At 36.5% G+C, this 576716-nt stretch overlaps 1 protein-coding gene, 1 long non-coding RNA gene, 1 other non-coding gene and 1 pseudogene across 3 annotated transcripts; 3 read left to right on the top strand and 1 right to left on the bottom strand.

Moving 5' to 3' along the window:
• Positions 1-234167: 234167 nt before the first annotated feature.
• GBE1 (1,4-alpha-glucan branching enzyme 1) lies at positions 234168-508822 on the top strand. Its single transcript, XM_010356067.2, is given in 17 exon segments — positions 234168-234221; positions 234223-234311; positions 291157-291326; positions 326117-326232; positions 347748-347873; positions 348679-348814; positions 351199-351289; positions 354711-354920; positions 403651-403766; positions 406842-406969; positions 411784-411882; positions 416670-416780; positions 420182-420353; positions 464987-465171; positions 466757-466887; positions 499010-499127; positions 508050-508822. Coding segments are annotated over 17 exon segments (2109 nt in total). The 3' UTR covers positions 508107-508822.
• On the top strand, positions 375210-386823 carry LOC104656454 (annotated as a pseudogene).
• Positions 466975-486113, top strand: LOC115900041. Its single transcript, XR_004059730.1, has 4 exons — positions 466975-467225; positions 467626-467766; positions 477645-477747; positions 486033-486113. It is a non-coding gene; the product is annotated as an uncharacterized LOC115900041 (long non-coding RNA).
• LOC115892290 lies at positions 488879-489060 on the bottom strand. Its single transcript, XR_004052186.1, has one exon. It is a non-coding gene; the product is annotated as a U2 spliceosomal RNA (small nuclear RNA).
• Positions 508823-576716: the final 67894 nt, after the last annotated feature.

Raw genomic sequence — 576716 nt, 5'->3', positions numbered from 1 at the left:
TTGCTTTGCTCAATAGCAATATTCAAAGGTTGTTCATAGGTGTACCAAAACTATTGAAATAATCTTTAATTTCCTCCTCCATTAAAATAATTTCAAGTGCTTTTCCTAATGAAAAATAGGAATGACATGAAAAAATAAAATTTGCCCTAAATACAGTTTTCCTATTACAGCATTCAAAGGACACTTATTTTATAACTCTATACCCATTCAAAAAGGGCACAATTCAAAACGAATTACAGTGTATAGACTTTGTCCCTGCCTTCTGCATTATTTTCAAAAACAAGAGGCTATAATTATGGTTATGATACTGCAACACATTCTGGAAATTTAATCTTATAATTTCATTAGCCATAAATTTTTTCACCCCTTTAGGTCTGTATTATAATATTTCATTTATCTAAATCTAAGGGAGGTGGCAAGGGTTATTTGGCATTTCTTAGCAAATCTTTTAAATTCTCGTTTGGATTGCAAGTGTCTGAAGGGCTGTATGCAATACACCTCGTGTACAGGAAAACAAAGTTGCTAAAAGTGAATGAACAAGCCAGTGCCAGGATTAAAAGTAGAATCTAAAGTTTCCTATATGCATTCATATACAGCACATTGTTCCTTATATTCAGTGTCTGTATCTCTTCTTCATGTCTTAACACAGATTTCTCTTATTTGTGGAAGGAAACACACGTTTGAACATCATTCATGGCTGTTGTAGCATGAAGGACACGGTGCTGAATTTACATGATTGTAAGTTAATTCCTTTGTCTTCTTTTACTTATTTTCTTGTCTTTTTTGGCATCATGCATAAAGAATGGCGTATATATAATAAGTAGTTAAAAACAAGAATAAGTCAGCATCTGTGTATCCCCCAGCTTAAGAAACAGAACTGTATTGATTCTTCTGGGCGTCTTTTTCCAAATCCTTCTCTCTCCATTCCAGAGGATTTGCTAAGATCTATCATTCTTTTGGTTTTCTTTATATTTTTACCAAATATATGTGTTCCTAAATAATATGTTGTCTCCCTTTGCATATTTTGAAGTCCATATTAGCAGAATCATAGTCTTCTGTTAGAAGTTTTTATTCAACATCATAGTTTTAGGGGTTTGTTTCTTTTTAATTTTATACTAATTTATTTTTACTTGACAGTAACTACATTTATGGAGTACAATATGAGGTTTTGATCTATGTATACATTGTAGGAAGATTCAATCAAGCTAATTAACATAGGAAAAGCAAGTTAAAACTACAGTGAGATTTCATCTCACAGCTATTAGAATGGCTATCCTCAAAAAGATGAAAATGGAACAGTGTTGGTTAGGATGTGGAGAAAAAGGAACTTACTGTTGGGTGAAAATGCAAATCGGTACAGCCATTTTGAAAAATAGGGCGGAGTTTCTTCAAAAAAATAAAAATAGAACTACCATATGATCCAGCAGTCACACTCCTGGGTATATATCCGACAGAAATGAAACCAGTATTTCAAAGAGATATCTCCTCTTCGTCAGTCATTTCAACATTACTCACAACAGCAAAGATATGGGCTATTCACATTTTTTATGGTTATCTCTATTGACATGTATGGCTGTATTTTATTTATATTGATGTTTTATAGCATTCCATTAGATATACATGCCACAATTTACCTGCCTATTCTCCTTACACTTGGGTACTTTCCAAAAATTTTTCCTCCGTTAAAAACAATGTAATTATCTGCATTCATGTTCATATCTCCTTGTACACAAGTTCAGTACAGTTTTTTCATCTCTCAATTGAGAATAAAAATAGCTACATTCCAGGGCTCTTAATGATGCCAACATTCACATTCTTAATCCACAAGACAGTCATTATTTTTAACATTAAATGAGCATGTGTACAATAAGTACACAGAGCAGAACAAGGGTTGGTTTATATGACATGTTCCGTAAGTCTTTCTTCACTCTCTGGTAAGGATGAAGAGATGACTTTATTCCTTCATAGAAGGAGTTGCTTTATGCACTTTGCTATGTGACTTAGAGATACAGAAACTTCTGACTCAATATTCAAGGCTGCTATTTGGCCTCTAGTAAGTGCAGATCTGTGTGCTTTAATTATTACTACATGTCAAAGGGACTAAAGCAGTGATACCATATGCTGCACGATGAGAGAGAAGCTGTGGCTTCTCGCTTTCCCAGGATTTGTCAGATTATCTTCCTGGATAGAGCCCAGCTGGCTCAAGTTGTATGAAGCAAAAACAAAGTGCATTCTTTTGACCCAGATACAGCCTCTAGATATGGAAAATGCAGCACTGTCCTTTGTGGATCGCCTCAAATTCATGTCCTGGCTATCTGATCCAGTTGTCTGCCAGAAACGCTGCCACTCTTGATGATCATAGAAAATACTATATGTTAGCCATCAATATTACTTTGATGCTGCACATCTTTAGATTCTTGCTATGAGCAAGAAGCAAAACAGATACGCCAGGGAAAATGGTGATAGCATATCTTCTCAAGGGAAAATGGTGATAGCATATCTTCTCAAGGGAAAATGGTGATAGCATATCTTCTCAATAGTTTGAAAAAAAAAAAAGTCATGGCACATAGTTTTTCTGTGTGTGTTTTTGTTTGTTTGTTTTTCAACCAGTCTTCTTCATTACAATTTTCTTTGGGGTAAAACTTCAGTCACAATTTCACTTTCTACCCATCTTCTTCCCTTATTCACATCTCTTAAGGACTTTTCTCAAAAACAGTATCTAGAATCTTATAAATTTATGTCTGATTCCCAGCCTAATCAACTTCGGAGAAAGGGAAAGAAGAAAATCTTCCATAGATGAAACAAACTAAAAAAAAAAAAAAAAAAAAAAAAAAAAAACCATTTGAAACTCTGAATTTGTATTTTCTGTTACTAAAATAAGACTTTTCCTTCCTCTTCTTCTCTCCCCCTTTTTAATGCTACCTCCTATTTGGTTAATATTCAATTATACATGACAGTTGGTGTGAAAATTGAACTCTACTAAGTGTGGCTAATAAAAGAAAAGAGAGAGAGAGAGGACTGTGGAAGAGCCAACATATTCAGAAATCCTCTTTGAAAATCTCCTGAGCATTGCATTCAGTTAGATTGCAATTCACTTTGGTTATTTACTTTCCTAATTTTTCCAAAGAGGTGGTGGGTAAGCATTTAAAAAGAGGATGCAACAACAAATATTGCTCTTCTGAGGCTGCTCCCATGTGTTCCAGACACGAGAAGTCAACGGCAAAAGTGCATAAACATTTGATGTAGACAACACTGTGAAGCTGATGCTTTGGGGGAAAATTTCTTGAGATGTACAAAATATTATTATTCATGTAGCTAGTTTGGGGGAAGAAACCAGAAAAAGCAAACCACTTCATCTCTGAACACTGTGGCCAGTACCAAACTTCAGTATTGTGTGGGGGAGGACTCTGCTTCAATGACAATACTGTAGGCATAACAATAGAAGTAGAAAGGAATGATAGAACAGAAGAGCCAAGTAGCCTCAGGGTTGGCTTGCCCCAGGAAGAGAAATCAGATTTTGTAAAGCAACACAGAGAATGCCAATCAAGGCACACATATTGCTTCTGAGCCATTTTCTCAGCACTAATTGCAGACTTTATTACACAGTGTAGTATCATAAGTTAATGATGACTGGTGGAATACTGTGAGGAAAGGAGGCACTAGGGAACCAGACCAGAACAGATCAAGGCCACCCCTTACTTAAAACTAATAGGCTTAATGTAAAAGCCACACAGCAACACTAGTGGGAAGAAATTTTGCCAACTCAGAGGCAGAGAATAAAAACTCAAGTGAGAATGAGGCTGACATTGACACTGTTCAGTCTCATCAAGTGGCTGATGAGGATAAGGTCGCTACATCATTCCCTGAGGATAGAAATGAGCCAAATAATGACAACATGTGGGAGAGAGACAATTTAAATAATTCGGAAAGCATGACAATTAGATCTCAGTGTCTGATGAGGGGAACAGTGCAAATGAACCACTTAACATAGCTAAGTCAATATACACCCAAAATATATTAGGTACAAATGATGTAAAATAGATGCCTAGTAGGCAGAGCATGGGACCAGGGAAATCTTCCATGACCATACATAGAGAAAGCATTTCTATAGCAAGCCATGAACTAAGAATAGAAGGGGCTACAAAGCCAAAAGTCTTTGTCTTTAAGGTGATTGACAGACATCTAAAGTCAGCACCATATCATCAGGCTACAGCCAGCAAATGGAAACAATGCTAGTCAGTTCGAAAGAGAGGGTCTAATGTAAGAAATGTTTTAAAAGTTACTGGAGCTGTGTGCCGTGGCTCACGCCTATAATCCCAGCACTTTGGAGGAGGAGGCTGACGAGGGCAGATCACCTGAGGTCGGGAGTTCAAGACCAGCCTGACCAACATGGTGAAACCCTGTCTCTACTAAAACTACAAAAAATGAGCTGAGTGTGGTGGTGCATGCCTGTAGCCCCAGCTACTTTGGAGGCTGCGGCACAAGAATTGCTTGAACCAGGGAGATGGAGTTTTCAGGGAGCTGAGATTGTGCCACTGCATGCCAGCCTGGATGACAGAGTGAGACTCCGTCTCAAAAAAAAAAGTATTGGAAGACTCAACAATAGAAAAGGGAACATTGGACTAACACAGTGATAGTAATCTTAGCATGTAAGGAACAAGCAAAGAAGTTGAATTATCAGAACTCTAGAAGAGAGGCCTTGAGAAGCTGTGATTCAGATATCTTAGGGACAAGAACCTCTGACTACTCTGCGGGTATCTCAAAAGCTCAAAAGATGTACCCTGCTGAACTGAAGGAAAGTGTGCTACCAGACTGTTACTAGTTTCTCCAAAGAAATGTAATGAGGCTGGTTCTCAGAATGTGGAAGAATGCAAGAAACCGGAACCAATAGCTACTTCAGGATTAAGAGTGACTGCTGAGACTAGGCTGGCAGGAGCAGTAGACACCTGGAAGAAGCAAGTGCCTTCTCACTCCAACTACCTTTTATCCTCCTCTAGTGGCCTCTATTGGCAGAACTAACAGGGAAATGGCTGGCAAAGGAGAAATATAGTTTGCAGAGCCCCGAGCATCACAGAACTGCAATACAATATAGTTAATAATTGTCACCGCAGGGAATGTAAATTACTACAGCCATTATGGAAAACATTATGGAGGTTCCTCAAAAAAGTAAAAATAGAACTACTAAAAGATCCAGCCATCCCATTTCTGGGCATATATCCAAAGGAAATGAAACCAGTAACTAGAAGAGGTATCTGCACTCCCTTATTCATTTTAGCATTATTCAGAATAGCCAAGATATGAAATCAATCTAAGTTTTCATCAACAGATGAATGGATAGAGAAAACGTGGTATATGGTAGTCCCTCTTAGTCAAGAGAGACATGTTTCATGACCCCCAGTGAATGCCTGAACTCTTGGATTGTACTAAACAGCAGCAACTAAGCAGGAAAATGTGAGATTTCATCACACTGCTCAGAAATGACACGCAAATTAAAACTCAAATTGTTTATTTCTGGAATTCTCCATTTAATATGTTTGGACTATGGTTGGTTGCAGGTAAGTGAAACCAAGGAAAGCAAAATCATGGAGGAGGGGTACTACTGTATACATAATGGAATTCTATTTAGGAAAAAAGAAGGAAATTGTGCTCATTTATGACAACATGTATGAACCCAGAAAACTTTAAGTGAGATAAGTCAGACACAGAAAGATAATTCATGATCTCACTGATATGCAGAATCTAAAAATGCTAAACATACAAAAACAGAAAATAGAATGGTGGCACCAGGGACTGGGGTAAGGGAGAGTCAAATAAATAGGAAAATCTAACAAGTAGTATTACAAACTATATCCTTCAACCTGAGGGCCACAGAAAATCAGAAGTATTTATTAGAGGCTAATAGTGCTAAAATTTCAGTTTGTAGTCTTAGAAAAAGATGACATAGTTGATGCCCTGTTTATATGCTTATACAGCAAAAAAATAATAATAATTAAAGCTTTTCTCAGTCTAAGTTTACCTATAACATGAAATAAACTCAACAGTTTGTCTTAGTAAGGTAAGGGGTAAGATAGTGAGTGTATCCTGAGTCTAGTTAATTCAAAAGTTTTATCATTACTAAAAGTATCAATTAGTTCTTTCACCATACCTTTTACCAGAGATGTTAATGAGAAGCAAAATGGATCATTAATGGACTGAGAAATATTCAAATGTATGGAGAAGTGAGAAAATAAAAACAATGTGAATAGCCTAGAACTGGATAATTGGCCTCTGAATAATTAAGTCAATTCTATGAAAGTATCCTCCCTAGGAATCCCTATTTTTACAGCAATACACTGAGATGACAATTAATTTACGTAAGGGATGAAGCACAAAACAGATATAATTGCTACAATGATTGTAAGAAGCCAAATGAAAAGAATTATTTAAGAAGCGAATAAGAAGAAAAAGAACAGAAAAAAAAGACTTAAGATGAATTTTCCTTATTCCAATTCATTTGTTTGTATTCATGCAAAAGGTGTTATAATATCTTTGCTAACATATCATGAGTTAGAACATAAATGCATACATACAAGTCACATTAAGAAAAAGGACGCAGACAAACCTAGATACAATTACAGTGCAGATATTGGAAAGCACATTAAAAGTGCTTGCCTTGGTCTGAGGTATCCTACACGGTTATACATCTTGTGAACTGTGTATAACTGTTGCTCAGGGCGTTTCACAAAATACAGTTAGCTTTTGTTGCGCTTAACTATTGTCACAAAATACTGCAAAACAAACAAACACAAACCTCAGGGGATGGAAACAAATGGACTGTTCTTATGAATTGGCAGGTTGGCTGTTTTAGTTAATTGAGGGCAGGCTCGCTGTTGAGGGCACTGGTGGTTCTGCTTCTCCCTGCAGATGTTGGGGTTCATCTACTTCACACTGCAGTTCACTTGGTCAGCTGGAATGATTCTCTTCTATATCTTCTATCCTTTTATCAGCTAGCTTACCAAGCCAGTGTTTCTGAATGGCAATGGTGAGGTGTAAAAGTGAAAATGCATGAGGTATTTTTTCCAGATTTATTGAGATATAATTGACAAATAAAAATTACATATGCTTAAGGTATAGGCATTATATTTTTATATACATATACATTGTGAAATGGTTACCAATCTCAAGCTAATTAACATGTCCATCACCTCGTATAGTTAACATGCTTTTTGTTTGGTGTGGTGAGAACATTTAAGATCTACTCTCTCCAAATACTTCAAGTACTTAGTTGTGTATTATTGACTAAGTCACCACGGTATACGTTAAATCTTCAGAACTTACTCATCCTGTATAACTGAAACTCTGTACTCTTTGGCCAACATCTCTCCATTTCTCCCACTCCTCAACCCCTGAAAACCACCATTTTACTCTCTGTCTTGATTAATAAACTTTTTCAGATTCCACATACAAGTGAGATCATGTATTATCTGACTTTCTGTGCCTGGCTTATCTCACTTAAGATAATGCCCTCTCACAAATAACAGGATTTCCTTCTTTTTTACAGCTGAATAATTTCCACTATGTACCACAATTTCTTTATCCATTTATCCATACATGGACACTCTGACTGATTCCATATCTTTGCTATTGTGTATAACACTGCAACGAACACACAAATATAGATAGCATTTTTGAAATACTGAGTTCATTTCCTCATATGTTCCTAGTAGTGAGATTGGTGATTATATATGGTAGTTCTGTTTTTAATTTTTTGAGGAAACTCCACACTGTTTTCCCTAATGGTTGTACCAATTTACCCTCCCACCAACAGTGTACAAAAGTTCCTTCTTTTTTGACACACTCAAAAACACTTATCTTTTGTCTTTTTCATAACAGCAATCTCAACAGATGTGAGGTAACATATCATTGTGGTTTTAATTTGCATTTCCCTGATGATTAGTGATACTGGGTGCCTTTGTAGATGTCCATTGGCCATTTTTGTGTATTCTTTGGAGAAATGTCTATTCAGGTTATTTACCTATTTCCTAAGTGAGTTACTTGCTTTTTTGCTTTTGAGTTCTTTGTATACTTTGGATTTTAACCCCTTATAAAGTATATTTGCTAACATTTCCTCTCATTCTGTAGGTTGCCTGTTCACTCTGTTGACTGGGTTTTTTTGGTGTGTGTGTGTGTTTCTTTTTTGTTTCTAAGCAGAAGCTTTTCATTTAAGGCAATCGCACTTATCTATTTTTTATTTTGTTTCTTGTTCTTTTAGTGCCCTATCCAAAAAAAAATTATTGCCCAGACCAATGCCAAAACCAATGTCCCTTATGCTTTTCTCTAGTACTTTTAGTTTCAAGTCTTACCTTTAAGACTTTAATCCATTTTGAGTTGATTTTGTACATGGTGTGAGATAAGGCTCCAGTTTCATTCTTCTGCATGTGGATGTCCAGTTTTCCCAACATAACTTATTGAAGAGACTATCCTTTCCCCATTGTGTTTCATTGCCATCTTTGTTAATGATTCATTGACTCTAAATGCTTGGATTTATTTCTGGGCTCTCTGTTCTGTTCCATTAGTTTATATGTCTGTTTTTATGGCAATGTCATACTGTTTTGTTTACTATAGCACTGTAGCATATTTTGAAATTAGGTATTGTGATGTCCCAGCTTTATTCTTCATGCTCAAGATTTCTTTGGCTATTCTGGGTTGTCTGTGGTTACATATGAATTTTAGAATTTTTTTTCTATTTCTGTGAAAAATTACATTAGAATTTTGATAGAGATTTTATTGAATCTATGAATTGCTTTGGATAGTATAGACATTTTGACAATATTAAATCTTCTAATCCATGAATTAGAATTTTTTTGAGACAGTGCTTCTCTCCCATTGTTGCAAGACTGTTCCTTAGGTCAGCTAAAAATAGGGTTTTTGTCGATCCTTTGGCCATGAAAATTTAGGCTCACAGATGGTTTGAAGGGTGAGTAAAGCAAGGTTTTATTGGGTGAAAATGAAGAAAAAAGGTAAACAGGGACTCTTGCTAGGCCAGAGTCCCTGACAGAGTGCTTCCAGCTGGCCATTCAAATCCCAGGCTCCACACAGGAAGAAAAGGGGCCAGGCTCCTACCCCCTGCAAATGGAGTGAACTTCCTGAAGTTCCACCCCAGAGGGCAGGCTGGTTTTCTGGGGACCCCCTCCCACCTGGCTGTCTCATTCTCCACTCTAAAGAGGTACATCTAACTGCCATTAGATTAAGGACAAGAACGAAAACCGATCTTAACTGATTCCTGCTGATAGTGTCGCTCTTTTGCAGAAATGGCAGTCAGAGCTCCCTCAGAGGCCTACCTAAGGCTTCCCAGCAGAAAGGGCCATTGTCAGAGGCTCCAGTTGCATTAATGGAGTTTGATGGTCCTGACGGCAAGAACCGACAAACCAGGTTATTAGAAAGCAAGCATCAAAAAAAGGGCAGAGCTAAAAAATTCCGAGGCCTTTTATCAGTTTGCACAGGGAGAGGGAGTCCTAAAGCCTGACTGGAAAAAAAAAAAAAAAAATTTCACCCTTTTGCCAGCATGTTGGACTTCTGAGTTCTGATTTCCCTTTCCCTGAACCCAATCCTAAGCCAACCAGTTTAAGGTTTGGGAAATTCACTCTTTCCAGTTTGGAGGATGCATCTGAGGGGCATGTCCCATAGTACAGAGACACAATGACATATCAGTGAAGAGAGAACAGAGGGGGAGAGAGGAAAAAGAAGGTGCCTTTTACAGGAGACCCATGGGCTCAGGATGCATTCAAAAGGGGTACAGACTGAAGATAAATGGCCACCCATCGAGAAAGAGGGGAGCAGGCATCACTGGTTCCCTTCTCTTTCTAGCATATACTCTTGGCAAGTGAGGACAGAGAGAAGAGCATCCTCTTCCCGTCTTCCATCCTTGTATCCCTGAGCTCTGGCAACCCTGGCAGGTGCCACCATGAGTACCAAAGTGGCTTGTACCCATGAAGCAAGATGGCCCAGAGAAGAGGAATTATCCATTCTAATCTATGTCTCTTTCTCACGTACTGTCAGTGGCCTTGGAGTTCTCTAGACCTCATTTATGCCATGAATACTGATGTGGAACAGGAAGCTTGGGCTTGGCTTAGTCAGCAGGAATCACCCGCACTGTGCCTTTTAACTTCCATTATCATCTGCCTCTGGATCCCACAGATCCAATTTTCTTTCCTAGTGCTTTTGACCCGAAGCTTGGAATTGAATCTGGGACAAAAATATGTCTCGGGGGATGAACTCCTTATAAGCCGAATGCTAAGGTGAAACCGTGGAACTGAGTCCTCTTCCAACAAGGGAGAGGAAAGGATGTCTTGTGATATTGAAAGAGATCAAATGAAAAAAACTAAAAGGCAGAAATGAAGTCCACAGGCAAACAGCCCGGGCGGCGCCCTGACAGCCCGGGCGGCGCCCTGAGCCTAGTTAAAGATGGACCCCGGACCTAACCGATTAGGTTATCTATAGACTCCAGACATTGTAAGGACAAACATTGTGAAAGTCTCTGTCCTGCTCTAATTACCGGTGTCTGCCACATATCTTAGTCCTGGGCCCAGTACAAACACAATCCTCTATTTTGTCCCAACTTCCTGAGCCCAACACAAACACATCCCCCCCCTCACACATCTCAGAAACACCACCTAGAGAGCCCCTGATAAGGTCACAACCGTTTGTAGTTTTACTAAATGCGCGGGAACAAATAGAAAACTGTTAATTGTATTAACCAATTACCAGTTGTAATGCTGCAACCAAAAGAATTCCTTTGTACCTCTGTAACCTTACATATCCTGTATGCATCGGGCTATAAAAAGCGGGCACATGCATCATTCGGGGCCCTCTTGTATGTTGTAGAACGGAGGGACCAAGTTCGAACTTGCATTAAAGATCCTTGCCGCTTGGCTTTGACTCTGGACTCTGGTGGTCTTCTTCGGGGAACAAACGGTCTGGGCATAACAATATGCCCAGATAACTGGTGGCTCCAGTTATGCTTGCTGGGATTTGGGTGCATGGCGCTCGGCTTTGGTTAGCTCCCTTGGTCTTACCTTCCCAAAAAGGAAACCTCTGGGTGAGGAGCATCCTATTTATTCCCATCACCTGGCAGTATTTGCAGGACAATTGCTCAGAACTGGAATATTCATACAGATTTTTACATTACTCATCACTTTTGTTCTTTCTGAGCTGCAGTCAGAGATTGTGGGTTGGTTCATAGGAACAAGCAGGATTAGTCTAAAATATAGGCGAACGCTTAAAAACGGCTAAGTTTAGAAATTAATAACAAATGTATGATGAGGTTTGAAACATAATTTCTCTCTCTAGTTCTCATTTTTGTTAAGAAAACAAATCATCATACGACTGAGTTGTTTGCAAAATAGACTTTAGTTTTATACTTGGACTGACTATTTGCATAAAGTGCAACAAGAATAATTATTTCTACATAGGACTCTTGGATTGGCCTATGTAATTTGATGGACGTTTTTTCCACAAAGAATCTCAGAAAAGATCTTTTAAAGCCAAATCCAGCCATGGGTTTATCCTCAAATACCTGTGAGTTGGGTGATCCTCTCCTCTTAAGGTTCCAAGATAAACTTGAAGCTCCTGGACCTGTTAGAAAGTGACATTCTTTACTGACCACAGGTCAGGAACCCTGTACAGCGACTGCATTGGCAAGAGTATGAGACCAGTTTCCCCAGTGGGCTTTTATCGGTTCTGCAAGTCAAGACTGACTCCTTAAAAGGAAGCATACCCTTCCAGTCAAAGCCTTGTGTAAAACAACCACTTTCTCCAATTGTGTCCTGTTGCAAAAGAAAAGTGGATTCTTATTGCACTGATGCAAACAACCATATTGCCGTAAGTTAAGAATACTCAGTTTCCAAATTCTAGAGGAATCAGGCAGAGAGAAACAAACATGCTCCAAATTTTGATCCCAGAAGTATACCTTACTTAAATATTAAAGGCCATAAACAGTTTAAAATAAGCTACCTTGACTCTGAAAAACAAAACAAGGAGCAGCAACATTCCAAGCAAAACTTAAAAGGATTGCTTCATCTTCCTGCCTTCAGTCCATTTAGTTAACACGTTTTGTTTGATATAAACAAACATTTCAGCTCTTCACGGGTCCCGTACATTTTTCTTTATTCCAATGTTACAACAGCTAAAGTTATTAGAAGCCTGATTGTCTCAAATATAATCAGAAATTGTATTTAAGAGCAACTGTCAGAGTCCTACAGCTTCTTATAAACTATCTTTTGAAAAGGTTTTAAAATAAGACAAGGATTGTCTGTGAATACCAAAATCTCCGGGGTAGTTACAGTTAGAAACACAATTACAAATTTGGTTCTCTCTCTGATTTACAATAGCTTAATGTAAAAACCTTAATTATGGTTGAGAGCATATATTCAGACATTAGCATTATTCACCAAGATACAGCCTAAAGAAGATTGAGCATCATTCTGGCAGTCCCATGTACCTAAACACGTCAAATAATCCTGTTTAGCTCTCTTTTCTGGACACTTCAGAGGCCCTCTGAAGTACCTAAAAAGCCAGGTGCCCAGGAAGACAATTTTGAGACTGAAGTTTGACTTGGGAAGGCTGTTAAATGTTCGAGGTTTAAAACAATTGATATTGTGAAATAGAATTCCAGATTACTATAAGTTACTTATTTTGCCAAAACAAAGACTCAGAAATTTTAAAAAAGCAAAAACCTTTTACAACCCTTTAGAAATTTTGCCAAGGAGCAGATTAGCACCTTAGGAACCCTTGTTACGCTTTTATTTCAATGCTCAATTTACAGAAAAATCATATAATACCCTTTTTTGAATTTAGTCAATATGTTCACATAGAGAACCTCTTCCGCAAGATTAATTTCTACAGTTCTTCCACCCCTTCTTTGAACCTTCGGCTTGTTTCTAATTTAACTCAAAACAATCCTTTAACCCTAGGTAAAACTTTACATTTCCATGCCTTCTTATAACCTTTTGTGAAAAAAAAAACAAACACATTTTACTGTTCTTACACACCTTGCAGGTAAATCTATTTCTAGTAGTTTCAATGAAGTCCTAGCAATTTTTAACTTTAAGGTACAACTTGGTAAGTTGTTTTAATTGTGTGTTAAGTGTAGTCAAGGTTTGCCTTCTTAATTAAGGGCACGGTTAGTTTCCTACATCCCCAGGCCTTACCAATTGTGAAGCCAGTAAGTCAAACAGTTCTCAAAACCCAAAAAGCAGTTTGCAACTTCAAAACACTTAACAAACTTTGCATCTGACCTACATAGTTTAGTTCCCATATTTACATGATAATGACAGCTGCATTTTACCAATAATCTTTAAGGCTGTTTTTATTTCTCAAAGATTAAAGTCACACGAACTGAAAGGTACCACAGCTTTTAACTTGTCTTAAAAAAAAATACTTGGTCTAAATGCTTGTCTTTCTTTTTTTTTTTTTTTTTGAGACGGTGTCTCACACTGTTGCCCAGGTTGGAGTGCATGCGCAGTGGCATGATCTCCGCTCACTGCACCCTTTACCTCCCAGGTTCAAACGATTCTCCTGCCTCAGCCTCCCGAGTAGCTGGGATTACAGGTGCCCGCCACCACACTAGGCTAATCTTTTTTTAGTAGTGACGGGATTTCACTATGTTGGCCAGGCTAGTCTAGAACTCCTGTCCTCCTGATCCACCCACCTGTCTTTCTTTAGGAAAATTAATTAGAACTCGTTTTACAGACATCACACACAGTACACACAGGCAGAAGAAAACCCAGTCGCTGGGTGGGGTTCTTTAAGAGGCAGGGCTAGAAAAATGTGCAGCTATCAAACCACAAAAAAACTTACCCCCAAGGCAGGGTTGCCAAAGGAAACCTTGCCACAGGAGTTACAAGCCATGCCCTCAGGATGTAAAGAAAGATGGAAGCTTGATTTCGGCCAAAACTTTGCTGAGAATACACACAGTGATATTTGGGGGTGTGGTGGCGGGCGGGCGGGGTTGGGGGGGACTGGCCTAGTAAAATGTCTTCTACAAAAAAAAAAAAAAAATACTTTAAAAACGAACTGCCCACAGCGTGAAGAGCAAAGAAAAGAAACAGTTAAAAATGCCTGTTTGGCTGGGCGCAGTGGCTCAGGCCTGTAATCCCAGCACTTTGGGAAGCCGAGACGGGCGGATCAGGAGGTCAGGAGATCGACATCACCTTGGCTTCCACGGGGAAACCCCGTCTCTAGTAAAAATACAAAAAATTAGCCAGGCGAGGTGGCTGGTCCCAGCAGTCCCAGCTCCTCGGGAGGCTGAGGCAGGAGAATGGCGGGGACCCGGGGGGCGGAGCTTGCAGGGAGCCGAGATCGGGCCACTCACTCCAGCCTGGGGACAGAACCAGACTCCGTCTCAAAAAAAAAAAAAAAAGCCTGTGAAAGAACCTCTTATTCTTATGCAACTGGTTCCTTCACCGGGGAGAAAAGTTTAAGCTTAATTACAGCCCCATGAAGTAAAACCCTTTGGCTGGGGAAGGCTGCAGCGGCTTGTGGCTGCGAACCTGTCAGCCAGCTGTGTGGGGCCCCTGGGTCACGTGTCCCGGTGATGGCAGGCAGGGGAGGGGAGGGGGAGCGAGGAGCCCCGACTTGCCTGTTCGTTCTGAAAAAGGAAGGAAAGGGCCTTCCCCTGGCCCCCGGGAGCAACCGGCTTTGGGGGCATGTTACCCCCACCCTCTGAACTCCAAGGATAAAAGTGCTCAGGAGCAACAGTGAGAGGTTTTGGGTCCCCATTTCACTTACCACTTCTCCAGCCCCACCTTGTGCGCCACAAATGTTGCAGGACTTTTCTTCAGTTTAGATAAAGCCAGGGTCTTTGGCTGTCCCATGGCCATAAAAATTTAGGCTCACGGGGAAACAGAGACTTTCACTAGGCCAGAGTCCCTGCTCCAGTACTTCCTGCCCGCCCTTCAAATCCCAAGTTCCACACAGTGAGAGGAGGGGCTGGGCTCCTTCCGGCTACAAATGGCAGGAACTTCCTGAGTCTCCACCCCAGGAGGCAGGCTGGCGGCAGGTTTTCCGGTGGCCCTCTCCCACCCCACTGTCTCACCATCACCCAGGCTAGAGTGCGGGGGCCTGATCTTGGCTCACTGCAGTCTCAACTTCTCCGGCTCAAGTGATTCTCTCGAGAATTCTTCTAATGATTATCTTTCCATTTATTTGTGATTTCTTCCATTTTCTTCATCATTGGTTTATAATTTTCAGTGTACAGATCTTTCACCTCCTTGGCTAAATTTATTCCTAAGTATTTTATTGTTTTTGATGCCATTGTAAATGGGACTTAAAAAAAATTTTTTTTAGATAGTTCGTTGTTTAGTGTATAAAAATGCAACCGATTTTTGTATGTTGATTTTATATCCTGCAACTTTATTGAATGTATTAATTAATTCTGACAGTTTCTTGGTGAAATCTTTGAAGTTTTCTGCAAATAGGATCATGTCATCTGCAAATAGAGATAATTTTACTTCTTTTTCGAATTCGATGTCTTTTATTGTTCCTTCTTGCCTAATTATTCTAGCTAGGACTTCAAGTGCTATATTGACTTGAGGAGAGGGTACCCTTATCTTGTTCGTGATTTTATATGAAAAGCTTTTAGCTTTTCACACTGAAATATGATGTTAGCTATAGGTTTGTCCTAGAAGGCCTTTATTATATTGAAGTATTCTCTTTCTATACCTAATTTGGGAAGAGTTTTTATCATAAAAGAATGTTGAATTTTGTTAAGTGCTTTTTCAGCATGTATTGAGATCATCATACGATTTTGATCGTTCATTCCATCTTTTAAAAATACAACGTCACTTTTGACAATGTGTTGTTGACTAAAAGCAAGCCATATTCTAAGCCCCAACTCAAAGGGCAGAAAAAAACTTCTGCCCATGAAGAAACATAGTGAAAATGTGGTTGCTGGGAGAGGTAAAGAATTGAAGCCAATTATTCAGTCTACAGCAAAATTCATCTCTATTTCAGAAAAAGAATGTATTGTATCCAATATGCCGGGGAAGTCCGCACTCTCTGAGTCATTTAGTATGGCAGAATTTTACAGTGAGGGGTAAATAAAATGTTTCTCTCCTAAAAACTGAAATAAGACTTTACGTAAAAACTAATTGGCCAGGCATGGTGGTTCATGCCTGTAATCCCTGCACTTTGGGAGGCCGAGGTGGGCAGATCACCTCAGTCAGGAGTTCGAGATCTCGGTCAGGAGGAGTTTGAGACCAGCCTGGCCAACATGGCGAAACCCCGTCTCTACTGAAAATACAAAAATGAGCCGGGCATGGTGGCAGACACCTGTAATCCCAGCTACTCAGGAGGCTGAGGCAGGAGAATCGCTTGAACCCGGGAGGCAGAGCTTGCAGTGAGCCAAGTTCATGCCATTGCACTCCAGCCTGGGTGACAAGAGCGAGACTCCATTTCAAAAAATAATAGTAATCTGCAAATTGCTGTAATAGAAAAAAAAATGCTCAATTTATGGCAAATCATCAGTGTCAAATGCTTGAATAAGAAAAATTCTTTCTCGACAGAACATCAGTCCAAAAATGATGATTATAGCAAACGATGAGTAAATGCAAAGGCTATAGCTGGTCTACATTGGGCTTCTATGTTAATTAGGAAAAGACTTTCTCTCTGGACAAAGACAAATGACATCAGGACTCAGGATTTGACAAGTGGATTGTGAACTGGATTTCAGTTACCATCTGTTCTCAATCAAGTCTTATTTTTAGGGAAAATATAATCCTCATGGAAGAGAAGAAAGCAAAGAGTTACCTCCGGATTCTTACTAATTGTGTTGATTTGCTTCATTATGTTGCTATATCTTATAGATCATGTTAATTTACCTTAATGTTTCTTGAAAATGGTAGCCATTACTTTCTTCTTTCCTACTTTTCCTCTAACAAACATGTACTGAATTTCTACTATGTGTCAGGCATGTTCCAGAAACATCAGATATAGCAGGAACAAAATAGATAAAGTCCCTGCCCTCATATGGTTTATAGTGCAGTAGGAGAGACAGACAACAACCAGTAAACATAACAAATTAGTAAATTATAAAAAATGGCAGAGGATGGTAAGAGCTGTTCACGAAAGAACAGAAAAAAAGAACAGAAAAGGAAAAAGAAGGCTAGGTTGTTTCAAGAGAAAATAAGCAGGACAAACGCTTTTAGAAACAATAGGTTTTTGGTTGTGGTGGTGGGGAAAGGGGGGTGTGGTGGTTCCATAGAAAACTTTGTTATTATTATACATAGTTCAGCACAGTTTTCCCACTGAGTATCCATAAATGACATTATGTAGGGAGAAATGAACCCTTCCTATGTACTCCCACCTCAGTTCTGATTGAGTGCATGAGTCTATCCTTACTAGTACTCTGAGACCAAGCCTAAAAGAAAATTGGCTCAGAAGAAAAATCTGATAAAACATGAAATAAATTCATGCCTTTATATTTCGATAATCTAGGTTCACCTTTTTATATAATAACAAATGTAACTAAAGCAAGTGAAACGTCAGCAAAATTTTATAGGAGTTGGTTAAAATAAATGTATCTGTAATATAATCCATGCTATAGTTATACAGCGGATATAACATTTTTGTCAATTTAAAAATTGACTGTGTTGTGCCCATTGAGTTGAACTTAAGATAAATTTACTTATAACACTTTGTTTGTGCCATAGTGCTTAATAAATAGTTTAAAGTCTCGAAAACCTTTACTTTCCCTCGGCTATGAATGAATCTATATAGCATTCAAAATGGTTGAATGTGCAAGTTGGGAAACGAGCACATTTGTTACAGTAACAACCTTCCAATGAATTATGTGCTTAAGTTGTTCTTGCAAGTTGTTTATTTTAAAATAGTCCCCAACAGTGGTCCAGTTTTCTGCTTGAAAATGATTACTTTAGAAATAAAAAACCAAAACTTAAAAAAAACAAAGCCTAAAATGCAGGTAATTGCTTAACCTTTGTGCTTGTACCAAACCAGGAAAAACACATTGAAGAGGGGGAATCATAATCATCCCGCTTCAACAGTGAATTCTTAGTTTTTGAACTCTGCACCCTCTAAATTTTTGTTAGCGGTTCAGAGGCACTCTCACTTCCTACTTATGAAATATATAGTGTTATGTCCATGAAAAAAATTTTTAAACGATTTGGGATCTGCATATTTTTAGAACCATAGAATTATAATCTTGTTATCCTTTCCGTTGATTTGGTACATTGCATAACATTGCATACAGTAAAAGAAGTTTCCTCTCCTAATCCTCTTTGATTGCTGTAACTTGGTTGATAAATGAATTCTGAGAAGAGTAATACATATGTCTCACTTTAAATACCTTAGGTTGGCTTATGTGCAAATGCAAAGGCCAGCTTCCCACATGTAATTGAAATGGAATAAAATGGAATTGAATCTCTCTCTAGTGAGTTAAAACTTCTCCACTTTGTGGGCTGAATTGTTGGCAACTTTCTAGGTTGCTGAGAAACATACCAATAAAAAGTTTGGAGATGAGAAACTTTTGATAGAATAGTCTTAATTTCAAATTTTAATCTCTATTTGTGCAGGCAATAAATACTCTGCTTGGCATCTAATGTACATTCAAGAAATGTTAGTTATATGACTTCCTATGTATTACATACATAAACCTTTATAGTTTTTATTATAATTAATGAGGAGAGAATTTCTGCTTGCATTGTATAAAATAAGGGTCAAAACGTATTTTTTGAAAAAATCCAAATAGTATTTTAGGCTTGCAGTCCATACAGCTTCCATCACACGTAATCACCTCTGCTGTTGTAGCACAAAAGCAGTACATAAACACAACCAATACATAAATAAATGAGGTGCTCTGTTCTTCTGAAGTTTTATATATGTAAACTGGTGGGAAGCAGGATTTAGCCAATAAGGTCTAGTTTACCCCAACCTAGACTACTTAAAATTGCACATGCAAGTTGAACTACAGAATGTCCACAAAATATGGAGTAAAACCAAAGGAATTTTGCTGTATGTAATTCAAAATGTTAATATATAAAGTTTTTGGACATTTCTGAGTTATTTCTGACTCATTGAAAAACAAACTATACAAATGTGACGTATTACATAATACTTATATTTAACTATCGTGTAGTGTTTAAAATAGCATTAAATTTGTTAAAAGAAAGAATCTTGTATTTCATTGGCCCTGTGATCCAAACATGTGAATACAATTAGGTGTGGAAATTTCCTGCTGACAACTGGGAAGTAACTCCACAACTGGAACTAATTTAAAGCTAAATCCTCGTCTCAATCTGTGACTGACTTATCATTTTTATTGTTATTAATGGTATTAATTAGTAAAATTGTAAAGATGTAAGCTTTAGTTCATCAACCTCTAAAAGGGAAACGGGGAGAATGCTATCATGAAAACCTCCAGGGAAGAAAGGGAAAATTTTAAAAATATATCAGTTAGAGCTCTCAGCTGAGAGGTCACATGTAATTTCGTTAGTGTGATCTTTCAGAGTACTTTGATGCCTCTGTCTTAAAGGCAAGTTGATGTCAGCAAGACCCTCCAATATATTAAAGCAAAAATATTCAACCTAAATGTCTGAGAGAACAATATCACAAAATTGACATTGCTGGTGAAAGCCTACCAAATCAAATTTATAAAAAAAGATTATAAAATGTTTTATAAGCAAAGGTCTTTCTACATGCTTAATAATATTTCTGCTAATGGCTTTCCTCTCCTAGAATTCCCCCTTTGTCATTTGATTTCTTTCATGTATCGCTCATGCATCTTAGTTCTTCCTAGTTTCTCTCAGATGTTACTCAGTGAATTAGAACCATTTGGCAGGCAGCCGTATACTACCTGTAATGAAGAGTTGTGATTTTACTTAAGTTCTCTCTCTTAAAGATAGAATTGTTATCTCTGTGTTAGACGAGGTGGATGTGCAAAGCTTACCAGGGTAACTCTCTTAATGGATATGTTTATTTTCCATAACATGAATTGTGGTGACAACTAAATCAATGAACACAACTGCTGACCACTTCTAATAATGCCATGTCCTAAATAGGTATGCTATCGAGCTTACACGCAACGAATCTTTGAATCACTAATTTATGACTCATCGATTCCACCTCCATGTTTTATTGCCACTAGTTAAAGCAGCACGCTTCTTTTTTCAGATGATGAAACTGAAAAATAGATTTTCAAGAGCAAGGTACACTTGGGAGTGCAAACCAAAGTCAGATCATGGAAGAATCTCTTTGATCCTAATTCCCTGAATCACATACAGGTGTCGGACCTTCTTAGACTCCGCTGATATTAACTAGGTGAGACAAGAGGTGACTTGTAGGACCAGACTCTGCTGTTCCAGTGTCTTTCCTACAGCAGTACTTCGCCCTGTCACAGTGTATAAAAGGCCCTCAGAGAACAATAGCACGAGCATTCCTTGTGCTTTATGCACAGCAGAGACAAGAAGAAATGATTAGTTTATTTTGTAAATGTAATTTAGAAGGTTTGTACACTATGTGCACATATCCTTTCCTGAAAGTCACAGTAAAGTATTACGTTTCTTTCAAGCCCAACTAAATACAGTTTTTGCTGACATTCAGTTGAGAAGTGTAGATGCATAAGAATCAAACATGTTAGAGGGAAGGCCCACACTTAGTTAATTTATGGGGGTAGTTTAGACTTGCAGGGTTACATGAGTGAATAAAAACTTATCCAGATGCTGAAGTCTACCTTTAACCCTATTTTCCCCTGCTCACAAATAATATACCAGGATGTAAATAATACAATCGTGTGTACTATAGGGCAGGTGTGGGGCTCACTCCTGTGATCCCAACACTTTGGGAGGCTGAGGCGGGTGGATCGCTTGAGGCATGAAGTTCAAGACCAGCCTGGCCAACGTGGCAAAACCCCGTCTCTTCTAAAAATACAAAAATTAGCTGGGTGTGATTACAGGCACATGCCTGTAATCCTAACTATTTGGGAGGCTGAGGCACAAGAATTGCTTGAATCCGGGAGACGGAGGTTGCGGTGAGCTGAGATCATGCCACTGTACTCCAGCCTAGGTAACAGAGCGAGATTCTGTCTCAAAAAAAAGTGTACTGTAATATAACATAATGAATACTTTAATATATTGTTATAATGTAATATAACATAATTAAGACCATTAGATTTAGAACTAAAAAACTGGATTTAAATCCTTATTTCCTCCCTTAGAAACTTTATGTCTTTAATAAATTAACTATAAGCTTCAATTTCCACATTCGTAAAATGTGGATAATAAATGTACCTACCTCATAGAATTGTTGTGGGGATTAGAGAAATTATTTATACCACTGCTAATCCAGAGCCTTGTGCATATTAGGACTGATTTCTAAAAGCTCCTTGAATTAGGTCAGACGGAAATACATTTATTTAAAAAAAAATCCCAAACTACTCATATGACCCAATCAAATTGATATGTCAACAATACCAAACATTTGTTAGAAAATGAAAGAAGAGATATCTGTGCATTTTAAACAAAGCGAGCTATTTATCCACATCTCTCAAGGCTGTCAAAACCAAATTATTTCTGGTTTCTCACTGTCATATTTTCACCTAAGACCTAATGAGAAAAGAAGAGAAATGAGGGGAGGATGAGGAAGGATAGTCACTATTGGGTCATTTGCTTTATATTACTTTTGATAACAATGTGTAGTATTAAAACATGACAATAGTTGACCCTTGAACAATATGGGTTTCAACTGCATCAGTCCATGTATGTGCAAATTTTTTCAATATATTTATTGAAAAAAAAACTCAGAGATTTACAAAGATTTGAAAAAACTCAGACAAACCATGTAGCCTAGGAATATTTTAAAATTAACAAAAAAGGATGTCATGAATGCATAGACTATAAGTAGTTACTAGTCTATTTTATCATTTAGTACCATAAAATATATAAAAATCTATTATAAAGTTAAAATGTATCGAAACTTACATGAACGCTTATAGACCATACAGTTGTCATTGTGAAAAATGTAAACAAATGTAAAGATGCAGTATAACATGGAATACTATGCAGCCATAAAAAAGAATGACAGCATGTACTTTGTAGCACCCTGGCTGTGGCTGGAAGCCATTATTCTAAGTGAATTAATATAGAAACAGAAAACCAAATACAACATGTTCTCACTTATAAATGGGAGCTAAACATTGGGTACTCATGGATATGAGAAGGGCAGTAATGGACACTGGGGACTACTAGATGGGAAAGAGAAAAAAGTTGAAAAACTAACTATTGGGTACCATGCTCACTACCTAAACGAAGGGATTATTCATATTCCAAACCTCAGCATCATGTAATATATCAATGTAACAAACTTACACATGTTAATCCCTGAATCTAAAATAAAAGTTGAAATTATTTTTTAAAAATATAGTATTCAATGGCAACTGCATAAAGTTAACTGTAGTTTATACTGTTCTATTATAATAACTTTGTAGCCTCCTCTGGTTGCTATTGTGATGAGCTTAATGTTAGGAGTATCTGCTTAAAACACTGTGATGCTAATCATCTCCACATGAGCAGATCCTTGTGTTTTCAATAAATTATGTTATTGCAGTAAATGACAATCTTGCAGTTCTCACGTATTTTTATGGTGTTAGTGCAATATTGTAAACCTTGAATAACTCGATGGTACCCATACAAAGTTGGGTACACTAGTGATGCTGGAAGTGCTCCTCAAAAGCAGAGAAAAGTCGTAACATTACAAAAAAAAGTTCAACTTCTTGATATGTATGATAGACTGAGGTCTACAGTCACAGTTGCCTGCCATTTCAAGACAAATAAGTAAGTGTAAGGACCATTGTAAAATATATATTTATATAAAGCTGTCACTGCAGTTACACCAGCAGGCATGAACCTTGCACTTACTGTGATATACGTTTTTATCTTGTATTGAAAATGCAGTTTTTATGTGAGCACAGGATTGCTATAAGAAAGGCATACGTATTAACTCTAATATGATTCAAGAAAAATATAAAGTCATTATATGACAATTTAAAGCAAAAGGAAGGTGAAGGATCTAAAGCTGGAGAATTTAATGCCAGCAAAGGATGGTTTGATAATTTTAGATAAAGGTTTGGCTTTAAAAAAAATCAAGGTAAAGTGAGAAGCGCTTCTGCTGACTAAGATACAGCAGATATTTTCAGACATCATTAAGAAAATCAGTGAGGAGGAAGAATAATTATGTGAATACATTTTTAATGCAGACAAAACTGCTCTATTCGGGGTAAGGGGAGCCTCAAAGGACATTTAATTAGGAAGGAAGAGAAGTGGGCACCAGAGTTTAGGCAGGAAAGTGTAGGCTAACTCTACTGTTCTGTGAAAGCACAGGCTTCTGACGAGGACTGCCCTTATCCATAAAACAGCTAATCCCCTAAACCCCAAGCCTTGAGGAAAAAGATAAATATCATCTGCCATCTTTTGCTTATACAACAAGAAGGCCTCAAGAGGAGAACCTTTTTCTGGATTGGTTCTATTGATTCTTTGTCCCTGAAGTCAGGAAATATCTTGCCAGTAAGAGACGGCCTTTTAAAGTTCTTTTGATATTGGACATGGCCCCTGACCACCCAGAACTCTATGAGTTCAACAATGAAGGCAAAGAAGTGGTCTACTTGCCTCTGAACACAACATCTGTAATTCAGCCTCTAGATCAGGAATCATAAAGACCTTTAAGGCTCATTATACACAGTACTCTATGGAAAAAAAATTCTCAGTCTATTATAGTGAACCCCAAAAGAGAAAGCACCATGAAAATCTGGAAGGATAACACCATTGAAGATGCTGTTGTTGTTATAGAAAAATCCATAAAAGCCATCAAGACTCAAACAATAAATTCCTGCTGGGAGAAAAAACCCACAAAACTGTGTCTAGATGCTATGCATGATCTCATAGGATTTAGAACAGAACCAATCAAGGAAATAATGAAAGAGACTGTGGATATGGCAAAATTAAAAAGTAGGGGATGGAAGCTTTCAAAATATACATCTTAGAGAAATTCAAAAGCTAATAGACACCAAACCACACCAGAGGAATTCACAGAAGATGACCTGATGGAGATGAGTGTTTACAATCCAGCGCCAGATGATGAAGAAAAAGATGAGAGGAAACAGTGCCAGAAAATAAACTTACATTAGGCAATCTGTCAGAAGAATTCCAATTATTGAAGACTGCTTTTGACTTCTTTTATGACTTGGATCTTTCTATGATATGGACACTGAAACTAAAGCAAATGGTGGAAGAAGATTTGGTACCATGTAGAAATATTTTTAGAGAACTGAAAAAGCAAAATGATAGACAGGAATTATGATATGTTTCTGTAAAGTTACACCAAGTGTGCCTGCCTCTCCTGCCTCCTCTGTCAACTGTTACACCTTTTCCATCTCTGTCACCCCTGAGATATCAAGACCAACCCCTCTTCTTTCTCCTCCTTCTTAGCCTACTCAATGGGGAAACCACAAGGATGAAGACTTTTTATGATTCACTTCCACTCCATAAACAGTAAATATATTTTCTATTTTTTATAATTTTCTTAATAACATTTTCTTTTCTCTAGCTTGTTTTAAGAACACAATATATAATACATATAACACACAAAATATGCATTAGTCCAATATTTATGTTATTGGTAAGGCTTCTGGTCAACAGTAGGTCATGAGTAAAGTTTGGTGGGAGTCAAAAGTTACATGTGAATTTTTGACTGCACAGGAGTCAGTATCCTTAACCCCCACGTTGTTCAAAGATCAGCTGCAGTTCTATTTAAGCAGGAAAAAAATTCTCAAAATTCTAAACCAAAACATAGAGGATACATTTTACTTCTTGGCAAAACAAGATACCCATTTTTAAAAATCTAAAAAGTATTTCCCATGCTTAAACTGATGCCTGATCTCCCTTTAAGAAAACCACCTTTGCAGTGCTTAATAGATATTAAGTATTATAAAATATTCACAGTAGTATTTGCCTACCCCTGTAACTTTTACCATAAAATATAATATTTTGAAATTCAACTAGCCTCATATGTAAAGGCATTTAATTTTGGTTTGAATGACTTATTTCATACAAACAATAGCATGGATCGAACATGCATCTGCCTTCCATTGAGTTGCATGAATTAATTACAGAACTACTGCCTACCACTATTGAAGTCTCTAAAATATGCTACATGAATCATTAGTAATTTCTTTCAAGTATTTGTGATTTTAGAATTACTTCTATCTCATTTCTTCCTATTCTTTAGCTCTGTAATTTTCTCACTCCTTGATATAAGTGAACACTATTGTTACTCCTGAAGAGACCTAAAAGAGGAGAAAACAACAGAAACAATGACAAAAACTCTAAGAAGCTACTATGCTGGCTCTATAAAAATAATCTTATTTTACTCAAATATTTTAGAGTTACATTTGTAACATTACCATTCCACGTATGTAGATTTCTTCCTTGAACTTCTATTTACTGAAGGCCTAGCAGGCAGAACACTGAGATGGACGGGCAGGTAGAGACAGTACGGTGACTCACTTAGGCCCATGCTTGGCACCTACATTTTAGCTAACTTCAGTTAACACCCCCTCTCCCAACCTAATTCTAGTTTGAATTCAAGACTTAACTTACATTTTACCTTTTCCTTGAAAGCATCGCTCACCCTTCTCTACTCCCCTATACTATTCTTTACAAAACGGTAGCATGCCACTTAAGACAGTTTCATCATCAACTGTTCCTGGACTAGTATCCCAGAAAATAAAAGCTCCGGGAGAACAGAGTAAGATATGCGTCTTTTAATTCTTGGTCCCAAGCACAGTGCCTGGCACACAGCTCAAGTTTATGAACAGACAAATTAATGAATGAGTTAGGAAGCTTCAGTAACTAATAAGATTAGCATGGTATACATATATATAACAGAAACAGACATTCATGGACATTGCTACTTTCTTTTAGTAACGTTTCATCTTTTCACAATTTTATTTTAAAAGGTTTTCCTAGGGCAGAAACTTTAGCATTTATCAACTTCATGATAACTGTAAAATCAACAACCAATATTTTCAGAACACTCATAAAAATGAGATTAACAAAAAAGAAAAAAAAAAATAAGGATGGCCGGTCAGAAAAGAGAAACTGAAAGAAAATGAGTTCTGTTCTACCTCAGTTAATGGTAATATATGTCTTCAATGAATTCCCTTCCCTCTAAGCCAAGGCTCTCCCTTTGTCATTGTGATTACTAAACGCATGCTAGTCTGCTGGTTAACTGATGATTCTGACACAGCACACACACAAGCACTGTTAATCCTTTACTCCTACAGCCTTTACCAGTGTACACAGTGAACACTGAGGTTTTGTCATCTGGGAATGTTTTTAGTTTCTTCTATTTCATATTTGTATTCAATGTTAGAAGGATTTACTCCTATTGGGCATCACCGACATGTTTCTAGATTGTCACCAAGTCCATTAGAAATACTACTAACTATGAGAAACATTAAGCTTGAGATTCTATAGTTTTATCATTCTTAATTGAAATGAATTTCCCCAAAATTAATCTAATAGGTCATTCCTAAAGAATTCCTTATGCACCTATGTAAAGACGACTTTCTGAGTGTTTGAAAAGAAAGTAGAAAGCATGCTTTGTTACCTCAAGGAGTTTATATTCTTATTTTACAGTGTTTCTGTGAGTTGTAAAATTGTAAATTGACTGCTTTTCTGAGATCAATCCAGATTTACTCTCAATTAATATTATATCCTAGATGAGAACTAATGAAATATAGATTTTATTTTCATGGAGTAGCCACTTATTTTTCCCTTTGTTTTACTCTCCTGTCTAATGATTCTCAACCTACCTTGCGATTTATGTGACAATGCTCGCTGTTTGACCTCAGCATCTGCTTTCCAAATGCTTCACCACGTGCCCTGATTCTGCGCAAGACAGTGAAAAATTCTTTCTGAGATGTAAGGGATGATCGACAATTTAAAAATATATATTTTCCTGTGTCCTCACTTTCTTCTGAGAAGTTTTTCATTCTACTTCTGAGTGAGTTGATTGATTTCGAACTAGTTTAAACTCAAGGTCTAGAGCAACAAGCTGAGAAAAAATGATAGAGAGATATTTTTAAAGTGCATTGGTTTTATCTTCTGATTCATTCAATAGAAAAGCTCTTTTATGGATAAAAGTTCCTTTTTGTAAGCTGTAGTACTCTCAGTTACTACTGGAGTGAAGCGTTACAAAAAAGAAGAAACTGGCGAAATGCTGACAGTTTAATACACATTAAATGTAAAAGATGCAGTGAATGTTGAACAGGAGTGATTTGGGCTTTATTTGCGGCATTATTTCTTCCTCTTCCTATGTGTGTATGTGCATGTATGTGTGTTTCCTAATTAGTTCAATAAGTGAAGCAGTAAGCTTTACCTGTGAGTAGTGATCGTATAACAGATAAATATAGACACGTTTAAAAAGAAAACCTGACCTTCAATAAAGTTAACAAAAAGGTGAAGTTTTCTTTCCATTCCTGCAATTAGAATACCTCTGCACTACTCTTAAGTAAAATTACGAGCTGGTAAAATGTTAAGAAACTCCTCAAAAGATCTCCTTCACCTCCCTGATGTCTTGAAGTCTCATCAAAAACTTTCCACCTTTCCTTTAAGGCTTTGTTTCTCATACAAATAAAGATATCCCCTGAGAGGGATAGAATATTAAGTTGTAAGGCATTTCCCGTTCAATATTCATGTTTCTGAGGAGGTCAACTCATAGAATGCTTGGAGAAGCTTTCATACAGTAATGGGGACTCTAGTGGAAAAACAAAGATGTTCAATCCGTCAAATATTCTCGATGTAGAAACACATTACATTTGTTAGAGAGCATGCGATGAGAAATTACATTCGTCTTTGGGCTCTTTGTATACTGTAGATGGTATACGAACATGATGGAGAATATGCTTTTTCCCAAAGTACATTTTTCTGCAATAAAGAGCTAATTCTTTGAGATCCATTTATTCCTTATCTTATTTAGTACTGCCCAGGACAATTTAAAAAGCCTTGATTTATGTACTTGAAACATTTTCTATGTACAGGCATACCTCAAGGATATTGTGGTTCTGGCTCCAGACCACTGCAATAAAGTAAATGTTGCAATAAAGGAAATTACACAATTTTTTGACTTCCTGTACATATAAAAGTTATGTTCACACTATACTGTAGTCTGTAAGTGTATAATAACATTATGTCTAACAAATGTGCATGCCTTAATTTAAAAATACATTATTGCTAAAAAATGCCAATGATCATCGGAGCCTTCAGCCAGTTGTAATCTTTTTGCTCGTGAAGAGTCTCGCCTTCATGTTGATGGCTGCTGAATAATCAAGGTGGTGGTTGCTGAAGGCTGGACTGGCTGTGGTAATTTTTTAAAAACTATGGCAACAATAAAGTTTTCTGAATTGATTAACTCTTCCTTTCATGAAGGATTCTCTGTTGCATGATACGCTGTTGATAGCATTTTACCCACTTAGTAGAACATCTTTCGAAATTGGAGTCAGTCCTCTCAAATCCTGCCACTGCCTAATCAAGTAAGTCTATGTTATATTCTAAATCTGTTGTTGCCCTTTCAATAATGTTTATAGCATCTTCACCAGGACAATATTCCATCTCAAGAAGCTACTTTCTTTGCTCATCAATTAGTTTTATAATGAGATGACAGTAATCCAGTCATTTAGCATGTTTTTTTTCTGAAGTACATTTTTTAGCAATAAAGAGCTAACTCTTTGAGACCTACTTTGAGGCTTACTTCTAATCCTAATTATCTTGCTATTTCCACCCCATCTGCAGTTACTTCCCCCACTAAAGTCTTGAGCCCCTCAAAGCCATTCATGAAGGTTGGAATCAACTTCTTCCAAACTCTTCTTCCAAAAGGCTGATGTAGATATTTTGACCTCCTCCCATGAATTACAAATGCTCTTAATACTACCTAGGATAGTGAATAATTTCCAGAGATTTTCAATTTACTTTGTCCAGATCCATCTGAGGAATCACTGTGTATGGCAGAAATGGCCTTACAAAATGTATTTCTTAAATAAGAGTTGAAACTCTAAATTACATCTTGATCCATGGGCTGCAGAAAGAATATTGTGTTAGTAAACACAAAAACAACATTAATTTCCTTGTACATCTCCATCAGAGCTCTTGAGTGTCCAGGTCATTATCAATGAAGAGTAATATTTTAAAGAATCTTTTCTTTTCTGAGCAGTAGGTCTCAAGAGTAGGCTTAAAAGATTCAGCAAACCATGCTGTGAACAGATGTGCTGTCATCCAGGCTTTGTTTTTCCATTTATACAGCAGAGGTAGAGTGCATTTAGCATAATTCTTAAGGGATCCAGGATTTTCCAAACGGGAAATGAGAACTGGCTTCAACTTAAAATCAAAAGCTACATTAGCTAGAGTCAGCCTGTCCTTTGAAGATTTGGAGCCAGGCACTGACTTCTCTCTAGCTATGAAAGTCCTAGTTGGCATCTTCTTCCAATAGAAGGCTCTTTCCTCTGCATTGAAAATTTGCTGTTAGCCTAGCCACCTTCATCAATATTGTAGCCAGATCTTCTGCATAACTTGCTGAAGCTTCTCCATCACCTTTTACCTTGCACTTTTATGTTACGGAGACAGGTTATTTCCTTAAACCCCATGAACCAGCTTCTGCTAGCTTCAAACTTTTCTGCAGCTTCCTCACCTATTTCAGCCTTCAAAAAATTAAAGAGATTTAGGGCTTTGCTTGGATTAAGCTTTGCCTTAAGAGAATGTTGTGGCTGGCTTGATCTTCTATCTTCCAGACCACTAAAACTTTCCCATATTAGCAATAAAGCTGTTTTTCTTATCGTTTATGTGTTCACTGGAGTAGCACTTTTCACTTCCTTCAAGAACTTTTCCTTTGCATTCACCATGTGTATAACTGACACAAGGAGCTCAGCTTTTGGTCCGTCTCAGTTTTGGGCATGCCTTCCTCACTAAGCTTAATCATTTCTACCTTTTTATTTAAAGTGAGAAATGTGTGACACTTTCTTTCACTTGAACACTTTTCAGGGGCTATTGTAAGACTGTTAATTATTCTAATTTCAAAACTGTCGTGTCTCAGAGAATATGGAGGCCTGAGAAGAGGATGGGAGATGGGGGAACAGCCAGTCAGTGGAGCAGTCAGAACACATAACACAATTATTGATTAAGTCCACCATCTTACACAGGTATGGTCCATGATGCCCTAAAATTATTTTAAAAGTCACATCAAAGATCACTGACCACAGATCATCATAACAGGTATCATAATAAGGAAAAGTTTGAAGCATTATAAGAATTACCAACATGTGACACACGGACAAAAAAGTGACCACATACTATTGGGAAAATTGTGCTAGTAGACTTTCTTGATTCAGGATCACCGCAAACCATCAATTTCTAAAAAATGCAGTATCTGTGAAGTGCCATCCATTGAACCACAATAAAATGATGTACGCCTGTATCAATATTTTTCTATTCTTTATGATCACACATACAGATATCAGATCTCATGGAATTCAAGTGCTTGCAGCGAAATGACTATCACTGTTACTTAGGTCACATTGTCCCTGAACATGGACATAAAAGCTTAATTTACACTTTTTTCATTAGTGACCCCCTGTGCTTGAGAGGGCTTCCTATCAAAGATGTTGCCTTACAGAGCATCCACCACCATCACCACTATCCTCTTCCCCTGAATTTGAAATTCTTACCTCTTAATCAAAGCCCATCGGAGGCCTTTTAAGACAATAATTCTTATAGAATATAGAGGAAATAGTGTTGACTTCCTTAAATTCAACAAAGACTTTTTTCTTTTCCTACTATTTTTATATTAGAATTACCAAGGCATTTGTTGTTGTTGTTGTTGTTTTGTTTTTTTTGAACAGAGTCTCACTCTTCTCACCCAGGCTGGAGTGCAGCGGCACGTTTTCAGCTCACTGTAACCTCTGCCTCCCATGTTCAAATGATTCTCCTGCCTCAGCCACCTGAGTAGATTACAGGCACGCAACACCATGCCCAGCTAATTTTTGTATTTTTAGTAGAAACGGGGTTTCACCATGTTGGCCAGGCTGGTCTCGAATTCCTGACCTCAGGTGATCTGCCTGCCTCAGCCTCCCAAAGTGCTGGGATAACAGGCATGAGCCACCGTGCCCCACCCAGGCTCTTTTTAAGAAATGTTACCTATTGAAGGTTCTGATACTATGCATTCTTTCTGTGTAAACTAGACCGTCTCTCCAATCAATCTCTATTCCTTTACCCTGTTTTACTTTTTCTGTGTAGTATTTATTACCACTTGAAATTATATCACACGGCTGGGTGTGGTGGCTTACACCTGTAATCCCAGCACTTTGGAAGGCTGAGGCAGGCAGATTGCTTGAGTTCAGGAGTTCGAGAGCAGCCTGGCCAACATGGTGAAGCTCATCTACACTAAAAATACAAAAATTAGTTGGGCGTGTTGGCCATGCCCATAATCCCAACTACTGGGAAAGCTGAGGCACGAGAATCACTTGAACCCAGGAGGCAGAGCTTACAGTAAGCCGAGATCATGCCATTGTACTCCAGCCTGGACAAGAGTGAGATTCTGTCTCAAAAAAAGAAAGAGAAAGAAAGAAAGAAAGAAAGAAAGAAAGAAAGAAAGAAAGAAAGAAAGAAAGAAAGAAAGAAAGAAAGAAAGAAAGAAAGAAAGAAAGAAAGAAAGAAAGAAAGAAAGAAAGAGTATCTCACATTTATTTTTGTATTGTCCATCTTCCTGCACTAGAATATAAGCTCCATGAGGGGTGGAGACCTTGTTTCATTTACTGATTTTTCCTCAGCACCTAGAGCCATTCCTAACCTGGGCCATCATAAACACTCAATAAATATGTGTTAAATGATAAGCTCAAGCGATTTAGTAATTAGTCTCAGTTTCAAATACTACCTAGTTCTTCATCACATCATACAGGGAGCCTGCATTACAAATGGGACCATATCATAGGCCACAGGCCTATTGGGACTGAATGAAGGTTTAGAAGCAATGACTGAGGCCTGCTGTCATTGAATAATATGTATTTAGATTTTTCTTGGTAATCACTAAGCTCCTTTGCATTTTAGAGTTACAATTATTTTATCGATAATAAATAATCCATTGGTCTTAATTTAGACTAGATTTTAGCTAATGACTTAAAGGTGAAAATGTTCATTGCCTATTATCGAGTACCTTAGCATATTTACATCTTTATGTGTTGACATCTGAAAAAAATGGGGTCTCATTATAAAGGACATTTCATAAGGCTGCAGGGTTTTGAAGTGAGCACCATTAAAAATATAAAGCCACAGAGAGGGTTTATCATTTACGGTAAAAAAGTGTGAGCATATGAATTCCTCACGAATCTGTGACTGCAGGGATGTGCCAACAATGATTGTGGCAGCAATGACTGAAATGCTTTACAGCATTCTTAGAACACCTCACAGCCCTGCTCTCTGCAACGGTCCATAGTGTACAACAAGAAAACAGGGACCACAACAGCCAGAGGGAAGGGGATGTTTTCAAGAAAAATGAGACATTTTATGCATGGAAGGTGTTATCTGCATAATTGGGTAGAAAGTAGCAAATGTTTTAAACAGTTCATTTTGATCATTATTGTCAATTTTGTTTTGTGTATTCAGAGAGAAGACACAAACTAGAGATTTAAAGCAAAAGATGTTTTTGTTTAAAACTGACTCTAAATCTTAGAAATGTGCTTGGAAAATTGTTTCTAAAAACATGAAGGCGCAAAGGGACTACCATAACATGTATACTAATCCTAGTCGACTGAATACACTTACTGAGCTGGACGGGCATTAGAAGCCTCTTCTACATTTCCATGTCACTTACTTCCTGCCAAAACCAGGTACCATGGGATGAGGAAAAGGGAAGTGCTAAAGACAATGGTTTAAAAAGGAACACAGTTCTAAATTAGAGGTTGCATCAAATGGTCTTCTTAAAAGATATGATGAGTAGCTAATTTCTAAGACATGAAAACTTTTCTATACTATTATAATAACAAAACTTTTAGTGTGGTTCATACAAATGAACAGGAATATGTCAGTTCTATTATTTGTAATTCAATGAAGCAGCAACACCTAGCAGATAGAAAGCACTGTAGTGGGCGTTGAATAGCTGAATTCTAACAACATATGACTTTTCTTTCAATCATTTCACATGTTCGTGTTTTAGCATCTCTTTTTTAAAGGTAAAGAAGATAAACCTGTTCTAAGAATAATCTGGGAATACACTAAAATGACAAAGGTTGCACCTCTGATATTTTAAGTATTGTTGATCTTGATTACATAGCAATAGCCAATATAATGTAACCTGGATACGTCATGCAAGAGACTAATGAAACATCTAATAATTAAAGAAATCAATCTTTGATTTTTCAACTCCATCAAATATAAAAGCTATAACTATAATGTAAACTCTCTTAATAGGTAGCCTAAGTTTATGTGTATTCTATATGTTATATAATGATAGAGAAACGCATATTGCTTCTTTCATTCTTTTACTATCCTTTCTACTTTCTTGCCAAAGTGGAAAGTCTGGTGTTAATTTGTAGCATGAATCAGAAGTGTTAGAGAAGAAAGAAAACTAACTTTTGGTGAGTGCCAGTCACTGCTGGTGTATGATTTATTTAAGTTAAATTACTTGATCTTCATAGTAATCTTATGAGTCAAGAGATTTTACTGTTGAGAAAATAAAGGTCACACTCTGTTTTTGCCCAGTGTCATACAGCTGGTAAGCATCAGGACCAGCATTTTAAACCTTTATTTGAACCTTATTTGCCTGTCTCTAAAGCTTCGACTCCTTCTATCACCTTCAATCTTTTTCTAAGGAATTCATAAACTCATTCACATTTTCCCAGCAAGGTTATTCCTGGAAAAAGGAACAATCTTTTCTCTTCTCATGTCGCTCTTCTGCTTCCATGATTTTCAGGTGGTTAATTTGTTGGTTTCTAATAAAGGAATTTATGCTAAATTATTTATAAAATGACAGCTTAGTTAAATACTACTGCCAGGGTCTTCACATTTTAAAGAGAAACTCTGGAGAGTCTTTCATTCACTCATACTTCGAACAGACACTGGGTACTTGCTACTTGCAAACATTAGCTATAGGAAGTTGAAAACTGAATACAACACATACATACTCTCTCTGCCCTCAAAGAGACTACAGTCTATCTCAGTGGAAGAGATGGTGATTCTAAGTAAATTAAATACTACTGTAGCACAGTGCAAAGTTCTCAAATGTAGACTCCAGACCAGCAGCATCAGCATTATCTAGGAACGTATTAAAATGCAAATTTCTGGCCCTACTTTATAGGTATTGAATCAAGAACTTTGGGACTGGGACCCAGTAACCTGTATTTTAACAAGCTTTGAGTAATTCTGATGCAAACCAAAGTTTGAGAACCATTGATGTGGTGTGGAAGATATAGGTGCCAGATTCAGATTCCTTGGCTTCAGCTCTTGCTCTACCAATCTTCTGATTGTAGGGCTCTAGGCAAGTTACTTGAATTCCAGGTGTCTGTTTTCTTTTCTGTAAATTGAGGATGATGATAATGATAGCGCCTACCTGATAGGATCATCATAAGGATTAAATTAGTTAATAGATGCTAATCACTAGAACAGTGCCTGACATATTGTAAACACTCAATAAATGTGCTTTGGTTTTGTTATGAGGCATCAATAATTGTTGAGAATACCATGTTTTGTTTAAGACCCAAATAACTCTTGAAACTATTCAAATACTCTGAAAAACCTAAAATGTAGTTATTTAATAATTAGAAGACATTTAAATGAATGGTGCAATTTCTTAACTAAAGACATGAGTGTTTAAGGTACAAATGTGCAGTATTTATACCTTGCTTGTCAAAAAATCAATATTTTTTTTTTTAGTAAAGATCTGTTGGCAGCTTATTAGCTATAATGTGTCAGTAGGTACTTATTGTATTATTACTTCTTCGGACTCAAATTGACCAGCAGCAATTAACTGTATCTCTAAGTATGATGTTACTTATTTAGTACTTGCTTAATAATATTGCAATATTTTTTAATTGTAAGAATGATGATTTCTTGGGAGAGACATCTGGTCCTTCAAGGACAATTACTTGGTTTGAGATTCTCCACAAGTTGAGAATGTAAATTGTTCTGCTCTGTCTTGAATTTTCTGTTTTACCAGAAAACGTATAAAGCCTCCTTTAAGAATCAAGAAAATAACATCACAACCAGAAAACAGATTTCTTCGCTTCGGCTTAGTGTCACTTTCTGCTTTCCATGAATTGGGGTAACAAGAGCATCCCTCTGTGCTCCCTGCTCCTCCAAGTCTGCCAAGCAATTAGCATCTCTTAACATTTCCAGGCAGCTGCCTAATGAAATGCTTGTTTCTCCAGAAAGTCATTTTGCATGTAAAACTGTCTGATCCTCTGAAAGTAACAAAGGTATTTTCCGTCCAAAAGACACCCTGACATTTGCCAAAACAAATGTTCAGGTATTTTAAAATTGCATCCAAAATTTACATTAGGCCTGTCCATAGAGTATCAGTTAAGGCGGGTGACCATTAAAAAATTAAGTAGCATCTACAAAAATTTTTCCTCACTTTCAAAACATCTTCATTCTGTAGTTCTTTCAGCATATTATGAATTCCCAGGTACATTTCTTCATTTGCTTTCTGAAATGGTTCCTTAGAGGAAAATCAGAACCATGAAGGAGATGTAAACGAGAAAAAAAAAAAATGTGCCATTTAAGCCTTTTCCAGCTGTTCTTATCTCCGTCTTTTTAGTTAGTAGACCTGTGCCTTGTTCCTTGGGTTTGTGAAGATGAACAGATTTCTGCCCACTCTTAAGGAAGATTCTTTTCTAAGTGTTTAGAGTTCCATTTTCAGGACACAAGTTCAATTCCCTTATCTTCTTATTTATGCATACCAGCCTAGAAAGGTTTAGGGCTTAACTACAAGAAAATACAAGTCACTGCAGCAGGAAGATGCAGCATTCTGACTCTTCTACCTTGACTGCATGCATAATTAAGCTAAAAGCTTTGGGCTTAACCTCTTTTCATTAGCTTCATGTGTACTTGCAAATTTTTGCAAAATGTGGCCAAGATGAGAATTTGTTCGAGGTTAGGACACAGAATCATTCAGTATAGTGATTGCCAGGATGTATTAAGGTTGTAGAGAGCATGTCTTGACAACTGATAACGCTGGAGTTACAGTCAAGGCCCAGAACCAGGAATAATCTGATCTTTGGAGAAGGTTAAAAAGACAGAACTATTCCTGGTGTCAGTACAAAAGCAATAGGATGGTCCTAGGATCAGAGTAAAGAGATCTGTCTCATAGTCTCTGCTGTAATCAGACTATGCCACATTCAGAGTCAGATGGAACATTTTTCCAATTCCCTACCTGCTCACAGATACCAATCATGTCACAAACACAGGGCCAAGTAAAGTGAATTACGCTGTAACTTCTAACACAGAGGTTTTTTGAGCTGTTATGCTCCAAAGGTAAAGAGACCTCAAGAAAAACCAAAAATCTTAAAAGAAAGCAAGAGAGAGAGAGAGAGAGAGAGAGAAACTAATCATGAAATGGATCAAGATTGAATATGAATCCCAGTATCTTCAATTCTATGACAAATGATATTTGTGCTTGAACCAGATTGGATTGTGTTTTAAGTGACAGAAGACAATAAATAGGAATTGTAGGGTTTTAATGTAAAAAAGAAAAAGAAAAAAAAACTTCATACTAACCACTGTTCTCTTGATTTAATGCATTCAGAAGAAGAAATTGATTTTTTGATTTTTATCCTGCTATAGAAAAAAATCTAAAGACCAAATGTCTCTACACAGCAATATACGAGTACATTATACACCACACACACACACACACACACACACACACACACATACACATACACATACACAAGACTGTCTTGATTTTGTCCTTTTCAAATGAACTAAAAGATTCAGATCTTATCAAAAGGTCTTGGGACTTTTGCTACTACACAAAAAACTTGACATACAATTTGCTCAAAATGTCTCAGTTGGAAATTTACTTGGACTCTATCGATTTGTATTGAATAGAATATTCCCAAGTGGTTGTAATCTTTGCAATGGCTCAATCTGGAATCTTAGGAAGTAAATTCCAAGAGCAGAGAAAGCTTAGTAGGATGATAGTAAGAGGAATAAAGGTACTGTCTGCTTTATCTGAAAGTCATTATTTACTAGGAGTTAACCATGTTGGTACTCTCTTACAACATCACTACTGTCTTAGCCTTCTTAAAATTTAGAAAGAGAAAGGCAACAACTGGTAACTAAATCACCATGTTACATAAAATATTGTGTTACATGTAAGCAAATCCCTCCCCCAACTCCAAAGTAGCACATTATGTGAGAGCCTCATATAGACTGTTAGAAATCTCTCACATGTTTCAAATATTCTTCCTATCCATGCAGGTTATTCCAGTAGATATTTTATATAACAGTAGAAAAAAGATTGAAAATTTCTAGATCTTTTTGAAGCATGTTTAAAACTGAGGAGTTTTTTTTTTCTCTATGTATTTAAGTTTATAATTACTAAGTCATACAGGAGGAATAATTATAAGACCTAACTTATTTTTTCTTACCATAGTTCAAAACTACATCACATATATCATATTTTTAGCAACTTAAATATGTCTGCAGGTGCCAAAACTGCCAGTGGATTTGTCTAAACCATTAAATAATCAGTCCCTCAAGTCAAATAGTAAGTCACACAGGTCAATATTGATTAGTCAATTTAGTCAAAAATAGTCCATCTGGAACATAAAAACACAACCCAAAAATAAAGGCAGAGGAGGAAAAAGAGGAAGAAAATATTATCCTGCATGACTCTGGCATTGTGTACTTCCAAATATTTTATTTTTGATTAGTATTTTAATTTGGTTTTAGAGAAAATGGACATACAGCAAGCAAAAGATTCCTAACAAGAAATCCATTTGTGCAAAAAAGATTTAAGGATGAACTGATACAAGGTCTGGGATTTGTTTCAGAATAATCCAGTGTCAGTGTGTATGGAGCTAGACAGGGGGCAGAGGTTAGTTAGGTATGCTGAGAGGGTGACCATGTAATTCAATATCCAAAAATAGAACACATTTGAAAAATAAATGGAGGGTTAAGATCATTAACAGTCATGGCTTGGTTTAAACCAGGAAGTGTGGTAAGCATAAGCGTACTGGAAATAAGGCAAGAATTGAAAATTGTAGAGCCTTTCCCATATTACCAATCTAGTAGGTCCATAGGGAACTCATTATACTATTCTCTTAAATTTGCATGTGTTTGTAAATTTTTCGCAATAAAAATTCTGTAGCATAAAGAACATTGAATATTTGTCATTAATGGCTATATAACGTCAATCCAATCTCTTTTTTGTATTGATTTGATTGGCTCCATAGGATGGCAAAGGTCTCTTCACTTTCTAAAATTCTGAAATTCAACAATAAGGAAATTCAAGTCCAACTTTGATTAGAAATAAATATGGAAAAAAAGATGGGAGGGCTTATTCAATAATGTCATCTTATGCAGAATTTAAGGGCATTCTGAAAAAAAAAGAGATACGTAGTAGTTAAATTAGTGTTCTGTAGAATGACATCATTAATGTGAATCATAGAGAGAAGAAAAGAAGTACAAGTTTGCCATGCTAAGATTTCTGTCTTCCTGAGTAAACAATAGTGCTGTGAATCTAGTACCAACGGAACAAGCAGCAATGATAGAATACAATGCAGAATCAGTTACACTGCATTTACGAATCAACTGATAAAAACCAACAAGAGCAATGCAGGCACAGATCTCAAGGGCTGCCTCTGCCGGGTGTCATCATCAATATGGATCTCTACTGCTCTTTCCATCCTAGGGTGATCCACATTGATTGTAGAGGCCAGCAGAATCCAAATCCATAGGCTCCATCTATTGTGCTGCGGCCCATTTTTCTCCAGCTATGATCATGAGTATCACTAATCAACTTTGGTGTTTTATTATTTCTTGTATTGTAGATCATCTTTGTATCAATGGCTCATTCATATATACAATTACATGAAATCATTCAGTCATCCTGAAGGGGCTATTAGCAGAAAGAATACTATTCGGGAAAGCAAGTTTGTATAAAGTTTTACTTCAAGTTCTGGTGCCTCCACAATGTGGAAATAGGCCATATACTCAAAACCATTTACAATCATTCAGGTAAATGGATGATCATTTCTAGGTTATCATTTAATCTACATAAAAATGATATAAGACTCTAGATATAAGGTAGTACTCTTATTATCGTCTCCAATTCACTGATGAAAAATTTAGGCACAGAGGGTTTAACAGATTGTCACTAACAAGTTGCTAATAGTCATCTAGCTTCCCAAGACATCGTGACTCCTATACTCAACACCTTTTTTGCAAGGAAGCATTTACAAATGAGTAGTTATGGCAAGATGTACCAAAAGAGACCCAAAATTAGAAAGGCTGCATGCTATACTTACACTGACCATATGTTGCCTCCCCCAAAATATTAAACTTCTTCCTTTCTTTAAAAATAAAGTGAAAAATTAGTTCTACACTTCCAAGAAGATGAGGTCAGTTGCCAACTTTAGATAGTACATTTGTATTAATCTAAAGCAGGGGCTGACAAACTCTGGCCCTCAAGTCAAATACAGCCACTGCTTGTTCTTGTAAAAAAGAAAAACTTACAGAGATACAGCCATATCCATTTATTATAGTCTGTGAATGTATGTATGCTACAATAAGTAGTTGCAGTATGAAGTGTCTGCCACACAAAGCCTGAACTATCACCTTTTGGTTCTTTACAGAGAAAGTTTCCCAGACTCTAGTATAAGCCAATCATAGTGATTCCACTTACTCTGATTGGTTTAAATAAAGGCAGGCAATATTTTCCATGCCAATGAGACATCTGGGAAAGTCTATTGTGTCTGTTGGGGCTGGGGACCTGGGGGGAAAGGAAAATAAGGAAATGTTTACTCTTTCAGCCTTTGAACGTTGCTGTATGAGGATATGATACAAGCGCTTTGTCATGGGTTAAACTGTGTTATCCTAAAAAAAAAAGTTGAAACATTAACTCTCATACCTCAGAATATAACTTTATTTGGAAACAGGATCATTGCACATGTAATTAGTTAAGATGAGGCCATATTGGAGTAAGATTGGCCCCTGATCCAATATGACTAGTGACCTTATAAGAAGATGGTCATGTAAAGACAGACACAAGGAGAACGTCATAGGAGGGTGAAGGCAGAAATTGAAATGATGCATCTACAAGCCATGGAATGCCAACAAACCAGGAGAAGCTAGGAGGGAAACATGAAACAGATTCTTCACATATCTCACAGAAGGAGCCAACTCAGCCCACACCTTGACTTCAGACTTCCCGTCTCCAGAACTGTGAAACAACAAGTTTCTCTTGTCTTAGTTACCCAGTTTGTGGTACTTTGTTAGCAGACCTAGTAAATTAATACAAGGTTGTTGCAGCAAACCTATGTTTCTAAGGGGTATAACCTGAGGACATGGGACAATACACTGAGGATGACAGGACACACATGGAGAGATGGTACAAACCTAAGTCATTGAGGATAATGTTGACCCACTGAGTTAACAAATCCTAAAATGACATCTCTGGATTCTTATCTGGGATAATAAATTATCTTATCACTTAAGAAATTTTGCACATTGTTCTCTGTTGCTTGCAACCAAAGCATCATAAATTATATACCACAGATCCTGTATTTTCCTGAGCAATGTTGATACTCTATTTCACTGTCCACATAAGCACACTCATACTTATTAGGGATTACAGCATTTTCTTTGATTCAAAAAAGAAGGTGATTGAAGCCATACTGGTACTTGGAAGCAGGTAGAAAAGAAGGGGTGAAAGCTTTAGTGACAGAAGTCAGCGCAAATGCACAGAGCCACAGAGAGTAAGGTAGTTAGGTTGGTAAGCTGTTAAGACAGATATTAAGTATGACAGTCCAGTGTTCAATTATGAGATGTGATGAAGCAGAGTGGTAAATTTTGAAAAGAGAGTGGATTTGTTACTAAAACAAATTGACTGTCCACAGTGAATGGCAACAATGTTTATGTAAAGGCCAAAGATTTTTAAATTTAGCCTTTAATAAAACACAGGCACTTTCACTGAACGACCTAAACTAGCAAAATGTTAAATGCAAATGTTAAGAGAAGGCCACTTGCTATCTGTACACATTTTACTGCACGTATTTGCATGTAGGTTGAGAGACAGAAAGCGTTATGCAGTGACACGAAAGGTCTCTAGAGGGGAAATATCAGTAACAACAAAGTTTTATATAAAGAAATGCCTTCTACCCCAACTCTCCACTTCCAAAACTTCATAAGTCATTTTTTTCATGACTGGTTTTAGAGGGAAAGTCAGGATTCCAAATTAATACCTGTAGAGCTTTCAGAAACAATACAGTTATCACCCCATTCACCATCCACCCCCAGACTTACAGAATCACATCTGTAGTCAGCCCAGTATTAATAGTGGTTTATCATATCCCTCTGGTCTAGAGAGCAGAATGACAGAGAAACATTAAGCACCATCTTTAGCTGAAAGACGAGGTGTCTCTCAAACTTAGTGCAAACTACTCTCAGAAAAGAAATGACTCAATGCCCAAGGTGTGAACAATTATCTGATTTATAAGTTAATACCATTTGATGATGATTCAGAGTGTATGGCACATGGAAAGAAATAACAAGAAACATTCCTTTTTAATTAAGATGCTTCCCAAAAGTTGACATTTCCTCTAACCCCACTTAATTCAGCAAGCATTTCCACACATCATCGCCCTGCTAAAAATGGTAGCAATGTCTCTCATTGGCTTGACTTCATAAGACTACCCTGACAAGCCACTAAAATACCAAACTTATCTGAAAAAGATAAAAGTAATTTATACACAGAATTAAAATTTAATAGAGAACTTACCACCCCTTATCCATTTCTGTAGTCGGCTCTCAAGATCAGGCCCTTATCCCTTTAATGCTTGAGTTACTCAGCTGATTTTAGATCTTTGCCCCATATTTCTACAAACAGTTAACAAACCGGTCCTCTTTAAATGCCATTTCTAAGGCATCTATCCATTTCTAAGGCATCCAAATAGGAAAAGAGGGAGTCAAATGACCTAATGTCTCTTGCTGACATTGCTAATTCTATACCTATAAAACCCTAAAAATTCTGTTAAAAGACTCCTAGACCTTATAAATGACTTCAGCAAAGTCTCAGCATACAAAATCAACCTACAAAAATCACTAGCATTTCTAAACATCAATAACGTGCAGGCTGAGAACCAAATCAAGAACACAATCCTATTTAAGATAGACACACACACACACACACACACACACACACCTATGAATACATTTAACCAAGGAGGTAAAAAAATCTCTAAAAGGGGAACTACAAAGTACTGCTTAAAGAAATGAGAGATGACACAAACGAATCAAAAAGCATTCCATGCTCATAGATTGGAAGAATCCATATCATTGAAATGTCCCCACTGCCCAAAGCAATCTACAGATTTAATGCTATTATTATAAAATTACCAGCATCATTTTTCACATAATTATAAAAAACTGTTCTCAAATTCATATGGAACTGAAAAAGAACCTGAATAGCCAGGGCAATCGGAAGCAAAAGGAATAAAGCTGGGGATATCATGTCACCCAACTTCATATTATACTACAAGGTGACACTAACCAGAACAGTATGGTACTGATATGAAAATAGACACATAGACTAATGGAACAGAATAAAGACCTCTGAAATAAAGCCACACACCTACAACCAACTGACCTTTGACAAAGTTAACAAAACCAAACAATGAAGAAAAGACTCCTTAATAAATGGGAAAACTGGCTAGCCACATGCAGAAAAATATGACTGGACCTCTACCTCTCACCATATACAAAATTTAACTCATGATGGATTAAATACTCACATGTAAGACTTCAAATTATAAAAATCCTAGAAGAAAACCTAGGAAATACTCTTATAGACATCAGTGTAAGTAAAGAATTTAAGACTAAGTCCTCTAAAGCAAATACGACAAAAACAAAAATTGATTAGGCCCTAAATAAACTAAAGTGCTTCTGCACAGACAAACAAAACAAAACAAAACAAAACAAAAACTATCAGCAGAGTAAACAGACAACCTACCAAATGAGAGAAAACATTTGCAAACTATGCATCTGATGAAGGACTAATTCCCAGAATCTACAAATAACTTGAACAAATCGATAGGAAAAAAAAAAAAAAAAACATTAAAAAGTGGGCAACGGACAAGAACAGATATTCCTCAAAAGGAGACATACGAGCAGTCAACAAATGTAAACAGTCTTCAACATCACTAACCATCAGGGAAATGCAAATCAAAACCATAATGAGGGCTGGCTGGGAGCAATGGCTCACGCCTGTAATCCCAGCACTTTGGGAGGCTGAGGCGGGAATATCACTAGGTCAGGAGATCGAGACCATCCTGGCTAACACGGTGAAACCCCCTCTCTATTAAAAATACAAAAAATTATCTGGGCGTGGTGGACATGCGCCTGTAGTCCCAGCTACTCGGGAGGCTGAGGCAGGAGAATCGCTTGAACACAGGAGGCAGAGGTTGCAGTGAGCCGAGATCATGCCACTGTACTCCAGCCTGGGCAACAGAGTGAGACTCTGTCTCAAAAAAAATAAATAAATAAAAATAAAATAATGAGATACCACCTCCTACCAGTCAGAGAAGTTATTATTAAAAAGTCAAAAAACAGTAGATGTTGGCAAGGTTGCAGAGAAAAGGGAAGACTTATACACTACTGGTGGGAATGCAAATTAGTTCAGCCCCTATGGAAAGCCGTGTGGAGATTTCTCAAGGAACCAAAAACCGAATTACCATTTGACCTAGCAATCCCATTACTGGGTATATACTCAAAGGAAAATAAATCCTTCTACCGAAAAGGCACGTGCACTTGTATGTTTATTGCAGCACTATTCATAATAGCAAAGACATGGAATCACCCCAGGTGCCCATCAAGGGTGGACTGGATAAAGAAAATGTGGGACATATACACCATGGAATACTACACAGCCATAAAAAAAAAAAACAACAAAATCATGTCCTTTGCAGCAACATAGATGGAGCTAGGGGCCATTATCCTAAGTGAGTTAATGCAGAAACAGAAAACCAAATACATGTTCTCACTTATAAGTGAAAGCTAAGCACTGGGTACACATAAAGATGGGAACACTATATACTGGGTGTTCCAAAAGGGAAGAGGGGTAGGGGAGCAAGGGTTGAAAAACTTCCTGTTGGGCACTATGTTCACTACTTGGGCGACAGGATCGTCAGAAGCCCAAATCACACCATCGCGTAATACACTCATTTAACAAACCTGCGTATGTACCCCCTGAATCTAAAATAAAATAAATCTTCTTTTAAAAATACTATTCTCATGCCTTCTATTATCTCTAGTGGTTCTCTATTGTCTGTATATCTCAAATCCAAGTACCTAATTTTTTATTCATTTTCTAATGTCATACCTCAAGCCTTTATATATCTTTTACAATCCAACCAAAACAATTATGTAGATGCTTTAAATGGTATTTGTGAAGTTCTTTTTTCCTATTAAAAAGAAAATATACTATCAATAAAGTCTTTTGCATTGAAATGTAAATAATTTCCTTTAAGACTTAGTGAACTGCTTCTGGAGCCCTTCTCCAACACGCCAGCCCAATTTTGACTTCTCTCTCTCTCTCTCTCTCTCTCTGTCTCTCTCTCTCGCTCTCATTTCTTCAGCTCTTGGGTATGCATAGCACAGGTACTAGGATGCTTTGTACCTTCAAATTCTTGCCAAGTGTGCAAGTTTTGTTTTATCTCCACGTTGGATTGGAAACCCCTCAAGGGCAGGAGTCTTGCCTTCTCTTCTTTTGTGTTGTCCTCAAACTCTCTCAGCCTCACACAGAAGCACATTCCAATATGTGCTGACTGTCTAACTTAAGCCTCCTTTCTTTCCTTTGAGTGTGTAAAGCTCATCAGCAGCTGGCTGAGCGTGCTGATTTGAAAAGCTGCTCCGATGTATACAATAAGTGATACATTTCATGTTTGGTGAATAACTGCTCCCACTTTAAAATTCTAAAATGCAGCATAAAAATAGCATATGACAAGGCTGTCCATCTGGAAGTAGCGTTCTATGCATTATAAAGTGAGAAGGCACTAAATCCTGAAGAGGGCTGAAATTGGAGAGACCAGTGAAGTGTTTTGCCAACAGGAAAGGAAGATGATTGCTTTTCTCAAACTGTGCCGTTTTTGCCAAGTATAGGAATCCAGCTGTTGTGCGAGATTTATATCCATTTTACTTAACTATAAATGCATCATGCACCATTTTTCTTTAATTACTCAGATTAGCTGGGTAGGTGTAGGTGATGCACTGAGGTCTGAGCGTAATCAAAATGAGCTGCTGCGATAAAGTGAAAGGAAAATATTTTTGTAGTCAATGGGAGTAGGGGGAAGGATGTTTATGTGAAAAAATAAGATCTTGTCACTGCAACAATCTAATTAGCATTAAAATCTCCTTAGTTAGCCAGGACTGAGAATCTTCCAATTATAGAGAAAGTGATTTTGCAGCAGAAATCTATATCACTTTTTTTACATTCTTAATTACTTTTTATTTTGTGCCCTCATATTCAGAGCATTCCGGCGGCCAGCTTTATCCTCTGTAAGCATGCCTGCATGCCTCTGTCCTCAAATCTCTGAAAAGCCTTTAATTTCCTGAATTTTGATATCAGAATTCCTGGCCAGATTTCCAAATCCCCTATCAACTTGTTCCACCCTCCCTAACTCAGTTCTTATACGTGTTTCCCATCCAATTTTTTCTGTTGAATACTTTTAAGATTTTTCTCAGAATGTTCCATGTTCTCACAGTAGCCTATGTTCCATTCATCATATTTGAAAACAATTTTTATCTCCTACTGTAAATCTTTACTGCCTTTTAAAACTCATTCCGTATCTCAATAGTATCTGCTTCACCAGTATGTCTGCTTGTGTGCGAGTATTTTCATTAGCTATATTTAACATCTGTCCATATACACATATTTTATTCATGGATCAATGGACTACAGCTTTGTTACTACGATTCAATTTATTAGATTACAATTCTATTGGAAATAGGACTATATTATGTAATCCTGGTTTTGTGTAACTCCTCTTAGCACTGAGAATAATGTTGTTATTAATAGGTTATTAATTATCATTGTGCTCGATCTAAAGTATATACTTCCATTGTTATTTTCCTCCTATTTTTCTTACAACATTTATTACCTCCTACAAGAACATGGTTGCTGTTGAAATCCCAGATTTTGATTCCCTTCACATGGCCCAGGAATAATTATTATATCAGTCACGATTATGTAGCACATTGCAGAAGTACAGTATCACACAACCACTTACGATTTTCATTAATCATTATAATTACCACATTGCAATGAAATGCCTCAGCTGCTTGCCATGGATAATACTGCAGTCAGCTCTATCTGTCCTCCACCCTACTTTGATTCTTGTGAACTCTCAAGTTTCTTAAACTTACAGCCTTCACTTCACAGCATAACCTGTGCTGTCTTGTAAATGTAATCACTTGCATAGTCTTAAATTAACTTAAATTTCTTACGCATCTGCTTTGAGTCCCAATGTAGTGCTTTTCTTGGCCAAGTCAGTACACTATTCTTGGCTTTGTGAATAATGTGGCTTTTTAAGAAAAAGAATGAGACAGCAAGGTAAATACATGTGTAACAGGATCTGTGGAATTATGGTTACTTTAGGTGATTATTTTATCTTTTTAACGACTGATCTGCAAGAGAGAAAAGTGTTTTAAAATTTTTTGAAATTGGACTAGTTTTTAGTAATTCATTGTTTGAAGAGATACTAACCTGCATGACATCAAATATGAAGGGGTAATTTAGCTAGTTCAGCATTCAGTGAGGACTCAACTGGGTCAGAGCAGTATCTTTTCTCATGGAGGAAAGTACTTCAAATTTTGTAACAAGTGAGGATAGGAATATGGTCTAGTAAATTTATACTTTCTTCATTCACTATTTCTCTAAATGAAAGAACAGATAAGTCTTTTACATTCCCTGTGCTTTTACTGAAGGTGTAAATCCCTCACTCTCTTTCTCTGTGTATGTGTGTGCCCGTGAGTGTGTGTGTGCATGTGCTTATGTAATACCAAACATTCTAGCCGGGTGTGGTGGTTCACACCTGTAATCCCAGAACTTTGGGAGGCCAAGGCAGGTGGATCACTTGAGGTCAGGAGTTTGAGACCAGCCTGGTCAACATGGTGAAACTCCATCTCTATCAAAACTACAAAAATCAGCTGGATGTGGTGGCAGGTGCTTGTAATCCCAGGTACTCAGGAGGCTGGGGCAGGAGAATCAAGGAAACCCAGGAGGCAGAGGATGTAGTGAGCTGAGATCACGCCATTGCACTCCAGCCTGGGTGATAAGAGCGAAACTCAGTCTCAAAAAAAAAAAAAGTCCATTTTTTCAACTCAGGAAGTAATAGTAATGAGACATTTCTGAATGTCCCTGCACTGAACACAAATTTTATGATAAAAAAATGTAACACAGTCATAGGACACAATATTTCCCCCATTTTACAGGACGATATGTGTATCTCTTCTCTCTCTTTTTAAATACGTTTTTATCTGTAAGTTATCCAAAACATTAAAGTACTACTAAAGAATTTTAACCCTCTTTTAATACAAGAATTTGGCAACACAATGGTCCCATATATAAGAATGACTTTTTAAACACGAACGTTTGAAGCTTTTAAAATAGAATTCTGGACTGTGATGTTTCATAAGGATCACATAAAATCCTACAGAGAGCGATATGACTTTGAGTAGGGAAAGAGGGATGTACCACATACGGCTTACAAATTGCTTCATCGGATTCTTCACGTTTGCAAAACTCCACAACAGCAATTCCGATTGGCTCAACAAGTTTAGGCAATTACCTTACAGACGCAGCGACGGCACGGAAAGTTCAGCTCAATTTCTGCAAGCGCTAGTCCAAATAAGAATTGCAAGCAAAGCAATGAGTAGCGATTTCTTCCCCCAAGTTCTTAATGCCCTAGGCAAGAGATTCAGTCCAAAGGGCTGTGCTCTTGAGAAAAGGGACAAATACCGAGCAATGGCTAGTGATTTCAGTGCAGGGTGCTGCAGGCACTGGTAGAGAGGAAATAACACTTATCAGAAGCAAAAATAAAAGGTGACTGGGAATAATAAAAGTAAGACTCTTGGTGAAAAATAATATTTTTGTAAAATGATAAATGCAGAGAACAATATGTTCTCTTGAGACATAAAAACTTTTATAAAGAAGTCATCGAATCTTTAGAGGGCTAGAAGTGTTAATAATGTACTTGGGGATGTTTAAGTTATTGTTACTGGTCTGCTGATAATGCTGTTTTTAGCTTCAAAATGGCTTTTGGGTAAGTAACAATCTTCCATTTAAAATCTGTCTGCCCTGCTGACACTCTCTGATCATATTGCTTACTCAGACCAGGTGTTTCATGAAACCAGCTTTAAGTGCCAATAATGAAGCACCTTAGAGGGTCTATGTCTCAGCACAGATGTATGTAGTTTTGAAGTCTGAAATCTCTGGTGTCCTCAAATTTGGAAATTTAAAGCAAAGAGCAAATAGTTTTCTTGTGTAATGTTAATGTCTTTCCCTTCTTTAGAAAATATGTGGGCTTCATGTGTTAGAAATGGATGTTATTTTCCCTGCATTATGGCACTGTACGAAAAGATCTGTGAGGCAGAGAAGCTTTTATTCTCATTATACAGTATATGTGGAAGCACTAAGAAATATGAAATCCTTCACTGGTGCCGACTAAAAGATTTTCATTTCATCTGGAGAGGAAATGTGCCAAAGTGGCTGAAAATAATTCCAGTAATTGGCAAAGAGCTGTACTCTAAGGAGCCTTTTGGTGTAATTTGATTTTGTGCCTTTTAGGGGAGCAAGTGAGATATGATTCTATCCGCGCCCGAGGACCAAGAGATTTTTAAACATTACAGGATCCTTAAAGTAGATGATGATGAATCACAGTGTCAAAAGACAATCTAGAATTGTGATATCCTTAAGAAATAATAATAATAAGGATAATGCTCAACGGGGTTAGAGAATGTCCCTTACGGTGTGTAGTTTGTGCTCTGCCAAAACACTGAGAAAACAATCTTACTTAAAAGCTAGATGCTCCTCTGCCTACAAATTTAGCATCGGACATTTAGCATAGGATTATTGTTAAATGCCATGAACGCTGCCAATAATAAAGGATGAAAATAACCAACGGGGTCAGAATGAGTTTTGTATTGACGGGCACCCACAGCATCACCATAGAAGACCCTACTTACTGCAAGTCAGAGAAACTTGCAAAGCAGCCAAGTTTGTTTTGGCCAACTCCCACTTAAGTCCCTATCAGCTTCCACTCTCATTATGGCCTCTTTGCAGATCTTGGATCCTCTTCAAACAGAGGCTTAGATCTCTATTCATTTTCAATTTATTCCTCTCATAGTGCAAAGAAAAAGGCAGCTTTATGTGTTACTTTATTCTGGAAGATGCCAATTCCTTCAAAGTAATTTCAGTAGTGAAACTTTAAGCATAATTCCAAAATATAATATTTTCAGTAGTGGACTTTTAAGCATTTTTTTTGCACAAGGTGGGTCCTTAAACATTCTTCTTTTTCTGCACCTTAAATGGTAGGCAGGCTCAGACTATATTAATTCTCATATGGAGTAAGTAGAAGATTTGAGTTGTTCATTCTCTCCAAGACTTTGCAGATAACTTGTAACTTCAGTGCTGTGTATGGTTACTTTCTTTTCTCTGGTTTATTCACAAAGTTAAAGAAGAGAAAGAAAGCGCTGCATGAGATACCTCCAGGACAAGGTCACACAAGTGTAGCACAGTATATGAATACCTGGGCTGTAGGACACTCTCCTATCAGCAGGACCATACTAAACTGCAGGGTTCCCCACCCCCGACCAACCCCGTTTTCCCATAGCTCAGTGGTTCTCAAACTTTAGCCCACATCTAAATTATCTGAGGGCTTGTTTAAGAACAGATTGCTGGGTTCCAGCCCCCAGAGTTCTTTAATCAGTAGGTTTTAGTGGCGGGTGGATATTGGCATTTCTAGCACATTTCCTGTCGATGTTAATGCTGCGTATCCAGGGGTCGCCCCATAGCTCGAAACGAGCATCCATATAACTATTGTATTGCCCAACCCCACAATACAGGATCATCTAGAAATGATGCTTTCTGTGTGAGGTTCAGAAGTAGCAGCACGCATCCATGAACCAATTCTGTGTTCATGTTTTTACACAATTCTTTGAATATAATATCTTGATTTCTTTATTGGGTTCAGTGAGAAACAGAGCACTTGAAAGTCAGTTCAGGACTTCCAGTTCCAAATGAGATATAGTAAGTGCACTTCTCTCTCTTGTTCTTATTAAGAAATATTAAACCCTGAACATTATGTATTGTGAAAGGAAAATTTTAGGGCCCCAAAATTGCTAGCTAAAGGGAAAAGTCAAGCTGAGAACTGCTCAGGGCAAACTGCCTCCCATTCTCTTGGAAGCCATCCCTCTGCTCACTGAGATAGAGGCATAGTTTGATTGCCTCCTTTGGAAAGGCTCATCAGAAAGTCAAAAGACTGTGACCATTTGTCTCTCACCTACCTGTGACCTAGAAGGCTCCTCCCTGCTTCGAGTTGTCCCCGCCTTTCTGGAAGGAACGAATGCACCTCTTACATATGTTGATTGATGTCTGGTGTCTCCCTAACATGTAAAAGCAAACTGTGTCCTGAACAGCTTGGGCACGTGTCATCAGGACTTGTTGAGGCCGTGTCATGGGTGTGTGTCCTCAAGCTTGGCACGATAAACTTTCTAAATTAACTGAGACCTGTCTCAGATTTTCAGAGTTCACAGTATTAAAAAAAAAAAAAACACTTTGGGAGGCTGAGGCAGGCAGATCATGAGGTCAGGAGTTTGATACCAGTCTAAACAACATGGTGAAACCCCATCTCTACTAAAAATACAAAAATTGACTAGGCATGGTGAGGTATGCCTGTAATCCCAGCTACTCAGGAGGTTGAGGCAGGAGAACTGCTTGAACCCAGGAGGTGGAGGTTGCAGTGAGCCAAGATTGCACCACTGCACTCCAGCCTGGGCAACAAAGTAAGACTCTGTCTCAAACAAAACAAAACAAAACAAAACAAAACAAAACAAAACATATAATACTTTGAGGAAGGAGAGAAAAAGGCAGATCAGCTGGGGATCGCAGGACATGAGGAATGACATGTCAGGCCTCATATATCTCAGGCTGGATGCTAGAAAAGCAGTCATCCAGAAATATCAATGGATGCATACCTAAAAACATACAGCAAAACCAACAAAAGCCTGTCTTATCCAGACAATGCACTAGATAAGGGAAACATAACAAGACAAAACTTTTAGACATTAACTGACTCCAGCCAACCCCTATGGAAAAAAAAAAAAAAAAACGCAGCCCCATACCCACTCAGACCAGCAAAGGCCAGATGGAGAGCCGAAACTTAGATCCTCAGTCAGCTGCAATGGAGCACCCATCCCGGCCAGGCTGGTGTCAGAGCTGGGACCTACATCTCCGCCTGGACGTTAAACATCCTCTTCACTTCATATTGTCAATGGAGAGCATACAGGAATATGGACTCTTACCTCCAGTCTGAGGTAGTGAGGGGCCTTCTCCTCCTCTCCCTAAAGCGGTATCAGAGGACTCTGAGTGCAAAGCCCAGACTTACACCACTTTCTAGCAGTAACAAGTCTCTCCCTCCACCTTAATGTCAGTGCAGCCTACATGGGGAATCATAACATGGAGATCCTTCCCTTATCAGCCTCAGTGGTGTCAGCATAGGCTACTGAGCAGCCTGTACTTATCCCCATCCTGTAGTAACAAGTCACTATCCCCAAGAGTACAACAGAAAAGAATCTGGACTTCTTTCCCCACCTGGCAGTAATGAGGTGGTGTGGTGCCCCACTTGGCACACCAGCGTGGTATCACAGGAAGCCTGCTCAAACATAAGATTTAAGTAAGACCCAAAATATTATATCTAGGACACAATAAATGATTTTTTTAAAAATTGTTAATTGGTTCAACACTTGGTCACTGGAAAACTTGAGACAAATGTTCTGGTAAAAGTTTCAACAAGAAATTTTCTAACCTTGTGGTCCAAATCTTCCAGTGATTGGTTTCTCAAACACAGTGTAAGCCTGCCCATCTTGAGACAACTTACTGAGGTCAGTGGATGGTTGATATAATGTTGCAAATCAAAAGGTCTGAAATGATTTGGATAATTTTGTTTGCTTCTCATAGGGAGTGTAGGATATACTGGGAAGGTTTTAGAGTTAGTCAGATCCATTTTTAAATCTGTGTTCCTCCACTTACCAGAAATACGATCTTCATTAAATTTGTTAACCTGTCTAAGCCATTAGTTTCTTTGCTTATAAAATATAGTAGTAGTAGTAGGTGTTACAGTAACAATAGCAATAGAATGATCGTAGTATTGTAGAGGAAGCAAAATTCTACCTGTACTCGCTTACCTGGGACTGAGGATTAAACTAACACAAGACAGATTAACAGGAGAAAAAACATGTATAGTTATTTATTATACATTTTCCATGACACAGGAACTCTCTTAAAGAGATGGAGGTCCACTTGGAGTAGAACAGTTGTATACTGAGTTGAACAAAGAGTACAAAATTGTGAAAACATGACAATGCAAGGGGACTTGGATTAGGATAGTTAATCATGTAGACGTGACTAGAAAAATAAGGGTTTGTTTAACAGGGTTTGCTTGTACGGACTTATCTTGGCTTCAATTTGTCATCTCTGTTAAGAAGAATGCCTTTCTCCTTTCTGCCTCCAGTTGCAGGGAGGCCGTCTTCCACTAGGAATCTCGTCTCCTGCTTTAAGTTAGGTCAGAGAGTCCTTTGCTGCATCTGTTGTTGGTTTTCAGTGTTTTTAACTCAAAAATAATCAAGATGCCAGAGCACCATATTTTGGGGTTGTATGTTCTGAACTCCTTCTGTATAGTATTGTTAGTGGAAGTAGTAGTATGTAGTAATCACTTTTCCCATATTATCTCATGTAATACCTTCAACAGCCCCTTGCAAGATAGGTATTGTAATCTTCCCTGTAAAAGTAAGGAAACTGGGGAGCATTGAATTTGAAGGGTTAAGTAATTTTTTCAAGATCACACAGCTCATAGTTGACAGTGCTAGGACTCAGAACCATAGCTGTTAACATCAAAGCCCATATTTCATCAAGTACACCGTGAAGCTTCCCTAAATGCAACAGTGTTTGTAAGACTATTTAGTGCAAACATAGTAAACATTCAATTACTGTTAGCCCCCTCACTGCTATTTTAGGTGATATTTACATTTATGTATAAACATATAGATATGTGCCGAGAAATAAAAATAAAATTGTAAGCATCCCCCACCAACTGAAGGAACCCTTGATTGGTCAAGGGGACTCCAGAGAAATCTTGGAAGCTGAATTCCCAGCCATGATAGGGTGAGAGGTTGGCCATGCCTCGTTATACCCCCTCCGTCACTAACCATCATTAGACTTTCCTCCCTAAAGGCTAAACAGAGACCAGCCCTTTTGAAAGACTCCACCACTGATATCAACCAACTAACTGCCTGACACTGCCCCTCCCTTATGTCATTTTGACAAAGCAACTGACCGGCATTTCTTCCTGATGAGAGATCACCAAGCATAGGGTGGTCCTGGCTAGTCAATGGAGAATGTGCATTGAGTGTTTTTGTGTCCTCTGCTTTACCTTTTGATGTCAGAGAGCAGAAAACTCCACCCTCAGATTATGCTAGCATCATTTTCCATTTTTTGTTTTTTTTTTTGAGACAGAGTCTCACTCTGTTGCCCAGGCTGAAGTGCGGTGGTACGACCACGGCTCACTGCAATCTCTGCCTCCTGGGTTCAAGCCATTTTCGTGCCTCAGCCTCCCAAGTAGCTGGGAATATAGGTGTGCACCACCACACCTGGTCAGCTTTTGTATTTTTATTAGAGGTGGTGTTTCACCAGATTGGCTGGGCTGGTTTTAAACTCCTGGCCTCAAGTGATCCATCCACTTTGGCCTCCCAAAGTGTTAGGATTACAGGCATGAGCCACTGTACCGGGCCTAATACCACCATTTTTTTAGCATGGGTCCCATGGAGAGGAATGAAGCTCAATTGCACATACACACATTTATTCTCTTATAAATATTCTTGACTCCTCCTATAACTTATAGAATATGTATATTTGGCCACCCTGTTCAGCATAAATCCCTGTCATATTGTTCCAACGCTCCAAGTGTCTGTTTCTGTCTTCTGGCTGTAGGCTATACTTCCCAGCCTATCATCATAGCCACTCTGCAGGCTATAGCCCTTTATGAGAAATAAAGCTCTCCTTTCCAGATTTATGAAATTTATCATTCTTCAGTTGACAGTAAACACACATTTTTTTTCATGTAAATTTCCCCTAAAAGGGCAGATCTCATATTACGTGTTCTTACCACAGTAAAATATAATAAAACAAATTTAATAATTTAAATGCCTTTGAATGCCAATTTGAAGTTAAACTTATATTTGGTTCTTATAGTTCCTAAATAATACTCTTCACTGCAGAGTCAAGGAACATACTAAGTTTCCATTCTTGATTTTTTTTTTTTCTAGAGTCCAACATTTTTTATTTTTTATTTTTTGAGATGGAGTCTTGCTGTGTTACCCACACTGGAGTGCAGTGGCACAATCTTGGCTCACTGCAACCTCCATCTCCCGGGTTCAAGCCATTCTCTTGCCTCAGCCCCCAGATTATCTGGGACTACAGGCATGCACCACCACGCCCGGCTAAATTTTTTTGTATTTTTAGTAGAGACAGGGTTTCACCATGTTGGCCAGTCTGGTCTCGAACTGCTACCCTCAGGTGATTTGCCCACCTCAGGCTCCCCAAGTGCTGGGATTACGGGCATGAGCCACCACGCCCGGCCTAGAGTCCAGTATTTTCTTATTGTTCTCATTTGTCTAGTTTTCCGTATACCAGTTTTTCCCAGACCCTCCAACAGCCTCTCAGTACAGTTTTCTACTTGATCATATATATCAGATTATTTTTCCATTACATTTTTCTCCCAAACCAATGCACCTTCCCCAACGCCAGAACAGCTTCTTAATGTTCCAGTGTAACTTCTAGTTGTCCTAGCCTACTATGCAACTTTGAATCTGGAAACTGTACTCTCCTCGCTCCTATGCCAGATCTTGACTTCTTGATGCCATGTTTTCCTCTTTATGTGTTGCCTTTGCATATGCAAATGATGCCTTTGAAAATTTAGTATATTCAAATTGAGATATGATGATATTAGAATAATGGAGGGGAAACAGAAGAAGCTATATGAGAGCCAAATTCTTATCTGCCACAATAAGAAGCAAACAGATAAGGTCTAAACCATATAAATCAATAGTAACATTAATAACATGATAGAACAGGAGTTCCCTGGCTCTATTCTCACTCACAGAAATGCCAATTAGCAACTATCCACAAACAAAAACACCTTTGAGAAAATCCCAGAAACCAGAGGTGAGGCTGAAGCACCCCCTGAGAAAACAAAACAACAACAACAACAAAATAACTAACCAAAGCTGCATTACAAAGGTAATAGAAGCAATTTCTGGAGGATTCTGAGGGTATTAGCAGGACTGGATCACCTAGGATCAGCTAAGGACAAAGAAGGGAGTAGAGTTCATAGTGACCAGTGCATGCACCTTGGTGGTGGCACCACATCCCTGTCACTGGTTGTGTCTAGCTGGAGTGCCTAGGCAGTGGATCTACCCATTCACAGAGCTTAACTGGTAGCCTTGTATGACCAGGGACCACAGATAGCAGTTCTACTGAATTGGAATTCCCAGCCAGTCAGGGAGCATAGCCAGCAATACTGCCCAATTTTCAGGCATAGGCTGAGGGCTTTTCTGGGCAGGAAGCTCAGCGAAAGACCCTGCCCAAGTGCAGAGCCCAGTCTGAGGCCCAGTCTAACTACAGACACAGCCAGAAGCACTGGGCCACCAGAAACTCCAGCCAGCAGACCCACCCAACCATGGAGCTTACCCAGTGGCCCTACCCAACTGCAGAGCATGAGTAGTGTTCTTGTCCAATCAAAGATACAGGCAAAGATAACTGCCTAAGGATGATACCAATTGGCTTGTTCGGAACTCCAGGATGGGTTGACTGGTGAAGTTCTTTTACTACAGAGGCAAGCCTGTAAAGACTGGAGAAGGTGACTGTTTTCCCAATGCATAGATATAATTTCAAGGATACAAGGATTATGAAGGATCAGAGAAACATGACATCACATGACAAATAAACATGACAAAGTAAACTAATAAAGCTACAATAATTTACCCTAAAGAAATAGAGATCCATGAACTAACTGGCAGGGAATTCAGAATAGTCATCTTCAAGAAATTCAGTGAACTATAAGAAAACAGATCATTAAGTGATATCAGGAAAACAATACATGACCAAAATGAGAAGTTCAACTGGGCAAAGTGGCTCATGCCTGAAATTCCAGCACTTTGGGAGGCCAAGGCAAAAGGATCACTTGAGCTCATGAGTTTTAGACCAGTCTGGGCAACAAAGGGAGACCCTGTCTCCACAAAACAAACAAACAAACAAACAAACAAACAAACAAAAAAACTAAAAATTAGGTGGTCATGGTGATATGTGTATATAGTCCCAGCTACTTAGGAGGCTGATGAAAGAGGCTAAGAGTTTCTTCAGATGACAGTACACACACATATATTTTTGTCATGTAAATTTCCCCTAAAAGGCAGATCTCATATTAAGTGTTCTTACCGCAGTAAAATACAATAAAACAAATTTAATAATTTAAATGCCTTTGAGCCTAAGAGTTTAATGTTGCAGCAAGCTACAATCATGTCACTGTACTTCAGCCTGTGTGACAGAGCAAAACTCTGTCAAAGAGAGAGAGAGAGAAAAGTTCAAAGAAATACAAACAGTATTAAAAAAATACAGAATCTTAGAGCTGAATAATATAATTACTGAACTAAAATATTAAATAGAAAGCATCAACAGCAGACTCCATTAAGCAAAATAAATCATAAACGAACTTGAAGATAGTTCCTTTTTAATTATTCAGTCAAAGGAGCAAAAAGAATAAAAAATAGTAAAGAAAACCTACAGGACTCATGAAATATCGTTAAATGAAACAATGAACACATTATGGGAGTTCTAGAAGAAAAATAAAAAGAAAAATGGGCAGAAGCCCTACTAAAATAATGATGACTCAAAACTTCCCAAACTGGAAGAAAGAAATGGATATCCAGATTCATGAGAACTACATACCTCCAACAGGATGAACTTGAAAAGGTTTACACCAAAATAAATTATAATTAAATTGTCCAAAGTCTAGACAAAGAAAATTTTGAAAACAACAAGAGAAAAGAAATTTGTCACATACTGGAGAGCCTCCGTAATACTGTAAATAAATTCTTCAGCAGAAACCTTGTAAGTCAGAAGACAGTGGGATGATATATTCAAAATAGAAAAAGAAAAAGAAATAAAACAAAACTGCTAACCAATAATACTATACTCAGCAAAGCTGCCCTTCAGAAATCAAGGAAAAATAAAGACTTTCCCAAACAAACAAAAGCTGCGGGAGATCATTAATATTAGACCTGCCTTACAAGGTACAGTAAAGTTCTTCAAGCTGAAAGGATGCTAATTTACATTATAATTCCGTATTAATGTATAAAATTCACTGATAATGTTAAATACCGAGTCAAATTCAAAATTCTTTAACACTGTAATAATGGTACATAAACACTTTCAACTCTAGTATAAAAGTTAAAAGACAAAAGAATTAAGAAACCTACAATTATAATAATATGATAATGAATACACAATACAAAAAAAAGATGTAAATTGTAACGTCGATAACCTAAAATGTAAGAAGTAAAGTATGGAGTTTTAAAAATTAAAGTTGTTATCAGCCTAAAACAGTTACAAGGTTTTTTTATATAAGTCTCATGGTGACAAAAAGAAAAAAACCCAAAGTAGATACAAAAAGAATGAAAGAAAGGGATAAAAGCGTATCACCAAAAAAAGACATCAAATTTCAATGGAGGGCCAGGCACAGTGGCTCATGCCGTAATCTCAACACTTCGGGAGGCCGAAGCCAGCAGATCATAAGGTCAGAAGATTGATACCATCCTGGCCAACATGGTGAAACTCCACCTCTACTAAAATAAAAAAAATTAGCCAGGCGTGGTGGTGTGCACCTGTAGCCCCAGCTACTTGGGAGGCAGGGGAATTGCTTGAACCCAGGAGCAGTGAGCTGAGATAGTGCCATTGCACTCCAGCCTGGCAATAGGGTAAGACTCTGTCTCAAAAAACAAAAAACAAAAAAATTTCAGTGGGGACAGCAAAAGAGAGAAGAGGAACAGAGGAACTACAAAACTATCAGAAAACAATAAAATGGCAATAGCAAGTCCTTATCTGTCAAAAATACTTTAAACATAGATGGATTAAATTCACTAATTAAAAGACACTGAGTGACTGAATAGATTGAAGAAAAAATTTCCAATTATATACTTTGTACAAGAGACTCCCGTTGGCTTTAAGGACAACACAGGCTAAAATTGAAGGATATAGAAAGATATTTTATGCAAGTGGTAACCAAAAGACAGCATGGGGTGGCTATATTTATATTAGACAAAATAAACTTTAAGTCAAATATGGTCACAAAAACCAAAGCAAGTCATTACATAATAATAAAAGGTCAAATATCAAGTAATCAAATAATAAATCAAATAAAAGGTTTCATATCAAGAAGATATAAGAATTATAAATGTTTACATACCCAACATTGGAGCAACTAAATATATACAGCAAACATTAACAAAACTGACAGAAGAAATAAATAGCAATAAAATAATAGTAAGGAACTTCAATATTTCACTCAACAGAAATTAAATAAGGAAGCAGTGGATTTGAGTGACACTACAGACTAAAAGGACCTAACACATATATAGAGCATCCCATCCAACAGCAGCAGACTACACCTTCTTCTCAAACACTCAGTGAACATTCTCCATGATATATCATACTCAATGATGAAAAGCTGAAAACTTTCCCTCTAAGATCAGAAACAAGACAAGGATGTCCATTCTCACCACTTCTATTCAACAAAGTACTGGAAACCCTAACCAGAGCAATTAGGCAAGGAAAAGAAATAAAAGGCATCCAAATCAGAAAAAAAGGAAATAAAATTGTCTCTGTTTATAGGTACATGATTGTATATTTAGAAAACCTTAAGTGCTCCACCAAAAAAAATTGTTAAAAATAATTCATTAAAGTTTTAGCATACAAAAACAACATGCAAATGCAGTTGTTTCTGTATAATGTCAATGAACTGTTTGAAAAAGAATACAATAAAATGTCTTTTAAAATATTATAAAAACAATAAAATATTTAGGAATAAATTTAGCAAATGAGATGAAAGATCTGTATTCTGAAAACTATACGATGATGAAATAAATTGAAGTCACAAGTAAATGGAAAGATATCCCATGTTTATGGATCAAAAGAATTAATGCAATTAAAATGCCCATACTACCCAAAGCAATCTATAGATTCAATGCAATTCCTATCAAAATTTCAGTGACATTTTTACAGAAATAGAAAAAACAATTCTAAGATTTGTATGAAACCACAAAAGACCCTGAATAGCCAAAGCAATCTTAAGATAGAAGAACAAATCTGGAGACACTATGCTTCCTAGTTTCAAACTTTATTTCAAAGCTATAGTAATCAAAGCAGTATGGTACTGGCATAAAAACAAACATATAGACCAACGCAACAGGATAGAGAGCCCAGAAATAATGCCAACTAATCTCCAACAAAGGTGCCAAGAATACACAATACAGAAAGAATAGTCTTTTTAATAGATGACATATAGAAGACTATATTTTCTCGCAAAAGTATGAACTTGAACCCCTATCTTACACCTAAGTCCCAAAAAATAAACTTGAAATGAATTAAAGACTTAAATATAGGACCTGAAATTGGAAACCTACTAGAAGAAACTGTAGGGGGAAAGTCCCTTGATATTGGCCTTGGCAATGATGTTTTAGATATGACACTAAAAGCCCAGGCAACAAAACCAAAAATGAACAAATGGAACTATGACAGACATAAAAGGAAAGAAGGCAATAAAAATGAGGCAAGCTACAAAATGGGAGAAAATATTTGCAAGCTATTTATCTGATAAGGAGGTAATATCCAAAATATATAAGAAAGTCTTACAACTTAATAGCAAACAATAATAACAGTAACAGCCCAATTAAAACATGGAAAAAGAACCTGAATAGATATTTTTCCAAAGAAGACATATAAATGGCCATGTAAATTGGTACACCCATTATGGAAAACAGTATGGAGTTTCCCCCAAATATTAAAAACAGAACTACAGTATGGTCCAGCCACCATCCCACTTCCAGGTCTATATCCAAAGAAAATGAAATCCGTATTTCAAACAGTTATCTTTCCTCCCATATTCACTGCAGCATTATTTATAATAGTTAAAACATAGATACAACCTGTGTCCATTGATGAATGAATAGATAAAGAAAATGTGTTATGTATGTCTGTGTGTGCCCACACACACATATGTATTTTATGGCCGAATTATAGATAAAATAACATTCAGTCGTAAAGAAGAAGGAAATCTTGTTGACAACAAGGATGAACCTGAAGTGCATGATATTAAGTGAAATAAGCCAGACAGAGAAAGACAAATACGATATCATCTCACTTATATGTGGAATCTACAAACCCCAACTAATAGAAACAAAGTATGATACTGGTTTCCAGGGGCTGAGGGATGGGGTAAACGAGGAGTTGTTGGTCAAATTTATAACTTCTCATTATAGGATGAATAAGTTCTGGGGAATCATTATCCTATCACCTGAAGCATGGTGACTGTAGTGAACAAGACTGCATCATATACTTGAAATTTGCTGAGAGAGTAGATCTTAAGTGAACTTACCACATACACGAGGGTGATAACTGTGAGGTTGTGAATGTGTTAACTGACTTGATTGTGTTAATCACCTTACGAGGTATATGTCTATGAAATCATGATGAATGCAATATACAGACAAAAAAATTGAAAAGATTTGAAAGTGATGGAACTAGGGAGCACAGCAGAAAGTAAGAAGGAGCAGGGCAGGAATAGAACATTCTAATTTTGAGATTTAATACCTTTTTGGAAATACGATTTCAATATAGTTTTTTTGTTTATTAACTGTGACTGCTTACTTTGATTTAAATGTCTTAAAAAAGAAGCTACAAAATAGTATACAGTACATTAATTTGACTTATGCAAACTTCAGAAAATTTAACACAATATATTATAGCTTTATATATGCCTTAAGATATTTAGATGTGTTGATACAGATCAGCATAATACAACACACCAGGTGAGAAACGGAATGTGGTCAAATTTCATAATCTTCCAGTTCTCCAGGGAAATGTTATTAGCTTTGTGAAACTAAATACTCTTCTGAATATAAACCTTTCTCTGCAAATTTCTGGAGTAACGTGGTCAGAGGTATAACAAGCTGCAAGTCTGAGGAGAATCAAGTTGCATTTTGGTTTTAAATCTTCTTTGCTTTATTTCCCATTTGCTTTCTTTTCTCTTCTTTCTTTTTGGATTTTGGGTTTTCTTTTTAAAAATCTCACTACATCACTTGGGCTATCTACATCAATATAGAATTCCGCTCTGTTTTGTTTTTAGACCATGCTATATCTCTCCACTAGAGAAATCTATACTTGAAACAGTATATGAGAAAAGACATCAGGGAGAAAATGTATAAAGGTAGGAGAAGAGCGATCAAGGAACAGAGTTCAGAGGTGGAAATGGAGAGAGAGAGCAGCAATCACTTTACATTGGGCTTCAGTCAGTAACCAGCAGAGTAATAGAAGACAGAATGTATGGGGGCTACAGATTTATCGTGAATGCAACTGCTCAGGGAAACCAGAGACGAAAGTTATACATTTTTTCTGTCTCTTTAAAAATCTCATTTAACTAAAAAAAAAAAATCTGCTGACAAGATATATTTTTAAATCCTTTTCTTTCTGATCCCCAATAATTTTCAGCAATCCTAGATTGGCAAAAACACACCAAGATTTCAAAAACAGAGCTTCCTCACTCAAAAAAAAAAAAAAAAAAAAGCCTGGTAGGGAAGTAAATTTCAGCCTTTAGTTATGGCTACTGTAGCTTTTCCAGGCTTATTTCTTCTTCGGACAAATTCCATTCCCCCAGAAGCTACTCTATCAAGAGCTTCTCAACCATGCTATTAATGTGAAAATGAAAAATTTGCTTTATAGAGGTGGCACTCATGGGAAGAAGCCTGCTGGCTCCGTGAGCTCCTGAGACTCTTGATTACCTGGAATTCCCGAAGCTTTTGCAGTTGTTAACGTAACTCTTGCAAAATAATGAAATTTCAACCTTTTCCAAACATAGTAGCTTTGATTCTCTTTAGACAAACTCTTGCATACATTTTGCATTTCTAACTCCAATTTCCTCTGGCCTTCTTCCCAGCAATCCCTTCTTGCATTCTCCCTGTCATTTGCTTTTAATCTAGAAACCAAAACAACAATAATTATTCCATCAGATAACAGGTGATGTTTCCAAATATAGAGAAGAGGGATGTTTTCCTTTACTACTCTGAGTGGAAATAATATGTTGGTTACTAAGAAATTACATAATTTAACTTTTAAAATTATCAAATAATTATTATAAGAAATGTGTGGTTTAGGAGGATCCTTAGTTTATGGTAGCTAAAGTTTGCTAAAGTAGCTTATCTTGATTTCAGAAATGAGAAAGTTTTTGCTGTCTTCTAATGTTTGTAGATTTCCTGTCATACCACCCTAGGCTTAGCTTTTCTTTACTGAAAAAAATTATCCCAATAGACAAAAAAACTTAAAGTCTGAAGTATCTTTGTCAAGGCATAGAATTTTCCTTGAACTTTTATTTTTGAGGCTTCTTAAAATTTTCAAATTTCTCCCCTTGATTTATCAGAATGTTTGATGTTTCTCTAGCCGTTATCATGAATCCCAGAGCATGTACCCTTATATACACAAAACTCATTTCACCTTGAGCATGTAGCTAAAAGAAGTCCAGATTCTAGTTCTGTAACATTCATAATTGCTTAGGATATGAAAGGACAATCCAAAACAGTGGGTTTTTTTCTCTCTACTGGACGCTGTCTTGACTCCAATTTCTTCATTCTCCCACTGCTGATTTTCAGTGTGCTACTTACAGTTAAAATATGGACTGATTCTAGAATGAGAAATAGATTAAGCTGTAGTAACATGTACCACAGGAGGTCTTTTTCTGGATTAAATATAAAATGTACCTTAGGAGGTCTTTTTTGGATTAAATATAGAAAATGAACATAGGGTAGCAGCAAAAATCATCAAACTTCATTCGATAGCCTTAAAAATAGTGGGAAAAACAGTAGGCCCGTACTAATGTCTGAGCCGGAAAAAGATCTTACTCTTTTCTTACTGGTTTTGGTAGAATCTGGTATCTCTAAATATGAACATGTAACAGTCATAAAATACACATGATAGTCATATTAAAATCTTTATAATGTTAAAACTTATACCTCTTATTCTACTCTTGGATGAGTAACTAAATTTAACTTACATTTTGTACATGAAATGATGCTCTAGCTTTCTACCATAGTGACAGAATAGTGTTCCACCTGTTAATTTTCCAGATAACTGAAGCTTATAGTACCATAACATAGTTAAGATATTTTCCTAGAGCTGTTATAAATTTCACAGTTACAAAACTCAGCTATGTAGAGGTGGGCCTTCCATTATTCTTCCATGAGTAAACTTAATTTAAATGTTTCTTATTTGGGAAGATAAAGGAAATTTCAGTCTTGCCAATTCAAGATTAAACACAATTACTTCCAATTTAAATGTCAGTCTCTGAGTTCACTATGCAATCACAATCATATTTCAGTATTTTCTCCCTCCCTCTTGGTCTTCCCTTCTCCCTGGATGGCTCTGGCTCCAGGGAAGTTGGACATAGCTTCATGACATGGACCAAGAGCTAGGCAGGCAGAAGAAATGGAAGAGTGGGGCAGGTTGTGGTCATCTCCATCTATTATGGCCTCTGCTGATTATGGTTGATCCCTATTCATCCACTGAGGGTGCCTGAGGTCCTGTCATGGCCTCTGCTTTTCAGGTATGCTTACCCTCTATCCTCTTCATTCCAAACACATCCACTTCATCTTAGTTACTTTCCCTGCACAATGCTGAGACATGCAGTACCAATACCACATGACATTTCTCTCAGGCTCTCAGGAAGTGCTGCTCTACTTCTCAGGCACCATGTGGGATGTGGGGCTTCTCTGCGACGCTTCCTGCTTGTCTACACACAGAAACCAAGCAAATCTAACTCTAATTCCATGCTTTTCAGTTTCCGTCTCACTCTTGCTGGTCAGACTCTTATCTCCTCGGGAACTCTGAGGTCATACTGGAGTTCTCCTTGCTCTGATTTATGCTGTATCTGACCCAAGTCTTCTAGGCTCTGTGGCTCTTGATAAAGTCAAACTCTTGGAAATAAAAATGACTGCTTTTTTATCAAATATCTCACCATAACAATTAAAAATTGGGGAGTTTTCAAGCTTATAGTCTGTGCTGAAAATTTTATAAATTAATCTTCAAATTTTTTTAAAAAATGACTTTGTTTTGTCCTGGACTATATATTTTGTCCACCTTAGGCAATGAATCTCTATAGTTCCAGTGCAGATTTATAGTATAATTATCCAAATAATAATAATATAAAAGAAATAAAAGCATTGGCTAAAAATCTCCAAATATTATCTCATGGAAACAACCAGCTGTGCATAACAAACTCTTTTAGCATGTCACTTTCCTGCTTCTTAAGCTAAAATCAATTAGTCTTCTATTTATGACTACAGGTCAGTTTTAGTAATCTCTCAAATTATGTGTTCTGTGATTATAATGTCCTAATGTAATCCCTTACTCTGCCATGCTTTTGCTTAGGCAAGTGACTTAGGCTCACGTGGAAACTGGAGATAACAGCAATATATATCACATAAGATTGTTGTTAGGGATTAGTAAAATAAATAACTATCTGCCACAGAACCTAAATATAGTGTTCAATAAATGTTAGCTATTGTTGTTTTAAAATTATCAACTACACAGAGGGCTTCTTTGAGGCATACTGAATGTAGGCTCCTCTTCTGAATAAAGCCAGATGGATCTGCTGTTTGAATTCCTCTCTTTTAATCAGGATTGGTTACTACTCCCTACATTTTTCAGAGGAGGGGGTAAGGTAGGAGGAGGAGAAACTAACCAAGTAAGAAAGAAGGCCTTGGATTCAAGGCTGTTAGTATAAAAATACAGTCTCCAAAGGGCAGTTTGGATACAGAGCCAGGAGTAGATAATGCCTTTATTTTAGTCATCATACATTTTTGGCATTAATTGTTTTAAATATTGCATCAAAGTTGTATTTATCTTAATTTTTAAATTTAATACCCAACGTTAAATCATCTCACTCTAACCCCCACACCGTTGGATACTATGTGAGAACCATGAGTAGAACCAGAGTAAATAGCAAAAAGAGCCTTTCTTTACAGGACTTGTTAGAGCAAGAGTTGCAAACTCAAATATCTTCATGGGCTAAGAAGTTGACGTAGATGAACAAAGCAAGTTTGGAGTAAGATAGCAGTGTGTGATGGAGCCTACGATTGAAGCAAACATTTGAAATTCTAACAGCATTCAAATTCAGATTTTTAAAGACACTGGTCAGAAAATAAAATAAGACTACCTGGTCGGGTTCGCTGGCTCACACCTGTAATCCCAGGACTTTGGGAAGCTGAGGCAGGTGGATCATTTGAGGCCAGGAGTTCTGGACCAGCCTGGGCAACATGGCTAAACCCTGTTTCTACTGAAAATATAAAAATTAGATGGACATGGTGGCATTCACCTGTAATACCAGCTATTAGAGAGGCTGAGGCACAAGAATCGCTTGAACACGAGAGGCAGAGGTTGCAGGAAGCCGAGATCATGCCACTGCACTCCAGCCTGGGTGACAGAGTGAGACCTTGTCTAAAAAAGAAAAAGAAAAGGAAAAAATAATCTAAGGCTAAAAATTTTGTGACACTGGCTTCAAAGATTGGTCTCGCATTTGCCTAAAATCAGATGGATCTAGGTTTAGATTTTTTACTGTTTGGTTTCTGCAGTTGGATTTTGCCAGTGTTGGTAAAAGTACTAAATTCTCCAAAGTGCTGGAGGAGGTAATAAAAACTTTCATTATGACCATTGCCTGTGTGTCTTCTATGTGATCTTGAGAGAAGAGAAGTTGCCAGATCTGTATTTAGCATCAATGCCATCCCTCTATCCATTTTCTATTCAGTATCTCATAATGCAGACTAAAGAAACCAGATAAGCTAGCAGTAAGATTTATTTTTAAATGAAAGAAGTGGCTGTAAGTACAGAGCCCCCAAATTCTTTTATGGGTGAAACTACACATGTTTAAAATCAAGACTCTTTTTACCATCTACTTTGAGAGATAGGGTGCCACTTGGAAAGAATAGGAATAGCTTTGGAATGAGTGGTATCTAAGTTTAAACCTCAGTTCTTCTGTTAACTAATTATGTAAGTTCAAACAGGTAACTTTAACTCATTTTTTTATATTCCTCATCTGGAAAATGGGAAAATTTATATTCCACATCTGGAAAATGGGACTAAAATTTTCCATCTAATTGGGTTATTGGAAAAAAATCAAACAACATATAAAGTGGTTTAAATATGACAGTAGTCAACATAAGCACATAGTATAATTATTTAGAGATATATCTAACCTTCTCACCTCTATTGCAAATTGATGAATTTGATAAATAATGACTATTGTAAAGCTAATGGGCTACTACGTACATAAAAATTATTAATGACCTCCTATATATGATTCTGCATGTAAGGAGACAATCATAGGGAATTCTATTTTTGATATCCTCGAATGTGACTTTAAACAAATCACATAGGCAGAATAATACATGTTTTAAGTACATGATTACTTCTTAACTTTTATACTTTGTCAAGATTATTCTTCTGGTCTTTCCTTTGAGAGTAAATAAAATCTTTGTTTAATAATGTAGTTTCTCAAAGGAATCACATATTATAAGTTAAATATTGCAGTCAGCCCAGAAAGGTGGTAGTGAGCCCTTTAAATCATAGAAAGATTCATAAACAAATATTCAGTAAAAGAATGTAGAGTTCAAAGTACATCCAATTAGAATTCAGAAAAGAGATGAGTTTTTAAATGCAATTTTAAACTTGTAAAGAGAATCTATCAGGAGGTAATTGATTCCACCAAAGAGAAGTAATGATTGAAAATGTTCTGTCACTAGAGGATCCTCTGGAATATAAAAATGCATGGAAAAAGCGAGTAGGTTACACATTTGAAAAATAAAGCTTTGTAGTGTATTCATTAGCAAACATCAGGAATCCCTAAAACAGTATGTGATTATTCAAACACTTGTTTCTTAAGCAATATGCCAAGGAGAATAGTGGTGTGGCAAATAAATGTATAATCAATTAGAAATGTCTTCAACTACATGACTGCACATTATTGCATGTCTTGTTATACCAATGACATTCCAGCCCCATGCAAGCACGGTAGCTGATTTTACAAGATAAATGGCGAAATGTTACTCTGTATGAGTGAACAAGATGGAGTGCTGGGGGCAGAGGGGTGACAGGGGACTAAAACTTGCTTGTACAATAGTAGATCTTCATGGTACAAGTCTAGTCAAATTTGGGGAAAGGAGAGTGACATGACTGAAGCATATTTGTCTCTGGTCTTTTTCCCTTAGATTTCCAAGGTCAAAGCAGATGATGGTATTTGAAAATATTATGGTGATCAGAAGTAGTATTCGCACACACATACACACACACACACACACACACAAACAACAGAGAAAGAACATTCAGTTTTGAAAAGTTTAAATTGTGGGCTTATAGATTCTGAAAAACTGAAATCCCTTTGACAATGTGAGATTTCAAGGGTTATTTTGTGAGGGTGCTTTCAAATGTCTTTTTTCATTAACTAACCTTTTAACGATCTTCCTATTTATGGTGTTTCTCTTTGCTAGACTGCAGCTTTGCCCTTGCTCTAATCAACCCTAATGTAAGCACTCCAGTTAAAATGTTTTAAAAATTCTATAAATTAAAGTATAAAATGGCTTCTTCCTGTCTTAACCTACAGTTCTTCCCCACACCTATCTTCTGGCCAAACCAATCCTCTTGCCTCATCTCCTTTGGCCTCCAAAGTTACTGTTCCCAATTCAAAAGACTTCATTAAATGTGATTTGGAATGCTGTACCAATGTCTTCTTTAAGGGAAAATATACTAAAGAGGTAGATATAAATAGATGTATAAAATCGTATTGGAGAAGCTCAGAAGTGCTGCACTCAAGAAAAGCACGGCGATTGACAAGCAATTTAAGCTGGAGTGTGAAAGGATGCAGAAATAACAAGATTTGCATGAAAAATATTGAGATCATGAGAACATCAAATTTAAACGAAAAACTCATGTGCCTCATGATTTAATCATAAGGGCTGACATTACTGTTACAACGTTCAATATCCGTGGCTTTTGAAAATAGTTCTATAATGAGGGTGGAGCGTATCTATCTATAAGAAAACTACTGTTACTTTATCCAGTCAGCTCATTACTATGAGAAACAGAGTTATGAGAATCGTAAGTCTTAATGTATATGTTGGGGAACTCAATCATTAACTATGGCTGAGCCCTTATTTTTAGGCAGGAACTCAAAGCAAAAGAGGAAAATGAAGCCAGGTTAAGAAGCAATCCATTTTTTAATCAATTATGATTAACCAACCCACCAAAAAGCAGAAAGAAGTTCACACTGATGTTAACATCTTTCCATTTATCTTATGAAAATTTTAATGACTGGCCCAGAGCAAGGATCAATATTCTGTCCATATTAGGAGTCATTTAAAGGGCTCCATACTGACCTGGTGTGTTTCATTCGTATGAACCAGGCAGCTGACATAGAGTAGGTCTTATTTTTCTTTCTCTTTTATTTTTCACGGCATAATAGGTGGTCTGAAAATCTAGTTTCACTTGTTATCTCAGAGGAGAAACGCACTTCCGACTTCTGTTTATACTTTCATATCATACTGTATTGCTGTGAACTTAGATGGCACTTCCAGTGGGACGCCATGTTTAGCCCATGAATGAGAAGACTGTCACAATCAAAAGTGCTTCAGGCACAAACAGATTTGAAACAATCTTCCTACTGACAGGAAGAGAAGAGGCTGGTTCTGAAGATCATTAAAGGTTCTATTGATGTGGTTTTGGGGGCACACATTTAGATTTTCAAATGTGTTTTACATTTGGAACCGTTTTACTCGCATTAAAGCTCAGCTGCTTTCCCTGAGAACTCTCCTTCTTGTCATCATTTGCAGAAGCTTTCATAGAGAACTTACTGTTCCAACTGGGAAGGAGGTGGGAGAGGTGGGGAACGCAAAGCAGGCGATTGAACTAGCTCTCTTGACTCAGAGATGCCAGAATCGTCTGCTTCACAACATTCTGCAGGATATGAAGCCACAGAGATAAAAGGGGCCACTGGCAGTGTCCCCCAACCCCGCAAAAAAAAAAAAAAAAAAAAAAAAAAACAAAAAACAAAAAACCTTTCAGCATTTAAATATACTAACTCTCTGATTTTAAAAGTAAAAAGACTTTCTATCAATATAAATTATATTGAAAATAGGTAGGTAGCAAAGCTGCCATGTCATTTCTCGGTGTGTGTGTGTGTGTGTGTGTGTGTGTGTGTGTGTGTTCATTTGTGTTCGTTTGTCCTGGTGACATTCTGTTGACCATTTCATCATAAGGAGATCTTGTTATGCAACGCTTTATTGTAGGGACATTTCTCCATAGAGCATCTTATCACTGACATATTATCATCAGCGTTGTCAGGAGCATTTAATCATGCAGTACTCCACCACTGACATTTCATCAAAACGGCAGGCCATGGTAGGAATAGCTCATTGCTGACAGTTAGTATACTAAACTCCTTAATTACATGATTACACATGAAATTAAGTTTTCCAGGTCCTGATGTAAAACCATCCTGGCGAAAGGAAAGAAGATACCTCTTACATCTCCCTGCTCAGAAACAATCATGTGAGTTGCACTTAACAAAATTGTTATATATAAAATTGCACATCCTCAAAATATCTTCCGAGCCCATTTGAAAAAAATCTTCTATAGCAAGGGTAGGAAACTACTGTCCATAGACCAGATCTACTCTGATAGCTCTTTTTTTTTTTAAGTTTTATTGGAATACAGCCATGCCCATTTTATGTTATCTATAGCTGCTTTTGTGCTACAGCTACAGAGTTGAGGAGCTGAAAGAGTCCTTCTGACACACAAAGCCTAAAATATCTATTATCTGGTCCTATACAGAAAAAATTTGCCAATGCCTGCCCTAAAGGACATTTATTTAAAATGTAGATCTGTGGGGCCCAACCACATGTTACAGAAAAAGAGTATCTGGGCAAGGCGCAGTGGCTCTCGCCTGTAATGCCAGCACTTTGGGAGGCCCATATGGGCGGATCACGAGGTCAGGAGATCGAGACCATCCTGGCTAACACGGTGAAACCCCGTCTCTAGTAAAAATACAAAAAATTAGCCGGGCGTGGTGGCGGCGCCTGTGGTCTCAGCTACTGGCGAGGCTGAGGCAGGAGAATGGCGGGAACCCGGGGGGCGGAGCTTGCAGTGAGCCAAGATGGCGCCGCTCACTCCAGCCTGGGCCACAGAGCGATACTCCGTCTCAAAAAAAGTCTGTATCTATATCTATATCTCTATATATCTATATCTATATAGATATATATAGAGAGATCTATATAGATATATATAGTATCTGTAAATAGATGCTGGTTAGCTGCATTTCAACAAGTGCTGCATGAATTTTTTTTTTTTTGAGACAGAGTCTCGCTCTGTGGCCCAGGCTGGAGTGAGTGGCGCGATCTCCGCTCACTGCAAGCTCCGCCCCCCGGGTTCCCGCCATTCTCCTGCCTCAGCCTCCCGAGAAGCTGGGACCACAGGCGCTGCCACCACGCCCGGCTAGTTTTTTTGTATTTTTAGTAGAGATGAGGGTTTCACCATGTTAGCCAGGATGGTCTCGATCTCCTGACCTCATGATCCGCCCACCTGGCCTCCCAAAGTGCTGGGATTACAGGCGTGAGCCACCCCGCCCGGCCGCTGCATGAAATTTTTGACAGAGAACTTCAAGTTGTCACTGGAAAGGAGGCAAGACAAGTGGAGAATGCAAAACCTCAAATGTTCTACCCTGTCTTCACAAAAAAAAAAATAACAATTTGAAGAAAATGTATGGCCTATCTGATTTATTCTCATGCTCAACTGTCTTTAATCTCTTTTACAAAAGAAAGTCAGGGTAGGGGACATTCATTACCTGACCAATTAATTATTCCTATAGCCTTGGCAAAGTTATTGACTAAACAATATGCAAATGCGAGTTTAGTCCATTTTTAGCTTTGAAAAATCTTTATTAATTTTTAAATTTAAAAATTATGACTTATTCCTATAAAAATCCAAACAAAAACTGATGAAAGGAATTATGGAAAACTCTCCTTTCCTCAAATCTCCCATTTCAGTTTCCTAATGGATACAACAATTAGTTCTACAATGTGCATCCTTGCAGAATCCTATTTCTTTTAATTTCCAATAATTTCCTATGAGTATTTGACTTCATAAGGTCTTCCTACACTTTCCATATTTACACTTTCCCCAAACAGTAGATGAATTGCGTATCAAAACTCATTAAGCAGCAATGTTGGTTCTGAGCCAGCTTTTGCTGACCCGTAACTTGTGCCCAGGGAGAAATGATTATGGCTGAACTGGGAATCAAGAACATTGTGATGTAAGTATGTTATCCACAATTTCTGACTTTGTTGCTTCCTTTTTTATAATCTTTTACCCATCTAGAAATTACTTGCTTAAAACCTAAAGATTTTCTGCATCCGCAGGCATATTTTCCTTCTTCTCTTCCCCTTTCCATTTATCTCCATTCTCTTTCTTTTGATTTAATTGTTTTTCAACTATGGATGATTCATGCATTTCCCCCTCGAGCATTGCCATCTCTTCCAAAAGTCTTTTTTCCATGATTCTTTCAGCAAATAGACAGTGCTGTGCCACGTCTTCTGGAAACATTTTTTGAAAAGGTGTTTTACTTCTGCCACAGGCAGTTACAGTAGTTTTAGTAGCTTCTTATTGCAGAGCAAGACACCCGCCATCATTTTTTGCCTACTTTTCATTTTATTCACCCTCTTGAAATAAAAGATATTAACATAGTCATCGTTCCCATCTATTCAAGTCTAATAAACCATAGACTACTCGTCACAATTTATTGCTTTTAACTCTACATTTTTCTTTAGGAACTTTTCCCTTTCTTTTCTATGTTACCTTTTCCTTCCCCATTTTTTGAATAAGTACTTCTATCCTTTCACACTAGGTAATGAAACTTTTAAACGCAGTCATTATATGGCTCTGCTCAACCACCTTTTAAATACAAAAATATTTGCTTATGGAATAAATCTGCATTGGTGAAACCTAGTTCTTCTTTATCAACTGGCAAATATTAGCTTTCTATTGTCAATTCACCTTCAGCATGCAGAAATTTTACAAAACAGATGTAAAAGGAAATATGCATCAGAAACTGCCTAAATCGTTCTTGCTCTGCTATCAAAAGCTTCTCTGTTCAGCTTTTCTTTCTTTGTCTTCCCTCCTATAATGTGCATTACAAATTGTCACCAGCATACTTTGTTATAGCACACTATTTCTTGCTCTTTTTTCCCCCAGTTCCTATAATTTGTAATTCTGGAGTGTTTCGAAAATGGAAAGGACAGAAGGATAGGAAGACTAGCAGTGAAACTGTCAGTAAAGGGTAAGAGGGGAAAATAAGAATAAAATAAGGAGCAAGAGGGGAGAGTTTAAGAGTAATAATGTGTAAAACTACCAACCTAGGTCATGAGAGTATTATTAGCTCTTTTGGTAAGACCTGGGATGGAAGAGAAACATGTGGATAAACTGAATGAATGGTATAAAGTTGCCGGAAAACACTATATATGATTGCTATAGTCAATCATAAGTTGAAAGCCTGATCATTGTTATGTTTATTTTCTGAATAAAATTGCACTATGATTAATAGAGCACCATTAGAAATCTTCATAGCTCTCTCTGGCATATATTCTGTGGATGAAAATGCTAACAAGAAGGTTTGGGTCCTTTAATTACATGTGTAAGTGAAGAACAAGGACAAGAGATCTCTTTCTTTTGCCTGTCATTTGCCTTCCCTTATTTCCTCGATTTGAGCAGAAGTGGTCCACTGTGCCTCAGCTGTACTTGGTACAGTCGTCAAGTATATAACTTTTCTCACTACATAGCAGCTGTTTTTGTACTTGTCTGTCAGCCTTACTAGACTGAAAGATAGATTAGGAATTGATGCTAATTTATCGTTTCATCCCCCAGGCACCTAGCTTCATTTTCTCAGGGAATGTTTGAAATATGAATAAAGGAAGGGATGAATGAGAGAATGAGAATAGATAACAAAAGGATTATTCTCTTGTTTTTTATTATGCTAAGAAATAATCACAATATAATTAATATTTCAAGTTCCACTATCTTTGTGCTCTTTATTCCAGATTTTTATGTGACAGCAAACCAAAGAAAATACTCAAAAGAAGCATGAGAGAATGAATCTTCTTAAGAGAATAATTGCAAAGAGTAGGACTCTGATTCACTAAAATAATAATAGCAATCTAATAGCCGCTACAGTCCAAATGTTTAAGTCCCTTCCAAATTCATATGTTGAAGTCTAAACCCACCAAGTGAAGGTATTAGTTCACAGGGCTTTGGGGCGGTAATTAAATTATAAGAGTGGTGCCCTCGTGAATGGGATTAGGGCTCTTATAAAAGAGACCTGAGAGAATCTCCTGGTTTCTTTTTTTTTTTTTTTTTTTTTTATTTTTACTTTTTATTTGAAATTAAAAAGTTACAAATATGGCACAGAGGGTGTCCGTACACCTCCTGGTTTCTTCTACTACGTGAGGACACAGCAATAAGGTGTTTTCCATGAACCATGAAAGTGGGCCCTCGCCAGACACCAAATCTGCCACCATTTTGATCGTGGACTTCCCAGTCTCTAGTACTATGAGAATTAAATTTCTGTTGTTTATGAACTACCCGGTAGATGATATTTTTTGTGTAGCAGCCTCAATGAACTAAAACAATAGCTAAAAACACATTGAATGTTTAGCATATGCTAGATATGATTTTAACACCCTATGAAGTAGATCATCTTATTTATCCCATTTTGCCAAAGAGGAAACTGAAGCAACGTGTGGTAAATTGTCGAAGAACAAAACTAGCTAATGAAGTTACTGAATAGTCTGCCAGCTACAAGTCAACAGTTGGCTGTTACTGAATAGTTAGCCAGTCAATCATTATCAGATAAGGTCAGAAGATTCTCATGACTCTATGTCCCTTGACACTTATAACACTTTCTAATTGTACATTTGATTTTAAAACATGAAACTAATGTGTACCTCCCATGGAATACTATGCAGTCATAAAAAAGGATGAGTTCATGTCCTTTGCAGGTACATGGATGAAGCTGGAAACTATCATTCTCAGCAAACTATCACAAGGACAAAAAAAAACCAAACACCACATTTTCTCACTCATAGGTGGGAATTGAACAATGAGAACATTTGGACACAGGGTGGGGAACATTACACACCAGGGCCTGTTGTCGGGTGGGGGTAGGGGGAAGGGATAACATTAGGAGATATACCTAATATAAATGATGAGTTAATGGGTGCAGCACACCAACATGGCACATATATACACACACATATGTGTGTGTGTGTGTGTGTGTGTGTGTGTGTATCAAACCTGCACATCGTGCACATGTACCCTAGAACTTAAAGTATAATAAAAAAGAAAGAAAGAAATTAATGTGTGCCTCTACTACTAGTCTGCACTTCCTCAAAGTACGGGCATATCTGATTTTACTTACCTAACAGAATCTAACAAGTGATAGATACTCACTGGTTCTTGAATAAATAAGAAGGCTGTCTGCTGCTCAGAAACCAGCACACCGTCAACATGGTGTAAGATAAGAGTCAATCGTCCTGGAATTCTAACCTTCTAAACACTCATTGAGCATGAAGAATCCACAGAGCAGAATGGCGATGAGTTTTGAGGCTTGGAAGACATACACCACACTTCCAATCTACATGTTATCAGCAGCATGGAAAGCCTCAAACATGAGCACCCTTGCTGGGGCACATTATTTTCCTCTCAAATCGTGTAGAAGGACACCTCAGTTTCCCCAGCATTTTGTTTTTCTTCTACCATTTAAAAGACATCATCTCTTTACTACTAGTCCATTTCCTCCTGAAGCCCTGCTTAATCTCATCGCGTTCTCTTCTTCAGAAGGAAACCTCCTTTACCATATTTGGAAATTGAAAATGTCTCAGCACTAGCTTCCACTTAAAATAAGCATCTTCCCTACATAGCTAACAAGCTTCTTTGTACAGAAAAAGTAGTTAAGTCCTCTTGTCCCATGACGGAAGTTTTGCTTGTCCTCTTTCACCTCCGGTGGATCCTAGGGTCATGCCCTGGGTATTTCCTAAACAAGTTGGGACATGCCTCTGCTCATCTCACTTTCCCTCATTTCCACATAGGCTGTTGCATTCCTGAAACCCCTCGTGCCAAATATTGACAGCATTTTACTTCCTCCAGGATCACTAACATCACACAGCACTTGTCAGTCAAGTCATTTAGCTTCCACTTATAAGTGAGAACATGTGGTATATGGTTCTCTATTTCTGCATTAGTTTACTAAGGATAATGGCCTCCAGCTCCATCTACATTCCCACGAAAGCTATGATCTCACTCTTTTTTATGACTGCATAGTATTCCATGAAGCTCTCTTATTTTATAATTATTAAAACAAACACACAGGAAATTAGCAAGAACCAGGACTGGAAACACTAGTACTGTTTTCTGTTCTAGTAATCTTTCCATTCGCCATTCCTATCTCTAATAACCTAGCAGTCAACTTCTTAGGAGAAATTCATTGGCAGCCAATATGAGCAAAAACTAGCCACAAAATAAAGGATCTGGGAAAAGAGAAATGCCTACAGATGGAGGTACCTGAACGTGGACAAAGGGAAATTAGAAAAATTTAACTCTATTCAATTAATCTGTTTTGGACATTTCAGGACCTGCTTATCAAAAAGTGTGCATCACAACTTTGTCAACTAATGGTTACTGCTAGAAAGTATTTTTTCTTTAAATCTGACTCTGACTTCAAGCAATGTGAATCTATTTGTCTGATAATATGGAGAATATTTATTTACTCTCCTCCCTAATTTCTCCTTTCAAATATATTATTAATTCCTTATAAATCATGTTCTTATTATTCTTCTTCCTGATGGTATTGTGATAATTTGTTTATCCTTGCCTTATAAGATACAGAGTTTTGTTTGCTTTCTCTATTTCCTCCATTATTTTCCAACTTGTTTCATCAAGTGGAGAGACCAGGCTAGAAGATGTTGTTGTAATAGGGTCTCATGTATACTGAGAAGAGCTGGTTTACCTCCTTATTTGTCTTTGTCTTACTAAGAGTCATGCAACATGCCAGAAAATGTTTCTTACTAGCGTGTTATTCATTTATCGCTAATTTTTGTCCAGTGGGTCTTTTTTTCCCTTTTGTCGTATTTATGCATTGGTAATAACACCTTGTTTTCTCTCACTTTTGTTGTCCTTCATCTTTTGGCTTATCCCTTAGTTTCACCTTTGCAATTTTAATTCCTACATATGTTACAGTGAAAACAATTTTTTTGACGCTAAATCTGAGTCCTATGCCCACTACCACCAGCCCCACCAACCTTCACACCTTCCAGACACAGGTTGGGCACAGATTGGACTAGAATGGAATTTTTTGTACTTCTCTCTCTCTTTTTTTTTTTTTTTTTTTTTTTGAGACAGAGTCTCTATCACCCAAACGGGAGTGCAGTACATGATCTCGTCTCACTACAACCTCTGCCTCCTAGGTTCAGGCGATTATCCTGCCTCAGCCTCCCGAGTAGCTGGGATTACAGGTACCTACCACCATGCCCGGCTAATGTTTAGTATTTTTTGTAGAGGCGGGGTTTCATCATGTTGGCCAGGCTGGTCTCGAACTCCTGACTTCAGGTAACCTGCCCGCCTCAGCCTCCCAAAGTGCTTCGATTACAGGCATGAGTCACCGTGCCCAGCCTGTGCCTCTCTCTTTAATAGGAAAATAAAGGCAGGGGGAAGAGGAGTATATGCATTAAAAAATGAAATCTTCCATATACTCATAATAAAAATCCTCAAGTGGTCAAGATAATATTAGAGTTTATGTGGAACTGCTTAACTTTCATTGGAACCAGGCTGAGAGAGCTACAGTTCATGTTTTCCTCTCTATTTCTATTCCCGCCTTAGATGATCTCAAGCCACATGACATAATCATGATCTTTCCCCTGATACCTCCCAAATTTCTACCTCCATCCTTTACGTCTCCCCCTAATTCCCAACTATACGCTTAATTGTCTACTTATCATATCTGTTTAGATGTCTCATAGGAATAAAAACTAATCTTAATTTTTCCCTTGGCTTTGTAAATCTGTGAATTTCCTCATCTCTCTGAGATACTATTTTCTTATTTACAAATTGGGGAGGGGACTACCTACTTCAAAGAGTTGATATTGCTGTGAAATGAGGTCACAATTGTAAAACATCAAGTACTATGTAGGCATTGATACAGAACAGATAGATACTCAATGACCCTTAATTTCTTTTCTTCCTTCTTATTCTCTCCCATGGCTTTCATTCATTGCCAGGTCATTCTGTATCCCTATCCCTATCTTACGGAGCTGTCTTATTTCCTGGTTCCCTCTTCCCTCATCCCTCACCGACAACCATGTCAGTGCCCGAATAATAATAATACCACCTGTCTTCCTCCCACTTCCTCACCCATGAAAACCCACCAGCAGCTGTGTGCAAAGCAAACAAAAAAAGTAGATAGATAGCAATTGTTTTTTAAAGCATTTTTTGGTTATGTTTATCATTGCTTTCGTATTCTTTTGACTAAAAATACATTTTGCTGTATCTATACCACTGATGGTTATAACTATACTTGAAATTTCAGCACTTTCCAGTTATAGCTGAACAAAACTGCAGAATGCTAGTTTCTACTTGAATGATGAATATGTTAATTACTAAATAACATATTTTGCATATTCTAATACATTACTTGGCTAATCTGTGACTGGGCTTTTCTACCTTAGTCTGGGAAATTGAGAATTGGTTATTCTTAAATAAATGTCAAAACTATATTGGACTAAAATGAAATTGTTTACCCCAATGGAAGCAACATTCTTGACAAATATGCAGATAATGAGGACTAATGATAAACTCCAGCATTTTTGCAAAACAGCTTAAACCTCATTTAGGGTTTCTTTCAAAAAGAAAGAAAATCCTCACTAAAAATTGAGGGAAGTTATATCAACAAAGAAACTCTTTGGACAAGTGGAAATGTTGTCTGCAGCTACGCTTGCCAAGTGAAGAAGAGCTAATGCCCAAGACATTCATTTCCAAGCTTGTTGGGTAAAGAATAGATCTCAGATGTGTTTCCAAAAACATTCATTACAAAACAGTCAGCTTTACATTTTTGAATTGTTAGTTACTAAGTCATATAAAAAGTTCATATACTAAAGATTTTTCATCTTGCTGTGAGCAAAATACTGTGTGTCAATTCACATTTGACACACTAAAATACTTTTAAAAATATTCTGAATCGGCCTTTTAAAAACAATTCAAGCATTCAACTTTATGTATTCACCTCTATTCCTACTTAAATATGAACATGTGGAAAAGAAGTTCACCAGGGGATAGGTAATATGCAGCAATTTGAAGCAAGGAAACATGACTTGACATCTTGTCTGGTTGACAGAAACCCAAATAATAGACAGCACACAATAGCAAAAACTGATGCTAGAACTATTTCAGAGGATTATGTCCTGAAAGCATAAGTAACTCTTTGAATCAATTTCTGAGACTAGATGCAGCAACTGAAGCTTGTGCTTCACGTCTAATAGAGCCTATAGGGAAAAAAATAATAATCATTTTTATACCCTTTCACGAGCCATAATCCCCATAATGGATATATGGGAGTAGGACTTTAAGAGATAAAATGTCTTCCAGACTTGCTTTAAGCATTCTGAGCTTATACTCTCTTTAGCCCCAAGGCTAATCTTACCAAGAGTGTGGCATCTGCAATGCTCTTTCCTGAGTAGTCAGCATGCATTTATTCCCTCACTTGGTTGGAGGCTTTATCCTATATATCCACATAGGGCAATGTAACCAGACAGTGGAGGTGGGAATCTCACAATTAGTATGCATATATTCTGATTGTACAGAAATTTAGATTGTAATGATATTTGAGCTTACGCTTAAATAAATGAATAGAATCCATTCATTCATTACATAGATATTATCAAGGAACTTTTATACATTGGATTCCTAGTCTTCAAAAATCAATGAGATTCACACTCTTCCTACAGCAAAGGTTTATCCAGTGGAGTGTTTATCTCAAAAGATGACACAGCACATCCCTTGTTAGAGGGTATAACTCTCAGGAAGTATTTGTTTATCATCTAGCAAAAACCTTCCTTCCCATTATTTTTATCTATCCTAATATTACCCTTTAGTGAAGACTATAAGAAGGTTGCTTCCTATATTTGAAATCATTTCAAGGATTTGAGAATTATAAGTTTTTTTAAAAAAAATTTTATTCCTTTTATGTTTTCATTGTTTAATGCTTAACTTTCCCAATTTGCAGTAATTGTTTTCATTTTGAAATGCTATTCAAGCCCCTCACCAACCCTGATCACACCTCTGGATTCTTTCTGATTGTTCAGTATCCTTTTGGCAGATTATCCAAATGTGAAAGCAGCATTCCAAGTATATCCTAGTGCCAAAGTAGCACCACTATCTTAAATTTGGTTGCCACCATTGCATTTCTTCTATGTGAAATAAAGCATTAGCTTTTGAATAGTTTTGTGATATTTGGGCTCACACTGTGTCTTTCAATACTAAAAATTCTTGCAAACAAGAATACGGCAGTATATGCCCAACCCAAAATTTTAAAATGTTTCGCACAGAGTAGTTATGAAATAATGATGAAGGGTAGCTTAAACAAATTAGTGAGCTTTTTTCTCACAGAAACAAAAGTTCAGAGATAGTAGTCCAATGCCCATGCAGTGGTCATTGAGGAATGAGCAGAGCCTTCCAGTCCATCATGTTCAGGTTGTATGTTTAGATTATCTGTCCACCCTTTTGATGATCACCTCATAGTATAACTGCTGCACCTTCAGTATCATGTCCACATCATAGGCAAGAAGGAGGGGCTCAGGGACATGCCAACGTAGTCTATCCGTTTTTATCAGGAAAACAAAAACTAACCTGACAGAATTCCACCTACTTCTCATTGATCGGAATTGTGTCACATGACCAATCCAATCCTAGGTGGAGGGTAGTCAGGGAGGGAGTCTTCTGTGTCCACCCTAACTACATATGCAATAGTAAAATTCTGCCAACCACTATGGCCTACCCTGAAGCTCATTTATAAAAAGCATTAAGGAAAATTTTCTTGGTACTGTGGAATAAGAAAAATAGCAGCTGATATCATCTGGCTCTTCCTAGATTGTATTTTACATTTTATTCTATTTTCTAGGTATTTCTGCCCAGTCATTCTTACAACTATTGGCTGAGTTCATGAAAAGTATGAACTACTTAGTAAAGCTAAGATTATGTGCTAGGCTTGAAAGAGCGTATAGTTTTATAGGGGGTAGAAGAAGCAAGTCTTTTACTTTATATCTCATATTTATGCTTACTTGTAATTGTACTGTTGTATTTATATACAAAGTATTTCCAGAGTAGTCTTCTCAGTTGTGTGCAATAAATAACTTCCCTCTCTCTTCTTTGAATAAGCTGTCTTCATTGTATTAAACTGCTCTAATAATATCTATCTCTCCTCAAGATAGCTAATAATATTATTTGGGAGTTCCCCAGCATTTTTTTAAAATTTTTTCTGGGCTTCAGAAAGTCGTCTGTGCATATCCACAGCCCTCCTCCACATGGTTAGGAATTGTGCCAGGCTCTCTGTCATATATTCAGTCACATCTGCTACTTCTACACATTTAGGATACCAGGAACACAGATGTTCTTGGCTTCTAGCCATTTCCAGCATTGTTTCCTCTGCAAGTAAATTTTTCATTATACATTTATCAAAGCATGTTACTTCCTGTTGGTCCTCTCCTCAGCACTAGATCAGCCATATTGTGGCGATTGCCCTTTCATTCTGGTTGTCCTCTCCTCTCTTCTAGGCTGTCAGGAGTAATCAAAGACCCTCGAATTTCATCTCAAAGAAGAATATAACTGAGCAGAGGCACCTTTAGTTCTGTAATGAAAGACTCTAAGAGAAATTACAAAGGTAGTTGTGAAACCTAAAATATGAGAAGGAAAAATAGAAATCACAAGTGCTGATATTCACCTGAGAACATCAGCTAGTGTACCTGTCATTCACTTTTCAAATTATTGAATGTAATTCAATATTTCCCGAACTAAAGTCACCTGGGGATATTTTTTAAAATACAAGATTTTCCTGGGATATTCTTAAATACTGACTCCAAGCCCCACACTGGATTTACTAATCCCAAATTTCAAAGACGACACTGGAAATCTATATTTTCAAGTAATTTTTGTGATTAGAATTTTGAGAAACATAGTGATATTTTAATGTTCATTGGCAGCACCGAAAAGAGCAAAAAACCCTCAAACTTTTATTCTCAGAAATAGAGTTGAGATGGCTATCCCATGCTGCACAGATTAAATACAGGTCATGTACACAAAGACGAGTAGCTACTGTATGGAGAGAGTTCTTTCCTTGGAGCTGTCTTAGGATTCTTTTTCCTTTATTTTTTTTTCATATCATATCAAATGAAAGATTGATTGGAAGCACAATAAGAGGGGCAAAAGAATTCTTTATAAGGATTTTCTCAGGAAGGAAAAGAAAACCCAAGGGAAAGAATCAGACTGTCCCTACACTTGAGTGAGCAAACCCTGCTGGTCAATAAACCTGTTCCACAGAAGACTAAACCTTCCTTCCACAGGATGCCACACTGCAGGGGCAGGTACACGGAGCCATACACAAAGGGTGGGGCTTCTACGAAAGGACTAGAGGTGGGATACATGGGGAGTCAAACCTGGAGGAGGAAAATCTGCTCCTTTAATCCATTTCAAATTACTTTTCAGTTGAAAGAGAACCAAAATCACAATATTCTGATTCTCTCTTTCACAAAATTAATATTATTATTTATTATAACCAATGTGAGAACATCAGTCAGCACCTTAAATTACTTAAATGAAACTATTCCACTTGATTTAGTACTAATGCTCAAATGGTTTCAAGAGGTAATAATAGCTATTGGGGGGATTTTAAATGCAGAGTTAGAAAATCTCTGCTGGTTCTGTGCTTTCTATTAAACAGAGGTACAGGTGCCTGCTGTCCCCATCATAACTACAACTCGCCATGAGGCCCAGAGCCAGGAAAATCAGCTCTGCTCCCTGTGGAAATCTGCAGAAAGAAAACAATTCAAATATTTTTTATATAACTTTCCTTAATAGATGTATATGGATATTTCAGGACTCACAGACACAGTTTAGGTAGGTGAAAATGATAGAAGATAGATAGATAGATAGATAGATAGATAGATAGATAGATAGATAGATATAGATAGATACATAGATAGATACATAGATAGAAACATAGATAGAATACATGTTAGTTGTTATTTTGACATTTGACAGCTCCTGGTAAAGGATGCCTCTTATCTGTAAACTCTCCAAATCTACTCTCAGCATCTCACAAGGAACAATAATTGTTTATTGATCTGAGTGTTAACAATGTATCAATGAGTTCTCGAAATAAGACTCAAGGGCAATAACTGTTCAGGATGATCTTAAGGTCCTTTTCTATTATTCATAATACTAAGCTTATATGTATATGTGTATACTTTTAAAATCTCATATGATTTTTGTTATAAATAGCTATTTTTAACTATGGTATAAACAAGTCACCTTATAACTTCATGACTTTTATTTTTAGCAGAATAAATACATTTATTGGAGAATTCTTAAGAAAACAGATATGAAACCACCATGAAAATGTAAACTCTTCTTATTACTTGTTATGATGAAAAGTAAATGAAAGCACCATGAAAATGCAAAGTGTTCTTGTTGCTTGTTATGATAAAAAGTAAATAGTAGCACCTGGAGTCATTTTCCATCTACAAAAGGTGTTCAGTAAATGTTGTCTATATTTGAGTAAAGATGAGAATAAGTAGCAGTTCAATTTTCCCATGTCTATGCCACAGAATATAGCCACCAAATACATTAGAGACAAAAAGTCAGATAATCATATATGCATTGTATGAAAACATTCCCTTTTTTTTTTTTTGACATAGAGTCTCACTCTGTTGCTCAGGCTGGAGTGCAGTGGTGTGATCTGGACTCACTGTAACCTACACATCCTGGGTTCAAGCGATTCTCAACCTCTCGGGTAGCTGGGAATACAGGTGTGCACCACCAGGGCTTGCTAATTTTTATATTTTTAGTGGAAACAGGTTTCACCACGTTGGCCAGACTAGTCTCAAACTCCTGAGCTCAAGTGATCTGCCCACCTCAGCCTCCCAAGGTGCTGGAATTACAGGTGTAGGCCACTGCGTCCTGCCTGTGAAAAGATTTTTAAAGTAAAAAAAAAAAAAAAAAAAAAAAAATCAAATGTGCCCCTCAGGTATGTGATTGGTTGGTTATGCTCGTACCACTCAGGCTGGAAGTAGCAGACCAGTCTCGCTTTGCTGAGCTCCCATTCCCCATCTTTATCATAGGACAATCAATCGCAGGTGTAGACCATCATCTGTGAGTAGAGAGGAGCACCTGATCCAGGCTCTCACCCCCCCCCCCCCCATCTAATACGACTGAGCCAAGGGGTGGCCATGGAACCCTTTCTGGTCCAGTTTGAGTACTTCCCTATAAGAGGCAATTGGAATCCTGGAGTAGAGGGTCTCTTGATTTTGCACTGGAGCTGCCAGCAGCTATCTTTCCCGTTATATAAACAGAGCCAGCCATTAGAAGAAGAGAATAAAGGCAACACCCAGAAAGCCCACAGGCAAGAAGAGGTGAATGAAAGAGGAAGGTCTGGGCAAAAGAGAACAAGAGAGAATGAGCAAACTGCTTGAGGTCCTGAATCCAGCCATACACAGAGATGCTCTGGCTTAAGCTGGTTTGAGATCAACACCTTTCACTTATAAAGGAGGAAGTTTTGACTGACACTCAACAGTCTATATACATAGATCTGTAGACAAATGTGGATAAATGTATTGGAAAGCGTAAGTTCTAACTCTCCATAGGTTATTTCTTTGAGACTCGTTTTTCTTATTTCTCTGTTCTTCCAAAGAAGATCTCTAGGTGGGTTTTTGTCTCACAGGGCTCCATTTGATAATATACAAATCAGATTTGAAAATATTCTGAAATACAGGACAATAGACTTTCTCAGAGGCTGGATCCTTCAGTTTTACGTATGTGCCACGAGGCTCAAACTAAAGAAATGCACACATCATCTCCTTGGAAATAAAACAAAAGAAAAAAAAGGATAGCGTTGAGAAAGAGACAGCTGTCAGCCAAGAAAGCAATTCAGTGAAGATGTCCCTTAATTTCTTTTTTTTTTGCTTAATCACTTTTTGACGGGTCAGGGGACAGAAAGGACCAAATTAGTCCAACAAAAATACAAATAAAAGAAGTGAAGCTATCAGGATAATTAAGTTCCTGAAGTCCTACAGCACTTCCATGATTTTGTGAAAATTAAAGTAAAAGTCACACAAAACACCCTTCAGATCTATGTCATAATCCCATTCGGGTGCCTGACAAACCCTGAGAAGCCAGAGTGACAATTACTGATTTACCTTTCTGTGCTGAAAATGGAAGTTGAAAGTTAAGTGGCAACATAAAGCTAAGCACCTCTGAGACTGAGTTTCAAGTCTAGACTAGACAGAAATGACAGAAAATCATTAAGAACAGAAGGCATTAAAAGGTCAGAAATAAATTGTTATCAAGCCCTGTTTGACCATTTTATCAGTCAGAATTTTTTCTTGGCTCTCAAGGATGAGGTAGCATTTTCTTATCTTTGGAGATGAGTATGATATTTTCAGGGTTGTATGAACACACTGATATTCAGATTCTGAGAATGCTTTGTGTAAAAACCACTGTTTGAAAAAAAAAAAAGAGATTCTCAAATAGTTTTTAAAAAATATAATTGTCTTGCCCTCTCCATCTGTCTAGAATGTTACTTAGTGTAAAGATGTTATGAAGTTTATTCTTGGAAGAGAAAACCAGGTAATCTCTTCAGGTTTAGGCTTCAGTGCAGTTCTTTGTTGTTGCTGCTGTTTTGTTTTGTTTTTCAGATGGAGTTTCCCTCTTGTTGCCCAGGCAGAAGTGCAATGATGTGATCTCAGTTCACTGCAACCTCCGCCTCCTAGGTTCAAGGGATTTTCCTGCCTCAGCCTCTCAAGTAGCTGGGATTATAGGCATGTGCTACCATGCCTGGCTAATTTTGTATCTCCATGTTGGTCAGGCTGGCCTTGAACTTCTGACCTCAGGTGATCTGCCTGCCTCAGCCTCCCAAAGTGCTGGGATTACAAGCGTGAGCCACCACACCTGCTGTGCAGTTCTTGATGAGATAGTTTAGCTCCAAGTCTGAACCCCAGGCAGGGAAAGTTATTCTCTCTCTCTCTCTCTCTCTCTCTCTCTCTCTCTCTCTCTCTCTCTCTCTCTCTCTCTCTCTTTCTCTCTCTCTCTCTCTCTATCCATTCTCTCTCTTCCTCTATCCATTTGGCCAAGAATGGTGGTTTGCAATCCCAGTTGCAAAAGGTCAAGAAAACCCATACGAGTCTTTCAGAAACAAAACTGATCTTCAGCTAAATGAGCATGTTAGTAAACCAAAATTTGGATAATCTATGTTTAAATTGTGAAAGTGGAAAATGATGGGTTAAGGGATTGAGTATAGGAGAGAAAAGAGCCTTAATCATTTTAGCAATTAGTACGTAATATCCTAAAATGATTCACTAATCACTCTGCAGCTGGTATGCTGAAAAAATACAGGGTACAAAAGCATTCCTCAAATGTCATAGTCCATTGGAATCCACACTTTGAAGAGAATGTAGAGCTGTTGACTTGCCCTCTGAAATTACATAACAGAAACCCTGACTAAACCTATGATTTAGTTCCTTCTGGATGACGTTATTATATTTTAATGAAAGCTACTCAGAGTTTGGTCATCTATCAACAGGATAGTACATTTGCCAAGTGGAAAGCTGATACCAAACCTTCAAGGCCTTTTCAGAAGCTGTTTCGTTCACAGTCACAGAGGTCAGTGCAATATTACTTATCCGGATCTACTAAATCGAAATCTGTAAATGCTACTTAAATAAACAATCCCATCTGCAAGTCTTTCATAATCACAGGTCTTAATACTCAAGCTATCATAGCCACTTGCCATAAATAGAAATAAAAGAGAGAGGAAGGGAGAAAGAAATGAACCACCGGAAAATAACATTCAAGGATTACGCTGGAGGTTTTGATTTATGTATCACAAAACATAATGTGCTACTCAAAAAGTAAGAGCTTTTCTTTCAGTAGAAGCTAGTTATTTAACCCAACCACAGGTAGTTGATAATAGTAGTGACTTAAAGAGTTATATACCTCAAATTACCCCGTTTTACCCTGCAAATGCCCACATGAGGATACTTATTTTGTTACATATTTGTATGCAAAGCTCACCACTAACTTCAATGCATTTGTAAACCTACCTGTCTCTCTGCCTTACCGCAGTGTAATCAAAAAGAAAAATGTTGCTTGGGCAGTAGTTATTTGGCTCTGATGTTGCCTTCCTTTAAATTTAGTAAGAAGGTCTTGGACCATTTCATTCTGCTTCATTATCAGAATTGGTATCCATTTACCTATGATTTGTTCTTGACAGCAATAAAAGTCAGATATTGCACTGGGTGTGTGGTAGGCTGACAGTTGTCAAGGCTGCTCCTACGGCTGTCAGAGGCTCCTTTTACACTACCCAACTGTGGACTGTAAAACTAATTCAAATTATCCAGAAGCCCTAAGGTTATAATGATGTTCATTTATAGAGAGCCTTTGTTCAACAATTCAAAGTGCTGTGCAGGAAGTCATTGTGATAAAAGCTTTCTTACCAAATTATGAAGTGTTGTGTATGTGTACAGTTAAATTCAGAGAGAAAACATGCAAGTAATTAATCCATGTGAAGAAATACAGCGCTATGTTGATTATACCCTGATTTTTAACCCATTGCAGACTACTAATGTTTTCCTTAAATCAGGTTTTTTTCTAATGATTAACACATGTGCTTATCCATACTTTTTTTTGAGGGGGGGGTTCATGCATTTCTAAGTAATTCATGGATTAACATATTGCTATAGTTCAATTAACCTACAACTCATGCACAAGAGTTAATAGGCTCCTATAAATCTTAAACTAATTTATTCTTCCTGTCATCTGAATAAATATCATGAGTCATTTCTGGAGAAAGGCAGTGTTTTCTCTTTCCTTTCTTTTTCTATTTTGCCTGAGGTTGTGCTGCAGTGCCCGTGTGCCCCGTCACTAGAAGGAAAGAGACATTCGGTCTCTTATAAATAAGAGCACAGAGTCTTTCTCTGTATATTAGATTTTTTTTTTTTAACTAAATTGATTATTTTAGCCAGGCCAAGTTTAGTAAGGACTAAAATAGCACTAAGTTCATTGATCTTTAGTTCTTTAAAGAAGGAAGGAAGAGAATTCAGAAATGAAGCAAGCAATTCTTCATTCTATGCATAGAGATTGTAGGAATTGGAGGTGAAGAGGACGCAGCTGCATTTCTTAACTTTTGAATGAAAAGCAATTATGCCAAGAGCCTTCATTTTAGATTGTCAGCATGGGCCTATGTCAGACCCATCCTGACGCTCCCAAACTGAAGATTTTAAAGGCCTCCTGCCTTTGTCATTGAGACACCTGTCACCAACTACACTGAATCAGCATCTCTAGATGCTGGGAAATACATATTCAACATGAATCTATGTAAGACGCAACAGTAGGGAAGCTGGAATTCTTCAGAATCCTTAAAGAAAAAAAAATGAAAGGAAAGTTTAAGCCTGAAAAAGAGCTGAAGTTGTAAAGAAATTTTTCACCCTGTAAAATATACTTCTGATTTCATGTTCACTTGTTTGTAATTGAAATCACTAAGCTCCAGTGTCAAGATAACAATGTAAATTTTTGAAAATATTTTTAAAAATATATTGACTAAATATTATTGGAAGAAACTATTGAGGAAAAATAAGGGTTTATCCATGGGAAATGTAGCCTATTTGGGCACATTATTACAGCAGGAAATATTTCTAAAGACTTTCTGTTTTATTTCAAGATAGAATAATAATTAGAACATAATAATCTATCAGTCATATAGTCTATTCTTTAGGAAACATGGTAAAATAAAAAGAAATTGATTCTTTAAAGTACTAGAAAAATTTTAATACTCTAAATGTTAAATCTCATTTTCAAACACATTTAATATTCATTCTTACCTTCTTCATCCTTGTCTTCCTGCTTAGGGTCATATCTACGAGTCAATTGCAAAAGCAGTGCTCATTTCCCGCTTACTCAACTCTATCAAGATACTCAATTTATGATTTCTGAATTCAAAAGACAGACAACCCCCAGAACTCCCAGTGACACTCAGACGAACTCAGAATTTTATAGTTCACCAGTTTAGATATCTTTCCAAAGAAAGGCTAATGATTTCTTTATACCTTATTAGCTATTTGATGGCACAGTTACACAAATGTATTCAAAGTTAAAAAATTAATAATTGTATATAACTGATGGAGTAACAAAACCAAAATGTATTATATAAGATGAAACTTTACATGAAGCACTCAATCAAAACTCCTAATACTTAATACATATGATTTTATGCATTATTAAAATTAGAAATGTAGTAGTACATATAGTTTCTAAACTAATCATAGCCCATTTTATCTTGACAAATTATGACCAACCAAAATATTAAAAAATAAGTTTCTAGATTAAAAGGATACATAAGGATGCCATCCAAAGCGTGCATACTGTATTTTCAAACAAATTTTAATAACTCTTGACATCAAATGACATGATACAATTACAGTATTAGATCAGGACTTCAGACTTTAGATACATTCTAATGGAATACAGAGGAAATGGAATCCATTTATTTATACAGGCAAAACCAAGAGGGGAAAAATTAGATGTAAAAGAATTTTTGACAGCAAGTACTTGACAATCTATCTTAAGGTTAAAACTAATAATATTTTATCATGTACAATTCAATTTTCATCCATTTTGTCCTGGATATAAAAACAATCTATTTATTAAGTGACTAAAACACCATCTTGGCTCTCATTCATTCTACTTTTTCAGTAGAATCTATGTAATTGAACATATTAACATGATTAATGTTCAGTCACTAACCTGTGAGATCATGGACCTGATACTCTCTGATATTAAACACTCAGCTTTGCATTTCTTTCTGATCAAGGCTTTGAAACTACAACTTTCCAGCAAGCAATGAAATTAGTCAAATGGAATATTGTTTTTCACTGGCCTATCTTATCCTCATAAATAAGAGATAGTATGCACAGAACATTCATGCATCCTTCCTCTCAGGGCCACATGAAGGCCTCCCAAATGCCAGTATGGATGTCACTTACTGACCAACTCAAGTACTCATCAGAAAATATATTGACTGAGAATCAATGGTTAAAACTTTAGTTCTCCCTTAATATTAATGAAGAATTACCATGCTAGGTGTCAATGCAAAAAACAGCATAAGACTTTCCAAAGAATCTTATGAGGCAGGCATTACAGCTCGTTGTCTCAGAAAATATACACAGTAAATACACAGCACTGAGATTATTAAAATCCTGGACAACTGGAAATCCAGTTTTTCCACAACACAGATCATCATATTTGCTCAATTTTTAATTTCATCATTTTGATATTGAAATAATAATCTGCTCTTACATCTTGGAAAATTATCATAATATAAAATTACTCTTTAAAATACTTTGAAATTTTATTTTTAATACATGACAAGCAAAATAATGACCTTCTTCCCTACCCTCCATCAAAGATGTCCAAGCTCTAATCTTTGAAACCTGTGAATATGCTGCCTTACATGGCAAAAGAAACGTTGCCTCCGCAGAAGTAATTTAAGTTAGGAATCTTGAGGGCAGAAGATGATCCAATCAGGCCAAAGGCAGTCATAAGGGTCCCTACAAGAAGGAGGCAGAGATGTCAGAGTAGGAGACAGATTTGAAAACACTATACTCCTGGCTTTAGAAATGGAGGAACCATATCATTAGCCAAGGAGTGTGGGAAGACTCTAAAATCTGGAAAAGGCAAGGAAACAGATTCTTTCCTAAAGCCTCCAGACACTGACACATCCAGCTCTACTGACACTTTGATTTTAGCCCAGGAAGATCCTTTGGGGACTTCCAGAACTGTAGCATAATAAATCTGTGTTGTTTTAAATCACTACATTTTTGGCAATTTTTTTTTTTTTTTTTTTTTTTTTTTTTTTTTTTTTTTTTTTTTTTACAGCAGCAACAGAAAATACATGTGGTATAGGGCTATTGACTGACTCTGCTTTCCTATGGTCTTGACAGTAATGAAGCCACCATAAGCTTGTAAGCATCGTAATTGGCATCTACACTAACCCTGAGGATATGGGGAGAATCTGAGTTATTAGTTTGACTCTCTATGCAGCAATTGCTTGACTCTGCACTCCACTTTAAACCATGGAGGCCATTTTGAGCTTTATTATAATAATACCATTCCCAGAACATATTATGAATTGGAATGAACTGCGTGTCAGTTATATAACAAAAGCTTCAGCTCTCTCTCTGTATCCGCTTAGATGCAATTAATGAGCCAAAAGAGACCAATCATATTAGTTTTAACTGCTTGGCCTTAAGCTTACAGCAACTTCTTGCCTTCTTGCTTTGGAAAGGTCATCATAATTCTATTTTAAAATCCTAAAGATTACAAAACATTTAAAACACTTCCCTGAACATTTTGTGAGCTCCCAAAACCCAGTCAGGTCAATAAAGAATTATCATTTAACATTTGTTAAGCATCCACAGCCTGGAAAGTATCATACCAGACAAAGAAAAACAGACAAACACACTAAAGAAATTATGAGAACTTCTTTTGAAAAAAAATAGCCCTCACCTATAGGTCCTGGGAGGTGATAATTCTGATTGACCAGAAGCTATGACTGAAACTTGATTACAAGCAACAAGCCATGATACAAAAGCCACACTAATTTTTGTTCCTGGTTAAAATGTCAAGGTCTGTGATTGGACTAGAGGAGTCAAAGATCTGAACTATTCTCTGATCATTTTGAGAGAAAAGTCAGTGTATGATGATATGTACTCTAGTAATAGGCCTGCACATTTTGTGAAAATGATTTTTTCATCCTCTGTTCTTGTGGCTAATCTCTGAATTATTTTGGATACTGATGACGAACAAGGTTTTGTGCTCCATGTTGCAGGAGAGACAATAATTAATAAGGTCCTCACTTCGAGGATGTCGCCACCTAGTGGAAGAGAGAAAAATACATCCGTATGCACGTGCTTCCCCGACGGTGGGAATATCACGTATTTCCCTCCTCGTGCTTAGCAGAAATTGTCTCATTAAAGATCCTTAATATGTGACTAATTATGTAATTACAAGGCAAGGTAGAATGCGGTAAAGATTCAGTTAGAGGTACAAACAAAATGCTGTATATTAAATGCTTCCCAATATTTGGAGAACAGCTAGCTTATATAATTGCCAGTTGCTAAATAATAAAACTACGTTTGGAGTAATATAAATGGCCTAAGGTCAAAAACCTCTTGTGTTGAAATAAAAGCAATATTTTTTAAAGTGAAATGAGCTTTTGGCTTGACTTTAAAGGAACTCCCATATAGATGTGGTGACAGGAATTCACAATCCCTTTCCTTCGCATCAGAGGAAAATCTGAATCCCAGGAATTAATTTAAGACTCATGTCATTCCCCATTCAACAGAGAAAGCAACCATTAAAAGCTACTAAGGTCTTTGGGCTGATGCCAGACCCCAAGGGCTCCAATGTACAATGCTGTCGACCCACTGGCAGCACTCAGCTTTACTAATGGACAAAATGTTCTTTCCTCAATTTAGATTTAAATGACGCTATCTGTAAAACAGAAAAAACAGTATAGATATGTAGGATGAACAAGTCTACAGATCTAATATACAACTTGAGGGCTATTGTTAATAACATTATACTGTGTTTGCTATTCTTGCTAAATGAATAGATTTTAGCTGCTCTTGACACAAAAACAAAAAAATTGGGTAACTATATGAGAAAATGGATATGTTAAATTCCATCACTATAGTAGCCATTTTACTATCTATGGTATATGGATTCCATAACATCATATTGTATTCCTTAAATATACACAATTACATTTATTATTTTAAAAAGTTTGTATTTCTAAGACGAGCTTTCTTAAGAGTTTGTGTAACAGTGAAAACACCAGTGGGAGGTGGGGGTGGGGGAAGGATCATAAAATTGAAGGATTCACTTTAACTCTCCTTCAGGGAACTGGATTCTGGGAGTCTGCAAATTTGCAAACATATAGGATAACTTATCCAATGCTGGGAGCACCATTGAGACTGTGGGACTCAGGAAAGATACAGACTTTTTGTTTTGTTTTGCTTTCTTGTTTTGTTTTGTTTTGAGATGGAGTCTCACTCTGTTGCTCAGGCTGGAGTGCAGTGGCACGATCTTGGCTCACTGCAACCTCTGCCTCCTGGGTTCAAGGGATACTCATGCCTCAGCCTCCCAAGTAGCTGGGACTACAGGCACACACCACCATGTCTGGCTAATTTTTTGTATTTTAGTAGAGATGGGGTTTCACCATATTGGCCAGGCTGGTCTTGAACTCCTGACCTCAGGTGATCTGCCTGCCTTGGCCTCCCAAAGTGCTGGGATTACAGGTGTGAGCCACTGTGCCCAGCCAGGTGCATTTAATAGCACAACATGTCAGGAAGGTCAGCATCTTTCAAGAGGCAGATAGGGCCAATTTCAGACAGGCAAACTTGAAGGGGTAGACAAAGTCTATAAACAACAAAACTGAGATCAGGAAAGGAGGAGGTAACCATGGGAGTGCCCCTCTTATTAAGACGCATCTGTAAAGACCTCAGAGAGCCAGTTCAAAAGAAAGTTCAAATTGTCTGGAGCTTTCTTTCCATTCTTTGTTGTAATATCCTTATGAAACTTCTCCCACTATACACACTTGCAGTTTCGTGTGTTAGCCTTTCAGAGGCTGCATGACGAGGTGCAAAAATGGAGGAGCTCTGCTCCATCCATGTACTCCAAAATGCCATGAAAGAAAAGCCACTGAGTCTATGATGACTTGCAAATACAAATGTTAATCAACAGCACCAAAAAGTCCCAAAGAGCATCAGTGGAGAAACCCATACCCCAGAGGAACATTTGTGGAGGATAAATGAAGAGACATTGACGTTTACACTGCTAACTACCTAGCGTATTATGAGAGTCCGCTTCCACCCAAGAAGAGAAGGAATGACCCATCCAACCTCAGATTTACATAAACTAAGTGTCCACAGCGGGCTAACTGTTTGAAATAGCAACCCAAAGGTGTTTTTAGTGTTTTGTTTGTTTGGTTTGTCCTTCCATAGTTAAAATTAGACCTTAACGCTGAGAATTATTAACTTCAAGGAGAGATAAACTAGGAACAGTTGTACACTGGCCGGGCACAGTGGCTCACACATGTAATCCCAGCGCTTCGGGAGGCCGAGGTGGGAGGATCACTTTAGGTCAGAAGTTCAAGACTAGCCTTGCCATGGTGAAATGCCGTCTCTACTAAAAATATAAAAAGTATCTGGGCATGGTGGTGCATGCTTGTAATCCCAGCTACTTGGGAGTCTGAGGCGGGAGGACTACTCGAATCCGTGAGGTGGAGATTGCAGTGAGCTGAGATGGCTCCACTGCACTCCGGCCTGGACAACAGAGCATCTCATAAAAAAAAAAAAAAGAAAAGAAAAGAAAAGAAAAAAAAGGGAAGTATCATATTCTAGATCTTGACTGACAAATGGATTCTTAAAACCAAAATAGAGATAATAGTTTTCAAAGCCCCCAAATTTGATTGAGGAACCAGTTTTCTTACTGAAATAATTTTTTGAGCCCTGTATGCCTCAAAATTTTAAATTTATACTATTAATGGAGAAAAGTGAATATTAATACGACTTGGATTTCCCATTCGAAAGAACATAAGGTTCAAACAGATTGGAGGAGAAGAAATGTTGGATTAAGAGGCTTGGCTTTATAGCTCTTGAGACATCTCACCACTAAACAAAGCCAGTAAAGCATGGGGGTTGATTATGGTGTGCTTTCAGCAATCTCATTATTTTTATCATATTGTTAAAATATACTTTCAGCTTCAGTTTACAATTTTTTATTTCTGTAGTAATAGCCTGTTTTTTGGCGGTGCTTTCTTTCAAGTTTTGATCAGTGTATTAGTCCATGTTCACACTGCTGATAAAGACATATCCGAGACTGGGAAGAAAAATAGTTTTAATGGACTCACAGTTCTACCTGGCCGGGGAGGCCTCACAATCATGGTGGAAGGTGAAAGGTACTCTTTACATCGTGGTGGCAAGAGAGGATGAGAGAGAAGCGAAAGCAGAAACCCCTTATAAAACCATCAGATCTCATGAGACTTATTCAGTACCATGAGAACAGTATGGGGAAACCACCTGCATGATTCAATTTCCTACAAGGTCCCTCCTATAACACGTGGGAATTTTGGGAGTACAGTCCAAGACGATATTTCGGCAGAGACACAAAGCCAAACCGTATCAATCAGTTTTCTGGATAGGTTACACCGTGGTCAAACAAAAGTAATTCATTACTTGGAAATTCATTAATGGGAAGTAATTCATTAATGGGAAAACAGTTTCAATGCTGTAAAATAATTCCTGTATTAACATATGAACACGAATTTCTGATGCTCTTTCTTCACACAATATTGAGGCTATGGTGAAAACATTACAAGTGAATTGAAGTCATAAAGTTATCAAGTTTCTTCATTTCTTTCCTGCTCTGGTTTCTTTCAAGAGCAAAATGTTTTTATCTCTCAGGTTGTTGGACACACTAAAATAAACAGAGTTATTTACTCTTTCCTCTAATTCGCTGTACCTTTTAGGAGGTAATCAAGTGGAACCAATGGAAAGCACAGCTGAAATCTGTTTAATAAAAAGAGATCCGTTGGTTTTCTTGCTTGGAAGGTACAAAAGTATGGTGTGCCTCAGAGGTGACTTAATTCCACAGCAGGATAATAGGATGATCTTATCAAGAATCCATTTTCTTTCTGTTGTGGATTCGCCTCCCAGAATTTCTGCCTCATTGAGGTTGATTTATCCAACACAAGATGACTACAATCAACTGCCAGGACTACCTGATTCTGAATCTAACCCCAATGCAACAAAATAGTCACTCTTGGAAATTATCTCAGAAGTATAGTCAATTTGTCTACCCAAAGTTCTCAGGAAAACCTCTTCTCATGTCTCATTAACCCAAATGGAATCAAATAACTACTCCCAAATCTGTGCTTTTCTAATGATAGGTTTCTGTTGATGGCCTTAGATTTCAGCCAACTAGACCCAACCCCAGTTCCAAAGATAAAGCCAATTTCCTCCAAAACACTTCTTAGAAGTTGTATGGGGAGTTACTAAGAAATAAAATAATAGATCTGGGGGAAAAAACACAATGTCAATCACATGTATTCTACTTTGGCTTGCATCATGCATATGCTTGTGTTTTAAAAGCCTTAATATCCTATTCTACTCCTCTCCATTACAGTCAGGGTAAAAGTAAAAAGGCATAATTATGTAATAAAAGGACAAGGTAAGCACATAATGTTTTTAACATGTAAGAGATTTTTAATGGTATAAATAACCTAAAGTGTGACTGTTATAATAAATAATAAATGAGAGCTAACTTATTTATGAAAGGATTTCAAGTCTCAAACCTGGGTCCAGGGAGTTTGGGATTTTTGCTTATAGTCTGTGTTTGCTTTACCCACTAAAGAAGAAATAAGTTATGGGAATATGTGGAAAATAAAAAGTTAAAATAAAAGTCATCCTAAAGAGCATGAAATAGCCATATTTTTATATCAGGGAAATGAGTTGTATAGAATTTTTTATTTATAAAAATGATTACTTGTCTACTAATATGAGCAGAAATACCATGACATAACCTGGCTAAAGATAGCCTATAATATCTGGGCTAAGGTATTAGCATTTAAGATAGAGATTATGTGGACAAGTTATGAATAAACTTTGGAATACAAATTACTGGACTCAACTGATGGATTAGACATAGGAGGAAGGAGAAAGAAAAAAATTTGGACTAATTCCTAAGATTTAATCTGGGCTGCTTGTGGTCTCATTCACTTGATCTGAGGAATAAAGAGGAAATTGTCCAAGAACTCTGTCTTGAACAAAAGGTTTAAGATAATCAAGAGTAGAAGTATGGAGAACACCATTAGCTATACAAATTTAGAGGGATCAGGGCTAGAAACGTACTGCTGAAAATCACCTATATAGAGATCAAATGTTAAGCTATAGGACTGGATCACCTAATAAAAGAGTATACAGAAGGAAAGTAGAGGGCTCAGAAATGAGCCCTGAATCACTGTATAATTTGAAGATTTGGAAAAGGAGACGTCCCCAAAGCAGTTCAAAATGGACTACTACTGAAGTAAGAAGAAAAACAAGAGTATATATGTTTCAGAGAACAAATAAAGAAATAGATTCAGAAAGGAAGGCCAACTTCCCTGAGTTCTGCTGAAGTCAAGATGAAAACATGGAGGTAACCACTGGATTTGGCCACTAGTAACCATGACAAAGCAATGTGAGTGGGGAAGAGGGGAGATATCTTGGAAGGCTGAACATAAAATGAAGGGTAAGTTTGACAATGTGCACAAACAATTATTTTGAGAAGTTCTGAAATGAAAAGGGGCAGAGAAATAGTGCAGTAGTTAACACAAAAAGTGGAATCACCTTTTCAGTAAGGTAAGATATAATGTATTTTATAGTATTTGCATAAGCTGAGGAGAATTGGCCAGTAGAGAGGAAATAATGGACAATGTGGGAGATAAAATATACATTCATAGAATGAAAGTTATTGAGAAGGCAATAGTCTTGGAGTGTCAGGCTCTTTGTCCCGGAAACCATACTTCTTACAATGTGGCTACTTGAAAATAATTGGGTTACATTAAATATATAGTGAATCATGACTCCTGAAACATCTGACTTTGTACAATTAAATGTCTATATTTAAGTTGATGTTGAATATGTTTTTTTCCTCTTACTTGATAAATGATATGAAAAGTTGAAAGCTAAGAACAGAAGGGCATCAAACATCTAATATTCTAAACTAAAGCAGACAGACACCTTGATTGTGGCCAAACCCACTTTGTTCACACACACCAACCATCCCTACCACCCTATCCTCTCCCCCAAAATAAACAGGTTTATGCCTACAGCCACATTTTATTCTCAAAAGTGACCTGGTTTGGACATTGAAACATATGATCACCCTAACCCAATAGGCAAGTGAGGGGCAATCTTTTCCAGAAGGAAAGATTGGCATCTTGTTTTCTGGATGAAAGTTGGTTTATGTCACGAACCCATTAATCTTCTTTAAGGCCTATTTTAGCAGACAGAAAAGAGAATTACCTAGAAAAGACAGAGTAAAGAGACAAGAACAATGGTGCAGCCTGAATTTCCACAGTTTAATGTGGTGAGAATTCAGCAGATTTTAATAAGTCAAGCAGATAGTACAAAGAGTACCCAGATTTGAGCCATCTTACTGGTTCCCTTTCAAGAAAGGATGGCCACCGGGAGAACAGACGTTGTAAGAATAGAAGTGGAGCCTTAGGGGATGGAGGAGGAGGAAAGGCAGGAAAGGAGGTTAGAGGAAATAGAGCCAGTGAATCTCCAGCCTCTGGGATTATGAGATGGAAAGAAAGACCTCATGGCCCCCAAATAATTACACTTGTGTTCTGGAAAAGCAACCTTTGATACCTGCCAGAGGACATCCATAGCTGGCCATTGTTATGTACAGCAATATTTACAGCAGTGAAATGCACCAGTAGAGTATTGGCTGTTTCTGCAATGCCTCCTCCTACATTTGCAATGGAGTGGTCTGATCCAATAAGGAGCAAAGTAGCAGAAATGCAGTGCTCCTTGGTCAGCACTGGGAGGAGAAAGGGTGATGAAATTGAAGTTTTAAATTGGACAAGACTAGGCTGCACTTTTTAATAACTGAAAGTGATGGGAAAGCTACGGGATCTCCCAGGATGTCATTAAGGATCAGGAAAAGAACAATCAATGAAGCGTGGTTGAAGGCAATGATGGAGGAAAATACCACTATCTCAGGGTTTGTATACCACCAGTTGAGATTGCCCAGTAAATGTATTTGATTAACAACCTTAGCTGCTGCCCTTTCACCCCACTAATTTTAATCATTTCATTATTGCAAGCTGCATTTTGGGTTTTGGGGATTTGATGTAGGTACAATGTGTTACATAACACTTTTTTAAGGGTGGTTTATTTGACTCACAAGATTTAAAGGGTGCTTGGGAATGAACTCTGAACTCTAAATATATACATTCCCTTTCTAGGATATAATTTCTTCAAACACCAAAAGCAGTAATATCTAACCCAGAAGGTGGAAGCGTAGAAGGCTGATACATTAGGAACCTGCATTTCCATCTTGCCCTGCAGTGCACTAAATAAATGCAGAGGTTTCAACAGTTATCCATTTTAATTCTCAGATACAGAAGGGCAAGTCAAGAGGGTAACTAGCTTCTCCAGATCTCTCCAAGAAAAACTGAAATGATCAACTTCAGGCAGCTAATCTAGCACTGGATTAAAACCCCTCAGGGAAATATTTGTGTTTTACTAGTTTACTCAGAGAAACAGCTCTAGGGATCTGCAGAAATCCTCTGTGATTTTGACTGAAGGAAACACTGATGCCAGAGCTGAAGCTTGTGATTTAATCATAGAAGCAATTCAGCCTTTAGCAATCCTATCTCCTAAGTAATCAATAGCTACACTTTCAGTTCTATTAAAGGACTTTTTTAACTTCTCCACCTCACCAAGATATTAATTTGTATATGTTCTATTGCCTGCCTTTCTAGTTGATACCTTGAAATGCTGAAAGACTAATTCAATGATTCAATTTGAAATACTTTCCCCATAGGATTTCCTGTGTCATCATCATCATTATTTTAATTATTTATTGATTCACAGACTGCTTTTCAAATGCTGGAGCGCTTTAAAAAATTATTCACAACATCCAATAATAACATTACACACCAGCCTCCCAAACACAGAGTCTTCCATTTTGTTTGTGGTGGCACAAAATAGCCTTCATAGTCAAGGATTCCCATTAGATTTGAAAACAACAACAACAACAAATGAACAAACCAGCAAAAATTCGATTGAAAGAGGCAGATAAATTGGGATAACTAAAATTCACACCCTCAAGAAAGTCTGCCCTATGGTAATGCCAAGGGCTTGTGAAATGTGGAATCATCTACACTGACGTTCTGAAAATTTCTACATGACCGCGTGCTTCACGATATATGCATCATACAGAGGCCGTGGTTTTCTATCAATTACGAAAAACACGGCCTCTTGCCCCAATTTGCTTGTATTATTGTTACTTACATTAAGACATTTCTTTCTCCATTACATTCATGGCCAAATTAGTTTAACAGTTTGTGTGAATGTGGATTTCATTAAATTATGGGGTACTCTCACAGTAGGGGTGCACTGAAATGGGTGCTAAATGGGGAGCCAGGAGTTATGAATTCTCTTCTGGAGACTAACCACCTGAGAGTCCTTGCTTGCTCAAACACTCTACATTTTATTTCCTTGTTTAAAACTGTAAGGTCCTGGAAATAATGACTCTTTAAACTCTAAAAAGTTCAACTCTAAAATGTTAAGATTGTTGGATACCCATAAATTTTACACATTGCTGTTACCGCTAAGCATTCTTTTTGCAATGGAAACTCTGCAAACAGCTCAATAAATACTTGATTTCTCTCTCGTTGACAATATTTATTATTACATCTTCTAGAAAATATGTTTTATTATGTTACAATCAAAGTCCAAACTGATCTATTAGAGGAAACAGAGTGGGCAATGATAATACCAATTTGGTCTCTGGACTTAAGGGATAGAGACAAACACTGGCTTACTTACAGGGCCTTGTAATTAGTTTATCTTTATTAAATGCTAGATTGAAAACAGAATGAAGATATTTCCAATTTTATCGGAAAGCATGCTACTGAAGCTGATTAGAGCATACGTATTAGAGGTTTTCTAGTTGTGCAGGTATCACGAGTTACAAAGTAAGAACCATGTCTTCTGTTTCTATGCATGACCTACCTTGGTGGAATAGAAATATACATCTGTCCACAAATATTTATCAAGTTCCTACTGTGTGTCAGTCACATATATTTAGTGAAAAAAAAAAATACATCCCCCCCCGCCAAAAAAAATCTTTGTCTAAACAAGGATTTTTGAGAGAGAGGCAGAGAGAAAGAGAGAGAGAGAGAGAGAGAGAAAAAAAAAAAAAACATGCAAGAGTTGCATGTGCTTAAATTAGAAGCATCATTAGAACAATTTCCATCTCTTTGGTCAACTTTGTTCTCAGAATACCTAAGAGTGAAAAGGAACACATACATTTAAAATTCAAAGTTGTGAAAACAAATATGCAAGTAGAATTAACTTGTGTCTGTATGTACTGAATTCTTTGTACAATATACTTTTAAGGTTACTTGGTCATTAGTTCTATGTAAAAATTGATAATTGATATCCTAGACACTCTGACATCACTGTGCTTGCTTATTTGCTAAAGTTCAAGTAAGATCAATCTAGAAATACATTCTCATTTTCCAAATGCTTAGTCTTTCCCCATTTTTTCCTAAATAATAGTTTATTTAAGTGCAAGTTTCCAAAATATTTGTCACAAGACTTATTCCTCAAAATGTTAAATTTTACAGTGTCATCAATCTACAACTTAAACCTCAGTTCTTAGCTGTTTTTACTCTTAATTTAGTTCCCAATGGAAAGTAACAATAAATCATGAAGACTGTATATAGCTGAAAAAAGAAGCATTTCCTGTGCTCAAGATATTCACTGTGCCCCTTCTCATTTCTAACTCTAAAACAAATTTCTTTACTTTTATTACATACATTTTTGAACTATGACTGCTTGTGTCTGCACTGAGCTCATTGCTGTGTATATGATGGCTGAGATATGCCCCTTGTCCTTGTCAAGATCACATTTAACATTGAGAAACAAAAGACATAAGCAAAAAGGTAAGATGCAAACCGATTAATTAAGCTGTGCTCCAAGTAATAGAGAATCATTATGATATGGTTTGGTTCTGTGTTCCCACTCAAATCTCATCTTGTAGCTCTCATAATTTGCACATGTTGTGGGGGGGACCTGGTGGAAGATAACTGAATCATGAAGGCAGGTCTTTCCTATGCTGTTCTCATGACAGTGAGTAAGTCTCACGAGATATGATGGTTTTTAAAACAGGAGTCTCCCTGCACAAGCTCTTTCTCGGCCTGCTGCCATCCATGTAAGATGTGACTTGCTCCTCCTTGCCTTCTACCATGATTGTGAGGCCTCCCGAGCCATATGGAAATGTAAGTCCAATAAACCTCTTTCTTTTTTTTTTTTGTAAATTGTCTAGTCTGGGGTATGTCTTTATTAGCAGCATGAAAACAGACTAATACACATAGTGAGGAAACTGTTTCTGAATAAAGAGGTTCCAAAACCTTCAAAAAGAAGATATTTCATTACCCCTTAAAGAATGAGTAGAGGCTCATCAAGTAGGAAAGAAGCAGAGGTTAATATAAGCCAAGTTTTAAAGATTTTATAATGTATAGGTAATTGTGAATAACCCAGAATGGTTAGAGATCAAGCTTTAATTGAACACTAAATGTAATGATTCTCACAAGCAAATTTCTTAATATATAGAAGACAAGTTACTCATGATTGACTGGTAAATGTAGTACAATATATCTCATCTTTTTGAGACCTGAGTCTTGTACAAAGATCTTGATTATATGGAAAACCTTTAGGAAATACCTAAACTCTATTATGTTATCAGCACAACTAATCATGATCTACTGATACCACTTTGTTTTCTTTTCATTGTTACTCCCCTCTCCATAATGCTGTCTTCTACCTAAAAAATTATCTCTATGGCTACTACTGAGGAAGCAAAAAAAAAAAAAAAAAAAAAAAAAAAGCCCCTGTGTCAAGGTTAACAATCTGTTTTCTGTGAAAATCTTGATTATATTCCAAATTTAGAGGAAGAGTCATTTGGGCCAAGACATTTATGATTTGGGGCATAAAACATTTACAATTAGCTTTACTGACTTAATTCATTTTTGTTTTCTGTTATCCAACAACAAAAGAAACCCTTGTATTAGTTTATTTTCTTCAAAAAAATATTTTCTGCCACCTACATAGGGGAAGTAAAAAGAAAGGAGAAAGTAACATGAGAAAGAAAATTGAAAAAGGGGTCTTATGATAGAAAAGTTTTCATTTCTATGTTTAATAGATCTCTAAAGCTTCCAAAAAGTTCTCACAATTTATCTCCTCAGACAGATCAAGGAAGCATTATGAGAAACCTACAGCAGAAAGAAAATGTCAAGGAAACATCACAGATATAAAATAGATTTTTTTATGAGCAAATCGTTTCTAGGACATATTTTCTATAAATGTCCAGCACTTGCCTTGTGCAGGTGTTCTTGACAAATAATTCAGGCACAGAAATTCTAGAATGTTAAAAATCTGAGTTTTGATGTATCTTTTCCATACAAGTCTATTGTAAATTCAAGTTAAAATGCTGATAAAGTGTATGTCCTTAATTTTAGCTTCTGTCATTTGAAAATGGAGAATTTAAATGTCAATACAAATGATTTTATAAATATGCAATGCTTTGGAAATCACAAATTCTAAAGTTTTTGAATGCAAAGAGATGTCAGCACTCTTAAAGGTTTTAAAATACGTCATTTGCTCTTATTTCTGTTACATGGTTTTATGATAACCATTTTAAGTAGCTAGAGACCGTTACTCTAAATTGAGTTTCTCAGAAAGAGATTTTTTTTTTTAAAACCATAATAACAACAAAGTTATTACTAAAGAGAAAGGATTTATTCCCCAAGTTGCTTTGCAAAAGTCAATCATGCCTGCAGAGGAACTTGATTAATGGTGCATAATCTACAGATGTTATGGAAGCATTGTAAGTGAGAATGTTAATTATCTAACTTTTTAGCAGAAAGATAAGAGTTTAACCTTTAGAAAAAGAAAGACAGGACTAAATAACTCATGGGAATTAGTAATGGGATAGTGAGCTTTTTATATTCACAATGGCAACTGAAATCCATCCCAGATGACAACTGACAGAAACACATGAACATCAGTTTTTACCAAGGCTGACACATGAAGAATCAGCAGTCTCTTCAGCTTCATCCTATATAAGAGCCTTCATCTCTAAAGTCTTCGAGCATAAATGCCAGAGGAAATTCATAACTATGGGTTTACTTGAAGGCAACTGAAACTCTAATAAAGACTCAAGAATTATCAAACTATTAGACTTCTGAATTTTCAGGATTCTCTCTAATACAGATGTTTATGAGGAATCATAGCTTTCCCATAATCTAATACACATTATTTGAAGACTGTTTTTGGTGTTTGTTCCTTGTTTGAGGGAGACAGACACTGATTTTTTTTTAATAGAAGTTCATGAAATTGTTTATATATAGCAATGCTCACATTTTCCTTGCTGCCTGAGTTGAAGTTAATATTAAACAAGTAATTCCAGAAGTCATTTAGCTTAATTGTATGAATGAAAGAAGGCAGAAAAGACATTTTATTTTAGCAATACATAGTATTTCTTATAATACCTAGACACATAGGTGCTAGCTCTTTCTAATTGAAATGGGCAAAGGCAACAACATAAGACCTTTAGACATAGGCCTTCTGAAAAAAGTAATGCTTCCTTGGTATTCTTTAAGGAATCCTCTTCCTCCACCTTTTTGAATTTTGGTGTTCTTTAGGCATTTGACCCTCAACTTTGTTCTCTCTTGCTCCACATGTTACCAAGGTAATCTGATTCTTGTACATTGTTGACTTCCAAGTCAATACCTCCAGATGAACTTAATCATTTGAAACTCAGAAGAGCATATTCAAACACCCATTGTATACAGCAAGTATGAATCCCAGGTCACAAAATCACATGCCCCAAAAATAAGCTTTCTTTACTTTTCAATAATTGAATTTATTTCCATTAAGAACCTATTTCACCTGATAAATAAAGGTTAATTTTAATAAGTTGAAGGAACAATTCGCGTTCTCCCCAGACTTGCTTTTAAATTCTGGGATCATGGGAGAGTTGGACAGTAATCTGTTTACATACTCACTCTGTCATTCGCTGAGATGTCCCTGTTCCTTGTTGGTACTCTGTTCATCAGTCCAAAAAACCAGTGCTGCAGACTCTTTGCTGACTACATGAAGTTCAGCCCTCTTTCATCCACGTAGGAGACATCCTAAGGTATATGGAAAATCCTTTTTTGATCCCAAACCACTAATGGCTGTGGGAAAATCTGTGAAGCCCACTGTGGCCAGTCTACCTAGACATAGCAAAAGATGACTTGTTCCTGTTCTTGCCCTTGCTTGTTGTACAAGAACACCGTAATTTGCCAAATCTCCAGACTCAAGATAAATGAGAGAGGTCCCTTTCTTTCCTCTCTGAAATCCATAAATCTTTTCTCTAGTCTAAGGAGGAGAAGAGAGTTACAGAAAAGGAATATTTTATGTTTTTTCATGATGCATTTCTAAAAAAATCTTTCTCTACATCAGGGCTTACACTTAATGGAAACAAACTTGAGAATTAACTCTTTTTATCTGCTCTGTGTTGGTCATCTTTTCTCTTGCGGCAGTGAGGATGAAATATCCCAGCTGCTTGGACTAGGAGATCTACTGATTCCAGGAGAAAATATTAAAATATCATTTACATCTCAAAATGTTACCCTACTTCATCATTCTCTTCATATATATGTCCCATAGATAATATGCACTCAATAGATCTAAAAATCATCATCTTCCACCCAAACCTATCAGCTTTATGTGTGAATATCTCAGTGAATAATGTGATTGTTCATCTCATAAGCCCAAACAAAAACATCTAAGTGATCGAGTCCTCTGTAGCCCCAATGTGCAGGTAATAACACTGTCCTATTCATTCAAATTTTATACAAGATCTCTGATATGGTTGGGCTGTGTCCCACCTGAATCTCATCTTGAATTGTAATAATCAGCATGTGTCAAGGGCAGGGCCAGGTGGAGATAATTGAATCATAGGGCAGTTTCCCCCATACTGTTCTCATGGTAGTGAATAAGTCTCACAGGATCTGATGCTTTTATAAATGGCAGTTTCCCTGCAAACTCTCTCTTGCCAGCTGCCATATAAGACATGACTTTGCTCCTCCTTTGCCTTCCACCATGATTGTGAGGCCTCCCCAGCCATATGGAACTGTGAGTCCACCAAACCTCTTTCTTTCATAAATTATCCAGTCTCAGGTATCTCTTTATTAGCAGCGTGAGAACAGACTAATACAATCTCTAATCAGTTTCTTGTGTTCTTTCTCCTGCAAAACAGAGTATTAGTTTCTCCCCTCATCCTTCCCTGTTTAGACTATTACAATAGCTCCAAACTGATCTAACTCCTCCCAGACTTGCCCTCCCTCTATTCATCCTTGACAACACTAAACAATGTTTTCTCTAACATAATATACTAAACAACTCTGTAAATATTTACTCTTAGTTTGAAACTCCACTCTCCTAATCTCCTTTAGTTGCTACCAGTTTCATGAGAATTAACAAGCCTCACAACTCTGAGAAGCTTTCCCTGATTCATCATCACCCCCACAACACTTCTTCAAATACATTGTGATATAACTTTTGGTTATTTGTCTCTCTGTCAACACTATAACGTTACAGGCGAGCCATGAATCATATATAAAAATGAGTATGCTTGTGTTCTAAGTGCCTTATGCAGAATATAATAAATTAATTGAACAAAAGTGACACCAACCCCGTCAATCGATATAACTTGCCTGGTGGTTCTAATTCTGGACACTTTTGCTGATACCAACATTCAGTTTTTTCTTAAAGTTTTTCCTTTATCTTGTGAATGTGGGTGTTCTTATCCCACTGAACAGCCACATGACTCACCATTTTATTCCACTGAGTGCATGTATTTGTGTGTATATATACTTAATCAATATTTTAAAAAGAAAAATATATTAATACAATGGAAAACAAACACATTTTTAAGAAAAATCATTAACTAACCTAAATGGCTTAGTAGTAAGTGGCATTTATACCGTCATAATAATGTAAATAACATATATTAAACATCCAAAATGACAGTAAAACTAGCAGGGATAGAAAAAGGTATGAGGAAGGAAATAGCTGGGACTTCGAAGATAATATCTGAAAGAGAAAAGTGAGAAAGGAGAATATAAGTATATTATTTGGGAATATGGAAAGATATACAAGGACTTTGGAAGACATCAAGCAATCTAGAGGCTACCTAAGCAGCCTAATGCTATTTAAACAGACATTTAACAATCCTGCTTTACCACCTTCACCTCCACCACAGGTGTCTTGTGTTACCCAACTTCTGAGCCTTTTAGTAAGTCTCTAATTAAATCAAATAGATTGTTGGCCTTCCCAAACGGTACGATTGAGCCTTCTTGCCTCTGCTTTGTCAGTTACCAGTAGCCCTGCTGGCGTACAGGCTTGGAAACTTTGGCTGCTGGATCTCCTATTGCCTCCTCTCCTATTGTCCTTGTCCCAAAGGGTTTACATCTTTAAAAATATTTATGTATAGCTGAACTAGTTTACAATCCCACCAACAGTGTAAAAGTGTTTCTATTTCTCCACATCCTCTCCAACACCTGTTGTTTCCTGACTTCTTAATGATTGCCATTCTAACTGGTGTGAGATGGTGTCTCATTGTGGTTTTGATTTGCATTTCTCTGATGGCGAGTGATGATGAGCATTTTTTCATGTGTCTGTTGGCTGTATGAATGTCTTCTTTTGAGAAATGTCTGTTCATATCCTTTGCCCACTTTTTGATGGGGTTGTTTTTTTCTTGTATATTTGTTTGAGTTCTTTGTAGATTCTGGATATTAGCCCTTTGTCAGATGAGTAGGTTGCAAAAATTTTCTCCCATTCTGTAGGTTGCCTATTCACTCTGATGGTAGTTTCTTTTGCTGTGCAAAAGCTCTTTAGTTTAATTAGATCCCATTTGTCAATTATTGCTTTTGCTGCCGTTGCTTTTGGTGTTTTAGACATGAAGTCCTTGCCCATGCCTATGTCCTGAATGGTACTACCTAGATTTTCTTCTAGGGTTTTTATGGTATTAGGTCTAACATTTAAGTCTCTAATCCATCTTGAATTAATCTTCGTATAAGGGGTAAGGAAAGGATCCAGTTTCAGCTTTCTACTTATGGCTAGCCAATTTTCCCAGCACCATTTATTAAGTAGGGAATCCTTTCCCCATTTCTTGTTTCTCTCAGGTTTGTCAAAGATCAGATGGCTGTAGATGTGTGGTATTATTTCTGAGGACTCTGTTCTGTTCCATTGGTCTATATCTCTGTTTTGGTACCAGTACCATGCTGTTTTGGTTACTGTAGCCTTGTAGTATAGTTTTTTTTTTTTTTTTTTTTTTTAATTTTTTTAAATTAAATTTTTATTTTTTAGTTTTTTTTTTTTTTTTTTTTTTTTTTTTTTTTTTTTTTTTTTTTTTTTTATTATACTTTAAGTTCTAGGGTACATGTGCATAACGTGCAGGTTTGTTACATATGTATACTTATGCCATGTTGGTGTGCTGCACCCATCAACTCGTCAGCACCCATCTATTCATCATTTATATCATGTATAACTCCCCAATGCAATCCCTCCCTCCTCCCCCCTCCCCCCTCCCCATGATAGGCCCCAGTGTGTGATGTTCCCCTTCCCGAGTCCAAGTGATCTCATTGTTCAGTTCCCACCTATGAGTGAGAACATGCGGTGTTTGGTTTTCTCTTCTTGTGATAGTTTGCTAAGAATGATGGTTTCCAGCTGCATCCATGTCCCTACAAAGGACGCAAACTCATCCTTTTTTATGGCTGCATAGTATTCCATGGTGTATATGTGCCACATTTTCTTAATCCAGTCTGTCACAGATGGACATTTGGGTTGATTCCAAGTCTTTGCTATTGTGAATAGTGCCGCAATAAACATACGTGTGCATGTGTCTTTGTAGTAGAATAATTCATAATCCTTTGGGTATATACCCAGTAGTGGGATGGCTGGGTCATATGGTACATCTAGTTCTAGATCCTTGAGGAATTGCCATACTGTTTTCCATAATGGTTGAACTTCATATGGAACCAAAAAAGAGCCCGCATTGCCAAGACAATCCTAAGTCAAAAGGACAAAGCTGGAGGCGTCACGCTACCTGACTTCAAACTATACTACAAGGTAGAACTAGATGTACCATATGACCCAGCCATCCCACTACTGGGTATATACCCAAAGGATTATAAATTAGTCTACTACAAAGACACATGTACACGTATGTTTATTGCGGCACTATTCACAATAGCAAAGACTTGGAATCAACCCAAATGTCCATCTGTGACAGACTGGATTAAGAAAATGTGGCACATATACACCATGGAATACTATGCAGCCATAAAAAAGGATGAGTTTGCGTCCTTTGTAGGGACATGGATGCAGCTGGAAACCATCATTCTTAGCAAACTATCACAAGAAGAGAAAACCAAACACCGCATGTTCTCACTCATAGGTGGGAACTGAACAATGAGATCACTTGGACTCGGGAAGGGGAACATCACACACTGGGGCCTATCATGGGGAGGGGGGAGGAGGGAGGGATTGCATTGGGGAGTTATACATGATATAAATGATGAATAGATGGGTGCTGACGAGTTGATGGGTGCAGCACACCAACATGGCATAAGTATACATATGTAACAAACCTGCACATTATGCACATGTACCCTAGAACTTAAAGTATAATAAAAAAAAAAAAATTCATGTATAGAACTTTTAGTAGGCACTTCATATAGCGAAAAGGCAATGGTTTATATTCAAACTGCCTTTTTTCTCTCTCTCTCTATGATTTCTCTCATCATTCAAATGTTCTCCTGTCACTCTTATTCACAAAACATTTTCACTCAGGTAATTAAGTTGTCCAGTACAGGTAACAGCAAAACTGAGAAATTCCTGTGAATTTTCAGTTGTCCTCTCTCTCAGCTTTGGCACTAGACCTCATGGTGGGTGAGGCTTTATCTCTATTTCCCCACCATGTGCTTCTTTTCTTCTTCCTGTCATTCATAACTCAGGTCCTGCAGGGACTGGGAAGAGGGAGTGAGAAAGACGGTAGAGAGCAGGAAAGGTCTTACTTTACTGGGTTATTGGTATGTCAGCCATCTGGGGTTGGTGCTCTCTAAACTTGAGCATTCAAAAGTGAATCTTTCCCTTGTGGACTTCCTTTACACATATTTGGAAGACATCACCCCCATGTCTTAGCCACACACCCTGGGACCATCCAAATGTAGCTCAGCTGACACAGTGAAGACTCTCCTCTGTGGCGTTGCCTACATCTCACTCTTCAACCTCTGGCAATCCACCCTGCTCAGACTCTCTGGATCCTACAGTACGTCCAGCCAAACTTTCTAGCACAAAGTAATCTCTCAAGCCCACTGCAGTCTGTAGATCCTTTGGCTTGATAAACACTTAGAGTACAAGTGGCTTCCAGGGCAGCCTTATCTCTTCACTGTCCCATCAGTGCAACTGCCCAGTCTTAGCCTTTGCCTTTAGGATTTTCTAGAAATGGACCTGACACCATCTTATGTGCCTAAATAGGCAGTCAACGCAAGTCATGCTCTTAAGGTGTTCCCTTAACGAGCCTCAGATCAGCATAAGGTGAGAGAAAAGCACGTTATTACTTTCCCCGTGGGTGGTGAGGATACTATGAGAATGCAACAAATTTCTTCAAAGAAATATTTTTCTTAGTCCCTTCAATCTCAATGCTTTATTTACTCAAGTAGGCGTTGGGCTAAAAATTATAAAACCTGTTTGGGGCATCTCCTCAACAAGTTAGGAGTAAGTGGTCTAGAACCTCATTCTGGAAGGATTTGTTCTCTCTTCTTTCTTTCTCTTCATCTTGAAGCCTCATGCAAACATGAACTACAAATAGCCATATTTTTTTCAGCCTCTTACACTCTAACTAGCCATGTTTAACAAATCATTTAACCTCCATAAAATGAAAAGATTGACCATAACAAGCTATGGAAGTCTTATCTACAAAAAAGCAAGAGTTTCATACATAGAAACTGTGGAAATGTTTATATTTGCTTGCATAATACATAAATAGTATCACCACAAGTGTACCTTATAACTTACTTCAATATATTTTGTAGATTTTATCTGCATATAAATCTTTAATACTCACTTAATAAAACCAAGTACAGGCTAAAATTTGGAATAAACGAGACACTGGTTTACGGCTGTTGGGATTGTAAATTGGTACAATTACTTGGAGAAATAATTTGGCATTTTCATGTAAACCTGAATATCTATGTGGTCTACAACCCTGAAGCTCTATATTCGTAGACCTATATCCCAGAGAAACTCTTGCACATATGTACCAGGAGACACATCTTGAAGTGTTCATGGTAGCATATTCATAAAAGTGAAAACCGGAAACAGACAAAAGTCCATCAACAGTAGAATGCATAAATAAATTGTGATATTTTATACAGTGGACTACTACATAGCAGTGACAATGAATGAACCACCACCTATTTCAATATGCATGAATTTCAAAAACATATTGTTGCAAGAAGAAAGCAAGTCACAGAAGAGAAACCAGTGTGTGATTCTGTTTATATAAAATGCAAAACTGGCAACAGTGAATACAGTGTATAAGGATACATATATTGTAAAACCCAATAAAGAAAATCAAAAGAATGCTAAGACTAAAAATGGTTGCTTCTGGGGTTGAGTAAGAGGTGTAATCAAGGAGGAGCACACAAGGGCTTCTAAGGTTTGTTAGTTAGGATCTAAACATGAAAGAAAGAAGCATCTTTCAAGTATTTGCATCACAGACAATTGAATCAGGAATCACTGACTTAAGTGATGGAAGAGCTAGGGAACCAAATAGAAGAGGAATGCAGTTATTAACAAAAGCAGAAATTCACTATAATCTCTGGGTCAAAGAGAAAAAAGGAGGAGGTTGTATTGACAGGTTCTATTAACTAGAACCACATGGGCCTGTCTGGAGATTTGGAGAAAACACAGTCAGGGAAGCTACTCAAGATGGGTGGGGAAAGGACATCGTGGTTTCTCACTTCCTCCTTGACTTCCAGTTTCCTGCCATGAATCACACTGACCTAACACAGGTACAAGTGAACTGGGCTAATGTAACCTGCAAGAGCCATCCCTCTTGTGATAGAGAACAAGGGAGCTGAGTGCCAACAGGCCCAGGACAAGCACAGTAGGAAGGTAAATTCTTTTCCTTATGCAAGCGGTGAGTACCTAAGTGTCTGTTTTACTATTTATTCTTTACAGTAAATATATACGTTGTATATGCTCCCTTTTATGTGTGATATACATATATTTGCCCTTTTTTAGCATGAGGAAAAATGTTTGGCTTAGTGAATGATATCAGTAATTTTGGTGCACCACAGAGATACACGAGTTTTCCAGACTAAATTTTTTTTATGTGAAATCTTTTAAAATTCCAATCAGTTTTCACATTAGTAAAATGGACAGAACCATACCTACTTTGCAGAGTTACATTAAATTCTAAGGGAGATAGCATGCATAAGAGGCCTAATGTTGTGACTGGCACAAGGTGGAACCTCAGCAAAAAAAAAAATCATAAATATTCTAAAGAAGGTAATTAGCATGCTTCTTTGTATTTTTAGTATTATATTCATGCTTTGCTCCTGGCATATTCAAAAGCAGGAGCCAACACTAGGAATTACCTCAAAAAGATACCACTATTACAGTATCCATTGTTGGGAGGGGTTCAAGGAGAAAATATGCTAAGTACATGAGGAAGATAGGCCATACCTCCCACAAGAAAAGATTTTAAAGGAAACAAGAGAGACTTAAAATCGCTCCCCATAAACAAAGGCAGGAATGTGTAGTTTATCGAGAGCTGCAATAATCCCACAGCAGTGCAGTAAATTTTCATTGATATATAAGTGGTTGCCTATTATTTGCAACAATGAAGAGGACTAATTTAACACAAGAATGTAGCTGAGAGGCAATGCTGGCTTCATAATAGGTTCATTCTCTGCAGGAATTCCTATGAGTGAGTAAGGGAAATAAGGATTGTTGCGAGGTAGGGAAAGGAAGGCAGAACGACATGACTGCGAACCGCATGGCCTCTTTGCTTAGAAGTCTATTACACGAATGTGCCAAGGAGCTGTTTCAGTGCCCTACTGTGTGAGTCAAGAAAGTGATTCCAACTTGACAAAGTACAAAAGGTAAAGACTGGGTAAAGCTGACAGACCTCAGGGATCTCTGTTACTGACTGTTACCTTTAGAGTGTGGTTGGCAGAAGATGAAAGTAGCCCCTGACACACAGAGCTGCAGGTGTACAACCCTAACTGGGGTGCAGAGCAGCAGGGGAAGGAAAGGTATGCCATTCACTGGAATCCAATTTGTTAAAGGAAACTGTACATTCTGTGAAACTATTTACCCTGATTTGGAAATTAGTGGTTGCCTTAGCAACACTCGAATCCCATGAGGCTCACACACACAGTGCTAATTTCAATTCATGGACACCTTCACGGGTGAAGAATGCAAACAGTAACTTGAGCCTTCCATTTGCCATGCCTCTCACAGGAAATGAGACTTTCCTCAGCCTCTAAAAATGTCCTGATAACGGCTCCCATTTATTGATACCTTGTATGGATATGATGCCAACTACACATTTGATTTTATTTGACGGTCACATGCAAGCCTGCGAGGCTGGTAATGTGACTCCACTTAACAGATGAGAAATGAGCTGTGGATATAATTTTCCCAAGCTTACCCAGTGGTGATTTGAAGATTTTATCTTAGATCTGGTTACTCCACAATTCCATGCTTTTTCAGCATTTCTAGCATAGTTAAGAATAATATAAGCTTCTAAAGATGCAAAGTACCTTGAAGGTTATCCTGCATAGTGCCCTCAGTTAAAGCATGAGGAAATCAAGACACAAGAAGATCAAGAGATTTGCTTGAGATTGTGTGTCCAATACTGGCAGAGGTGAGAAGAGAATTCTGGTTTCAGGATCCTATGGCAGGATTGATTTGTTGAAGGCCACGTCTGAACTATCCAAACTGTGATGTTCTCATTGTTGGACTACGTCTCATTTATTTTGCTATAAAGGATGTGCAATGAGTGGTTGTTGAATAAATGAAGAATAAATGGCACCTTCCAATACCTTCCTCATGCACTTCCCACACAAATGCTGTAGTGTAGGAATAGCAGGCTGGACCTGGGAGGAGGCAAGTAAGGTGGCCAGGGTGCAGGGTTGAGAAGCCACCACTCTCAGGGCCATGAAGCCACTCACTGAGGAGTTCTGGCTCTGAGGAATGATGACTCTCACCTGTAACAAATAAAGAAACTGTTTTGGTATCACGTCAAAAATAACCAGAAAAGACCAAAACCCTGATCTAATTCCAGTTTATATTTGCTCCAACTTCAGTTCCTTTACGGATCAACAGATTTTATTTTTGGAAGAAAACATAAAGGTCTCTTACCCTAACCTTAACTCTCTTGTACTTGTAGCCTCCTAAAAGCCTGATCTGAGTTTTCATACAGAGATAGGTGTTTTTAAAAAGGAAATCAGTTGCTTGGGGTTTTTTCAAGGTGAGAAAAAAAAAAAAAAAAGTCAGTGCTCTAGAAGTGTGCTTCTCAGAAATGTGATGTGCATAGAAATCTCTTGAGGATTGTTTCCAATGCAGATTCCTGTCCAGTAGGTCAGGGGTGAGACTCAAAACTGTATTTAGAAGAAGCTCCTAAGTGATGCCAACAGTGCTGCCCTATAGACTACATATTGAGAAACAAGGTGTGTGTTTTTTTTAAGGAATATAATATAAGAGACAATTGTATCATTGAGCAATTCCTCTTACTTGAAGTTCATTTTCCTGTAAGTTGCTATTGTCCTCCATACTTCTATCTACTAGTAATACATTTAGCAATACTTCATATTTCAATGTTACACATAAACTTTAGCAGCGTCTACCCCTTTTCATCAGAAAGATCCTGACTTCCCTAACTATATGAAGCTCTAAAATATTCAAATATGCATGAACAAACCAGGCATAATGGCACTCTCCTGTAATTCCAGCTACTTGAGAGGCTGAGGCAGAAGAATAGCTTGAACCCAGCAGTTTGAGTCCGGCAACATAGCGACAGTCTCTCTCTCTCTCGCTCTCTCTCTTCATATATATATATATATAATATATTATATATACACACACATATGCATATATGTAACAAGTGTTCATCATACATTTATCAATGTAGAGAGAGCAGTAAGTTGATAACATAATTGTCACTGGAACTGTGCACTACCAGAAAAAAAAACAAAACTGAAACTTGAATCTAGAAACCAGAGCCCTGGACCAGCTTAGCTTACTATGATCTGGCTGAGTAACTTCAGGCAAATCATGTAACGTCTCCTTGCCTCCATGTTCTCATTTATAAAATGAGGTCATTGAATGAGGGGTTCATCAGTCCTCTTCTAGCTCTGACCATCTACGTTTCTCTCCATGGTATGGATATTGCATAATCACACGGACTGTAATTCAAGTAAAACCAAAGGAGAAATAAAAACCAGGGGGATTTCTGTGTTGTGTTGCGATAGCATAGTACGAGTTTAACACTTTAGATCCAAGGCATTAAAGGTCACTCATTTTCACAGATCCTTCCAAAGGTTTGCATGCTCAGCCGCTCATGTCATAAAGTATGCTCAGACCCTTCTTCTTTCCGTAATACAAGGAATCGTGTTTATGAGGTATTCCATCTGTGTCTGCAGCAGTCAGCCTGCGGTCCACAGGAATATGACAGTCAAACAGCAGATTCGCTTTGCCTTTGGGTGTTCACAGGACTAAACTCTTTTCTGTGCCACTGCCCTTCTTTCATGAGCTGACCCTCCCTTCTCCAAATCACCAGAATCTCAGAGCCACCGTACTGTCACTCTCACCATATTGTCATCTAGCTATCCAAAGTCCCCTGCTTCAAAATCCCATTAAGACCTGGCCTCCTCCACAGTACCCTTGTGCTCCAAAATTACCTCGAATTCTTCCTTTTCCTAGCCTTATCAAAACTTTCATTTCATTAATGCTCTCAGCAAGCTGTTGAAAAGTAGTATTTCTGGTTAATTCTAAAACAAAATATTGGAGGCAGTCTTTATTTAAAATTCCTGATGCATCATACAGTAAGTGTTTTGTTTTCCTGATCCGCTCTCCTCCTACGAAGTACTCCCTTTGTGGCTTCCCATATGTGTAAGATTACCTTGATTTTTTTTGTAAATGCTTTAACCCAGTGCTGGTTTTAGGATTCCAGGACCTTATTAAGTAGTCAACTGAGATATAAGAACCACAGCCCTGTTCCTGGTGCAGAAATGTATCCAACGGTAGACAACTCAGGAAGCATGCCTTGAACTGAAAGACACTGGCTGTTTTTCACAGTCGTGGAATTGGTCAAGACTTAGTGATGTATTCATTCATCAAACACTTACAGCACTCTTATCATGTGCCAAACACTGGACTAAGGTACAGAAAACTTAAAAGCAAAAAATGAATAAGGAATAATATTAACCTTCAAGAAATGTATAATTTAGGCAGAGAGATAATAAATAGCTTATTACCATTCTTTGTAATAAATGTTTTGATGAGATGAGAGGCCAATTTGGCAAAAAGATGTGCTTAGATACAGATCTATCTGAACTTGAACATTGTCTCCACCACTGACTTTTGAATTTTAAAAATTCTGAAATTATAAGTACACTTTGCAGAGTTTTTTAGAGAAAACACAAATAAAAAAAATCATCCTGTTATTAGGGTAATTGGCATTGAAGACATTATGTATCTGGCAACTATTGTCATTTTATTTCTACAGTGATAAAGAAAGCGCAGATTGCATTACACATAGAAACATAAATGATTCCGATTTCATGAATCCAGGGAGAGTTCCAAAACTTGGCAATGGCTTAAAAGAACATGTATAATTTTGTGAATGAATGAGGAGGAGAGAGCGAGGGTTGTAATGGTTATCAGGCAAAGAGGGCGACGCATACAAAGGCACAGAAAAATTTGATAGTTCAGGGGCAGTTGTTGGGTCTGTATGGCTGCAGCAGAGGACCAGGAAACTGACTGGTGAGGTTGGAGAACAGACCACAGAAGGACTTTGTATTAATGTTTCTGTTTGCCTGGGATAAGCCAGAGTTATGCCTGCTGTCCAAAGTAATTAAAAGTGCAAATTCTAACTCTTAACCTTCCAGGATAAATCATGGTCACCCTACTGACATTTCAAGTTGAGAAGTTTTGATCTAATCTGAAAGCTATGAAGAGTTCCCAAAAAAAGTGAGGCTAGGGAAATGACATGATTAATTCTAGTTTTAGGGAACATTCTGGCAATCATGTGAGCAATGGTGGAGGATGGGTTAGAGAGGACAACCTGGAGGCAGGTAGAATGTGGAAGTGAAGTCAGTATAAACTGCACTTTCAGCTATATGGTCTGAATTGCAATCAGAGTTAGTATATATCATCCACTTGTTTCTCACTTATTCCATGGCCAATGGGGTTCTAAATGTTTATCTGTATTATCTCATTTAAACCTCGTCACATCATTCCAAGATGGGTGTTATTATTATTATGTCTCTTTTTATGTGAGGATACTGAGACAGAGAGAAGGTAAATTTTTTGCTGAAGATCCCAGGAGGATCCAGATTCAAGCTCATGGGCTGAATCGACCCCCAGATCCCATGTTTGTGGCCACTAATTTCCATTGCAACTACATAGGACTTAACCAGTGGTGACTGATGTCAGGATCCCAGTCTTTGCCTAGGTAAATATAAAGTCCAGTTTTACTTCAACTCCTCTCTTTCTTTACTTTGCCCTAGAATTTTCTAGGTATTATGATTCATTGTTTATTGGAGGGCATTGGGCAGCTTACTCACCCATCAAACTGGAACTCAGATAAGTCCCCTTGGCCTGTAGTAGACCAGAAATGTTCTAGATTCAGGCTGCATAGGGACTTAGCAATCTCTCTTCTGCTGTTTCTGTCATGTCAAGAAAACCAAAAAAAAAAAAAAAAAAAAAAAAAAAAAAAAAAAAAAGCAAAAGTTTAAGGTTTCCATTCCTGATATAGGCATGTCAGTGAAATAATAAGTTTAGTTTTTTAAAGAGCATTTAAACAACTTTTCCACATATAAAAATGAGACTCAATTGTCCATCACCTCCACTCCTATGCAAGAGGAAAAATTTCTTTCCAAAATTTGCTCTAATCCCTACTTATACTGTTTCACAATTATTCTTCCAAGAATGACTAAAAGTGGTAATATTTATCCTTTTGTGAAAAATGTGTCCTTACTATCATAAAAGAGAATGACATTGATATATTTTCCAACGTTTAGGTTGAACAGTGCTATTCATGGTTATTTGAATACATCGCAAAAAATACTGCTGTTGGCTTTGGAAACAGGATGACTGATCTGTGACATTTAGGAAGTAGAATTAGAAGACTAAGAACTGATTGCATGTGAGACATGAGTAAAAGGAAAAAGTCAAGGATGTTTCTCAAGTTTTTGTCTTGAGTGAGTAGATGGTGATTCATGTAATTAGTTAGGGATCATAGTTGGAGGGACTTCTTTAAGTGTTGAACAGGAGATCGTGAGTTCAGTAAATAGTTGTTGGTATGAATAGATGAATGAATGAATATAACCATTAAAAATAACATTACTGAAATGAAAAGATAATAGAGAAGTTCATTTAAAATGGAACCAGTTCAACCAATTATTTCAAGGTTACCTGACAAATTTGAAGCAAAATGATTTGGATGTCTTCCATTAGCTGGGTGATGAGGAGAATAAATGGAAGCATTGACATAGGTGCATATGATAGCAGAAACTTACACATCCTGCTGAAGATATTTGGAAACTGATTAGTGAACATTAGGCAGGGGTGTCCAATCTTTGGCATCCCTGATCCACATTGGAAGAAGAATTGTCTTCAGCCATACAGCTAGAAAATGTTAGATCTGAAATAAAATACACTAACGAGAGCCGATGAGCTTAAAAAAAATGCAAAAAAATCTCATAATGTTTTCACAAAGTTTACACATTCATGTCGGGTCACATTCAAAGCCATCTGGGGCTGCAGGTTAGACAAGCTTGATTTAGACTACTTGCATAATTCTGTTTCTTGTAATCTGTTCATATAATTTCAATTTATCAAAAATATTGGCTATTAGTTTGTTTTTAATACCTTGCATAATGTTACGTTAGAAATCTGTTCTAGTCCTCCATAAGCTTGATCTCTCCTCATGGCTCAATTGCTCAAGGTATGATAATGAACTCTGAAAGATTAGGAAGTCTTGGCTAAAATTGTCATTAATTTTTTTCTGATTAATTGGATTTTTCCTGTGTTAGAGAAGATTAATAGATCCTTGATTTAAATGGTAGAGATAACTTATAAAATTGCTTCTAAAATACCTCAAAATTTTTATTTCCAAGGACATCCTTTCTCAGCCAATGATAGCATTCTTGCTGACACACTCATATTGTCTATCTCTGTCCTAAAGGTGAGGAGGATTTCTGACAGAGACACTTCAGCAACCATGCCAAGTGACTGCCAACTTGGACATATGTACAGAGCAGAGAGCATGCTAAAATTCCTTATGCAGAGAGCCAAGAGCCCACTGACATTCACCAATAACTGAAGAACGTGTCAACATCGCTACAGCATAGTCTAAGTTTGGAGTGAGCCATGTGAAAGGTTCTGGAAAGGAGAAGATGACCACCTGGGTGGGGCACCACTCTGCTATGTATATGTGCCTCATTTGGCATCCACTTTGCATGTCTACTGCTGGGCTTCCATCTGTCGAATCTCAACATAATGTCAGAGATATAAACTGGAGAGTCCATGGCTACAAAAGGCATTTTTCTGCTGGCTGCCTGATGGCTGTCTGGGGACATAAAATTTAGAAAGCAATCCTTGCTGACTGACCCTCTTTTATGGTATGTACATTTTAATTTTAACTCTGCAGTATGTTTGTTTAACCTAATCAACATATAACTTCAAAAAAATCTTTACAAATGTAAAAATACAAGTAAGATAATACACTCCATATTAATATAAACTCAGATAATATATAAGTTTGAGTTAAATTTTGAGATGTTTTCCCTTTTATCTATTAACCGTATACCTAGAGAAATATAGTATTAATGGAAATGCAATTTACCTGGTAGTATATGTCTAAATTACAACTGAATCACAATGTCTAAACTTTTTCAGAATAAATAGATCTAGGACTTGGAAAATATTTTTCCAATTATGTTTAATTAAAATTTCCAAATTTTATCTATAATGTTAGTATTTTAGCCCTTTATTAACTATATTTAGTTGTATATCTCATTGAAAGAACTAGTTAATCAAAAATACATCAATAATTTTGGTCAGTTTTATTTTTCCTTCTTTTGATTCTTATAATTCAAACATATTCTTAGTTTTTTCTATATAATGCTAAACATTTCATTCTTATTTCACATGTAGACTAGAGGTGTTTAAATATATCTTTTTTGTGTATATAAAAGATGGTAATACATTTAATCACAGCTTGGGAAATATTGAAAAACTAAAGAGCCTTTTAAAGAATGGCAATGGAAATCCTAGAGTATCTTGGCTTGGTCTGTAGTGGTTAATCTTCCTCAGGTCAATATAACAATATAACCCTGTCTTTAGGACTTGATTATGATGGAGTTGCAGGCTTTGCTATGCTATGATGATTTTCTCATTGAACAGCTGATCTGCTTCTTGTGTGTGTGTGTGTGTGTGTGTGTGTGTGTGTGTGTGTGTGTGTGTGTATGTTCCTGCGCATGGGCACGTGTGAATGCTGATGGTACTTTTTTTTTTATTATTATACTTTAAGTTCTAGGGTACATGTGCACAACGTGCAGGTTTGCTACATATGTATACATGTGCCATGTTGGTGTGCTGCACCCATTAACTCGTCATTTACATTAGGTGTATCTCCTAATGCTATCCCTCCCCCCTACCTGCTCCCCACAATAGGACCTGGTATGTGATGTTCCCCTTCCTGTGTCCAAGTGATCCCATTGTTCAATTCCCACCTATGAGTGAGAACATGCAGTGTTTGGTTTTCTGATGGTACTTTTTTGTTACAAAACAAACAAACAAACAAAACAGCATCTTTTATCAGCCCACCCTAGAGTGACTCCTAATGAGTTACATCCTTGTGTAGTCAATCTCTCTTTGAGTGTGCATAAAATCTGTGAATGTATCTCACCATTAAAATATGGCAAAGGTGATGAGATGCTACCAGTATTACCTTACATTACATAAGGCTCCACTGGAGGCTTACACTTAGTAGAATGGAGTAAGAGAACCCTGAAAAAGTGAACAGCTAATGTTGTGAACTGGCTGTGAAGCGGGTACCAAGTAAGGAACAGCAGATAGCCTCTAGGAGCAGAGACTAGTCCCCAGGCAACAATTAGGGGAAAAACTGGGAACCTGTCATGCAATCACAAGGAAAAGAATTCTGCCAACAACCTGAATGGCCTTGGAAGTAGATTCTTCCCTATTCCAAGCCTTCAAACAAGAATGCAGCCTGGCTACTACTTTGATAGCAGCCTTGTGAGAAACTGAACAGAGAATCCAGCTAACCTGTGCCTGGGCTCTTGACCTATGGAAACTGTCAGATAATAAATGTGTGTTCTTATAAGCTACTTAATCATGGTAACTTATTTCATAGCAATAACTGTGAAGCCGAATACAATTTTATACACTGTTCCCCAGAATTCATATTCTAATTAATTATCTGGTGATAGTTCATTAAGGGTACTGCCACACAGTACCACCAACTGCTGGTTTAAACAACAGCATTTTATTGTCTCACACTTCTGGAGGATAGAAGTTCAAGATAAGATTTCAGCACCGTTGATTCCTTCTCAGAGCTGTGAGAGAGAATCCATTCTAGGCCTCTCTCCTGGCTTCTGGTGTTTTGCTGGCGACCACTGACATTCCTTGGCCTTTAGATGCATCGCCCTGATCTCCAACTTCATGGTCACATGGTATTCTCTCTTTGTGCATGTCTGTGTCTACATTTCCCCTTTTTATGAAATCATAAGAATGCTAGTCTTCGGCCGGGCGCGGTGGCTCAAGCCTGTAATCCCAGCACTTTGCGAGGCCCAGACAGGCAGATCATGAGGTCAGGAGATCGAGACCATCCTGGCTAACACGGTGAAACCCCGTCTCTACTAAAAATACAGAAATGACCCGGGCGTGATGGCGGCGCCTGTGGTCCCAGCTCCTCGGGAGGCTGAGGCAGGAGAATGGCGGGAACCCGGGGGGGCGGAGCTTGCAGGGAGCCAAGATGGCGCCGGTCACTCCAGCCTGGGCCACAAGCGAGACTCCGTCTCAAAACAAACAAACAAAAATAAAAACTCTAGTCTTATTGGATTAGCTACCCACTGTACTCCAATGTGACCTTATATTAACTAATTACATCTGCAACAACCATACTTGTAAGTAAGTTCACATACTGAGATGCTGAGAGTTAGGACTTCATCATATGAATTTGAAGAGGACAAAATTCAGCCTACAATAGGTGTTTAACTCTTCCTGTAAGAGGAAATCCTAAGAAAGAAAGAAAACACTGCCATTTTAACTTAAGGTATTATCTCTTTGAAATAATAAGCTCTACTTTCACCCGTTGTTTTGTTTGTCATTGCAAGAAGAGAGTGGAGACCAAAAGCATTCGTATATCCATTAATTTTTTAATGCATTTCTTTGAACACTTGGCTTTTACAGAGACAGGAGCCATGAAAATACGTCATTACTTTAAAAAGTTATAGTATCAGCTTCACTCATTAAAATGCAGCATTCAGTCTTTGGAGACTATTGCAAATGACTTTGTGAACTACCAATATTTCCTTGATATTAACTTATTTTACATCATATTTTTCAAACAGAAAATATGAAATGCATTTGATAGCTCCCAAGTTTAAATAATAGTATTCATTTCCAATATATGAAGCTTTTAAATAGTGAAGAGCATCTTGTGGCCATAGAAACAGCTATTAACAAGTAAGCATCTTCTACATGTCAGTATGCCAGTAAACGGTTCACATATATGATTTCATTTTCTCTTTACAGCAACCATATGAAGTGTTTGTCATATGAACCATATAAATGGACATGTAACATCTCCATTTTATAAATGAAGAAAGTGAGGAAAAGAGAGTAAGTGAGGTGTCCAAAGTCATACAGCTAGAAAATGTTAGATCTGAAATTTTAGTCAAGTTCACCTTCATTTCAAAGAGATACACTGTCTTGCTGCCTCACAGTAATGCAAGACTTATATATTTTGCAAAATCTGGATTCAAAAATTCTCAGAGGCCAGGATTACCAACCATCACTTCATTATACAGATAAAGACATTATTAACAAATACATCCATCACTCCATTTAGCAATTTCTTTAGATAGCACCATCGATGCAAGGAAAATCAAGTAGGAGCTGACAGAAAGGCAGTGCTGATCTTGGCTGTCTTCCCATGTCTTTCCTCAGCTGGCATTCCAGGCTCTCAAATTACCACCCTGAGGTAGACTCTATGAGTTGAATGACTATTAGGTACACTGATTCTACTGGACACAAATAAAAGGTTTTAAGGGGTTAACATGACAATAAAATGAAAACTGGAAGCCTATAATTGCATTTATAGATCTCTGGCTCATAATACCTCAAGGGTTACTACTCTGATATTCTGTTTATCAGTTTCATACTGTTAGCTCCCTTTCCCTGACTGTTTTCTGTGAATCATGAATTATTGCTTGATCTCATATTTGAACAGTTTTTGTTGTGTCTGGGTTGCTCACCTTAAAACATACTACGAGTTTTAAGAGCGATTCGACTCCTACTTCCAAGCCATAGAAATACTCACACACATTCCCAGAAGTTAGTTACTTGGGAAAGGTTTCCACAATGCTGTTATCTATAGCCCAGTAACCAAATTATCAGATCTGTTTCCTCCATCATCACAGCATGATCTGATGAATAGCAATCATTCCCTCTCTCTTGCCCAGCTTAGGCTGTGATTAATTTGATTGGTTTCAAAACCTGTTGTGTTTTTCCTCTGTGCCCTGCCTGAATATTGGCACAATATTATTGCAGTAGGTTGCGTTACTTCCGTTTCATCTTACATTTTCAGGCCACTTAATCCCAACATGTACATTTTTGTAATATTAAATGCAAGTGAACATTTTAAGCCAAGTGCCCTAGCATTTTTTTAGTAAGACTATGTCACTGCTCCTAAATTACCATGAGGCATGTTAACACAAAGATATTACAAATAACAACATAAAATGACAGGAAATTGAAAGGATACCTGGGAATACAAAATTCATGCACTTAGGTCCACCATATGTTATATCACTCTTATCGTAATATCAATTCTCATCTCCAATCAGTAAAGCTAAAAATGAGGTGACTTTCTGTGATTACATTTACAGATTAAAATGTTACATGATCATTTAAAAAATACGTATTTAGTAACCATCATATGCAGCTGTTCCTGGAAGAGCAGGTGGGGAAATAAAAATAATAGTCATAAACCTTACTGTTGAAGAATATATAATCTATCTAGAAGAAAATGACTGATTTTTCTCTAATTGCTTTGCCCCAAATTTTTCAGTATGTCTGGATGCCTTGTTTAGTTCTTAAGATTACTACTTATTCTATGTATCTTTTTGCCAATAAAATTATTGATATTTTTCATAATTTTTAGTCAATGAAAATAATCTAGGTCAGGTTTGCACTAGGCTTAACATATAACTGCTGTGTTCTCACAGCTTTAAAAATCAGCTACTGAACATCAATCTTTAGAAAAAAGACACTACTGGCCGGGCGCGGTGGCTCAAGCCTGTAATCCCAGCACTTTGGGAGGCCGAGACGGGCGGATCACGAGGTCAGGAGATCGAGACCATCTGGCAATATACGGTGAAACCCGTCTCTACTAAAAAATACAAAAAACTAGCCGGGCGACGAGGCGGGCGCCTGTAGTCCCAGCTACTGGGGAGGCGGAGGCAGGAGAATGGCGTGAACCCGGGAGGTGGAGCTTGCAGTGAGCTGAGAGCCGGCCACTGCACTCCAGCCTGGGAGGCAGAAGACTCCGTAAAGACACTACTTTACGAATAGAATGCTTAAAATTTTAACCCCAGTAGTGAAAAATTCATAGTTCAGTATTTTCTCCAGCAAATGAAAGAAAATAATTATTTCATTCCTATTCCATTAGCCATTTGTGATTTTAATGCAACAGCACTTTGGAAAAAATCTTCTTCTGAAGGCTGGTTACTGGATTCACTTCTAGGTTTAACACTTTGAAATAAGTCTTGATGATGGCGGATACAGATTTGGAGGTATAGCTATCTTGTCACCTTGTTGTTCTGCCTGCCCTACCACTGTGAATTTTTTACTCCGCGTTTTAGCATTTTGTGTGTGTGGGGTGTGTGTGTGTGTGTGTGTGTAGTATAATTAAAATTCTATAAAGTATGCATTATATAAATTACATAGTTTTGTCTTTATAGTAAGTACTATTTTAATGCCCTTTGTTCTACTTCTTAAACTGAATCTTTTTTTATAACTTTTTATGTTTTTGCAAATTTTAAAATATGTGATGATTATTTTCTATTTGTTTTCTCTGTAATTTAACATTTAAATGTAATTGGCAACATAGAACAATCATAATGATGGAGAATTTATGATTTTTAAGATAAATGTTACCTAATGATTTACTTTAAAAAATACATTTTTCAAATAGATGAATTTACATATAATGAGATGAACACATTCCGGTTTTCATAACTTTTGACATCTTGTACTTAAATTTTATACTTTCTGGAAGTAAGATATTTCTGTTTTGAATGTTTATTTTTTGTGACCTTTTATACATAGCTCTGAAATTGTCATTTGAGTCTATTGCAACCAGCTGTAGTAAACAGAAACAATACAGTAACATTAAATGCAGATGCTAAAATTTTACAAAACAAGTGAATGATAATTGATGATGAAACAGTGAACATGATTAACTTAGTACAGAAATCAAAATACAAAGAATAATGATGTAATTCTTCTATGTCACTCAAAACTGCACAATATATTGACTTAGATCATTCCGTTATTAGCCATATCTGCATTACAGTGTTTTTCCTACAGAATACACAATGTGATGTAATCATCTCTTATATTCTTAGAAACAATAGCCATAGAGTCCCCATATTATGTTTTCTGTTGGCAAAGAGCTATTCTTGTTTGTATCTTGAAAGTTAAAATGTTTTCTTTCTTCATCAGATGTTTTTAAACTGCAAAAAATAAAAAACCAGATGAAGAATACAGTGGCATGTATCAAAATAATTTACTTCTAGCACTAAATATTGACGAAGAGATTCTCCTTTACTTTTTGCAGTGTCATTTAAATTCAGTGATTACATTACTGATGTTATAAATAAAATTAACCATTTGAAAACATTATTCATATCTCAACAACAAGATAATTATTTAATACTTTCTGCTGGGAATATTGAAGTGTTTCATTTATTTTTATTTAGAAAAGGTAAAGAATTAAAGTTTAAGCCTTCTTTTTTAGAATGGATACCAGCATGCTTATGAGAATCATAACTACAAGCTCTCTATTTTAAATTATTTACTTTTTTTTACTAAGAACATGGACCTTTTTAAGACAAAGTCTGAAGAAATAGTTCTGAAGCCCACCAGAAAGTAATGTGTGACTTCCCCCTGCTGGCTTAGTGGAATAATAAAAATAAGAAAACCCTTTGTGATAATTTTTCATATTCTAAAACACTAATGTCTTATTAATTTAGAGAACTAGGACGCATATCTTTCGGAAGTTGCAAAGCATCTACCAGTAGCTGCAATATCCATTTATGTACTAAATACACAGACCCGTCAACATGCATGTACATTTCCCCCTGTCCACAATCACACCCAATTAGATCCAAACGACATTAACCTTTTAACCTAAAACAATATTTAAAAAGGAAACAGACACACACGCACACACACACATGCGTGCACACACACGTGTAAAAATCCCTCTCTTGCCTAGTGCTAGTTCGAGTTTATTTGCTATCCTCTCCCTGGAACTCTAAAATCTTCCCTAGTTGTCACCAATATGGGCTGGTTTCCAGGTCCCATTCTCAGCCTATTGCCTGTGGGATCTTGTAGCCGATCCTGTACCCGAAGCTTCGTACTGCAACCTGGCAATCATTGCTACTGGAAAACTAGTTCAGTATTAAATTATATATTTTAAATCACTTAATTATTGTTGCATCTTATTAAAATTAAAAATAACTCAATCTGATGAACCAAAAATAATAGATGCATATTTTGTATTACTTTGAATAAAATTTGCATGTTAATCAACTAGTTTCTAAATGCCAAGAAATAACTTTTCTGCTGCCTCCTCTCCCCATGCCTTGCAGTAGGTGCCAAATAAAGATGACCCAAATTAAAAATGTGAGACTTTGAGTTACACATAAGAATTAACAACCCTGAATACAACACAGTTCCTTGGGCCTAATTCTGAAATTGCTGCAAATAAATTTATCCTTTTAAGAACTGCTGAAGTTGTATCCATATAGTAAACTAGTTCATACATTTGCTGACAGAGTCACAGAGTCTACTATCAGTACGTAAAATTCTCTAAGTAGTTATCCGGTCTGGATGTCAAGACAATTCAAATAATCAGACCAAGTACTTTTCATTCTGTGAATGTCATCCAGTTAAGTAAAATGACTAAGCAATGAACTAGTTAGCAACTTAGTGACTAACCTGCCCCTGGTTAAGATTGTTTATCAATCCAGTCCTGAAGGCAGAATGCACTAGATGGTTACTGTTGCAGGCTGCCTTGTGTCCCCTAAAAGATGTCTTGAAGTCCTAAACTCTGATACCTGTAAATGTAACCTAATTTGGAAATAGGGTATTTGGGGACATGGTTAAGATAAGGTCATAGGGTGGACCTAATCCAACAGAACTGGTGTCCTTATGAGAAGAGAAGAGACAGACAAAGACACAGGGGAGAACATTAAGTGAAGATCGAGTCAGAGATTGATTCAAGTGATGTGATGACTGCAAACCAAGGGATACCAAAGATTGCCAGGAATCGCAAGGATGCTAGCAGAAAAGCATAGAACAGATCCTCCCTGAAAGCCTCCAGCGGGAACCAACTCTAACACCTTGTTTTCAAATACCTAGCCTCCAGAACTGGAGAAAATAAATGTCTGTTGTTTTAAGCTTCCCAGTTTGTGGTATTTTGTTATGGCAGTCGTAGGAAACTAAATACAGCTAATTGACACAATATTTATTTGAAACCTACTATAAATGAAGGCACTAAATGGGTCTTTAATCCCACAGCACCAAGACCAAGCCATAATACCTTGGCCTTTTCCTTCAGGACACCTGAGCAAGTGAATGTCAGACAAGTGAACCAACCATTACAATTAGGCATGAAACTATCTTCAAGAGATATTATACAAGCATGTATAAAAAGTCTTAACGTAGCAATATTACCTGAGAATATGATATCTCAGATAAGATGTACAGAATAAATAAGACTAAACCATGAAATATTAGGGGCATGGTATGGATGAAGGTGTGCAGAAGTGATGAAATCATTCCAAATAGAGGCACCAGCATGAAAATGAGCCATAGGAAGAGTGTGTTATATTTCCAGAATCTCAATTCCGCTCATTCCTTGCAAAAATCATATATATATTATTTGTAGCAGAACTTATTAGGAAGTAAGCAAGATTTGCATTTCTTTACATGATCTGAGTTAGTAAGAGAGTCTCCCAATAACAAGATGTAATCTCCCTAAAGAAGAATTTCTCAGAATAACATACGCATCAAACGACTGATCCTTTTTACTTCAAGACATTTCTGAAAATTGAAGTCCACAGTTACTTAAACAAATATTCCACCACCACCCCTTTGCTATTCCCAAAGTCTTTTGAAAGTGCTTTTAAATTATTTCCGCCTTTAAAATTTCCCAAACATCGAAGGCACTTGGACTATATTATGAACAAATTGTCTAAAAATACCCAGGCTTTGCATAATCAGTAAAGAAAGCACTTCCCTTTATAGTACAAAGTTCAATAGAGCATTGGAAATCAGTGTAGCTGATAGAAGAGTTCAGATGAAAAACTATTCTGAATCTCAGAGGTTACATAAGCCGAGTATTAAAGACATACTAGTTACTATGGTAACCTCATTTTTTATGGATTAGTAGAGTAAATAGTCTTACAAATCTTCAATAATCATTGACAAGTTAAGGTTAACCAGGGTAAAATTAAACTATAAAGCTTTCTTTTTAACAAATATAAAACACAAAATTAGCGACCGATTTTGTTTTTCAGAAGAAAGACACAGCACTTATACGAAGGTGTAATTGCCTCATTTAGTACTGATCTAGAATTCATGGTATTATAAATTCTGCAGTAATGTATTACAGAAAACTGCTTGAATGCATAAACTGAGATTCTCTCCCTTTTTGATGATCGAAATGTATATCTACTTATATTATTTTTTTATTTCAATAATAGAAATTTTTATGAAATGAATGCCAGAATCACAATTCAAAATTTGCTATACTATAGTATATCTTTTGATTCACTGTTTTTCTTTTCACATAAGTGACATGATCATATTCTAAACTCCATGAATAAAAATTTTACATCCTAGGCCGGGCACAGTGGCTCAAGCCTGTAATCCCAGCACTTTGGGAGGCCGAGACGGGCGGATCTCGAGGTCAGGAGATCGAGTCCATCCTGTCTAACACGGTGAAACCCCGTCTCTACTAAAAAATACAAAAAACTAGCCGGGTGAGGTGGTGGGTGCCTGTAGTCCCAGCTACTCGGGAGGCTGAGGCAGGAGAATGGCATGAACCCGGGAGGCGGAGCTTGTAGTGAGCTGAGATCCAGCCACTGCACTCCAGCCTGGGTGACAGAGCGAGACTCCGTCTCAAAAAAAAAAAAAAAAAAAAAAAAAAAAAAAAAAAATTTACATCCTGACAGAATCCTGTTAAAGTTGTATTTAAACATAAACCAATTAGTAAGGTCAATTATTTTATCCTAAATTCATGAGAAATATTAAACCAAAAACTGAACTTTTAGATTAATGGGAAAAGTATTATTGGCATTTTCTCTCCAACACTGTGACATGCTTTTGAGGACTCTCTTCATGTGTATGTGCCGGTGTATTATGCAATATCCCCTGCACTCACATTTTTCAGCAAATGTTTTCAAATCAATACTTCCATCTTGCCCAATAATTTATCTTTCTATCTACCTATCTCCAAGTTTAAATTCTGATTGTTTTTCAAAACTTTTCAAGCACCTCCAGGATTTTATCTAACCTACTTAAGCATCTTCTGAAGCAAAGGGATCAAGCCTGAGTTCAATTCTCTTGTACAACACCTCACACTCCTCAAATTTAAGACAATTTCAGTGGTAACAGTAAATCCAATTGCAAACACCCTAAAAGACTGTAAGACCATTTACTGGCATTACTATTTTATGATGTATACACACACACCCCCAGATAGATAGACAGACAGATAGATGATTGATTGAGATAGATAGATGATAGATAGATAGATAGATAGATAGATAGATAGATAGATAGATAGATATAACATGCAGTCATTCTACGTAACTTAAAACAGATAATAATATTTGGTAACCTTGTATGGATATCTTAAAGATGCACACATGTACACATAAATACATACACATGCAAAGTCCTTTGTCACTAAACCAAAAAAGAAAAATTCCAGAATAAACAGGTGAATCTAATTTAAAATCTCAGGACTCCTTTCCTTCTCTCAACACATGCCTTCCTCCTGTTGGCCACATACAAATGCTTTTGGACTCCGGATCTCTAAGGGAGAATGGGAGGGAGTGAGCCCTGGCTCAAAAAGGCAGTTTACTTAACTGGAAAGTTCAAATCTAACCCATTTGCCATCAGCACTTTGCATGACCAAACCTCTTATCTAAACATCCAAAGAGTATTTCAACAGATGATGCTAAAAGCAAGTCAGCAATATCTTTATCTAACAAAAAGAAACAGTAGGAAATGTTAGTAAAACTATTACTTATATAACTATTGTATGTTCAACAGTGTGCCTGAGGTAGTTCCAATTCTGTTGAGGAAAGCAACTCTTTAAGTATTCCGTGGGCTGGACATTTTTGCCCATTTTTCAGTATTAGCTGTTGAGTGTCTTCTAAAGCATAATATACTCATACAATTCTTAGGTTACCGACTTCATATTCCCATAACTGTCTTCCCCAGATCTTCAAAAACAGGCTTATTTATAGATTCAGTTTCTAACTCATTACTCTTTCCAAAATACCCCTTAGTATTAGTTACTATGTGTTGAACAATTGGTACAGGCCAAGTGATTTACATGAACTCTCTCATTACTTTTCGGAGCAGTAAATAACATTACCTTTGTTCATATCTAGGTAAATTGAGGCTTAGAGGTGTTGAATTACTTGATTTAGTGTTGAAAGTCCATTTAAAACCTAGATCTTTTTCAACCCAAAGTCAAGGCCCTTAATCTCTAGGTTAAGGGTTCTCAAACTTGGCTATACATTAGATGGCTTGTTAAAATGTAGATTGTTAAACCCTAAGCCTTGAGTCTCTAATTCAGCGTTTTTGCATTTGTAACAAGTCCTCAGAGAAGACTGATGCTGTTGATCTTGGACCTGTGAAAGGAAAATCAATCTTGGGACCCCAAAATTACTAAGCCAAAGGGAAAAGTCAAGCTGAGAACTGCTCAGGGCAAACCTGCTTCTCATTTTATTCTTTAAATAAATGGCCAAGCGTGGTGGTTCACACCTGTAATCCCAGAACTTTGGGAGGCCAAGGCAGGTGGATCATGAGGTCAGGAGGTTGAGACCAGCCTGGCCAACATAGTGAAACAATATTCTTTACTAAAAATACAGAAAATTAGCCGGGCGTGGTGGCAGGCACCTATATAATTCTAGCTACTCAGGAGGCTGAGGCAGGAGAATCACTTAAACCCAGGAGGCAGAGGTTGCAGTGAGCTGAGATCGCGCCATTGCACTCCAGCCTGGGCGACAAGAGTGAGACTCTGTCTCAGAAAAAAAATTAAAAAAAAGACAGATACTAAATTTAAAAAGCTACATGGAATTTCCTTGTGGACAAAGGACAGACAGAATTCAAAGTCATCCCTGTGCTCACTGAGATAAATGCATGTCTGACTGCTGCCTTTGGAAAGGCTTATCAGAAACTCAAAAGAATGCAACCGTCTCTTACCAATCTATGACCTGAAAGCCCCCTGAATGGAACCAATGTACATTTTACATATATTGATTGATGTCTCGTATCTCCCTAAAATGTATAAAACCAAGCTGTGCCCCTACTACTTTGGGCACATGTCGCCAGGACCTCCTGAGGCTGTGTCACGGGTGCACATACTTAACTTTGGCAAAATAAACTCCCTAAATTGACTGAGACCTGTCTCAGATATTCGGGGTTCACAGACCACACTTTTAAAGCATTACATTATGATACACTTCAACGCCCGCACCCACCTTCAACATGATATAGCAGTGGTTCGCAATCCCAACTATACCTTTGAACCACCTACAGATTATCAAAATAAGAAAAATACCCCTGCCTAGGCTCCACACCGGACAAATTACATCAGGGTTTGTGAGGTGATTTGATGCCTGGACGTTAGTTGTTTTTAAAGTTTCCCAGGAGATTCTAATGTACAGCCAGGTTTGAAAACCACCTAGAAAAGGTGAAAGGAACATGAACTTTGTCATTAGATGCTCAGGCTTCAAATTTTAGTCCAAATGAGAGATTACATTGGCTTGGACAATAGTAATAGCAGTGGGGGAAAGTGGTCAGTTTCTGAATATATATTGAAGCAGGAGGCAATAGGATTGTTCTAGTAAATTCGTTATGTGGGGTAGCAGAAAAAGGAGTGAAGGACATTCCAAATTTGGGGTCCTGAGTCCTTGGAAGGGTGGACTTGCCATTTACAAAGAAGGAAAAGATTTGCAGAGAAACTGGCTTGAGGGAGAAAGATCAGGATTTGCTGTTGGCCAGATACAATTGAGATCCCAGGTATGTGAGCAAGTGAAAGCTACTGGCAGGATGATACAGCCGTTTCCTGGGGAGCTCTTGGGGTTTCAAAATAAATGTGGATGCCACATTCAAAGATTTGGACAGTGGACAGTGGATCAGGTGGACAGTGTTGATGAAGAACGGATCCTAGACCTGAGCCCTGAGGCACTCCAGTGGTTGAGGAAGGGAGGAAAACAAAGAATCATGTTGTCCCAGAAGGAAAGCAAAGCTAACCATGCCCAATGCTGACGACAGGTACAGTATCAGCCACTGAAGGCCATGGAAGTCACTGGCAAACATAATTTTATCATAGGGAAAGGGACAAAAGCCCAAGTTGGACTGAGTTTATACGTTTTAAGGAAGGTTGATAAAGTATCCCCAATTTTGTTTTAAATTCAGCATTGTCTAAGTAGGTCAGAAATGGTTTGACACTGATATTACAAAGATAAACAAGATCTGGCTGGGTGTGGTGGCTCATGCTTATAATCCCAGCACTTTGGGAGGCTGAGGTAAGCTCCCTGAGCCCAGGAGTTTGTGACCAGCATGGCCAACATAGCAAAATCTCAGCTCTACTAAAGATACAGAAATTAGCCGGGCATGGTAGCATGTGCCTGTAATCCCAGCTACTCGGGGTCTGAGGCATGAGAATCACTTGAACTCAGGAGGCAGAGGTTGTAGTGAGATCATGCCACTGCAATACAAGCCTGGGTGACAATGAGACAGACAAGGAAGGAAGAAGGGAAGGGGAGGGGAGGGGAAAAAAAAGATAAAGAAAGAAAGAGAGAGAGAGAGAGAAAGAAAGAAGGAAGGACGGAGGGAGGGAGGGAAGGAAGGAAGGAAGGAAGGAAGGAAGGAAGGAAGGAAGGAAGGAAGGAAGGAAGGAAGGAAGGAAGGAAGGAAGGAAGGAAAATACAAGATCCTTCAAGGAGTTCATAATCTAAAAGAAAACATTTATAAGCAGTGTTAAAACTATTCACTAAATACAAAAATAGAGGGACAGAGAGTGTTTTCATTGGAGCAATGAAAAGAGAACACCCAGCTGTTTGTTTTCTATTTTCAATTTTCAGGTAAGGATTTTTTTAAAATATGCTACTTCTGTAAGTCACGTAAGGACAGCCTAACCTACCAAGGAGAAGCCGTCGGTGTGGCACATACTGTCTGAATTCCAGAAAGGCATTTGATTCTAACACAAACATAACATCCTCTTTTTATCAGCAAATTAAGATTATACAGCTCAGACAGTGTTTGTATATTGCATCTCACCAGTGGTGAGCTCAAAATAAAACAATTGTCTTGGTTATATCTATTGCCAAACCCGAACTTACTGACAGAAAACAGACCTGACTCTGGGCAGATTTTCCTTAGCCAACTCCTGCGGTATCTTGAATGTTTGTTTTTCTCCCAGCAAACAAAGCTCTCCCTCTCAGCCCTTAAAAGGTTCTAAACTTAAGTGGAATCGGTGGCTGGGATTTTCTTTCAAGTGAGTATTGCCTTCAGCAAGGGCGTCCCGCAAAATGGATCAGATCCTCCCACTGCAGGAATTCCTGCCTCTTCAACTCTCTCGCTGTCTTTCCTCATAGGGGGCCAGGGGAAGGTTAATTGGTAATTTCTCTTTGAATATGAAGCCTATTTAGCTAATTACTTGGGTTTTTGATGTTATTTTTAGAAGACTGGTTTAGAGATTTGTTTTAGAGGTTCTTTTCCTTCCCTTCACATTCAGATGTATTTTTAAACTTAAAGGCAAATACAATAAGTCTAATTCGATTCCAAATAATTTAATTAAGTGGATGAGCCCATTGTAATTCTGTAGAAATTAGATCCTCATTTTATAGAGGGAAATGAAATAACTCCCTTTATAAATGTTACGTGAGGTTTGAGGTTGAGAAACAGGAAACTAGTGGTAAAATATCAGATGTGAAAATTCAAACCTTGTATCCAACAGAAGTTGAAGTGAATTCAACTAAATGTCACTTTCTCAATAACCTTCCCTGCTCACACGTTCTACATTATGTCACCTCCTGTTATTCTGTAGCAAGCACCCCTTCTCTTTCCCACAGAACTCTTATTATAGCAGAAAGTTATTTTTGGCTTACTAGTTTATTATTTATCTCCTCCATTAGAATGTAGGCACCATGAAATCAGGAATTGTTTTTCTTATTTTCTTTGTAACGCAAACATTTTCCCCAGTACTTGAAAAACATTAAGGATTTTAATAAATATTTGTTGAATAAATGAAATAAGAAGTGACTCAACCAACCAAGCACATAACACTCAGGTTGAAATTATCCAACTACCTAAAATAGTGGCTATTAATTTTTTGGACCATAACACACAGGAAGATATGTGGTTTTTTATTTGTTTTTTATTGTTGTTGTTTTCTTTTTAAGATGGAGTCTCCGTCTTTTGTCAGGCTGGAGTGCAGTGGCACCATCTCGGCTCACTGCAACCTCCACCTCCCGAGTTCAAGTGATTCTCCTGCCTCAGCCTCCCAAGTAGCTGAGACTACAGGTGCACACCACCACGCCCAGCTAATTTTTGTATTTTTAAAAGAGACAGGGTTTTACCATGTTGACCAGGATGGTCTCCATCTCTTGACCTCATGATCTGCCCTCCTTGGCCTCCCAAAGTGTTGGGAGTACAGGCATGACCCACCACACCTGGCTAGATATATCTTTTTTACTGGCATAATTTATTACTTTGTTCAATTATTTTTATAAGCTGTATTTAACCGGAATTTTTGTTTTTGTTTTTATTTAGCTGATTGTCCATTTTCCTTTCAATAGAAGTGAGAAAAGGAAAATAGCGCAGAGTGTTCTGAGCTATGTGAGTTATTCAAAATGTATCAGGTCCAGAGAGACGGGAGTAGGGACTTCAGACACATTCTCCCCATATCCTGGGGTAATTGTTTAAAGGAATTTTGTTCCTGAGCAGCTGCCTCACCCATTATCTTCATGTTCCTGAAATCTGTGATACAAAGAACAATGTATAACCAATAATAGCTTATGTTATTTTAATATACATTTTTGGTAAACCACTTTGGAACTGTCTCCTCTTTTCCTTTGGAAACCTTCTTATAGCTGTGGTTAATCAGGGGTATATATTCAGGGCACCTTGAACCAATGGTCCCAGGCTGCCGTCCTCAAACTTGGCCCAAATAAACTCTTGACTTATATTAATTTTGCCCTGGTTCTTTTCTTTAGGTTGACAGAAGAATTACCTTAAACATTTTTTATAAAGATTTAAACAATTTATTTTACTTTTTAAATCTTATTTTATGTTCATCATTTATCATACATTGTTACCTATTTCTTAGTGTGTTTGGTTTCATCAAACTGCTATGTATTCCTCTTTTTCCTCTTAGAAATGTAGACATCCTAGTATACATTTTTCCTCCTTTAATGGGTACCTTCATTCTTCACTAATATTCAAACCAGTAAAACTTTTTCTTACACCAAGATGCACTGTTTTCTCTACCAAGACACCCTAGTTCCACAGTACTCTCACAGAGAGCTTCAAAATACCATACTTCTCCCATTTTCTCCCTAACTCCCAGAGGATACACCTGGAATAATCCCCAGCCTTCCACTACCCTACTCACAACTCTTAGCTTTCATTCAGATATTCTAAAACTAGAAGCACCAAGCTACTGTGAGAATTTCCTTTGTTCTGTTTCTTCTGTCTTAAGTATGCTTAGTTGGAAGTTCATCCCACACACTCTGAGTCTAGGTTCATCCATTTGAGATCTGTGAAACAGCAGCTACCCCATAGCATTTTCTACCAGTTCTATTAAATTTCATTTATTTTTAAGTGCTGGTCACAACATCCTAAATTGATTGTGTTACTCACAAAAGGATGTGACCTTTGCTTCAATCCCAGCCACTACAGAATCCTGCCTCATTCTGGAAAAAAAAAAAAAAAAAAAACATGCTCTCTGGTTGGACACATCTACTCACATCAGAAAATCTAATAAAAATGCTCGGATCAGCATCCCACCTCAGTTGTTGGGTTGTTGAGAAAACCTAAAAAGATATCTCTTCACCTTAGTCCCATCACTGAAATAACAGACTGATTTCACAACGTAAGTCTTTACACTGACATTCCCTGCACAGAATGACAGGGAAACTTGCTCACATCCTCTAACCCACCACAGTGCCTGACTTGGACTTTAGAATCAGTACCTCACACCAACTTTCCCATTTGTCCTTCCCCATCCTAGAGCCTTTCTACTGTATAGCACAGCTTTCAGCCCTCTCTTTTATGTTGACCCTGCTGTGTACTCTGTGATCTGCCATTGACTCTCCTCAAGTAAAGGGATCATGAAGTATAAAGTTTTAAGAAATCATAAAAAAACAAAAATGTCTAGCCTGATAAATGGAGTCATCTAGTTTGAATAAAATTAGAAAAGTTAGTAAATCTACAGACCAGAATGAAGTTAACCTCTAAATTCTGCCTGTTTTCAGTGGTTAAGATGATATTGCAATGTCCAAATTGATTTTAAGAATTATTCAGGGCCGGGCGCGGTGGCTCAAGCCTGTAATCCCAGCACTTTGGGAGGCCGAGACGGGCGGATCACGAGGTCAGGAGATCGAGACCATCCTGGCTAACACGGTGAAACCCCGTCTCTACTAAAAATACAAAAAAAAAAAAAACTAGCCGGGCGAAGTGGCGGGCGCCTGTAGTCCCAGCTACTCGGGAGGCTGAGGCAGGAGAATGGCGTAAACCCGGGAGGCGGAGCTTGCAGTGAGCTGAGATCCGGCCACTGCACTCCAGCCCCAGCGACAGAGTGAGACTCTGCCTCAAAAAAAAAAAAAAAAAAAAAAAAAAAAAAAAAAAAAAAAGAATTATTCAGTAAGATAACAATTATCTTCACTATTTGAAAATAATCCAGTAGCCTTCTTATTTTTAAACAAAACAGTGTCAAATTAATGGGCCTTATATGCATATTTACCACTAGATTTTTCAGCCATTTCTGCCCCTTAAAAAAAAAATCAAGATAGACCCTAAGGAAATATAGATTGTTGGGATCTTAGACAATGGTTCTCAACTTTAGTTGCATGATAAAATCACCCCAGACTAATTAAATAATAATCTCTGGGAGTGTAACTGCATGTGAGTAGTTTTGAAAGCTTCCCAGATGATGTGCAGCCAAGTTTGAGAATGACTACTACATGCCATGAAATTAAAGAGACTAAAAATAAATAAGTAAATGAAGCCTGCACCAGCCTTGAGGAGGAAGGAAGAAAGGTAGTTGGAAAACAAAACAAAATACAAATCACCTTGAGGTAGAAAGCAACTGATCATTCAAAGCCTCCTCGTCTAACCTCTAGGAAATTTTATCAAAATTCACAGGCAAAAAAACACAAAAAACAAACAAACAAAAAACTACATGAAGAACCCTTTGGTGGTCATTGCCTGATAACATTTAGCATTTACGCTGAAGGGGTAAAAGACTGTAATCCTTTGAAAAGTGTCTTCTCGTGCTTTTAAAGAGTTGTGTTGGATGCTTTGGTACACAGCTCTTTATAAAGCATGAGAAGACGTGCATGGTAGAGAAATGAGAACGAAGGGAGCTTAACGGATTCTCCTTACAGTCAGGGTCAGATAAACCTTGCACCAGCCCGTGTGGTGCTAGGAATTGCTGGGGTTTGGAAAGTTCCACACGAGGAGGAAAGTCAGCTTGTAATCATGAAGCATTTTTATGTAAGCACTTCCAACAAATAGCCTAAAAAGATCTGAGAAGAAAGGGATGTGATTTATTTTAATTTGTTCTCTCATTCTACATGAAATTCCACTTTCATACCTAATTTTGTATTTGTAATTTTGCATGCTTTTCCTCAAAGAGGTCCTCCATATTGATTAAGCTTCAGGCCCCACAAAACCTGGATTCAGCCTTGCCTGGAGTTGACGCCTGCTAAAACATAAATTATACGAGAAAGCACAAATCTTAATTCAGGTTTCTTTCTTCTTACATGTGCTTTATAAAAAGAAAACGAGAACATGTAAAATCAGTCAAAGAACAAATCAACAGCATTGAACGTTTCTTATAGAAATCTAAGAAGAAAGACAGGTTTTTAAATTTTGTAGTCAACTCTTACATTTGGGGAAGTACATAGGAAATCATTGACATTTTGTTAAATTTGAGTCATCGAAACTGTACCTAGGATTTCAAAAGTTTTTTTGTTCACCATAAGTGTTTATGTTTCAGAGAAACTATTAGACATCTTGGAATATGTATTAGGAGCTCCAAATTTTGCAGCACTCGTTTGCAAATACCCCCTAATATCTAAATAATGTGTCTCCACTTACGAGCCAGCATTACACATCATCTGATGTGAGAGCCTATGAGGCAAGCATCTCAAACATTTTTTTTTTCCAGACCCTGTATTCTCCTACAGGCTGATGAAGAAAGTGAACCTCAAAAGAACATTAAAGAAATTGTCTACAGTTGCTCATAAGGGTGCAGTATGAATTTAAAGCGGAGAACTTTGACCTTAATTCCAGTGTTCCTTCCACAGAACCATACATTTTCTCATTCTCTTCCATTTTCCTGTTATCCTCCACTGCCTTCTTCACATCTACCTGTATGTACCTTATACCTGTAACAATTACTCACAAAGGACATGCTCAATAAACCTCCATATAGGGAAAGTTTTGATTCATGAAGGTGCTAACCAAAAAGCAAACAACCAAAAATGAGTTGAGGCAAGCCAATGAACATAAAATAGAAAACCTCATAGGTGCTAGAAATATTTTTCTATTAAAATGCCAGATTCATTTCTTCTATTCAACTCTCCGCTAAAGAGCTTTCCATTCTTTACTCCTTAATGAGAAGCCAAACTATATATGTTACATGCTTAAATAATTATTTCAGAAGTCATAAGATGTCCATGTAATCAGAATAAATTTTTTTATGAACTTGGAACCTAAACATGGCCCTATTCATCCTTAATCCATAAGGCTTCTCTGCCCCAAAGGCCTTTCACTTTCTCTAATTTGTTTTTATTTCATAACACTACCTTTCATTTTGTCCCACTGAAGACTGCTTCTTGCCCAGCAATGATAAGCAAAAGATTCAGAGATGAAACAGCTGGTTCTAATATGTCATTGCCCATTTCATGTTGGAATACAACAACATTTTTTATGTAAAAAGAAGAGAAAATAAAGAAAGGAAAAAAATTAACATATAACAAACCTTGTAGAATTACAACAATGTCAATGTAACACCAGAAAAGCAATATAATTTTGTGTTTTCCCTTTTCCTTTTTAATTTTCAAAACCATGTTATCCTTAGCTATTTCATTTTTAACAGTAATTGTATAGAATAAAATTGACATTTCTTTTAGAGTTTATATTCATTTTCCCATTCTGAAAAGTCTCTTGAACTTTAAAGGTGACCTCAGATTTCTGCAATACGTGCTTGCTTTCTAACATAAAAATGCAATTAAAATTTTGAGCCATTTAATAACAAATATGATATATGGCAGGCTGTGTTGCAGTTTTTTTAGCTTAAAAACACAAAATGTACTCACCTAGAGAGAAATGCTAAAAAATGTTATCGGAATGAAACAGAAAGGCTTTAATTATTACAAGAGTATTAAATGTTTTCAAAAAATCACCTGTTTGGCAAAGACTTGCTCAGTAATAAAAACAGAGTATTTTCTCTAGGTGTACTAGTTTTTAATGAGAATAATTATATACATTATCTTGAAGAAATGTCCCATTTGAGAAAAGTAAAAAGAATATAGTAAAATATAAAGGAATAGGAACATAATGAGCACTGTACTTATAAATCATAGCTGACAAGAGTTTAACTATCATCTGCAGGAGAGGACAACAATTAGAAAATTTAAAACTTATTATATTATATGTGTTTTCATTCTGAAAGTGAATTGCTTATTATGAAGTTATGCCTTGATTATTGGCCATTATCACTAGCAATAAATGAAACTATTCCTAGGTTTCTGAATATACTAGTATATCATGTCTTACAGTATATGGGAGGAGCCAAAAATCAACCATTACTTTAATACACTAACCTCATGATTAAAGCATAAGGTATTGCTTAAACAAAATTAGACTGTGGAAGTCAATTATAAACAAAAAGATGAGTCATTCATTTACTAAGTGGTCCTCCCTATTTCTGGCATGGGAACACTGTCCTTTAGGCATAGTTTATACCTTTATCAAACAAGATAAGAATTACCATGATTAGAATTTGGAGAGATTGGGCCCAGCCCTGAGCTATCTTATATAATGGAACTAAAAACAGGCTTCACAAATGAGGTTTAAATATTTGAACACAGAAAAATAAAAATCAAAAGCCATACAATCACATGTCTATAACAAATGCAATAGCATTAACATGAAGTAAAGTACAGAGAACAAAGTGTTAACGTAATTGGTCACGAGGCCAAACACTTTAAAGTAAAGTCTTTTGGCCGGGCGCGGTGGCTCAAGCCTGTAATCCCAGCACTCTGGGAGGCCGAGACGGGCGGATCACGAGGTCAGGAGATCGAGACCATCCTGGCTAACATGGTGAAACCTCGTCTCTACTAAAAAATACAAAAAACGAGCCGGGCGAGGTGGCGGCGCCTGTGGTCCCAGCTACTCGGGAGGCTGAGGCAGGAGAATGGCGGGAACCCGGGGGGCGGAGCTTGCAGGGAGCCAAGATGGCGCCGCTCACTCCAGCCTGGGCCACAGAGCCAGACTCCGTCTCAAAAAAAAAAAAAAAAAAAAAAAAAGTAAAGTCTTTTGTGTAATGTAAGGAAGTCTATATTGGAAGTAAATTGACAAAAAAATCATGACTTCAGAATAATCGTGAAATTTTACAGTAACTATACTTTTCAAAATAATGCCCTAAACTTTAAAAAATGACTAACAACTATTGTGACTTGATTAAAAAAGAAGGAATGATAATAATTCATATTCACCTTTATGATTCCTTATGGCTGGAGTTAGAGAAACATTCAAATAGGGCAGAGATCACATATTTAAATATAGGCTAGTTATTTTTCACCCATCAAAAACAAACACACAAAAACAACTATAATCTGTTTCCAGTAATTATGCCCAAGACTTATTATCTTTTTGTGAATGACGAATCATACCGCTAGTATCATCAAACAACACAGTCATGAAGGATGCAGTCTCTGAATCCACATTGGTTAGTGTGGAGTGCCTGCTCGGATGCTTTCTGGCTGTATGACCTTGATTATGGTCAGAGACTTTTCTGTTCCACAGATTCCTCATCTGTAAAATAGGAATAATAATAGCAAGGACTTCATACGGCTATAGTTGGCAGGATTGAGAGAACTCCATTTTTGACATGGAAATTCAAAATAAATATGACCTATAGTATTACCACTATTACTACTACCACTGTCGCTATCACTATTACTCCTTCTGCAACCAAGAGAAGTCTATTAAACTGCAAATATCCTTGAGAGTGGACGAGTGACGCCTTTCTATATAGCCCACTAACGAAAACATTTCTTTATACAGCAAAAATATCAACAATTCCTTTTCTTTCAGGCCATTTCTAAGTAAGAAATCCAATCAATGATTTGCTATCTATTCTCTTTTTAAGGGATTGGCTATTCAAAGAGTTAAAAACTAACAGGCAAAGCAACTGCCATAGCAGTGGATATTATCATTGATGAAAGTGTGATTTGGAATTGTGTCTTTTCTTCTGCAACTTGAGATTTTAAACGCCTAAGTAAAGAAACCTACCTGATTTTTGGAAGTGTTTAATTAAAGGTACCCTCTTACCTTGGAGTCAATAATAATCCATCAGACTCCTGAGGTCAGTGAGTTGGGGAAGGGAAAAAAGGACAGGATGTTCCCCTCACACCCACTTCCTCCCATCAGTTCCTGCATTTTCTTGTAGGGTAGCAGGTCTATGGAAACGTTTCCTCTAGTTCAAATGCACACCTCATTATCAAAAATAACATTCAAACTCTTAGCTTGGCAATTCAAGCCCCAACCTGCCTTTTCAGCTTCATTTCCACTTACATTATTTTCCAGGTTTTACTGTTCATTTCCAAAACAGCTTTGGTGCTGCTCCACTCTCTCATTTCCGTGTTTTTCCCTCATATTTTTCTCTCTGCTAGAAATGACATCATTTTCCCCCATCTCTTACTTCAAAAGACTCATCCACTCTTTAAGGCCCCACTCAAATTTCCATAACGCCTGCCCTGACCTACTCTTCCTCTTGCCACCACAATGTGAAGCATTTCTTCCACTGCTGAGGTGCCATCCCCTAAATTTCCAATGTGTTTATTTACTACTCTCTGGCATGTATGTAACGCACTGTATTAGTCTGTTCTCATGCTGCTATAAGGACATACTCAAGATAGGGTGATTTTTATTTATTTATTTATTTTGAGATGGAATTTCTCTCCTATTGCCCAGGCTGGAATGCAATGGCGTGATCTTGGCTCACTGCAACATCCATCTCCTGGGTTCAAGCGATTCTCCTGTCTCAGCCTCCCAACTGGCTACGATTACAGCTGCCCACCACCACACACAGCTAATTTTTGTATTTTTCTTAGAGACAGGGTTTTACTATGTTGGCCAGGCTGGTCTTGAACTCCTGACCTCAGGGGATCCACCCACCTAGGCCTCCCAAAGTGCTGGAATTACAAGTGTGAGCCACTGCACCCGGCCAAGACTGGGTAATTTATAAACAGGCTTAATTGACTCACAGTTCAGGATGGCTCGGGAGGCCTCAAGAATCTAACAATCATGGTAGAAGGAGAAGCAAACATGTCCTTTTTACAGGTGGTAGAAAAAAGAATGAGAACAGAGCAAAGGGGAAAGTCCTTTATAAAACCATCAGATCTCGTGAGAACTGACTCACATCATGAGAACAGCATGGGGGAAACCATCCCCATGATTCAATTACCTCCCACCGGCTCCCTCCCAGGACATGTGGGGATTATGGGAACTACAATTCAAGATGAGATTTGGGTGGGGACACAGCCAAACCATATCAGTCACCATGTGCATGGGTTATTTACTAAGTCCTGCTCACCAAATCGAGTATGTGTGATACCTTTAGGTGTAGTAGATCAGCATGATGTTCTAAGAAATGGCAGACTAAGCAAAATCCCGTTAGTTTATGACAGAAAACATGACAAGTTAGAATTTAGACAGAGGAGGTGCTATGTATAATCTGAATGTTTCTATGTTCCCAGATTCCTATGTTGAAATCCTAGCCCCCAAGGTGATGATATTAGGAGGTGGGGCCTTTTGAAAGGTGATCAGGTCATGAAGACAGAGACTTTATGAGATTCATGTCCTTACAAAAGAGGCCGGCTGGGCACGGTGGCTCACGCCTGTAATCCCAGCACTTTGGCAGGCCGAGGTGGGTGGATCACGAGGTCAGGAGTTTAAGACCAGCCTGGCAAGATGGTGAAACCCCGTCTTTACTAAAAATACAAAAAAATTAGCCGGGCGTGGTGGCATGAGCCTGTAATCCCAGCTACTCCAGAGACTGAGGCAGAGAATTGCTTAAGCCTGGAGGGGCGGAGGTTGTAGTGAGCCAAGATCACGCCACTGCACTCCAGCCTGGGCGACACAGCGAGACTCCATCTCAACAACAACAACAACAACAACAACAACAAAAGGCCAAAGATAGTGAGGCATGGTGGCACACTCCTGTAGTCCCATCCACTTGGGAGACTGAGGTGGGAGGATCATAAATTTAAGCCCACTCAGGGCAAAGTAGTGTGAGCCCATCTCCAAAAAATAAAAAGGGACCTAAGGGAGCTTTTCCTCCTCTTCCACCATATGAGTCTGTAGCAAAAAATATGTCAACTATGCAACAAGCAACAGGCTCTCACCAGACTTTGAACACACTAGTGTCTTGATCTTGGACTTCCCAGTATGCAGAACTGTAAGAAATAAGTTTCTGTTGTTTATAGGCTATCCACTTTCTGGTATATTGTTATAGCAGCCCAAATGGACTGAGACAGTAGGAGTACTGCTAACTCTGCCAAATGAATTCAAAACACTTTTGGTAGTCTTTAAGCATAGAAAAGAAAACATTCACTAACTCAGTAGTTGCACACCAGTTACCAGATGCTGCACTGATTTGTTCCAATAAAGAGAACAGGTCTAGAATAGTAACAGAAATTGGAATTGCTAGTGGTTATGTTTATGATAACCCATTGTCATTCTCCAAAATTCATTTGACTTCTCTGCCAAATAGGCAAGTTAACAGTTATGTATCTTATAAGTCTTTGTTGGAGGCATAAATACATGCAATCTTACTTAGAATGGTATATTCATTTTGATTTGCTATTTGGGGAGGGAGAGGAAGTTCTAGATTCCAGTGGCTTTTTTTTTCTTTTTTAGCACTCATCTTACCATTATAGCCGTGATGCCATTTTTCAGGGAATAAAAATAGTTATTTTGCCAGCATATGGCAACTGATTAAGGTTTAATATTGGGAGTTGACTTTCAGCACAGTCAGAATACAGAAGCAACACCAGATCTGGTGGTTTTTAGTTACTTTTGTGTGTCTCACCCTGAGACGTACTCTGGTATTAATTTCCTAGACCATCCCTCATCCCCTTTTCCATATAACTTTCAAAATCTATCTCTTACACACATCAAAACACATTATTTAGTTTTTAATTAGATGAAGAGTTGTATGAATCTATCAGTCCTTACTCATTCTGTGCATATATTTTTTCGTTTGGTTCGATTTGGCTTGGTTTTACTTTTCTCAAAAACAGCATAGCAATCCAGCACATATAATAATGCTGATAATGAAGTAACACTTTTGACTAATTACTGTAAAACAAGTATTCTGTTAAACACTTCATGTATGATACATTATCTTACTTATTCTTCTATATAGTGCTACTACTAATAATAGCTAACACTCATATAGTCTTTCCATGTGCCAGACACTATTATGTTTATTTACTTATTTAATTCTAACAATAAATCTTTAATACACTATTGTTATCAGTAGTTTACAAATAAAGAAGTAACACATAATAAATATCTGTTAGTAAGTTCAAGAAATTTGCCCAAAATCACTCAACAACTAATTGGCTAAGTTGTAATTTAAATGGATGTAATAGAGAAACAATATTCAAAACTAATACATTGTCTCTGAATCTTACATCTAGCTTTTAAAAATGTATTCCTGTTCAATTTATATTCCCCTTAATTTGTTTGCCATGAACTTTCCTGTACAGTAGCTGTGCTAAAGATGCTCTGTATTCTGTTAATAAGTTCTTTGAGAACATGGCATGTAATATTTATATTCTTGCAATTAACACAATACTATTGTCATATTTAAGGTACTCAATAATTATAGTTATTAAATTGATTAGCCAATTGTGCTTATCTTAAAAAATGCTGCAGAGCGAGGGCTGGTGTTGGAATGGATGTTCTTGACAGAAAGGATCATATTATGGGGATCTACCAGCTCTGAAAGTTAACAGAGGTCGTTAAAGATCGAGCAGTAAGTCCCAACTTACCAACCGGAGACTCCCAAAGAGTTTTATAGATTAATAAATTAGATAATGTAACAGTGTCAGTACTTAAACCAGAAAACAACAATTTTGTTATTTTTGCTACTGTAACCAATCAGGCGATTTGGGAATCCAGGTAAGTATTTGATGATTATATAATAATTTCTGAAAAGGAGAACTGTCTTAGAGCTGCAGAACCCAAAGTTCCTATATAGTAAAGAAGCAATGGTTGAATAAATATAGATGAGATAGAGGCTTTGAGTAAAAGTTTCAAAGAGTAAGATTTAAAATTTTTTAAATATGTACATTTTGTAGTATGTTTAACCCCCAAATTTCAAATATGTAAATCTTTCTCCACCATTTTAGCTATAATCGTTATTTCTAATCTGATTCATTATTTAACCTTATTACACACATTTATTTCCAGAAATATTATCTATAAATGCTTGATCATATTCATCACTTGCTCCAAAGAACTGAATTAAAGAATGGCTGCAGTATGACAACCATCTTTTATAAATATGATCTTTTATAAAAACTGATACAAGGATGAAAAATATAAGCACTTAAAAGCTAACATTTGCATTACCCAATTGAGATCTTATGTAATAATTCTTAACTTATAAACCATACTGCTTTTAAAAGTTCAAACTAAATAACATATTCTTAGCATTGACATTAGCAATTTTTAAGAGATCCAGAGGAACTAGACAGATTTCTATTTTAAGATAGATTTAAAAGTATGTTAGAAGTGTGTGCTGAATGAACCTCCTACATGCAGAATCTTTTTTTTTAATATCATCTCAAAACAGCAATAATGCTTTCTATCGTTTGAAGCACAGAAATTTAACTCACAGCTTCTCTAGACACTAATAGGTTGTCATAACCAATATGATCTTTTGATCAAAATGAAAGAAGGGCTGTAGTTTGGGCTCAGCCACTGGCTGCAGAATGAATTAGACAAAATCCTGAAGGGGTAAGAGCTTTATTTTCTCTGACTGTAGATACAATTAGCAAGGCATGCTGAGAACCTTGGGTAAAAGGAACAAATAGGTGTTATTATTCTTATTGCCTGTGTTAGTGCATTTACTAGTGGAGTAAAATGGAAGGGCATTGATCTGGAAGTCAGTAAACCTGTGCCCTAGTTCTGACTTTCCACCCAAACTTGCCTTAATAACAAACTCTCAAAGCATCACTTTCTTAACAGATGAAAATAAACTTATTAGTCTTTGATCTGACTATCTTGCTTATTACTATCAGAATTTTTAAAACTTCAGTAATTCAGATAAAATATTGCTTATTTATGCAATGTCTTCCTTGTATTAAAATAGTAATGATAAACATATATTGTAGATATATGTACACATACACGCATCTACATATACCTACATATATGTGTGTATACATATGTATTCATATATATGTATTAAATATATGTCATGTATTTTGTAAATGTATAAACTATAAATTGTCAAATGCTTCATATTTATTTCATTTACTTTACTAAATATTTATTGGATGCCTTATATAAGCCTGATTTTGTGTTAGGACTTAGCTAAACAGAGAATAAAGACACTGGCTTTAGGGTGCAAGTCTAGATAAGTTAGAACATACAAAGAAATAAATAATACAGACTAAAATGTTTCAACATCTATGACAGAATTATGTACAGGCTAAAGAAAGGCACAAGAAAAAGAACTAAATTCATCGTTTGAGGGGTCACTGCTGGGTACCTTCCAAGAACTTGGTCAACTGTAGTTATGAAAAGGACCCTGTAATAAGACTGTCTTATCTGCACAGCAAACAAAGAGCAGATTTCAGAAAGCAGAGGCTCCAGTTGACTAGAACTTGCGTATCATGAATTGTCCACTCACGCTTGTTCCTTCTTCATTGCCCCTGAAAACTAACTTCATCTTAAGTATCTGTAATATATATTTGTTCACATACTTGTTTTTCTCAATTGGTCAGTAAGTTCCTAGAATATAGGGACTGTCTTCTTTATCCTCAGTACCTAGCAGAATATATAAATGAGTAAATTATATTTATGAACGTAGAAATGAAAGATGCAACAGGAAAAGCAGGCATTTTTATTATGTAATTTTTCACATAGTATTGATCAACCGAGAGAAATCTCTGGTGCCAAACTTGTTCCCCGAACCTGAAAGAAAATTAAACCTGTGTGTGTGTGTGTGTGTGTGTGTCTGTGTACATACATATACATGTATGCATAAGTGGTCAGGTAAACTTTAATACAGTGAAGTGGAAAGAATATGGGTTTGGAATTCAAATAGACTAGAACTGGTGTCCAAATGAAATAAGATCTAGGGTTAGCGCTCTCAGAACTTTAGTTTCCCTTGTAATTTAGTAAAACTAAAATTGCAAATCAGAGGCCTTTGTTCTTATCTCACTTACAAGGCTTAGCCATGACAGTGCAAGACTATTGAAATATTGTACATTATCATGGATATAATTTATTTTCATTTATTTTTGTAAATAGTGGCCTTTACCACTATTTTTCTTCAACTTCTGGCCTTTGAACTTCTCTACTTGCCAAAGCAAAAGTAGCAGTAAATTTGTTACAGTACTTCCATGATTCTAATTTGAGTGTTTTTCAATATGAAACTACATTACAAAATGTGCATGATTTCTTATTAAGAAGTATGGTTGTGCAATAGAAAAAAAAAGAGGAGTCTAGTTCTCAAAGTAATATTAGTGATACATTCAAATACATGTAAACCTGTGCCTGGGGAAGCCTTTTCTCACAGGAACAGTGAGCTCAAACTGTCTCTTTCCCTAAGGTACAAGTGCAAGCATAGTCTCTCTGTAAAGTCATCTTTAAAAAACTCTACTTACTCTATATACTAACATTATAGAAAATATCATTTAATACAAAAGACCTAAATGAGTGAAATATATATAATATATATAATTAAATTATATAATTAAATTAAAAATATATAATTGAATATAATTAATTATATATAATTAAATATACATTATATATATTTCACTCATTTAGATCTTTTGTATTAAATATTAATATATTATATATATATATTTCACTTATTTAGGTCTTTTGTAAATGAGTCTTGGGTATGTGGCTTGTCTCTGTAAAAGGACTTTGAAGGCAAGTGTCACAAAACATATGCCATACCTAGGAGAGTGTTTGCATCTGAATATTTGTTGATAATGGTTTTGTCACTTTGAAAAAATAGCTAATAAATTTTCCTCTCAAAATTAGTTTCCTCTAAACTAAGTCTGCCTTAGTATCCTCAAAGGACTGTGCTATATATTCAGGAGACAAAGAGATAGAATACATATTTCCTCCTCTAAAAAACCATAAATTAGCTAGGAAGACAGAAAACTTCATCAAAAAGTATACTCAAGGTGACACATAATTGTCAAATGAGGGCTTAGGAAGAAAATTAAACCTAGAAAGAAAAAACCTATATTAAAAAGATATATGTGGAATTTAAGAATGTGAGATTTTCTTTATCATAACTTAGACATTTGTGCACAAGATATTCTAGTTTTACTGAATCCATGGCTAAGAAAAGTGCTCTGCTATAAAAATGGATGGGAAATTTTACACATTCAGTTTAGAACAGAATTTTCAAAGATAAATTATCTTAGAGACAGTAATTCATCAATTCTCTGCTCTGATGAATTGCTCTACCTGCAGATATAGTAATTAATCTTATTTTTATAAATCTCATAGGTGTAGAATTCTTTATATTTTTATTTAAAATACATAAGGTAATCAAATCTAATATTAATAACTGAAATCTACTTATTTGATTGTAACTTTCTGCCCCTCTAAAAGTTCACATGGTAGTAAAATATGTACATGACTATGAAATTTAAATTATAAACCTATAATCTCCTGAGTTACTAACAAGTTCAGTGACTTAACTATATCACAGATCCATATTTTAAATTATATTATTTTATCAAAGTAATAAACTGAAAGAGTGTCAATAATGTAACAAAGCCTAGTTAAGATAGTCCAGAGAATGTATGAGAAGATTCATGGATCCAAACTAGCCTTAGGTGAACTGTGGAGTCCAGAGGTCTGTTGTTCTCTGGCTTCTCACATCTCTACGTGTTCTCCTCTCCTAAGAAATTCTCCCCTCCTGCATAATTTGTATTCTTTCCCGTCAGAGGCAAATATAATTGAAGAAGGAGCAAAAAATGAGTTAGGCTAGTACTATGGATATCAAATTTAGTAGTTTGGGTTTATCTCGTAGTCCAATGTGTTTTTAACTGTAGTATCTTGATACACGATTATGTCAATAATTTGTTAATAATAGCAGTAAGTACAAATTTGTTTACCGTTTCTAATAAATCAGTTCTAGTCTTACATCCCTTTCAGTTTCTTGCATTTCAATATGATTTTTTGAGTGAATAGGAAGAAAAAAGTGGAGTAAATAGCTAATGACACTAAAGCTATGTATGTCCACGCTGTTTGTCCTTTGTATGAATACCAGCTATCTTGCATGTTAAGGCAGAAAAAAATTGTAGAGAAACACTCCTTTAGGAAATGGGAGTCTAACAATTTATTTTAAACAACAACAAATGTTAACTGATTTGCATTTAAAAATAATCTGTCAGTATAATGAAGGGTTCATTAGAGGAGAGCAACACTGAAGTAAGGGAAGTTAGGAAAAAGGAAGGTATTGTCAAAACCCAGCTGAAAGATGAAGCTTTGATCTAGACAGTGTGAATAGAAACCGAGATTCAAAACTGATTCATCTGTCGGTCATTTTTCTAAGTGCTGGATCAGTCCTGCAAATAACTTCACAAAAGAGAAAATAAAACAAGTTTCACAAACAGCTATTTGCACAGATTTTATTTACTAACTGAAGGTTGCTCAGAATCACTTTTTTGAAACTGTTCTTTGTAGCTCAGACGTTATCTTCACTACCACTACAGTAATGTCCTGTTTTGTCCTAGTCTTTGCTTTCTAAAATGGAGGACAGAAACTCAGCTTTCTAATGGGCCAAGGCAGCTAACCAGTAGAATTGAAGCGTAATTGCCCAAATTGATTTCAGAAAACAAAATCTACTCAAGTTATTACAAAAATCTACTTTTGACAAATCATGGCAAAGAGATTTCACCTAACTCCAGTTTACAGCCCAAACAGCATGGCTGAACTAATAAATATATAGATTTACATGAATAGATATTTCCTTTTTATTAATGTCTCCAATGAAGACTCAGACAAGGAAATAGAAACACTGAGAGCCAGCCGGGCGCGGTGGCTCAAGCCTGTAATCCCAGCACTTTGGGAGGCCGAGACGGGCGGATCACGAGGTCAGGAGATCGAGACCATCCTGGCTAACACGGTGAAACCCCGTCTCTACTAAAAAAATACAAAAAACTAGCCGGGCGAGGTGGCGGGCGCCTGTAGTCCCAGCTACTCGGGAGGCGGAGCCAGGAGAATGGCATAAACCCGGGAGGCCGAGCTTGCAGTGAGCTGAGATCTGGCCACTGAACTCCAGCCCGGGCGACAGAGCAAGACTCCGTCTCAAAAAAAGAAACACTGAGAGCCTTTTTATAAGTGACACATCTAATCAACCTTTCAAGTAATGATTGTACGTCTACTTGAACCATTAGAATATATCTGCCAAGTTTTCACTTCTGATGAAAAACTTTTGTCTAACATTCTTAATAAATTGCACAAATCGTAGTTAATATTTATCCATGCTTTGATTTATCTTTAAATTATTGGTATGACATTAAATAACAGTTTGGCCTTATAGGTACAATTATAAATAGACTAATTCTTGCTTTAACATCTTTGAAGATATGGCTGAGGGTCTTGGTGAATATTTTATTCAACTATGATCGCTTTGAGTTTGAATTTTGTATTTTTACTTATAATAATAATGTTTGTGTTTAATGGTGATTACTTTGATTACCTAGAAAAATGGTGGATATGTTCCATTTTAACCAACTGCTTCTTAGCTGCAGTTTCTTTGAAAAAACAGTTGGTTTCAGGCTTATTATTGCTCTTTAATAAGCACAATTCAAAGGGTAAGCTGAAGACAAAACTTTATTTTTTTGAACCCACTTCGTCTTACTGTTTCTATTGCAGGTCGTTTTCCAATACTGTATGAAACATTTGAAGGTTTCATGATCTTTTACTGGTTTTAGGGGAAGTTTCCTCAATCCGTTCACGTCACAAGTACAGTCTTATTTCAGAAATGACACTGTTCGGTCCACAGTAATCAAAACTACAACCTTGAACTTTCCCCTCTTCAGTCAGAGCCTGACTGTAGACTAGCCATTGCAGTGGTAGAGGATGGAGGGAATGGGTCATTCTAACTCATCCCCTCCTCTACTCACCTGTTCATGGAAATTAAAAGGAATGGAGGCCAAAGGTAGACAGGGAGTTTTTACCTGGGCAGGTACTATCACAAGATGGTATTATAGGAACTTGGCCTGGCAGATGTTCAAAGCTTTTGCAGACTTTGGAAGCTAACCTTCCCTGGCTACAACATCTGTGACTGCTTGTTCAGTACCTTTCCTTCAGATGTCTACTTCTCCGTTAGTTTTAATTCCCCCAATGTCCTCTTAAACACAGACTCTAGCAGTTAGAGTGCTATTTCCTTATCCTGGAAGTCCCGCCAAGCATGATTGCAAATGGCTCTAGAATGCACTCCCACTCTTGTCATCTACATCTGGTGTACAGGAAATGCAAATGGGTTTTTGCTGTGTTACTAGTGGGAATGCAGTTATTATACAAACAAACTCTTCTTTCTTTTGAACATGCTACCTCAGAAGTCATGACCTTCCCCTGAAGAATGCTGGGATATTTGTCAGTTAGTAGGCCAGAGTTCCCTAAATTATGGAACCATTTCTCAAGCTTTCCAAAGACTCCCAATGAAGCTCCTCTTTCTAAGTTTCAGGTTGAGGAGGATGGACTCCTACTCCTCACCCTTGGGAGGGGTGGTGAGATTTAGAGCCCAGCACCAGCTCCCTTCAAGGAAATCTCTTGCAAATGTATATTTTACTTTACTTTCTTACTCAGTCCTTTTATTATGGGAATTAGAGCCTTCTAGCCAGTTATTTTTCTCAGAGGATTTGTTTGTCGACCTGGCATCTCACTTCAGGACTTTATATCTGTGGAAATATGGTGCTTCACTCTAAACTTCCAATTTCACATGCTGTTACAATAACATTGGTCATTTTAATAATAAATCATGCTGGTTAAGTTTCTAAGTAACAAATGAAAATAAAGATCCTCTCATTACACACATAAAAACTGTTTGCGTCCAAATTTTACATGTACTATAAGTCCTTTTGCAGAAAAATGAGTGCACATTTACAAGCATGCTTGCTGCAGTTTTACTCTGACTTAAGAAAGATATGTCTTTTACTCTCTGCTTCCTCTTCTTCCAAACCAGCTAGGAATCAATATGCAGATGCGAGATTTACAGACTCTCTTAGGATGACAGATCAATAAGGAACCCGATTGAAAAATGCTTGCCTGGAGGAGGAGAATATAAACTTTTTCCTTAATCTCGGCAAGGCTTTGCTCCCAGGACCAGGCACTTCTTGTTCAGTGTTAATAGTACTGAGTTTTCTTACTGCTTTCTCATGTGAAAGGCACTCTTCAAATATGTACTTAATTAAGCCTCTCTTTTAACAGAGGTGGCCCGGTTCTCATCCCCCAGCCTCTTATTCCTATCTCCTGTGTGGAGGGTTCTCTTTGAAGTCATGCAGGAGAGATGTGTAGGCATGAAGGAGATGAGAACAGAGCCAAGGGCGCTTGTAACAAACTTTTGATGGAAAAGAAGTTTAGATTAATTCAGCTATTCTAGCTACCCTCTATTTAGAATTCTTATAAGAGGAAATACTAAATTACAGAAAGATAATGAGTCCGATTTTATGTCAGCTCTGAAAGTCCTGCCCTCCAAATGCATTTGCAAACATCCTGTGGATTCCTAAAGATTTAGAACCCTGCAAATTTCCAATTTTATAGGACTTATTTATTTTGTATTATGCCGGGACTCTTTATGTTTATTTCTTATAATTGCCTTGAAGTTCACAGCTGGAACTTGACTTGTTAAAAGGCACCTATTTGTCTGAATTCCTCTCCTTGAATTGATTCTTGGAAGGAAGTCCATGATCATTTGTAACTATGCATATTATCCATAACTGCAATTTTGGAAATAGATGTTGATCATTTGAGAAAGTGTTTTCTAACTGCTCACAATACAGAGACAATTTCAATAGTAGAATTGAATCTGATGTTACTATACAGTGGCTGCCAAATAATTCCTTTTAATTTCTTATCTCTGGTTATCTCAGTCATTTCCCAGAAAATTATTTTCTTAGATTGCTTATTTAAAGGTTTACAAAAAAGAGGCAGCAAATATATACAACGTAAGTAACTTAATGGTCATAAGTTTCATAATTAGAGTAACTTTTTCTTCATTGTATTCTTGTTCAGACATGCTGAATCTTTTTTTGGGACATTAAATTTCATAGATTGGCTCATGTTGTGTTATTGCAAATATCATTTTGATATTTTCATGCACTGCAGACAGGATATAGAGGTAACGTAAGTGCCATATTGCATACTTGATTTCCAATTTACCTGAACCTATTAAAAGAACTATTGAGAGTCATTTTTTGTAATCCTTATATTGTTTTCCAGGTCACAGATACTCTACTCATCAGTGAAATTGTCCTTACTAGTTTCCACAAGATACTGATTACATTTCTTGTGATATTTTAATAGGTTTATCCTCAGAAGAGCTAAAGTTCAGGTTTTTGGAAATTTTTACGGAGAAACAGTTTATGTATTTCCAGCATGTTTTCAGTGATTCCTAATAAGCATTGCTCAGGAGGGACTTCCGATTTTCCTCCTTTTGCTAAGTTACTGTCTGTATTATTTAATTACGTTTGTGTCTATTAGATTATGCGTCAAAGCATCAGACCTCTTCAGCTTTTTATTATTCAATCATTCCAGCCTCTTTCTTAGACTCAATCAAAAGTAAAGTCACAACAATTCATGAGATTTTACTAGTCAAAGCCGATTACTTCCTAATGGTACCTGCCAAACACAACCTTGTATTATTTACACAAATACAAGTAAAATAAACTATTATGGTACATAAGATCCCTTGTTTGAATCCACATTAGGTGATAACCCTTTGCCAGCAGTTAGGAAACTGGCATACCTGATTCACATCGCATCTAATACTAAACCGAGTGAAGACAGAGGTCTGAATATTTCAGTCCTTGCTCTCTACAGAAATATCGATTTCCTGGATTCTTATTTCATATCACTAGCATGTTATTTATTATTAGATGATTGGGTAAATAGCATATATGTGGAATCTAAAAATGAATGTAAAGATTTCTAAGGACTTGAGTAACTTAGCAGAGGTCTCTCTGCCTAAAACACTCTTCCCTTAGCTTTCCAATGTCTGTCATCTCTTTGTTATTCAGGACACGGCTCCATATGACTTTCTCAGAGAGGAATTTGGGGGCACCCGTCCTAAGATTGTTTATCTCCATTGAGTCACTCTCTAATTTATCATCCTGCTTTTATTTTCTTCATGTTATTTATCAATACCTAAGTATTTCTTATTCATTGACTTGTTTGTTTACTTGTATGTGCTTTTCTCTACACCAACTGAAATACAAGTTCTACCAGGGAAGAAAACTTGTCTCTTTGATTCATTGCTGAATCTCTGGTTAACGGAATAATGCCTAACTCATGATAAACTCAATAAGTAAATACCTGTTCATTCATTCCTCAATCACACATCTGTTGAATGAATGCATACATTATTAACTGAACTTCATACCTGTCTGCTTAAAGTCAGGCAGATGATAACTCATACAACTGCCCAGAGCAAAATAGAATTGATAGATAGCGTCAGTGTTGAGAAGACCATCAATCATCTGGAGCTTCTAGGACAAATGAAGTAAAGACCATGAAAAGGACCAACTCTTTTTTTGGCTTTTACCTTTTAGTATCACTGTTGGAGAGCTGCACTCACTTGGAGATCGGCACTGTGTAATGGTGGAACTCTCAGTATCTTACAAGATGGAATCTGTTTATACACACCTGATCATTGTTAAATAACCTAACTATTTTCACCTCAACATAGGCTGAAATTCCATTCAATAGTCACTACAAACTAAATATTGTTTTCATGTGGCCACTGCTTAAATGAACATATCACCTTTAATATGATGCACTAATCAATAGATAAAAGTAAATCTGTTGATTTTTATTTCGGAAGGAAAAGTGCCAGCATGTAAAATAATGAGTTTGATTGCATCCTGAACTAAGATGAGTTAAAACTTTTGCGGGTCCAACTGATTAGTTAGGATGAAGACTAAGTCACTATAATGTCCAAAGGATAGAGGTTAAAAAATATAACTCTAATTCTTTCTTGTGTCACAGGTAAGTAGACAGCTCTGCCCCATGAGGTCATTTGGAGATTCATGTTCCTTACATTGTGATTCTGCCATCGACAAGGCTGTTGTTCTCATCTGTATGGCCATAGCTAAATCCCAGAAATGGCCATGTTGCAGCTCACAGGAAAGGGAACATATAAAAACATTTGCTTGACTAATATTTTTAAGACCTATAGCTGGAAGTGTCATTTTCACTTTTAGTTGCATTCCATTAGTGAAAATGTAGCCAAAGGACCACATCTAACTGGAAGAGAGTCTAAGAAATGTTGTCTCTAGCTGGGCAGTTACAGGCCCAATAACAAATTTACTATGAAAGAATAGGAGAAAATATTTTGTTGGACATCTTTCTATTTCTACCCTCAGGCAACAAGAGCATGAAGATGTTGGTTGCATTGAACTGAATGTTTGTATCCCCCCAGAATTCACCCTAATCCCACATGATGGTATCTGGAGGTGGAGCCTTAGGGAGGTAATTAAGTTTTGAGGATGGAGCCCTCACGAATGCGATTAGTTCCCTTATGAAAGAGACCCTAGAGAGCTCTCTTCACTCTTTACACCATGTGAGACTACAACAAGCAGTCATCAGTGTGCCATCGAGAGGAGAGCACTCACCAGAACCTGACCATGATGGGACCATGATATTGAGCTATCACCTCCAGAACTGTCAGAAATAAATTTCTGTTGTTTATAAACCACCCAGTCTATAATATTTTACTATAGCAGCCTGAACTGATTAAGACAGTGGTCCGTGAAAATAGTATTAGGTGAGTGCTAGGGGTATGATCAAAGAAGAAAAAAAAATCAAGAATAAGATTTTAGAAACAATACACTGTGGATACCAATTTCATATTTAGTTTTTATGAATATCGAAACGGTAACTTATGCAGTAGAAAACCTTTCTTATAAATAGATCAGAGAATCGAATTGAGAATCCCTGCCACAATGTCATATACAAAAGCACTTTTGTTTGTTCTATATAAAAGAGGTATAAGGCAAGCCATACTAGAGCAAAAAGCCAACTCCCATATGTGAAGTGTGTTCAATAATAAATATCATGTCATGAACTGTCATATTTTAAGTCTATTTCTAAATATAACTTCCTGTTACTCTATGAGTTCAGTGACTCTTGATCTTGTCAAAAATGTAGTTGCCTAGTATTTTCTGATTTTTTGTGATCCTCTCTCTCTTTTCATATGAGTGGAATATACATGAATTTTTGTAAAATAAAACTTTTAGTGAGTTTAATTTCTAGTTGGTGTGCATTTTAAATTTGATGCCATTAGTTGAAACCATTAGGAAGTACTATGTTACTATTCATGTATTTCTTCTAAAACTATTTGCTAGCTTATCATTTGTACCCAGCACTGTGCTGGGTACAGAGAATTTACAAATAAATGACAGGAAACCTGCTTTCAGGAAAATCAAAATCATGGTCTTTGATAATGGGGAAAAGTTTAGTGAGGCCAGAAACATAGTCTTTTTCTATTGGGGAAGCAATGTTTACAAGTACCTATATGGCAACTGAAGGAAAGAGAAATTTACTAAAAAAAATTTCAGCTAACTTTCTTTTTTAAATTAAGTAGATTTATAGATTCAATGCCATCCCCATCAAGCTACCAATGAGTTTCTTCACAGAATTGGAAAAAAAAGCTTTAAAGTTCATATGGAACCAAAAAAGGGCCCGCATTGCCAAGACAATCCTAAGTCAAAAGGACAAAGCTGGAGGCGTCACGCTACCTGACTTCAAACTATACTACAAGGCTACAGTCACCAAAACAGCATGGTACTGGTACCAAAACAGAGATATAGATCAATGGAACAGAACAGAGTCCTCAGAAATAATACCACACATCTACAGCCATCTGATCTTTGACAAACCTGAGAGAAACAAGAAATGGGGAAAGGATTCCCTATTTAATAAATGGTGCTGGGAAAATTGGCTAGCCATAAGTAGAAAGCTGAAACCGGATCCTTTCCTTACCCCTTATACGAAGATTAATTCAAGATGGATTAGAGACTTAAATGTTAGACCTAATACCATAAAAACCCTAGAAGAAAATCTAGGTAGTACCATTCAGGACATAGGCATGGGCAAGGACTTCATGTCTAAAACACCAAAAGCAACGGCAGCAAAAGCAAAAATTGACAAATGGGATCTCATTAAACTAAAGAGCTTTTGCACAGCAAAAGAAACTACCATCAGAGTGAACAGGCAACCTACAGAATGGGAGAAAATTTTTGCAACCTACTCATCTGACAAAGGGCTAATATCCAGAATCTACAAAGAACTCAAACAAATATACGAGAAAAAAACAAACAACCCCATCAAAAAGTGGGGAAAGGATATGAACAGACATTTCTCAAAAGAAGATATTCATACAGCCAACAGACACATGAAAAAATGCTCATCATCACTCGCCATCAGAGAAATGCAAATCAAAACCACAATGAGATACCATCTCACACCAGTTAGAATGGCAATCATTAAGAAGTCAGGAAACAACAGGTGTTGGAGAGGATGTGGAGAAATAGGAACACTTTTACACTGTTGGTGGGATTGTAAACTAGTTCAACCATTATGGAAAACAGTATGGCAATTCCTCAAGGATCTAGAACTAGATGTACCTTATGACCCAGCCATCCCACTACTGTGTATATACCCAAAGGATTATAAATTATTCTACTACAAAGACACATGTACACGTATGTTTATTGCGGCACTATTCACAATAGCAAAGACTTGGAATCAACCCAAATGTCCATCTGTGACAGACTGGATTAAGAAAATGTGGCACATATACACCATGGAATACTATGCAGCCATAAAAAAGGATGAGTTTGCGTCCTTTGTAGGGACATGGATGCAGCTGGAAACCATCATTCTTAGCAAACTATCACAAGAACAGAAAACCAAACACCGCATGTTCTCACTCATAGGTGGGAACTGAACAATGAGATCACTTGGACTCGGGAAGGGGAACATCACGCACTGGGGCCTATCATGGGGAGGGGGGAGGGGGGAGGAGGGAGGGTTTGCATTGGGGAGTTATACAAGATATAAATGATGAATTGATGGGTGCTGACGAGTTGATGGGTGCAGCACACCAACATGGCATAAGTATACATATGTAACAAACCTGCACGTTATGCACATGTACCCTAGAACTTAAAGTATAATAAAAAAAAAAAAAAAAAAAAAAATTTCAGCTAACTTTCTTTTTTAAATTAAGTAGATAATCTCTATATAGTAATCCCAAATATATCTTATTTAAAGATCCTAAAATTAGATTTTGTGTCATCAATCATTTTTATTATTTATTAGATAAGAATATATTTTAAAACATATATATCATTTCAATTTCTATATGATAAATAATAAGTGTAAAACTGTACCTGGTAAGCATGTAAGCTGTTATCAGTACACTAACTAGAATGTTCCTATATGGCAGATGGATGAAGCGTAAAGCAGAGAGTGAAAGCACACTAAAAGTTTATGATTTCATTGTGAAAACTTACAATTCTCCATACTGGGGAATATAGTCAGTCATAGCAGGGAAGTTCATTTTGAAGTTTAAAAAGTCAATCCTCTTATCTTCCTAACTTGAAAATAATTCTTGTGGCAATTAAACTCTTAACAAAAAGAAAAAATAAAGAAGAATCAATTTCTAGGAGTACCATAAACACCATCATCTTTAACCTCTGAACTTCAGATAGGAGTCCATTTTAAACATTTATAGCATATTTTGGTGACCACTGTATTTTTAAATATCTGGAGAGATACTCCTACAGACCTTCATTTAAGGATTTTCTGGCTTAAAACCTTCCATATTTCTACGGATATATTTGTATCTATCTTCCCACTCAGTGTCTTAATTCTAGATACTCCTGATAGGATAGTTTTAGATTAAGTCCCAAAACATCACACCCAAATGCACTATGACATCATAGGTTAATTCAGGAACACATAACTAATATTCTTACCAGTGTCAAAATTGTCTTCAAAGAAGGATAAGAGCATGAGCTTGCCCCATTTTCTTCCAAGTGTTTGTTGAGGGTAAAAATAATTTTTAGTCATATATTGCTGAAATTGCAAAAGAACCCGGAGTGATGTGGAGAATAAAGATTATTTCTTGGTTCTCCAGGAACTCTGCCCTTAACTCCAAATACATAGGGTTTCCCAACCAGATTGAGCACTTAGCTTCCCCTAAATGCCTACATCATCTTTTTTTTGACTGTCAACTTAACAACACATTAAAGATGCTATAGTTAGAGGGACAAACTTGGTTGTCCTGGGTAAACTGGTGGAAGAACAGCCTAATGAGATTTTTGTTAACAGAGTAGGGATGAAGGCTTCAAGATTCCCCTTGAGCTTTTTATATGAGAAGTGACTACCTCAGTATAAAACCACATGTAACAGGATACTTATACTAAGGGGGAAAAGTTCCAGCTGACTCAGCCATATAAATGTATAGGAATCCTGACTATCAACGTAAACAACTGGTAGTTTACAGACTATGTAATCTATTTCCACTTGGGAAAAATTCCCCTGGCTATTTTTAGATGCCATCTTACATAAGGTACTAAAATGTACCCTATTAAATAAGTTAACACACCTACCAAAATGCTTTTTTATTTCCGTAGAGGAAATTAAATCTCTTGCAGTTTGTGACTAAGAGTCTCATGCTTCATAAAGTATCATTATCTTTTCCTACTTCTAAGTATTTTTTTCTTACCCCCACTTCTTCCCCTCCCCCATGAGTTAAGGCTAGAAACTTAAAGCACTATTTTTATTCTGCCCTTCATCTTAGAAGACAGTTTCTTTGCTCTAAGCTGATACTTAAAAGTTTTCAAATATTTTCTGGTTGGTGTACTGGGTGATTAGTCCATTGAAATGTGTTTCCACAGCCCTCGTTTGTAGTTCTCTATTGCTACGCATCTTTTTTAATGTTTGTCTGAATTGAACTATATTTGCCATCTGCTGTTTCAGGCTCTCAAATGATCTGAAACCTTTGAATTTTGTTAAGTCATTCCTCATTATTGCTTTTTTAGTAGTATCTATAAAGTCTATCTCTTCCTTTCCTCACTATTTCCTTATGTCTATCATTTACATGCTCCAGAGTCACTGAGGTACTAAGACGCCAAACAACCAGTTTCAAATGTAAAATCCTCAGCTAGAGTATAGCTGATCTTCTATTTTGAAGTAAACTTTCTTTATCACTTTGCTTCTATTCTATGCTTTTTAAAAAGTTTATTCATTCAGCTCTGACATGAAAACCATCGATGATATTTTGGTAGTTTTACTGTATTGGTTGCTTTGAATTTGTTTTAGCTATTGTTTAAGAAGTCTTTTTCTCCCACAGTATAAAAGTTATACTTCCCACGTCTTTTCTTTTAAGGCTTTAGGTTTCCCTACCTTATTTTTTTTAATTACTTCAATATTTTTTAGAAATGAAGGGTTCAAAAAATAATAATGGGCATGATATTGCTCTGAAAAGAAGTAATTAAAAGAAAAGAAAAGCATCTGGATCTAAACCTTTGGGGGGTAAGTCAACAACACTCTTTTTCTCTCTCTTACTTTTCTCTCCACACACACAAAGGTGCAGAATTTTTCCAAAGCACCTTGGTGTCTATAGGCAATCACAGGTATAAAGCCTCACAGAACATACTAGCTGGGGAGGAAAAGGTAACACAACCAGTAATAAGATCTGCCTCCATTTATAGAGATGTTTCTTCCAATCATTTACCCTTTCATTCTTTCATTTATTTATTCACAAGTCTTTCAATTATCAATTGCTACATAATAAATTATCCCCAGATTAGTGGCTGATATGCTTTGGCTCTGTGTCCCCACCCAAATCTCATCTTGAATTGTTATCCTCACGTGTCAAGGGAGAGACTTCTTGGGAGGTGATTGGATCATGAGTGCTGTTTCCCCCATGCTATTCTCATGATAGTGAAGTTCTCACAAGAGCTGATGGTTTTAAAATGTGGTAATTCCCCCCTCATTCTCACTCTCAATCTCTCCTGTGACCCTGTGAAGAAGGTGCTTGTTTCTCCTTTGCCTTCTGCCATAATTGTAAGTTTCCTGAGGCCTCTTAAACCATGCAGACCTGTGAGTCAATCAAACCTCTTTTCTTTATAAATTACCCAGTCTCAGCTAGTTATTTACCATAGTGTAAAAGTGGACTAATACAGGAAAGTGGTACTAAGAGAAGTGGGGCATTGCTATAAGGATACCTGAAAATGTAGACAAAACTTTGGAACTGGGAAACAGGCAGAGGTTGGAACAGTTTGGAAGGCTCAGAAGAAGACAGGAAGATATGGAAAAGTTTGGAACTTCCTAGAGACTTGTTGAATGGTCTTCACAAAAATACTCATAGTGGTATGGACAATGAAGTCCCGGCTAAGGTGGTCTCAGAAGGAGATGAGGAACTTGTTGGGAACTGGAACAAAGGTCATTCTTGCTATGTTTTAGCAAAGAGACTGGTGGAATTTTGCCCTTGCCCTAGAGATCTGTGGAACTTTGAACTTGTGAGGGATGATTTAGGGTGTCTGGCAGAAGAAATTTCTAAGCAGCAAAGCATTCAAGATGTGACCTGGCTTTTTCTGAAAGCATATAGTCATACGCATTCACAAAGAGATGGTCCAAAGTTAGAACTTACGTTTAAAAAGAGAAACAGAGTAAAAGTTTGGAAAATTTGCAGCCTGACCATGTGGTAAAAAAGAAAAACCCATTTTCTGGGGAGAAATTCAAACCAACGCTGCAGAAATTTGCATAAACAATTAGGAACCAAATGTTAATAGCCAAAACAATGGGGAAAACGTCTCCAGAGCATGTCAGAGATCTTCACGGCAGCCCTTTTCTTCATAGCCCAGAGACCTTGGAAGAATAAAAGATTTCATGGGCTGGGTCAAGGGCCCAGCTGCTGTTCTGTGCAGCCTTGGGACTTGGCACCATGTGTCCCCGCTTCTCCAGTTTCAGCCCTGGCTAAAAGGGGCCAAGGTACAGCTAGGGCCCGTTGCTTCAGAGGGGGCAAGCCCCAAGCCTTGGTGGCCTCCATGTGGTGTTAGGGCTGTGGGTGTGTAGAGGTCAGAAGTTGAGACTTGGCAGCCTCCACTTACATTCCAGAAGTTGTATGCAAATGCCTGGATGTCCAGACAGAAGTGTGTGGCAGGGGCAGGGCCCTCATGGAGAACCTCTGCTAGGGCAATGCAGAGGGGAAATGTGGGGTTGGAGCCCCCACATAAAGTCCTCACTGGGGTACTGCCTAGTAGAGCTGTGAGAAGAGGGCCACTGTCTTCCAGCTCCAGAATGATACCTCCACCAACAGCTTGCACTGTGCACCTGGAAAAGCTGTAGGCACTCAACGCCAGCCCATGAAAGCAGCCACAGGGACTGTACCCTACAGAGCCACAGGGGAAGAGCTGCCCACAGCCTTGGGAGCCCACTTCTTGCCTCAGCGTGCCCTGGATTTGAGACATGGAGTCAAAGGAGATTATTTTGGATCTATAAGGTTTAATTGCTGCTCTAGTGGGTTTTGGAATTGGATGGGGCCTGTGGCCCTTTTATTTTGGCCAATTTCTCCCATTTGGAATGGGAGCATTTGCCCAATGCCTGTACCCCCATTGTATCTTGGACGTAACTAACTTGCTTTTGATTTTACAGGCTTATAGGCAGAAGGGACTTGCCTTGTCTCAGATGAGACTTTGGACTTGGACTTTTGGGTTAACACTGGAATGAGTTAAGTCTTTGGGGGACTGTTGGGAAGGCATAATTGTGTTGTGAAAGGCGAGAAGAACAGGAAATTTGGGAGAGGCCAGGAATAGAATGGTATGGTTTGGCTCTGTGACCCCACTCAAATCTCATCTCCAATTGTAACCCTCACGTTGTCAAGGGAGAGTCCTGGTGGGAGGTGATTAAATCAGTTTCCCCCGTGCTGTTCTCATGATAATCAGTGAGTTCCCACAAGAGCTGGTGGTTTGAAAGTGTTGTACTTCCCCCCTCGCTCTCACTCTCCCTCTCTCCTGCTGCCTGTGAAGAAGATGTTTGCTTTTTTTCTTTTTGCCTGCTGCCATAATTTTAAATTTTCTGAGGCCTCCCCAGGTACGTAAAACTGTGAGTCAATTAAAACTCTTTTCTTTATAAATTACCCAGTCTTGGGTAATTCTTTATAGCGTGTGAAAATGGACGAATACAGCGTTTTAAACAGTAATTATTATTTCTTATCATTCTGTGGGTTGCCTGGGGTCAACCGGACTGTTTTTCTGCTCCAGGTAGCATTGGCTGGGGTCACTTATGAAGTTGCATTCCACCAGGGGATTTGCTGGAACTGGAATCCCCAAAGTTTCTGTGGCACAAGCCCACTAAGAGGCAAAAGTGGAAGAGTTCAACTGGTATACGACCTTCCTCTAGGAACACTGGGCCGGTAAGGGGAAAACACCTCAAGTGAGCATTTGTACGACTTCAGTAAACACGCTGTGCAGGGCCCCTCCCAAGCGCTCCTAGGCCACTGCACTGGGAGACAGCCCACCCCAAGGAAAGAATCGGGGGAGGAGTAACACAGATCCCAGAAGAATGCCAACACATAAAACCCCAATTCAAAAGTCAAACCACACACTTACGATTGTTTAGTCGCTCACTCAGCCCTCTTCCAAGTGTACTTTACTTCCTTTTGTTCCTGCTCTAAAGCTTTTTAATACGCGTTCACTCCTGCTCTAAAACTTGCCTCGGTCTCTCACTCTGCCTTATGCCCCTCAGTCTAATTCTTTCTTCTGAAGAGGCAAGAATTAAAGTTGCTCCAGACCCATGTGGATTCACTGCTGCTTACAAGGGCTCCGAGAAAGCAAACATGAAAGCTTTCAGGCTTAATAAGGACTAGGTTCAAAAGTGGCACTGCATCATTTCTCCTGCATTCTATTGATTTACAAAGGTCATAAAGCCAGCCTGGATTCAAGAAGGGGAGATAGACCACCGCCTCTTCGTGAGAGAAATGGCATGCACGCCTGGGCTTGGAGGAAACTGTTTCCTGGCCAAAATTCACATTCCTCCCCTATGCAAAATCTATTAATCTCCAAATAAGATCCCTAAAGTTTTATCTAATCACATTATTATCGTTTGACTCTGACTCAAAATGCAAGATCTTATGATTTAAGCTAGGCACAGAGATGGATGAGGCTCATCAGATGGAACTCCTTTTAGCCTAAAGAACTTTGAACTTAAAAATGTAAGTCATGTGACCTTTAAATAAGCAACATTGAATAGCAAGACAGGAACATAGCAATTGCAGGAGATACTTCTGTGCAAAGAGAAAGGGAAATAGGAATCACAGTCATGAGTTCACAGCAATTTCAGAACCACAGGTGGGCAAACAAAAGGAGAACAAAAAAGAGAAAAGGACAAAGAAAATAAAACCATAAAACAAAATGCAGCTGGGAACATGTTTTGGGTTCCCCAGATCCATCAGAAACAAAAACTGTTTCTTGATGAGGCGCTAATTCTGCTTTCTAGGAGTCACTCCTTAATCCATTGTTCTCAGCTCTGGAGTCTTAGCACCTCCCTCTGAGAGATCTTTCCTTTTCCCTAAAAAAGGGCCCATCTTTTCATGCGAGAAACTATCTTAACCTGCTTCCTGCTTATGTAAAGTTGGGGCCCAAAACCTTCTTCTTAATTTGAACTGTTTCTGTCATTTGGGGTTCAACTACATGGTATGTTTTGTAGTCGAGTTCCCTTTAAAACTTTGTGAGTTTTCTATAAATATTATGGATGCTCACTCCTTGTTCCAAAGTCTCATGGTTTAGTTTCTGTTATGGTAGCATCCAGTTTCAGGTACTGATTTATTATCACTCAGTATTCAATAAGAGAAGCGAAACCGTTATAGAGGTGGGATAAGGGAGTTATCATGGGAATTAGGCTTACACAATTGTGAGAAAAGCGAAGGTAGTGGAGATCCAAAAGGGAAAGCTGGATAATCAGAAGAATTGTAATCACCTAAGGGGTTCATCGTGCCTTCTGCCCAGACAGAGCCGATTCATCAGGATAGCGGAATTGCAATAGAGAAAGAGTAATTCACGCAGAGCAGGCTGTGTGGGAGACTAGAGTTTTATTATTACTCATCTTGGATAGGAATCAGTACTGGCAGTGGCATGTTAATACAGAGATACCAGCCTCAGACATATGATGACACTGACACTGGTCCCAAAATGATATTCATCATCATCCTCACTAGCAACAAGAAATAAGATTTCAAGTATTTTTTAATGTGCAACAGACCATTTAAAAGCAAAGAGAGACTTATGATGTAGTGAAATGTGTGTCTAGCCAAGAACAGAATCCACTGTGCTGAGCTGTATTTGTCTTTATAGAAAGAGAACACTATTATTCTCTGAAACATCTGCCCAGGTGTTTGATTATTAGAGACTTTAAACAGCAACCCGCTGACACTATTACAAGCATAGTCAGAACAGATTGAAGGCGATTCTATGTGAAATGAGAGGCAGTGCTTCCATAACTGTTCAACATGAAGAAAGATGAAGGATTAAAATATTTTGACTACTTTGAGAGGTATCTCTACCCTTTGCTCACACTTATTATTTGTAATGTGTTGAGAAGTAGTGTTATTCAAATACAAGGGAGTTTTTTGCTATGAATCTCATAGGGCTATCCTGAGAAAATCTCAGGCAGAATACATATTTAAGCAATTTTTAAAACTAGTATGTTTACATTTTAGAAATGACTCATCATATTCTATTGTGTAAATACATATTTAGACTAGTAAAACTCTTTATAAAGCTATGAATTAAAGCCAAATGTAAGTATTGGAGATAATCTTTTCTGCCTGCTTTAAGTGCCATTTTGAATGAGTGAGGTGAAATTGGACATTGTATGTGTATAATGATGAAAAATGGTGGGCTACAATGAGGAATAATTATTTTGATTTCTGAAGCATAATGGCCTATGAATTATGTTTAAAATTAATGAAAGAGAAGATAGAGAATAATTTGAATCTCATCAGTAGCTATTTTTCTCTCTTTCTGAGACAGCAATGAGCCATTTTCTAAGGGATTTGAACCTTTGTGAGCAAGTTCCTCTAAGCTTCTAAAAGGTCTTAATTTGAAGCTGAACCTTTTTAATGATGATTTGTTTCACTTGAAAGAACAAACAAATAAGTAGTTGGACTTCCTGAGGGGTTTTCATTGTATGAAGACAATTTCTTTGCAAGTCAAAGTAAGTTTTTAACATTTGGGAGGACATGTACATTCCAGCATATCTTCTTGCCATGAAAGATTCTTCTTCTTTCAACTTTACAAACAGCCATGAAAGGAGAGGTTATTTTCCCATGGAAAGCAAATTATATTTCAAATGAAAAAAAAAAAAATTGTGATTTGGAAAAATTTCTTTATTTGTAATTGCATTCTTTGACATTACATAAAGAAAACCAATTTCATGCAATGTAATTAAATTAAATTTTGAACTACTGCTTTACACTATAGATTGATTTGTTTAGTCTTCTACTGGAACAGCTTTTATTTTTTTTGTTCAGTGAAAGACGCATTGCAAGAAGACAAATTTCCCAGTGGTGGTGGGAAATTATTATTATGAGTTGTGTCAGACATACCACTATATGAAATGCAAAATTTTTACAACATGCTTGAAAAGAAAAGTTCCATCTCTCAGAGGTTCTGATGCAAATGTTCAAACTCCATGCTTCAGCATCAGCAGGCCCTCAGTTCTTGTTTCTCAAAGGTACCTCCCCCATTCTTGGTCCTACAGTTCACTTCAAGAGCAAACCAGCTCCCAAATAATTTAATTTTTAAATAAATAACTTCACTCCATTAAGTATTCACTATATATCAAGAGTGGCTTCTCCTAGTCTTGAATTTCCCAAAATGTAGTACATGAACCACTGATTGTATAGAAGTCAATTTTCAGTGACATATTATAATCTCTAATTTGTTATTAGTACTTTTCTATGTATTTTATAGTTATCTCCTATTTATGATTTTTCTACTTATAATAGTAATACATAGGTTAAGTAAATCCAAAGAAAAGAATCAAGTCAAAATATTAATTAAAATATGGCAATATTTATGAAGAAGTATATAGAGAATACTGCTCAAATAAAACATATATGCTATTTGGCTTCTGATTCTTGACATTTGACATTGTAATGCCTCTTTTAAGTATTTTCTTTTACCTTCTTCCTAAGATTATGATCATTATACTTAATATTTTCTCTATACTTATTCCCTTGGTGATTTTATTGGTTTTTATGCTTATGTCTTATAACTTTAGCGACCATCTTTATGTAGATTGCTAAATCTGAACTGTTTCAACTTTCACTGGCACTCCTAAAAACTGCCATATGATTTGGTCTGGCTATTACACTGTAATTACTCTGCAACCTGACCTTCAGCCCCCAATATTGCCAGTGTGATCTGGTAAAACAATTGTCTCAGATTATTCAATTGCTAAAAACAAATAAACAAAAAATTTGAGTGGCTCGTCCTGCTAACAAAGTCTGTTGCCTATTCCTTCATAGCATTTACATCTTTGTGGCCTCATCTCCCAACTCTCAGTACCTTTTGCCCTGTCTTCTTCATTTCATTTCTGCCAAAGAGCTCATGCCCCTATCTTTCTGTAGTATATATTACTATGAGCTGTTTTGTATATTACACAGTCTCTTCTGTGGATTTTTTAAATCATAATTATTCCTGATTGTATTCATTAACTATAATAGCACTAGAAAGAATATGTTTTGATGTTTCTTATTCTGCTACAAAAGGACTAGGTGTCCATATTTGTAAAAGATTTGGGGTTTTTCACAATGTGATACCATCTCACACCAGTTAGAATTGCAATCAATAAAAAGTCAGGAAACAACAGGTGCTGGAGAGGATTTGGAGAAATAGGAACACTTTTACACTGTTGGTGGGACTGCAAACTAGTTCAACCATCGTGGAAGACAGTGTGGCAATTCCTCAAGGATCTGAACTAGAAATACCATTTGACCCAGCCATCTCATTACTGGGTGTATACTCAAAGGATTATAAATCATGCTGCTATAAAGACACATGCACACGGATGTTTATTGCGGCACTATTCACAATAGCAAAGACTTGAAACCAACCCAAATGTCCATCAATGACAGACCGGATTAAGAAAATGTGGCACATATACACCATGGAATACTATGCAGCCATAAAAAAGGATGAGTTCATGTCCTTTGTAGGTACAAGGATGAAACTGGAAACCATCATTCTGTGCAAACTATTGCAAGGACAGAAAACCAAACACCGCATGTTCTCACTCATAGGTGGGAATTGAACAATGAGATCACTTGCACACAGGGTGGGGAACATCACACACCGGGACCTGTCGTGGGGTGGGGAGATGGGGGAGGGAAAGCATTAGGAGATATACCTAATGTAAATGACGAGTTAATGGGTGCAGCACACCAACATGGCACATGTATACATATGTAACAAACCTGCACGTTGCGCACATGTACCCTAGAACTTAAAGTATAAAAATAAAAAATGGGGGATTTTCTCTTTTCCCTGAAAATATAGAAGATTATTTTTAAAATGTGAAGGTGGAAACTGAAACTAATTTTAATAAAGGTTTACTTAGCTAAATTTTAAAAAATGTTAGAAAGTAGGTTTATTACAGAACCCACTCTCAGATATTCATGTGTATATTACCTAATTATGAAATAATATTTAATAATGTTAGTGACTCACCAGATAATGTAAACAAATGTTAGTATTAATTAACTAAAACATAGAAAGTTAAGCCTGTGATGGAATAACAGAATCAAAACGAGGCACCTTGCCATTCTGGACATGCTTCTGAAGACATCCCCTCACTTACCCATGTTGTTATGAAAACAAGGCACCAAGATTGAGAACAATATTTGACATTTGTTCTGATTATTGAAACACATAGTGGAAATATTATTTTCTGTGATCTGGACACAGTTTCTATAATAATAATAATAAATTCTAATAATCATGTATATTTATGTAACATTATGGTTTTCATGGTACTTTTTTATGCGTGTCACTAAAGTCCCTCAAAGATCTTGGTGGTAGGTGTAGAAACCTATATTTTTAGACTTTTATGTATGTATAACACCTACATACTATTTAAAAACAGTAACTGTTTCCTTAGGTCTTGTAAAAAATCATAATGTCCTAATCATCAGCAGGAATTCTTCTACTGGATGTTCAGAATTTTGTCTTAGGTTCTAGGTACTAAGAGAAACTGACAGACCTCTGGAGGAGGATTTGTTGGAGAGTGGAGCTGCTAATAAAATCACAAGAGAGATGAATTTTGAGAGATTATCGGTAAATACAAGAAACTGCATAAGATTTTTAGGCTAGATAAGAGATTGGAAAGTAGTGTGCTGAGAAATGTTCAACAGCTGGCTCTCCAAAACAAAAAGAGAGAGAGAGAGAGAAAAAGTACTAATTTTTAGGATTTGTTAATTTCCATGGTATAAATACTCCAACCATAGCCAATTTCCGACCATCAGGATGACATCACTGATCACAGTGTCTTAGTCCTTCCAGACTGCTATAACAAAGTACCATAGACTGGGTGGCTTATAAACAAAAGATATTTATTTTTAGGCCCAGCACTCTGGCAGGTCTAGGTGGGTAGATCACTTGAGCTCAGAAGTTTGAGACCAGCCTGGGCAACAAAACAAAAACCCTTCTCTACAAAAATTACAAAAAATTAGCTGGGCATGGTGGTGGGTGCCTGTAGTCCCAGGTACTCAGGAGGCTGACACAGGAGGATTGCTTGAGCCTGGGAGGCAGAGGTTGCAGTGAGCCAAGATTGTGCCACTGCACTCTAGCCTGGGTGACAGAGCAAGACTCCATCTCAAGCAAGCAAGCAAGCGAGACAGAGAGGGAAAGAGAGAAAGGGAGAAGGAAGGAGGGAAGGAGGGAAGGAGGGAAGGAGGGAAGGAGGGAAGGAAGGAAGGAAGGAAGGAAGGAAGGAAGGAAGGAAGGAAGGAAGGCAGGCAGGCAGGAGAAAAAGGAAGGAAAGAAAAGAAAAAAAGGAAAGAAAGAAAGGAAAGAAAGAAAAAATAAAGAAAGGAAAGAAAGAAAGAAGAAAAGAAAGAAAGAAAGCCCACCCAAGATAAAGGCACTGGCAGATACAGTGTCGGGTGAGAGCCCACTTTCTGGTTCATAGGTGGCCATCTTCTTGTTGTTTCCTCACATAGTGAAGGAGCAAAGGAACTATCTGGGGTCTATTTTATTTTATTTTATTATTTTTTGAGACAAAGTTTTACTCTGTCACCCAGGCTAGAGTGCAGTGACACAATCTTGGCTCACTATAACCTCCACTTCCTGGTTTCAAGCGATTCTCCAGCCACAGCTTCCCAAGTAGCTAGAATTACAGACACACAACACCACACCCAGCTAATTTTTGTACTCTTAGTAGAGATGGGGGTTTCATTATGTTGGCCGGGCTGGTCTCGAACTCCTGACCTCTGGTGATCTGCCTGCCTCAGCCTCCTAAAGTGCTGGGATTACAGGCGTGAGCCACTGTGCCCAGTCTGCGGTCTTATTCATAAGGGCACCAACTCCATTCATGTGGACTCTGCCCTCAAGGCCTAATCAGCTCTCAAAGACCCCACCTCCTAATGTCATCACTTTGGAGATTAGGTTTTAAACTTATACATTTGGGAAGGACGTAAGTATTCAGTCTATAGCATGTAGCAATCAATATATAATGTTTCTATTAATACCATGCAGATATAGGTATAAATAACCTTAGTCATAGATAGTGGTAAAATAGCCGTATAATGAGCTGTATTTATGATCTTTGTTTTTAATATAATTTATTTAACAGGAAATTCACATAATTTATTTTTTAATAATGACCAGTTTAACAACCAGCTTGCAAGTTTCTGGAAAATTTAAAAATTGGCTCTTGTAACCTGGTATAAGCCAGTTCCAACAAATGACTGGATTAATGGAAGATAGGATTCCTTCAAATATTTAAAGATACATCACGGGGGAGAATAAGACTTTAGTGTTTTATTCCAGAGGGCATCACCAGGACCGGTAGATATAAACATACAATGGAAAATTTAGAATCAGATTTAAGCCCAGACTTTTTAACAGTGAAATTGGCTAATGTGGCAGCTATTTGGGGCAATGAGTTTTCACTGAAATATCCAAATAGACAGTTTTTCCATAAAAATGTTCCAAAAGAGGTGGAATGACCTTAGATATGGGTTTTGTAAAAGGAAATCGGAACTGCTGAGAAGGGTTGACCTGTACATTGCCTTCCAACTCTAAGGTTTGAATAATAGTCACTTTCATAGTATTTTTTTACTTTTCTCAGACCTTGAACAAGCACTTACAGGTTTTTGATTCATGATTTCAAGTCAAGTATTCCAAAATTCATACTTGAAGTTATTTTTATTGAGCCCATGATTGCAGGGCTGCTGAAATATGAACTAGGTGGAACAGTAAACATCTCTGTACTTTCATTTACTGTCAAAAGCTTAGAAATACCAAAACTACAATAGATTCATCTATCTGATGTCCCCCACAGGAATAAAAAGAAAGCCAGAAGGTAAATAAACATTTATTTCTCAGTGGTCTTCTAAAGCAAAGACAAAGAAGAAACAGGAGAAGTGAGAAAAATAATGTGCCTGCTCTCCCCTCCGATCTGGTGCTGGCCTTGGCTGTGGGCTTAAATGTTAGATACTCTCGGTGGGAAAAGGTGTGAGGTTAACAAGGTGGAGTCATATTGATAGATTTCTCTATTTGCAGAGATCTCTAAAATAAATGTCAGAAAGGGAAAAAGATCACCTGAATTCGTGCCTTTGTCGATGTATGTTCAGATAGAAACTTGAGAGACATCCAGAAATGAAAATTAGCTAAAAATAAAGCTGTCATTTGAGTAATTGTAATATGCTTGCACTTTATCTCCAACTTCTTTGTGAGTTTCAGAATATTTTAGTAACATGTAGAGACTCAGCTTTCACAGCCTTGAGATGATAACTTGGAGGCTCACACATGAAAAAAGAGTGATAGGTTACAATCAGTGTGGAGAAGAAAAGCTGAGATGCTAGGTTGGTAACGTACTACACGTAGTGCAATCTAATAAAGGTGCTAAGGACAATTTTGCACGCTTGAAATACTTTGGCAATTAAATTTCAAACAGATGTTAGTATTTAATCTATCAAAACAAATATCCAATAAATATATAGTAATGAGGCTAGTTTATGGCTTGATTTTATCAAATATCTAAAAGATCAGCTTTTAATAAGCTAGTCTCAAAGCAAATTTTTTTTATTGATTAGCTAGATAAATTAACCACTAGCATTAAAAACTATTGTTACTCAAACTGTGATAATAATCTGTGTAATGAAGTCAGCATTTTAGATCATACATTTTCACCTACAGATGAGCTCTATGACCATCTCCAACAAACGATAGCAGAGGAGAGGTAACAAGTGCCCCTGGAGCATCATTAGAGAAAATCAGTCCAAATTAGCCCCAAATTATTTTGAAATCTAATGTTTTATTTTTTAAATTAATGCAAAATTTGTGGGTTTTACTCTACAATGCAACTATATGTTATAATAGAAAGAAAATTAAATACGAATATTTTTCTCTCATTATTTTATGGTTATCAACATGGTAGGAAGATGGATCATGTGTGTTCTAGAACTTCAAATGTTCCCTGGCATAACATTCTGTACCTCTGTGGTTATGCGTGTCCTAGTCTGAAAAGCACAGATTTCCAGGATCAATAAGCCATTTCCTCACCTGGTTTCTATATTCCATTTCCAATTCCATATTGTGCATGCAGTTTCCTGTGTATTCTGTCATTTTCTCACACACTTCACTTACTGGGGATGACTAAGCTTAGCTGCCCACAGGTCATAATATTAAATGGAAGTTTGGTAGGGTACTTTGTCTTGTCTCTGACCTTCAAGGACAACCACATTTAAATTATGACAGACATATAAGAACAAAGATGACTCCATGGTCTCTGCAGAAGAGGAATTCCATAAACTGTTTTGGAAATTCACCCTAGTCTAATATTATGAAGATCTGTTTTCAATATAGGCAATATGTATTTTAACTTTAAATGTCCTGAGAGACCTATAAGGAATAAATTCAGAAATTTTATCTAAAACTTGTACTTGTACTAAAAGCCACTTGTACTAAGGCCCACCAGTTATATCTCACATGATGGCAACAATCCTATGAGAATATCTAGAACATGCATGGTATTATTGACAGTGAAATTAAAACATCAGATTAATTTTCGGTTGTATTTGAAGCTTCATATTTCATCTTATATATTCTTTTTTTAGTGGTTGCCAAGTTAAAATGAAGATTTTTACTGTACAAACAGTAAGCAATGTTTTAAACATAAATAAACATATGCTATGCTAATAAGTTAAATTAGCAGAAAGGTAAAGACAGATTCACTCTTCTTGTGGAAGAATAAAGAAAACCTGTTCTTTATTTGCACACTGAAGTATAATTCTGCTGCTGGCCAGACTGTGTCTATATTTCTTCATAATCTAACATGCAAGAGGGACTGAGCAAGTATTTGATGAATGTATGAATGAATGAGCAATGCATATTCAACTACACAAAGGAATTTCTTCTGTTGAGGGATTAAATCAACCAAAAGTTTAGAAATAAATTTCTTTGGTGACTGTAGTCAAATATGCTTTAAGGAGAGTAAAAAGAAAGTTTCCATTGTAACAATGTATGGTTTTTAAAGGACAATATAATAGAAAGGAAATAATTTTAAGGTTTTCCAGCTCAAGATGGATGACTAGCACAAGACTTTACCTCTCCCGCTCCCCATAAAAATTCCCACTGGAAAGAAATAACAAGCAATTAGAAAATTAGAAAAATTCATAGCAGTACCAACCAGAAAGTAAAAGAATTTCTGAATATACCAAAGAGCTGGAAACCAATGGGAAAATTTAACAGATCTAAGTAACCATTGGTGCCATACAGGAAAAAGAGAGATTTGCTATGAAGTGAGTATTGCCATCAGAGCTCCAGAAAAATCTAGTCTAATAGGCAGAAAAATGAGGGAAATAGGTGGTTTAAATTCATTAAGGGGCAAAGGAACAGCCATACCAACCCCTTACTCTCAAATCTGGCAGCCATCACTGCTGGAGAAACCAGAGGTGGTGCTGTCATATTCTAGCTGACCTCCACTTACTAATAAACAAACACATGACCGCTGAGAACAACCTCCCCTCACATCTTAAAACACGACAGTTAGTTATAAATCTCCCCCCGAGCTCAGTGCTTGCCCCTATAATCTGTACCAATGCTCACAGTGATTTTCAAATGTGCCAACGATCACTGTACTGATGAAGCAGACACTGAAACTGGAAGAAAGTATCAATTCAAGATGCAGACAATAATTTTAAAATAAGAATAATTAATAGAGCCATTATTATTCCTGACACCATCAGAAACATAAAATTAAAAGAGGCAATAGGATAGACTAGGATTTAATAAAAATGCTTTGGTATACATTTAACCAGAAAGTGAAAGACCTCTACAGCGAAAACTATAAAACACTGACGAAAGAAATTCCACGAAATGGAAAGATATCCTATGCTCACGGATTGGAAGAACTAATTTTGTTAAAATTAGTATCTGGGTAGATACTACCCCGAAGTGATCTACAAATTCAATGCAATCAAAATACTAAGGACATTCTTCATAGAAATAGAAAAAACTGTCCTAAATTTATGTGGAACCACAAAATATTCCAAATAGCTAAAGCAATCCTGAGCAAAAAGAACAAAGCCGGAAGCATCACAGTACCTAAACTTCAAAGTATGCAACAAAGTTATAGTATTCAAAACAACAGTGGTCTATGTATGTGCCTAAAAACACACACATAGATGAACGCGACAGAATAGAGAACCCAGAAATAAATCCACGCACTTACAGCCAACTGATCCTTGACGAAAGTGTGGAGAACATATATTGGGGAAAGAACAGTGTCTTTAACAAATAAATGGTGCCGGAAAAATGTATTTCCACATGCAAAAGAATGAAACTAGAGCCCTATGCAGTACCGTATACAGAAGTCATCTCAGAATGGATAAAAAACCTAAATGGAAGACCTGACACTGTGAAACTACTAGAAGAAACAAGACGTTGTTTTGGGCAAAGATGTTTTGAGTAAGACCTTGAAAGCATAGGCTTCAAAGGGAAAAACAGACAAATGAAATTAGGTCAAGCTAAAAAGCTTCTGCATGGCAAAATAAACAATCAATAGAGTAAAGAGACAACCTGCAGGATGAGAGAAAATATTTGCAAACTATCCATCCAACAAGAGATTAATAACCATAATACAAAAGGAGCTCAAACAACTCCATAACAAAAAATAATCATTAAAAAATGGGCAAAAGACCAAAATTGACATTTCTCAAAAACAAAACATAAAAATTAAATGGCCAACAGGTATATGAGAAAAATGTTCATTATCACTGATCATCAGAGATTTGCATATTAAAATCACGATGAAACACAATCGCACCTCGGTTAAAATGACAATAATCAAGAAGACAAAAAATAATTGGTTCTGGCAAAGTTGCAGAGAAAGGGCCACTGTTGGTGAGAATGCAAATTAGCACAGCCACTATGGAAACACAAAACAACTAAAAATATAACTACAATGTTGTATTAGTCCATTTTCACACTGCTGTAAAAATACTAGCTGAGACTGGGTAATTTATAAACAAAAAAAGTTTCATTGACTTTTGTTAATTGATAAACAAAAAAGGTCTGCATGGCTGAGGAGGCCTTAGGAAACTTAAAATCATGGCAGAAGGCAAAAGAGAAACAAGCACCATCTTCACAATGCGGCAGGAAAGACAGAGAGGGAGGAAATGTCACACATTAAAACCATCAGCTCTTATGAGGACTCATAAACTATCACGAGAATGGCATGGGAGAAACCACCCCATGATCCAGTCACCTCCCACCAGGTCCCTCCCTCAACACATGGGGATTACAACTCAAGATGAGGTTTGGGTAGGGACAGAGAACCAAACCATATCACACGAGATCTGGCAATCCCACTGCTGAGTATACATCCAAAATAAAAGAAATCTGTACATCAAAAAGATCCTGTACTCCAGTTTTTATTGCAGCACTATTCACAATACCCAAGATATGAAATCAACCATCAGCGAGTAAATGGATAAAGCAACTATAGTGTATATACACAGTGGAATATTATTCAGTAATAAAAAAAGAATAAAATCCTGTCATTTGAAGCAACATGGTTGGAACAGGAGGTCATTATGTTAAGCAAGGCACAGAAAGGCAATTTTCACATATTCATACTCACATGTGGAAGTTAAAAAAGTGCATTTCATGGAGGTAGAGAGTAGAATTATAGTTAACAGAGGCTGGGGAGGGTAGAGAGGAAAGGGGGGAGAAAGATAAGTTGGTAAGTGGATACAACATTCCAGTTAAAAAAAAAAGAAACGGGTTATAGAATTCAAAAGTGCGGTAGAGAGATTGTAGTTAACAGTAATTTACTGTATGTTTTAAAATAAGTAGAAGGGAAGAATTGGAATGTTTCCAACACAAAGAAAAGGTAAATGTTTGAGACAATGAATATTCCAATTACCCTGATTAGATTATTACACATTTTACATGGATACATGTAAAATATCACATGTATCCCCAAAATACGTACAACTATTATATATCGATTTTAAAAAAAAACTAAGATAGTTTAGAATTTTTAAAGGAGGGGTACCAAAATTCAAATCCTATTATGTGAGCTAAGTAACAACGAACATGTCAAAGGGCACAGAGAGAAATATGAAAGATTAAAAGAAATATTTCCATAGACACAGATATGCAGCATAGATTAGCTATTTTGCATTGTGCTTTGAAATATAAATTGAAATTCACTGCATTGTCAGAGTTGCTTTAATAAAAATATATTTGTTTCTAATTTTTAAAAACTTGGCATTTGTGGTCATTCCCTAATTCAGAAATGTATGTATACTATCAGCAATGGATGTTCTCAGCATTTTTTTCCTAATTCAGAAAATGACCAAAAGTCATTTTTATTTCAGTAGGTACACATGTTACTTTCTATTCTATTATCCCTCAAGAGTAACAAATGCATGTCAGTAAGTGTCATCTAAAAATTTCCTTACTTGTGCTTCACAACTATTCTAGAAGGTAGATATCACTATAACCATTTAATATATGAGAAAACTGAGGCTGAGTAAATTGTAGCAATCATAGAGAGAGTAAGTGACCTTTAGAATTGGAATACAACATTTTTACCCAGTACTTGAGCTGTTTTTCAAATATTCTAATATTTTGAATGCATTACCAAGAGGAATGCAAAATAACATTAAAATTTATACAGAGTTTCAGCTTACATTTTGATAAAATTGTAGAGTAGACATTCCATGAAGGCAAAATAATACCTGGTTACATTTTAAGCACAAAACGGAGAATTACAGCTAGTGTTCTCTGAACTGCAGACACAAATACATTTTGTTTTGCTTTCCTTTTCATGTGTTTATTTTTAAGTATTTGATGTACTACATAGCACAACTGCTAACAAATTTATTTTAAAATATTATATATAATGGGTTTATTTTGATAATCAGGTAGGAATTATTTTTTTTAACCCTGGGTTCACAGATATGGACAAAAAACAAAGTTTCATAGTTAGAAAAAGGAAGTTAAACTTACCTATGGCAGCTCAAGAAAAAAAGGAATCATTTTTTTTTTTCTTTTTTTTTTTTTTTTTATTATACTTTAAGTTCTAGGGTACATGTGCATAACGTGCAGGTTTGTTACATATGTATACTTATGCCATGTTGGTGTGCTGCACCCATCAACTCGTCAGCACCCATCAATTCATCATTTATATCTTGTATAACTCCCCAGTGCAAGCCCTCCCTCCTCCCCCCTCCCCCCTCCCCATGATAGGCCCCAGTGCGTGATGTTCCCCTTCCCGAGTCCAAGTGATCTCATTGTTCAGTTCCCACCTATGAGTGAGAACATGCGGTGTTTGGTTTTCTGTTCTTGTGATAGTTTGCTAAGAATGATGGTTTCCAGCTGCATCCATGTCCCTACAAAGGACGCAAACTCATCCTTTTTTATGGCTGCATAGTATTCCATGGTGTATATGTGCCACATTTTTATTTCCAAACACAAATAAGTAAAACGTAGGCTGCAGGTGTGTACTGTTAACATCTAAATTTTTACCAGCTTACATTTGAACAGCACTTTTGAGATTAGGATAGCATTTCCCAAAGTGTGTTCCATAGAATATTGCTGGCTGGGAGCCAAATATGTTTAGAAAACACGTCACCTATGTCTTTTCTAAAAGTCACAAAACATAAGAGCATTGTAAAGACTGAGCAGTATTTCACTGAAAAAACTTAATTCCTCATTTAACTTAATGTTTCTCAAATGATTACAACCACGGATACTTTTTTTCTGGAAACATCTATTAACATTCATCAGAACAGTGTCGGGAAATATTATTTTATTTAGTTCATAAACAAATCATATGAAAAGAATGACCTAATCCCTACTTTTGTGTCATCTACCCAGGTCACAGGGTAATGAGTTGAGTGAAGATTTCCACTCAGGTCTTCAGACAGATCAGAGGTCTTTTCTCTTTCTAGTTGCCTACAGTTCCTTTTTTTTTTTTTTTTTTTTTTTTTTTTTAACCTACCAGCACAGTCATGCTCCATTTATTTTTAACCCATGAGGAAATTGCTTGTGCTGCCACTTCATGCAGCACTTCAGAATTTTTTTCCAATTTTGAGAGAGAATTCTTGATAACAGATTTGCTGTGTTAAGTATTTGTTTAAAGCTAAAGCAGAAAATCACTCATGAGTAACACAGGCAGTTAAATGGTACCATCTGGAGCAAGAGGCAACTCTAAGTATCCTTGTTTAAGAACCAGTTTACAAATAATAACAGACCCCTGGAATTAAGCAGTTAGCTCCTTTGTTATGGATAACAGCATTCAAGGGAAATAGCTTGCTTCATTGATTTTGAATCATCACAAACAGAAATACCAGGATATTTTGGCTGTTTCATTAGAAACACCAAGAGGAGGATCTTTCAAATCAATAATATTGAGAGTAACAGATAATCCAGTTGGTGTACTCTAGTTTATAGATGCAAACAACGAACAACATTTCATACTTAGGAGAAGAGCAAGGAGATTAAACTGACCTACAGAAAGAATGGATGCAGTTTTGGAAAAAGAAAAAGACTTATTTCATAGCATACAGAACTACTGTATAAATTAAACAAAGTTTCTAGTCATTACTTGTCACAATCACACACACTGTTTTTATTTTATGCTTTGCTTATCTGCACAGTATTCATCAAAATCATATTTTATTTGTACTGTGCCTGGTGTATTGTATATGCTCAAGAAATACTTGTGGAATAGACATAGATAAAAATAGAGATAGAGGTAGATACAACAGGGTATAATCAAAGACTATCTCCATAAAATAAAGAAATACAAAGGAACTCTAAGCCTGGAAAATCAGGCTTCCTTAGAGCAACGTTTTCCTATCTTAAAATGGTAATATTTGTATTGCACTCTGAGGTAAACAGACACTGCTCAACACCAAAGTAGACCTGCTAGGGCCTTTGGCCACTCAAGGGCCAGCAAGGTCATACCCAGGCCTGTGGTGATCAATGTCTGCCCAAGAGACTGAAGTATTCTTTTCATTTGTCCTCTGTCACATGTATAGACATCACTGAAAGCAGATTTTTTGGTGTGACCTCCCCTGCAGCTCTTTGGGAGGTTGAGGCAGGAGGATGGCTTGAGCCCGGAAGTTTGAGACCAACCTGGGCAACATAGTGAGACCCGACCTTTACAAAAAAATATAAATAAAAATTAAAATCTGAGTTTGGTGGCTTGCACCTGTAGTCCCAACTACTTGGCAGGCTAAGGAAGGAGGATCCCTTGAGCGGAGAAGGTCAAGGCTGCCGTGAGCCATGGTAACACCACCGCCCCAGTCTGAGCAACGGAATGAGACCCTGTCTCAAAAACAAAGTGGACCTCATCAGTGTCTCTGAGAGATAAAGAAGGCAAATTATGTGGATTAAAGCTGCTGTGAGAACTCCAAGAGAATATGTGAGAAAGGGTCTTGTACAGCAAATGGTCAAATCACCCAGGAGGGTAAGCTTTGTTTTTATATGCATACACATCATAAAAATGATATTGAATATTAGATTGTTCATCATTCTTCTTTTTTTCTCTTACTAGTTAATTTACAACACTTACACATACAAATATTATAATAAATAGTTATTTAGGTAGATATGCAGTTTCATTTTAATAGTAGCTGTCTGCTAACACAAGTGTTTTTTCAGAGTTTCTGTTGTGTGTATGTAGGTGTGTTTGACAAGATGTTTGCCCTATGAACACACCTTCAGTTGGACAACACTTTAGAATAAAAAGCACATCCACGTCCATTTTCTTCTCAAATTCTTGGGGGAAAGAATGTCCCTTCTTCCTCTCCTTTCTGATTGCTTGTCCCCTTGAAAAACTCCATTTCTATTCCCAAATAGTATAAAGGCCTTTTCAAGCCCTTCTTTTTCTGTTTAATTCTCTATTTACTGAAGACAGTGGTTAAGACTAGATAAAGAGATAGAGAAATATCTTAGCTGTTTAAATGCCACATCTTTTCAGGTTCTGTTCCATCGCTGAGATTGTGCGCTGTCCAATGAAAATACAATCTATAGAATGAAGAGAATACAAGAGGAAGACCTAACACTCCAAGTCAGCTGCTGTTCAAAATATAGTGACAAATGGTCTGGAATTTCTAAGCAACTGCAGCTTTGCCCCATTTCCTCTGCTCTGTTTATGATGATTTTTTTCCATCATAAAGAGATGACTCTGAAGTGCCAACAGTTACTTTTGGAGCAAGGAAAGGGTAGGATTGGGAAAATGTTTTTCAAAGCCTAGTTTTATGAAACCACACTTTGTGTTTGTGTTCAGTAGCTGTGCTTCGGTGACTAGGTGTCCCTGGGCGACTTTTCCATGATATTTATATAGTGTGCCTTTAACTTTTTCAGAGGGCTTTTGCTTCTTTTATTCCATAGTTCCACGTATCTTTGGGCACCTGCAGTGACTACACTCTACATTGTACGGCTCACACAAAAACTTTCTATTTTGGTAACATTTAAGATGTCCTTTGTATATTGTGGAAACATTTTGGCAATTTGGGCAAAGAAAAAGAAACCATTCACTAATATAATGTATTTGCAAATAGGTACAATATACTAGCTTTGCATAATGCTCCTAGGAATCAAAGGTTTAATTTACAGAATGAATGACTACATAATGCAGTCTTTAAATATGGAGAAAAAGACCTCTAAAACTGAAAAGTAACTTGCGCATCATTTTTTTTTCTTTTTTGCATAAATTCCTTTGGAGCTTTCATAAACTAATCTTTTTCCTCAAGGTAATTGTGTTTAAAAGAAACCCGCAAAAGACAAAATAATCGATCTGTATAAGTTTAAATGGAAACAACTTATACCTGTTCAACATGGTGGGGGAAGATTGTAAATGCATGAATACGACTGAAGCATGTATTATGATTGGAAGGATGATGTTAACGGGGAGATTTCCTGATGTTCATGTGATTTACTTTTGAAGACCAATATATACATTAAATTATTCAATGGTTGATTGTAAGGGTTGATTTTGATTTGACATTTTTAGTTCACCAACTCAAAGTTTAGTATTAAATTTTAGCTATCACTAACTCAAATTTTAGAATTAAGTTGTAAAATAGACTTCTAAAATTATATGAAAATAAACGTTTTTTAGTATAAAAATAATGTAATAATCAGTGTCTGATTCCTCCTGAAACCATATTATTTCCACAGGAGCTGATATGGTTTGGATGTTTTTTTCCCCTTGAAATGTGACCTCCAAAGTTGGAGGTGGGTCTCCTCGGAGGAGTCTGGGTCGTGGGGATGTATCAGTCATGAATAGTTTGATGCTGTCCTCATGGCAATCAGTGAGTTTTCGCTCTATAAGTTCATATGAGATCTGCTTGTTTAAAAGAGCCTGACACCTCCTCCCTTTCTCTCTTGCTTCATCTCTTGCCGTATGATACATCAGCTCCCTCTTCACGTTCCACCATGGCTGAAACTCCCAGAGGCCTTCACCAGAAGCAGATATCAGCACCATGCTTCCTGTATAGACTGCAGAACCATGGGTCAAAATAAATGTCTTTTCTTCATAAATAACCCAGTCGTAGGTATTTCTTTATAGTAACACAAAATGGACAAACATAGAAAATTGGTACTGACTGAGAAGTGAAGCACTGCTATAAAGATATCTGAAGATGTGGAAGTACTTTGGAACAGGGTAACAGGAAGACGCTAGAAGAGTTTGGAGGGCTCAGAAGATGACGGAAAGATGAGGGAAATTTTGGAACTTCTTAGGGACTGGTTAAATGGTTATAACAAAAATGCTAATAGAAATATGGACAGTGAAGACCAAGCTGAAGAGGTCTCAGATTGAAATGATGAATTTATTTGGAATGAAAGCAAAAGTCATCCTCTTCACTCCGTAGCAAAGAACTTGGGTGCATTGTGTCCCTGCCTAACGTATCTGTGGAATCATTTAGGATACCTAGCAGAAGAAATCTCTAAGCAGCAAAGTGTTAAAGAAGTACCCTGGCTGCTTCTAACAGTCAATGATAAGATATGGGAGCAAAGAAATGACTTAAAGTTGGAGCTTATGATTAAAAAGGAAGCAGAACATAAGTTATCTTGCAGTAATGACTGAGGTATCACTCTATGAGCTCACATGAGATTTGGTTGTTTAAAAGAGCCTAGCACCTCCTCCCTCCCTCTCTTGATTCGCCTCTTGCCATGTAATATATTGTGTCGGCTTCCCTTCTCCCTTGTGTTGTGATTGTAAGCTCCCTGAGCCCCCCCAAGAAGCAGATGCCAACACATGCTTCCTGGATACCCTGCCAAACTATAAGCCAAAATAAACCTCTTTTCTTCATAAAGTACCCAGTTTCAGGTATTCCTTTATAGCAATGCAAACAGATTAACACAGAAACCATGGCATGTATAAATACATACACACTTGCAGGCACCCCATTACACTGGCATATACATACTGTACACATATACACATAAACTTGCTTTAGAAATCATTATCTAATTGTGCAAGAGGGAAAGAGTTTATATGATAACATTTAGTGTCTTAATTATGTCTGGCTTAAGCTAAAACTAAAATTTACATGAAGAGGCTGAATATCTTTAGTTTATAGGAAGAAGAGACATTTTTCTAATTTATACGAAGAAGATAAATTTACAATAATTAATAGCAATCAATTGTATCACATGTATTATGTGCCAGGCTCTGAACTAAGCATTTTAGATGTATACACTCATTTAATTATTTCAAGAACTGATGATATATGTTCTATCATCATCCCATTTAATAGATGAGGAAATTAAAGCACAGACTTTAAAGGATTCAAACTGTGTTAAGCTTATCAAGCAATCCCCAACCTGAACTTCAGCCTCTCTCTATCCCATGAATTTTTATTTTTATAACACTTATACTTTAAAAATTTTGTTTATGTATTTATGTGCATGTTTATTGCCTGTCTTCTTCTACAAAATATAATCCAAACATGTTTAATGAATTAATGAATTTAACAAGAATCAATCATTTACCAAACACTACATTAAGTACTGAGATAACATGTTGAATAAGATATATCTGTCTTCCGGGAGATCATTTTATAATAGAGGAGAAGCATAAGTAAAGAAGTAATAAAATCACAATATAATAAATGCTCAGAAAAAGTTCTACTGTAGAGGATGGAAAATTAACATCATTGAAGAGAAGAATATATTGATCAGGAAAGCATCTGGGAAGAGGATACACCATTTACAAAGCTATAGGAGCAATAACCAGTAAGAACGGTCAGTAATTGTATCCTTTGAAACATGGAGTAAATCTGGAGGGAATTTTGAAGAAGTGATACTGGAGAGAGAGGCTGGGAAAAGGTCTCAAAGGAGTTTATGTGCCATGCTAACAACATGATCAGAAACATCATTCCGGCTAGATTGTAGAAGACAAGTTAGTGAACAGTAGTCTTAGTAGGAGAAACATCAATGACCGGGACGCCTTAGCTAGAGTAATGTTAAATGCTGTACAGATAACCCCAGACTTCATTGTTTCATCACAATAGAAGTTTCTTTTTTTCTCACAGAAAGTCCAAAATAGCTCTTTCTTATTGATGGGTGGATCTACGTAAGTCAGGAACTCAGATCTAGCCTACGTTTCCCAGTCTTTCTTGTTTCGGCCTTTCTTGTTTTGGTTTGTTGTTCTTTTACTTAAATTTGGTCATCCTTTCTTTCATTTTGAATAAGGATCTTTTTGTAGACTACTAAGTTCCATAGAGTGGCATAATACAGTAGTGTGTCTTAATCAACACTTATTTTTAATTCCTAGCATGCCGAGATTAGAAGAATAAGAAAAAACAATAACACTTCCCAGATTCCCTTGCAGCTAAGGTTAAAGATATGACTAGGTTTTGCACACTGCCATAAGTATCTAATTTAGAACTTAGTCACATGAAAAGGCAGGCAATATAAAATCCATCTTACTGATACACCATGTTACTGATATAGCTACTGGCAGAAGTACCTATTCTAGAGTACCTAGTTACAAGAACAGCTCCCTGGTTCAGCAAATTATTGATCACAGCAGAGGCAGCAGCTCCCTGGGTACTCCATTTCTGTGAAATGGTTTGGGGAGTTGTTTCAGCATTCAGCCTCAAACTTATTTTCAACTTTCCCAGTGATTTATGAGCTACCATTATCTTTTAATACATCACTTTCTGCTTTCATTAACTAGAGTGGATTCTGTTGTCTGTAACTAAAAACTTGGACCATTATGAATTGCATCAGCTATATCAGTCAGAATAATACCCAAGGCAGTTTTAAGTGAGCTAGCTGTGTGTATGTGTGTGTGTGTGCAGTGTGTATGTGTGTGTGTGTGCAGGCAGTGAGCTAGCACCACACAAGCTAGCTCATCTTATACATAAAAGGCTGTAAGGCAACAGCTATATCTCTGAAGAGTAGTGCCTACAGAAACTCTCACCCGCTTCACTGTCCTCTGTTGTGGCGTTTAGATTTCTTTTTCAATTTTCTTTTCTTTTCCACTCAACTAATCCTTCCTGTGACTATCTCTTAACCCCAATTTTCTCTTACATTTACCCAATAATAGCTGAGTAGACAGCATCAAGATTATGATGAACAACTATGTTCATTCCACATAGCCCAGTCCCCTAGTTCTAGAGTATGGTTCTTATCAGGGAAGGAGTGGCATTCTAGAGTCAGACACTTGTTCTATCTCCCCATTCTTACCTTTTCATAAACAAGATGTTTGACTCTGATGTAATCAAATTCCCCGGTAAGTCTCAGTCAAGTTTCATTCTAAAATATAAATTCATCTAACTTCAATACTCAAAAGCCATCATTAACATTTATTTGTGTGTTCACAGATGATCTAAATAGAAAATAATGGATCTAAAATTTAGGCGTTCATGCATTTTTGGAGAGAGGGGTGAGTAAGGAGTATAAATAACATAGCAGGACCATTTTTACCCAACTTCCGTATCCTACTTGTACTTATTAGCCACTAAAGGCCCTGGAAAAATATCTCAAAAGTCTCATGTGCTTGTGTAACCCACATGATATCAGACTGTGTGAAAGAGGTAAACAGTAACACTTGGTCCACTGCCTCCCAGAATGACTGTTTAACGTGCCAAAAAGAAAGGTCATGACCTCCTTGTTTCTGCCCAGTCTAGTAGCTGTTTTTAGTTTGGGTTTTTTCCACCAAAGAGACCTTAAAACACTGCTCCCATAGCCACAACATGCATAAAGAACACACACAAAGATTTCGGGGATAGAATGACAGAGAATTAATTGTAGCATCACACAGCTCCAGCCAGCATTTGGCAGAGCATAATGGAGAAGAGTAAAACCTCCCATAGAATTCAGTTGATAAAGACTCGGTACTTAAAGACCGCTTTGAGGCTGTGTATAATAAAATACCAGTGTAACAGGGAGCCTGCAATGCCTGGTGAGGCAGGACGTTAAACTGTTTTACTGAGCAGAGTACCAGCTGCTCCTCTGTTTAGGCAGAGGTTAAAAAAAAAGAAAAGAAAGAAAGCTGTCTTGGAGCCGATCTTCTCTACTCTGTGCAGTTACATAGTTATGCAAATGTAAGGCATAAAGTCACTCCTAAGTGAACAAATCTTCCCCTAGATTTAGCAGGTTTCGCCTAACTCTTGGTAATCAGATCCCCCAAAATGGGTGCACCAGTTTGCATAAGAAACTCTTGGCAAATAAAGAAAGCAAAATTTCAACCACTTTCCTGAGACTGGAAATTAGGAAAAGCCATTTAAATTAGGAAAAACCCAGGGGAAGATAGCCCTGACTAAATTCTGCCGACACATAAGATCCCTAAGGAGAATTCGCTGTCTAGAGAAGAGAGAGAGTAAATATGATTGACTTGGGCTCAGTGGAATTTCCTAAGGAGAGAAATTCCTTATTGTTCTAATTTATAACTGCAGAAACAGTGACAGAAAGCTATGATTTGGGGCTCAAATACGGAGTGCCAGCATAATTTGCCCAAGGGTCTGAACCATTTAATGTATTATCACTAGAGAACCAATAATTTTCAATAATAACCCTACAGTAGCAAAGATGCAATGAACTGCTTATACCCATCTGGTATACTTCTTCCACTTGGCTTTCAGAAGCAGGGCTGACATGTAGTAGCCCCAGCCCAAGCCTTGAAGATCCAATGTCTTCTTCACCTTATTTGTACTTGTGTACAGACTTCTTAGTATTACATCGCTGAAATGTGATGGTACAAGATACTGTTAATGACAAAGTAAAAATTGTAATACAGAACCTGGATCTGGTAGAAATGATAAAGGCAACTTTTGCAGTTATACCAGGTAATTATTTCAGAGATGTAGAGTGTGGTTAGGATTTAATAAACTTGGTGTGATGAACAGAACTTAAGGAAAACTCCAATGATTTGCACCTCCTGGTGTCTCTTTGTGTCCATGCCTTTATGTAACCTCCCCATCTTGAGTATATGTGGGACCTACGACTTGCTTCTGATCAATAGGATAAGGGAAAGGTGATAGAATGCCATTCTCATGATTATGTTATGTTACATAACACCCAGTGTTAGCAGGCTAGAGAAAGGGATTCTCCTTGCTGGCTTAGCAAGTAAGCAGCCATGGGTGAGGAAGCCTACACAGCAAGAAACTGGAACTTCAAGTGTCCTCTAGAACCTAAGGGTGATCTCCAGATGACACTCAGCAAAACCTGCATCAGTCATACAGCTTCAAGAAGATGAATTCTGCCAACAAGCTGAAAGAGCTTCCAAACAGATTCTTCCCCAGTCAAGCCTTCAAATGGGAACACAACCCTTTGAACACCTTGATTGCAATTTTATAAAACCCTGAACACAGGACCTAGTTAAACCATGGTCAGACTCCTGACCCACAGATGTGAGACAAGAAATATGTGTTGTTTAAAGCCACTTAATTTGAAGTAATTTGTTACCTAACAATAGAAAATGTTTACAATATTACTCTTGATGAACCCCCACCAAGAATGGCCCTGACCTGGGAGGCTCCACCTCAGACAGGCAGATGACCCTTGCTGGGATCCAAATACATTTCCTGTGAAGAAACTAGGATCCTGGAGAAGGAACTTTCATCAGCATAATATTTTCTCAGATGTTTGTCTGAGAAAATACTTTAAGCTTACTGCATAAAATGTAATTCTATAAGACATAAGGTGTCTGAGTGCTCTTTTTCATCAGCCCTCAAATCTCCAAGGAGCTCATTCTTGTCCCTTCCTTTAGAGGCAGCGGACACATAGCTACTGCAATTATAGAGGTTAGAAATGAAAGTTTAAGTAAAAGAAAACATGTTGAAAGAGCAAAGGAGAAAACATTCACCTAATCCACATTGCTATTTCTTATAGTTATTTTCAGTTAAAAAATCTCTAGCAGCAACCCTCATAATACTGGGTTGTGTATGAAGGAGACTTTAAGTGTGATGTGCTAGAAATCCTCCACATATTTATAAGGGCTCAGGAATTCACTGGAAATATCATAGAAGTTTTTAGGGACATACTGGATACATAGCCTTTAGATATAATTTACATTTGATCAACTATGTATAGTTTTATCATTTTAATAATTTTTGTTGTTTATCACAAGAATTCATTTTTTTCTCCAGATACCCCAATGTTTACTTCATCACAGATCTTTTCACATCTCAAGGGCTCTGAGTGGGCAACGGCCTCAGATCTCTGTCCGTCAACAAAAGGCACCCCACATCCTCATTGACTCCCTAAGCTTCTGAGGAAACTCAGAAAAGCCCTTCTCCCCAGTTTGTCTACCTTCCCCCTCCACAAGTTTAGGCTTTAAAGATAAAACAGTCCAACAAAGAGTAGACACAGTTTTCTTTTGGGACTCTGACCAGGTTAGCATTTGTTCCTGCCACAAAAAGGGGTCAAGACCTTCACAAGGCAAGGAGTTCAGAACACAGCACAAAATCTGATAACCTTCTCGAGTGTTTGGAATAAGTGATGAGCAAGACTTCTCATATCTTCCAGATTCATGTGGTGAGAACATAGGACAAATTAATATCAGCAAAATATCTTGCCACTGCATACTGGGTTAAATAACCTTTATATATAGATACCTTAAGTGGTGGCCGATACTGCACCATCAACATCAAGGATCTGGTATTCAGACTGACAAAACCAGGTAAGCAGTGACACCAACACAATACTGTTAGTTCTGCCTAAAAGTGTCATAAGTCAGGAATACTTCTGGGAAAAGAGAGTAAGACGATTGGTTTATTAGAAACCATCAGAAACAGGCAGGTAAACTCTTGGCACTGAGGAGTAATGGGAAAATAAAACATTTAGCGCTCACCTCCCCACCCCTTTACCAAGCTTCTACCTTTCTCCTGTATTACTGTCCAGCCTTTGACCTCTTACGCTGACTCCCAGGTATAACCATTGCCTTTGGGACTTGGCTTAATAACTGTACCTACTGCCCAATCCTTGAGGGGTGAGAAGTCCTCGAGTTTATTGTTATTAGCATGATGACTTTCTGTTTCTCCAAGATGGATCTTTGAATTTTTTTCTCGATTAATTTTTGCTCCAAAGGAAACATTATTTTACAAGGTGATTCAATTCTACTAGACTGTACAGATTTTATGGCATTACTGGATTAAATAGGCCTTATGGGCTTACCTTGGGAACCCAGACACCAACATTTCTGTGGGGAAAATTCATTTCAAGTTCTAAACTACCAGCTCCACAAAAAGCTCATGAGTAAACCAGTTACACACTTCTTAATTTTTAATATTTTTTTTGCCTTGCATTTGCCCGTGAGAGAAGCAGCCATACTGGAACAAGCTGCATTCTTTTAACTAACTTCTTTTATCAGTCAGAATGCTTTTGTCTGTAAGTAACAGAAGACCCTGCTAAATGCAGCTTAAACAATAAGAGTGTTTATTATGACATTCAGCCAGAAGTCCAGAGAGAAGTAGATCAAAGAATTGGCTCAGCAGCCTAACAATGCCTTAAAGTACCTAAGCTCTTTCTAACCTCCCTGCTTTGCAAGGCTCTGCATGTCTTCAATCTTCCTCATTCCCAACCCCTACACAGTAGGAACTCTATGCATCACATCCTCATAACAGGATCCAAAGGCAGGAAATGAAAGAGATGGAGGTGTTTTCTCCTCATGCATATTTCTTTTATTATGAAGACACCTTTCCCAGGAGTCCTGCAATCAACTTTCTCTCAGCTCCTATTGGCCAGACCTCAGTCAAAGGCCAACCCCAAATGAATCCCTGATGAAAGCAGAATGAGGTTGTGACATATACCCTTCATGTTTCGTACCCTGTGCTGGGAGTAGGGCACATCTTTGCTTAGCACATTTTCCCCAAACTTGAACAAAATTAAGTTTCAGTTAGGAAATAAGAAGAGGAGGCTTGTTGTTGGTAGGTAACAAATAGCATACGTCATAGTGTAATTTTACCCCTTTATATTTCCTTTTGCTTAAGAGGTTTACTCTAGACTGCTAACATATGGCACTGGGCTGCAAAGATGAGGCTTTAATGGGATACAAAACACATTAACAACATGCACGCTATATTACAATGCTATGGTTGTGCTGCAAACGTAATGTTGTGAAATTCTATTCCTGATTAGAAAGTATAAATTGTGCAATGCTATTTGGATGTTAGAGTGATTCATTGAGCTTAAAGATATAAAGCATAGAAAGCTCCCTAGTACTAGCAATACTCACTTTTCATTGACCTATGTCCAATGAACCAAAAGATAATCCATGTGGAATTCTCAAATAAATGAGAATGTTGGTTAATATGCCACTTACTATACATTGAAATCATGGCAGGTTTTCAATGATTAGTGACACAGAAAATATTTGTCCAGGGACTGTTAGCAGTAGTTTTTTCCAAAGCAATATCCCCTGAATTAGAGCCAAGTACAACCAACAACACAATCACCAAGGATCCTCTTCTCCCGTAATAAGCCCAGAGGTTCTGTTTAATAAAAATTATTACTCCTTTTGTAAAAATTCTACTCCCTATCACAAGCTTATGTAAAAATAATTCACGGCTTAGAAAACATACCTTAAGTCAATTCCTTTGTCTCAACAAGATTTTGCAACTCCATAGACCCTATAGAAGAGAGCTGTGTTCCAATACCAACCCAATTCCAGTGCAGTAGTCAGACAGAGGCAAGGTTATAGCCAAACTCAATTATATATGTCTGCAACAAAGTTGCAACATTTCAATACATAGAACGCCGAAGTCAAAGGTCTACTAAAACGTTTCCTAGGAATACAATGGTGCATGGAAGAGAGGGTGGCCCTTCTAAAACCATACTGCTATTTAGAACTTTATGACAAGATCTTGGTCTGAGAGAGGTCATGTCCTCTCTCCCCTGGGCTGCAAAGGTGAAACTTTAATGGATACAGAACACATTAACAAAATGCATGCTAAATGTTCTCTCTCCTCTAACTTTGAAATGTCATGGAGTAACGCTAACCGCATGTCATTAGGATTTTCTTTGACTTACCGCTCTTCCTAGATGGGGCCAAGAGGAATGAAGGCTGGAATCCTCAAAACTCTGTGTTGAATTTCAATAGTGTCTTTCTTCCTAAACTTTAGTTGGAGAGTGAGGATCAAAGGATTGTCCAAAAAGGCAGAGTCTTCTCACTACACAGGGTTTAAATGTATGTCTGAAAGTGAAGAAAGCAATTCTTAAAGAGCCTATAAGGTTGTTTTTTTCTTTTTGCACAAAACCAAAGGAAAAAAAGACAATAAAGAGAAATACTCAGAACACACTTAAAAAGAAAAGAAATACTTTTAATTGCAGTGAAAATTGTCTTCAATGGAAAGTAAAGCAAACTTAAAATTAGAAATTAAATAAACAATATTGAGGTGGCCTAAACCTATCCATATCATGTCAATTTGAACCCCGATGTATTGTTTGCAATGAACATTCTAACACTGCATTGCCCTAGCAAACTTGAATTATGATCCTAATCAATTAATCAATATTTATGTATTGAATGTTCAGCACTAGACTTCTTTGTTAAGAGTTAGAGAGACTATAAAATGCAAAGCCTCTTTCAAGGAGTTTACACTATTGTTGAGAAGATGACTATTAAAACAGTAGGGCACAAATGCAGGTGCCATATAAATTAAACGTTAAAATTGCATGCAGTCTAAAATATACACACTTTTATACATTTGTAGAATTTTGTTTTCATCTACCTTCCTCTTTTGACTCTCAGTACATGCAATTCCTTCCCATGACCTTAACAATTCATCTTTTTAATGTGAGTAAATTGCCAAGCCTAATGTGCTGCAGACTTTGTCTAAAGCTGGAGCTAGTGACGTTCTCTGACTGCCTTCGTAAAGTCCAAAATAAAACTAAGCCAAAGTACTCCCAAACTTTTTATACTGTGAATACTTTCTGTTTGCTTTAGAATTGTTTGGAATTACTCCTAAGGAAAAAGAAAAAAACAAAACAAAACCAGACTTTAGTGAAGCTGAAGAATTAATTGGGCTTTCTGCAGTTCTGTCAATACATAAGAAAGCTTCTGTCTATCCAGATCCTGTCAGAAAATAACAAAAGGTTTTCACTGATGTGCAAAGCAAGAGTTCATTTAATTTTTTGGAATTCTATTTTTCAACTCTGTATTCATTAGTTGAGTTTGTCTTCTTTGTCCTTAATAATGTTGTCTTATGTGCTGCAAGCTTTATATTTTAAAAACATATATAATTAATTACAAAATTAAATAAATATTTGTGCTTAATTGGAGGACGGAGAGAAGTGGCTTGTTATGATACTGCAAAAAGAAAAACAAATAACTATGATCTTCAAATATCCAGGAAAACAATACATGTTTAAAAAGCAAAGTATCTAGCTATAATTATTTTCTTTTCCATCCAAGAATTAACCAGCTAACTAAATATAGCTTTTACTAAATCAATTCTACATCATACATAAACTTTAATGTGAAAATCTTACCAAACAAAAATCTTCTACTGAGAACCTGTTCAAAATATTGTCAAAAGATTTTCTTTCTGAAACTGAGAAATTTGAATTACAGATGCTATGTAACAATGAAATGTTAATGAGTCTATTTTGCCATTGATAGACAAATACGTAGAAAATGGTTTTAATCTCATAGAAAGAAAATGGTCTTTGTATCTCTTATTTCTTCCCATCTTATTGTGAAATAATATTTTATGAGACTAATTGTTCAACAATTGCTATCTTATCTATGAAAGGAAATTGCTTTTTTTTTTTTAAAAAAAAGTAGGCCAAATAAAATAGGCCAACTTGTTTATGAAGCAAAGTATTTTAATCCACTTACTCATAGTTCTTGGCTTTTGACAAGAAGTCTCTGACATCTGAAATGGAAATATTCACTGTATAATTACACAACTTTTAACATGTATATATATATATATTCATGCTAAAAATTTTAGATGAGCTTATTTGAATAGTGTAGGCCATCCATTAAAATTGAGAAACTTACTCAATTGGATTTGTTATTCCTAAACATATCCTCATATGACATCGGAACTGTTTCCTGCCAAGCATTGGTATATAGTTTTAAAGTTACAAAATGTTTTCTTCTGCCCACTAATTCTAAACAAGTCTCCAGTAGAACAAAGGTAACTTATACACTGCATCATGTTCACTAAAAACTCAATTATAAAGAGATTACAGTGTACGGTTGATAAATGATGTAATTTTATGAGCAATTTTTAATGCTACGCTTTAAGATAAAGAAAAATTTTTAAAATGTTAGTTTGAGGAGTAGGAATTTTCAGATGAATTGAAGTTTTTCGATATAAAAATTACGTAACCCAGTGTTTTCATTTTGAACTTTCTTGTAGGCCTCAAAAGACTAAAAATTTAGCCAAAATTTATGCCAGTTTATATTAAGAGTTTAGGTTAAATATACATTTAACAATTAATTGGATTCTTAACATATGAGTGCATTTAAATTACATCTCCCAGAACAAACCAAATGAATATGGCAACATCATTTGAAAAATTATTTAATGACGATGACACTGTTTGAATAATGTACCTTTTCCTCTTGATGATTGGAAATCACATTTTTGGTAGCATACTTTAGGGCAAAGAGCAGGCAGTCATGGAAATCTAACATTTTTCTTACATGTAAACAAAAAATATTTTCTAATATGATTTATATGATGTTCTACCATAAAATTGTGTTATGCAGTAGATCTAATTTCAGTAGAAACTCAAGTACGCTGGAGTGTAAAGTGTATGACTATTTCAGCACATCACCAAGCGCAGCACTTCTCTGAGCACCCACCTCCAGGGCTAACTGAGAACTATAAATAATCCATTTGATTCTTGACACTACTGCCCAGAGCGGTGAGAAATGAAAAGACTGTTACACCGTTTTTTATTCTGATTTTGTCTTTGTTTTTGGTGCCTGTTTTTAGTACATGAATTTTTAAACGTTGAAATGTGTTATTTAAGAATCACCCTAAGTCATATTAAAGTATAATGGCTAAAAGAAAAACCAAAGATCTTTTGTAGTACTTCTCTACTTAAAAATCTTCAATGTTCCCAAGTTACCTACAGAAAGTACTTTTCAGCCATTTAGCTTTCTAACTTTATCAACCCTATTCTCCTATCCTCCAGCCAAATTAGGCCATTCCCTGTTGCTAAAACTTGTCCAAGGCTATCCCACCATTTTAATTTTTTTCTGGCTGTTCCCTCTAAAAGAAACTTCCTTGCCTATTATCCACAGCCTTGCTGACCTCCAAACATTTGCTCCTATCAAGAACTCAGATACGACTTTCCTCACAAACTTTTTCTGATAACCCCAAGACTGTGAGTTCCCATTGCCTCACCCCATCCCTACTTCTGGTGGTACTTAAAAGAGTCTACCTTCTGTGTAATTTCTCAATAGTCATTTATGGAGTACCTGCCACGTGTCAGGAGCCTGTTCCTGCTCTTTATAAGCTCTGTCTATTTTGCATGTTTGCTCTATTGTAACAAAGCATAAGCTCCCTGGGATCAAAGACTGTCTTATTCATTTTCTCTTCTCTATGAGGGGCTAACATATTCACTTACACACAGTAGGAGCTCAATAAATATTTACATGAAGAAATAGTAATAGAAAAGGCTCAGTAAATTGTATTTGTTTGGTCGATGACTTCTCACAAAATGATTTAAAATGTGACTTTAGACTTCAGCAAAAACACTTGGATCATAGACATTCAATAAACTGTTGCAGGGTCATTAGAGGTAATTGGATCTATTTGAGCCAGAAAAAGACTGTGTTGTTTGCCTCGAGGCATTTAAAATTAAAGCTAGAACCTTATTTTTATGAAATAGTTTGAGTGTGGGTCTGCATAACAGTTGCAACTTCTCAAGACTATTATAGCTCTATAGTAAGAATTTACATTATTCAAACAGTAAACAATAAACTGAAAAAAATGATATACTCTAACCTTTAACACTTTATTTATATAATTAGACATCTCCAAATTAATTAACTAATTTTACTTGTATAAAATAATAAAGCTGCTAAAATTTTGTATTTTTAATGTTTTTCTCCTCTTTGATCTTTTTGCTATCTTCCTTAAGTACAATTTTATATGCCACTAATTGCTCAAAAACATAAAGTAGTCCATTATTTCTTTATAGGCATGAGAATTTAAAGCTAGCATAGACTGGAAATCATTGAGTTTTATCTGCTAATTTTACTCAGCATCAACTGAGACCCATAAAAGTCATTAGTGAAGCCTCAGAACCTATCAGAAGTTAAACTGTGACTGGAACCCAGGTCTCCTGACATAACATTCTTTCTGCTTCACCATCCTATACATTTTTAAACTCTCGTTTTTCAAGATCTCTACGATGATACTTCATTATTAACATTACTTAAACTTTTTCCTAACTCTCCTTCCAAAACAAATCTTCACTCAGGATGACTACCTTCTATCATACTTACTTTTGTCATGAAGAGTCTTTCCTTAAATTCCCTTCTGCCCAAACTCAAAGACTGTCTGCCTTTGTGAAACAGACTCTGTTTTGCCAACTCACAATGGTATTCCCAGTTTTTTAAAAAAGGAATCTGTATTACATGTACAAGACTCTGACAGCTAAGGTGCTAGATGGAAAGACTGTTCTCAAGAAGTTTAACATATAGTTGGGGAGATTAAGCACGTTCACATAAATTGGGCAAAAGATTGAGTGTTGTAAGAGGGACACAATAGGCAATAGAATCACAAAAAAGAGAAAGATTTAGTTAAGGACATCAAATAAGGCTTAATATATCAGTGGTATCTGCATTTAAAGATGATAAAAATTCTAGAAAGAAGAAAAGACGATCGAAGACAAAAACATTGCACAGAGACATGAGTGGGAAACTGCAGATGGAAAGCAGCAAGTATCAAAATTGGCAACGCAATAGAGTTTGTGAAGCGATGTAGTAGACTTGGTCATAAAAAGTATTAATTTCCAAGAAAAGATGCTCGGGCTTCATTTTCTAAGCAATGTGAACTTATTGAGAGTATTTGAGCAAGGCAATTTTCTGATCCGAGTTCTGCTTCGGAAGAATAAGCCAGATGGAGTCTATAGAACGAATGAAAAAGGACATAGCTCATGCCAAATAGACTAGTTGGGAAAGGAATGCTATAGTGGAAGGAAGAGTTCATGAGGGCCTGGAGTAGAGTTGGAAGTGGAAAAGAAAATATGGGGTCAAACGTGCACCAACACTGGAATAGAGTCAGTAGGAATGGATACCTGTGGATATGGGGAACAGAGAGTGGAGAAACAGTGAAGAGGGGTGGCTATAAAAAGAGGAAGAAGAAACAGAAGGACAAGGAAGTATTTAAGGGAAAATTCTTACAATCTTTTTGAAGCATACTGAGTTCTAAATTGAATTCACAGCATGTGTACTATAATATGTACCACAAATCAACATGCATATGTATTTATTTATTTATTTTTAAGATAAGGTTTCACTCTGTCACCCAAGCTGAAGTCCAGTGGCATGGTCATGGCTCACTGCAGCCTTGACTTTCCGGGCTCAAGTGATCCTCCAGCCTCAGCCTCTTGAGTAGCTAGATCTACAGGCACATGCCACCATGCATGGCTATTTTTTAATTTTTTTAATTTTTAATTTTTGAGACAGGGTCTCACTCTGTTGCCCAGGTTGGAGTACAGAGGTACGATCTTGGCTCACTGAAACCTCCACCTCCCAGGTTCAAGTGATTCTCATGCCTCAACCTCCCAAGTAGCTGGGATTACAGGCATATACCACCATGCCTGGCTAATTTTTATATTTTTAGGAGAGACAGGGTTTCACCATGTTGGCCAGGCTGGTGTTGAACTGCTGACCTCAAGTGATCCACCTGCCTCATTCTCTGAAAGTGCTGGGATTACTGGCATGAACAACCGCACCTGGCCATTTTTAATTTTTTGTAGAGACAGGGTCTTGTGATGTTGCCCAGGCTGGACTCAAACTCCTAGCCTCAAGCAATTCCCCTGCCTTAGCCTCCCCAACTGCTGGAATCACAGGCATGAGCCACTGGACCTGGCCCCAACATGTATATTTAGATATAGTAGCAATTTACTGCTTACTTACATGCTGACGTACATTAAGTCAACTATTTCCATCCTGATGCTTCAATGATACCAGATACTCTTGAGGGAGGGAAAAAAAAGGAGTAGGGGAAGGAGTTGGGATGTAGAAAACACCTATTATAGTCCACATTCAGGCACTACAATTGCTACTATTTCCATTTTACAGATAAGGAAGCTAAAACCTAAAAATATTACATTGCTGGAGATAATAACAGTGTGTCCCCAGTCTTACTGACTTCTGAATTTATGAACTTTTTTTTACCTTCTATCAATGGGTAGAGAATTTTTTTTACCTTCTATCAATTTGTACAGGCTCAGAGAAGCAGATTTTAGCTAAATATAAGGGAAAAAATAGCTTTCAACCATTTCAGCTGTGAAATTCAGGAAAAGAACTGAAACAGGGAAGTTTTAATGTGCTTAAGAAGGTATGCAATCTGTAAGCAAAGAAAATCACAAAAGTCTTCATCCTGAATTATCTCAAGATAACAACTGATAATATGACAATGATATGTAGAAGCAAACATAAATATTATAGCTTTTTCTTCTTCTTTGTGCTGGTGTACAGTTTTTAAACAGTTGCTTTTTGCTTTTTTCAGACTCAACTAGATTTTTTTTACAATTTTGTTTGAATTTCATGTATGTATGTGGGAGCATCTGTTGTAGTTAAAACTATATGTTTTTCTTAAATGTAAAAGCAATGATCAATTCAGGAATTAACTTCTAATGAAGATTTCAGAAAATAATTTGTCAAAGATTTCTACCTGTTTCTCCATGAATCTCTAATTTCTTTCTTTCTTTTTTTTTTGAGATGGAGATATCTTAATTTCACAGATTATTAGTGGAATGAATAAATGAAAACATGTTCTATCAAGACATGTGAGAAGTGAAAGTTTTTTTTTGACATTAGGAATCCAAGCTTCATTGCACTTGCATGCACCAATTCTCTCTGAGCTAGTTACGAAATATAATGTAAACTAACATTTCAACTTTAAAGCTGAAGTATTAATTCAGGTCTCATCTTTTTGCATAACTACATCCCATTTGTGAAGAATACTCTCTCACAAATAGGCAGACCAACCTGAGTACAAACGATCCAATGAATGGTCCTGCTAAAATCTGGACAAAATAAATAAAGGAAAACAACAAAATCGAAAAAGAAATTCTACTACTGCCTTCTCGTTAAAGTTGTTTGCTTGATTTGCCTTTCGTAAATGAAAGGGTGGGTGGGGTTTTGTAAAAGAATTAATGTTCATTTAATTTTATTATTATGTATGGAAAAACATGCAAAGTGAGTGTGATTTCCACATGGTGTTCATTAACTGTATGTAGATCAGGTCCCAATTGTGATAGCTTGAAATATAGAAACAACTTAGTCCAAGATACAAAGGGTATCTGGTGCAAAATGAAGTATTTTGGTCAATAATCAAGTGCATTTCAATAGCTAATGTCCTTGCAAAAACCCACAACAAGGTGGGAGGAGGTAGCAAGATTTGAAGGATTGAGAAATAAATTAGAGGGCCGGGCGCAGTGGCTCACATTCTAAATCCCAACACTTTGCGAGGTCAAGGTGGGCGGATCACCTGAGATCAGGAGTTCAAGACCAGCCTGGCCAACATGGTGAAACCACGTCTCTACTAAAAACATACAAAAATTAAGTGGGCATGGTGTTGGGCACCTGTAGTCCCAGCTACTCGGGAGGCTGAGCTATCAGAATCGTTTGAACCTGGGAGGGGGAAGTTGCAGTGAGCCGAGACCACCACTGCACTCCAGCCTGGGTAATAGAATGAGACTCCGTCAAAAAAAAAAAAAAAAAAAAAAAAAAAAAAAGAAATGGAAATAAAAAGAAAAGAAAAAAAGAAATTAGAGATTCATGGAGAAACAGGTAGAAATCTTTGGCCAACATTTAGTCCAAGAATAGATCTTAAACACCGTAAGAGTTCACCAGATTGTTTTTTGAGGAAACCTATGTTTAAAGTAAGACTTATTCACTTGGTTCCTGAAGTTTATCACCACAACAGCTCAGGCTGGGCAGATTGGTGATTGGTGATTGGAAATTCTGGATCTTACATCTTCATAGATTTCTCTTACCTTGTAGCAGAGTTCATAGCACATAGGATCAAGTCCAAAGACCTTGAAGGACTGGATCTAATGTAGCCAGCTGGCTCTGGAGGACATCTAGAGGAAAGACAGAAACTTATGCCATAATCAGTAAGTGTCATGGTCTGCATCAGGAAAGACTGATATGCCTACATGTGAGATAAATGCTGTCCAACAGAATATCCCTATTTTTCAATGGGAGAAACTGAGGCTGATAGAGTCTAAGAAATCTTCCCAATGCAATCTTGCATTCAGACTCCAGAGTTCATAAACTTTTCACTGTATCAAGAAGTTGTGATATTCCCCAGGCAGGTCGAAGACTTTTTTTTTTTTTTAAAGTTTTCATAATAGGATTCATCTTTAAATTTCTAATTTGGTCTACTCTTAGGGTGACTATATGTATCATAATATTAGCCTCTGATTTTCTGCTATCTCTTAAACTTTATTTTAGTTCCTCTTGATACCTCTGCCTAAAAGTAGGCAAAATAGTTTTAACAACAACACAAGCTTTTCCCTGACTACTTTTTTCTCATAAAATCTCAGCAATCATTTAATTTGTATAAATTCTAATTCTCCTTGACCAAGTCTTCAAGAGAAAAAAATCAATTTGGCAAACTATTTACATTTTGAAATTGACAACAATACAAAAACACAAAGTCAGACACACACACAAAGACAAACAGGAAAGACACCTCAGACATTAGGCAACTGCAGAATAAAGAGATTTAAATAATAAGCAATTATTTAAAATATTTTCAAAAGACCATGATACTAGGTTAAATATTGCTACACAAATGAAAGACAGGTCTGATGAGACACTTTGAACTTGGATAGCTTTCTTCTGACCATTTCTAAATACACATATCAAAATTAGGAAGGGTCCATTTGGTGTGAAACAATCTGATCAATTGCGATTAGAGCATACTGTTTAGAAAAATGTCCTGCTTTGCCTTTAAGTTGTTAACATGAACACACACACACACACACAGAAATACATACACAAATGTCAAATATGAATCACCTTTTTAATATGAAAACAATTACTCAAAATCTTTTGTGCATGTGATTCTATACATTTGTGTAACTGAGAGAATGCTGTACTAGGTATCTGCAGCCATCGATTCAAAGCTCAAATTTACTACTTATTAAGAGGATGACTGGAGAACTTAGTGATACTCCTGTGCCTCAGTTTTCTTATCTATCAAATAAAGGAGTTGGCCTGGATGGCTTCTGCAGTCATTTCCAGCTGTATAATTACACATGATTCTGCAACAACTGGGAGGAGAAAATCTGCGTGGCTGTATTGAATTGCCTTTGTCCTTGGTCCTGAACAGCTTCGGCCTTTCGGACTGATTCATTATGGCCAGGAAGAAACACTTCCATTTCAGTTTCTAAGATAATCATGGCCAAGGTTAACCCTTTCAGATTAAATGTAAATTTTCTTATTTTTCTTAGGCCTCTATATTTGTTAGCCCAGGACTTTCTTGTAATTAGATGTTCTTCTTTTGATTAATTCTGTATTTGCTTGAGGAAAGTACCTATTCTTAGCCCTAGATTATTTCTAACATGTGCACTTCCTGCCCTATCTATGCTTTTCCTTGAGTTTTTATGTCCTTTCCTTGCACCTAAGTAGTACCTCACTTTAGCTGATAATTTTCCTTAATTTTCTTTGTCTGGTCTTACACTTGAAAATTCACCAATTGTCTCCCAATAATAACAGAGTGATGCACTTGTAGTTCTATTTCTGATTCAAGCTAGAAACATTTTGTGTCAAATATAGCCAATCTTCTTGTTATTGCATATTCTTGTTTCTAAATATCTATAATTTTCCCCAAAATAATGTGAATTAGAATTTCCCTTATGAAATATGTTCCAAAGTTTTAATTATCAAGATGAACAAGAATAGACAGGCTCCACTTATATAACTTAAAGATATGTCATCTGCCATAACTCAGAATTAGAAAAGTATAGTCAGATAACTGCTGCAGATGTACAAGTCCTGTAGGTAAAAGGTAAATTCAGGTATAAAGTGACTAAATTCAAAGGTTCAGATGGCTGAACCAGGTGGTCATTAATGAATGTGTTTTTTGCACTTAAAAAAAATATTGGTATCTTAAATGTTTTAATCGGTAAAAGGAATATAAAAATGAGAAAAATACTTTATATATTTTTTCTCTTTTTTGGTATATCATCTAGAGGTTTTCTCCAGCCCTGAAAGAAAAGGGGTGGCTGGAAGAGTAAGTCCTTAGAGTATAAGTTTTAAATAGGAACTAATTATCATAACTAAAAGTCTCTGGTATCTCCACTGATTCATTCTAAATAACTCTACATTTAATTTATTTCATAATGTCTAAAATAGAGCTCCAAGCTGCTGACACTAAACAAGGACCTAGCAAGAGAATAGAGGATAAGAAACTGGCTCTTTCAGGGAATGCTTACATTAACAAAACCATACAATGAGCACAGAGGCACCAATCATTGCCACAATATGATTGTGCCATTGTGTTTCTACTTTCCACACACACTTCAGAAGAAGTAGTTTTAGTTCTTTCCTAAGGTCTTTTACCCTTCAAGGCTTTTCTTCAGGAGTCTAGAGGTACAAAAAAAAAGGAACATTAACATCCTCAAGAAAGATTTCTCCAGTCTCCCAAATGAATACATCATGAAGGCCTAAATACATCAATAGTTAAGTCTATAAAAGTTGTCCCAAATGTTAGTGCTTGTATAGAATCTAGTGGATATCTAAATATTTCTACTTCCTATATGAGAAAGTGAAGGCAGATAAACTTTCTTGGACAGCTTTTGAAAGCGATATAAACAGTCAAAATGATTTCCAGTGGGGCACGGTGGCTCAGCCTGTAATCCCAGCACTTCTGGAGGCCAAGGTGGGCGGATCAACTGAGGTCAGGTGGTCTAGACCAGCCTGACCAACATGGTGAAACCCCGTCTCTACTAAAAATACAAAATTAACCAGGCATGGTGGCACATACCTGTAATCCCAGCTACTTGGGAGGCTGAGGCAGGAGAATCGCTTGAACCCGGGAGGCGGAGGTTGCAGTGAGCCGAGATTACACCATTGCACTCCAGCCTGGGCGACAAGAATGAAACTCCATCTCAAAAAAAAAAAAAAAAAAAAAAAAAAAAAAAAAAAAATTATTCCCCCCACAAGTAATCTTTAAAAAAACTACTGATTTTGTAATTTACGTTTGCATTGTATAATTCATGGTTATTTTGATTAGCTAATAGTTTGCAATGTATTAAATTTAAAATATGAAGTTGTGATTCTTTACTATGTACATGTAGCTTATTGCATATTGAGTTCTTTCTAATAATTACTGTGATTAATAAGTATATCTATACCCATACTGTACCCTTCAGCATAAAATTGCAGTATCACACATTTTTCTAGAGTTTTATGGCTGTTAGAGGTGAATTTTTTATTTACTAAAAAATATTTACTCAGAGTCTGGTATATGCTGGTGCCGGTGATAAAGCAATGAACAAATCCTGGTTTTAACGCTTATTACTGAGAAATAATATCCATACTTCATTGGAAATGGTTATTTTTTTCTTTAATATGGTATGTAAAAATGTTCTGCAGTGAAACATAGTGACTTTTTGTAGTTTAATTATGGTAAGGCAATTTCAAAAATAGACAATCCATTACTAATGCTAAACATTCTCATGACCAATTACCTTCATATCATCTTGTCAGTTAGTTGCATTGAAAATCCAGTTTCCTCATTACTAATAATGCTTTAATTTTATTGCTCTAATTGTATGCATGATGACAATGGAAAAATTTACATAAATTGTTGAATCTTACAGTTCCACAAGATGGTTCATCTTTCTATTCTACTGTGGCTGGATTGTTCGTTTAGCTCATCTCCTTCTACTGTAGTCTCTTGTCCCCCTGACATTTGCTATTACTTTTTTCCACCCTCTCCCCTATAACAAACTTTCCTGCCAAACCCAATTCCAGAGTCCCTTTGTGCCATCCTGAAAAAAAACCCACACACTTTGTGAAATATACTTTAACAGCATGCCCTTGCTGCTTACATAAAGACACTCTGTATGTAGAATAATGCTGCATTTTTCTGTGATATATTGCCATATTGTAACATCATTGACAAGGGTCTACACTCTGTTATAGTGTTCCATCTTTTTCACATAAAGCATCTAATATTAAATTTCTCTGTGAGAACATCAACTAGAAAAATGTTCATTATTACAAACTGGGGATTTTCCTATTATTAGCACTGAGAGTTCGACTATCAACTACGTTTTTTCTTGACAGGCCAGAAACCAATCTTACCTTAATGAAACCTCAAGTCTTTACAATTTGGGGAGCTGTGTTTGAGAAAATAAAACTTCAAAATTATGAATACAAAATTAGGTATAAGGCTGTGAAAGAGCCTCATCAAAGTTCAGGGCTCTGAAGCTTAAGCTTTATTAGCTACATGGTGTATTCACTTCTGCTTAGAACTAAGTTTTATGCTACTATTTTCCCCCCTCACCACTTCTCAGTACACTGGTTACCCTCTTGTTCTTACACAGTTGGGATCTTATTGGTTGGTTGACTGCAATTTTTGAAAAACATGGAAATTATAAAATATTACATACACACAAATAAGAATAGCCTTTAAACTTAAAACATAAATGTACATTTATTTGTCAATCTTTTGGTTGATATTCAAGTCTTTTTTCTTCAGATACGAAATTAATTGGAAGTTATTTCATAGATATTTTTCTGCTTAATTTCCCCTTCTTGATCTTTTGCAATTTGATTTTTCTTTCTTAATTTTGGACTAATGGTCTTGCATTCCCTCCCTATGCCTTTATTACAAGCCACCTCAAAATTATTTAAAATACATGGGTTAATGACTACCTTATGACTATTTACACATAGATTCTCTATTTTGAAGATTACTGAGGAAAATGTTGGAATGCATGGCTGATTATCTTGGACCTTTCTGAACTGCTTCATTTTGTCATATTTGGCATATGCTATATAAATAAAATTTAACTTCACCCTACTTAAAACATATGACAAGGTTTTTATTTTAAATACGTGTGGACTGTCTACATTGCTTCAACTTTCTAAAATCCTAAATAGGTGATAACTGAATATGTCTAAGGTATCATTTCTTATACACATGGATTATTTTAGTATACTAAAAAATAATAAAGGTGATAGATGTCTAGGTTTTTAAAAATAATCAGGTAAAAGCAGAAATGAGTCAATATTTCAACATAACATTTGTGTTGTAGTTAGCATATGCTTTTAAATTTGCATAGGAACAAACTGTGGAAATATTAATAGCCACTGCCAGTCTGTTTTTTCACACAACAATGAACAGAATATAGAAACTGGTACTTTCATATGACCTTGTGGTACGGAGGTTTAAGAACCAACATTAGTGCACAGATGTGTACTATTCTTTGAAATCTGTATCTGATCTTCTAGGCTCAGTTTTAGCATCAAGTACAACAAAAATAGTTGTTACTTTCATCTGTGCAGCATAACAGAAGATTTTAATCAAAGTAAGACACATATTCTGAAAGAAATCACTGTTTACCCTTCCACGAAAAAACTAAATTTTGATACCTTACTTTCAAATTTCAGGATTTTTTTGTGTGTTTGCTTTTTGTTTTTTGTTTTGACACAGTCTGTTGCCCAGACTGGAGTGAGCGGCGCCATCTTGGCTCACCGCAAGCTCCGCCCCCCGGGTTCCCGGCATTCTCCTGCCTCAGCCTCCCGAGGAGCTGGGACCACAGGCGCCGCCACCTCGCCCGGCTCATTTTTGTAGTTTTAGTAGAGACGGGGTTTCACCACGTTGGCCAGGATGGTCTCCTACTCCTGACCTCAGATGATCCACCCACCTCAGCCTCTCAAAGTGTTGGGATTACAGGCGTGAGCCACTGCGCCCGGTTTCAGTTGTTAAATAAATTAATTTCACACGACTTATGTTGAGTCATCCAAGATGAAGTCACTTCATTTCTATTTTTTCTTTTCTTTTTTTGAAGACAGAGTCTCGGTGGTGCGATCTTGGCTTACGGAAACCTCCGCCTCCCGGATTCCAGCGAATTCTCCTGCCTCAACCTCCCCAGTAGCTGGGATTACAGGCGCACACTGCCATGCCCAGCTAATTTTTTTTTTTTTTTTTTTTTTGGATTTTTTTTCAGTAGAGACAGGGTTTCACTGTGTTGCCCAGGCTGGTCTCGAACTTCTGAGGTCAGGCAATCTGCCCACCCCGGCCTCCCAAAGTGCTGCCATTACAGGCGTGAGCCACTGCGCCCAGCCGCAGTTGTTAAATAAGTTAATTTCACACAACTTAAGTTGAGTCATCCAAGGTGAAGTCACTTTATTTCTTTTCTTTTCTTTTCTTTTCTTTTTTTTTTTTTGAAGAGGGAGTCTCAGTCGTGAGATCTTGGCTTACAGAAACCTCGGCCTCCTGGGTTCCAGCGAATTCTCCTGCCTCAACCTCCCCAGTAGCTGGGATTACAGGCACACACTGCCATGCCCAGCTAATTTTTTTTTGTATTTTTTTAGTAGAGACAGGGTTTCACCATGTTGTCCAGGCTGGTCTGGAACTCCTGAGGTCAGGCAATCTGCCCGCCCCCGCCTACCAAAGTGCTGCAATTACAGGCATGAGTGACTGCACCCAGCACATTTCTTAACAACCAGAAGATTTTTTCTTCATAGTGTGTACCTTACTATGGGTTATAGTAATTTGCAAAATCCATTAATACATTTTATGTTATGCCACTTTGCACACACACAAAAAAATCATGTATTCATGTATTACATGCATGAGAGAGAAAAATTAAATATTTAAAAAATATTTTCTGAGGGCAAGTATTAGTAAAGGTCATTAGGAAAATACTGCCTAAATCAATAGGACTTATAAAACTATAAAATTAATGGTTATGAATTATTTTAGAATTAACAATCATAGGTTCTTTCCTGTACATAACATAATTGTGCATCATTATGAGCTACAGATTTTGAAACTTGGTCATTGTTTACTTTTTGAATGTTTTACTGAAAATGATGCAGGATTGGAAGTGAACGCCTTATGTTATACTACCTCCCCCCAATCCCCAGCAAATGTACGTGTTGAAGCTGTAATCCCCATTGTCATGGCATTAAGAGGTGAGGCTTTGGGAGGTCATTAGATCAAGAGGGTGGACTCCTCATAATGGGATTGGTGTCATTATAAAAAAAATGGAGGCAAGATAGATGATCCCTTTCTCTCCGCCATGTGGCAATACAGCAAGGAAAAGGGCTCTCACCAGGAACTGAATCCGCCTACATCTTGATCTTGAACTTCTCAGTCTCCAGAACTGTGAGAAATAAATGTTTGCTGTTCAAGCCACCCAGCCTATAGTATTGGTTATAGCAGCTCAAAATGACTATGGCATCACAATTGAATGGCTATGAATATTTGTGCCCTTAGGTGTGGAAAGTAGAAAATAAACGGGAAGTAGTTTGAAATACATTAAAATGTGGCAAGTAGTAATAGGGTCTAATTCTACAAGTGGGTCTTCTCCACTTGTAGAATTAGATGACAAGTAGAAAATAATACTAAGAAACATTTTTAAGTACTGCTTTTCATAGTAAAGTTTCAAACATAGGTAACTCATCATCCTTAGGAGGTACCACATAGTAAAAATACAAAACAATTCATGCAATATTTAGATATGTGATGAATGATAGTACACAATTGGATTATTGCACAAAATGGAGAAGTTTGAAGGAAGTACATTTCTGATCAAAGCAAGGAGAGCAACCATAACTTGGTGTCCCTGTCAGAGACAGAATTTTGCACAGATGAAGAGTAATTTTTCACTGTTGTTTCTTTTAAAATTATGACAATATAATAGTTTTCACAAGATGAAAATGAATAATCTAAAGAAATACTAATTTCAGTGCAATGTTATAATTGATTTACATAACCATTCTAGTTCTTCACTCTCAGAAATTTAGTTATAATCACATGTATATTTAAAATGAAGTTAAACATGTTTTAAAAATAAAGTTTAAGATATTGCATTCATTGTGAGTGCTTGCTTCATAGTGACTACTCAAGTATTGACTTCATAAATCATGGATCCAATTTTAGCATCTAAATTTCTGTGAAACAAAATTGATAGCCTATTGCCGACAAGGATAGGTATGCCATTCAAGACTATAAAAGTAATTTTTTAAGTGTTAGTTTACCTTTTCCATTTGAATTATCACAATTTTTTCATTTGTAATTCTTGTTGTGTGCATCATCCAGGATAGGACTGGTTATGCTGTGATAACAAACAACCCTGAAAGTCTCAGTGGATAGCACAAATGTTTGTTGTTTTGTTCACTCTGTATTTCCAGTGCAGGTCGCTTGAGGGTCTTGCTGTTCAGTGCTTTTGAGAAACCAGGGTAATGGATAGTATACGCACAATCTAGAGTACTGTCAATCACTGTGGAAGCCGGAAAGACAGTGCATGAGGGATCTTACTCTGACAGTTAAATGCTCTGACCCAGGAGTGACCCATGTTACTTTTGTTCGTGACTCCATGAGTCAGAACTAGTCCTATGGACTCAACTACATAAACCAAACAAACAAAAGTAAGTACGCCAGGAAAGAAAATTCTAGTAGGTAGCCAAAGACTAGAAATATTTGCTGAACAGCACTGAGGATTTCTACTCTGTACCATCAACCTTACTATTTTAAAGACAACTAGTGTTGATTGAATAATTCATTTAGTGTTGACCTCTTTGAAACACAACCATCACTGAGAAGTAATATTAACAGATCACTTTTCCTGACTTAACAGAGTAAAAGAAACCACCTCCTGCTGGAGTGTCTTACTAACATTTCGGTGCACTTCCAAAGCCTTCTACTAATGGTAAGGTTGGATTAAAAGTGGTATTTTAAGTGACTGAGTGATGCCAGTTACAAAAACACTTCAGCAAGAGTAGTCAGCTATTGGCAAGCGGTCAGCTCTACTGGGAAACAAAAGTCTGGAGAAGGGAATAACAAGTATTATACATTGTTATCATTGTTTTAAATTGAGAATGATCTCAGCCTTAAAAGATGTTTTATCAAGATGTCGTTGAAAACTTGGCCGTTTTAATGTCAGCTATTCTGCTAGAATGCCTTTTTGTCTGGCAGCTACTAGATAATGTATAACTAACAAATAGACTGAAGTCTTTAATATTGAAACAATTTCCCCTTAAGGTTATGAAAGAAATGGATTTTAGGGATAACTTTAAAAATGCAGCATTGTGTTAACTTCAAGCATATTATCTGCGTGGAAGGAACTAACAGCAGAGTTCCATAGGAAGCCTTAAGTTAATTTCCCCTTTTCTCTAGAATGAGAATAAATTTTGAAAATGAAAGTGTTTTGAGGATAAAATGGCAAAGCTTTTAGTGGATGTTGCTTTTGATATGTCTTATCTATGACATGTTGATTTTACACAACAGGCCATAGATCCCAAGAAATATTAAATTAAATAATATTTGCAGAAATATTCCAAACTTTGCTAATTGAAAGTAGCAAATACTACTACTTTAAAGTAGTATTTGGAAGTTAGAATGACATAAAATATTTTTATATTTTTTTTAGTGCTACATGATTATAAAATAAGGATGTAAAGACAATATCACTATCTTTTGAAATGCAATAGCCTAATAATTATTTTTGTCATTAAACAAAAATACTAATAGCCAATGTTTCTTGGATGTTTACCATGTGCCAGACACTAGCATTATAAAAAATTTAAGTGTATTCCAGAATTATATTTTGACAACAATCTATTGGTGTTGGTATTATTGTTATCAGCATTTCACAAATGAGGGCATTCAGACACAATCTGTTTCCAAAATGTTTGTACTGACATTCTTTTGAGGATATGGGCTTTGGAGACAAAGGAACTGATATTCACATCTTGCTCTGCCATTTAGTAAAAGTGTCAGTCACTTTCAACAAGTTACTGAACCTCTGTAAACATGAATTTCTTTATTTGCAAAACTCACCAGCTTTTGGTGAGAGAAAGTATAACTAGGAATGGAAATCACTTCACATATTGTCTTTCTCCAGTGTCCAAAACATATCAGCAAATATTATTATTCTTATATTGTTACTGTTATTATTATTAGATCCAAAGAAAAACATTTGGCAGAATCTCAGGAATATAGTAGAGGCTTAATAAATATTAGTTTTTAAAAATATATCTTCAAAAGTCATAATAGTCTGAATAGATAAAAGACAACCCATAAGTGAAATGAAATCTGATTGTGATAGAATCCACAGGGCTCTGAGAATGTGTCTGTGAATGACCTCGAAATGAAAACCATGGCACTATTTTTAACCCTGTTTCTAAATTTAACTGTGTCATAGTCTCATATCAGTCCCCTTATTGCCAAGGAGTTTGGTGTTCATTTAATATACACTGAGAACATTTCTCAGTGCATCAGCTTTCAAATCTTGGCAGTGAAACAGTTTCAATGACTATTCATATTTCCTATGTAGTAGAATTTAATAACAGATCTGTGGATTGGAGAAGGGAAGTGGGTAGGGTATCAGGGTATGAAAGATTTGACAGCTCTGATAAATCCCTTTCCTCCTTTCAAAAGCAAAAATCGCAAAGCCCTTTTAAATTACTGAGAACATTACAACTGAATGCTCGCACTCTTTAAATCCAAGCATCATCAATGACTATTAAAATGAATGTAGTGCTAAAGTATATTTGAGATTCAGTGCTCTAAGAAAAAGTTCACTGGGAACCAAAAGATGCTCTTGCACTGTCTGATTAAGGATATCTGTATGAAGAACTGAATGATGCATCAACTTTGCAAGCTCAAATCAATTTAATTGATTTGTGTGTATTATTATCCTATTTGTTATGTTTATGTTTTCAATTGTCAAAAGCAGGGTTTGCCAACTAAGGGCTGTATTACATATACGGTAGTTAGAGGGTGCTGAGTCTAATGCTTAATCTATATCATATGGTGCTGGCCAAGAACATTAGTTTTCAGAAATGGAAAAGTAACAGTTTACAGAGTAGGTCTGCTGAGACACTAGCTCAGCAAATCCTGGAGGCTAATATAGAGGTGATGTTACAATAAAAGGGCTAGGTTAGTTTCCAGAGTTTTCAAGTAAAATTCCAAAATTTGACTGAAGGTAAGCTGCCCCTATTATGTTAGCCTATCAAGTTGAAAGTGATGTCACAACAATTTCATCTGAATTAACTATGATTTACGGCTAATTGCCATTAAAATTAATTTTTCTAAAAAGGTATATGTCATCCTTCTTACTTCTAATAAAAAGTAGCCACACATATTAAATTGTTTTTTTCTTTAACATTTGTACTAAGCATCTTGTTGGAGTAAAACACTTAAATTATGACATTTAATGATGGTATTTTTTCCTTTATTGATGCTAACACATCTGAAATTTAAAATTTGCATCTATATAAGGGATTTTAAGACTTTTTTTGGTGTTATATCTTTGATAAACATGAGAAAAAGAGAACATATATACCAAACTATTATGGATAAGAAGCATTTTGATTTAACAAAAAAACAAAGTAACAACCTTGTATGGGTTGACAAAGGCTGATTACAAAGAATATTTTATTTGCTAATGTTCCTAAACTTTGTTTCACTGGGCAAGATAAATCAATTGAAACAACAAATAAAATTAAGGGCTTCACTTCTAACAAATGTTATTAGAATACTTAACATACTTATATAAGTATACTTAGTACTTATATAATACTTAGTGAATAAGCCAATGAGAAATAATCCTCCCATCTTCCCTAGGCTGGAGTGTAGAGATACAATCATGATTCACTGCAACCTTGACCTCGCAGGCTCAGGTGATCCTCTCAACTCAACCTCCCAAGTAGGTGGGACTATGGGTGTGCACCACTGCACCTGGCTAACTTTTGGTGTATTTTATAGAGACAGGGTCTCACCATGTTGCCCAGGCTGGTCTTGAACTCCTGGGCTCAAGCAATCCTCTCAACTCAGCCACCCAAAGTCCTGGGATTATAGGCATGAGTCACCGCACCTGACCCCTCATTTCCTACCTAAAACATTCTGGGAGATGAATATGTGAAGAGAAGCCCATTCTTCCAGTGAGAAAAATTAGGGTTACAAGTATATATAAAAATGGAATCCTGCTCTCCTGGTCAGGAAGTGATATCCATACAGGGTGATCTTGCTATTTTGAAAAACTGAAAAAATTAATGAACTACAAGCAAGCAGCTGATCCATGGTCCAACAGGAGTTATGGCCAGCAAAGCAATCACCAGCCACATACACAGTGAGGCAAAGACCATGCCTCATGCATTGGAGTATCACGCATTGCAACCAAAGGGAGGACATTAGGGATAATAAACAGCAGGTACCACCATTCTCTTTTTGGTGTTCTGCATCCCAAACAGAGTCTTTATTTTTTTTAAGGCTTATAATCAGTGTTTAATCTAATCTGATTGGAAAAAAGCAAATTTTTTTCCCCTGGGCTTAATTCCTCTGCCTTATTCTGGAACTTTCTGCAATATGTGAAACAAATATTTTAAGAATCTTGCCATTGTTTTTCAGAAAAAATATATACAAATAACCAAGAATCTACTAGGGTAAGCCATTTGTCAGCTATAGTACAATCTACTAGGGTAAGCCATTTGTCAGCTATAGTACAATCTACTAGGGTAAGCCATTTGTCAGCTATAGTACACCTTACTGAAAGCGACTTTTGATCAATAGTAACTTGTAAAGTAACGTTATACTGCACTGTAAGGAACATTTGTGATAATGCAACATAGAGGGGTTTTTCTGGTGAACAGTTCTTGTTTTGTGTTCATCAAAAGATTAGCTTTTTTTCAAAACGTATTTTTTTAAACAAAAAGCTCTTCTTCCTTCCTCTGAAATTCTTAAGCACCATTGGACATATTTTGATTATTTTTGGTGCCACCAGTTTGATAGTTTTTTCTTTAGGCACAATTCACTGACATACACGGCTTGAGAAGAAAAAGGAATCTGCAAGAATTTCCCAAGACGTTCATATATAGCATGTCTTAGGATTTTCATTTTCATTTGGCATTTTCCCACTCAACTAATTACATTATCACTCAATGTAAACTTTAAAAAAGAAAGTCCTCAGTTAAAAAAAAAGTCTTGAATTTCTTCTGCCTAACGACATAGATATTCCTATCATCTTTAAATAGAAGAAAAGTATATTTGTGCTTTTACATATCTGCAAATCATGTTTTTTTCTCTCTTCTTCACTGGCTTTCTCTTTCACTCTTTGTATGTCTCTCCCCACCCACCTTTCTTCCTTCCACCCCAACCCCATATCTCAACCTCCATCTGTCTCTGTTTCTATCTCTGTGTCTTCGGTGACTTGTTTCTCTAGCATACAGGGTCTTTACTAACCTATGCAATGATAATTGATGCTGCAGAGTTTATTATCCTTTTCTAGGTTGTTGCTATCTGTGGAGGTTTTGGCATGTTGTAATTCTCCATCAGACATACCTATTATATAAGTTTCTCATGTCTTTCTCAGGCTATAACTTATGCAGAAAGTCTGCCAAATACACAAAAGTGGCCAATTGTAACATGATTTGAAAATATGGTAATGAGCCCATGCTATCAGTATATATTTATAAGCAAATCCTGTATTTCCTCAATCTAAGATGTCATTGATTAAAAGACACACCATTATGTGTACTACTAAGAAAGAAAACATGTTTCTAATTAAATTGGACAAAATATGAATTGTAACATGCTTTCCAATTTCACGGGTGAAAAATGTGGAGAAGGCGAGCAAAGCAGAACTGATAAAATGTGGTTAGCTTATATATATGTATGTGCCTTTTCCCCTTCTATTACTTTTAGTGTAACTATCAAGAATATTATATTTACTTTACTGCCTTTTTTTCCTCTCTACCTTTTTTCAAATCAAATGTATGCGCAAGTAATTCTGCTAATTCTGCCTTGATTTTAGGATGTAGCTTAAGGGCTGTGTTTGGGTTCCCTCCAAACTATGTCATAGAACTTGGCACCATTTACTCCTGTGGAGTTAATCTCATTCATTCTGCATTTAGTTGGCCAGTGATACGGAACAACAGATATCAGCGAAGCTAGCATATGGGTTCAATATCTTGGAACCACTCTGTTTTTCCAGGTTAAAAGGATTATCCCAAAAACACCTATCAATTTTCAACACATTTGGACTACTTCCACAAAATTGTGAAGGAGGAAAAGTCTTCAGTGTCATCTCTCTTTCTGATGAACAATTTTCTTCATATTCCAAAGCAGCAAAGATTAGAGGGTGCCTTATTATTCTAGGTGAAGACCACAGCCCTTACTAATAGCTGTGTGTTCTTTCTCTCATCTTCTCAGGGATAGTAGTTTAGCAATTAGCAAATCTGATCATATAATCCTTCCAATTGGCTGAAGAAAGGGAATTAGGACTCTGCCCCCAGGAAAAAAAAATGGCATGCACTTAACACTGGTGTTTTGGAAGGCAATTAATATTTGTATCCTTTAATTATGGAACCCAGGTGAATGTGGGTAGAGGCAGGGGAGTATTAGAACAAACAGCAAGAAAAAGAAGCTATGACAGGTTACCAGGTAAGATACTTGGGGAAAGGTGGGCCTTATATCTATCCACAGTATACAATTGTAACTCTAATCCAGTAATGCCAAGAACCAGCCCAGATTTGGGGAAAGCATTTGCTTAATCTCAAAATGTGTATACTAGTCATCTAGTAGATGATGGGGAAAAAGTCATTTATTGTTTATTCATTCATTTAATAGTTTTTAGCTTTAATATCAACCTGGCCTGTGATCAATGTTAGGAATATAGAAATAAAATAGACTTGATTTCTGCCCTCATGGAGTTTATAATATAGCAGAGAATACAGACATTAAGTAGATACTTATGTGTTACAGGTATTATAAAGGGTATGCACAAGATGCTATAGAACCTCGTGTAGTGTTTGGCAGGGGTCAAGGAGATGACCTCTTATTTGAGACCTGAAAGGTGGGTGCATATTAGCTAGGGAAAAGTAGGGAATGGTTTGTAGTTTCCAAGCTCAGGAGAGAATCAGTCCATTGGAGGTCCCATACTACTACTATTAGCTCTCTGGCCTATGGGCTAAAGCTGAAAAAGAGTAAACATGAATAAAACACAGAGAGGGAAATGCATAAGGGGTACAGTTGAAGATACAGGTGGGGACTGTCCACATTGTGGGAAATCATTTCTTCCTAAGGCATTTAAGAAATGTGGACTTAATTCTAAGAGAAATGGAAAGTTATTAATGTGATTAAACACATGTTTTCCTTTTAGAACAGTCTAGCTGAAGAGTATAGAATTGATTAGAAAAGAGATCAGTTGTATACAGTAGGCTACTAGAAGGCCATTGTAGTAGTCCAGGTGAGAAAATGACACTGAGAATCAGAGTAGGGTGGCTGGCAGTAGAGCTGGGAAAAGTGGATAAGCCTGAGAGTGATTTGGAAGTAGGCTTAAGATTTACGTGGGCAATGAAAAAAAGCAGTCATGTATGCCTTTTCTCTTTTGAGCAACTGAGTACATGGTTGATATGATTTGGTGTAATTGTATTGAAGTATTTTGTGTATTTGAAAAGTATTTTCAATACTTTGTGTATTTTCAAGGATGTTTATTTTTTATCTCTGTTCTTATCTCTATTGCTGCAGTAGGAGACTGAAAAGCAAAGAAAGATTGAGGGGCAAAAAATAGTATAATCAAAACAATAAATGTATTCTTTTATAAATATATTTCTCTTATGAATATATTTTAATAAATGTAGTAATAAAGAATATATTCCGTTCCTAGACTGATTATTGAAAATGATATATGTTAATGGGAATGTTTATATTCAAAACTAAGCTCTGACTAGCACAGCCTCCTCATGCCCTTCATTCTGCATGCCCTTATCTTGGCGGTTAGCAGTTACGAGAATCATGGGCACCTGTGTGTAGGGTTGGGAACAGCAGGACAGCAACTTGGTGAGGCACCTGGGCAACAGAGAAATTTCTCCTCCTGATTCAGAAGTCAGGGACAGAAAAGCAGGAGTCTGGTGAAGTACTAATCTCAATTGTAAAAAATTCTAATTAGGGTGTGATATCTGTTACTATAACATCATAAGTCCTTAAATTTCTCCATAACTGTGTGACCCAGAAAAAAGGAGAAATATTTCTATTTTTCTCCTGCCTTTCAGGGCCAAATTTCTTAAGCGGATGTATGGATTTTAATAATAGCTTATATCTATTCAACTCTTACAATGTGATAAGCTTTTACTTTGTCTTTACAAGAACTCATGATATAGTTATTATTATACCATCCCCATTGTATTAGGACAGAAAGATTTAAAAATTTGCCCACAGTTGCCAGGGTTTTAAAAGATGAAATCAGTTTTCAAATCTGGACAATCTGATTTCAGAACCCATTCTTTTCTTTTTTTTTTTAAGATAGAGTCTCTCTCTGTCACCCAGGCTGAAGTACAGTAGTGCTATCTCAGTTTACTGCAACCTCTGCCTCCCAGATTCAAGTGATTCTCCTGCCTCAGCTTCTCGAGTAGCAGAGACTACAGGTGCACGCTATTGCACCCAGCTAATTTTTGTATTTTTAGTAGAGACTGGGTTTAACCATGTTGGCCAGGCTAGTCTTGAACTCCTGACCTTGTGATCCACCTGCCTCAGCCTCCCAAAGTGCTGGGATTACAGGCATGAGCCACCTGCGCCTGGCCAGAACCCATGCTCTTAAAAACTATTCCTTTTGAATAGCGTTAGTATAGCATCATTTTTGTATCTTTATATTTAAAGTGAATTCATTTTAAGTAGCATTGAGCTGAGTGTTCCTGTTTCATCCAATCTGACAAACATTGCTTTCAATGGACTGTTTAGACCTATTATACTGAAGACGGTTATTAACAGAGTTAGGTCTAAATCTCTCACTTTCTATTTGTTTTCTACATGTCTTATCTGTTCTTGTTCTGTATTTCTTTTTTATAAACTGCCTTCCTTTGGATTAAGTATTTTTTAACAATTGCATGTAACATTTTATGTAAACAATCATTATTTTTTTTGTTTTTTGAGACAGAGGAGTCTTGCTCTGTCACCCAGACTAGAGTGCAGTTGCACTATTTTGGCTCACTGCAACCTCTGCCTCCTGGGTTCAAGCGATTTCCTGCCTCAGCCTCCCGAGTAGCTAGGATTATAGGTGCCTGCTGCTGCCCAGCTAATTTTTGTATTTTTAGTAGAGACAAGGTTTCGCCATGTTGGCCAGGCTGGTCTTGAACTCCTGACCTCAGGTGATCCGCCCGCCTTGGCCTCTCAAGTACTGAGATTACAGGCGTGAGCCACCATGCCCAGCCTCAATTATCTTTAGAAGAAATTTAAACTACAAGAAACAAAATCGTCTTATTATTTTTTTACCCATGTAGTTACCTTTCCTTGTTCTCTTCACTGCTTTCAATGCATATTTTAGCTGGTGTTACTTTTCATGCATCTGGTAGATTTCTTTGAAAACTTCTGGTAGTGCAGGTCTTCTCAAAATAAATGTTTTAGGTTGTTGTAAGTCTGAGTTATCTTTATTTTACGTTCAGTTTTGAACAATATGTTGATGAACATTAGATTCTATATTGTCAATATTTTCTGTCACAAGTTTAAAGATGTTGGTCCGCTGTCTTCTTGCTTAAGTTTTCTTGATGAGAAATCTGTCTTCCCAATCATTGTCTCTTCATAATATATCTTTTTTTCCCCTTGGCTGCGTTTACAATTTTCACTTTATAATTGGTTTTGAGTAATTTTATGATAAAGTGCCTTGGTGTAGTTTACATCATGATGTTTGTGTTTAGGCTCATTTACCTTCCTTGAATGTGTGTGTTCAATTTCCATAAAATTTAGAAAATTGTGGCCATTATTTCTTCAGTTATTTTTTTGTGTGCTCTCTCTTTCCCCTCCTTCAAAGATCCAATTACGTGTGTGTGTGTGTATTTGTGTGTACATGTGTGTATATATATATGTCTTTATATATATAAAGGCTTATACACATGTCTTTATATATATAAAGGGATATATATGCCTGTTTTATTGCATGTCTGCATATATATATATGTTTATATATTCAGAAATATTGAAGATGTGAAAATAGTCAAACTTCTAGAGATGAATGCTTCAATATCTGAAATGAAAATTCAGGATAGTGAATAGCAGTAGAAATTATCCAAAATTTAAAATATAAAAATAATAATAAACGAATTCAAAGAACTTGAAGGGGTGTGAAACAACTTTAAGCAACCATATATATATCACCTTACATATCACCTTGTATACATGAGTGAAAGTTGTTTTACACTCACTCATGTTCTTTGTGTTCCTTTTTATTATTATTTTTATGTTTTATATTTGGGATAATTTCTAATGGTATTTGTTCGCTACCCTGAATTTTCATTTCAGATATTATAGCATTCATCTCTAAAAGTTTGACCTTTTTCCTGTCTTCAATGTTTCTACTTAACTTTTTAAACATATGGAAACCAGGTATAATAATTACGTCTTTGGGTCTGCTAATTCTTACACCTCTGTCATTTTTAATTAACCTCCTCAATATGAGTTATATCTTCCTGTCTAATTGTAGGTCTGTAAATCTTTGATTGAATGTCATGCCTTGTGGATTTTACTTGTTGAGTAGATATTTTATATTTCTATAAATATTCTTAAACTTTGTAACTTTTATGCAATTAAGTTACATGGAAGCAGATCCTTTAGGGACTTCCTGTAAGATTTGTTTAGTGGGTTCAGAATATCACCCAGTCTGGAGCAAATTACTTTCAGCTACTGAGACAGGACCTTTTTGAGTACTCTATCCAATCCCCCAGTCTGGCTGTAGGGAACAGGTACGTTGTCTGGCCTTGTGTGAATGTTAAGCACTGTTCTCTGTAATTCTTTTGGATGGTTCTTTCACAGCTTCTGGCAGTTTCCTCAAATGAATACAGTGATCAGTACTATGTTGAATACTCAGTGGGTACCTTCCGCATGACTCTCAGGTTATTTCTCTGTGAAGTTTTCTCCTTTCTGATAGTCTGTCCTATGAACTATAGTCAGCTTGTTCTCTCTGAACTCTTAGCTTCATCAGGCCAGGCTCTCCCTATGTTCCTCTTCCCTGAGTGGTAGCTTGAAATTCTCTCACTGTAGTAAGCTAAGACATTTACATGACTCACCTCATTTGTCTTCCATCCTCAGAAATCACAGTCTTTGGTTGTCTGATGCCCAGTATCTTGATTTGATATTTTTGTTGTTGTTTTTTTTATGCAGTAGGACAAATCACGTCCTTGTTACTCCATCTTGGCAGAAAGCTGAAGTCTCAGCTGATCTTAATAATGGAAATGAGCTCTAGGCGGATCAAGACACTCTATATATAGTTCTTCTGTAGAAAATCCAGCTTATGGTAAAATCGTGAATCAAAGTTTCTTCTACATACACTTCTACATACACAAAACACACATATATATGTGTGTGTGTATTTTTTAAATTTAAACTACAATCCCATACTCTGGTGAAGTATCAATTTTAATGAGCAAGAAATTTAATTGTGTTAACTAAAGAAAGAAAGAACAAACAAACAGATACTATAAGAGTATCTGTCATTTAATAAGTAGTGAGAACTTCACAGAAATGTGTACCTCAAATCCAGCCTCTACAATCCTTTTATATGAGAGCTATTCTTAGATCTTACAGAATTTTCTGACTTCATCCTACTGAGAAAAAGTTTCAATCTTCCTCTGTCAAACTCTTTTTCTCTCAAAAGTACAGTGTAACTAATAGAATATTGAGTCAGGTAAAATGATAAGCCCTCTCCTGAAATATTATCTTACCAATAAGAGTTAATTTGGTAGGTGTTTTTAAATGTAGGGTATGCAGGAATATCTGCAAAATTAGTTATCTCTGACAAAGTTCTTGAAAGAAGTTTTGATATAGGTAAATTTATACCTAGATTGTTAGTTTTATGTAAGAACAGAATCTTTGGGGAAAAAAAACCCTTTAATATTCAATATCAAGCCCAATATTCTAGTTTTCACTGCATTCTCTTTGAGCACAGTTAATATTTTCAAGTTTAAAAGGCATTATTACAACTGCTAATGATAAAAAAATCTTAAAAAGTGAGAAATGTTTCTAGAAAAGATGAAAACATTTTAAAGAAATAGGTGGAAGCAAACAGTGGAATAATTAATTCAGACTGGAAAGTAATGTCAAATCGTTCAATGACTTAAGTGATTCAATGTTATGAACATTTTGTGTCAACTATTAAAATGAAATAACTGTTTAAAAAGATAGAATGAGTTCTTATTCAAAGTGTCTTAAGAATCAAATAGCCTAAGAATACAATTTCAACCTGTGAAAAATACATTCTTAAAATTTAGGTCATTTACCTGTGATTTGCTATATTTCCTGCAGCTCAGCACCTTAAACATTTTGATATATCACCTAGAGACAGTGGCTTTCCTTCACTGAAGATCAAGTTATCGGCAAAGTACAAAATGGTAATTAAAAATTTCTAGTTCAGTGCCAGGCACACATTGTTCTTTTAATGAATCAGATTATCTCAACTTTGTAAGGATTAATTAGGTACTTGTAGCAGTTCCTTTAAATTTCTCAGAACACTATGCCACCAGATAACTAAGTGGCAGCCTTGTAAATGCAAAGAGTTAATAGAAACTCAGAAAATCCATTACACTTAATTCCACTAGAAGAGAGAAATTTTTGATTAACTATGACATTACTAAAATATTTACATATTTTCATTTAAATATTAACTAAGGTTTATGTAAGGACAAACTATCATTGGAAAAGGGGAAAATTAATATTGTAATATCTTTTGTTTTAAAAAAACATAGAATAATATGTGAAATAATATTTTTCTAAACCTGCATGTATTTTCTCCAAAACTGATAAATATTAAGATTTTATCACAGTTAATATTATAGGTTAAAATATATTTTGGAATAATTTTATATTTACAGAAAAGTTGGCAAGATAGCACAGAGTTCCCATATGCCCTTCACACAACTTTTTTTCTGCTAGCACCTTAAACATTTGTCAAAATGAAGAAATTGACATCGGAACAATACTATCAAGTAAACTACGGACTTTATTCATATTTCACCACTAACCCATTCTTCTCTTCCAGCATCCATTTCAGGACACTGCTTCACATTTACTCATCATGCATCCTTAGTCTCCATCAATCAGTGACATTTTCTGTCTTTTGTGTTTTTCATACATGAATTTGACCTTTGTTTTAAAATTTTTTTTATTTACTATTATTATTTTTTCTTTGAGATGGGATCCTGCTCTGTCGCCAGGCTGGAGTGCAGTGGCGCGATCTCAGCTCCCTGCAAGCTCTGCCTCCCGGTTCAAGTGATTCTCCTGCCTCAGCCTCCCAAGTAGCTGGGACTACAGGTGCACACCACAACGCTGAGCTAATTTTTGTATCTTTATAAGGGACGGGGTTTCACCATGTTGGGCAAGATGGTCTTGACCTCTTGACCTCCTGATCCGACCTCCCAAAGTGCTGGGATTACAGGCGAGAGCAACCGTACCTGGCCGAACTTGACTATTTTTAGGAGTACTAGTTATGTGTTTTGAATAATCTCCCTCAGTTTGGTATTGTCTGATATTTTCTCATGCGAATCACGAGGTCAGGAGATCGAGACCAGCCTGGCTTACATGGTGAAACCCCGTCTCTACTAAAAAATACAAAATATTAGCCGAGTGTGGTGGCACGTGCCTGTAGTTCCAGCTACTTAGAAGGATGAGGCAGGAGAATCGCTTGAACCTGGGAGGTGGAGGTTGCAGTGAGCCGAGATCGCGCCATTGCACTCCAGCCTCGGCAACAGAGGGAGACCGTGTCTCAAAAAAAAAAAAAAAAAAAAAAAAAAAGTATCAATGAACGTCAAGGGAGAATATCTCAGGGGTGATATGTGTTTCTCATCACATCAAAGGTTATGTCATATCATGTCTTATCACTGGTGCTGTTAATGGTGACATTTGGTTAAGGTGAGTCTGACAAGTTTCTCCCCTATAAATTTACGTTTTTCTCTTTCCATTATCTATTATTTGGAAGCACATAACTAAGTCCAGTCCACAGTCAAGTGAGAGCAGAATTAAGCTCCATCTCCTGAACAGGGAGGCTCTATATAAATTTGGAATTTTTCTGTAATTTTTTTTCTTTCTCCCCCATTTAGTTATGTGTTTAATCTATTATTTTTATTAGAATATATTCATACATATTTACTTTACTCTTTGGGCTATAATCTAATACTACTGTTATTTATTTTGTTGCTCAAATGATTTCTGCTTAGGCCACGGGGACTCTTTTGGGTTGACTCTTGTGTTCATGCCCCATGTGTGCATGTGGAATATATACATAAATATGTATAAACACCTTTTACTTTTACTTTCTGTCCCTATAAAACCCAAACTCATCTCTCACTTTCCTTACCTAGCCCTAGAGTTAGCCATTTCCTCTAATAGAGTATGGTGTAAAGACCTGGGTGCTGGGTACACTTGTTTTCACAGTTTTGTCACTGCTTCTATACTGTCTCAGTAGACAGAGTTAAGAAATATTCCTATCATACAAACCGGTGTACACACAGCCACACCCACCCACCCACCCACCCACCTACGTGCACAAACATATTCTGTATTTACCTATTTGTGTGTATGCGAGTTAATACAGCTATGTGATTCTAATGTAGCACCACAGGGTTTATACTATTTTTCTCCTATTGCTTATTTGTCATGTCCATCTTACTTGTTCAACTGTAGTATACTTGAAGAGTAGCTTCTGAATTCCTAGCCCATAGCCCTGTGAAAACTAAATTTGCCAGTTAGAATACAGTGTTTATGTACATTTCTTCTTGCTTTTGGCTTTCCAGTGTCCAGTCAAAACACTGTTTTCCAAAGTTTACTTGGGTCAGCTTTTTTTTGTTTCTCCACTCCAGTGCTAATATAGTTTTAAAGAGAATTCTCTTGAGCAAACCACTACTATAAGCTATGTGGAATTTAGAAATGGAATGTTCGAAAGTTGATTCTGAAGATGATTATGATTCATTTTTCACAGAAGCAGTATTCTAACACACTTTAATCTATCATAATTATAATTCATCTCAATATTATCAGAGCTGTTTGTCCTTTTAGCAGGTCAATTAGAGCACTGCATAGAATCCTCCTATTGGGGTAAAGCAAGAGACGAAGAAGATTACTTGCTATGACTTTTATTAGATATATTAATAGCTCCAATCGGGCAACTCTGCTTTTCCCTCCTACATTCATTGAGTTGCCTTGAGCTGGTACACTTCTACTGATTGTCTTACAATCACTGAGAACTATTTTAAAAAGACTAAACACATGTGTTAAGTTTGCTGAGGCTGCCGAACAAACTACATAAACATATTTTCTCACACTTCTGGAGGCCAAAAGTCAGAGATCAAAGTGCTATCAGTGCCACACTTCCTCTGGAAACTCTAGTGGAGAATCTGTTCTTTGCCTCTTCTTGCTTCAGGTTCCTATTGGCATTTCTTGACTTGTGTCTGCATTCCTTCAATCTTTGATTGTCTCCTAGTCCTCTTTGTATCTGTCTCCTCTGCATGTCTCTTCTGTTGTGATTGGATTTAGACCACCCCTGATAATCCGAAATGATTTCCTCATCTCCAGATCTTTAACTTAATTACATCTTTATACCAAATAAGGTAAGAATTTGACTCCATGGAGGCTTAACCAAACAAATAAGGTAACATTCACAGGTCCTAGAAATTAGAATGTGGATATATTTTTGGGGGACCATCATTCCAGCTACTACAGTAAGTGACAATAGTTGGAAGCATTTTCTGATTAGTACATTGAATGGAGATTTAATTCATGGGCTTCATGATTTAAATTTTATGTGATACTTTGCACCCCCCCCCCCCCACACAACACACACACACACACACACACACACACACACTATCACCACCACATTTCTTGGATCTTTGCTTTATTCCGGATTGGCTGAGTTTGTCAGGGACCTGGGCTTCACTCAGGTAAAGTTAATAGATTCATAGTCTTTTAAATTTTGCTTGTCTGACTTTTGTCTTAAATATTTAGCAAACATGCTATTATCTTTCATATTCACCTTTCTGAGAGGCAGTATAAAACAATTCTTAAGAGCATGCACTGTGCAAAAGATCTGCCTGGGTTCAAATCCTGACTCCTGCTAGGTGCACCACTTTATGCAATTTTCTTTGACTCTGTACCTTTCTCATAGGATTTTACACATACCTACACACACGCGCGCACACACACACACCCTTTTATGTTAAAATACACACAAATATAACTTTATATTAAAATACACAAAAACATACTTAACTTTATATTAAAACACATACACAGTTGAACAGTGCTCAGACTGTAGAAGACACTGTGTATTATTAGCTATTATTCTAAAGAGTCACTCTAGTCTTCTTTCAAAATAACTTCATCTTGATAAGCTCAGTTATCAAATCCATTTTTACATAATTTCATGCCTAAAATGTTTGCAAATATTTCAAAGAAGGAACAACCAAGGAGTACTTAAAATCTCAGATATAAAATAATCACTGGAGATAACATAGAGGCATAAAGGAAGCCTGTAACTTTGAGTTAAAAAAAATTGCCAGTTTTTTTCAGGTAGGTTTGAGGTTCAGGGAAATTGTTTCTGTTCTAAGGGAGAGGACCAGATGCTCAGAGGATCTGTCATCACAGTCAGACCCTTCCACCTTGAGGTTATTGGTTCTCATTCAATGTAAGACAAAAGTAATTGAAAATCATTATCATTTATAAACTATTCAGTACCATCTCAGGAAAAGGCTGTTTGCTTTACTCTGGCTTTCAGGTGGCAAAAATTCCCATCACCCTGAACACTGGTCACTTGGCTAAGTAGAGATGTTAGAGGGTGAAGAGATCTCAAGATAGAATGACAGTCTCTTTCTCCAGGGTTCTCTTGAGAAGCTGAGCAGGTGTTAGAGGGGAAGGTTCGACGGGAAGTGTAGGTGGTCACAACCTCTGCTGAATTAAGAAAATAAGTGGCTGTTTGTAGATGGGGAAGCAACACTTACTAGGCATTAAATCTACTTTCCAATGGAGATTCTGAGATACAGCTTTATGGATAAATTTTTAAAATAGCTTTATGAGGTATAATTTACATATATAAAATTCACCTGTTTTACATGTCTAATTGAAGGATTTTTGGTAAATTTATAGATTGTGTAACTATTGCCTCATCCAGTGTTAGACCTTTTGTGGAGGAATGTAAAGGAATAAATACTCAAATTATTTAATTTCAAAGAAGATAATACATTTGGGAAAGAGGGGGGAAGCAAAAGAGCAAGAGAGAGAGATAAACAATGGGATTAAAAATATGATTAAACCTTAAATACAATTTTAATACAACTGTATAGTATTTGGAGCTGTCATTGTAGACATTTTATTTACAAAATGTCTAATATTGTGAATACCTTAGTGGATCATATCACAGGTCTTTATATCATCATAATGCTTTAACATTATGCCATACACATGGTAGGCACTTAAATATTTCATTTAGTATTTAATACTTCATATTAAATAATACTTCATATTAAATAAAGTTATCCATCCTCATAATTCCTCCATGTTTAAGTATTTCATATCCAGAATCACTGAATAAATTTAAACACTATTATAGGAAAATCTGAGTGTCTGTTATATATGCAGTGCTGAAAAAGCTACATTTGCTTTTAAAGTAGTTCATAGTCCATTAATAATAATAATAGCTGACATATAGTATCGACGATATGCTAGGCACTATCCTAAGAACTTATTAAATTATTAAATATTCTTATTTAATCCTTACCACATTTTGCAGTTAAGAAAGCAAAACCACAGGGAGGTAAAGTAACTTGACAAGGTTGCGAATGATGAAGCGCTAATCAGAATTTAGGCAGTCTGGATCCAGAGTCTTCGCTGACATCTAAGAACAACTTTCATTTTACCAACCAGTTTTCTCATCCTTGCTAAATCAATGTCCAGTGCTAACAAAGATTTCCGCCAATTCCTTTACTGTTTTAACCATCCTTACTAGCTGAATTCCATGACTAAGCATTTGTATGGCATGTTCACAAGTGTCAGAAGTTTCTCAGCCCTACTGACCTTCTGCTGTACTCATCCTGTGCATTTCTAACCCTAGTTTCATTCAAATATTTATACTTTCAGTTGACATACTCAATCTATTAAGCAACGGCGAACAAAATCGAGTGATTCAGCCACACAGCACTATTTGAGGTGATTGATGTCCAGTCTCAGCTGGGCTCTCCCCATTGTTCAGGAATCTTCTGTTTTGTTTTCTTTATCCTGTCTCACAGTGGCCATGCATAGCCACAGCCCAGACAGCCCGCAGTGCACTAAAAACTGAAATAGGGTAATATCTCACATGGCTGGCAATGAAGAAAGAAGAGTGTTATCATTAAGGGGCAAAGGGCAGAGGGGCAAGAGAGGAAACAGGAAGAGAGAGAGAGAGGGAGGAAAGGAGGGAGAGAGGGGGACAGAGAGAAAGAGAAAGGAAGAGAAGGACAAGGGTACTATCACCTACACTGCGCCATTGTGTAGATTAGAAAAAGGTGCTTTCTCTTGGTTAACACATTTTTTTTTTTTTTGAGATGAAGTCTTGCTCTATTGCCCAGGCTGGTGTGCAGTGGTGCGTTCTTAGCTCACTGCAACCTCTGCCTCCTGGGTTCAAGCGATTCTCCTGCCTCGGCCTCCAAAGTAACTGGGACTACAGGTGCGTGCCACCATGCCTGTTTTTTTTTGTATTTTGTTTTTTGAGTAGAGACAGGGGCTTCACCATGTTGGCCAGGCTGGTCTCGATCTCCTAACCTCGTGATCCACCCACCTCGGCCTCCCAAACTGCTGGGATTACAGGCATGAAGTACCACATCCGGCAGGTTCATACACTTCTAAGGAATTCATAGCTTGAGAAGCAGGATGCACTTTTGTGGTGTGGCGGGGGTAGAGTGAATGCTTGCAATTGCTGGGCATACCTCATGTAGTATATGGCCTGTAAAACTGTAGGGGCCTTGTGTGAGGAAAGGATTTTTAAACCTAAGGTACATTTTTAACGAAATTAGTTCTTACAATTATAGTGTGTGTGTCTGTGTGACATTCATAGCACTCTGGATGCAAGAATGGAGAAGGCAAACTGATTAGTCCCAGACGGGGGTTTTGTCATGTGACTATGGCAAAATCACAAGGGGACAAATTAGTTAATAGCGCTGGCAAGTTGCATGGGTAGTGGAATCTATAATTAATGGAAAAGGAAAATGTGGCACACATGTTGATTAGTCATCCTTTTTTCCCATGGGAACAGAACCACCACTTTATTCATATGTTGGACAGTAATGGAAGGCTGTCCCAACTCAAGCAGTGAATCACAATTAGTTTAAGCTACTCAAAGAAGTTACATTACTCTATGCCACTGGTTTCAGGGCAGGCATGTGACCTAGTTCTGGCCAAAGAGATACAAGAAAGTTTGATAGTGACATCTGGGAAAAGTTTTCCTCTTGGCAAAGACAAAGAAGAAATGCATTTTTCTTTACTTTTTCTGTGGCCTTATGTGGGACTGATGCGTAGAGCTGTGGCAGCCATTTTACGACCAGAAGGAGACAAACTTGAGGTCAAAAGCATATACGATGAGAAAATGAAACAACCAGAACCTGGGTCCTCTATTACATTTTAAAAGATAGTAGGGTTATCACTGATCACTCTTTTTTTTTCTGAAAGTTCTCCTTTTTCTTGTTAGAAGCCACATTCTCCTTTATCACCACTACCTTGTTCTTAAAAGTTACTTCTTTGGCTGGGCATGGTGGCTCATGCCTGTAATCCCAGCACTCTAAGAGGCTGAGGCCAGCAGATCACTAGGTCAGGGGTTCGAGACTAGTCTGGCCAACATAGTGAAACCCCGTCATTACTAAAAATACAAAAAATTAGCAGGGTGTGGTGGTGTGTGCATGTAACCCCAGCTGCTCAGGAGGTTGAGGCAGGAGAATCACGTGAACCCAGGAGGCAGAGGTTGCAGTGAGCCGAGATCGTGCCATTGCACTCCAGCCCGGGTGACACACAGGGCTAGACCCCGTCTCAAAAAAAATAAAAAAAAAAAAAAGTTACTTCTTTTTTCTTTCAGCTCCCTGATTTTCTTTTTCATCACTAATGATTTTCAATGAGGGGGATATGTAATTTTAAAAGGTATATTTATATAGTCTAGTTTATCTTTAGTTGGTATAAATCGTTTGCCTTTTAAAAAGCATATTTACTATTATTTTATCCTTGATTCTTTTTAAAAACAGCTTTGAGATGTAATTCACATACAATTCACCCATTTAAACTGTACAATTAAATCATTTTAATATATCCACAGAGCCATGAAACCATAACCACAACCAATTTTAGAAAATGTGCATTATCCCAAGAAGAAATCCCACATCCACTTGCATTCACTCTTCATTTCCCCTGCCCTCCAGCCCTAGGAAGCTAAAAATCTTTCTTTCTCTGTAGATTTGTATATCCTGAACATTCCATATACATGGAATCATATAATATGTGGTCGTTTGTGAGTGGTTTCTTTCACTTGCTATGTTTTTAAGGTTCAACTGTGTTGTAGCACATTATCAGTAACTCTTTGGCTTTATAATGCAAACTACTGAAAAGCAAACATGTGACATGAGACTCAAATATCAAGAAAAAGAGGTTTCAAAATATTTATTGAGCATCTCCTATTTGCCACTGTTAGCTAGTAACCACACATGGGTCATTCTCTAATTGCTATCTTCATTCCTGAATGATCTATTAGGCACCAGAATTACATTTCCAGCTGCCTTATTGACTTGGGTATCCAGGAGCTGACTGCCTTGAACTCAGTTCTCCCTCTTTCAAAGACTTCTTTATTTTTGCTAGACAGAATTCCCCCAGGCTCAGAAGCTCAATCTATAATTCCCTTTTCACTTTCATATCCAATCAGTTGCCAAATCTTACAAATTCTATTTCTCAAATATTTTGTTTTGGTGTGTCAAAAATGTTTTGGGTGGAACTGTATTTCTCCACAAAAAGATACATTGAAGCCTTAACCTAACAGTACCTCAGAATATGACCTTATTTGGAAATATAATAATTGCAGATATAATTAGTTAAGATGAGGTCATACTGAAATAGGGTGTGTCCCTCATTCAGTAAGGCTGGTGACCTTATAAAAAGAACACTATGTGAAGAGACAGAGACACAGGAAAATGCCATGTCACGATGGAGGCAGCGATCCAAATGATGCATCTATAAGCCAAGAAATGCCAAAGAGTGCTGGCCATCACCAGAAGCTAGGACAGAGGCATGGAACAATTCTCCTTCCCAGCCCCCAGAAAGAACCAAGCCTGTGGACACTTTGATTTTCAGCCCATAGAACTAGGGTAAGGTGACAAAGTTTTGTTGCTTAAAGTAGCTAGTGCGTGGTACTTAATCGCTACAGCCCTAGGTAACTAATACAGACACTAAATGACTTCATAATAGTTTAGGCATTCATTATATCATGCATCCCAAATCTTTATTTCATCATTTTCTCTGCTACCCCAGACCAAGCCATCATCATTTCTTACCTAGGCAATGTTAATCACCTCCTAATTGTCTTCCTTGTCTGCCACAAGGGCACCCCTATTGCCATCCTTGTATCGTTATAATTCATTTGCCACACAGAATATTTTAATAATGAAACCACATCACATCAGTGTTCTGCTGAAAACTCTCCAATAGCATCCCTTAAATGGACATTAAAGGGGCTGTATGATCAAACACCTGCCTAGCTCTCGCACCACAATTCCTGCTACTCCTCGTTACACACCAGGTATGCTAGCCTTTTTTTTTTTTTTTTTTTTGTTTTAAACCAACTCAATTCCTCCATTGCACGAACTCTGCCATTCTGGAATGCTCTTCCTCTCATGGCTCATTTCTTCTTGTCATCACAGTTCAGCTTAAATGTCAGTTCTGAACGGCCTTTCTTGACTACCATAACCAACACAGATTTAATTCTCGACAATGCACTTACCACTATCTGACACTGTTTTGTATTATTTTATGTATTTCACTGGTAATTGTGTCTCCTCTCCCTCCTACTCCCAGTTGAGTATGACAACTGGGACTTGTCTTATCATTTATCTAGAGTATGTGGGAAAATGGTCGGCACATGGGACTTCAATAAATATGTGCTCAATGGTGAACCAGCTAGGTAGGCAGATATGTAGACTAGGATCTTGCTCTTGGAGAGCTTAGGTTCTAAAGGGAAAGGTCAATACATAAGAGAAAAACAAACACCTAGATTCTGTTAACTGTTGCACAGAAGAGATTGAAGTTACATAGAAGACACTGAGGAGTCTATAATCAGAAGTTTCTCAGGTATGAGCTGACATTTATGCTGAGGCTGGAATGAAGGCTGGGAAAAAATTAAGCAAGTAGAGCTCAGCTTCCTGAGAATTTCCAACAGAACAGCAAGCAAATAATCTTAGAGGCTATTCTACAACAAATTCACTGAGTTCCAGGAAAGTCAGTGTGACTAGAGCATAGTAAAACTGGAAAATGATGAGAAAAGTGGCTGGGAAGGTAGTCAGGGTCCAGATTATACAAGCCTTGTTAGAGAATGGCTAGCTGTTTCTATTTTCCCCTAAGTGACATAGTATGCCATGCAAGTTGCTAAATGACATCATCCGATTTACTCAGTGTAGAGTCTAACCAAACTGTGCCCCCGGTCACCAGCATCAGAATCACTTGTGAGCTTGTTAAAAATGCAATCTGAAGCACCATTCCAGAACCATATTAAGATCCCTAGGTGATTCATATGCACATCAAAGTGCGAGAAGCACTGGTACAGAGAACTGTGTAGAGGTGAGAAATGGCAGAAGAGGGGAAGTCAATTGGAGAGCTACGTTATGGTCCAAGTGAAGGATGACAGTGGCCTGCATACGAGTGACAGCAGGAAGGATGAGAAGACGGATTGTAGGTTATGTTTTGCAGACAGTTGGTTTAGGTCTCCTAGCCAGCTAAATGGAGATCTCAGTAGACAGGCAGTGATACAAGCCTGGGTTTCTGAAAAAAGTTTAGGCTTGGAGATATAGATCTGTGGGTCTGTTATTAATAGTTGTTCTGCTTCGGGTTTTTTTTTTTTTTTAATTTTCTTCCTTTTTTAGTGCTTTATATTTTACAAATATCTGCATGCTTTTTGTCATCTTTATGGAAAAGAAGGCACACCTTAAAGTCGCTCAAGTCCTTCACTTTCTCACATTGAGGTCTGTCTACATATCCACTTATCTTTCAAGTCTATTAAACCCCTTAGAAAAACTTTCCTTTGAAATATTTTAAAATTCAAGGCCCAAAGCTGATTAATACTGTTTCTCCTCCATATCCCCTAGGATCCTCCAGTCCAAGGTTTTACAGAGAAAAATACACTCAATCCTCTCTGGTTTCTAGGTGTAAAGCAGCTTGGACCCTCCCGGGTTGGTGGGTCCATCTCTCTTGGTGTCCGATTCTGTATTCTTAAAAACCACTATTGAAATAGAAGCCAGTCAGTTAATGGCAATAGAAGAAGGGAACTCCAAGTGGGAGCTCCCCAAGCCAGGAGGAAGAGCGGTTTCTTGCCTTATCACTCTAAGTGGCAGAATGGAGTTCCAATTCAATCATATCATTTGTGTTATCAAAGATAGTTTAATCGTTGAAAACCTTGTAACGATTACAAACACAGGCAAATGCCTTTTCCTTTTCGGCCTTACAGAGAATGAGAAAAGTTCTTCCCATGGTTATAATCTTAGCTGTTGGTAATGCAGAAAATAGTACCAGAACAGCAGAATTACAATGGTATTCCAGCATTGTGTGTCTTAATTTTAAATTCACGTGACCTGGCAAGCTTAGGAGAGCCCTGGTTGTGATTAACATTTTCCGCAGTAGTACTCTAGCTACACTTGACTGTTCACCTCTCTGTGAGTTTATATATGTTTGAAATGCTGCCCCTCAAAAGTCTCAGAACTTTGAGAAATAAGGTCGCTTCCAAAAAACACCCCGTATGTCCAATTTGAAGGGGGCGCTGTCAGTGGGTGTTTAAGTGGGTACTTAAGAGCGGAATCTATTCCGGAGCCAAGAACAGGTCAGGGTGAGGAACGTCAAGGCTGAGCGAGGTCAGCTCGGGACCCACCTCCTAGAATGACCTCCGCCGGCAGGGAAAAAACCGTTAACGGGAGGAAAGGGCAGGTCCCTGCGGCCTCCAGGTGCCAGCAGCGTGAGTGGGCGGAGAGGCCTCGGTGCCTCCTACCCGCTCGGGACGTGCGTCCAGGCATCACCCCGGGATCCGCTCCTCCCCGCTGGCGGGGGGAGAAAGGGCAGGCGGCCTTCCGCCCCGGCTATAAAGGGCCTCGGACGGCCGCTGCTCGCCTCGGTTCGCCTCGACACGCCTAGGCGCCCTCCGGCTCCGCCCTAGCCGCCACGTCCCAGCTCGAGCTCCAGTGCCCGCTCAGGCCCCACTCGACCCTCTCGGGCCTCGGCTACTTGGACTGCGGTGGAAAATGGCGGCTCCGGTGACTCCCGCGGCTCGGGCCGAGGACTCCGAGGCGGCGCTCAAGTGCCGCCCTGGCTGACGTGCCCGAACTGGCCAGACTCCTGGAGGTCGACCCGTACTTGAAGCCCTACGCCGTGGACTTCCAGCGCAGGTACCGCCGGACTCCCACCACCCCCACTTAGACGGGCAGCCCGCCTCCCAGGGGCCGGTTCGGTTCCCGGGCCGCCCCTCGGCCCTAGAGCGCCGACCCCGCCCCAGGCGGGGAGGAACCTGAATGGGCGGGGCTCGGGGTGACGCGGGTAACCGGGTTCTGTGGCTTCCGTAGTGGCAGGTTGACAGCTCCGGTCCCCGGAGCGGGCGTTGAAGAAACTTCTTTCCTCATCCCCTTTCCCTTCTGTTCTAATCAGCGGTCTTGCGCCATAGGGTACGTGCTTTGGCTCCAACACTTAATTCCCCTAGTGCTAGCTGGGGAGTGACTCAACGCCACTGCAGGTTTTCTGACTTAGGCACGCACTAGCGTGGGCCCGTGGAGTAAAGTGGGCATAACTCCTGGCACGTGTAACTACGCATTTAAAACTTTCTAGTTTATTTCATAGCAAATATTGTGATTTTGTATCTAACAGGATTCCTTCAGGCAGACACTATATCCTTGCACTAATTCTTTCCTTGCTAATATTCCTCATTTAGGGGAAGATTACACCTACATTGATCAATTTTTTCTCCCCTTGGACTAACATTGATAACTTCAATGCACATCAACATTTGTTCCTGTTTGACTTTGCCATCTTGAAGAGGGAGAAAGGTCAGGAAAGTAAAACTTTTACAGGCCAATGTCGTTTTAGCTTGTCTTCTACCATTGTGTACCACACCAGTTTAGTTACTGGGCTAATGATTCTGTTAATAAGTTCCAGTAAAAAGGTACAGGTCTTTGTTGTTGTTGTTGTTTTAAGTAAAAGAGCTATTTTACAAGTTGTAATAGTTATACTTGTGAGGTTACCCCATTTTGATTTAATAGTTTCTCCCCTTTTAGGAGAGACACTGCAGAATGGAAACTATCCTGGCAATAGAATATACATGGCCAATTTTTCAAGTGATGGAGAACATCCATCTAGTTAACTGGCATGAAGGAGCGTTGAGAGTAATGAAAATGGGTTTATTTGGAGTTTTAAAAAAGCCCAGCAATTTGTTTGTGTCCTAGGATTTTCAGGTATTAAATGCATTCAAATCAGCAAGTGTTTATTGAGGAAGTGCTATAAATAAAACACTGCCCTAGGGATTGTAAGGGATATGAAGTTGCATTCTTGAGCTTGTATATAGTAATGAATGAACCTTTGTGAAATAATCACCTTGAGCTGTCCGTCACTTAATCAGATGATTGTGCTGTTATATAAACCATTTGGGGAGCAGTCTTATGCAATTGTTTTCAGAATTTACAGTATATGCTTTCAAAGAAACTTAGTACATAATCGTCATAGGTTTAAGGTTGGATTTGATTTAGAAATAGAAAAACTTTAGAAAAAAGGATAGTGATTAAAGGTAGTGGTCAGATTTTTTTTTTTTGATGTCCTTGTAAACATGACATTAATTTACTTGTGTGCTTTGTAAAATGACACTTAAGATATTTATTAAAGAAGAGTTGTGGAAATGTTTTATCTACACCTCCCGCCTTCTTTTTAAAATGACACACACAGATAAACATTCTTTATTAAGTGTTTCTTTCATGTACTTTATTTCCAACTCCACTGGGATTGAAGCATTTATAATCTTCTTTCATGGTTTGCCAAAACTAATGAAGGGGACAAAGGCCAAGATAAAGAAGGGAAGAGAATCCAGTGTGCTTGGTGAAAAGTCTTGTCCAGTGGGCCCTCATGCCTCACTCTGATCTGGATTTTACTTTTGTCCTTGGTTCTGAGTAATGGCCATTTGCTAGCACACGTGTTCCATTTAGGCATATCAAACAATAATTTGGCATTACTATTTGGTAACTTCTATTTACTATTTGGTATCTAGTTACTATTTGGTAACTTCTGTTGTTAACACTCGAAGAATAAAACATTTTTCCTTCATACAATCTGGTCTTAGTTCCTTGTCCAGTTTTCCATTTATTTCTGATAATCCATTTGGACTGTGTGTCTTTGGTCTAACACAAATACATAACCAGTCAAACACTTCGGTGCAAAGTATGCTTACTAAGGAGTGAAAGAAAATTTGAGGTACAAACAACAATATTGATGAAGAAGGAAATTTCTCTTTGATGGACTGTCTCATCCTTCCCCAGCAGATGTCTTTTCATTTGAATTTTTTTGGATATTCCCTTAGGATGTTTTAGATGTTCCTTCCCTTCTTTATCTTGGCCTTTTCTCCTTCTGTATTCGTCTGTTTTCATGCTCCTGATAAAAACATACCTGAAACTGCGCAATTTACAAAAGGAAGAGGTTTATAGGACTTACAGTTCCAAGTGGCTGAGGAGGCCTCACAATCAGTGGCAGAAGGTGAAAGTCACGTCTCACATGGCGGCAGACAAGAGAAGAGAGCTTGTGCAGGGAAACTCCCTCTTTTAAAACCATCAGGTCTGGTGAGACGTACTCACTATCACGAGACAGCACGGGAAAGACCCGCCCCCACGATTCAGTTACCTCCCATCAGGGCCCTCCCACAACACGTGGGAATTCAAGATGAGATCTGAGTGGGGACACGGCCAAACCATATCACCTTCATTAGTTGTTCTTTCACCTTCTGTACCTGTGAGAATTTTGAATCAAGTATAGAAGATTAATGAGTTACTCTGCTATAAAATAAAAATTAGTACATTATTAGCATGACTGACCAACTACCTCCATGTTGTCTCATTGATGACCTTCCCAAATAGCATTTTCCACTTGATTTTTCTACCTTTTATTTAGTTATTTACTTCTCGTTACACTATAATTAGTTGTTATAATTCCAAAATCTTAGTGCTTTAAAACATTTAATTGTCCCCATATTACATGTCAGCATGAGTCAGCCAGAGGGCTGTCCTCATGGCAGTCACTCAAAAGTCTAGGCTTATGAAGGGTTTGTTTTGAAACCTGCTTTTGTAGAAGTAGTGGCAGGGCAAAGAGAAGCATGTTGAACTATGCACTATTTCTTACAGCTTTTGCCTAGCAGTGAGTCCATCCTGCTGATAATGTTACACTGGCCAGTGCACATCAGCTTGCCGTGTGGGTGAAACAGAGGATTGGCATTTGTGAACACTGTCAGAACAACACAATGTTAATGATGCTACTTTATACCCTCTGTTTAATGTTTTTACAGCGCTTTCAGATATGGTATTTAATGTAATCCTCATAACAAAACCATGAGGTAGACAGGGTGGGCATTTTTCCTGTTTTACAGGTGAAGAAACTAAGTGATGGGCTTGAGCATACATGGCATAAGTAAGTGCTGCACCTGTGATTAATCTTTCTTTGCTAAAACTATTCTCAGCCAGTTCACAGATAACTTCATGATAATGTAGGGATGCCTCTTTACTCTTCTTCGTCTCTAGCATTGTACATGTTGGACTATTTCTTGGCTCTTTGAAGCCATGATCTTGCTTTTCTTTCATTTTCTCAGCCTCTTTTTGACCATTTAATGTAAGAGATTTTTAGGGCACATTCCTGGGATCCTTTATGTATTTCTATTGTATATTTTCTCCCTAGGCATTCTCATCCATCCCATGGATTCCATCTATCTACTGAGGCCGCCCACATCTGTCTCCACTCTAGATCATTCTCCTTATCTTGGACTTATTTATATCTTCATTTTGATGTTTTATAAATACAAATCTCAACAAGTATAAAACTGAACTTAACAGATTTTCATTCCAAACAGGTTTGTCCCTGTCAACTGAATCACAGTGTCTGGGATCTTCCTCTACCAGCTGCTCAAACCTAAAACGCAATGAGGGATTTCTAATTTACTCCCTTCTCCTCCTTTCCTTATACCTCTGAGTCTAGTCAATTGTAGCCCCTAACTCTTTTAAGTATGTACCATGCTGCCTTCCTACTGCTGCTATCCTAGTTCAGGTTGCCAGTATCTCTAGTATGGTTTACAGAGACTGCTTCATAGCGGTTGTTCTTTTTCCAAATCTTCACTCCATTCTAATTTCTCCACTCCTCTTCATTCAAAAACAGAGCAAGTAGAATGGATTTTGAAATAAACAAATCTGATCATGGTACTACTCTGCTTAATTAAACCCTTTCAACCATTCCTCATTTCTCTTGAGTTCTGTACAGCCTCCTTCCCATAACTTACGAGATTCTGCATTATCTGGTCCCTGTTGGCCTTTTCAGCCTCCCTCTCGGTACCATCTAACCAGAAGGCTGTAAAGGGCGAGGGGCAGCTTGGAACTCTGGGGACCATTCTTTAAAGGTACTAGAATACCAGTAAAATAAATTAGAAACATGATATCCGTTTTCCACATGCATTCCTTTTTTCTTGAATATTGAAGATTTTCATTTCATATTTTGTCCACACACAAGAAATTGGGGTGTCTGGAAAAAATCACTGAATAAAAGATAAGAAAGATGAAGAATTAGAAAACTTTTCTGATCTTTATCCAGAAGAGTGATAGTTCTAGCTTAGTAGGAGTGGGTAAAATAAGTGAATCTTTTCCTGTATTTAATATTTTCTTAATATAAAATAATTTCTCTACCCCATGAAAGAGAAACATTTCACAAATGTTTGAGTATCAGCTGGAAAGTGTGAGATCATATTCTGCTGTCTTAGATGCCACATATTTTGGTTTAACTCTCGGTGAAGCTGTGCTTTTGTACCTGCTATTGCTTCTGCCTAAGCATTGTTTGCTTCTACCTTGGGATAGTTCCTGTACATGTTTTGGGACACAGCTTAGAGACATATTGTATGCTTCCTCTGACTTCACCCGATCTCGAAGCTGCTTCTGGGCTGGTTGAAGGGTCCCTCTTCTTTTCAGCCAGCTTGGACCACTAGTCCTATGGATGCTCATCCACTGTGATAGAGTTGTCTTTCTACTCTTTGTATTCTCCACTAGATTGTTTGCTCTCATGAATGGGTACTATGTGTATATTATGTATTCACCGTTGTAGTCCTCAGTCTGTAGAACTGGACCTGCCCTCATGGTAAATACTTAGCATAATATTTGAATGAGCCAGTGGCTGACTGAATGTCTTCTGACTTTATTTTTCCTTTGTGGCATACCAGTGAGTCTAAGGTCAATTCACCTGGAGCTAAAAATATCTGGATTACTCAGGTAGATGAACAGAGAACAGGAGTAGTTACTAGAGATTTCATGTGACAATCTGGGGAAGGGGAATATATGCTCAATTAAAGAGCTAAAGATGACCAGAATAAATCAAGAAAATAGTTTCTTAATCAGATGCTTTCATACTCATCAGAGACTAAAAGTTTAATCTCTGAAGGAATAGTCAGTTTGAGAGAATCTGATGTCAAGCTATAGCTGTGTGTGCAAGAATGGGAGAAGGGTTTTTATGAGCCCATGTTAAGTATTACAATTACAGTGAAGAGCTCTACTTGGTTGAAATAAAATAATTTTCACATTGGTATCTAATTGGAATTAGAAAGCAATTTGGATTTGGTATGTTAGCAACCACCCCAAGAAATTAAAAAAAAAAGTATTGAGGTAAAATGTACATATATAATTCACCATTTTTATCATTTTAAACCACAGTTCAGTGGTAATAAACAAATTTTATGTATATTTTCCTCCTTTGTCTCCCTTCCCCAATCTCCTTCCTAGCCTCTGGTAACCTCCAATCTACATTCTGTCTTCCTGAGAAACACCTTTTTCGCTTCTGCATATGAATGAGAGCATGTGATACTTGCCTTTCTGTACTTGGCTTATCTCACTTAACATAATGGTCTCCAGTTCCATCCATGTTGCTGTAATGATAGGATTTCATTACTTTTTATGGTTGAATAATATTCCATTATATATATATATATACACTGTATTTTCTTTATCCATTCATCCATTGATAAGCACTTAGGTTAATCCCATATTTTGGCTATTGTGAATAGGGCTGCAATAAACATGGGAGCAGCAGATGCCTTTTCACATTAGCGATTTGATTTCTTTTGGCTGTATACCCAGTAGTAGCTTTGGTGGATCATATCATAGTTCTATATTTACTTATTTGAGGGACCTCTATACGGTTGTTTTTTTTTTCTATAGTGGCTATGGTAATTTACATTCCCACTAATAGCGTATGAGTGTTCCCTTTTCTGCACATCCTAACCAGCATCTATTATTTCCTATCTTTTTGATACAAGCCATTTTGACTGTGGTGAGATGATACTGCATTGTGGTTTTGATTTGCATTTCTGTGATGATTAGTGATATTGAGCATTTTTTCATATACCTGTTGACCATTTTTATGTTTTCCTTTGAGAAATGTCTGTTCAGATCTTTTGCCTATTTTAAAATCAGATTTTTTTTTCTTTTGCTATCTGATTGTTTGAGTTCTTCATACATTCTGGTTATTAATCTCTTATCTGATAGTTTGCAAATATTTTCTCCTATTCTGTGGGTTGTCTGTTTACTTTGTTGATTGTTTCCTTTGGTGCAGAAGCTTTTTAGCTTGATTTATACTCTCATGTCTATTTTTGCTTTGACAGCCCATGTTAAGGTCTTACACAAGAAATCTTTTTGTGAGAGACCAATGCCCTAGAGCATTTCCCCAATGTTTTCTGCTACTATTTTCATAGTTTCAGGTCTTAGATTAAAGTCTTTATTTAATCCATTTTGATTTGACTTTTGTGTATGATGAGATATTAAGGGTCTAGTTTCATTCTTCTTTATATAGTTATGCAGTTTTCCCAGCACCATTTATTGAATAGACTGTCTTTTCCCCATTTTAAGTTCTTGGCACCTTTGTTGAAGATGAGTTGGTTGCAAACGTGTGTGTTTAGAACTGAATTCTCCATTCTGTTCCATTAGTCTATGTATCTGTTTTTATCCCAGTACCATGCTGTTTCAGTTACTATAGCTTTATAATAAATTTTGAAGCCAGGTAGTGTGATGCCCCCAGCTTTGTTTGTACCTTGACAAAAGGTAGGGCTCTACGTTGTAAAATATGTTATGCATCTTACATTCATTAATTTATTATGTAGAGTTGTAAAATATGTTATACATCTTGCATTCATTATTATGCAATTCCATTGTAGCTTATTTGACATGATTTAAGTTATGGTAACTAACTTATAAAACTTGATGTGTAAATGATGATAATAATTTAGACTAAATTTAGTTTCTTCGTATGTAGAAATATCTCCCTCTGTGTGTGTGTGTGTGTGTGTGTGTCTGTATACACAACATATTGCTGAATGACCCATGTTCTAAAGTAAAAGCAAGATGAGGCTTAAATATTAGCTCTCATAACTATTAAATAGCTTTGAGTCCTAGGGAAAGTTAATCAACTGCTCTGAACTTGTTTCTTCATCTATAAAAGATGGATGGAATCCACTTTGTAGGGTGTCCTTGAGGACGAGGAATATATGTAAAGATGCTCAGTAAATAAATAATAGTTTGATGATAATATTAGCAAACTAATATATCAAGTTAAATACTTACTAGAGTATTATTTTCAGAAGATTGTATTGTTTGCTTCTTTAACACTATATTCTGAAATGAATTATCAGATAAATACCGTGACCAGAAATTCCCTACAACTCTTTGTTTTGCTAGTTAACTGTGCCTTACTTTAGGGGGGCTCCTTCTTTTTTCTTGGTAAGAGTGATTGGGTGAATGAGGTGAGGCAGGTGGTAATTTTAATCATAATCTAATAGAGATGGAGAAGAATATGTCTAAACTTTGATCCTTAATTTAGAGAGGAAATGATAAAGCAATTGCCCGTTTGCTATAAGCTGAAGGCAAGATGAGTCCTGGGATATAATGAGCACAAAGCTCCTTTTATTGAGAGAGGTAAATGTTAGCCTGCAGAAATTCAAAATCACTCTTCTCTTGATCTTCCTTTTCCGTCTTTTTCTCTTCTTTCATCTGACTGCTAAGTGTTCATATTCTTGGGCATCAAACAGCTGCAGGGATTTTCTTCCTCCTGAACTGTGGATGGTTACAGGAATGGTCATACTGAGTTTACTAATAGCAGGAGTAACTTTGAAAATAAGGCTAATGTAGAAGAAGAAAAAATATATAATAGCATAAAAGTATGAAAATGAAAGAATTATTCTAGTGGTATCTGAACATATCATATGTGCATATTAATTAGAAAAAATTTTAAATCCAATGTTCTGCCTTCTCTTTTTTTTCTCCCTTGCTTTTTGATATTTGATGACTGCAGTTATTTTCAATATGTTTGATTTTGCCATAAGATGCATAAAACAAATAAATATTCATATGTATTTTAGTAGATCCATTGAATGATTAATTTTAATGAGACACAATCTCTGGGTTTATACACTAGTTCTACAACTCAAAATATGATAATCAGAAACCAAATATACCAGTGTACTTCTTGCATGAAGTGAGGTTTTCCAAATACCCAGGAAAAAGAATTAACTGTTTGTTTTACCAGTGATATCACGTGATACTCAACGTCATCAATCTGTTTTTGTTTTCATAGATAATGCCTAGCCACAGGTTATGTTTAATTATGAATAACTACACAATACAGATATACACACTGTTACAGAGATATCACATGATACTCAATGTCATCAATCTGTTTTTGTTTTCATAAATAACACTTAGCCACAGGTTATATTTAATTATGAATAACTACACAATACAGATATACACACTGTTCCAGAAACATGATAAAATTAGTTATGCATTTAGGTTCATGTCATAGAAAACCCAGTACACTTTCAATTAACAGAATATCCCACAAGCAGTGAATTGTAGAAGTAGAGGCTTGTGAAGAAAAGTGAAGGTCAGTGGTTTGGGCTTTAGCATAGATGCATCCTTCTTTATCTTTCTGCTATATTATCCTTAGCATATCCTTAGCATATTACCCTTAGCATATGGTCTCCTTTCTTATGCTTGGAAGATGATTGGACACAGCTTGGCACCACATCCATGTTTCTGGTTGGAACACGTGCTAGCTTACTGTGTCTACTTTAGTGAAGCATATGTTAGCTTTCTTGTAAACTTCAACTAGTTCTTCCCATTTCCAGGTTATTGATCAGAAATGTCCCATCGTCATCCTTAGTTGAAAGTGAGCCTGGATCATCAAGGCTTTCATGTGCACGCACATCTTCCTGATATGTATCCTTTTGTCTCATCCATCACAACTTCCCAGGGCTCTTTTCCTTTCTCCAGAGAGGAAACTACATCTGGCAGAAGATGAAAAGCCCCAGTCAGATCATGTTGTAGTCCTCTAAAATCACATCTATGTGGAAATCATTCTGTGCTGGATCCAGGCATTCCTACCCTCCCCGAGAGGAGTCTATAGTAACACCCCTCAGTATTACCAACCTCTGGTTATGCATTTTACTTTGCTAGACCTGATCTTTGTTTTTCTGGGTTCTTCTTTTTGGCGGGGTGGGGGTGGGGTGCGGGGAGAATACAGAGACTTTTCACTGCTCTGTCTTAAGCTGATTCAGTCCCTTCAGCTACTTGGCCCTAGCTCCACTATCTTCTTTTTTCACTTTCATGAATATTCTTAGAAAGTATAAGAATGTGGCCAGGCGCAGTGGCTGACGCCTGTAATCCCAGCACTTTGAGAGGCTGAGGTGGGTGGATCACGAGGTCAGGAGTTTGAGATCAGCCTGGCCAATGTGGTGAAACCTGTCTCTACTGAAAATACAAAAATTAGCCAGGCATGGTGGCATGCGCCTCTAGTCCCAGCTACTTAGGAGACTGAGGAAGAAGAATCTCTTGAACTGGGGAGGTGGAGCTTGCAATGAGCCAAGATCGTGCCACTGCATTCCAGCCTGGGCGACAGAGCGAGACTCCATCTCGGAAAAAAAAATATAAGAATGTTTTGAGATGAAATTGGTTTGTTAATTACTAATACTTTTTTCATCTTGGGCTCTTGAAAAAATGATCAGTTTTCAGTTATTTGGAAAATAGAAAATTTGTGTGATTAAAAAGGAAAGGAGAACAAAATTAAAAATGTCCATTAATTTATGCTGAGTCTTTAAAGTAAAGCATGAATTATTTTTTACCTAACTACACACAAGCTTATGAGGCTTTAACATTATACCTTTCTGTGCTTTTCTTTTTAAAGCGTAATGTGTGTAACTATCAGTCTTCGTGGTTGTCATTTCTGTGCTTTGTATTATTATTTTGTCTTAGCTTTTCTCTTTCTGCATTAAAATACTCTGACACTTTTGTTTGCCTGTTTGTTTTTTGCTTACGCCTTGGAGTCTTCCATCCTCTTGACCATTTTGATTGGCAGTGTTATTTTTGTGGTTTAAGTTGTGCTTACTAGTGATAGGAGTGTAGTGAAACTAACAGATCTCTTTTTGCTTTACTTCTCCAAAGTGCCTTTAATTAAAAACGATATGGTACTCATGCAGTATTAGGCAAACCTCTACTCACAAATGCAACATAAACAGGAAGTACATAGATATAAGAGTACTATCAAACCTAAGGGTTGGTTTTAGCAGGTTCCAAGTACCTATAAAGTCAGAGGACATTTGAAAATATAGGGGAGATTGTTTAGACAATTGTAAATCGTGTTAGACGGTATTAAAAAAAATCATTCTGAAATAATTACAGACTCGCAGAAAGTTGCAAAAAGAGTTTAGAGGAGGCTCCTGTACCCTTCACTAAGTTTGCCCCACTGGTAATATCTTGCATAACTGCAGTGGTTGTATCAAAGCCAGGAAATTGACATTGGTACAAACTACAGACCTTATTTGTATTTCTCCAGTTTTTACATGTACTTGTGTGTGTGTCTACACTTCTAGAAATTTTATCACATGTATATAGTAATGTAGCTGACGCTGCATTGGAGATACAGAACTGTTCCATCACGACAAAGGAATGCTGTCCTGCTATTCCTTTATACTCGCAACTGCCCCTCCCCCATCCATCCCTAACTTTTGGCAACCAGTGAGTGATGTGGTTTGCATATCTGTAATTTTTTTCATTTGGGGAGTGTTCTATGAGTGAAATCATATATAAGTTTTTGACAGTGGCTTTTTTTCTTCATTCAGCATAATTCCCTTGAGATCTCTCCATGTTGCGTATATCAGTAGTTTGCTCCTTTTTGTCACTGAGTAGTATTCCATTGTGTGGGTGTACCATCCATCCAGTTTGTTTATTTATTAACCCGTTGAAGGACATTTGGAATGTTCCCAGTTTTTGGCTATTACAAATATTACAATAAACCTAATATATGAATATGTGTAGGTTTTATTTCTCTGAGATAAATGCACAGGAATGCTGTGATAGCTGGGTCACATGGCAAGCATTTGTTAGTTTTATAAGGAATTTCCAGATATTTTCTTTTTCTTTTTTTTCTTTTTTCTTTTTTTGAGACAGAGTCTTGCTCTGTCACCAGGCTGGAGTGCAGTTATGTGATCTCGGTTCACTGCAACCTCTGCCTCCCTTGTTCAAGCAATTCTCCTGTCTCAGCCTCCCGAGTAGCTGGCACTACAGGCACGCACCACCATGCCCAGCTAATTTTTGTATTTTTAGTAGAGACAGGGTTTCACCATGTTGGCCAAGATGGTCTCGATCTCTTGACCTCATGATCCACCCACCTCGGCCCCCCGAAGTGTTGGAATTACAGGCGTGAGCCACCGCACTCGGCCTCCAGATATTTTCTACAGTATCTGTACAAGTTTTCATTTCACTGGATGCAGTTGATCTGCATCCTTGCCAGTATTTGGTATTGTCACTATTTTTTTTTTTTTTTTTTTTGAGACGGAGTCTCGCTCTGTCCCCCAGTCTGATGTGCAGTGGTGCGATCTCTGCTCACTACAAGCTCCACTTCCCGGGTTCCCGCCATTCTCCTGCCTCAGCCTCCCGAGTAGCTGGGACCACAGGCGCCCGCCACTGCGCCCGGCTAATTTTTTATATTTTTAGTAGAGATGGGGTTTCACCATGTTAGCCAGAGTGGTCTCGATCTCTTGACCTCATGATCCGCCCTCCTCAGCCTCCTAAAGTGCTGGGATTACAGGCGTGAGCCACCGTGCCCGGCTGTCACTAGTTTTTATGTTAACTACTCAGATAGGTATGTAGTGCTATGTCATTGTGTTTTTAATTTGCATTTTTCTAATACCTCATTACACTGAAAAATCTTTTAAAGCATTATTTTCTATTTGTACGTTCTCTTTGGTGAAATGTTTATTCATGTCTTTTGCCTATTTTCTAATCGACTTGATTTTTCTTTTTTTACTTTTTGGTTTTTGTTTTTTGAGATGGAGTCTTGCCCTCTTGCCCAGGCTGGGAGTGCAGTGGTGTGATCTCAGCTCAGTGCAACCTCCGCCTCCCCATTTGAAGTGATTCTCCTGCCTCAGCCTCTCTAGTAGCTGGGCTTACAGGTGTGCGCCACCACGCCCCAGCTAATTTTTGTATTTTTAGTAGAGATGGGGTTTCACCACGTTGGCTAGTGTGGTCCCCAACTCCTGACCTCAAATGACCAGCCTGCCTCGGACTCCCAAAATGCTGGGATTACGGGTGTGAGCCACTGAGCCCGGCCTATTTTTGTGTTTTGAGAATTCATTATATGTTCTACACATAAATCCTTTGTTAGATGTGTGGTTTACAAATATTTTCTTTCTGTCTGTGGCCTGTCTTTCTATCTTCTAAACAGAGTCTTTCACAGAGCAAAATTTTTAAATTTTAGTGAAGTTAAAAAGTTCAATTTATTCATTAATTTATTTTAATGAATCATGTGTTTGTTGCCATGTCTAAGAGCTCTTTGCCTAGCTCTAGGACCTGAACATTTTCTCTGTTTTTTTTTTCTAAAAGTTTTATTGTTTTACATATTACATTTAAGTGTGTGTTCCATTGTGCATTAATTTTTTCTGTAATGTTTTAGGTTTAAGTCCAGGTTTATTTTATTGCTTATGTGTGTTTGCTTCCTTTTAATGATCATAAACTGACAAACTTGTACTGAGAAGTGACCTGACCAAAATTACACTCATCTTTAATCAGGCGTCACTGAAATGTACAAGCAGTGATAATTTTTACACATATTATAGGTTGTTGAAAGCATGGAAACAAACTGTCAGTTTTCTTATTTATGAGATCTCATTTTAAGCTTTGACAAACCCAAAACTTTAGGAAGCCGGGCAAAAATTTGTGATATATACAGTAATTTATTCTCAAGTAGGTGTCTCGTGTTAAGGTTTTTTTCTTTTCAGTTTTTAACTTTCATTTTTTTTCTATCATGTCACAACATTGTGGATTTATATTCCAAACGTTTCTTCATATGAATCTGTGTGAATATATACAAAGTGGTTATCGTTTTAATTTGATTTTTATTTATAAAAACTTCATTTCTTGGCCAGATGTGGTAGCTTATGTTTGTAATCCCAATACTTTGGGAGGCTGAGGTGGTTGGACTGCATGAGCCCAGGAGTTTTGAGACTAGCCTGGGCAATATAGTGAGATCCCATCTCTCCAAAAATAAATAAAAATTAGCCAGGTGTAGTTGGCAAGCACCTGTAGTCCTAGCTACTTGGGAGGCTGAGGTGGGAGGATGGCTTGAGGCCGGGAAGTCCATGCTGCAGTGAGCTCAGATTCTATCACTGCACTCTGCCTGGGTGACAGAGGAAGACCCTGTCTCAGAAAAAAAAAAAAAAAAAAGAGAAAAACCAAAAAAATTTTATGTTTTATTCTTAGAACCCTCTCATTTCACAGTATCAGTCTTCACTTCTACATTATGAAAACGATTGCCTTTTTTTATATCCACTGGAGTACAGAGGAAAAACAAACACCTATTACATTTAAAAATAAGTTTCATTCATTTTGTCTGTTTACGTGACTTAAATGACAAGTAAATCTAATATTTTGTGTTATGATTTTATTTGTAAGAATGAATTGGTTAAATCTTAACTAATGTCAGTATTTTACAAAATTAGTTTATTTTATCTAAATGAAATTGGCCTTCAGTTTATTCCAATATTAATATTTTCTTTGATGTTTATCAGGGTTCATTATCCTATAAATATATCAGAAATGATAGCATGCCACTTTCCAAATAGAAATTGATTAGTTGTTGAGAGATGGAGGTTGTTGTAGTTTATTTGGCAAAATTTAGAAAATTTATGAATAATAGAGCTAAAAATTTATCCACCTTTAAACAGAAAGGTAAAGTGGAGTAATTTTTCCACTATCCAACCTAATGTATTCAAAGTATCATTTCAACATGTAAGTTAAAAGATTACTGATGAGATATTTTACCTGTCGTTTGTGCTAAGTTTTTGAGGAAATATTTATTCTACAATTGTAACTCATTATAATGAATTTGAAGCACTGAACATCCAAAAGTGATCTCTACCAATTGTACTGATAATAATTATTATCATCATCACCATCATTACAATAATTATTATTATTACAATTTATGTATACATCATTTTGTGTGCCTAAGGGTCCGAGTCTGCCTTTCTAAGAAGCTTCCAGGTGATGCTGATGCTGCCGTTTCCCAGAGGATACTTTCAGTAGCAGGTGGTCCCATACCTCTCTTCAAAATGGAGTTAGCAAAGGGCTAAAGTTTATTCTGTAAATATGTAAGCTATAAGTAAGTATTTCAAATTTTTAAAAATAAGTAATACATGTATATACTGATGCGGTTAACCAAGTTACTTAATGTTTTGGTGGTCACAGTAAGTTTTCTAACTCTTATTATAAGTAAAAAGGGTTTTATTGTTAGTATGATCAAAGTTGCTTTTTCTTACATCTGTACCATGGGTTTTACTGTTGCAGATTTGTAAGAAATTTATTCCTAACACCCTCTTTGGCACAGACACTTTTCTATATGACAGCAGAACAAATGTGAGTAAGATAGCCTTCCTGCCTAACAGGAGCTCAGTTAGGCAAATCAACACCGAGTAGATATTTCGTCACAAAATTCAGTGTAGTACAGATGAAAGCATATCTTCTTCTGTTAAGGAAGGGGAGAATACGTATATGACAAAGAAGTTCTTTTGAATTGCTTTAAGTTCTCAAAATTATTTCTCTATTAAAATTAGAATGAGTCTTTAAGAATGTGGAAGTCTGTGAGTTTTGTAATAGCTAAGACGTTAATCTTCATTAAAACATTTAATGAAGGTATCATTTGAACTTTTATACAGCTTTGGTTACTTGAAAGTTTACTTGCAAAATTGGTTCAGTTGCAAAATGTGCTTGTGTAAGAATTGCCACATTGTGTGAGCACTGAAGCCTCTAAAATAGCTGTCAATCATATCTGAAAACACAGCAACATGTTTCTTTATAACAGATAAACCCATTTTGGAAGGGATAGTGGACTGTTTTTAATGGGAATGAGGAATTCCTGAGTAAGCTAAGTGGCTGCATTCCTGAATGAGTCAGGGGGACATTATGAGTGTTGTCTGGAGAGGAGGTTTCCAGAAAAGCGAGTGAGTACTGAAGGCTCATGTTCCTCCTGATCCCATGTTAAGTGTCCTGCCCAGACCAATGTTATCCAATAGAAATATAATGTAAATCACACAGGTAATTGAAGCTTTTCTAGTAGCCCCATTAAAAAAGGTAGAAATAAACTAATTTTTACACTATTCAACTTAATGTACTCAAAGTATCATTTCGACATGTAACTTAAAAGATTACTGATGAGGTATTTTACCTGTCGTTTGTACTAAGTCTTTGATGTGTATTTTGCAATTATAGCACATCTCAATTACGACTAGCCATATTTCAAGTGCTTAATAACAATGTTTGGCTGGTGGCTACCATATTAGACAGTGCAGGTGGGTATCTGAAATAAAAACTTTTGGAAGAAGAGTTGGTATCACTCCACAAAGAGATTCAAGGGGAAGATTAAGGAGGGAGAATGGTTCTGTCAGCCCTGTGTTCATAACAGAGGTAATTAGACCCAAAGAGATTCTGACTTAGCCTAAGATAGGGACTCAGCAATGATTGACTGGTGGCTTTTTTATGTTTGAAGGTAAATGAATAGATGATATGTTAAGTGTAAACATGGAGATGTGCTGCATACTTAACTGTGGCTAAGTAGGTAGTCATGTTTGCCCCAAGTTATTTGGCATGGCTAGTCCACATTGACCTTTTCTTTGAGGTAATTCTTATTTATATCATTTTCTAATGCTAAATGCATCATGTCCATCCTTTAAGGCAAAAACACAAACAACACAAAACAAAAACATGGGCCAAAGTAAATCTGGTCTTTCTTGATAAAAGGACTGAGGTCAGGTGACTGCTGTCTGCTTTAATAGCCCTAGACCTTTCTGGATGTTCCAACTTCACTTGGATTCAGCCCAAATTAACAGCAGTTCCTAACTTCGTTGTCCCAAGAATCTGGCTAAAGTGAGGTGACTCATTGTGACTTGCATTATTTTTGAGTTGGACTTTGCCTGTAAGAGAGGGAGGCTGGAAAGACTGATTCTCTGTTAAACTGAAAACTAGTGATAATATTGTGGGGGGCGTGTGTGTGTTCATGATTATGTGTGTGCCTTGTGTCTTTTTATATTCTTTTCTTCATGATGTGCTTTTCTTGTTTTCACTAGATGGTAGTTTCTTCAGTGTTTATACTTTTTAATTATATTTGCTTATCTCATTTTAAATACTTAATAGTTCACCTCGTACTCATAGTAAAAACATTGCCGTTTGTAAAAGTATCTGCCTTCATGAGCAATCAGTCACGTTCTTCCAGTGGAATGTTGTTTTTCTGCTCTCATCCGTGTTGTGTTTTCCACACGACGCTGTTTAGTACGTGCTGACTCACTGAGCATCTCTGGGACGCTGGCTGTGTGTTTTGAATTTAAGAAGAGAAGAATGTACTTAGGGAACACATTATTGTCTTTTGGTGTTTTCTATAGAATTTAGAATAGAGGTTTGTACTCAGGGGTGTTTTGCAAATGTGTATTGACTAGGGGTCTGGTCTAGCTTGTTCTGTAATATTAGGAATCTGGAAATATTTATTACTGTAGTTGTTAGAGGGTCCCTAGAAACGGTTGGGAGTAATTCTTTTATCATTTAGTGGCCTGTGGTGGGCAAAACCTCTCTCACATACAGCTTAACCTTTCTCATGTCTAATACTACTCGTGAAGAAGATTGTAATTTGTGCATTGTGCTTTTATCAGGTTGCTGTTCCCAATGCAGTTAGTGTAATTTTTCATTTCCTAACAGTCCTCGGGCAATTCTGTTTAACATGCTTTCTATTTCAGAACATTCTCCTGTTGAAAAAACTTCTTTTGCCTCAGGCCCAACATGCTTTTCCAGCCAGGCCAGTAGTAATTTCTATCCTTCCTGGCTTCATTCACCTTCACTGTTAAAATTCGATGTGAATTTCCTAAGAAGGTTTCCTTTTTGTGTTTATGGCATAGCAAATGATGAGGTGCCTGTGCCTTCTTTGTTATTATTTGGTTCACAAAAATATTTCATTTTTATTACTAAGGGGAAGACATGCCCAGTTTTCATATTTATTTCAAATCTGTTTCAATTTTTTATGTCCTAAACCATCCTTTTTTTAGTGAATAGAATTTTAATTGTCCACCTGAACTTTTAAAATTGTTCATAGCATTTTCCTGAACAACAGAATTCACACTAGAATAAGAGACAGATTTGCTGATTTTTTTAAAAAAATTCCAGTTCATTTAACAAGTAGCAAATTCTCTTTTGAAAATCATATTTTAAAAGTGAATGAAATAGGTTGTCTGCCTTTCCATCCCAAATGGATATGAATTAGCTATGATTTTTGGGTTGAGAGGAGACAGCATTCTAAGTAGAGGCTCTTGAAGCTACTCTTTGGGTCTGAAGTTGATTTTAATGACATCATCTAGAAGGATTTAGGTTCTTAATGGGGGGAAGTCTGGCAAACAAAAACATACAAGAGAAAACCTTTGCTGTCTTATTTTTAAGGCACTACTGGTTTATATTGAGGTATGTTTTGAAATATCTTTTTATAATATCAAGATTTTCAAGAGATTCTAGGGAATATAGATGGGAAGATGGAGGGCTAAACTAAAATTAGAACTCTGGTTATAATATATATTATATATTATATAAAATACTCTATATTATATGGAATATTATGCATTTGTATATCTCATACATGTTATGTGTGTATATTTGTGTTGTGTATATGCCACATACACATATAACTTGTGTGATGTATACATGGCTTTTATATTATGCCTTGTAGTATTTGGAATGTTTTCCCATTAACCGTGCCGATTTCTATGTACAAACATGGGAGAAAATGGGGCTTTTCCTCTCTTTGGGGATACTCATCATAACATGAAGGAGAATGGAAGAGTACTGCTTTTTTAGGTTATAGTTTGCATTTTACATTTCATTGCTGTTCCTCTCGACTTCCATCTGTGTTGACATTTGGGAATTTTGTGGTTGCTCTTTCTCAAGTGGAGTGGAAATGCTTAAAACAGAATTGACACTTTTAAATGCAACCAAGGCTGTATCACATTGTGATTCAATCCAGGTCTGAATACTTTTTCTTTGGCTTAAAAAAAAAGTCAAACGGTTTGTTGAACTAAGTATTTCTTAAGCTTGCAACCTTACTGATTATTATACATTATTAACAACCATTTTTGTATTAATGGAAAGATCTGGCTGAAAATACAATGATAAATGTTAAAGTTTTAGACACTTAATATTTTATGGCATCAAAGATGTTTTTATATAGATGTTATTGTTAGTTGTTATTTGTTAATGACATTGTGGTTTAATTTTATTTTGATTTTTAGTTAAGGTTCAGTTGTAATCCAGGAAATACTATAAATTTGAATAAGCCATATATAGCCAGATTTGGTGCTGTATCACTTATGTTGGCTCTGTGCTCTCTTTTTTCTTAACCTTTTAAATCCCTGTCAGTTGGCATTTTGTATATGGGTGTGTGTGCGAGAGAGATTTTGGGGCTGAATAATTAGTGGTCTGGACCTCAGTTCAGTTACTGAAAAGGTGAATTCCCTAAGACTCCTTTTAGCTTTTAATGTTTGTGATGGATTCTTTTAGACAAAATTTGATTTTAAACAAACTGTGTGTGTGTGCGCGTGCATGGGTGCGTGTGCGCGCTTTCCAACATCCTTAGGCAATACAGTAGGAGCTTGTTGTAATTTCCAGATTCAGCCACCAGACAGGTGATACGGAGGCACTATTCTTAGCAGTTTGTGCAGCTGGAGAAAGACAGCAAAATCTCATAATGGCTTTAACTATCTTATACTCCTCATTTTCAATTGACTGTCCTTTGCTGGTTACTGTTGCCATTTCCCTCAGTTTTAGTTCTCTTCTCCCTAGTGCATTTATGAGAAAAATAGTAATTAGAAGTTAAGTGGTCTCCAACATGTGACCATGTAGTTCATGATTGTTTTTTGTTTTGTTTTGTTTTGGCTTTTGTTAAAGGCCAGCTTTACATATGGGTAGATATCAGCTTTTTTTTTTTTTTTTTAAAAAAGGAAATCCTCTATGTATAGCTGAAAATCTTATTTTCTTGGAGCTAAGACAAAATTCAGGTGTGAGTTAGACAAAAGTGGAAAAGAACAGATTAAATAATAAATAACCAATACAATGTAATGTGTATTGGTGATCCGGCGGAGCAAGATGGCCGAATAGGAACAACTCCAGTCTCCAACTCCCAGCGCGAGCGACACAGAAGACCGGTGATTTCTGCATTTTCAACTGAGGTACTGGGGTCATCTCACTAGGGAGTGCCGGACAATCGGTGCTGGTCAGCTGCTGCAGCCTGACCAGCGAGAGCTGAAGCAGGGCGAGGCATCGCCTCACCTGGAAGCGCAAGGGGGAAGGGGATCCGTTTTCCTAGCCAGGGGAACTGAGACACACAACACCTGGAAAATCGGGTAACTCCCACCCCAATACTGCGCTGTAAGCATACAGGCACACCAGAATATATCCCACACCTGGCCGGGAGGGTCCCACGCCCACGAAGCCTCCCTCACTGCTAACACAGCAGTCTGCCGCGATCTATCCGCAAGGCAGCAGCGAGGCTGGGGGAGGGGCGCCCGCCATTGCTGAGGCTTAAGTAGGTAAACAAAGCCGCTGGGAAGCTCGAACTGGGTGGAGCTCACAGCAGCTCAAGGAAGCCTGCCTGTCTCTGTAGTCTCCACCTCTGGGGACAGCGCACAGCTGAAGACCAACAGGGGAAGTAGCGGGAGCCGGTGCAGACGCGAACGACTCTGTCTGACAGCTTTGGGGAGAGCCGCGGATCTCCCAACGCGGAGGTTGAGATCTGAGAACGGACAGACTGCCTGCTCAGGTGTGTCCCTGACCCCTGAGTAGCCTAGCTGGGAGAAATCCCCCACTAGGGGCAGTCTGACACCCCACACCTCACAGGGTGGAGTACACCCCTGAGAGGACACTTCCAAAGGAAGAATCAGACAGGTACACTCGCTGTTCAGCAATATTCTATCTTCGGCAACCTCTGCTGCTGATACCCAGGCAAACAGGGTCTGGAGTGGACCTCAAGCAATCTCCAACAGACCAACAGAGAGTCCTTCTGACTGTCAGAAGGAAAACTATCAAACAGGAAGGACACCTATACCAAAACCCCATCAGTTCGTCACCACCATCAAAGACCAGAGACAGATAAAACCACAAAGATGGGGAAGAAGCAGGGCAGAAAAGCTGGAAATTCAAAAAATAAGAGCGCATCTCCCCCTGCAAAGGAGCGCAGCCCATCACCAGCAACGGATCAAAGCTGGTCAGAGAATGACTTGGACGAGAGGAGAGAAGAAGGCTTCAGTCCATCAAACTTATCAGAGCTAAAGGAGGAATTACGTACCCAGCGCAAAGAAACTAAAAATCTTGAAAAAAGAGTGGAAGAATTGACAGCTAGACTCATTAATGCAGAGAAGATCATAAACGAAATGACAGAGATGAAAACCATGACACGAGAAATACGTGACAAATGCACAAGCTTCAGTAACCGACTCGATCAACTGGAAGAAAGAGTATCAGCGATTGAAGATCAAGTGAATGAAATGAAGCGAGAAGAGAAACCAAAAGAAAAAAGAAGAAAAAGAAATGAGCAAAGCCTGCAAGAAGTATGGGATTACGTAAAAAGACCAAATCTACGTCTGATTGGGGTGCCTGAAAGTGAGGGGGAAAATGGAACCAAGTTGGAAAACACTCTTCAGGATATCATCCAGGAGAACTTCCCCAACCTAGTAGGGCAGGCCAACATTCAAATTCAGGAAATACAGAGAACGCCACAAAGATACTCCTCCAGAAGAGCAACTCCAAGACACATAATTGCCAGATTCACCAAAGTTGAAATGAAGGAAAAAATCTTAAGGGCAGCCAGAGAGAAAGGTCGGGTCACCCACAAAGGGAAGCCCATCAGACTAACAGCAGATCTCTCGGCAGAAACTCTACAAGCCAGAAGAGAGTGGGGGCCAATATTCAACGTTCTTAAAGAAAAGAATTTTAAACCCAGAATTTCATATCCAGCCAAACTAAGTTTCATAAGTGAAGGAGAAATAAAATCCTTTACAGATAAGCAAATGCTTAGAGATTTTGTCACCACCAGGCCTGCCTTACAAGAGACCCTGAAGGAAGCCCTAAACATGGAAAGGAACAACCGGTACCAGCCATCGCAAAAACTTGGCAAAATGTAAAGACCATCGAGGCTAGGAAGAAACTGCATCAACTAACGAGCAAAATAACCAGTTAATATCATAATGGCAGGATCAAGTTCACACATAACAATATTAACCTTAAATGTTAATGGACTAAATGCTCCAATTAAAAGACACAGACTGGCAAACTGGATAAAGAGTCAAGACCCATCAGTCTGCTGTATTCAGGAGACCCATCTCACATGCAGAGACATACATAGGCTCAAAATAAAGGGATGGAGGAAGATCTACCAAGCAAATGGAGAACAAAAAAAAGCAGGGGTTGCAATCCTAGTCTCTGATAAAACAGACTTTAAACCATCAAAGATCAAAAGAGACAAAGAAGGCCATTACATAATGGTAAAGGGATCAATTCAACAGGAAGAGCTAACTCTCCTAAATATATATGCACCCAATACAGGAGCACCCAGATTCATAAAGCAAGTCCTTAGAGACTTACAAAGAGACTTAGACTCCCATACAATAATAATGGGAGACTTCAACACTCCGCTGTCAACATTAGACAGATCAACGAGACAGAAAGTTAACAAGGATATCCAGGAATTGAACTCATCTCTGCACCAAGCGGACCTAATAGACATCTATAGAACTCTCCACCCCAAATCAACAGAATATACATTCTTCTCAGCACCACATCGCACTTATTCCAAAATTGACCACATAATTGGAAGTAAAGTACTCCTCAGCAAATGTACAAGAACAGAAATTATAACAAACTGTCTCTCAGACCACAGTGCAATCAAACTAGAACTCAGGACTAAGAAACTCAATCAAAACCGCTCAACTACATGGAAACTGAACAACCTGCTCCTGAATGACTACTGGGTACATAACGAAATGAAAGCGGAAATAAAGATGTTCTTTGAAACCAATGAGAACAAAGATACAACATACCAGAATCTCTGGGACACATTTAAAGCAGTGTGTAGAGGGAAATTTATAGCACTAAATGCCCACAAGAGAAAGCAGGAAAGATCTAAAATTGACACTCTAACATCACAATTAAAAGAACTAGAGAGGCAAGAGCAATCACATTCAAAAGCTAGCAGAAGGCAAGAAATAACTAAGATCAGAGCAGAACTGAAGGAGATAGAGACACAAAAAACCCTCCAAAAAATCAATGAATCCAGGAGTTGGTTTTTTGAAAAGATCAACAAAATTGACAGACCGCTAGCAAGGCTAATAAAGAAAAAAAGAGAGAGGAATCAAATAGATGCAATAAAAAATGATAAAGGGGATATCACCACTGACCCCACAGAAATACAAACTACCATCAGAGAATACTATAAACGCCTCTACGCAAATCAACTAGAAAATCTAGAAGAAATGGATAATTTCCTGGACACTTACACTCTCCCAAGGCTAAACCAGGAAGAAGTTGAATCCCTGAATAGACCAATAGCAGGCTCTGAAATTGAGGCAACAATTAATAGCCTACCCACCAAAAAAAGTCCAGGACCAGATGGATTCACAGCTGAATTCTACCAGAGGTACAAGGAGGAGCTGGTACCATTCCTTCTGAAACTATTCCAATCAATAGAAAAAGAGGGAATCCTCCCTAACTCATTTTATGAGGCCAACATCATCCTGATACCAAAGCCTGGCAGAGACACAACAAAAAAAGAGAATTTTAGACCAATATCCCTGATGAACATTGATGCAAAAATCCTCAATAAAATACTGGCAAACCGGATTCAGCAGCACATCAAAAAGCTTATCCACCATGATCAAGTGGGCTTCATCCCTGGGATGCAAGGCTGGTTCAACATTCGCAAATCAATAAACGTAATCCAGCATATAAACAGAACCAAAGACAAGAACCACATGATTGTCTCAATAGATGCAGAAAAGGCTTTTGACAAAATTCAACAGCCCTTCATGCTAAAAACGCTCAATAAATTCGGTATTGATGGAACATACCTCAAAATAATAAGAGCTATTTATGACAAACCCACAGCTAATATCATACTGAATGGGCAAAAACTGGAAAAATTCCCTTTGAAAACTGGCACAAGACAGGGATGCCCTCTCTCACCACTCCTATTCAACATAGTGTTGGAAGTTCTGGCTAGGGCAATCAGGCAAGAGAAAGAAATCAAGGGTATCCAGTTAGGAAAAGAAGAAGTCAAATTGTCCCTGTTTGCAGATGACATGATTGTATATTTAGAAAACCCCATCGTCTCAGCCCAAAATCTCCTTAAGCTGATAAGCAACTTCAGCAAAGTCTCAGGATACAAAATTAATGTGCAAAAATCACAAGCATTCTTATACACCAGTAACAGACAAGCAGAGAGCCAAATCAGGAATGAACTTCCATTCACAATTGCTTCAAAGAGAATAAAATACCTAGGAATCCAGCTTACAAGGGATGTAAAGGACCTCTTCAAGGAGAACTACAAACCACTGCTCAGTGAAATCAAAGAGGACACAAACAAATGGAAGAACATACCATGCTCATGGATAGGAAGAATCAATATCGTGAAAATGGCCATACTCCCCAAGGTTATTTATAGATTCAATGCCATCCCCATCAAGCTACCAATGACTTTCTTCACAGAATTGGAAAAAACTGCTTTAAAGTTCATATGGAACCAAAAAAGAGCCCGCATTGCCAAGACAATCCTAAGTCAAAAGGACAAAGCTGGAGGCGTCACGCTACCTGACTTCAAACTATACTACAAGGCTACAGTAACCAAAACAGCATGGTACTGGTACCAAAACAGAGATATAGACCAATGGAACAGAACAGAGTCCTCAGAAATAATACCGCACATCTACAGCCATCTGATCTTTGACAAACCTGAGAGAAACAAGAAATGGGGAAATGATTCCCTATTTAATAAATGGTGCTGGGAAAATTGGCTAGCCATAAGTAGAAAGCTGAAACTGGATCCTTTCCTTACCCCTTATACGAAGATTAATTCAAGATGGATTAGAGACTTAAATGTTAGACCTAATACCATAAAAACCCTAGAAGAAAATCTAGGTAGTACCATTCAGGACATAGGCATGGGCAAGGACTTCATGTCTAAAACACCAAAAGCAACGGCAGCAAAAGCCAAAATTGACAAATGGGATCTAATTAAACTAAAGAGCTTTTGCACAGCAAAAGAAACTACCATCAGAGTGAACAGGCAACCTACAGAATGGGAGAAAATTTTTGCAACCTACTCATCTGACAAAGGGCTAATATCCAGAATCTACAAAGAACTCAAACAAATATACGAGAAAAAAACAAACAACCCCATCAAAAAGTGGGGAAAGGATATGAACAGACATTTCTCAAAAGAAGATATTCATACAGCCAACAGACACATGAAAAAATGCTCATCATCACTGGCCATCAGAGAAATGCAAATCAAAACCACAATGAGATACCATCTCACACCAGTTAGAATGGCAATCATTAAGAAGTCAGGAAACAACAGGTGTTGGAGAGGATGTGGAGAAATAGGAACACTTTTACACTGTTGGTGGGATTGTAAACTAGTTCAACCATTATGGAAAACAGTATGGCAATTCCTCAAGGATCTAGAACTAGATGTACCATATGACCCAGCCATCCCACTACTGGGTATATACCCAAAGGATTATAAATTAGTCTACTACAAAGACACATGTACACGTATGTTTATTGCGGCACTATTCACAATAGCAAAGACTTGGAATCAACCCAAATGTCCATCTGTGACAGACTGGATTAAGAAAATGTGGCACATATACACCATGGAATACTATGCAGCCATAAAAAAGGATGAGTTTGCGTCCTTTGTAGGGACATGGATGCAGCTGGAAACCATCATTCTTAGCAAACTATCACAAGAAGAGAAAACCAAACACCACATGTTCTCACTCATAGGTGGGAACTGAACAATGAGATCACTTGGACTCGGGAAGGGGAACATCACACACTGGGGTCTATCATGGGGAGGGGGGAGGGGGGAGGAGGGAGGGATTGCATTGGGGAGTTATACATGATATAAATGATGAATTGATGGGTGCTGACGAGTTGATGGGTGCAGCACACCAACATGGCATAAGTATACATATGTAACAAACCTGCACGTTATGCACATGTACCCTAGAACTTAAAGTATAAAAAAAAAAAAAAATGTGTATTGGTTAATGTATTATTTTATTATTATTATTATTTTTCTTTTTGAGAAAGGATTTCATTCAGTTGCCCAGGCTGGTGTGCAGAGGCAAGATCATAGCTCATTGCAGCCGTGAACTCCTAGGCTCAATCAGTCCTCCTGCCTCAGCCTCCTGAGTAGCATTTGCCACCTCCCCAGGCTGAGTTTTAAATTTTTGTAGAGATGGGGTCTTGCTAGGCTGCTCAGGCTGGTCTTGAACTCCTGGGCTCAAGTGATCCTGCTGCCTCGGCCTTCCAAAGTGCTGGGATTACAGGTGTGATCATCACACCTGGCTCAATTTTTATTTTTAATTGTTTATTATGGGCTTTGGAAAGGAATTGTAGAAACTTAATCAAAAGCCATGCGTAATTTATATAATGTTTGGATATGTGTTTTTGGTTAAAAATAAATGTAAGAAAATCAGCAGAAATGCTTTCTGAAGGAATAGAATATATGTCAGTGATAAGTCAAGGTAAAAACTTAACCAGTGTTGGAAGCCTCATGAAAACCTCAAGTCAATAATGAAACCTCTCAATAAAAAAAGGTAACTGGAGAACCCGTGACCGTATTATTGTGTTACCGAAGCTGATGGACAGGGTAAGCCATTTTATTTTTCTATTAAGAAAAGATAAATTCTTAGGTCCCAATGTTCTTGAGACAGGCATGGACTCACTCAGTATTTGCCAGGCAATATGTTATGTTCTAGAAAGTGCACTCCTGTCTTTTGTTCTTGAGTAATTTACTGGCTAGTTGGAGGTAATAGGAATAATCCAGTGATAAATGATAGTATATAAAATTTACTTGATAACTAAGATGTTATACACTCAAAATAAATTTCTGGGTCTCGACGTCGCATACTTGGAAGTTTTGACGAGTCTTACCTGAAATATTTTGCTTTACACAGATCAGATCACTGATAGTGGGGCTGACAGTGTAGGCTGCAGTGATTAAAAGCTGAGACTTGGGTCAGCTGGCCTGAGTTCAAATCCCAGCTCCCAAACTATTCACTATGTGCTGTGGTCTGAATGTTTGTATGCCCTTTGCCCAAATTTGTAGATTGAAATCCTAACCCCCAAGATGATAGTATTAAGAGACAGGGCCTTTGGGCGGTGTTTAGATCCTGAGGGTTTGACCCTCATTAATGGGATTAGTACCTTCATAACAGAGGCATGAAGAAGCTCATTTACCTTTTCCACCACGTGAAGAAGCAACGACAGAGCACCAGCTATGAAATCATGAGAGATTCCTCACCAGGCATGGAACCTGCTGGCACCTTGAGCTTGGACTAACCAGCTTCCAGAACTATGAACAATAAATTTCTACCAGTCTAAGGTATTTTGTTATAGCAGCCTGAATGGACTGACACTATGGGTAATTTAACTTTCCCAACCCTTAATTTTATAATCTATAACATGAGGATAATAATACCAGCTTTATTTACATTTTATGAGGATTAAATGGAATAATCCATGTAAAGACTGGCTGGCAAGAAGTATGTGCTCTATAAGTATTATTAGTTGTGATAAGGAGATATGGACAGTAAAATGACCCAAGGAATTACATTCCAGGGTATGGAATTTTTTAAGAATTTTTCTTTAGATTTCTCTCTGCAAGTAATTACATTCATTACAATAGCTTTAAGTCAGTGCCTTCCAACTTGTGGTGAAGAGTCTTTTTTTTAAAAAAAAAAAAAGTTTTTAATCTACAAGAGACTGATACTTATATAAAATTCGACAAAAATGAGTTACTAGAAAAATTAACTTAAAAAAGAAGACATATAAAAGTACCCGTTTTTAAATTAGATTCAACAGATATAAAAATTCTCTGTAAAACTGCTATAAAAGTTTCTAAATGCTTACTCTCAATTTCAGTACTTATGTTGCCATGGACCAGTGACAAACAGTTGGCGACTCAGCAGTGGTCTGTGGTACACATTTGAGTAGTATTGCTTTAAATATCAATATGAAATATATATATTCATGTACTTCAAAATTTATATCTATACCCCAGACCATTTCTCTGGCCTTTCGATTTACATGTGGAGATGACCATCTCTCTTTTAGCTAACGGCATTATTTCTACTCAGTAGAAATCTGTTATTATTATCTCTTTTTCCTCCTCACCTGTCCATCCAATCCATTATTTATGTCCTATTGAATTTTGTCATTCTGTCCATCTTCACTGCTAGCTTCTTAGTCCAAAGCTACCATCGTCTGATATAAGTTAATACCAGCCTTCCTGCTTCCACTACTCCATCCTCTTTCTTCCATTCTGCATAGAGTTACAAGAATGAGTTTTCTAAAAATGTAAATCTGTTTATAACCTTTTATTGGCTTCATGTTTTAATTACAGTTTCCTTGGGTGAATGGTATGTAACAATTACATTTTCAAGTCGTTAAGAGGCAGTACTCCAGATGGGTGGTCTAATAGCTTAGTTGGGGTGGTGGTTGTGTAAATGTTAAAAATTCTGATTTGAGAGATTGCCAGATATTAAGATTAAGAAGGAATAAATCAGCGGCTGGAGATTATTTAGGAAGCTCTGTAGCCAAAGGGATACTATTCCCTTAGTGCTCTAACTGTACGTTTACCTCTCTTTTCCTTCTGGTTTAAAACTGAACCAGATCCCAGTCTTTCATGGGGATGATTGGCATATCGGGTAGCAGGCTAATTTGTGTTAGCAGCAATCTAGAAATAATGTGTGGGGTTGGATTCTAAGTAGACTAAGGAGGATGCAACGTACAAATATGTGTGTACTTAATTCGTATGGAGCCAAATTTATGTATAGGAGTGTTCTTAACAGGAGTCTGGATTTAATGTGTTAACTTCAGCACCTAGATATGGCTCCAGCAATTTGCCTGGTTATTTGATTCAAACTTGGGTTCAGCAATGGCTGACATTTCTCTGTGGTTGAGATCCCTTAACATCTCTAGCTGTGCAGGTAGGAGGAAGGCACAGGAAAGTGAAGTGGCAGAATACATTTACTATATGCAGTCCTCTCCTATACCTCCTCACTCCAACCCTTGTTAGATTCCAGAGGACATACCCATGATTAAGAATTGAGAAATGTATTGGTGAGGAGAGCAGACCTGTATGGTATCTCTCAGCTGGGAAATCTCATTGGGATGTGCCGCCATTGAGCTAGCATTGATTTCAGTGGGGATCATGGGGCTCTGGAGTGGCAAAGGGCTTTTTTGGCAGTGCTTTAGCTTCACGGATAAGGTAGCTATCATTTTCATAATAGGCTTAGATGTGGAGTGGCAGTCAGTGTTTTGAAATGCAGCCTTTGGTGGTTGTGGGTAATTGGTTATAATGTCCTTAAGCATACAATAAATTGGCCTTTACCAAATTTTTACTTGATCTCTGTAACTGGGGAAATCCTAGCTGTGTCGAGGAGAAACTTGACATTTGTTACTGATATAGGAGCCCTTTGGAGCCCCTTGAGTTAAGGTGAGACTAATTCCCCTTGAGAAAAGACATGAAATACTACCACTAATATAAACTTTAAATCTCCCAAGGCTTTCTTAAAGGGACTTGCTGTTTACTGGGAAATAGCCCAGACTTTTGAAAATGAATAAAAATGGGTCCTGGATTAATCCTTGGGGGACTGCAGTGCCACTGTGGCATATCAGTTCGAGTCAAGGCTTGTGGAAGTCAACTGGTAAATTGACTTTGAGCTGCATCTGCATCGCTGTGGGTCCAATGGCTTGGCTGACTAATCTGTGATTTTCCTCCCTCCTGAGTGCTTGATTTCATCAAGCCTGGAAATTGGCAGTTTTCACATTGACCCCTTGTGGAGTGAGGACTATTTAGGAAGACTACGTGGAGGCCCCTGAAACTGTCCTTCACTAACAGAAGACAAAACCCTAAGCAGTACTACATCCCTACAGACTGCACAGAGTAGGGCTGCCTTCAAAGACTTCACTCTCAGTGGAGAGTATAACATTTGTTTTTGATTTGCTGATTGGATGACTGGATCTTGGATGAATGGATCTTGGAGATCAACTATGGAGTAACGTAATCCTAATCAGAGAGTGATTCTTAGTTGCTTTACTTTCCAAAAGTTACCTCCTGTCCATGGAGGGTATGTTCCAAGGCCCCCAGGTGGATGCCTGAAACTGCAGATAGTATTGAACCCTGTATATACTGTTTATTTGATCTGATAACTGAGGTAGCTACTTACTGACTAATTGGCAGGTGGAATAGACAGTGTAGATACATCAGATAAAGGGGTGATTCAGATCCCAGGTGAGATGGAGCTGGGACAGTGTGAGATTTCATCACACTATTCTCAATGACACACAATTTAAAACTTATTAATGTTTACTTCTGGAATTTTCCATTTAATATTTTTGTACCACATTGACCTCCGGTAACTGAAACTGCAGAAAGTGGGTGACTCCTGTAGTCCTTTGCACCTGGAATGCCACAGCTGATATGGCATCTTTTTTTTTCTTGCTGTGTCAGTTAGATTAGAGGCGCATTGTCTTGAGCTAGCGGGGAGAACTGAGCACCTTCATTGTTTTAGGGCAGGGTGATAAAAGTCTTCTGATCTCTGTCATCATATGGCTCATGGAGACCTTGATCATCTGGATACGTAGAAAATATCATCTCAAACTAGTACCCTAAAGCAAACATGCTTTTGAATCTGATGATCAGGAAGCAGCAAGTAGCCTGGGTGGTTTAGTAGGACTCACACGTGCCAGATGTTGGGTGATAAACTCTATGCTTTAAAGTTGGTAATCTTGCAAAACTTAATACTGTGTTCAAATATCGGCTCAACACTATTGAGTCTATAGGTTCTTTCCCCAAAATGACGAGTGTTTAATTAAATAAAGAAAAACAAAGAACTTGATAGTAATTTGAAAAGAGGATTCTTGCTTTGAACAACTTGCACAGTATCAAACCTCTAAAATACAAATTTCTCTGTAGCGTTTTCACTGGAGCTTTATTTTTGAATGGTGATTTTTTTAATTGAAGTTTTTCAACTGGAAAATACATTTAGGAAATTTAGTGTATTTATTTTACACACATACATTCATATGTAAAAGTTAATATAAATTTAAAAATACAGCTCTGCAGTTTAATGCTTTGTATATAAAAGTAAGAACAAAAGTTATTTTGGAAAACTTTAGAGATAAACCAGAGTTTCTGCCTTCAAGTTGTTTGTGATTGATTATACCCAATGCTCTTAATCAAATAAAGTCTTGTTTATATTTAGCAAAATAACAGATGGCTTCAGAAAATAAGTACTTTAAGATAGGAGAGGCAAATTTGTACAACTCTCACCTTTTGTTCAAGTGAAGAAACAGAATTCATGCCAGCAATTTATTGAGTATCTACTATGTGCCAGGTACTGTTATAGATACTTGGAATATAGGTGTGAACGAGGAGACTATAAAGCTCATACACTTGAGGAGCTTACTTTCCAGCAGCAGGAGACAGGTGATACTCAATAAACATCACAAATATTGGATGATGAATGTTATGGCAAAAAGTAAACATAGAATATAATAAAAGTGGGAATTGAGTGTGGAGGGGCAGTTTTAAATAGGCATATTTCAGGTTAGGAACTGTTGAGAAGCTGACATTTGTGGAAAGACCTGCAGGGGAATTAGTCAGGCACTGTCTGGTAGAAGAGTGTACCAGACCTAAGAAATGGCCAGTGCAAAAGCTTCTACACAGGGGTTTGCCAAGAGCAGGGGTCCCCACACTTTTTGGCACCAGGGAGTGGTTTTGTGGAAGACAGTTTTTCCATAAATGGGGAGCAGGGGGATTGTTTTGGGATGATTCAAGTGCATTACTTTTTTTTTGTGCACTTTATTTCTATTTTATTACATTGTAATATGTAATTAAATAATTATACAACTCACCATAATGTAGAATTGGTGGGAGCCCTGAGCTTGTTTTCCTGCAACCAGATGATCCTGTCTGGGGGTGATGGGAGACGGTGACAGATCATCAGGCATTAGATTCTCATGGGAGCGCGCAACTTAGATCCCTTGCATGTGCAGTTCACAATAGGGTTCTATGCGAACCCCATTAGATTCTCCTATGAGAATCTAATGCCACCGCTGATCTGACAGGAGGTAGAGTTCAGGCAGTAATGTGAGCGGTGGGGAGTGGCTATAAATACAGATGAAGCTTCTTTGTGTTTACTTTTGCTACTCACCTCCTGCTGTGCGGCGCAGTTCCTAACGGGCACCGGTGGGGACCCCTGGCCTAGAGTATTCAAGAAACAGCAAACAGGAGAGTTTGTATGGGACAGAATGAGCTAGGGACAGAATGGTAAGAAAGGACATTAAGAAAGATAAGGGAGGAAGGATCTGATGACACAAGTACTTGTAGATTGCTGTAAAGACTTTGGTTAGCTTTTACTATGAGTGACATGGGGAGCCACTGAAGTGTTTTGAGAAGACAAACGACATGAACTTATCACATAAAATGATTACTCTGGGTGACTGTATTGAGAATAGAGTATAGGAGGCAAGGATGTAAACAGGACAGCTAGTTATGGCCATTATGTGATCCAAATGAGAGATGATGGTGGCTTGAATCAGTATCTTAGGAGCGATGGTAATAAATACAATTGAATGCCTTCTGGATCTATTATGAAAGCTGAGTCAAAAGCACTTCCTGATGGATTAGATGTGAGAGAAGCAGAAGAATCAAGAATAACTTCAAAGTTTTTGGAATGAGCAATAGGAAAAAATTTAAGTGACCTGGGCTGGGTTATCGTTTAGTTAGTTATAGGAACAGTACTATAACTTGGATCTCAATATTTATAGCTTGCAGATTTAAATGTATAAATCTCATAGATTGTAGGGACAAAGACCACACTTATTTGTAATATTTTTAATGTATTTGAATCTGGGATTTTAGTTGGATGTGGACGTGCTGCATATGTTTGCCTAATACAAAATATTATAGTATTATAGTCTAATATATCACATTTTTGAGGGACAGTCATCTTGATTAATAGCAGGCTTTCTATTTCATTTTATTTTTTGACGTGGCTTAATGTAATTCTGATAGTGTTATGTCTATTCATTGTTGTAAGAACTATATTTTAATGCTTAGTATATGTCAGATATTGTGTTAGGTGCTGGGCTATAGGAATAAATAAAGCAGACAATTGTCTTCATGGGGCTGTAATCATTGTCTGAAGTTTTTGTTTGTTATTGTTTTGATTTTTTCCCATTATGGTAGTTTTGTATAATAATTAGAAACAAAAATTAGTGTTTTTTGGGGGGATTAAGAAGAGATTTTAGACTTATATATGTAGGGCTTTGTATTAGTATGTTCTCACACTGCTATAAAGAAATACCTGAAACTGAGTAACTTATAAATCAAAGAGGTTTAATTGGCTCATGGTTCTGCAGGCTGTACAGGAAGCATGACTGGGGAAGCCTCAGGAAAGTTACAATCATGGCAGAAGGTGAAGAGGAAGGAGGCACGTGTTACATGGCTGGAGCAGAAGGAAGAGGGTGAAAGGGGAAATACTACACACTTTTAAAACAACCAGATCTCATGAGAACTCACTATCATGAGACCAAGAAGGGGGAATCTGCCCCTGTGATCCAGTCACCTCCCACCAGGCCCCTCCTCCAACCTTCGGTATTACAATTTGGCATGAGATTTGGGTGGGTACACAAATCCAAACCATATCAGGCTTCAACAGGAGGCAAAAGACAATCCAAATAGTGTCATCTAAGGAGTATTAATTTATAAAGTGAGTATTTGTAAAGATATGGTAATAGAGAAACCATGGTGGATAGTGCCAGTGGCTTAGCTTTTGAGTTGCTGATACCTGTAGGCCTGAAGGAATAAAAGAAGGAGCCATCCATCTAATGTGAAACAAGAAAATCATGTACAGTCACTGGTTTTGAGAGTAGCAGTGATCTTAGTTCAGAGGACATAGTCAACTCAATTGCAGGGAGGGACCTGGAGAATAAGTGTCCTGATCTGCTCCACTTCTCCATGATCTCTTCCTGGACCTTTCAAATGGCCAAACCCTGCTCAGGCTGGAGGTCTGTGATATAGACTGTACAGGTTGTGTTCCCAGGGCAGAAAATGGTATAGGATGATGGAAAATGGGCCTGAAGGGGTAAATTAAAGATGTCTGGTACAGCCTTTCTCTGTTGCCTCTCAGCCTATATTACCCTTTTTCAGGGTTAACAATTTGGGATCCTGACTCAGGTAATCCACAAAGTCCCGTCAGCTACCCTATTATCAAGTGATGTAAAACCAGTTATACCTTACCTGAAACGACATATTGACTACCACTAGTACTCTTCATATAAGGTAGAACAGCAGCAAAGAAAAAATAACCGACTTAAGTAATATAAACGTATTTGCCACAGACTCCATGTCTGTAGATGGTCACAAGGCTCAGTTTGTAATCACAGCTGCCTCCGTATTGGCTGCCCAGGGTTCTTTATGAAGTTAACCTTTAAGAGGTTCATTCCTACAGGATCTCAGTCTTCAGCTGTGTTTTTATTAGGTTGCTACAGTTTTCCTTTACTGAAACTAAAAGGCTTCCTGGTATATTTTCTGATTCTCAGTGGTCCTCCTGGCTTCTATTGTGAAACTGCCACCCAAGTTGCTTTTTTCTTTCCATGCTTCAGTGACATGAAGAGCACAAAATGGCCACAGAGTAGTGTTAGCTTTCAATTAATTGAAAATATGACCGTGTTCCTTGGCGGAAGAATTCTCTCCTTGAACGTGAGGACTTCCAAATTCACCAAGCCTAAAACTGGGGAGTGAAGCAAAATTCTTCCAGTAGCTTATCAGTTATAACAGTGAAAAGGGCTAGTCCCACCTCTTGTTTCATTCCTGGACCCACATTCTTCCTATGGGGAGATAACACCATATATTTGCTGCTAGTTTGAAGCATATACTGTATCTTACTCGTTCGAACCTCAACCCCTCAAGCTGTTTCCTTCCCAATATCATTATAATTGAAACTTCAGCAGACTCTTCTACCATTTTATAAAGCCAACTGTTTCTGGGTGATGGAGCACATAGCAATACCAGTGAATTACTTGAGTATAAGCTCATCATGTATGCCCTCTGGTCACAGGCACTGTTGTGTCGTGTAACACAGCAGTTAACAAAGGATAAGTGAAGTCTGTTGATGGTGTTGGAAACACTGTAGGGAACAAAGACAAATCTACACCCAGAGTAAGTATTTGTTCTTGTGAGGACACAAATATTCCCCTTCCCTTCATATGGGGTATCCAGTGGTATCAGCTTGCTCCCAGGTAGTTGACTGATAAATCCATAGAATGGTAGCATTCTGAGGGTTTATAGGGTCATCCTGCTCTTTCTTGGCTGCATACTTAGCATATATGGTAGTCAGATATGGTGAGGGGAAGACCATGAACCTGTGTATAGCATCCATTCTTGCCACCCTAGTAACTTTGTACATAAGCAAAGCATGTGTTGACTGGGGAAACTGGCTGACTGACATCCACTGAACTGACCATCAGTGTTCATCTGATGTCTAAGAGGCCACTCCTGCCTGTGTGTTCTATGATGGATAATTATATGGGCATGAATGTCATCCTACTCTGTACTTCTTCCTAGAGGTCAATATCTGTCACTGATTTTTAAATTACTTTCTTCCCAAGATTATGCTGTTTGCCAGAACTTGCACTTTCTAGCTCATAAGTCAATGCAGAACTGTACTTCTAGTTTACTTTTTATTCCAAAGTGGAAAACCACATGTACAACCTAGTTCTGCTCACTGGAGGGGCTGCCACTGAGTGGGCTTCCAATTCACTGTTAGCTTATGCGGGCAGGACCTGCCCATGACACCAAACCTGGGGGTTTAAGGGAGAGGCGGAAGCATAGTAGGAACAAATGACTTGGGAGTCCGAGTCACTTGTTTGGGTAGTTTAGCTTACTTGTGCCTTCTAAACATGCTTTGGTCTGGTCTTGTATATACTATTTCCATTTTATAGTGGAATTTCATTTTGCAAGTTCATTTTGAGGGTTTGTTTGATAGAACAGGTAATGCTGAGTTCCAAACAGGCAGTTTAAATAGTCACTTAATATTTAATGGGCAGGTAGTTAATCTCTACTAGTACCTAGTAAGCTAAAAACTGCCTTTGAGAGAGAGTACCTGTCTACAGAGAAAAGCGTGGGTACTCTAATGCAGTCCCCACATACCAGCTTCTTGAGTCAGAGAGTGGTGTGCGGAAAAAAAAAAAAGAGGGGTGAATTTGGAGGGGCCAACGGATGATACTTGATAGACTTTGAACACTGAAGCATTTTAATAAGAAGCATTTAATTAGCTTTTCTGTTATTATACATCTTTTTGTATAAGAAGGCAGCAGTAGTGATTTGATTTGGGAGTAGAATTTGATTTAATTTTATTGTGTTGATCTTTCACATTGTACTCTTTTTGGTCAGGGATATTTATTTCTTTTTCCTTTTCTTCTTGTCTTTTTTTTCCACTCTCTCTTCTCTCCTCTCTCCTCTTCCTCTCTTTCCAGTAGTAATTAGAATATATTTTTGTTGTATAATCCATTGCAATATATGGCTAAACTAAAGGTCTCAGCTCTAGACTAGACTGGTTATCCAATGCTAGCGCATTTACTGTGTCCAGTTTCTTTTCTGTTATTACCTGCCTCTCTTGCTCTTAGAGGAAAAATCGGATGATGTGATTTTGCATTATTTTTGTTATCTGTCTCTGTTAGGATAGATCTGTGGTCAGAATAACTAGAAAGTATATGACTATAATTTGATTATATCATTTTTTACATTATTAAAGTTCCTCCTCATGCCTTTCTGTAGGAGTCCTACTTCAGAAATTACTAAGTTTTTTTGTATTTTCTTTTACAGAGTTTAAATTACTTTCAATACATTTACTTATCTTTAGGATGACAGACGTTTTTGACTCTATGATATGTATATGAGGCAGATTCTTGCTCGAGACATTTTAAATTCAGGAAGTTTGACATCGTTCTTTTTTCCCCTCAGTATTATTATGTCTTTTGGTTCATTTGTCATGTTTTATAATGTTAATGATTTAACAGCAATCTGTATACAAATAAAATAGGTACTGCCAGGCAACCAATTTTTATTGCTAACTTTTTGGTAATTGGGAGGGTTAATTGATAATTCTATGTAATTATATAATTTGATTCTAAATAATATTATAGGAACAGCTTTAAAAATAATCTTTTGCCTTGATAATTCTGGCTAGGTGTCAGTTTTAGAGAAAGAAGGCTACATTTAAGAATCTGTTACTTTGGAGGCCATCAGGACAGGCTGGAATTATGAGAAACCAAATGTCACTTCAATTTATTCAGCATGAATTTATTTTCCAAAAGAAGCTTAAAAATACACTGCCTACTTTTTCTCCTATTTTTACTTGGAGTCTCATTTTATATTGACATTCATATTCTCTTTTGTACTTTAGCTTGAAATTTGTTGAAGTTTCTCCTAATTTGAAGAATTCCACTGGAGACATTTGGCTTTACATTATGCAATGAATGCTAATTGACAGCTGATTCAGAATTACTTAATTGTAAACGCTTAACTACAGAAATCTGATCGGTGCACTAAAAGCCCAGACTTCACTACTGTGCAATATGCGCATGTAAGAATCTGTACTTGTGCCTCCAAAATCTATAAAAATTCAAATAAAAAAAAGTATAGAAATTTAACAAGTCTGGATTGATAACCCTTCTTAAAAAGTAGCTGTTCTAGGAATGCTTTGGTCAAATTCCCATCTGTTGGATTAAAGATCTTCTGCTGTCATATAATTAATGATTTTTTTCCCCCTTTCTCATGGTAGGTCAGTAATTTGTGTCTCTCGTTTATTCTTCAACAGTGGTAAGATCCATGGATCTCTTTTAGGAAGTTTTACAAATATCACATCGAGTGAAGAAAATGTATAACATTTGCATGATCAAAGGACTTGTGAAGAGAATTTTGCCCAGGAATTAAGCATGTTTGCCTTTTCTTATTTTTATGAAGGAATATCAAGTATCCTGGACATTGAACTCTCTCAGTTTGGAAATTAGGTTGACTGGATGTTGCTATGGCTATCATTTCTGCCTTAGGGAAGAGAACAAAAGGAAACAGGACCCCTTACCCTCCTCCACCCCTCACTAACTTTGAATAAGTCACTATGACATAGACACATAGTCACAATGTCAGCCCCACCCAAGAACTGACACATATCCTTGGTATTAAATGAAAGTAATTTTTAAAAAGAAGTCTGCAATATCAGCCGGGCACTGTGGCTCATTCCTGTAATCCTAGCACTTTGGGAGGCTGAGGCGGGCAGATCACAAGGTCAGGAGTTCGAGAAAAAAGTCTGCAATATCAAAGATGCCATATTTAAATAAAAACTACCAAAGAAAGAAAGTACAATAAGATACACCATTTATTTTTTTCACCTTAGATTTTTTTCTTAAAAAACCAGTGAAATACATCTTAAATTACTTCACTGCCTGTTGCACAGAGAGTCCCAGTGATAGGTCTATTTTTTATTGTTTGTTTCAATAACCATTTCCTGTGTTCCCCTTACTTCCAGCAACATTCTCAAAACCACGCTCACAAACAATAAATACTAAAAGCAGTGGCACTGAAGCATGACATACTCATCTTCATTCTCTTCTAAGACTGGTTACTACCAAAGCACAGAAGTCCAGCTCTGCACCCTCTAGAGCAACATCCTGAAGGGGGATGTATTATTAGAGATTATAATCCTGAGAGGAGAAATATAGTCTTATGAAAAATAAATATATTTGAATTTTACCAAACTTGGGACACCAAGTAAAACTGAGTTATTAATGTGGTTCATATTCCTCTAAAAAACTAAAAAAAAGCCTATTGATTATCAGTTCAGGTAACCTTCATTAAGAAGCAATATGGGAGCATTTTGGGCATTACTTTGTTGGGTGCTCAAAGCCAAGAGAGCATCATCAACTCTAGGGAATGACTGCTTGGAACATTTGGAAGAATCTCTGTGTTGGTACAAGCTTGAAACACCGCTCATGTCATGCCCCAGTATTGCTTAGAATCTTCTATATGCAGTTATGACCTAGTGAAGATTTGTTAGTCAGTGATGGACCACATCTTCAGTGGTGGTTCCATAAGATTGTAATGGAGCTGAAAACATATTTATCACATAGTGACGTCACGATCATAATGCCATAGTGCAGTGCGCTAATGTGTTTTTGGAGATGCTGATGAAAACAAACTTACTGTGCTCCCAGTCATATAAAAGTAGAGCATATACAATTATATACAGTATATACTGCTTAATAATGATAATAAATGTTACCAGTTATGTATTTATTATAGTATACTTTAAATTGTTATTTTAGAGTGTACTACTACTATGTATATTAAAAAATTAGTTAACTGTAAAGCATCCTCAGGCAGGCTCTTCAGGAGGGATTCCAGAAGAAGGCATTGTTATCATAGGAGATGACAGTTCCATGTGTGTTATTGCTCCTGAAGGCCTTCCAGTGGGACAAGATATGGAGGTGGAAGACAGTGATATTGATAATCTTGACCCTGGGTAGGCCAAAAGATGTAAGGAAAGACAATAAAGATATAAAGAAAGAAAATATATTTGTATAGCTTTACAATGTGCTTGTGTTGTAAACTACATATTATTACAAAAGAGTCCAAAAGTTAAGAAAAAATTAAAAAGTTTATGAAATAGAAAAGTTATTGTAAGCTAAGGCTAATTTATTACTGAGGAATAAAAAATGTTTAAATATGAATTTAGTGTAGCCTAAGTGACAGTGTTTATAAAGTCTTTAGTAGGATACAGAAGCAACACGTCTACCAGCAGACATTTAAAGGAATTTAGTGTACATACTAATGATATGAAAAGGTTTTTGTTTATATGCCTATTTTTAGGCCTTATGTCCAGAAATTGAGTGTAGTAACAGGCATTTTGGCAAGCATCTCAGAAATCTTGATTTTGACAAATAGCTCAGTTGAGTGAGATGCAGATGGACAACACAGAAACACACTTTTTGAGAGTAATATGTAAGTTTAAATGCAGTTGTTAGCTTTACAGACTGTATGTGATTAGCATTTTATTTTAGAGTGTTTAGGTATGAAGACATCTTTTACTTTTTTCAAATTTTAGATTTGCATTTTTAGTAAAACTAATTTTTGCTTTTGGTGAATGAAATTTTTTTTCTTTCAATGAAAGACATCACATTTTCATGTATAAGAATGAAATCATTAAATCACTGTTTGTTAACCTAAGATGCGACTATTAAAGGGGTTTAGAATGATGTAAAGGAGCTGTGGAAACTGGAAACAGAAATTTTGGAATACTCTGTAGTAAGTTAGAGCTTTTATTTATTTATTTTTCTGCAGAAAAGATTTTTTCCTTCCTGAAAAATCTGTGATTCTTTTTATTGACTAGAAAGATCTTGGAGCAGGGGTGAATTTGATTAGAGATCATAATTTTAATACACATGTTGGTACTATAGAACTGTAGGAAATAATTAGTGAACAGTATCTTAGTGCACTTATTATCATATTGGGAAGCATTTCCATCTTTTAAATTTAGAATGTTAATAAGATAATACTTGTAAATACGATCTTTAATGTGAATTTGGAAACAAATCTAGTTCCACTTACAATGAGTTATAGAAAATATTTTAAAGATATACATATATATTTCCTATGGAATGAATCTTTTGTTGCATTTGGGCTTTTTTCAGTTATAGCCATGTTCACTGAACCAGTACAGGGACTGAGAATGGAGTCTTGTGGAGAAAAATGTCAAGTATACTTTTCTCAGCAGTTGTGGCTTAGGTGTTGATGCTAGTAGCAAGTTAAAGGGAGGGAATTTGAAACCTTGTGTTTTCCAAGGATTAGAAATAAAAACAAAGAAAGCAAAACAAGCAAACACAGGACCAAAGCTCAAGCTTTGATTTTGAAGTTGATTTTTGAGGCCGCATGACTAATGCTTTTCATAGTACTGCATACTGGCCGTGAGCAGGAAGCAAAGCAGATAGAGTGGCTGCAGATACATAATTACATGGCTGCCTCTGTCTTCTCTGGGAGTTTTTAAATAGAAATAATGTTGCTCTTGAGGGTGCAGAGCTGGACTTCTGTGCTTTGGTGGTAACCAGTCTTAGCAGAGAATGAGTATGTCATGCTTCAGTGCCACTGCTTTTAGTATTTATTGTTTGTGAGCGTGGTTTTGAGAATGTTGCTGGAAGTAAGAAGAAAGAAGGAAAATAGGTATTGAAACAAACAATAATAAAATAGATCTATCACTGGGACTCTCTGTGCAACAGGCAGTGAAGTAATTTCAGATGTATTTCACTGTTTTTTTTTTTTTTTTTTAAGAAAAAAATCTAAGGTGAAAAAATTAAATGGTTTATCTTACTATCCTTTCTGTGGTAGTTTTTATTTAAATATGGCATCTTTGATATTGCAGACTTCTTTTTAAAAATTACTTTCATTTAATACCAAGGATATATGTCAGTTTCTGGTATAGGGTGGGGTTGACATTTTGAAAATGAATGAGGAAGTATCAGAAAGCTTTAGATATGTTATATCCTTGAGGATATGATACTGTGAGCAAATAACACTAGAGAAGCCTTACCAACCTGTAATTTCTTGAAGACAGGCACCACATTTTATTCATTTTTATTTTGTTCCAGTGATATTTTATTCAGGAGTGCCTACTATTGCTAGATATCTGATTAGGTATTAGAGATTTGAATAGATTATATGTATGCAAGTATGGGATTACATATTTATATATGTACATATACATATTTACTTGTATATATGTAAACATATATTTACTTGTACCTATGTACATGTACATATATATATATATTTACTTGTACCTATGTACATGTACATATATATACACACACACATGTGTGTGTGCCCATGCACATACCCTAGAGCCTAAACATTTTTGGAATGAGTTAATAAGTGGGTTAAAGGAGGTGGGAAAACTGAATATAGACAGAATCATCAAAGCCTTAAGGGGTCTCATACATTCCATTTCAGCAGAATGGTCAGGTTTAGCTGTCCATATTTCGGATTAGGACAGTTATGACTACCATTATAGTGATTTGAACAGTAGAATTGCTAATGAGATATAAGTTTTCATTGTTTGGCTGTCTTCATCTCTTCCTCATCTACTTTTCAATAAACTTTCAAACTTTTGTTAAAGTAGACAATTTGATTAAACATGCTCTACCTTAAAACTTTTAAATTATTTTTAAACAATAAATTTTAAATTAATATTATAGATCCTTTCATAATTTACTTAATATTTTGTCTTTGCATGTTTACAGTAGGAAAAAATAGAGAAATATAGATAAAAGCAAAGAAAAATAATTGTTAACCCCATTATCAAGAGACCATAGTTACATTCTGATATACAATGTATCAGATAAATTTTCTATATATTAGTGTACATCCATAATTAAATGGGCAACAGAAAACTCTTTAAACTTGATTATTTTTTTCACTTAGTGTATTATGAACGTCTTTTTATGTCACTAAATGTAGATCCAACACTTCAATATTAAATGTATGAATGTCACATAGTCAATAATATTATATCCGTGATATGCATGGACAGTGCTTAATAATTTGAAGATATTATACATGAGTATTCTGACAGCTAAGTTTTCCCACAAGAATTTTGAGAATTCTTAAAAGGGATTTGAAATTGTGTTGAATTAGCCACTGTTACAAGTTATTACGATGATGATGATGACTGTTTTTAAGGTACTTTAAAATAAAAAGATCTTTTAAAATTCTGGTTCTGCTAATAACTTGCTGAGTGCCCTTAGTAAAGTAACTTAACTTTTCTGATTCTTGGGTTCCTCATTTGTGCAACAAGTACAGAATTCTTAACATACAGAATAGAAAGAATTAGCTATTGTTTGGGGGGCACTTAGCACGATGCTAGGTACATAGTCAATGCAATCATCGGTATCAGTTATTGAAATCACCCCAGATTGTTAAGAAATTTTCTACTCTTACAAGCATCTCATGATGAAACATGCTGAGAGAAACATTTTTTCAATCTCTGTTTCTTAATGGTTGCTGTACTAGATGCTGAGGACATAAAATTAAACAAAACATGATCCTTGGCTTTATGGCACCTATAATCTGGTAGGGAAAATATGTCAGCAGAGAAATTTATAATACTGTATAATTATACCATTGGGGCAGTTTGGCCAAAGCTCTCCGTGAACTCAGTCTTGGGAAAGGTTGACCCATAAGTAATGAGGTGCCTGTGTGAGTTCACTGTTTCACTTGGTTTAATTATGAATAGGCCAAAACAGTAATTATCTGTATCAGTATGTCTGGTCAGAGTATGTTGGGATCACAGAATTGAAAAACTGTTCCTCATAAGCAATACAAGGCTTAGGTGAATTTAAAGTTTCCATTTTACTGATGTTGAATAGGCTCCTAAATTAAGTATCAGTATGACATTATTAGCACACAGATATAGTTGTACTTACATGAAATTTAACTTTGGGTTTTCTTTTAAATATGCTTGTAGCATTATGCTCTTGGTTTTAGTAGTTTCATTTGGTGAGGAACTTGATAATATGGCAAGTGAAATTTATAAATGTTATTTTACATGCCTACATTACATCATTACAAGACGTACAGAGTAGAGTTGCTCAGTAACATTTAAATACCTTATCTCAATTTCAATTTGGGTAAATAGTTAAAAGAGTAAAATATGCAATGGAGAAGATGTAATAAATTGAGACATGCACACAATGCAGAGGACCACTGTACTTGCCAAACTGTACCTGTGCTTCCAGACCTGTTCTGTTTCATCGGTGTTAGTTATTGGCTGTAAAATCTATGGGTTTGTGTATATAAGATATATATCTCTCTATATAGATATATATACAGTGTGTGTGTATGTGTGTGTATGCATATGTTATACAATGTGATATATGTGTAGATAGATATAGATATGTCTTGAATTTTTATAAATTAAAAGAGATCTTGCCGATATGTAGGCAGTCACTGTGAAAGCTCTTATGATCTTTGTAGTTTTGTGCCTGACAGAATTTTGAAACCTTTGTCTCTCTCAGTAAAGGCAAAGAACTGTCAGACTGTTTGATAGATCTTTGGTATTTCACCACTATTTAGTCCAAAAGATGTGGATTTTTTTTGTTGGAAATCCATCTATCTCCTGAGAGTCTTTAATATATATTAATATAGTGTGTCCTATGCCCTTGTCAAAGTGATAACTTGATTCATTTATCCTGTTCCTAATATAAAAACATTCACAAGGCTAACATCCATGGCTATCTGGCTATATTTAATAAATTCATAAGTGTGATTGGGTTTGTTGATTTGCAAAGTGTCTATTTATGTAAGTTTTCTGATCTTTGATTATTGTTTTAGGTAAAAAAATTAGTGTTAGTTTTTACTTTACAGTTGATATAACCATCTTGTTTGAAACTATTATCATAAAGATATATAAATATATATCTTTATATATCATATAGAGATATATATAGAGATATAAATCTCTATATATCATAAAGATATATCTCTGTATATCATAAATATGTATCTTTATATATCATATGGAGATATATATAGAGATATAAATAAATATATAAATTCTTATATCTCTGTTATAGTTTCAAACTACCTATCAAAACAATACTTCAAACTATGTTTTGAACTATATATTGAAAAAGTATTTGTTTCCAGATCTTGCTTCAGGTCGGTTAATTCAAGTTCATTGTGACAGGAACACTCCCCAAATAAAAATTACCTGGGCAATTAAAATCATATGTGTCTCTTTCTCTTTGTTGATTTTAAAAAATAAAATAAAGCCGGGCACAGTGGCTTATGTCTATAATCCCAGCACGTTGGGAGGCCGAGGCAGGCGAATTACTTGAGGTCAGGAGTTTGAGAACAGCCTGGCCAACATGGCAAAACCCCGTCTCTACTGAAAATACAAAAATGAGCTGGGCATGGTGGCACACACCTGTAATCCCAACTACTCGGGAGAGGGTGGGAGGATCACTTGAGCCAGGGAGGAGGAGCTCGCAGTGAGCCAGGATCACACCACTGCACTCCAGCCTGCAAGACAGAATAAAACTTTGTCTCAAAAAAAAAAAAAAAAAAAAATCCCAAAAATAAAATAAGAAAAGTTAAAATAGTTGTGAATTTGTTCATGTACTGTAAATGATGTATTTTAATGTTTTTCAAGCGAGTTTTCTGCCAGCTTTATTTTTGACCAATTGTATCACACTTACCTATAGCAGAATTTTGTTTTCTTCAATGGTTCAACTTATTAAAATTATTTAAGACATGCTGAGTAACAAGTAATTTAAATTTAGTATAGAAGATTAAGTCAGCTGGGAAACTGTAAACTGCAAAACTTATTGGGGTGGGCCAGGCACGGTGGCTCATGCCTGTAATCCCAGCACTTTGGGAGGTTGAGGTGGGCAGATCACCTGAGGTTGGGAGTTCGAGACTAGCCTGACCAACATGGAGAAACCCCATCTCTACTAAAAATACAAAATTAGTTGGGTGTGGTGGTGCATGCCTGTAATCCCAGGTATTGGGGGGGCAGAGGCAGGAAAATCACTTGAACCCAGAAGGCAGAGGTTGCGGTGAGCCAAGATTTTGCCATTTCACTGCAGCCTGGGCAACAAGAGTGAAACTCCATCTCAAAAAACAAAACAATACAAAACAAAACAAAACAAACAAAAAAACATTGGGGTGATATTAAGAATGGTGAAGGACCAATGCTTTGGAGGTGAAATCTTGGATTTGTATTTCAGCTTCACACACATACTAGCTGTGTGACCTTGAGCAAGATTGTGTAATGTCTTCAGTTTTCTCATCTGTGCAATAGGAGTAATACTACTTCCTCCGATGTTGGATTATTGTGAGAGTTTAAGCTTTCATTTGTAAGTTAGAACAATGCCTGGAACATAGTAAGTACTCCATAAGGTACTGATCATTGTAATTTACAATTTGTAATATTTATAAATTATTATTATTTTTTCTGTCCATATTATATCCCTTTTTAAAATTCTCTGTGTGGGCCAGGCACAGTGGCTCACGCCTGTAATCCCACCACTTAGGAAGGCCGAGGCGGGTGGATCACCTGAGATCAGGAGTTTGAGACCAGCCTGGCCAACATGGTCACACCCCACCTCTACTAAAAAATACAAAATTAGCCAGTCGTGGTGGTGCATGCCTGTAGTCCCAGCTACATGGGAGGTTGAGTCAGGAGAGTCGCTTGAAGCCAGGAGGTGGAGGTTGCAGTGAACAGAAATTGTGCCACTGCACTCCACCCTGGGTTGGAGAGTGAGATTTCGTCTCAAAAATAAATAAATAAATAAATAAATAAATAAATAAATAAAATAAAAAATAAATAAAATTTCCTGTGTCGATTATATTTCATATGTGGTTTATACCCTGCATTTTATTTTAAGAAAAAATATAAATGTAACATTATGTTTCTTGTACATGGTAAAATATAAACCTTTTGGTTTATGTGGGAAATGTGCAAAGTAACCTTTGTGTTGGAGTGCTTTTTTTTTTCTTCCTGGGTTGGGAAAATTTAGTACCCAACTAAGAATCAAAGAAGTTTAGAGTGTGGATTATAGGATGGAACCTTTCAATTCAACTTCTTCATTTTATAGAAGAAGAACCTGAAACTTTGAATGTTTATCTTTCCACAGGTCACATCGCTAGTACCTTAATTGGGTCTAGAATGTGTATCTTTCGATTCTTTAACCTCCCTGTCTATTTTGTTTTTCCCATGGTGAGTATACAGTTTTTGACAATGTTCGAGTAACTGTAACATTCATATTGAAAGATAGAAAAGACATAAGCATCATCACTTTAAAACTATTCATGGTTACAATGAAAGTCACATTTGGAACAATATCCTAGTGATGACTTAAAAGATTGGAATTGCTTCTCAGCAAGTTAGTTGACCATACATTCTCAGGAGCATACTACTGTGCAGATGTAGTCCACTCTGCAGAGGACCTAAAGCTTCTATCTCTCTAGCCCACACCTTTGGTCTTTGCCACATAATTTTTCCGAAAAGAGAAACCTGAATACAGAAGAGCAGAGTATTATTTGAGCCAGGAGCTGTTGAAACATTAAGTCAGAATTCTTCCTAGAAATCAGTAGACTAAGACTGTGTTAGCTCATGTTTCATATTACACAAGAGAAAATAAACTGAAAGGTCAGTTGAACAGTTACAGCATTGCCCTTTTCCAAGGTAATCAGCAGAGCATGTAGCAAAGACCTGAACAGGAGCGTGACTGGAAAGCGAGTGGCTGATAAAGAGGCTGGCAGCTTAAAGTGCTTGGGACAATACTTGACACTTCCAGGCCTGACCAGATGGGCCATCTCACAGGGCTTACCTTCAGTAACTCTAATTTATTGTATTCAGATGTGTGTGTGTATATGTGTCTGTTAGGCAGTCAGGTTTTCACTTTGCCAGAAGACTCTAGAAATTTTAATATTGACCATTAATCATACCTCAGTAAACTGTAAGGGCAATATATTATTAATTTATTTGTAACCAAGAGACAAGGCACAGTGATTAAAATTAATTTCTAGTTATATTTTGTTAAATTTATTCCAATTTGTTAAGTCAAAATATGTTTATATTAATGGCCTTATAGTAGGTTCTTTAAGTTGTGTCGTTAAACGTGATAGTATTTCCATGATTCTGAATGTAGAATAATGAAGTATAAATAAATACTTTATTATTAAAATAAATGGAGAGTTTTAAGGATTTCTAAATGACATCACTAAATGGACTTTGTCCAGTTTTTTGTTAATTGAATAAGAACATTTCTTTTTCTTTTCTTGATTTTATACGATTTAGACCTAGAAAGATCTTAGCAATGATCTCCCTTGACCCCCTCACATCTATGGCCCAGTGCCAGAAATTAAGAAAGAATATTTAACAAATAATAGCCACTACTTACTTTTGGGATGCTATTTTAAATGGTAGCAACTTTTAAAATATAATAGTTTTGAATTTACCTCATACTTCCCCCCCAATACTTAATGATCTCTTTATAACCATAATTTCTCTTTATATTTTATTAATTTGAGACTGAAAGTAGCGAATTTTCATTGCACTTAACTTTAAACTAAGTAAGAACAAAACTATGACTTAATTAGCTTTTATTGCTTCACATCAGAAAATAAGAGACTAAATTTTTTCTTAAATGTGGACTGAGGATGTGTTTATTAGATTGGTCACAATGCATTTGATTGTGTTTTAGAGATGGTACAATGTGAATAAAATTTAAAAAGATTAAAATTAATCACAATGTATGCTTGTAATGGGATTAATGTTTAAATTTTATTTTTGTATGAAAATTAGCATAGCAGAACAATTCCAAATTTTTCAAGGTTTTAAGTTTTCTACTTAGAAATTGAAGACTAATGATTTGCTGAAAGTAGTTAATAATTTACAACTAAATGAGATCTTCATTTCTTATTTTTTTAAAAAGGAAATATGTAACATTTCATAAAATAATCTATTTTTTGTGAGCTAGTTATATATAAGCATAGCCACCTTGACATCAATGATATTATTCCATTTTATAAATGAGGAAGCAGAAATTCTGAGATTATTAAGTGAAAATTTAAGGTCAGTTGCTAAGGGGACTAGAAATATAACTCAGTCTTTTATTTCTGAATCTATTCTTTCTTGTGTAGTACCATGCCTGGCACGTAGTAGGTGGTATATACCATTTAGTCCTAGACATATGAAACAACTCATTTGATAGCTAGTTTCAAATCTCATGAACCTAGGCATTGATAAAGATTATAATAGTGAGAAAAGTTGCTTGAGTGAAAAACCAAAGACCGGCAGTTTGAGCAGAAGTGAAAGGGTGGAAATTAACTGTCTGAATCTCACTTTTAATCAGGAGTTGTTTGCACAGAGTAGTTTGCCGTCATTTTAAAGAACAGTGAGAGGTTTGTGTTTTCGCTTCTGGAAGCAGGTGGTCTCCATTGGGTCATCATATCCCCAGTTTATTATTCACCTGTGCAGATCTGTATACATTTGATCTTGATGTACACCCAAGCTGATGAATTGAATTCTCAAGTGAGAGAATACTATCTCCTTTTATAGCTGGTCATTTGGTCACAGGATGTTAAAGAGGAAGAGTGAGGAATTTATCTAAGGACTTCTTCCCATTTTCTGTCTCTCGTTAGTCAAAATTTGTCCTTTGAAGCCTTTATTTGTGTACACATTCATTTTATTTTGCTATGAACTAAATGTTTATATCCACTCAGAACATAAATGTTGAAACTCTGATACATAATGTGATGATATTTGGAGATGGTACCTGTGGGAGGTGATTCATTAGATCACAAGAGTAGCCCTCTCCTGACGTGATTAGTGGCTGTATAAGAAGAGATTGGGGAATGTTTAGCTTGTTTCCTCCCTTTCCTGTCTACCATGTCAGGATACAATGAGAATGTGGCCCTCGGAAAACAAGGAAGAGTGCCCTCACCAAACGCTGGATCTGCTGGTTCTCAGTCTTGGACTTCACAGCCTCTAGAAATGTAAGAAATTAATGCTTGCTGTTTAAACCACTCAGGCTATGATAATTTGTTGTAACAGTTCAAACTGATCAAGACATGCAGTATCTGGCCTCTTCAGATAGCTGCTTGCAAGCTACAACCTCTATGTACAAGGAGAGCCAGTGGGACTGAGTAAATCAGGAAGCCACCTATATTATGTCTAATATAGTTACAGGAATTATATCTTTTTTATATTCTAATAGTCTATTAATTTTTCTCTTTATCTCATTTCCATCAGTGTTATTGAATACGTTGTGTATCCATTATTTCACATGAAAGATATTATGATAAAAAGATTAGAAACATTATTACATTTGATTTTCAAAGCAGACTTATAAAGTAAGTTCCATTATTCTTATTTCAGATTAGAAAATTTAGTTACAGTTGGGGAGCAGTAGGATTAGGATTCAAATTCAAACATAGTAATTATAATCTTAAACCTAACTCTAACCATTTTATCACCATTCCCTAGAAAGAATCAGACAGATAATTGGTGCTCACTAAATATTTGTTCATTGAATACTTAACTATGTGCCAATATTTTACGTACTAGGAAGATATTAGGGTTCAAACTAGGTAATTTTCCCACTCTGTGTAATTTCAAAGCAAAGAATTCCATTTAGTTTAGTTAAAAGGAAAGAATTACTTCAGAATTACATTCTGTTTTCTGATTGTCTTTATCAATAACTTATGTAACACTTTCCTACTCCTTGCTTTCTCTTCTACGGTCTCCCATACGTAACAGAGAATATCTTCAAGTCATAGACTTTGTAATATCTTTTATCTCTATATTCTCAGTGACTAGCATAGTACTGGATGTACAGTACACTCTCTGTAATGCTTGTATAATAAATAGATGGATTTCACTATTCCTTGTCACCTTTGCTGAAACAGTTTCATTTCTAGTGTTTTCTGATAGATGAAGTGAACATTGTATGCCAAGTTGAATACAGATTGGAAATGCCACTGAAAATTTATGTAGGATTTTGAAAGTAGATGCATTTGGTTATTTGATAACATTTACATTTTAAAAATAAGAAATAGTTTTCAAAAATAAGAAACCATGTGTACCATGATGTCCTTTAAAAAAATTCTTTTCATTGCTCACTCTTGTATAACAGGAGGATCTGCCAGTATCTGTGCTTAATAGTCTACTTAATAAATACTTTATTAACTTATGGACTCTGCCTAGTAAAATTCATCCAAAATTCATCCTTCAAACTGCTCCCTGTGAAACATGTCTCTGATCACATCAGTTATCTCCTCTGTAAAGTTTTTAAGGATTTTGTTTTTTATTCCACATATTATCTGATTGCAGACACTCTTTTTCATCCCAATTGGCCACTGGAATACTCCACTTTCTCCTGCTCTGACAACACACAGCCAGTCGTCATGTCATCAAGAAGCATCCAGTTTTTACACATGTAATGCCCTTCTCTGTCTTTTCTCAAGCTGTCAAAAGATATTACTCATCCTTCAAGATACAGCACAAATGCCAGCTACTCCCTAAAGCCTTCTCCCAATCTCTTCTTCCAGTCAAAATCACTCGTTCTTTCCTGGTCTTGCTCATTCTTCTGTGAGCACTTACTTATCTCAGGCCTGTCCTGTCGTGAGTTGGACAGTGTTTCCCACTGCACAGATGAACGTCTTACAAGAAGGATCTTGTTTTATGTAACAATTATTAGCACACAATAAATATGTTTATCCTGCAATAAGTATGTTAGGGTATTTTTGTTGAATAATTGCCCTGATTGAGGAATATAAAATACTCACTTTAAAGTCTCTAATGCTTAACCCTCATTTGACAGCCTTAATGTATGAATAATTTTATAGATTTTGGTTATTTTTCACTTAAGAAAATTTCCGTGAGACACCTGCAGTATTTTCAAAGATTGAGTTGAAGACCTTTTTCATCCTTCCAAAGATTCTCAACTCTCCACTCCTTTAACCCTATTTCCCCCCCTTTGAGCTATTAAAAATTTCTCTTGAACTCTTACTTCTGTGCTTTTTCTTGCTTCTAATCCAAGTCTCCCATAGGAAGCAAATGACAAAATAAAATCTTAAAAATAAGCTATTAAGAAAGGATTTTCTTCATGGGTTTCTTGGGTTTCTGGCCCGCTCAGAAGCACTTGAGAATGGATTCTATACCCAGTACATATCCAGGGAAGGGATGATCCATCTCCACTGACATATCTCCTGTGTTCACAGTCCTGTCTGAAATTAGAGCTTCAGTACTGATCTAGGACGAACCAACTGCCTTCCAGGAGAGCAAAGATTTTAGCTTGTTTCCTTTTTTTTTCATAACTATCTAAACTGCCCCCCGCCCCTCCTCCCCACCCTGGGTAGTCTAGTCAACTTCATTTTCTTCCAAACTTTCCATAACTCATATGTTCAAATGAATTTGGAGTGTGTGATATGTATTATGTGTTGGTATATTTGTGTTTTTCTATTCCAGGAAAAAAATGGAAAGCATTCTTAAACAGTTTTGGAACTTGAGGGGAAAAATCGTAACATAGCTAATAGCTGATATGTGTTTTAAAATCTAAGCAAGTGTAATAAGTAAAAGAAAATTGATAAAGTAAAAAGTACACTATAGTGTTACCACTTCAAGGTAGAGAAAAGTTCCAGCTACCGTTTATTGAACACTGTGGGGAATGCTCCTACTGTGTTTCATTGATTCCTTACAATCCGTGAGGTTCCCTCGAGCCCCCAGTTGATGTGTTAAGAAAATCAGGAAAAAGGAGATGAAGGGACTTGTTCAGAGTCACATATGGTGTATGTGAGTCAGGACTTGAAAGTAGACTATTTCTGGAAATAAAGCTAATATCAGCTATCCCTGATTCTCTTAATTATAAGATTAAATTAATTAAACATAATTATAAGATTAAATATAATTATAAGATAAATTACCTTAAGAGTAAAACATAAATAACTTTCTTTAAAAGTGAAATATGACTTTTAATTTGAGATTTAACTTGAAATCTACCTTTTGTGATTAATGATGTGATGTCCTTATTACTTATTACCTTCTTGATCTTGGACAATTTATTTATTTATGTTTACCTCTGTCTCTTCCTATGTAACAGAGGATTTAAAACATTGATATAGAGGTCACATCTGATAATTTTTATAACAGTTCTTTATATCTATACAAAATGTTAGTTCCTATACTAATTTCATTTTATCTTCTTGGTTACCAAAAATTTGACCTAGTTTTTAAATATCCTCTAAATTCATTGCAAAATATTAAGAGAGATGACTATAGTAGGAGAGGCCACAGGCATGATGAGCTTGCTGTATCCTCAGGCATTTTCCTTTTTGAGCCACAGTGATTTCAAAGTGCAGTGTGTATTTCTGTATCAGAAGCTGTAGGGCTGACCTTGAGGGAAGTCAAGATACTTGAAGTAATATAATGCTCTAATCGTGTTTCCATTGAAATTTTACTAAATGGGACGTTTGAAAATACTTTAAGAAACTTTCTTAGAAAATGATTGTTTTTTAAACTTAAACTTTACATAAATCTAAAAGTTTATCGTAAGGTATTATACCAACATTGAAAGTAAAATGATTACATTTGTTTACCCTCCCAACGTTATACCTTTTTGGGAAATCAGTCGTTTTCCTTTTATTATGAGGGTGTATGTGTGTGTTTATCTTTTACCCTGAGTTCAATTTTTGTTTTGTTGATTGTTCCACAATGTTTGATCATTTTATTGCCTGTTATTACTTATATAATTTAATATGGATTAGCATTTCCATATTCCAAGAAGTATAGCTGACTGATATCTGGAAGAGGTTAAAAAAAAACCGCACACACACAGAACATTTTCTCGTATAATTTAAAGAGTTTGCATATGGTGTTCCATCAGGCCTGCATATCTACTTTGCTTGTCTAGGTAAGTATTTTAAGTGTTTTGAAACAGTTGCCACTGTTTACATTAGGAAGAGTTCATAGAAAAATCTGTATTTTTTAATGTTCTCGAGTAATCACATGACTGGACAAAATGTGCTACGTAACAATGAGCTGTAACTATTAAATAGAGGCTGTGCTTTTAGATGAGGCTTGTACCTTCCATCTCAACAGTTTCTGCTTTGTTTTCCTTATTTTATCATCAACTTTGCAATTTTGTGTTTCCTGTGTGTTGTCAGCTCCTCATATTTGTTACACCGGCCTGGCTGCTTTGGGTGGTTCAGTTTATGTCCCCTTGAATAAAAACTATCTTGTGAGACTGGGATTATTTCGGGCAGGATTCCGTATCAGCATATTTTGCCCTACTTCATTTTTTTAATGGTTGTCATATAATTTATCATTTGGATATTCCACAGTTCATTCACCTAATTTCCCATTGTTGCCAAGGTAGCTTATTTTCCGTGGTTTTGTATTATAAATAATGCCATAAAGAATAAATAGTATTGTATACATAGATGTCTTTGCATCTTTGTGTGACGTATATCCAAAGGACAGATTTCTAAAAATAGAGTTACTTACTTGAAGAGTGTGATTTTGAAATTTTCACAGCTGTTGTCAAATTGTTTTCTAATTGATACTTCAACCAAGAGCATTTGAAAATGTCTTTTCTCCTGAACCATATCCCATCCGTATAGACTATCATATGTTTCTGGGTCTTTTAGGTGGAAAATTGCATTTTGAAGTTTAGGTTTGCACTTCTTTAGTTATATATGAATTTGATCATTGTTTGTAATGTTTATTGGCTACCTGTGCTTCATTTTTCATGAACACTTGGACTTATTTTTAAAATATTAAAGTTTACAAGTTTGATCTCTCTGTAAGTTCTTTGGTTTTAGTGATCTACTTTTTATGACAGACTCATAGATTTCAATGTTTTATTGAATAAGCTATCCTTTTCTGACTGTTTTGAAATGCCCTTTCATCACGTATTGAAGTTTTACTTTGGCTTAATACTATTTCAGAAACTCGGTTTTGCTCCGTAGATCTATTTCAGATGATTTAAGTTCCTCAAATTTTATAAACCTAGTTTTACATACTCGGTAAAATTCCCTGTAACTATTATATAAAATTATGTTGCTGTTTTAATTATGTGAAAAATTATAGTTTTAGGAAAACTGTACTTCATTTTTCTTTAAATGGTAGTTATTTGTTATACATAAGTAGAACAGTGCAATGGAGAAAGTAAAAAGAAACGTCACCAAAATAATCCTAACTGATATTAAGGGTATATAATTCTTGATATTTTTATATGCCTATCTTTAGATGGAAGGTTAGAGAAAATGCTTGATAGAAATACTATAATGAGACGTGAGAAAATAAATGTCTGTTAACTTTAATTTAAACAATGAAATTAAAGTGAAGTGAAAAGAAATTATTGGAATTCATATACAACTTTCTTTACTGTAAAGTTTTATTTCAGTGCTCGTCTAAGATTAATAAAGACATGAAAGAGTATAATGATGACAACCTTAAATTTTACTCTGTGTTGAGTGATTCTCTGCTATAAAATTTCATCCTCCTTTCACTCATCTCTTTTTTTAAATATAATGTTTTTACTTTGTCAGCTGAGATCCCTTTTCATGATCACATTCACACAGTTCCACGATTGTCTAGCCAAGGTTCTATATTTAAGGAGTCAGTTCTTAGACACACTCCTACAATAACTGTTCGTTCTTGTGTTTGTTTTTAATTTTTAATTGCCATTTAGAAAAATGGAAAGTAGCTGATTTTTCTTCAAGAATGGTTCATTAGTGTCATTGACTAAAACTCAATTTTAAATTTGACAATATTTAAAAAAATTCCTTAGATATGAATAGAAACTTGTCTTCTAGGATATTCCTAGATTACTACTTTTCCTTCTTAGAATTGTGTGGAGTTGGTTTTATCTTTTGGTTTTTAATTGATGTTGCCTTTTTCTGCCTGGTTGTCTATAGACTCATTTCTTTTATCTTTTGAATTTCAGTTGCTTAAATTGGAATATATTTTGTGTGTGTTTGTTTCCCAAACTTTTCTTAAAAAATTGTATGCTCTTTTTAATATGCGGATTTATTTCCTTAGGAAAATCGTCCAGTTTTATATCATCTATGTTGATTTTATTTAGTTTTATTTTTCAGTCAGCAGCTATCCATATTTGGATCATATTTTTTTTTGTCTATGTTAGGTGTCTCTTAGGTTCTCTTTAATATATTCAAATTCATTGTTTTTCTTTAATTATTTCAATTCTCAATATTTATTCATTTAATAATTTGCTATTTTTGCTATACTATGTACTTTTTTTTTGCTGAGTCTAAACTTATTCATCATTATCTATTGATATACTTTATTCCTCCATTTATTTCGTTAAGTCTACAGTCTTTTACTTTTCATTCTCTTGTCATATAATCTTTCAGCTCTTATTCTTTTGAGTTTATTTTTAATTAAGTTGTATAATGTGAAACATTTGTAAAAAGGTTTCTATGTAGCTAAGTTGAGATATTGTTCATTATTCTGCATCTCAAATTTTGTATGTTCCCTGGATATCCTAGATATCCTACCTAGATTCCTGCCATCTTTCAGGGAAAGATTGCTTACCCCTGAGGGTATGGGGAGGTATAGAGAAGCCTATTGGCTTGTATAGTATTGTATACAATATTGTATACAATTTTGTATAGTTCTGGAACCTTCACTTCTGACATAGAGCACCTGCCACATGGTTTACTTCTCCAGTTTTACCAAGTTTTTCCTGGTTTGTTTCTTACTGGATATAGGGGATACTAATGAAAATAGGGTAGTAATTTTGGTGTACCAGTACCTGATCCAGGGGAACTGGGAGAGGGTCAGGAGCAGGCATGTGCTGTTCTTGGTCCTGCTTAGGAATCTGTGATTTCTTCTTGTGGCCACTGGCTTTTGTACTTTGATATGATGTATGTTCTTGCCATGCTTAGTTGCTTCAGGGAAGGAAAAGGCTGCAGGCCAAATCTGGCCCACCACCTGTTTTTGGAAATAAAGTGTTACTGGAACACAGCCACACCCACTCATTAACTTTTTGTCCATGGCCCCTTTCATACTTCAGAGACATCCTTGAGTAGCTGTGACAGAGACCATATGGCTGACAAAGCCTAAAATATTTGCCGTCTGCCCCTTAACAGGAAAAGTTTGCCAAACCCTGCAGTAGGCTAATTTTCTTTTTCTTGCTGAATTTTGACTGTGTTATTTCATTTCCTTAGGAATCAGAGGAGAGAGATGTAGAGATTCTGTTTCATTACACTGTCTTGACATGGAAGTTGCTATAATGCTAGTTTTTAAAAAATTCATGAAATAGTATAGCCATCATATTTCCTCTCTCATACCAGTGCTTGAAGTTACCAAAAATGCTACTTAGATTAGCTCAGTTTATTTTAAATAAGACTGATTTTATCCTACCAGGTAACCTATACTAATAAATGAAATTATTTATATTATTCCTCTTTAATAATGTCCTTTTTTTCCCTAAATAAGACTAAAGCAGTTACTTAATTACAGTAGCTTTTCTAGAAGACTATTTGATTTTCTAACTTATTTTCTTTCACACTTCTTCAAAGGTATAAACAGTTTAGCCAAATTTTGAACAGCATTGGAGAAAACGAAGGTGGTATTGATAAGTTTTCCAGAGGCTATGAATCATTTGGCGTCCACAGATGTGCTGATGGTGGTTTATACTGCAAAGAATGGGCCCCAGGAGCAGAAGGAGTTTTTCTTACTGGAGATTTTAGTAAGTACTTGAAAGCATTGAACTAAATCGTGATGTCTTATTAACTATTTAATACATATGTTTCTTATATTTCATGTATTTAACCATACGGACATTAATGATTACAAATAAATATCAGACTTTTCAGATAGAACCTTGTAATTTATTAAGCTCTTTGTGTGGTGCAGCTGTTTCTGTTATAATGTGATACGTGTATTCTTGACTTTCTGTTCTGTAAAATCATGTACTAGAAATAACAAGGATTTTGAGAAAAATGCTATTAGGAAGACAGCTCCAAATTTACTCAACTTTGTTAGCAAGCTATGACAAAACAAGTAGCAATCCAGGTAAAAATACTGGCATAGTTAAAGCTCCACTAGCATTCACACCTGGCTGGCTGGAATCATAGTTCTTGGATCCTCTGTATAGCCTTATACTCTTTTCGGAGACTTCAATAAAAGTAGATACCTAATCTGGAGAGTAACGTCCATCACTCATTTCTTTTTTTCCTTTACCTTGTTTTAGAACACAATGGGAAATCTCTTCTCAGCCTTGTCATTTGCAATGTTAGCTGCACTACACAGAGTTAATGCTATGGAAAGCAAAGTCAGATTTCTAGCTTAGAGTCTGGTGGGAGGAAGGACTGTAATGTAAATAACTGTAATACAATCTACTACGTTTTATTCTTGAAGGGTAAATACATTACTAGAATGATGACAAGGAAGAAAGTTCAGTTTTGAAAGTGGAATAACTGGAAAAAATAGGCCTTGGTAAATGTTCTTGATACAAGGAAAAGGAATATCAAAATGATTATAATCCTTTAATATCATAGAATGGTATAATATTTAAAATTTGATTTCACTGGGCTCAAAAGTCTATATGCTGTATTTTCAACTTTTATGGCATTTTAGAAACAGCAAAACTGTAGGGACAGAAAACAGATCATTGTTTTCAGGGGTTGGGGTGGTGGGTAAAGGTTGATTACAAAGGGACATGAGGGAACTTTTGGGGATGGTGAAAATGTTTCATATCATGATTGTGGTGCTGGTTACCTGACTGTATGAATTAATCAAAATTTATAGAACTGTACATGTATATAGAACAAATTTTGATGCAATGTAAATTATTCTTAAAGGAACTTGACTTAACAAAACTTTGGGTTTTACATTAATATGCATTGTCTAAGACAGCACTGTCCCACAGAAATAAAATGCAAGCAACTTATGTAATTCAGAAATTTTAGTAACAATATTAAAAAAGTGAAAGGAGAACAGTATAATAAAATTTAACAATAATAAATTATATTTACCTAGGATATAAAAATATTATCATTTTAACATTTAATCAATGTAAATTTTATTGATGAGATTTTTATTCTTTTATTATACCACATCTTTGAAATCTGGGTACAGCAAGTCTTAATTCAGATGGTAAGTTTTCATTGCAAATACAGTAATCTTTCAGTATCAATGGGGGACTTGTTCTACAACTTCTCGTGGATACCAAAATCCAAGGATGCTTAAATCTCTTGTATAAAATGATGTAGTATTTGCATATAACCTAGATGCATGTTCTCTTATACTTTCAATTATGTCTAGATTATTTACAGTACCTAATACGATGTAAATGCTGTATAAATACTTGTTATACTATATTGTTTATGGAATAATAACAAGAAAAAAAGGCGGTTTCAGTATTCAGTGCAGATGCAACCATCCGTTTTTCTTTTTCAAATTTTCAATCTAAGATTGGTTGAATCAGTAGATGTGCAACCTGAGGGCGGACTGCACTTAATTTAAATTTAAGTTTAATAAAATTTTCAGTTTAAAAGTATGTTCATATACCCAGTTTTTTTCCAAAAAAAATTAAGAGGTTTCCAGTAACTGACTTGAATAACACTTTTAAAATTTAAATTTAATAAATTAATTAAGATGAAATAAAATATAAAATTCAGTTTCTAAGTTGCACTAGCCTCATTTCAAGTGCTCTATCACCTCTTGTAGCTACTGGCTTCTTTACTGGAAAGTACAGGATCTAAGGACTGAAAATAGTTCATGGTGTAGTCCCAAAAATTAGAAGTGTCTGGGAAGTTGTTGTAAAATTTCATGGACACTTTTGTAAAAGACCATGAGATCTAATAATTCAGATTAGCTTGGTCTGGTGGTGATTATTCAACGTATTTTGAGGATAAGAGACTACTCACTTAAATAATGTTTGTTATTAATAATTTTTCTTTTACATAAACACAGGTATTTCCCCATCTTCTCTACGTCACTGCCTTGACTTTTTGTTACTAGACCACTTAGAAATCTGCCTATAATCAAGGCATTCTATTTTGCTAGTTTTCTTTTTTAAAATTCCAGGTAGAGGTTGAGGATATTGAGAATGTTTAAGTTAAATTTTTATGTAAAGATACCCAACTACTATAAGAACCACCATTAATATCTGATAGTTGCATTTGGTCTCCCTACCCCCACATTTATAATGAAACCCACTTAATAGTTTCTATAAATATAAAAATATAGAAAAGGGACTATATGAAAACTAGATTTGTGAACTGTCATAATGACTGTTGCTCATTATTAGAAGTTGTGCTGTATGTGTTTGTAGAATTGCATTTAAAAATTGTATGTTCTTGGACTTAATGCTTAAATGTTAAAAGTACAGTAATTTAAAAAATATTGTGTAAATAGAAAACTAAAATTACCCGGCCCATATTTTTATTGCAAAAATGTCCTCTGTTAACTTTTTTTCCCAATTTACATTGATTTTTAAAATTCCACTCTTTATAAAGATGTATTGCATCATTTAAAATTTCTCCATATCCTTGTGATAACATTCATTTAATGATTCTCAGTCAACAAATATTTAGTAACAAGCAGCAGATGTAATCAGTGGGCCTTTATTTTTATTGAAGAGATAAGCAAAGACTACAGTAAATGAAATTGTGATAGAAAATAGTTAAGGACAGGCAGTATGTTGGGAAAACTTAAATGTCTAATTTATTTTCTTTTTTAGATGAAAGGATGTCTCTTTTTATGCCCAAAGTCATAGGATCTCAAAGTCTCTTTGGGAATGGGATCTCAACTTTTTTTCACTAATGGGCTTTGACTTTCAAAAACAAACAAATCAACAAACAAGCAAACAATTTGAAAATTGTGAGTGGAGTCTGAATTCTGAGCCAGTGATGCATTTAGAAGGTTTCTTTGTAAAAAAAGATATACACATGGGTCAGTGTGACTTTAGCGAACACAGAATTTTTATTGTGATGACAACCTACATGAAAATATACTCTTAGACAACTGAATTAACCATGCCTTACACACACACACACACACACACACACACACACACACACACTCTTCAGGGATTCGTATTTCATTTTTCCCTTATTAACATAAAATCCATTTTTTCCTAATAATAGTTGAGCAAAAAGAAAGATTTTTTTCCTTTTTTTTTTTTTTGTACCTACTGACCTGAGACTATTTTAGTTACAGGTACGTAGAATAATCAAATACAAATGCTACTTAAGAAATAAATTGCTGGCTGGCCTTAGTGGCTAACATGTGTAATCTGTAATCCTAGCACTTTGGGATGCTGAGGTGGGAGGATCACTCAGGTGTTTGAGACCGTCTTGGGCAACAGAGACCCTTTACCAGAAAATAAATAAATAAATACAAATTAAAAAAATAAAGAAATCTTCATGAATTGGTGTGTAAAATAAAACATCATGGGATTTAGAGTTCGAAAACACAGTTGAGTTCTCTAAACAATGGTTCTTCCTCTGGCTCATTGGGGTTTAATGTGATGATGTTTGTTTTAACTGTCTAACTAGTTTGCTCCTAACTAGATTGTGAATGTGAGAAATTTTGTACCTTAATCAGTGCTACAGAAATGTTAATTGGCAAGATTAAAAAAAAAAAAAAACTCTTACTTGCAAAGGTCTTTTTATTTATTTCAGAAAATTACTATTAATTTCAAAAGGCAGTTGAGCCTTGCAAAAGTAAAATAGTGTGTTTTGCTAAAACTCAGGCAGATTTACCATCCACATTTTAAAACACTACTTGGAAAACAGCTTCACTTTAAATATAGTACATATATTTTTCTTTATTTGAGAGAAAATACAACAATCATTTCTTTTTCTTCCAGTCATTTTTAAACAACTACTTTTTTTTAACTAACAGCTGCCACAGCAACCTAGAAGGATGGTGTACATATATTGACATTCATCAGGATTGGACTTTTACCACTGAAAAAGTATTTCTGGTTAAACTAGAAACTTCTTTAAAGGGCTGAGATGAATTTCTAAAACTTTGAATCATCTGCAATACAGGAAAGACCCATTCTTTAGAAAATTAGATGTGCTTTAAAATATACTTGGAGTTTTGGTTCTAAATCATGTTTATTGCAGGTTGCTAAATAATTGAAAATAACTAGCTGCTTTCCAGTATCTAGATGATAATAAGAGAGAAAGGCAGTAAATTACATATGTCAATATAAAATAATTGGGTTCCTATTTGCTATAACGGAAAGCATTTCATTTAAAATTACTGAGTATGGGAGCTAGGCACCTTTCAAATAACCTAAATGTCTATCACTGATAGACTGAAAGAAAGGAAAAAAGAAACAAACCCTGATTTTTATGCCTATAGAAAAAGGAACCACTGATATTTTTGCAGAGTGGGAAAGATAGCAAGAAATTTTTACCTGTGTTTTTGGGCCAATTTTGTCTGTAATTTTTTTTTTCAGTTATATAAGTTTTCAGTGTCATAAAAGCCTTCATATTTCTTAATCCTTCTTGCTCTGAAACCGTGCTACTCAACATGTGCTCTGCGGACCAGTGGGTTCTACGAACTGTGATGTGTTTTCAGTGATATTATCAGAAATTGGGAATAAGCATTTAGGAATGTTGATAGCAAATTTGGCAGGTTCATTTTATTTCTGTAGAATCTAATAATTATAATACAAAAATTTGGGCTTGAATTTTAAGACTTTTTTCTTTCAGTTTTTGAATAATTAATTTTATTTACATAATTATTAGTGTATGGTAAAATTAAAGTGTTTTAAGAAAGTTAATTGGTACATAATCATGGTCTGAGAAACACTGATATGAAAATTAGTGATCATTATTTATTGGTTTAAAGCCATTTCTGGTTCAAGGGTGTAATTCTGATACCAGCTTCTTTTGGATTTTCTTTCTTCATCTAATCTTTTGTGTCTCTGTTAGTCAGCTTTCACTGTGGCATGACATTTTACAAACAACTCCAATGTTTTGATGGCTTACAACAACAAAGGCCTCTTTCTTGTTCATGTTGGTTGTAGTTGTCAGCTGTGCCTCTCCCACAACTCTCAAATTCACTGCAGAATACAGGTTAATGGAGTAATCCCAATATGGGGATACACTGATAACATCAGAGAGAGAGAAAGAGCAATGAAGAAACTCTGGGATGGCTCTAAAAACATCAGCTTAGAAGTAACGTATGTGATTTGCACTTACATTTCATTAGCCAAATAACATGGCCAAGCCTTATGTCAATGAGGCATGGAAGCCAAATCTTCTTTTATGGGGAGGCTTGTGATGGTTAATACTGAGTGTCAACTTGATTGGACTGAGGGATACAAAGTTTTAATCCTGGGTGTGTCTGTGTGGGTGTTGCCAAAAGAGATGAACATTTGAGTCAGTGGACTGGGTAAGGCAGATCCACCCTTAATCTAGTGGGCACAATATAATCGGCTTCCAGTGAATATAAAGCAGGCAGAAAAATGTGAAAAAGAGATGAACCTAGCCTCCCAGCCTACACATCCTTCTACCCTGCGGGATGCTTCCAGCCTTTGAACATCAGACTTCAAGTTCTTCAGTTTTGGGACTCGGACTAGCTCTCCTTTCTCCTCAGCTTGCAGATGGCCTATTGTGGGACCCTGTCATTGCGTAAGTTAATAATAAACTCCCCTTTATGTATCTACCCTATTAGTTCTGTCCCTCTAAGAGAACCCTGACTAATATAAGGCTCATGAAAAATTGGGAATAATAATGTATGACCCATCTTTGTAATATACAGTGTCAACTTCCCAGATTTTTTGATATTCTAAATATCTTACAGTCTTTGTGGGAAGAGAGTTGTTTTGGCAGGGTAGCGATCCAGACGGATTGTTGAGAAGATTTCTTGACTTGTGAACTCAGATGGATCTTCAAGGAGTGTTTTGTTGGATAGACATTTTCAACTCCCCATGGGTTCTCTGTTAATGCATTTTGGTCGTGTGGCTTCCCTTCAATTAGGTTTACTGGAAATTTTTCCTAGAAAGAAAGTTTTTGGAGGCAGTCTTGGGATTCTAGATATTGTTTCTTTTGGCAAAGTGGTAGCAAACTACAAGGTGCAAAAAGAAGGCTTTAGGTTTGTTAACCAAACCAGTACCTATGCTGAGAAGTGACCTCATTGACGTGTATGAACCTAAAGCAAGTATTCAGCAAATATTGTTTTGTAGAAGGTTTTTCAGTACTTCCTTTGGCTTTCCAGCCTGATGTTGTTGCTCTCACCACCTTAATCTGTTTTACCTAATGGATTGTTCACTTTCAATGGAGTATATGTACAACAGAGGTTTACTTAACCAATCTCAGTTTACTAGACATAGTGAACTTACTTCTGCTTAACAGATTTCACTGTAAATGCTGCTGACTGATTCCCAGAGAATACTGAGCACAGGTAGTAGACTATAGTCTACTACTACTTTCTCCCATACCATTCTGCTTCTACCAATTATATCGTGTATCAGGTTTCCCCCCAACCCCATCAATGCTATTTTTTCGCATTATAATTCTATAACATAATTTTACATAAAGTGATGATCTATGAATGTGACAGGAACGAAAGTTACTGCATATTGGGAAAATCTCAGTAAGGATACGTTGTAAAAAGTATTTTGAATTAAGTATGCTTAAGTGAACTTAAAAAAAAGATCTATAAACCTAGTTGAATTTTACATGTAGATTATTTTACATGAGTCTTTTTGTTTTCATTCATTTTTGTCCATAGGGAGTTGGGAATTATAAATGTTGCATTGGAGATGTATGTTCATACAAGAAAGATGTTCCAAAATCCTTATCAGAGGACCCAGACTTTAGTTTTATGTGACAAGATGGGTGAATGTATATTTATATTTATGTTTTAAGTTAAAATAGCATGTTTACTATTTTGTGTATGTATATACGTACTTTACTATTCCCTCTTTTAACTAATATTTTCAACATATATACCAACTTCTGGGCCCAATTGTGCTGGGTCGTGGAGCTTTGTTATAATGCCTAATGGGATTATTTTTACTGAAAGCATCTTTACCTTCTGGGATTTTAGGAGATTGCTGTTAGAGATCTGGTGGTGTTGTAAGATATATATACATATCTATGTCTATATCTCTGTATGCCTAATATATATTATATATAAAATTATATATATGTAATATATAATAGTCATATACCTAATAGATATCATACCTAAGATATAATACCTACAATATAATATATAATTATATATATTAGGTTTTTATCCATGGGTCCTGGCTCATAACTCCCGTATCTCTTGTTACAGTCTTTCGTTAAAATGCTGGGTGTGTTAGCCTTTAAGGGCAGGCTTCAGGAAACAGAATCTTTCTTCTGCCTAACCTTCCACTTAGAGTCCTCCAAGGCAGGACTCTAATCTTTCCCCACCTTTCTGATTGTGTTTGCTAAGACTCTACCCTGAGAGGGTCCTGCTTCATACCCTGGGGGAGGCATACTTCCATAAAAACCCAAGAGAACTGGATTCTAAGAGCTTCCTGAGAGCTGAACACCTTGGGGTGGCTTGCCCGGAGAGGGCGTAGAAATTGTCTGTCCTGGGCCGGGCACGGTGGCTCACGCCTGTAATCCCAGCACTTTGGGAGGATCAAGACTGGCCAAGATGAGGTCAGGAGATCAAGACCATCCTGGCTAACATGGTGAAACCCCGTCTCTACTAAAAATACAAAAAATTAGCTGGGCATTGTGGCGGGCGCTTGTAGTCCCAGCTACTCGGGAGGCTGAGGCAGGAGAATGTCGTGAACCCAGGAGGCGGAGCTTGCAGTGAGCCGAAATGGTGCCACTACACTCCAGCCTGGGCGACAGAGTGAGACTCCGTCTCAAAAAAAAAGATGTTGTCTGCCCTTTCTCCCATACCTTACCCTATGCATGTCTTTGTCTGTATCCTTTGCAATGTCCTTTATACAAAACTGGTAAACGTAAGTAAGTGCCTTCCTGAGTTCTGTGAGCCACTCCAGCAAACTAATTGAACCCAAAGAGGGGACCATGGGAATCCCAACTTGAAGTACTGGAGGCCCAGGCTTGTGACTGGTGTTTATTGGTGTGAGGGGCAGCCCTGGGGACTGAGCCCCCAACATGTGGGATCTGACCCTGTCTCCTGGTAGATTGTGTCAGGATTGAATTGAAGGATACCCAGTTGGTGTCTGCTGCTTGATGGTGGGGAGAAATTCCCATATCTTTGGTCACAGAAGTCTTCTTCTGTGGTGACGATTGTTGTGGTGTCAGAGTACAGGAAAAACATGGTTTGAGAGTTTTTCCTGGTACCTTAATGCTAGAAAGTGGATTTTGAACTGTGTACCATAAATAGAAATTTTCTAGCCGCATATTGCTTTTAAAAAATATTCTGTTCAAAATTTCTGCTCTGTAGATAATACAGGGCTTTTTGTTAGGTTTCGGTTTTGGTATTTCACTTGTAGTTAATGTCTGTAAAACTACCTTGTGTATGGTTGTTCTTTAGCAGTTGTCTTTAAATTTTCATAATTTTATCTATCAAGTTGGCTTTGTGAAGCTCACCATTTACTTACACAAAGAAAGTGCATTATTCATATTCTCTTATCAAGTTAGATGTTTTCTTAGAGAAGTGATGTTCTATTTTATAACAGTCACATCGAGCCCCAAGTGTGACTGATTACAACTTATATCAACATTTTTTGTATCTTGATCACAACAAAACTATTCATTTTAAGTTCAGATTGCATTATTCTAAGAAGCTGTCACTTATGATAGACGTTTAAGGCAGTTTCCATTTAATTTGTTGATAATTTCTTTCTTATGCCACGGGTAGCTTATCTGAGTATCATTTTGCATTGTGAAGAGGTTTACAGAAATGTGGTAAATCTGTCACAGGTGTACAGCATTGTTTGTTTTGCTCATCCAGGCAGTTGTTTCATGCAGGTGAGTTGGAATTCACTGACTAGTCTTGACGCTTGGTCTGATTTATTGTCAAGCTTTGAATCTGTAGCTCTCTCTTCATATCATTTTCCTCTTTTCCCTATTACTGTCTTGTATTCTTTATATTTTCAACCCCTGTTGAACTATTTTCTTTTGAGAGAAAAACTAGAAGTACTTTTAAGCTTGAATAGATCTTGGGGGGGCGGGGGGAAGGAAACATTTGCTTCTTTGTATTATAGCTTGCCAGTTCATCATGTAAAACTACGAAAGTATTCATTTTAATTATGACTGCCAGAGACTCCCCCCCCCCATTATGGACTCCTGAAAAAATGACTTAGCCATCTTACTCGCTTGTAAATCAGTGGCAGAATTGCTTCAAATGTGTTATTTAGCGATCAGGAAGGTGAAAATAATACCGCATTTCTTTTCAGCAATAATGAATGACCTTCAGTATGGATGCCATTGCCTTTTAACAACCATGAACACATAAGTGAGTTTTAACCCAAATCTTGCAGGACTGTTAAGACTCGCTTTTTGTATTTATTTCGTTTCTTTCTTTTTCATTTTAATATTTTAAAAGTTAAAGGATATTCATATAACATTCACTCCTTTAAAGTACACACTTCAGTGGTTTTTACTATACTTTTTATGTTGTGCAACCATTTTTACTGTCTAGTTTCAGAACACTTCCATCAGCCTAAAAGAAACCTCATACCCGTTAGTAGTTAGTTCCAATTCCCCTCTTCTTCCTACCAGCCCCTGTCAACCACTAATCTAGTTTCTGTCTCCATGGCTTTGCCTATTCTGGACATGTCATATAAATGAAATCATACATGTGGGTTTTGTGTCTGGCCTCTTTCATTTAGCATAATATTTTTAAAGTTAATCTGTTTTGTAGCATGTAACAGTACTTTTTATGGCCAAATAAAATTACACTGTATGGGTAGTCCACATTTTGTTTATTAATTCCTCAGGAGATGGTCATTTGGGTTGTTTCTATTGTTTGTTGTGAATTATACTGTTATGCAAATGTGTGCACACATTTTTGTGTGGATGTATGGTTACTGACAAGGCCAGTCCCCTCCAAAAATGGGGTCTTTCCATGTTTGGCGCTGCCAAGCCAATATGCAAACTTAATGTGGGTGTCAAGTAGTACAGGCTTTATTCAGTGGCTGTGGAATTGAGAAGAGGGAGCTTGGCTCACAAATCAACTTCTTGAGGGATGAGGGGATTAAAATGTAGTGTTTTTCTAATGAAGAGATTCGACATTAAAAGCAAAAGGAATATTCACGATTTTTCTGGAAGTGGACGGTGAACATTTCAGAACTGGAGTGCTGCCTTTTTTGTCCTTTTATGGCCTCTTCCAGTCGTTGTCGTGGCGATTGTGAACTGTCATGGCACTGATGGGGGTGCCATTTAGCATGGAAATGAGATTATAAGGAAGCCTGAGGTCTTTTTGACGTCCTTCCATTGGCTGTCTTGGTCCTAACCAGTCTCAGCTAGTCTGGCTACAAAGGAAACTGTATTGCAGGCATCCTGTTTCTTAAGGATAAGCAGAGTGAGGGTGGGGTAGAAATTCAGCTATGTCACATAGGCATTACACGGGGTAACAATATAGTTTTGATTCTCTTGGGTTGTCTTGATTATTGATGCTGTTTCCAAATTCATATATTTTGCCGTGTTGGTCATTTCCTTATTTGCACTGTGATCCTTTCACTCATCCTTCTCTGCCGTCCTCTCCACATTTCCAAGCTGCGCTCCGGTGGCTTCTGCTTCTGTTGAGTTGGTTTTGTGGGTAGCACTAGTGGAAGACTGGAGAATAGACGGAGCAGGGGAGCTGGAGGATTCTCCCCTCCTCCTTTGCTCACTCTTGCAGTCTGGAGTAAGGCTGTGCCTCTTGAAGCAGCTGTGTCAAAAGAACATAAATCACCAGAGCCATTTCTGATTTTATTAGCTTCTAAGTGACCCCTACTTTCTTTAAATAGCTACATTTGTACATACTGTTTTGTATCTTTCTCTTTAAAGAGGAAGAAAAATTTTTGGTTCATTTGTTCCTCTCTCCCACCTTCTCCCTTTCTCCCTCCCTTCCTCCTCCTTTTCCTCCTCTCTTTTTCTTCCTTCTGTACCTCCCACTCCTTTTCTCCCCCCTTCCTTCATTTCCTTCCATCCTTCCTTTTTCTTAGATATCGCTTTGATCATCTTAATCCTCAGCAAGCCTAGTAACTAGTGTTAAAAAGAGTTTCAGGCTTACAAAAAGGCTCTGGGTTCTTAGGGAAAAGAAGATGGTACTTTATTTCTTAATTCACATGAAGCAAGAAATTAACTTTGTAGCAATTAGCACAGACTTCTAAAATATCATAAAACAATTTATACATGATTACCAATACACCTAAACTCTAGACAAGTAATATCAAAGTTTTATTCTGTTATTTTTTTCCTGTAGTTACAGGATATAATCTTAAAATAAGGTGCTTACTCTGTTTAAAATTGTATTTTCCTCCAAATAGTGTTGATATTCACATCTAATTCACTATACATATAGTTTATATATATATGATATATAGGTGGTTGTGTATGTGTGTTTGTGTGTTGCAAAAATCTGTTAGGGTTCTTGGTATTAGAAGACTATATGAAAGATCCAGAATTTAAATTCAATAGCTTGTTTCTCATCTACTCCTGCTTTCCTTCTCTTAAATAACAGTATTTATTGAGTCTCTTCTGTGTGCCAAATACTGTGCTAAGTAAGTCTTGGAAATTCAAGCAATGCACAAGAGGGACAATAACCTTCTCACCTAGCAGAGGAAATGGATGGTTTCTTCCTAACCAGCAGTCATTGCCTGAGTTCATATATTAATACCATTAAATTGAAATTTTGATGTTATTATAAGTAGTTGTGGCCATTATGATTTTTTTATATAAAAATAGATACATTTTTATAAAGATATGTTAGGAAGTAATTATAAATGGATACTTTCCTAAGTACTTTCTAAAGTCAAAAAATAAATCTTGGAATATAATTTAATAATGATTATAAGCAATATACTCCTTTAGGATACTGTTTTTTGAGGATTGTGTTTGATTGCGTTTTTTTTTTTTTTTTTTTTTTTTTTTTTTTTTGGTAATATTTCATGTGTTTATTTTTAAACCAAAACTGTTGAACTGAAAGTTTGAGGTATATTTCCAGAGAATCTGTAATTGATTTAAATGATACATGAGACCTTTTTTGTCAAGCTGATCTGAGCTAGAAAAAACCTCTTAGAATAGCTGCATTTAGATTTTAATGAAACTAGGCAGAGAGGAGACTAAAGTGAATTTCCTTTTTAGTCTTTTAAATGAAAAAGTGCATCATTTGTCCTATATATCTTATTCATCATCAGTCATAGCAAAGCATTCATTCCCATGAGAGAGATAATGGAGTCAGAGCCGAGAGGAATGGAAGATTGTCATTCAATGCAGATGAGTTTTAGTAATATTCTTATCGTGAAAAATTGGGTTGCAAAACCTTAAGATTTAAAATTAAGTTGCCATAGATATATTTAATTAAAAGTAGATTGCTTTAACCTTTCTTTAAGTTAGAAATAGGTTTAAAATCTTAAATTAAATTTATAGTTTGTATTGAACTTGTATTCAGTACTTGCCTTTAATAGGAATTCTTTATAAAGTTTAGCCCAAAAAAGGCACATTTTAATTGAATTATTACAATGAACACATAAAGAAAGTTTCTGAAAGCATTTTATAACAGTATATTGGATCAAAATATGGTTCACTTTTTTCCTGATGGAGAACGTTACCAAACTTAACAAACCAAACTAAAAACTGAGAGCAAAAGGGGGCTCTGCATTCTCAACTCCTAACACCTCGTTAGCACATCTAGCTATATTTCCTGGTGTTTTAATGTTTTCACCAGATGGGGTGGGTTTTTATTCATAATACTGCCCAATGGACATTGTTCTTCTGAAGTGAAAGCATATGAAGCATAAAGTTACTGAGGTTGAAAAGCAAACATAAATGAGACTGTGTATGGTGCACATTAGTTGACCAAATTGCACACTTCCCCTTTATGTAATCATTTTAGGTTAATTAGAAGAAATTAGAGGGCTCCAGACTTATTCTGTGATCCTATCTGATTGAGCACTTTTAATCCAAGGCATTAAAAATAAAAATATGATGAATATAGAAGGATGTGTGACCAACTACCAGTCCTCACTGTACTCCTGGCTCTGCATCACCTGGTTTCAGGATGTGGGTCTCCCTTGCTGTGAGAAGATGCTGAAGTCTGGGCTGTGTGGGTCATGGCAGTTTTGCCACCCGAGTAAAGTCATAGGAGTAGGCATGGGTAATAAACTTCAGAGCAATTGCCACAGCCCCAATCTATGATCACACCCTTGGCTCCTGTCCGTCAACTCGTTATAGATCCTTTCCTCTGAGAGTTACTAAGTCAGAAGTGGGGTTTTCTCTTCTATTGGTTTACTTTTGCCTAAGATCTACCCAGATGAATAATAATATTACTTTAGGTGCTTGATTCAACTGTACTATTTTATTTACAAAATTAATTATTTATTATTTTTGAGACCTGGTCTTCCTCTGTCCCCTAGGAAGGTGTACATGATCACGGCTCAATGCGGCCTCCAACTCCTGGGCTCCAGCGATTCTTCTGCCTCAGCCTCCAGAGTGGCTGAGACTACAGGCGTGTGCTACCATACACCACTCATTTTTATTTTTTATAGGGAGGAGTGTCCTGTTATGTTGCCTAGGCTGGTCTTGAACTCCTGGGCTTAAGTGACCCTCCCTCCATGGCCTCCTCCTGCCTCGGCCTCCTTGGGCTATAGGTGTGAGCCACTGCATCCAACCAACTTTAGAATTCAAACTTTATTATTAATTTTTTAACGATTAGGTCATGCTGACTAGCATAACGTATCTCAGAGTAATTGTACATATTAAACCAAAATAAACTGTTAAAAGTTAAGTCTATTTACTATAATTTTCATTTCATTTTTAAAGGAAAAGCTTTTTTATAAAATAGTCCATTTTTATTCTCCTTTTTCTTCCTCTTCACTGGATGAGGAATCACAGCCTGAAATCTCCTGTAAATATATTATCATTAACTGGAAGGAAATTGCAATGTTATAGAGTTGTTAATCTTTTCTCATTTAAGATCAAGATTCATTCACTTTCAGAGGCTGAACAAGAAGGCATGGTCATGTTAGGCATACAGAAAACTGGAATCCATTGTTGTTGCAAGCAGATGGATTATCCTCATCTGGACTTTATTTTGTTGCCAATCTTCATCATCAGCCATATAGGAATAGCTTTCTGTGTGCAGTGCTTCATAGGAAATACAATGAAATGAAATTTTGTGTGCTAGAGCTAGCATAGTTCCTAGAATCTAGTATGTTCACATAAATGTTTCTTTACTAATTCATTTTTGCTTTGTGTTAGTAGGACTTAGTTATGCTGACAGACAATTGTAATGTCTAGCATGGGACAATAATATCGCAAGACAATAAAGAGAATCATAAATAAAATGAGACAACAATAAGGAAAACAGCAAGATGATAAAGACAATAAAAAGTGGAATAAAATAGAAACACAATAAATGGTTTCACCCTTTTATTAAACAACAAAACAGCAAAAACGAGGATTTCCATCATTTAAATTTGTGTTTCATGGTGATGAGGCTGTTATGGAATGGCTTGGAGTTATTCATTCTGTTAGGATAAGTGCTAATGATATCTCAATTAATTGATTAGCAAATGTTTCATAAATATGTTGGAAAAATTTACTATTGTAGTTTTAAACAGGCACGTACATGTAACTATAAAATAGTGAGTAGTTCTGGTAACTGTTTATTTAATGCACATTTATTGTTTGCTGTGTGCCTGACCCAGTACCAGAGCTGGAGGAGTATCTATCTGTCTTACTGCTTTTTGGTCGGTGTTTTTGTATCTAGCTCTTCCTGTCCTATTGGATTGGTAGTGTTACAACTGAGATGTAGTTTATTCATTTCTTTGGGAAGCTTAATAAGAGGAATTTAGAGACAAAGTATGCACACACAGAGTTAGCACTGAGGGGATGTACATCTGAGTTGGGTTGGTGTTGAGTGTCTAGCTGATGTCGGAGAACTGAAGTCCACGTTATTTCTGGAGGACACAGTTATTTCTGGCAGGACTTCACAGTTGTGAAGATCTTCCTGTGCTCCTTAGAAACCTGGGGTAGGCACAGAGGACGCGCAGAGTTCTCTGTCTCTAGAGCGTTCAGTTTATAACGTTTATGTAGTGGACCTCTTGTTGCATGACTTTTCCTTCTTCAGCTAAAGACAGGGCCTTGTCACACAGCCACAAAAGATTAGGCTCACAGACAATGTGAAGGGTGAGTAAGGCACAGTTTTATTGGGTAAAAAGGGAAAAAATGGGAAACAGGATCCTCCACAAAGCCAGAATCCCTGCTGGTGTGCTTTGAATTGAATCCCTGGTTCCACCCAGGAAGAGGAGGGGCCAGGCTCCTCCCCACTGCAAACAACACTAACATCCCAGCAGGAACATACCACAGTGCATACTCCTCCCAGGGCGCAGACTGGTGGGAGTTTCTCTGGGGACCCCTTCCCCGCTGGCTGCCTCAATATGGCCAGTGGTCAAGAGAGGCTGGAAGAAGCTTAGTTCAACAACTGGTAGAGTGGACTCGCCCGCCAGTGATGCGAGGCTGTGTGTGAGATGATGACGTAGGGCCTTGCAGGCTATTCTATGAAGTAGTTAAAAGTGACAAAACATTTTAATGATTTTGTTTCAAATTTAAGCGTTCTTAAAATCTAACAGTGGAGTAGTTAAGGAAAATATGACTATTTACTTAGTTCGACTTTAAACAAATGGCTATTACATTAAAGACCGAAAACATGACAATTGTTGGTGGATTAAATGTTCTTTGTTTTAACGGAATTGCCCTAATGGCAGTCAGATTTATTCTTGGATATGTTAAGCCTCCATATAACTTGCCAGTATTTTCCTAGAATCGGGTCCCTGATTTCTGAAATGAGAGTGAGGAAAGATGTGAAAATTGATGGCCTCAAGCTTTTTAAAATCCAAATTGAAACTTGTACTACAAAGAGAGAAGTTTAACCTGAGAGTTTATGCCTGTATCAGCATGACATAGAGTAGCAATTGAAGTTTTCTTACACCCTACAGATCTAATAAACACATTGGTTCATTTAAAAGTGATTCAATTTTCTTGGATTTTAGATTTCAGAAAAAAAGGAACATAGTCTAATAAATTATGTCCTATATGTCTAATAAATGTAGAAATTACATATAGAGGTTTATTTTAGATGCTGCTAATGTTTGGGCCTAGATAATTTGGCATTTTGTGAATTTTTAGATTAATAGCCTATTGAACATTTTAGAAAATTCCTCTTTTTAAATGGTGATATTTAATATGTTGAATGGGTATAGCTCATATACATAATAGTGATTGCATGTGTAATTTATATATAGTATTAGATATATATTATATATATTATTTTTGGCATTTAGGACATAAAAGAGAAAATTAAGATCTGTTTTAAAATACAAGTAAATACATTCATGTCATTCATGTTTTTTAAAATTACTGTAATTTTGCTTTTAAATCTCCGTCTACATAATTTGGTTAGTGACCCATACTAATTGAAAAGATTAACAAAAGGAACTACTTAGATGTTTTGTGCATTTTAATCATTTATATTATTTGCTAAACCCAGGTATAATTCTTATTAATGTAATCTTAGTGTATAATGGAGTCTTATTAAAAGAATACTATTTATGCTCATTTGCAGAACTGAAAAGAAATGTTTTTTTGGGGTGAATTGTATTCTTTATTACATGTTCAGTTGCCCAGTTAGCTTAATATGATCTTCATTTGGCATAAAAAGGTGAAAATTTATTTTAGTAAATACTTGTTGGGTACTTATTCTGTGGGTGATTCTGTATTAGGCTTTGGGGTGCAAAGAAGAATAAAACTTGATCCCTACCTTCAGAAAGCTGGCAGTCAAAGAAGGGAACAACAAATCAATATAGACAAATGTAGTAAGTGCTACATATAAACAAATGTATTAAGTGTAGTTAGTAAGTGCTATGGTAGGTGTAGGTGTAGGCTACTGTGGGAGTTCCGAGGGAGTTATCACTCTTAGTTGATACACGAGTCGGCGATATCCACAGTAGTGCTTAGTAGCACACTATTTCCACACTTTGTGTAACAGTAGTAAGAGTTTATTTTCCACTCATGCATCTGTGGATCTGCTAGAATGGCTCTGCTGTTTTAGAGGTTTTGATATGCTTAGGAAGAGTGATGGAGTAGCAAGCAAGGTTTTTCGGTGTGGAATGAGGCTGCTGGTGAGTGATGAGGAGAATTTTGGAAAGCATTATCAAACTTGATTGTGTGAAAGGTATAAAGATTTGCTGGGGCAGAATTGTTCTGTTTGAAACTCTGTGATGCTAAATACTCCGGACGGAATGGGGCGTCTCCATCTACGATGTTTTGTGACGTGACTACTTTTCTTTGATGCTACTCCAGACCCCTTGATCTCTTTTTGAACGTTTCATCTCTTTTGAACTTTGAGCTTCCACCATGCTCACCTTGTAAACCTATAATGTCTAATTTTTTTCTCTGCTTTTGCTTAGCTTCTGGGAACAGTGAGGGAATCACATAGAGATGTGAACTGCTGCTTCTACGGATTCATGGCCATCAACATTTCACAGAAATCATTTGCACACCCCGAGCCTGCTCTTTCTTACTTTCTGCATGGTAGCCATTTCGGTTTCACTACTCTCCTCAGAACCCCTTATTTTACTACCTCCTCATTTTTCATTCACATAATAGTTACCTTGACTTTTCAGAGAAAAGAGAAGCCACCAGAAAGGAAAATTTTTGACTTCCCAATCATTTTCTGAACAATGTCTGTGTGTCTCTATTTATCCTTTCCTTGTGCTTTCAAAAGTTGGTAGAAGAAATTACTGTCACAGATCCATACTTTGAATCCCATTTTGTTTTGTGTCCTTAATATTGTACATCTGTTTACTTCTTCTTCTCCCCTCAGCCTCTCCATCTGCTGCTTTAGTTCCCTCTGCATATAAAGTTGCTCGTCATTCTTCTTCTCTAAATATATTAGAATGAAAGACAATACCTCTTTCATTTCTCTGTCAGATTTCTAGAATGAGACCATAGACTATTGGTTACAAAACCTGTGTGTGCATAGCAAACATTTAGGGAGCTTATGAAAGTAAAGATCCACTCCGGGATCTGATTGACGGATCTATAGTAGAGTCTTTATTGTTTTCGAACTTTAAAGATAACCAGCTTGGGGAACTACTGTAATAAATGAATATGTATTAACATGGGTGACACTGACTGTGTAGTATGTGACAAAAGGTTACAAAATTGTAGGTTAAAAGAAGTATGTATATACTTTTATGTATATTTTATACTATATAGACAACATGCATATGCATATAAATATGTAATAAAAATGAGAAGATTTTATACTAAGGCATTAATAATGTAGAGGTGGATGTGGTTTGAGTATGTTTTTGTGTCTTTAAATTTTATTTTATTTTATTTTATTTTTGAGTCCGAGTTTCGCTTTTGTTGCCCAGGCTGGAGTGCAATGGTGTGATCTTGGCTCACCGCAACCTCCGCCTCCCAGGTTCAAGCTACCTCAGCCTCCAGAGTAGCTGAGATTACAGGCATACGCCACCTCACATGGGTAATTTTGTATTTTTAGTAGAGATGGGGTTTCTCCGTGTTGGCCAGGCTGGTCTCAAACTCCTGACTTCAAGTGATCCGCCCACCTCAGCCTCCCAAAGTGCTGGGATTACAGGCATGAGCCACTGCTCCCAGCCAGTGTCTTTAAAATTTATCTCTATATTTTTTTGCATGCAGAATATATCCTTCTTTTGCATTAAGAAACAAAAATAATGGTAGAGGTTAGTACCCCACGTACCTGCATTCGCTATTTTATCTTACTTCCCTCCCTCCTCCATTTGGGTATCTTTTCTTCCTTTATCTTCCTGCAGTAGTAGATGTTGTAGTAGATGCTGTGGATGACTACTTCTAGTTTCTTAAAATTCCCTTCTCTCTTACTTTGTATTCTCTGTCCCATTTAAAGAACCATTCAAGCGAAACATTATTTTTCTCTGCCACCCCTAATAACCAAACAGTCGTCTTACCAAATTTAACTGTGAAGTAGCTTTCAAATGCACTCCTTCATTTTCATCCCCATCTTTATTGTTGTTGTTTGAGAGATCCAACTGAGGTGGGTATCACTGAAGCCCGAGGAGGAGGAACCAGGAGTTTCAAATGCCAGTGAAAATGCATGCCACTTGAAGTCCGGAGAGAACTATTGGGACTGGAAATTTACAAGGCTATGGTGACCTTTGCCAGAGTATTTCAGAAACATTTTATCAGCTGAAGAGATAGGAGGAAGTAGAGATGGCAGTCAGGAAATCGGTCTGTCAGTGGTAGGATAGCCAGAGAATAACTTGAATCAAAAGGAGAGGTTTTCTTCATTGTCGTTAATGTTCTTTCAGCCAAGGCATCAATGCATCATATTTGAATGCTGAGAATAAAGAAATTGAGAGCATGTTTGAAAACAACAGAACATTAGAAAAAAATTGTACAAAAGAGAAAAGGATGGAATCGGCTGGGCGCGAAGGCTCACGCTTGTAATCCCAGCACTTTGGGAAGCCGAGACAGGCGGATCACCTGAGGTCAGGAGTTCAAGACCAGCCTGGCCAACATGGTGAAACCCTGTCTCTACTAAAAATACAAAAATTCGCTGGGCATGGTGGTGGGCTCCTGTAATCCTGGCTACTTGGGACACTGGGGCAGGAGAATTGCTTGAACCTGGGAGACGGAGGTTGCAGTGAGCTGATATCCTGCCATTGCACTCCAGCCTGGGGGATGAGAGCGAAACTCTGTCTCAAAAAAAAAAAAAAAAAAAAAAAAAAAAAGAAAAGAAGAATGAATCAAATGATTAGCTTTGAACAAGAGAAAAACAAACAAACTAAAACAAAACAACAACGAGAAAAACATGTCTTTCTCACAGACTGAAGGAAAGGAGGTAAAGGAGCCTGCACTTCCCAGTTCATAGGTTTGAGAGTGGAAAGCTGAGGAAGTTCTTGTCTACTGGCTCCAGTTTTCTCTGTGAAATAGAACACCTGCTGCTGCAAGGAAGTAGAGTGTACACGTTTACTTCTCTGTGGAGATACTGGAAGCTACTTGGTAACATGAGTTATTTTTGTTATTTTCTTGCTCTGTCTGTCTCTCTGTCTTGCTGTCATTCTCTTTTATGATATTTTTGTTGTTATCCTCCACAAGGCTGTAACACCAAGATTAGTGCTAGGCATGTTGTAAACATTAACAAAAGACTTCGTTGTCATTTAAGGTGGAATATCCAGAGAGTGGCCTGAATCATGCTCTTGTCACTTACTTGGCTGGGGATGGTGACTTATCCCAGCAGTGTGGTTGAGGGGATCCTGTGTTTTGACAGACTGATGTAGCTTTCTTTCTGGTGTAGCTGCTATATTGACATGCCTGATGTTTTCAGGGCTTGCCACAATGTACTAGTGAGCTTTTCTATGAAAAAAAAATTCCATAGAAAAATTTGCATTGCTAAAGCATAAGATTCCTGGATGGCTTTAACTGAGAGGGCAAACATAAAATCTAGTTAAATTTCTGCTGTGGAGTGAACGTTTGTGTTTCCTCAAAATTCCTATGTTGAAGCCCTGATCTCCAACGTGATGAAATATGCAGGTGGGGGCTTTGGGAAGTAATTAGATCTTGATAGGAGAGCCCTCGTGAATGGGATTAGTGCCCTTATACGAGACTCCAGAGAGAGGATTCCTGCCTCCACCATGTGAGACAACGTGCAGACAGTACTCTGCAAGTTGGGAAGACAGCTATCAAGAATTGGACTGTCCTGCCACCCTGATCTTAGACTTCCAAAGCCTTCAGAACTGTGAAAAATGAATGTTTTTTGTTTAAGTGACCCAGTCTGTGGTATTTGTTATAGCAGCTTGAGTTGTCTAAGACAGGTATTATCCACATTTCTACCCAGTAGATAGATGCTGGGCTGGATCTAGATTGTTATATACGTGTCGTAGAGGATAAGAGCACATACAGACAGAAGCAGGAGTCAGACTAACATGATTCAAATACTGCCTGTCATGTAGTAGCTCTGTGATTTGGTCTTTGTTACTCTCCCTCTTGAAGCATATTTTGTCATCCATCAGATGAAAATTGTAATACTTTATGGGACATTTGAGGTAATTGAATTAGATGTTGGATGTCAAGCACTAAGGACAATCCATAACTACTGCTACTGGAATCAGTGTCACCACGTCTTCCTATTTTTTGTTGTTATAATGATTTTGTTATTTCTATCACAATAAGACTCTTCATTTCCATATCATTAGTTTTGAGATGGCCTCTGCTCAAATTTTTTTTTAAAGGGAGTATATTATTTGATATAAAGTTGTTCAAAGCTCTCTTTCCTCAAATATATATGAAATGTATATGTAAAATGAAAGAAAATTCCTTTCTCAATTCTTTGTCAGGTTTCTTAAATAATAACATAGGCCATTGGTTACCAAACCTGTGTCCGGATAGCAAAACATTTGGGTGCTATGTAAAAGTTATAGATTTGTGTTCCTTACAGGTCTTATTCAGAGTAAAAGATAAGTTCTTGCATCATCATCGTTAGCTTAAGTTGGTAATCACCTGTAAAGCTACCACCGACTAATCTGGGTTTGAGAAGAGGATACCGATTTTCGTTTGAGTAAAGAGACTGTTGTTGTTTGTAGTTTCAAATGTGATTAAGTTGTTCTACCTTGGCAAAGCATTGAAATTTTTAATCATTTTTCTTCATAGAGTCTTCAGCTATCCATCCTGAGTCTTTATTTTACTTATTGACCAAGCTAACCGTTCAGCATTAAATTTTTATCTGTCTCACTATGTGGTCTTTTCCTTTACAGTATCTCCAACAGAACCTGATTTTATTCTAGGGCAAAAGCTCAGTAGAAGTGAATGAATAAAGGCTACCTGACTTTTTAAAAAAGTTTTATTTTTTAACAGCCTTATTGAGATATAATTCATGTAGCATATAGCTCACCATTTAAAAGTGTACAATTTGGTGGCTTTTAGTATATATAATAAAAGAGTTGTGCAACCATTATTACAGTTCATTTTAGAACATTTTCAACACCCCAAAAGAAATGCCATACCCTTTAGCCATCATCCTACCATTTCCCCAGCACTAGGCAACCACTGATCTACTTTCTGTGTCTATAAATCTGCTGGTGTTCAATATCTCATGTAAATGGTCTCATATAATATGTGTTTTTTTGTGGTGTGATTCTTTCACTTAGCATGTGTACAAGGTTCCATGTTGTAGTGTGTATTAGTACTTCATTCCTATTAATGACCAAATAATATTTCATTCTATGAATAGTCAACATTTTGTTTATTCATTTATTGATGATCATTTGGATTGTTTCCACCTTTTGACTATTGTGAGTAATTCTACTGTGGACATTTGTATTGAAGTTTTTGTGTTGACCTGTGTTTTCGTTTTAGTTGGGTATCTCGGCTGGGGTGGAATTGCTGTGTCTAATGATAACTCGACCTTAGCTTTGGAGGAACCGCAGCGTTTTCAAAGGGGCTGCACCGTATTATCTTCCCACCCGTAGCACCTGAGGTTTGAAATGTTCCCGTGTCTTTGCTAGCACTTACTATCCATTAGCCATCCTAGTGTGCATGAAGTGGTATCTCGTGCTTTTGATTTGTATTTGTATTTTCCTAATCACTAATAACGTTGAATACCCTTTTTTAGAACTATGTTTATTTTTATTTATTTATTTATTTATTTTTGAGAAAGAGCCTTACTCTCCCACCCAGGCTGGAGTGCAGTGGTGTGACCATGGCTTGCTGCCACCTTGACCTTCTGGGCTCAATCGATCCTCCTGCCACAGCCTCCTGAGTAGCTAGGACTACAGGCGTGTGCCACCGTGCCCAGCTATTTTATTTTTTGTAGGGATGGGGTCTTGCTATGTTGCCCAGTGTGGTCTTGAATTCCTGGCCTCAAGCAATCCTCCTGCCTTGGCCTACAAAAGTGTTGGGATTATAGATGTGAGCCACCACACCCAGCCCTTGAATATCCTTTTGTAGGCTTATTGTCCATTTATACATCTTGTTGGTAGAAATGTCTATTCAGATCCTTTGCTCATTTTAAAAATTGGGTTGTCTTTTTTATTTAATTGTTAAATATTCTTTATGTACTCTAGATTCATGTCCCCTATCAAATATATGATTTGAAAATATTTTCTCCCATTCTGTGGACTGCCGTTTCACTTTCTTGGTAGTGTCCTTTGACATGCAAAAATTTTAATTTTGAAGATGTCAGATTATCAGTTTTTTCATTTGTTTCTTGTACTTTTTGTGTGATATTAAAGAACAGAAATTACAAAGATTGACATATGTTTTCTAGTTTTAGTTCTGACATGAGTCATTTTGAGTTAGTTTTGTATATGCTTCAAAACAGGAATCCAAATTTATTCTTTTTTTAATGTAGTGATCCAGTTGTCCCAGAACTATTGGTTTTAAAGACTATTCTTTCTCTCATTCAATGGTCTTAGTCATCCTTGTTGAAAACCAGTTGGCCAGAGACACATGAGTTTTTATCTGTTACATTGCTAGCTATATTAGAAACCATTATTTTAACGTTATTGGGTGTATTTTCATACGTGGCTATAGGGTTAGGAGGGAGATCTATGTAGGTCCCTTCTTGATTGCTGTAAACCATTGCCATGCTCCCACACCATGGACTGGGTCAGGTGGGGCATCTTAAGATAGAAGATTGTGTTTTAGGGTATAGAGGAGAGTTCCTAAACTCAAATACATGCTGAAACCAAGGAAGTGATGAATCAGTTAAGTTGCAATTGATAGTGATATGTCTGTCATCTAACAGGGAACTAAAGTGTGCTCCCTGTCTAAAAAGATTCCCCCTACTGGGTCCCAAATGTTTGGGAAAATGGAGAGATAGCTAGCTACTGAAAACATACTTGAGAGCCATTCTTGGCCCACAGGATGACTGTTGCTACCTCTGGTTATAGACCATATGGCATTCACAAGTCTCTTACCTTTCTTCTCCTTCCTACTTTATCCTTTCTGTGTTCTTTCTAAGCAAATAATGCCTCACTTTCCAGCCGTACCCATTAGTTTTCCTCTGGTTTACTGAGAAATTACAAAATGAAAGGATAGTCATGTTCAGACCCAAACCAAACCCAAGTATCTTAGTGGGTTTGGGCTGTTATAACACAGTACCATAGACTGGGTGGCATATAAACAAAAGACATTTATTTCTTGCAGTTCTGGAGGCTGGAAGCCTGCGATCAGGGTGCCATCATGGTTGGATTCTGGTGTGGGCCCTCTCCGGTGCTGCACACTGTCTTTTCACAGTGTGTTCTCACATGACCAAGCGACAGAAAGAGCTCTCTGGGTTTCCTGTAATATAGGTACTAATCCCAGTCATGAGGGCTTTCCCACATGATTTAATTCCCTCTCAAAGTCCCTATCTCCAAATATTACCACATTTGGGGTTAAGATTTTAACATGAATTTGAGGGGCATACAAATTTTCAGTCCAAAAAGTGATCAATAATGCAAGCCACAGCAAAGATAAATGTCATTATCCTTAGATCCTAAATAATGTTTATTTTTGGTCAATTATAGATGGCATGAATTGTGTGAAATTGGATAAATTTTTTTTTTTTTTTTTTTTTTTGAGATGGAGTCTCGCTCTGTCGCCCAGGCTGGAGTGAGTGGCACGATCTCCGCTCACGTCAAGCTCCGCCTCCCGGGTTCCCGCTATTCTCCTGCCTCAGCCTCCCGAGTAGCTGGGACTACAGGTGCCGCCACCACACCCGGCTAATTTTTTGTATTTTTAGTAGAGAGGAGGTTTCACCGTGTTAGCCAGGATGGTCTCGATCTCCTGACCTGGTGATCCGCCCGCCTCGGCCTCCCAAAGTGCTGGGATTACAGGCGTGAGCCACCGCGCCCAGCCGAAATTGGGTAACATTTCAAACTCACTTGTCATGGTAGTATTTAATATATTGTTAGCTTGCAGTGGATCAAGTAAACTGAAAATAAATGGAGAATTTGAATAAAATGAAATTACATACTCTCAAGGATCTGTGAAACATCTACAAAGATAGATTATACACTGGAGCACTTTTTAGAACTGAGTTCCATGTGGTGGGCTCTGGAGGGAGGGTAAGAAATGAGGAGAAAGCGCGGCCAGATAGAGGCATTTCAACCAGCTCAGCTCTGCTTTTATGTGCTTTGGGTAGTTTTAATGTTGGAGTTCTCCGTAAAATCTGTTTTGAGATAATTGAATGGTTTCTACTCCTGCAAGTAAATAGGTTGGTAAATAAGTAAATGGTTTGATTGCCCCTGTGTTGAGCTACAAAGTAAGCCTCCTGACGAACTTCATTTCAATAAAACTAGAAATTAGTGAAAAAATCTTAAGGAAAATATAATACCCACCATACAGTTTTTCACAAATAACAATAGTATTGGAGAGAATAATCAGAGTTACAATTATAGTCTGTTTTGAAAAGAAATGAAAACTGTATCGGAAGTTACTGGTTACAATTAGAACAATAATGAGAGGTTCTGCATCTGATCCACAGAACACAGAAAATTATTTGAGTGCCTATTTTCCAAATTCTCGCAATGACTATATGTAACTAATACGATTCTAGATGCACTGAAGGGGAGTTAATTTATTGCATACAATCGATTCTTAAAACATTAGGGCTTAATTCTCTTAGTGAACCCTGATTGATCAAGGCAGGTATGCCCTGTTATTAAGATGATAATTTTCAGAGTTGATGAGGTTATGGGTAGTTGAACATCCTCATATCCGGCTGATTGGTGTATTAATGGAAACTACCTATCCAGAAAGTAGTTTGTTAATCTGTATTCAGAACCGTAAGTATATTAAACCTTATGCCCTGTGCTTTATAATACCACTTTTTATAATTGATAGCAAGAAAAGAGATTTGGACACGTATTTGTGCACAGAGACCTCATAACATTCATTTTTAAGTTTTCATTACAGAAATATTGTACTCTGTGGAATAATAGAGATAAGGTTCTATATTCTTTTCACCCAGCTTTGATGCTTATCAATAGTTAGCTAGTGTTGTTTCATTGGTTCCCTTGCCTCATGTACATTAGTTGTTTTGTTTTTCATAATTTAAACCAAACTGGAGGCAGTGTACAGTTTTGTCATTAATACTTTTTTATGCAATTCTTACTATCAGTAGATGTTTTTGGTAACATAATAATGCTTATCCTTAATAAAATTATCAATACTTTCTTCAGTCTAGAGTCAGATTTGCCTGATATGCTACTATTCATATGCAATTATGTTCATTTATTTCAGTTTATTTATATTTTAAGGGCTTTTCTTATCTTTTCTTTTTTAACTTATTACGTTTTCCCATTTTATGAATTATTTACATGGTTTTGTAGTCAGAATATAATGAGTACAATCCTGGAAGACTACTAATCTGTGCGTTTTCTTCTCATATTCAGAGTAATTTCTATTCATTCTTTGGTGTATTTTATGCTTTTGGAAATTTTAAACAAGAATATCACTCTCTTTCTTACATAAGAAGAATCATAGTATAAATACTGTTTATTGATGAAACATTATTAATTTCATTTAAAATTACAAGCAATGATGTATATCCATTTATCATCCCCTTTGTTACATAGAAAGTACCATAATGTAAATACTGGTTTAGAAATAAAGAAACATGCTTTTATTTAAAACCACACTTTTTTGATAATAAAATTCTTTTCTCCCGTAAATACCTTAAATAACAATTTAGTAAGTGAAACTCTAGCTCTTAGTCATATGCTGCATGACATTTTGGTGAATGAGGGACTGCATATACAAAGGTGGTCCCATGGGATTATAATATTTTGACTGTACCTTTTTAATGTTTAGATACTCAGATATTCACCATTGCGATATAGCTGCTTACAGTATTTGTTACAATAACATGTCATACAGGTTTGTAGTCTAGGAGCAATAAGCTATACCATATAGCCTAGGTGTGTAGTAGGCTATGCCATATAGGGTGGCATAAGTGTAATCTATAATGTGTACACCATAATGATGTTACCTAATGACACATTTCTCAGAATGTATCCCCATTGTTAAGTAATGAACAAATGACTGTATTTGATTTATTTTCTAATTTCCGGAAAGCTGGATATTACGTGACTGAGCACTGTTTCTTCAAATAATGAGGTATTAGTATTCCATTGGTTCTGAATTTAGTGGCACTCTGATATACTTTAGAGATTGTTCTTGAAAACCACACCTAAGCTAAACTAATATGTGTTAAGAGTAGTTTCCCCAAAGTAATAGTGATAGGGAGGGGAAGTGTCTTATTACGGTCCTTCCCAGCGTAGTAGCTGCCAGCAGAAGTTGAAGAAGGATGACTCCTTTGCACCCAACTGAGAGGAGGAAGAATTATCTGGAGGGGAAGAGAGAAAATCAAACAGCGCAGGGCTATATGTCAGAAAGGACTACTGTCTGTCACCCACCAGACACTGTGTGGTTCCCTGATAATGCTGGGTAAGAACAATGCCATAGGAAATTCCAGCTCTGTACTTTATGACAAGATTTTCCTTGATACAAGCAAAGTCCCCAAACTTCAATCTTTATAAGCCTTTGCATTATAATTTCTTACACATTCTACCTGATACAAAGTAATTAAATGACATCATATGGTGAGGAAGGATGTTTCCTTGCTCCAAAGTGGTGATATTCCAAATATTTAACAACTGTTTTGTCCTGAGGATATCCTTTCAGATGGGATAGGATTGATATCTGCCATATGGGCTAGTACTGACTTTATATTAGCCTTTGTATATTAGCCTTGCCTGTTGCATTTACCAGGCATCTTACCTCACTGCTTGTCTGGGTGTGGCAGGGATTGGCCCAAGTGCAAACCAAACTCTTTAGCACATTGGAATCTTCCTGACAAATGGAAGACCCTACATACTAAGTTGGAACCATTTCAGTCATGTATAAGGAAAATTTATAGTAAACTCAAAAACGCAGCAGAAATGAAGTGGCTAAGTGCTGATGAAGAGTGGTACTCCACTGTGAGTCAAAGAGTTTGGGAATATTTGAAGGAAGCTGACATTTGAGAATTTTATGTGAGGATTAGTACATTTGAAAAGGAAAGGTTGTTGGGTATGAGATAAACACAGAGTTTGTGTGCCTGATACAGTGACCTTAGTTAATGTTTGATCACCTTTGCCGAATGTGTTTGCAGTTCATATTAAACTGTGCATCACACTGTTTCTTTTCCATATCTCGATTTAAATTTTGTCAGCTTGTTTTGAGTCAGTGGACAAATAGAATCTTATGTCTCATCACATATGATGAATTTAAGCCTGTTAATAATAAAATACCTATTAAAATGTTTGGTTTAGAAATATATCAGATTTTCCACCATGGCACATATACCTATGTAACAAACTTGCATGTTTTGCACATGTATCCCAGTACTTAAGTAAAATATAAAAAAAGAAAGAAAAATACAGAAGGCCAAAAAAATTAATTATTGTAAATTAGCTATATAAGACCTTCTTTAGTAAGAGAGGTTCAAATACTATGTTTGTATGTATTTTTATTTTAAAAGAGTAATTAGTACTTATTAATTGCCAAGTGATTCCTAGAAATATTTTACTTTAATTTATAATTAAAATCTACCTTTATTCCAGACTTAAGACTGCAAGTTAAAATACGCTGAACTCCAAGAATGCTACTTAGTCACTATCTCAACAAAAACATTAATATGCCACTCCAAAAGTTTCTATCAAGAGAAACTAGACAGGCATAAGAGCATCAGAATCCTTTCTACATTCTTGGAGTTCCTAAATGTTGCTCCAAGACTATACAGCTGATCTGTGAACACTGTGGGGGGCTAGGCATGCCTACTCCCCACATACTCAAAATCTGAGTATGAATTTTGACTCCCCAAAAACTTAGCTACTCATATCCTGCTGTTGACGAGAAGCCTTACCAATAATTAGCATGTATTTTGTATATTATGTGTATTATATACTGTGTTTTTACAACTAAGTAAGCTAGAGGAAAGAAAATGTTATTAAGAAAAATCATGACAAAATATATTTACTATTCATTAATGAAAGTGGATCATCATAAAGGTCTTTATATTTGTTTACATTTATCTTAATTGTAAATAGCACCTGTATGGTCTTTATTTGTGTACCTAAGTTTTAATAAATTTTAACATTTTATCATTAAAACAGAGAACTGTATCAGGTTTTCTGTACTCGATAAGCATCAAATGTTTTAGCAGATGTTATAATAAAATAATTTATGCATGTAGGAAACATGTTCTTAAAATTTCACCAAAACTGAAAAAATAAGCATACCTTGTTTTGGGGGTACCTAACTTTGAGCCTAGCAATATCTAGGTTATGGTAGATAATGAAGAGTAGACAGGAATATGAGTTAATATTGTTAATGTTTAAAAGGTTTAATATCATCACTTTTCTGTGGGAAAAATAAACCTTTAATTTTTTATTCATTTTGTTATCAGTTGCTCATACTTTTTAACCAAACTATGTTTTGGTGTGAATATTATAGAAAATATTATCTATAGACACTAATAATAGTATATTCAATAATGGCTTTAATGCATGTTGTCTTTTCATGTTCTGATTGTCATTTCTGTTCCCTCACATTAATACATTTAAATTCCTTGATCTCTGAAATTGCGTCTCTAATCTGATTCTCCCTGGTCACCCTTCCTGGGCTGTGTAACCCCAGTCAATCCTAAATCTGAAATCCTATATTTCATGTGATTAACACTTACCTCAAAGGATTACTTATGACATTTTTGATTTCAGAAGTCCCTTGAGCTGTTGATGTATTATATTATTTGATAGCCTTTTAGTTTAACTTCATCTAGAAAATTACTCATAAAAGTGTTAAGTGGATTTAACCAGGGCAATTGTTTCTAAACTGTAGTCCCTAGGCCACTGGCATCAACTTCACTTGTGACCTTTTTAGAAATGCAAATTATTAGGCCTCACCAAAGATCTCTATAAAAAAACTCTAGGACTGGGACCCAGCAATCTGTATTTTAACAAATCCATGTGATTCTCATGTGAGCTATAGTTTGAGAACCCACTGACCTAGATAGAGACCGTTCTAGTTCTATGTGTAGTTCTATGCTTGATAGAGAAGCAAATGATTGCCACACATGATGAAGTCATGTTTGTTTCTATCCTCAGGTCTGCATAGCAATGCAGACTCTTTGCATTACATAATTAATTCTCTCTCGTGTACTCAGCATAAGTCGTGTAGGATTAAATGAAAAATGTTTGAGTGACCTGATTTGTTTTATAAATGTCTTTAGATAGGCTCTGATGTGGCTTGGTACTATTTATTATTGTTATTAATATTATTACTTTATTTTCAATTATATTCTGTAGTAGAGTCACATAACTTATTTCTCAAGACATGCATTTCCCTAAAATGTGTCTACCAGCTTATATTATTTTGCCTTCTGTGTTTTTCTAAATCAAATTTTACTTAAAATCAATTTTCAGTATTTTTATACCAACAATTTGAAGTTGAATTTTATGTATTTATTTTTAACTGTGCTTCCATGATTGGTTCCTGATATCACACCTGGATACATCTTAATGATAGTTCCTTCTTTCTTAGCTAAGTGTTTAATGTTAAGTTTATAAGCACGGATCCAAATCCAGTGATTTTCCTGATTATTCTGTTTCTGGATATTGAGATATGTGTATTCTGTGGAGTAAAGCTGTTTTTATTGGGTATTTTGAGAAACTCATATTAGGCAGGAACTGGTTTTACTGGAAAAATTCCTTTATGTGATGTAGTATGGTAGAAGTGGATATTTTGGTTGGTGCCCATGTTTTTAATGGAAAGAAGAAACACTAATAAAGGAATGAGAGAGGAAAATTTAGGGCTTTGCAATGACTAGAGAAAGAGTCAAGGAGATGGAAAATCTGGTGGTGGGGTAGCTGAAGAGGGATTTCTTTGGAGAGAAAAATGAGTAATGGAAAAATCTTAAGTAATTTCATATGTATATGCTTGCAAACCTTCTTCTTTCTCTCCCATACGAAATCTTTAGAATGCTCTACATAGCTTATGATGGCTAATGTACTGGATTTTTTTTGGGTGGGGGTAAATATGTGAAGATGTTCTCAGTCTTGCTTTAAAGATTTGTGTTTGGCAGAAAAGAGTACCTGCAGTGAAAGCCAACACCGGAGTTCCCATGAGGAGAAGGGCATTACTAAAGTGAAACTCTTGAGGATGCAAAGAAAACATGTTTTTCACAGTGTATAATTACAAATAATCAGCATATGCTTTTGGAGATTTTATATCATTACACTATTATAAAAGAAAAATATGACATAGTAAAAGAATTTTTTTTTTACCAAATATTAATACTTTGCTTATTTAAATAGTCTTAAAATAATAGTTGATATCAAGCTAAATAATTAGTTCATCAATTTTCAAAAACTGATATTGGAAGCCATTTTCACAGTGGGGAAACAGCTCTTACAAATAAATCTGCATATCTTAATTTCACCTATCGTTGAATTTTCACTTTCAAAATATCCGAATCTTTAATAAATTTTTAGTGGATATACCATTGTACTTCTCATTTATATTGGTCTATTATAGCCCAATTTAACCTTTTCTTTATGAGATATGACTAATTTGGAATGCTAAATTTGGTTTGGCATTGAACAAGGCCTGCATTAAGCATGCAATACATATTTAATGAATGAATGAATGAATGAACTAATGAACTGTACCCTGTATTTTCAGATCTACCTAACCGGGAAAAGATCTGCTGTTTGTCTTAAGTTATTAGCTAAAAAGAAATGCAGTAATCATATAGTGTTCTATTACCTAGATTTTTATATTGCAAACGTTTATTTTTTTTTTCTCTGATTATGGACTAAACTCTTTGTTTTGGTAATGGAATGTCACAGCGTATTTAGGTGTGATGTATTTGAGGTTTTTAGGTGAAGAGAAGTATAACAGCACCAAACTTGTAGAGCTGCCCTTGAAGACAAACTGCTGTTAGACATTTTCAGACTGTCTTCATGATGGAGAATAGGTAACTGTTTAGAAGAACCTTTATTTAAATCTTATTTCTTAATCCTGTTTTACCCCCCGATGTTCAGACTGGCTGAGAGAGAAGAGTGGAAATGTTGGTGTGTAATGGAAGAAAACATGGCATAAGATGAGTTTCCTGATTATTCCTTTATTATGTCCTTAGTTGAGAATGTAATGTCTTAGCAACACAGTATATGCCACGAGGCTGCTTGATTTTTTTAATGCCATGAAATATTTTAGGCATAAACAAATAGCAAATTATGTAATAAACATCTGTGTGTATACAACTCACTTTAACAAAAATATTGCAGATATTATTGAAGCTTCTTGTGTTCCCTTTCTTCTACCCACAGGGAATCACTATAGAATTTGGTATTTCATATTCCTATTTCTGATTTAATATTTTTACTACATACATACGTATCAGTAAGTTTCATATAATGTTTTGATAGTTCTTGATCTTGATATAAATGCTATTCTTCTGTACCCTTTTAAAATTAACTTTTGTATGTGGGATATTTGTATATGTTGGTACTCTAATCCATTCATTTTATACCACTGTATAGCATCCAGTTGTTTAATTATATTGCAAAGTTTTACCCATATTGTGGCTCCACAAATTTTGATAGCCTCCAGTGTTTTGGCTATGGCAAAGGATTCTTCAGTGAATAATTTTGAATGCCTTCTTGTGTACATTTATAAGAATTCCTCTAAGCTGTTTCCTAGGAACAGAATTGTTGGGTTATGGGGTTAAGATGTCTTCAACTTAGCATCACATGTGATGTCAAGTTATTTTGACCAATGATACTACCTTCAGCAGCAATGTTTTATATGGTTGCTGACTAGATGATATGTTTAGACTTTTAATTTTTCCAATGCCCTGAGTGCGAAATGGCCTCTTACTGTTGTTTTAATTTGTGATTGCTTGATTAAACAGTGAGCTTGAGTGTCATTACATATGTCTATTGGCCATTCAAGTGTCCTCTCCTGAATAAATTTTTTGTCCATTTTTCTCTTGGTTTGTTTTCTTTGTCTCATTGACTTACAGTGTTCTTCATGTATTGTGGATGCTGTCTGTCTTTTGGTATATTCATTACAAATGTATTCTCCCAGTTTATAGCTTGTCTTGTCATTCTATCGATTCATCTATTTATGATGATAAGTTTACAGTTTTAATGGTCAGAATTACCAGTCTTAAAGTTTTTTTTTTTTTTTTTTTTGAGACGGAGTCTCGCTCTGTCGCCCAGGCTGGAGTGCAGTGGCCGGATCTCAGCTCACTGCAAGCTCCGCCCCCCGGGTCCACGCCATTCTCCTGCCTCAGCCTCCCGAATAGCTGGGACTACAGGCGTCCGCAACCTCGCCCGGCTAGTTTTTTGTATTTTTTAAGTGGAGACGGGGTTTCACTGTGTTCGCCAGGATGGTCTCGACCTCCTGACCTTGTGATCCGCCCGTCTCGGCCTCCCAAAGTGCTGGGATTACAGGCTTGAGCCACCGCGCCCGGCCCAGTCTTAAAGTTTTATAGTTTTAAAAAATATTTCACTTAAAAAACCTTTTATATTCCAAGATTGTAAATGCATTTCTCTGTATTTTCTTCTAAGCATTTTATGGTTCTGCCTATCATGTATAAATATTAATCTATGTTCAAATGATTTGGGGACATATTAGTTGGTGGAGATCTGTTTCATTTTATTTTCATAAGGATAACCAATTGTTCCAGCACCACTTATTTAATAGTGTGTCCTTTACTCACTGGTTTTTAAAGCCTCCCTTATGATATGTCAATTTCCGTGCATGTGGGTCTGCTCTTGTTTGTTTTACTTTCTTCCACATCCTGCATTCCACCTTTTCTTTACTTCCTACACTTTATATAACCTTCTGCCTTTCTTGCTTAAGGCATTTCTTTAGATTTTATATCAACTCTGTCACACTCTTATGAAATTCAGTAAATGTTATATGATTTTAATGGTTTTTCATTGTTTTTCTACCATGACATCTACATTTCTGTTTGTTCCTAATATGTCTTTTTGTTGATGATGTTTTCTAAAAAAAGGATCCATCATTTTCTTTTTTATTCTGTTTATTGACAGAAGCATTAGAGTTGAAACCACAACTGAAAATGTTATAGTTTTAATTTAATTATAAAATGCAAAAGCACACTTCAAAATGCATATTTTAGAAGTAAATTAAGAATAATCTGCCTTTTCTAAACCACTAGTATTTTGATGAAAACAATTTTTTAGACAATTTGATTTTTTTGTGCAAGTAAAACAGTATTTTGCTTTTCTTGAAATTCATTAATTATTAGTACTATCATGCTGTTGTTAACTGATCTTCTTTATTTTTTTAGATGGTTGGAATCCATTTTCATACCCATATAAAAAACTGGATTATGGAAAATGGGAGCTGTATATCCCACCAAAGCAGAATAAATCTGTACTCGTGCCTCATGGATCCAAATTAAAGGTAGTTTCCTCCCTCCTGTTTTTTCCTGAACTTAGCATGTTCTTTTTATCTTGTTTGCCAAGTTTGATTTAAACTATTAGAATGTGTAACTGATGAAGGATAATTGTGGGAGAAACAGTCTAAATGTACAAATAGAGGAAAATTTAGGAGAAGGTCTTGCTGAGTTGAATTGGGTTAGAGTAGAATTGTTTGACTGGTAAGGAACAAAACTTAGTTGTATTATTATCACAAGTTTAGAAACTTTATATAAAAAATGATATATTAAAAGTGATTTTGAGTAATTGTAAAACTTTAGCTTGGGAAACAGAAAGTTTAATGGAAAAATGAAACCTGTCTTCAAATCAGCCAAAGTAGAGAGGATTTTTATCTGTAAAGAAGTCGGATGAAATTGATGTGGGAAGGGATGCTGTGTTGGACGCTCATGCATTTTGGAGGCTGCTTCTTCTGGTTCTTCCTCTTTCTGGTCTCTGACATGGTGGTGGTGCGGTCTTGTTTATCATATTCTTCTGTGATAATGCCACCTGAATTAGCCCAGGGGTCTCTCTGTTGGAGGCAGGCTGAGTGTTCTCCACACTCCCTCTGCCTTGGTTGACCATGTGGTTTTGCATTCAAGGTCTGCAGAGCAGTTAGAGTTGGCTGCTCTTGTCTCATCAAGGGATGTCTGAGGGATGGGCTCCAAAGTCTGGATTACAGATTTAAGGCATTTGTTTACAAGAGAAGCGATCTAAATCTTTCCACATTTGCTTGGTTTTACTCCATGGTCATATAATTATATAATATTTCCTTGTCCCTTGTGTCTTTCTTCCTCGGACATTTACCATGATAAATCCTATGATTTGTTGTTATTTTTATTGGCATTTGTTATTTAACAGTATTAACTCAGAGTTACTTAAATATATTAAATCAAAATGCACAGTATGTTTATTTTGTAAGTTGTTAAAAATATTTTATAAATAATGAAATTATAAGTGTATATAAAATTTAGTAAGATATTGCCACACATAATAATAGTAAGCTGAGAAGAATATTGTTTGGAATAAGAAGACGTTTGACAAGAGATGGCAGTCAAGGTCCTTCTTAATCTATAGTAAAAAAGAGAAAGATACCGATAGTATATGATAAGAGGAATTAAAATGTAATAGAAAGAATCCCCTTTCCATGTCAGTGTAAGCTCCATGAGAGCATGGTCTTTGCTGTGTTTGTTGTTGTTGTTGTTGTTTTCTCCTGTATACTCTCAATTCTTTGAACAGTGCATGGCAGAGTAGGCACTCAAAAAAAAAAAAAAAATGTATTGAGTGTTAAAGCCATTTTGAGACCCAGTCTTTGAAGGAGGAAATCAAACAATTTGATTCTTCGATAGTTTGTAAGGGCTAATTTTACAGAAACTGTGGCAAGGCAACTAGTATTGTTTTCATTGCTGCTTTAGGTCTTAATGGCTGTTTTATTTTTAACCTTTAGTTTAGGTTCGGAACTTTTTTTTAAGAACTGAACTTACTACTTTTTAAAAAGTGTTGCGGAAATTTTTTCTGCCTTTTTCTTTTTTATTTTTTTGAGATAATTAGCAGATTAACTTTACTGAGTTTTTATTTATTATAATCAATTAACTAAAGGCACCAATCTAAATCGCAAACAGCTGCTTGGCACCAGCTGCAGCTGTGAAATCCCTGAACTCCTTGATTCTGTGACCCTCAGATGTTCTAGTTGAAGCACAGGAAAGTTCCCAATCATGGTGGAGCTTTGGTTGCAGGCCGTCACCTCATAAGGTTGATTTTTAGCTGCCGAGTTCTATTTATTCATATTTTCACTAGTTCAACAAATATGTATTGAGTATCTTCTATGTACCTGTCACTGTAATATGCACAGGGAATCAGAATTGTAAACATTACTTCCTGTAAGGAAATAATCTAATAAATTAGTTACTTTTAATGTTTATCTGCTCCAATAAGCCCAAGAGCTCGGACTCTACTGAGAGTCCACTCAGTAGGAGTGGCTTCCTGTGGAAGTAACTGCCAAGCTAAGGAGCTAGGTCTGTGGAAGAGGCACGATGGGCTGTTTCAAGTTTTTAAATTGGAAAAACGGATTTTCCTCCTTTGGGTGGAGAATCACTATAATAAACATAACTAAATAGACATAAAGCTCCTTTCCCTCTCAAACAGGGTTCTGTATGATTATATTATTAAACACTCATTACCTCATTACTAGACCCAGCATCATCTATTAAGAGATAAGAATAAACAGCTCACTGGTTTTCTTGCTTTGTTAACCAAAGTAGGAGGCATGAAAAATACCAACATAAGCAGCTACCACTTATTGAATGTTTCCCATTGATAGCTAAGTAATTTACATATATTTTGTCATTGACTCATTGCAAGAACTTGATACAGTACTATTATTACTGGCTCAACCTACGTTTGACTTTGCCCGAACAGTACCAGTGTAAGTATAGCTGTTATCTCAATTATTATAATTCTTGATTGATATAGCTTTATTTTTATTTTTTATTTTTATTTTACTTTAAGTTCTGGGACACATGTGCAGAATGGGCAGGTTTGTTACATAGGTATACATGTGCCGTGGTGGTTTGCTGCACCTGTTGACCCATTCTCTGAGTTCCCTCCCCTCACCCCCACCCCACAACAGGCCTTGGTGTGTGTTGTTCTCCTCCCTGTGTCCATGTGTTCTCATTGTTTAACTCCCACCTATGAGTGAGAACATGCGGTGTTTGCTTTTCTGTTCCTGTGTTAGTTTGCTGAAAATGATGGTTTCCAACTTCATCTATGTCCCTGCAAAAGATATGATCTCATTTCTTTTTATGGCTGCATAGTATTCCATGATGTATATGTACCACATTTTCTTTATCCAGTCTATCATTGATGGGCATTAGGGTTGGTGCCATGTCTTTGCTATTGTAAACAGTGCTGCAGTAAACATATGTGGGCATGTGTCTTTATAGTAGAATAATTTCCCTGATGAATATCAATGTGAAATTCCTCAATACAATACGGGCAAACCAAATCTAGCAGCACATCAAAAAAGCTTATCCATCATGGTCAAGTTAGCTTCATCCCTGGGATGCAAGCCTGGGTCAACATACGCAAATCAATTAATGTAATCCATCATGGAAACAACCAAAGACAAAAACCACATGATGATTTCAGTACATGCAGAAAAGACTTTGATAAAATTCAACATCCCTTCATGTTAAAAACTCCCAATAAAATAGGCATTGATAAAACATACCTAAAAATAATAAGAGCGATTTATGACAAACCCACAACCAATATCGTATTGAGTGGGCAAAAGCTGGAAGCATTCCCTTTGAAAACTGATACAAGACAAGTATTCCCTGTCTCACCACTCCTGTTCAACATAGCATATGACTTCTGGCCAGGGCAGTCAGACAAGAGACAGAAATAAAGGGTATTCAAAAAGGAGGAGAGGAAGTCAAATTGTCCCTGTTTGCAGACGACGTGATTCTATATTTACAAAACCCCATCGTCTCAGCCCCAAAACAACTTTAGCTGATAAGCAACTTCAGTAGAGTCTCAGGATACAAAATCGATGTGCGAAAATCACAAGCATTCCTTTACACCAACAATGGACAAGCAGAGAGCTGAATCATGAATGAACTCCCATTCACAATTGCTACAAAGAGAATAAAATACCTAGAAATACAGCTAACGGGAGGCGAAGGACCTCTTCAACGAGAGCAACAGACCACTGCTCAAGGAAAGAAAATTTTAATCATCATTGTAAGAAATGGGTAGCATTCTTTCTCTAGTTCAGAATAATACTAAATTTTAATTTTCAAATAACAATCAGGAGGTACAAATTTTAGTAACTGACATCTGTCATCTCTAAACCTATTTTTCAAAATCTAAATAGCATAAGTCTTTTTGGTCTTTTGTCATTTTTTTTTTTTTTTTTGAGACAGAGTCTCCCTCTGTCGCCCAGGCTGGAGTGCAGTGGCGCGATATTGGCTCACTGCAAGCTCCGCGTCCCGGGTTCCCGCCATTCTCCTGCCTCAGCCTCCCGCGTAGCTGGGACTACAGGCGCCACCACCACGCCCGGCTAATATTTTTGTATTTTTAGTAGAGACGGGGTTTCACCCTATTAGCCAGGATGGTCTGGATCTCCTGACCTCGTGATCTGCCCGCCTTGGCCTCCCAAAGTGCTGGGATTACAGGCTTGAGCCACTGCGCCCGGCCTTTTGTCACATTTATATTCTACTATTGAGCTCTCTGTAAAGGAGCTGGAACAGCTTTCATTTTATTATTGTAGATCATGATATTTTTCATGGATTTAACTGTGCTTTTTAGGCAATTAAAATCATAAGGCTAAAATAAACACATAATTTAGAGTTTTTCCTTAAAATTATTTTCTTGATAAGTTGTGTATTTGAATAGATCATTTATGTATCAAATTGATATGTTTGTGGCAGTGGAGTTATATCTCCCTCTTTTGGAAAGCCAAGGAATGGCATTTTGATTGAGTTTAAATTGTTCTTTTCATATTTTCAGTTTACATAATTTCCTGAACATACAGATTAAAAAATAATCTTTTTCTCTGGAATAGATTTTCCTTGGAAATTTTTTACATTAATAAAAAGTTAAACTTTCATATATATATGCACATGTATATTTCTTTAGATGTGTAGAAAACGATAGGACTTTTGACATGTGTTTCAACCCAGGAAAACTTTTTATTTTGATATTTGAAATGCCTTTATTTTTACTTGAAGAGAGTCAGTTTTACTTTTTCTGTAATTATGCAACGTGATTCATAATGTCTGTTTGAAAAATAGGACCTAATTTAAAAAAAAAGGAAAGAAAAGTAGCCCTTCTTATAATCATTAATGGCCTGGCCCTCTAGGCTAGCATCCACTCTTGATAGATTTTATGGGTATTCTTCCTAATCTGTTTTTAGGCATTTATAAACTGTCCTTGCCCTTGTCCTCTGCCTCCCTGTATTTATATACTTTTTATTATCATAAAAATGTGATTTATACTGTGCCTATTAGTCTTCAGTTTGCTGCACCCCTCCCAATATATCATGAAAATCTCAAAAGGTACATTATTATGTGAGTTACTTGGGTCAAGTCTATACACGTTATTAATAGAGTGATGTCTACAAGGTATAAATTAATATTTATTCTGGCTAAGCATTCTACTTTGATATGAATGACTATTATAAAAAGAAATAAATTTATTAATATACTTATTCTAGATCACTCAAGTCTGTTTCTTATAAAGCTAACATAATTTTATAACAATTGTATGCTTTCTTGAGGTATTAAAATCAGGGCTCCACCTTCATTACCACTGCTTAGAAGAACAAAATGTTCGTTTTCTACCCTCCCTGCTTCCTGCATTTGAGCCACAGAAGTGCTCTGAATTTAGCCTGTAAATTGTTCAACAATGTTGAGTATTTTGCTGGATATAGTTTTTGTTTTTATTGTGTACTCCTTTGTAACTTTGCCTACAGATTATAAAGGAGAAGTGCTTCAGATTTAAAATTTAAAAATTAACCATTGACATATCCCAAGAAGACCACTTACATGTAATGTGGGAAGAAAATGTTTACAAGAGCCAACAGTAGGTTATTTTACTTTAACAAGTCTCATGTCTAACATCAATCTAGTAATTTTCATTTGTTTAATTTTCATAAATTACTTAAAGAACTCATTTAATCAGCATTTTTAAGAGGTTAAAAACACTACCTCAACCTACAGAAATTAAATGGATGTGTAGTATAATAATATATGTGAATATATACATGTGTATATATAAATATGTGTTACTATTATGAAACACTGTTGCAAACTTCCTTTGAATTAAAAAATTCTCTCAGAATAGGCATTATTTCATATACAAATTAGAATGTAATGAAATAATATAAGTTGAAGAATATACAGGTGATGGTTTTTGTTTGTTGTCTTTGTAAATAACAATGCTGTTGACATTTGCATATTTATATTAAACAGGGTTTACTCTATCATTATGCTAAATATAGTTAGTTTGTGATTGCCAATTAATTCTATGTCGTTGACTTAAGAAGTCACATTTACAGTCATGTGGAGAGGTTAGAAGTGATAATAATAATGAAATAATAATCCGCAATGTTTTGCACTGGTAATTACAGTGGCTGATTTTTGCAAATATCTGTTCATGTGAATAGAACTAGAAGCAGTCTCATGAACACATTGTTCTCAGCTGAGCAGGAGCTCTTTCCACTTGATCCTGAGACATGAACTCATTTTAAAATTAATAATGAGTTATTACATAAAAATAATTTTAACATCTGAAGAAATTTTGTTGGTTTTCTTTTTCTTTTCAAAATAGGCATTTTAGGCCCAGATGCGCTCAGGTTTGGACATACCTGTACTATTTGTCTTTGTAGTGCTGGCAGTTTTTGTTTTTGTTTGTTTTTTTTTTTTTGGACACATTCAAGTTTTCTGATTTTGCCATTTAATTTTCCAGGCTCTGCCATTTCCTTACCATTCTTTATGGCTTCAGTCCAGGTTCTGCCTGCAGCTTTTGCTCATGTGAACCTTATTCCACTTCTTTTCTAACACTTACTTTGATTCCAAAGTTTCTGATATTCCAGATGTGTTGTGTTCTTCTGAAATGATGTCCTAAGTTAAGTCAAATTATGTTCTTATTTTTCATAAAAAGAGTACTGCTTCTCATCTTAGTTGAAATACAGATCCCCCCTCCTCTTCATCCTCTCTGCCCCGAGCGATCCTAGGTATTGCCAACCTCTGTTTCTTTTTGCATGATAACTGTAATAAACTGTTTATAAAAAATACATTTTAAAATTTGAATTTTGAAACCAAATGCACAGAGAAAATATTTTTTTTTCCATGCACAGCTCCTTTTTATGATTATTTCTCATGAAAAAGCTGATTACGAATGTGCACATAATTATGTGTGGGAAGGTACAAATAGAAATGATTAGTGTCATGAACTAATTAGCGGTGACATTGAAATGGGAAAGGTTCCCTTGTCCCCCTCACAGGGTGTGCGATGGGGGTGTGGCTCACTCCTTCAGTGCCCCGCTGCTCAAACCTCTATGGGAACTCACAGAGGGGCAGGCTGTGGGGCTCCAACCCCGCGGCAGTGGCTAGGGGTGGATGTTTACAGCTCATGAAGCCCCAGTGGGCGTGTGCTACCATGTGTTTTTAGTTTGCTGTCTATAGGCAGCTTGTGTTAACCAGCTCAGTTAGACCCTCTCCCTTGTCACAAGGACAGAGGGTTTTCTGTATCCCGTGTTCTTGCCTTGGTGTACTGGAAGAATCAGATCACATTTGGACTTGGAGAATGAGTGCAAGGTTTTATTGAGTGGAAGTAGCTCTCCGCTGACGGGGGAGCTAGTACGGACCTTGTCCCTCAGTATATGACTTGTGGGCATGCTGGTGTCTGTTAGGGTGCTCTGCAGCTGGCATGCCCCCTCCACGTCCTCCTGGGTTCCACCTGCTTATGCTGATGTGGTCCTCTCGACGTCTGGCCACCTGTGTGTCTGCCCGTTGGGGTCCTGGGTTTTTCTATGCCCATGATGGTTCGTGGCGGGTCAGGGTGGTATTGGAAAACGTAACATTTGGGCTGGAAGGCAGGAGTGCTCATCCTCACCTAGGTCCGTGGGGGTGGAGCCCTAGCCAGGGACCCACCTTTCTCTACCCAGCAGTTCCTTTCCTTCGTCTGTATTGTTTAAAGGGACCATACTTTTCCCTTCCTAGCACTCACTTATCAGCTCCATAGTTATCTTTGAGTTTTCCACTCTTTGTGACTATGTAGATAATGGGATTTTATTAGATTCAGCATCACTGCATTCTCAGGCATAAACGATTGATCCCTGTATGATCTACCTCATGTACTTGCTTCTTCCTTCCATTTCTTATATGAGTTCATTAATCGTACTGAAATCTAGCTGCAAGGGAGTGAGAAAAGTGTGGTTTTAAGCTTTCCATACTCTCTAATACAAAGAAAGAATGCAGAAAGGCATTCTGACTGACTAAAGAGCCAGTATCTGCTACAGTTTTAAAATAAAAATTATGTATTGAGAAGAAAAGTATCAAGTTTTAATAATGGCATTTAAAGAAACATTGAACATTGATAACTTTTTTTTTTTTTTTTTTTTTTTTACAAAACTGTTAATGTTTGGCAAAATGATTGATGTGATGCATAGTATGAAAATCGCAAAATTAAAAAAAACAAGTTAATGGGTTAGAACAACAGGGTAAGATCAGAAGCTTGAGTAAATTTACCAGGCTCTTTTCTGATGGCATTCCCAAGTATAGTGGAAACTTTCTCATAAGTAAATGATGTGAGTTTAAGGACAATCATAGGGATGCTCAGGACCACAAATGGATAAATTCTGAGCCAGCATGGAAGCCTTCAGTGATTTAAATGTGATTAACTTAAATTGATAAAGATATTTACATTTTATTTTTTGAGAATAATAAATTAGTAGGAAGGGCCGGGTGCAGTGGCTCACACGTCTAATCCCAGCACTTTGAGAAGCTGAGGCAGGTGGATCACCTGAGGTGGGGAGTTCGAGATCAGCCTGACCAACATAGAGAAATCCTGTCTCTATAAAAATACAAAAATTAGCCCGGTGTGGTGGGGCATGCCTGTAATCCCAGCTACTCAGGAGGCTGAGGCAGGAGAATCGCGTGAACCCGGGAGGTGGAGGTTGTGGTGAGCTGAGATCGTGCCATTGCACTCCAGCCTGGGCAATAAGTGAAACTTCGTCTAAAAAATAAATAAATAAAAGTAATACAATAAGTAAATTAGTAGGAAGATTAGGCAATGAAGGATTAAATATAATTGTAAATTTTTGTTAAAACATAAGAAATACATTTAAAATGCAAAGCAGAGATTGAGACAAATTTTATTGCAAAATATTTATGATTTGCAAAAGTATTATTACCAGGGTTTTAGGAAATATATTCCCTGTAACCTGATGTTTTCAAACCTCTATGATAATTTATTATTATTTTTTTAAATACAGATCTATCATTTTATTACTGGAACACTGGTACTTGCAGCTACTGTCTTTTACCTTCTCAGGTCTAGCTTTTATCTCCTGAAGCCCTAGACTGCAGATCCCAGAATCTGAATCAAGAGCAACTGGTAGGATGGTGGCAGTGGTTAGAAATCAGGCTCAGGCATCTTTCAGGTCTTCCTCAGGAGTTACTACTGCTTTTCAGGTTGAAAACTGCTGTCAAAGATACATGTAAAAGCCTAATATTTTCTTACTGAATTAAGGGGGAAATGTTTGTATTCCAGGCATGTCAGAGCATACAAATCAATCTTAACAAGTGTTTAATGCCACAGGTGGTTATGGGATACATTTTAGAAAAGTAATTATAAAAAGCATTCGTTTTCTCTATTTTATTTAATGCTTGTACAAATGAATCACGATTATCTAAAAAATTACACTGTCCATAAAGTTCTGTTTCCTGATTGATCCCTTAATGTAAACATTGATTCCATGGATACTTTAAATGTATTAGCAAACTTATTTTCCTTGTATCTATGTACTGTGAAATATGTTGTATTTTATCAACTTTTTTTCTTTCTTCCTTCAATGTGTGCATAGTATATTTTAAATATGATTATAAAGTCTGGAAAATTGAGCACTTTCTCACATTTTTCTTTAAGAATACTTTTTTTTTAAAAGTGTTTCATGCTTTTTTCTTCTAAATTATGTAAGCATCCAATTTTTTTTCAAGAGAGCTTTTGTTTAGTATGTGATCTTTTATTGCCGTGCCAGAAAAAGGAAGAAAATTACAGTTTGTGACTGTTTAGTTGGGCATTATTTTTGGTTATATTTAATAAAAGTATTTGCACCTTGGCCAAGTATGCCTTCAAACAATAATGAATAAAGGTATACCTACAGGAAATAACCATTTTCTCCTGACAAAGTGCACACTATTCAATCTCATTCATGATTTAAACATTTACATTTAAGCTGGGTTCTTTTATTGAATACCACAGTTAAGTTTATGTTAAATGTCAAAATTAATGTTTAACTTTCTTCAATTTAAAGTGTGTGGTTTCGTGTGTGTGTGTGTGTGTTTTACACTTCAGTAAGTTCATCTTTATCCATCCTAATATGTTAGTAGCATTACATTTCCCCACATGACTAGTACTCAAATGGAAAGTTATATCTTCTCATGAACATACAATTTTTTTTAAACAGTCAGCCATAGGTCACTGCGTCTCATCTTATGAATATTCCCCATGCCTCACTCTTTGGTCAGGTGAGTAATTCCCAGGCCTGTGCTTTATTGACTGAATTATATTCACTAGTTTATTCAGTAGTTTTCTCTACTTTTCCAGAGAGGTTATCACACTTAGAGATCAAGCTCAAGTTTGCTGCCTTGTGCCTTTGCTTTATCTACACAAGATAGGGACATTTATGTTTCAAGATTTAGATATACCTGAACAAGGAAGGATGAAAGTAAAAAGGTTTATTGTGTAGAACCCTATTATTTACCACTGTTTCTTCCCATCATCACTGTTTCCACCTCTAGTGCCTGAGTCCTTTATCGAAAGGTCACTCCAATTCTTGACCATCTTTTATAACCTACTGGAATGCTATTAAAAAGAAAATCAATGGACAAGAAATTATCCAAATGCATATCTAGTGCTGCTGGTAGTCATTATCTCTTTCCCATTATACAAACTATTTCATCACTTTCTTATTTCCGTATGGTTGTATTTACTTTCATCATTGTACATACATATTTCCAGTTCTTTTTCCTCTAATATCTATACTTGCAAAAGACAGATATTTTGTAGAAGAAAGGAGAGAAAAGAATGATAGTGTTCCAACCTGTGAGACCTTAATTTGTAAAGAATATTTAAAGATTCAAGAGGAATTCATCTCATCCTTAACTGTTTATTTAATAGTCATTAACTATATTCTTGGATGTAATAGTCTTAATGTTTATTAAATACGTAATTGTATGTTTTCTTAAAAGATCCTATAGTTTTTAGAATTATGTGTTCTGTGTGTAATCTTTGGAATTTCCCTAGATTTCTTTTAGGGGTTATTTCTTTTTTTTCCTCCATGCTGTATATTTTACTTAATTGCAGTGGCACTTAGAATGATTGCTTAGGGGTGGGCACGGTGGCTCATGCCTGTAATCCAGCATTTTGGGAGGCCGAGGCGGGCAGATTACGAGGTCAGGAGTTCGAGACCAACCTGCCAATATGGTGAAACCGCATCTCTACTAAAAACACACACACACACACACACACAAAATTAGCTGGGTGTGGTGACATGCACCTGTAGTCCCAGCTACTTGGGAGGCTGAGGCAGAAGAATCCCTTGAACCTGGGAGGCGGAAGTTGCAGTGAGCCGAGATCACACCCCTGCACTCCAGCCTGGGTGACAGACTGAGACTATCTCAAAAAAATAAAAAAATAAATAAAAAAGAATGATTGCTTGGGAATCATATTCTTTTCTTCAAATGATTGAATTTATCACCAGATAGACGTTTGTAATTATGCTTAATAAAATAGTTTTAAAAGAACTTAAACTCATCCTACAATAGTGCTTCCCCTATCCTATCACTTCTGAAAATACTTCTTAGATTTTTTTTATTGGCTTTATACCAAATTATAACTCTGTTTACTTAATAGAATTCTAGCCTTCACTGCACACGGATGAGTCTCTTTGAAGCACACTTTTTCAGTAATGAAAACTCACTGATTTTTTCCCCTTTTCATAGCTTTTTTCTTTTATTACGATATTGATCTTTCAATATCTTGGATGTTTAAATCCCATATTTTTGTATCATGTGTAATTCATTCGTTTTCTAGTCTGAGACACCTAATCAATCTTTACATGATTATAACATCTCAGCATTGTTCCTTTTCTTTTCACTTAGGAGTGGTTATTCTCACTTGTTCAGGGATATCGTTTTCAATGCCTGCTTCCTAAATCTCGAATAATCCCTTTGGACTTTGTCTTTTTGTAGCGACCTCACTTTGTAAGGTTTTTGTTCAGGTAATGTACTTGAAATGAAGCAAGCACTTTATCAGTCCTACTTAGTTGTTTCTTTATTTCTTTAAAGATTTGTCTCAGTAGAAAAGCAGAGAAAGAAAAACATATTACAATTGTAATACTCCTTAACTAGGCTAGAAGATAGGGGAACTAGGATATAAACCTTGGGGGATAATACTCCTTTTTATAGGTGCAGAAACTTCTGTCTCTCTAAATCGTTCTAAGTCAGGGCCTGCTTTTAGAAGTGACTACTGATCTTTATTTACTTTCACAATATTCTGCAGTTTCTACTTTCCCATGTGTAAGTATTACAGAAATGAGTTTGTAATATATTTTTAATTCTTTAATTGGTGTTGTCAGGGACAAAGAAGCTATCGTATTATACCTCAAAAATAGTCTGTTTTTGTTCTGTGCATTGGTGTCTGCTATCCCAAAGTTTCGTATAAATTGATCTGACACTCATTTGTATCACGTTACAGATTTCTTTTTCATAGCTAATATGCTCAGTCTTTTCCTTTAATGAAGTTTTAAAATTATGATTAGTAAGTTTTTATTTTTGTTAGAGAAATCCTTTAACTATCCTATTCAAGCTGTTGCTATGGATTCAGCCTTGGAAAGGTTTCTTGTTTTTTATTGAAGAAAAATAATACATTGTGATGGCATGTTTTAAAATAAGAAATCTAAAACAATGGGAGCTAATGAAATTTTATCTATAGGTTATTGCTTTAGAAGTTCAACTAATTTCGATCCTTTTTTAGTTAAGCTACTAGCAAGGATATCTTCTTTTCTCCTGGGTAGTGTCCAGTCTTGCATAACATAAGAGCTCAGGGGCTTAATCTAATCATTTCATCTCTATCCACCTCTCTCAATTCCTGAACGTTGTAGATGTAAAGAGCCTCACAAGGATGATTTTATATGCATATGTCTTGTATAAGTTTATTTGACTAATTGAAAACTATGAACTAAATTATGAGGCAAAGAAAGAGATTTCTAAAATATATGAAGTTTAGTATCCAGATAAAATTAATGGAAAATTAAAATAATTTCAAGAAAACAGTTATTTTTTTTGGTACCCATAGCAGGCTTAATATATAATGTTATTTATATATAATGTCATTGTAAATAATATATAATGTCATTTATAGCCTAAATATTACCCTCATTTATATAATCTTACCAATCAACTAATATGATTTTAGAAAAATTCACCCAGGAATTGGTCCTTTATATATCAAGGTCTATTATTTATTAGAAAACTACCTTGATAATTTTAGTGATGTCTTTAATTCTCCATTAATAGAAATATAAACTCAAAGTTCACAATGAACTAGCAGTTACTATGAAGAGTGTTTCCGATTTTCATCTTCCTAATTAGGAAATTCAGAATGCAATTTTTTCAATAAGTATATTTTTTTGTTCACTGATTATCTGTTTACTTAAATAGTTTCATCTCTGTTTAATGAAGCAAATATGTCAGGGATTGGGTAGAAAAAAATATTCCCTTTGCTTTTCCATATGGTAAATTTAGAGCCTTCATTTACATCATGTATGCAGTGATTGTTTTTGTCTAATCTTTGAAAGTACTTACGTTGGAATAAGGTTAGGTATAAAAACTGTGTATTACAAATTTACTTTTTTTTTTTTTTTTGAGATGGAATCTCATTCTGTTGCCCAGGATGGAGTGCAGTGGCGTGATCTTGGCTCACTGGACCCTCTGCCTGCCAGGTTCAAGCAATTCTCCTGTTTCAGCCTCCCAAGTAGCTGTAACTACAGGTGCCTGCTACCACGCCTGGCTAATTTTTGTGTTTTTAGTAGAGATGGGATTTCTCCATATGGATCAGCTGGTCTTGAACTCCTGACCTCAGCTGATCCACCTGCCTTGACCTCCCAAATTGCTTTGATTACAAGCGTGAGCCACACACCTGACCACAAATTCACATTTTTTTTTTTTTTTTTTTTTTAAAGGCTCTTTTATCAAGTCTGGAACTCAGCAATGTTTAGTTTGAAGGAGTTTGCTTTACCTGGGAATCGTCAAGGAGACTTACCTTGTTTAGTGAAGGTCACTGTAATGTATTAGTACGTATTTGTCTACTTTTTGGGAGTAGGAAATGAACACAAGACAAATGTATTATTTAGACTATTCATGAAGATAACTTATATCTTTTAACTCTTTCCAATACTGACAAATTTCAACTACGGTTAAGTATATTTCCATTTTATTCATAGAAAAATTATTGTTTCCAATTTTTCCCTTATTGGGTGTATTAGTTTCCTAAGGCTACTGCATAAATATGTTGGCTTTAAATAATGTAAATGTGTTCTGTCATAACTTTGAAGTCCAGATGTTAAAAATCAGTATCACCAGGCTGAAATCAAGTTGTTGGCAGGGCCATTGTCCCTCTGGAGGTTCTCGGGGAGAATCTGTTCCATGACATTTTCAGCTTCTGGTAGTGGCTGGCATTCCTTTGCTAGTATCCTCGTCACTCCACTCTCTCCCTCTCGGGCCACATTGTCTTCTCCTCTTCTATATGTAAAATCTCCTTATGTGATTGCTCCCCTGCAGAATCTGGAAATGGAGTAAGAATCTCTCCATTTCCAGATACGTACTTTAATCGCATCTGCGAAGACCTTCTTTTGTCACAGAAGGTAGCATTCACAGATTCATGGCGTAGGATGTGGATATCTTTTGGGAGGCCGTTTTCAGCCTCGCACAATGGCAAAGAGATTCTTTCCCATATAGCCTTCACAGAAGCTTAATGAATGTTAAATTGGCTCAGCAGAAATAACAAGCAGAACTGTGAATAGAATTTATACAAATAGGTCCTGTTTTAAACAAAACAAAACAAGGATAAGTAGTAAAAGATTAATTCGGTTACAATGAAATTCATGAGCTTTACTTTAAATTATATTAAGTTATTTTAAAGTTTTAGTGATTACAAATTCTATGCATTTAAAAATAATGTTTATATTTGTGATATATATATATATATATATATTTTTTTTTTTTTTTTTTTTTTTTTTTGAGGCGAAGTCTCGCTCTGTCGCCCGGACTGGAGTGCAGTGGCCGGATCTCAGCTCACTGCAAGCTCCGCCTCCCGGGTTTGCGCCATTCTCCCGCCTCAGCCTCCCGAGTAGCTGGGACTACAGGCGCCCGCCACCTCGCCCGGCTAGTTTTTTTTTTTGTATTTTTAGTAGAGACGGGGTTTCACTGTGTTAGTCAGGATGGTCTCGATCTCCTGACCTCGTGATCCGCCCGTCTCGGCCTCCCAAAGTGCTGGGATTACAGGCTTGAGCCACCGCGCCCGGCCGTGATATATATTTTTAATAAAGCACACATTTGGCCAGGTGCGGTGGCTCATCCCTGTAATCCCAGCACTTTGGGAGGTCGAGGCGGGTGGATCACCTGAGGTCAGGAGTTCAACACCAGCCTGGCCAACATGGTGAAACCCTGTCTCTACTAAAAATTATCTGGCCATGGTGGCGGGTGCCTGTAATTCCAGCTACTCAGGAGGCTGAGGCAGGAGAATTGCTTGAACCCGTGAGGCAGAGGTTGCAGTGAGCCAAGATGGCACCATTGCACTCTGGCCTGGGTGACAAGAGTGAAACTCCATCTCAAAAAACAAAAACAAAAAAACAAAAAACCCCCACACATTTATTTCTTTGGGATTCAGGTCATTGGTAGAATTGTTAGATTTTCCTCTGGAATATCACTTTTCTACTTAATTACACATTTTTAACTACTTTTTTCTTTTTTATGTTCCTTCCACCCTCTTCTATAAATTACTTAAAAAGTAATTATAGGCTGGGCGCAATTGCTCGTGCCTGCAATCCCAGTACTTTTGAAGGCTGAAGTGAGCAGATCACCTGAGGTCAGTTGTTCAAGATAAGCCTGGCCAACATGGTGAAACCCTTTCTCTACTAAGAATAACAATTAGCCAAACCTGGTGGCATATGGCTATAAATGCCAGCTACAGCAAGATAATCACTTGAACCCGGGAGGTGGAGGTTACAGTGAACCGGGATTGTGCCATTGCAGTCCAGCCTGGGTGGCAGAGCGAGACTTCATCTCAAAAAAAAAAAAAATTAATTATAATATGTATGTATGCCTGTATATTCCTGTTTCTGTCTGTGTGTGTGTGTGTGTGTGTGTTTCAGTCTCATTGTAAATACACATATACATATATATGCACACAGAATACTGATAATTAGCATTGTACACTGGTATGGCTATACTTATTAAAATAAAAATATTTTAATATTTGATATATAGGTACTGCTCAGGGACTTTGTTAGTACTACTCCTACCACCCTCATGTTTCCTACAGAACTTCCAGAACTCAAGACAACTCAGCTGCTAAAGGATTAACAGCTGGGAAATGAGGGGGCCTGCACTCTGTGGCCATCATCTCATCTGATTGGTGGAAACATACATGTTGTTAAAATATGTTGGGTTTATGTGTACATATATCAAAACATTGTTTTACACCTTGAATATATACGATTTTTGTTTATTATAACTCAATAAAGCTGAAATTTTAAAAGTCAAATAAAAAAGTGGAAGTAGTATTTTTCTATAAATTAGAAATCACTTGTTTGATAATTCACTTTGACCTGTAGCCTATCAGATAGTTATCTTGATTAATATATATATATTTTCACTCTGCTTTAAGCAAAAATTTTTTAAAGAAAAGCTTCTCCTCACAACATTAGGAGATGTTTGTAGTATAATTGGGGCAATTTGAATCATGTGATTCAGTAACTGTGCCTTTTCTGTTAGCCTGCTACACTTTCCTTCATGAAACCTAAAGCTACATTCATTACCATCGTTCAGAGTATGCTAACACTTACTTCTAACCAGCTGAACACATCTGATGTTTTTATATAAAATTGGTGGCCACCTAAGGAACATATTATCTCAGTAATTTTCCAGTACATGGAAAATTTGTTTTTTGCAAGAAGCATTTTAAAATATATTCCAAGCATGAATGAATACACACACACACACACACACACACACACACACACACTTTTTTGTCTTCATCATTCACTGTTTTTTATATTGTGTATTTGAGTTTTAAATGACATGTTCTAAATAAAATTTGACTTTAAACCATTCACTAAGTTAATTTGACTTTTGCAGAGTTAGAAGTTTCTTTTATTAAATTACTTTTGTAATCCAGTAATGTCTTTTGATGATAACCTCCTATAAGTCAAATAAATAATTTGGCTCATTAAAAAAGATTATTATGGTATTATTTGGTATTATTATGGTATTATTTTCATTATTATATTTCTTTCAAGTAATTTGATATATTTTGTTAGGTTGTATTTCTTAATGTGTTAATATACTTAAGTACACCCTAAGGAGGAGCACACTCTGCAGATGTATGTGTGATTACATGATTCAGATATCTGTAATCCTTACTAAGCCGCTGATATTTTTGGAATCTAGAATCTATACCAGTAAATGAAGTGATAATATCAAAACATATAGCTAGAAAATAAAAACTACTCACAATCCCCTTACCCATATTTAACCTTACTGATATTTTTATATCTTTTAAAATACTTTAGACTGTGAGCTTTTGTGCATTTACATTAGAAAGATACAATATATTCTTCCATATAGCTTAGAAGATTTCTTCTGCAGTCTTTAATATGCTTAAATAGTATATATTTTTTAACAACTATACATTATTCAGTCACTCTGTCTTTGCTAATAGAAGTGCACTAAGACTAATAGACAAGGACATAGTTTTTTTGGGCACATCTCTGATTGTTTCCGTGGGGCAAGCTTTTATAATTAGTATTGCTGATTCATTGAAGTTACTTTTTTCTTTTAACTTTATTTATTTATTTATTTATTTATTTATTTATTTATTTATTTATTTATAGACAGGATCTTTCTCTGTTATCCAGGCTGGAGTGCAGTGCCGTGATCATAGTTCACTGTACCCTTGAACTCTTTGGCTCAAGTGATCCTCTCATCTCACCCTCCTAATTAACTAGGACTGTATGCATGCATCATCATGCCAGTTTAATTTAAATTAATTTAATTTTATTTTATTTTTCATGAATATTTTGTAGAGACCAGGTCTCCTTATGTTGCCCAGGCTGGTCTCAAATTCCTGTCCTCAAGTGATCCTCCCATCTTAGCCTCCCAAAGTTCTGGGATTGTAGGTGTAAGCCACTGTAACTGACCTGGAATTAATTTTTCTGAGCTTTTGATGCAGATTGTCAAATTGCTGTTCAGAAATTTTATACTGCTTTATGCTCACACTAGCGGTGTACCAGACCTCCCATTTGACAGTATCAAGTGAACTCTTTTAAACATTAGCTACTAGACTTGTTGTTGAAAGATCAATCAAGCCAACTCTTTCTTTCAATTTGCTCCGTAGCATGCTGACATTTTGAGGTTGTGAGTTAAATGACTTAAAGTTTTCTCTAAAAATTTTTCCGACTGGAATTCGAACTCATTGGAGCATAACACAGATGCAGGATGCACCCTCCCCCTCACCTAAAGAATTTTGTGAGCAAAGTTTAGTGCATAAAGGGTGTAATCTTTACTCTCTGCATTGTCTCTCAAATTAAATTTACTTATTATGATACTCTTGTTTAGTTATGGAGATTACAACAATTTAGGAACAGAAAGTGAAAAGCAAGGTGAGATGGCTACTATAGACAGGTGTACTAGTAAGGAAAACCTAAGTTACTGTAAAAAAAAAAAAATGCTTGCAAAATTCAGAGGCCTAAAGAGTAGAGATATTTATTATGTAACAATCACAGGTCAATGTTCCGGATCTGGTAGAAAGTTTTGCTCTACTTAACATTTGGGTGCAATTCCATTCATAAGAGAGAAGGATAAAATGGGAAAATTAAAATGCTCCCCTCCAACAAGCAACCCTAGTAGAAATGACTCTTAGAGTAGGAGAAGACAGAACTTTTGGAAACAAAATATTGAAGTTATTCACTGAATGAGCAAATACTCCTTTGTCAGGTCAGTGATTTGATTTTACCCTGCCTACAAAATTAGAAGTTAACCTGTAATCATACCATCGATTCTGGCCCAGGACTCCTAGAACAGAAATAAATTATTTTATTACTCACGGCACAGTAGACATCATATTTTCATTGGCTCCCCTTGTCCTCCAAACCCCGTAGGGGTGACACTATATGACCCAGATGACTGCTGCTCACACATTGGCTAGATAATATTGTGCTGCTCACAACATAGCTAGATAATATTGAGCCTGGAGAATCCCTTCTTTTGTAGCAGCTCTATGCCTTCAAGGGTGTCATTATGTTATCCTTGAAGGTTGCTCGCTAGAAGGACAGCCCTAAGAAATGGCTGCCATTAACAATGGTCAGGGCCTTGCCATCTTGGTGTACCCAGCAAAAGATGTAAGAGCTTCCGAGAACCATGCAGGGACTGTTCCTTTCAACATTCAACACCCATCATTCACTAGCCTCTGGAGACATTTCTGTGTACAGCAAGATGAAGGAATTAGTGTTCCAAAGGATGTGGGAGTTAAATTCAGCTTGTAGTAAAAATTTTAATGTCTTAAAATTGCAAGTATTTTCTCTGCCTAGAGACACCTTCAGAAACGATTATTAAGTTTATGATCTGCCTTTTACAAGCCATTTACAAAACAGAGAAAGCATAGATGGATAGATTAGCCAAAGTGATAGTCACTGAAAACTGATTGATAGTATTTTGTTTCCTCATACATTGTTCTAGGTTGATGAGTGAGCAGAAGGCGCTTTCTCAAACATATTACTGTAGTACATTATACTACAGATTCATGTAGGTTAAGGGACTTTTTTTTTTTTTAGGTTAAAATAATCTAGAAGTAGGTTGGTCTTATTGCTTCATGTTTTGTGATAATCGCTTGAATAATAGCAACACTTGGTGATGATTAGCTTTAATAGGTGGGAGGCATAATGGAGGAGAAATAATTGTATTCATGTAAGTTAGATATTCCTTTCACCACTTACCCAGCCTCTCCATTGTAAGCCATAATTTATTATTTTTTGGCATCTGAAGGAAGTGCTGTGGAAGCCTGTTCAGAGAAGAAAAGTGAATATTAGAAGCTCTGTGTTGAGCTTTTGGCCCTGCCACTTGGTTATTTTGGGACTTTTGGCAGCTTACATAATCTCACTTAATATTTGGGTCACAAAGATTTTCTGGAATCAAGTGAGATAAGAATGTAAAAGTCTTTACAAACTATAAAGCATTATACAAATACTTACTAAGAATTGTGAGTACTTAAGCTTTTGTCTGTTAGAGGAGACTGAAGAGTACGCCCTCAATGATGAGGGCATCATATAGCTTTTAATCTGGATGTTAAAAATGATATTCTACCTCCTTTTAGAAAGTTTAGTAAAAAAAGACAACTTCGTGTAAAAGCTACAATTTCGGCCTGGTGCATTGGCTCATGCCTGTGATCTCAGCACTTTGGGAGGCTGAGACAGGAGGATCACTTGGGCCCAGGAGTTCAAGACCAGCCTGGACAACACAGAGAAACCCCATTTCTACAAAAAATATCCCAGCCCCCGCAAAATTAGCTGAGCATGGTGGCACATGCCTGTAGTCCCAGTTCCTCGATAGGCCGAAGTGGGAGGATCACCTGAGCCTGTGAGGTCGAGGCTGCAGTGAGCTGTGATCACACCACTGTACTCCACCTGGGTGACAAGAGTGAGACCATGTCTCAAAAATAAATAAATAAATAATAAATAAATAAATAAAAAGCTACCATTTCAATCATTTGGAAGTTCCATTTATATGGCTGGATAAATTCAAAATCATTTATTTCGTTCTAAGTCTTAATAGTAGATTCAGTAAAAAAATAAATTTTATTTATTTATTTTTTTTTATCAAAAACAGTAGTGGTATTGTTGGCAAATATGTGAACAGATGATTAAAGGAGCTAATGCTTGGTTTTGTATGGTAAAGAATACAGCAAATAGGAGGTAAAAGAAGTTGAGAAGGCGTGGAAAATATTCGTATGTGTCTGTGTGTGCACTTTGTGTTAATCAAACCTGTTCTTCTTCTTAAGCTTCCTGAACATGTTTTCATTAGTTGCTATAGAAAGGAAACAAAATAGATGGTTATATAACTCACTAATTCCTTTTTTTAATGGAGTAGGATGATTTTCTCTCATTGATTGATTTATTGACAGAAGCTTCCAAATAATATTCTTGTCTTTTTAGTATCTACTGTTCGTTTAAGTAAGCACTCTCATGGCTAGTTTGCAGTGGTGGAAACTGCCAGAAAGCCATAAAACGTTCACGCTGGAGGTTACTTTAAGGATGATATAGTAACAGCAGATGAGAAAACCAACATTGATAGAATTATGTTCCTGAAGGTCACACATCCGTATGGTGGTCTAGATTCTGAAGATCATTCATCCTCTCCTACTTGTAGCAGTGCTCCTAAACCATTATGTATTATCAGAGTTTTGGACGTATTTTAAAGCAATAACATCTCATTCTCTTTTTAGGTAGTTATTACTAGTAAAAGCGGAGAGACCTTGTATCGTATTTCACCATGGGCGAAGTATGTGGTTCGTGAAGGTGCTAATGTGAATTATGATTGGCTACACTGGGATCCAGAACACTCATATGAAGTGAGAACAACAAATCTTTAAATAAATTATTGTTCCAATACTTCTAGGAAAGTTAATTTTTACTTTTATAACTTTTATAGTAATGTTCAATGCTTCTCCTCACTGACAGTTGAGTATTTCACATCATAGTATTCCTCTTACACTGTGCGTGTATCAGTCTGTCTTCTGTAGCCAATAACATATAGAAGCTAGTTTTTGTGTAGTCTGTTTTTGAGGTTAAGGAAAACAGAATACTAAATTGCTTTATGCTAATCTGTAAGGGATACTGTGTTTTTTGTTTTTTTTTAAACTACAATTTCTGATTTATCAGAGACTCTTTAGTGATTTCTCAGTGTCATGGGTTTGAATTGTCCTTAGAAACATGGAATAGGGAAGACCATCTCATGAATGTATTAACTAGGGTAATTTTTACCGCCATATTATTGACAAGTGTTCTGTGTATGTTTGAACTCACTTTCTGTCCTTTAAATCATTGGAGTTTGTTGATATATACTTTGCATTAGATAATTACGTCTGTATTTCATGGATCTTACATTTTCTCTGAGGCCTAAGCTCAAAAAAAAAAATCTTTACTCAATGATAAGGCATAAGTTATTACATGATTTATCTTTTAAAATAGGTCTACTAACAGGACTGTAAGGACTTTTTCCTAAAATAAAATTTAGTGAGTGTAGCCGGTGCCTTTTATATGTGAGAATAGTTCCAAGTGTTTAAGTATATTCACCACTTTTTAAAAATATACTTAATCAGGTAGTATCATACCTGAATTCCTGGTTTAATTCTGTATGTAATTTATATTCTGTAGTTTAAGCATTCCAGACCAAAGAAGGCACGAAGTCTAAGAATTTATGAATCTCATGTGGGAATTTCTTCCCATGAAGGAAAAGTAGCTTCTTATAAACATTTTACGTGCAATGTACTACCAAGAATCAAAGACCTTGGTAAGTAATAACTGTGATTTTTATTCAGATAAAATTTTAATGAGTCTGTTCTCTTATTAGAAAAGCTAATTACAAGTGTCTCTTTTTTGTGTTAGGAGATTAAATATGTAATAGAAATACATTTTATTTTAGGCTTCTCAAATTGCCCTGTAATAGTGATAGCATAGAAAAGAGAAATGGAATAAGATAGAGCATAAGAATTAAAGATATTATTCCAATTTCAATTTTAAGTAATGTGAACGGATGACTTCCAAAATTATAGATAAATATGTAAGCATAATTACTTTTTTACTGGAGGAAAAGTTTATCAATTTAAGTGATCATTGATTATAGCCTGTTCATTTTAGTCTGTTAAGGAAAAAAATCTTGTATTTGTAATGTGCCTGGAACTCATTTTGTATCAGAGTTATTTTATATAGCCCCTGCCTGGATGACTTATTTAACAAACATTTATAGAATATCTATGTGAGACACATTTTGCTAGATATTCATATATTGAACTGTACTGGCACAGATCCTGTCTTCATAACAAGCAGGAGAGTGAATAATATATTGCTGAATTATTGATTCAGTGTGTTTTAAATCTGTTGTTTTTATAGGTAATGCTATTTAAAATAATTTGACAGTATATTTAACACCTGCTTCAGTGGCTAGGCAGGAAGATAAAGCACATTTAATTATACTACTTCTGCTAGGGAGTCCAAATTTTGGCTAGAAGAAAGGATGTAAGCCATGGTTAAAGTTTTCAGTTATGTATGGATTATCTGTGATGGTAAAGTCAGGTTCCAGAAACCAAAATTAATTAAATATATAGAATATTTAGTATTAATTATAATTAATAGATATGCTAAATTATTATATTTGAGATATTCTTTTGTATTATGGAGTAATAAATTGCTTATGACCCAGTTCTTGCAGAACGTTCAGCAGCACAAGGATTCTCTTACTCATCTTTGTGTCTGAATTCCCTAGCCTAGTACCTGGAATAAAAGTGAATACAGGAATGATTAATGCCATTAAAATTAAGAATAAAACTATAAATTTGTGCTTGATACAAGATACCAACCCAGAAGAATGAAACTAATCTGATACCTTTGTTTATAAGTACATTTACAAGTATAGTTGCATATTTAAATGAACTGCCATTAAAAATGAACTTATATAAACCTTAAGAAAATTATAAAGCTTGTATGAATTGGACTTTGAGAGAAGAATAAGAATATTTTCCATGTATGTTACAGAACTGTAACTTCCAAAGTAATGAAATCATGTTTGATCATTTTACCAAATTATACTTCAAGAAGAAAAACCTATTTTTCTTAGCTTTTTTAAGACCAATACTTTTTCCCCTGATTACTTGCTTATGTTTAAAAATATTAGAATTTTTTTAATGTTATGTATTTTTAAAACACAATATCTACTTTTTTGAGTCACTTTATTTACTGTTAGAGCAAAACATATCCAGATGGAGAAAGTAAGGTGATGTGTGTTTGTGCACATACATGCATATTTGCACTTGGAAATAATTTTATAGGTGCAAATTATATAGTGGAAACTAGAAGCATTAATGCTAATTGCATGAAAGCTACCTTGTGGGTGGCTCATGCCTGTAATCCCAGCACTTTGGGAGGTCGAGGCGGTGTGTCACCTGAGGTCAGGAGTTCGAGACCAGCCTGGCCAGCATGGTGAAACCCCATCTCTACTAAAAACAAAAAAAAAAAAATTAGCCAGGCGTGGTGGCATGCACCTGTAGTCCCAGCCACTCGGGAGGCTGAGGCAGAAGAATTGCCTGGCAGGAGAACTTGGCAGGTGGAAGTTTCAGTGAGCCAAGATCACGCCAGTGCACTGCAGCCCAGGCGACAAAGCGAGACTCCATCTCAAAAAAAAAAAAAAAAAGAAAAAGAAAAAAAAAGCTACCGCTGAAAAATGTGGGTTTGGTGCTATTTCTTATGCTATATGGTAAAAAGGACTGAAATATATAGAAATAAATAGAAAGAGTCAAAATAAAAAGTATATGTCATGCAATTGGTTTTTTTTATTTAGGTTTCATAATCTTCAATATGAATATTACAAATGTAACTGATGTTTAGCATATAGAGATTGCCATCTTTAATATGCTAAAACCAAAATAAGCAAGTTTGCATATTATTTATTGCTTGTTAAAATGAAGGTATATCAAATAGCTAGTCAGAATACAGCTCTGAGAGACTATCCAATGTTGTTAGAAGGTCAAACAAAAAATGTTAAAGTAGTAGAACTTTTCAAGACGATCAAAGCTTCTAGATTGTAAATTTTAATGTATTTGGAATGAGGATGCTTTTTTTCCCCATTACTTTTTTTTTAAATGTGACTTTTAATTTATATTTGACCATTGCCTTACATAGGATACAACTGCATTCAGTTGATGGCAATCATGGAGCATGCTTACTATGCCAGCTTTGGTTACCAAATCACGAGCTTCTTTGCAGCTTCAAGGTAAAATCAAAGACTCATTATGTTCATTTTTATTTTGAGCAAATAATTTAAATAAACAAAATGAAATTTTACATTTTATATAACATTCTGTAACATTTTAGGGTTAACAGAGTTAATAGAAACTGAACGTTTTCTTTTACTAAGGCCATACACTCTCTTCCCATCCAGCCTTAGAAATTGTCCTTGATTTTATGTTGCTGCTCGTGGGATGATTTGTGATATAGAATGTCCAGTTACCTGCTGAAATTGTCACATATTTGGAGGCCCAAGGTTTAGTCAGAAAATCTTATCCTATGAAAGCCATTCTTGTGAGAGAGCACGTCGTTTTCCGGAAAGAGACTGACTCATCTAGGAAGGTCACTGAAGAGGCCCTTGGTAGGACAACTGCTACTCACAGAAGCACTGCCCTTCCCTCCAGGCGGAAATGGATGGAATATTGTTCTCTGGACAGGGAAGACACCACGGGCTTCCATGCAGTTAACGAGGTGCTGATCTGAATGACCACAGACTGAAGAAGTTCAACGCTCTCAGTGTTGTGGCGTTTGTGACATATGGCATATAGACATTGCTCCCATCATCATTCACACAGACTATTATTTTTTAACTGTAATAAAAGCTAACATGAAAATGACAGGGAGCTATAATCAGAAGTCTGATCAGTTTAGAATAGATCAGAACAAATACTGCAAGTGAGATCTAAAACACCGCTAAGAGTTAACTGGGGAGAGGGGTGAAGTGGGCATAAATAGGTGACATTCCAGGCATAGAAAAAAGACACTGGTTCATTTACCTGTTTCTCTTTATATTAGTTCTCCCTGAATACGTTATCTATAATACTGTCTCCAAATCCTCCACTCCAGTTCTTTCTTGAGCCCCTCCAGGTATGCTGTCTGCCTCTTCACTGCAGTTGCTTTTGTCAAGGGTATTAGTGACCTTCACATTGTTGAGGACAATGGGCAATTCTTAACTTACTTCAACCGTCAGCACCTCTTGGCACAGCTGGTTACTCTCACCTTCTTGAAACCTTTTTCTTTCCCTGGCTTCCAGAATAGCTTAACCTCCTGTTGTTGCTTTTCCCACCTCACTTCTTGCTTACTGTTAATTCCCTTTGCTCCTTCCTCTTTATCTTTATGACCATTATATATTGGACCATTAAATAATGGAACTCAGTACTCGATTCCATTCTCTTCTTCATCTGCATGAAATACGTGGGAGGATCTCATCAAGTCTCATCCAGTTTTGTAGCTTAAATATATGCTATATGTTAACTCCCAAACTTATGTCTCTCTGACCTATGTTATGAACTTCAGAAAGTATATATTTGATGTTGGGGTATCTAATACTTATATCAAACTTCATGTGTCCAAAATTAAATTTCTGATCTTAACTTCAAACTTCCTCCCCCTGCCATCTTCTCTACTGCAGTAAATGACATTTTCATCTTCTAGTTGTTCAAGCTCAAAATCTTGGCATTATACTTGACTTGTCCCTTTCTGTTCCTCCCTACACGCTAGCTATTATAAAATCTAGCCATCTGTAACTTCAAAATAGATCCCAAATCTGGCTGCTTCAGCTGCCCCCACTACCACCACCCATGTCCAACTTGTGATTATCTTCTACCTGGATTGTTTCAATAGCTCTTTGACTGGTCACTCTGTTTTCTCATGCTCTCTTTCCCCTTCTCTTACCTTTGGTCTACCAATTATGGTCAATTTTTCTGCCTGGTGGCCAGAGTAATCATTTAAAAATTAAAGTCAGATCATGTCGCTGTCTTGCTCAGAACCCCTAGTAAGTCCCTGTCTCGTTCAGAATAAAAGCAAAAGGCCTTACACTGGTCCCCAAGGCCTCATTTGATGTGCTTCTTGGCTGACTCTTAGAGCTCACCTCTTTTCTTTCTTGATCATTCCAGTTACAGTAACCTGTTTGCTTTTTTTCAAATGCTCTTAGCTCATCCCTACCCCAGTGCCCTGCACCTGTTGTTCCTTTCTGTCTGAATGCTCTTACCCTTAGATATTCTTATGCCCTGCTTCTTACTTTTTTTCTTGCTCAAATATTGCCTTTTCCATGAGCTTTAACTTATGACCCTCTTTAAAATAGCAAACCTTCCCTTCCCACCAGTGGCTTTTCTTTGTTTTCTTTAGGACACTTACTATTATCTGACATTCTATGTATTTTGCTTGTTTGTTGTCTCCCAGTGGGAATGTAAATTCCGTATGGTCAGTGGTGTTTATTTTTTTCACTAGTGTATCTCCAGAACAGAAAATGTCATGGCACATGGTAGATAACTTTAGTAAGTATTTGGCAAACAAATAAAGGAATGAATGAAGGAATGAGTGAATGGCTGAATGGAAAATCTTTAAGGCTGTTTATTATTGACCATGTTGTTCAATGAGTATGAAAATGGATAGGTGGCTGGAATAAAAAGAGGGTGTGGGAGAGTGTCATAAGATAATTAACATTATTGGAAAGAGCCAGTAGATGGTGCAGTAGGCCATGATCAGGACAGTGGTCTTCACTCTGGGATCAATGGGAGCACAAGTATGATTTTTAAGTAGGTGACATGATCTTATTTGTAGTTTAAAAAGATAGCTCTTGCTGCTCAGTGGAGTTGGCTATCAGGAGACTTGCTATATCCTTAGCACCGTACCATATCATAAGGAGCCTGATACTAACAGCTGCTGCCCTCAAGGAGTATATAGTCTAGTGAGGAAGAGAGACAGTAAACAATTGAAGGCAAGGGTGACTATTTAAAGGGCAAAGTTGATGCCATGGATGACTATAACGTCAAAATTTTACACAAGTTAAGAAAGGCCTTCTTCTGCGAGTAATTTTTGTTACCTATTTCATTCAGACTGTGGGGCTACCTTTAACACAAACACACCTGCTTGTGAGCTACCCATCTTATTTACGTGGTGACAAACGTGGCACATTGTCTTGGCCCACTGGTAACTGTGGACATTCTATTTTTGGAGTAAGTGCAGGAGGGATAGCCTCAATCAAGGCACCGTGGATATTCAAAGAAATTCTTGAAGAGTCCCTCAATCTCAGATGTACACACTGAAAGGCATGGGCAAACATGAGAGCAGGAGTGACTTACTTGCAGGTGGAAATCAGAAGCTCTGAGAATAGAGAGGCAGAGTTTTATTATTTACATTCTCAAACTGTTAATTTTGGTTGGGGTATAAATCTACATTTAATAGCCCGATTTAATAATTTGATTTAAATTATTTTCTAACTTAATGGTTTTAAATTTGCTTAATATCAAACATGAAGCAAATCTGAGTTGTATCCAAGTATCATGTCACATGCTGCTTGGATACTTAAAGTATCTAGTATTATGATGGTGAAGCAGTTGATGCACGATCGACCATGTCCTCTAAAGGTGATGTAATCTTGTTTTTGCTGTGTTCTTTATTGTTAGCCGTTATGGAACACCTGAAGAGCTGAAAGAACTGGTAGACACAGCTCATTCCATGGGTATCATAGTCCTCTTAGATGTGGTACACAGCCATGCTTCAAAAAATTCAGCAGATGGATTGAATATGTTTGATGGGACAGATTCCTGTTATTTTCATTCTGGACCTAGAGGGACTCATGATCTTTGGGATAGCAGATTGTTTGCCTACTCCAGGTAGGTACATACAATATAGAAATGTTTTCTGTTGTTGCTGTTTAAGATTAATTTTTAAGAATTTCACTAAATTCATTGTGTGTGTACTCTCTCACTGGTGCTTAATGTTCTTAATTGGATTTATTTTTATTGTACAGGGGATTTTACCTTGTTTTGTATAGCACATGTATTTGTGGTATATTGCATTAAATTTCAATTTTACATATCTTATGCCATGTAAAATATATTGGTTATATGGTCACTTAAAAATTTTACTGTGAATCATTTTTTTTAATATCTAAAAGGCAACTTTATCAAGCCAGTCTCCTTTTACTAGAGAAATACATTGTTTTAAGTAGGCTATTTTAAAAAATCATACTTCATTGCTTCATATCTTAAAATTACATGCTTTTGATTACAGCTAAATAAATTTATAACTATAAAACAACAGTTACTAGTATATAATATGTATCGTGTATGGTGCCAAGTGTTTTAAATATACTAGCTACCTATTTTATCTTATTTAATCTACACAGCAACTCTACTTACATGTAGTAAACACTATTGTTATAGCCATCTTACAGATAAATAAACTAAGGCTTAGTGTTGAAACCATTTGTTAAGATCAAACAGGTCTCTGACCTCTTCTAACATCTAAGGAGAAGGGTGTTTTAAATAGCTTATGGCAAAAATTAAAAAGAAAAATTAAAAAACCATGAACTTGTGTTTATTATTTATAGTAAGTGAAAAAATGAAAATGTCAAGCGTATTAAAAAGTAGCAAAGTATCAAGTAATGTATAATATATTTCTATAATACATATACATATTTTATAATACATATATGAAATATGTATATGTATTATATACATACTATATATAATTATATACGTATATGTATTTTTGAAAAAAATGAATTTTCTTTCCAGTGTTGCAGCCTACATAAACATAAATATACCTGGAAAATAGGCTATATAGACAAATGTCTCAGCAAATAATTTTATAAAACGAAGAAGTCTCATTTTTCAGCCTAAATTAGATGACTTGCATATGAAGGAAATTCATACGTTGTTTCTGGATATTGTGCATTATTTTATATTTCACAGCCATTCAGGAAACACTCATGCCCGATAAGGCAGTGTAGTAGGTGAGACAAGAAGCAAGATGGTAGAGGGCTCCTGGCCTAGCCTCACTGCGGCACAAACTGATCAATCATTCTTATCCTCAGGCTTTTTATTATAGAAGGAGGCAGAGTTTGGGGGCTAATATAATTTTGCTCATGAAGGTATTTTGCATTCATGTCACCTTTTGAACATTAATTTTTATGCCACAGATTTATAGCAAATAAAAAAGACTAAATCTTCATTAATTCTGTGATAGATTAGGTTGGTGCAAAAGTAATTGTGGTTTTTGTCCTTACTTTTATTGGCAGAAAACTGCAATTACATAACTCTACTAATTACATCATTGAGTAAATCTTATAGAAGTAGAAATTCAATTAATTGAACTCTCTGGTTTATATTTGGATAAATGAGGGTTGACTCTTTTGTAGAAGTGTGCCTTATGAAAGAAATATATTTATTACATAGTTAGATTTTTATGTTTTAAAATAATTATTCTGTAGAACTATACCTTAAAAAGAAATACATTAAGTGGATGGATTTTTATATTATACAACATTTTTATTTTATGCACGTGTTTATCCTAGTGTACCTTGCTGTACCAAAGTGCATTTAAACTTAGCCAATTTTCTAAACAAAAGGGATCATACATCATTGTTTTCCAAAACATTTCTATTACAGAAATTGAGACAAACTCAACATTGTTATTTAATACTTGTCTTCTTTTTTATTGAATTAGCTATTAATCTTTCTCATGTGCATGCTTTTGGTAAATAAAGCATCATATGGTTTATTTTATTTGTTTTTTTTTTCTGCTGTCATATAGGCTTAGTCCTCCGTAAATATAGTTTTATTAAATTGCATTTGTATTATCCTACATGCCATTCTATTTGACCAATATTGAACTTTTCCCATTTTATAGAATTAGTATTTTCTATATAGATTTATACTATTAATGTATTAGGGTTCTCTAGCGGGAGAGAACTAATAGGATATATATATATATATATATATATGAAGCTATATATATATCAAGGGGAGTTTATGATGAGAACTGACTCATACAATCACAAGGTAAAGTCCCACAGTAGGCCATTTGCAAGCTGAAGAGCCAGGAAGCTAGTCCAATAGTACAGCCTTTAGTCTGTGGTGAAAGTCTCAAGAGTCCAAAAGCTGAGGAACTTGGAATTTGATATTCGAGGACAGGAAGCATCCAGTACAGGAGAAAGATGGAGGCTGGAAGACTAAGCTAGTCTAGTTTTTCCACGTTCCTCTGCCTGCTTTTATTCTGGCTGTGCTGGCAGCTGATTAGATGGTGCCCACCCAGATTGAGGGTGGGTCTGCTTTTCCCAGTCACTGACTCACATGTTAATCTCCTTTGGCAACACCCTCACGGACATATCCAGAAACAATACCTTGCATCCTTCAATCCGATCAAGTTGACAGTCAGTATAAACCATCACAATTAACCATCACAATTAGTTATGACATTATTAAACAATATGGATAAAATCCTCCAAAGCCAGTGTATATAAATTCATTTAAACAAACACATCTTAGCATTCATGATCAAAGTCCTACTTTGCTCTTTTGGTTATTTATTGCTGCTTAATAAACAAGCCAAATATTTAGTGACTTAACAGCAATATTTGCTTTGTTCCCAAACTCACAATTTGGGTATACCTCAGTGTGGACTGCTCTTCTTTTCTTCACCTTGTGTCAGCTGGGGTGGCTCATGTAGGGGACAGGGCATCTGCTTTCAGGATGGTTCACTCACATGGCCTACAGTTGGTGCTGTCAGCTAGGAGCCTAGCCTTGGTTGTGAGATTGAGGACCCTAGCTCCTCTCCTCCTAGCCCACTCCACAGACAACGTGGGCTTTCTCACAAGAGTGACAGTCCCAAAAGACAGGATGTGCAAGCTGCCATTTTATATGGTCTGGGTTTAGAACCTGGCAGAGTGCCATTTCTGCTGAAAGCTACTGGTCAATCACAGTTTCAAGAAAACTTGAAAACTTGTTAGTTTATCTAATAAAACTTGTTAGATATGAACATTTTTGCACATAGCCTTAAAATCCCTTAACACCCTTCCCTTTGAAGGGGCGTTAAGTTATTTTAACCACACACAACAAATATGCCGCTTTATAAATTCAAAAGAGATGTATTGAAATACCTGTTCGTGTGGAAATATTATTTACTCAACCATATTTCTCTTATGAGAAATATCAGAGAGTTATGTCTGAAATAGGCAATTTAAAAAAAAAATACACCTTTCATTATAAAATAATGCCATTGTAGATAATTAGAAAATGTAAAAAGGCACACAAAATTCAAAATAAAAAACTATATTTAAAAAATGTGAACAGCGTACTTGTATTTAGCTATATGTGAATGCATTTAATGAATATTCCTTACATGCATATAAATACGTAACCCAATCCTTCACTTTCACCCTCTTCATAAAATAGCTACTCTGCCTGTAATTTTGAGTTTGTTCCTTATTCAGATGAAATCAGAGACTACAACTTATATTTCATATTTTAAATATGAATATTTGCACCCCTTGCATTTGTCAGGCTGATTAATTTTATAACCCATTGACAAATAGACATAAATATGGCACATGGCTTGCTTAAGACCTAAGCCTCTTCTTTGAAAACTTCTGTCATAATTTTTGAAATGATTATATTTACTGTTTGAAAAAATTGATGTTATAGAATTGCTTCTGTAGAGATACGCTACTGATGCTCATTTTATCCTATCTATATGTCACAACCTGTCACCATTTAGAATCTGTGATTCAAGTGCCATCATCAAAGTTATCAGAATTAAATCTCTTACTCTGAGTAATACCAGAGATCCTGACTGTGCTGTTTCATTACCTGCTATGAATAAATTTCCAATCAGGAGCTGCCCATGTTTTAATTTTCTGTCTACTCGGCTGAACTGCCTTCTAGTTTTGCTAAATTAGTAATGACAGTTCATAACAGAGATTGGGTTGTCCTTTATTTGGTAAAGAGAACTTTCTGACAAGTATGTCACCCATAAGTTTCAAGAGTTTCTAGAATTAGTAATAATGAATATAATGTAGTGGCCCCAGTTTTAAATTCTGTTTGCATATTCCTCTGGCACTATATAAATGCACGTTTAAGACAATGAAAATTTGTTAGGTTTAAATAACTATTATGCCATAACCATTACTAGACCTTCAAATGAATAACTTTTGTTTGTTAAATATTTCTTTCAAAGATAAAATACTGACTTCTAAAGGAGATAGCAAAGTAGATCTAATGCTCATGTTTTTCCTCTTTAAACTTATGTTTGGACAGAAAATTAATATAGTTACATTTCATCGGCTTTAGTTCATAATATGGTAACCGTTAGGCTGAAAGATATTCTCTTTTCTTGAGCAACTAGAGTTGTTTTCAGAAACAAAAATGAGTCCAGTTGGCCTTTTTAGGGTCATAAGTATGTGGAATAAAGTACCCTTAGTATAGACACTATATATAATATTTGGGGCTTCTTAACTATGGTAGGCGTTTTCTACAAGTTACAATGTGGAAGGAAATTCAGCGGGTTCTCCCTGCTCAGAGTGGATGTTTGTGTCTGAGGTAATTATTCTATGATACCTTACCATATGGCTTTTCTATGGTTAATTAGAATTGAGGTAGAATGGTAAGCCAGCCGTGCATTCCTGAGGTAAACCCTCATGGCCATAGATGCCAGTATTCTAAACAAAATTTTAGCATAATTATATGGGATGTTACATCATGACCAAATCAGTTCTCAATGACAAATATTAATTTGAGGATTATTATGCATCAGTATACTAGCAAATGAGTATATGACACCATCATGATTAGCAAGATTATTTAAAAACTAAGCAACCATGACATGAATGGAAAACTCTAAAATATTTTTAAGAAGATTTTTAAGCCATGCACTACTTTTTGATTTTGTCATTGAATTACAAAAAGAACAGTTCACCCAATGACAAAAACAAACAAACAAAATACAGAAAAAATAGCATACAAAGGAGAAATGTGTACAACCACATTTGAAAACAATTTGGCATTATTTGGTAAAGTTAGAGAGATATATATACTATGATCCATTAGTCAGTATATATGCTTGGAGCATATGTTTGTCAGAAATTTTGGAAAGATAGAGTTAAAAAAAAATCACTCCTTTCAGAGTACAGTAGGCTCCCCCATTTATCAGTGGTTTTGCTTTCTGTGATTTGAGTTACTCATAGTACTTTAGCCTGAAAATATTAAATGGAAAATTCCAGAAATAATCAGTTCATAAATTTTTGATTAGTTTTCAATGGTAGCCTAATGCTACGTCACAATGAGGTCATTCACCTCACTTCATTTTGTCATGTAGGCATTGTATCATCTTCATAGCATCGCAAGAATAAGAGTGAGTACAGTACAATATTTTGAGAGAAAGATATTCACATACATTTTATTACAGTATATTGTTATAATTGTTCTATTTTATTAGTTATTGTTAATCTCTTATTGTGCCTAATTTATACATAAAACTTTATCATAGGTATATATATGTAAAGACACCGTGTATATAGTGTTTGGTATTATCCATGGTTTCAGGCATCCACTAGCAGTCTTGGACTGTATCTACTAAAAATAAGGGAGAGCTAATGTATTTGTTTTTAATTTCACTGGATGGATTTCAAAGCACTGAATTTTTTTTTTTTATAATTGAAGTAATATAGCATCTTTTTAGGCATATAAACACCTGCCTTATATGCTTTATAGAAACAAATGATGACTGGACATGGTGGCTCACACCTGTAATCCCGGCATTTTGGGAGGCCAAGGAGGGCGGTCACCTGAGGTTGGGAGTTCGAAACCAGCCTGACCAATATGGAGAAACCCTGTCTCTACAAAATTAGCCGGGTGTGGTGGTGCATGCCTGTAATCCCACCTACTTGGGAGGCTGAGGCAGGAGAATTGCTTGAACCTGGGAGGCAGAGGTTGCAGTGAGCCAAGATTGCACCATTGCACTCCAGCCTGGACAACAACAGCAAAACTCCTTTTCAAAAAAAAAAAAAAAAAAAAAGCCGAGAAACAAATGATGAATGATTAAAAGACATTTTGGACATAGTTTAGCAAACAGCTAACTATTCCAAAGGGAGTCAGACAGTAAAAACTAAGCAGTAACTTATAGCCTGTTCTTCATTGAGAATCTTATAATCTCACAGTATGATTGTTAATAACTTTTGAGAGTATTGGGTGTCCCATTAAAAGTCTTCTTTTTTTCTTAGTAGTTTTTCTTTCCCTTTCAGCATTTATTCCTTGTTAAAACCAGAATCTTATTTCAGCTTGATTAAGGAGAACAGTTAAATCTACTACTCTTTCAAATAAAGTAGAGTTAGCTTCAAAATTCAGACAGACTAATTCTCTTCTGTAAAAGAGATTAAGAAAGTTGCTATATCAGTCTAATCTGTCTGGATTTGAGTTTGAATGGTAGAAATATAACTTCTCTCACGGGGTTTATGAGATTACTCAGTCTAGCAGAAAAGTTTCTATTGATGCAGAGTGTAGCACAGGAGTAAGGATTTACCGTCTTTGTATAAACTTGGTTCCTGGTATTATCTGCCTCGTTTATTCCCCACAAGCCTAAAATTTAGGTGCACAGGGATATTTTGAAAGTATCTTGAGTATTTATGTCTGACTCACCTATAACGTTCACCTTCTCAAATTCAGACTTATGCTGAAGTAGGACAGTTCTACTGGGTAGTTTACCTTAAGTTTAAATGCTGCTCATTGCCCTAAAACATCTCTCTGTTTTCTTCTCTTTCGCTTGAAACAGTGGTTGGTGCGTGCTTGTGAAAATGGTCTTAAGGTCCCTATTCAAGTGATTACCATTTAAGTCTGAGAATTATGTGGGATCTATAGTAATAATGGTTTTATGACCTTTTAAAATAAGCAGGTTAAAAGTGGGAAAAAATCAATTTTTCTGTTTGTGTCTGGGTATAACAAAACAGCTTGTTTAAGCATGTCTGTTTTCTACAGAATGGACTAGCAGTTTTGAAGTTATGAAGAGATATTTCATGGTTTTCTAGCTGAATGATTTCCTTAGTGTTATGCTGCAGATAAATAAGTAACTCATGTTATATTGAGCCACTTACTTTCAGAAAATATAGGTATTTCTTATAATTTTGAAAGCTTCCATATATAAGTAATACAAAATTATTCGTCTTTGAGGACCTTATTCCCATTAGCTTAGATTAGTGATCAGGCAGATTTTTATCTAACTTTTCCATTTCCCATCCACATTGTATAATGTTGAATCATCACTACTGAGTTGTAAATTGGATCTTTGCTCTTCCTTCTGTTTCTTTCACCATATGCAAGAGAAGCCAATAGCCACAGGATTTGCTTCGTTGTCTACTTCTGGGTTTAACTGTCTCCCCAAGATAAGACTTTTACCGTATACCCTTTCAAATTGTATCCATTCAACGCATCAGGAAAACTTGGGGGCAGTTACAGTTACATTTTCTCGTAGTGCTTTAGGAAACAAAACACATGGTAGCCAACTTTTCTGAGACTGGAGCTGTGTTCTTAACACCGTGTTAAGAGTAGTGAAGGAGGCCGATGAGCTGTCCAGGTGGGTTCCCCTTGTCTTTGTGAAATTATGATATTCATGATGGTTACTATCTTATGTTCATTCATGCAATTTTGAAGCATTAGGTGCTTTACATGCTTCTCAGACCACTTGATATAAAATAATTCATCCAGTCCCTCCTGTGCTTCCCTGTCACATGTTCCTTCACTAACTTTTCTCCATTGTCTTTCCCACCATGTGACATTTGGAGTAGTTGTTTATTTTTTAATTTTAGTGATATATTTGTTGTTTCCATATTAAATGTGAAAGGAAATTTAATAATTTATTGAGTCTCATGGAATATATTTTATTTGCAGTAAAATACCTGTCCTTTTTCCCTGTCTCTTGATCTCTCTTTCTCTCTCTCTCTCTCTCTCATAAACTTTTCACCATCATGCTTGCCATGGAGGCGACACTGCAAAGTGATGTGATAGATTCCTGTTCTTTAGTACTGAATACGGTGAAGAAAGCCACACCAGATGTTTTCCCCCCAAATACTAATTACAACATGAATAATAGCAATAATCATGTATACTATATAGAATTAAGATTAATTGATGATTTAATACACAATATAAAGTGGGTGGTTTTAGAATTGGATGATCTTTACCTCTCTGCTCTTGAAACAAACTGCTTACATTTGAGTTTCAGTTTCATGTAGAAAGAACTCATAATGCTATTATTTATATGCCATAGGGCAGTGGTTCAGACTGCATAAAATCACACAATTGAAAATGTGCAACAAGCTAGAATATAGAATATCATGGAAAGTTTGGAGTTATACTTTCAGAGTTTTACTAAAGGATAAAAGCAGGACTCGCAAGCGAGCGCGGTAACCGAGAGAAGCAGGCCAGGTGGTTCTTACTGGCAACCTGGCAAACGGATCTCCTCCGAGGTGGCTGCCATTCACAAACCATTTGGAATACAATTGTCAGTGGCTTTCATGTTGAGAATGTGCACCCATGGAGCCACATCTTCTAGTTATTTAAGTCAGGAACCCACATTTTATATGAAACCTCCACATGTTAAAATATCATACAATTAGTTTAAAGTGTTCATTCACTGTGCATACCAAAGCAACATACATGCAGGATGGATAAAAACCAGTCACTAAGGCTATGTCTGGGTTTCAAAATGTGCCTTAGGAGACGCACAACGAATCAGATTCTACCAAACTACCAAATAAATTAAGCTGTAAGTCAAATCTAATAAGGACAACTATAACTTCATAGCTTAAATACAGTATTAATACTCAATTTATTTTGTATTAGCAATGATAATTTTATAAGCCTCAACTATTAGTATGATATTATCGCTTAGCAAAATTGTGTAACGTCTCCTCGATTTTAAGTAGTAGAGGAATAAACAAAATAAGTGTCATTTAATATCAGGCTCAGTAAAGCAAAATATAAATTTATTAAATAAATCTACATAGTTAAAATTTGGAAACCTGGTTTCTTTTAATGCTTTGCATCTAAGTTGCCATTAATTTGTTTTTTAAAATATAAATATAGATACTGATCTTACAGGGAGTATAGAGAATCGGTATAGGCCTGGGCTCAAGTAGCAGTTCACCACTTACTAGCATGTAACCACAGCCAGATTAATCTTTCTAAGTTTAAGTTTAATTTCCCCCTGTAAAATATTAATAAGATTATAGTTTATCTACCTCATATAATTGTGAAGAGCTCGTTACACACTTCCCCTAGTGTCTCAATTAGTTGCGGTAATTGTCATTGTCACTATCATCGCAATATCCTTGTCATGATTATCGGTGGTCAGACTTCCTAGCCAGCCTCATTCTCTGAAACACAACTACAAGCATGAAAACAAGTAATAGTATTTTTTTCAGGAGCCAAAACGTGTACCATAATGTTTATGGATATTTGTTCATTGTTGTATCACACTATTTTTAAAAGGATGTCAAGCTGTTTTTTGGTAGAAGGACAAAATTAAGAATAATTGTGGAACTGACCAATTGTGATCAACATCTAACAGTATTGAGAAGTCACTGCTAAAAACAATGGAAGAAAGAGAAAATGCATCAAGGTCAGAAACCAAAATCGAATGCACAGCATTCTAAGGCCACTTAGGTGCAGCGGCAAACAGCTCCGCATAGTGTAATTGTCCCTCTGGGCATCGTTAGACTGCAGTATAGTGTAATAATTGATGATAATGAGTCTGAGTCATGAAAAAAAAACTTCATGTTCAAAATTTCTTTTAAGATGCCAGGAAAAAGCAAAATATATAATCCTTTGGGTATATACCTAGTAATGGGATCGCTGAGTCAAATGGTATTTCTAGTTCTAGATCCTTGAGGAATCGCCACACTGTCTTCCACAATGGTTGAACTAATTTACACTCCCACCAACAGTGTAAAAGCCTTCCTATTTCTCCACATCCTCTCCAGCATCTGTTGTTTCCTGGCTTTTTAATGATCACCTTTCTGACTGGTGTGAGATGGTATCTCATTGTGGTTTTGATTTGCATTTCTCTAATGACCAGTGATGAGCTTTTTTTTTTCCATCTTTATTGGCCACATAAATGTCTTCTTTTGAAAAGTGTCTGTTCCTATCCTTCACCCACTTTTTGATGGGGTTGTTTGTTTTTTTCCTGTAAATTTGTTTAAGTTCCTTGTAGATTCTGGATATTAGCTCTTTGTCAGATGGATAGATCATTCTACTATAAAGACACATGCCCACGTATGTTTATTGCAGCACTATTCACAATAGCCAACTTGGAACCAACCCAAATGTCCATCAATGTTAGACTGGATAAAGAAAATGTGGCACATACACACCATGGAATACTATGCAGCCATAAAAAAGAGTTAGTTCATATTCTTTACAGGGACGTGGATGAAGCTGGAAGCCATCATTCTCAGCAAACTAACACAGACACAGAAAACCAAACACTGCAGGTTCTCACTCATAAGTGGGAGTCAAACAAGGAGAACACATGAGGATAGAGAGGGGAACATCACACACCAGGGCCTGTTGGGGGGTGGGGGACAAGGGCAGGGATAGCATTAGGAGAAATACCTGATGTAGATGACAGGTTGATGGGTATATAAAACCACCGAGGCACATGTATACCTATGTATCAAACCTGCACATTTTGCACATGTATCCCAGAACTTAAAGTATAATTTAAAAAAGTAAAATATAATTTCAAAGTGTTTCCACTAAAAATTTTTATTTTTTATTTATTTATTTATTTTTTTGAGACAGAGCCTTGCTCTGTCGCCAGGCTATAGTGCAGTGGTGCAATCTCGGCTTACTGCAATCTCTGCCTCCCAGGTTCAAGGGATTCTCCTGCCTCAGCCTTCCGAGTACCTGCGACTACAGGTGCACACCACCACAATCGGCTATTTTTTTTTTTTTTTTTGTATTTTAGTAGAGATGGGGTTTCACCATGTTGACCAGGATAGTTTCGATCTCCTGACCTTGTGATCTGCCCACCTCGGCCTCCCAAATTGCTGGAATTACAGGTGTGAGCCACCATGCCTGGTCATTGTTAAATTTTTAAATGTTGTTTTAGGGATTAAGTTAACGTTACCTGTCTACTGTGTTTTAATGAAGGATTACTGTGTAGATTTTATGTGGACTACTTTGTTTCCCTCCAATGTCGAATAAATGAAGCATTCCTCCACTTATGTTTTAAATCTGCAGGTGCCAAAGGCATATTACTAATCAGTTACTGAATTGACTACCTTGCTTATTTTGCATTTTATATCAGGGAATATCTTTTTTTTTTTTTTTTTTTTCTTTTTAAAGACAGAGTATCCCTCTGTTGCCCAGGCTGGAGTGCAGTGGTGCACAATCATGGCTCATGACAGCCTTGACCTCCCATACCCAAGCAATCCTCCCACCTAAGCCTACTGAGTAGCTAGGACCAATGGCAAATGCCACCATGCCTGGCTAATTATTTTTATTTTTTGTAGAGATGGGGCCTTACTGTGTTCCCCAGGCTGGTCTCTACCTGCATAGCTCAAGTGATCCTCCCACTTCAGCCTCTGAAAGTGCTAGGATTATAGGCATGAGCCATCATGCACAGCCTAGGGAAAGTCTTACATATTTCTTAGGATCCTGTTTTATGATGCTCTTTTCTGAGAGGAAAACAGGATTTTATTCTCAGAACATTTACTCTGAATCAAAATTTTTTGTCTTTTTCAATAATGGAGTTAGGTGAAATTTTTTTCATGTAACGCCTAAGCTATTTTCTATAATATTGACTAGTTTAACTCGATTGTGTGTTTAAAGTATTATTTCAACACGTAATCAGTAGTAAACAAATGTAAAAATCAGTTGAGAAACAAGATATTTTACATATTTTAGAGGTATTAAGTTTTTGAAATTTGGTGTATATTTTGCACTTAGAGCACATCTCAATTTGGATGTTAAGTTTTCATCAGAAATACTTGATATGTGTATTTAATATTCATAATTTTACAGCAAAAAGTTGATTCATCTACCTGAATTATTTCAAACATACTTAAGTTTTGCAGTAATGGAAATGAGTGTCAGTTTTTGAATCTACATCAATATAAAATACAATTAAACATCCAGTTTTCCAGCCTCCCTAGCCAGGTTTCCAGGGCTCAGTAGCCCCATGTGAATTGCATTGAATGACACAAGTATAGCAAGTAGTCTGAAGGCTCTTGCTGTTATGGCTTTGTAATCATTACATTGGGTAAATCTATGTCCATTTATTGAGTTAGGTGGTTATAATAACATTTTATTTTTCAATAAACACTTTTAGTAGCAATAAACTAAAAAAGTATATGTTTTATGAAAAGTACTAGATGTCTCTTTCACAAGAAATTAGACATGTAACTTAAACAAAATAGTGACTAATTATTAATCCATTGCCAAGAATTGCTTTATACAACTCTCAGTAAAATCACCAATTTGTCAGCCAGTCAACACATGTAAGTAATTATTCTGGCTTGTTTTTACCTCTCAAATATGACTCAGGCAGAAGTGAATTAGGATGAATGAATTAGTTGTATAAAATTTAGTTATCCTGGGATTAAGATGAGATAAATAATTTAGCAACATACTCTGTTGTTCATATATACATATATATGCAATTGTTCTTTCTCCTTTATATTTTAAAGGGTAGGCTATTTGCTTAAATAATGGGTAGAATATATAAATATGTGGTGAAATAGACTGTTCAATTGAGTTTTGTCATGAATTTTCAAAGAAGTTTCATTAATTAAATTTTGTAAATATGACATGATCATTTACATAGAGAAAACAATGTTAGCAGTAATGAAGAAACTCATTACTGGCTCTTTGGCATTTTGCCTAACTCTGATCAGAATGTTTGATTTCTATCATTTGCCATTCTTCCACAGTGATCTCATTAATAAATCACTTTTCAGATTTCCCAGAGCTCTTGCTCTCACTGTTAGAGTCCACAAGATTCCATCTAGGGTCTTCTTCATGTTCTTATCTGTATGCTTTTCCTGAGTTCTCCTTCATGTCCATGATATGCATTCTTTCAAGAATTCAGTACCTTTTTGTTGTAGAGACTATGCTGCACCTGGTCACCTTGAAGAAGAGAAAGACATGGCCCCTTTTTCAGGAAATGAAAAGTCTAAAGAGGATGATACACAATATGTATGCTAATGCAACCCAGGGTGACATATTGATAGTTGAAGATACATATAGGAGGGCCGCCTGAGTCTGAAAGGGGAGTGGAATTGTCATAAAAGCCTCTGGAACAAATGGCCCCTCCCTATATCTGATTTGGAGTGGGCAAGTCACGTAAACTCTCTGTGTCGGAGATTCTTCTTTAAAATACTAATTTAAAGGGTGCCTACCTCATGGAGCTATTATAAGATTTAAAAGATTAAAAATATGTGGCCAAGCAATGTGGCTCACTCCTGTAATCCTAGCCTGTTGCCCCCATGCTTTGGAGGCTTAGGTGGGAGGATCACTGGAGGCCAAGAGTTTGAAGTTACAGTGAGGTATGATTGCACCACTGCCCACTGCGTTCCAGCCTGGGTGACAAAGTAGAAATAACAACAACAACAACAGCAAATATATATACAATATATGATTTTCTTATAACAGTTCTTGGCATATTATAAGAATTAGTACTGTTTCTTTTAACTGCCGTGGTTTATTCTAAAATTAGACTTCTCCGTTGAGCTTGAATTGATGTATCATATAAACAACATACATTCATTTAACTGTTACAATTCCTCCCCTCTTTATTTTGCTTCCACATGATTTTTCAAATCCAGGTTCTCTTTCTTACTCCCCACCCTGTGTTAAAAATTCTGTTATTATTCACCTCCACTCTTTGTTCTCTTCCATGTGAGTATGTGTTTTATTATACCAGTTATTGGATTGCGTTATTATTATGTTTAGATTGCTTTTCTCCTTTATACTAAGCCAACAATACAAGTTTCAGCAGGGCAAAGACCATGTTTATCTTGTTTCCCGCTTTATTCCTCAGGACTGGAATGGTGCGTGACACATTTAAACACAGATTTGTTGAATGAATAAATAAATGAATACATTTGTGCTAGTTCTTCCAAATTAGAATATAGATCTTACAATCCTCTTCCTTAAGCAAGTACCTCAGAACCTGCAAGAGAATAGACTGTCAAAAGTTTGTCCAGATGAGTAGAAATGAAGCCCATTATTTTTTGAAGTAACACTTTTTGAATAGTTTAGGTCCTTTTATACGCAGATATAGAAAATGGTGTTTCACTTCATTCAAGAAGTAACAGTGGCATCCAGGTTTATTATAGCTCTTTGTTCCATTTAACTTCTTTGGGAAAGTGGGAAATAATCCACTAAGGAGGAAAGCTCAGCAGGAAATCAGGAAGTGTAGTACATGAAGGTGTTCAGTGCTCAAATACAGTTGGAACACCCCACATTAAATCCAATTCAGCACCTTTCTTTAGAATCAAAATTCTTGGGATCTAATTAGCTAATATGCATTTTGAATCTCCAAGTAAGTGCTATACAGTAATACTTCATTTTTCAGATGTATTTGACCTTGAAGCACTTTAAAGGAGTCTGAACATGGCTTAAGGGGTTTTCAAGGATCTGGCTCTAGTCTCATCTTGACATCCTTTTTCTCTTGCGTACTAAGCTCTAGCCACTGTAGTGCTTTTCCGGCACTGGGGCTGTTGTGCATGCTTTTTTTTTTTGTCTGCAGTGTTTCCCTGGTATCCATCTCCGGTTTGTTTTCTGGTCCTCAGTGTAAAAGCCCCTTCTTGTCTTCGCCAGTCTAACATCAGTTTGTCGGGAGTGCTTGCTCAAGGCTTCCTCTTTTTATCCTTCACTTATTTATAATCTGTAGTTAAAAGTTGTGATTGTCTTTGCATTTTATATTCTGAAATACAACTTACCTATTTTTCTTTTGATTTTCACCTTTAGGAGCTATTCCATTGCATAAGTGTACATAAGTAAATTCTGTATTATAAACATTGTTAATGGTCATTTTACTTTTGTTTTGCAAAGAACATCCTGTTTGAACCTTATGTCCTTGAAAGAAAATGAAATGTTTTACTACTGCCTTAACCAATACAGATAGAGTGATGATAGCATGAACTCGTGAGGGGGTGAAATTAGAATAGATGCGCTTTGGCATTCAGGCTTTGCTGTTTCTGAGCTGTGAGCTGCTCCTTACTGAGCAGTGCTGGCATTGTTTTGTTGTTTACTTGATTGAAATCTTACCACCCGGAAAGTAACATCAAAATGTAGTACTATGTATTTACAACATACAAGTTAAGGAAATGAAGTCTCTTTATGGTTATTTCTCTAGCAGAAGATAATAGCGCAACCTGCTTCAGTAATTGCACTTTTTAAAATAAAACACAATTTCAGCCTTTCCTCATCAGCCCGTCAGAAGTTTCTCTGGCTGCCTTTCTTCCTCTCCTTCTCATTCTTCCTCATTCCCTTTCCCTTTCTCCCCATACTCCAATCGATACCAGCTGTACATTTGGTGATTGAGCTTTGTGATATTTGAAAGAAGATAGCCAAAAACTAAAAATTACAGTCAGGGTCACGCGTGGTGACTCTCCTGTAATCTCAGCACTTTGGGAGGCTGAGGTGGCAGAATCACTTAAGCACTGGAGTTTAAGACCACCCTAGGTAACATAGCGAAACCCTGTCTCTACAACAAACTTCAAATGAAATTACCTGAGCCTAGTGGTGCATGCCTGTAGTCTTTGATACTTGGGAGGCTGAGATGGGAGGATTGCTTGAGCCCAGGAGTCCGAGGCTGCAGTGATCTATGATCATGCCACTGCACTCCAGCCTGGGCAACAGGGTGAGACACAGTCTAAAAAAAAAAAAAAAGAAAAGAAAAAACAAAGTCCAGGATTTTATTTTTTATTGGTACTTATCAATTTGAGGAAAGATGTAAGGGAATAGTTGTCTCTATGTTCTTTCTAAAAGTCTTAATTTACCGACTCCAGGTGCCTCCAGTGATTGAAGTGTAAAATATTAAAAAAGCTTAACCAATTCAAAAGTAGGAATGTCAGAATCAAATATCCTGAGAAGAAGCTATCAGTAGTGTCTAGACTCTTAGATAGTATTCTCTTAACTGATAAAGACCCGAAAATATCTCCTATCAAGGCCGGAGTGAAGCATTCTGTTCTTGGTTTCTTTGTTTGTCTTCCCTCCGCAGCCTCCCTCCCTCTCCCTCTCCTTCTCCCTCTCCCTTTCTGTCTCCCCCTCATCCTCCTTCCCCCCCTCCCTAATAACATGAGGGCAGGCAGGGTTCTGAGGCGGGGAGGGATCTGAATCTGTGTCAGGAAAAGTGGAGCCCTGGTTGTATTTTAGGGCCCTCCTCTTTGTCTTCCCTGTGGTTGGCTCTTTTCCCTGCTGCACTGATTATTTTAGCAGGTAGAAAAAAGTGGCTGCTGCTAGAAAGTTTCCTTAAGAAATGTGAATATTTTAGGCTATTTGAGCATAAATGTAGCTAATTCAGACACACTGGGAACAAACCAGAAGGAGACTTGGTTCTTTTCCACTCTTTCTTCAGGATGCATTAACATCCCGTAGAAAGTGGAGATCTGCTTCTTGTATTGTGTGTTTTAAGTTATGTTACCTTATAGATATGAACTAGCTCATGTAAATATCCACTAGGTTATTTTCTTATTTGTTTACATGTTATGTGTGTGTGTATGCATGTGTATCACATCTAAAGTCCAAAAGTTTACAACCGTTGATCATATATTATTTAATATTTTGGTTTTTTGCTGATAACTGCAATTCATAATCTCAACATACCTAACATTTATAGACAATCGGGAAAGAATATACATTTCTAGACTGTGCAAGTGGGAGGTTTAGTTTAAAAATAGGTATGGAATACTCTGTTTCTGTATTAAATATATGAATATTACGTGTTAGGAGCAGGAGGCTTCATAAACAAATGTTGATGCCTAAGTAATATGCTTGTGAGAATCCTGGTATGCTCAGGCTGTGTCTTCACCCAAATCTCATCTTGAATTGTAATCTCCACAATCCCCATAATCTCCACATGTCAAAGGAGAGACCAGGTGGAGGTAACTGAATCTTGGGGGCAGTTTCCCCCATATTTGCTCATGACGGTGAGTGAGTTCTCACAAGATCTGATGGTTTTCTAAGGGGCTTGTCCTCCTTCGCTCGGCACTTCTGTTTCCTGCCACCTTGTGAAGAAGGTGCCTTGCTTCCTCTTCACCTTCCGCCATGATTGTAAGTTTCCTGAGGCCTCCCCAGCCATGAGGAACAGTGAGTCAATTAAACCTTTTTCCTTTATAAATTACCCAGCCTCAGGTAGTTCTTTATAGCAGCATGAAAATGGACCAATACAGATCCTATATTAAAAATAAGTCTGGGTCAGGCACTGTGGCTCATGCTTGTCATTTTCGTACTTTGGGAGGCCAAGACAGGAAGATTGCTTGAGGTCAGGAGTTCAAGAGCAGCCTGGGCAACTTAGTGAGACCCCATCTTTATAAAAGAAAATGAAAAGAAAAATAGCCAGGCACGATGGCTCTTACCTGAAGTCCCAGCTACTCAGGAGGCTGAGGCAGGAAGATTGCCTGAGCCCAGGCAACCTGGAGGCTGCAGTGAGGCCAGGAGGTTTCAGTGAGCCATGGTCGTGCCACTGTACTCCAGCCTTGGTGACAGAGTGAAACCCTGTCTCAAATAATAATAATAATGTCTGGCATACGGCAGATGCTAAATTAGCTAATTTAACAAAAGTTTGAGGACCTACTGGACAGCCAACCTTCCTGAACCCTGGGAATGAAGCAGTGAAGAAAACAGATGAGATAGCAACCCTTAGAGCCCTATACTTTGGTGAGGAAGACCAACAATGCAAAGTGCATTTCTAGGTAGCAGCAAGTACTATGAAGAAAAAGGCAACCCACCAGAAATATTCAGTGTTGTGTTGTAAAGTGGCTTCTATTAGTGTGTGGTCGAGATAAGCATTCTGAAAAGGTGATATTTAAGCAGAGACCTGAGTGAAGTGACATACAATATCATATTCTGAGAATAAGCAAACAGTGAGGAGAAAAGCAATTGTGAAGTCCCCGCAGGGGGAATGGGGGTTGGTGTGTTGAAAGGAAGGCGAGGGAGATATGGATTGGTAAGTGAGGGGAAATTTCAGGAGACTCCAGAGAATATGGCAGTTGTCAGGTCGTATAGAACCTTGTGGGCCCTTGTGAGGAGATACGATTTTCTTCTGTCTTATTCAGTTTATTCTGTGTTTGATCGGGAGCTGTTTTAACAGCTTTTTAAAGATTTGGATCAGGGAAATGGTATGACATTACTGAAAAGATCTTTTTTTTTTTTTTTTTTTTTTTTAATTCTAGAAGGAAGAGCGATGTTGGGCAGATGTAAAACTGGTGAGCAGATTTAAGATATTCGGATTGCAAAAGTCCAGTGAGAAGCTGTCTTAGATCAGTGCAGTGACATCAGGGGCTTTAATAATTAATTAAATTAAACATGGAGTGCATGTTGAAAGTATAACTTATAAAAACAAAAACAAAAACAAACAAAAACAAAACAAAAAAAACTTGCTGAGTGATTGGTTGTATATGAAGGAAATTAACTCTTAAGTTTTTGACCAAGAGGTAAATAGGCCTCTGAAAATGGGACTTCTGGCATAAGGTACACTGTAGCCATTCACAGATCCATGGAGAACTGGGAGGAGAAGGATTTGGGGGAAAATCAAGCGGTTAGTTTTGGATATCACAAGTGTGAGATGCATGTTTGCTATATAAGTGGAGATATTGAGTAGGCACTTAAAAATACAAGCCTGGAATTGGCCTTGCGCAGTGGCTCACGCCTGTAATCCCAGCACTTTGGGAGGTGGAGATGGGCGGATCACGAGGTCAGGAGATCAAGACCATCCTGGCTAACATGGTGAAACCCGTCTCTACTAAAAATACAAAAAATTAGCCGGGCATTGTGGTGGGTGCCTGTAGTACCAGCTACTTGGGAGGCTGAGGCAGGAGAATGGCGTGAACCTGGGAGGCGGAGCTTGCAGTGAACTGAGATCTGGCCACTGCACTCCAGCCTGGGGGACAGACAGAGCGAGACTCCGTCTCAAATAAATAAATAAATAAATAAATAAATAAATAAATATATAAATAAAATAATAATAATATTAATAATAATGATAATATAAGCTTGGAATTTAGTGGAGCAGTTCGGACTGGCAATTTGAGTCAGAAATCATCTGTTTTTAAAAGGCACTCAAAGCAATGAGCTTGTATCAGATCATCTGAAGAGTGTGTGTGAAGAAAGGTGTGGTTGAGCTGCTGAGCCCCAAGTTACTCTAATATAAAGAGGTCAGGAAGAAAATCAGAAGCTGGGAGCTAAGAAGATAAAGAAGGATATGCAGGTGAAATGGGAGGACCTATTTAAATAAGCATGTTTTGGAAGGAGTTAGTGCTCAAAATGCCAGCTGCATTTGCAGAGTTTAATGTAGATGAGGATTGAGAATTGACCATTGATTTAGCATGATGGTCATTTATTTGGACTCAAAATGGTTTTGTTGGAATGGTTGGACTGAAATTCTGATTCAGATGGGTTAAGAAGAAAATGGAAAGTAAGAAAGTGAAGGCAGCAAGTGTGGAAAAGTTTTATGTATAGAGAGAGGAGATTCTTTAAAAAGTAGTAGAAAAGTGGGTTTGTTAACTGGAATAAGGTCAAAAGTCAAAAAGTTTCTTTTAAGGTAGGTGATAGTTCAGCTGATGGGATGGAGCTGATAGGGTTCTTAGAAAAATGCAGGGGTAATTTATCTGATATAATAAAAAAGTAGGTGAAATATATTGGTTTTATGAAGGGAAAGAGGTAGATATGATTGGGGGTTGATGTTTTTTCATTGCTTCCATTTTCTCGTTTAAATAAAAGGCAAGGACATCCAGTGAAAGTGAAGGAGGGAGAGGTATTGGAAATTCCAGGTGAGAGGAAGTACGGTATTGTCCACTGCAAGCGTGGGAGAGTAGTTCACTAAGGCAATGTGATAGGATTCCTTAGTGATCAAATTTAACTAAAGGTGGAATTATGCTAGGACTAGGAGAGTGATCTAAAGGAATGATTAGGGTAGTAGACCATGAGAATTCTAATTTGGATAAGTATGTACAGGACCGCCGAAGGAAGGATAGTAAGTGCAAAAGATGTGGTTAGGAGTGATTTTCTGTTGGGGGGTGAGGAATTGTTGGATGAGGTCACTGAATATTTTGGCTTATGGAGCAGCCTTATAAGGAGACCAAAGCATGCTGTGACTTCCCTTAAGTCACACCCAGGGCCCTGTGAAAGCCAGAAGGAGGGCAGTCTCTTAAGATCCCCTCAAAAATGTTCGAATGACAGTGGTGTTTTGCCATTTCCTTACATTGTCATATACTTAACTTTTCCAAAATGGTAACAACAATAAAAAGTTTCACGATTTTCTAGGTCGAATCTATTAAATTATAGCATTAAATAATAAGCCACAGCAGGAGGTATGATTATAAGGCAACCTTGAGAGACAATTGATTCGAATACACTCAATCCATCACCAAATGTATTCTCCAAAGTGTTACCAGAGTAAGCTTTCTTAAATGCAAATTTGACATGTGATGCACAAATGTAAAACATTCAATGCTGTCTTTTCTGTTACTTATAATAGAATAACTGAAACTGGGTAATTTATAAAGAAAAGGAATTTATTTCTTACGCTGATAGAGACTGAGAACTCCAAGATCAGGGGCCCACCTGTGTGAGGTCCTTCTTGCTGATGGCATCTTCCTGCAGAGTTCCTACGTGTTGCTGTCCTCTCATATACTGAGTCTCTGTGACTTTACATATGACATTTCCTTTCATTTGGAATGCACTCCCTCCTCTACTTTGCTTTATGGACTATCTTATATTTTAAGACCAGATATCTTTCTTATCTTATAAGAAACTTTCATAGAAGATCTCCTGTCCTCATCCTCATTCCTGCATGGTTGACATTCATCTCTGCCACCTCATTACAACTCAGTCAGGACTTCCCCTTTTTATTTAAATACTGTTTAAGTATAATCTACTTAAACAAATCTAATATTGTATAAAGTACACTTCCCCAAAAAATCCTCCCCATTTTAGTCTTTTTGCTGGACCACATGTCATTTCAGTGACTTGCGTTTTGACTTTATTTCCGTAGCATATGCTTGCTGTCAAATAAATGCTTGTTAACTATTAGAATTATTTCTAAAATAAAAGTATTTATACAAAGTGCTCTTTAAATTTCATATATTAAAACAAGATGGTCTGCCATTAATGTTGGCTTTTGTTATTAAAAATTATTTCCATGTCTTGGGAGGCCGAAGTGGGTGGGTCACGAGGTCAGGAGTTTAAGACCAGTCTAGCCAACAGAGTGAAACCCTGTCTCTATTAAAAATATTTAAAAAAATGGCCCGGCATGGTAGCAGGTGCCTGTAATCCCAACTACTCAGGAGGTTGAGGCAGGAGAATCGCTTGAACCCAGAAGGTGGAGGGTGCAGTGAGCAGAGATCATGCCACTGCACTCCAGCCTGGACAACAGTGTGAGACTCTGTCTCAAAAAACAAAAAGACTTATTTTCATGTCAAAAAGAATTCAGTCTTCTCATGCTGTCATATATGACAGCCTTTTAAATTGCTATGTTTTATATCATTGATTTAATTTACTTTCCTGAGCAATTTATGAAAGCAATATTTTTAAATAAAAATTATGATTTATTTTTTAATATATTAACTAATTTGCAAAGTAAACTTTTTTATAGTATGGAGATATTTTAGCTTATAAATTTATATATTTTTTAATGGTGAAGACATTTTAATGGTACGCTTTTTAACTTATTATGAAAAGTTTTACTCTAAGAGATCTACAAAAAAAAGTAAAAAGAAAAACTTCATTTCAAATGTAAAATGGTGTTTTGTTTCCTCACATTAAAATGCATTTTAAAATGTCAAAATAAATGTGAAAAGCCAAAATTAAATCTCTTGGTCATATTTTTGAAAAGTGATAATTCTTTCTATTTTAATTAAGTCCCTAAAGAATTTTTGAATGTGAGTGTCTCCAACCTAGAGGATAATTTTAAAACAATTATATACATAATTATTTGCTTTATAATTTTCTTCCATCCCACATAGTCATAATTTTGAGCCTCTATTTTAATGAGCCCCCATGAAATGATGTGTTGTGTTAAATAATTTCCAACCTTTCATTTTATTTTCTCTTGATTAATGGAATCAATAAACAATTTATATTAAAATGCAAATGTAGACATATACACTCAAATGAAATAAACAATCTAAGTGTCAGTTTAAAAAAATTAGCATGATAACCTATAGTTGTACCCTTAATATATGTGAAATGTTTCTTTTTATTCTAATTTCAACATGGACAGATATAGCAGACGACCATAAAACCATTTTGTTCCATCTAAGTGAGAAAATCGTAGATTATCTTAACATATATGTATGTGTAGATATATTTTCAAGATAAACTTGGATCAAGTTCATAAAGGCTTGGATAATATGAAGGACAATTTTTTTTATAGAATGGATACTACATGCATAGTTTAGCCATGGTGCTGAGGGTCTGCAAAATATCGTTGTTAATTCTTCTTTTTACAGAGAAGAGACAAATGCTAAATATATCAATATTATTGATGATTTTATCAGAGATCCCTTTTAAAAAATAAATGAATGAAAATTACATGTTCCTTGCAGTCGATGACAAAATTATGTAGTAATTTTCTACATGTTTGCATTATTTTGATATAATTTAAAGAGTCATTTTTTAAAAAGAATCTCATATATAAGTTCAAAGATTTCCAAAAGTATATTAGGTACAGTATCTTTTCTGGGTGTGTAGCAGTTTTTCAGGCTGAGAAAATGACTGATGAGTAGATTTATGAAGAGCAAATATCGGTAAAGGAACATCAATACCTTTAGCTCTACCCTTAATTTTTCAAGTAAGTATGCAAGTAACTAAGTAATTCTCCTTTTTCAAGGACTTACTCTACATGTGTAATATGAGAGGTGGCCTAAATTCATTTCTAACCTCTTAATACAAAGGGAGATTCAGGATAGGATATGCATCCTCAATGAAATTTCTGAACTGTGAGAGAAAAGTGAAGCAAAAATGCCAAGGTCAACTGGAATGTGAGGAAACAGGTCCTGATTTAGAATGTCAAAGGCGAAAGAAACTTCTCACTGCCATTCAAAGTTGATTCCTCTTTGTCCTGCCTAAAAATTAACATGATAAATGATCCTCTTCAATGGGATCATGTAGAGTCATGGAGTGTGGAGTTGAGTTTTCTGAGGCCAACTAGGGATCACTTCTTTAGTTTTTTTCATGGTGTCTAATTTTCTGCAAGCTTTTTGGAAAACAGTTTGAGAGTACTTATGTTAATAAGTCCTAGAGCGTGATCATTGAATTATTAAATATAAAGTAATTTACTCTAAGGCTGTAGGCCTACTGTAAGTTGAAAACACTTTGTGTATTAAGATATTTCTTACAAGTTTATTAATTAGAAAACAGTAAAGATATTCTTCTAGAATGATGGGCAAATTAAGACATTCTAAGATGAACGAAAACTAAAATAAATTGTTTCCAGCAGACTTATCCTAGAATGGTTCATTGAAATTCCATGAAATAGAAAAGGAAAAATGGAAAGAATGAAAATATGGCTAAATACAATAAAGTTTCCTTCTCTTTAATTTTTAACTTATGTCACTGTGCAGACATCAAAATAATAGTAAAAGAATACTAGGAATAACTCTACACACGTACATTTGGTAATTTAGATGAAATGGATCTATTTCTAAAAACGCACTACCACAACTCACCAAATCTGAAATATTATAATTACCCTGTAACTATTAATAAAATTTAATTTGTAATTTAAAAGCATGTAGCATAGGAAAACCTACATGTACAAGTGTTTTCAATGGACAATTTTCTGAAACATTTGAAGAATTCACACTAATTTAATACAGTTTCTTCCAGAAAAGAAAAAAAGAAGGAACACTACCCAATTCATTTTATGAAGCCAGTATTGCCCTAATATTAGAACTAGATAAAGATAGTAATAAGAAGATAACTACAGGTCAATATTCCTCATGAGGTAAAGGCAAAATTCTTAAGATATTTCAAATACAATTCAGCAATATATAAAAATTATATACTATACCAAGTAAGGTTTATTCTAGAAATGTTAAGCTTGTTTTGTATTTAAAATCCCAACATAATAACAAGCTAAAGAAGAAAAAAATTATCATAATAGTTGATGCAGAGAAAGTATTTTGCCAAATTAGGCCGGGCGCGGTGGCGCACGCCTGTAATCCCAGCACTTTGGGAGGCCGAGGCAGGCGGATCACGAGGTCAGGAGATCGAGACCATCCTGGCTAACACGGTGAAACCCCGTCTCTACTAAAAAATACAAAAAACTAGCCTGGCGAGGTGGCGGCGCCTGTAGTCCCAGCTACTCGGGAGGCTGAGTCAGGAGAATGGCGGGAACCTGGGAGGCGAAGCTTGCAGTGAGCTGAGATCGCTCCACTGCACTCCAGCCTGGGCCACAGAGCCAGACTCAGTCTCAAAAAATAAAAATAAAAATAAAAAAATAAAGTGTTTTGCCAAATTAAACACCCATTTGAAATAAAATGATTCAGAGTAATAGGAACAGAGAGGAACTATCAAGTCTCAATAAAGAAGATCTATTAAAAACTGAAATGTAACAATATACTTAGTGGCTCAAGTCTAAATTCTTTCTAACTTTGGGAACAAGACAAAGATGTGCACTATCACCATTCTTATTTAACACAGTGCTGGGAATTCTGGCTAATGAAATAAAGCCAAAAATAAATAAAAAGAAAAGGAAATAAGACATAGGGATCAAAATGGATAAATAAAACTTTCTCTTTTTAGTTGACATGATTGTATATATAGAACATAGAAAAGACCAAGGAATCTAAACAAAACCTCTCCAGAATTTAATAAATGAGATGAGCAAGGTTGCAGTACACAAGAAAACTATTTAAAAAGCAATTGTATTTCTATATACTAGTAATGAACAAGTGGTTATTAAAATTAAAAGATATACTATTTATAAACACTTGTTCTCTCCCTCCTTCTCTCTTTCCCTTCCTGCATCCCTCTCTTCATGTTTTTTCTGTCTTAAAAGAAGTAGTAAGATGTAAATCCGATAAAATATGTACAGGAATGTATAATGAAAACTATAAAAAACTGATGAAAGAAGAAAATTTTAAGTAAATGGAGATACATATTGTGTTCATAGATTGGACAACTCAAATTAATAAAGATGTCATTTTTCTCCAAATCAAAAGCTGTTTAAGACAATTCCTGTCAAAATCTTGGAAGACATTTTTATAGATGTAGCCATAGAGATTATTTCAAAATTTTATGGTAAGACAGACATTATACCACTTAAAACAACCTCGTAAAAGTGGAATAAAGTGGGAGGAATCAGTCTCCCCAATTTTTAGTCTCATATAGTTACAGTAATCAAGACTGTATGGTATCAGTGAAAGGATAGACAAATTGATGGAACAGAATAGACAACCCAGAAATAGACCTACACAAATGTCCACGACTAATTTTTGATGAAAGTACGAAAGCATTTCAGTGGAGAAATGATAGACTTTTCAACAAATGATACCAGACCTGTTGGACATCCATAGAAATAAACTTCAACCTAAATTTTCTACTTTATGCAAAAGTTTACTAAAATAGATTATGGATTAATACGTAAAATGTGAAACTGGAAAAATTTTAGAAAAATAAAACTGGAGAAAATCTTCAGCCGTAGGATTAATCAAAGAGTTCTTAGACTTGACATAAGAATACTGTCATACAAGGAAAAATTGATAAATTGGACTACTTCAAGATTGTGATTAAAGTGATTGTTAAGATGATGAAATTACAAGAAGCACAAACTCAGAGAAAATGTTTGCAAAGCGTGTACCCAAAGAGGTCTCAAATCCACAATATATAAATGTGTCAAAATGCCACAGTTAAAATAATCATAAAATGGTGAGAAAACAGAATATATAGATAGATGGCCAATAAGCAGATGGAAATATATTCAGCATCATTAGGGAAATGGATGCTACGACTACAATGAGATATCACTACGTATCTATCAGACGGCTAAACTTAAAATAGTAACTACACCAACTGCTGGGGGAGGATTCAAGAAGACTGGATCATTCTTGGCGTGCATGTAAAATACTATAATCACTCTGCAAAACAGTGTAGTCGTTTCTTGTAAAACTAAATATGCAACTGTCGTACATGCCAGCAAGCAGTTGCACTGCTGATTATGTATTCCAAATAAATTAAAACTTTTTTCACACAAAAACATACACTTAGATGTTCATTGCAACTTTATTCATCATAGCCAGTACCTGAAAACAACCCACATGTTCTTCAGTATATTAAAGAGAGTGTAGTACATCCATATCATGGAGTACTACTCAGCAATAAAAATGAGTAGACACACAACTTGAATGAATCTCCAGAGGATTATGTGGAGTAGCAAAAGCTCGTCCCCAAAGGGACATATTCCATTTTGTTTAATCCCATTTATATATCATTCTTGTAGTGACAAAGAAATGGAGAAAAAATTAGTGTTTTCCAGAGCTAAGGGTAGTGGTGAGAAAACAGGAGTGCTTAAGGACAAGAGGAGGATTCCTTCTAGTGATACAATTGTTCTGTATCTTGGCTGTATTGGTGCCAATATCCTGGCTGTGATATTGTACCATAGTTTTCCAGATGTTATTTGGGGAAAATGGGTGAAGTGAACACAGTACCCCTCTGTATCAGTTCTTATAACTGCATATACATCTACAGCTTTCTCAAGATCAAAAGTTTAAGAATTTTGGTTTGGCATACAAATTCTAAAGCAGCTGGAAGAAAATACACCCAAGATTAATAATGATTTAAGTATTCCCTCTTGACAGCATTTGGCAGTAGTCTTCATTTTCAAAAACCTATTGACATAGCTAATACGTTTTCAAATAGATTCTTTATTTTTAAAACAAAACAAAAACTTTTTTTTGAGAAAAATATCTCATTCTGTAACCTGTACTGGAGTACAGCTCACTGTAACCTTGAGCTCCTGGGCCTTGGACTCAAATGATTCTCCCACCTCAGACACCCAAATAACAGGAACACAGGCACATGCCATCACACCTAGCTGATTTTCCTTATTTATTAATTTGTTGAGATGGAACGTTACCCTGTCTTCCAGGCCGGAGTGCAATGGCACGATCTTGGCTCACTGCAACCTCCACCTCCTTGGTTCAAGCGATTCTCCTGCCTCAGCCTCCCGAGTAGCTGGGATTACAGGCATGCGCCACCGTGCCCGGCTAATTTTTTGTATCTTTAGTAGAGAAGGGTTTTCACCATGCTGGCCAGGGTGGTCTGGATCTGCTGACCTTGTGATCTGCCCGCCTCAGCCTCCCAAAGTGCTGGGATTATGGGCATGAGCCATGGCGCTGATTTTCCTTATTTTTTTGTAGAAAAGAAGTCTCGAATTCCTGGGCTCAAGCAATACTCCCCACCCCAGGCCCGCCTCGGCCTCCCACAGTGCTGGGATTGCAGGCATGAACCATTTCTGGCCTCAAATAGATTCTTAAAAAGCAACTTGTATTTTAATTGAGTCAAATCAGGGACATCTGCTGCTTATGCAGTCACTTAGAACATCAATGCCAATTAAGAATATTTTGATTCAGAACTAATCTTCAATTTCACAGTTCAGAAATTATGGTAGGGTTTTTTCCCCCTTAGATTAGATTGAACTATAGGGGACACACACTAAATTTATATAGAAAGAATTTAAAAAATTGTTGATCTAGTAATATTAGATGAGATCGATGCTTTAAAAGTAATTGTGAACCAAGAGTGGTGGTATGCACCTGTAGTCCCAACTACTTGGGAGGCTGAGGCAGGAGGATCACTTGAGCCCAGGAGTTTCAGGCTGCAGTGAGCCATGATTATACCACTGGACAACAGAGCCAGACCCTAACTCTAAAAAAACAAAAACGGTAACTCAGATTTTGTTCCAGAGTTTGTGAATGCAATCAGTAGTTTTAAGGGTTGTGTGTGTGTGCGTGTGTGTGTGTGTACACATTTAGTTTTATTGTAACAAAGCAACTTGTACACTTTCAATCTTTAAAACTGAGCACCATCTTTCCTTTCCAGTGAAACAAAGAGAAAATTTAAAAATAAACAAGAACAAAATTACAGTAGAGAATGTCAATACCAAATAAGATCCTACAGGTTCTGCTGATTCTCCCATTGAGTGGCCGGGCTCAAGTCATCATTAGGAGAGAATTTATTTTAAAAGTGTCATCTTAAACTACAAGGATGTCTGTTAAATATCACAATTAAACATGCCAAAGGAGAAGACATATTGTCAAAATGCCCACTTAACCCACCGAGACATCTCAAACTCACCCCTTGCTGACCTTCTATAAACCCATTTTTAAAGTTTGTTTTTCTTTTTTTAAACAAGAGAAAGTAGACAGATACATATTGGTATATGCTAACTGTCCATATTCACATAGAGACACAGTGTACTCTCTGATTGCAATATACAGAGAAAGAAGGACAAAAGCTAGAAATCTATGCACTGCTACCCAGGGGCTTAGCACCCTCCAGCTTCCAGCAGAGCGAAGGGAGCAGGGTTTTCTTTTTTCCCACAGAGCTCGGTGGTGTTGATTCCATACAGTTTTTGTTCAGACAGGAAGGACTAAAAATGAATTTTGAACAGAAAGGGGTAGAGACTCTTCCCGTTGTATTCCGCTCAAGGTATTTTCCCCAAAATAAGTTGAGAAACACGGTGTAGAGAAAAGAGACCTCAAGAACAGAGTGACTGAGGACAAGAGAAAAAATAAGAGAGAGAGAGAGAGAGAAATAAGACTGCAGCTTGCTCCCAGGGACTGGAGAACATTTTAAAATAGGAAGGTTGGAATCCATCAGTGTTCTATTAGTCATCTTCTCCTTCATCCTTCTCTCCTTCCTCCGTTTCATCATCTTCATCTTCTTCACCTTCATGCTCATCCCCTATTTCATCAGTATCTTCTAATCCTTCCTCCTTTGCATCATCATCATCATCATCATCATCATCATCATCATCTTTTTCTCCTTCTTCTTCATCCGTATCAGGAACCAAGTAGTACTGTCATGGGTTTGGCCAGATACCGTCTTTGAGGAACTATCCTAACTCATCCACACTACGTGCATCAGAATGGTCAGTAAAGCAGGTAAAGAAGCTCTCTGGACCGCTTCCTGCTGTGGGACCGAAGGAGACATCTGCTTCTGCAGGCTTGCTGAAGAAGGGACCAAAAAAACCCAGCAAGAAGCAATTGAACACATTGATGAAGTACAAAATGAAAGAGATTTAATGAACAAGCCAGTGAGGAGATTTTGAAAGTAGAATAGAAATGTAACAAACTCCGCTATCCACTTTTTCAGAAGAGGTCAGAATTAATCACCAAAATCCCAAATTTGGGGGTAACAATGTTTGTCAACCATCCACCAAGTGTTTGCACTGCTTGGGGAGGAGGACAAAGAAGCACTGCATTATTTGACCAGAGTTGAAGTGACAGACTTTGAAGATACTAAAACAGGATACAGAATAGATATTTATTTTGATGAAAATCCTTACTTTGAAAATAAAATTCTTCCCAAAGAATTTCATCCCAGTGAGAGTGGTGATCTGTCTTCAAAGTCCACCAAAATCAAATGGAAATCTGGAAAGGGTTTGATGAAACGTTCAAGGCAAATACAGAATAAAGCCAGCAGGAAGAGGCAATATGAGGAACCAGAGTGCTGCTTTAAGGTTGTTTTTTTTTTTTTTTTTTTTTTTTTTTTTTTTAAACGAGCATGGATTTAATACTATAAGAGTGGCATGATCTTAGTAGATACATAATCTTGATAAAGTAAATGTCTTATGAACCATTCCTGCCTAAAACGTTCTAATAGTCCTATAAGTAGAAAGTTTGCATTCTTAAACTAGTGTTTGTTTCTTCCCACCACTGCTAAATTAGTACTGATTAATGCATATTAGTAAGATTAGTAATAGTATTTACTTTTACTAGGCATGATGTCAAAAATGCTTTTTTTCCCCAATATGATTTCTCTTGAGGTTTTTCTTGTGTTTCTTCAATATTTCCTGTTTTTCACAATTCAAAAACTTGTCACGTTGCTTGTGTTTGGATATTCCCTGACTCTTCATCAAAAAAGCATTTGTAAACTATGTCTTAGTTACAGTTATTTCTTCTACTAGCTAATGCTATTCATTATATACTAGTATTTTACTTTGACGTGCCCTCTTTATCAATTTGAGAGCTGTCTAATTATAGACAATTCTCATCCTAAAAAATTCAGACTCTAGACTTGGAAAGGGCCTCAATATTATAGTTTAATCTTTAGTCTTTAGAATCCATAATTCACCTTTCCCTTGAATGTCTTCAGAAGATGAAACTGATCTTGTAAGATAGCTCATTTCGTATTTGGACGGGTCTCTCCATTAGAAAATTCTTTTTTATATTGAGTTTAGAATCTGTCTGCCAAGTTGTAACCCATGGAAGCTCACAAAGCAGATCCAGTAACTTTTCCACGTAGTGTGCCTTTGAGTATTGTACCCTGGGGCTTCCTCTATTTCCAGAATGTGTATTTTCATTTTCCCCCAATTGTTTTTCCTATTGCATTACTTGGTTTTGAATTCTTATTTATTAACAAACCTGAATTTGTCTGTATCCCTCTTAAATGTGGAATACTGAACTGAATGTACTATACCAGATGAGTTCTGACTTTTCATATTATATTTTAGTCAGAAATTTCTTAGCCATTGCCCAGTACAGGAATGCATCCATCACATCCTTGTTTGCTATTTTGTACTTGAAAAGTGCAATTGTGTCAAAATACTTTCAGTGTCTTTAGATTTGGTGCTGTTCTGTCTTCTAGACTCCTATAAATAATTTGTATACAAGGTAGGAGGGAAAAAAAAAATCACTCTTTAGTGACAATTTTTTTTTTTTGTAACCTGATTTAATCTCCATTGAGAGTACTATAGAGATTACTTTTTTTTTTTTTTTTTTTTAAACCTCAGTATATGTCTGGCAAAGTCTTAAAATCAATCATTTAATTTAAATTGGATTTCAAAAGAAGGTCACTAGATTAAATCTCCTGCTGTAGTTAGTGAATGAAGGTTTATGTGAAAGGAGGGAAAGCCGACCACTTTTATGTTTTTAACAGGCTAAATTGGGAACTTGTCAGTGCTCACGATCCAGTTCTTCAAAATTATAAAACTAAACTTGAAAGCACCCTGGTCACCTCTGACCCACTGTGGAACATGGTGCCCACCGTTGAAGAGGAAAGTGGTGCAGTTCTTTTCAGATAGAGCCACCTGCAGGCACAGGTGTTATCCGCAAGCCTTGCAGCTTCAGAGAGCTATGATATTTTTGTTTCTGCCAGCCACTGTGATGACCGTACCTCTAAAGTTCCTGGGCCATATTCAAACCTTGTCTCTCAAAAGTCACATTAGAAATATATATGCCACTCCCAATTTCTCAAAAATGTTATTCTTTTTCCTGTTTTAATAAGATCATCAACCTTCAAAGAGGTCTTTTCAAATTATGAAGTGTTTATGGATTATGAGAAACCAGTGTAGACCTTTTGTTTATGAACATGGACAAAATTGTATTCACAAGAACATATTTGTCTTCAACTACTTAGTACTCTTTCAACTTTAAAAGAGATACTTTTCGGTTTATTGTAAAACTATTGCCAAAGACTAACAGGTGTCTGTAAAACAAAGGATTCTTGAAATAATTCACTGACTAACATGCTATATCAAAGGTCAGGGGTAGTATCCTTGGATGATGATGACTTAGTACTGCTATTGCTCTAGGGAAAATCTCAAAATTTGAACCAATGGGACAGACATGTGACATCATAATAGTTGGAAAAATAAGATTATTTTGAGAAGACTTTATACTTTAGAGCAATACTAATTTTTGTGTAATCCATTATTTTGACATTTTCACATGTTTCTGTGCCTATTGCATTATTTGCTCACATTTATATATTTATTTATTTTTAGTACCCTTTTACTCTTTCTTCCTCATTTATCCCTCTTGTAACTGGCTGTCAATAAATTTCAATCACATTTTTATGTTAGTAACAAGTCTGAGTGCCACATTTGAGCTATACGAGACTCCGTTGTGAAAAATTTGTATGTTTACAATCTCTAACATCTGCACTAAAATTTTCTAATACTGCAATTCTTATAAAGTGGGTTCAACCATTAGCAACCAACAATATCAACAGGGAAACACTTTGTGAAGGTATAAATGAAAAGAGAACATTTGTGAATAAGTGGGCTCTAGAAAAGGCAAGTTTAGGAGGATTGCCATAAAGTCCATGAGCTGCTTGTGACAACATCCAAAGCTTTATTAACTTCACTAATATATCAATAACAAGCAAAATAACAAAAGAAAGCAAAAAAGCAAAAAAAAAAAAAAAAAAAAAAAAAAAAGTCCTAGAGAGCAAACATTAGAAAATAAGATTTTAGAAGTCTAGAAATATGGTAACTGTAATCATTGGTATATTTTCCATGTCTGAGAGTAAAATTCGACTTTAAAGTTTTTTTGTTTTGTTTTTTTTGGTTTTCTTTTTTTGACTTTGAGCAATGTTTTTGAGGGTGGAAAGACAGACAGATGTAGACCAGTGTTCCAGTCCTTCACTTGTTTGCCCAAGTGATTTTGGAAAATCACTTAATATCTGTTTCAGTTTCCTCATTAGTAATTAGAGGATAATAACCCCTTGATGGGGTTCAGGATGTGTCACCCCAAAATTGGCCACGTTGGCATATTGCTGGTTTTGAGTTTTCAGTAAAAGGCACTTGAAAAACAGGCACAAGAAGGACACTTTCATCCCCCCTTTTTCTTCCTGAGAGCAGATGTAACACTCATGTAAGAGCTGCCCTCCTTATACCAGGAGGAAAGAAATGTTCTTATTACCAGAGATGGGACTAGAGAATTCTGTACAAACAGACCTTGTTAAAAATAACTCTACTCTTTCTTTAGTGTCTCATTTGTTTTAGTTACTTTTCCATATTTGTGATTCTCCAGCATATAAGCATTCAGGTTTTGCTATTTCTTTGAGTCAACATTTCCTTATGAAGGCTCTTATATTACATAAATTTGTATGCTTTTCTCCTGTTAATCTGTCTTATGTCAATCTAACTCTCAGACCCAGCTGGATACCCTAAACAGGTAAAGGTAAAGATTTTGCCTCCCCTCTACCCTACCAAAAGTGTAATGAGAAAATTAAATATGATTATATGGATAAAGCACTGGACACATTATGGATTCCCAATAAAGGATAGCTTTCTCTTCTTTATCCCAGCATGCAGACTGCCAGCAGCCAAAGGGGAGAGGAAATCATCTTAAGGAGTTAACAGATATATCATAACTGACAGTTGTTATCTCATGGAATGCATTGTTTGGGGGTCATTGAATAATGTTGTGGGAAGTGTTCACAGTGACAGTTCTACATGTCAGTGAAATAGCAAATATCACAAACGTATTCCGTGACCTTTAGTGAAGGTTGAAAGAGGTTTTGAAAATGTAATATAGGAGGGCTTTTCTGAAAAGGAGAAAGATAGCGTTGCACAAATAAGCGGCTTTCCTAAATGCCTGATTTAATCAAATAATAACATTCAGAATTTATATTTCTTAAATAAAATACTTCTCAAGAAGGGTTTTCAATGGAAGAAGCACAGTGGATTTAACTAGGTGGTGTCTCCCCTTTCTTTCCTTGTGCAAAGGTACTGACATATGGCATAGCTCATAAGCAGAGATTACAGAGGAGGAGGTGGTAGGGTTGAGGTTACAAATTCCTTCTTATTGGAAATCAGTGGTTTAGCATAGGAAAGCTGAACACTGACCCAGAAAACCCTTAATGGTTATATGGATAGTGACAGGCTGACATGCTGAAATAGTGCATCAGTTTCAGTGAGTATCCAGTTTGGTGACTTTCAACAACATGAATTTTGGTATAAGAGGATTTAGTTCTAAGGACTTGTGGGGCTAATATGCAGTTAATCATAGATGAACAGGAGCATAACATTTCTTGTGTAAGCCTGGCTCTTCTTATCTATGATCTTCATTTATCTATACTTTGTATGCTGTCCTACAATAAAATTTTAAAAATAATAACAAATACAAAAAAGTAATAAATGATAAAAATTCTAACATAGAAGTTGGATTAAAATAAAGCTTAAGTGTTGGGAAATTCAATTAGAAAAGAGCTAAGAAAAAAGAATTAAATAGTTCCCAATTGCATAATAGATGACATTTTAGACTTGACTAAGGTCACATAAAATGATTTTTAAACTGAGAAACATTTTTACAAAATTACATGATGAATAGGGTAACATTATCCAAAATAAAGATAAAAATACATAAATTTTAAATAATTAAAATAATACAAGACAAAATGAATAATCAGCAGAATTCTTTGCCATATTTATTTATTTTTTGTTTTTGTTTTTATTTGTTTTTGAGACAGAGTCTCGCTTTGTTGCCAGGCTGGTGTGTAGTGGCTCAATCTTGGCTCACTGCAACCTCTGACTCCTGGGTTCAAGTGATTCTCCTGCCTCAGCCTCCCGAGTAGCTGGGATTACAGGTGTGCACCACCACGCCTGGCTAATTTTGTATTTTTAGTAGAGGTGGGGTCCTGATCTCCCCACCTCATGATCCGCCCACTTTGGCCTCCCACAGTTCTGGGATTACAGGCGTGAGCCACCACTCCTGGCCTGCCATATTTATTTTTTAAGTAAACTTTATGAAGAGATAAACAATAGTTCCCCCCCCCCCCCCATTTTTAGACAGCAGCAACTATCAGTTCTAAAAAGAAAAATAATATTTGTACTTTTTTGAATAAAATAAGGCACTGTGAATTTTAAATCAATTTCTGTGAGATTCGAAACAACTTTTTCTTTTCTGTGCATGATTCACCATAATAAAGTGAATAAAACCATAAATGGCAATATGGTGTAGCCTGCAGAACAATGATATGTGTCATTCATTTCTTCATTTTACAAATATTTACTGTGTGGTTTCTAAGCACCAGGCTAGCTGCTAGGCTCTGGGAATCCAGCAGCAACTAAATAAACGTGACATCCATACTTCTACAGCATAGATTTATTATATTGAGGAAGATTGTTAATCAGTTTAACAAATGCTACATAATAGCACATAACTTAAAGTAAATAATAATAAACCAGAAAAAGGTCACATAAATGCTAAGCAAAACATAACTGAGAGTGATTGGTTGGCAGAGTAGCTGGGTGTCCAGAGAAGTCCTCTAAGAGATCATATTTGCATGAACTCTGATTGACATTTGGGACTGGTGTCTGACTCAAGGAAACAGAATTCTAGGCAGAGAGAATAGCTGGTAAGAAGTACCTATGGCTGAAATGAGCTTATCCGTGCTTCAAGAACAGAAAAAAGGGCACTATAGCTGGTGCTTAGTGGGCAGTGGTTGAAATATTAGACTGGATCAGATTATACTGGACCTGTAACCAGGACTGTGGACTGGATTTTATTCCAAGTGAAATCGGACTTTGTTAAATAGCGCAGGGTCTTCCTGCCTGGGCAGGATTTTGACCTGAACATAAATCATTATTCTCAGTCTGGCCATAACACTGTACATTTGCAAAATCATTATTCTCAATCTGGCCATACACTGTACATTTGCAAATGGGTATGGACATTGATGACAATGTATAGCACCTGGTGCATGGTTTTAGCCATTCCTCCTGTGTCATTATATATGAAGAAGAACCCTTAAACATTCCATGGAGCTTTAAAAAGTATATAACCTTTTAAAGAAAGCTCATTTTTAAAGCATAGACTACATTCTCTAAATTTCATCAGATATCTTGATGTTTTGGGGAGCATAGACTTTTATTTCCTAGATTTTGCATGACTAGCATTGTAAATGCAAGGTTTGTGCTAATATTTTGTTTTGTCTTTTATAAGCATATCAGTTTACCTTTTACTCCGGAATATACTTGTCTTTATTTTACCATAGAATAGCTGTTTAAATTGCTGGCAAGAAGCAGATAAATGTAGTAGTTAGCAGCTTTGATTCTGCAATAAGAGACCTGAGTTCACTGGCCAGCTGTGTGGGCATGTGAGTGTTACATACTAACAGTGGTAAAATGAGAATTTTAATTGCAGGGGTCTGCAAAGGATATTGCTTGTGGGCCAAGTGTGACTGCTGCCTGTTTTTGTAAATAACGTTTTATTGAAATATAGCCACGCCCATTCCTTTACATGTTGCCTATGTCCTCTTTTTCCCTACCACAACTGAGTTGAGTCATGCAACACTGAGACCTTACATGGCCATGAAGTCTAAAATGTTTTTTTCTAGCTCTGTACAAAAAAGTGTGCCAATCTCTATTATTATGTGCACCTTTGAGGGTTATTGTGGGAATTACATGAAATAATTCATGCAAAGCACTCAGTACAAGGCCTGCCATTTATTTAGTAAGCATTCAATATATATTTGTAAGTATTAGAATTTTTACACATTCATTTTTTACTGTCAAATAATCAGGTCAAATTGACTGTCATAAATATGCACTGTTACGTGTGTATCTTTAGAGGTAAAGCACCCAAGCTTAAGGAGTATTTTTTTAAGTAGCCATATTTTGGTGACACTTGGCCATTTCTGCATTAATAACGTGCCTGGATGTTGGAACGTCTATTTTGGCCACTAGTTTATCCTTGATTCGGATATTATAAATTATATATATGTAAAAGTTTTTGGTTATATTACAGCAATATGGGTAGATTGTTAAATTAATCATTGCAAAACCCTTTGAAAATCTAGGCAGCAATGGGCAAATGCAAAATTTATAACTGGAGCAAACAAAAAGAAGCTGATGATTCCTTAAGGATACTGATGTTTTTGTGGTTTCTTCCTTTTGTTGTCGTCACCAGAGAATTATATTACATTTGGGGAAATTTTCAATATTTAATCATAAGCATTTTTATTCCAACGTAGGCCATACATTCACCAATATGAACTTAATCTCACTAGAGGCTGGCCATATTTCTTTTTTGATTTAAAAAAAAATCGAGGTATACGTTTGCGTGAATGCCCATGTGTGTTAAAACTTGTAATAAACAATGAGGAAAGGCGATCAGTGAAGAGTTTAATGATTTTACTTCTTGTAGCGTTAAACATGTTTTGAAAGGTCTAAGAGAAATTGTAAGCTGTGGGGGGAAAGGAAGAAAAGTAGAAGAAAATCTATTATTTGAACATTTCAATTAAATAATTTCTTATTTAAGTTTTCCTCATGAAAATACGACCTTTGTAGGTTTCCAAAAAGTATCATAATCTTTGCTTATGTGCCTTTATTTTAGTGAAGACTTTTGTTGTTCTTAATTTCCAGTTCCATTTCCCATGACTATGAAAACATTAACTTTATATATTACTTTTTAATTTGTTTATTTTTACTGCTTCAGAGTTAATGTTGTATTTAAAAGATAAATTAATCCCAGCAATTTGGGAAACCGAGGTAGGCAGATTGCTTCAGTCCAGGAGTTCGAGACCAGGCTAGGAAACATGACAAAACCCTGCCTCTACACAAAATACAAAAATTAGCCTGGCATCGTGGTGCACTCTTGTCATCCCGGCTACTTGGGGGCTGAGGTGAGAGGATAACTTGAGCCCAGGAGGTCCAGGATGTAGTGAGATGAGATGGTGCCACTGCACGTCAGCCTGGGCTAGAAAGTGAGATCCTTTCTCAAAAAAAAAAAAAAAAAAAGTTAATGTTTTATTATGTGGGTGTCTTAGATTTCTATGCACATTATTTAGTTCAGGTCAGTTTGTTTAAAACTAACATAAAGAAAAGGTATAAGATATGGTTCTTAACATTTAGACAATAATTTATGATTATGTTGGGGAAACAGGACTTATTTGCGTGAACCAGTTTGTCCCTTGTCTCTCACATGACATTCACGTAAGAAATAAGATTTTGCGAACCTTGTGCTGGGCTTTCAATTGAGATTGTGGGATGCAGTGCTGGTCGAATTTGGTTTTATAATATTTTTGAGTGTGTATGTCATTTTTTTTCAGGCCATTAGTCTATCATTGTCTTTTTTTTTTTTTTTTTTTTGAGATGGAGTCTCGCTCTGTCACCCAGGCTGGAGTGCGGTGGCGCGATCTCCACTCACTGCAAGTTCCGCCTCCCGGGTTCACGCCATTCTCCTGCCTCAGCCTCCCGTGTAACTGGGACTACAGGCACCCGCCACCACGCCCGGCTAATTTTTGTATTTTTAGTAGAGACAGGGTTTCACCGTGTTAGTCAGGATGGTCTCGATCTCCTGACCTCGTGATCCGCCCATCTCGGCCTCCCAAAGTGCTGGGATTACAGGAGTGAGCCACCGCGCCCGGCCTAGTCTATCATTGTCTAAGGCACATTTAGTGTCAGAAACTTTTGTGTCTGTATTCTAGTAGAATATAGTGAAATTATTCAAATTAGTCTGTATGCTAAAACTCAGAAATGTTAATATTGAATTAATTTTTCAGTTTTAATTTAAATTTATAGGCCAGACATAGTGGCACATGCCTGTAATCCCAGCACTTTGGGAGGCCAAGGTGGGTGGATCACTTGAGGTCAGAAGTTCAATACTAGCCTGGCCAATATGGTGAAACCCTGTCTCTACTAAAAATACAAAAAATTAGCTGGGCATGGTGGTTGGGCACCTGTAATCCCAGCTGTTTGGGAGGCTGAGGCAAGAGAATCGCTTGAACCTTGGAGGCAGAGGTTGCAGCCAAGATTGTGCCACCGCACTCCAGCCTGGGCGACAGAGAGAGACTGTCTCAAAATAAAATAAATTTAAATTTATAAGGCCGGGCGCGGTGGCTCAAGCCTGTAATCCCAGCACTTTGGGAGGCCGAGACGGGCGGATCACGAGGTCAGGAGATCGAGACCATCCTGGCTAACACAGTGAAACCCTGTCTGTACTAAAAATACAAAAAATTAGCCGGGCGAGGTGGCGGGCGCCTGTGGTCCCAGCTACTCGGGAGGCTGAGGCAGGAGAATGGCGTGAATCCGGGAGGCGGAGCTTGCAGTGAGCTGAGATCCGGCCACTGCACTCCAGCCTGGGCAACAGAGCAAGACTCCGTCTCAAAAAAAAAAAAAATAAATAAATAAATTAATTAATTTAATTAAATAAATTTAAATTTATAAAAATATATAAGATGGAGATCAAATAATCCAGTATCCTCTTCAAAAATTATCACACTGACATTCAGAGAGATTATCTGTTTATATACTGATTTTTGCAAAATTGGCTAAAACATAATTTTCTTGATTTCTAATTCAGTGTTATTTCATTGTGTATTAGAAATGCTTAGTTAATTTTCATTAAGTGAAGTAGAACATAATTTTCTCACGAAATTCATCAAGACAGAGTACCTGATATCTTTATTTTTGCAAAATCATATATAAATATGTATACTTAATGAATTATAAGCAATTCCTAGAATTGCTTGACAGGCTTTTACATTTGCTTGTGCAATCAAGATTAAGAAGGAAGAGAGGCTAACAAAGAGAAAAGGGAGAGAGAAGAGGTTAGAAGAGGAAAAAGGAAGGAATGAGAATAAGAGACCATATGGATAGCTAGTTCAGGAATAGAGGAACCACAGGGAGTAAGGAGGGAAGGAATGCATTCTCAAGGCAGAGAGTGAGCAGAGTCTGGGCTGAAGAGGGCAAGAATTGGGGCATGAGTCAGCCAAGAAAAGATGAGACTTGGTACGGAAGGAGTATCAAGTGGGGAGTTCCTAGATATGTTTGCTGCTGGAAAGACTGTCTCAGAAGTATTTTCTTAGAATAGAAAAATTCTGGAGAAATGTGATTAAAACAAGAAAGAATAGTTAAGCATTATGTAGGGAGTCAGTCACACAAAATTAACACATAAAGAAAAATGTCCTTTTCTTAGTTCTTCTTCCTCTCTTCCTTTTGTTTCTGAATGTTTCTGCCCCTGTGAAATTTGTATGTTGGAATTCTAATCTCTAAGGCGATGATATTAGGAGGTGGGGTCTTTGGGAGGGCTGCACGCTCTGAATGGGTTTAATGCTCTTAGAAAAGGGACCCCAGAGAGCTCCCTCACTCTCTTTCTACCATGTGAAGACACAGTGAGAAGTGGGCACTTTGCAAATCGTAAGATGATCCTCATCAGAATCTGACCATGCTGGCACCCTGATTTTGGACTTCCATCCTCCAGAACTATGAGGAATAAATTTCTGTTGTTTATAACCCACTCTGTCTTGGCAATTTGATATAGGAACTTAAACTAAGACAGATGGGTAATTTAATAGATACCTTTCCACAAAATCTGATTTTGTTGACCATGTTGAATCTATCTTTAAAGGAAGTCCTATGTTAAGGACTACAGTAGTGAACTGATAGTATATAATAAAAATATATTCCTGCTCTGCCTGTCAAAAGTGGATCGGGGGCTTTTCTGAACCAATGTAAGGTGATTTCCAATAACTTTGAATGAGTGTTATATTGTCCAATTTATCCTATGGGCTTCAACTTTCACTATCACTTTCTGAGAAGCTTAGCTTCACTTCCTCAGAATAGATTAACCGTTTCTCTCTCAATGCGGTCTCACACTGCCATGTTTATTCTTTGTGTTCTTTATCACCATTGTCATTACATGCGCTTGTGTTTGTAGTTGTAAAACGTCTGTTTCTCCTGTTAGACCCTAAACTCAGCACACATCGATACTATGTATTTGCTATTCATAGCATTGTGCCTGGTACAAGGCAGGTAGTTAAGGAAATGCATGTTGAATGTACAAATAGGTAAATACAATAAAACTCTAGGAAAAGTAAATGCTGAATTTTACAAAGGGATTATTTAGCTTTGATATTAGCTAAAACATGCTTATCTTTATGGTTTATTTCAGGATGAGAAAATCACAACTAATAGAACACATTGATATATTACAGCCATAAATGTAATTTATATATAATAAACAAATATTCAAAATTTCTTTATTATTTAATAGGAACTCTCATGGATTGGCAGTATATCAAACACTGCCATCACATTATACCCATTCCATTTAATCCCCATTCAGAAGGGTGCAGAAATTATCTTCCATTTTACTGTGTGGAAAACTGAGGCTTAGAGAAGATTAATGCAGCTGCTATGACCACATATTAAAATTATGGATATGTGGGAATTACATGGTTTTAAAAGATGTTGTACCAGGGAAATTGCCAAAAACAAGAGATAATGTTTAATATAGCCATGCTGAATGTGGAGCATAAAATTGTAGTTAAGAGGCAAGGTTTTAGATTCAAAAGGTTGAGCTGCACCTGTATCTATTACCTGAGTGACCCTGGACGTGGTTTTTTAACTTTTCTAAATCTCAGTTTCCCAAACTATAAAATACCATATCACAGCCTTGTTAAATGAGGCTGTGTAACGTGTGGAGTCTGGAAGCTAGTAGACACTTGGTGACTTTGAATTCCTTTTTTCTTTCTATATAATATCACATTTCTCCTTTCTATTCTGCTCCACTCCAGAAAGCCCACTGAAAGCTAGCTCCTTTTGCTTGTGGGAATGTATCCAAATATAATTAGAAAGATATATATTATTTAGCAAAGCTAATGCAAAATACCATTGAAGAGTGATGTTTGAAATTTAAATATAATCATTAGCAGACCCTATATATTTTCCTTGATTTCCCACTCCTAGAACACACACACATGCATGCATGTGCACACACACCATTCATTTTTTGAAGAACTAAGTGCCTTTGTATTTTCACCTTGCCCTACCTCAATTGCTGTACAGTTAGTTTTTCCCAGTTCATCTCCGCTCTAAAATGCTTATCTATTTTTTGGTCTCAAAGTACATTGTTGCATCTTTAAAATAACTTACATAGTATTATCCTAAATGTCTGCATCTTTATATGCATTATAATAGGGTTTTCTTTGAATATTGTCCTAAAATATCATTCTGAGGTGATAGTGAAGGAAAATCCTGTTGTAGTATATTTAAAGTCAGTAGTCTGTAAAATAATTATTTCAGACTGGAATAAAAATCAGTTCCCAGATACTTTATGTTTGTATAAGATCTTTATTCTAATTTATTGTTGATGCTGATTAGAGCCAAGCATCATGGCTCAGGCCTATAATCCCAGCACTTTGGGAGGCTGATACTGTCGAAATATATGTATTTCTGTAAGTTGCCTCAAGTCATCATTTAAAATAAAACTGGCTAAATATAAGTAAATAAATACATACACAAAATTGTAAATTTAAGTGAGATAATGGGAAATTATCAAATTGAGGGATGTATTTTTTCAATCATAAAATTACTTTAATGGCTTATTTATTTATTTTTGAGATGGAGTCTCGCTCTGTCACCAGGCTGAAGTGCATTGGCACAATCTCAGCTCACTGCAACCTCCACCTCCCAGGTTCAAGCGATTCTCCTGCCTCAGCCTCCGGAGTAGCTGGGAATACAGGCGTGCACCACCATGCCCAGATAAATTTTGTATCTGTGGTTTCACCATGTTGGCCAGGATGGTCTCGATCTCTTGACCTTGTGATCCTCCTGCCTTGGCCTCCCAAAGTGCTGGGATAACAGGCATGAGCCACTGGGCCCAGCCAATCGCTTATTTAAATATGACAGTTAATCTATTAGAAATAAATCAGAAGGGAAAAAATGAAAAAGGAGTCTATGAATTGTTAATGTTTCCAAACTTTTACCTTTAAAGTAAGCTCTTAAAAGCTGATTACCAGTTATGGTATTAATATGACATTTGTCATGATGTATATTACATATGTTCAAGTCACTGTCACTTGATTTGAACTAGTCATTCGCTTTATTTTATAGATAAAGTAGGATTTTTTTAAACTTGTTTGAAAAACATGAGTGTCTGTATACCTATGTCTACATGTATGTACATTCATGTACTACATAACATTTTAGCAGGCAACCACATATAAGATGGTGATCTCATAAGATTATAATACTGTGTTTTACTGTACCTTTTCTGTTTAGATATACAAATGCTTACCCTTGCATTACAATTGCCTCCAGTATTCAGTACAGTAACATGCTATACAGGTTTGCAGCCTAGGCACAATATACTATATACCATACAGCCTGTGTGTGCAGTAGTAGGCTAGCCCATCTAGATTTGCATAGGTGTGCTCTATTAGAGTGGGTTATTTGTCCTTTTACACTTGTCTTTTTCCATCATATCAGACTATTAGCCTTCACATTTGTTCTCACTACTGTCCACTGTCAGTTCCTACACACACACACACACTCTTTATGTACACACACTCACCGTCACAGACACTTCAGGTTTGCCTTTTGCTAATCTTACTTGACAGATAACCAATTTTTGAGAATACAGGTTAAATTAGAGAAGAACATGACTTGGAAATTTCTCAAGTATTTTATTATTTTAGTAAAAGTCTGATAGGAATCTTTTAGCCTATGAAAGCACCGTATCATCCTTTTCTACTTATTTCCTAGAGAATACCTGATTGGAATTATATATAATACAAATAGAGTTAATTTTAATAAAGTATTTAATATGCTAAGTACAATTTAGGCCTTATGGGAAGAAAATGCTTTATTTTGTTAATGGATATAGATAACTGGAGCTTAGTGGATGTAATCTGATTAAACAATATATTAATTTACATAAAATAAAGTTGCACAGAATAAAATCCAGAAAATTATGTGATATAGAAAAGAACTTCAAAACCATAATTTATAACTACCTACATTCTGAAATTTCCATTATTACAGATTTTTAGTAGTTGAATGAACGGTTTGTCTCACTAGAGTTTTGTGCTACTCATTATCTAATAGTATTTGAAATTAATATATACAATAGCCTCTATTCTCAGTGTCTAAAAATCCAGATATGTTTTATTTTATTATTGATGATACTGTTATCTGCTACTGGATATGAATTACTACTTTTTGATCATTTCAAGTTTTCTCTTAATTCCAGTTGGCTGAGTTTGTCATATAACTTACACAAATTATGAGCAAAACATAATATTTTTAATTGTTGGTTAATTTAATTAAAATTAAGTTGATTAATGAATTCTTTTAATTTTTTAAAGTAAACCAGGTAGTTCGATGTTACCCGTTATTATATTAAACGGTGATATTTTAGAATATCTTTCTAAAAATATGTCATTTTTATTATAATTTAAGGCTTTTTTTTGGCATTCTATACCTTTCTCATTTTTCCTCACAATCTCCTGCCTCAATTGAAATACACAGATCAAAGCCTGAGGTTTTGGATTCGTGGTTTTATGATATACTGTTTAATACACATTCAGCCTAAAAGCCTACAGAATATCTAAGAGGAACATCATTTTTTCCTTTTTTTTTTTGATATTTAGCGGCTGCTTAGTAATGTCTCTTATTTATTAATATACAATATTAGTAGGTTTAGTAACATCCAGTGAACTAAGTTGCAAATTTTGAAAATCTCAGAGGTTTTTCTGGATCACAAATAAATAGAACATTAGGCAAATAAGCTTGGATTACAAAATGTAACATTATTAAATAAATGTCATTCTATTTGATGATAGTTGCTTACTGAGAAAATTTGTCTATATTTCATTATAAAGATTATTGGCAGAATGTGAGACAATCAACAGTTTTTGATTTTAGGGATATTTCCTAAAAACCTTAATGCTGGAATTATCTGTGTGACAAAATTTCCTTAATAAATCCTCATTACTTGATTACAGGTTGAATATTTCAAACATCTAAGCCAATTAGAATCATGATTATTTTGATTGCCAGAAATCCTTAAATGTATGTATTATCCATCGATGTATTCAGTTTCTATATTAGGCACCTTTGTTTTAAACATTTTTTTAGTGGTTTATGATTCATAAGAAAGTCAGTTGCATTTCATTTTTTTTTTTCTGGGTATTAGAGATTTTGTTTTGCTCCAAAAAATAAATTGGGAGTGCTCTAATCAGTTGACTATGCACAGTATGAATAATGCAGTGCTGGTTTCTAATATATGTGTTAATTAGTTTAAGATATAAAGCTAAGAACTAAAATGGGTTACTTCTTAAACACATTCATTTTGACCAATGAGGTGTGTGTGTATGTGTGTGTGTATGTGTGTATGTGTGTATATATGTGTGTGTATATATAGATATATATTTGGCATCACCATCTAAAAGTTGGCATCTAGCTCCTCCAATTGTTCAGAAATTAGGCTTCTGGCCAGTAAGTGGTTTGTAAGGACAGGCTTTAAACTCTGTATGCCAATGGAGTAATCTAAGTCCAGGCTTGTCTGTTGGAACGCACCAAAATAAAACTGTCTTAAATTCTGCTGTATATTTTTATGAGATTCTAATCAACTGGATATATCAACTGTGTTATGGGCTTTTTGATGACACTTTGAGGTAGAAAAAGTAAATTGCCTTTTTTATTGTACTTTTTACCAGACATTGTCATACTCTGACTCAAGGCAAACCATTGGGTTGAGGTGATTCAGTTCATTTACTACTAGAGAGCACACTGAACAGTATTTCTAATTCAGTAATAGTCTGGAATACTTCGTATTCCTTTTTCTGTCAACACCCCAAAAAAGGAAAAATGGAATCTATGAGCTTGAATTTGGAAATTATGAGAGTAGAAGTAATATTGAACGTCTTTCAGAAATCAGTGTTTTGACTGGTGACTTATTCTCTAAGCTTGCTCTATTTCAAAGACAAATCTTAGATTCAGTGAACTAGTTCCTTCCTGTATGAGATTATTGTTGTCATGGTCCATGTGACTGCTGGAGGGTGAGCTGCAGAACAGGGTACCTCTGCTGGATGTCCTTCCATACTTGGATTTTTAATGTGAATTGAAGAATCTTCCACTTGATTTTGAGGTCTGGGTACCTATGAGACAAAATGATTAGGGAAGAAGTTTTTTCTGCAGTAATGTGTACTAAGTATTTTATAATTATATACAAAAAGGTTGTACTTTTGTGCGGAAAATTTAACATAGCATAACTAAGACTACTATCCTTAGAAACTGACAATTTATTTTTTCTTATACAACAAAGGCTAGTTATTTATAAAATGTTACCCTTATAAGACTGGTTATTTTTGCATAACTGATACTAATAATCTAGTTTTAGAAAGTCGACTTAGCCAGAGAATTAATGCTTTAAACTTTTGCTTTGTACTTGCTGCTACTGACTTTAAAATTTTATATTTGGCTTTTTCCTAAATCCATTTCCTGATATTTGGTTAAAAAATAAAACTTTTTGGATTTTTGTTCTTTACTATTTTGTTCTAGATAGTTTACTTTCATAAAATTTTGTCTATTGTATTTCATTAATGATTCATAAAATATAAAAGACATTAAAAGCAGTAAAAATTTGATTTATCACTTTAATCTTGTAGTAATTTTTAAAAGACTGTTTATCATTTTTAGACAATGTGAAAGAGTATTTCAGAGATCTGAAGAACAGAATGCAGTTTTTAACCCATGAGAACTTTTCAATTAGATGCTCCATGGTCACTATTGTTTCTTTTCTGATTGTCACGGGAATTTTTTTGTTGTTCATACACGCCAAGAATCTGTCTAGTGACATAGTTATCCCCAAATGTGTCTTTTTATTTTAATATTTTAAACACAGTTTATTTCCTGTTTTGATCAAGAATAGAATAGATTAAATATTGTAGTAAAAGGAATCAATAGGACTTTCATTACCTTTGACTTTAATGAAACCTGCTGTGACACTAGGCAATTCTTTCTTTTCAATGATCAAGTTCACATCGTTTCCTTCTTCTGTTTTCCATTGAATTGCAATATAATTCACTTATCTTTCCCTTTACTTAGAAGAATGTATTCTTTTCAAAAAATTATTTTCAAAGGATTATTTGTATGCAATTTTATTCAAGTCTTCTTTCTGAAATTCTCATAGCAAACTTGTTACAAAATATAGATATATGTTTGGGGACAGGGAACTCTCTGTATCTACCTTTCAATTTTTCTGTGAATCTAAAACTCTGAAAAATAAAATTTATTAATTATAAGAAAACTAGAAACAATATAGTAATGAAAATTCCTATGCAACATAGAGTGATTTTGATCTTATACAGTTCTAGTATATCTATTTGTTTCTATTCATTTCTTCTGTTAAACAGGATTTCCCCCTTAAACCGTTATGAATGTGCAATTATAGAACCATAAGCAAATACTGCCTTCAAGATTGCTTAACCTTAAAATCTTGAACCTCCTGTCTCCCTTTTATATCTATTAGATTGCTTGGATTTCTTTTCATTTTTTTTTTTTTAACTTAGTAAGTTTTCAAAACTCAAAGTAACTTATTTAAAACAGTTAATTACTAACAACACTCATTTTTCCCCAAAGTTTGGATTTACAATTCTGAAGTTAATTTTGATGACTTCATCTTCATTTATGTCAGATTGTTCTTTAATATATGCAAAGTTTTAAAAATACATAAATTTCAACTGGGGTAAAGATTCATGTACACTATTACGGAGCTTTGTCATTAAACTAAATGAGGTATTAAAGTCTTAAAACCACAGTTATAGTAAGATAGAGAACTCAACCATACTATATGACTAAAGAAAATACTAATTGATGATGCCTTCTTTTCACTTGTCCTAAACAGACTTGTTTTGTGTGGTGTTTTTAATTGAGTTATACAGTTTCTTTGTTTTCCTTCTCTTTTTATGGATGTAGGACTCTGAAACTCGTAAAACTTTGGACTTTATTAAACGTGTTTTTTGGTAATTAGGTTTTCCTTTTTTACCTCCATGAAACAACAGTCTAGTCAATGTAATGTTGCTTACCATGTGGTTGATTTTCTGTTTTTATCTTTTACTTTTTCTTCTGAATCATATCTGTTTGAAATTGTAGCAGGAGGAACTATTTTAAGCAAAAAGTCATTGAAAGTACTTTTTGTACTGATAATGAAAATGCATTTTCTGAAAGGAGAAAAATCACATAATTATGGTTATATTACGTGAAAATACTTTTTAAAAATTCAGGGACTGGTAATAGATTTTATTCCTTTGCTTTTTTTGAGCACTACTATATAGTAATGACTTTTGTGGTTGCTGAGAACACGGCATTGAATAAGACGGAGTCTCTGGTTTTGGAGTTCATGTTAAAAAAAATTTTTCCTTAAGTTTTCTTAGATATTAAGTGACTTTGTGGACTATAAAAATTAATAATTTTTCCTTTTAGAATGAGTTTCATCAGCCAACTGAGATTCTTATTAGTTTTGTGACTTTTATATATGTTATATTTCTTGAACATTATGATTCTTGAGATAGAGCCCTATAATTTTAGTTAATAGCAAACATTTATAACAATTAAGGAAAATGCTCTTTACATTTTGCTTAAATACATATTTCTCTTATATTTTAGCTGGGAAGTTTTAAGATTCCTTCTGTCAAACATAAGATGGTGGTTGGAAGAATATCGCTTTGATGGATTTCGTTTTGATGGTGTTACATCCATGCTTTATCATCACCATGGAATGGGTAGGTAACCTGATATAATCAGGTTTGGGGTTAATTGCAGAAGCTGCAATAGCCATTATGCCTTGATTTTTATTAGTTCCATTACATATGCTCTCTTCGTAGTAATTTATTACCCCATTTTGGCAATAGGTAGAGTATAAGTACATTTTATAAGTAAACAAAAGATAATCATTTCCTTTGAAATTTATCTACTGAATATGCTGTCATTATTGTGTAGCTTAAAACTTTTTTGACGAAACCATTTATTATAACACCTTCAGGATGTGAACACTACAGCACTTCCAATTAAAATAAAAAATAATGGATGAGAACAGTTGTGAATGCATAGGTTTTTACATATTACACATGGAATAAAATATGTATTTTAATTATAGATTTACCTGGTTAAAATTAAATTATAAATTAATTTGAAATTAAAAGTATTTATCACTCTCAGTTTAAAAGTTGTACAGGCTGGGCGTGGTGGCTCACGCTTGTAATCCCAGCACTTTGGGAGGCCAAGGTGGCGGATCACGAGGTCAGGAGATCGAGAGCATTCTGTCTAACACGGTGAAACCCTATCTCTACGAAAAATACAAAAAAAAAAAAAAAAAATTAGCTGGGTGTGGTGATGGCTGCCTGTAGTCCCAGCTACTCGGGAGGCTGAGGCAGGAGAATGGCGGGAACCCGGGAGGCGGAGCTTGCAGTGAACTAAGATTGGGCCACTGCACTCCAGCCTGGGCCACAGAGTGAGACTCTGTCTCAAAAAATAAAAATAAAAAATAAAAATAAAAGTTGGACAAAGAAGTGGAATCACAGAATACTAATCCCTCAATAGATGACATGGGAACAATTATTATTATTATTATTATTATTATTATTACTATTATTATTAGAGACAGAGTCTTTTTCTGTTGCCCAGGCTGGAGTGCAGTGGTGTGAACTCAGATCACTGCATACTCCACCTCTTGGGTTCAAGCGATTCTCCTGCCTCAGCCTCCTGAGTAGCTGGGATTACAGGTACCTGTTTTCATACCCGGCTCATTTTTGTATTTTTTTTAGTAGAGACGGAGTTTCACCATGTTGGCCAGGTTGCTCTCAAACTCCTGACCTCAGGTCATCTGCCCATCTTGGCCTCCCGAAGGGCTGGGATTGCAGGAGTGACCCACCGCACCCAGTCAATTATTATTATTTTTCAATGGCCAAATATTCATCAGCAATAAACAGAAAAAAGTTAAAAAAGGGTGAAAAACTTGACTAATTGACTAAATCTTGAAAACTGACTGCCAAGGAAAGAAGCTAAACATTCAAAGTGTGCTACTGCTTGATCTTACTCATGATGCTGCCCACTTGAAATGTTCCTAGGAAAGAAGTTGAATCTGTAAAACACAACAGATTTCATTGATATCCAGTTTCCAGTTTCGGGGAAGCTGACTTATGGTATGCAAAGACAAGCATGGCAAAAGTTTAGAAAAATCTTTTCCTAGATTTGAACACCTACATGCCCCTGCAGAAACTACCTCACTGAGAGAGGAGTATATTCCGGTGACTCGTGGTATTAGAGGAGTGAACCAAAGTTTATGGATATGGGATGTGCTTTTCATGGATAGAGAATCCAAGAAATGGTTAAAGAAAAATATTCTGAGTTATTTAACATTTTTTTTTCTCCCTTGGAATGAGGGAGAAAGCAGCAAACAAAATTCCTGAAACCACACAGCAAAAGATTAAATAGAATACCAGAAAAGTTGAGATAAGGCAATTAATATCAAGCACAGTATTTAATTTATAAACTCAGTAATAAAGAGAAATTTATCAAGAGGTGATGAATTTACCTGCAATTTACTTGCATGCATGAAAAAAGAAAATGGTTGGACTCATAGTATTTTATCTGCAGAAGCAATGTCTGCCAAATTCTTACAAAGTCTGACTCAAACATTTGCTAGTTTAATGATGGTTGCCAGGGGCTGAGGAGTGGAGGAAATGGAGAGATGTTGATCAAAGGGCACACTTTTGTTTTAAGGTGCATAAGCTATGTGGAATCTAATGTAACTATAGTTAATAATATTAGTTGGTATTTGATGAGCGCCAACTTTAAGTATCCTTACACACACACACACACACGCACACACACACAGTAACTATGGGTGGTGACGGATGTGTTAATTTGAGTATAGTAATCAGTGCACAATGTATACCAATATCAAATCAGTACCTTGGAAACCTTGAATATATACAATTTTTATTTGTCAATTAAACATTTTAAAATTAAAGAATGACAGCATCAAACAAAAGTGAGAAACTTGATAGTTATATTGCTGCTGAAATACAAACAGGAAAGAACTTGAAGAATAAGACTTCCATAATTATACTTGAAAATATCCCTCAGCGATAGAATCCGGCAAACAGAAAAAAAAATCAATGGAACGTAGACATAGAGAAACAGGGTAAAAGGCTGATGTTGAGCACAAATTTCATTTTATTATAACAGTAAGAGTAAATTACTGAAAGAATAGAAAGTAAATGGTATAACCCAAGTAAGCTGTGCTATAACCTACCAAGGTTAGGAGGTGGGAGAAGAGGAGGCAGGAGGAAGTTTGAGAATATATAATCTCTTTATCATAGGGAACTCCATATTGCATAAATTGAAGTACCTGTTTGAAATAATGTAAATATTGTGCTCAATTTTATGATGGTTTTCCTATTTTCTTTTCCTTACCACAAAGGGATTTAATACAAGCTAACATTAACATCTTAATGTGACAGAAAATGTATTGAAAATTATTTGATATTTAGAATTCCCTTTAGTATGATTTTACTTTTTTGCCATATAATTTAGCCAAAATTAAATTAAACCTTTAAAGTGCTTTGTTTTTCTCATGTCTGTGCATTTGTCAAACAAAATTGATTTGCAGGATTGTCTGAACTCTGAATGTTGACGTGTAGTACTTTTCTAAGTCAATATATTTGCTCATACTTATGTTATTAAACTGCTACAATAACAAAATTCATGTAAAAAACTAATTAGTGGATGTATTTGTGCAGAGTTAAGACTTGCTTTTTAACATAATATATCCGTATTGATTTTCTTTTTCTAAGGTCAAGGTTTCTCAGGTGATTACAGTGAATATTTCGGACTACAAGTAGATGAAGATGCCTTGACTTACCTCATGTTGGCAAATCATTTGGTTCACACGCTGTGTCCAGATTCTATAACAATAGCTGAGGTAAAGCCACAGTGAAGTCTTACTTTCTGACCCCCTTTAATAGAGAGCATGTTGTCAGCATACAGTATTTGACTAATCAATCTCGTGTTGTCAATACTTGCATAAATGAAATTCTACCCTGTGTATAGTGCAGCTATCTTGTATGGGTGGCACATTATTTAGAGTTCACTGTTTCCCTATTAGAAGATAATGTATACTAATTACTTGTCACCATTCTTTTGTTAAAAAAGAAAATGCCAGTGGTTAGAAAGTTAAATGTCCTAATCAGTGGACAGGCCCTTCCACTATGAGACCTTCAACAGAGAAAAGAATTGAATATTAATGTGTGTCTGTCCATTTATTATTTTTTTTTTCTTTCTTGGCTCAATCATTAGAGATAGGATGGATCACTGCCTGCAAGCTCCTCTGAAGCCTTTCTTGTTCTGATGCGATTACCTTTCTTGTTTATGTTATTGCTCTCAGATTGCCAAATGTTCACTAGTTATTCATGATTCTTGAAGGTTCATGATTAACTGTCCCAAAGCTGCACTGTAATGATATAATTCTGTATATGCATAATTGGCAATTCCCCTCTTGGTGATAAATGTGATAAATTAAGAAGTTTGTTAAATGCTTATGCTAATTTAGATTTAGTGCTAAAATCCCTCTGGTTTTCTAAGTTCTCTAACTAGGAATTATTATTAAAATTGAATTTAGTGTGTCAAAACTGTTCTATACAAAGTATAGTGGTTGGGATATAAAAATAGTAAGACTACTTTTAAAAAGAGTTAGAATTACGGTGTGTTTTTACATTGTCGGCGTTTAGTTTATTGGCATGAAATGGAATAAATAGTCTCCTTCCTGTAGTATTTATTTTTTGTATAGACTGTTTTTATATACACCATTTCTCAAAATCAGAAATCTCTAATTTTATAAATGGTATGATTTCATTGCTTGAATAGAGGAGAATAGTTTTATTCTCTTCAGGCACTTTACTTTCTAAGTATTTTCTGGGAATAGAACAGTAGCCCTAAATTCCTGAAATTGGTTTTTATGCACAATTAAAAAACAACAACCTATCATACAATTTAGACACCCAGTATTATTTCACAGTCATGACCTACCTACATTTGATCATAGCACATCTTACTAACACTTGTGCTAATTCTTTTTGCGCTGAATATCTTTACCATCATTCAGTGTATTTTAAACTTTTGTCTTCTGTATATTTGAATTTTATTTGTCAAACATCAAAAATGTAATTAGTTTGTCAGTGATATTTATGGCAATCCAAAGAGATATTACAAATGACAAATTACAATTAATTACAATTAATGACAGCACAAATCAAAAGTGGGTACTGAAGGAAAAGAAGCAATGATTTAATACATGAAAGTTAAAATTGTTACATTGATCTTTCCATTCATTTCAAGTAAAATAGTTTCATCATCTAGGGAGCTCTGGTCTGATTATCAGTGTTTCTACCAATGAAACTGAGACTTTAGCCTACTTTATATTACTTGGTTTTAGATTTTTTAAAAAACAAGATGTACTTTCAATTTATTCTACTTAAATTGAAAACGACTTCAATTTCACTACATCGCTTTTCTGTCTAGTGGGAGTCTCTTCCAAATGTAGAATTGATCCCCATGAACTTTTTTTTTTAAGAAAAGGAATGTGTTTGAATGGATAAGCAATATAAATTTATTTAAATTCCTTTAGTAGAAATATGAATTTATTTATAATGACAATAACAAAGAATTGAATTTCTTTTTGTATTTTGCTCAATGGGTCTACCATTTTACATTATTATATTTGCTATATTAAAACATTTTTGATTGATGTATCTTTCCCTCTGGAATGGTTATAAGTGTTCTTTATATAGTAAAAAATTAGAACTATTTTAATTTCATCCCAAACACAGAATCATTTTCATATGCCATATGAGTAGGCATCAATTGTTTTATATTTAGAATAGGTTTATTTTGATGATCTTTATGATTTACCTTTTTTTTCTTAAAAAATTTAAAAGAACAGTCACTAACTTTCCACTTTCAAAAGGAGGGCCAAAATAATTCATATGCATTAATGAGGCAGCTTTCTAGAAATCAGATTTAGGAGTCAAGACCATATGCTTGTTACCGAATCACCAGGGGTGCAGTCTAGGTCCTGCTGCTTGCTGCACAGAAAGCCTATCACTGAGACAATGATTATCGCCGGAGGAGACTTTGATCAGTCTCAAATCCATCTCTCTGACCAACTAAAATTAGAGGTTTATATGGTAAGAAATAAATGTAACAATGTGTAAGAAAACAGAATTAGAGAGGGGTAAGGAAGCAAGCATGAGGAATGACTGGTCTGGCATCTCGTTGCATGCCGTGATTTGGTGAACTTCAGTTCTTTGATACATTTTTTTGAGAAGCTTGAGGGACAAATACAGGTTTCAGGCTTTTCAAAAGGATTAATTTCTACGTTTATCCAAAAAATCTATCTATGGGATGATTAGGTTTCATGATGACCATATGTTTTTCTTAGCAGATGCTATTTCCTAAAACTACATTGAGACTGGATATAGAACATGCCTTAGTATTTTCTTGAGAAAATTTGTCTTGATCTTTAATACCAGCCCATCACCAGTCATTCTTGACAGTTTGGTCTTTGGAAACTCTTTTTCAGTAGGCATTGTGTCTGTAATTCTAGTTCCTAATATGGTGCCTGATATTTAATACATATTCATCCAATCCTGTCTGTGGAAATGTGACTTATATTTTGATAAATAGAATGGTTGAAATGGCTTCTTTTCTACTGATCATCTTTTTTCTACTTTATAAACCATAAAGAGCTATGCAGAAATAAGATATTACTGACAAACAATTTCTTACGGATGTATTCTACCATATAATATATTTACTTATACCTTCCTTCCATAAAAAAAGAAAAAAGAGAGAGACATTTAACCTGAGTCTCAGAGAGCTTATGGTATCTAATAGTCTTTTACAGAAGGTGAGGATCATAATCTAAGGAAGACTTTGGGCATTGACAGATAGAGAAAAGCTTGTAACAAGTACATTCAAGGGTGAATATTTCAAAGTGGCTGAAGTACTTAGTAATTAAAATGAAATAGTAGGAAATAATGGTGGAAAGATGTCTTTCCTTTCACTTTCTGCGCACTCTAGTTAATGATCACAACTACATCACATTGTCATTTCATAATTATGTTTATGTGTATTTAGGTCCCAGTTTATTAATCTATGAAAGTCAGATATTATGTCTTATCTTTTAATCCTTCAGAGCACCTCACTCATTCACTCAACAAATACTTACTGAATAACCTGCTTGTGCCAAGTATTATTAAACTATTCTAGATTCTTGGGGTATATCAGTGAACAACAACTATAAACTCTTGACCTCGTGGATCTTACACTATAACAGGGAGTAGGGGAGTAGCTAATTGGATAGTAAATCATATAGTAAATGCTTAATGTGTAATTGTTGAATTGAATCTTAAGCTAAGGAATATGAATTTTCAATTGTTGGCTATTGAAATCTATTGAAGGGCAGAATGTCTCATAAGATATGAATTTGGCAACAGTTAGTATAAAGAGAAGGTAGAGGTGGGGAATGCCATTTGAATATGGTCTAGGCAAGCAGTAATGAAGATTAAATAAGATTGTGGCTGTGGTAATGGACCAAAGGAAAGTAACTTATTTGAAAGATACTGTGGAATTAGAATTGATAATACTTAGCACATATTTTCCTAATATTGTCTTAATACTATCTTTTGTTACATGTGAGTCCCTGTACCAATCTTTGAAACCCATTTTTAAATTAATTTTATTTGATTAATTATTGGATTACTAATTGTCTAGAGTTGAAAGGACCCTCTGTCAAAAAGCCTGATATCTGAATCTGGCTCTACATTAAGAATCCTCTATCTCGACTGGGCGTGGTGGCTCATGCCTGTTGTCCCAGCACTTTGGGAGGCCGAGATGGGTGGATCATTTGAGGTCAGGAGTTCAAGACCACCCTGGCCAACATGATGAAACCCCATCTCTACCAAAAATATAAAAAATATTAGCGGGGAGTGGCAGTGCACCTGTAATCCCAGCCATTCGGGAGGCTGAGGCAGGAGAATCTCTTCAACCTGGGAGGCAGAGGTTGCAGTGAGCTCATATCATGCCACTGTATACCAGCCTGGCAACAAGAGTGAGACTCTGTCTCAAAAAAAAAAAAAAAGGATTGTCTATCTTGCGAGATCCCTTCACCTCAGTACGCCTCAGTTTCTATATCTGCTAAATGAAGATAATCCCTACCTAATCTCAAAGACCCCTTCTAAGTGCAACCTACTTTAGTAAAAGCTGCTGCACTGTTTCACTGTTAATGTACTAACTCTACATTCCATTTCATCAAAAGCTAGTGTTCACAAAAATACACTCCCTATCAGGCTATGTACAGAAAGAACAACTATAACAGATTTATGCCACATGTATTGTTGTGCTTGGTGAAAGCAACAAAACTAATAAATGTTCTACAGTAGTTCAAAAATAAGAAACTATGTTTTAGCAATAATAGTTTTACTCTTTTGTGTCCTCTAGGTGATACTAAAGAAAAGAAACAAATAGCTTCATGAGATCAAAGTTTGCCTGGAGTGAAAATATTAAGCAAAAATCTTTCTGGGAAATGAGATATGCTATCACAATTTTATCGACTTTTATGTTACCAAAGCAGCCCCAAAATATATGCCCCTATTATTGTTTTCATTTATTGACTTGGGCTTTACTGTCAGAATATTTACTAAAAGTTTGATCATGATGAACTGCCATTCTTTGTTTTAGGATGTATCAGGAATGCCGGCTCTGTGCGCTCCAATTTCCCAGGGAGGGGGTGGTTTTGACTATCGACTAGCCATGGCAATTCCAGATAAGTGGATTCAGGTAAGAGTCCATGTAAATATTTTTTGTTTCTGCGAATACTATGTTGCTTCATTTATCTTTATTTCTTAGTTGTGATCATTAGTTACAGATATTATAATTGAAGTATTAAATTATTTCATTACTCTGTCGATTCTTATGCTATTTAATAAGGTGCTTCTCAAAATGTTAAAAGTTCTGATTTAAAGTATTCATACTTATTCAGGCAAAGGGAAAATATGATTAATATAATGTTAGCTGCATAAATGGAATTTTGCATTATCAGTGCAATTATATGAAACTTCAGTGCTCTATATTTAATACACATTAGACTTCATTAAAGCATTCATTTATGCCTACAGATCATGCATTAATGTAAAAGTTACTCCTTAATTCCCAGTACTTGCTTAATAGTATGGTTTTTCCTCAACAGATTTGGATTGGATTCATCCATTCCTTTATTCAGCATTAAAAAGTCCTTACCATGTGTCAGACACTAGGAATGAATACATGGTACTTTGCACGTCATTTATCAATAAAATTTTATTAAATTTAATGACAGTTCAAGTAGTTTGGTTTTTTTTTTTTCATTTAATGTTTGCCTAAAGGACTAAAGTCATTATGTAGACTTAGGTTTGATACAGAACATTTCTTAGCAGCCATGTCGACATTCATGGGCTGAATATGTATAAGGAGTCAGATTGTATATAAATAATCATAGCTTTCTGATGAGCCCTTTACTTCAGACATGAACTGGTGCCATGAGACCACAGTTGTGGAAGGGCTTAATTTTGTGTAGAAAAACCATAGAGCCTACTCTTAAGGAAGTGCTTACTATAATCATTTCTTAGCTGTCTTTCCTGTCTCCCCAGGCAATTTGTGCAATGCATAGCTGTGACATTAAACTTTGACCAACATAACTTCTGCTCCTACATTTATAATGGTTCCTTAAACATTATCAGATCCAAAAGCAAATATTTTATAAAGATTTTTACTTAGAAAACATACAAACAAACAAAGGAGTATTCTTCTTTCATACATGGGAAGGTAGCCTTGTATTTGTTACTTTAAAAAAAAATGCTGTGGTCTTCAAGCTTCTCACCTTGGTATAAGGTTCCTTTTCGGTGCCATCTCTTACTATTTCTAGTTTTTTTCATGTAGATTTTTTTCCCTCACAAGTGACAAATCTTACTTTTTAACCTCCTGCTGAAAGCCTTAATCATTCTTTGTTCACATTCAATAATCTTTTAAGGTGTACATCAACCTAGAATTATTTTTCAGTCACTAATAGCACAAAGTGAGATATTTTCTCTCTCAGTATTCATGGCAGCTTAAAAAATTGAAATTTAACCTAATAAACATTTTATTACGTTGTATGCTGAAGGTAATGTGTTAGGCAATGTATCATACTTACTAATTATACATGATAACTATAATAATCATAGTTATCAAATAGAAAAATATTTTATCCTAAATTTAGGATATGACCATCCTGTTTTAGATTGTAAGTTCTGTAAAAGCAGTTATCATCTTTTATTTTATGTAATTATTTAAAATTCTTATTGTATCACCAAATTGGGTCCCCCCTTAGTTAATAAAACTAAAGTTAAAATAGTATTACAACAAAACCCTTAGACACAGTGATTTTCCTCTACTTTTATAAGTGGTAAAAACAATTCAGTAAGTGGCTCCCATTTTCCGTACATGTCAATAAAACACTCAAGAGTTATTAAATCAGATGACACCTGTACTCAGAATGTATATGGCCTGTGATGTTGTCTACCCATACAGTGTGAGTTAGATTAGAATGCTAGATTTTACTCATTTTTTTGTAGTTCAAAAGCAAATTATGTATCATTTCCTAGTTGTATTATTTCAAAATCATTAGTTTCAAATATCATTCTTAGTTTAATCAATTACTGAACAAATATTTGACTATCTAAATTATGCCAAATTTGTTGTATTTCCTTTCATTTTATTTGATCATTTTTGAGGTGTTTGTGTTAAGGTGATGTATGTGTCTAATGAAGTCATTCATTGATCTGTTAATTCCACCAAATATTTACTGAGCACCTAAGATAAATATAGCTTTTTAATTAAACTTTTTTGAGATATTAGGATAATTGTAGATTCACATATGGTTGTAAGGACTAATATAGTGAGATCTGGTATGCTCATTCATCAATTTTCCCCAGTGGTAACTTCTTGCAAAGCCATAGGATGATATTTTAACCAAGATACTTACATTGATATACTCAAGGTGAAAAACACATTCTTTGCCACAAGATTCCCTCATGTTACCTTTAGAGTAACACCTACTTATTTTCATCTTGCCTCCCTCTAATAACACCTTAACCCCTGGTAACCACTAATGTGATCTCCATTCCTATAATTTCATCATTTCAAAAATATTACATAAATGGAATCATGCAGTTTGTGACCTTTCTGGATTGGCATTTTCAGTTAGCAAAATTTTCTTGAGATTATCCAAGAAAACCTCCAATGTGGTTACATCCAGCATTCTTGTCGCATGTATCAGTAGCATGTTCAACAGCCCTGAAAAGGATTCCAAGGCAGGGGTATACCACGGTTTAACCATTCACCCATTGAAAAACCTCCAGGTTGCTTCCAGCTTATGGCTATTATGAATAAAGTTACTGTATGCGTATATGTACTCATTTTTTGTCAACACAAGTTTTCATGACTATGAGATAAATGCTCAAACACTACAATTACTGAACCATATAGTAATTCCCTGTTTAATTTTTTAAGAAACTGCTGAACTGTTTTCCAAAGTAGCTGTAACATTTTACATTCCGACTGGTGGTGTTTGAGAGACCCGCCTCTCTACAGCCTCACCAGCATTTGGTGTTGTCAGTGTGTTTTATTCTAGCTATTATAATCAGTGTATGTGATATCTCATTGTGGTTTCATTATTTTTTGAATGATTTGTAATGCTGGATACCAAGCATGTGCTTATTTGCCTCCTGCATGTCCTCTTTGGTGAGGTCTCTGTTCATGTCTTTTAACCATTTCCTGACTTCATTGTTTCTTTACCGTTGAGTTTTGAGAGTTATTTGTATAGTTTAGATTCAACTCCTTTGTCAGATGTATGGTTGACAAATTTTTTCTCCTAGTCGGAAGCTTGTTCTTTCATCTTTTTCATATTGGCTTTCACAGAGCAATTGTTTAAACATTTTGATGAAGGCAGTTTATCATTTTTTCCCTTGTATAGGTCTCTCTTTTGGTATCAAGTTTAAGAACTTTGACTCTCTTATGGTTTTTACTAAATGTTTTGTAGTTTTTATTTTTTGTATTTAAGTCCATGATCCATTTTGAGTTAAGTTCTGTGCAATACATATGGCGTAACTCAAGATTCTTTATCTTTCTCTTTTTACCCATGGGTATCTAACTCTTTCAGCATCATTTGTTGAAACATCTGCCCTCCTTCCATTGAATTGCTTTTGCCTTTTTGTCAAAAATAAGTCTGGCACATTTGTGTAGGTCTATACATTCGTTTGCTATTGTTCCTATATCCAATTTACCGCAAACTTAGTGGCTTAAACAGCACAAATTCACAACAGTTGTATGTGTTACAGAAATGAAATGGGTTTTACTGGGCTAAAATCAAAGCGTAAATGGGGCTGCATTTTTTCTGGAGGCTCTAACGGAGAAGCCATTTTCTTGCCTTTCTCACTTCTAAAAGCTGCCTATGTTCCTTGGCTCATGGCACCTTCCTCTCTCTTCAAAGCAGCAGTATACCATCTTTAAATCTCTCTCTTATTTTGACCCTCATGCCTGCTTTTTAGACAGATTCTCGTGGATTAGGCTGCAAACATTTATGGATGGTTGCTCTTCTGCCTTCCATGTTCTGCCCTCTGGTGCCCAAAGATTTGCACTGCAATTATGAGAACTGCTTCTGTTCTCATAATTGTATAAGTGTGTTGCATTAAAGAGGGAGAGTAAATGTAGGACATAATGCTGAGGAACATTAGCCTTTATAGGACAAACAGAGGAAGAGAATTTACAGTATGTCAGGAGTGGCAGAAAAAAACCAAACAATATAAAACCGTAGTTTCATAGAGAAGTTCATGGGCAGGAGATAGGACAGTGTCAATATGTATAGCAAGTATCTACTTCAGAGAGAGCAATTACTAACTTAAGCTTAGACCACAAGCTTAACCTCAGCAAGTTCAGTTGCATAAAAGTATAGTGTTAGAGGAACAGAGCCAGACTGAAGACTGAATAGAAATTGAAATGCAGACACAAAATGTGTGGTCTGTTAAGAGGGTAATTGTTTCATGATAATTAGCTTTAAATTTTGAAACAGTTCTTGTTTTATCATTTTGTAAAAATGAAGTGAAACCTTCTTTTTACTAATATTTTTCATATAAACAAAAAATATAACAAGTATATCTCTACCGTGTGCAAGTTATAGAAAGTCGTGCCGTGCAGTAACACATTACTGTGGGCATTAATCAAGAGGTAGCAGTTATTACAGAAAAAAAGTTGCAAAGATCCTAAAGTACAATGATTAAACTGTCTGGACAAAAGCGCGCGCGTGCACACACACACACACACACACACACACACACACACACACACACACTCTACACCACTGTCATTTGGACATTCTGTATAAAATCTGTGATTTCAGTAAAAGTTTAAACAGTGATAACTTTGCTATGTGGGTGGGCTAATATGTGTATATCGGATAGTTTGCACTGATATAATGCATCCCTTCGGATTGGGATTTAAAATAAGAAAAGTAATGATTTACTCAGAAGCTTATTTTTCTCTCTTTTGTCTAGCTACTTAAAGAGTTTAAAGATGAAGACTGGAATATGGGCGACATAGTATACACTCTCACAAACAGGCGCTACCTTGAAAAGTGCATTGCTTATGCAGAGAGCCATGATCAGGTAAATGAATATGTGCATAAATTCATTTCTTTCTTTCTCTCTCTCTCTCTTCCTCTTTCCCTCTCCTTAATAACATTTAAATATAAACATACCAAAATATAAACCTCTGTAGTTACTATAATGTATGTGTGTGTTTATATCAATATGTATCTTTACAGGACAACTAACTATATTGGAAAAAATGTTAAATTTGTAGATGGAGAAACTCCAGTTTCAAAATGCAGTGGTATGTTTGTCCTGCCAAACTATAATTAATAGATTAGACATTGTAGTTGCAAGTATTATATGTTTTCCCTTGTCAAAATGAAGAGTATTGGTGCTGGACCAGGGTTATTTGTTTCCATCTTAGGCTGCCGTCTAGAGGTATTATTTTATGCTTGTGACAAGCATTCTTCATTTTCTCCCCTCAATCACTGAAGTCTGCTGCTAATTGACCTCCCTGACCCCTGTTCCTTCCAGCCTTAGCCTGTCTTCTCGAATACAGCCTAAGGTATTTTCCAAAGAGGAAAGCTCATCTTGTCAACCCAGATATATTGTTCAAAGCCTGTAATTCAAAGCCATTCCTATTTTGGCCCAAGCCGAAGTTTCCAGCATCATTCTCTGCCCAACTCTCCAAGCCTCCTGTTCTTCAATACTCGGAAATCCCCACCCATTCCAAATAGGTCAGCTTTTTCCAATCTTGTGCTTTCCCCCCACACATCTGCATCTGGGAAGTTCCTACTCAGACCTAATTGCCTGGCTCTGACATCACATTCTATATGAACCTTCCTTGGGTCATGTAGGGAAAAGTTAAGTTGTCCCATCCTCCAAGTTTCTGTGATGTTTTAGGAACAGAATTTTTTTTTTATTGGCTTTCTATTTCCAGCCTTTAGCACTGTGACTGATCCTAGTAATCACTTAATATATATTTTTAAAATGGAGAAGGCCACTTATTCAAAGTCATATTCATCCTCATACACATCAACATAAAATTTACTTTTGTAGATTAAAATGTAGACAATAAAATGAAGTTACTTAAAGTATCTTTATTAAGAAATTGAAACTAAGTTTCTCTATCATTTTAGCCATTTAATGCAAACATTATTTTTTTAGGTGTCTCCTGTAATTGTTAAGAAAGTGTAAGCAGAGCAGGGGTTGGCTAACCAAGGCCCAGGGGCCAAGTCCTACCTGCTGCCTGTTTTTGTAAATAAGGTTACTTGGAACACAGCCATGCTCATTTGTTTACATATTCTCCTTTGTGTCAAAATGATGCATTTGAGTAGTTGAGACAGAGAAGGTGGCCCACCTTTAGAGAAACTTGATGACCTCTGAAGTAAATGCATGTTAAATTTTGCATCTTCCAAATTGGGGCTTTGCTTTCTTATCAACTTAAATTTATAGTATCCTTGCCCATAGAGCAGATAAGATAAATAGTTATCTAAAAAAGAAGAACCCAGTCTAGAAAAGAATAGTATTAGTTTAATAGATGAGTGATGGGGGTGGGGAGGGAGAAACTCACCAAATACACAACAGTTTGAAAATTAAAATGTATGTATAAATTATAGCTTTGTATTGCAAACTCCTCGAAGTTGCAGCATAGAGTGAATTCCCAGCATATGTTTATTTTGTATGAATGAGAGTGAACAAGTGAGTGGCATGAACAAATGGAAGATGAAACAGATAGATTTCTTACATAACTTTCTACCTAACCTGTAAAGAAACAGATTTACCAAGAATTATTTCATACTTTAAAAATTCAGGTAATCCTGTCTCATATTTTCAGGAATTCTCAGGATAGCAGAAATAATACAAGGTGCCTAGTTCTTTCTAAAAGCAAATGTACTTTGATTCTTAAGCCAGATAAAAAAATAAATGTATATGAATACATAAAAATAAATAAACATATAATTTATAGTAAAAATGTTTGTGGATATTATTTTAAACTTTCTAGATAATCCTTAACAATTAAATTTGTAAACTTAACTTAATTTCACCAGTATCTCAACAGGATTTTAACTTAATTTCACCAGTATCTCAACAGGATTTTGTAAGAGGGCAACTTGACGTGAGAATAAGCTTTATCTATGAATCTGATCAAAAGTTATTAAAATAATTTTATAATAGAATCAGACATTATAAAAATAAATAGTTATAGCTAAAAACATAATTAAAGAATTCAAAACAAGTAGGAAGGTGAAGTGTTTAAGAAGTAGTGATACAAATCTTACAACAATATTTAAAGAAAAGTCATTTTAATTAAAGTAGGTTAAAGATAGAAAAGATTGTAAACAAAAATATTTTCTAGAAAATGAAAAGAATTGTAATAGGGTACTGAGATTATGGGTTAATTTCTATTACACATTTTACTCTCTGTTATTTATTGTTTTGTCCATCATGAACACTGCATTAGATGTTTTTAACTGTAAATAATTCAGATTTTTAGGAGGTCTGTCTTCTGTTACTCAGGGCATTTCTGAGTTACCTGCCCCAGCTAATAATTATTACATTTTCAGGTAAAACAAACTAAATTTAGGCCGGGCGCGGTGGCTCAAGCCTGTAATCCCAGCACTTTGGGAGGCCGAGACGGGCGGATCACGAGGTCAGGAGATCGAGACCATCCTGGTCTACACGGTGAAACCCCGTCTCTACTAAAAAATACAAAAAACTAGCCGGGCGAGATGGCGGGCGCCTGTAGTCCCAGCTACTCGGGAGGCTGAGGCAGGAGAATGGCGTGAACCCGGGAGGCGGAGGTTGCAGTGAGCTGAGATCCGGCCACTGCACTCCAGCCTGGGCGACAGAGCGAGACTCCGTCTCAAAAAAAAACAAACAAACAAACAAACAAACTAAATTTAGATTAAATGGCAAATAAAATGAGAAAGCAAATTTATGCTTAAATAAAAGTTCTCAACTTATTTTCTCTGCTGAGGGCAGGAAGGGACTATTATGATATAGTTACACACATATAATATTACATTACTCATATATATGAGCAAAATAATATGTATATTATATATATCAATGTTTTTCAGAAACTTCTTTCAAAGCAAATAAAATCATATACAAATTATTTAAAAAATCTATTTAATATTCTCAACATTATAATAAATGTTTCAGAAAATGTGAGGTGTCAGCTCAAACATAACAGATATTCAGGTACCTTATCATGAATCTTTCACCAACCTATTTTAAAAATAAAAATCAGTCCTGAAAACAAATGTGTTGATTTCTAACATATTTTACCAGCTTACCTTGAGCCTAGAAAATCACCAGTGGAAAATACCTGAAATTAATCTTAATCTACACACTTCTTCTACAATGTTTCCTATCATTCATAACCATGTGTTGTTCTATTGTAAATCACAATTACTTAGCGCTTTTTTTTTTTTTTTTTTCATTTATTGCTATTACTTTTATTTCTGTAGGCATTGGTTGGGGATAAGACGGTGGCATTTTGGTTGATGGATGCTGAAATGTATACAAACATGAGTGTCCTGACTCCTTTTACTCCAGTTATTGATCGTGGAATACAGCTTCATAAAATGATTCGACTCATTACTCATGGGCTTGGTGGAGAAGGCTATCTCAATTTCATGGGTAAGTGTGAGTTAAACACATATCCAATTTGTGTTTAACATGTTAACTTATAATGAGATAAATCATGTAGAATATTTTGATTTGGCTTTTCAGGTTTAGAATATAAAATTACAACGATTTATTTCATATACTGTCATGTGTAAATTGCAAAAATAAAATTAAATCACTATAAGGTTATTGTTATATTAATATAGGATACAAAAGTATAGTCTAAAAGCTGATGTTTAATTGAATATTGCTGTCAAGTGGGCTTACCTATTGTTAACATCCAGAATTATTATTCTGAATTTAATCATTCTGAGTTAATGTTGTTAGTATAATATTTGCACATTAAATCTAAGAAATATATAATTATCATATTATAGTATAGTAAGCTAGTATTATTGGTATTCTTTGAGATAATTTTATACCAGTATACTTGTGTTATAAATGTGTAAACTTAGGTTCAGAGAGATTGTGATGGACAAAAAGAAATTTATTTTTTTTAAATAGAAAAATACCTATACTGAAAGGTCATTCTTGTCTGAAAGCTCTTGAAATGAAATATAAAAATTGTTCTGTTTGGTGAACAGCAGACATTGAAACATTTGAGTTTTAGGAAATTTTTACAGCTTTTAGACTAGAGAAAGACACAAAGACTGGGGAATACATATGAAAGGCTGATTTATTTTTCTACAATAGAAGACTCAGGGTGGGTGGTGCCTCACACCTTTAATCTGAGTCCTTTGGGAGGCTGAGGGAGGAGGATGGCTTGAGGCAAAGAGTTAGAGACCATCGTGGGCGATATGGAAAAGCCCCATCTCTACCAAAGGAGAGAAAAAGAAAATGAGCTGGGTGTGGTGACACGTGCCTGTACCCTAGCTAATCAGGAGGCTGAGGCAGAGGGATTGTTTGAGTCCAGGAGTTTGAGGTTGTAGTAAACCATAATCATGGCACTGCACTCCAACTAAGGTGACAAAGCAAGACCCTATCTCTAATTTTTAAAAAGCCCTGGATCTTTGAGTTATTCACTTCTACTTGGAAATTTTTGTAAGAAATCTCAGACTGAACTTTTAAAAGCCTTTATTGTTTACTAACTGGAGGTTAGGAAGCCAACCCCAAAAAAGCAGACACAGATTTCACCTGTGCTACCTGTGCCTTTGGGTGTATCCTCTATTGTCAGGGTCACCGAAATTTGTTACCATCCCTCGCCTTCCAGGAAATGACCTTCCTGACCTGTGAGACTGCATCGCGTCAGCCAGGTATCAGGTCAAGTTTCCTGGATGGACTTTGCAATGATTGGTTCCATGAATAAAGTCAGCCTTGGTTCCTTAAAAGCAGTGGTTCTACCTGACTCAGTATGCATCATTCTCCAATGTGGGCACCTTCATAAGGCCTTAGTTATGCAACCTACTTGTTTAACTATATCCTGATGAATAAGTAGACTCTATGAACCTATGCAAATAACCATGTCACCATGTAAAGTAAGGAAACTGAGGACCTAGTGAGATATTTTAAATGCTTTATTTCATTTACAAAAGTACAAAATGACTGTAACCTACAGAAGGAAATCCTTATATATCTGTAAACTAAAACAATTTTTCAAAGAACCAAAATAAAATGGACACCTAATTCACACAGGCATTAATCCTTGTAGCCCACTACGTATGAAAATATAGCAATCCTGACTCAGTCTTTCCCTCTAGTCTGGAAGCTGTGTAAGTGACATCAACTCAGATGCCTCTACCAGAGTCTAGAATTTATCAGGAAGTACCTAATAGATTCCTTTTCCTGATGCTGTCCTTTGTTGAAGATATCAGATCTGGCCTGTGGTGCACAGCAGAGCCTCCAAGCAAGCATCAGAGTAAAACCAAGCTATCTGCACATGACAGAGATTTAATGGTCATGGCCAATGTAAAATTGGTAACTTGTCAATGAAGAAAGGCCTAATGATATTTTATAATGTGACCTATTTTCTTGATTTTTGGGTAGTGTCTTACCTAGGATAAAGCATGTTCTGGAGAGCTAGGACATTGACAAATCTACAGAAACTTTATAAAATTTCAGAAATATTTATATTAATATCACTTTAAACTGTATCTTTTCAACTGAGGGCAGGCTGAGCGTCTATTCAGTGTTAGACACTCTTCTCATGGAACTTTCAATAGTAACAAAATACAACAAATATAGCTATTTCTACCATCTATCTTTCTATGTTTGTAAATTGACCATATTTATTACATCAAATATGATTTTGAGATTATACTTTTGTATAATCTTTTAATCTTTTGTCATTGAAACAAATACCTTCGAATATGTTAAATTCCATTATAGCAACTTAAATCTTTTTTCTTAGTATCTTACCTAAATACAGTGTTTCTCTACTAACTTTGAAATCAATAATCTTCTAATGGATGAATAATTTCTAATTACTGGTGGTGTTTTATGAAATTCAATATGTCCTCATGAGCTGTCATGATTTTAAATATATTTTTCCTTTTCTGATCATGGTCTGCTTAAAAAGCCTTCTGTGACCCTTATGCTCTCCACTTGCCCTGTGAGCCTCTGGAAGCTCTCTCATGGTCTCCCCCTTCATCACTCTGCTGCAGCTGCGGTAGCTGCCTTTCCGTTCACTGAATGGACAACCTTCTTCCACTCTGCACTCTAGACATTTTGCTGATCCCCTGCCTGGAGTCATCCCACTCAAACACTCCCTGCCATACCTGACCAAATCCTTTATTTTCAAGTGTCATTTCCTGAGGGAGCCTTCCGTAAAGCCTCAAACTAGTTTCATTTTCCCTGCAATACATGTTTATACAGTATCTCCTTACCTTTCATGGTATTTGAGAAAATTGTACTTGGAAAACTATTAAATACATGACTTTTTAAGTAAATTTAATACCCAGTGAAAACAGTTGTTATTTGTGTTTTATTTACAATTTTATATATCTGGGAATTAGCACAGTATCTAGCACATCACAAGGCTCTCACAATTTTCTTAAAAAGATACACACACACGCACACACACGAGATATATGTGATCCACTGTTGACTGAAACGTTATCCTCCATCAAATGACTCTGCATGTGTATGTGTTTGTGTGTGTATGTATACATATATAGTATATACGTGTGTGTGTGTGTGTGCATGTATATGTGTGTGTATATGGAGTATTGCCTTGTAATACTGTTTTAGCATTAGTTCATTAACTGCAATAACCAGTTTTAGTTATAAGCAAGGTAATGTTTTTGAATGGCATATAGAAATTAATATTTAAAAAGAGCAGTTTAAGAAAATTTTCCAAAACTAAGAAGCAACTTGATTGTTTACTCATCTTTTAGGCATTTCTAAACTTGTTAATTTTCTGGAATTTTATTTTTTATTTCCCTCCAGAAGAGAAACAGTGAGTCAAAAGAAATAAAACAACTATACATTTTTATAGCACGTTTTTAAAAAAACATGGTTACGTAAATTTATTTGTCAGGCATTCAGATATATGTTCTGTTTATCAAAAATCATTAAGATTAATGTAGATTTTTTCAGAATACCAGTTTGGCTGATTTGTTTTGTTTTGTTTTTGTCTTGTGTATTCGAATTTTGAATTTCAAAAAAAATGCTTTTACTCTGGTTATAGCTGTGAAATATTTACTATGCATTTTTGATTTGTTAGCTTATTTTGAATGGTTTTAGGAAGAAATAGATTTGTATTTTTTATTCATCTATCATATACTTACATGAAATAATTGAATATAGAAGGGGGATCATCAGACTAATTTATTTTTGTATTTTTATATCACTAATCATAGAAAGATAATAAATACTAATAAAAGTAAGTAACATTTACATAGCATTCTATACTTTATTTATTAATTTATTTTTTGAGACGGAGTCTGGCTCTGTCGCCCAGGCTGGAGTGAGCGGCGCCATCTTGGCTCACTGCAAGCTCCGCCCCCCGGGTTCCCGCCATTCTCCTGCCTCAGCCTCCCGAGGAGCTGGGACCACAGGCGCCGCCACCTCGCCCGGCTCATTTTTTGTATTTTTAGTAGAGACGAGGTTTCACCGTGTTAGCCGGGATGGTCTGGATCTCCTGACCTCGTGATCCGCCCTCCTCGGCCCCTCAAAGTGCTGGGATTACGGGCGTGAGCCACCGCACCCAGCCGCATACTATACTTTCTAAAACACTTCATATCTATAATCTAACTGAACATTCTATTTCTTTTTTATTTTTTATACCAGATATTTGTTCAAAAGAAACCTGGGGCCAAAAATTAAAAGAGTAATAAGGTATGCTACGTAGACATTCTAAGTGCATTTTGCTAAAACTTCGACTCAGAGACATATAGGGACATGCCTCAGTTTGCACAACCGGAAAATTTCGGCAGCTGGTCAGTTGCCTTTTTCTTCTGATTTCCAATTTGAGAAAATTGGAATGAAAATTACTCTTAGATCAGTATCTAGATTAGTTAGCCACAAATACATGGTTTGTGAATACGTTTTAGAAAAAAGGTAGAGCAGAGTGATTAAGAATACTACTGGGTTGGCATCTATGCCTTTCCCTTTTTAGCTGTGTGATCTAGGTGAGATGCATCAACTATGCCTTCATCGGCTCAGTGATAAAGTGGGTGCCTGCTTCATAAGATTGTTTTGAGGGTGAAATGACTTTCTACTGAATGATGCTGCTGAAACAGCCTTAGCTTTCATGTATGAGGAAGTCTGAGGGTTGCCTCAATTTGTTTTAATTTTTGGGATAAGCCAATATCATGTTCATCAGTTAACATTTATTATGAATTCACTGTTTGCTTTGTGTGTTTATAATTATGTGTGTATATATGCATCAAATAGAGCATCAGATGAAATTTACTGTTTTTATGGTACCTGTGCACAGAATTTCTACACACACACACACACACACAGAGAGAGAGAGAGAGAGAGAGAGAAGGCAGATTGACTCAGGGCAAATTCAATTTAAAAATTTAGTGTATTTGAGGTATATATATGAATTTAAACTATAAATTTAATATATTCATAATGCATTCTAAAATGTGTTTTAACACAGTTTATAAAATTTCTTTATGCCTAAGACATTTATATGTATCTACGATATATCAGGTATTACTAAGTTGTATATATTCAGAGATGAAAAATAGTTCTTGCCCTCAAGGCCTTAAAACCCAAAAGGCAATACAGGCAAGTAATAGACAGATATCTTTATACTAATACATGCACTAGGTCAGTGATACAAGTAAGCAGAAAATGCTGTGTAAATATGTAGGAAACTTGTTTTGGAGATTGTTGGTGAAATACATGAGATGCTTTAGCCAAACCAACTTGGAATAGGAAGCCACAAGAAAGTTATGTATGAGATCAGTAAAAATCTAAGTAAGAGTAGACTTGAAGCAATTGACTGATAATTTGAGATTACAACCAGTTAAGATTATTAAACTTCAAATCAATGAAAAAAACTGGGGCCTAAAGAAAAGAATTTACATGCCATTCTGATTGGTAAGTTTAATGAAAAGATGCGTTTCAATCACTTTAAATCACTTTAAAATATTGTTAACTCTTCAGTTAGAACTAGTATCAGTGGTTATGTGGCATTATGATTTATTTATTTTTTAAATAATCCTTGGCGGAGTATGTTTCATATTCAAAAATAAATATAAAATAAAACATGTCAACTTTATGCATAGGATGACCTCAGTGAATGTATTTTGCTTAGCTTTCTGGAGCTTATTTGGTCATCATGGAAATGCTTTCCTTTCCCAATTCAGTCAGCTGAGGCAGAGGGATTAGAGTCATATGGCCTTAATACATGACCTCAGGAATGTTGCTATGGACATGCTGGTTTAGGCAGGCAAATTGACTGCTATATCCATTGATCACACTAGGGAAGAAAACACCAACCCAGATACTGCAATATTAATTCCATGTAATATGAAAATAAGGGCATTAAAGGATTTTCATATTAAACACTACATAGAATTATAAAAAACAAGAGAAGAAACCAAATATTATATTCATTTTAAATATATAAACATGTACAGATATTTTAAAATATCAAATAAAGCATAAATTAAAATATAAGAATTAAGAACATATCTTCCTGATTTAAATATTGACAGGAAAGTTAGAATGTAATTTTAAGAATCTGCTAGCTAAACAGAATTTAAAAATTAATCATAAATTTGAAAATGGAATAATGTCTAATGGCTTTTTAAATGGGAATTTAAAAATTAACCTGCTTAAAAATCTTGCTATCATTGAGACATAAATGGTATTCTGTGAAACATTTTCTGGCTTCTCAGAAAGATCTTTATAACTTTGTACTACTTTGGGCAATACTAAGGAGAAAGTTATACTGGACAGCTAAATCCACATGTTTTCTTCATTCTTTTATTAGTCCATTTTCATACTGCTGTAAAGAACTGCCTGAGACTGGGTAATTGACAAAGGAAAGAGGTTTAATTGAGTTACAGTTAAGCATAGCTGGGGAGGCCTCAGGAAACTTAATCAAGGCAGAAGGTAAAGGGGAAGCAAGGCACCTTCACAAGGCTGCAGGAAGAAGTGCCAAGCAAAGGTGGAAGAGCCCCTTATAAAACCATCAGATCTTGTGAGAACTGACTGTCACAAGAACAGCATGTGGGAAACTGCCCCCATGATTCTGTTACCTCCACCTGGTCTCTCCCTTGATATGTGGGGATTATGGGAATTACAATTCAAGATGAGATTTGGGTGGGGATACAAAGCGTAACCGTATCAGTTCTCAAGTAATCAAGTCTCTTATCTGATTACTTTAAGAATCTTTTTAAAAAAATAACCTTTAGGTTTCTTTATGGGTACTGCAGTCTTTTTTATCAATGGCTTACTGCCAGTTTGGTTTCAAAAAAAAGTTGCTTTGTTTTCCACCCTGGTTTGACTCCTTCTTTAGTTTCATAAAGTACAGGTAAAGATTCAAACGTAGAGTGACCTGAATCACTTTTAGTACTGTCGTGTTAATATTCCACTTCTTCAGAATACCTTTGAACTAAAGTAAAAATTATTCTTGGAACAGAAGCTTTACTTTCATCAGTTGTCATTTTCTTCTTCCTCATGGGGATTATAGTGTTATAGAAGAGGACTTTTTAAATGAGTAACGCTTCACTCTGAAATTTAATGCTTTTTGTGTAACTCTCCATGTATACCTGGAAACATAAATGATTCACATTTCTTGTTTAAATAAATACTGAACTATCAGTTAAGTAAACAAAGCCAGCAACATTTCACTTCTGTAGTGTAGCTCATTGCTCCAGATAACTGAAAACCTGTGTTGTCATCATAAAACATATTCCCCGTGACATCAGATGCTAACACATGAGTTCAAATATCAGAAGAAACCTGGAATCAGCTGAGCCCATTGCTTTATTACTTTGCTCCTTCATTCCTTCATTCATTCAAATCAAACCCATTATCTCCATGCCTAACCTCTTCCCTGTCTGACGGAGAAAAGTAATAAAAGGAGGAAATAAGTAAAAAGGTATATGAGGAACTGTGTGTGCAGATAACGCTCTGGGAGGCGATGTAGGAAGTCAGACTCCTGGAATTCTGTCTCTTTTCCTATCCTTCCACCTCGAATTTACCTCCTTTTTCCCTCCTTTTTTTTTTTTTTTTTTTGGTTTGTTTCAGAGTAATGTGTTGCTTTTCCTGTGGAAGACTTTAGATCCTGAGTGTATACTGTCTTGACTTTAAAAGCCTAATTCCTACCATTAAAAGCAATCATGTTATCATTATCTTTTATACAGGGCACTTGGTAGAAAATAAAAATGGAGTTATTTTTCCACTTTCCAGCATTTATGGGAACACGTTTACAAATATAACTATGTTTATGGTTTTTTAGGCTCTTTAGAAACCCATACTTTCTTTTATTCTAACTGAATTAAGAGAATTAAGAACTAGTGGTATTCCAATTCAGACTTTTAAAGGCATACTGTGTACACATGATCAATGAACTTATAATGCAATGCCCACCCCTTTATGAAGGCCTATAACATCCTTTATGATCCAACTACTGCCTACCTTTCCACCCAGATATTTCTGCCTCCTAGTTCTTAAGTACTAAGTTACAATTACACCAGTCTCCATTTCATTTCCTGATACAAAGGAAGTAAAAAGTAGGCAGGCGTAAAATCATAAAAATCATGCACTTTTTGAAAACACATGTGGTGACTTTATGCAACTTTACTTTGTGTGAAATCCATCAGCCTTCATCTTCTCCCTCTTAAGATTTGGGAATATCTTTCATGCTTGGAGATTCATAACATCTTGCTCACGCTTATGGGAAACATCTGAAATTTTAGTACAACAATCATATCCTGGGAGCCAATAGATCAATTATAAGTTCTGAATCAGTGTTGGCAATCAGGATACTTTGAACAAATGGTACAAATTCTTAATCCCATAAATTTATGTAAAATATGTCAACTGCATGCTTTTAAGAATTTTTTTTCTAATTTAACATTCTGTTTCTTAGGTTAATTAGAAGTTATCACTGTAAAAGAAACACCTAATGACTCATATATTTTAGTCTGAAAATTAATATTGTCTTTGGCTTTATAAAAATAAGTAAGCAGGCCGGGCGTGGTGGCTTACACCTGTAATACCAGCACTTTGGGAGGCTGAGGCAGGTGGATTACCTGAGGTCAGGAGTTTGAGATCAGCCTGGCAAGTTAAATCCCATCTCTACTAAAAATACACAAAATTAGCCAGGTATAGTGGCAGGCACCTATAATCCCAGCTACTCGGGAGGCTGAGACAGAGAATCTCTTGAACCCGTGAGGCAGAGGTTGCAGTGAGCCAAGATCACGCCATTAAAATCTGGCCTGGGCAACAAGAACGAAAGTCTTGAAATTAAAAAAATAAAATATAATAAGCAAGGAAAAGTGGCAATTATTTTCTTTATTGGAATTCAATGTTTGAAACAGTTTTTCAGTTAAGTGTTTACTAATGTGTTGTATTTGTGTAATATATACTCCATCTGCTCTCTCATTCCTGTGGTCATGACTGCTAGTTTTCTCCATTAACACTTTTCCTCCAAATTTTAACCGGGTACATGGATGCCCAGAATAACAAGCACATTCCCCAGGTTGTCTGGAAGCCTGCTGAGGTCATGTGACCAGCAGTTACTGCCAGTAGGATGTTAATGGTAGTGCTGTATGTGCAACTACTGGGCCATGCTCTTAAATGGCAAGGCATCTGTCCCCTTGCCACATCTTCTTCTACTCACTGGTGGAGTACCATATCATGCACATGGCAGAACAACAAGGTCAAAAAATATTAGCTGGCCTTTACATATTGCTATGTATTACTGCTATAAGAGAAATATTTCTAAATGGCATATTTCACAGTTTCCATGTCCTATAACGTTTTTTATCTTAGCGCTGAAACCAAAGTAAAATTTAATTCCTAATGTCCTACATTTAAATTAATTTTTTAATTCCCCTATTGTTTACCCTTATTAATACGAATGTCAGTAATAACTATACTCAAAACATTAAAAAATTAGTTTTCAAATGTAATTTGGACATTTGGGAAACATTACATTTTTATCATATAAATATAAATGTTCCATAAAACAGCTGTGTCACTAATGAATTGAAGTAACATGTTAAGTATAGCTTCTTTCTAATGTTCGTCACATGCTATTCCTTCGGTATTTTTTTTAGATCTTTAAAATGTCAATTCATATTTTGGGGGGCGGTAGCTGGAATGTTATGGTATTTTTTTTTTTATTTGTTTGTTTGTTTATTTATTTCTTTATTTATTTTCGTTTTCAATTTCTTAGCCAGATTGCCTTTAATGAACATTACATTTTGGTTTGATGCTTATTTGATAATAATAATAAATTTGAACTTGTCTTTTTTTTTTTTCTCTCTCTCTTCTTTCATGGAGATGTTTTCTGGGTTGGAAGAAGCTTTTGTTTTTTTTTTTTTTTTTTTTTTATTATACTTTAAGTTCTAGGGTACATGTGCATAACGTGCAGGTTTGTTACATATGTATACTTATGCCATGTTGGTGTGCTGCACCCATCAACTCGTCAGCACCCATCAATTCATCATTTATATCATGTATAACTCCCCAATGCAATCCCTCCCTCCTCCCCCCTCCCCCCTCCCCATGATAGACCCCAGTGTGTGATGTTCCCCTTCCCGAGTCCAAGTGATCTCATTGTTCAGTTCCCACCTATGAGTGAGAACATGCGGTGTTTGGTTTTCTCTTCTTGTGATAGTTTGCTAAGAATGATGGTTTCCAGCTGCATCCATGTCCCTACAAAGGACGCAAACTCATCCTTTTTTATGGCTGCATAGTATTCCATGGTGTATATGTGCCACATTTTCTTAATCCAGTCTGTCACAGATGGACATTTGGGTTGATTCCAAGTCTTTGCTATTGTGAATAGTGCCGCAATAAACATACGTGTACATGTGTCTTTGTAGTAGACTAATTTATAATCCTTTGGGTATATACCCAGTAGTGGGATGGCTGGGTCATATGGTACATCTAGTTCTAGATCCTTGAGGAATTGCCATACTGTTTTCCATAATGGTTGAACTAGTTTACAATCCCACCAACAGTGTAAAAGTGTTCCTATTTCTCCACATCCTCTCCAACACCTGTTGTTTCCTGACTTCTTAATGATTGCCATTCTAACTGGTGTGAGATGGTATCTCATTGTGGTTTTGATTTGCATTTCTCTGATGGCCAGTGATGATGAGCATTTTTTCATGTGTCTGTTGGCTGTATGAATATCTTCTTTTGAGAAATGTCTGTTCATATCCTTTCCCCACTTTTTGATGGGGTTGTTTGTTTTTTTCTCGTATATTTGTTTGAGTTCTTTGTAGATTCTGGATATTAGCCCTTTGTCAGATGAGTAGGTTGCAAAAATTTTCTCCCATTCTGTAGGTTGCCTGTTCACTCTGATGGTAGTTTCTTTTGCTGTGCAAAAGCTCTTTAGTTTAATTAGATCCCATTTGTCAATTTTGGCTTTTGCTGCCGTTGCTTTTGGTGTTTTAGACATGAAGTCCTTGCCCATGCCTATGTCCTGAATGGTACTACCTAGATTTTCTTCTAGGGTTTTTATGGTATTAGGTCTAACATTTAAGTCTCTAATCCATCTTGAATTAATCTTCGTATAAGGGGTAAGGAAAGGATCCAGTTTCAGCTTTCTACTTATGGCTAGCCAATTTTCCCAGCACCATTTATTAAATAGGGAATCCTTTCCCCATTTCTTGTTTCTCTCAGGTTTGTCAAAGATCAGATGGCTGTAGATGTGCGGTATTATTTCTGAGGACTCTGTTCTGTTCCATTGGTCTATATCTCTGTTTTGGTACCAGTACCATGCTGTTTTGGTTACTGTAGCCTTGTAGTATAGTTTGAAGTCAGGTAGCGTGACGCCTCCAGCTTTGTCCTTTTGACTTAGGATTGTCTTGGCAATGCGGGCTCTTTTTTGGTTCCATATGAACTTTAAAGCAGTTTTTTCCAATTCTGTGAAGAAACTCATTGGTAGCTTGATGGGGATGGCATTGAATCTATAAATAACCTTGGGGAGTATGGCCATTTTCACGATATTGATTCTTCCTATCCATGAGCATGGTATGTTCTTCCATTTGTTTGTGTCCTCTTTGATTTCACTGAGCAGTGGTTTGTAGTTCTCCTTGAAGAGGTCCTTTACATCCCTTGTAAGCTGGATTCCTAGGTATTTTATTCTCTTTGAAGCAATTGTGAATGGAAGTTCATTCCTGATTTGGCTCTCTGCTTGTCTGTTGCTGGTGTATAAGAATGCTTGTGATTTTTGCACATTAATTTCGTATCCTGAGACTTTGCTGAAGTTGCTTATCAGCTTAAGGAGATTTTGGGCTGAGATGATGGGATTTTCTAAATATACAATCATGTCATCTGCAAACAGGGACAATTTGACTTCTTCTTTTCCTAACTGGATACCCTTGATTTCTTTCTCTTGCCTGATTGCCCTAGCCAGAACTTCCAACACTATGTTGAATAGGAGTGGTGAGAGAGGGCATCCCTGTCTTGTGCCAGTTTTCAAAGGGAATTTTTCCAGTTTTTGCCCATTCAGTATGATATTAGCTGTGGGTTTGTCATAAATAGCTCTTATTATTTTGAGGTACGTTCCATCAATACCGAATTTATTGAGCGTTTTTAGCATGAAGGGCTGTTGAATTTTGTCAAAAGCCTTTTCTGCATCTATTGAGATGATCATGTGGTTCTTGTCTTTGGTTCTGTTTATATGCTGGATTACGTTTATTGATTTGCGAATGTTGAACCAGCCTTGCATCCCAGGGATGAAGCCCACTTGATCATGGTGGATAAGCTTTTTGATGTGCTGCTGAATCCAGTTTGCCAGTATTTTATTGAGGATTTTTGCATCAATGTTCATCAGGGATATTGGTCTAAAATTCTCTTTTTTTGTTGTGTCTCTGCCAGGCTTTGGTATCAGGATGATGTTGGCCTCATAAAATGAGTTAGGGAGGATTCCCTCTTTTTCTATTGATTGGAATAGTTTCAGAAGGAATGGTACCAGCTCCTCCTTGTACCTCTGGTAGAATTCAGCTGTGAATCCATCTGGTCCTGGACTTTTTTTGGTGGGTAGGCTATTAATTGTTGCCTCAATTTCAGAGCCTGCTATTGGTCTATTCAGGGATTCAACTTCTTCCTGGTTTAGCCTTGGGAGAGTGTAAGTGTCCAGGAAATTATCCATTTCTTCTAGATTTTCTAGTTGATTTGCGTAGAGGCGTTTATAGTATTCTCTGATGGTAGTTTGTATTTCTGTGGGGTCAGTGGTGATATCCCCTTTATCATTTTTTATTGCATCGATTTGATTCCTCTCTCTTTTTTTCTTTATTAGCCTTGCTAGCGGTCTGTCAATTTTGTTGATCTTTTCAAAAAACCAACTCCTGGATTCATTGATTTTTTGGAGGGTTTTTTGTGTCTCTATCTCCTTCAGTTCTGCTCTGATCTTAGTTATTTCTTGCCTTCTGCTAGCTTTTGAATGTGATTGCTCTTGCCTCTCTAGTTCTTTTAATTGTGATGTTAGAGTGTCAATTTTAGATCTTTCCTGTTTTCTCTTGTGGGCATTTAGTGCTATAAATTTCCCTCTACACACTGCTTTAAATGTGTCCCAGAGATTCTGGTATGTTGTATCTTTGTTCTCATTGGTTTCAAAGAACATCTTTATTTCCGCTTTCATTTCGTTATGTACCCAGTAGTCATTCAGGAGCAGGTTGTTCAGTTTCCATGTAGTTGAGCGGTTTTGATTGAGTTTCTTAGTCCTGAGTTCTAGTTTGATTGCACTGTGGTCTGAGAGACAGTTTGTTATAATTTCTGTTCTTTTACATTTGCTGAGGAGTACTTTACTTCCAATTATGTGGTCAATTTTGGAATAAGTGCGATGTGGTGCTGAGAAGAATGTATATTCTGTTGATTTGGGGTGGAGAGTTCTATAGATGTCTATTAGGTCCGCTTGGTGCAGAGATGAGTTCAATTCCTGGATATCCTTGTTAACTTTCTGTCTCGTTGATTTGTCTAATGTTGACAGCGGAGTGTTGAAGTCTCCCATTATTATTGTATGGGAGTCTAAGTCTCTTTGTAAGTCTCTAAGGACTTGCTTTATGAATCTGGGTGCTCCTGTATTGGGTGCATATATATTTAGGAGAGTTAGCTCTTCCTGTTGAATTGATCCCTTTACCATTATGTAATGGCCTTCTTTGTCTCTTTTGATCTTTGATGGTTTAAAGTCTGTTTTATCAGAGACTAGGATTGCAACCCCTGCTTTTTTTTGTTCTCCATTTGCTTGGTAGATCTTCCTCCATCCCTTTATTTTGAGCCTATGTATGTCTCTGCATGTGAGATGGGTCTCCTGAATACAGCAGACTGATGGGTCTTGACTCTTTATCCAGTTTGCCAGTCTGTGTCTTTTAATTGGAGCATTTAGTCCATTAACATTTAAGGTTAATATTGTTATGTGTGAACTTGATCCTGCCATTATGATATTAACTGGTTATTTTGCTCGTTAGTTGATGCAGTTTCTTCCTAGCCTCGATGGTCTTTACATTTTGGCATGTTTTTGCGATGGCTGGTACCGGTTGTTCCTTTCCATGTTTAGGGCTTCCTTCAGGGTCTCTTGTAAGGCAGGCCTGGTGGTGACAAAATCTCTAAGCATTTGCTTGTCTGTAAAGGATTTTATTTCTCCTTCACTTATGAAACTTAGTTTGGCTGGATATGAAATTCTGGGTTTAAAATTCTTTTCTTTAAGAACGTTGAATATTGGCCCCCACTCTCTTCTGGCTTGTAGAGTTTCTGCCGAGAGATCTGCTGTTAGTCTGATGGGCTTCCCTTTGTGGGTGACCCGACCTTTCTCTCTGGCTGCCCTTAAGATTTTTTCCTTCATTTCAACTTTGGTGAATCTGGCAATTATGTGTCTTGGAGTTGCTCTTCTGGAGGAGTATCTTTGTGGCGTTCTCTGTATTTCCTGAATTTGAATGTTGGCCTGCCCTACTAGGTTGGGGAAGTTCTCCTGGATGATATCCTGAAGAGTGTTTTCCAACTTGGTTCCATTTTCCCCCTCACTTTCAGGCACCCCAATCAGACGTAGATTTGGTCTTTTTACATAATCCCATACTTCTTGCAGGCTTTGCTCATTTCTTTTTCTTCTTTTTTCTTTTGGTTTCTCTTCTCGCTTCATTTCATTCATTTGATCTTCAATCGCTGATACTCTTTCTTACAGATGATCGAGTCGGTTACTGAAGCTTGTGCATTTGTCACGTATTTCTCGTGTCATGGTTTTCATCTCTGTCATTTCGTTTATGATCTTCTCTGCATTAATGAGTCTAGCTGTCAATTCTTCCACTCTTTTTTCAAGATTTTTAGTTTCTTTGCGCTGGGTACGTAATTCCTCCTTTAGCTCTGATAAGTTTGATGGACTGAAGCCTTCTTCTCTCCTCTCGTCCAAGTCATTCTCTGACCAGCTTTGATCCGTTGCTGGTGATGGGCTGCGCTCCTTTGCAGGGGGAGATGCGCTCTTATTTTTTGAATTTCCAGCTTTTCTGCCCTGCTTCTTCCCCATCTTTGTGGTTTTATCTGTCTCTGGTCTTTGATGGTGGTGACGAACTGATGGGGTTTTGGTATGGGTGTCCTTCCTGTTTGATAGTTTTCCTTCTGACAGTCAGAAGGACTCTCTGTTGGTCTGTTGGAGATTGCTTGAGGTCCACTCCAGACCCTGTTTGCCTGGGTATCAGCAGCAGAGGTTGCCGAAGATAGAATATTGCTGAACAGCGAGTGTACCTGTCTGATTCTTCCTTTGGAAGTGTCCTCTCAGGGGTGTACTCCACCCTGTGAGGTGTGGGGTGTCAGACTGCCCCTAGTGGGGGATTTCTCCCAGCTAGGCTACTCAGGGGTCAGGGACACACCTGAGCAGGCAGTCTGTCCGTTCTCAGATCTCAACCTCCGCGTTGGGAGATCCGCGGCTCTCCCCAAAGCTGTCAGACAGAGTCGTTCGCGTCTGCACCGGCTCCCGCTACTTCCCCTGTTGGTCTTCAGCTGTGCGCTGTCCCCAGAGGTGGAGACTACAGAGACAGGCAGGCTTCCTTGAGCTGCTGTGAGCTCCACCCAGTTCGAGCTTCCCAGCGGCTTTGTTTACCTACTTAAGCCTCAGCAATGGCGGGCGCCCCTCCCCCAGCCTCGCTGCTGCCTTGCGGATAGATCGCCGCAGACTGCTGTGTTAGCAGTGAGGGAGGCTTCGTGGGCGTGGGACCCTCCCGGCCAGGTGTGGGATATATTCTCCTGGAATGCCTGTATGCTTACAGCGCAGTATTGGGGTGGGAGTTACCCGATTTTCCAGGTGTTGTGTGTCTCAGTTCCCCTGGCTAGGAAAACGGATCCCCTTCCCCCTTGCGCTTCCAGGTGAGGCGATGCCTCGCCCTGCTTCAGCTCTCGCTGGTCAGGCTGCAGCAGCTGACCAGCACCGATTGTCCGGCACTCCCTAGTGAGATGACCCCAGTACCTCAGTTGAAAATGCAGAAATCACCGGTCTTCTGTGTCGCTCGCGCTGGGAGTTGGAGACTGGAGCTGTTCCTATTCGGCCATCTTGCTCCCTGTTATGGTATTTTAATAGTCAATAGTTTCTTCTGGATAGCTCACAATCTGGTATAAATGTTATCTCTCCAGTTATATATGTGTATATATATATACACACATACATACTCATATATGTCTTCACATATACTCACATGCATATATATACACACACACACACACACACACACATTCATGTCTAACACAGACATAGACACACAATATTTTTAAAGTATTATTTCCTCCCTTAAGTCAATCTTTTAAACAGTCCTTAAAGCATTTGGGAACTTTTGGAATGCTTGCTTTCATTCATTCATTAATTCATTAACTCAGATAGTTACTAAGTATACATTTCGTACTCGGAATTGTTTCAGTTACTCTACTAAATGCTTGAGATGCAAAGTGGTCAGGATAAATAAAGTCTCTTTCCTCAGGAAGCTTAATTTCTGTTAGGGGCAATAGAGAGAAATGGCCAAAAAAAAAAAAAAAAAAAAACAAAAAACAAAAAACAAACAAACAAAAAACTGCAAATGATAAGCGACACAAAGAAAACAGAAATATTGTTAAAATTTAGAATACAATTTTGGGAGGCTGAGGCAGGTGGATCACTTGATGTCAGAAGTTGGTGACCAACCTGGCTAGCATGATGAAACACCATCTCGGCTGGGCGCGGTGGCTCAAGCCTGTAATCCCAGCACTTTGGGAGGCCGAGACGGGCGGATCACGAGGTCAGGAGATCGAGACCATCCTGGCTAATACAGTGAAACCCTGTCTCTACTTAAAAATACAAAAAACTAGCCGGGCGACGAGGCGGGCGCCTGTAGTCCCAGCTACTCGGGAGGCTGAGGCAGGAGAATGGCGTAAACCCGGGAGGCGGAGCTTGCAGTGAGCTGAGATAGGGCCACTGCACTCCAGCCTGGGCGACAGAGCGAGACTCCGTCTCAAAAAAAAAAAAAAAAAAAAAAAAAAAAAAAAAAAAAAAGAAACACCATCTCTACTAAAAATACAAAAATTAGCTGTGCATGGTGGCACGCACCTGTAGTCCCAGCTACTTGGGAGACTGAGGCAGTAGAATCACTTGAACCCGTGAGGCAGAGGCCTGGGAGTCAGAGCGAGACTCCATCTCAAAAAAAAAAAAAAAAAAATTGAGAATCCAAAGATGGCTGTAAACTAGATCTTTAAATATTTGAAACATATTTTGTAAAGATCACAGAAAAACACTCTCTAAAGAGAGGTTACAGAATGTTCAAAAGCTCAGAAGGGGGAAAATGCTTGGGGAATTCAAGGAAATGAAAGGAGACTAGTGTCACTGTAACTTAGTACTCAAGAAATAGGAAAGGCAGGCAGGAGTTCGATCATAAAGGTTATTGTAGGTCTTAGTGGACATTGCATTATGGCTTCAGGTGCATTTTAAAGACAGTCATATGAAGGTGCAATCTATTTGGCAAAGGTAACCTTTATTGCTTCTTAAAGATTGACTAGGCTAAGAGTGAATGCAGAGATACCACTCAGGAGGTGGTTGAAGTAATCAAAAGAGTGACAATGATAGCAGCGGAGATAGAAAGAGGCGAAAAGAATCAAGATATAATTTTGGAGGTAGACTTAATCAAGAAGTCTTAGTAATAGTCTTTGGCCATAAGACAAAGAGAGGAATCAAAGAATGGCTTCAGGTTTTTGGCTTAAGCAGCCATTACCTGTTGGTACCACCTTGTATGAAACAAATAAGTCTACAGTCAGGTTAGAAGTGAAGCTGAGGAGTTTAGTTTTAGGTATATTATCTTCATGTTTCTTTGAAATACTCAAATGAAGTGGCAAACAGTTTGAACTCAGATGAATAAAATTGGTATTTCTCAACATATGAATTTTGCTAGAGCCATGATACTAATGAGGTCAGCTCCTGGAATTGAGAACCATGAACCAGGAAGAAGAGAAAGTCCAGAGGCGATCCCAGAGGAACACTGATACCTCAACAAAGAGAAGGCATAAAAGCAGACTGAGAAGGAGTGATAGGGCAAAAAGAAGACGTATCCTGAGATTTCAACACCATGAAAACCAAAATATAGTATTTGAATAAAGAGGAGATGGCCATCCATGGTGAATGATGCTGAGCAGCTGAATGAAATGAGGACAAATAAGTTGCCAGTGGTGAACTAGACAAGAATGATTCTGAGGGGATGATGAGCGTGAGAGCCAGACTGGAGTGGGTTTAAAAGTGAAAGTCAAGTAATGCTTTTGCAAACAGCTCTTTTGAGGTGTTTGTCTAATAAAGGCAGCAGATAAATAAGATAGCAGTTGGAGTGGGATGAGGATCAAGAGAGGTTTGTTTTCTTATGAAATATAAGAACATGTTTGTGTTCAGAAAAGGCCTCTTCAGAGGGGATGATTCCGTGGTGAGAGCAAGATCAATGTAGAAGGGAAAGGGGCTGCCTAAAGGAGAACTGTAGTTCCAAAGCACAAGTGGAGAGGTAAATGTTTATCAGAAGTCCTCCTTCTCCCCAGAAAAAAGACAAAAATGAATACAGGTGCAGGTTGGTTGTAATTGAGGTTTTGTGAAGATGAAAAAGTTCATGTTTGATAACTTTTATATTCTCAGTGAGATTATCATTTGAGAGCAAAAGGAGGAAGGAATAAGAGATGTTTGAAAAAAGAATACAAGGTATGAAATAGACATCTCTAGGAGTGGAAATACGAGAGAACTATAGTAGGATGTCCAGGTGATATTGCGTGTTCATTAGATATTTGTAGTCAGGAGTACAAATTGATCCAGCTTCTTGGTTGTGTGCCTTTTTTTCCTAGAGGGCTAGTGTTGATCAAGGATTGTAGTTTTGTCAGGCACCCACCTGTCAAAAAAAAGGAAAGATTTTGAAAGTACTAGCAAATAGCTAACATATTAAAGAACCAATAGACACCTGGTTCTCAAAATTGCCTGTACATTGGAATCACCTGGGGAGTTTCAAAACCACTGACGTCTTTGACAAATACCTAGAAATTATGATTTAATTGGTCTTGGCTATGGCTCGGGCATTGAAAAAGAAGAATTTTAAATGATTCCCAGGTGATTCTTAAGGCTAGGAAGTGAAGAGAGAATTTTAAGAGGTCATGAAAGGTATAGGAAAGTTCTCCTGTTTTAGAACAGAAATTATAGTGAGATCAGCGAGAGGATTTTGGAGGAAGAGAAAAAAAGTTCAGATTGTGGTATGTGGTGAGTTCAACTATCAGTGCCTGGCCGGGAGGCTGAAGTTGGATTTCCCGTAACAAACAAAGCAAACCCCAATGGGGCTGCTGCTGGGTATTATCGAGAAGCTTTCTAAAATATATTTTCATCAGTAAATAAGGTTTAAATCAGAAGCCTTTCTGCCTTCCTTATATTTTTAGTATATACATAGATTTGTATATAAATATATACAAAATGTGTGTCAATAGATTTATGTACAAACAAAAATCATGGCTATAGAGAACAAACTATTTTTTGTTTATAATGTAGGTCATCTGACATGTGTACATATGTTTTTCCAGCTTTCTTGTTTAGGACTCTCATTATCATGATGTTATTCTAGTTTCTGTAATGAGTGATACCTGTGGAGAAAGAGGCATAATTACCAACTGGCAATTTTCTCTCTCAGCAGTATTAAGAAATTTCCATTACCAAATTTAAAGGATTTTCTCAATATAATTATATTGTATTTTGACATGTGAAAATTCTGTAGGACATTCTTTAATGAATATGTTACATTCTCCCCAAAGCCACAGGGGAAGTCAGATGGATTTTGTCCTAAGTGTCAGTCTGCATTTGTTGATCACTACATTAGACTTCAGTATAAAATGTGTGATCTTACTTCAAATCTTCCATCTGTGGTTGTTTAGTGTCAAACTTGTAAATTCTTCTATTTTTCTGATAGACAGGAATACAATAAAGATTTAAATGTCTTCCTGCTAAGTGCTGGAATTGAGGCAGTTACAGAAAGACAAAATACACTCTCCAGAACAGTGGGAGTGCTATTTTTTGGCATTTTCTTTTAGCTTGTTGAGGCAAGTTTACTGAATGTAACATGACTCATAGAAGTCTATAAAACTGAGCTGTGAAAAACTGCAAAATTCTCAATGTGAGCAGTTGTAAATGGCTTGAAGCTCTGTTAAAATGCTCAGAGATACAAATAGCATATATTCCAAATGGCACAGACTTAAAAGCAATGGCCCTAATTTGATTCATGGCACATTGTTAACCAAGGTTGGCCGACATTTAATGAGAACCTAACATGAGCATGACATTGCACTAGGAGTTAAGGAAGTGCTGCTACAATTACCTGGGGAGCTTTAACATATTGAAGCCCAAGAGCCTGACCCCAACCATTTGAGACAGAATTGCTGAGTGTAAGGCTCTGGCAGTAGTTGTTTTGAAAACTCACACCAAATGATTTTAATTCGTGAAGGTACAACATAGAGATCCACTGATGGAAGAACATGCAAAAATGAAGGTTGGGCCAGAGACAGATTGACCTGGGTTGTGCTGGAATCACTGGAAGCCAGGCGAGAGAACATCTTTAGCCCTCTTTCCCAGGTGATTTAAATGCCCACTACTGGAAAAACTCCTGCCAGGTTAGCTTTCACAAGAGCAATTTCATCTCAGATCCTTCCTGATGATCATAACCTTTGAGAAGAGTCACTTTAGAGAACATTGCTTATGTAACTTACCCACATTTTTTTCTACCCACCCACATTTACCAAACTGAATACAGAAAATCTTTTACAAATATAAAAAGATTATACTAATATTCTGGAGACAAAAAAAAGAAGCAACTGAACTGAACTATCTCTAATTCTTTCAGTCTTGGTCTCAGGATAGGATGCCATGGAAATACTGCTACATTTCTTCCTTTGGGATATTTGGGATTGTCAGTGGCTGTGGTGGTGACTCCTTTTGAATTTCTCCTCAGTTGGGCTGTATCCAGCTGAGGCCCTTTTAAAGACAGAGTGGAAGCCATAGGAATATACCCACTGCAGTGTCCAGGTGTGACCAGGTGCAGATATTTTCTGTTTTTCATCCATGTAAGCTAGGTCCACCTCTGTTCTTATGCCTCTGAGGCAATGTCCATGTGAGGATGGACATTGTATCCTCACATGGAGAAATGGACAGAGATGCAAGAAAGTGTTCCTTTAAATTTTGAGCCCTTTTATAAAGGTGTTTTTTTCCATTTGTGATGTAAGAGCCCTTAGGACTTAATCACCTCCCAAAGGCCACATCTCTTAATGCTGTTCCATTGGTGATTAAATTTCAACAGGAATTTTAGAGGGGACATTGTCATTTAAACCATAGCAATTCTCTCTCTCTCTCTCTCTCTCTCTCTCTCTCTCGATCTATCTCCCTCCCTCCCTTCCTCCCTCCCTTTTTCCTTCTCTCCCTTGCTGAATGTATTCATTATCCACACAACTCTGGCTTAGAAGGATACTTGTAGTATCTAAACCTCTCCAGCTCCATTGTTAGGTTATAGACACTTGAGTTTGCAGAGTGGAGATACGGTGTACTTTAACAATTATATAGGAGTATATATATTTTTATCAAGCATTATTTATTACTTAATTACCTAGCATTTTATAAGCACCTCAAAGTTTCATTTTCTAACCATGAGCCCCAGTGACTCACAAAAAATTCCTTTAAATACAGGGAACTGGATAGGTCACCTTTAAGGGCTGGTCAGGGGAATAGATTGCTACCCTAGGAATAAAGATACATTAATATATAATGGGCACTAATTCCAGCCTTGAGTCTGTAATTTGTTTTTACATCTTCAATTAAGCCTTCCCTTGATTTGATCCTAAAGACCCACCTGAGAGAGAGCCTCACTTTATTGCTGGACATGCAAATAAGTGAATAGCCCTCCCCTTTCCCCCACATCACTCTACAGAATACTATGGTATGGGTTTCCTTCACAGTATTTATGCCGTGTTGTTAAGTTCTTAAATCATCTCTCACCTTCACTAATTCTCGCCTTTCTAATTTTACTATATTAGTAGTGCTTGTTATTTGGCTCACAGCCACTTAGCACACTTTTTGTAAGTTTCTAGAGGTTACCAGAAAACCTACAGATCTTCTTTCCAAAAAGAATTTATCAGAGGCTTCATTTTAGCTCAAAGACTGAATACCTGACTCTGCCAGTGTTATCCATGCAGGCTGGGAGAATCCATAGGCTGAAAAATGTCATTGATGATGTATTGTGAAACTGGTGAGCTATTTGACTGTCATCTCATAGAATGTAGTGATGAGTGCTCTAAACACAGATATTTTGCTCTGGCAACCTTTCTCCGGAACAACTCAACAATAGGAGACTAGGAGTTTAAAAGATGAACTTCTCTGCCTCTAAAAGTTTAGATTATTACCTGAGTCCTTACTTCTCCATCCCAACATGGCCCACCTCCCATTAAAAAAAAAAAAAAAAGATGAAAATGACCTATACATACTGTCTCAAAATAGTAAAGAGAATCTCTCAGTTACTTGGAAAATACAGTTAGTTTTCATTTTTCCTTCTCACTAAGAGAGACAGGTTTCTCTTTGGCGATATATTTTTTTTTTTTTTTGAGAGGTTGAGGGGATACAGATTATTTCGATGACTTGTCTCAACTTGACAGTCTTTTAGCACCCTACTACTCTAAAAATGGCTATAATTTCTTGAAAATTTACTCAGAGAAAGCCAGTACACTGAGTGCTTTACATATAATATCTCATTTAAAACTTCGTCATACCCCTGAGAAGTAGGTATGATTCCCTTCTCTTCACACTTAGGGAAATGTAAGGTTAAGTGGCTTTCAGATTTATAAAGCAACCAGAATTTGAACCCAGCTGGTCTGTCTCCAAAATGTAGGCTCTGCATCACTACCCTATATAAGACAGTAGTGTTATTTTGCCTGAAATGAATGCTAATGTTAGTAGTGGTGTTGGTGCATCTCTACAGTCATTCATCCAGAGGAGATGCTACAGAGAGGAAAACAGCAGATCAAATGTTATGTTGTGCTATGGTCTATCAAACAAATCAAGGGAGAAAGTAATTTGTTTCCAAATTATGAACCAATGTTGCAAACTACTTAATGGTTCTCTTTGTTTACTTGTGATAGTTATTTCTTCATTCTACTCTAATTTGTCACCTACTGTTGAGCTGGGCACTATCCTAGGAACTGGGTAACAGAAGAGAACACTTAGTCTTAACTCAAGGAGCTCACTCTCCAGAGAGGGAACAGAGCAAGACAGATCCAAGTGTGTTAGGTAATAAATTTGACCTTCAAGATCTGCATAAAGCACTGTGAGTACTTCAAGAAGAGCATGAAACCAATACTTAGGCAAGGAAGTGGCAGGCCATGAAGAAAGGACTGGTTTGGAAGAAGAGGTTAAGTTTAAAGTATCCCTTTCACCTCCATCCTGATCCTCTGTGTAGTCCCATCATTGAAATGGTGGCTACACAACGCTAAGAAGGTGAAACAGAATGAGGGCCATACTAATTGAGATCATGAATGATGAGATAAAAGGCTGAACTTAGAAGCAGAGGCCAGGTCATAGAGGGCTTTTGAAGGGTTTTGCAGGAGATTGGCATGGTCAGATCCACAGTTTAAATATGTTACTTGATTGATAATGCAAAAGACGGATTTGAAGGGGCTGTCACCTCAAACTAAATACATAATTTTGCCACCAGAATTCTTTCATATTAGTTTAAAGTTGTGGGTCTACATTCTTTCCACACTCTTCACTTCAGTCAGTAAATTTTATATACCGCCACTCTGGATGAGTTTGAAATCACCCACTTCATTTTTTTAAAAAAATAAGATCTCGCTAAAGATTACAAAGGAAATAAAGTTTCTATTTTCCAGGGCCTCACTAATACTAGGATCCCTCTGTTGACTCAAATAAAAGAGATATTCATTAACTGTGCCTAACTTATCATGTACAAAATAAAATACCATTACATTATTTCAGGTAAATTATTTTTGCTGTATATTCGTATTCTAGGTAATCAAATACTCGAAAATTGTTTTAGTCTATGAGACAAGTTGTGTTTCTTTGTACAAGTTTGAATCATCTTCTGCATTGTATTTCACAACTCAGAACTGACACAGCTACTTGATTTAAGCAATTTTAAAAACATAAGGTAGTATAGGTATAACATGTTATGCGTTATCCTCGGTAATTTTTTTTAATTTGGTGTTTGTAAACTGAGTAACTATAGGTGCAATTGAAAAATGTGTTCATTTTTTAAGGAATTTTGTAATACAGCAAAAATTACAACCTGATGTATCTTTTGTAAAAAACATTTTATATAACTATGTTTCTTAAAGTAAGTTGTACCCATGGAAGTATAAGTTATAAATGAGAAAAAAACAATATTATAACTTTTAAAACCATAAACAGTTCTGTAGAAATGCCTATAATACTTGTCTTTCCTCTAAAAATACACTTAGGAAATATATCTACAATTAACAAAAAAGATTGTACTATTAAGCTTAAAAATATAAGCCTAATTTCAGTTTTTATAAAGGAATTTTATAGCATAAGAGAAACAACCCAGAAACAGCTTTTCAACTTTGTTTGCACACAATTGTCTAACAGACTCTTCCAAGTTAAATCTAAGAAAGCCAAATGTGATAGGTGCTTGAGCTTCACCAACACACACACAACCATCCTTCAGAGATACCATTTTGAAATATACAGAGATGACCATGTGGAGATAAAAAGATGAAATGACAAAGATGAGTTGGAGAGCCTAGGTAATGCATACCTTTTCAGTACTTGAATCTTTTATACATTATGTTTTTATTTTATGTGAGTCATAGATAAAACTTCCATGGTATACTTGATAACAAATTGATAAAACTGGCAAGTACATTTATTATGAAATTGTTACACTGAGTTATTTTTATAGTCTTTCCTTCCCAGCATAGTAGTCAGCTGTATTATCACCTATCTATAAACAAGAAGACATTCAGATAGCTTAGATTATTCCAATATGTTTTTTATAGTTTAGTAAGAAACATTATCTGATCTATGTGGTTAAAAAGGTTATTTTAAAGTACTACGACTTTCTCCACGTTTAAAATTTTATTTGCCTTTTTGTTATAATGTAGAAATGCTGTGCACTTAAAAATATTTTTTTAAGATAAGCTTATTTTATACCTACCTATAGACTAAAATTGTGGTATGATGAGAACTTAATTATTATGTGTTGAACAAATAAACATTCATAAGCCTGGTGCATTCTGAGAAATCCATTTATTGACTTTTTAGAGGACGTTTTATTTATTAAAGCAAGACTCTCATGAAAGCTATGTGAACATATGAGGATCTCTCTCTTTGTTTCTTTCTTTTAATTAGGATATTTTAAAATCCTTTGTGTATGGGCTGTACTATAAATGAGGCCAAATAGATACTAGTAGAATAAATGAAAAGTTGAACATGTTATTTTGCTTGCAACATTGGAAAGCTACTATTTTGTTATTCATTAGTCATTCCAAGTATTTTTGGAGCAGACTTTTCTGATAGCTCCTAAAGAGAGTTTGATGGTATATTCCTTTTGTATTCCCTTTGAAGAGGTATAATCAAACAATTACTTGATTACCTGATGCAGGCAGAGCACCTCCTCTACACGTAAAGCAGGGTGTATAAACCCAATTCCAGCAACGTGGTTATCTTCAAGTGTATATCATCTGTGCATCCTCAGCAGGGTGATAACCCCAATAGGGGCAAAAATTGATTTTTCTGGTAGAACAAATAAAACCTTAGATATTACAATAGTGTGTGGCTCTCCAGAGTGTCGCAGCATATACACAGATATGCAGTAGTATTTGGAGCATCAAAACTTCATGGGTTGGAAGAAAATGCCTACAGAGGCTTCTGCAGGGTCAGTGAGGGAGTAGGTAGGGAGGATACATCATGAAAAAAGGATTGAGAAACACTGCATTATTCATATTGTCATTTCTGGGCCTTCTACTCAAGGGTTGCCCACTAGAGTCTGATGACCTCAAAACAGTACTTTAATGGTAATCGTTTCAGTTTTCTAGTTTGATGTGTAAATTCTTCTTTTAGAGCAGAAGGGTAAGATTTTAGTCCCAGCCTAGGCATTCGCATTTTACTAAATGTTCTACTTTGTAAAATTAAACAAAGACTTTGTCCTCATATTGTTCCTTACATTGGCATTGAGAATACTTATTCCCTGGAAAATACTTCTCAAGTAGCTAAAAGTTAAGATATGTTTTACTAGTTTGAAAATGAAAAAAAAATCTCAATGACTGCCAGCCTACTTCCAACATAATTCCTTTATCCTTCCTTGCTTTTTCTCCTTCTCTTGCCAATATATGCTGCCCCCAACTAAATGAGGGCAAGAGTTGCCTGAGCAAATATAACATCAAAGGCCAGGCAGCTTAAGATAAAGAGCTGATACTTTCAAATTCTAATTTTCTTTCCTACAGACACCCATCATTTTTTGAGTAAAAGACAAGGACATCTGTGCATTTTAATCAGTTGACTTCAAGGTCACATGTTTAAATTATAAAAAGGTCTAATAAAAATATTACTATATGGATATAATGAAAATTATTTTTTAGTGAAGAAAATAATCATTATACACGTTAACATTTAATATATTGAAATCTGTATGTTGAAGCATGGTTTTGTTTCCTAAAATCAGTACCTTGGGTACACGCAAGACTTGTTTCCTAATGAGTCACACATACTTTCATAACTGCTGTCTTGTTTTATCATGGAAAGATCAATTGTAAGAAGCTGATATAATTATTAGGAATTAAAGTTAGAAAACTGAATTTTTGCATTTTGCTAATTAGCAGACATTTTGCTATTTTCTGACCCTTAGCAAAAAATATTTTATAACAACCAGAATTACCTTTGCAACTTGATGAGATAGATAGATAGATAGATAGATAGATAGATAGATAGATAGATAGACAGATAGATAGATAGATGATATATGTGATACCTAAGTTGTTTTTGTTTTTAAATTGTAATTAAATAAAACAGTAAATGTCTTCTTTTTTAGGGTGGCTAAAATATGCAATATTAGCAGTAAGCATTGGACTGAAGATGGTTCTTTTTAACCATGATTTTAATACTCATTTGCTTTAATTGTTTTGGTAATTATAATAAAAGAACTAGGAAATGAACCTGAGAAACTATAAAACACACACACACACACACACACACACACACACACACACGCACATTGACTTAAAATGCATACTTTACGAATTGAGAAATAGGTTACCAACCTGTAAAGCTCATAACTATTTTATCATTTTTTCTCTTACTTGCCAAACTTCATTATATAGCTATGTGTGCTGATCCTGCTTCCTCATACTCTACCCACCTCTCAAACCCTTGCACTTTCCCTGATGCCGTCGCACAATTCAGAAACGTTGGTTTCTAAGATCATCGTTGACTTGTAGATCTCTGCACCCGCTACCTGAACTCCTTTGACCTCTGGGTTCAGTTTGACTCCTCAGGTTCTCCTGGTCTTTCTTTGTTATGTTATGATTCTCCTGCTCCTTCACAGACTCCTTCTCCTCAGTTTCTTCTGTAATGTATTAATACATCTTTCTCAGGTGTCCTACTGGTTCTCTTCTGTGGCTTCCCTACCTCTCTCAGAAAGCTCATCTACTTTTATGCTTCGACCATTTCTTTAATGTAAATAACTCCTATATCATTATCTCAAAATCCAACCTTTTGTTCTGAATTACAAACATAAATTTTGAAGCTGCCTGAGATCTCTCCCTGGTTATCTTCCTGGCTCCTTTTTAAGTCACTGAATCCAAAACTGAAGTCATCCTCCCTATAAATCTTGACACCCTTTCTTCTTCTTTCTTTTTGTCCTTCTCCCTTCTCCTTTCTTTCTTCTTCTTCTTTTCCTTCCTGCTTCCCTCTTCCTCTTCCTTCCTCTTTCCTCCTCTTTCTTCTTTCTTCTTTCTCCTCATTATTCTGATAATTAACCATTGAAATCTAGGAGTCATTTTAGTTGTTCCTTTTATCTGTGTTTGTTTTTAACATCCAGCCTGTAGCTAAGTCACAGTATCCTTATTCTTCGTGACCTTTTCCCCGTACACACTTACACATAATTTTATATGTCTGTTGCATTTGTATAGACTTTTGCAGTTTATGAAGCATTTTTGCATGCATAATGTCACTTTTTACAAAAAACCTGCAAGGCCAGTGTCTTTTTTATAGTTTTTATTTTGGGACAGCAAAAATTAATGGTTAAAAGTTCAGGTTTGGAGCCGCTGCCTACATTCCAATCCTGGCTGCTTAGCTTCCTAGCTGTATCATTTTCGACTTGTTACTCAATTTTTCTGTGCCTCAACTTCATCGTTTGAGACGGGATTATAATGGTACCTATTTCACTGGGCATTTGTAAAAATTAAAATATTTAATGATGTTAAGAGTTTATGTTAATGCTTTTTATTTAATAAATGTTCTATAAACGAAAAGTTACGCAGCAGGAGGTTACACATTGTAAATGACATATTACAAATTTTAAGTAAGTCCTAAAATTTGTGTCTTTTGTATCCATATTCCATGCCTCACCCACTGTATGACACATCATTTTGCCTTTTAAAAAATTCTATAGGAGAAATTCTTTATTTAACTGGAGACTGGACTAATTTATATTCAGAAAATTATTTGAAAGTATAAAACTGCAATATAATTTGTAATTAAATAAATCATTTCACAGGGTTTGCCTTCTTGATGTTTATACCCTGTGCTCCCACCATTCCTACAAAGTATTTCTTTAATGGATCTCAGGAATAACATTGAAGTATGTATGTGTGTATTCTTGGATAGTAGTCTAGAATGTCTCCTGAGTTATGAATATTTAGATATTCATGAGTCTTGACATCTGTCACTTGGAGTGTTAAAAGTTTCTCTTTACCCCCAAATACCTGACACATTTAATGATTCTTTGTAAAGTTTCAAGAAGGAAAACTTTGTTAAAGTTTCTTTTTTATACATTCGTGTGCCAATTTATGAGACACTCCAACAACTGTTGTGCCATAATTCTGGATTCTTATTTTAATCTTTTTAGGGTAATTCAAGTCTCTTGGATATTTTTTTTACTCTCTAGGTGAGCAATTGCATTTATCTATGAATAGCTTTGTTTATCTTGTTTAAAGTTGAATATATTATGTTAATTTGACATTAGGTAAACATTAAATACATAAGATATTTGTTCTGTGGTAATAGCATATTTTAAGTCTCTTTCTGCACGACCCAGGTTTCTTACTGGAAGACTGGAAATTTACAAGTTTTGGTACAATTATGTTAACTAGACTTTACTGTATATCTACATGTACAAAACGTCTCACTGTACAAAGTAAGGCACAAAACTGAAATGTCCTTGCTACATAGTCCAGATCAAAGTTCTAAACCGTAAGGAAGAAGAGGAGCAAAAGGAGACTATTTATCATTGGACTTAGCTCCCTTTGAAATAATTTTCACATAACAACCCTGTTTGTATGTCATTGGAGAAGACAGGGAGCCATAAAGGGACATCAGGAAATGGCTATTCTCTAGAAAGCAGTTTATCCAGCTAAAAAAAATTATGTTTTTGTGACTGAAGGAAAGGTAAGTCTCAGTCAGAGGAGGGGATATTTAACTTGGTTAGTAAAGAATGGACAGAATTTCTGTAGGCAAAACCAGGCATTGCAAGTCAAAGAACTAACTGGAGAGAAGGCTTAGAAGCAGGAAACTTGGGTCCTGATCAGATTACTACATGTCATCTTTGAAGCAGGGTCTGCATATTGGGCGATAAAGTACAAAGATAGCAAAGAACCTTTACTCAGCCTGGTGTGAGTAGTAGAGATGAGCATCTCCAAATGGCATAATTTAAGTAAGGAAACGGTTAGATATGACAAAAGTTAAATGCAACACCCATTAAGTTACTAACTGTATTGCTTCACATCTGTGTTCTTTCCTTTGCTATACAATTTCTCTCATTTAGAACTTTGTCTCCTGTAGATGTACAAAGAATGAGTTAGCCATATGGAAGAGTTTATGGTTTACCTGTCTGGAGGGTGGTACTTTGTATGTTGTGGGAAAAGATTTGTGTTCAAGTGCCGTTATCTTGAAGACACTAAGATTGTTTGTTTATGTATGTTCAACCTATATATGTTTGAATTCTCCCTTTTATTGCCTTCAAAGCCATTTGATAGCCCAGTTCATAACTTTATAGTCACATTTTTCAAAAATCAAAATCAGCATTACCCAGAGCAAAGGAAGAGGGCTGAAGCAAGCCAAGTACAAACACTGAGAACCTTTTATTCTTATTGTGGGAAGGAGTTCACAGTGTTTCCCACCAGCTGTCATGCTGCTATGGAACTTTTTTCTCCTTTCTTTGGCACCAGTGGCCTGAGAGGAAGCAAGAGCTGATAGCAGGGAAGCAGACAAGTCTAACTAGCTGTTGGCAGGAACCTGGAGCAATAGAAGCATCATCCAAAGGCAAACCAATACAGGCTCTTTGATTAAGTTATAAGCAGGTAGTTAAGTCTCTCTACTTGGGGAGTTAGAGCTCTGACTACAGAAGAAAGGCTGTGGGAGATGGAAACCTAGAAAAGTAGCAGCCGGCTGTGCCTTGAACAAGCCTTGGATTCTTACAAAAACACTCCGCTAGCCTGGAATGATACCAGTGTTCAGTTAAACCAACGTCAGTTATCAAATTCTGAGTATTTAAGGAAACATGTTCTTACTAATCTTTTTTATTTTTCCCCCCCTATAGCTGTGTGCTTCCCTTTTAAATGTCTGTGCTTAGCTCTAAAAGAGTAATTGACTAGGGAAGTTTGTTAACCTCTGTCACTATGTGTATTTGCTGTGACCACAGGAACTCACTCTGACTTAGCAGTAGCATATCCTAATCGTAGGCAAACAAAGTAGCACAGTCTGTCTTCACTACTAAACTTTTGAGTCTAAACCTAAAGTTACAATAGCCACAAAGCCACATGTGTAGAATCAATTTCATAGTTGGCTAATTTATTCCTTGCTTTCATATCCAGTTTTTCTGCCTTATTTTCTACCTCTTAAAATGGTATGGAATCCTTCAGTTGGTGCCCTATTCACATATAGAACATTTATACATTTTTACAGGGTTCTCCATTAGCAAATTATTTTCGGAGTCATTTTTAACTTACTTGCAAAAAATCTGGATTCAGTTTGAATTTTGTAAAATAACATTTTTCCCCACCGTTTCCTTTGTGTGGCGAATTTTCTCCCGAAAGAGCATTTGGAGTCTTCTGTTTCATGCATTATCAAAATGGCTTCAGAATGAATGGTGAAAGTCCATTACTGTTGCTATGAAAATGTGTATTAAGAAAATAATATCTAGTTCTTACAGCACTGTTTGCAAAAGTATAACACTCATTCTTGATTTAGTCTCATTTTCTTTGTTCATTGTCTTATCCTCGGCTTTGTTACATTTTTATTATTTAAATTTAAAAATGTGCCAAAAATGGCATATAGGTCAAGGTATCAATAGCAACATGAACATTTGAAATTGTATCTGCTATTAGTGTGGCATTCAGAAAAGGAAACCTAACCTCTGATAGACAACTGAAGTGCTTTATCTGTCCTCTTCTGATTTAAATATTTCTCTCCCTGATGGTATAGATATAGATATGTTCCTCTGTATCCACCCCCTTTCTACCCCGTTGCACTTTCTGTCTGGTTTTTTTGTTGTTGGTTTTTTTTTTTTCCTTATGGCTCACATAAAAACCAATTTTGCGTCTGTAAAGAAACATTTGTTAGACACTTTTTTATCTGTCTCTATACTTCAAACTGGGTATTCAAAAAAAAAAAAAAAAAAGACATTTTCCATGAGGAATACATAGTCTACTAATGGAAGCAGACATTATTTACTTTATTTTTTTCCTTTCAACATTTATTTAATAAATCTTTGAGTGTGTACTGAGTGCTTGCTGTAGTAGAAATCACAGATGAAAATATAGGATATCTGTCCCCAGTCTAATAGAAAGATAGGCAAAAACAATGCAAGCACACACATACAAAACACAGCATAACACTATTTAAATACTTTCATTAGTAAAGAAAAAAATATATACCCAAGTTCAAGTGGAAGCACAGGAGAACACTAAAGCCTTTTTGCAGGAGTTTTAAAAAAAAAAACTCTCAAGAGACTCAACAGCTGCGACATGGAATCATAACACCAACAGTAGCAGGACATGCAAGGTACAAAGAAAGCAGAGGTCAGTAATAAATATACTTCATTTGTACACTTGATAGTGGAATTGGAAGTACACTCTTACACATCTTTTTATAGCTCTTTCATGACCTTCCCTAATGCGCGTACATTCATAATAGATTTCTAGTTAATGTTGTTCAAATTATGTACTTAGTTGCCAATACAATGAAAAATACACAGAGAGATGTAAGTTCCAATGCTATTTTGATACTTCATATGGTGTGACCTTAGAAAGTCACATTACTTTCCTGATCTATTATCTGAAAATAGAAATAATGTTCCCTCCCATATTGAAGGGTTTTTGTGAAGATTATTTTTTGAAGTAACTGTTAATAATTGTAGCACACAGCCCATGTATATAGGAGGCTCTCAGTAAATGACTTTGCTTTTATTGTAATATTGTGATTATTGTAGATTCCATTTATTTAAAATCATCTTCCATTTTCTTAATTTAAAAAAAAAGTATTAAGAGATGTATAATTACCCTTCAATATAGTAATGCTAATAAGTCTTTAGCATTTCAAATAAAACTGGTTTATAAGTGTGTTTATATTCATTCTGTCACATTTATGTGGAATATAGAAATCTGATTTTGCACTTATGGACATTGCTGATGAAGATCATTTTTTTTTTTTTTTTTTTTTTTTTTGAGATAGAGTCTTGCCTTGTCTCCCGGGCTGGAGTGCAGTGGCACAATCTCAGCTCACTGCAACCTCCACCTCCCGGGTTCAAGTGATTCTCCTGCCTCAGCCTCCCAAGCAGCTGGGATTACAGGTGCCTGCCACCGTGCTCAGCTAATTTTTGTATTTTTGGTAGAGACAGGATTTCACCATGCTGGCCAGGCTGGTCTCGAGCTCCTGAGCTCAGGCGATCCACCCGCCTCGGCCTCCCAAAGTGTGGGGATTATAGGTGTGAGCCACCGCGCTTGACCTGTTTTGACAACCTTCTTAACATTGGACCTAAACTTTTACTTTACCTGCTGTCCTTTCTTTGCCTTGTTGATAAGAACGTAACCACCCAAAGCAATTGTAATCATGTAGATAACATAAGGGATTGATGAGTTTGGCCAGATCAACCAAAGTTCAAGTTGAAAATTGTTTTCCAAGTGCCCATAGCTCATTTGACTATTGCCTCAAGATGTTACACATAATTTATCAGGAGGAGGACTGGGAGAGCAGGGGTAGAGTGAGGGTATGGACCTAGCACGCTTCCCTTGTTCTAACATTCAGCACCACATTCCTGTCCCCTTTCAGCTCTTCTGAAATTGGGGATATGGATATTTGTCACTATGACATGATTGGAGGGAACAGGAGCATTTGTTTTATATCACGGTGAACCCTGAATATCTGAGACAGGTCTCAGTTTATCTAGAAAGTTTATTTTGCCGAGGTTGAAGACGTGTGCCTGTGACACAGCCTCAGGAGGGCCTGACGACCTGTGGTCAGAGCAGTTTTGTTTTATACATTTTAGGGGGACATGAGACATCAGTCAACATATGTAAGATGAACATTGGTTCAATCCAAAACAGCGGGACAACTCGAAGCAAAGGTGGGACAACTGGAAGTGGGGAAGGGGCTTCCAGGTCCTAGGTAGATGAGAGAAAAATGGTTGCATTGAGTTTCTGACTAGCCTCTCCAAAGGAGGCAATCAGCTATGCATTTACCTCATTGAGCAGAGGTGACTTTGAATAGAATGGAGGCTGGTTTGCCCTAAGCAGTTCCCAGCTTGTCTTTTTCCTTTAGCTTAGTGGTTTGGGGGCCCCAGGATTTATTTTCCTTTACACCCTCCTACTACTTTCTTTAACTTTTACAGATCCTTTAAACCTTCTTTGGTCCCTCTCGTCTACTACCCCCAATCATGTTAAGGAAATGGATATTCTTATGGTTGTGTAAAATCTCTCCTATTAAATTGTAAGTTCTATGAGAACAGGGATGATGCTGATGTATTTTAAGCGAGTAAGCATGTTATCTGATACGCAGATACACTTAAATAGTTCTCAAGTTGTATTCTTCTGTTACAGTTAAACATATGACCACCTTAACAAACAGGGGCTTAGAACATATTCTTTGGCTTGTATCTTTTAAAGGAGGAGTGTGCCTGAGAAAGACATGAGAGAACGTGGAGACCAAAGCATTTTGCATTAAAACAATGAATCTGTTACCAGAAAATGGTCCCTATACAGACCCCAAGAGAGGGTTTTTGGATCTCAGGCAAGAAGGAATTCAGGGAGAGTCCATAGAGTAAAGTGAAAGCAAGTTTATTGAGAAAGTAGAGGAATGAATGAATGGCTACTCCATAGGCAGAGCAGCACCAAGGGCTGCTGGTTGTTCACTGTTATCGTTATTTTCTTGATTACATGCTGCACAAGGGGTGGATTATTCATGCCTCCCGCTTTTAGACCATAGAGGGTAACTTCCTGACGTTGCCATGGCATTTGTGAACTGTCATGGCACTGATGGGAGTGTAGCAGTGAGAAAGACCAGAGGCCACTCTCATTACCATGTTGGTTTTGGTGGGTTTTAGCCGGCTTCTTTACTGCAATCTGTTTTATCAGCAAGGTCTTTATGGCCTGTGTCTTGTGCCGACCTCTGTTTCATTCTGTGACTTAGAATGCCTGACCCTCTGGGAATGCAGCCCACTAGGTCTCATCCTTATTTTACCCAGCCCCTCTTCAAGATGGAGTTGCTCTGGTTCAGACACCCCTGACAAACCTGGTACAGTTAAGAGGAATGGGAGTTAGGTGTTTGATTTTGTTTTTAATATTCTCATCAGTACTGTTGCCTATAAGTGTGTATAGGTGTGTGTATTTAAAGTGAGAGTGTGAGTTTGTGTGTGTATGTGTGTGTATGTGCGTGTACAGTGGTTTCTTCTTTTCCACGGGTATGTTCTTCAGTGGATGCCTGAAACTTCATGTTGTAGAACCCTATATACACTGTTTTTTTCCTTTACATATATAACTGTAATAAAGTTTAATTTATAAATTATGTGGAGTAAGAGATTAACAACAATAATAAATATCTATAATAAATATTATATATAATATATAATTATATATAAATATATATAATTATAATATATATAATATATATAATAAATATCTAATATAAATATCTATAATAAATAAACATATATAGATATAAATATAGATATTTATCATAGAACTATTATAACAGTATGTCAGCATCACTACTTGTGCTTTGGGGCCATTCAGAATAACATAAAGGTGACTTGGACACAAGCACAGCAATACCATGGCAGTCTGTATGATAACTGAGATGGCTATTAAGTGACTAATGAACAGGTAGTGGATAGTGCAGAGATGCTGGGCAAAGTGATGATTCACATCTGGAGTGGGATGCAGGAGGACATCACAAGATTTCATCATGCTACACAGAAAGGCATGCATTAAAACCTATGAATTGTATCTGGCATTTTCCATTCAATATTTTCAGGCCACAGTTGACCATGGGTAACTGAAACAATGGAAAGCGAAACCATGGATAAGAATGGACTGGTGCTGTACAACTGGCATACGCGCGCGCGCACACACACACACACACACACACACGCTTGATATTAACAAAGAATTACATACCATTCACAGTCTGGAGGCAAAAGGGAGGCTGTGATAGACTGTAGTGATAAATCCTGTTGTCTCGAGCAGTGAGTTCTGTTTTGTTGGTCTCATCTAGCATGTCATCCTTTCTCTCATCTTCTGGATCTGATCACTATATTTTGCTTCTGTGCCTCCAGAGAAATTACGTTGGACATTTAACAATTATAGAGGAAAATATCAAACCTTAACAAATATTTAAGGAGACTCTGTTGCAGGTACAGTGCACTGGAGCTTGCTGTGGAGAATGAAAGAGAAACATTAGATGTGGCCCCTTCCCACAACCATACTGATTAGTATCAAAGGGAGCAGGGGCAGTGACTGCAAGTTAATTTTTTTTTGAAAAGAAAAATCACAGGCCCTGGTTTAAAAAATTGCTTTGTGCTGTGCCTCACACTTTGGTGAGTTAAGTACTCACTGCAATACCAGAGAAAAGCCAAAGAATGTCATTTTAATATAGATATTTTCTTTTAAAAGTTAGTCTTTAGTACAGTAAAGAGGAGTAGGAGCTAACCTTCTTATATTCTCATTAGGACTATACATTATTTTTATATACATGTAAACTTGGAAACAATAACAAATTATGTAACATCCACAGCATGGAGGCTTTGATAGACTTTAATTAATTCCTAGGTAAAATTAGTATGCATTACAGTTTAGAGAAACAAAATACACAAACCTGCTAATCAAAATGTTCAGCCAACAGAGCTGGGGCTTTTTCATTAGTTATATTGCCTTGAATTTCATCACTGTACCAGCTGGCTTCTTGTCAATTTATAGTTTGGACCTTTACATCAAACAGCAAAAAAATTAATTACAGGAGAAGAAGTCCCAATAGGAATTTTGCACTTAGAGGTTTTTCACAGTTAACTGGATATGAATGGGGCTGTGTAAAGAAGAAATGAAACTAGAGAGAAGGAACTTGGTAGACTTTTTTAGAACCATTAACTATAGCAATATTAGTCCCCTGCTTCCCTGATTTTGTTTTAAGGTTTAACCGAAGTTTTCAGACTTCTCATTTCTAGAAGCACCCAGTTCTGTTACTATATTGAATGCAATGAATCATGTCATGAATTCTGAATTCTCTTAGAAAAGGTCCCAAGTGATGGCTCAAAAAATTATTATCCTCCCTTCATTTTGAATTGAGGAACATTCTACGTATTACACTACTGATCATAATCATAATTTAATGAGCAGAACGATCATGCTTTGATGGTTAGTGCCAGATTACTTGTAATGCGTATTTTGGACTCAGAACTATTGTTCTTAAGTGTCACAGTCATTGCCTCTGTGCGCTACAGTTAGTTTAAATGTGACTTTTCTAAGCCTCTTATCTGTTGAATAAACCAGCCAAAGGTTTTAAAAATGCTTCCTTTAATTTAGCTTTCTACTTTTCTTTTTTATTTTGCTTAAAAGCCCTTACTTGTGACCCATTCTTCTAGTTGCTGACATTCTAATATAGTGAATGGTTCTTTCACAAATGCATTTAATCTTTGGATGCCTGGAGAATCCGCAGAACACATTTCTCTCCTCTGAAAAATGCATGTGAACATACATACAACATTTTGCATAAAATGTTAGAAAATCAGTAGAAATGCATGAAACCCAAGTTGTGAACACCTGTTGCATTCGTTGAGGAACATGTAAAAATATTATGTGCATATGTATACCTATCATATTCATATATAGTTTAGGAATATATAGCTTAAATTCAAATGCAGATTCAGATCATATTGTTTGCATTCTGTCAGGTTATCTATACTAAACTACATCAATTACATTATTTGCCATCAACTGAATAAATTTAGATTTCTGATCCATTTTTATACACAGCAGCCCTTATTTATAGGCTCATTTGGGTCACCATATTTCACTGTACTGTCTCAATTACTGCCATGTATCCTAAGTAATTTGTAGACCATAGCTGAGAAGAACATTCTTAACTTGTTTTAATGATAGTATTTTTCTTCATTAGGTTTGTGAGCTGTGAGCTAGTGTAGGATACTAGCAGGCATTTTCCAGTTTTCTCTCTCCAGACTTAAGAATGGTTCACTGTTATCCCAAGGTCACTTTGAAAGTCTTTCTGTGATTTGCTTCCATTTATTGTATGCTTGTGTTTATGGTTTTGAACCAAATATGAAATTTAATGTTGCGTTTGTCTGCATTAAACTTAATTTGCCCCTTGTCAGCTCGTTTACAACAGAGAAAACATTCAGAGCCACCCTGTAGAATGTTTTGTCTACAATCACTGATACAATTTTTCTGTCTCTCTTTGTTATATGCAACTTTCTATATTTTTCAGTTTAAAAAGAGGCCTCTCTGAAGGAACATTTTCAGAAAACCTAAATGTCTAATAGAAATTAATAAATGATTTTCTAATAAAATAGAATCAACCCTATTTTGAATTTTTTTAATTAAAGCTCTATTTTCTAACTTAGAAATTTAATTTCATATTACATATTATATGAATATGCTTCTTGAGATGCTCTTTAAAATAGGGAATTTATGCTTGAAAAAGATAAATGAAGTAAAAGGTAAAATATAAACAATGTCTTAAATTGAGTTACATTACTAAATATTTTGTGTGCTTTTTTTTCTTGTTCTCAGATTTTTCCAAGTACTTAAATTAACCTCGTGTAATTAAGTTTCTCCATTTAAAAATTAGTTACTTTTGGCCGGGCGCTGTGGCTCAGGCCTGTAATCCCAGCACTTTGGGAGGACGAGGTGGGCGGATCACGAGGTCAGGAGATCAAGACCATCCTGGCCAACACAGTGAAACCCCATCTCTACTAAAAATACAAAAAAAAAAATTAGCCGGGCGTGGTGGCGGCGCCTGTGGTCCCAGCTACTCGGGAGGCTGAGGCAGGAGAATGGCGGGAACCCGGGAGGCGGAGCTTGCAGGGAGCCAAGATCGTCCACTGCACTCCAGCCTGGGCGACAGAGTTAGACTCCGTCTCAAAAAAAAAAAAAAAAAGTTACTTTTTAAAAATAATTTCAGCTTTTATTGTAGATGCAGGGGGTACACGTGCAGGTTTGTTATGTGGATGTATTGCATGACACTGAGGTTTGGGATATGAATGTCCATCACCCAGGAAGTGAACATAGTACCCAATAAGTAGTTTTTCAGCACTCCCTGCTTTCACTCTCCTGCCTCTAGTAGTCCCCAGATGAATATTTTTCTTAATGCTTACTAATTTTTCAATACCATTATATGGTATTGGATGAATATTCTAAATTGATATATCTTAGAGGGCACTAAAATGAAACATTAAATATAAATGATGAAAAATACTTTTAAAGTATAATCCTAAACATATACATTAAGGAATATAATTTGTGTGTTGAAAATTATTTTCAGGAGCAATCTGCTAATTTGTGCCTGTATCTTCAAATCATGAGTAATGTTCAAAACTTGGGAAATGTTTGATCCTAGAATATCTGCTGTTTGCCTTTGAGCAGATATTATATTTATTCAGTTTCTGTTAGGGAAATATCAGACAGGTGTACAAAGATACATTTAAAAGGCTGGTGATTTTTTATAACACGGAAATATTACAAAAGTCAAAATTACTAACTTAAGGTGATTAGTTAAATAAAATTGCATTACATGGTCCACAATGGAATACTATCGTGGAGATGCTTACTTATTGATTGTGAAATGCTCATTTTAAATTTCAAAATAATATATAATATGAGTCTATCTTTGTTCAAAAACAAGTTGTCGGTAGATGGTAGATAGGTATGAATGTATGTATAGTTATCACTATAGATATAGATATAAATATACAGATGTGGATATAGACAAAAATAAATACAATGTTACCAAGAGAAAAGCAGATTATTTTGTAACATCTGTGTGTGTAATTGTGATTTTTAATAATATTTCTATGTGTTGATTACTTAATAAATTAATAAATAAAAGAAAGACAAAACATTATAATAGAAGTCAATATGTATTGAGCACATACCGTGTATCTTATATGCTTCTAAATAATTTACATGCCTTACCTATTTAATTGTAATTTTGCTACTCTTCAGTCCTTATTATCTTAGTCTGTTCATCCTACTGTAACAAACCACCATAGACTGGGTGGCTTAAACAACAAAAACTATTTCTCATAGTCTGGAGGCTGGGAAGTCCTAGATCGCGGCACTGGCAGATTTGACGTCCGCTGATGCCCTACTTCCTGGTTCACAGATGGCTGTCTTCTCACTGTATCCTCCATAGCAGAAGAAACAAGGGAGCTCTCTGGGGCCTCTTTTATAACAACATTAATCCTGTTCATGAGGCCTCAACCCTCCTGACCTAATCACCTCCCAAAGCCCCATCAACTAAATGCCATCACGTTAGGAGTTAGTATTTCAACATATGAATTTGGGTGGGGGGGAGGGGGCAACTTGCAGCCCATCACCATTATTTATGCTGTAGATTATAAGCATGTGAATTTTTCACACTGGAATGTTAGAAATAAATAATAATGTGATTTCACATTTGTATGGAGTCCATGGACCCTCTGAGGCTGTATCATGGTGTGTGTGTGTGTGTGTGTATGTGTGTTTTCCTGGGGAGCAGTTACTTAGCTTTTAATCAGATTGTGGGATGAGTTAATACCCTCCTCTGATAGTTTTAGTCAAACTCACCATTCATTTCTTTACTATTGAAAACTCCACTACCAAGGCAAGATACTAAGAGCAAGTGAAACTATACAGTGAAAATGAATTTGTTGTTTTCACCTCATTAATCAGCCCAAAGCAGTTGGTAAAGATAGCAAGCAGCAACAGCGTGACCTCAGGCCACATTTTCAAGCAGGCTAGGAAGAAACGGGAGTTGGGGAGGTCAGCAGGTGCCAGGAGTGTTCTAGCTTCCATGAGGGTGGTTATGGGATTCCTAACATAGTTATCTGATTTACCCTATCAGTCTGGGTATCTTGTAACAACGTTATTTTTATTTTCAATTCTGTCATTTAAGATCTAAAACAGTAGATGATTCAAAGCACATTAATAGTTGACTTTGGGATATGTGTTTGTATTATTAAAATATGAATAAATGCATCTGTGCAGAACTTCAGCAGTTTAAAGAAAGGAATAAGGCCATTCCATGAAAACCTACATGAAGAAGAGCCAAATAGCTAGCTACTCTTTGGATTCATCCTTGTTACCTGTATGGGCAGCTGATTCTCTCCTCAGAATGATGATTTTATAGATGAGGAAACTGAGCAGGAAACTGAGCACTGGAGAGATTAAATTGCCTATATTCACATCACTCATAAGTGGCATAGCTGTGATTTAAACTCAAGTCTTGCTGATGTGGGAATCTGCATTCATGGGCATCGTGTTGTATAACTGACTACTTTCAGAGGATTACAGAAAAGTTGATAAAATATAGATTCCAGCCTAGTAATCACTCCAGAATTAATGTATCCATATCATTGGCGGTAGGGGGTGAACATTTTTAACAGCCTTCCTTGGTGATTCTGGAATGTAATATAGATTGAAAAGCATAGCTTTACACCAGCTTATTTCTGCATCAGAGGGGAGATCATGTAGCAAGTTCTTATTTATGATCTTATTTTTTGGTAGCATTTAATGCTACTGACCACCCTCCTTGGGACTCTTCTTAGCCTTCTGTGTTTTCTTCTAATGTCCCCTTTACCCTGCTACCGTTGCTCTCAGTCTTCCCTAACACGGCTTCTCTCTGCCTTCAGTTCCTTGGTGTGCTGGCCTGGCCTTTTTTCTCTGGTAGCCCTCATTATCTTTGCTTATTGAGGCTTTATAAATTACTCTCTCTCCCCACCTACAATTCTCTCTTGAGTTTCAGTACCTTATTTTTATCATTCTTCTAAATCTACAGATGCTGATGTATCCTTCACGTCTTAAATTTAGCAGGCCTAAAATTGAACTCATTATCTTCTTACCCCAAACTTTCTGTCACCGTTTTCCTCTAGTGTAGCTAATGCTGTCACTACTCAGCCCCCTGAACTCAAAACTTCAAAACTGCATTCCGACTTTCCTTTTCCTCACTGTCTCTATTCAGTCAGTCAGTCATCAAATCTTGTTATTTCCATCTCAGAAATGCCATTTGAATCGATCATTCTTTTCTCTATTTCCACAGAATTTCATCATCTGTTTTACACTGGATTCCATACTGGTTTTCCTACCGTTCAACTTTCCCTGGTATCCAGTCTTTTTTCCACATGGTACCAGAAATATTTTAATAAGAAACACATTTGAAATTCTCATGTCCCTACTTTAAAATAGCCTTTGATTCCCTAATGCCTGCAATATAAAGTACGAAATGTATACGGTTCATCCTAATGGTCCTGCTTTATCTCCTTACCACAAGTCTTATTTTGTGGCTAAACTAAACTTTTCACTACATCTCACTTTCTCACTCTGATACATTTGTGCATGTCATTCCACTAATTTGGAATCTCTGTCCAGGTATGAGAAGTTGGTCATTCTTGGCCCTGGATTTCCATAGAATTTACTTGGGCACAACATGCTATAGTATTAATTCAGAGTCAGGGGCTGAAACCAGACTGTCTGGTTCACAAGGCCCAACTCCTTAATTACTGTGTAACATCTTTGTGCCTCCGTTTCCTTATCTGTAAAATTGAAATAATAATATTATCTACCTTAGACAATTGTCGAAGATAGGGTTAATTCATGTGCAATGCTTACAATGGTGCCTGGCACACATTAAACAGAAATTAAGCATGTGCTGCTGCTGCTACTATAATCCTGAAGACAATGGTGTGACAGTCTCCATGAAAGCGGGCTAAAGGAATTGCTTATTGTGCTGCTGCTTCTACTGTCATCTTGATGACAATGATGTAACAGTCTCCATGGAAGAGGGCTAAAGGAATTGCTTATTAATACTGGGATCAACCCAGAGATCCATGGCTGTCCCCCCAAAAAAGTATTTTGCCTATAGGAAGCCTGGATCCAGTTTGTAGGCTAACATACTATCGCTACCTCATGGCATTTCTAGTCTCTCGTAAATCACCGGCTAGTTAAAATCCCACTAGTCGTTGGATTGGCATGTGGACATATACTTGTTCCCAGACTGGAAGTCCCTTCATTATCAATAAAGATTGCTCCAGTTGCAATTCCGGAGGTACATTCTTTTGCTAGTTTCATGGTTGAAGGAGTAAGCTGTGCCATGGGTATACCTTGGGCTGGTGTGAATCAGACTTTAGACCTAGGCAGGACCTTTAAATATAGCAGAGGGACATTCCTCATGTCAATTTAAAGCATCCAGAAGTAAATATAGCCTCATAAAGTCGGCTCTCTGCTATGACATGCTGTGGACAACATCATAAGAAACATCATTTAGACTGAAATTTGAATTAAGCAAAATGTTTGTAGACCTTTAATTTTTAAGAAACTGCTATACACCTATTTATTTGGATGATATTTTTGTTTGGATGAATGTGGTCCTGAAAAGTTAAATGTAAGTTGCAGAATTTCTTAGCAAACTTCACTATTTAAAGCACCTCTGCAGTAAATTACTTTGAATTACATTCTAGCTTATTAGTTTTTATTTATTATAATATTAATATGCAGTTTATTTGAAGTAGGACACGTTTGTATTGGCTATGATACTTTCTGACTCATTGGAGAAATGTATAGAATTAATTAGAAATTTGCAGCATTAATTAGAAATTTGTAGCACTAATTAAAAAATCACAGCAATAATTAACTGTAGCACATGAAAGAAAATTTTGGAAAGTAGCATTTAATTTTTAGGGAAAGAAAAGAAGGCTTAAAGTAGAAATGGAACTTGAGGGCAACCCTAAGAACCAATTGGTTAGATGACTAATATCTAAAATTGCTTCTCAGAATGGAAACTGCATATTTGTTACTGTTTTATTTTATTCTTTAAGTTTATTGGGTTTCTGGTTCTGATCATTATAGTGAGAGATAATATTATATAGATCCCCAGCCAGGGGTCTCAGCTATGCACACAGAAGAATAAGCATAAGCATGCGGGCACACTTGAATGAAAGGTACATGTCCAGTAGTAACAAATAGGTCTGAAAAAGAAATTGGAAAATTCATAATAAAAGTAATGGCTTGAGTCTCCTTAGCAGCTGAAGTTTACAAGGTATTTGCCTAATGTGATGTGGTAGGAAAAACTGGATTTTAATGAGAGGAACTCAATTTTAATGGTTGCTTTCCCACTGTGCGAAGTTGGGCGAGTCTTTTAACTGGCCAGAGCTTTGGATTTCTCATCTGTGGAATGAATATAATAGAGAGTTCCTCTGAGGATCAAAAAATAACCTACATACAAAGCCTTTGGCAATTGTCAAGCATTGTACAGATTTCAGAGATTATAGAAATAGAGATTTCAGAAATTACTCTGAGATCTCAGAGTTTATTTCAGAAATGAAATAAGTATGGCATCAATAATTGTCTTCAGTCTGTGCTTGAGGAAACCAAGATGTGCCACAAGTAATGAGCAGCCAAACTGAAGCTGGACCCCAGGCTTCTGAGTCCAAATGTGGTGCTGTCTGTGCTAGACCATGCTATGTTTGAGCTACACCTGTACATCATTCGCAGGACACAGGTCTAGTAAATGATAGCCTAAACTGAATTTTAAAAACATTAAAAACATATAATTATTGATTTATTATTAGTAAGAAATTCTATTATTACAAGGTGACATTTACATTTGTGTTTTAATGCAGGTAATGAATTTGGGCATCCCGAATGGTTAGACTTCCCAAGAAAAGGAAATAATGAGAGTTACCATTATGCCAGACGGCAGTTTCATTTAACTGATGATGGCCTTCTTCGCTACAAGTTCCTAAATAATTTTGACAGGGATATGAATAGATTGGAAGAAAGATGTGGTTGGCTTTCAGCTCCACAGGTAAGCTCTTTACTCTGAATGCTGTGTTTTAGTCACCAATGATGAACATGCTTAGAATGGCGACCGATTTAAATCCATATGCAGGTCTTTTAAACAGCATTTGTTATTCAGTGCGTAGTGTCCTGTAACATACTTCAGGTTGTCAAAACATGCCACTGAAGTCTCTCCAATTGATAATGAAAATCTTAAACATAATGGCCTGCTTAGTTTCCTGGTTTGTTTGTTGTTACTATTTAAATTTAGTAATTTGTATTTTTATTGGTTAAAATAAACAATAAAAGTTCTGCAGGGAACCCATTTTGGAAATTGCTGTGGAAACATCTTAATTGTTTTGACCACTTTTTTATGTAAATAATTATGCTGCCATAAACTACTTTGACAACATGTAGATTTCTTTATTCCTTTTTTTTTCTCTTCTTTACTGGTCTCTAACTTGTAATTTCAATAGATGCCATTATACCTGCATGCTGTTTTGTATTTTTCATGAGACTGTCTGTCCTCTGGAATTAACGTCTCAGTTTTCAACAAATTTTAGAAAATGTAATTAACAAGTGAAAATTTTTTACAGGCTTCTTTTTTTCCTGGCAAAAATTAACATATAATACGTCTTTGTTATAATCCATTTACTTTATACTGGGGCTGTTTGAAATTACTGTTGATGTGTTTTTACTTTGGTGTCTATGATTCTTTTTTTTTTTTTAATGGCTGAGCAAAGGTATTTATATATTCAGTAAGATTTGCTCCATGACATGAATGCCCTAATCACGTTTCTTAGTAATGCTGTTTCCAGAAGAGAGAGCAAAATGATGCTCCTTTTCAATAGGAACAATGTTGAATACCAAAAGGCACCCCATTTACTCTAGAGCTTTAGTTCACATTTCTGAATTACCAAGAGTGCTGCTGATGATGATATGCATGGCAATAAGTCCTCTCAGAGCTCGGGCTGAGTGAGGATGGTGTTGGAAAAGCAAAGGCTTTTCACAGCCAACTGAAAATACATGATGATGAATAAAAGAAGAGAGTTTACAGATATAATTTCTTTTCAGACCTTATCTTTTTATTAAGAAAAAAAGTATTGTAATTGACTTTAGGTTGCCATTGAATCTGACAAAGTTGGGTAAAAATGGAAAATGGTTAAGAGAGTTATAATTTCAGAAACTACGTTAAAATAACAATGTTACATTGAATTTTGAAAAGTAATTTTATATACCTAACCGCAGTAAGCTGGAGACTAAAAGTCTTAAAGAAAATTCACTTGTAAGTAGATCTAATATATACAAACACTTTGTAGTATGTATAGGTACCATGGTTTTACTTAAAACCTGAGCCACAATACTAGTTCTCCATTTGAGCTATGAGGTCGGCAAGTGGCTGGTGAGCTTTGTATAGGCCACTAAGCAATTTTTGAGACTGTTCTTGGTTCACAGTTAGGTATAGCAAAATTGTAACATGTTCAAAAAAGTATAGTGTTCTGAAATACTCATTTTGGGTTTAATAAGCAGACTGTTGAGAAAGACGAAAACTAAGGTACTTGTAGCAGCATCTGGATATTATTTAAATGTAACACGTGTGTCAATTCTTGCAGGCCTATGTGAGTGAAAAACATGAAAGCAATAAGATCATTGCTTTTGAAAGAGCAGGTCTTCTTTTCATTTTCAACTTCCATCCAAGCAAGAGCTACACTGACTACCGAGTTGGAACAGCATTGCCAGGGAAATATCCTTTTTGTTACAAGTGAATATAACTGTCCACATTCACTTCTTTATTATATTATAGGACAAAAAAAAAAAAAAGACTAAGGTTGATCTTGATGACAGAAACATTGATTTTCCTCTTCTGAAAAATGAGGAACTTGAAACAGTTGATGGATAAATCTTTGCTCAGCTCAGTTATACTGAATTATTCCTAAGCTTCCTTTTAGCTTTAAACAGAGAGGTTAGTGCAGACGTGGTTCACATCAAAGGAAAGAGCTGTGGATCTTTCTGTCTTGAAGGTTTCAATACAGAGCCCTGCTGTCCAGGTCCCCACATCCACCAACACAGAAGACAGCAAATGTAAGTCTCCTGAGACAATAGCAGAGGCTCTGGACTTAGGGGACCAGGCTTTAAAAAGTGTAACTGAACATTTCTTAAATAACATTTCTTAAATGCTGTTTAGATCCAGTAAGCAATATGGGATACGGCTGTAGTTTTACTCTATGAAAATATTTTGTAAGTTACCTCTGAGACTTGTTTCCTTTCCTCCACTCGGTGGGAGAGAGCAAACAATAGTTGTGATGATAGCTTCCTTCCTTTTTCTGTTTCTTCCCCTAAAATTCAAGACATGGCATACCTTTGTAGGCCTGAATTGCTAAGAAGGCAAGGCAGGGGAGGTGTGAGCAATGGAAATAACCAGGGAGAATGTTGTTGATGTTCTCTGTGTATTCATTTACTCTTTCTTTCATGCATTTTGCAGATACTTACTGAGTACCTATTTACTGAACACCTCTGTGACGACTCTGAGCTAATTACTGTAAATACAGGAATTCTCCTAGCAGATACAGTCACTGCCCTCATAGAGCTTTTCAACTAGTAAAGGAGATAAACATTAGTCATTGTAAGTTTGATAATTATTACAAAGGAAATGTACAGTATATTTTAAAGACATATTACTAGATCCATGAAAAAAATGACAGATTCAAGACCTAGCAACAAATCAGCCCAATTTTTCCAGCATGCAGTAGAAATAATGTGCTTGTGCCCTGAAGCCCTAACAGTGATTAGCATCTGCTGCCTGAGCAAGGGGCCTGATGCCCACATGAAGTCCTATGTGTCAGCGTGTCTCCAGCTACAATAAAGAAAGCCTCCCACTCAGCTGGCTCAAATAATAAGGAAAATGTGTTTGTCACTTAACAAAAATCCTAAAGTCTAGTTTCCCCAGCACTGTGACAGTATCAGGTTCCCCAGTTCATTCTTTTTGCTTTCAGTTCTCAGGGTGCCAGCAATGTCCAAACGGTGGCCCCTGTTAATAATCATTAGGTAAGAGCCATGACTCCAAGTGTCACCCACCTTCAGACACAACAAAATGCAGACAGGTTTTTTTTGTGTGTATCTCTTCAACAGTGAAGTTACTTCTTTAGCAAAATTTCTTCCGTATTTTATTGACCAGAGTTGGGTCTTATATCTCCCAGAAAAATTTTCTAGGAAGAAAAATGATTATTACCATGAGTAGCTTAATCAGGAATTAGCCCCGAGCCTCAGGAAGACATCCCTTAGTAAAGTGGACACACCCAGACAGAATTTTACTCTGACAGTAAGAAGAAAAGAGCCAGGGCTTTTTAGTAAGTAGCCTGCAGCGTCTGTCACCACCTTGTGCTGCTCATGACATTGAGGGCAGAGAGAGATGGTGCCCTACTTTCTTCCCACCCAGCTCCACGTAACATCAGAGCATCTAGGAGAGGAGGCTATAGTTGTGACAGATAGCACAAATGTGCCCCAGTTAACCTACAGAATGTGCTGTGTTGTCTGTCTCTTTATGCCTACAAATAAATCAATGTGATGGGTTATCTACACTGAAGAGTACAGTACTATTCTGGGAAACAGATGTCCTCTTCGTTTCCATGAAAAAATCCAAACAAATACTAGACATGTAGCAATTTGTATGTGATCCTTCTCACCTCCAGAGTGCTAAAGTAATGCTCCTAGACTAAACCCTTCTATACTTGGTAGTGTAATATAATCAAACCAAAGTACATTTACAGAATACCTGGTGTCTACTGCAACCTTTATTATATCTTTGCAGCACTGTCCTTGACCCTTAAGTGGAGGGAAAGAGATGTATGAAACCCAAACTGTGATGTAAGTCTTAATGCAATAAATGGAAAGGGAACAAGGAGCAAGAATGTTCCATGGGAGAACAAAGGACAAGAAAAATGAAAAAATAAATGGCAGGGGAGGAGGGGAGAGATGCTGAGATTAAGACAAAGACTTTTAAGCCTAGATTTGGGAAATGGACAAGATTATAGCAGGAAAAAATGAAGAAAGCCATTTCAGCTATTAGAAATCATAGACTATTCTTAGATAATGGACAGTACAATGGATTAATTGGAGAATGATGACTATAGAAAGAAGTATTAAGAGATAAAGCTGAAAACATAGATGGAGATCACATAATAGAAGATTTTAATGCCATATTAATTAGTCTTTTTTCTATGATTTTATAGTGAGTTGCTGCAGGTTTTTGACTAGGGAGCTACTTGATAAAAATGTAGGCTTTAGTAAAAGTTCTCATGTACCAGTGTGTAAGGGAGCTTTCATGAGGAAAGAGATTGGAAGTACAGATATTAATTATGAGAAATTGCAGTACACGTAAAAGATAATTAGGGCATGAACTAAAATAATGGCAACAGAATAGAAAAAGTTTATGAAGCCCTTGTAGTAAAGGAACTCAGGATCTGTTTGAACATGGAGTAAAGAAGGGAAAATGTAAGGTTTTGCTTTGAACAATAGAAAGAATGCTGGTGGTATTATTCCTGAGGATAGCAAAGCCAGGAGAAGTAACCAGTTGGGGGGATAGAAAATATAAATTTGAGCAGGATGGTTGAATAGAACTCTCCAACGGTTGTCCTCCCTTCAGGAACACCAAATTAAACAACTATCCACATAAGAAAGTGCCTTCATAAGAACCAGAAATCAGGTTAGCAATCACAGCACTTCATTTTAACATTATTTCAAGCAAAGAGGCACAGAAGAGGGTAAGAAGGACTGTCTTGAATTCCCTATACCAACCCTCTCCCACGCCTTGGCAGCACCACGTGGGACATGGAAAGAGAGAATTTGTTTGCTTGGGGGAGGGAAAGCACAGTGATTGTGGGACTTTGCATTGGAACTCATTGCTGCCCTGTCACAGCAGAAGGCAACATGGGCAGAATTCAGCGAGCACCCACAAAGAGAGCCTTTAGCCCAGCCCTAGCCAGAGGGGTATTGTCTGTCCCAGCATTCGGAACCTAAGTTCCAGCTAGGCCCAGCACTGCACGCTAAAGTACCCTGGGGTTCCAGATAAATTTGAAAGTCTAGGCCACAAGGACTGCAGTTCCTGAGCAAGTCCTGGTGTCGTACTGGACTTAGAGCCAGTGGACATGGGGTACACAAGAAAGGAGAGGAAAGAGTGAAGAGGACTTTTTCTTATAACTTGGATACCAGCTCAGCCACAGTAAAATAAAACAGCAAGCAGAGACCTAAAGCCCCTATTTCAGGCCCCAGCTCTCAGAGGACATTTCTAGACACACCCTATGCCTTAAGGGAACTTGTTTCCCTCAAGGGAAAGACACAGCCCTGGCAGAATTCTTTACCTAATGACCGAGGTAAAGTAGCCAAGTAGCAATTGTCGCAGGCCTTTGATGAGACCCAGAACCGTGTTGGCTTCAGTTGTAACCCAGCACATTCCCAGATATGCATGCTGGCCATGAGAAGAGACTCCTTCTGCCTGAGGAAAGGAGAGGGAAGAGTGAAAAGGACTTTATCTTGCAACTTGGGGATCAGCTCTGCCACAGTAAAATAAAGCACCAAGCAGACTCCTAAAGTCTCCAGTTTTAGGCCTTAACTCCTAGATGGCATTTCTCAACCTTCCGTGAGCCAGAAGGGAACCCACTGCCCTGAAAGGAGAGACCTAGGTCTGGCACAATTCACCAACTGCTGACAAAGGAGCCCTTGGACTTTGAATAAACATCAGCAGTAGCCAGGCTGTGGTTGCCATGGCCTTGGGGTGATGGTGGCCATGGTGAGAGAGCCTCCTTCTGCTTGAGAAAAGGAAAGAGAAGAGTGAAAAGGACATTGCTTGCAATGTGGGTGCCACCTCAGCCACAGTAAAATATGGCATGAAGTAGGTTTCTAAAGTTCCTAGTGCCAGGCCATAGCTCCAGCATGGCATTCCTAGACCTACCCTGGGCCAGACGGGAACACACTGCCCTAAAGGGAAAGACCCAGGCCTGGCAGGATGCTCTCTCCCACCACTTGCTGACTAAAGAACCCTTGGCCTTTGAATAAACATCGCTGGTACCCAGGCAATAGTCACCGGAGACTTCGGGTGAGGCCTAGTGCTGTGCTGGCTTCAACTGGGACCCAGCACAGTCCCAGTGGTGTTGACAATGAACTTGCATGTTTCACCCCTTCCTCCAATTCCAGGCAGCTCCAGGATGGAGTGAGAGACGACCTTGGTTTGGGAGAAAGTAATGGAAGAGAACAAGAGATTCTGCCTGATAATCCGGTGAATTATCTCAGATCTTAACTAAGACCATCAAGGTAGTACCTCTATGAGTCAACAAGAGTGAAGCCCCTTAATATAGATACCACCGTAATGACTGAAGACTTAGATCACAACACCCAAGTCTTCAAATACTTAGGAAACCTTCCCAAGGACCAATATAAACAAGCCTGAGCTGTGAAGACTACAATAAATACCTAATTATTCAATGTCCAGACACTGGCAAACATCCACAAGCATCACTACCTTCCAGAAAATCATGACCTCACTAAACAAAGTAAATAAATCACCAGTAACCAATCCTGGAGTGACAGAGATAGGTGACCTTTCTGACAAAAAAAAAAAAAAAAGAAATAGCAGTTTTGAGGCATCTTGATGAAATGCAATGTAACAGAGAAGGAGTTCAGAATTCCATCAGATAAATTTAACAAAGAGATTGAAATACTTTTAAAAAAAACAAGCAGAAATTCTGGGGCTGACAAAGTCAGTTGACAAACTGAAGAATGCATCAGAGTTTCTCAACAGCAGAATTGATCAAGCAGAAAAATTAGGGAGCTTGAAGACAAGGTATTTGAAAATGCATAGAAAAGACAAAAAACAAAAAAGAATGAAGCATGCCTACAGGATCTAGAAAACAGCCTCAAAAAAGCAAATCTAAAAGTGATTGGCTTTAAAGCAGATGGAGAGAGAGAGAGAGAGATTGATTCAGTTAGAAGTTTATTCAAAGAGATAGTAATGGAGAACTTTCCAAGCCCAGAGAAAGATATCAATACTCAAGGACAAGAAGGTTATAGAACACAATGCAGATTTTACCCAAATAATACTACCTCAAGACATTTAAAAATCAATTTCCCAAAGGTCAAGGGTGAAGAAGGGATCCTAAAAGCAGCAAGAGAAAATAAATAACATACAAAGGAGCTCCAATACATCTAGCAGCTTACTTACCAGTGGAAACTTTACAGGCCAGGAGAGAGTGTCATGGCATACTTAAAGTGCTGAAGGAAAAAAAAAAACTTTTATCCTAGAATGTTATATCCAGCAAAAATATCCTCCAAATATGAAGGAGAAATTAAGACTTGCCCAGACAAACAAAAGCTGAGAGATTTTGTTAACACTAAAACTGACCTACAAGAAATGCTAAAGGGAGTACTTCAGTCTTAAAGAAAAGAATATTAATGAGCAATAAGAAATCACCTTGAGGCACAAAACTCACTGGTTATAATAAGTACACAGACAAATACGGAATATGATAAGGCTTCAATTGTGTTGCATGAACTAACTACAACAGCTTTTTAAGACATAGACATTATAATAAGATATAAATACAAACAAAAAGTTAAAATACTGGTGGGGGAAGTTAAAGGGTAGAGTTTGTATCAGTTTTTCTCTTTGTTTGTTTGTTTTTGCAATCAGAATTAAGTTGTCATCAGTTTAAAATAGTGGGTTATATGATGTTACTTGCAAGCCTCATGAGAATCACAAATCAAAAAGCCTTCCACACAGACAAAAAAAAAGGTGAAAAGCAAGAAATTAAAACATATCAGCAATCAGTTTCACAACAAGGAAGACAAGAAGGAAGACAAAAAAAAAAAAACAAACAAACCTGAAAACAAATAACAAAATGGCAGCAATAAATCCTTATCAGTAATAACATTAAATGTAAATGGACTGAACTTTCCAACCAAAAACATAGAGTAGCTTAATGGATAAAAATACAAGACCTAAATATCTGCTGCCTACAATAAACATGCTTCACCCATAAAAGTACTCATAGACTAATAAATAGAGAGATGGAAAAAGACATTCTGTGCAAATGAGAAGCATAAAACAGCAGGAGTAGCTGCATTGACATCAGATTATATAGATTTTGAGACAAAACCTATAAAAAGAGACAAGGTCATTATATAATGACAAAGGGTCAATTTGACAAGAGAATATAACAATTATATGTGCACCCCACACTGGAGCATCCATATATATAAAGCAAATATTATTAGAGCTAAAGAGAGAGATAGACCCCAATACAATAATAACTGGAAACTTCAATACCCTACTTTCACCTTTGGACAAATCTTTCAGACAGAAAATCAACAAAGAAACATGAGATGTAATCTGCACTATAGACCAAATGGACCTGATACATTTCATCCAATGGCTGTAAAAGGCATGTTGTCGTCAGCTCATGGAATATTCTTAAGAATAGACCATATGTTAGGCCACAAAGCAAGTCCTAAAACATTCAAAAAAAAAAATGAAATAATATCAGGCATCTTCTCTGACCAAAATGGAATAAAACCAGAAATGAATAACAAGAATAATTGTAGAAATTATGCAAACACATGCACATAAAACAATATGCTCCTGAATGGCCGTATACCAATGACCATACCAATCCATGGCTAGGTCAAGAAATAAATTACAAATCCCTATCAAAATACCAATGATATTCATCAAATAAATGGAAAAACAATCCTGAATTTTACTTGAACATAAAAGACCCAGAATAGCAAAAGTTATGTTGCACAAAAAGAAAAGAACTGGAGCGATCACATTACCTGACTTCAAATTATACTACAGAGCTATCGTGACCAAAACAGCATGGTAATGCCATAAAAACAGACACAAATACCAGTAGAACAGAATATAAAACCCAGAAGTAAATCCATGTATCTATAGTGAACTCATTTTCAACACAGGTACCAAGAACATACAATGGGGAAAGGACAGTTTCTTCAATAGATGGTGCTGGGAAAATTGGATATCCATGTGCAGAAGAATGAAAGTAGACCTCTGTCTCTCATCATATACAAAAAAAAAAAAAAAAATCAAAATGGATTAAAGGCTGAAATCTTAGACATAGTTTATGCCTAAACTAAGCATAGGCAATCAAAGCAAAAATGTACAAATGAGATGACAGCAAGTTTAAAAGTTTCTGCACAAAAAGTAAACAAAGGGAAGAGACAATCCACATTATGGGAAAAAATATTTGCAAACTATCCATCTGGCAAAGGATTAATAACCAGAATATATAAGGAGCTCAAACTATAGGAAAACATTTAATAATCTTATTTAAAAACGGGCAGAAGATCTGAATATATATATCTCTCAAAAGAAGACATACAAATTGCAAACAGGTGTATGGAAAGGTGCTCAGCATTACTGATCACGAAAGAAGTGCAAATGATACCTACAGTGAGAAATCTTCTCACCCCAGTTAAAATAACTTTTTTCCAAAAGACAGACAATAATGATCCTGGTGAGGATGTGGAGAAAGTAGAACCCGCATACACTGTTGGTGGGGTCGTCAATTAGTACAGCCAATATGGAGAACAGTATGGCGATTACTCAGGAACACTAAAAATATAACTGCCATGTGATCCAGCAATCCCTCTGCTAGGTATATACCCAAAAGTTATCAGTATATGGAGCAGATATTTGCACTCCCCTTTTATTGTAGCACTGTTCACTCTAGCCAAGATTTGGAATCAGCCTAAGTGTCCATCAATACACAAATGAATAAAGAAAATATGGTACATTTACACAACGGAATACTATTCAGCCATAAAAGGAATGAGATCCTGTTATTTGCAACAACATGGATGGAACTGGAGGTCGTTATGTTTAGTGAAATAAACCAGGCATAGAAAGACTAACTTTGCATGTTTTCACTCATTTCTGGAAGCTAAAAATTAAAACAGTTGATCTCATGGAGATAAGAGAGTAGAAGGATAGTTACCAGAGGCTGAGAAGTGTAGTGGGCTAGTGAGAGGGAAATGGAATGCTTAATGGCTGCAAAAGCATAGTTTGACAGAACGAATAAGACCTAATATTTGATAGCACAACAAGGTGACTACAGTCAACAGTAATTTATTCTACATTTTAAAACAACTAAAAGTGGAATAGGAATGTTTGTAACACAAAAAAGGATAAATGCTTGAGATGATGGATGCTCTATTTACCCTGATGTGATTATTACATATTGTATGCCTGTATCAAAATATCTCTGGCACCCCGTAAATATATATGCCTACTATATACTCATAAACATTTTAAATTTTAATTAAAAAATTATTTCATCATTGTCAACAAATGGAAATGTATAGAGTTTTCCATGATGATATTTAGGAGAAAAATCTTGGGGCAAGCTATAAGGATCTATCTAAAATATATTAATATATTAACTTTAACAAGTAGTGAATATTATGAAAGCATACATAGTAATATATGTATTATATTTATATTATATAGTATAGGGTATTACTGTGAAGCCTATAAGTCAGTAAGACCCCCAAATGTTAATTTATATATACTGACACAGAATTACACTATATTTGAAAGCCTGGTTCGGTTTTGAAAATCTTGACACAAATTCGGTCTTTTTGAAATTTAGTTATCTGCTTAAACGTCTATAGGTACTTGTTAACACGAAAATTTTCTACTTAAATAAATACTGAATGTTTTTACATAAGTCACCTCTTTTGGAAGCTGTACTCGTTATAAGTTGAAATGATACAGACATTGGAAAACTGAGCCATGTCTTTATAGAAATTATAGTTGGATCCTCAGTCATCTATTTGGTCTCCAAGAGAAACATGAAGAAACCTTGCTGACCTGTTTCCTACATTGTGCCTGCTACAGATTTGTGCCCACTTGGACCTTATTCTTACCACCCATCTCTTCCATGTCTTTCTGTTAACAAGTAGTAAATTCACGTATGTCGTTGCTTTCTCTGAGAACATTTCCATTTTAATAATTCTCTTTGAATCCTCACAAAGTATCGAAGATGTAATGGTCTATATAGGTGGTGGGAGAATTGTATATCATGTTTTTTACTTCATATATTTTAAGTTTTGGGGAGCGGGAAGGGAGCAGGAGCGCATTTCCAACGTAATTTACAACACACCTTCTAATTAAGTATATTTTAATAACGCCAGCCATAACTCTGAGATTGAAATCACAACATCTTCCTTTTGTGAGGGACTCTGCTCCACCCTCCCAGTTCAGTGCAGAAGTCCCATCTAGAAATTTCTTACAAATAATCATCTGTTATTCGAATACTTTGCAGTGCCAGGAATATCACTATTTCACAAGATAAACAGTATTATTTTTTAATAGTTAAAAATGTTACCTTAAAATCAATGCATTAATTCTGTACTCTGGGGCTAACACCTGTTCTATGTGCCAGCTATTCAAATCAGAAAGGTTTTTAACATGCTTCTTAGATTACCACCTCTCCCTGGTTTTTCCTCTTCCAGACCAGATACCACTAATTTCTTAAATAAATTCTCATGATACTTTCCAGACGTCTTACCATTGCATCTCCCTTATCAAAATGCACCCAGCATTGTTCACAATCCTCCTACACTAACAGCAGAGTATTCTAGATACGGTCTGGCAAGTATGACATACAGAGCCCCATTACTTTCCTTTATCGTGATGCTACTCTCTTATTCATATCATTAAAGTTACATCAGCTTTCCTGGCAGCCATCACATTTTCCTTTCCCATTGTATTTGTACCCAAATAAAAATCTTGAGTTTTTCTTTTGTATCCTAGTATTATGTCATATCTTCATTTTTCTTTATTCAGTTAATAATTTCAACCTAAAACCCTAAATTTAACATTAAACATGAAAAAGTACAATGTTAACTTTGACCCTCTAACATATTAGAAAAGATAAAAGAGTATTACAGGACACTTCTCTGTCATTAATCTGTTAGGATTGTAGCATCTCCAATAGATGGATCTCTCCTTTTAACTTTTTGTTGTTCCAAGCTTAGCTTTAAGGTCCCTTTTTCTTCTCTCTTGCATTTTTGTGTCTCATTTGTTTTTGGCCCTTTATCTTTCTGACTTTTTTCTTCTTCTTTTAACCTACAGTGTAGCTCACTATTATAGAATGAATTCAGATATACAAAGTATTAAAGAATAGGATTTCAATGGTATATTTTCTGTCTTTGGCAAAATATTCTATGCCATTGGTATTTCTAACTACTGAGCAAGTAAATTGAATACAGATTTTTACTGTGAAGAGTCTACAGTGACAAGATTGCATGTGTTAATCGAGTAACAAAATTCATCAAATTTTTAATTCCCTGGGAAGCAAGATGTGGTGCCAGAACAAATTTAACTTTTCTAAAGAAGCCACTTAAACTTCCTCTGTTACTAGGAAATATAGTCCTGCTATAGGTAACATGTCTGAATTTTTGAGCAGTTCCATTTTTTTGAATCTGTAGATCTTGTATGTCAACTAGCAAGACATCAACTTTCACTCAAATCTGTGGAGAATAGATGGTGACTGCCATCCCAAAAACTGTTGGAAGGGGAGCCGTTTTGGAGGTAATGCCGGGCAAGGTAGAAGAAACACTTTAATGATGCTTTTAACTATCTCTTCAAAATAAGAGGATACCTTTGGAAAACTGAGAGGCAAGACGGATTTGTATCAATAAGGCTTTGAATGTGGCCTTTATGGTGACTGCCAAAGCACATCTTATTGTTTCTGCAATAGAATCTACAGCCATATTCTAGGAAAAAACCAAAAAACAAAACAACAGCAACACCTTTTACCTATATACTCTCACATTTGTCTTTGTAGCTGCTAATCTTTAGTGTAATAATGACCAACATTCTTTAATACAATAGATAGAAATGTGGGTAATGCTGAGACCTAAATGTACTTAATAAATAGGCAGGTTTCATATTTCATGCTTAGAAAGATAAAATACATTTTCCTGATGTGTGATATTCACTGAAGTTTTCACATTGTTTAGCTGTAAAGAAAGGAACATAGTGCCTTTTATATCATCAGAATCATTATTAAATTTCTTTAGTGGCATTTCTTCACCTAGGACATTATCAAGTTGTCATTAAATCAGAAAGAAAACTATGTTCCCAAGGCCAGAGTGCTCTTTCAAATCCATTTGAATAATACAAATGATTATACCACATTTTAAATGATGTGGGGAGAATGTATTAGGACCCCTCTTTTGCGGGCCTTCTATTTGCTACTCATTTGTATAAAGTATTCATTTTAATATAGTATAGTAATAATGAAAAAGTTTGAAACATTGCTATAATTACCAAAATGTGATGCAGAGACATGAAGTGAGCATATGCTGTTGGAAAAACAGCACCGACAGAGTTGCTCAACCAGGGTTTCCACAAACTTTCAATTTGAAGAAAAACGCAGTATCTGAAAAGCACAATAAAGTGAAGTGCATAAAACAACCTGTGACTGTATTTCGGACCACACTATAAGGCAGGTTGTAGACTGAGGCCTTTAGTTAACTGAAGGCTTTCCTTCAGCCCATGGCAGGTAAAGGTTAAGCAGTGTATTCCACAGCCCATGTTCTTTCTGTTACACGCTGGTTCCTCTTTCTGTTCCCAGAGTATGTACATGTGGTTGGGGGTGGGAGCAATGGTGGTATTATTGATGATTTATTTCTCTAATGTTCAAAATAATTTTGAAAATACTTCTGGGAATATAGGTAGAAGGAGAAACTTACATACAGACTTATGGCCCAGGCAGTTTTCTTTCTAATCAACTCACTTTTCTCACTGCCCTGCCATAACCCGTGACAAATTTGTCCCCAGAAATTCTTCTTAATGATCTTTTTTTGCCATCTTCCACAAGAAGAAAAATAATTTTAAAGCAAAACATACATACGAAGGTCAATTATTGTGATTTTTTTTCTATATTCTAGAGTAGAATATGAAGGTATCATGGTTCTATTTTCAGAGTTTAAGTTAATACATGATATACAATATAAATTTAAAACCTCCCAGCTTATGTATAAGGTATTTGTGTTGGTATATCAGATAAATATCATTCTGAGACCACAAACAACACAAGAATCAAATGTTTAAGTTATTTATCAGCATACTATTGAGGTGGGAGTAGAAATGGTAGTGTAGTAACAGCCCCCTTTCCAAATGGCATTTCAAACTCTTACAATGTTGACATGCTAAGAGGAGTGGTCACGAAGTATGGCTTGTGAAGAATATGTGAATCTAGGACAAAATCTTTAAACCCAAGGGAGCAGAGGTATAAATAGTTGAATTTGAGCTGAGATTGTTGAAATATTTTCATTAAGCCACTGCAAGATGCACTTTTTAAAATGTAAATTCATACTCTGACATTTGCAACCTGTACACAGAGTTTCTAATAAGCAAATAAGGTCACTTGGATGATTTACTGGAGTGTGATTGCTGAAGGCAGAGATGTTGCTGTGAGTTGCTTGGTTTACAGAAGGCTTTGAAGTGTGGTGATGTAACACTCTATGTTTATGAGAATCTATGCTTTATGCAACAAATAAAAACAAAGGACTTAATTTAGGATTCGCTAACTACCACATTCTATCCAGATTATATATGTAAAGGTTAATTTCTGGTCTGACTAAATAGAGCATCTCAACTTTCTAGTTTTCCAGGTTGTAGATACTTTGGTAAAAAGCAAATTCAAGGTTTTCTCCAAAAGTTTGACACAGTGACTTTCACCAGATACAAGCATGTTTCTTTTTCCTTTATGTTATGCTGCAATTTATTGATGATGAGCTTTATGAGAGCTGAGACAGATGATCCTACTAACAATTTTATATTTAATATAGGTCCTCCTATTTAAAAATAGCTTCGTAATGAATGTATGCTCATTGCTTAGGTTCACTTTCTTTAGTTTTGAAATGACAATACTTTTAAACATAGAGGTTCTTTTAATCATTTTTTTCACTGCTAAACACTGTCTAACAATCCCTATGATTTAATGATAATGACAGACCAGTACCCTCCCCTCCCTTGGTCATAAAAAGCCTATGATTTAGCTTCATTTCTCTACCCGGGAGTTAGGGATGAATCACCAAGTAAGAAAAATATTTTGCATGATTAAAATATTGCAACGCTGTAACACTTTTAGATTGCCCTAATGTGTATTCATAAGATTATAGGCAGTAATGAATAATGAGTAAGCCCTTACTGCACACAGATGTATTTAGTTTTGGGATTTTTTTCTTGAAGGGGGTTCAGGGTCCTGTTTTGAATAGCCATCACAGTGCTGTCCAATATTTAACAGCATTTCTGTTTTTTTTTGTTTCATAGCTCAGTTGTGCAGTGATGGTCTCTTCACTTCAGAAACCATCTAACAATAGCCCAGTCAAATTTCTGTCTTCTGTTTCTTGCCCTTCTGGAGGAAAAATAAATCAGAAATGTTATTATAACCTTTAAAGGTAGTGCATAATCACCTAGTAATAGTATCCTTCATTGGGGTGGGTAGGGGGAACATTTGTGCCCAAGGTGATCATTTTCACCAGCTTTAAAAAAGGAGATACTATTATGTGTTTGTAGACTTCAAGATGAATGATAAGACAGAGAATTACCCATATATCAACAATGATCTGTTTACTTAGAATACACTAGGCACCTGTAAACAGAGAGCTAAATCTCTGATAGGAGGATGTATAGAGGGTTGATGAACTGATAGATGGACTGACAGATGGAAGGATGGATGGATAAATGGAGTATGTAGCTACCTAGTGGTGAAATAACTCCTGAAGGTTTAAAATTATGTCATTAAAACACAAATAGTACTAAAATGATTTGCTTCTCGCTTAAAACAGTAATCAAATCATATAAAAATTGATAAGGTATTATCAATAAAATACACCATAATTTTATAGAATTCACAATTAATATATTATACTATGATGTGCTTGCTGAGCAGATGTTCATAATAAGATCTACCATCTCTTATAAATTTATATGTTAGGCTCTCTGAAAGCACTTTACAGTCATTACCACATTAGCTAACCATTTCTTTTCCTGGACTGCAAATATGGAAGAAGGCAGTCTACAGGCATACCTTGGAGATAGTGCAGGTTTGGCTCTAGACCATTGCAATAAAACAAATACTGCAATAAAGCAAGTCACATAAATTTTTTGGTTCACAATACATATAAAAGTTGTGTTTATACTATACTGTAGTCTAATAAGTGTGCGATATTATGTCTAAAAAAAGTACATGCCATAATTTACAAATACTGTATTGCTAAAGGATGCTAATGATCATCTAAGTCTTCTGTAAGTCATAATCTTTTTGCTAGTGGAGGCTCTTACCTTGATGTTAATGACTCCTGACTGATCAGCATGGGGTTTCTAAAGGTTGTGGTGGCTAAGACGATGATGAAGTTTGTCACATGGATTGCCTCTTCCTTTTATGAAAGATTTCTCTGTAACATGTGATGCTGTTTGGTAACATTTTACCCACAGTAGAACTCTTTCAAAATTAGAGTGAATCCTCTCAAACCCACCACTTAGTTGATAAAGATTACCTACATTTATATTATATTCTAAATAATTTGTTGCCATCTCTAGCACCTTCACCAGTAATAGATTCCATCTCAAGAAACCATATTCTTTGTTCATCTGTAAGAAACAATTCCTCATCCATTAAAGTTTTATCATGAGACTGCAGCAATTCAGTCACATCTTTAGGTTTCACTTCTAATTCTAGTGATCTTGCTATTTCCACTGCATCTGCAGTTAGTTCTTCCACTGAGGTCTTGAATTCCTCAAAGTCATCTATGAGAGTTGGAATTAACTTCTTCCAAACTCCTATTGTGTTGATATTTTAACCTCCTCCCATGAATCACAAATGTTCATAATGGCATCTAGAATGGTAAATCCTTTCCAGAAGATTTTCAATTTACTTTGCCGAGATTCATTAGAGGAATCACTGCTTATGACAGCTATAGTCTTACAAAATACATTTCTTAAATAATAAGAGTTGAAAGTTGAAATTACTTCTCGATCCATGGGGTACAGAGTTCATGTTGTATTAGTTGGCTTGAAAACAACGTTAATTTCCTTGTACATGTCAGTCAGAGCTCTTGGGTGACCAGGTGCTTTCATCAATGAGGTAATATTTAAAAGGAATTTTTTTTCTGGGCAATAGGTCTCAAGCTTGGGCTTATGGGCTCAGTAAACCATGCTATAAACAGACATGCTGTCATCCAGGCTTTGTGGTTACATTTATAGAGCACAAGCAGAGTAGACTTTAGTATAATTCATAAGGGCATTGGTTTTGGAAACGATAAATGAACGTTGGCTTCAACTCAGTCACCAGCTGCATTAGCCCATAACAAGAGAGTCATCCTTCTCTTTGGAGCTTTGAAACCAGGCACTGTCTTCCCAGTAGTTACAAAAGTCCCAGATGGCATCTTTCAATGGGAGCCTGCTTCATCTACATTGAAAATCTATTGTTTAGTGTAGGCACCTTTATCAATATCCTAGCTAGATCTTCTGGAGGACTTGCTACAGCTTCTAGATCAGCGCTTGCTACTTCACCTTAAACTTTTATGTTATGAAGATGTCTTTATTCCTTAAACCTTAAGAACTAGTCTCTCCTGGCTTTAAACTTTTCTTCTGCAGCTTCCTCACCTCTTCCAGCCTTCACAGAATTGAAGAGAGCTAGGGCCTTGCTGGATTAGGCTTTGACTTAAGGGAATGTTGTGGCTAGTTTGATCTTAGATCCAGACCACCATAAATTTCTTCGAATCGGCAGTAGGCTGGTGTTCACTTTCTTATCACTTATGTGTTCACTAGAGTAGCACTTCGTATTTCTTTGAAGAACTTTTCCTTTGCATTCACAGCTTGGCTAACTCTTTGGCATAAGGGACTTCGCTTTCGTCCTGTCTCAACTTTGAACATGCCTTCTTCACTAAGCTTAATCATTTCTAGTTTTTTATTTAAAGTGAGAGACATGCCACTCTTCTTTTCACTTGAACTCCTAAAGGCTATTGTAGGTTTATTAATTGGGCTAAATTCAAGAGGGTCTTAGACAATAGGGAGGCCCAAGAAAAGGGGAAGAGACAAGAGAACTGCCAGTAGGTTGGAGGAGTCAACACACACGTTTATTAAGTATTTGTTAAGTTTGTGGTTGTATATGTGCATGATTTGTGGTGCCCCAAAACAATTATAATAGTAACAACAAAAGTCACTGGTCACAGATCATCATCATAGACATAATGATGATGTAAAAATAATATAATTATGAATAAACAGACATGTATTAATACATATTAATAATGAAACAGTTTGAAATAATGAAAGAACTACCAAAACGTGACACAGAGACACAAAGCGAACACATACTATTGGAAAATGGCGCCAATACACTTGCTGGATAAAGGGTTGCCACAAATCTTCAATTTGTAAAAATGTGTATTTGTAAAGTGCAATACAGTGCCGTAAAACGAGTTATGCTGGTGCAGTAGTATCATTGGCCTGAAAGATTTCACATTGAGCCTTTCCTTTTAAAGTTAGGCTTTACTTAATTTATCCAAAATATATGTTTTTTTCTATTTAAAAAATAAATAAGTCATCTTTATACCTGATACCAGTGTTTTTTAAATAGAGCATTCTATGTCTAAACTAAATTTCTAACATGGATGTTATATTACTTTTCCTTCTGTTCAGTAAAAATTAACTTTTTCAATGAGTATCTCCTGCCTGCCTAAGTGAGATATTATTCGTGTTTCTGACATTTTCCATTAAGCTCTTCTTAATCAGAATCTCACAGGATCAAACTGAGTGGTCAGTGTTTTATTTATATAAAAGTATTACTTGAGTATCCCAGATGATTTCTGAAAATTAAGGCATGATATAATTACTGGCTTGCTAAAATTACCTAAGGGCTCCTAAGCATTTTTGAAAGCTACAACCAAAATAAGTTTCTGTTTCTCAGAGAAAATTGGAAATATTAGAGCCATAAACAGTGTGTTCTTGGAAGCAGTGGATTCAGTTGTAATCATGTGTAAGAACCATCTCTATTTCTATTAATGTAGCTCCTCTTGGCCTAATGATGGGAAAATGCATAATTAATTCCCATAAATAAGAATTAATTTGCAAGATTAATTATGGTTATTTTTTGTAGTTATGTGGTATCAGCTGTTGAATAAGGAAAGTGTTTCGATAATATCAAATAAAATTATTTAATTAACATATAACTTAATGAAGTGATTACACTCAGTACCTTTTATTGTCACACAATGATCATTTTATTTCAAGAACATTAATTAAGATGAAAAATTATATTTGTATGTAAAGTTATAAACATTACTGTGTGTGTGTGTTTTCTCATGTGTTCTTTACTATTTAGGGAGAGAGCCAATTTTCACTTTGTAGGCTTCCCTACTAACATCTTTCCTTTTTTCCAGCTAAAGAGAACAAAGGAAAAATACTCTTCTCTGGTAGTAGCATTATTTTCTAATTCTGAAACATTATTTTCTTCAGTTTGTTCTCTTATTCTAACATTTCTGTTTCCCATTGACTCATGTAACACAGGTCTCCAGAGATAATAGGTATTTCTTGTTCTTATATTTGTAAACAAAGAAATTTGCTCTCATTGCAAGGATAGTGGTTAGGAGCTTGTGCTCTAGAATATGACTATCTGAGGTTCAAGTTCCATGTCTACCACTTAGTTTTGTTTTGAAAATAACCTGTTTCTTGGTTATTCATCTCTAGAACACCTACTCATAGAATTGTTGTCAGAATTAAATTAGTTAATGTGCATGCAAGGCTTAACAACAGTGTCGCCTGCGTTTGAGCTTAGCAAGTGGTAAGGGTAATGGACATCCTTACTGTCATCTTCTTCTAAAAATGCATTAGAAATTTTACAATAAAAGGGAATTTTCATAAAAATGAAAGACAAGTAGGTACTAATCCTGTCTGTTGTCTTCACCCTCTTGTCCTACTTTTTGTTTTGTTTTTGATTTTTGTGTTTTCGCATGTCCTAGTTCCCATTTCACCACGACACGGTGATTCCTTTCAGTCCTTTCACACCACTGGAATCGAAACTCTTCTGTTCCCTATTAAACCCCTCCTCACTCTTGTACTATTTGCCCATCTTTCTTTCTTATTTCCCTTTCTCTGTATCCTGCAGCACTGTCTTGATTTCTTTTTCTTTCCACCCATTCTTTGTGTTATCTTGTGTTTTTTTTAGATCTAAATCCATGTATTCATTTTCCTTGTGCTTTTCCCTGAAAAATTCACCCACCCTTCAGCTATTAGCTCTATGAAGATGTTCCCTAATGATTCTCCCCACCTTGACCTATGCCCTATTCACCAAGCAGTGGGCAGTTTTATGATGTTTAATAACTCTTAGGCAAAACTGGGCAGCATGGAATTATAAATTTTTGAAACTGAAAAACTCTAGTATAACCTAGCTCAGCCCATTCAAATTAAACAAAATCACTTGGGTTAAGATATCTATAAGCTTATTTTAAGAGATCAAAATGAGTACCAAAAGTTAAATTTGCATGGCAATTTACAATATGTGAATACTTTGATTTACATTAACCCACCTATCCTCACATCATCTCCAGTGATACTGGTTAGGCAAGCATTTTTTGTCTGTCCTCAGTCTACATTTGGGGATCAGAAAGATTTATAATTTTCACAAGATCGTATTTCTAGTAATTGAATAAATGTGATTTAAATCTAGTTTCTGTAAATTCAGTACAGTTTGACATTTGGTCACCAGGTAATTCATCTTTTTGTTGCCCTCTAGAAATGCCATTGAAGTACATGAAGTGTGTCTCACTAATTTTAGTTTTTTTCTCGATTTATATTTGTAGAGTTTAATGATGCCTTTGACTAAATGTTTTTCTGCAGTGTAATACTATCCTGGTTTCTGACACTCAAAAGCACAGATGAATGTAAGTGGAAAAATTTTTTCAACTATATATATATTTTTTTAAGTTCTACTTTTATTTAGATTTATAGCATACATGTACACTTTTGTTACATGAGGTTCTTTGTTTGTTTTTTGTTTTTGTTTTTGTTTGCATGTTGCGAATTTTGGGTTGTAAATGATCCTATCAGCCACGTAGTGAGCATAGGTAGCTTTTCAGACACTGCCTGTGTCCCACTCTCCCGGCTCTGGTAACCCGCAGTATCTATTGTTTTCATCTTTATGTCCATATGTACCCAATGTTTAGCTCCCACGTATAAGTGAGAACATGCCGTATTTGGTTTTCTGTTCCTGTGTTAATTCACTTAGGATAATGGCCTCTAGCTACATCCATGTTGCTGCAAAGGATATGATTTCATCTTTTCACTGGCTGTGTAGCATTCCATGGTGTATGTACACCACGTTTTCTTTATCCAATCCACCAGTCATGGGTGCCTAGATTGATTCCCTGCCTTTCCTATTGTAAATTGTATTGTGTATTGTGATAAACATACAAGTGCATATGTCTTTTTTTTTTTTTTTTCTTGTAGGACAATTTATTTTCCTTTGGGTATATGGTGGGTAGTGAGATTTCTGGGTTGAGTGGTAGTTGTGTTTTAAGTTATCTGAGACATTTACAAGCTGCTTTACACAGGGGCTGAACTAATTTACTTCGCACCAAAAGTATATGTGTTCCCATTTATCTGCAGCCTTGTCAGCATCTGTTATTTTTGACATTTTAATAACAGCCATTGTATCTGGTGTAAAACGGCATCTCATTGTGGTTTTGACTTGCATTTCTCTAATAGATTCGTGATGTTGAGCGTTTTTCTTTTTTTCATGTTTTTGGTGAACGCTTGTATGTCTTCTTGTAAGAAGTGTCTGGTCATGTCTTTTGCCCATTTTTTAGGGAGGTTATTTGGGTTTTGCTTGTTGAGTGTTTAAGTTCCTTATGAATTCCATAAGACTCTAGATATTAAACATCTGTCAGATTCATAGCTTGCAAATATTTTCTTCCATTCTATATGTTGTCTGTTTACTCTGTTGATAGGTTCTTTTGCTGTGCGGAAGCTCTTTAGTTTAAGTCCCACTTGTCACTTTTTGTTTTTGTTTCAGTTGCTTGTGATGAGTTAACCATAAATTGTTTGCAACGACTGATGTCAAGAAGGGCATTTCCTAGGTTTTCTTCTAGGGTTTTTATAGTTTGAGTTCTTACATTTAAATCTTTAATCCATCTTGAGTTAATTTTTGTATATGGTGAAAGGTAGGAGTCTATTATCATTCTTCTGCATATGACTAGTCAGTTACCCAGCACCATTTATTAAATAGGGAGTCCTTTTCCCATTGTTTATATTTGTTATATTATTTTGTTATTAAAGCATAACTGATAAATAAAAATTATATATATTTAAAGTACAGTGTGACGTTTTGATATACATATACCTTGTGAAATGGTTACTACAATCAAGTTAATTAACATATTCCTCACCTCACATAGTGAACATTTTCTTGTGTGTGTGTGAGAATGCTTGCGGTCAACTCTCAGCAAATTTTAGTGTATAACACATTGTTATTAACCGTAGCCCCCATATTGTACACTACAACTTCAGAACTTATTCATCTTATAACTGAAAGTTTATACCTTTGACTAAAGTATCCCCATGGATATGTGTTTAAAACTCCCTTTCCTTATTTTTTATTTCAACAGGTTTTTGGGGAACAGGTGGTGTTTGGTTACATGAATAAGTTCTTTAGTGGTGATTAAGATTTCAGTGCACCCATCACCCAAACAGTATAAACTGTACCCAATTTTTTAAATGCATGTGGGGAAATGTTTACTTTGAATCTTTCTCCTGACAATAATTAATCTGATGTAGTTATGGGCTATGTGCCCAGAAGTGCTCAGAAAGATTGAAGTGATGGTGCAGATATGCACACCTGCAAGCTTTGCTTTACACTTTTTCATGGTACACTAGTTTAGCCCCTGTTCTTTGATTTTCTAAAGCACTGAGTGAGACCTGTACTGGGATTTTCTATCTAGTCTTAAAAGAGAAAGAGGACTATACATTAACTATATGTTACTCCAAATAAGTTGAGACTTCAAATAAAGAAAAATGATGTTTCTTCCACCACAGCTAAAATAATCAGATTTCCAAATTTGCAAGCTTTATCTGGAAGATGGTAGTAGAGTGGTAGAAACTGTTATACCTAAGAGCATATTCTGGCCCTGCCAAAGTATTGGATATATTATTTTGACAAACTCCTTTGATGTTCTGTGCTTAAGTTCAGTTGTTTTTATAGAGAAAGCTAACCAGTAAAGTAGATATGGAAAGTCTTTGAGTTTGTGCTGACTTGAATAAACCTGGAATCATGGTTCCGTGTCAACTAAGAATTATATAAAATGTTTATCTTCAAGGCTCATACCAATCAGAGTAGTTAACTTGAGAATTAATTGCTTCAAAGTGACATGCATTTATTATTAATTATCCAAAATGAAGGATTTTTTGTATTACAAATATTCTATTATAAATTCATAAAGAATATGAAATCTTTTAAAATGTCTAAGTTAAACTTTATAGGTAATGAAATGGAATCGTGATAGAAGTTATATTTATACAGATCTTACATGTTAGCTCTATGAAACAAAGGGAAAAATCAAGTTTGGTCTTTGATGACCAAAGTGGTATGAAATTATTTCTTAAAGTTTAGCAAAAACATGCATAGATTAAAAATTAAAACCCAAGGAGGAAACTGCAATCGGAAAATAATGAAAAGATGCACTCACCAAATGCCAGGTTCTAATCTAGGTCCTATATGGCAGAGAAAAAAAAAGAAATTTCTTATATAGATTGTATTTTAATAATGAGAAACAAAAATTAAACTGATGAGAACAGCTACCGCACTTGATCTTAGCCAAAAGGCCGAGAAGCAAAACTGTAATGATTAAATGTACAATAAGTTAAAAGCTGGTCATGCTGTGGTGAAAAATCAAAGCAGGTTCAGGAGAGTGTGTGGAGGTGTTTAATTTTCAGGTAGGACTGTCACCAAGAGCTCTCTCGGTATTTCTCATGAACTTGAGAAGTACCTTCTTTTGTTTTGTTTTTTGTGTTTTTTTTTTTTTTTAAAAAAAGACAAAATTTAAAAAAAGACTCTAGTCCTCAAAGAGTTCTATGTACTGTATGTTTAAACTTTAATGTAAAAAATTTTAAATAGCAAATTCTAGTGAGAACAAAGACACAGAAAAAGAGGAATAGAAATAAAGATCATAAAGGAGGAAGAGGCCAAGTCAAGTATAAAAAGTAAAATAAAGAATTAATAGAACCACTTCGATATTTTTCATCTCTTGAGACAGCAGTTTAAGTGAGCCAGGGTCTATAGTAATAATAGCCACAGCACCTAATAATTTGAGCACTTTTCCCGGTGCTAGATAGTGTTAAGCACTCAATAATAGATTGCCTCAGTTAATGTCTACACCCATCCTCTGAAGTGTTACCTCCATTTACAAATGAGAGACTGAGCCTCCAGGAAGTAAGTAGCTTGCTCAGCGACACACAGTTAGTAATTGGTAGGACTGGAATGAGAATGCAGTTTTTAGACCCTAAAGCTCATGGAGGCACTCACCATATTTTAGTGTTTTAGAATGCTATCTCCTATCCCTGCCTTTCTGCCTGAAATGGCTCGGATAATGCTTTCTTACTGCTTATGATTGTCTTTAGTTTTCAGAGACGTCCCCATTTCCAATTGCGTTTTTATTTAGATATATTGCACTTGACTACATTAAAGGCTATTCACAGAGTTAGTTTGTTTGGGGAAAGGTGTTTATAGCCTGAATCAAAATTTTTTTGAGTTTAAAAGCACAATTTTTTTTTTTTAAAGTGTTGAGTCTGCAGGGTGTAAACTCATTTTGATACTAAAAGATGTGGTTAACAAGGTGAATAAAAATCTGTTATTTTTTTCTTTTTCAGTTCTAAATAGTTGCCATCGCTTCATCAGATAATTGAATTTACAAGTTCTTTGGATAATCCTAATAGCACAGAGAGCAACAGTTTTGGGGAGAGGTTAGTGCAGAAGTGTGAGCACTATTTTTCTATTTTTCTTCCTTCTCAAATTACTGAGGAACAGTGACATTTTTTAGTTTAAGTTACATAATCTTCTAGGATACAGAAACGTTTCTAAGTAGGTTGTCAGAAGTGTTCTGTAAAGTCTTTAGAATAATTGTCCTATTTGCAGAGAGAAATATGTAGTACTCAGTATTTTGTATTACCATTTGATTTGCTATTTACTGATGTGTGACATTAAGCATGCTTAAAAATAAACTAATAATTTGCATGAAAATACATTTCAAAAAGCATGGTAATCCATTAATTAACCCGGTAGATAATGACATTTGAGCCCCTCATCCTTTGAGCTTGTTTTATTGCTATTTTTGCATTGTACAGTTTCTAAAAATGTATGGCCGAAGAAGCATACTTGCAGGGATTGGAGTTTATTTTGTAGTCTAAAATCAGAAAGCTTTTGTTGATAAAATGAGCACATCCTAGAATATAATAGAAATATGTTTCTGTTTTGCACTTAATTAAAATGTACAGTTATTATATAAACTTTTAATGAAGACAGTGTTCACAAATTTGAATGCATGAAGCTTATGCATGAAGATCTTGGTTTTTTCAAGGTCATTAAAATTTTAAGGTAAACTAATAACAACATATATATATACACATATATACACACATATATATATAAAGAAAAAAGGTGCATTTGGCTTTTGTTTTATTTTAAAATTTGCTTTGATTACATTCATTAGTAAGTTCTCTCTTTAATTCCACATTACTTTCTTATAAATTTTATTTTACAAATATTATAATATTGAGGGATTTTTTTAAAACTAAAGTCAGGGAGATTAAAAAAACTAACTGGATATTTTCCATTGAAAGAAATATAATCAGAAAGGTCACATGGCCATAAATAGTTTTGAAAAGTAATTAAAATATCAGAACTCTGATTTTTTAAAATTTATGTTTTAAGTCCATGGGTACAAGTGCAGGTTTGTTCCATAGGTAAGCTTGCATTGTTGGGGTTTATTGTACAGATTATTTCATCACCCAGGTATTAAGCCTAGTACCTATTCATTATTTTTCCTTATCCTCTCCCTCCTCCCACTCTCCACCCTCTGGAAGGCACCACTGTGTGTTGTTCCTCTTTGTGTGTCCTTGTGCTCTCATCATTTAGTTCTGCTTAAGTGAGTACGTGCAGTATTTGGTTTTCTGTTTCTGTGTTACTTTGCTAAGGATAATGGCCTCCAACTCCTTTCATGTCCCTGCAAAGAACATGATCTCATTCTTTTTAATGGCTGCATAGTATTCCATGGTGTATGTGTACCACATTTTCTTTATCTAGTCTGTCATTGGTGGACATTTAGGTTTATTACCTGATTTTTCCATTGTGATTCGTGCTGCAGTGAACATGCACCGGCATGTGTCTTTATAATAGAATGAATTATTTTCTTCTGAGTATGTATCCAGTAATAAGATTGCTAGGTTAAATCGTATTTCTGTCTTTAGGTCTTTGAGGAATTGCCACACTGTCTTCCACAGTGTTCAAACTAATATGCATTCCTACCAATGGTGTATAAGTGTTCCTTCTTCTCCATAGTCTTGCCAGCGTCTGTTATTTTTTGGCTTTTTAGTAATAGCCTTTCTGCCTGGTGTGAGATGGTATCTCTTTGTGGTTTTGATTTGCATTCCTCTAGTGATCAGTGATGTTGAGCTTTATTTCATATGATTGTTGGCTGCGTGTATATCTTGTTTTGAAAAATGTCTATTCATGTCCTTTGCCTACTTTTCAATGAATGTGTTTGTTGTTTTCCTTGTGAATTTAAGTTCCTTATAGATGCTGAATATTAGAACTTTGTCAGATGCATAGTTTGCAAAAATTTTCCCTCATTCTGTAGGTTGTGTGTTTACCCTGTTGATAGTTTCTTTTTCTGTGCAGAAGCTCCCTAGTTTAATTAGATCCCATTTGTCAGTTTTTGCTTTTGGTGTCTTCATCATGAAATCTTTCCCCTTGCCTATGTCCTGAATGGTATTGCCTAGGTTGTCTTTCAGGGTTTTTATAATTTTGGCTTTACATTTAAGTCTTTAATCCATCTTGGGTTAGTTTTTGTATATGGTGTAAGGGAGGAGTCCAGTTTCAATGTTCTACAAATGGTTACCTGGCAGAACTAACATTTTTCATGATGACTGTTTAAGTTTAATGTGTATTTTAGATCACAGAAGTAAAGATAGAATTACCTAAATAAGATACACAAATACACATACACACACACACACCCACACACACCCCTACAACACCGCTCCACCACACACTAACAGACTGGCACATTCATTATATATATATATATATATATATATATATATATATATAGCAATTTATCACAAGTCTTTGCCACTCCTGCATTTGGAAAGAGACCAGAGAGAGAAACTGAAAGTTGTAGTTTATAGCCTTTTCTGTGATTCAGGACAATAAAGTAGGCATAATTTAGCTATGTTTATAAAATAAATGGACAGATCTATTTGAGATGCTAGATAGCTATAACCTTAGATTTTGTGGATTATAACCAGCAATAAATAAAATTCAATCCATGTAACATAAAAAGGGAAGGATCATGTTAGAACATTGTGGCAAGCCCTGTGCTGTATAGATCTCTTCAGATTACTAAAATCATAAAACTCTCCTTGCTTTTCAGCAGCTGTTCTTACCCTACCAGGTATTTGTTCACATTTACATTAATTAAAACATTCCTTAGAATTTTGAACCTAATATTTTCTACTTTCAGTATAAATTCTCTTTCCTGGGGTCACTTAGCTCCTGGGCATTATTTTAATCATGGTAACATGAATGGATTGATTAAAGAATTAGATATAAAATAACTTATACTAAATTCATATTCCAAAAACCTGCATTTTTTCACATTTTAGCCTGTCTTCAGTTGGAAAGTATCTTACAATATTGATGTGGTAGTGATATTTTTTCTCTTTATTAGAGATACAGAAAATAATTCATCTTGAAATGGATGATGTCTTAGATCTGAAGATATATGGTAACTTACCCACTCTGCTATCGTTATAGTCATCTAGTCACTGCAGAACTCTTCTTTTTGTCACTCAATTTGAAACCTCAAGGGTTGTACCTTACAATAAATTTCCTTAGCTTCATCAGTGGGAGTGAAGTGAGTTTAGTGCAGAATGATATAAATGATAGTACTTCTTACATCAAAATCCTTATACTTTGAACAGACACTTTATCAAGTGGCTGAGCAAACACAGCAGCTTTTGAAGTATTTGAAGAGCCATTGAATTTAAGAGTCTTCATGCCTTCACTGTTCTTTAATCTTATTAGTACATGCCTCCTTCAGAACACTGGCTCTTCCTTGGTTCAAATTTAAGGACTTGGATTATAAAATAATGGCTGAAAACTTCTTATCTACTTCAACCTGTTGATAGATATATCAAATACTTAGGAAGCTCTTGAATTTAAAATAAGAAATCATAATATTTTAAAATGCTATCCAAATTGATAAGGACCTATTTGATGTCCTTTTTAAAAAACTATTAAAAAATTGTCATTCTTTCCCTACTGTATTTTTTTCCCGTTGAACAAGGTAAATTTTATGGCCTAGTGTTTTGTATTTACTAATAAAATGATCAAATGGATCAAATCAATAAGAAATGGACTAGAACAAGTATAGTAAATCTCAGATATTCAGACCTCAACATTACTTTTAGAAATGGCAATCTTATATATCTAATTCTGTCAGTAACTTAAATGGATATCATTTTATCTGATTTTCCTATTTGTATTCTTCTCTTGTCATATTCATTCTGTCCTCTTTATGCTTGGAATGTGATATGTTTTAGATATTTGTGCCCTCAAGATCTCGTGTTGGAATGTGATTCCCAGTGTTGGAGGTGGGGCCTGGTAGAAGTGTTTGGAACACAAGGGAGGATTCTTCATGAATGGCTTGGTGCCCTTCCCTTGGTAACAAGTGAGTTCTCACTTACATGAGAGCTGGTTGTTTAAAGGAGCTTCACTCCTCCTCCTCACTCTCCCTTGCTCCCTTTCTTGCCATGTGACATTCCTGGACACCTTCTCTTTCTGCCATGTTGTAAGCTTCTTAAGGCCCTCACCAAAAGCAGATGCCAGCATCATCCTTCCTGTATGTATGGTCTGCCGAACCATGAGCCAAAATAAACCCCTTTCCTTTATGAATTACAAAGTCTCAAATATAACAACATAAAAAATTTCAACCTGAGAAATAAACAAGAAACTGTATATGAAAACACTGCCTTATTCTTGGCGTAAAATTGGTGCCACATGCAGACAGTAAGGTAATCAGATCTACATTTGACTTACGCACACCTCCCAGCTCTACCACTTAACAAGCTGTCTGCCTTTGGGCCAACTCGTCTCCCCTTCCACTTCTGTTTCCCTAATTCAGCCTCAGTTTCCTTACTTTTGAGTACTGTCACTTGTACTTCCAAAACTCAGTCTATGTCTCTCCTTTCCCACTGTCAGAGATTACACATACATAACTATCCTTGGACTGTTGTTAGACTGCTGACTGGTTTCCCCGACTTAGTCTTTCCACTGTCTGTTTCATACTGCTTACAACCTCCAGGTTAATTTTTTTGATTGTAAAACCCTTTCTCAAGAATTTTAAACACTATCACACTTAACTAACAAAATAAGTCTTAAGACCTTAGCCCAGCCTTCAAAAGTCTTCATATACAGCTTGGCCATCATAGTTTTCTTCCTTGACTCTCCCTTTCATTGCATATTGCTTTTTGCTCTACTTGTGCAGGTTCATATGTATGCCTAATCTCCTTTTACAGGCTGTAAGCTACATGTAAATGAAGACCATATCTTAGTTATTTTTGTTTCTTGCACAATATCTTGTACATTGTATGTATTTAGTAAATGAATGGGGGAGTAAAGATAATTTACTGTACTTTCCTCAATTATAAAAAACAATATATGTAATTTGGCTTTTCTTGGTAAGTCAGAGTTGTCATTCTGAATATCAGTTTCCAAGTTTTATTGGGAACCTATTATGAGAAGGTCCTCTGCTAGGAATATGGAGGTAGCTATGGATAACAGATGACCTTTTAAGGTGTCCTGCTAAATTTATCCTGTGTGCTATGTATTGGAAACCATATAATGGTGGTAGTTGAAAATAAGTATAAATTGGCTTTGAGTCATATTTTCAGAGGTAAATTTTCACAGAAAAAGGATGATGTGGGAATTGCGGTGCTGTGTGTGTCCTGTATCATGTATGTACATATGTGTGCATCTGTGTGTATGTGCATGCACATGAGAGAGTGAGGGAGTACCCAAGAGAGAGAACATGAAAAACAAACAAATCAGTTGCTCAGATAATCTCTTTGAAAAGGCTTGTTCTGATTCTAAGCAGCATTCCTAAAACATGTAGTTTCCTGATACTTGAATAATATATGGCAGCAATTCATGATTATAAAGCTCTTTCACACGCATTACCTCTTGTTTAGTGTTTAAATTGGTAGAAATTTCTGGATTTTAAAGGCCACATTTTCTAAAGGAAGCTATTGTTTTCCCTGGGTAATGTAGACACAGAACTGAGTGATTGCACGATTGGACACAGAAAAATTTTTTCTTTAAATTATAGGCCAGAAAAACATGTTTAAACCGATGTTTTGAAACTTTCTCTATGGCTTTTATAAGCTTTTCCTGTGTGGCTACCCATTATATAAAGTAAGTAGATTCTAACATTTTCAATATGACGATCTCTTTCAGTGTCAAAGAGAAATGAATCCTTGTATAGCAATTGTTCTTTTACTGTCCTTTGATCGAAAAAAGTATACACAAAAACTATTAAATTTTGTGACTTTAAAATTGCATTTTTTGGTGTGCGAAGCTCAGCCTGTACTTTATTGTGGGAAAAGCATGTAAAATGATGGACATGTGATTTTTATTTTACTGTAACATTGAAAATAACATTTAAATATTATTTAATTCTGTTTCAGAAAAATAATTTTGTTGAGAACATTCTCCTTTATTAAGAAAAAAAAAAAAAAAAAAAAAGGCATGCCAGGCATGATAGGTCACTAATCCCAGCACTTTAAGAGGCTGAGGTGGGTAGATCGCTTGAGCTCAAGGGTTCGAGACCAGCCTGGGCAACATGGTGAAACCCCATTGCTACAAAAAATATAAAAATCAATTTGGTGGCCTGTGCCTGTGGTCTCAACTACTTGAGAGGCTGAGGTGGGACAAACTGCTTGAGCCTGGGAGGCAAAGGTTTCAGTGAGCCAAGATCGCGCCACTACACTGCAGCCTGGGTGATAGCCAGACCCTGTCTCAAAAAAAAAAAAAAAAAAAAAAAATGCCCCTAAATAAATGAGGGAATTATTATTTTTAGTTTTGCAACCTTGAATAATTTTCCTATAACATTTTAAAAATTATAATTCAGGTGACTAAAATGAAAGTGTTCATAGGAGGAAATAGTCATCTCTAGTGTTAGTGAGAAGTTGAAGTTGATTAGGAAGGGGTTCAGAACGTGCTACACCAAAATATGCCACTTTGGTTTACTGATTATTTTGAGCTGAATCTGTTTGAGAAACAACAGATGCAGAAAGAGCTCTTTGATCTCCTCCTTTCTACCAAAAAGCAAATCATAAAATTGCCCGTGAAAAAGGTGTCTTTCCTGTGCCAGGAATAGGAGGACATTCTCATCACCAGAGATTGGGAAGTCAAAATAGACCGGTACAAACAAACCTACTAAAATAACCCTGTCTTCCATCAATTTCCCCCATATATTTCCTCATTGTGTTCCCACAATTGACTGCCCCCAGCACAGGCTCTTGTGTCTTGTCACATTCCCATAATTGATCATTCATTGTGTAAAAGACACATTAAATGTTTGGACCTAATGGTTTCTTTTCTTTTTTTTTTTCTTTTTAACTTTTAGGTTCAGGGGATACACGTGCAGGTTTGTTAGTGGGTAAACTGCGTGTCGTGGGGGTTTGGTGCACAGATTATTTTGTCACCCAGGTAATAAGCATAGTACCTGATGGGTAGTTTTTCCATCCTCACCCTCCGCCCATCTTCTGCCCTCAAGTAGGCCCTGGTATCTGTTGAATAATGCAGGAATGGAAAACCAAATACCTCATGTTCTCACGAATGTGAGCTAAACATTGAGTACACATGGACACAAAGAAGGGAACAATATAATCTGCATTTTAATAGTAAAAACATGTACATTCTTTGAAACACAGTGTCAAATGTGTATAATGACATAATTTAGTCTTTAGACAACGCCTAATCGTATATAAATTCCCAGCCCCTTACAATCACATAACTACTCACTCAGTGAGAACTTACAATAACATGACTACCAGTCAGGTTGGAAACCATTGCTTTTGATGATATGCTTGCCTTATTTAGCCACTGCTATCAAAAGCCTATGTTGTCAACCAGTAATTCATTAATTGATATTTTAATTCAGTTGTTTTTAAAGTATTCTAGAACATTACTCTCTAAACTGTACTGTTTTAGTTTTCGGAAGATTTATCCCAGTATTTAGTGAACTGGAATGAAGAACAAAAGCTAAACTTCTATTTGAATAGTTTTTTTTTATTCCACAATATTCATTATTTGCCATGTCTTTGATTATTTATTTTCGTTATCCGTATTTCAGCATTAAATGTATTGGTAGGCTCAAATCATGTTCAGCTATACTGAGTGACTTTAAATGTCCCTGTGCCTAGTAATCATTTGAATCTCAGTCTTTCTTTCTCAATACAGTAATATTCTGATTATCAGTTTCAGTTTGAATTAGAGAAGGCTGGCCTGGATTCACTAAAATGGAGGCAACACTACTAGCAGAAGTTTCTGTAGCATGTCCATCTTCACTTCTGAGTTTCCGTAGCATGTCCATCTTCACTTCTGACTTAGACAAAGATTTTCAAGGGTTGACAATGATGGCTCATTGTTCCTTGCTCACAAGTTCTATTAATGTGATAATTTTTGCAGTAATGGTAATATACTAACATTTCTGAGATTAATGATATATTTTCCAGGAAATCAAAACAAAAAGCACTTAAACTATCTGCATTTCTACTAAGGCTAGAAGAAACTTAAGATTTCTAAGATACCAATGCATATATCATTGTAGATTTTTGTATCAAGTGCCATTTCTAGATACTTTGAGCCTAATAAATTTGAACATAATGATAGCTTTTAATTTTGCTGTAAATATGCTAATACCATCTAACAACTTATTGTGAAAAATCAGATGTTCAGTACAGATGCAACGAGGCATTTCCTTTTTTGAATTTTTTTTTATCTGAAGTTGATTGAATTCACAGATGCAAAATCCACAGATATGGAGGACTGACTGTATTTACTAATATATCTAGCAGACATATGGAGATAGTATAACTATTAGTAAATATTTAAAAGGCGACTACATGTTGGACTTATTATTTACGACTTGTCTTGGTAGAAGTAATATAATCTTACAGAGCAAAATTTCTATTCAATATGGAGAAGAATTTATAACAAGTGGAATAGGTTGCTTGAAGAGAAAAGTAGATTAGGTAGGTTTCGTCCCAGGCTGGGTGATCACTTGCTGAGTCGTGTTGGGAGTATAACAGGGGTCTCATGGGTGTGTGCAGTAGATAGCCGGTAAAGCCCCTTTCAAACATAAAACTGTACAAGAAGAAATGAGTGCTTAGCACAAATTATGATTTAACACTGCTCAAAAACTCACTTTTAAATTGCTGTCTCAGCACATATTTTACAATGTCTCATTCAACTCCTCAACTGTTGTGAATTCCTTAAAAGCCGTACATTCAAAATTGTGCTAGATTCAGATGCAGCGGAATACGGAGGGCATCAGAGACTGGACCACAGCACTGACTTTTTCTCTGAAGCTTTTGAACATAATGGGCGTCCCTGTTCTCTTTTGGTAAGTAAGTTTCTCAACATATTTCCTGCTATTTTAATTTACTCTCTTATTCTTCTAGTAATGTTTTTGTTCAAATAAACAACTCTTCAAATAAGCAACATGGAGTAAAAGCATGAAGGAAAGGGATTAGGGAGAGGGGACTACGCTTGACCAGATGTAATGTGTGGTACTGGACTAAATTGTGTTTTGGAAAAACTAATAGTAAAGGATATTTAGGGGACAATTGGCAAAAATTAAATATTAATAGGATTCAAAACTATTTCTCAGGAAATGAGAAGGCAGTTTTTTATTTTTCTTTCAATTATGAACATTTCTATTCTTTATGCAACAATTCACTCTCCTTCTGTTCTTGTTTTCTCCATAACATTTTGTATTAAGCAGATTTCTACATTATGGACTAGCAAATGAAGTTTAATTTAAAACACCTTAAAGGAGTCAATGAAAAATGTATCTTTCTTTTCTTTCATGTAGTAAATTGAAGACTGAATTCATTCTAGTTATAAAATTCTCTGGATTTTTTATATTACTAAAGGAAGCATTATATGACATAACTAATTTTTACATAGTGATGTTCACACAAATAGAATGTTAGAATGTTGCTTTAAACTACTATGTTTAAATTCTTTAAAATATGTAGAATTTAGTAAGTTTCTAGATTCAGAGGAATTCATTATTTAATTTATGGCCATATAGTAGGTTCAAAACCACATCTACCATTCCTAATTCTAGGAGGTACCTAACAAATACATGACTTTACCATAGCTGTTAACATTCTTATTTCATTAAATTCTCTCACTTTTCAAAAGTTTAGATAGAAGTCAGGCATGAGAATCTCTGTGGTACCCCTCGGCCTTCCATCTTTCTACTGTTTTCCCACCTCTCAGAGTGATGCCAGCACTCAGCTTTGTAAGCTGCCATATTATACATAAAAGTGATATCCCAAAGATCATAGCATAAAATCACTGAAAAGAGCAGGGATTACAAAGAGTGAGTTGTTAGATTATGGGTTGTGAGGAAAGTGCAATGGAAAGTCCTATGAGAATTAGGTGTTGCCCTAAATGTATGTGTGTGCGTATGAGTGTGTGTTGATGATGACATTGATCCAGCTTTAGATATATTTGGAGAAAGATATATATTTTTAAGAGAGAGGACTCTAAGGTGCTATCACATTATTCAAGGAATTATTACTGTAGTCTGTGAGAACATTCAATTTTGACATGTAAAATAAGATTGATAAAAATAGTTTTTTATCAAGGAAGTGAATAAGAAAATTACCATAAAGTTCTGAAATAATCAAAAGAGTTAGATGCCCTTAGGGTTTCGGAAAGATGATTCAGCTCACAAAGGGGAGTCATGGGGAAGGAGCAACTGATTGCAATAAAACTGAACTTTCACTGATGGAACTAGAATGAAAGGACTTGGAAAGACTCAGACCGCAAAATTCTTACATAGCCAGCTTTTCTAAATGTCTGTGTACCCCAACAGGGTTCTGTTATAAAAGACTTGAAGGTATAGTGAAAATATCACAAAATGCCGTGGCACAGGACCTGGGATCCTGACCCTAGTCTGCCATTTACTCACTGAGAAATTGAGTGATTTAACTTTTTTTTTGCACTGCAGTTTCCCCCACTTGTAAAATGAGGATTATTCATAGTATCTTCCCTACAGCAAGAGATTCTTAGGAAGCAGAAACTCTTTAACATGCCCAAGGTTTTTGGAAACTGTAAAATGCTGCTGCATATGTTTTTTAAAGGTGTTATTGTCATGGATAGGCAATTATTTTTTTTTTTTTTTTTTTTTTTTTTTTTGAGACGGAGTCTCGCTCTGTCGCCCAGGCTGGAGTGCAGTGGCCGGATCTCAGCTCACTGCAAGCTCCGCCTCCCGGGTTTACGCCATTCTCTCGCCTCAGCCTCCCGAGTAGCTGGGACTACAGGCGCCCGCCATCTCGCCCGGCTAATTTTTTGTATTTTTTTTAGTAGAGACGGGGTTTCACCATGTTAGCCAGGATGGTCTCGATCTCCTGACCTCGTGATCCGCCCGTCTCGGCCTCCCAAAGTGCTGGGATTACAGGCTTGAGCCACCGCGCCCGGCCGGCAATTATTATATAGTAGTTTAAGCATGTCAAAATACTAAGTGTTTTGAGGACACGTAATTAAGAATACCTTCTCCCAACTTTTGGGAAATTATAATCATAGGCGACAGCTCAGACTCTTTTGAGGTGGGCAGAAAATATCTTGACATCCTTTCAATTTTGTAAGAGTGAAGATATGCTGGCATAATTAAAACAAGCCAACCAACCAGTGACAGCAACATCAGGAGATTACTTTTCAAGCACTAATCGAATTGATCTCACCAATGTGGAAAATGCAGTTGTAAATTATCAAATAGAATAAAGAAGATCTCATAAGTATCAATAATACGTAGAGGAGGACAGCCCTGCAAGGACATGGCCAACAGAGAAGAGCTGAACACTGCCTGCAACAGAACTCTAATCCAATGCAGCCCATGAGGTGAGGGCTAGCTCTGTCTTCCCAGCAGGGGCATCTTGTTTTCCATGACTACAGTGCTTCAGGAATTACTCCTTTAAATACACCTTTAGGCTCCAGATGATAAGATCACTCGTTTTAATGTCAGATTAAGGGAGTCCACACAGACTAGTAAAATACAGAAAATCTAGGCAAACAGGTTTTCTTTTTACCTAAGTTTTTCAGCAAAGAGCCAGAGGAGAAAAAAAAAAAATCACATTAACAAATGTACCTACTGTAATAATGCTTCATTATAAGGGAACTCTTTATTAAACTGAGTCATATGTGCTGGGATCCAGTGGAGTTGCTTGAACATGATCATGAGTGCTGTAGGTCTTATACCTCTTCCAGTGAGATCACTCATACCTCCTATTCTCGCAGACTAAAAGGAGGAAGGAAGAACAAAATATAACTTTTCCTTCTTCCATGAAATTTTTGCCCATCATAACTAGTACACAGCATTTGCCAAAGCTTAATTTGCAAGCTTAATAATCCAAAGGATCGCTGAATAAGTGTCAAATCTGTTTTCAAAGATAGCAACAAACAGCTCGAAGGAATTTTGTAATAGCCATACATGCTGCAGCATCAGCAGGTACTGCTCTAGCCTTGTCTCTGTGTGCTCCCTCAGCTGAAACTGTGAAGCTGGGGATAACTGCATGTATACCGCCATTGAAACATATTTGCTAAGGTCAGAGTATGTCACAAATGTCCAAAACCGATGGGACAGAGCTCCGCCAGTCTGCTTTACTGGCAGTTATTGGAAACTCCATTTTAGCATAATCATTTCTCTATATTTTGATTCCTGATACAGGAACCTAATATGTTAACCTATATGTTAATCAGTGCACTGGAGGCAGGCGACTTCCTTTCCCTCCTCTGATTCATAAAATCAAATTCCATGGCACAAATGGGAGAAAAGAGATTATTGAGCCTTAAATGAATTTGATTTCTTTACATTAACTGAATGATGATGATGAAAATGGGAATAAAGCAATAGATGTAGCACTAATTACTTTGACAATTAGGCTTCTTATCAATAAGAAGTAGATGTATTTACTCTCATTCTAAATTTGGAGGTTCAAAAGTAGACTTGATTTAAATGTAGGATTTGGCATAGATGTATCACTTTTATTGCCCCTCACTTGTAAGTTTTAATACAGCTTAACAGTTGGAAAATATATTTTGCTCTATTCAAAATTATGAAAATAGCTTTTTAGAAGAAAGAAAATCTTGATTTTTAGTTTACTTTTTTAATGTATATAAGTTAGATGAGCTAATATACATTTCTATACAGAAACACTAGCATCACTTTTCTCCCAACCCTAATGCAAAATAATGAGAATTAGAATAAAAGAATACAATTTATTTTTTCTTAAAAAAGTATTTTATGAACTAAAGCATGTATGTGAAAACTAAAATTATTTTATATCATCTTTTATTTTTCAAAAGACTGTGTAATTTTTATTATGAAAAAAATGTGTATGTAGACTATGAAGGAATCTAATGACTTTTTCATTGAATGATGTTTTGTTTGTTTTTTTTGTGAGACGGAGTCTCACTCTGTTGCCCAGGCTGGAGTGCAGTGGCACGATCTTGGCTCACTGCAACCTCTGCCTCTCAGGTTCAAGCAGTTTTCCTGCCTCAGCCTCACAAATAGCTGGGATTACAGCTGCACACCACCATGCCCAGCTAATTTTTGTATTTTTAGTAGAGATGAGGTTTCATCATGTTGACCAGACTGGTCTCAAACTCCTGACCTCAGGTGATCCACCTGCCTCGGCCTCCCAAAGTGCTGGGATTACAGGCGTGAGCCACCATGCCCGGCCCACTGAATGCTGTTTTCATTCTTCCAAAATTATATGTGTATATGCTATTTCTAAACTTAAAAATTTCTAAGAGAATTTTTTAAATTACCCTTTAAAGTATTAAATGTTTTTTTAATTTTAAAATTTTCTTTTTTAAAATGTTTGACACTGTGTTTTCAAAAATTGTGTAATTAAATTTTGCAAGTCAATTATTAGTCCTAGAGGAAAAATATAGTCCTAGAGGAAAATAACATTTTGCCTGAATGACATAAAATAGACCATTGTGTGAACAGTTGTTTTTTTAGCCACACTCATGGTTAGTGTAATAATTAAGTCATTAAAGTCATCAAAATAACTGAGTAGATTAGCATGCATTTGACTCTCTTAATAAATGAATTGGATTGTACTGTGCTATTCTGATTCTTTGTGAAGAGCAGACTATTAATATAGCTAGAAAAAAATGAAACTCATAGCTATATACTACATTGTCTCATGTTCTTAAGGTGATTCTAGATATAAAATGTTTAGGGCTTACAGGCTAATAAATGGACATAGGAGATACGTTTATCAGCATGCATGTTATGCATAGTAAGTTCCTTCTATATATAGGTATGTCCATATACTTTTTATATTTAAATATACTTAAATGATTGTGTTTAAATCTACTTAAATGTGTTCATGCTTCTTTTCTCTTGCCATATTAATCAAAACTATTGTATGAATTAAAATGATAAAATGAGAATTACAGAGCCAATACTTAGACTAAATTTTAGGAACCCCAAATTGTTCGTGTCTGTAATTGTCTCATCATAAGGGTTATCTCTGATTGTTTTAAGTTCTTTAGTATAATTAGTAGTAATTTCCTAACCACTAAAAAAATTGATTTACATACTCAGAAGAAAACTCAAAATTCCATAAATAGCCATTGTTAAGAAAAATCACTAGCTTAGGGAAATTCTTCTGTGTTGCCTATACCACAAGGGCTCTGGAGCCATATAAACACATTCTGGTAATATATGCAGTGAAATATATGTATATTATTACAAAGTATTTCTGTTAATGATATTATACAATTGTGAACCGAAGGTTTTCTTTTTTTAGCGTATTGCATTAAGAGGTCTCTAAGTATGATGGAAGTGTCGTTATAAACCTCCTTACATGAAAAGACCAGTATCTGTTAGTGAATATTCTTGAAGCATTTTTTAACCATCAAATGCCACAATGGGAATATATTGCAGTGCATATACTACAAACCTGGAACTTTGTTATGGCATCCTTTGAAAAAAAAAACCTCTCGGCTGGGTGCGGTGGCTCACACCTATAATCCCAGCACTTTGGGAGGCCGAGGCGGGCGGAACAGCTGAGGTCGGGAGTTCGAGACCAGCCTTACCAACATGGAGAAACCCCGTCTCTACTAAAAATACAAAAAAAAATTAGCCGGGTGTGGTGGCGTATCCCTGTAATCTCAGCTACTTGGGAGACTGAGGCAGGAGAATCACTTGAACCTGGGAAGTGGAGGCTGCGGTGAGCTAAGATTGCGTCATTGAACTCCAGCCTGGGTAACAAGAGTGAAATTCTGTCTAAAAAGAAAAAAAAAAAACCTCTTAAATTTAGACAAGCGAAAATGCCAAAACATCAAAGAGTAAGACTGGTTCTAAATTATCATTATGTAATTATTATTATATTTCATTAATGATATAATGAGGTTATGAATGAAACAGTAGATATCACAATTGCTTAGGATCCAAATCTGAGATATATCACTATAACATGCACTTACAGAGACCTCTCATTATTTATCCTAGACCTGACTAATGTGTTTCATTGCAACTTTCTCAGGAACCTTGGACTTATCAGAGTCTTTTTGCCTGCATTGTAGGACAATACTCTATAAGAGAAATGTTTTCCATGTAGAGGAAACTGAAATTATTTAGTCTAGTTTCTGGCTCTACTGAAATATTTAGATTGGTTTTCAGTGTTAGATTGCTCATGGCAGAACAATTCAGAACCATTCAAATTGTAACCTTCTGTCCCACTGATTAGTTAAATCCAGTTACTGTGATCCCCAAAATGAAATATGTAGACTATGGCCAGCCACGGTGGCTCACGCCTGTAATCTCAGCAATTTGGGAGGCCAAGGCGGGCAGATCATGAGGTCAAGAGTTGAGACCATCCTGACCAACATGGAGAAACCCCATCTCTACTAAAATTACAAAAATTAGCTGAGTATGGTGTTGTGTGTCTGTAATACCAGCTACTCAGGAGGCTGAGGCAGGAGAATGGCTTGAACCCGGGAGGCAGAGATTGCAGTGAGCTGAGATCACACCACTGCATTCCAGCCTGGTGACAGAGCAAGACTCCATCTCAAAAAAAAAAAAAAAAGAAAGAAAAAAATATGTAGACTAGACTAGACCCCCTGATAAGTACATGGGAAACTCCTTTAGAAGGGTAGGTCACTTTCTCAATTTGTACCTGTTTTGATAAGATGTAGGGAGGGAATGGGTTGAATCACACTTTGTTTGTTTGTTTGTTTGTTGTTTGTTTTTATTTCTCCTTCTTTGCTTTGGGTTGTGTTCATTTTGTCTGTAGTTTCATTATGGAAATGTGCTCTTCTTTGGACTGGGTCTGTCAGGATCTTTGGTAATAGTCCTGCTTTATTTGTGGATAACTCCAGCTTCCTTTTATTGACTCACTCTCATAACATCTTGCGTATGACAAAGAGAAAACGTTGCATAGAAAGGATTGCATTAGCAGTGAAATTCTGATGTGGTATGATAGTTATAAGATATAAAATATAATGTGTAAACTATAGGGAAACAGCTTGTAGCACTGAAATACATGGTTTTCTCACACTTAGTGACTGCACGGATGTAATATTTATCTTTTTGGAAATACTGTATTGCAAAACAGACCATGAGACATTGAGCTACACAGCGACTGTTAGCATTTGTTAATCTTTTTCAGATGATCTTTATTTCCTAAATCACTATTACTTTGAATTGAAGATTAGAAAAACTGTTCTTTAGCCATTAAATCCAAAATATAAATTTCTTTAAGTGCCACCATTTTAAACCTGCTTTAACTTTTGATGTTAAAAACTAACCAACTGTATCAATATATCTGATTTTTTTTGAGTAGTATTGGTTCTTTATTGTGAAACCTTAAGAGAAAACATTGTGTTCATTTGCAGAGTTGAGATGTATTGGACATACAAGTCTCATTAAATGAAAATCAACTGTTCTGTTTCTTTAATTTTTTTTTTTTCCTAAAGTCATGTTTGCTTTGCGCCTTCATTCTGGTTCTAACCTCTGAAAGCCTTTTTTTTTTTTTTAACCATCAGGCAAGCTTTCATTTAGAGATAAAGTGACTGAAAATAGTAAAATATCAGCAAAGTCAGAAATGAAGAGAGATTGTCACAATGACAACCATCTATAATATTATATTTACTGTTTGCTTTGTTAATACTTAGATACATTGTTTGAACTAGCATATAAATAAGCATTAAGCAGTTCAAATCACTTCTCAATTTTATAAAAAGATTTCAGATATATTAGAGAGTATCTTGTTAAATACGCATCTATTGATCCACTATTATTCCTTTGTTCATTGTTCATTTTTTTAATTCAGTCATCATCAACATCTGCCTTGTCCAATGGCACCAGCTGAGAGTTAGAAGATAAACGTATGACTTCCGCCTTTCTAAAGCTCATAGTCTAATGAGGGAAACAGATGGTAAACTTGAAAAATCATTCACAAATTCTGTTATGTGTTCAGAAAGAAACAAACAAGCTGCCATGATTAGAAAAGAAGAACTTACCATATCTAGGGTTGTCAAGGAAAGCCTCTCCATATAGCTGGGATTTTTCCAAGAGATAAGGAACCAGCAAGGCAACGAGTGTTTACAGCAGAAGGCACATCATAGGCAAAGATTCAACAAAAGGGGAGTGTTTGATGTGTCCAAGGAACTGAAAGGCTCCTGCGGCTGGAGTGTAGTGGGTGAAGATGCAAGCAAGTAGCTGAGCTGGGATACCAGATGTAGGCAGAGAGGAGCGAGTCAGGGCTGTGCACACCATGGAGAGAATCTGAATCCTAGTTTAAGTGCAATGGCAAGCTTAGTCATTGGTTTAAATTGAGAGTTAGGATTCCTTATATTACATTTCAGTTTTTGTTCTTGAAAGGAAAAAAAAGAGACAAGATTACAAATAAAAGTGTCTTGATGCAAAACAAGTGCTTTGTATATTGCTTTTCTTCATCTAACGGAAGTAGTAACACTGCAAACTGGCAGCCTTCCTTCACCACCTGATAGAGCCTCAACATGGCAGTAACAGGGCCGTTTACATCATTCCTGTGTGAGGAGCATTGGTTTTCATTAAGTCGTATGGAGCCCTCTAGTGGTGATTGCTTTATGGTAGTCATGTTGCTGCCAGAACTGTAGAAACTGCGCAATTGAGCCTTCTAAGAGCATGGAAAATTGTAAAGGTAACTGTAACTTTAGGCAGATGTGAGACTGCATCGTGCCTATATCTCTTTGACATAATGACAGGCCGTTTGGTACTCTCTTCAATTGCACTGACATAATTGTTTTGACGTAGGTGTACCTTCCAAGCAGAGTGGCGCTCATCCTTCAGAATGTGGATCTGCCGAATTGAAGAGGCCTGATTTCGGCTCCACCAGATGCAGATTTGTGTTTTGCTTTCTTGTTATCACTGTCACACAGCTTATAACATGTATGCTTTTCAGAATACAGTTGTCTAGCCAAACCGTCAGGTATCTGAAGTTCAATATTGGTTTATGCAAATACAGCAAACTTTTCTTTAAGTAGATGGGAGAATATGTTTAAAATATTAGGAATCCTAGACCATATTTTCAAGTCATCTTAGCAGCTAGGATTCTCAAATGGAAGTGTTATATATAATATGTTAAAAACATTTTGCTTTCCTGGCTAATTATTTGATCCTTTTAAATTCTAATTTGAGTCATTTGTCATGTATGATTTTTTCTGTTAAATGTACACAGTATTTAAGATGGATATTTGGTGGCTGTGTTTGTTCTGATATCTTTTGGTCTAAATTATGAGGTACCAAGATTGTTTCTTTGTTGTTTTCTTTTTAAATTGTGTTTAGAAATACTGTAATAAATTTGCAATAGTGATACAAAATAAAGAATTATATCCAAGATAATATAAAAGCCATTATGTACGAACTCATCCATGTCTCATTTTGTGTAAGTTTTATTTTGTGATCTCTTGTCCACTAAGTATCTTGTTAAATGCCATTACCCCAGTCTTTCTGAAGCCCTGAAATGGTAATTGTAGCATTTCAGAAAATGTCTTTCATTTCATTCAATAAAAAGCTTTTGTAAAATTGCCTTTGCTAATGTTTATTTTGCTATACTATTATAGGGCTTGATTATAAATGAATATTATTGTGCCTTATCTCAACTCTAATACCTTCTCCACATACGTTCACATCTACGTGATGGACTAGGAGGCATGGAGATTAATATTTTTTTTTTTAGGCACAATTTTGTAACTTGAAATCACACTAACCAATTTTGATATCTAAGCTACTCCTTCATTGTAAACCTGAACACTTTTAGAAGCTAAATTAAGTATCTCAACTCAGTAGAATACTTCTTCATGAATTTACCCCTTGGTTAATTAAATACCAAGACAGGTCTAAGATCATTGATTCATAACTGAGAGATTATATTGTACTTATGGGACATAAAGTATCTGTTACTTTTTTAAAAAGATCTAATTTTTCCCTAATATTAATACTGACTGCATGTTTTTTGTTTTTAGCCTGATTATTTGTGATTAATTAGAAATGAGTTATTTCATTAAAAACTCAGTAGGAGAGATAAGCAATAAACATTTTTACAGCCAACTCCATACTGTATATTAACCATCATCCTTAAACTGTTTTTAAATAAAGCCTTGAGCATCTAAGTGTGAAAGGTGTTATTTACTTTAACTTCTAAACAGAATAGTGGTTTGATTTCCTGAAAGAATCAGCAGTGCCGGCTGATAATGATTCGTGCTGGGGAAAATTACTGAAAGTCATCTGTAATGGTTTTCCCATTGCATAGACATTATTAATATCTTAGCACTGGTATGATCTCTGTACTGTGACTATCATTGATAAAAACACAGCATAGAACCCTGAAGCATGATATATCATGTTCTAATTTTTAGTTCCTTAATTTTGCATGTGTTATGTATGAAGAGATATACCATTTATTAGGTATAGTTTTTACATTACGATAAATTATTTAACATCTAGAACCCATTTACTTTTCATTTTGACCTCTGTGGCAGAGTGAGGAAGACCAGACTAATTATATACCATATTTGTATTATATTGATTGATTTTGCTAATAGGTTCTTTAATTTCAGGATCTAAAGTTAGGATTTAACAATGTAATGTAAGTTAACTTGCCCCTGTCAAGTGCCCTTCTCCCCCACCCAGAAGAGCAATAAATGCATGTTGCTAGGTAGGAATTACAAAAACCCATACAAACAAATAAAATATTAAGAGTCCAAAATGGAAAGCAGTTGGGTTATATCACAGCATAGATGACCTTTATGGAACATTCTAATATTCTAATACATTTTACTGTAGGACTTTTCATTTACGTATCGGTAACATTCTCATTGTTATGTCATCTTGTGGGAAGTTCTTTATTGGCTGAGTGTTTCAGCAATCAAAACAGAGTTGCAAAATTTTACTCTTTTAATATGCCTTATATTGTTTTTTCTCTGACATGTTTATTACCAACATCAGAAATGAGAGTGACCTGTCTTTGTTGACTTTTTAAAAATAAATATTTTGCTATTTCAGTTTTTTATGTTCTAGAAAACTTGAGTACAGATTTCTTGCTATCATTTTCTTTTTTTTTGAGACGGAGTCTCGCTCTGTCGCCCAGGCTGGAGTGAGTGGCGCGATCTCAGCTCACTGCAAGCTCCGCCTCCCGGGTTCACGCCATTCTCCTGCCTCAGCCTCCGGAGTAGCTGGGACTACAGGCGCCCGCCACCTCGCCTGGCTAGATTTTTGTATTTTTTAGTAGAGACGGCGTTTCACCGTGTTAGCCAGGATGGTCTCGATCTCCTGACCTCGTGATCCGCCCGTCTCGGCCTCCCAAAGTGCTGGGATTACAGGCTTGAGCCACCGCGCCGGCCAATTTTCTAATAGTAGCAAACGAGTTCTAGTAGTTGCCCTATTATCCATAATAGGATTTACACCTAATGCTAGTGATGCATAAGGTTTTCATTTAATAAATAGCCTACTCAGAAAATACCATAGCTCGTAATAGCCAAAAATTGAATTGTAAACATTCTCCTAGAATGGTTCCCACTTTCTACCACTTGAACTCTGAGGTCAACTTTTCCCATATTCTCTTTTCTGTCAGTGTAATGTTTCTCACTTTGCCCTGTTCTTAGCTGACGTGTTTATCTCTAACCTAAAGTGAGGGAGTTAGCCACCACGTTCCTCAAGTTCAAAAAGTAACCAGTGACAATAAATTGGCTTTTCTTGTAACAGCTATAAAAGAATGCAAGTTTTTGTTGTTTTTTTCTCTCTGACTGACGCACTCCCCTTAGCAATACCAATTCAATTCAACATTTATCACCCATCAGGGTTATAGCCATTGCTATGGGGATCATATAGGAGGTTGTCTGAATAAGAAGCCTGTTCTTCAAATAATACAGAAGAGAGTACAGACAGATCTGGAGGAAAGCGACGAAGGGTCATGTGTTTTCCTCTCGCATTCAGCTTTCAGTTTCTGGAAAAACACTGTTTCACTGTCTCTGGTCCTGAAGCCATTGAATCTGTTGATGAAAGCAATGTAAAATAGCTTTCTTACTGGTTTTCCTATGTAGAATGAGCTGGAACAGACAGACCTGATAGAGACCAAAACAGTGAATCAGCTTGCTGGCTGGCCTTGTGCCTCTCAGACTATTTCGTTTTGCTATTTTGAGTCATGCCCTAAGCTTGAGGTCTTCAGAGTAGTGAGTTTCATTTCTTTCTCTATTCCTTATAAGGGGACAAGCACTGAGCTATGAACTTTGCTAGGTAGAATATTCTGATGAAAGAAAATAGCATAGCAATGTCATGTCCTTTATGCAGTGGAGTTCATTTATCATTCACAATGTGTTAGAATAGAAATGTAGATAAATTTTCTAACTAAAGCCAGCCTTTAGGGGGGAAAAAATCAAATGAACTCCCTGCTAATTTTTCTGCTCTATTATCTTATTAATGGTGATTTGTAGAGAATTTCAGAGAAACATTCATATTTTAGGGCAGAGTTTCTTAACTGGTAGTGTGAGGAATTATCATACAGTAGCTGTAAGTGTTTTTGTCTCCATAAGATGTTACATCTGGATTTTAACTCTTGGCAAAAACTGTGCAGAGGAAGCAATGTTTATATACATTAAAAAATATATTTTGTGTTAGATATGCTTATGCTAATGACATGTCATTCAGAAGCTTACTTATGACTTACAGTTTTTCTTGTTATTTCTGCTGGACCAGAGAGAGGTGTTTAGCCATCATATATGCTGTGTAGACTGTTTTACCCAGAAGCCTGAACTGTATTGTAAAAGAATAGTGTGATACAGTGGACAGGAGACGTGGGCTCAAGTTACAACTCTTCATGCTCAGTGCCTCCTCATTGCTTGTTTCCTCTTGGAACATACAGATGTCCCAGTGAATTCCTTTCCCCTGCGGTCAGTGTAATGCCCCCTTAGTGTGTCAGCTACTCTCAGGCTCTGCACTAATATAGCCCAACCTTGTGAAGGGCATTTAACAGTCTCTCTACAGTAACCAAGAGAGCAATGTAAACTATATACAAAATGAAATAGTCTTAGACCCCATCATAGCAACCAAGTGTTGAGGTTCTCTATTTCTTTCCCTCTTCCCCTCCTACTCACAACCTAGCTAGACTACAGGCAGAAGGAATAATTGACAAAGAAAACAAGAATTGCGAAAGAGAGCTCATAGGTAGATACAATTTGGTTCATCTTTTTTTGTTATGAAAGTCTGTACTCGCAAGAACACATTGTTATTAATAAATGTTTATACAACTAGACGTTAATTTCTTGAAGATGGGGGAGAGATATCAACAGTTGGCCTGAAATTTCAACAGCCATCTGGTAGTAACAGTAAGGCAATACAAAACAGAAAACTGACCAAAAAAAGCTATCACACCAAATTACTTTGCCACACAAGAATTTGAATTAAATGAAGTGTTCAAATTGTTTATGCATACTTGTCTAAGGTAATGCAGGAAATAGCTGCAAATGTATGAACAAACTCATCCAACATACATATTACAACACATGTAAGTGTGTGAAAAAACACAGATATACATATATAATTTGTAAGTCAACTGAAAACACACCAAGTCCACTAATTCTAATATTTGACTTGAACAAATGAATCACTTGATCTCTGTGTGTGATACTTGTTCTCAATTTTAGGTATTTTTCTGGTTACATACAAGCATCAAACCCAAACAAATGATTTTATTTGGATTTAAAGAAGGTTCTAGATCTGTGCAATGAAATGCAATATATATGTTTCAAATCTTTAGAAATTTCTCACCTCAAACTATTTAGCTATGAGTCTTCTATTTTTCCTTTAGAAAGGAAGGAGAAGCAGTTGAAATAACTTTATCACTTCTTTATTTATATCCAATAAGGATTCTTTTTTAACTGTTTGTAGTGTCACTTTCCATTGACTCCAGTAATATACATGAAAAATGCTGTGTGCAATTTCATTACACACACACCCCAAGCCACTGCTGTCAATTATTGATTAAAACTGATCATATGATATTACACACATGCAGACACACAGTCACTCTATATTCCCTCTTGTTCTTTCTTATGGTAAGTGGGCATCACTCACTGGAACTTTTCTATGTAGAAAAAGCAGCAGAATACCTAATTCTTTACTGAAACATCTATTTCTTGAAAGACATACTGTATTGGCTACCATGTATTGAGCCCTCTCTTTTTACTGTGTCCTGTGCTGAGCACATTTTTATTCTTAAACTGCAAAATTATTATGACTGCACCCCTTTTGTCTAGATTGTGCTGATCTCACTGTTCTCAGCTGCCTTTTATGCTATTTGCACAAAGGATCACCAGAAATCTCTATATCAGGGATCAAAAGTTGGCTGTCTCTTTTGTATTCTTTTGGTTGTTTGCCTTTAATTGAATCTGAATGTCTTTGTTGGAGGACAGGGTGGCACTTGAAGCCATGTGGGAGGGTGGGATGCCCCACTTTGCTGTGAGATGGTGAGGGATGAGTCTGGAGGACTGCCCCAAAGACTGAGAGCTTGTGTCAGGGCTCATCCTCTATCTGCATTGATTCACCATTTTCAGCCCATGCTGCCACACTCTGCCTCGTTTACTTGTTGGGTATTTTGCCTCATGATGACTGTATACTGTTGTTTGACTCCTCAGCAAGTCATTATCATTTTCTTTATTGTCTCTACCATAAGAACTGGGAATTACTGTTTATGGTTCTCCTTTATCCTCATCATTTCTTTAAAAATTTTTGAGAGTGATGCTTCTATCTTATCTTTATTTCTCAACTTAAATTCCCCACTCCACTCATTTATAAAGAAACAAAATTATAAGTCAGATACCAAAAGACAAATAGTACTACATATTCTCACTTATATGTGGGATCTAAAAAGGTTGAACTCATAGAAGCAGAGTAAAATGGTAGTTTCTGGGAACTGGGGCAATGGTTGCAGGGTGGGGAGAAGTTGGTCAGAGGATATAAAGTTTCAGTTAGAAGGAATAAGTTTTGGAGATCTGTTGTATAGCATATTAACTATAGTTACTATCAGGTTGTTATATACTTGAAAATTGCTGAAAGAGTAGATCTTAAATGTTCTCACCACAAGAAAATGGTAAGTTTGTGAGATGAGGAATATGTCAATTTGCTTAGTTTAATCATCTCACAATGTATACATGTATCAAAACATCACATTGCACATCATATATATATAATTCTCATTTGTTAATTGAAGCTTAATAAAACTAGTGGGTTGATTGAATGAGGCCCCAACCACACTATCAAGGGTAATATCTTTGACTTAATACCAATTCATGGTTGATGTTAGCCACAACATCATTGGTATTAGCCTTCACAACAACCCCTAGATGGGGATATGGTTAAATACCTGGGCATGGTAGTCTACCCAAGTTGACACATAAGAGTAACTATCACAGGAATATTCTGCAGAATACCTGACCAGACAAGGAAATGCCAGACAAGGAAGTCTGAGAAACTGTCCTAGACAGTCCAGAGGGGGCTAAGGAGGCATGACAACTAAATGTAATGTGGTATCCCAGACGTGATTCTGGAACAAAAAAGGGACATTATGGAAAGTAGTGAAATCCAAATCAGATGTAGAGTTTAACTGTGTGTGTGTGTGTAAAATAAAAACAGGTACTTGAATAGATAGTTCTCCTTTACTGGAGAAGTATAGTTACAACAAATTACATCCGATGTCCCAGGGAGACAAACCAGGGCTGAAAGACACCGGGATCAGGAGCCTGAACACAGTTTTCTGAAGTGACTGGAAAAATGACAGCCAATTGTTTTTCAACATCTTCCCTGACCAACAGACAAAGCAAAGGTCTAAAATCACGATTGCATGAAAGTAAATGTCTAAAATGTAGGCCTCTTGTTGATCTGTGTTGGATTACTTCCTTTAAGATGTTGTGCTTATTATTTGGGTATTGGTTTACAGATGAATAAATAAAAACATTCTGAAACAAAACTCAGGATATTTGGTAAAATTTCTTTCACATTTAAGTTACTCTTAAGTAACTTAAATAAAGAGTAACAGCTTCTAGGGCGTATACTTTTCAGCCATGTATCTTGGAGCTACATTTCATGTTAAGAAACAAGATGTTTGTAAATGTTCAAAAATTAGGAGCTGTGACTGCAATTCTCAGCTAGGAGAAGCTAGGACGAATTTACAAGTAAATCCTAAAATCTTAACAACTGGACAAAACGAAAGTTTATTTTTCATTTATATCACATCTCATTACAGAATAGCGAGGGACTCTCATCCATCCTGTAGCTAGGCTATCTTTAATCTGTTGCCTCCAGAGTTATAATGGAAAAAGAGAAAACTGAAGAACTTCAAAAAAAAAAAAAAAATCCAGGCGTGGAAGTGGTTTGCCCTCTTCCCACTGTCCCTTGTGTCCCATCCTGTCAGTCAAAACTCGTTCATATTGTCCTGACCTAACTGCAGAGTGGACTGGGTCTTCCTGTGTCCAAGAGGGAAAGCCGCGCAGTGAAAACAGCATGCCATCTGCCGTCATTGCCGACAAAGTCTGGGAAATCTTACATATTTATTCCCCCTCACAGAATCATGATGCAAATTTAATATTAAAGGCCTTGAAAATTCCTAAAATAAGGAAATTCTTCTAGTATTGTTTAATTCAATATTTCCCAAACTCATTGAACAGTGTTCAACTCAGTCCTCATTCACAGGGAACATCAATGTCATCTTGGAGGTATAAAGCTGTATTTTCCTAAACACAGTATACAGTAACACAAAGATAAATTTCTCTCTTTTTCTAATGTGTCTATGACCAATAACTCCCTCCTTCTAACTCCGTTTTTTGTGTGTGTTGTGCATTTGCAGTCCATTTTCCTTCATGGTCACCTGATCTAGGAGTCAACATTTCTATTAGAATGATGATCTCGTGATTTAACTGTTCACGGACGATCTTATTTCTTTAGGTTCAGAAATTTCTTGATAGGTTTTTAAAAATTGATAAATAACATTGGTACACAGTATATTATAGAGTGTGTGTGATTTTTGTTACACGCATAGAATGTGCAATGATCTAGTCAGGGAATTTAGGATATCTGTCACCTTGAGCGCTTATCATGTCTATATGTTGGGAATATTTCAAGTCCTGTCTTCTGGCTATTTTGAAATACACAATGCACTGTTGTTAACTAGAGTCGCCCTACTCTGCTATAGAACATTAGAGTTTATTCCTTCTATCTAACTGTATGTATGTACCCATTAGCCAGTCTCTCTGCCCCTACCCCCAGACATTCCTCAGACATTCGTTCCCTGCCTCCGGTACCTGTCATTCTACGGTACCTGTCATTCTACTCTCTATCTCTGTGGGATCATGAGAGGTGTTTAATTGGATCCCCAAGTACTGACCTCAGCGTTCTCTTTAATGAATGTTCCTGGGTTATGAGAAATCTGAAAACCAGATTAAAGGCCATTTTCTAGAAAGAGAGTAGGATATTAGGGTAAACATTTCATTTAATTACTTAATTGCTGGATTGATCTGCTTTTTTTTCAGCCTAATGTTTTCTTGCTGATTACTGTTGCCTATATTTTAAAATTCATTTTTATATCACTTATTGCAGTATATGTATATTTGTAAACTATTTGCATTATTTTTGGAGAAAGGTAGTAAATAGATGATGGATAGATAGATCATAGATAGGTACACAGATATACAGAGAGACATATGAATAGATGTTTTAAATATGGCTTCTGTTGTGGTGATGACATAGTCCACAGCGATCTGTTTCGATATGTTGTGACTGGTTGCTGAGGAACCACTTAAAGCTAGTGAGAAGTGCAGGCGCTTCCTTTGATATTTTATTAGGATAAAACCTGGATTTTCTAAAATCATGGAGATTTCTGCTTAATGTTGTGAAAACAGGATGTGATATCTCACTCTAATGTGTAAAACGTTGGAAAGTTTATACAAAACATAATAAATGTTCTGGGTGTGGCGAAATAATAAATGCTTATATGTGCTTAATCAAACTTCCATTCCTTTATATATCTAAATCATTAAAAAATGTATTACATATCATTTACATAGATATATATGAAAAGTTCAGAGAAGCTCTTAATATGGGACAAAATAAAAAATAATATTGGATACAGGAATATATATTATACCCTGCCTTTTTTGACAGGCAGTCATAAAAATGAAGTGAATAATGTTCAGCTTTTGTTCTGTTCTTTTGAAGGATCATTCTCAAATAAAAATTATTTTTGTCTCTCCTGGACAGTTACTCCTAGTACTTCTCATAGAACTAGTACAAGCATAAACTGGATCTACTCTTGACATTCTGACTAGCTAGTCAAATGTCAGTTTAAAATAGACAATTTTGTTATTGATTCATTATTGTTCATTCATATATTGAGATACTGTGCCAGGTTCTTGGAATGTAAAGATAAATAAGATAGAATTTCACAGTTTTGTAAATTGACTAGTCACAAAGGAGCAAATAGATTTGTTATTGTGTCAGAGTCTAAGAGTTACCTATCTAATGTCCATTCTTCTATCTTCCACAATAATAGAACCATTATTCAGGTGTCAAATGACAAGTTTCATTGATGTGTCTAAATTCTAGGCAAAAGAGGAAGTTGGGTGGGACTTCTGGGATTACTGCTTAAAAGGAAAAACAGAAAACTGGAACATTTACTATTAACAAGCTTCTCCTTCAGCTGCTTGGAATGTGTATAAAATGCTGGAGATCTATATCTATCTTAGCTATGAGACAACTTTACATGCTTGGTGGCAGATGGGAAAGATAGAAGGATGCAAGATTTCCGATAATTTTAAACCAATCATATAATTATGAGCTGCCTTTACCCACTTTATACTTAAAAAAAAAAAAAAGGCCTTATGTATTTACTAATATATTTAGGATTTTCTGTTACTTGCAGTCAATACAATCCTAAATGGTTCACTTATCAAAGAAACTAAATGATCTCAATTGATAAATCAATCAAGAAGTTGACCTTGGATACATAAGATTCAAGGAGGTAGATTAGCAGGGCTCTAGGCACACAGAAAGAAGGCGCATGAGTATATTAGAACTAAGAAATTACGTTAATGCTTTCTAAACATACATTAATTCCCTCAACATGAACTAGTCCAAAATGATGGAAGCACAATGTCTGTGAAGAAAATGATTTAAAAATAAAGGTGTAGTAAGTTAGAACCAGTTTATAAATAGCCTTCAATGTCTAAGCTAAGAAGAGTGAATTTAATTTCTTATGGATTATAAAGTCCTTAAAGACTGTTTACAAAGTGAGAGAAAAATAATATTTAGAGCTGAAGAAAGCTTAAAATCCTCTAATGTAGTGATTTTCAAAATATGCTGGGGGACATCCTCATTAACACCTACATGGTTGGCAGGGAGGGGGCTGGAGCAGAGTTTGGTGCTGCTTACTGGGCATGGCTTCACGGCACGGAGAGCCCTCATTCATAGGAACTCTATTTTAATCTGTTTATAATCCCACATAGTAATGCTTCTAACAAAATATTCCGAAGTGAATAGTATTTGAAATCTACCAATCTATGCCAATGTTACAATTGTATTTATTGGAAAATTTTGACTCAGAGAAGTCTTTGCCCATCATCCCGCTGTGAGTTAAGACCTGACCACAGGTCTACAGAACACTGGCCAGTCTCTGTATGATGTTGTGGTGCGAATCAGAGATGTGCTTTAAGATCTTCTGAAATGTACTTTGAAGAAAATAAATGTCAGGGGTTGGGCTACCAATGATAACCTACGTCAGTTGCTATAACAGAGATGGTGATGGGCTGAAAGCAGAGAGGTTTCAGTGGGTCTACACAGTGACGGATGTGTATCAGTGACCCTAAACAGATTCTAAGCCGCTTTCATCAACAACGCAACCAAACCTCTGCTTTTAATTCCTTGTGCTTTAAGCTCTCAGAACAGTTTCTGTTTCTGGTTGCATCCTGACTTATTCATGGTCAATGCCCTACCTTTTACTGAAGAGAGCTGTTGAGGCTGTGAATTTAACTTGCATGGTAATTTTGCAGGCTGCAGCCTCAAAGTTTGGGTCTGATTTTTTAATACATCAGTCCTGAGGCTACAGAAGCTAAAAGATTATTCCAGTCCAGGTATAGGCATTCTAGTGTTCTGATCATGCCTTGAGCTGAGAATTTAAAATCCTGAGCATTTCATCCTTTAATCTCAGTGTAGACATCTTCTCCCACAGTCCTTGTGCTCATCGCTTCCTTGTCATTCTTTTCCAAGTCACTTGGACTCTCCAGCTTCACTTTCGTTAGGCTCTGTATGCCAGGTAACTACAAGTGACAATTTAAGTAACTGTTTTGTCTGCATTTTATGGACTTTCATCTCATTTTCCACCAATGGTAAAGTCATTACTGCCTACAAATCTCACTAAATGAAATAGCCAATAAAAAATACTGTCTTCAGGTGATTCTTTACCTAGGAAGTGCTTCTGGTGCCAAATGATTTATCAGTCAGGGGCAGACAAGAAAACAGACATCACTGAAGGTATTACAAACACAACATGATTTATTATAGGAGCATAGAGACAAATGTTGGAAGTGCTGGTAAAGCAAATGTCAAAAAGTTACTTCTGGCTTTCAGAAATTCCAGAAATGACAGAACTACAGAAAAACCATTGCTAATAAATATCTCTCTCTGAAACACTAAAGTCAGTGTGATTCTCAGGAGGATGCCCAGATACTGCTAGAAGCTGCTGCTGATTATCTCAGCTGCCTACAGCACCGAAGTGGTTAATTCTCAGGAGGATGGTTGAAAGCCAATGGCGAAACTTCCCTTCTGCCACCTGCAGATGCCCTTCCTCTAAAAAGAGTAATGAAGTTGCTGAGGAAGCGCACCCCATGCACAGTGCAGCACGTGTGCAAAGACTGTTGAAACTGAATTCAGAGTGCACCCAGGCCTTCTTGCTTTGCAGAGTAATGAGGAATTATAAAAATGACAGTATAAGCTAAAACCATGCAAAATGATCTTAATCAAAAAGAAAAAAAGACGTAATTGTTTCACAACCTTTAAAAATTTTTGTCAAACTATTAGTCTGTTATTATCAGTTAAAAATCAAATAGGAAAATGAAAAAATAGGAAAATGAGAAAATAGTAAAACTAACATTTATTTAGTACATGGTAGTTTAAACCATCAGAAACAATGACAATTAGCCTTTTTTCTTTCTTTGTATAAAATGTCAAGAAGAGGTTTTGAGGAAAATAAAAATTAACAATAACCGTTAAATTTAAAGGTGAAGAATACTGATGCCAATAATTGACATAGAGACAAGCAGTACAAAAGTCAAGGATCAGTGAGGAGTCTGATCTCAAACTTCTTAAATTTTAAGTGCATGAGGCTAATCCATGTGGAAACACCCAGCGTGCTGCTAAAGTTTCAATCTCCATCTCAAGAGAGTCAGGAACTAGAGCTACAAATGAAAATGCCATGTACAAAGAAGTGGTAAGTGAAGTTAGGAAATAAAACTGCTGAACTCAGACCCTTCCAGTAGCTCCCAAGTACATGGTATGAGGCAGATAAGCCCAGAGAATGGGTAGATGGTAGTATGAAGAGAGACATAAGGAATGGAGAAAATGCAAAGTTATGTAACAAAGGGCAGTGAATTTTAGAACAAAAGTAACAGCAACAATAACAAAGACAGGCAATGGTAAGAAATATTGCTGAAAAGTAGGATAAGTCCTAAGTAAAAACTCATTAAATCTACCATTTAGAGTGTTAATAGTGATTCTTTATAGAAAAGTGATGATAAAATGCTTGGAAATAAAGGAAGGAGGTTGAAAAGATCTGAGAAGTGAGTGAGCAGTTGATGACTGGCAAATGTGGAAAATGTGGACTATATTTTTTAATTTTTTTTTTCTTTTAGAGAGAAAGAAAGGATAGCTTTATAATACACCTTGAGAAAATTTAATATACCTTGAGATAGTAGAGAGATAAAATTTGAGGATGATAGTCCAGCAGAGGTTGAGAGAGTTAAAATGTCTTTTTTTTTTTTTTTTTTTTTTTTTTTTTTTTTTTTTTTTTTTTTTTTTCCTTTTTTAGAGATGGAGGCCTGGCTCTGCTCCTCAGGCTGGAGTGCAGTGATGCAATTATAACTCAGTGCAGCCGGGAACTCCTGGGCTCAAGTGATCCTGCCTCAGCCTCCGGAGTGGCTGGGATTGCCGGTGTGGTCCACTGAACCCAGCTAGAGGGTTGGGATTGAGAGAACGGATTGAGAGTGGCTTGGACAGGAGGAGGGCAATTCTTCCTGAGAGGGAGGTAGAAAGGAGGAAGTGTCAACTTAGATTATTGGGTGATGAAGCAGAAAACCAGTGGACCTTCATTGGCATACCACTTCACCTTAAAGCTGAATGGAGAGGTCCACTGCACCAAGAGGAAGAGGGAGGATCAAATTGAGAACTTGTGAAGAGCTGAGAATGATTTGCAATATTCACTACAGGAGTTGATAAAACATACCTAAAATAATTGTCTCGTTGTTTTATCTCAACTGGTAGGTTAAATCGCGTGAACTTGACCCATGGATAAGCCAAAATTTTATGTTTTTTTCTATTTTAGTTCTTAGCTAAGAAAATTTCTGAGAGGGGGAATGAAGGAAAAGAATCTTTTAGTGTTAGAAACAGCGTTGTTAAAAAGGGTGTCTGCATATGAGGAGTAAAACCAGTTGGAAAGAATTGAGAATATATAGTGACTGTAGTACAGAGTGATGGTAAATATCAAGTTTATTAAGGAGTGGCAAGCCATTGTTTGTTTAAAAAAGAAGTCTGTGTCTACAAGAGTTCTGTAGATATTTACCAGTGTCGAGTACTTTATCTTCAAATTCAAATACATAATTAGATTCATACTCTAGCCTGCTTCTTCAGCCCTACCTGTACTTATCTTTTTTCTGAGAATTTTGTCAGACTGTTGGATCTTCTGCTTTTTTTCTTGGGAAGGTTTTTTCCCGTGGGCTCATTTCTGACATTATTCAGTGTATAATTTCTTTTCTATCAAATTGATTTTTCCAGAGTGGAGAAAAAAATCCAACTTATTATTCTAAGAAAAGAAAGAGTTTGCCTCATTTTTTTAAAGAAATAAAATCTAATAGCTTGGTGCCTTTTGGTGAGTGAACTGGAAAAAGTTATAAGTATCTTTCTTTCTATATAATTATTTCCATTTGGGCATATGGTTCTTAATAAACAATGAACTGGCTCTCAGTCTTATTTGTTCATTGTGTGAGTTTGGTGTGGATGCACATATATCAGTTCTATCAACTAGTGTACAATTCTTGCTTTGAAACTGCCTAGAAAAAAGAAAATATTTTATTAAAAGAAGAAACCTAACTTGAATTAAGCTCTGAGCCAAGGAATATAAAGAAAACTTAATTCTTTTAAAACATCACAGTCCTAAACTGGAGACTGACCAAAAAATTATTTATAATCAGAATTAAATATTAAAGGTTAAGAACTAGAACCTTAATATATTCAAGAAAAGTGGAAATAAAGTCATGGTCAACCTAAGAACCTCATATAATTGCTGAAGCTCATACACCAGTGACTTTCATATTCAACGACTCTGTTGCCAGAATGTATTTTGCATGTGGGTAGAGAAATCCTTTTCACAGCACAATGAAATGACACTGAAAATGGGAGAGGAAAAGATGGCCATGCTCAGGCCGCAGATCAAGAGACTTGGCGTAAAAAAGAAATGGCTTAAGTGAAGGGCAATAAATAAAATTGTAAGTGAATGTGCACACACAGTAAATCTATTTAGGTGCAACCCTCAACCTCTCCCATGTTCACCGCTGTGTTACACAGCAATTCACAAGTAGTCAAAACTTTGGTTAGAAGCTGTCTTGGATGTGTCAGTTGCTATGTGTGTGCTGCATAAAGCTGCAGAGAAAGGGCACTCACTCTGTGCTGCTTTTGAAATCCAGGAAGATACCTTAAAACAGCAAAACTGATGAGCTGGTGAAGGGGCCTCAGAAGGACAATCATTTGGCTTCACTGAAGGAACTGGCAGTTTTTGCATTCACCTCCTGATTAATTTCCACACTCCCCTGATTTCCAAACTTTTCTTTTCTCTGCCTAGCCTATTTATGCTTCTGTTCTCCCTCTTGCAGACCTCAGATTTTCATTACTCCTTTTGTGCGAAAAGTCTTCCTGCTCAAAGCCCACTTTAAATTCCCTCAAAGGAGATAAGATGAGCATCGAGCACATAGACAAATACTATGTTTCAACACAATAAGTGAAATGAATTTTGTCTTTTGACCCACAGATTTCGTGTACTCATGAACTCATAGCATGTTACATTTCCCGGTGACTTATCTTTAAGCAATGTTTTTTCGCTGTTGTGATTATTTCATGTTTGTGTGTCTTCTTTCTTTAGCGCTCAAGTCTTTATATTCCATGGCTTGCTTTCATTTTTTTCCAACCACAAAGCAGTGTATCTGTATTAGTCCATTTTCACACTGCTATAAAGAAATACCCAAGACTGGGTAATTTATAAAGAAAAGAAATGTAATTGACTCACAGTTCCACACGGCTGGGAAGGCCTCAGGAAACTTAAAATCATGGCAGAAGGGGAAGGGGAAGGAAGCACCTTCTTTGCCTGGTGGCAGGACAGGGAAGTACAAGCAGGAAAAATGCCAGATGCTTATAAAACTGTCAGATCTCGTGAGAACTCACTCATTATCATGAGAACAGCATGGAGACACCACCCCCATGATCCATCACCTCCCTCCCTGATACATGGGGTTTACAATTTAAGATGAGGTTTGGGTGGGGACACAGAGCCAAACCATATCAGTGCCACGTGATTGTACAGAGAATATGCTCAATTAATTTCTGTTGTGACAAATAGTTTTTCCCATAGAAGAATTTGTACCCAAACATATAGTTTACCCCTTAGTATTTTACTTGCCTGTTTTACAAAAGATTCATGCAAGGCAGTTCACTAACTCCAACATACTGAAATGATAATCAAATTTTTGTTACGTAGTGGCTCATTGTAGAAGGGCTGATCAGATTTGACTATTTCATTTTGCAGGTGAGGACACAAGAATGCTTATTCAGATTACTCTAACTTATGGAAGGGCAATGGAGAAAAATAATGGCAACAGCCAGAGCAAACGCCACACAAAACTTAAGCAGAGTTGTCTTCTACCTCAAAATGTGTTGCCTGACTTCCCTTCTCCTGACTGTAGAAATTTAGTTTGTCTGATTTTTTTTCAATATAAGTTTGCGGCATAGGAATAATTTCATTACTTTTGAACCTAAGTCACTTTCACACTTAATTCTTCACAAAAATGTTTTCCCGGGTTTAAAGAGAATTATAATTTCTCGTGTTTGGACTGTCTTCTAGTGAAGAGGTGGAAAATAGAATTAACTGCAATGAAATGCTATGTTATGCATCGCTTTAAAATTATTCATTTTTTATTTCTTTTATTGAACCGGAGTTTTTACTCATGATTGACCTTCAGATGATTCTGAATATTACTTTCTGCCACAACACTGAGTAGCCTAGTGTCTGGCTTCTTAGGTTATGAAACTACAAATTGAATTGGCTTTCCTGAAGCTTAAGGCTGAGGTCGTTGGAGTGTCTTTTAATGGAGACTTACAAATTGAATAGTCAAACTTTTTATCTGAATGTTCACATCCATCTGTAATCAAAGTCCATTTGTGCTTTGGCTTTGGTAATTTTAGTGATGGCTTTCTTATGAGCTTATTTTAGCAGGTGACTAATTCAGAAGAGGCAGTAGTTTTTGGCAAATTCTGATATGGAAAATTATCAGGCAACATACAAATGTCATACTAAGTAGTCAACATCTGATAAAACTCATTGAAAAATATCAAGACAATTAGTCAAGAAATATGTTATGTTTTTAATGGCATACTGAGAGCACAATGATAAGAACTGAGAACATAATAACAGCTCTGTATGATTGCCTATATAGCACCAATATCATGTTCCTAAGCACAATGGCAGTAGACAAGATTGTGCCATTCAAGATGGCACTTTCCCTCACATAGCTTAAAACCTATTCTGAGAGACAAAACAAGGAAATAGCTATATGCATAAAATTGAGACAAGGTCATGGTAGGTGGGAATATCACAAATGACTTTTTTTTTTTTTAGTCAGGCCAATAATTAGGCCACAAAGCAGTGCAGAATTTGAATTCCTTGATGGGAAAAGCAAGGTGAATCGAAGGAGATGACATAGGATCAGGAAATGCACAAATGAGAGTGTAAACATTTTATGCCACAGGACAGAGAGAGCAACAGCCAAAGTAGAGTAGACCATGCTTAGTGGGGTGTGGTGGGGAATAAGGCTAAAGACATAGATTTATGAAGGACTTAATAGAAATGAATATTGTACCCAGTGGAGAATCAATACTGTGTATGTTCTTGAGCAATAAAATTAGATCATGACATCATTCTTCTGCAAAGATTAATCATACTAATGCATTAAAATGATTGAAAGGGAAGAAAGGTGAGAGTTGGAGAAAATAGTTTCAGATTTCCAACTGAACTACTCCTGAGAAAAAGAGAAAAGAGAGGAATGTATAAATATAAGAGACATTTTGAAGGAAGACACAATTGAGCATTATGACTTAGCTGAAGAAAATGGAAGTGAAAACACAGCCATATGCCAACCTTACAAATGACCAAATATCTCTAATGAGTAATAAAATGTTCAGTGTGTTTATTCTGCTTCGCCATCTTGACTGTTCAATGAATGTATTCATTAAAAGGTAATGTATCAACGTCAAGCCAGTATGTAGGAGGCTAGCAAATAATAGGAAAGTGGACTCACCTGACACTACTCTCAGACAACAGAATGCATACCCATTATGTTTTGCAGAATGCCCTTCCTGACTGCAAAACAGAGATTAAATCATTTTCATTATGATAGAAAGCATTGCAGTTTCCAAACATTTATTCTTTTACCCTTGGGCAAAGCCCCTTACTTCTTTGAGTCTCATACCATATTTTACCCCTCCTCACAGCTGTCATTTTCTAATCTTCTATTACTCTAAAAAAAGTGTTGAAGCATAGATACCACAGTCATTGCTTCCTCTACATACTGAGATCTGGGAAGAGGAGCTGCTGCTACCCTTCGGAAATCTTGAAATCCCATATACCCCTTTATGATCACAGTCTCTCATTCTTTCAGTCTCACTCACACCTATATTCCTCCTGATGCTAATAATTTCTCAGTGACTACCAGTTGCTTTTGCCTTTACCAAAAACACTCATAACTACTTTTATATTTAACTTCCTCACAAACTTCCCCTGATACCAGTGAAACAAAACTCCCATCCTGAACGTATGCCACAATCTACCATTCCTCCTTACCTCCTTGAGACACAGAATGAGAACATCCACGACTGTTAACCTCAGCGGGTTCCTCAAATTCAAAAACAGATCTAGAGGCAAAACTAAAGACACATGTCTTTCACTCTTGTTATCTCTGCCCACTGAAAAAAAGCAGCAAACTGCCAACTGGCTAAGGTTTCTATAATTACAGTGATTTCTGCGAGTTCATGTTCATGTATATAAGCGTGTGTGTACGTGTGTTTCTCGGGAAGAATAAGGATTCAATGAAAGAGAAATCAAATTGCTTATTTTACTGTCAAGTAACACTCAACATTCTGCCCTTTTCCAATTTCCTCTAATACCTTTTACTTCTCAAGTTTCTTGAGTACAACTCTAGCCTTATGTAATATCTGATCCTTTCTCTCCTGGAATAAATGTCTAGAGGCTTTCTGGATTAAGGGTCATGGTGAAATAATTACAAAGAGATTTGAGATTTGAAAACTTCACTCCTTGTTCAGAAAAATTTGGTAAATGAAAAAAATAAGGATAAGTTTAAAGATGTATATGTGTATATGTTTGTGGGTTACAGATATTTATACCTCCCCAAAATATAAAAGAAAATAATTTTAAATCGAATGTAAGGTTATATTTACACACATCTGCACCATTCTGAATATCACAATATTCTTTTACTTAAAAAAGCCACCGTCCCAACATGGTTCCTTCATTCTCTCATCAGAAGGGATTAGCATACAAGTTTTCCTGATCTGAAAAGTAGCCTTTAGCTGACAAATGCATGTTAAGGAAATGAAAACCAGCAGTGTTTCTACTCTTATCCATTTCTTCTAGTCTCTTCTGATGTAAAAATGTTTCGGCTTTCAAAACACTATTGTCTTATATCTGCATATGTTAAGAAAAGCTTTAAATAATTAAGGTGCTTTTCTGAAGTGAGCATATGTATAAATTTAAAATTTAAGGCTAAGCAATAAAGTATTCTCTTTGAATTAAAGTGAACTTGCTGAAATGATTCATTAAACCCTTAAAAATAATTCAAACTGCAAGAATATATACTAATGAATATTTCCTGTACAACTTGCAAATTAAGTTTAAAAAGTCTACAAAGACATAACTATCAATATAGGAATTCTGATAAATCATATAGAGTCATGATTTTGCTATAAAAGTTCATTAATACATGACATTTATATGGTTATATACATATTTAGTATATAATTGACAACCTCACAAAGCCAATGATTTCACACAGGTAGATTTTCCATTATTCTAAGTGTACCCTTAAATATCCAAAGATACCAATTTATTGCAACAAAGTGTTACTGAGCAAAGCAAAGAGAATATAAAGATTACATGAAAGTTACTGGTGCCAGAATGGAGTCACTTATTTCAAATTCTAACAAAATGGAGTTGAGAGGCCATGGCAGGGAGTTTTCATGCATATATGCCTATGACAGGACTTTTCACAAGACATTTCTGCACATAGAATAGCAGTAGCAGCACTTATCACAAGAAATTCCTCAAGACTGTCATATTCCAGATAAGCCACCTGCACAAGGTCACTTAACTACCAATGGCTGGGTGCACTTTTGACCAAATGCCAATAGCTGCAATGATTTCTATGACCTATGAATTTTGTTTTAAAGCAGCTTAAGTGGATTTATTCTTTTTGGCTTTACAAATCTTCCTTTTGCTCCTGTTCCCTTGAATATGCCTATTTTGGTGACAGCATGAAATCCTGGATTGCAACCCTCTGCTATTCCCAAATAAACTAATTTGTTCCGGAGAGCCTGTCTCTGAGGTTTTTTGCTGGTTGATGATTGGGAGTGGCTTTCTTGGAAATACCAAAGCCCCAGTCCGTTTTGTCACCTTGTACTTGGCTTAATGACACTAACCAAAAAAAAAAAAAAAAAAAAGTCTAACTCATGAATGGTTCAAAAAGCAATGGAATAATATCAAAAAGTACTATTATTCTCCAAATGGTAATTTTAAAGGTAAGAGCTACTTCTTTTGCATTGATACAAACTGTTCACTTAAAATTTGTTTTTCGAGCCAGTCTTATTCTGTCACTTTGGCTAGAGTGCAATGGCATGATCATAGCTCACTGCAGCCTCAAGGGATCCTCCTACCTCAGCCTCCCAAGTGGCTGGGACTATAGGTGCCCACCATCATGCTCAGCTAATTTTTAAAAATTTTTTTATAGAGATGAAGTCTCACTATGTTGCTCAGACTGGTCTCAAACTCCTGGCTTCAAGCGATCATCCCACCCTGGCCTCCCAAAATGCTGGGATTATAGGTGTGGGATTACAGGAGCCTGGTCCAATGAATCACTTTTAATTTAAGATATAACAGTGTTTTAAAAATCTTGAGATATTAAACATTATAAAAATAGGTTTTACAGAGATTTTTAAATCTCTCTGGTAAAAATTAAGATGATGTGCAGAAAGGTGAGTAACATGAACTCCCTAGATAAAAAAATCTGTGGTTAAATTAGAAATAAAACAGATCTTTACCTTCCAGGAAGAAAGGAAGAGGTGTTAATTAAATACTGCGCTTTTAACTGGATGCGGGCGAGGCATTGATATGTCCATTTTTGTAATGGAAGTGATTGAAGCTCAAGTAACTGTCCACAAATTATGTGGTTAGCAAGCAGGAGGATATGATTTTTGGATTCAGACTTGCCTGACCCTAAAGGCTATGTATATTTTGCTACAGAAGATTTCCTTCACAACCACTACTTTTCTGTAATACACGCATTTTAAAACGTATCCGGTATATAATCTTTTAAAAAATAAACCCATGCTGACTTATCATGAAATATGTCAGTAATGGTGTAAATTAGTTCAGTATTTTAGAAAAGAAAATTAGCAATATGTAGCCAATCTATAGAAGAAACAAAGGGAAAAGATTATTCTGGAAACTGCCTACCCAAATAAACTGGAAGGCTAAGAATGCTGCTGGAACAACTAGAATCAGGTGCTGCGATATCTCCAGGATTCTTTTGTTCCACCTCTTTCTGCTGCTGATCTTTGAGTTCTGGCTTTATTCTCTGAAAGCTGCTTTCTCCACAAGGCTGAAGCAATGACCACCAGCAGCTCTGGGCATGCACAGTTTTTCAAGATAAAACAAAATGGGCTTTCAATCACCCTCCCTCAAGTTTCACAATTCCTACTTATAAAACTCTTTGGAAGGCAGTCAGAACTGGCTCGGACCATGTGTATATCCCTCAATTACAATCCAGGCAGGGACAGAGGAAACTGTGATTGGCTGAGTTTGAATCAGTTGTTCCTCTTTCAACCAGTGCTTGTTACCGGAAAAGTGTAAGTGCATGTAAAAACGAAGTAAGGCTGCTCCCATGAAACATACTTTCCCTAGGAAAAGGGAAAGTATACTGTTCTGGAAAACAAGACAATGTATCTTAATTATACTCCAGTGTTTCCTCATTTGCTTAAACAATTTAAATGGATTCCAGTCATTGTGACCCAAGAAATTCCCGTTATTAAATCAAAAATATTTTTTCTTATGTAAGGCAAACCATACCAAAGAAAAAATCAAAAGGAAAGGGAAAATTCTATACATACAATGTCTATTTTATTGCAGCAATCAATGATTGTCGCTACCTAGAATTCCCCTCAAATTCACAAAAACCCAATTTTTAGACAGATGTTGACTCCTCCAGGGTCACCTCCCCTACCACAGCTTCAAAGGTTGGATCGAATGTCTCAGGCAAATCTCATGCCACATAGCACAGTGATTATGTCAACGATCCAGACCTAAGCCAATTACCGAGTGACATTCTGCCAGCCACAGGCCTCAGGTACATGGATTTCTGTAATTCATGAGAGTGCAGTTGGAGAGAGTCTTTTTGAGGATAACAGAAAAGAGGTCTTCTGAGCCTCTATGAGAGAGAATTAAGAAAAGAAAATGTTCTCTGCTCTGCGACACATCTTGGTTTGTGGACACGGGAAGCTGGAACTGCTAAAGGCATTTGCAACCATGAAGGGAGCCATTCCAAATGCCCCTGGTCTGGCACAGATGAGGAATTACAGAGAAACAAAGCCAGCACCACTGTGTTAAGAGAATGGAAACTTGTCCTTCCTTTCCACAGCTACCTAAACAAACACATGTCCTTCTGATTTATCTCTGGCCTTTTCTTCTGTATTTATTCTACAAAGCATCTTGAGATAGATAGCATAGTTTCAATTAGGACACTGTTGGAAACAACGTAAGTGATGGACCAAAGAAGAGTGCAAAATGAATGTTCAGTTATTCAAAGAAATATTTTGAAGATACTAAATCTTACAATTACGAAGACTTTGTAGCTGTATTTCACTTTTTAGTTTACGAATAAATCATCTGATTTTCCTTTTATTTCCTGAGCTATGAGTCAGCATCTGGCAGGAATATTAAGTATCTTATATTCTCCTGTAAACATAGTTGGTTCTTAGTGGTCTAACGTCATTGGGAATGAGATTTTCCACAAAATAAACCTCTTGAATTACTGATGCTTATAAAAAGTAAGCTAAGTATTTTGATAAGAATATTTCTCTGACCTGTTCAGTACTTCCTTCCTTATTGGAGCAGGGTGCATAACGTAATGCTTCTCTGACAACTCAGGGTCGTCATTGTGCATATCAATTGTATAGTATCTAGTAAAGTAATTATTCCAGGAGACATTTGTCCCAAAGGCTGTGGTTTTCAAATACTGGGGTCAGTTTGTTGTCCTTACTTTTAAAACGATTTTGTGTATATTATGGTTCCTCCGACATGCCCCTTTCTGTCAGGCTGTCAGCTGTCATTTCTTGCTGCTCTTTGATAGCCTGCCAATACGGTCATGCCCCCTTCTAATTTTCTGCTTCTAAATTATTCTAGATTAGAAAGTCAAATAAGCATGCCTTTTAGAACTGTATCTAAAAAAGTTTTTAGTAAGGACATTTGTCTAATACACTAAGTTCTGAAACAGGAACATTGAGTTATTTCAGTTGGGCTGTCCAGATACTATAGGACAGATAGAGTCTTACCATTTGTAAGTTATAAAAGAGGTCACTTGTAAAAGGAATCTTAAATCTGATTAATCTCTCAAAATAAGGTATTATTTTGAGCAGTATTTACATTGAGTTCATTTGGATTTTGCCCTGAATTAGGCTTGTTGTCAAGTGACATGTAAATTTTAGACCTATGATGAGTCTTAAAGCTAGAAAGCACATTAGCTAAGATCTCATATGATCTTTCAATTTACCGAAGGCACCGAAGTAGTTTCAATGCTGTTCACTAATTGACCCAGCTAAGGACAAAGCTGGTCTGTTTTCAGGACGATGCTTTCCACAGTGCCGAGGTCTCCCATATAAAAATATCTAAGTAAACCTGCTCCTTTTGTTTCGTTAAAACTACACATGTTTCTGCTGAATGGATGTTTTTAAAGAAAAGTGAGTTTGAATGTATAATACCATGAATTGACTTTTTTGGATTGAGATTAGTTTAAATCTTAAAGGATAGTACTTAACAGAACATCAACTCGAAGATCATAGAAGACCATATGGAAATGATGGCTAAAATGTATACAAAATGCTTTAAATACAATTATTTTTATCCTTATCTTCAATGTATCTATTTTATTTAATAACATCCTTTAGTTATTGTTCTTTGCCAGGAAGACATATAATGTGCTGTCTCATGTAATAAAGTGTCATTAGAAACAGCATCTTGTCACGTTGCTAACTGCAATTCCACAATTTCAATCTGAAATGCAGATTTGTAAATTAGATCATAGGGGAAACCTATCAGTTGAAGAAATTTTATAGGACACTTAAAAAATATATCCTTTCCCTTTTTCAAGAAGGATGAAACTTTAATTGTTTTGAGAAGTCCTATGGAGTTTGAACCTTTAAACAGACACATGGAAAAAAGGGAGTAGGAGAGTTCTAGAACTCTCTGGTTTATAAGGAAGGTATTTGCTTCATGGAAAATCTCCCTCAGACTCAGTCCTTATGGATTATCCTGTAAAATGTTTTCATCAGTGTTGTCTTGCTGCCTTCGACTGAAATGAGCCTACACCCTGAATGTTGCTGAGTTTATAGCTCTAGTAAAACAAACTCTTCTGGCGTTTCCTACACACAATTGAGTTTCTTAGCTGCTTGAAAGATTTGAACTACAGTAGTTTGCTTCATTATTAAAGACATATGATGCCTGTTGTACAGATTTCCCCTTGGGCAACAGAGCTGATGAAAGAATAAAGAATTTCAAGAATCTGTATCTCGAAAATAAGTCCCAAGGTATCTTCTTTCATTTTTTTTTTTTTTTGTAAGTTGGAGGAAAGCTTACAAAATAATTACCATTTTTATTTAGCTTTGTACTTATTGTCAAGCTGCGGGAGAACACAGCATTTACCAGATGAAATTATGTGCCATATGAAATAAACATGTCTTATTTTAACTTTTGGCCCACATTTGGTGGTGTTAATGAAACCTTCCTAAAAATGGGAATCTGAAGTCACATCCTCATCAGAAGGTGTCATCCAATTCCAAACGGAGCAGATGTGCTTTGTTCCTGAATGCTTCAGTTTCTTCACTTGAGTCCTTCTGTTATCCCAGGTAAATTTTTTGTGTGTGGTCAATTGTGAAGTGTTTGAGTCATGACATCTTACATCCATCCTAATGCTTTAATGTCACTTCTGTGGTTCTATGACCCAAAGTCATTGTATTAAACCTATCAAACTGCCTGGCCCTTCACAAGCAACTCTGAAGCAGGCGAGCAAGCTGCAATGAGGTACTACATGGGTGCATGTCGTGGGAAAAAGCAATGGTAATCCAGATGTGCTTCCATCTACTGGGCCACCTGGCTTTCCACACGTACATTAAATAGCTGAAAGGCTCCTTTTGCTAGCGGACAGGATGGCAGCTGAAGTAAAGAGGGGGGATTCGCAAAGGTAGGAAATCTATTAGAAATCAGCCCAGAAGCAGGAGCTGGCAGTTCCCAAAGTGGTTTCTCAGCTGCCACAGGGTCGGCCATTGACAGATGGACTTGGCTCCAAAATGTTACCAGGGAGAAAAGCATATTCACGAGTAGCGTTTAGTTCCCATATCAGTCTAAGTTTAAGGTACTAGGGCTATACAAATAAAGTGCTAAATCTGTGCAGATAAGGTGCTGTGCTGTGGCTATAGCTTTCCAGATAAATTACTAATAAATACAGAATCTTACTTTTACTTTACTGGAGATATGGTGCCCCAAATTTGCAGAAATCCCTTTGTGTCCCAGTTCTGAGTCTAGTCTTTTACTACATAATCTTGCTTATACTAAATGTTCAGTAAATATTTGTTAAATGTAACTCCAAGCTATTGTTTAATCTGTTCTGCCCAAGTCTATTGCATATATGGCCATGAAAAAATACATTTCTTTAACTTAGTCTTTGTCTCCAAATTTCCCTTTTAATTAGTTCGGTTTAACAAAACCTCTCTAACTGAAAAGCTATTAAAGTAATACAGTCATGGACATTTAAGGCTGAAGTAAACGTTGAGAGAAAGTATATATTAGCCCTTTAATTTTACAGATGAAGAAATTATGGCCCATAGAATCTTACCATTTTGGTAAGAGTCATAAATTTAGCTTGTTGCAGAAGGCAGGACTGAAAATTAGTTCTTCTAAATCCCAATACTGTGCTTTCCACTTTTTTATAATTGGAATGTGTCCATATTTCTTAATGTGCTATAGGATGAGAGAATAACTTTGCATAATTATTCTGAAAATAACAAGCAATATTTTTGAGCACCTGTTTGATAGGCAATATTGTTATATAAATTATTTCAATAAATCTTCACAATACTAAGAAGTAACTTGCCTCAATTTTAGACAATTTATATTACATATATGGGAAATATTTATGTTTATTGTTACATGTAAATATTTATATCCATCTACCTACATATCTCTACCTACTTACCTATTATCCATCTATCTGTTTTTGCTGGTCACAGAATGTAAGTAGATGCAGAACTGGTTAAACATGGCTACCGTATAGCCTGCGTAAGAAGACTCACTCTATTTCACTCAATAAACCAACAAAAATATGCAGAAGTTAAGTTTAAGCAAAAAAAAAAAAAAAAAAAAAAAAAAAATCAAAATCCAAACACTACACCGTCCTCAGAATGTACAACACCATAATTTCAAACACAAGCAGGCAAATAAACAATACAAATAAACACAAGTGAGTTAATACATACTTCGGTATTTTAACAAATTATTACCAGTCTTTATTGTGCTAAAAACATAGTTGCTGATTTCTCATTTGAGTCTTGAAAAGTTAAGGCAAAATATAACGAAAGGAAAGTGCAAAGCTTCATCAGATTGAGAATGTGATCATATTGGTCTATGTAGATTCACACAAGAACAATATTTACATAGGCACGATGATGTAAACAGCTAATATGTTGAGTCAGATGCTGTGGTGTACCTCCATTTGGTGACCGGGAATGAAACATGGGTGGTTGTAACAGAAGAAAAAAATGCTTATTCTTTGATCATCAGAACAGGCAGGTGGCAGAGACTGTAAGTAGATTGTTGAATAATTCGAACTCAGTGGGTGAAAGCAAGGGAGAGTAGAGGTGATTTGTTCTCTAACCACTATGTTTAAACATGATCTGTCAACTCTCCTTCCCCATCCCTTTCCAGTTACTTTCATTTAGAAGAAAAAGTTAACTATGACTATCTTTACGTATTGTGTCCAGACTACTCCAAGTTAAACCTGAATCATTTGGAATTCTCAGTTTCCCTTCTAAACAAGCTCAGGCTCTCTCAGGTTAGACTCAGAGACTTACAGTAGAGTCTGTCCTTTCCCTTCTCCTTCAACTGTCCTACCAACCCCATACTTCCTGGGTCCTGCAAAGGAGTGAGATGTTTGGGGGAAATGTAGCAAATGTCTTATATCATGGGTGCTTTTGTAATCCAGCCACTGGTGTCTTCTGTGTGGCAGATATTCACAGGCTGATTCTCTTGGGGATCACATTAAAGGCTTTGTTGAAGGGCCTGCAGTAATCTGCAATCTGCACAGTTGCCTGACATGAGAAACCTTCTTTCTGATGTCATCTCATGACACAACCCCTCCTTTAACCCAACCCCCTGGCACACACTTTTTTCGCTTTTGGAGAATCCTCTCCCACAGCCCTCATCCTGCTCAGTTGAAACTGGATGCCTTCATCTCCTGGCATACACAATGGCCATGCTGAGACTTTTCTTGTATTCTTCCCTTGATCCTGCGTGGGGTCAGAGGGGATCCTGTGTGTTCCTAAGCACATCATTTCCTTGAAGCACATTCTCAAAGAGCTTCCTAAGAAGGGGTTCTTCAGAGTTAAATTTTCATTTCTTCCATATCAGAAAATGTTTCTATTCCAGACATTCACTTTATTAATCATTGTGCTGAATATAGATGTTAGGCTGAAAGCCTTTTCATTTCGGAAATTTAAATGTGGTGCTCCACCAACTTCTCTAGTAGGAATTTTACAGAAGAATGAGAATGGAGATCCAAGCTCTGCTTTCCTTGGTTTCAACCTAATATCCTGCTTTCTCTCGGAACTAACTATATTATTCACAAAGAATTCAATGTTTCCAATCCAATAAAACTGAACATTACCTGATTTTCAGGAATCACAGATTACTGGCCACAAACAGCCACCTATGGTCTTAAGAGCTTATATTTGCTTGTTGTTCCCTACACTGAGAAAAAAATACTGTTAATGGCCACGTTCAGTGGCTCACACTTGTAATCCCAGTGCTTTGGCTGAAGTGGGAAGATTGCTTGAGCCCAGAAATTCAGGGTTATAGTGAGCTATGATTGTGCCACTTCACTTTAGCCAGGGCAACAGAGTGAGATCACCTCTGAAAAGAAAGAAAGAAAAGAGAAGAATGGAAGAAGGGAGGGAGTGAGGGAGGGAGGGAGGAGGAGGAAGGAAGGAAGGAAGGAAGGAAGGAAGGAAGGAAGGAAGGAAGGGAAGAAGGAAGGAAGGTTGTATTGTTAATCATAACAATTTTCATTTTTTAGTGAAGAAAAAATTAGATATAAGGAAATTCAAAAATCTTAGTTTTATAATTCAGTACGTTTTGAAGATATATACACTTACATATCCAACACCCTAGTCAAAGTCTAGAACCTTTGTATAACCCCAGAAAGTTACCTTGAACCATTCTCAAGTTAGTCCCTACCTAAAATAGGCAACCACTGTTCTGGTTTTATCACCATAGGTCAGTAGTTTTATTGCTTTCTGCTCCTGCTAATTTATCTAGGTCAGAAATAGTAAAGATGTAAGGATTTACTGCTGCCCACACCCCCCCAAAAACATGTCTACTTAATGTAGGGTGAAGGCTGTCCATTGCTGGCCATCTTACAAACTCTGTCATATAGGGTACACAAACCAAGGCTTCCTGTTTCCTTTTCTCCTTTCCCCTAGGGTATGATATACGGGGAAGTGGGTGGAATTGAAGCAGGAGGGAGATTTTAATTTGAGTAAAGCAGAGGAAAGTCCCTGAATGCAATTGAACCTGAAATGGAAGTAACATTTTTAGGATTAGGGTTAGGGTTAAGCTAAGTGCTTTGAGGTACGTGATTCATAGAAACAACCCTTTCCTGAACTTCATACAGATGGGAACACACAGTAGACAATCTTTGGCGTCAGGGTTTTATTGTTTGTTTAACATAATATCTTTGAGAGTAATTTACTATATTACATACATCAGTAATTCTGTATTGATACCGTCATTATTGCTGTTGAAAAGTATTCCATTGTTATGACTACACATTATTTTTCCGTATATCTGCTGAGGGGCATTTAGGCTGTTTCCTGTTTGAGGTTACCTTGGAATAAACCTGCTCTAAAATTTCATGTGCAATGTTTTGTGTTTAAAAATATTTTTTCCTTTTTATTTGGTAAATATTGAAGGGAGAAGATTCTGAACCGTAGGGTAAGCAAATGTTTGGCTTCATAAGAATGTCCAGCAGTTTTCTAAAGTGATTATACTACTTCACACTCACCAGCAACGGGTGAGTGTTCCAGTTGCCGCACATCCTTGCCAACATTTGCTATTATCAGTTCTTTCCATTGTGTTCTGCTTGGCATGATGTGATTTCAGTTGCCAATTCCTTGATGACTAATGATATTGGGTATCTTTTTATATGCTTATTAGCTACTAGAATTTTTTCTTTTGTGAGGTGTGTTTCCATGTTCTACCCATTTTTAACTGTTGTGGGTTTTTTTTTAATTAGTTGCAGTAGTTTAGATATTCTAGCTGCAAACCTATTGTCAGATATATGTATTATGAATATTGTTCCAGCCTTTTTGTTTTCTCATGGTGTCTTTTGATGAAGGTTTTATTAATTTAGATGAAATATAATGCATTATTTCTTCATCTTTTGTGGTTAGTGCTTTCTTTTTTCTTTTTGTTTTTTTTCCCAGCAATCCTTGCCTAACTCAAGTTTACAGAAATATTTGTCTATGTTGTTTTCTAGAAATGTTATAGTATATGTTTGATGTTTAGGTCTACAGTTGTCTTAAATTACATTTTTGCTATTGGGAGATAGTGGTTGAAATTGCTATTTTTTTCCATATGTTTATCCCAGTTTTCCAGACTATTTGGTGAAAGACTTAGCATCTCCACTGAATGGCCTGGGTGTGACTTTGAGGGAAAGCCAAATCTATTTCTGCACATTCTTTTCCCTTCCATTAACCTATTAGTTTATTATTCTGCCAGTATCTTTCTGACTTGATAATTGTAGCTTTATAGCAACAAACAAACAAATGACTAAATGAAAAAAATTAAAAATAACAGTATTTTCCCATCATTTCTGCTTTCAGATGTGTCAGATTTGGAGACACACCCTTGGTCTCTCTTTAAGGATGTAGGATAAAAGATGTAGCTAGCTGTCTTACTGACATTTTTATGCCTACTAACCTAAAATTCCAGTTACAGTGGGTACATCACCAGAGTCCTAAAATATAACAAAGTATATTTTAGCCCACTACTTTATTGTTGCATTACAGGTAATGTCAGTGGTCTCCCTGGTATAGACAAATTGTACCTTCCTCATATTACGCTTTGACTCAGTCAACTCAAAATTATATAATTTATCCCACCTTCAAGTATCAACTTCTGTAAACTTAAATGTTTAAGTTTTAAGTGACATGTTTCCCATTATAAATGTGCTTACAGCAATAACAATACCTACACACAAAAGGGTTATTATTAGTTCGCACAATAGAAAAATCCAGCAGTAAGAGAGACCGTGTCAGGAGGATCTATATGCAAAGAATGTCATCAGTACTTCATCAACCTTCTCCTGTCTCCACTACCCCCTCCCTCTATCCATCTCTTAGCTCTTTTGTTCTGTGTTGGCTCGATTCTTAGGTGGGCTCTAACTATACAGAGACCCATGGCAGGTCTTGACTTAGGAATTTCACTTGTCTTTCCAATGATATCTGAAAGAATCTTGGGCTTAGCTGGATGCAGTGATGTGTGCCTGTAGTTTCAGCTACTTGCGAGGCTGAGGCTTGAGGAACCCTTCAGCCTAGAAGTTTATGACCAAGTTGGTTACAACATGGTGAAACATTCATCTCTAAAAAAATTAAAACTTAAAAGAGGATTGGGATTAACTCACTGTACCCTAGTTCAGGTGCAGTCACACGCCTGTCCCTGAACCTCTCATTATAAGTCTGTTTGGATATAGATTACTTTCCATCCCTCAGAGCAAGATGGTTTGGAGTCAGATTTACCAAAATTGTTTTTGTAAAGAAAAATAGAACAGTAATGTAATAAAAAGGAAAAATCCATGCTGAACAGATAAAACATTGAATTAGATAATCATACTGAAGTACTTATTTTTAAAAGAAGTCTTATGCCAAATATTTTTTCCTGTATTCTTTGCCTTCTATCACAGAACAAGAAGATGACACGTTTCTTTTTGCAACATAATTCCATGGGTTTCTGATATAAAATGAATCCTCGGAGTTTTTCTGAAAACACTGAAATCATATCACCTTTGTCTTCTCAAAACTTCTGACATGTGGTAGAATATGAAACTGTGTGTATTTGACTGTTCAGTAATGTTTCCTGGCCATTGATGAGAGATCCACGAATGCAATACCATACTATAATCAGTTCTATTCTGAGTTTCGATAGTTTATAATATAATTTCTCTGAAAGAAATTTTAGATCAAATAATTGGCATTCTGATTGCTGTAAGTATGCTTCATTTTTATAGTGATTAAAAAAGTCCATTTAGCTGATTTGTAAGCCTTGTAAGAACTTGCTGTTAGAAACTCATCAGAATTCTTAGGAGAAGGGTCATTTTATATGTGTGGAGATTACGGAGAGTTTAAATTTTTTGAAGTTATATTTTAGTTTATGATGCAAATCACCTATGGTTCACATATAAATTAACTCCAACGTTACCTCAAGGTTAAGCAAGCATGGTCTAACATCACCTCTTGATCTCTGGATAAAATGGTTTTATATTTCAGTGGACCAATGTGACTACAGCAATACATCACTGTCCAAATAATGTATCACCACCCTCATAATCTAAGGGTGATCTTCCAACACCATTGCTTTGTAAAAACATGCTGAAAAATAAAACATTGTGTACCTCAATAACCAACTTTATTTGGTTTTAAGAAATTACCTTCCTAATTTCATAGTCAAGGCCTGAGAGTCACAAAAAAATGTGAAAATGACTCCAGAAGGTACATTAAAAAGTTCATTCTACTTGGCCAGCATTTAGCTCAGACACTAGCAAACTCAATTATTCTTTTCTTACTGGTAGGGTTATTTCACCTTAGCCTTTTCCAGCTTTATAACACAGAGCAATATAACAGAACTCTCTGGAACACTAATTTCTCTCATTGCCATTAGCATCTTTTTTCAGCTTTCCCCCTGCTTGGCCCCCATATCTGCTTTCATGGTCACCAATTATATTGAAAGAGTCCTTTGCTTCTCCATTGTTTTTAATAACATCCCTTTGACTCATTCAACCTCTCTCTCTCTTTTTTTTTTTTTTCTGCTTCTTTCCAACTTTTAGGTTCAAGACGTTCATGTGTAGGTTTGTTACATGGGTAAATTGTGTGTCATGGGGGTTTGGTGTATAGATAATTTTGTCACCCAGGTAATCGGCCTAATACGTGATAAGTAGTTTTTTGATCTTCACCCTCTTCCTGTTCACCACCCTCAAATAGGCCCCAGTGTGTATTGTTCCCTTCTTTATGTCCATGTGTACTCAGTGTTTAGCTCCCACTTGTAAGTGAAAACATGTAGCATGTGGTTTTCTGTCCTTGTATTAGTTTGCTTAGGATAATGGCCTCCAGCTCCATCCATGTGGCTGCAAAGGCCATGAACTCATTTTTTATAACTGTGTAGTATTCCATGGGGTATAAGTGCCACATTTTCTTTATCCAGACCACCACTGATGGGCATCTAGGTTGATTCCATGTCTCTGCTGTTGTGGATAGTGCTGTGACAAACATACATGTGCATGTGTCTTTATGATAGAACAATTTACATTCCTTTGGGTATATGTACCCATTAATGGGATTGCTGGGTTAAGTCTGAAGAATCTCCAGAATGCCTTCCACAGTAGTGGAGCTAAAATATTCATTCCCACTAGCAGTGTGTAAGTGTTCCTTTTTCTCCACAACCTCATCAGCATCTGCTTTTTTTTTTTTTTTTTTTTTTTTTTTTTTTTTTTTTTTTTTTTACTTTTTAATAATAACCATTCTGACTGGCATGAGATGACATTTTATTGTGGTTTTGATTTGTCTATCCTTAATGATGAGTGGTATTGAGCATTTTCTCATATGCTCATTGGCTGCATGTATGTCTTATTTTGAGAAGTGTCTGTTTATTTAAAATTACCCATTTTTTAACGGGGCTTTTGGTTTTTGCTTGTTCATTTGAGTTACTTATAGATTCTTGATATTAGACCTTTGTTGGATTCATCGTTTGCAAATATTTTCTCCCATTCTGTACGTTGTCTGTTTACTCTGTCCATAGTTTCTTTTGCTGTGCAGAAGCTCTTTAGTTTAATTAGATCCCAGTTGCCAATTTTTGTTTTTGTTGCAATGGCTTTTAGAGTTTTTTTGTCATAAAGTCTTTGCCTGGGCCAATGTCTAGAATGGCATTTCCTAGATTTTCTTCTAGGGCCTTTTTAATTTTAGGCTTTCCATTTAAGTCTTTATTTTGAGTTGATTTTTGTGTACGGTGAAAAGTAGGGATCCAGTACCAATCTTCTGCCTGTGGGAGCCAGTTAGCCCAGGAGCATTTGTGGAATAAGGAGTCCTTTCTCCAGGGCTTGTTTTTGTTGGTTTTATTGAAGATCAGATGGTTGTACTTGTGCAGCTTTACTTCTGGGTTTTCTAACCCGTTCCATGGGTCTATATTGTCTGATTGTGTAGTAGTATCATGTAATAACCTGCTTGTGTTGCTACAGCCTTGTAGTATAGTCTGAAGTCAGGTATTGTGAAGCCTCCAGCTTTGTTCTTTTCACTTAGGTTTGCTTTGGCCATTAAGACTCTCCTTTGGTTCAAAATAAATTTTAGAATATTTTATTCTAATTCTGTGAAAATGTCACTGGTAGTTTCATAGGAATAGCATTGCATCTGTAAATAGCTTTGGACAGTATGCCCATTTTAACAATATCGATGCTTTCTATCCACGAGCATGGAATGTTTTTTCTTTTGTTTGTATTTTCTCTGATTTCTTTGAGTAGTGTTTTGTCATTCTCGTTGTAGAGGTCATTCACCTCCCTGGTTAGCTGTATACCTATGTATTTTATTCCTTTTGTGGCTATTGTGAATAGGATTGCATTCTTGATTGATTTGGCTGTCAGCTTGGAAGTTACTGGTGTATAGAAATGTCACTGATTTTTGCAAATTGATTTTGTATCCCAAAACTTTGCTGAAGTTGTTTATCAGTTCTAGGAGCCTTTGGTCAGAGTCTATGGGGTTTTCTAGGTATAGTCTTACATTACCTATGAAAATAGATAGTTTGACTTCCTCTCTTCCTATTTAACTGCCTTTTATTTCCTTCTCTTGCCTGGTTGCTCTGGCTAGGTCTTCCAGTACTGTGTTAAATAGGAGTGTTGAGAGTAGGCATCCTTGTCTTGCTCTGGTTCTCAAGGGGAATCTTTCTGGTCTTTGCCCATTCAGTATGATTTTGGCTGTGGGATTGTCAGAGATGGCTCTGATTATTTTGAGGTATGTAGTTTCAATGTTTTACTTGTTGAAGCTCTTCTTTATTTTTATTATATTAAGTATATGCCTAGATATTAAAAATGACTAGAAGACATCTTTTTCGATGAGATGTTCACAAAGTGAATGGGATTGCATTCTTGTTTTGGCTGTCAGCTTGGAAGTAATTGGTGTATAGAAATGTTACTGACTTTTGCAAATTGATTTTGTATCCCAAAACTTTGCTGAAGTTGTTTATCAGTTCTAGGAGCCTTTGGTCAGAGTCTATGGGGTTTTCTATGTATAGCCTTATATTATCTATGAAATATAGATAATATACAAGCTCTTCCTGTCTCTATTTCTCCCAGTCACCTCTGTATCAGCCTCCACAGATTATGATATTTATATGCAAGGAATGAGGAGCATTCTACATTGACAGTGCTCCTTAACACAAACTCTGTTTACCAGGCAGAAGAAAATAAGAGGAAGGGCGCCCAGTAGCAAACTGGTTGTGACCCATACACTCCCAATGTGATGGGCTCCTCAAGTGGAAGATCCCTTTCTAAGTGAAGGTCACAGAGCAAGCAGAGATTCTCAAATGTCTTTTGAGACCCACAAGGACTGTGGCTCTCCTACTTCCAATGCCATGATCCCTGTCCTCGTGCCTGCTTCGGGGTTTGCCCAGGCTCTAACACAAACATTCCAAAGATATGTCTTTGGTATTGTTTCTTGTTTGACATCCTGAATTTCCCAAGCCCCGCCACTGATAAGGTACACTTTGCCCCTTTCCTTTTCTATCCAGTATTGCTTTTTTGTGCCTATAGCTCTTAGTCAACATATTAGATTGGTTGACAAATATCTGATAGGAACTATATCTGCTTGTTCATAATACTGTATTTTCTTACTGCTATTTGTAGGCATTTCCATTACCTTACTAGTTAACTTGATTGTTTCTGTACTATGTGTCATTATCCATACAAGAAGCAGTACAGAGTAGTGACTTAAGACCATAACCTTAGTGGCAAACTGACTATAATCAAGTTGTATCTTCAACCAGTATCAACTGTGTGACCTTAGAGAGACTATTTAACATCTCTGTGCTTCAATCTCCCAGCCACAAAATAAAGATAATTTTTATTGCTGAATCAAAGGATGTTGAAAAGACTCAGGCTCTACAACCCTTGTCTAAACCCTCTGAGACCAGATGTACCCTAGAATAAGAAATTTTTATTTTTTAAGGAAAGATTATATGGAGTATATATTATATATTAAACAATACCTCATAATAGAGTTTGGGAAACATCTCATAGTCAAACACATCAAAAATTCTACAGGGAGGCCGGGCGCGGTGGCTCAAGCCTGTAATCCCAGCACTTTGGGAGGCCGAGACGGGTGAATCACGAGGTCAGGAGATAGAGACCATCCTGGCTAACCCGGTGAAACCCCGTCTCTACTAAAAAATACAAAAAACTAGCCGGGCGAGGTGGCGGCGCCTGTAGTCCCAGCTACTCGGGAGGCTGAGGCAGGAGAATGGCGTAAACCTGGGAGGCGGAGGTTGCAGTGAGCTGAGATCCGGCCACTGCACTCCAGCCTGGGCGACAGAGCGAGACTCCGTCTCAAAAAAAAAAAAAAAAAAAAAAAAAAAAAAAAAAAAAAAAAAAAAAAAAAAATTCTACAGGGAAATACAGAAATATTTCCACTAAGTTGAATAAATAAACACTAGAAATAGCTGCAAAGCAGTTCAGGTCAAGTTCTGGCATCACATAAATTCAGGTAGAGTCAGGTTTTGTTGCCAAATGAGTTATGGAAAAAAATAAGTTTCAGAGCTTGAACCACATGAGTATACTGTTTAGCCAAGTGTTTGACACATGTAAGTTCCCACCAAAATGTGGTCTATTATTATTATTATCAGTGAAAACATTTCTTGAGTGCCTATCACGTGTTATTTATTTTTACATATACTATTGTTCCATGGAACTTGTTAGTTAAGGTCCGGGACTCTCATTTCTTCTCATCAGGCTCTGATTGATAATATTTTCTCTTTTTAAGACCGTGAGTGAAATCTTCAGAACTTCAGGAGACAGAATATCAGAAGAGTTTCCTAGCATCCCTTTATCTTATCCTGTAAATTACTAATATTCAGATATGGTCCATGCCCATTGCTAATCCCACAGTGGAAAAGACTGCAAGCAGAATGGGAAATACCTGCCAATCTCATCCTCACTGCTCACCCCAACCCACCCCTCCTCAGTAAAGAATGATTCATAGCCTCTCAAGTCCCTTCACCATATCTGGCTTCTGCACCTGAGGTGGTCCACCTGTCTCTGTTGTCCTTGAGATGATGGACAGTGTGGACATCCAATTACTGCCTTTTGCTTGCGATTTGAGCCACTGAAATCTGGGCATCCCATATCTTCTACTGGATATTATATAGCAGAAAGTATGCAGAAAATGTCATCTCAAGTTACAAGACATGCAAGCCACAGAATGCTCCTTGTTCTTGTTTTCTTTCTTCTTAAATAAATTTTCTCCTGGTGCTCAGGCAGATGAAGGCAAGATCCATCCTTGGCTAGTGACAGTTCACTGAATCGCTATGTTTGCAGATGAACCTTATTCTAAGCCAACGGGCCCAGGCCTTGATCTTCAAAGCACGCCTCATATATTTTAAACCCGAACTTACTAAAATCCTGTCTAAATGATAGTAGAAGTCACCATAATTTTCTGCAGGAAGATTTCTGTAAGTACTCTGAGCCCTAGTTTTCATTTTTACTGTTTGATGATTTTAGAATTAATAAAAGTAATGTTGTATAATTTTTTGTGTGAGTAGACTGGTCCCTGATTTTCAATTGTTCATTGTTATATAATCACAAATTAAATATAAGAAATTATGTATGTATACACACATATGCTATATGTACAAATATCTGTCGATAGATAGATAGAAATAGATACGGACATTTCCTATAAAAAGGCTAAGATTTGTCCACCCCCCCCCAATCTTTCTTCAGGGCACATCTCATTTATACACTCATTGAAATGTGAAATTCACTCAGGAGGCCACTTGATTTCTAGCCTAAAATTCCTAACATTCTAAACATTTGATACGGTGGTGCCCTTTAGGATCACTGTGAATTGAACCTAAATTCTGTGGCCATTACTCCACAAAGTATCAGGCTATGAAACAAGCTCTTAAAGGAAAGCAGTTTTTCAAGCTACATTATGGTGCTTTTAAAGGGAATACAATTCTTAATCAGAAAATGAGCCTCCTGAAGCTCCTGGCTCCAAGGTCAGCTCTGCATACTTGCTTTCTTGGTTGGCAGCAAATCTGTGAAGGGACATTCCTGGGAGCCCATTCCATAAAAGCCCCAGGATGAAATAGGTTGGCAGGTGATTCTCTGGAGCTGCAGTTGGGCAACTTTATAATTCTCTGACAGATTTCTTCTAAAGCTGTTCCCACACAGCAATACCCTATACCTCAGCTTCTCCCCCTGCTTCCTACCAACCACACAAGGAGAAACTGGGTTGCTAAGGAACCTGTTGTAATAACACCTGACGGAACTAACACTTGTCAGCTAATAACAGTTTAGTGTGAATAAACTTATCAGAATCTTCCCAAGTGAATGAATACTTTGCCAGCTTCTGAAGGGCTTGGGCCCTATTTTTATTTATCTTTATTTCTCTTCACATCTAGCACAGTGCTAAGCAAATGTTTGCGGAGCGTCAGCTGAGGTCAGCCCACTCCACCATATTGCTCTCAGCTGGCTCTTCCAAACTGGGAATGTGGAGGAGGAAAAGGATCTTTTTCTAGTTGCTGGGACTGCTTGCTGGAGACAAAGCTGTAAGCAGTACAAAGATGTGGCAGCTTTTAGAAGAGACCTGGAGGGTGGCAGAGCCTGCCTGTTATGATTAGGTGAGAAGGGGGAGAATCAACCCTCAGATTCAGAATCACTCACCAGATGCTAAGATGGGTCTTGTGAATATTGCTGCCTAAAGCATAATGGAATAGCTCTAAAAATTACTGCCCATAAGACTTTTGGAGTCTCTCTAGGTGGTCTCCATCAGTCGATGGTGTAATTCAGGTGTGACTGCCCCACCTCTAGAAGAGTGGTTCAATGGAGCTTTGATAATAGCATATAGAAATCAAGATTAGCATCATTTTGTTCATCCCACTTCCCATGCACCCACATCGAAGGCTTCTTGGTAAGCTACAATGGACATTTCAACATTTTGAGAAATGGAGATGACACTAACATGTAATTACATGTAATTTATGGAATGCAGAATAATACCATCCTGTATACTAGGACAAGTAAGAGGAAGAGAAAATCTAATCTGGTTTACCAAGCCTCTTTCCTTGCTACCTCTTTAGCATTAACCAAGTCTCACTGTAACATGTATTATAAGGAGATGAATCCACTGGTGTTGTTTTATTTCACTTTCACCAGAAATGTAATTAAGAAGCAAATCATATTACCTTGATGACAGAGACAAAGTATGTCAGAAATGGCATTATTACTACTTAATTACAGAAAACACAGGCTTCATTCCCACTTCTAATTTATCACAATAGTGATAAAAGATCTGACCGCTCCTAAACAGTAAATTTAAATGAGAGTTATTGGCACTTTGTCAGTGATGAGCAGAACTAATTTTTTTTAACTGTTATGGAATTAATTACAGAATGTATGATGTGTCTTCACTGCCTTTGATGGTAGTAGCATGTATAACAGTAACAATCCATGGTGCCTTGTTTGGAAGAACTTTTTTTCTCAAGTTATTATTGTCCTATGATTTCACAGGAGAAACTTACAAGTCACGAAGGTGATAAGTAGCATTTTTGATTTAAGAAAATGAGACAGAGTCCAAAGATGTATGAACTTCATGCAGTTCAGATTTATACATCATTTCCCAGAAGGGAGAAAATCACCACCCACTTAATTTCACGTGCCTCCTCACCCTGACCCTATGGGGCACGATGGAATCACTAGTGTGTACTGTCACTTTCTCACTCTGATGAGATCTGCTGTAAGATGTACCCTTTATGTTCTTATTCAGGCCAGACACAGGTGCCAATATCTGTCTGGAAGAGCTTCAGACATACACTTACCACCTTGTATGCTACTTTCTCCTGTTCCAGCCCATCCAGAGGGCGCCCTTCTTATGCTCAGAGCTGTGGAAACGAACCGCAGAATCCAGCCATGACCTTCCAATTAGCCGAGGGACTTTATGATCTGATTTTAGGTGTTCTTGAGAGACCATTCTCAGCTCAGATGTTGTTGTCCCAGATGGTTTCTTGCCTCTTTAAAGACTTTCCCATGTCATTCTTCCTCCCCAACCCTTGCCCTAATACTTCAATCCAGTGACCTGGTTCTTCCAGGATCTTTGTGAGAAGAGAGGAAAAGAAAGAACCTTTCTTGTTTAGGGTAAGAGCAAGAAAAAAAAGGCTCAGAGCTGGGAGTGACATCAAGACTGACAATGTTGAATTTCACCCTAACTCAGTCCTGGAAAGGAGTGAACATTCAAGAAATCCCCCCATCCTTTGTGTTCCAGAAAATAGTCCACTGCAAAGAACCCCACATCCCCCACTTATCTTAGATACAACTCATGGATGCCCCCTTGTTTACCTATGACTAGGCCAGACACTCATAAATGATTAGTTGAACAACTTGTTACAACTGGTTAATCAGAACAAAATTCTCCCTACCCAAATGTGTGACATTTCTCTCCTTCCCTCTTCCTCGAACCTGGTCTGAAGCACCTTCTGCCTGAGCCAGCATACAACTGCTCATTTAGGACCCACCCCCCCCACGAATAGGCTGACCTCTCTGATCTCACCAGGTCCCCCTTATCCCATTTTTCCAAGCCTGGTTGTTTCTAGCCTTATTTATTCCTGTCTGTAAAAGAAAAAATGCCCTTCTGCCTGTTGTTACAGACATTTGCAGATCTCAGGATCAGAACGTTATTACTATTACAACGGTTCCCTTCCCCAAATCATACCACTGATTAGTATCTTAGGCCAAGGTAAATGCCCAGACATTGCTTTCCTAACAAGTCCGTCTCTCTCATCCTCTCTTCTCTCTCTCTCATCTCTCTGTCACACACACACACACACACACACACACACACACACACACTCTCTCTCTCTCTCTCTCTTCCAAAAAAAACTACAATATTGCAATTTATGTTTCTCTGATTTAAAAAAAAACAGATGTGGTGATTGGTGAGCTACTAAAAAACAAATTTTTCTTTATAGTTGAATTTCTATCTATCTTTATCTTTCCTCATTGCCTGGCAATTCCAAACCCCTTATTGAGATTTCTGTTTGACATAGATGTGTCTTTCAAAACCCATTGGTAAAGCCGGTTAGTTTAACTCGGAGGGAAACAAGCTTAGAAAATGTAAGCAATCCTTATTTTAATTGTTTCTTTTCCCTCTCAGTAAACAGAGTGTGCATTTGCTAAAAAATGTCAAACTGTCATATTTGACTGAATAAACTATAAGGATTTTAGATAGAATAAATAATGTTAATTCTAAGCTGGTCTTGTTGTGATATTTTCTTTTCTTATGGGGGATGATTCAGTCATGTATTTTAAGTTAAAAACAGTATTTGTTTTTCATGGCATTCATTACTAGCCAGGGCCTATGTCGACTTTCAAGGTTTAAGTCTTTTCAAATGAAATTTAAAAGACCACTATTCTTTCCTATCAGAGTAAAACACATTCTAAATCCTAAAAAATCTATTCCTTTAATATGCCACTTGAAGTACAATAGTGCAAACAAAAACACATAATGGGTTCCTCTTGAGAGAGAGGAAAATGTATTCACTTCTGATGAAAGATCTTTTGATAATTCACTCTTGGCTTCACCACTTTATTTATATCATCTTCCCACATTAATTTGTTTTTAATTTTTTTCTGCCTTCTAACGTTTTTCTCATTTCAGTGACATATACGTGACAGATGAGGTTGATAAACTACAGAAATACAGATTCTAACTCAGATGAAAAGCTTAAATTATTCTGCAGTTCCATAGACTTCAAGAAAGAAACTGAGAAGTCAGGATTTCCAAGGGCTTTGAAACAAATTTTCAAAACAAGTGATGAAATCAACAACGGTCAAAGAAACATTAAAACATGGTATGTTTCTTTAGCCAATGCCGAATGACTCCCTGGAGTGATTTTTTCCCATCTTCAGGCAATTTAGTTGTATACACTGGAAGTGATGGTAAAACTACAGAAGCACAGTAAAATTCATTCATTATTATAGATTTTAATTTAAAAAAGTTTTCCTTTTTACAAAATTTATTTTAATATAGGAAAAAGTAACTTATTTAACTATCTTCAGCTAAGGAGGGAAGCAGAATAGATGACAATGCCTCAAGGTGAAACTCATTGTTTTTAAAAGTAATACCTAATACCTCTATAAGTACAGCTTATGCAGGTTCATATAGAAGTTCAATTATTTCCATCCTGTTCTGTTTTTCACCAGTCAAGTTAGAAGCTGCTTATTGGATCATTTTTCTTTACTCTGTCTCAGTAACAGGCAATATGTTTTAGTAATCTTCTTCATGATTGGATTGCATTAATATATTTTATGTATCTTATCAATTGTCCTTAATTTCAACCTACAGCCATTGAAAAGATGATTGATTAGAGGATATGGCTCTGTTTAGAATTCTGGCATCCCACCTCTGCCTTCTGGAGTAAGAGTCATTGCGTATCAGCTTCATTCTCTTTAAAATGGAATTATGATGGATATGAAATTGAATCATGTATTTAAATAATCTAATACTTGGGAAACATTCATTCCTTCATTCATTTATTCTACATTTAGTACTTAGTTGAGGATGATGTATTCTATTTATTCAAATTTTAAATTTCTTCCCCAAAGAGCATACTAGGAAAGTATTTGTCTTGTTTCTGGAGTAAGTTCAACTCATAAAATAGGAAACCAGCGTAAATCATTTTTTTTTCTTAAAAATACATTTTTTTCTTATGCTTTCCCTTGCATATACTTCAAAGACACTTTATTCTATTCCATTACTGAGGGTGGGGTATGGGGAGAGAAGTAAATTCCTCAGGAATATATAGGAAAAGGAATAAAATCCTCAGGAACAAACCAGTTTAGTTAACTTATTACATAACATTCCTGGCATAATCCTTGTGTTCAGAGCTCTGAACTAGAAGCTTTTGGCTTATTTGCTTAAATTAAAGGAACTTTTTTTTTTTTTTTGAGAAGGAGTCTCGGTCCGTGGCCCAGGCTGGAGTGAGCGGCGCCATCTTGGCTCACTGCAAGCTCCGCCCCCTGGGTTCCCGCCATTCTCCTGCCTCCGCCTCCCGAGAAGCTGGGACCGCAGGCGCCGCCACCACGCCCGGCTCATTTTTTTTGTATTTTTTTTTAGTACAGACGGGGTTTCACCGTGTTAGCCAGGATGGTCTCGATCTCCTGACCTCGTGATCCGCCCGTTTCGGCCTCCCAAAGTGCTGGGATTACAGGCTTGAGCCACCACGCCCGGCCAATTAAAGGAACTTTAAACAGCATCTACAGCAAGATATGGTAAAGGCTATTCTATTAATAACATCCTCTCAGCCTTATCATGGGTGTCTCTATCATGCAGAAGTCATCTGGTTATTACAGCTTACCAGTGGGATATTCCGTACAATCTGTGACATTATGTAATGTCTTCAAAATGGATGCTTGTGACTGGATATGACCACTTAATTCTTAAAATTTAATTTCTGCATGGACTCATGTTTTCAAAGCTATCATATAAGTCCTTTAAACTACAGCATTCCTTAGCAACCCACCTACACAACTGACTTATTTACATGTGTTCTATGAAATTGTATGGGAGGAGATTACTTGAGAAGCCTTTTTTCCCCCTCTATTTTGTTTTTAGTCACTGAGAACTGATATTTTTTCCCACTGATAAATGGCCTAATAATTAATGATTATCAGTGTGAATTTTGGACGAAGATATTTACACATACTGTGTGAGTTTTATGCATCCATGCTTAAACAGACTATTTTAATAAGGGACACCCCCGTGTTTTACTAAGAAGTTTGTTTGTTTAAAATCTGGTTCTAATATTCTTCTAACTTATTGCTTAATCATTTGCATTTTTGAAATTAAGAATTCATTTATGTGTCCTCATTATCAGGATTCTTTTTCAAAGAAAAGTGTGATAATATATTGACCAAAGTGGAATTTTATAGTTGTCATAGTTATATGAAGTACTATTCATACATTTTCATTAATCCCCATGACAACCTCACAAATGTAACTATTTTATGGAACAAAAAATGTGAGTCAGAGAGTAGAACTTGCTCACCTCACACTACTAATCACAAGTAACACTGGAATTCTAACTCAGTCATCCTAATTTCAAAGCCCAGTCTTGACCTTTATCTTATATCCCAATGCTGTGTATATGTTCTACATACAGTTTCTGGCACAGACTTAGTCTCAAAAATTATTTGTTGAAAGATTAATGATAGGTATACATCTATTAAATTATTTCATTGTATGTTATATTTTTATATTTTCATAAAAACAAAGGCAAATTGCCAGACCTCATACATGCTCATCTTATGGTAGGAAGAATTCTTCAGAGAAGATTCACAAAGTAATAGAAGCAGCAGATGTGGGGTTTGGTGTTGTCCATTGCACTTTGGCTAGGACAGATATCTGACTTGGGAGAGAGATCTCAGCTCTTAACGCTGTGTGATTTTTAAGATGCATGATTAAGAAGCATTGATCCTCTCCCTGTCATGGTCAGGAGGCTGACCCTTATGGCTACAGCTATTTAGTGTATTAACTAATAGCATGACCTACCACTCGGCTGCCTTAGTTTAATTTTGTTTAGTTTTAAGATGCATAATTTAAAAGCACTGATCCTCTCCCTGTCATGGTCAGGAGTCTGACTCTTATGGCTGCAGCTATTTGGTGTATTAAGTAATGGCATGACCTACCACTTCTACTGCCTTAGTTTAGGGAGCACCAGGTCCTCTCCTAACTTAATCATGGACTAGAGTCCATCTGTGGTGCTACCCCCAATGAGATCCCATAGATAGGCAATCTATGTTGATGTGGCAGAGGTGATCTATTCACCACTTTAGCATTCTGCCAACATTATTTGCCTTAAGCACTTGTATATTTTAACTTTCATTAAAACTTGCAGAGAATGTTTGAATAAGTGTATGTACATTATTGTTTGTATAATTATTTTATTTTATATGTGTTCATAAAAGTTGCTGCTGCTAACATAGCTCCTTGATAGAATATGTTTAATGCTTCTTTGAGCTCATTTTACTTTTCTGTTTTCTTCTGCTTGGGGGAAAATATGTAAGATTTCAAAGAAAAAAAGATGATTCGTGAAGGAGAATAGCAATGATAATGATCATGAAGATAAGACTGAATAAGTATTGGAATTATCTCTATTTAATACTTCTTTTGCCAAGCAAGGCCTGATTTGCTAAGGAGAGTGGATAGAACAGTCACCTACCTGGTATGATGGAAGAGATTCAAGGAAACTTCTTTGTTCCTCAAACATTCCCTTTTCTATTGAGCTACTTTTTGTAAAATCCTAAAGTAAAAGATTGCTCTGTTTAATTAAAGGCTTAAAATGACAGTTCTCCTGGGAGAGCTTACAGTGAGCAACTGTCAATCCCTTTTGTGTGAAAGAATTTCTGAAAAGTTAATAAGAAAAGGAATTTAGAGGGGGCCACTGGCAAGGAGAGCCTCTATAAAGTTACTGCATAATGGAATAAGATGGTGAGGGCAGGCATTCAATGGAAAAATGTCATTGATGTCATTAAAGACATTTTGTCTCTTCAAAGATTTTTCTATTCCAAATGCTGCCCTAACCTATGACTTATTGAGTGGCAGTCTCTTATTCTATTTTTAACGTTTACTCTACATATGTTCAACATCTGGATAATTATCAAAAAATTCAATCTGACTTCCAATATATTTGGGCATTTGGAAATAAATGGCTAGCAACTACTGTTGTTTTAAACTTTCTTGCAGACTGGAAAAAAATCATCATGTCAAATGATATTCCAAGATCACCCTGAGCAATTTAAATTAATCTATTTCAAAAAAGAGTAAACATTGAAATGATAAAATGAATAACTTTTTCTCTCAACTGAATATCATGGATGAAACTATGGAGCCATCTCACTCAGCTAAATTACATATGATTTTAGTGCTCCTGTGTCCCCCAGGGGAATATGAAGGCAGCATATGAATTGGTTTATATTCTATTGTTTTTCATTCGATGGAGTCCAGAAGTAAATAAGCACTGTGATAAAGATGTACATATTGTGCTACACAACGTTTTGCCTTTTCTTACTTGGTCTTAGGCTGCCTTCTCATTTTCTTTCTTTTTTTTTTTTTTTTTTTTTTTTTTTTTTTTTTTTTTTTTTTTTTAGTACAAACGTGTTAATCATTTGCTTGGATGTAACAAAAGTCATTCATAATTATCTAGTCAGTACCTGGAGCAATCTTGGTGGATCCCATAAAATCCAAGGACAAAAAGTGCAGCCAGGCCCTGTAAGGGACTGAAATTGAGAGCACCCAAACAAGGCAATCAAGGCAACCCAGAAACCAACACAACCCAGTTATCCCAATCTCTCCCTGCCTCTCTTGGTTCCACCTGATCTTTAATCCTAATTTCTTCAGTACTTGACTCTTCTGCAGGTGAGCTTTCACTGCTTGCCTTACAACCAAGCTGATAGGTAACCATGGTTCGTCCAGTCCTATTTTACAAGTTCTTTAGAGTTCAGCACTTGGAATCTGTTGGAACTTAAAATTCTTGAGAGAGTGAATCTGATTGGTCTAATCTAGGTCAGGGTTTCATGCATTTGTAATCTCATCCCCTCAACATCACGAGCCAATTTTTGAATGATCAAGGGATTTTCTGAGTTACCTCATGTTCAGACCTGTCCAAATATTTTGAAGTAAAAAAAATTTGAATTGGTATGTGATCATTGTGGATATTTTCTTCCAAGCCAACAGGAGCAATTCTGATAATATTAGGATCGTTGGTATCTATCCATATTTATAGGCACATATTGCAATTTCCTCAAAATAAGCAACCACTGCCTGGCTTTTAAAAGTTATGTTTAAATGACTTATTTTAGTGCCCAACATATGAAATCATGAGGTAAAACCTCAAAATTAAATCTCGGATATTTTTGTGGCACCAATTTGCTCCATTCTAATATTTCTAGCAGATTCAGTCAGGCCTCTTCAGTGTAAGAAAGGAATATTTTAAAAACACACAAAATTCCTATTTATAAGTTAAGAGTGAGCCCAGTTATTACTTTGAAGCATATTCACTGTGCACTGGTTACCAAGTGGTCAGAGTCTGGTGAGACAAAACAGTCACATGCAAGTTCCATGAAGTGGGTTTATGACTCACAGATAGGCAGCAAAGATGACAGAAACCTAAGACTCAAAAGCCACCCCCCAAGCTTCAAGGAAGCTGTCTAGTACAGATGGAGTCTGACCTGCACGTGCCCCACTTGTACCGCAGCTGAGGGACCCAGGAAGGCAGCCCACCCTGGGTTTTATGTCCCGGGCCACAGGGCTCATTTAGCTATAAAGCCTAAAGGACATCCTGTTTCTAGTGGGGGAGACTGGAACGGAACCAGGGCTTGCCAGTCCCCATCTGTCTCATGATACTACATTCACAGCACATTCTACAGATATTCCTGGGAACTATAAGTGAGAAAGGAGGGAAAACAGGGACAGTCCAAGGCCACCTGGGTAACTGTCTTTTATCCCTCACAATTTCCCCCATGCAGACCCCTTGCACAACTAAAAAGACCCTCCCCGCTGCTCCTATAACATACGAAACATGCCACAGTTGGCATTGTTGTTTGTAAATGTTTAATTTTCTTTCATGAATTAGGCAACCAGCTTTGACAGGGCAAAAATTTGCCTGGTTTAGTCTGTATTCTCAGAGCCTACGTAGCTCAGTGATGAGTATATGGTAGGTAGGCATATAGTAAAAGTCAACAATCACTTAAAAATAGCTAAGCATAGCGTGACAATTATAGTATTATGGTATTACAATTCTCTGTGGCCAAATGAAGGTTATCCTATTCTTAGTTACAGATTTATCCAGAAATGACTCTGTATCTCAGACTTAGCCTTTGCTATGCATGTTTCTTTTCATATATTTTGGAGGACTCCAAGAAAAGAATAATATTTATGTAAAATAGTATGAAGAACATTTGCTTTATAAATGAGAACTGTGGCTGGCTGTGGCTGTGGTGGCTCACGTCTATCATCCCTGCACTTTGGGAGGCTGAGGCGGGTGGATCATTTGAGCTCAGGAGTTCAAGACCATCCTAGGCAACATGGTAAGACCCCCGTTACTACGAAAAATAAATAAATAAATAAATAAATAAATAAATAAATAAATAAATAAGGCCAGGCATGTTGGTGCATGCCTGTGATCCAAGCGACTTGGAAGGCTGAGGTAGAAGGATCACATGAGCCCAGGAGGGCAGAGGTTGCTGTGAGCCAAGATTGTGCCACTCCTCCAGCCTGGGTAACAAGGCTGGACCCTGCCTCAAATAAATAAATAACTGTGTGAAACTTTGTGCAACAAGTATGATATAGACATGTGGTGTATAGATTAGTCCATTATCAGCTTTAGAGAAAGGGGAAGAGTTAGTTACTTGGTTTTAAATATATTAACACAAAAATCACATAGTTTTTGACCCAAGTGTCTCACGAAAACCCACGTTATATTTTTAGAAATCACCCTATACATTTCTTAAATTATAATGACAGGTCAAAATATTTTAATGGAGAGGGAGTATATAATGAAAACAGGGCCAGGCATGGTGGCTCACGCCTGTAGTCCCAGCACTTTGGGAGGCCAAGGTGGGCATATCACAAGGTCAGGAGATTGAGACCAACCCAGCTAACATGGTGAAACCCTGTCTCTACTAAAAAATACAAAAAATTAGCCGGGCGTGGTGGCAGGCACCTGTAGTTCCAGCTACTCGGGAGGCTGAGGCAGGAGAATGGTGTGAACCCAGGAGGCGGAGCTTGCAGTGAGCCGAGTTCAGGCCGCTGCACTCTGCCTTAGTGACAAAGCGAGACTCCATCTCACACACACACACACACAAAAAAAAAAAAAAAAGAAAAAGAAACTGAAGTATAACAGTGTCACATTTTAAGTTACAAACTTGATAATTAAATATATTGCAGCCTGTTGTAGTTTAATAACAATTTCTTTTTGCCTTTCTCAATATCTTTGTGCTAAATACCTGGACTTGAGACTTTGTCTCTGCTATACCTGAGACTGGCTAATTTATAAAGGAAAGGAATTTATTTGGGTCATGATTCTGCAGGCTGTACAGGAAGCACGGTGCCACCATCTGCTCTTGGGGAAGGCCTCAGGAAGCTTATAGTCAAGGTGCAAGGTGAAGGCGAGCCAGCCAGGCACATGACAAGAAGGAGCAAGAGAGAAAAGGAGGAGGTGCCAAGCTCTTTTCAACAACCAGCTCCCCTGGGGTCTAATATAGCAAGAACTCACTCAGCACCAAGTGGACGGTGCCAAGCCATTCATGAGGGATTCACCCTCATGATCCAATACCTCCTACTAGGCCCCACCTGAAACATTTGGGAATCACATTTCAACATGGAATTTAGAGGGAACAAATATCCAAATCATATCACTCTCCATCCTCTTCTCCTACTTCTGTCTCTGGGTGATGTTTGGGTACCATGAGAACATACATAATGTTATGTTGTTCTTATTTACTGGCTTCTGGGTACCTCCAGCTGAGATGTCATCAATCTTGCTTACTTTCAGGCCTTGGCTTCTGTCCTTGCTACATCTTCTGTGTAGTGTATCAATATCCTTTGTCTGTGCAGGAAAATTTCCTTCTATTACCCAGGACACACACTTCAGTTATTGCCAGGATTCGTGACACCGGGATATCAAAGTGTCTGACTTTGAGCTATCTACCAAACACCCACTGAGTGTCATGTAAAAACTTTTGAATTTCTTTCACGTTTTCCCTGGCTGTGGAGCGTGAGAGGTCACCCATGTCAGGATCTGTTCTCTGCCTAATCACATCATGTCATCATTAATGCTTTGTGGCAGCTACCTTATGTTGTCAAGCTGTTTCTCCAAGGGTTTTTGAAATTTTATAAACTTTAACATGAAAATAAGGAATAAACTCTCCTCCATTTATAAAAGTATTTCTAACAACCTCTCCTCAAATTTTGATTCCGAGGATGAAACACTAGTTGCTACCTTTCACTTCCGCTTTCCCCAGGTCCTTTTTCCCTCCGGGACTGGAAAGCCCTTTCCATATGGAAGTATGCTGGTTTACATTATGCCATGTACTATTGTGTTCCCCCTAAAATTCATATGTTGAAGCCTTAACCCCCAATTTAATGGTATTTGGAAATGAGGCTTTGAGAAGATGAATAAGTTTAGTGACAGTCACACAAGTGGGGTGCTCAGGAGGAACTCAGCGCCCTTATAAGGAGAGACACCAGGAGGTTTTCTCTCTCTCGCTCTGTCTTTGCTGCAGGAGGACACAGTGAGAAGGAGGCCATCTGCAAGCGAGGATGAGGGCTCTCACAACCAGACCATGTTGGCACACTGATCTCAGACTCCAGCCTCCAGAAACTGTGAAAAATAAATAAATACTTGTTGTTTAAACCACCTCCTTTGTGATATTTTGTTATGGCAGTCTCAGCTGAGTAAGAAACATTATATTCTATTTTCCTGCTATATGGCTTAATCTTAATTGACCAATACAATTTACCAAGAAGGCAAAATATATTGGTGCTATTTAAAAAGCATCATTGATGTTACGGACAAAAGAACACAAAGAAGACCACAAATTCAGGGGTCAAATAATGAGAAATCAAACACATTATTTTTCAAACTGTTGCTTACAACCCACTATTGGACTGAGAAAACAGTTAAGCAGATCACAGCCAGTCCTTTTCTTAATGGTTTAGAATATAATAAAATAGAGTAGAAAATATTAGAGGTTGCTTATGACATTTTTTATTATTTAGTTGTGGATAAAAATGTTTGCTTCACATGTGTATACAAGTTAATAATATTAAATACTTTTCTTCCTGAGACATGAGCTATTGGAGTTACAACTGGCACACTCAAAGAGATGAAGATATGTAAACCCCTCATTCTCAGTCTCTATTGCCCTCCATAAAGAAACAGTGGCAACAATGCCTTCTGAAAGAGACTATAACCTTGGAAATCAGTGTGGGATTCTGGGCTCCCAGTTCGTCCCCCTCTCCGCCATACACACTTTGGGTGTATTTGTATTGAGTTTCAAAATTAATGGTGACACCTCCATAAGCACCTTTTTTTTTTTTTTTTTTTTTTTTTTTTTTTTTTTTTTTTTTTTTTTTTTTTAGTTCTTTGATATTTTATAGATTTCCTTCAACTTTACCCACACTCATTCTGATCTTGTTCTGACTCCTTTACTATCCAGCAAACAAGTCCATTTAGCTTCTGTGAGAAAACATTTTCTGTATTTGGAAAACAAGGGAGTTGGCCTTGCTTTTATTTAAAGTCCATTCCAGCCCCCAAATGCTATAATTCTTTGCCTTTGCTTTTATATTAAAGGATTGTATCTATGGCAGTGTTTCTCAACTGGGGATTTTATGACCAGCCTCTCAGGATCTAATTTATTATCAAGGAAATGAAAACTTTAAAATGTCTTTCCATAAACATTGTTTGTTTGTTGTCTTAGCCTGGGTAATCCAGGGACATTTTTCTGGATGAGTGGCTTTGCAAAGGCTCAGAAACTTCCAGTTGTTTAGCATAATGGGAGCATATTGTATTGTATATGGGGATATAAGATGAGGTAAGAGATAGAAGAGGGAGTGGATCATGAGCAGGTGTGTAATCTAAGTTGAGATTTTTTCTTTTTTTTTGGAGATGGAGTTCCCCTCTTGTTTTCCAGGCTGGAGTGCAATGGCATGGTCTCGGCTCACTACAACCTCTGCCTCCCAGGTTCAAGCAATTCTCCTGCCTCAGTCTCTCACGTAGCTGGGATTACAGGTATGCACCACCACGCCCAGCTAATTTTGTATTTTTAGTAGAGATGGGGATGTCACCATATTGGAGTCAGGCTGATCTGGAACTCCTGACCTCAAGTGATCCACCTGCCTCAGCCTCCCAAAGTGCTGGGATTACAGGCGTGAGCCACTGCGCCAGGCCTGAAATTAAGAATTTTGAACTTTATCCAGAGATCAATTTGTGTATATGTAGAGTGGGTGTGGGCTGTGGGCACATTTGTGGTAGAAGAGGATAAAAGGAATGCATTAAAAGGAAGAAACAAAATCAGATTTCTTTTTAGAGACATTGCCAAGGTACAGAATAGATTAGTGGTAACAAAAATACCTGAGTCTAGTTAGGAAGGCTTTAATATTATCTAAGTGATTAATGTTATTTGTCTGCACTAGGGTTTAAATGGACAATTAGAAAGAAGAGTGTAGAAATATTGGAGAGAGATTTTCTAGGTAGAATCAACAGAAATGGATACTGGGCTAGGTTTGGAGAATAAGGGGAAAGAAGAGGTGGGTGATGACTTTGGCATCTGTTGTGTGTAACTAGGTAACTAGAGACGAACTGGCCATCTTCTGACAGTGTGTCAAGAAATGGTGGAATAGGAAGCAGGAAGACAATGGAAAGGTATTAGTGTGAAGAGCAGGAGAGAAATCTACCTGGACAGGGACTCTGGTTTCACCCATGTGGGACTCATTTTGATCAGCACATTAGGAATCTGTACACGTTTCTGTAGACACATTCCACAGCCAGTAGAAGCTGAGCAGTTTATCCGCCTAGAATTGGAGAATGCAAAATATAGACACAAGTTTGGATGGCTTTCCACAAATGCTGACCAGCCATTAAAATGTTAGATAAATGTTTTAAACACATTGATTTGGGTCTCCCACCCACAGGATTAACACCTATAAGGAAGGGGGAGAATGGAAATAGGATTGGACAGAGAGAATTGTTGAAATGCCAAACAATGATAATAAATGGCTCAGCCAGTTTCAGCGGGAGATCTGGAGCTGAGATAGTCCTTTCGCTTTATCCTTTTGAGGCAAGGAGGCCTGGCTTATGCACCCACAGTGGATCTGAGCTGCTCCAGATGGGAGTGTCACCTTGGGTGAGCAGCTTTCTTCAGCTTAAGACCCTGGTTCCCAAAGCGTGCTTCCCAGAACAGTAGCATCGGCATTACCCTGGTGCTTGCTAGAAAGACAAAATATTGGGCTCCACCCCAGATTTACTAAATCAGAAGTCTGGGGGAACAGCCATCTGAGCTTTTAGCTCACCCAATACACTTCAAAGTTTGAGAGTCCGGGCTTCAAGACATTTTGAGGCAGACTCAGTTGAATGTTGCCAGCAGTAATTCAGCAACTGGGAAATGAGTCTCTCATTCCTGCCGGAGAAAAATAAGGGTCCCACCACTGCCTCATCAGTAGGAAAAGTCAGAAAGTCTAGGCAAGATGCAGTGTCTTCTATTTTTAGTTAGAAATACTGAGAGCAGTTTTAGTTGGAAGGACATAGAGGAAAAACTAAAGTATTCGGATATTAATTATGAAAATGGACTATGAAGCTTCTTTTACATTTATTGCCTTTTCTTTATATCAGCTACTCACCTTACACATACAATTAAGTGTTTTTAATATCAACAAATCCTCTGAAGTCAACTATGATTACAACAAATACTTACAGATCAGGAGTTTTATGTCGTGATTAAGGAATAGAAGATTTTACCAGTTCAAATAGTTAACTGTAACTCACAATATGTTTTTCCCCCTTTATTATGTACAAGCGGGTAGTGATTTAAAAAGGAGCTCTTGAAAGTGAGTTAAATTCCATTATATAGAAATATTAATCTGAAGCAAATATATCTTTCCTTGGCTATTTAGCATGTAAGTTAAATTTTTGTTATAATAAAATACCTAATAATTCATTAAAACACTCATAAGATTGTATTAAACCTCACTTTAAACCCACATTCAATCAATCCTTTTCCAAGGCCATTGGTTATATATACATTTTATTGCTGAGCTCCTTTATCTTAAATTCCTATAACACCAACCTTGACTAGAGAAATATTCATTGGCAATGCACAATTTATTAAATGCACAGAACAATTTGATGGTTCAGTTCGTCAAAATCTAGATGCTATAAGGTGGACATCTTTAAATTTTCTCACCGCTCAAGGCTGGTAGAAAATTGCAATTCATCTTGAAAGGGGATAAAATATTTACTTTTGCAAAAGCCAGTAAAGTGTCTATGCCACTTGAAATAGAATAAATGCTAGAAAACAGAAACAAATAAATATATAGCAGATCTAAAGATCCCTGGAGAAGGAGATCCAGATATTTGGTTTAGTTGCTACCAAAGGATAATTAGTAGTTTTTTAGAAAAAAAGTGAGATGTAAATCTCTCAATAGAGCCAATATAAAACAAGTTAAAACATGGAGAAAACAGCAAAAAGGCAGAGAACATTACAATGCAGAAATATATGTTTCAATTTGCGTGTGTTATTTGCTTTCTAGTTTCTAAATAACCCAATATCACAAGTGGGTTGCAAGCTCAGCACCCTGGAGCTGGGTGAGCCATTTGTTCCTTGTTGGTAATGTGTTCACGCTCTTTCTGACTCCTTATTATTCACCATATTACTATCATGGAGAAGGGCAATGACAGAAGACAGCAAACTGGAGAGTGAGTTTGTGAGTTTGTGGCTTTCTAGAAAGAAAAGCTGAACTTGGCAGTCTCAATGCTTTTGATTAGCAGTGGTACTTCGGAGATATCCTAAGGGCAAAAGGCAGTGGTTCTGGCATTCTGTTGAGGGCGAAAGCATATATTAATAATTTCAATCTAGTTAATCCTTTTATACTAGATTAATGGGATTTTTTAATTGAAAACTCTACTAAAATTTTATTTTTGGTTTGTGTATCCTATTCATATTACCTAAACATATTAACTGTGAATTGAAATTTAAAAATATTTTATTTTATTAATTGACAAATACAAATTGTATGCATTTGTTGTGTACAACATGATGTTTTGAAATATGTATACATTGTTGAATGACTCAATCTAGTAATTAACATGTGCATTACATCACAAACATCTTGTTTTAATGATGAGAAGAGAAAAATATAATTTTCAAAATGCAATATGTTGTTATTAACTATAGTCACCATGTTTTACAGTGGATCTCTTGACCTTTTTCTTCCTATCTAACCCACATTGTACTTCGATCAAAATCTTCCAAGCCGCTACACCCCTACACCAGCCTCTGGTAACCATCATTCTATGAGTTTAACTTTTTAAAATTTCACATATAAGTGAGGAAATTCAGTAATCATTTTTCTGTGTGTGGTTTATTTCACTTAATCTCCAGGATCATCCATGTTGTGAAAAATGACAAGATTTCCTTCCTTTTAAGATTGAAAAGTATTCCGTTATATTTATATATCACATTTTCTTTATTCATTCATCCATTGATGGATGCTTAGGTAGATTTCTTATCTTTGCTATTGTAAAGAATGGTGCAATAAACATGGAAGTGCAGGTATCTCTTCAACATGCTGATTTCATTTCTTTTGATATATACCCAGTAGTGGATCTGCTGGATCATACTATAGCTCTATTTTTAATTTCTTGAGGGACTTCCTTACTGTTTTCCATAATGACCATACAAATTTACATTCCCACCAACAGTGTACAAGGGTCACCTTTTCTCCAAGCCTTGACAGCACTTGCTGTCTTTCGTCTTTTTCATAACAGCCATTCAAAGAGTTGTGAAGTGATATCTCATTGCGGTTTTAATTTACATTTCTCTGATGTTAAGTAATGTCAAGAATTTTTAAATATATTTCTTGCCCATTATATTTCTTCTCTTGAGAAATATCTCTCTTTGTCCTTTGCCCATTTTTAAATCAGTTTATTTATTTTCTTTCTGTTGAGTTGTTTGAGTTTCTTATATATTTTGGATATTAATGCCTTATCAGATGTATGGTTTGCAACTACTTTCTCCCATTCCATAAGTTGTCTTTCACTCTACTGATTGTTTCCTTTGCTGCACAGAAACTATTTTTTTTCATAATCTCATTTATCTATTTTTCTTTTTGTTGCCTGTGCTTTTGGAGTCTTATCAAAAAAAAAAAAAAAAAAAAAAAATCATTGCCCAGACCAATGGAACTCTCCCCTATGTTTTCTTCTAGCACTTTTACAGTTTCAGGTTTTGTGTTTAAGTCTTTAATCCATTTTCAGTTGATTTTCATATATGGTGTGAGATAAGAGTCTAGTTTTATTCTTCTGGAAGTGGATATCCAGTTTTCCCAACACCATTTATTGAAGAGACTGTCCGTGTTTTGTGTGTGTTCTTAGTACCTTTGTTGAAAATCAACTGATCACAAATGTGTGGATTTATCTCTGGGCAGAAATATTTTTAATGCATATATTTGATATTAAAAGCAGAGTGTAAGGTCATTTATCTACCTCTAAATTTATTCCCTTTATCTTGGTACACTACTCTGATTTTAATGAACGTCTCCTTCCTGCTCCCATGACAACCATGTGCTACAAGAAACTGAACATGTTTGCGAGGAACAGTCATGGCACGTGGGCTCCCTAGCCATATTTGTTCCCAGATGGCCTGTTGTTTAGCTGGTTTGATCAGAGTGAATCTCAGAGCGTGTAGTTGGAGACTGTGGTAGAAATGTCCTTCTTTGCTTTTGCTTCATAGCAATGCAGAAGTATGATTTTGGGGGAGCCACCGTCATTCATCTTGAATCAAGAGAGAGAAGCCTCCAAGGAGTGAAGCAAACACCCAGGAAGAGAAGTTGAGAAATGCAAAAAGTATAAAGGCACGTCCTGGGAATTTCTTTTGAGCTGTCATTAAAGCACTACCTGAAATTATTCTCAATCACTAAAGCAATAAATTATCTATATTAATTAAGCTTGTTTGAGTTGTTTCTACTACTTTTAAACGAAAGCATTCTGTTAAAAATAGTAATCTTGCATCTTTCAATCCGTAACTCAGATGTAAAACACAACAAAAAACAGAAATGAAACCAAAGTAGCAATATTTCTACACAGGTGTTAACTTCTTCTGACTTTCTGCCTAACTCTTATATCGTGGGTGCATGCAATACCTAATTTTAATTGCTTATGCTGCCTCAACATAGTTAAAGCCATATACACCTAATATCAGTGTGTAATTTGGAGACTAATTATTTCCTGTCCTTAATTTGTTGCCAAAAAACAGGAATCTTGTAATCAAAGTATTATTTAGGTGTCAGAAGGGTTTCTCAACATTAACAAAAGACAGTCATCGATAAATAAAAATTCTATTTCACTCAAATATTTTGATTATGGTAATAAAGAACACAAGAAAAAATAATGGGAAATCAGAGAAAAAACGAATTCTTTTTCTGTTTCAAAGATTAACTGGAGGGATCTGTTGCCCTTTACTATATAATTAGAAAGACTTGAAGTTAAAATTTCATAAGTATTAAAGGCATGTTTTCCTGGATATATTGGTCTAAAAACCTTAGAGAAAATATGTGCTTTTATTGCAGGTCAAAATTCACAAGAGGAGTACCATAGTAAATAACCAAAAATGTCTGTTTTCTTTTTTTTTTTCACTTGACTGCATATGTATGTTTATATAATTGTTGTAGACAGCTCCTTCTAGTGTCTGTGTTTTTAAGTTTTAAGGGAGTACAATAAGGAGCCCACTAGGAATATTACAATGGAGGAAATAATCACCTTTCTTGGAAATAAATGATAAAATCAATATTAGATTATAGATCAGTAGACTTAGGGCAGGCCAGATGGCTTCTGGTAGAAGTATTAACATGTTTAAAGATAAAGGGTGCCACACAGAAGGGGCATCAGTCAACCACGGAAATAAAGTAAAAGGGGCCATGTATTTGAAGAAATGGTAATGATCACGAAATAGAGAGGGTACACTTGTCATTGGACATCAAGTTATTTATGTCCCGCTGGCAAGACTAAATCTTGGATTTGGAGCCAGGAAGTCTCAAGTTTTTCTAATCTGAGTGAAAAGACCAACTCTATCGTGAGATGAAAACATCAGATATCCTCACCTGTTAACATTAAACATGTAATTTATCTACTTGTCATTATTTTGATTTCATGCTCATCAAGAAATCAGATTCCCAAGTTTGCCTCCCTTCTATTTTGTGGTTCTTGTCACTATAATATTTCACAGTAAATTAATAAAACAGGCTTTTATTATGATCACTGCATGACCACATAATTTGGCCACTGAGAGTCAATGTACCAACCTTTTTGACTCAAATATTTGTGATTTGTGTGAAAGTGATATTTTTCGGTGCATACATGTCAATCAACCCTTTGGTATATGTCTCCCATGTTATTGATTATTAAATGTGGATCAGTCTTCAGGGGTTGATGCTACTCTGAGACATAAAAAGGGAAGAGTCTTTGGGGATATAAAAATGAAGACATACTGAAGAAGGCTTTCCTTTGTATAATACCACTTACCTTCTTATTTAAGTATCCATCAGAAAATTGTCAGTCATTGTGTATACTTTTTATACAAAATTTGGTAATTTGCTTAAAATCTTTCATAGCCTCCCATTGCCTTTAGGATATATTCTGGGCTGTTTAGGGTGATATACACATCTCTTTATGGTCTGACTGTCATATCTTCATCTCTTGACATCCTGCTGCATCTAATGAATGCTTTAAGCACATTTGCTATTCTCAGTCTCTAATCTAAACCATCTACACTTCAGGATTCAGCACAAACAATGTTTTGAGGGAGTCATCCCAAACCTTTCGCTTTTCCTCAGCTGAAATACAACCTTTTTTGGACTCTGTTTTTTGCTCTTATAACGCTATTTACAATACTATGGTGTGTTGTCACTGTTGACTTGTTTATCTTACCCATAAGATTGCAAGCCTTTTTGAAGGAGCAACCCTGAATTTTATCTTGGTATGCCCAAGATGTAAAGATGGTGCTTATATATGAAACTGAAGGGAGTTTACTGAAAAAAAAAAAAAAAATGAATGGAGTAGAATACAATTTAGCTCCAACCCAATTCATTTTCCTTGTAACTAATTAAACTCAATTGAAATAATGACCCAATTCTTTACTTCTCCCTGTACTCATACTCATTGCCATATACCTTTCATAGAGCTCTTCAACTCTGACTCTTGACCTCTACCATGTGGCTTGCATTGGGCCAATGGAACGTTGGCAAACAAGATTCAAGCAAAGAATTGAGGCATATGGAGCACAACCACTCTGCGGAGGATGAATGAGCTCAGCCAAAGCCAGCCAAGCCTAGTATAGATCAGCCACGTCCCACTGATGCGTGATAAATAAATGCTCATTTTTCTTCCTTTAACCCATCCTCTAAATTCCCTCCCCCTACCCTCCACCCCCCAACAAGCCCTGGTGTATGATATTCCCCTCTCTGGGTCCATGTGTTCTCAATGTTCAACTCCCACTTATGAGTGAGAATATGTGGTGTTTGGTTTTCTGTTCTTCTGTTAGTTTGCTGAGGATTATGGCTTCCAGTTTCATCTATGTCCCTGCAAAGGACATGACCTCATTCCTTTCTATGGCTGCATAGAATTCCATGGCGTATATGTACATATTTTCTTGATCCAGTCTATCATTGATGGGCATTTAGGTTAGTTCAATGGCTTTGCTATTGTAAATAGTGCTGAAGTAAACATACATGTGCATGTGTCTTTATAGTAGAATGACTTATATTCCTTTGAGTATATACCCAGTAATAGGATTGCTGGGTCAATGGTAATTTTGGTTCTAGAGCCTTGAGGAATTCCCATACTGTCTTCCACAGTGGTTGAACTAGTTCACACTCCCACCAACAGTGTAAAAGCCTTCCTATTTCTCCACAGCCTCATCAGCATCTATTGTTTCCTGACTTTTTAATAATTGCCATTCTGATTGGCATGCGAGGGTATCTCATTATGGTTTTGACTTGTAGTTCTTTGATGATCAGTGATGTTAAGAATCAATGCTAATTTTTACATGCCACTGAAGTTTTGGGTGGTCTATTACACAGCATTATCGCCGCAGTATAGCTGGTAACACCCATGGTCACTGGTAAACTTAGTCCAGCAATACCTCTGTTAAAAGCAAAGCAGTATAACTGCTTTGACCATAGGCAGTATAAAATAATAGTTCAGGTAGCATGCTCCAAAGCTAGACTGCTTGACTTTTAACCCCATCTTTTCCATTTACTAACAGTTCGGTGTGGATCAAAATACTAACCTACAAAATCCTACAGTTTTCTTACCTATAAATGTGGAAAACAGCCTATACCTCATAAGTTTTGTTATGGGCATTAAATGTGTGAATACACGTAGAATACTTTGGACTGTGCCTGGCATGGAATAAATGCTTAAGAATTTTTACTTATTGTTTTTATGTGCAAATAAGATCTTGTTTAATAAACTTACCCATTACTCTGTCCCTTGGTGAATGTTATGCTATGTTTATGTTTACCATAATGTGTGGTTCTATATATCTATGAAGGATTGTTAAATTACTAATGTTTTATCATTTTTGTTCAATAATATGTTTCTTTTAAACTGAGAACTAGGCAGAATCCTAAATTGTTAAGCACATTTACATAACTAGAAAAGTAATGATGACAGAAATTTTCAGAGATAGACACACATAATATCCTCTACTAAAATATGAAAACGTAGGAGCTGAGAAGGTGAAGCCTATTCATGACAAAGCAAATGCCCTCACTCCGAAATCGCCTTCCCCAAGCTCACTTCCTCTCGAAGTTATCCAGAGAGCCATTCCCTACAGGCAGATCAGGCCTGACAGACCCTCAAGGGTTAAGGAACCTTAGACTAACCTTAAAACCTACTGCATTTTCATGATTTCTGGCTCTTACATATGTTCACTTGCATCTTTTGGGCTGCCATTAATTGGTACTGTGGAGCATCTTATGAATCAAGTTACAGAAAGAGCAAGCATTCTACCCCTTCAGCATGACGACCTTTGGAGAAGGATTTTTTTTTGTGGTAATAATTTATCAATCTCCTAAAAGTCTTCTACCATTATGCACGAGGCTCTCTATGATACAGAATACTCAAGAAGTTGCAAAGGATAATATTCAACTTTGACGGAATTCGACAAGGCAGGCAAAGTAAAAAATAGTGAAGCCCTTGGACTTTACCACATCCTTGCCAAGGATTCCTAAAGAAGAAAATAATTTCACAGACATCTGGAAGAATTCTTCCCATCAAGCACTGGCGATGTGCCTCGGGATGTAGGAAGACCATCATCACCATCTGTAAAGAAGAGTCAAAATGCTGACTGCAGCAGTCGTCTGGAGTTCTCATCTCTCTTCAGCACTGGCACAATCCCTGAATGAGCTGCTTTCAGTCAGTAACTGAGCACTGCTAAATTACTGTTCCAGAGTCATTTGTTGTTTTTGCCTGCTGTAAAAACATTATCCTCCTGATAGGAGAGAAGTGCAAAGAATCATGTGAATAGTCTGTACAGATCTCTCAGAACTCTTCATTGACATATTTCCAATCATTAGCAAGCCAGAATTGTGGTGCTGCTAAATGGATATGGATGTGAGTATAATTCATTATGAGTCAAAGTTAGTACATAAGGACATGGCCTTGTAGATGACAACTCAGGAGTTGTATTAGGGCCATTCTCTTTTACTAATGGTGTAGAAGTGTTGCATAACTTGTAGATTTGGCTTCAGAAACATCTTTTTCTGAAAGTCTGTTTAGGGAGATGAAAAATGATGATTATGTTATTAGATTATAAATTTAGCCTCTGGGGAAAGACCTTTCAGCTAAAAAAATTATGGGTATCTTTAACGCCTCAGGAACCACTTTTGCATACCTGATAACTCAGTGGGAGTGTGGAGCCAGCCATACACACCAGCGACATATAGGAGAGAGTCTTCACGTGGAAGAAGACTGAAATCACAGTCCCACCTTACACCATGATGACCACTCACAATACTGAAGATATTATTTTGAGATGCAGAAATGAAAGCTGTCTGTCATATGGGACATTCTGCTGCCTTGTAAGCTTTCTGACAAATAATTATTGATGGCAATAGGTGAGAGAAGAGGCTCTGGCTGTGCTTGGGAATACAAAAATAGCTTGGAAATCCATGGGGGTTATTAAACATTATTCCCTTTCCCAAGACTGCCCTTCAACGTGGTGAAAAATGAATCAATTGAACAGGTCATGGATGCCAACTTTTCACTCTGGGTACATTTGGGGAAGAATTCCTGGGTGGGACTAGTTCATTAATCTCCTTTAAGCCTTCTACCATTACTCACAAGGCTCCATTTTCCCCCCAGAAACTTCAGGGCTCTATTTACATCAGCAGGGACATCAAGTACCACAATGCTCACTAAAAATGAAATCCTACAGCTCAGCCTGTCAACTCGCATGGAGAATGTAGAGCTGTAAGTGAGCTTCACGAGGCAAGTCACGCACGAGGGAGGGAAGGCAGTGAGATGCCGAAATGGCTTATGGATAGTATGAGAGAGGGGCAGACTGGGAACGGCAGGCAACAAAACCTAAAAAAACTCACAAAAGAGAAATCTTTGGCTTAGCTCTCTAGAAGCAGACAGACAGAAAGAGAATAACAGAGAGGCTACGATGGGTTTGCAAAGGGCAGGGCCAGACCCAGAGATAAGACCTGCCCAGGAAGCCTGTAGCAGTGAACACAGGGTTATATCCATCTGAACCCAGGGTTTCGAAGGACCCTGGGTTATGTATCAAACATGACAGCTGTATTTGATATTCTCACTGTCATCTGTGTATTGTTGAATATAAAGGGCATGAAACTAAAGAGTTGCAGAGACATCTTAAATATTAAGGTTATACAAATGACATTCTCAGCATGAGATGGCAACCATTTCAGAAAAGGTTGTTTAAATGCTCTATGTATCTGTTATTTTTATATAAGCTAACACTTCCATGTAGGCCATGAAAAAAATGAGAAAATATCTTTAAGCTGAAGTCAGCATCTTCTTGTCCCTGTGTCTGTATTAGCTAGTTGGCCTGTTTCCCACATATCTGAGAGACTGAACACTTAGAAACAGTGCATATATGAAGAGTATGATGGCATGTTGATAAGCTGCACATACATGTACTCCTATTTTCTAAAATATGACCCCTTCTACACCTTGCAGGGAGTCTTGATTCTTAAAAGGTCATATAGTGCTTAATGTCTATTCATGTGAAACAAGGAACGAGCTCCTCATTTTATGCAGAAGCCATCTTTAACGGCAAAGATGAATCTGGATATGGGGAAAAATGACATTTACTTAGAATTATTATTCAATCAAAGTTCTATTTTCTTCTGATGATGATTTCATTTTTCAGAGCAGTTTTAATGCAAAGCTTGTGATCAGGATTTTTTTTCTTAAACAATTGGTGCTACCATCTGTGTCACCTGAGGCATCTTTTTGTGGACTATTATGCATTGTAGCCTCACGTTATGTGACACGATGAAATCATAAATATTTCCAGTCTTGTTTTGCTGGGAGAGAACACTCCAGACAGTTATGTGGTGCCAGAGTACTGATTCCAAAGCGGACAGGGCAAGAAATATTCTTCCCAAAAAACAAGACACTTTTTTTCTTCCATCCTCTCTTTGAAATTCTTGTTTAATTTGATTAGAGAGCCACATCAGAGACATTTTCTAGGGCATGGGACCTGTGTGTTTGGGAACTTCCCACTGTGCTGATGAAGCACCACTCACCTGGGCTGAGCCGTTGGAGTTCAGAACAACCCTAGGGCATTTTTGTTTTCTGTTTTATATCGCGTTTGTTCTTTCTCTTTGTTCTCTTCCATTCAGAGGAAGGTGTGTGCTAATGCCAATTTGTTAGAAGCATACCCAGCAGGTGAAGAATGTGAGCTGTTTGGGTTCTTTAAAATAGTTCTGGCTTATTTGTCCAGTGCTTTAAATAACAATTAGAAGGTAGACTTTCCATAGACACCAGGAGTTCACTCCGCAAGTAGTTTAGGTTAGAAATTGTGTTGCTGGGTAAAAATCTATACACTTTGATGGTTTAACCCAAACTCATAATTAGCTCTTAGCTTCCCTCCCCCATGGCCAGTAGAAATAGTTTTTGGCTATTATTTCTGTAACAAACCTGTGCTCAAGAAAACCAGACACATTGGAGAATGACTCTGAAATATCATTTGGAGATGGCTGGATTCCAGCATGAGTTGTATTTTCTGCTCTCTTAAGTTAGCAAGAACTCCATGGACTGTGCCTCTTGAAATATCCTGGAAATAAAAGGGAGTGCTCACCTACGTTAATGTTTAAGGATTATTTTTTAAACTTAGTTTTCAGAATGTATCTTCAGAAGGGGGGTGATCATAAATTAGCATCCTTGTAAAAAATTCTAAGAGCTAGGGTTTTGGATCAAAACTCACATTTAGCTTACTGACCAATACAGTTTCTAGATTAGCTGCTTTTGATTGATTAATTTTGTTGTGCTCTCTTACTAGAGCACAAAGGCGGTCTTCTGAGGCAGCAAATGTTTAGACGTGATAGGAAGTGGACCCCCCAGTGGCACCTCATGCCACAAAATCATCTCGTGTTGTCCATTCTCCTCCTTCACACATTTTCTCTTTCATATCCATAAAAGAGCCGGACCGGATTTTAAGTAGCAGGGCTTAAGACAAAGCACAGAAGGACACCAGGGATTTTGATTTTCTACATACATATTACTCAGAAAGGTTGATTAACTATGTGTTCCTCAATTAACCGCAGATGTGCCCTTGTGCACCACTAGTTTGTAATTACCCTAATTGATACCGAGGAGTGATCTTTGCTCAGAGTCAAGCCAGATGTAGGCTTTGTTAGTGATTTTGATAGAATGACCCCCAAAAGCTCCATTTTTACAGCTTTGCTATGAGAAAGTCCAAGAAGCTTGTCCAGGCCTCTCTGCTTACTTAATTATATTTTTGATAATTTATTTTACCAATTGACTTCTAGCCAGGCCAGGTTATGTTTGATCTTGATGAGGTTGCACAGACTTGCAGGAGAGGAGAAAATGTCCCAGCTCATTATCTTCTATTCTTGCTTTATCAAACCTGTTTTCTGGAAACTATATGCAAATTATGGTTCTCAGACATTCTCTTTGAAAACCATTCCTTCCTTTCTCTCCCCTTTTCTGAATCATTCCATTAGCATACGGTGAATTTTATGTTTCCTGTCTTCTAATCACTGATGTTGGAGATTTCACGCATTACTCACTTTCCTGAGCATTGTCCTTCCAAGTCTATCCAAACACCCCTATTATTTTGGTAAAGTGAGGCTTTAAATAGAATATTAGATTAAGATAAAGCTTCAGTTAGGTGTAGCAATAAGATTAACAGAGAATTCTCAATTAGCACCCAATTAGCACCCAGGTAATTTTTGTATTTTCAGTAGAGACAGAGTTTCACTATGTTGGCCAGGCTGGTCCCAAACTCCTGACCTCTGGTGATCCACCCACCTCAGCCTCCCAAAGTGCTAGGATTACAGGCATGAGCCACCACGCCTGGCCTCCTGGAACTATTTTTTAAATTAGTTTTGCATCTACAACCTCCTCTCCCCTGCTCCTGGAAGATAATAGTAGAAGGCAGAGAGTAAGCAAAAATATAGTCCGTTTTTTTGTCATGGGGCAGAATGAGGAATGAAGGTAGAAATTAAATTAAGTGATGGAAAAGAAAGTTCTTTTTGTTTTTTTAAATTTTATACCTGAGTTGGTGGTTTGTGAGATTCAGATCTACTACAGTAGTTTGTACTATATTCTGTTATAATTGTCCTTATAAACTTCTGTTGCAGGAGTGTGTCTCCCATCAGTACACATAGGCATCCACTCTTAGAGTGTAGAGAACTCTGGGAATTAAAACATAAAAATCCTTCCCCACTCCATTGCTTTTCCAGATGAAGATCTTGCAGAGAAAAAAAAATGTTGGAATTCATAAAGTATTCATAATATGTGTTGGCTACTGATGGGCAAAGATAAATATTCTGTATATGTCTTTTTTGGAGGGGAGGATGTTGATTGAGAGTGATAGGGGATGAATACGGCTTTGAAGCCAAATTTTATGTATTACATAATTTCACCTAGAGTTTCAGACTTTTCAGAATTTTCTTCAGTCAGTTTAGCAGGCAATTCATAGTTCACAGACAGGTCAGTAAATATTTTATGCAAACTTTTAAATATTTATTTTAAAAAATTTTCCATCTCAACCCTTGCTATGGTGGATTTTGTGAATGTTGTCACTAGAGTAAAATGTCTGAGTGCACAGATATGTAGCCGTTGAAAAAATATAGTAGCGGCACTTTGAAAGCTGAACATGGAGGCACTTGCCTGTTTTTCAAGCTACTAGGTAGGCTGAGGGGAAGGATCACTTGAGGCCAGGTGCTCAAGGCTACAGTGTGTTATCATCACACCTGTGAATAACCATTGCACTCCAGCCTGGGCAACATAGTGAGATCCCATGTCTAAAATAAAACAAACAAATGAGGAGCAATCTTGTCCTCTAATCGCCTCACTTGCATTAGTCATGCTTTCAGTTACAAGTTAAAGACAACTAAACTCAAACTATCTTAAACACGTAATGGGAATATAAAAGTTACCTTTGTCAGGTTTAACATTAGGTTTAATCTAGTGACTCAACCTGGTCACCAAGGACCCAGCTGCGTTCATTTCTTTACTCCGTTTCTAAGATATTAGCCCTTACTCTGCCATTGTTTCCCCCATGGTCACATAAAAACTGCCAGTAGATCTCAAGGCCAAATGCTTACAATGGGAGAAAATGAATCTTGGTCCCAGAATTCCCAGCAAAGGTCTTGACGGCCCCTTTAATTGGTCCAGAGCAACTTTCTGATTTTTGCATTAATTGGTCTAATTTGGGTATTGTGTCTGTCTCTTTAGCAATTTCTATGAGCAGGAAATTCAGTACATAAATGGGCTTAATAGAGATTGTGTCCTCTACACCTGAACAATTCCAGCCCAGGATTCACCTTCACTTGTAAAACATGGCCAAAGAATCGGGTTGGATGATTCCCTCAAATCATAATTGTTTGCTCTTGCCTAAAGAAGGGAAAGTAGTTGCTGGGGGAAAAAATGCAATCAATCATTGATTTTACCATTTTGAGAAACACTGGTTTAGAAACTATATATATACATATTACATAAATAAATTTAGATTAAATTAAAATGTATGTAAGTAACATGCGTGTATGTGCATCTATCAATAATGTATGCTGTGTGTCCTTCTATATTAAAACAAAGGTGATACAGAACTTGAAAGGGTGGGTTTTTGTCCAAAGAAAAATAGAGCTAAAGAAATATTTTTGTAAATTAGAAGGAATTCAGTCTTTGGAACAGAGTCATGGAGATGTAGTGCCATACAATCTTGAAATTGAACACTAAAAAAGTAGAAAACTCCAGTTTTTAAACGTCCTTTCTTACACAGAGCTGAAATCCTCTTTCCTTTAAATTTTGCCAAACCGTTTTCTCTGGTGTTGCCATTTGAAACTACTACTAATAAGAAATCATTTTTTTTTTTTAAATGTGACAGTCCCTCTAACATTTGGAGTTAGTTATAGATAATAACTACTGTAACTCTGTCTTATATTTGGGTAGTATTTCAAAGTTGTTAAAGTCTTGTTATATTCATCTTTTATTTCTAAAAAAAACTTATGTAAAATTAGAGAAGCTAATCAGATTAGGAGTTTTCCTGGCAGAAAGTGATAGATGCCAACTTACAAGATGAAGGAAAGAAAGTGTGCTGCCTAGTGATTTCAAGGAAAGGTTGGAAAACCAAGCAACAGGTATTGCAGATGAGCTCACAATGACTTGGATATCAGAAAGTGACTCACTGTTTCTTAACTGTATCTCTCTATCAGCATCGTTCTTATTGCAGGCTTCTTTTCTTTGTTTGATAGTAACTATCACCAAAAGCAGCTTCTTAGCTCTCATCTTCCAGCTTTGACTATTGACGACCCTCTAGCCTCTCTGGTTCATGAATTTCAGTGATGGGCCTGATAGACAGACCAGGATCATGTTTCTTTACCTGCAACAACCAAGTGGAGTTGGAATGTTGCAGATCTCATATGGTTGGTGGATAGTTTCTAGGAAAGGCTGCTGGGGAGACAGCACACAACTATCTATTATATCAATCCAATTTTAGGGATGAGGAAGCTGAGACTTAGAGATATGAGGCAATTTATCGAAGACAGTGTCTCTCGCAGTTGACAGGTCAAGAAGTTTGGTTCAGGTCTCTGGCCCATGTCTCTTTTTAAATATTTTCCAGAGGTGTCTCTTTTTCTAGCCAGTTTTTACCTAAGTATGTTTAATATAGTCTTTCAATTATACTTTTCCACAAATATTAAATTTATGAATATTTTGGTACCTAGAGTTTAGCACATTACAGAACATGGAAACTGAGGAAAAATAGTCAAAATGTTATTAATGTATACTTCAATTAAGTCGCATTAATTATACTGAACATCTCTGCTGTCATCTAAAACTCCTCTGTATTTTTCACTTGAAGATTTGTTAGGTGAGACTCTAATTTTATGTTGCAAAAGATAAATCTTCTTGAAATTTTATGTTTTAAGTTTTAATCCACTTTTTCTTTAAGTTCCTCAAGATTTCTGAAAGCTTTATTCTGTCAATCACTGTATGCCAATAACATTTTGAACACAATCATCTCTATATGCGATCTGTGAAAGTGTGTGCTGCTTCTATGTGTGTGATTCCATCCAGACATCAATATAGTAAGGTTTCCTCTACACGTCTAATGATAT

This window comes from Rhinopithecus roxellana, chromosome 1 (genome assembly GCF_007565055.1).
Source record: "Rhinopithecus roxellana isolate Shanxi Qingling chromosome 1, ASM756505v1, whole genome shotgun sequence".
Lineage (NCBI taxonomy): Eukaryota > Metazoa > Chordata > Mammalia > Primates > Cercopithecidae > Rhinopithecus > Rhinopithecus roxellana.
This window is presented reverse-complemented; position numbering and strand designations above follow the sequence as displayed.